This window comes from Triturus cristatus, chromosome 11, assembly GCF_964204655.1.
Source record: "Triturus cristatus chromosome 11, aTriCri1.1, whole genome shotgun sequence".
Lineage (NCBI taxonomy): Eukaryota > Metazoa > Chordata > Amphibia > Caudata > Salamandridae > Triturus > Triturus cristatus.
Genome location: NC_140594.1, coordinates 706,039,133 through 706,615,848, shown reverse-complemented (window position 1 = coordinate 706,615,848; position 576,716 = coordinate 706,039,133). Strand labels below are relative to the sequence as shown.

Here is a 576,716-nt window from a genome sequence, read left to right as displayed (position 1 = left end):
AATTTTGGGAGAGCGGACTTCTTTTTCAGTGGATTTGTGGTGCTACATTTTATCCGACTTTGACTTGCCGAGACTTCGATCTCCTTGAAGCAGGGAAGCCAAGTGAGACAGGTCAGAATTTGCCATAGAATTTGTTTTTTGGTTCTGCTGAACGATATTGACCAAGATGGGAGACTGTTACTAACTGGCATTGTTTGAAACAAGACGAGCGGCATTGCTTACCTCGAGGCTGCGTTCGAAGCATACACGAGACACAGTCCTATCTCCAGCATTCCAGCGCTTTGACTCCGTGCGCTCCATGTTCCTTCTTCTCCTCCCCTCTTGCCTCATTGCACCCTGGGAGACGTCGTGACGTCCTACCGTGCAAACACGTCAGCGGCCATTTAAAATTGAGAAAAGAGTTTACTTCTACGCTTAAAGTTGAGAATTAAGAAACAAAAACAACTAAATAAACGGTCATAGTTTCACTTAAAGCCTCAATGAAACGCCACGATCGACACAGGAATCAATTACGCGCTCCCAGTAAAGGTACAATGTCTTTGTTTGCGTGACACACGGTGATTCACACACCTTTATCTTCCTATTTGAGTTGTACAAAGGAGCTTAACGAGACTTTGATGCACAGAACTTATCATTTTGCCAACTTTAAACTTAAATCTCATTTATATTTGTTTGAATAACAAATTTTAATTATAAATCGCTCAAAGAGAAATAAGGCAATTTATTACTTTAAGCAGCAAAAGCAAAGCTTTACTTGTTTTCTCTAAATGGCTTCAAGTCAGGGTGTCATTCAGCCAGCACCATTTCTATTGAAACTGGGTAAACCTGAACTCAATTGGGCAGAATGGCTTAGGGATTTTGAGAACTATCTGACAGCAATCGACGCAGATAACTATTCGCCAGAAAGAAAATTGGCCTTATTAGTGAATCATCTGGGCACAGCAGGTAGAAGAGTTTTTGATAACTTACCAAGACATCCTGCTCCTTCTTCAGAAGACTCAGATTGGAACGTTTATATTGAAGGAAAATTGCGTATGGCCAAAGAGTATACTGATACCTCAAGTGTATTACTAGAAAGGTTTAATTTTGCACTGTGTAAGCAGTCCTATGAGGAATCAGTAGACGATTACATAGCAACATTGAGAGTGTTAGCTGAAAAATGTGAATTTGGTCTTGACATTGATACTTATATTAGAGATCAATTTGTATTTCATTGTTTCTCCAAGAAAATACAAGAGCGGTTACTTACCTCACGCAATCCGACTTTGGCAGAAACAATTGACATAGCAAAAAGTATTGAGAAGTCGATTGTTACGTCCAAAGTCTTGTCTAGTCAGTCTAACCAAATGTTAACCTCTCCTACACAGACAGCTATACAACCTCCATGTTCTTCAAATGTGAGCTTAGTTTCTGATGACAATGCCATATGTGCCATCAATAATAGACAAACGTATTACAAGAATAAGAATTACAAAAGTCAACCTCCAAGAGGACAATTAGTTTGTTTTCGATGTGGTTCAAGAAGCCACATAGGGAACAATCCTGGTTGTCCTGCATTGGGAAAAAAGTGTACTAAATGTCATAAGATTGGGCATTTTCAAGGAGCATGTAGAAGTAACATGAATGCTAATTTAAGCAAAGTTAAAGTGTCTTATATCAATTTGGAGGGTCAAGAAGTACAAGACTGCACTTCACAATTTGTAAATGTCGTGGTCACCATTGAAGTGCCAGAATCATTGGGAAAACCGATTAAGGGTCCTTTGGTTGATATGAATATTGATGGGAAAACAATATTAGCAATGGCTGATTCGGGAGCTCCTGTTACTATTCTTGCAGACAATAAGTTTTGGCACACTGAAATGCCGCTGATAGCTCCTGACATCAACCCAAAGGCGTTCGGAGTACAAGACATAGATCTTCTAGGCTACTTTTGGGACAAAGTAGAGTACCTCGGTAGAGCTGTTAGAACAAAGATCTACGTGGCTGTTAGAGGACGAGACATTATAGGTTGGAAAGACCTTGCCCTTCTGGGCATAATATTACGCCCTGGACAAGATCCCCCTATAGTACTTGGTGATGTTCCTTCCAACATGATATCTAGTATGAACCTCTAAACCGGCCTGTATGATTCTCCAATAGATCTCTACAGATTCTGCATTTCCCAATCTAGCTAATCAAGAATACATTTATTTCATATTACCACAACATTTTTATCGAATCCAATTGACTACAGTTTTATCAACAAAATATATTTTTTATTTCTTTTTTCTTTTTTCGTCTTATCAAGATTTATACATAATTTAGAGAATAAAGCTTGTTAGGTTTTACAATCATGATTTGGGATACAAATATTTTTACAAATGGAACAGTTGTGAAAAAAGACATCCTAGACATCTACAAAAAAAAAAAACTTTCCTGATGTGTATAGGCTACCATGACCACTCATCGCATATCACGCTTAACAGTGAGACTAGCGGGTATACCATCTTAAAGATTTTCTGATAACAACCATTTGTAGGGACCGGCTTTGTCTGGTCTAACCTATCGCCTCACATAGTGAGTACGTTACAGTCATGCAAAACATGCAATAACCATTTGTAGAGACCGGCTTTGTCTGGTCTAACCTATCGCCTCACATAGTGAGTACGTTACAGTCATGCAAAACATGTTTTATGACCGACTATTGTCGCTCTAGACATTCTTTCAGCATAACATTTAACTATTAGCCAATCCTGGAGACTTGATAGATCCGGGCATTTAACCCAAGAGATTAAAATAAGTTCTACACTTCCCCCAGCTTCACTGCCATGGTCTATCTCAGTAAACATCGTACACCTTTACACCTTGTAAATGCAATATATAGAAAAATTACCGCTGCACCTTTTTGTCCATACCTAACTCAAAATGCTATGTAACGCTTCTCTCCCTTCACAGCGCTAAGCCGTGATAGGATGCACCTATCTAAAACAAATGATCTGCTTATGCATCACTAGAAAGAAGGAGCGCCTAAATTGCAGTCTGAACATTGAAACCACTTTGTGAATAGGAAACTAAATACGAGGTACATGACTGACCTACTTACTACATAGTTCTACTGCAACCAATCACCATGAGTTAGTGTGATTTAAAAGCTTTCTTTCTTGTAGATTCACAGCAGTCGCTTTTTTGAAAAATACTGGAAGCGGTCTATACATATCCTTGAGTGTGAACATATGATCACATTCAGACCTTCCAAGGTAATTAGGTAGACATTTTGCTTACAGCCTGCTGAATGCCATTATAGATCAATTCTTTGATTAAGTTTTCAACCTTCTATCCATTTCAGATAAACCCATCACTTGTCTTTTCAAGACAACATAGACTTTCGTGGCTATTGACCTATACATCACCTGATGAATTTATAGGTAGTCTCCGTGTTAAAAAATTTTTTTTTTAATTCTTTTCCTTTTTGATCTCCTCACACCTTTTTCTTGGGACACCACTTTCAGAATTCACTTTATTTTACTTTATTTTATTTTAATGCTATGCACAAATCACCATTGGGTCGTTTCTGCTGCCCCATACCTTACCCCAATATGCATGTTCCCGCGCTCAAAAACTCCACATCTAAAGTGCATGATAGCAACCATTTTAACTTAAAAATTCATTTTTGAAAAGAAATTAAGTGTTTCCCGATCTACTGTCAATTTCAATTCCTTGTGCTTACCTTACAGACACCCAGACATACTTTTTAACTATCCCATTCGCTAACTCTGGCAGTTGGTCCTGAAGAAGGTGGTTCCCCCACTGAAACGCGCGTTGACCGTGAAATTGCCAATATCAAAGATATTGAAAGCCAACATCTTTTCATTTTCTGTCAACTGGAGAAATCTGACCAATTTAAAGTCTTAGCTTCCTTTTTACTATCCTCCCCATTCTTTTTCTTTCTGAATGCAAGTATGAAGTATGAATGAATGCTTTTTTTTATATTGTAGATGTCTAGGATGTCTTTTTTCACAACTGTTCCATTTGTAAAAATATTTGTATCCCAAATCATGATTGTAAAACCTAACAAGCTTTATTCTCTAAATTATGTATAAATCTTGATAAGACGAAAAAAGAAAAAAGAAATAAAAAATATATTTTGTTGATAAAACTGTAGTCAATTGGATTCTATAAAAATGTTGTGGTAATATGAAATAAATGTATTCTTGATTAGCTAGATTGGGAAATGCAGAATCTGTAGAGATCTATTGGAGAATCATACAGGCCGGTTTAGAGGTTCATACTAGATATTTCTTTGCTTGCTCCCTCCTTTAGGGCCTTAATTTAAATAGGGAGACCCTCCTCTCATTGTCCTTCCAACATGATAGCAAGTATTCAGTCCGATATGAAGGTAGAAAACATTATAAGTCTTTTTCCAAATGTATTCAAAAACACAGTGGGGGTGGTGAAAGGATACGAACACAACATAATATTGAAAAAGTATGCTACACCAATAATACATAAAGTGAGACCAGTACCACTTAGTATCAGAGAGAATTTGAAAACCTTACTCAACAATTTGCAAAGTGAAGGCATAATATCCCCTATCAACTCCTCAGAATGGATTAGTCCGGTTGTTTTACGGAAAAAAAAGAATGGGGACCTTAGGATATGTGTAGATTTAGGATCTTTAAACCAGAACATACTCATAGATTGTCATCCTTTGCCTCTCATACAAGAGATGCTAATGAAAATAGGGAAGTCTAAATTCTTTTCCACCATCGACTTACACTCTGCTTACCACCAGATCAAACTTTCTCAAGATTGTCAAGCTCTCACTGCATTTGTGACTCCTTTTGGAACCTATAAATATTTAAGATTGCCATTTGGGCTGGCATCAGCCACAAGTGTATTTCAAAAGTTAATGGACAATCTATTTGGTGAAATCCCACAAGTACAGGCACACCAGGATGATGTACTAATACATACTGAGAGTGAAGAAGAACACATAACAATTCTTCAAAAGGTACTATTTATCTTACAAGAGAGAGGTATGACAATTAAAGCAAACAAATGTAAGTTATTGATCAACAAGGTGGAATATTTAGGTCACAATATTTCAAGTGAAGGCATTAAACCGAAGTTTTGCAATATAGAAGCAATACGCGATGCACCATCTCCTGCAGACAAAGAAGGCCTACGCTCATTTCTTGGTTTATGTGAATACTATGCCACATTTGTTCCAGGTTATGCTCAAGTCATCCAACAATTAAGACAACGCCTTAAAAAAGGCATAAAGTTTGAGTGGAATGATGCACTATGGGAAGTTTTTGAGGGAGTGAAGTCATTAGTCATGAATGCACCAGCATTACATCCCTTTGTCTCAAATGCAAAATCATTTCTGTCAGTAGATGCTAGTCAGAAGGGACTGGGCGCAGTATTTGAACAATGGATTGATGGCAAAGAGAAGACCATAGCATTTGCCTCTCGCACTTTAAGAACAGCAGAGTGCAACTACAGCACAATTGAACGGGAGGCACTTGCCATCGTCTGGTCAGTACAAAAATGTAAAACATACATTTAGGGCACATGTTGTGACATTTTTACAGATCATAAACCTTTGATCTCACTGTTATGTGGTAATGGTTTGGGGAAGTCTTCAGCAAGGCTAGTTAGACTTCTATCCAAACTTCAAGAATATAATCTCAACATTAAGTACATTCAGGGTGGTAAAAATATCAGTGCTGACTGCCTCTCTCGCATACCTTTGCCCGATTGTAGTGAAGGTGAAGAGGACTCCAACAAAGATTGTGTAGTTGGTATCATAGATGCTGTCTCTAAATGCAATGGCAGCATATCACAAGAAGAGTGGGCTTCAGCAATGGAACACGATGAAACTCTTAAAAAAGTGCAAATTTTTAACAAAAGTAAATGGCCAGCTATTAAAAGTTTCAGTAATGACATCAAAGCTTTTGCTCAAATTAGTGAACAGATATCGTTTGAAAATGGAGTATGTGTGAGGAATGATTTGTTTGTTCCACCTATATCTCTAAGAGAGAAGTTGATAAATATTGCTCACAATTGTCATTTAGGAATTTCTGCAACACTTAAGGCTATTAAAAGCATTTACTGGTGGCCTGGAATGGACACACAAGTGGCACTGTTAATAGATAAATGTAGGAGCTTTCTTGCAAACGAAAGTCTGGGCCTATCTGACAACACCTCATTCCACAACTGGAATCACACCATTTAAAGCACTCAGAGGAAGGGAAGCTAGATCTAAACTTATACCACACTGGTTTAATGAATTGGAGGTAGGCTATGCTCTATTTGAAAAAAGGAACAACATGACAGATCATCAAGAGGTAAAATCGAGAGTTTTACATAAACAGTCTGTTCAAAAGGAGTTCTATGATAGTAAATCCACTCATCATGTTCCACCTCTCAATGTTGATGATTGGGTTATTATAAGAAAACCTTTTAAAATTTGTAAAGGGCAATCTAAGTTTACCTTACCAGTCAGAGTTGTCAAAGTTACAAAATCCTCTGTATTTTTAGGTAACAGGTTGGTGGAATAGGAATAGTGTTGTGAAAGTTTCTGACAAACAAGTTGAGATGTTCAAGAAAATATATGCAAACAGATGTGATGAAGAGGATGATAGTTTTCTTTTTGGACCGGATTTGGCTAACAACATTAATGCAGATAATATCATTGTCAACCCTGCTTTGGGTTCAACAATAAACTCGTCACATCGGTCTTCAATCTCTTTGGATGTTGTACCCATGCGTGATAATCGCATTTGCAGAATTCCCAGCAAATTTAATGATTATGTATTATATTAATTATTTTCACAATATTTATTTGTTTTTGTTTTTGTTTTCTCATTGTATGGGGGGGTATGTAGTATTATGCATGTATTTATGTTTCACTACTGTTTCTTTAAATCATATTATTCTAAGTTAGAACTATGATATGTCATACATGAGTATTCTACTTGGAGTCAGTTATCTGTTGGCTTTGACTGGTTTCAGTCGCTCTTATTATAACTCAAGCTATCATTATATAGCTTATTGTATATTTGATTATTAAACCAGTTTTGAATGGAATCTGCGCCTACTGGAATTCTTACGGACATCTACACTACTACAGTTCCCCTTTTTAAAAATGGGAACTACCACAGCCTCTTTCCTATGGAATAAGTTGCCCTATTATGACAGTCCAGAGACCATTAGCTAACAGAGGAGCCCAAAGGTCTACATTATCTTTGTACAGATCTGATGACACACCGTCTGGAACACGGGTCTTTCCCAAAGGGCTTGAGTTTTTGGCAATAGACACATCTCTCACCTCAATATCTTGCTCCATTGGACGGCATCCTCATAATTGCCAATTACTCTTTCCCGGCTATTTGAAGTAGTATCCTTCTTACGAGAATCTAAAAATTAAGAAAAATGATCCACCCATACCTGAACTGGTATCAGAGATTCCATCATAGGCTTTTGATATCCTGACAAAAAAGGCTGATTTGACACCTTCCAAAAAGCAGGACTATTCCTAAATGTTGCTGCCTCCTCTAATCCTCCCAAGCTTTCTTTCTAGGCTCTGCTTTCCTGGTTTCAAGGATTTCTTTGCACGACCTCCTAGCACACATTATGTCTACCTTAGAGCGCGGTTGTTTTGATAGAGCTGACTTTATTGCTTGTGTGTGGCTGGACAAGCATGACTAAAGCAGCCTTGTTGGGAGTTATTTTTGGCAGGTTTACTTAAGATGAGCCCCTTAGATATAGAAATATACAGGGCATTATAGGACTCTAGAATGTTCTCTAGGGTTTCATCAATGGAAATCAGTATTGAAAGTTCATGGGTATTGTCCTTAATAAGCCTATGTAAAAATTCCTCTTTAACTAGTCTTTCCCATTTATCTCCTCTGAGTGATTTGGATTGACTCTGCCCTATTGAGGGTTCAGAGGCACAGGAATGCAAGAATATTTCTGAACTTCGAGAGGAGGGTCAATGCACCCAGTTGATGAAGCGGCCCCTAAGCTTAATCCTGCATTGAGACTGGTGGGTACTAGGGACGCATCCGCCGGGCTCCCTACTGAAAAGCAGAGACTTACGCTCCTCTCATGGAACATTGCTGGAATTCACTCAAAGTTGATGAATCTGGACTGGTTATTTGTCATTAAAGACGTTGATATCATTTGCTTGCAAGACACTTGGACTGCTGAAAACTTTTGTTTAAATGGTTCTTATTGTATGTGTAGTCCAGCTATCCCATCTCGGGCAGGCAGAGCCAAAGGAGGATTGGCTATCTTGTTCTCAGTCAAATTAAGCAATCTCCAGTCAAAAGTAATTCATTCTACTCCTTATTCTCAATTAGTGTGTTTAGAGATTCCTAAGTCGTTTAATGTCATGTTGATTAATTTTTAAAGCAATATTTTTGATGTTTATGTTACCATGGTAATAGAGGACCTAGAAGTTAGTTTGACAACATATCAAGATGCTCATACAAAAGAAGTATTACTAATTTGGGCGGGAGATTTCTATTTATGATTTTGTAACTTTGGTGACATGTTGTTATGCGGCATAAATCGCCGGAAGGGATGGACATGATACATTTCCAGCCTGTCCCATATGAGGTGGCTATGGGCTGGTTTATATTGTCCTAAACTCCGGCCTTTGCTAAAGAGTACACTCAAAAGAGTCACCTCTTCCTCTGACTTATGAAAGAATTGGGAATGGCAATGTGATAGATTTCGTAATGCTGTGCTTGAAGTTAACTGTCTTACTGAAGGATTTTAATGTTGAAGTCTCCTCTCTGAGCGATCACACTTACATGACAACAAAGAGTATACATGACAACAAAGAGTATGAGGAAAGGTTGGTGGTATCACATACACGCCATAAAGGAGAAAGTGAATCAGTTGTTTCTGGACTAGAGGGTTGGTAAGAAGGAACATGGGGGAATTTAAGACAATTTTATATGAACTCAACATAGTCTTTTGGTTAAGGGTGACTTGAGAGAGCCCAAGGTGGATAGTCAGGTCAGTAGCGCCAAGTTTCTCCACACATCTTAGATTTTGTACTTTCCGAGGTCTAATTGTACTTTTTAACTGTTCCAGAGGACCCAGGCTGAAAAGTGCAATGAAAGTTTTGTGTAAGACCTAAAGTTTTACACACTTCCTGAACCTCTGAAGACACAACATGGGTTGCTTTATCACTTCTGAACTGGAAGAGGATTCTGAACCTCGGATAAAATCTCAGCGAAGTTTCTTAGCTAAAATGATGGAACCAGCTTGGGCACATAGGCAGACTTCAATCCATGAAGTGCACACTAGAATTAGAACAAAAACATACAAGCCAAATTAACATGGGCATCAACGTGGCAGAATCAGGCTAAATTTGGAAGCAGCGCTCAGCAGACGACCACTCTCCCTTGCTTGTCCCCACACAGTCTGGCAGAGTCTGTTTTGCATTCGTATCTGAGTCATCCTTTCACCATTTGGAACCATTCTTGTACTTACGATGGACCCGGTAGGGTGGGCATGAGGGTATCAGCAATCCAGGATTCATGTAGAGCAGTGATACTCAAAGTAGGGCCAGAGGGCGGCATGTAGCCCTCCTGACCTTTCCATGTGGCCCCTCTTTACTTGACTCACAACCAATGTTCCCTCTAATTATTTTCCTCTGTGTGCGGCAGAGTAAGGTCTCTGTGTGCTGCAGCCAAGGCTATGTACGCCAAGAACCTGACCGCGCATGTAGACCAGGGCTTTGAGTGGGATGAAAAAACTCGGGGATCTTTCAAAGGGGCGTAACTGATGCAATTAAGGGTGTGGCTTAAAAGCAATTAAGCTAAAAATATGTGCATCGCATAGTGTGCCACCCAACTGATATTTTGCTGCATCTGTCATTGCATCCAGATATATAATACAAGTAACATTACACCTGCAAGAAGCCAAGACTATTGGCTTTGTCAATGGTTGTTATTTGCATCAAGTTGCATATAATATTGAAAATGCTTCCGCTCTTGTGGTTGAGGTTGTGGCTTAATGCTCGAGCTGTCGATTTAGGAGATGGGTTATGAGTCTCGGGTCAGTTTAACATCCTGTTATTCTGGGCAAATCAATTAATCTACCCATGCATACAAAAAAATATATAATAATAAATCATGTAAAGCGCTCCAATACTTTGTTGAGTTCGCACTACATAAAAACTTGCTGCATTTCTTTTCTAAATGTGGGGTAGAAACCATAACAGATGGAGAATGAATGAGGAAAATAGAGGGAAAGAGAAAGGGAGGGCAGAAAGGAAGAATGAAATATAGCAAATATGAAAAGAAGGAAGAAACCGCAACAAGAAGGAGATGTCAATAAAAGGATGGATACAAAGGTGAAAGGTTTGAGAGATGGAAGAGTAAAGTTATATTTGCATTGGTGGGTGCACGTAAGAAAGGATTGAAGGATGAATGTTTGAATAGATGGATGGAAACCTGGATGGAAGGGTGAAATGATGGGTGATTGATAAAATGTGGGTGAAAAAATGGATGAATGGATGGATGGATGGGTGGGTGGGTGGATGGAGGGGTGGATGGATAGATGACTGGATGGAATGGTAAAGGAAGGATGGGTGGATTAGATGAAAAGACAGACGGATGGGAGCATGAATAGACAGGTGAAATGGACGCTGGATGAAAGGCTTAAAGGGTGGTGAGATTAGAAGGAGGGATGAAAGGACCTCTTCTAGGGAGGACAGGCCTTACTAGCTTCACACTCATACATTTGAGGTACCAATCGAATTGGGGGGGGGTAATTTTAATTTGCTTTTTGGCTACCCCTGTGTCCACAATATGTCTTCGACAACAGCTAAAGGCTGTCTATAGGCGAGACCTGGAAAGGCCTGGCTAGGTAAGTAAGTAAGTACATTTTTATTTGCATAGTTAATTAAAACCATTACAATTTATAAAAATAGATATATTCAGTAAAACATTTATCAAGTACATGCATAAAACTTCTTCCTTCATAATGCTTATGTCTTAAAACCATGCCGATAAACCTTGCTAGTTTTGAACAACTATACCAGCATAATGACTTATCAAGTTTTCCTCCTTAAATTAAAAAATTTAATTTGTCTTCAAAGATGCCTTGCACATTAGCTTATGCTTTTTCTGGCTCGGTTCTTGATATTTCCATTTCTGGCATTTTGCTTCCGCACAGTCTCAGAAATTTTACTGCTCTACAATTCAGTTGTGGATCGCTAGGTACAAAGCATGCCAACAGGGCTTGCCTCCTTGTTCGAATCCCTCGTAAATTAAACAATTGTTTCAATAATTTATTTTGTTCTTTGAGGAGTTCTTTACAGGAGCATAATAGGTGCAGCAGGTCTTCCTGTGCTGTTCCACATAGTCGGCACACAGAGCCTGCTTTATTACGTAGCCAAGGTGGAAGATGTTGAGTGCAGGGGAGCAGGCCAAATCTATATCTCATAAATGCAATTTTTAGATTTTTTTTGTATCCCAGGTTGAAGTAAGCTTGGGCACCCGGCTTCGTGTATGTGTTCAAAGGCATCCATCCATGGGCTCTCTTTGACAGTGCGGCCTTGTCCTCCAGCCATGATAGTAGTTTCACCGTCTTCCACACTATTTTTTTAAAGGTTAGGGTGGATGTCGATGTTTCCCAAAGTTGATTTAGCCCTAATTTGTCTAGGCTGATGTGAAGATATTTCACATCTGGTGATGTAGTTTGCGTTTGTAGCTCTCTCCATAGCTGTTCATTTAACGTTCCTCAAGGAGTTTTTCGCACTTTATCCCATGCAGTGACGAAGGCCCCTTGTCTTGCAATTGTTTGTTTCAGGACGCCAAACTCAAGTCTGATTTGAGGGGGTGAAGTATATTTCGGCAGCCCAAAAATGACCCTGTATGCGGTGGTGTAGGAGAGTGGCATCGACTGCATAGTTGCCCCCAACTTTTTGCTGATGTTTTGACTGTTTTTATGACTTTAGCCAGGCTGTGGCCCTGCTTTCCAGGAACGCAGCCTATCTGCTTCCTCTGTTAAATGATGTGAATACCCTAGGTACAAACCAATTGGATGCTGAGGGTGCCCTGACAGTCCCTTGTAGATGGTACCCTAGGTACCCAGGGCATGGGTCCCTCAGTAGGCCTACCAGGGCTGCAGCACTTATTGTGCCACCCTGGGACAGCCATACAAACTGACATCACCAGACCACTACTGTAGTCTGGGTAAGGTGGTGCTAGCACCCCTTACAGGGATATAGGTACCCTATATCCCACCCCATTACAACACATGTACTCTCATAGGTCACCCCTATAGCAGGCCTTGCTAATCCTACAGGGCAGGGTGCTGAGGTATGTGTGAGGGGAGACCCCTACCTGAGTAGGGCCTCTCTGCAACCCTCGTAAAATCATTGCTGGGTTGTTTGTAGTGTAGCCATACCATATAGTCTTAACCGCATTATAAGTCTATTGCGATAGCGTGATAACTTGAGAATGGCTACACAGAACCATATCGTGTTTGGTGTCAAACATGTAGAAATCCTACCCCCAGTCCAGCCATGGGCATGAGGGCACGATTCCCCCCTGCTAGAGGGGCGATATGGGAAAAGCGGCAGAATTCGGACACCAATTTAAAAGTGCACATGTAGTACAAACTGGCTACTACCCGCCACCCACACGACTCTGGCTGGCTGTTGCTGGGGAAAACCCCAGCCTCGCCAGCTGGACAATAGGGCTCCTGTGGCAGGGAGGTGCTAGCATCTCCCCAGACAGGATATGTGGATTGGAACAGGGTGGGTGCACCAAAGTTGCCTTTCAGAGTTGCACGTAGGCAGCTACAGCGCCTACATTCTGCATACACCGCCTGGAACCGGTTCAGGGGCATCCTGCCCATCGCCCAGGTGGGAAACACACAAAGGGGAGAGGGTGTAGCCACCCTTTCCCGCCTCACCTCTCATTGGTGGACACTACTCTGGACACTCCCCTAATCTTGGGAATAAAGGTGAATAACGTGGCCCCAGATTCTTAGATTAATCTTGGACTTTACAGACTTGACCTTCGACGAGCTGCTGCCCAGCTGACTGAAGAAAGCTCCCTTGGGATAAAGGAGTTATCCCCCTGCTTGGCAGGCACCTGAAACACTGCAAGTGACCCGGTTGGAACTTTGCGGCTCTCACGAACTTCATCGACTTCCAGCACCCTTGAGGTGGGTTTCCTAAGAATCCCAGAGGCCAGTGAGTGTGCACAGCAAACCTGAGCACCGTGGACCGCGTGGGTGGCGAAATTCCAAATACCCCAGGACACCAGCCACCTCTTGCATAGCACACGACCCTGACCAGTGGGGAAGTTGTACTTTGGCCCATTATTGAGCCAACCACCAAGCAGCATGTGTGCCAAAGATCAGCGCCCTAGCCCCCTCCGGTGGCCCGTGGGATCCCTTTTACGCACTCCATTTTGCTGCCTTCTGCAGTCCCTTGTCTCTCGACTTGTGGGACCGAGCGGAGGACAATCTCGACATCTAAGAGTTGCCCTGGTTGCTCCAGGCCTGCTCTACAGTCTCTCCAAAGGAGACCTCTCACAGACCTCGTGAGTCTGTACCAGTAGCTGATTTGTTCATCTTGCGTGGGTTGCGGTTGCAAAGGCTTAGTAGATCCAATCCGGACACTAGCACCGCAGCGACCCTTATCCGACATGGGACAGTCGCCCTCCCGAAGCTGGCCTTCCTTGAAGCCTCCCGGAGCCCGTGGCTGCAGATCCAAGCTACACCTCTTTCCACTTGAAGCACCCGACATTGAAGGGCTCTTTGCTTTGAGCTCCCTGGGCACTGTGCCGTGACCCAGACTCTGTCCCCTCTGCTTTCAGGTTCTTCTCTACAAGATCTACAACTTCAATCTTCACGGCATCATCTACGCTTTTGGCTATCAGCACTTTTGAACATTTTCCCATTGAAAATCAGCCCGCGACCCGACATCGAAAACAACCTATGCACCGGCTTCCCTGGGGCAGGTAACAATGGTACCTCGGTACTCTCGTGGTAGTGGGCTCTTCAAAAGCTTAACTCTAAAGTTTTAACTTTGTACTCCTGCTAGAAGTGACTTTAATCGGTTTAAATCAAACCGCGACATTCTCCATAGGCTTTAATAGAGATCCCGATAGCAGCTATTTCCTCTGCACGCGCCTCCCGTGGGTCCCCTTCCTCATAACCTGGGGTGGATTCTTAAGGGGCCAGCGATCCTAAATGCCCTAGGCATTGTCTGTAGAATTGTCGTGGTTCTTATACCACTTTTTTAATATATGGTTTGGTCCCCCCCTGGGGCCCTATGATTCCAGTGCTATTTTATTGTATCTATCAATGCTTGTTTGAATTGTAACTTTGCCTCAGCCTCATAAATAGACTTGTGAGATTCTGTTTAGAATAAATACATATATTTTATATATATACCTGTGTGGACTACTCTTTCATTTGGTCATTCAAGAGGTTATCTATGGTAAAACAATAAGCTTAACACTCCTTCAAGACTTAGCCTGAAGGCTGCTCTCCACAGCTACCACTAGAATAGCTTTCTTTAAAGGTTGTCTTAAACCTATCATCAATAAGAGTCGAATTGGACTGGTGCAAGGTGTCCCCTATAACTAGGAGACAGCATATGCCAGGCCAACTTCTCACAGGTGGTTACTGTGGCATCAAGTGTTTCCGCATCCCTGCCTTTCTGTGCTTCGCCGCCGTAGGTAATTGTTGGTAAGAGTTTTGCATGAACCACCTCTGCCAGTGGCAGGATCGATGGGCCAGATAATTTTGAGTTTAAGGTTTTTAAGGAAGTTGCTATTATTAAACCTTTTTGCCTTAAGCTGTTCTTCTGTGCCAGGAAGTGACCGCCGGAGTCCAGCTTTACGCCAAGGTATTTATACTCTATTGTGTCTTCTATTCTGGTCTCTCCCCAAAACCAGGCTGCAGTTTGTCGCCTTTTATTCCCTATTATCATTGTTCTTGTTTTGTCCAGGTTGGTCGTTAGGTCGTTTGCTTAGGAGAAGTCCTGCGTTGTATTTAGGAGATGTTGTAGCCCTACTTTTGTTTTACTAATCAGGACTATATCATCTGCATAAAGGCGGCAGGGAAGAACCGTGTCTCCTAGTTTGGGAGTGTGTGAATTACAGGCGATTAGCAGCGGGACTAAATCAGCTATGTACAGATTAAAGAGAGTGGGTGCCAAAACACAACCCTGTTTCAGACCTTTTTCCGTGGGAATGTGTCTTGACAGGAAGGTTCCATTACCCAGCTTCACCTGTAGCCATGTGTTCGTGTGCAGGTTTATGATCAAGTTGAGTAGGGGCTGAGGGAGCCCCCGATGATGTAATTTGGACCAAAGTCTGATGCGATTAACATGATCAAAGGCGGCCCTGTAGTTAATAAAGCAGAGGTATAGAGACGATCGTGTGGCTGCAGCCTTGTCCATAAGCATAGCCATGCTTAATATGTTTGTTGTTGTCCCAACTGATCTTGTGAAGCCGGTCTGTTGTAGAGGAATTGCGGATTTTTCCGTCACCCAAGCCTGAAGGTCCTCCAGTAACAAGCCTGCAAAGAATTTTGCTTCGTTGTCTAGTAGAGCCACTAAGCGATAGTTTTGTGGTTCTGACTTGTCGCCAGATTTATGGATTGGGGAAATGATTGAGCCTCTCCATGAGCTGGGCAAGATGTTGAATGTTCTGATTTCTCTGAAGAGAGGGTCCAGTGCTTCTGCCCAGAAAGTTGCCTCCTGTTTGTAAAGTACTGGTGGAATTCCGTTTGGGCCAGGAGCACCTTCTCTTCTCCCCTTTCCTATCTGCCTTTTGATGGCGTCAATTTGGGTCATTTGATGGCCAACAGTTGGAGGATCTGGCTCTGATTTCCCAGCGAGATAGATTTCGTCCCAAGCCTTGAGTATCATTTGGAAGTCGGGTTAGTTTTGACAGGCTTGATGCTTCTCGCTGTATTCAGTGCCTTGTTGAAAGTGATGCCTGAGGTGTTTGACCCAGACTTCTTCTGTGATGTTTGTGGAGACGCCGTCGTGATTGTGGTGGATGAACTGGTTTATGGTACCCCAGAATCTGGTGCTATTGTTATGTTTGACATCGACATGTAGTTTAACCCATAGATCCTCCTCCATAGCTCTATTCACATCCCTTTTTAACTTTTTGAGGGCTGCCCTTTGTTTCCGTAATTCTTGTAAATATAATTCATCGCTGGGCTTGTGTCGAAGGTGTCTCAGTAATTGTTTAATCCTTTTTTTTGCAAGCTTAATTTCTTGCTTAGCGCTATATGATATTGGTTTAGTGCCGCTGAATCTTTGTAGGTTTGGTGGTTTAGTCTGAGTCGCATATTCTCCATTGCTGATAGGAAGTTTCTCCATTTCTCCACTTCACCATCTCCGACCCTCGCAGCATAATGTTGTTTTGCAATTTCAAGCATGTCACTTCCTGCGGCTATCTTGAATTTAATTCTTCTTAGGTTAATGGTGGTGATTAATCCTAGAGGCTCCCTGCAGCGTTTGAATGTTGGAGTGACTGTTCTTAGTTCTATTTCTTGGGGCCGATGATCACTGTCGCCTTTCTTACCCAGCTGAAACGATGTAATTTGTTGAAAGAGGCCTAGGGAGACGAAAGTGTAGTCCAGAATCAAACTTGTTTTTGTGGAGCTATATGTCGTCACGGGAGGGTTGTCTTTCGGTGATCTGCCATTTAATGCCCTCAGATTGAGATGTTCCAAAGTCTCCACGGTCATTTGTCCTGTTTTGGTTTGTTTGCACGTGTGAGGTTTTCCTTGTTGCGGGATGTTCCAGATTGCGTTTTTCAGAAGCACTTCTTCATTCACGGAAGATCCCATTAGATTATGGTTTAAGTCCCCAGTTTAGACAAGATCAGTAGTGGGTCCCTCACTTATGCATGTTTTCACAAAATTGCACATTTCCTTGACTAGTTTGATTTTGTTTTTAGGTTGGATGTACGCATTTAGCAGCATGATTTTGTTTAATGATGGTGATAGAACGGAGATAGTGACTGCTGAAGTTGACTGTATTGTGGAGCCAAAGATGCGGGCAGAGTGGGCAGCTGTGTTAGCGACATATGTGACCAAGCCTCCTTGCAGATGGCCGTATTTTGCTCCCCTAGTGGCATTTACAAAGAAGCACAGGTATCCTTGGAGATGAGGCGGGTCTATTGCCATTGTTTCTTGTAGTGCCACTATGTCGAAGGCCCTGACATAGGTGACGAAATCCAAATCAGCGATTTTGTTGGCGAGCCCATTTACGTTCCAGGAACAGAACTGTACTGTCCCTAATGTGTTTGCTATATTTAACGAGCAATCATCTTTTCAGTCTCTTGTGTTATTTATGGTTCTCGCAATCCATCTGATATCTTCTTCCCGGGCTTGCGGTGTGGAGTCATAGCCGCTTCTTAAGTCCTCAAGTTGGTGCATCTTGTCGCTATTGCAGTGCCCTATGGCTCCTCTTAGCACTGATGTTATTGATCTACCAGCGGCCATCTCAGGGGCCCTCAAGGGTTCTGGGATTAACAGATCAGGATATCCTGGTTTAAAGTACGGGGTAATGGTTATCCCCCAAGACTTTAGGATGTCACTTTCTTTGAGTATTTTATGTGCTATTGTAGGAGAGGTCCATGTTGCTCTTGTTTTTTCACCTTCCGTTGGGGCCCCGCAATTAACAAATTCTATTGACTCCAATTCAGTCGTCGTTATGTCTGCCAGCGAGGTTATGTGAGATAGTAGCCACAGTATGTTGCCTCGGTTCAGAATATCGTGCCTTCCTTTAGAGGTGTATTCGGGCTTGAACCATATTGCATTTGTTTCCCTTGCCCCTGCCCAAATAGAGGCGTCATTGGGATTTTTTAAGGTGGGCCGACTGGCCTTATTTTGTGGGCTTCCCAGTGCAATTTGGGTCACTTCTGCAGGGCCTAGGCTTCCTTGACGTTTTGGGCCGAGGCTAGCTCGGTTTTGTGTTTGAGATGTCGTAGAGTTTTTGATTATTATTTGTGGAGCTGGTATGCCTAAGGGCAAGAGCTGGCTGGTCTGTAACAGCTCTACCTCCCTTTTGGCTGTGTTCTCGCTGATAGGAATGTCCAGGTTTCCATAGTTTGTGTGCCTCCCAGCGGCAACATGATTGTTTGTAGTCTATGCCCATGGGATGTTGAAGTGTCTGGGATCCTGATTGGTCTCTGTGGTTTGGGGTCTCATCCCGATTTCTCCATCAATTCTAGTTTTGATGTAGTTTGCAGTGGGGTTTCCCACCAAGCACAGTTGAGGGGGGACAGCTCCCGCAATCTCAAGTGCGTCCTCATGTACACTCATTTCTTGTTTTTTGATTAGTAGAGCTTGGGCGCAGCTAGTCTCGTTTGTAATGCTGTTAGTTACTTCTGGTGAAGAGATGTTCTGTTGCGTTGTCCCATTGGGCACTGGCGGTGTCCCTTCTTGCGCTAATGGAGTCCCAAAGAGTCGTTGAAATCCAGTCCGGATGAGGCTTTGTTTCTGGTTCCGCCCTTTCCGTTTTTGTGTGCGTCTTAGTTTTGCATTTAGTTTCGGTTCCTCTTTAGCTGCCTCTGCTTGTTCTGGCGTGTGTCCATGACTAGGGGGCAATGCTATTGTTTGCTTACTGTTATCGATGTTGATATTCCCTTCTGGTTGTTCGATTAAGATTGGTATTTGCTCCTCATTGATCGGCCCAAACCGATGAGTTACTGCGTCTTCGCCATGCCCTAGCAGGGTTTGCCCATTTGAAGGCTGCATATTTTCGTTATTTGATGTCTTTTTTATTTGTGCGCATAGATCCATCAGCATCGCTGAAAGGGTTACCAGTTTTTCCACAATTGGACTGCATCCGCAGGATCGAGGGTTGGCTGGGGTGTGGTCCTGGGTACTTTCCGGCATTGTGTTCAGATTTCCCAATTTACTGTCGATTGATACCACATATACTGCCAGAGTGTTCAATAGGGATAATTGCAGGTCCATTTTGTCTGTCTGGTATTGCAGAGCCTCAACCAGGAGCTGCACAGTTTTAAGCAGACTTGCCCATGGATCCCCTTGGGCAGTTCCTTGCCCATCCTCTTTAAGGTTGCAAGCCTCACTGCCGGTTTTGTTGCCGTTATCTATTTTTTTCGTTTTCCCTTGGTGTACTCTAATTTCACTGATTGTGCAAGTGGGCAGCGCAAACGACCCCTCCACTGTCTCCTTGCATCCATCAATTTTTAGGTTTTCTGCTGGTTCGCTCCTATGCGTGTCCCCCCGATAGGCTGCCATGAGTGCTTCCCACTCCTCCTTATCTAGATATGAGTGTTGGTCTAGTTCTTCTGAATCATCCAACAACAGGCTGGATTGAGACAACACTGGCTTGCATTGAAGTCGTGCAGGGACAGAGAGTACGTCAATTTCTGTGTCCGGCATGTCCTTTGTGTTTTCAGGTATTAATCCCCCTATATTAATCCCCCTATTGCCTTTGTTCCCTGTGTGTTATTTTCCAGGTTGTTCCCTAGAGCACTGGCTTTGGCTCCCGACCAGAGGATAGCTGTCAGATTATCTAACTCATAGATGGTCAGTGGCTCTAATGATATGCAGTTGCCCCCGTCATTTTTGTGTTGGTTGGGGGACCTGGATGATGTGGCCACAAGAATGTTATGGGTATATGCAGGGTTGTGATTGCCTAGGACAGCTGTATTTCTGGCCCACTCCTCCCTTGCGCTGTTGGACTTGGTCTTAGCCCCCCCAGCTTTAGGCGGGTTTTGTGGCGTCTCTGGGTACAGTTCGTTAAGCTTAATCTCTGAGGTCTTCTTCAGGATTTTGAGGTTCCAGCTTGCGGCGGGTGCTGGGTCGTGTGGCGATGTCATTGAGCTGTCCCCCCTTCCTCCTTGAGCTGTGGACCCTTCGTCCCCTTCCACTTTCCTTTGTCATCTAGAAAGGGGAGGAGTGGTGTTTGTAGTCCCGTGGGTACTGTGGGGTGAGAAAGCTGGGTGTTGCCTGCATTTTTAAAAAAACTGAATTTGGTGTAAATTTTCGGCTGAAGAAGGCGATGTTTTGGCGTTTTAGACTCTGGCGTCAAATTGCTGAGCCTCCTTGTGTCTGATGTTAATTCAATTATGGTGCCCTCTATCTGCATTGCCGGTCTGGTCTCAACCTGCGGCTCTCCTTCTGTGCAATCCAAGGATTTAAGCTTCCTTTTCCGCTTAGCTGAATTGCTTGAGTTGCTGCTGACGTTGCCTGCTCTGCTGGCAGATTTGGGCACCCCACGGACGCGCCCTGATCCCATACTCCCAAGTCTAGGGGATTTAAGACTCGAGAAACTCGGACTGGATCCGCACCGGAGTCGCAGCTTCTGCGTGGATCTCTATGGCTCTTGGTGACAAACAGATGAATAAAGGGTTTCGAAAGCAGATGATTTTCAGGAGCATGCACATAGAAAATGTGGCTTTCCTCGCTGGGAGACAGGACAAGAACAGCGGTTAAGTCCTAAGAAAGAGGAGTGCTGTATGACTGTGACCGCTGGCATGCCTGTGCGCCTCTCAACACCTTTCTCCTGACCCCCCTGGGCCACCGCCAACCCAGTCTGTGGGGGCTAGCTATTGGAGGGGAAGAGAGGGCATGCCCTACAGATGTATCGGGCAGTAAATCAAGGCAAGGTGATGTCAAGATGATGGCTTAAGTAGATGTTAAATTAAAAATAAAAATACAAATGTGCAAATCCGCTGAGGTCCATCAGAGAAAGCAAAAACAACGGTGCACAAACAGAAGGGCAGGCGAAAGGCACCGCACCACCACCACCACCCTCGGCGGTCTCTAGAGAGCTCATGCACAGTCGCAACTCCAACAGCGGACAGTAAAGGTCGTGGATGTGTAGAGATCGCAGTCAATCCGATATTCACAAGTGCTGTCAATGGTGGATGCGGTGGGGAATCCCTGAGCTGGCTGAGGCCCGTCTTCAATGCAGCCACCGGGTTGTAGGAATGCAGGCGCGGGGCAGGAGCTGGGGGGGCCAATGTTGCTGGCAGGCAAATGGAGGCACCTGGGAAACACACTCGGTCTGGCCGTGCCTCCGTGGATACGGAGGCCCACCACCGCTGCAGCTGCTGAGCTTGCCGAGCTTGCTTGGGATGACCGGCGCGCCTGACGTGCGTGTGGATGGCAGGTGACACGCACACTGCTGGCACACCGAGCTAACAGTCCAAGTTCCGAACTCCAAGCTCCGGGCGTCGGCTGCCGACCCTCGGCTTGATTCTGCTGCTCGGCTCAGTGCCTCCACGTATGATTCGACACCGTGGGACTGAGAAGCGGGCGCCGCCAGGAGCTCTCCGGAACAGTCGGGATCTGACTTCGCCGCCATAAATCACCGTGGCCGCAGCCGCTGTTTAACGTGAAGGGCGGAGGCAGGCTTGTGGGGTTATCAATGCCAGCGCAGTCGGGGTCGGGGGTCCGATTTCTCTGCCGGAGTTGACCGGAGTTGACCGCGGCCGCTGTCTTGGCTGGAGGGCAGGAAAGCACGGAAACTGAATTCGAAGCGAAAACAGGTGTGATCTGCAGATGAAGCCTCAGATCGCCTCGGGGCAGCAGTACTCACGCTGTTGACACCAGGACCAGGACTTGAGTTACGAGACACCAACAATCCCGGACCCCAATGCAGCAAGCTCCTCGGCGAGAACCTGCAATTCAGCTCCGTTGATGTCCTGGCGTAGAACCTGCTGACGGTTGTCAGTGGGTTGTCGGAGATCGTGACAAATCCGCAGATTGCAAGCCGCAGTGTCCGGGCAGATGAGGGAGCAGATAGATGAACAGACGAACAGCTCTGGGCAGCACACCTTCACCTACAGAGCGACTGGCTCTGTAGGCTCATGGGTCGCGGCGGTGATTCTCGGCGGCTCTCAGCGGATCTTGGCCGCTCCTGTTTCACGCTCCCCTCTGCTCTGTATTGTGCTCCGTTCCCGCTTAATGTGCGGCTTGAAAACCCCGGCGAGAAGCGGCTTTCTCTCGCAGCTGCCGGGAGCAGCGACTGGGGCCGGAGGAGAGGACAGAGGGCTGGGAGCCTAGAGAGGGAGGCAACAGGCGGAGCTCGGAGCTCGATGTTCGGCGTCCTAGCGCTGTGTCTCTCCCCTATCACTGCGGCTCAGACTGACGGGCAGCGTGGAAAAGACAGACTGGATCACAACGTCCAGAGATTAAAGGCCTGGCTAGGGAAAGGTTTAAAGTTAGTGGCCCCTAAGCCCAGAGGCATGAGGGGCCCACGCCATCTCTCCTTTACTACCAGATGACAGTTCCAGGAGTTCTCTTACCTCCTTGCAGAACGGTGCCCGTGAGGCACATTCTTCTTGAAGTTAAACCCTACAAAATGGAATTCCTTCCCCTGCTTTCCAAAAATCTTTACCTTTTGTTCAATAATGGCTTATAGCTATCTTTTGCCTTGTCTTTGCTGCGTGTCTTTTCTCAATAGAGAGAGAGGCAGCGGGCTGATTGTGAGTATTTGTGAAAGTATTCCTGTTAATCACAGTGCCCGTTATGCCCTGCAATTAACAGGAATACTTTCACAAATGCCCACAATCAGCCTGCTGCCTCTCTCTATTGAGAAAAGACATGCATCAAGTCCAAACGCACGACGTGTGCTTTACACGTCGTGCTTTTGGACTTGCTGCATTTTCATAGATGCCAAGGTTTCAGATTGCTATGTGTGACATTTTCACAACTTCAATGTAATTATGGGTGACATTTCAACAAGTAGGAGTGACACTTTCTCACAAGCAAAATCAAGCAATATAGACGAGGGAAACAAAAAAATATCTGAAATTGCATGCATTTGAGCAATGTAAAAGTCTAAGGTCTTAAAACTGCAGCAAAACACCAGAAATGGAAGAGCACTAACCGAGACAGAGTGCATGCTTGCAGTTCTTAGCAACAGAGTGCACACTCTGCAGCTATCATAATGCATAGATCTATAGGAGAATGCTGATAGTGATACACAAAGCGCTTAGAAGCTACATGCCAGAGGCACCAAACAATAATTAAATATGCTATTAGGGATTCTGTGTTACCCATGTGATAAAATCATATGAACAACGACAACTGTTATTTATTGCATGTGAAAGGTGCAAGCCACAGACAGTATACTCAATATATCCATTACATTATGGTTTTAGCAGGGCTGGCTATGTACTCATATTCTCAAGTCACTGTTTTGTTAATGTATAAAGTAAAAATAACACCTCCCTTTTTACAGTACTTTGAAACATTAAACCTGAAGCAGTTAGCACTGCATTATTTGTAAATCTACAGATTTACCGATCTGGTGTTGCTGTCACTTGAAGCTGCCAACAGCAATGCCTCTTGAAATTCGGCTTTGAATCTGCCCGCTTGAGGTTGTAGGCGCAGCATGAAAGTTATTGTGCGTTAGGGTGGTACTTGAAGGATATGTTCCCGCAACCTTACAGTCCTCCACTTCATCTGTTAGGGCCCTTGCACCGACAGAAGTCTAGGCATTTGAGTGCATAAATACAAACAGGCAAAATCGTAATCTCTTAAATGCCGCCTCTTCAGCTGGGAAAATATTTGCAAGCATTGTTCAAACAAATACTATAGGGGCCCACGCGTTCAGAGCTAAATAGAAAAATCATGTAACGAAAAAAGAGAAAGAATAAACGGGACTTGTCAGAAACAAAAATCATAATGTTAGATGCTCCGTTTTAGAACTTTTAACAGATGAATAGACTTTCAGCCCTATTTGTTTTCGTGGCAGTCACTTAGGCAGAGATTGTTACAAAGGCTGGGTGTCCTCAAAGGTGTTGTAGAGATAGGCCTCATCCCTGACAGTCCTGGTAATCCAGCACTGCAGCTCTATGTAGGTACGAAATAGTTTGGGATCTGGTTATGCCCCGAGGAATGCCACCGAGCATGGGGAGGGTGGTTTTGAAAAAACAGTACCATTTAACTCAAGTTGAGATCTGTTGGAAGAGAAGAACTGTAGCACCAAACCCCCAGGTCCTGTGTGCTCAGTGACAAGAGCAAAACTACACTGACCAGCAGGCAGCTGATCGCGCTAAGCAGCACTAAATTTAATGCAAATTAGATTAACATTTAAGTGCTGAGTCTGTCACTACCTCACTGATACTTACTTGTGAGCCACGCCAATTCTTGTTTACAGGCCGGCCTCCTGAGTCCTGGCCTGCCACTCCCTCGGTAAACATCCCCCAGCACCCCCCCCCATCAGACAGCAGCAGGAACAGCTGAGCTGCACAGTATGGGATCCTGCGGCAGATTTTTAATGGGTCCCGGCTGCGGGCTGATTGTGGGCCTTTGTGAAAGTCATGCACTGCAATTAACATAAATATTTTCACAATGGCCCACAATCAGCACCCAGCTGCGCTGTATTTAGAAAAGAAATTAAGCAAGTCCAAAAGCACGCCGGGTAAAGCACACGTTGTGCTTTTGGACTTGATGCATGTCTTTTCTTAATAGAGAGAGGTAGCGGGCTGATTGTGGGCATTTGTGAAAGTATTCTTGGTTATTGTAGCTCATAACGGGAGCTGTGATTAACAGGAATCCTTCCACAAAGGCCTCAGGCAACCGGGAAAGTGCTGTTTTTCGCCGCTCGTGTTTTAAAAGCGGGTGGTGGCGCTAACGTGTGCGCGCTTCACATGGGACACTGCACGCTCGGTGCCTTAAAGGTGCGTGGGCGCCCAGGCGCGCACCTTACAGGGAACACTGCTCACAACTAACAAAAACTAAAAGATGTTAATTGAACAGGACATTTATTTCAAGGTTAATTGAAGTTAAAGAAAGGAAATAACTAGAGTGACCTGCACCACTTAACTTTTAGAATACTTTCATTTTTAAAGACATCTTGCCGCAAAAGTGTAAAAAAAAATGATAGCCTTTTTAAAATTTGAAAAGTGTATTTCATTAACATACACAACTGTTTCACCTTAGTACATCATAATATATCAGTGCATTGAGAAATATTTTATTATAAAGTGATACTTTTCAAACATTAATTTAGAAACATTAATTTCCCGCCCCCCACCTTGACAGCAATGCCAATTGTGAACAAAGACACAAGTTATTTGTTAAGTGCACTCTTTGGGAGGCCTGAACAACATTACAGTTTATTAAATCGAACACAGGAGAAGGTTTTGTAAAGTGCACATCCAAAATTCATGTATTTTGTGGTCCTCTTATCTGTGATAATGAATAAGAAAAAGGAGGGAAAGTGAAATAAAACATTGGCCTATGCTCACACAATTTGGTTAAGTGGGGAAGCCAGGATTAATTCAAGGTGTTCTGGTTTCACATTGTGCAATTCAGTTACTAGATGTATATGCTTCGCTTCCCCTACACCTACCTTACCACCAATTCCCTCCCGCCCCGACCATCACCCTGCAGACATCAATGTGGCCCTTGGTCACATCACAGACCAAAATTTATGGCCACGGGGAAATGTTTGCGAGTAACCATGATGTAGGGTGACCTCAGACTTTGGGGCAAAGCAGACTGTTTAGCAGTTGACCGGAAAAGCATTATCCTTGGACACTTTGTGTCCTGAGTGGGTTGATGTGCAGCACAGTTAACAATATTAACTTTGGGAGATACCTTAAGAGCATCAAGCAAATGTTTGAAATAAACCCCATCTTTGATAGGGGCTGCTGAAGAGATGAGAACCCCTTGCTGCTTGGAGTCCAAAACCCTGGGTCACCCCAAAGGCACACTTAGCACTGTTGAAAGTGATTACAGATTCATGGGCATCTAAATTACGAGCATGAGTGAGGGATACTATTTCTGATACTTGAGTAGAATGTACATGGAGTAAATCCTGACTCTCAACAACTTTGTGTATGTTATTGACAGGTTACTGACATAATCATTTTTAACACGTGAATCATAAACATAATGCATGAGATTGCAATTTGAATAGGATGCATAAGTAACTCCAATACAAGGTTTGGTTAAGTGGGCAGTAGCGAGGATGCAACCAAGTGGTTCCCAATCAACAGCAGTGGATAAAAGAGAAGCAGGATTCAACACATCATCGTACCAACATTATATGAAAAGCAGAAGACAACAGAATTTCATACCTTACAGCCTGCACATAAATGGGTGATGGGTTATGAGTGGTCACCAACAGCTCAGTCACATTGTGAGGTACAGCAAAAGTAAGAGGTGACCCTAACATGTTGGGTCTGATTCACAATGGTAAGTTACACTTTTGAGTATGTTTATGCTTTATAGTAAGTTTAGTACTTTCGTATTCACAAACTCTGAGTGTAAACTTAATACAAAAGTGTAAGTTACATGTCTCCACCCACTGAGTAATGGAATTGGCTTACTCTTGAGTGGCATTCCTCCCTAAACCCCTCCCTGTCCTCCCCCAAACCCCTTACTCTTCCCTAATCCCATCCCCTCTAGTAGTAAGTCTGTCTCTTTTCCACCACTTCCTTTGTGTCGCTCCCACTTTTACTACTAAAATCTACACTTACATTCAGCTGCAGCCCATCCCACTCCTCACCGATCACACCCTCTGAACATTGACTGAAAGGACTGCATTTGCTTAAATATTAGATTCAGTGATTTTTTTTCTTTTGTTCTTGCACAGAAACACAATGATTTGCAAATAAAATTAAATCTGATAGACCTTTAATTTATTAACTAATACCTATTGCTCTTAATTGTTTCTCTACTCTGAGCATTCACCCTTCAACGAAAGCCACTCCAATAGCTTCTTAACTGGTTTCTGATGCATTAACAATAGCAGAAAGATAATCAAGAAATCTTTCATATGATCAAGATAATCTGCAGGAGTTCCTCTTTGTTTTGTAGCAATTGGTAACCCTTGTTCAATAAGTTTCAACAGGAAATACTTCGACAATAGCATTCAATAGTGCATCTCCATAGAAGCAGCTTCATCAACGGGCACTTGTTGTTGCTAATCGCTTTGTCTAAAAATTGGCCTTTCACTTTACCCGGCACAAGTACATGTTGCAATTGATTGATAGCTGACTGTGTTTGGCAGTCAAAAACAATTTGCAATTCTTCATGGCACTTTTGGTGGATGTAACATTGCAGGGAGTCATGGGGTGATGTGCAGGAGATCAGAGGGGGACCAGGGAAGATAATGGTGACTCTGGCCTCTAATCCAGTATCTGGGTAGTTTCATAGGGGTAGGAAGACCTCTGAATAGATATGTGAGAAGTCATTTGACTCAACACTGACCTCAGTAGCTCAAGGAGTGTTCATTCAAGTTGGGGCACTGTTTCAAGCTCTTTTGCCCTTCGTCTGACAGTCACCCTCAAGTTATCTTGAGTAATAGCGAGACTGTACAACCCGACCACTCCAATGTGCTGCTTAGGAACAGTGGGGCACTGAATGAGATCAGCTCTTGGGTGGGAAGAGGCGTGTCCCTGTGTCAGTGCCTTGCCTCGTACTTGCAAATATCACACTGGCTTTCGCCACTTTTACCACTCTTGCTGTGCTCACATGCATGGGGTTGACACGCCCCTCTCACTGGCCCTTTGATTGTTTCAGCTCCATTCTTAAGCAAACCCTTCAGTGCACTCTCTGCATCTCCTGCCTGGGGAAACTCAGAACGTCTAGAATGCCCCCTTCCTTTCTTCTACTATGTCTGGGATCCAGCTAGTAATTTGGGTGGGCACTCTACGGGCACAGGATCAAAAGCTCTACCTCGAATGACTGATTTGGTATCTCAGTTTCTCTTGTGAGTCTTTCATTCTCCACACCTGATATTCATGCTTTCATTTCATGGCTTCATATCAACTTAGGAAAGGTGTCCATGGTTCCGAACTGGATTAGTTCATAGTTGGTGACCACTCAAAACCCATCCCCTTTCTATGTGCAGGCTGCAAGATATGAAATTCTGTTATTTTCAGCTTTTCATATAAAGCTGAGTTCTGACATAACCGACATGCTGTAAATCAAAAGGCATGCGTTCAATCAGATCATGAGAAAGGAAGAAGACAACCTTTGAATTGTCACAAGAATGTAAGCATTTCTCCTAAGGAAGCTAATCATCTCTTTGTTGTCTTGGGAACCAAGTTATGAAAAAGAGACTCAAAATGACAGAGTCAGGCACTCCGTTCACGCATTCATTACCGCAAGCAGAAAAACATTGCTGAAGGCGATTACAGTTATGCTAATGAAAAATGATTTCAGACCAGCATTTATAAACTTTTCTCGAGGGACTGAGTCATTCTTACTGTAGTTAGGCCCCCGCTTCATTCATCTGTTTTTTTCAACGTGACTGTGCTCCTCAGAACGATGCTGCTTAGCCCCCATATTTCTGATGGACACAATCACAATTAAAATAATAAAACAGTTTTTCATAAAAGTATGCTTGAGATTTTGAAATGTGTAGTTGACACGCTGCTACTACTTTTTCAGGTCTGGTGTTAGCCAAGACCGTTTGGTTGGAAAACATATCTACAAAATACATGGCTATGCATACACAGAGGGAGCGCTCAGTCCTCCCTCTTCATCCGTTGGTCTGTTGTCTTGCCATTCACACGTTCCTTCCACCCACCACAGAATACAGGATGGGGCAGTGGTTGGAAACAACGTTTATTTGTATTAGCATTATATAAAATATGTCTTTCTTTCTTTCTTTCTTTCTAGGTGAATGTCTAGCAGTCAGTGGTGGCTGCTCATGTGCAGTAATAGTTGGGTAGGGCAGCTGGGGGGGGGTAAAAAAAAGGAAAAGATGACCTACCTGTCGGCTGGCTGGCAGGCGCATCTCCTCCGTCCTCTCCGTTCTCTTCTTTGGTGTGGACCGGAAGCTCACAGGCTCCCAGACTCCCCTAATTCAATCACAATGTTGCTGTGAGCAGAGTTCTGATTGGTCTGAGCGCCTTGGTTCGGCACACAGACAGGGACTCGAAGCCTGGGCATGTTGTCCACCCAGGATGTGTATCACTGCCTGGTGAAGAACATGCTAAGTGTGCATGACTGTTTGGCCGGTCCATCATGCGCACTTAGAAAGTGCCCCAACCACTCCTCCCTCTGCTCTGTGAGCAGAGCAGCCCCGCCCCGCATGGCCAAACTGCTTCAGCACCAAAAAATAAAATGTTAATAACAGCGTGTTATTATTATTTTATTTTTCCTTTTTTGCTCCTCCGCCTTAGCGGATGAGCAACCCCTGCTATCAATCCATGCAGACTGCTACAGGTCGCTCTTTTATTTTAGTGTGCTTGGCATCCATTCCTCTAGCTCGTGTTAGAGCTATTGAAACATGTGGTGACATTTGCATATGTGCGCAAGTTAAACTGATCGGGCTGAAGAGGATTTTCATTTCCAGAGTTCTCAAGGACTCACTTTGACCCCGCGTCCTGCTGTTTACTGTGATTGGCAGTCTAAGAAGCAGTCACTGCAGTGGTGGCAATTATAAACAAGGCTTTAAGATTTTATCACAGATTTCTGCTTGTCTGAAGAGGTTAAACTTTTGAAAAAACGACTACAGGATTTTTACCCTTCCGACATTGTTCTGTTGCTGGAATCCATAGAAAAACTTCCTTTCAGAACTTGCTGAATGTTTACAAGAATGAAACAAGCACTGGCAAAGCCAAAAGGTCTCGCGTTTCCTGCCAGGCTTTAGGCATTGACACTACTTTTTTTGTTCTGTCATGGTTTGTGCAAAACATTGTTGTTGGGGAAGCAGCCAAGCCATCAATCTAAAAAATCGTTAGCTTCAGCTGAGAATATTTTAGTTTAAATAAAGCACACATTGCCATATTAGTCTCTGAAGCCAAAAAGGACTACTTTGTGTGTGGATGTGCTCCTTGTGAAAGTTATACCTGACTGATGATCCCTAATCAAGGTGAAACCAGTCCCAGGTTGCTTGTTTTCCATATCAGGGAGGACCTAGCTTGTCAGCTTGGCCTGGGCTATTTCCATTGGAGCAGGGTGAACACTGATTTTCATATAGTGGCGGCTCCTCCATTATGGCGGAGGAGAGTCGCCCCATTGCTTTCAAGCAGTGCTAGAAGCAAAAACACGAAATTATTATAATTTTCAGTTATTATCATTATATGTTTTCTTTGCCGGCTGGCGGGTGGGCGGGGCTGCTCTGCTGTCGGAGCAGGGCAGGGGAGGAGTGATTTGCCCACTTCAAAGTGCGCAATGACTGCTTTGTCAGCCCTTTAGGGCTGCCCAAACCAGTCATGCGCACTTTCCCACGTCTCCATGCAGGCTGCAATACAGCCTGCATGGAGAACATGCCCACACCTCCATCCTCTGGCTGAGCACTGCGTCACAGTGCTCAGACCAATCACAACGCTGCATTACAGTGTTGTGATTGGCTTAGGCGAAGGAACCTGGCTGCCTGATTTCTTTTCCTGAAGTCGGAAGCAGGAGAGCAGGAGCAGAGAGGTGGGACTTGGCGGTGGCAAGGTAAGTGATTTATTTCTTTTTGCTCACCCCTCCCTTGTAACCCCCCATGCAAGACCCCTCCGCAACCTCCAGCGCCCACCAATCACCCACGAGCCATGCCGGCTGCAACTGTTTTCAAATGTCTGGACCCATACTGAGGTGCGATGTTGTGCAGAATAAAGATGGACTAGGATGTCACCCCAAGTAATTGCCAGTGGCTGAGATTAATTCAGCATTCCATCTATCACTTTTTGTATGCTTCCTTGTGAAAGGGCAGCATGCTGTAACTCAAATGAAATCAGCCAGTGGCTGAAGTGTGTTGATCCACTGCCCTATCATGCATGCTACAGTGGCTGGAAAATATGTGATTGACTCAGCAGACCAATGGATGAAGCCTGGCTGAAAACCCCTATAAATAACTATGTTATTCATATAACCTTAGGAAAATCAAAAGGTCTTGGCTAACACCAGACCTAGAAAACCTAATTAGTTTGCTATGGGCAGTGTCTTGCCTTTACAAATACTTTTCTGTAATATGTTTGTAAACGTTTCTTGCAATCAGACAAACAAGCTTGCACAGACACACAGGTAGAGAGTCTTGCACAGACACACAGACAGACAGACAGGCTTGCACAGACAGATAGACAGAGAGATAGGCTTAGACAAGCAGACAGAGAAGCTTGCACAGACAGACTGAGAGGCATGCACAAATAGACAGGCTTGCACAGGCAAACAGAAAGAGCTTTGCACAAACAGACAGAGAGAGATTTAGCAGACCAACAGAGGCTAGCACAGAGAGCAGGCAGACAGAGAGGTTTGCACAGACAGACAGAGAGACTTAGGCAGACAGAGAGGCTTGTACAGACAGACAGAGAGGCATGCACAGACAGAGAAGCTTGCACAGACAGAAAGAGAGGCATGCACAAACAGACAGGGTTGCACAGACAAACAGAAAGAGGTTTGCACAGGCAGACAAAGAGACTTAGGCAGACAGAGATGTTTTTATGACAGAGAGGTATGCACAGACAGAGAAGCGTGCACAGACAGAAAGAGAGGCCTGCACAAACAGACAGGGTTGCACAGACAAACAGAAAGAGGTTTGCACAGGCAGACAAAGACAGATTTAGCAGACCAATGGAGGCTAGCACAGAGAGGCAGGCAGACAGAGAGGCTTGCACAGACAGACAGAGAGGTTTGCACAGACAGACCGGTGTGCGCAGACACACAGACAGAGAATCTTGCATAGACAGAGAGGATTGCACAGAGAGACAGGTGTGCACCGAGAGACAGGCTTGCACAGAAAGACAGACAGACAGACAGAGAGGCTAAGTCAGAAAGAAAGGCTTAGAACGACAGACAGGTACAGTCTTGCAGAGACAGAGAAGGTTGTACACACAGACAGGTAGAGTTGTGCACAGACAGACAGATGGAGGCTTGCACAGCCAGACAGAATTGCAAAGATAGATAGAGTTGCAATGATAGAGTTGCAAAGGTAGATGGATAGAGTCAGATAGATGGGGTTGCAAGATTCAATGAACAGACAGACAGACACAGTTGGAAAGATAGATAGATAGATAGATAGATAGATAGATAGATAGATAGACAGATAGATAGACAGATAGATAGATAGATAGATAGATAGATAGATAGATAGATAGATAGATAGATAGATAGATAGATAGATAGATAGATAGATAGATAGATAGATAGATAGATAGATAGATAGATAGATAGATAGATAGATAGATAGATAGATAGATAGATAGATAGATAGATAGATAGATAGATAGATAGATAGATAGATAGATAAATCATGAAGCTGGTTTAAGTGGCAGAGTTATCATTTGTAATATAATAGTTAGATGTCAATATGAGCAGGACATACATGAGCACTGTAAGCACACTAGAAAGCCATATAAGAAGGGCATGCAGACTAATTTGGTTTACAAATATAAGAACATTCAAGAGCACTGAAAGCAAACTAGAAGCCATACAAACTGCACATATGGACCAAATTTGTTTACAAATATAACTGTAGTCCTCAATTTAAATGCATACCAGAATAACATACAGGAGTGAAGTTAGAAATGCACTTCGTTGCTCACATACTGAAAACAAATGACAACTTCATGAAAACAGTTTCAAATAGAATTTGGTATGCTGAGAAATAGAAGCAGTCAGAAAAGAAAACAAGCATTTGCAATGCAATAGGTCTCGCAGTTACACGAGTTAAAGCTATTGGCATTGTAAATGACAATGCCAATAGGCATTGTTATTTGCAATGTCAATAACTCAAACTCGCGTAAATGCGAGACCTAATGCATTGCAAATGCTTGTTGAGATGGGTGTTGGTTGTAGTTTGACCTACATGTGAGGTGTTGGATAAGGTGTGTAAGATACAAAGAGTGTGAGACTATATGCAATCACACATACCTGCCATTCTAAGAGGGGTCAGTATCTTAAAGATGAGACCGTCATAAAGTGCATAGGATGTGGATAGCTGGATTCCACCAAGGACTATGTCGTATGGAGTACACCCAGCAGCAACAAAGGCCCAACCTCTAGATGTACTGCTAAACATTCACTCACAAGCTGTAGCAGAACCCCTAGAGACACTGGTATGCAGTCAGGTTATATACTGTGCAAACTTATCAACACAGAGGCACCACATGCCTCCTAAGGTCCTAGAAGTTTAGGCTATTGAATTAAAAAAATAAACACATTTAAAATGAATGTGCATTGCAAAAGTACTCTTGAGGATCGAATTGATAACTTCGCTATCTACTCAGGAATATCCATATCTGTTAGTGTTTGCATACAAGAATGACATTACACTGTATTATCAAAACAAGTGTGTCCATCATGTTCCACACTGTCTAAAGCCAAAGGCAAATTATTATGATAACCACCAACTATGAAAATGCTTTACATTTAAATTACTTCCATTTGCTCTTGGGCCACTTCATGGGAATCAGTGCTTGAAGCAAACCTGCCTTCCAATACATAAGCCTGTTCAATGTAAAGTGTTAATGATAAAAAGACCAGCAAATGAATCATGCCATATAGGTGGCACATATTTCACAGAGGGACTTCATCTCTAGACCCTCTGCTCTTATAAAACTTTGCTGCACCCTCATCCAGCCCATCAGAGACAGACTGTAGAAAGATTATATTGAAAAGTGTCTAATATGTACGACAGGATCTAGAAAGAAGAATGATGTGTCCGCTACCCTGAAAGTCAGTAAATTATTCCTAGAGGAGTAAATACTTGAATTCAAAGCCAGATAATTAATAATGATCGGTGGAAATGTGGAATACTTACTAAAGTCTCAGTGCTTAGCAGTCATGCGGCCTACATTCTGGTCTATCATTATTGCCCGCTATGCTACTTCAGAACAACCTTGTGCTAATGAGACTTTGCATCAGAGAGGTACCTCTTGACATATGTGGTGCACTTACTGCATTACAATGATAAACAGTGAAGGGGGAATGATTGCAAATGTCGCAGTCACTTGTGCTAATTTGCAGTCCATTTTTTTTACTTCCTATATCATTTCAAACAGGGACCATGCCTCACCAAACCAAACTTGGTTCTGCTACTGTAGGAACTGCTCAATTCAAACTGGCAGTCCAAGCCCTCTCGGAACGAAAACACAAGTAACCATTGGCCAGGTTCGGCCTTGTTGGGACTTGTTATTGGGGTGCAGCTGAAGTCGTATGGCAAAATGTTGGATTTGCATATTACATTTACGGCATTACACTGAAACACAGAAGTGAGGGATGGAACACTTTGTTAAGTTTCAGCCACTTCCAATTACTTTGGGATGCGTTTCAGTCTTTAATTTTTGCCAGTCCAGGCAGTGACCAGCCTTATAAAAATCAGACTTGGTCCTTCTCCAGTCGAAACACTTCATCCAAAAGTCCTAGGCTAGCTCCCCTCCGAATTGAAGCTCAAGCAACCACAGTGCAGGGCCGGCTTTAGGGCGGTGCGAACGGTGCCACCGCACCGGGTGCTGACTGCCGGTGGGGGCGCCGTATACTATTGTTTTAAAAGCATCCGTTTCTTTCCTCTTAGCCTCCAGCAATTTTCAGACAAGTATGAGTGGCGCTAAATAATTAATTAAAGGCATCTAAGAGAGAGTGGTTATGGAGACTTCAGGGGTACTGTGAAAGGATGGTAGTGAGGCAATCCGTGGTGGAGGTGGTCACCTAGAGGGGGGGCAGCATCCTGGTCTTCATCCCCTGCTAGATAGGATTGGGCAGTGTCTCCGCCTCTGTTTAATGGCTCATGGCTTCCGAAGTGGGTGGGGTGAGGCTGAACATGGGGTGTCCTTTAAGAGGCCAGCAGGGAGCCAGGGCCTCTTTTGTGGTCGCTCACACACCTAATGCCTTCTATCGGCTTCCCCCAAAACGCACGGACGTGGAGCACATAAACTACAGGGCATTGGTGACTTGCAAATACTGCACGTAATGAATGGCCTGTGGGCGCACACATGGAACGAGTGATGCGCGCTCCACACATGGAACGAGTGATGCGCGCTCGCTCCACACATGGAACGAGTGATGCACGCTCCATATTATAGGGCCTGTTTTATTAGCCGAGGCGAACGTTTTAGAAGCCGAATTGAAAGGTTCTCCTCAGTTCGCACAATATGATTATTGGATACAAACTGTTGACACCAAGAGAGCCCTGATATTTACAGATTGATGTCCTGCGGAAAAGGGTTGAAAAAGCAGTGGGATTTTAGCAAGGACATTTTTATTGTAGCTGTGACATCTGATAGAGTATTAGTATGTGTAAGCTTGTATAGCCTATCAATTGTTTTAAGGTAATGAAATGAATCGCCTTTGACTTTGTAACATTTAAGATATCAATTTGATGTGTTTGCTTTATAAATGATAATAAACTATGGCTAGTTTGCTAAAAAAAACTGTATCGATGCCTTGTTTTATTTGTTATTGTGCAGAAGGATTGTACTTTGTTTATGTTTCAACTAAACGAATCATAACGCTTATAATTGCATGAGTTTTTTTTTTTTATCAATATAGTCTTCTAAAGCCTTCAATGTTTCCCTTTCCCAGACACGGTTACAGCTGCTTGGGTGTCGCTATACTATTTATCTTATGACCCTGTACTTTACTTCAGAAAGTTTATTATATTTCCTGTCTTCTATTTGTGCGAAACTTCTGTTTCCTGAAGCGTTCTCTCACCCACAGGTCCTGTCGGCGCCAGATAAAACTGCCAAAAAATAATTAAATACATGGCATGTGTATCAATACTTACCTTTTATGCACACATTTACTCTGGTAGTAGGAACTATATAGGACGGTTCCATCTCTGTTTTGCCTGTTAAATACGCTCGTTCCTGAAGAGTATGATATGGAGGTTGCATTATTTTCTGGCACATGACATCCCTCGTGACGTCATTTTGCATTGGCTATGCCAGTTCATTCCCCATTTATGTTGTAAGATGTGTGCCCTAGTGCATAGTCTTGATTTGCTGAGGGCCTCACTGGTCCTTCTGATAGTTCTGCCCTGGTGTGCGTCAGAGGGTATCTGGGGCAGTCACTTCTCTGCCCCTCCATTCTTGGCTGTGACGCATGCTTCTTGCTTGGCTGTTATTCACAGCATCTGCGTGGGCTGTCAAGCCTTGAAGATGGAGTAACCGTGCACGGACCATTACTTGGAAAAGTTGCCTTATTTATAATGAATGAATCGCCTGCTCCAAGTGGCCTGTCCTGTTCGCTGTGTCACAGTGAGATAGGGATTAATGCCACGGGCTCCTGCTGTGATCAGGGCCGGCTCTAGGGTGGTGCGACCGGTGCCACCGCACCGGGTGCTGACTTTGCATGGGGGCGCCTGTTTTCTAGTTTAAGTTGTGTTTAAAAGCACCCACTGCAACCTTCCTGACCTACAGCACATTTCATCCAACAATAAAAATGTCAAGCCTACTCCCGTGATTGATGTTTTTCATGGAGAGAGAAGGAAGTTTTGTCTAGTGGAAGTTTTGACCGGGGGATGTTTTGAGTCATCATAAGGTAGTGCAAAGCGTTAATGTGCCTGCTGCAAAGAATGTGTATCATGCAAATCACGAAGTGAACATAATGTAAATAGGTCAGTGGGATACTGCTTTTGTCTGAGACTTCGTTTTGTTACTTGTAGTTTATAAGTTAAAATACTAATAAAAAACAGTGAGCTAACTGCCATCAAATAACTGAAATGCATACTTCAAGTACAGATTAGAGCGTATGGATTTTTCCCCAGACTTTCAATATTCTAATGTTCTACAAAGTGATGATTTGGGTAGAAAACAATTCCAATTATTAAAGCTAATCCCTAATCATGGTCTTACGTTTTAAATTCGGAGTTTGTGCTTCTCCAGTCCAAGCCCCCCTAAACCTTACTGCCTACCAGCATGGATGACATATAAATTCTACCACTCTGTCTTATGTAACTTTTCCTATACATTGATTTACACACATATGATTGAGTAATGTGTGTACAATGTAAAGTGCTCTGACACCCTTCACTGTTATGAGTGACACTATAAAACGAATTAAATGCAGCTGAGTGAGAGTGGTTATGGTGGCATAAGGGGTAGTGGTAGTGCGGGAATTCGTTGTGCAGGTGGTCATGGGGGGGGGGGCGCCAAAAAACATTGTCGCACAGGGTGCCACCAGCGCTAAAGCCGGCCCTGAACCACAGACCTGTTCTAGCACTGCGTTTCAATGTGATGGGCCAAGTGCAACAACTATGCTCAGACTTTGGTATCAAGCTAGCTGTGTCACAGGACTTAAGCTGGCCCACACTCTTGAGGCCCAAAAAGAACAAAACTGTCTGGGGCTGTGTATGTTCTTATATAGGGGGAGCTTGTCTGGCACTTCAGGCTGCCTGTTCCTGTTGGAGCAGGACCATGTTTGATTTGTACCTAGGTGAACCCATCTGGAGTGGCATGGTGGGGAAAGAAGATGGGCTCGAGTGCAGTTTTTAGTGATTGGCTGTGGCTCCAGTAAGAAGGAATGAGCTGAATGCTGAAGGTGTTGCCATTGGTGGATCTAGATTTAGCTGTCACAAAGTTTAGAGTTGATTGATAAATGGTCATGTGCTTGATGAACAGTGATGTGAAAAGCACTCTGCTTCAAATCAGCAACTAGTTTGTGTCAGTGTGTTGCACTGACTTGGCATCGTACTAGAAGTCTGGTGAAGACCTGAACTGCAGCATTTTGAACGAGTTGTAACTTATTTTTTAGTTATGCATGGCAGCCTAGGTAAAGACTGCCCTAGCTAAGGCTAAACTGTACTAATGCATTAACAACCACACTTGGTGATCAGGGTGGATAAATGGTAGTATCCTTTTTGAAAAAAAATAGTGCTGGAAACTTTGGCCACCTTGGTTTCTAGGGACAGGTCATCTTTGATGTAGATTCCTACGTTGCACTACTGTTTTTATTGCTTTTGGGGAGGGTTGTTGAGGGGAGCCCCATACAGTTAGCCACAGGTTTGAGTTTCAGTTGTGCAAACATTGCTTGTGTTAAGGGGTGCCTTCTTTGCAGGAGTGAACTTTAGAACGGTGGACTGATACCCAGCAGGATACCTGTGGTAAGCTGTCAGTTATAGTAGTTCCTCCTTCTTTCCCAGCTGAGGTTCCCTCCATTTAAGAGAGACCAAAAACATTTGGGCGTTGTCCTCATACATGTAGAACTGCACCCCATAAGGTGCAGCAATGTAGCCATAGCAGCATGTCGATGTATGCAAATGGTGCCACTGTTCACCATTGAGGGACACCACTGATAACTGTCTTGGGTTCTAAGGTTTGTGGTGGTAAAGTCTCCTGCCTCGTCAGCCACCATAGGCTCTTTCGTAAATGGGCGCCGGGCCAGCACGAGGTGTAAACAGAAATCTTGCTGTTTTGAGATAACCCCCTCTCTCCCCTAGATAAGGGTGTTTGTATTGAAAGGATCCCGAGGGAATAATAAAAGTGCGGCCGAACTGGACTTTTAATGTGTGAATTATGAAGCAGGAACTCGCTAACTGGGATGAATGGAGTGGAAGTGGCAAGTGATAAGACAAAGCAGAGGCTATTCCAGTGTATTTGTGTGCGAGAGAAGGTTTGTTTACATTGTTCCTCGGTCCTGTCCTGGCCTGCCCAGCAGAGCGGCCCTGCTGAGTTTGGCAGAGTGCTGCTGGCTGTGGCTTTGATCACCGAGTCCAAGCTTTGCGAGCAGAGATGCCGTCACCTTGACGCACTCCAGCGCAGTGATGGGTCCCTAATGTGGGCTGCTTTCACTTTGAATCCCCGGTTACGTAATGCTGTCATAATCATCAGACGCTTGATATCATCAAATGGAAAATATTGAATATACAAACTTCTTCTGAACTGGGAGATGTACAGATTTAAATTAATTAATCAAGATGTAAAGTAGGGAAATGCATTTTTTCTGTGAAGACTTATTTAAGACATGAAAAAAGCATCCTGCATCACGCCAAGAGTATACCGTGCAGTGCTCGTCAACAATTAAGGTGGGGGAGAGAAGTGGGAGTTCTGATAAACTGGTGTGAAATAGCAGGAAATAGCAGCAGGGAAGGGGGTGGAGAGGGGCTACGAGGGAGAGCGATGTAAAGCCATATGGCTGCTTTGCGCGCGTGCACGCCTCGTGCACTGTAGCTCTATGCCAGGGGAAGCACTTTCAAAAACTCACTTACAAAATGTCTCAAAGAGACAGCTTTCGCTGTCTCAGCGAGACCTAAACAGCCAAATGCCACTGCAAAAGGAATTTACAACACCATTAGCAGGAGACAGGAACTAATAAAGCTGTAATGTGCCCTTTGCTTCACATGGAAGAGCTGGTAGAAAGTGTTTTGCTATCATATCATATTCGGAACACAAAGGCAACACGAGAGCAATAGATAAAACACTGACACACTGTGTGTGGATGTGCACCTTGTAAATGAGCAAAATGCAGTCACTCAAAGTGAAGGTACCCAGTGGCTGAAGTAGGCTGACCCTCCCGGCCCCCGGGACATGCTGTTTGCGGTAGTGTGCAAAAGTAAAACATGAATGACACACCAACAGATGAAGACCTCTGGCAAAAAGCCCCTCTAAATAAGTATATTATATATGTATTTGTTTTTATAAAAAGGTTTTGGCTAACGCCAGACCTAAAAAACATGAGCAAGAAACCTATTTGTTTCTCTATGGAATTCTTTCTTCTTAAAAAATTATAAATATCTTCTGAAAACAAAATAAGCAAAACCTCTGCTTTTTGCTAAGCATAACATATAAATAAGCAGTTATTAATTTTCACCTGGTAGAAAAGCACATACATACCTATTTTTTTAAAGACCTTATTTTTATCAATATATTTTGAACATGGTATTCCTTTGCACTCAACATTTATTTGTTAAATATAAAAAGTTGCTCAAACAAAATAATTTCATCATTAAAAGAAAATGCAGATGAGAGCTAAAGAGGCCAGATCTAAACAGGCCGAATGTGTCGACTTCCCTCTTCACGCTCTCAATCCCAGGACATGATGTTCTGAGTCCCCAGGCTCCCTGATAGCACCTTCTGCTGAACCTGCTGAATCACGAATAGTTCTGGAAACTTCAGAAGCATTTTCCATGACTCCAACCCATAAAAACTGTTTGCATGGCTAGGACTCAACAAGATGAGATGCTTCAACAGACAGATTAGAAATGGTAATGAGTTGTCCTACCAGACCTGTATTGCTACTACCAGGGCTACAACTAGCTCACGACTGGTCAAATATGGTAAAATGAGCCTTTTATAGATCTCATGTTATTTTTTGTTTATTTATATTTAGTTTTTGTTTAGATATTCATTTCTTTAATTTATAATCTTTTTATGTATTTTTCTTTTCACAATTGATTTATACCTTAAGCAATGAGTGAAATATATACAATATGTACAGTGCTATACAATGTGCTCCTTTGATTATTCCATAAAAACCATGTAACTTAAATACATACAATGCATACTTAAAACTGCCACAGTTTGATAAGGTATAATAATAAGATATTTTAGTTAGTTTATGTCATTTCCTGTTTAGAAACAATCTTGAGAATATATGCACCTCAAAAAACACAAGGCAGCTGATATTATTACACAACTAAATACACCAAAGCAATACATCATAATAGTTTCATACTCTCATAGTCTCAACTCCACTCTCTACCATTTTTTCAACCATTGCTGTGTTTTTGGTTGAGATAGCATTGCTCCGGCAGACAGATAAGCCATTTGCATTTTAGGCCATATTTTGATAGACCAAGGTCGTACCATCTGTGAGTGTATTCAACCTCTCGAGCCCGGGAAACAGCCTTTACAATGTGGTTTTTACCACGTTGTACCTTTACAATGCATTTTTTACCACGCATGTTTTTAGAACTCATATGTTTTTATAATGTATGTGTTTACCACACATTTAAGGTCAAGTTCAGGGTGTGGGGGTCTCCCCCCACAAAAACATTATTTATATATATAAATATATATATAAACAATGTGTAGTAAAGCATACTTTGTAAGAGCATATGCTATCTAAAGAGATGTGGGGTAACAAATGCGTGGTAAAGGCCTGCTGGCTATTTCACAGCATTGTTCCATCATACAGCCTTCTAGCCCTACTTGCCAAGGGTGTTACACAATAGTGTGCTCTGCCAACCGTGACTGGTTCAAAACAAGCATGTGCATGTGCACTAACTGAACACAGAAAAGGAGAGGTGAATAAACATTCAAACAAGAAAGCTGGTGCAGTTTAATCAATCAATCAAGCAATAAATTTGTAGAGCGCTTCTTGACACCCGTGACAGTTACCAGGTGCTATAGTTCAGCATCAAGTCTCTATAACAGCCATCCCGGGTTAGGTAGGTAATGGGGAAGGGCAAATTCTGTAGAAACTGATTTGTCGATTTTTTTGCATTTAAAATTGTGCATACAGGTAGGAGCGGTTAGTGCACTTAAGAACGGTGGGGCAGTGGAGCCGGGTGGGGGCATTTCAACAGAGGACGAGGAGGGAAAAATAATTATTTATTTAATTTTCTCTCGTGGTTGTCTGTGGAATCCCCCCCCGCCCCCCACAACCTGGCCTCACCACTCTTACCTGCACGGTACGCTCCTGCACAGCAGGTTTTCTAGCGATGCCAAAGTACCTTCCTGCAGCTGAAAGGGTCAAGGCATGTGCCCATCTCATGGAAGCAATCCCCTACCTTGGGCAGATGTTCTCATTGATCTACCAGTTTTTTTTTATTACATTCAAACCATCTGTATGTGTTTCTATGACATCTATCAAAATTAGTAGTTATTCATTCAAAATTACTATGTTGATTTTCCAGAAAGTCGCAGCAAAATACCATATAGCAGTTATGGCATTGCTCACTCAATCCTTTATTGAACCAGGAAAGGAAAGATGCTACAATAAGTACAATGCAACATTATAAGTATTTGATTTGTTCTTATGCCCACAATATGAGCCTCATAAGATTTTGCTGCACTTTTGTAGTTGCTTCGAACTAGTTCTAGTTTTCACAAAAATAAGGAAAGGAAATTATACCTCTTCCCTGATTTGTGAATGTGTGTGTGTGGTATTGGGGGTTGCATGAATGCAAAAATTAGTCAATGGGTTGATGAATGGATGTATTCATGCAAGAATAAGTAACAGAGTGCAGCATGATGAAAACTCATTAAATAACGAAGAGGCGCTTTCAGTTCTAAACGAGAACTATTGGCTTTGCCCATGCTTGTTCTTTCTTGTGATGTGTTTTGTTTTTGAAACTTTTCTGTTATGTTAATTTTTTATTATTGGTATTAGTACAACGCCTCATCCCTGTCTCTGCATGTCCTGGCCACTTCTCTATTCGATTTTTTTGCAGATTACCCATTTCAGCTTTCTGTTTAAATCATAAGACACTAGTGCCACTGTGACAAGCAATGGTGTGCAAGTACTATGGGTGCAAACCAGGGCATCTGTGGCAGCAGCCTGCAAGAATTCTGTGATCATTTTTAGGTCGAGCATTCGAGACCTCTTGTATATACTTTAGTATATACTGATATGTGTATGTACTTTGTGGGCTCTGGAGATCAACCCTAGGACCTGTCTGCTTCCGCTTAGAAACTTTTTTTTCTGTTCATCTGCCTCTATTTAAATGTCTTGATAGAAAACGGCCTCAAGAGGTCAGTAAAATACCAGAATTGCTTTCTGCTGAGGGACTTTCTTTTTTTATTTTTCTGGCAACTGCCTCTTTTTAACTTTCTTGATAGAAAACGACCAGCAGAAGTCAGTAAAATACCAGAATCACTTTAGCATTCTCTAGATGCCAGTCCATAGAAATTGTCTTCCACGAGCACCCGTAGACAATAATATTTTTTTCAAATCTTGTATTTTCAGTGATATGACCACCAAAGGCCCTGATTTTATATTAAAAACAGAGCTTTCCCTCTGAAAGGCAATAATTCTCTCCATGTGTTCCCATACCTGGCGTGTCATGCAGTGTGGCGCTTACTTTCCCTCCATGATAAAGAACAGTTATTGTTTGAGCCCCCAGGCTAATGTGCTGCATAGCTAAATACATGTAAGGTCCCAAATGTGAGACCGATTGCATTGCAAATGCTTGTTTGTAGTATGCCATTTGTATTGCATTGCATTGTATTATTTTGCAAAATGTATTTAGCTATTGTTACCTTTATTTCGGGAGGTGAAGCGCTTGCTAACAAGGGCAGCACGCTACACTGAGTAGGGTGTGTGGTTGGGAGAGTGTTGTCTTTGTTTTGATCCCAAGCGTGAAGTGTTTCTGAGTCATGCATGATGACCACTGAGGTGCGGGCATCGTATTATAGGATGCAGAATTTTGCAGCGTGAAGGATGAAGTGTGTGAGAGAAAGGTGTGCAGTTTTTGGTTTTCATTAAGCTGGCAGCTTGGAACAGCTCTTCAGGTCCCTTAATAGTGGGCCCTTTACGCTGCTGTTGCATCACTTTGTCGGCATAAAATATGCACCACACTGTGCCATATTTACAAAGTGACGCATCTAGGCAGATATGTCTCTTTGTAAAGCCCTGTGCTACATTATACCTGCATCAGGAAAAATGTATGCAAGGTGGGTTTTCTCCCCCAAAAAAGGCTCGAAGTAGTCGTTCAGTGAAATCTATGAGATTTCACTGCACCACTTCTAGGACACCACTGCATCAAATCCTTACGCCTGCTTCACAGCAGGCATAAGGAGTGATGCAGGTTTTTTAACATGGGGCTTGCCCCATGTGAAAGGACACAGTGCTGGAGTTGCATCTGTTTTCAGACACACCCCAGCAATGCGGCACTTTTGCACCTACAGATACATCAGGAATACTGATGTATCTGTAAATCCTTGCGACATGGAGCGCCGTACAGTAGATACGGCTCCTCTAGACTGTCGCAAGGAGGGCACCCTGAAAAGTGTTGCGTCGCTGTTTTCCCGCAGCAATGCAACAGTTTCCATAAATGAAGCCCAGTATTTCTTATGTTCAAAGGGCCTCATTTACAAAAAATGCCAGTGTCGCTGGAGCATCACTTTTTATGACGGTCCAGAGACGCAGGCCTCTTGGTCATATCTATGAGGCGACGCAAAGCCACCCTGAGTGGCTTTGCATGGCCTCATAGATATAGAGTCAGGCAAGGCAGCGCAAGGACAAGGAGGTGTTCCATGGCCGGTGTGGTGGGTTTTCCCATGCAACACCCATGGGTTTTGACACATTCCCTGATTTACAAGGATCTGTAAATCTGACAATGCGTCAAAACTGTGCACCTCCCCAGGGGAGGTGTTATGAGGAGAAATAACTTTATTTCTCCTCGTTTATTCTTCTTTTTACATTGTGCTGTATTCTGCAGGACACATAGAAAGAGGAAAAGGACTCCATTGATTGTTTTTGTGCAGAAAGGTGTCCCTTCCTGCACAAAAATCATAGTGGCGAAAACGCTGTCACCCCTTGCACCGTCTGCGTTGGCGATCGGCACCAATCTCTGCGCAGGCACAGGCAGAAAGGACAGGAATGTCCCGCATTTCATTATTATAGTGCATTCCTCCCCTTTCCTTTTGATGCAGCGCAACGAGGCAAGAAGCCTTGTGGTGCTGCTCTGCACCCAAAAGTTGTAAATGAGGACCATAGTCAATTAGCTGCTTACTGCACTGGGTTGTCCAACCGGAAATATTTTGGTTAAAGTTGACGGTCTTGATCAAGCATAGGTTAAGGAGAGAAATGGTGGAAAGATCTTCTGTCATGAACTTTTGTTAATTTCCATATCTGATTGTCATTGTGTGATGTCAAGAAGTGGCCTTAGCATGCCGGTTATTGGTGCCTGCAGTGGGGGACTAGCGCGATGTGGCAGATCTGTTCAGTTATTACGTGGCTGTTCAGTTTGCGATGCTTTGTTCTAGTGCAGGACTGGGTGATGGACATGACACTTGGCTTTTTTGTCTTAGATTAGCTTAAGAGTGTCAAGCCGCAAAAGGGAATTAATATGCAGCCTGTATGAATTAAAATTGACTTCCTAACCGGTCAATTTTAAGGTATTACTATTAGCATGAGTATATATTGTTTTCTAATTGCATTTTTATAGTGATTACTACCCCTGACTAGGCGTTGTAGTACTTTACGCCAGGCAGCAAGCTACTCCGGAACTTGAATACCAACATTCTCTTTTATTTTGATAGGATATTGTCAGAGAAAAGAACAGAACCCCGGAGGCAGCAGTAACTAACTCTTATACCCAGAACGGTAGTGAGGAATATGAACAAAGACTCAAACATATGGTCTCATGGAATATAGCAGGGTGAGGACTAAATTAATAGACCCAGAATGGCATGATTATATAAATCGATTCGATATTTGTTTATTACAAGAAACACGGCCTTTGGAACCATCACATACATTAGGCTATAGGACCTTTAGTACTAATGCTGTCTCTTCTCGAGAGGCAGACCATCGGGAGGTCTAGCTATATGGGCCAAAATAGCTTTAAAGATGGATATTGACCAACTTGAATTACCTTCTCCAGACATCTTAGTGGTAAAAATAAAAACACACAAAAGGAGAAATCCTCCTGATAAATGTCTATAGTAGACCAAAAGCAGCTAGTACTGAATCCCCAGTATTGGAGAAACTGGACAACTTCCTAAGTACTATTGGCCCCAGGATATCGGTAATTATAGGTGGGGACTTTAATTGTAAGTTCGAGCCTATGGTGGGCCTAGAAACTGTTTTAGAAGAGGAGGACATGGCAAGAGGTGTCCCTCAATTGGAAGCCGGAACTTCTAACCCTTGCACAATGGCGGTAATGCAATTAGCCCGATTGGTCTCAGGGCAAGGACTAAGACCATGCAATGGTAGGCTGCCATCAGACCGCCCAAGTGCATATACATTTAAAAGAGGTACCTCCAGGAGTAAAAACAAATATATAATAGTAAGAACCAATTTGTGGGGTAACTTACATGATTTTCAAGTGGATCAAAGAGATGATAGTGATAATCTCCCATTGTGCTTGATAATGGATGTAATATTTTCTGATATATGGGCATTAAGAAAAAATTGTCCGAAAAAAAACTCTCCAATAAATCCACTGTTCAGCAACAATCGTAGGGCACTAAAGTGGCTTTCCATCGCTGGAAATCCCCAAACCCTGGCAAAGATTTATAATACCTTTGCAGATATTTTAACTCCTTATATAAACACTCTCCCATGCGATATCCCAATTTTGCAAATACATTTGGCCGAGAAGCTAGAAATGTTCCTGAGTAAGACTTCTCGTAAGAAAGAGCTACCCAATACCACTAAGCATTCGTCCCTTAATCCCTGGTTTACCAAGGAATGCCGCGTGGGAAAGCAACAATTGATAATGGTCGCTCGGACTAACAATATTGCAAAGTTAAGAGCCTGCAGGATCCAGTATAGGAAATTATTAGCTCTGGCAAAAAAAGATTGGTAGGAAAGCAACTGGAATTAATTACTTGTGGAGGCAAAAAATAAAGATCACATGGGTTTTTGGAAACTGCTAGCCTGGGGTTGTACCATGGGAAATAGTAGTTTGGACCTTTACTTAAACCCAGGCGCATGGTATAATCATATCTCGGTTCTATACTCTGATACTGGCACTCCGGCAAAAAATGACGAATTTGCTAATGGAACAAGTATTGAGGCAGCTGATTGGCATGGACCTAATAGCACTCCCTCCTTCACCTTAGATGAGACAGTGATGGCAATGCAAGTGGTAAAGACAGGGAAAGCCCCAGGCCCTGATAAAATCTCTGGTGACTTGTTGAAGCACAATATTAAGTTTGGGCACCTTACTTAAATTTACTCTGTAATGCTGTAGCCGCAGGTGCACCAATACCTAATACTTGGAAGGTGGCTGAGATTATATACACAACCACAATGTAACTCTTCCAGGGTTCCATCATTTGCGCAGCTGGTTTTATAAGTTAAGTTTAAATAGCTATTGGGATGACCACCAAACTTTGACACCTGAATCAAAGAGGACTTCGAATTATTTTTTTACTGGATGTATACCCAGGATAACATACATCTTAGCTCGAAAATGGGGAGTTTAACTACACCGTTTTTAACTATAAAACCGGTCTCTTTTTTTAGGGTTACATGGACGAAATACAACCCCAAATAGCCAAGTCCTTATATATGAAGTTTCGCTTCGATGTGTTACAGACCAAATTTAACACATCCAAGTGGTTGTGTGAAAACTCTAATGATCAGCAGATCATCTGCACTTTATGCTCACAAAATGCTGTAGAAAACGATCCGCACATACTTTTTTCTGCCCAGCATATTCAATCCCTCGAAAAAAATGGATTAAACCTATTTGTAATAACCTGGGATTTAGATTAAATTTAGCAGCATTACGCATTTTAAAAACAGATACAATGTAGCAAGTTGTTTTCAGCCTTAGTAGATTTCTATTCGCTATCAATTTAATACGAAAGAGGAATGGACTGAAATGTTAATCTATTAATGATTATTTTAATTACTGATTTTAGTACTGTACACTATGTATATTATTTCTGGTTTATACATTGTATGTATTTGAAATTCACATTACGATTGATGCATCAGCACTTTATTATCTATTTGACTATTTTAGTTTAAAGAGGGACATTCAACGGTCGACCACTGTTTTGCTCTCTGGTCCATTGCGTGGAAGTCGATTGAGCAGAGGGGAAGTTTGTTCTGCTGCTTCGTGGACTTCCGCGCAGATTTTGATCTGGTGGGGCGGGAGCTGCTGTGGGAGACTTTGATTGGATATAACATCCCAAAGGACTTGTTAGGATTGATACAAGCTATCCATACAAATAATTGGGCCCAGGAAATTTAAGATTTAGAGGGAAGCTTATCTCAGAAAATAGAGATTGGTAATGGGCTGCGGCTGGGGTGCATATTGGACCCTCTGCTGTTCTCCTTGTTCATCGCAGACTTGCCGTTAACTTTAGGTTATGTAAATGGGGCTAGCCCGAAGCAAGATAGGAAACATGTCTAATGCCTACTATATGCGGACGATCTTGTAATTATGGATCAAACGGAAATTGGTCTCCAAAGAAAGTTAAATAGGTTCAATGAATATTGCCGTTCTAAAATGCTTGTTGTCAAAATGGACAAGACACAAATTCCAGGCTTTGGTCGAAGGAAAATTGAGTTCACTTGGTTCCTAGGTACTGAGAAGCTGGATAAGGTAGTAGAATATAGGTATCTGGGGATGTGGTTCGAGAGAAGTTTGCAATGGCATACCCACCTAGATGCACTGAAGCTGAGATCATCGGTTTTAAAAGCTTGCTCAGCCATGGTACTTCCACAATTTCTGCATCGTGCAGAATTGCTTTATCTGAGCGGCAAATATGGTTGGGATGCCGAAGACGGTAAAACTTTGAAAAATCTATTCTCACTGCCTAAGTCGTCAATGGTCCAGGCAGTGAAACTAGAACTGGGAACTACCTCGTGGGGAATAATAGCTTGTATGGCACTACCTCGTTTCTGGCAGCGTTTAGGAACGGGAGAGGATTTTAAAATTTCACAATGGTGTAAAAACGAGATTGAAAAGAACAAGTTAATATGGGCAAAGGAGGTTAGAGCAACTATCACCAAAGTGTGTTGCTTGATGAAGGTTAAACTGTGCCCCAACACTCTTCTGATTAAGGTCGACAAGAGGGAACTTAGGGTTCAGGGGAAAGAAATCTCGCAGGCACAGGACCAAGATTACCTCTTGAAGAAAAGCTCAGTACACTTTATGGCCACTGCGTGGCAAAATGAACAGCACTTCCCTTATATCGAAAGGCTACCTGACTGTCAACTAAGAAGAGATCTATTAAGGCTAAGAATTGGGGTGAATTCCTGCTACGTGAACAATGGGGTGAAAGGCTCTATGATAGATAGTGAGGGAAAATGCACCTGCACTTCGGGAACCTCATGTGACATTTTACATATATTAGTGGACTGTCAAAAGGTTTTAGATATACGAATAGAGTTTTTACGCCCGATTTTCAAAAAGTATGATATTAAAAACAGGGCCCAGGCAGTAAACCTTTTAACAGAAATGAGCCACCTAGATATATATAGCCTGTGCCATGGGGAAGCTCATCCATTATTTCTTAAAAGGGATTAGAACTGAATTGTCATACAAATTGATGTATAATGTTATGGGCAAAGACGAAAGGAAAGCTGAATGTATAATGTATAATGTGCAATGTTATGATGTTTTAATAATGATTCGTGATTTTAGATGATTTTTAATGTACTTTTTAAAAATGTTTAAGGATCTTTGATCCAAATAAACTTGAATTGAACTTGAACTTGACTATTTTAGCTATCGTTTTTTAGCATAACTTACTTTGTATCTAATCCCCTGTCAATGTTTATTATATACTTGAAATTGATATTGTAAATGTAGAATTAGCACCTTATTATCTATATGATTGTTTTTGCACTCTAATGTCTTTATTTAAGAATAGGTGCATGGCTAATAGCGCCACAAATAACGTCCCCCAGGAAACGGAGGAAGTGATTAATGCACTGCACTTTATAAATTTTAGGATCATTCCCTTACTTAATGTTGCAGGGCTTTTCAAAGACTAGCTGTGTTTTTTTTAACAATTGTATACTGCTATCTAAACGATGTTAACCATGTTTGGATTGATCTTATTAACTCAAGAACAGATGGGGGGCAAAACATTTTGTAACCACTATGTACCGGTCTGGACTACCATATTATACTACGCAATGGTTCTGGTATGTGATTGATATGTATGAAATGTTGGAAGTTGTTTCTTTTATGATTTTCTAAATCGAATAAAGAATTGTTTACTTTTATTTTGAACATGTATTTTTCCAGGAATAATATGTTTGAAATTGCCGAGAGGAGTTGCCCTAACGGATAGGGCTGTCGACTTCAAAGCTGGGGGACTGGGTTCGAGTCTCGGCAATGACGCTGAACATCCTGTGATTCTGGGCAAATCACTTAGGGCCTTATGTAGGTGGGCTGGCATTTACCACTTCATAAATACCGAATCATACCGATGCGGTATTTATGAAGTGGTAAATGCAATGTAGGTAATGAGTCGATAAATATTACCGACTTGGAAAAATTCGGTAATTACCGAATCGGTATTTACCGATTCGGTAATGAGGCATACCTTCCCATTGATGGGAAGGTATGCCTCATTACCGAATCGGTAAATACCAATTCGGTAATGGGGGAGCACATGCAAGGGTGGCAGGGTGTCACATTGACACCCTGTTGCACCCCTGATTCGGCCATGTGTGCACATGTGGCGCACATACATGCCCTAAGGGCATGTATGTCTGCCACATTGCACACTTAAACGTGCACAAAAATGCTTTTTTACACATATTCGTCATTTACCACCAACCTTTAGTTGGTGGTAAATAACGAATCCCCACACCCACCACACACTCCCCCTACATCTCATTTCATGATTCGGTATTTACCGAATCGGTAATATTACCGATTCGGTAATTTTACCGATTCGGTAAATACCGAATCAAGAAATTCTCCCCCTACATCTCAAAAGCCAAAATACCGGTCGGTAACGGTATAATTACCGAAAATCGTCCGTTACCGACCGGTATTTGGCTTCCTACATGAGGCCCTTAATCTCTCCGTGCCAAACAAAAATGAATTTGTCCTCATGTAATGCAACTGGTGCTATGTAAAGCGCTCTGGTTACCGAGTTGGGTCAAGTTTGCGCTATATAAATGCGAAAACTAAATGTTTTATTAGGTATTTGTCTTCAAATACATTAACAAAAACTTTAAAATCCTTAATGTAAATGTGGCGTGTACTGTAGTCGGGGACTTGAATTTCAATTAATGGACCCCCATTCTAAGATGGCCTCTTATTTCCTAAATCAAAGTTACCCAAGGTTGACATCCTCTTCCTTCCTGGTGTTTCAGTCCTTCTACCATATTTTCAGATGTCAAATTCTAGGGTTAAGGATGCTCTCCATTCCCCTTTTCTTTTTCTGCCCATTACCCCACACTGTCTCTGTACTACCCACTTCTGCTTTCTGTGGAATCCTCTCTTTACTCATTTTACATGCCCTCAATTCAAGAGTGAGCATTGCACCATTGTGCATCTTTGTGCACACTTGCTTCACAGATCTCAGCCTTCTTGTGCTATCCAAGTCAGCTATGTGGATCAGTTTTCCACTCCCTTATTCCCTGCTGGCGATACCTCTCTTCTTTTTGGTGACAACAAATACTTAATCTCCCTTGGGGGGAGGGGTGGTCACTTTTTTGGAAATGTATAGGACCCTGGGGGTTTTCCTAACTGCAGGTCACTGATAGCCATTTTGCAACCTTTTTCCTAATGTTTCAGTAAATTAAGTCTTGCTACTAGGTGTGTTGTCTGTGCAAAGTGCTGCTTTCTTACAGGTACATTAACTGCAATATAAACAAGAACAGGAAACGCATTAGGTCTGGCTTTAGGAATCTAGTGCATACAAATAGAATGTATGCACGTGCATGTTTCCATGATTTAGCACCTTAAAGCCAGGCCTATTTCCTTTGCCGGTGCTTGCTTCCCTGTCCACTATATGCTGAAAGGTAAATGGGTAATTTGCATCGTTTGAGGCAGTTATTCCAAATGGGTTTCTTTGAGGATTCGTTCTATGCCCTCCTCTTTTCAGCATTTATTTACATTGACCAAGGTCTCTAAAGCTGCACGCATGACAAAGCCACCAGTTTATCTTGAAATCAAAGATGGATTGGTGGCTGTTTAAATTGCTCCTATAGACTCCAGATGCTCTACTGCTTGATGCAATCACCTTGGGAGTGCCTTAGGCTTAAAAAAAGTCCACCTACCTCAAATTACAGCCGAACCTTGAAATGGTTCTTTTTCACTGACTGCTCCACATTCTAAAATATCTCCTTTAAACTAGATCAGCGCCAAGCCATATAGTAATTTCTGCCAAGAAGACAATTAGGCCGGTTATAGAGAATCAAAATTAGAAGAAGGACTTAGCATGTTATAAAGAATCAAAAAGGGACAAAGCAGTGCAAGCAAAATAAAATGGGGCCATGACAAAAGACTTCTAGACAATCAGAGTTGGATTGGTAAGCGGGGCACTCTGGCAATGGGCCGGTATCTGAGTTGCAGCTGTGGGCCACTTTTTTGGCCAGCGTGGTGGCCAGTTTCGGCTGTGTCTGTGCTGTTCAGATGCTCCCTGAGTGGCTTTTCCAGAGGCAGTTGGGCCTGTATTTCCTCCCTTTTGCCAACTGGGTGGAGGTGTCATTGCTAGTCTCTCGCTGGGCAGGCCCGTTAATGTATGCAGATTGAGCAGGGGCCTCACTTATAATCTGTGAACAATTAGTCCTGGCAACATTAGCATTTTTTAGATTTCAAGGAAGTTAAGGAGACATGCCTCTTTTGAGACACTCCTCAAACAGCATTTTGCAAAAAGGCGCAATCCGCAAATGTGGGCTACTTCTTTTTTTAAGGTGCCCGGGCCTAATTTTGATCGCAGTCAAACCCTTCTGGACATGCCATGGAAAGGTTCTAACATCACCCTTGCCACAGAACTACCCTGAAGGAAACTAATCAACTTCTCTAAGTATCCTTGTCTCAGCCTTGGGAAGCATGGGTCGAGCTCAAGACTTACTCTAAAGAAAGTTCTAAGGGGTAAGAGGCTTAGAGGTTACAACAACTCAAAACCAGTATGGCTTAAAGAATACAAATGTTAAGTCAAAACAACGGCCCTGGGCCTGCACCAGGACTTCCATCCCCATATTTGGGTGCCCAACAAAATCTGTGCTCCTACCTTCCACTCTTAGGCCATTTCCAATGGCTTCAGCTATTTCCCACCACACTGTCCAACGCACAAAATGCCTTCATTGTACTGATGTTTTAATTACAAATCTTACCAACAGGGCACGAGTCGGGGGATACACGCGGGCTGACGGCATCCACCCACTATTTTCACAGGGTGGACGCCGTCCACCCTGCCAAGAAGTGGTCCCCACTGAAAAATATGCTGAATTCGTCCCGGTGTAATTTGCAAACACCGGGACACTTTCAGCAGCGCCAGCATTTTGTTGTCTGCTTTGATCAGCAACTACGTGCAGGCGGGGAGGGGGCTTTCTTAGTTCAGACTCCTGCTGGGCACATAAGGAAGGCTGAATCTGAGGGGTCATCAGGCCTCTTTTTCTTGGAGTCACCTGGCTGGGAGCAGACAGGAGCCTAACACCTGATGCAAATGAAGCGCAGAAGAAACAAAGGCTCACACCTTGTTAGCACTTCACACATACTTAAGAGAGGCAGCTTTTGACTTTGTTCAGTCCCTGTTTAGGAGATATGCATGCACTGTAAGAATGTCAGATGTGTTGGTCTTTCCCTGCATTTACACAAAATACATGTAATTGATATAGTGCTAACTACCCCTGAGGAGGCGTTGAAATGGTTTAAGTAGTACGACTATTTTTTCTTTTAAAGCACTATGGGTAGAGGAAGTTTACGCTGACGAAAAGCAACACTGTTTTATGAGTAGCTCAAAAAAGTGTTAATCAGGAGGGTTTCCCTGTATACTCGAAATGTGCTCCACTGTACTCATGATAGACATGTTAGACTTATATGCCAGGGCGTAAGATCTGATATCACTTCTTATGATGCTACTTCCTGTGATGTCACGCGCTGTGATGTCGCGTGCCGCGATGTCACACCTCGTGATGTCACGCCCCTGATATCACTTCTTATGATGCTACTTACTGTGATATTACACGCCGTGATGTCATGTGCCACGATGCCACACATCGTGATTCCACGCCCTGTGACGCCACTTGCATTCTGATTAACTAGGTTAGTCCCCCACTTACTTTTTAAGACGTGTGCCCTGCTTACTTACCTGCTGTGCTCAGGTTCAGATGGGGTTAAAAGCATTTGACTAATTACACCGGTAGACCCAATCTGTTCCAGTTCCGTAAAGTTTACAATTTCGTGCAATTTTGAGATTTTCCAAATTATTAATTTACTTTTACCTACATGGCAATTATCGGCGAGTGAATTATCTGGCAAAGTACAGATTGCGGCCCCCGGGGAAGTGAAGTCGGCAGACCAGTCTTCCCCGGGGGTGTTCGCGTGATAGATAGGACAGGGTGTTAGGTAGTTTAGGGGTGGGGTTTAGGGAAAAGTTCTAGAGGGGGCAGGAGAGGAAGTTCTTCCTCTTCCTGTCCCCAGCGCTGTTAGGGAAGGGTTGGGAACGTTTTGACCACCCTCCCACCCTACATGTTTTTAGGTGTGGGAAAGGGTAATTGCTTTGAATAGCGTGCCAGTTTAGGACGGGTTGAGGTTTTGTGCTAGCAGTACTTGGGAGGGGTGGGGAGTCTATGACGAGCATACTCACCCTTCTGGGAAGGGGGATACAGGTGCATGATGGGAGTGCGGCATGCAGGAGTGCGATGCCTGGAGATGCTGGAGGAGGTTGAAAGAGAAGTGAGGAAGCAAATGGTATAAGGGAAGAGGTCGCTGAGTGAATCGGCAGTGAGTAACTGGAGTGTGGGAGTGGATGATGGATGAAAGACATGAGGTTGGGGATTGTTAGATGTTTATTGATGTTATGTTTAAGTATGGTTGTCAACCCTGTCCTAATAAAATGGTCTTTTACGCTAACTGACAGCGTGGAGTGGTTATTGCGCGAAGTTGAGCTGGCGTTGCGGCCCCTTCGACGGTGGAGACAAGAAGACAGCACACATCTAACGCATTTCTATCTAGCTTCCGAATCTTAAGTGCTCGCTCCTTTCTCAGTCGAGCCCATTCCTTACATTTGTCTTCGGTGACAAATCTACTGTTCCTAGGGGGAGCATCAACTATGTCTGTTCGTTTGTAGCAAATGTGCACCTCTCACGAAAGCTCCTGGGCCCTTGAGGTGCCTCCACTGCCCAGAAGAACTGTCTACCTCCAGATCCAAGGCTCTAGAAAGGCTAGCATATCTGCCGTGCATCAACCTGCCCCTCAGTGTACAATATTTATTTACATTGAATCCACCATTGCAAAGGAATCTGCTAAATATGTGGTTTTTTAACTCATGAAATCTATTTTGATGCTTTTGGGCTGTGTTTTTTAGAAATTGTACATATATATAGTTTAAAGGATATGTTGGTATTTCTTTTACCTAGTACACTCACATGCTTGCATATTGTTTTATATTTTGCTTGCAAATCGTTTTTTTCTTTTTCTTTTTCTTTCTTCTTGGAGTGAGCATGGATGCAACGTGCTGATACTTGGGTGGAAGGTACTATGCAACTAACTAAACACTCACTCACTCACTCACATGAATATCAAAATGCAGACATGCATGCTTACACATAGGACTGTCTGCTCTAACTCGTTCAGACTCTTAATCACTGACTGGCTCACTCACTTTTCATTCACACACTTGCTCACTTACCTCCTGTTTTTCACTCATTCACTACTTACATACTAATGTACACATTCAGGCATGTTGATATATTTGCTCGCTGATTTGCTAATTTTCACTTATTCGCGCACTCACTCAGTCACCTACTCCCCTGCTCAATCACTTATGAACAGTGCTTTAAATGGGAAAAAATAAGTGTAGGTACTCATTAAATTGAGCTAGGGGCATGACTAGTGGGCGGGGTTAGAGGCGGGGCGAGACATGATGATACTAGGACATTTCTATAGAGGATTAATTTTGCCCGTGCATTTCCTTTGATAGTAGTTTCAAACTTCCCATATATGCAGTTTAACAGCTGCATATGATGATAAAGAGTGGTGTGAATACCTGCTGGGAGCAGGCCCTAAATCATAATAGAAGGAGCTTTTAAATCAATGCATTCAAGCCATCAACAGCACTATTCAGGCTAATTATCAGTGTGCCTCAGAATAAAAGAGATTTTGGAATACCAGCATTAATAATAAGTACTACACCAGTTGCAGGACATACCAAAACATGTGAGTAAAGTATTAATATAATCAAAAAAACGTGTTAACTCATTACACAAAATAAAGACCTAACACGATATGTTAAGGTTTCCTTGTCTTGCAATATTTGCAGCTTCTCACTGTCATACTGTTCCTACTTGGTTGCTATTGGCACAATACTTCAAATACACACAGAAACAAGCAGACAATGTACACACTAAAGCATTCCACGCATTTCTTTAAAACTACCTCCTGAGATTGTCCACATTCTTTACCTCTCTAAGCTCGCTTTTTCTCTCACACTGAAACATACACAGAAGCAGGCACTCACACCAGGTACGCAACGCCCATTGGGCTCAAAGGGCTTCGGCCCCCATAACCCCCCACCCCCCGCCACTTCTCTCCATCGTGTGTGTCAGCCCAGGCCGAAACAGCTTCCCTGGTACACACACAGCCGCACTCGAGTACTTCACAGGTCTTTAAAAGACCATTTGCATGTTGTTCATGAGGCTTTGTTGTTTTTTTCACCCCTTTTAAGAGCTCCTGCATCTCCACTCTGCCTATTGGTGGAAGAATTAGCCCCCCGCCCTGAAATTTGGCTCTAGTTGTGCCTCTGGTGCACACGCACACACACACACACACTACACTTGGGATTGTTACGGCACAGCAAGCACAGTGTGAATGTGATTGACAGAGAAGGGCCTTAATGGGCCCTTCTCTATCAAACACAGCGGGACGTGAAAATTCCAAAACAGGGAGATCCTTTCCATAACGCACGAGTCGCTGCTGAATGGTTCAGCAGTTACTCACCTACGAGCGCTTTGGCTGTCAGAGTGCCATACAGATCTGCTCCCCTCTGACTGCCTTGAGCTCCGCAGCACTAACACCAATTAATTTACCTCCAATGAGTACCGGTACTCTCCTTAGCAGTGAAGAAGTGCAGGTACTCTGATTGGTAAAAATAAGAAGTGCCGGTACTCAATACCGGTGAGTACCGGCCCATTTAAAGCACTGCTTATGAACATATATACCGATAAACTTGCACTCATGCCTGCGCATATGCCCCCACTTGATCAATCGCTCACTAAATTTGCCCCACAATCACTTATTTATTTCCATTTTCAGGTTCACTCAGTTCATCAGTCTTGCACCCTGCATGCTTCCCTCACGTCCTCTGACTCAATCACAGTCATTCCCCCACATAGGGTATAGCTGCTGTTTAATTACCACAGGCCTGATTCAATAAGATTTTGTTGTGATTTAATTATTGGAGTGTGCCTGACCTACTCCATCAAACCAGGAGTAAACTAGGAGGACAACAAAAGTAAGCCACACCTACTCACAGCAAAGCTTGCAAAATCAAGCCCCAGCCTTTACAGGCCTCATTACAAGTTCCTTTAAATTCCAATGGGGTGGTAATTTATGGTATTCCCACATCCTGGAATTAGCAGTGAAGTCCAAGGGACAATTACGACCATCATTATTGAGTCACTAAAAGTGAGGCTTATAAATATCTGTCTCCTGCTTATTTGTTATCCCCAGCTAAGAAATATTACCATCCTGGAAAGATGAACAGCCTTTCTCAGCCCAGGCCCATTATACCTGGAATAGCCTCCTTTCTGACCTTTCCAACAAAATGGCCCTCCTGAGTTTGGGAAAAAAAGAGGAGAGGTGACCTAAAGACCAGAACTGGCAACTTTGGAGCTGGGGAACAAGGTTCGAGTACAACATCCGTTCAACATCCTGTGATTCTGGGCAAATCTATTAACCAATAGACTACAACAGAGGGACCCTGAATATGTAAATGTGTGAGGAAGAAATCAGGGAAAAAAATCTGTACAAGAAACAAGACTTCCTACACTTATCTAGTTCAAATATAAGGCAATATGTCCATATGATAAAGTAGAACCCACAGTCAACGGTGTTCAAAACTACATTAATTCATTTATTGACTCATTTTTTCATTTTTTCATTTTTTTCCCATTTTTTTCAGAAAACATATACATATATATTTGAAACTGTATATTGATGCATAGAGTGCATATTGCATCACACTAATAAAACACAATTATAACTTGACTTTATCATATGGACATATTGCCTTATATTTGAACTAGATAAGTGTAGGAAGTCGTGTTTCTTGTATACAAATCTATTAACCACCCTGTGGCAAAAAAAAAAATCTCACGTTTTATAATTTAATTTGATATTTGTGTAGAGCGCTCCAATGCTCTTGGGACGAGTTCACACTGTATAAAACTGCAAAAAAAAGTTTAAAACCCAACTATTGGTATAACCAACCCCTTTTGTCGTTGCTAATCAGACCTTATAAATGTGGCATAAGATAAAATATGAATAGGAAAATCAGAGCGATTCATGTTTTGATGGCCACTTGGGCCTCCATCACGAGTGGGCCATTAATTCCAAAGGGGGAAATGGGCCTATCAGGATTATACATTTTGCGGGAACGACCCAACTCCATGATCATCTTTTATCTGCTTCAAGCTGACTAGGTATACGGGTTAAATACCAGGGAAAATATGCCAAAATCGACACAGTGAGTGTGATTTCCGCGTAATATTTCCCCAAAACGTGTAATATCCATTTTATAACCCCCCCCCTCTGCAATTATCGGGACCTCTGAAAGAGGTAATTCCGGAGTGGAGAAGAAATGTACTCTCATTGGTTTGTGGTAGTTCAAGGGCTTCTAATATGAGGTAGATTGTACAGTAATGCTCTGCACCTGGCTTACTGTGGTTGATGGCATGACGCAGCACTTCTACAGTTGTACTTTGAATGTCACATGCTGTGCCATATCTGGGCCATATCTCTAGTATTTCAGTGGCGCCCCTATGGTATAGTGCTCCAGATCTGGTACATAATGGCCCAAGTCTGGTACAGTATTCCCGATGGTAGTGATCTGACTGTCACTGTGGTCTGATGTTACTGTGTCCGCGATATGGAAATCATTCAGATCTTGCACACTGTTTCTAAGACGTCTTATTTCTGTGCACAATGCTTTGGATATAGCACACAACGGGTGCAAGTATGGCATTTCTGTGATATTCCTGTGCTAATAATCCGGATCTGGCACGTTGCGGTCCAAGGGCGGGTACTTCTGTACTATTCCTATAACCATTCGCCGGTAGAGTAGTACGTTTAAAAAATATTTATTTCCGAGACCTATCTAAAGGTACTCGGCCATAATTTCAGCAGGGCCAGATCTACCCTTCATCCTTCCCAGTATGATAAACGGAGTGGCTTAATACTGGGTGAAAATAACATAACACCTGTTTCCCGCAGTACATCCAACATCATCCATACTTTAAAAAACACACGATATCACGCGCTACACAGAAATGCGCGTTTATGCAGTATTTCCAGTCACCCGGTGACGCCCGGGCTGGTGTTTATGTGGTATTCGTGTGGCACGGCGATGGGCCTGACTGACTCTGGGCCACAGATAGGCATTTCGGTGTTTTCCTGAGGGCACCCGGCCCTTGGCCTGTTAGTAATATTCTTCAATCCGAGCTGACAGTTTCCAGGAAGCAGCCTGTCGCGGCCCCTCAGTCTCTGAAGCCGTTGGCGCCACAGAAAACGTTTAAGAAAAGCGCGGCATGTTGAAAGTAATCAGAAGCCTCTCGTGCAGAAAGGCGGCGCGAGCAGCTGTGTCTCTGCGGATCTCCATCTGCTCGGGGAGAGAGACAGAGGGAAGGGAAAAAAAGCAAATTAAAATCCGTCAACTAATGTGTCGGCGGGTAATGAAATAAGAATCTGACTCTTGCTTTTATTGAAATGCAAACAAGATGTCCCTGTGTTACCCTGGCAATTTATCATAAAGAGCCGTGAATTCCTGCTTATTATACATGAGGCAGGGTGACTTATTACCAGGCCACTTCTTGTAACAAACTTCTCATTCCGCGCGCGTTGGGGGTCAGGTTTATGCTCCCGCTTTGTGTGCTTATTCGGCGTGCGCGTGGGGGCCTCTACGTGGGCAAGTGTGCCTGCAGGTGCACGTCGTGCGCGTGCTCTGTGTCTGCATTCATATCCGGTCTTGTGGTACATAATATGTTCGAGTGCATGTATGCGATATTTGTGCATGCACAGAAATCCAATGCGTGCAAAATGTGTGCATGCCAAATGAATAATTTGCACGACTGTTATTAAATGTACCATGTATATGACCATATTATCAACATGAATATATGTTCTTTAACTCGTGCACTATGTATGAGACCAGGCATAATAAAGTTGTTTGCGGAATGCAATACAAAACAGAGAGGTGGATTTACTAAGAGTTTGCACCGGTGCAAAGTCGCACAAAATGAGGCCAAGCAGTGAAAAGTCTTGGAAGGGTGTTTACCTTCCAGTGCAAAATGTATTTTTACAGAAAAGGTGCCCTTTTCTCATCGCAAATGGCAGTTTGCTCTGCTGTGTGCCACTTTACATCCAAGGGTGTTACATCGGTGGTACTTGGACGGATCAGCACCCCTATAGGTATTGATGGAAAATACAGCCTACTAAGATAGTCGAAACAAGCTTTGCATAAAAAAATTACACCTCTTGGAAACAGGCGCAAAGATGGAGAAATGTTTTCATTTCTCCAAACGTTCCATGCATCGCCTTTGGGCTGCTGTGTGCAGGAAACATCCAATGTGTGGAAGTTGTCTAGACAGAGCGTAGATGTTTGTCCTGGAACAGTATATTTCCAGTACAAACCTATGGTAGACATCACACACACCTTTGCACCAAGGTGCAACAGATGTGTGTGGCAGGAGGCAGCCTGTTTGTGTGTCAGCCCAGGTGTTGAGAGGCGCGGCAGGCCAGTTCTTGTAAATATGGCCTTTTCTTTTTTTGTGCCTTTCTCTTCCTGGCGCAATGCAGTGCGGCCACTTCAGTTGCTGTGATGCGTTGAGCTAAAAGTTAGTAACTCTGCTGTAGTGTGTATTTAGGCTACATGAAAAAGATCAGCGAGGTAGCAAAAAAAATAGCTCTTCGCCACGCGAGCACTTATGCAAATGATAATATATATACCACAACTGTGCTTTAATATTGATTCTAACATTGCTTGCAGGAGGATGTTGAAACTGGGGGGCAGATTTACAAGCCCCTTGCGCCTCATTTACGCCGCCGTTGTGTCACTTTTGTGACGCAGCGGCGGCGCAAATCCTGCACCATGGTGAGGGGTACTTACAACGTGACGCATCTGGGAGATGCGTCGCGTTGTAAAGCCCTGCGCCACATGTAGGCGTTCCTGCGCAGGGGTGGCGTTCTAGCGCAGGAACGCCTCCTAAAAGTGGCTGAGTGAAATCTACTTTTAGACCCATGCTGCGTCAAAACCCTGCGCCTGCCTGAAGCAGGAGTAAGGATTGACGCAGCATTAGCAAGATTGGGCCCCCCAGAGCATTGCTGGAGCTGTGTCGCGCTTGCCTCGCAGCTCCAGCAATGCGCCACTTTTACGGCACAGATGCGTCACGCATCTGTGCCGTTTTTGCCCCATGGTGCGCCGCATTGTAAATGCGGCGCATCCATGGTGGCGGAGCTGTGGCGCACAATAACTGGCGCATCCCTGCTGATATGCAGGGATGCGCCAGTTATTGTAAATATGCCCCTGGGTATAAAGCACTGGAGAGCAAGTAGTGTGTTTAATGATTAAGGAGCAGTCTTGAATGCCTTAAATTGCTGTGGTTGTATATTAATGTTTTCTATTATTTTACGGACTAAGGATATTATTTTATTTTTGTAATGCATCTTGATTTTTTTAATATACTGAAACACACAAAGTTGTCTGACGATACTGATGGTGATAAAAAAGGTGGTGTTCAATTCCAGACCTATTAACTAGATATTGGTCTGAGTCAAGAGAGCAAGAAAATCCTTTATATAAAAAGGTTTGAGGTACAATGTTTCACTTTATAGTGGGCCCTAATTCAAATTCAAAGAGTTGAAAATATGTTCCCGCACATTTCCGACCTTTGTAGGACTAGCGAAGACTCTCACCCGTACTCCTGGAAATTCATGCCAATTGTAGATTCTCAGTAGTACTGGAAGGGCACATTTAGTCACCGAGAATTTTCATTTCTTGGAAGTCCAGATGAATAAAGGAGACAGAAATGTGCATTCGGGGTGAGTGCTGAAAGGGTCTGCTCCTAACGCTCGTTTTCTCTGTATTACTGTGTTTTTAAAACTTATAAAAATTACGATCTCTTTTTAATTAAATAGTTTTTCTGCTACACTTTGCCAAATTGCACATTTATTTTATATTAGAATCGAATTGTACTGCTAAATTGAAAAATAATTGAATCTGCTTACTGCTTTTTACTTTTCTGGTGCCCTCGGTCCGCCTCGGTTCTCCGTTAAGCGGAAGGGCTTTCCAGACCCTCCTCCCTACCTCAGGTGTTTTTGGTGGGAGGAGCATAGCGCTCTGATCCATTCCCGGCCAGCCATATATTCCTCATGCTGAGCCGGGCGCGCAGCGGGCGCGCCGTGCCGAAGGCGCGCCTACGGCAAGCCCGTCTGCGCCCGTCCGCGTCCCGACCACGGCCAGGGCCAGAAACGCTGCTGGCCATGGACAAAACTATTCTTACTCTGGTAAAGAATTAAGGACTCCTAATCTGTCAGCTAGCAACTGCCATCACCCTGTCCACCCAGACACAATAATAGGCTTAGCCTCCTGCTTAAATTGTCATCTGGAACCTTATTTTGAAGCCAATATTAGCTCTTCTCCTGTCAAAATCTGCAAAACAAATTCAAACTCGTATTATAGACCTTTCTGTTGTGGATTGGTGAATGTTAGGTCACTAGGAAAACATGCCATGTACATCCATGACTTAATTTTGAATCTTAACCTTGATGGCCTTTTTCATCACGGAAACATGGCTAAAAGAATGGTCTAACCCTGACATTGTTCAGTCTTTCCCCCCAGGCTACACCATGTTTAGGAAAGACAGATCTGTAAAGAGGGGGGGAGGGCTGGCAATTATTCATAAGGACTCCATAAAATGTTCAACAGTTGATATTAACGAGATTAAAGGTGCGGAAAGTTTGGGTTTCTGCTTCCAACTATCTAGCTCAGTGGCTTTTGCAGGAGCCTTGGTATACCGGCCCCCAAGAACAAGCTCTGACTTCATAGATACCCCAGCTGATAGTCTCAGTGCCTTGATTGTCAGACACTCTAACTTTACCTTACTTGGGGACTTTAACCTCTACCTAGAATCATATAATTCCTCAATCACGAAAAACATTTTAGAAACTATAGAAACGTTAGGATTAAAGCAGTTGATAACTGACCCTACATATGATGCTGGACATACCCTGGATGGGATATGTACAAACTTCACTAAACTTACAGTGGATGCCCCAACTACATTAACGTGGTCTGACCACAAGTATATCCCTTTTGAGATTGCAGAGAGCTCTCTACATGCAGCTACTCAAATTCCGGAACTACTTTGTAAAACTGTTAATAGGAAATGGAATAAAATGCTATCAAACCCTAATCTTCATACATTGGCAGAATTAAGTAAACCCATATTAACAGGCGATCCGGTTACTGATACAGGTATTTTTAATGACTGGCTGACAATGTTAGCTAACCAAATGGCCCCGGTGGCCACATGCAGCAGAGCCTTCCTGGGAAAAACCTCTGCCCCTTGGTTCACCCCTCAGCTTAAAGAGATGCAAGGCAAATGCAGGAATCTCGAACGCAATTGGAGGGTGCACTATAATAACAATGATCTTACTATTTTTAGAACAGCACTGAAAAATTATCACAGGATGATCAAGCACGAAAAGAGGGTTTATTACACGAATATCATTGAACAGGCAGCATCTGATCAGAAGATGATTTTTTAAATTGTTCAGTCTTTTACCCACCCTAAGATATTTAATCAGGAAATTCCCCCATCACAACAACTATGTGATCAAATAGCGGACTATTTTGATGACAAGGTCAGTGACCTGAGAAAGGATTGCCCAGTGGACACACCACCTTCTGAAGAGTCAATTTATAATCACAAAAATATATTGTGGCTGGATCACTTTAGTGAGATCACCCTTGACCAGACCAGACAGGCCATCCTGTCTTGTAAATCAGGTTCCCCAGGTGATCCCTGCCCTCCTAAAGTTTTACATGCATTGATCAAAACTGTTAATCCTATTATCAGAGGTCCTTGATAGACACATTTCTAAAGCCTCCCTGCCCCAGCAACACCATGGAGTAGAATTACACCTCCAAACAAAAACATCGACCCTATACAACTAAGAAATTCTTGGTGCAAGGGAATCGTATGTATGTAACAAATCAAAAATGTTACAATAAGTATAAAATCAACTGAGTGGTTTTTTTAATGCACGGAGTGGTACACGCAGGGCTGGTCCTTGTGTAGTCCTGAGGAAGTGGTTGGGGTAACCACGAAACATGTTGACTAAGTAAATAGGGACAGCTTCACATAATGGTTACTGTGCTCTGTTACTAGCCCCATTTTTATTATATATTTACCAGATAGGAGCAGAATAAAGTTAGGGCTCACTATCTAGGTAATTTGTATTAATTTTTTTCACTTTTCACTCCACACAGCACATCACTACACATAGTTAAACAAAAAAAGTGCTCCTACGTATTTCGCTAAGTTGTAGCACGCCCCAGACAGTAGATGCCTGGGAGGACCCCTATGATGAAGCATGTCACTCAGGGGAAACCCTAGGTGAGTGAGGGGACTCTAGAAAAACAAATGTCTTTTTCTAGTACAGGACTCTAAAAAATTGTGGAATATACAATTTTTGGTATGATTTTATTAGGATCTTTGCGGATTCTTTTGGTAGATATATTGCAACAGGAGGCTAAAAACCTACCTCCCTATCCTCCAACTCCCTTTCTTTATTTAAGGGAGACAGGAATCTACTGAGGAGGACAGAACAGGATTCTAGTAAAAAGGTACCCTAAAACTGAGATTCTGTCTCTGCAGCCCAGTATATTTCTGGTCTTCCTGATTTGACTACTCCAACTGCTTACCACTCCTGACAGAGAACATTTTTGGCGTGAGTATTCTAAAAATGAACGTTTGGTCACTCAGAACTTGGCAGTTAGAATCTGTAGACCTATGCTTGGTAAGGTCGTTTGTTGCGACGCTTTTTGGATTTGTATGGAAATTGGCCAATATTTGGAATTTGGAAATACATAAAATGCAATTTATGTAGGCAGGTAATGAGAAACTTTTGTAAACTTGAACGGCATACTTTGAGTTAAGTGCTACTTTGTGTATAATATTGTATATGCCGCAATATTCTTGGCATGCCTGTTCTTAGCATACATCGTAGAATGTGTTGCTTTCTTGGAGGTACCATTCTGGAACTTGTATGGAATTAGCCGGCTCCCCTAGAGGGGATACTTAACTAGGTTTAGGTATAAAAACATATTTCTTCCTTGGTGACTAGTATCCCGAGGAACTAAATATGTACTTAGAAAGGATCCTGGTCTGTGCACTTAGTAACATTCATAAGTAGTGATATGCAGAGCGTTTTTTCTTGGTGTTCTGCCAGCCAAATCTAGTGAATATGACTTACAACTAGTATTTACAAATGGTTTGGTTTTAGTACAGTCTGTGGGCTGTCTTTTGTTTCTGTCCTAAGTGTTGATCTGTGGGTTAAATGTGTGTTTAAATATCTGTGGTTTGTAATTAGTGGTACTTGTGTGAGTAAATAGCGATTGCGCTCTTGGTGCAAGAATGGCTCGCCTTAAGCTCTCTGTGTTATGTGTTCTGAGTATATGACACCGTTTTGAAAATGTCTGAAATGAGCTCCATGTTTTTTTTTGTCATCATTCTGTTATGTAAAATATCATTAAAATAAAATATATTTTAAAATAATCCAGCAATGAATTATATAATATATGCTAAATAGCTGCACGCTATCATTAAATTAGCAGAGTAAGACACTATACATGTGTGCAAATTGCCACAATGTTAAAGATAAAATTAGAATCCACATTGAATAGGAATAAAAAAAAAGCTTCAAAAACGAAATTGTGTGTTTTGCAATAAATAAATTAAGATACAAAATGTCACAGCATTTATCCTTCTGTATTAGGTATTAAAAGGCATTCACATTATCTGAGTGAGTGGGTTGTTGCTGAACCAAATACACATTACAGAACAACAGATTTGTGCTGGCTTGAAAGGCTGGCTTGAAAGGCATGTGAATTCGAGGCCTTTTCGTGTCAAGCAGCTGTGTAAACATGAGGCTATTTCAGACTCCAGGCCACACAAAGAAATCAGCTGAAGTTGACTACCTCTTAAGTCAGTGCAAACACGGTGTAAAACCCTGCATTTCAGACTGCTGTTTTAAAAGTTAGAAATCAGGGTCATTATTTTTTGGATAACAGAGAACAGATTGACAGTAGGAATTTCTTTTCTTAATGCCTTTTTAAATAAGGATATGAGTGGTTTTTAATGTTAAATAATAATGACTGTCCTTTAAAAGTGGCGCAGACTTTCAAGTTAAGCTTCTGTGCTTAGGGTTATGAATGAATGGTTTTAAATGTGATAGGCAAGGGATGCAGCTTGCTTTTCATATGTGGACTCATCAAAATGATTAGATTTGTTTAAAAATATATATATATTTTGATTATATAAAAAAAAAAATCTTATTTAAGAAAGGTGCATTAAATTCGTTTTTTAATATTTATAATGCCTAATAATGATGCTGTGACCTCCTAGCATCCAAATTGAATTTAAGCCGTGCTATACAGCAATAGGGGGTCACTTACATGTGAAATGTCACTTTACCCAGGCGTACAAAACTCATTTTTATAAGGGTATACATTATACATTTCTGATGCCACATCTCTGGGATATGTAGAGGACATTCTGGGGATGACTATTATGCAAAAACATTGTAGGATATTCATTTTTAAGTACCCAAACATCAAGGCTCCAGTAAATGCACATATGTAAGTATAGAATGAATAGCTGACATCTATACAGCTAGACAAGCACTCAGCACACTGCTTACAAATATAAATATGTACAAAAAAACTGGCAGAAGTTATTAAGCTTACCTCTGAATTGCTGGTAGACAGGAATGGAGTGGGTTGTTGAGCTCTCAGTCTCCAGGGTGACTTTGAATTGGGACAACCCCATGAAAACCTTGCACACAAGATGGAACAACTGCAAATAGGTTAAAGATCAAAGTTCTACATTTAGAAGCCTAGCAGGGTTCAGCCCAACGTTTGTTTTGACATTTCGACATTTGACAGACGAAATGGCAGGGCAGGGACAGAAAGAGGATTTGCTTACTTTTTTGGCAAAAGCAAGTTTTTGTTCACTCATATGAACAGAGTGAAAAATAATGGTATATGTGAGCTCTGATTAAGACAATGGCTCTGCCATATATATAGCACTAATGCTTTGAGGGCTCAATTAAGGAAGCAATGGGATTTAGTTTGAATTCATGTGGCCTCGTGTTACACTTGTACATTTGCTAAAGGAATATGTTCTTTAGCTAGCTCAATGTGCTATTTAGTTCCTCAGAGTTTGTTTATGCCCAGTTGCTACAAATTGGGGTTGATAGTGTTGACAGAATGAAACCTGTTACAGGTTTCCTACTGTCAAAAATGGGGGAAGGAGGCTAGCTCCTCTACAAATTAAGGGTAGGCATATTTATGTTTTCTCTCTCTTTTTCTCAATTTCTTTTGAGCCTGTCTAAACTGTCTGTGAAATAGCCATGAGACATTTAATTGGCTATTCAGTAATACTGTTTTAAACATTGTTAGTATTAATAAAATGAATAAATAAATTTGCTATGTTACTGCCCATCCTGTCTGATGAAATTATGAAAGGATGAGTAGTCTAGATTGCTGTTTCCTTATTTGATCTTTAAGGGGAACTAGCTGTGGGTAGTTTTTGTTCTAAAATTCTCAGGTGATAACACAACTATTGTTTGTTATTCTCATGCTACAAACAGTTTTGCAAGGGCATTGCTAGTTTTTATTAGCTAGTCTGTGTAAATAAACTGACAGTCCTTACTAGAGCCGATGTTGCATAGTTTGGATTGTGAAAAGTAGAATGCAGGGAAGATGCCCATGTAATCCTTAGCAACATTTTTGAGGAAAATATTGTTTTATAGGAGTCTGTTTGTCACAAGATGTTCTGCTGGAGAAAATGTACCCATTATCTTGAAGTTTTTAGTTCTTTATGTAATGGGAATCCCTGTTAAATTAGCAGTTTTAGATTTTCCTGTTGCCCCTATAACATGAAAGCATGGTCCTAAGCGTACAATGTAGGTGCTTTTATTAAGAGAAATCATTTTAGAAGTCTCTGCAGTCCTGTACAAGTAATGCAAAGTCTATGAGTAAAAGTGTAGAGCATTTCCTTTTTTCTTGAGGGTCTTTAGATGATTAAGATATGAATATACAGATGTAAGGATTTGGAGTATGTCTGTATTGTTTTTTCTCTTTTCCTCAGAATTTAGTAAATGAACACAGACTTCCTTGGCTGCTTGGGATTGGGTGATGTATTACTCTTGTCAGTTCACCAAAGAGTTCCTTTTATACTTGCCAATAGGTCCAGGCTGTTGTTTTTTTTACTCTCACATAGATGAAAGTGTTTCTTGGGTGCCTTGCTAATATATGGGGCGTCCCTAGACTAGGAAGTATTCTGAGACTATCCTCTCTGTTGATAGATTATTTCTGTGCCTTGTCTAAAGACCTTTTTGTTCTGTCCACCAATAGATATTTGCTGCCTTACAACCATTGCCAGAGGGGCGCGGACATCAGATCCAGCTTGGGGAGTCAGCACCAGTCCAGCTTGAAGTCAAGGTGAAGGTAACTAGCACAGGCATTGCTGGCAAACAGGACCTCAGTGAAGGTAGAAGGCCGGAAGCACTGGGATGTGAAGTATGTACCCCTGCCACTGTCTTGGGCGAAAGACGGGGTCACAAATCAGAAAGGAGAAATCGTGGATCAAGTTTTTGATGCCCAGCTGAGAGTCACAAACCGACCAGAACAGCAACAGAGTTCTTGCAATACATGAGTTAGGGAAGGACTTGAGTTCAGGGTACAGGTGCCGTGTCTCTGGTGCCTGTTAGATTGAAGTGAAGAAAACTGGTGCACTGCCTGAGACACTGGACAGGATCGCAGAGGGCATTTGCCCTGGTGGGTGATTGCCATATCCTGAAAGAAGAAACTTTTCCCTTGAAACTGGGCCGTGATTCCTGAGTTGCGAGTTGTGCAGCTCCACCGTGGAAACAACAAGAGCCTGCCTGTGAGGCTCAAACGGACACAGGAAGAAGACTCCCCTCTGGTTGGTTGAACAGCGGATTTAATTTCCCAAGGACTTCTTTTTCTTTTTTGTTGAAATTGTACCCCATTGGTCGTCCCATTTTTGAGGAGGAGCAGCCCGTGGCAGCTCTTCGTCCTAATTCTCATGGTCCTGTGTGGTCCTCCTGGTCCCCTGGAGCCAGGATAGTTTTTGTAATAATATGTCTGACTGCTTTAATATTTGCATTAGGAATAATGTTTATTCTGTGAGGGAAAAGTTCATCTGAGCAGTTGACATATGTTACTTTACCATTTCCTTGATAATGATTGATACTCTAGCCCTCATAAAGGAAACACTGGGAAAGTCTAGTGAAAAAGTTTTTATTAGATATGTGCTGTTGGCTATTCTGAAGTTGAAATGGATGGGCACTGAAATGCATAGGAGCCTTGAAAATGTTTTTACTGGATGGTTCTAGAATTTGCTTAGGACTAGAAAGTTAATAATTCTGTTTGTGATAATAGTAATTACTCTCTCCTGCTATCTGTGTGACCCAATGCTCTGTTTCCTTTGTACTCCTGCTTATACCTTATACATACCCGCTTAACAATATTTAGAATAAGAAATGCCCACCAAGCAATACATTAGGATATTGATAAATTTATGAAAAAATGAATGTGCATATTTTCGGTTTTCCTACTGGATTATGGGAAATGTCTTTAACTCATGCTAAAAGGACCATATGTTAAAGATTGCAATAATCTCTTAGCATGAGCTGAAAGCCATTTTGTACTTGGCAGCCATTTTAGTTAGCTATGTGCTGGCCATTTGCTGTTTCCCTCTCCCAGAGTCTTGCACATGCTCAGACGTGCCTAGCTAGTAGAATGCACCTGTTCCTAGTATAGAATTGTCAGGCTGTTCTAACTGATGTCAGCAACTTATTACTCCTCCTATTTGTTGACTGTGCAGTTTCTGTATGACCATCTATGTGTGTAACTCTTCTCATGTGCACTTGTACCGCCTTCTTTTCAGCCCCTGTGTGGGTATATAAGGCCCCTGTTCTCTGTACTCCTTAGAAATGTCTCCTACAGTGATTTGAGAATACTGTATGACACATTTTTCCCTCTTCTAAGGTTAAATAAAAAGATGTATTTTATATTACAGCTTCTGTGCCAATCTCTTCTTTGTTGGTTTAAAAGGAACAGGTGTATCAGTGAAGCCCCTGAGAAGGTTTTGATTTCTACAATCTCTCATATTCTTCATGTTGTGATCTTTAACAAAGGAATGTAGTGTTTAGGTTATGTGGAATACAATTGCTCCAATGAAATAACAGCGTGGCTTGTGGTTCAGTAAAAAGTAATTTTTGCGTTGATTTTAAGAAGAAGATGATGAATAAAAATGTTTTGGAAGAAGACACACATTTCACATTTGTTCATTGAGATGGCCATGCCTTATCATTCTACGCTGTGCATTATGGACTGAAAACTTGTGATGTACATATAATGAACTTTTGAGTTGAGTGCTGAACCTCTTTCATTAAAGTTTGTTTTAGGAAGTGATTCCAGGGTCACATCTCTGGTTTGTTGCACCACAGTGCATTCAGTTTTTACTCCTTTTCCTCTGTGTTGATGAGTGCAGGACTTGTGTGCCTTCACCCTTCTCCTCGTCTGATTATGTTTTATATTACACTACTTAGTCACTGTGCTGTGTATGAGATTGCATCTAGGTATGCTACATTCAGACGCCGCATTATGTCCTTGTTCAATAGTAAATTGATGCCATGGAGCATGGTGTCAATGGCATCACTCCTACCCAAACATACCCAATCTTTTTTTGGAGAGAAAGCAACAGCAACATTTTGATTATGTTTGTTAACATTTCAATACACATGGCAAACAGTTTGGTAAACATGAAGGATTTGATGACTGATTTAAATACTCTCTTTAACCTGTTTGTTAGTACCTTTGTCACTAGTTTACTGTCTACATTAAGTAGGGAGATAAGTCTCCAGTTTTTGAGGTCTTCTTTCTAAGCTTTCTTATATATGAGAGAAATGACTCCTTTACAAAAGTATGGGGAAAAAAGGGCTCACTGTCGAACGGGCTGTCACTTGTAAACGGTGCTTTTCTTAAATTGCTGCTAATTTTTGTAGGCTGCTAAAATTGAATTGAGACCATTTTTTTTTATTTCACCTCACCTTATTGTTGTGTGCCAGACCCCCCGGTCCACCGCAAGCGTTGCTCGTTTGTTGTGGAGGGAGTCTTTCTTTTTAAAATTCTTTTAACTTTTTTGCTGTTATTTCCACCCATTTCCGGCGTAAGGAGGTTGGCGCTCTAGTGCTCCAACCTCCTCCATATAAACTGGATGCAACAAGCGACGTACGCAGCAGGCGCGCCGGTGGCGCACCGGCGGCGTGCCAAAGGCAAGCCCGTCTGCACCCATCCACGCCAGGACAGCGCCAGAAGCTAGGACCCCTGTTCGGGCCATTACAGATGTGAATACCGTAAGCAGCATCAAGTGCTACTCTAGACTGGAATTACTCGATTTTAGGAACGCTAATTTATCATACTGTTAACATGATTCTTTGCCACTAGTTGAAGGACCTTTTTTGTGTAGAAACTGCTATTATCAGAGCAATGTTGTTGATATAAGGTGGACCTGGGTAACATCCGATCACCAATTATCAAATAAGGCTCCTTACCATATAAATCCAGCCTCCTCACCATGTGAGCCATATTCCACAACTAAAAACCAGCAAAAATGGAAAAACATACTTTGCAATGTCCGTTCCCTTCCCAGACATTCTACTGAAATTTGGGATTTATTTTCTTCAATACAGCCTGAGCTGGGGTTTTCCAACGGAAACCTGGCTCAAACCCCATTCTACACCTTCTATCACATTGGCAATACCAGAGGGTTACAAGTTTATTAGAATGGATAGACCAGTTAATATGGGGGGAGGGCTTGCTATTATACACAAAGATAGTATTAACGTCTGTGTTCTGGATGAATACTGTGACCCAAAGATGGAAGCTCTCATTTTCCGAATTGATTTATCAGCCCAAGTCAGTTGGAAAGGGGCCCTGATCTATCGTCCTCCTGGCCCCATAGCAGAATTTTCAAACTGGCTCACTGAACTCATAGCCCCTCACGTACTCGCCAGCACTAACTTTGTGTTACTAGGCGATTTTAACATTCAGAGTGAATGTGCTAATAATATGGAGCCATTAGCCTTTCTGAATAATCTTGCACTTTTAGGCATAAATAAACTGAATGAAGGTCCTACTCATATGGCTGGCCACACATTGGATATTGTTCTGTCCAACTCCCCCAACATACAGTGTGAACAACCAGTGCAATTTACATGGACTGACCATGCCTTAATTGAATTTGTCATTAAGAGCCATAAAGTTGAAAATAGGGGTCCACGTCAAGACACTTGGATGACCCGCAGGCAATGGCAGAAAGTCTCTTCAGAGAACTTCCAAGCTTCCCTGAAAGTACCTCGAAATAAACCTTTAGATAATCTAGAAGAAGCGCTCACTAAGTACAATTTTGCATTAACATAAACCATTGACCATCTTGCGTCAGTGAAACGCTTCTCTACTTACCCAAAACGTCAGCAAGCTGTCTGGTTTACCCCCCTGCTACTTATTAAAAAAAAACTATTTAGAAAACATGAGAGGAGATGACGTACCACTCATGAGGAGAGAGATAAAACCCAGTTTCTAATCTCTTTGTCAAGCTATCACAGTAGTATTAAGCTCGCATGAAAGAATTACATCTCCACCCAACTTACATTGGCTGGTAATGCGCCGAAGGTTTTTTATAACATCCTTCAGTCGCTTATGAAACCTAGGGCATGTGAGAATGCAGAAGCACCCTCACAAACACTTTGTGATAACATCGCATCCTATTTCTCACAAAAAATGGAATCAATTTATGATATTGTTTCTGCAGGGAGTTCACATCAAATGCAAACTGTGACAATAGATGCAGCAGGATTGACCTCTTCTATGCTGCTTGAGAACTTCCCTCCGCTTACCACTACAGATGTAGAAGCTTTAATGCACCAAGTGAAGACCGGCTCCCCGTGCGACTTGATCCCTGCAAGAATAGCTAACACCCTTATTCCTCAACTTGCCCCATTGATCGGACATCTTTTGAATCTTTCACTAAAAGAAGGTTATGTTCCACCGGAATGGAAAGCAGCTCAGATAATGCCTATTCGAAAGAACACGAAGGCCCCTCTGACTGATCTGACCAATCTTCGTCCTATCTCACTCTTGCCATTTCTGAGTAAAGTACTAGAGAGGTATGTCAACAAACACCTTTCCAGTTATGCCGAATTGTCAGGCAACCTAGACCCTTCTCAGTCAGGTTTTAGGCCCAAATATAGCACCGAATCAGCCTTGCTAGTGGTCACAGATAACATCAGAATGACCCTAAACAAAGGCCATTCTCCCACCAAATACTACTCAGAAGACTGAAGGAAATAGGACTAAGAGATTCTGCCTTTCGTTGGATGGCTAGTTTTCTATCTGGTCGGACTCAGACGGTTAATTTAGGCCCGTATCGTTCAGCACCCATGGAACTTACCAAGGGAGTTCCACAGGGCTCTTGCCTGAGCCCCACTCTATTTAATATCTATGTGGCTCCCTTGGCTAATGTTCTAAGGAAATATGGGTTTTGATGGAGGGTCTCGAGCCACCATTTAATAACTTAAATACCATTCCCTAACCTACCCTGACAAAATAAAGTGTTGATGTCAGGCCTCTGCTCCCCGACACAAAACCTGCTAACATGCTAAGTTACCATATTCCCACCGAGCATAGTAAGACACATAGAAGTCCATAGCACCTGTAGAACCCAACGTACATAAGCCCAAATAGGAGGCCCAAGGCCCAAAGGCCACCACCCCATGATATCAGTATGTAACATTCAGAAGTTACTAGGCCCAGGGTTTCCAGAGTTGCATTTCAGTTGCACCAGAAAACACGAGGAAGCCCAAGCCACTAGAAAAACACAGTAACTTTCCACCGTTACAAGGCCATTGCACATCCACACGTAGACAGAAACCCAGCTGGTACAAGTTGACATTGTTTATCATCACTGAAACCCTATTTTTGGAAGTTAGCTTGCTCAAGATAAACCGCAATGTCTGATGAAAACTGCACCTGCCTTGTGGGTGTTGGTCACATGCATACTGTAAGAAATGTACATGATCACAACATTTCCTTTGTTTATACATTGCGGTCAGGCATGACCTATCAACCGTTGTGCCACCTGGCCGCCTTACCCCACCCACGGCCTTGGAACACATGCGGTTGACCCTTTCCTGTATCTTGGAACACATGCGGTCAAGCCACCTGTTGGCAAAGGCGTCAGAAAATACGTCAGGTCCACCCCTGGTTCCCCATATCAAGATATTTAAGATCCAACACGACAGTTAGAAGGTAGAACTTTTCTGTGCTGTCCACAGGCCTGTTCTCCAGCCGGCTGTCTATCTGATTTGGGACCTTACAGCCTATTTCAGGTAGAAACATCCCCCTCTTTGGGGATTTTTCTTTATCTCTTAAAGATATCCTTCTTAGCTCTACATTTTTGATCCACACCCATTCCCTTGCATTTCAGCTTTTAGCACCTAGGTTTTAGAGGATTATTTGTCTTAAATTAAAGTTGCCTCTGGGCACTATGCTTTCCTAGAATAGCTTCTGCTTCCATTTAAGTTGTTTCAAACGTATTCTTAAAGTCTTAGCTGTAGCACATGTAGCCACTTTGAAATGTTTTAGCTACCTAGATCCTTGTTCACAGTCATAGCTTTATTTCAAGCGATTATCTGAAAAAAGAATGCATTTCAGGAGCATCTAAACTTGCTGAGGGTTTAAATGCGCCATATCATTAAGGGATCTCCAACCGATCCGTCTTATCATCTATCTTTAGTCAGTATATTGTTTAAGAGTCTGTGCTTATGATATTTAGATGCTTTCCCTGGCAGAGTGAAGCCAGGCTGTTTGCTGAAGTTTTTAGCCTGTGTAACGTGAATCCTCTTTCACATATTTAGCATGCTTGAGTTAATTAAATAAAATGTGCCACTCCAAAATAAATGCCACTGCGTCATCTCACTTCTTTGTTCCTCATTTCAGTAACTGTCGAGCTGGTGCCTGTGATCACCCACGGAAGGTATTTCGCATTCTTGAAGGGCAGTGACCACGCCCTTGGGGATCTGATCCAAGATCTCCCTTTCTCATCTGGCGCCCAACGTCTCATCGTACCACAGCCTACGGTGGAGGGAGTGCTCCTCCAGGGGCAGCCATCGGGGGTCCGCCAGCACCAGTGCAGACCTCGGGTAAGCCAAGGTTTTTTTTTCCCTTGCATTTCCTTGGTCACGCCTGGTTGCCTGCGAGTACCGCTGTCGGTTGGCACTGACTGATGCACCCTCCCACCCTATGGCACTCTCTCTCTGGTCACGATTTTCGAACTCTCTTTCCTTCCTGTGTGGTCCCGCCCTGCTTCGTTCTCTTCTGTTCATAACTTCCTTTTACATTTTTATTGCCTGCAGGCTTGCGAGTAGTGGTATATTTTTTTATCATTGTAATATTCTACACTGCTTTACTGGGCCATGTGGACACACAGGATTAGCTCTGTTGTGTGTCGCCGTAGTGTGTGTGTCTCACGCCTCGGTGACTGTGAGACACTGCTTTTTGAGGGCACACAGGATTCGCCCTGTTGTGTGTAGCCGTAGTGTGTGTGTCTCACGCCTCGGTGACTGTGAGACACTGCTTTTTGAGGGCACACAGGATTAGCCCTGTTGTGTGTAGCCGTAGTGTGTGTGTCTCACGCCTCGGTGACTGTGAGACTCTGCTTTTTGAGGGCACACAGGATTAGCCCTGTTGTGTGTAGCCGTAGTGTGTGTGTCTCACGCCTCGGTGACTGTGAGACACTGCTTTTTGAGGGCACACAGGTTTCGCCCTGTTGTGTGTAGCCGTAGTGTGTGTGTCTCACGCCTCGGTGACTGTGAGACACTGCTTTTTGAGGGCACACAGGATTAGCCCTGTTGTGTGTAGCCGTAGTGTGTGTGTCTCACGCCTCGGTGACTGTGAGACACTGCTTTTTGAGGGCACACAGGATTAGCCCTGTTGTGTGTAGCCGTAGTGTGTGTGTCTCACGCCTCGGTGACTGTGAGACACTGCTTTTTGAGGGCACACAGGTTTCGCCCTGTTGTGTGTAGCCATAGTGTGTGTGTCTCACGCCTAGGTGACTGTGGGACACTGCTTTTTGAGGACACACAGGATAAGTCCTGACACGAAGATCTCACTCTTTCTCCTGCTCCCTTGCGCCTCTACTTCTCCTGTTCCCTCGCTTCCCTACGTCTTTCTCCGGCGCACCTTCCACCATGGGGACCGCCTGCCTCTATCCACCTGTCTCGCCCCCTCATGATCTCTCTTTGCAAGGGTTGGGTGTCTTGGTTATCGGTATATCTCTTCTTCTTCGGCTCTCTGCGCCACTCTTGTACACCCCTCGCCCGCCGCCTTTGCCGGTGCCTCACCCTGCACACCCCCACCGCCGGACAATCCCTTGTGGTGTTTGCAGATCTCTCGATCCAACAAGCACGCACTTCCTCGCCTGGCTCCGGCCCGTTCCTCTGCCTCCCTCCGCCTCCCCTCCCTGACTCCCCCATGCCACTAGCTCTACTGCACTTGCTTTTCTGTCCCTCTGCCCCCCCCATATCCCTCCTTCTCTGCACTTCTTCCCTACTTCCCCTCTGTCTTTCTTCCCTCTACCTTGCACTCATTCTTCCACTTTTTCTCTTTCTTTCCTTCCTTCCCCACTACCCCCCCCCTCCTTCATCTTGCCAGTTCCCATTCCTCTCTCTCCATCCCACCGCCACTGCCAGCGCGGCGGCTCCTGCATGGTCTATTTTGGGATCGGGGTGTACTGCCATGTTTTCATTTGGGGATTGTCATGTCGTTGTTATTTTTGTATTCTCATTAATTTCCCCTCTGTTTATGTTTTCTGTCGCCTTGTTTCAAAATGCATTGCGCTTCTCTGTCCATCGTCCCCTGTGTGCTTTCCCGTTCCCGCTTTGTGCTATGCATATTAGGTGCTTTCATTGTTTCAGTGCCAGCACCTTTTGCTGTTTCATGTGCTTCAGTGCGCGCGCTCTGTCCAGTATTACAGTTCCTGCATTCCCCCCGCACATGCTCCATTGCCCACTGATAGTCTCCTCCCTTCCTTCAACTGGGTTCCTTCGCTACAGTCTCTCCACTCACACGCCCGGTTTCTCACCCAGCCCACCTCCTTACATTTTGTCTATCATTTGCTCCCGCCGATGATAGCCAAAAAGGGGGGCTCAGGGGTCTCTTAGTTGCACCCTTGCCTCCCTCCTGTGCCCCATCACCCAACAATGCCCAGCTCACCCTTACCCCAGTAATGTCCCACACCCCCCCACACATTATTTATCGCACTGTTCAGTTTGTACACGGGATTCCACAAGCTGTCCACAATACCTCCACTGGCGAATTCATTCAGCTTAATGACGACGACCGCGATATATTGAACGACGCCTGGGAAATTTTAGGGGTCCCATTTACCACAAACACCCAAATTCGCATCTGTCCACTATCCTTGAACGATCTATCTGACGCCCTCCCTGCCATATCCCTCAACCCACCTTCCCCGGACACCACTTGTCCGCACTTATTGTACACCGACGACCGTTCCAATTCATCCACCCTATCTGTCCCTTACACTGCTTCTCCTGCATACCCACAGTACCCCGACCATCCCTCCGCCATTCTTCTCACGGACAACGCATCATCAATAGACTCCATCCTAACAATAGCTTCTTCTGAAGCTGCTTCCATCCCCCCTCTTGACGGTCCCTATTCCCCAACACCCTCCGCCTCTGATTCCCATTCTTCCCAACAGTCCCAGGACGACACAGTACCACTCCTGAGAGCGTTTTTGGGCGAATATTTTCACAACTCTGCAGATCCCAGACCCCTGCCCAGCCTTCCTACCCTACCGTACTGCTCCCTCTCACAATAAAGGGAATGACTGACAACTGCCTCAATAATATCACGGTATACCTGATCAATAACAATATCGTAGGTCTCTCTGACGGCCACCCAGCTTCATTTATATATGTTACGCCCCTCACTAGTGCCGTCCTTCTCACAATTTTTCAGACGCTGAATATTGACTTCAGTCACCCTCGCCAAATTATTCTATCTCTCGCACCAGCATTCTCACGCCCCGCCGACTACACAAGCAAGTCTCACAAACAAACCAACAAATAAGTGCTCCTTCACCCACTACACCTCTGTAACACCGGTCTGTCATTTACCTGGAGTCCGACACGAATAACAGCCCCATGCAGGCGCTCCATGCAGTGTACGACAAACGAATATTTGGCACCTCAGTGCACAGAACACCCGACTGGATCTACATAGGGGTTCGGTTGCTGTCCCCAGGCTTAGAGTTACCCACCGTATTTACCTCCTCTTGGCCACGAAACCCACTGCAAAGCCAAATACGTCTTGCCTTTGCCCGCCACAATCTCGAATTTCCCGACCTTTCCCCAGAAGGAAACTACAGGGGACCTGATGAAATGCACCTAAGATTCATACTGTACAACATAGTATGTACGGAAGTAGGTGAAGAACTTATCAGAGACCTGCCTCCCCCTGACTGTAACACCATCCTGAACACACACTCCACAGACCCCAACAGCCCCAACAACTAGCCTCACTACGCAGACACAGGCAGTCCGTGTATTCCAGCCACACATCCCCCGCCATTTCCACGCTGCTCTACAGGTGACACAAACACGCACTAACTAGCCCTATGAGTAGGATACTGAGTTCCACTGTGTATAAAACACATACTGGGTTTCAAATATTCTTTATTTTGGAGGTCCCACCAAGAGAGACCACAGTTGTATCAGGGTTCTGGCCAAGAAATCCACTCCAATCTAAAATAGCTGACGCCTGCTTCGGCGGACAGCTGACATTCCCTGGGTGCACCCCCTCCCAAAACATTGAATTACAGAACGGTATATATGACCGCATCCTTGAAGGGGTAGGTACAGAACTAGTACCAGACCTCTAGGGGCGCATAGATACACCACCCCAGGAACACATTCTGCGACCTCACCCATATCCCACCATGGCGACACCCCTTCAGCACGTCCTGAGCGTATTCGGCGGACAAGAGGGAAGGATACTTAAACATAGTAGGGAGCTCCATAAGTTGACAAAAAATATGGACCACCCTTGGCCCTCGGAAGGGAGCTTTAATAAAACTATTCTGGAGCACGCCACCACCTTCCTGAACACCAAATACACTGGTACCAAGCTACAAAAAAGGAAGGCCACTTTAGATCTCTGGCGCATCTTTAAAGACAGTACGCAGGAGCACACGCCCACCATGCCCACTGCCCCTTCGGCACCCCCACCCTATCAGGCTAGTGGCATGTATCCCGCGCTTACGTCCACGGAAGAAAAAGAACTAGCCCTACAGACAACCACTAATAGCATGCCAGCAGTAGGATATAGTCAGCTTCCCTGCGATATCAACGTAACATCTGAGCCCCCTCCGCCTACCACCGACCATTGTATTGCCCAGCCATCACCGGCCACCAGCAGTGGCCCAAGCTCCCCCGTCACAGTATCAGCCACAACAGCCTCCGTCACAGGACCAGCCCCGAGCATCCCGGGTGGAGCCGCCCAGCCCCCGTCACCTCCCACCAACCACGGTCCAACCCTACACGCCGCAGTACCTGGCCTACTAGGGCCAATAGACGCGCAATTTACATTAAGGCTCCTCCCCACGTCCGCCTCTGCCCTACCTACCGACGAAAGCGATGAAGATGTAGATAACGCGTCCATCGCGCCATCTATCGCTTCCCACACGTCATCGCATCATTCGTCCACTACATCTCACCATTCACTGTGCTCCCACCGAGACCTCGACGCCCTCCGTGCCGCAACTACTCCGCAGCTCCAGGAGCAGGGAGCCGCAGCCCGAGACTACATGCCATTCTGTAACCCTGACGCCGCCGACCAAAAGACCACATTCTCCTCTGTCCAACAGCAGATGGGCAAGGGGCAGTGGCCCTCTCCGGCGCCACCCCTAGCCCATTACGAACAATGGAGAACGGCCCCAAACACACACGGCAGCCTAGAATGTAGTCCGACCGAAGACACCGCCACAGACTTCTTTGGCAGAACGGTGCTGCACCGCTCCGAGGCAGACTCAATACTTCCCACAATACGACGCATGTCACTAAAAATGGAACAAATAAATGACAGATTAACTGAGACACTCACCCTGACCCGCCCGGAACAATATGTGGCCCAAACGCCGCCACATATTCCTACCACACAACATGTGCAAAAACATACCACAGCCATAGAAGTAGATGGGACACTAGGCTGTACTGAACAACAAATAACAAACCCTCCACCCACGGGAACCGCAGACCCCTCCCCAGGGAAGGTGACAACACCTTTGGGGGCCTTTGAGGGCACAAGCACGAATAACGCAACAGGCCACGATGGCCAGTCCCCACACCTACAGGTAGCAGCGCCAACGCCCAAACTTTCCCCTCAAACTACGACACCTGTGGCGAACCCATTCGCCCCACCCTCCGCCACAACCAGGGTACAATCGTCCGGCCAACAACAGGCGGCGACAAATACAAACCCCTTCCACCAAATGGATCAGGGACTGACGAGTTCAAGGGATGCGGGGGGAAAAAGGAGGACTAGGCGCACAGAAGTAGACAGATTAAAGATACTAGGAACGCACGGGCGCCCCGATGACACCTTATATGACTTCCCTGATAATGACTTCCCTGTTACTGACGCCTACGTCAACTATGATGTCACTGGTGCCGCTTCCATGCGCAACACTCGACCCAAGAAAGGTAACGGCATGTTCCCCTGTAGCTCACATGCCCTACAAAAGAATAATGGCATGACTCCCAACGAAATCGTAGAAGCAGGAGAGGGTTCAGACTATGCTGTCAACCCTTTCACGGACGACCTGGCTGGCTGGACGGAGTCTCTGGCCCCGCAGATGCTCCCCTGGCCCAGAGACGGGTCTTTCGAACCTCAGCATCCGGCTACAGCCGTAGAATGCATCCTGCAAGGTGCAGGGGATGAGGATTGGGATTATGCCTACATGCGAGCCAGTCTAAAAATATGGCAGAAATATGCCAGACGGTATGACACCACAAGACCAACGCTTCAAGATGCGGGATTTGCTCGCCAAATGCCGCTCTTGTACAAGAGGAAGCAAGACCCCCCAGTATATCACTGCTGGTCGTTTGCAGAAAGAGAAGCCATTAAAAAGACCCTCCCCCCCCCTCACGGAGGGTGCAAGCAAATGGATAGTGGCACTAGAGAAAAATACAACAGGCACAGTACCAGAGATAGGCGATATGAAAAGTCTACTTATTTCCCTGATGGGGAGAGAAGCAGAAGAAATTTTTAAAAGTATAAGTAAGGGGCTGATAACTATGAACGACACAACATACGACGGAGAACCATTTGACAAAATAAGAGCGGGGGTTTGGACAAAACTGCAACTAAAGTACCCCGATGTCCCAGATATTGGGTCACTAATGTCATTGACAATGCAAGTAAATGAGGACCCGATTACCTTCATCTCTAGGATGAAGGAAAAATGGCACCAAGAATTAGGCGACTCTTGGAATACCACGGGGGGGAACAGCAGACTTTTCTATCACATGGTTAAGAGAGGCCTGCCTGAGGAAGTACAAGAAAAATTAGATGCCGTAGTAGCCATGGAGGCCAAACCATGGCCTGAAATACAAGACCACATCATACATTTTTGCAAAAAGAAATTAGAGCAGGAAAAAAATAGGCAACTTGCCATAGAAAATGCAGCTGCAAAATTGGTACAGCAGAAGCTCAACAAAAAGAGAGACACTGTGGATACTGTCATGTTGGCCGCTCCAGTAAACCAAATGACAGCTGTTACCACATTCCCTCAGGCAGCTCAAAATGTGCTCGCTGCTAATACTCAGTCTATTCCGCAACAGGTGCAGCAGCCCACTGTACTATATGCGCAGACACAACAGCCACAAACACAACCACCGGCCATACAGTATGTGCAAGCGCCGACACATCATACAATGCACCAAGTGCAGCCGCTGCCACTAGTACAGTATGTACAAACGCCGCAGCAACTCCCAGGGCAAAACTTTGCTGCACAACAGCACTATCATAACGACCAGCAACAGTATTACGGTATGAACAGCAATAATACAGGCATGCAAGGTAGGAGCAATGGTATGGGCCAGCAGAGGGCCCAACAGCAGTCAGGACCGACAATTTGCTTCTATTGTAACAAACAAGGCCACATACAAAGAAACTGTCGTACTAAGGCCATGGACCAAATTAGGGGCCAAGCACAGCCGATGCGACAACAGTCCCAACAACAACAGTCATACCCGCAGCAACACCAACTACAGTACACCTACGCCCAACCTGTCCCCCAGCAGAACATGCAGCTAGCACAACTCCAAACGCCAGTAATGGCACAAATTCAACAGGCACCCCCACAACAACTGGTCCCCATGCAACAGGCACAAGCTACCTTACATGCCCCTATGCTTCAGCAACAGCAGATACCAACATACCAAGTGATGCCCCAAGGCCCCAGTTCGACACCCTCAGGGGGTATCATAGTCGCATCTACACCCAACAATTCGTCCCCGCAAGGCACCATCCACCAATACCAACAAGGGGGGTACACTTGTTAGGCCAGCCCACAGACAACCCTTGTGTGCCCAGTTTTGTCATGCACCATGAGCGGTGAAGATGACCCCACCGTCCTGGTCACGATAAACAACGAAACATACAGATTTCTCATTGACACAGGCGCCACGTACTCCTGCATTACTGGCGGACCTCTGCCCATTTCAAACCAGGCAGCGGACACACAGGGATTCTCTGGGGCAATAGAAAGGGTCCCTTTCACCAAACCAGTGCCCATACAAATAGGAGACCGGCTGTTGGAACAGCCACTGCTGTACTCCCCTCGCTCCCCAGTGAACCTTCTGGGGCGCGACCTCATGACAAAACTAAACATGTCCATCCACTTCCATGACAATGGAACAATGATTTGCTCGATACCAGGCACCCCCTTAGCAAGGATGATGGCACTCGCCGTTGATTCCTCCTTGGCAGCCCACATACGAGCTCGCCCTGTAGACGAACAAGCATTTTCCACTGCAGTACATATCGTTGTGGCCAACACCCCAGAGCTGCATAACCGCACTGTTCAGCTCCCAAAGGAGTTCCTCTTCCGCCCACAATACAGGGACGCCCAGATATCAGACACAAGCATGATTTTAGGCCTACTTGCCCTCCATATTGCACCGACATATGGGGCGTTCATAGCAGGTGACGACTATATGCGTTCCTGGGCCTGTGTAATATTCATTGAGCCCGGACACCAGGTGAGAGACATTTCAGACGACCAGCTCTTTAGCGATCCCGATCAGTGCCCCATGACAGAGATTATGTACCAGTATGAGGTGCCCCTCTCGGTGACAGTAGAGAAAAGAACACCCACTGCCCCTCCAAAAAATGATTCAGTACGTGAGGAAGACTTAGCTCAAATTCCGTCACACCTGTGGACTACCGGCCCCAATGATGTAGGTCTCATTCGTTCTGCCGCTCCATTTAAGATAACATTGAAAGTCGGAGCCATATTGCCAAGAATAAAACAGTACCCATTGTCAAAGGAAGCAGAAGAAGGCATAGCCCCCACAATACAGGCCTTGCTTGACCAAGGGGTAATATACCCATGCGTTTCCTGTTGCAACACCTGTCTTTTTCCGGTGCGGAAGGGTAAGACCAACCAATGGCGGTTGGTACATGACCTCCGTCCCGTAAACAACATAGTGATACCTGAGTTTCCCATTGTCCCAGACCCTTCCGTCATCCTGACAAACATTCCCCCGAACGCGAAATATTTCTCCGTAATCGACCTGAAAAATGCGTTTTTCAGCGTCCCCCTTCACCCAGACAGCCAGTACCTATTGGCGTTCTCGTTCAAAGGGGTCCAGATGACATACACCCGTCTAGCTCAGGGGTACTGCGAATCCCCTAGCGTCTTCAACAGGGCTGTCAGAGAAGACCTATCCAACTTCCAATGCGACAGCACCTTGTTGCAGTATGTTGACGACATTTTGCTCTGCAGCACCACGGAACAGCAATGTGGACTAGACACCATCGCTCTGCTTCACACCTTAGCCGACAGAGGTTACAAAGTGGATAGGAACAAACTCCAGTACTGCCAAACAGAAGTACACTACCTAGGCCAAATACTGTCAGCCTCAGGGAGACGAGTTACGCCAGATAGAGTTGATGCCATAAATAGAACGCCAGAGCCCCAAACTGTAAAAGACATGCAGAAATTCCTTGGGCTGGTCAACTATGTCCGACAATGGGTCTTTGACTTCACAACAATAACAGCCCCTTTGCTGAAAGCTGTTAAAGCAGCTAAAGACAGACGCAACAAGATAAACTGGTCCCCAGACATGACAGCCTCTTTCAAACAGCTAAAAGATGAAATAACGAATGCACCAGTGTTGGGTTCACCTGACTACACTAAAGAATTCTACCTGTTCACCCACTGCAATGGTCAGGTCATGACCTCTGTGCTTGCCCAGAAGTACCCTATGGGTCACAAACCCATTGCGTACTTTAGTGGCATGCTGGACTCTGTCATGAGGGGTCATTACCCCTGTGAGCAGGCTCTTGCTGCCGCCGCCTTTGCTGTAGAAAAAAGCACCCCCATAGTCATGGGATCCCCCCTGACACTATACACTGAACATGCCGTCTTCGCCATACTTCAAAAAGCCAAAACAACGTTAACCACACAAAGAGTGTCAGGATATGAAGTAATATTGTCATTGCCCTCCCTGAAAGTCGTCAAATGTCACACGGTGAACCCTGCTACATTTTTTGCCCATCCCATTGCAGCCTCAGACGATGACACTCATGACTGCGCCACGTACTCTCCAGATGAGTCAGGAGCAGCAAAAGAGGACCCACTACCAGATAGCACTGTGTATTTCGTTGATGGGTCCTCTACCATCGACCAAGAGACAGGGATCAGGTACACCGGAGCAGCAGTAGTTCGGGCCCAGCAGCACGAGTCCTCTGACTCCCTAGACATTATACAGCAATTAACATTGCCTCCACATTACTCAGCCCAAGCTGCCGAGTTGGTGGCATTAATTGCCGCTCTACAACATGGGGCCGACGACCGCATCACAGTATACTCAGACTCTGCATACGTCACCACTACAACACATTCAAGCATACTGCGCTGGAAAAGGCGCGGATTTCTCAAATCAGACGGAACACCGGTATGTCACAAACAATTGTTAGAAGAATTGATTGAAGCTCTGACACTTCCAGCTGAGGTAGCAGTTGTCAAATGTGCTGCACACACCAACGGACAGGACTTTGTCTCCAGAGGGAATGCTCTGGCAGATTGGGCGGCCAAAGCGGCAGCCAGAGGCCCCCCACCTGTAACGTGGCCACATACTCATAACACACCTATCCTCCTTGCCCAAGCACTGACACCGGCAGACAAGGTCTCCACGCATGATGACATACAAGCCCCGAAACAACAGACAGACACACACGAACATAGTTTAGATCCACAGCAACACACAGGCACGACTAACGAGACACTGGACTCTAGCGTTGCCTGCCCTATGGACAACACACAACAATATGACAAGATCGCCCAACTGCACCTCAGGGAAATACAAGAAAGTGCACCACATCAAGAGAAAGAGTTATGGAAAAAGAGGGGAGTACAGCAGGACCCTGCAGATTTCATTTACAGACAGACCATGTCAGGAAAGCCCGTTATGCCGCTAGCCTTACTGCAGGTGGCACTAGACCAACTCCACCTTCCTGCTCACGTCTCCCGAGATAACATGTCCACTACATTGCAGGCAGACTGGTTCATTCCCAACGCCTACGAATTAATACAACTCTTCGTTAATAAATGTCTCATCTGCCAACAATACTCACCAAATCCGACTCTCAAAACAGTGACTTCCACCATCCCCAAACCCTCTGGCCCCTTCAAAGAGCTCCATATCGACTATGTCGATATGATTGATCAATGTCAAAATTACAGATACCTCATTGTTGTAGTTTGCCCATTTTCACGCTGGATCGAAGCTGGACCATGCGTCCACTGCGACGCCAAAGCAGCAGCCACATTCCTACTCCGTGATGTCATCTCCCGCTTCGGGATCCCTGAGGCCATCCGGACAGATAACGGAAGTCACTTTTCAAATGCCATCTTCTCCTCCCTAACTACGATGCTAGGCATCAGACACAAACTGACGTCTGCTTACCACCCCCAAAGTAACGGCATTTGTGAGCGCCTTAACGGCCTACTCAAGAACAAAATAAGCAAAATCAGCGCCACCATCGGTAAAAAGTGGCTCTACTGCCTCCCACTTGCCCTCTTCTCACTAAGAAACTCACCTAGTTCGGATCACCACCTCACACCCCACCAACTTGTCACCGGACGATCCATAAATGTAGCTGTCCCTCCCACAAGGCCCAAAACGGATAATGAGTCATCTTCTGAGATTGTTAAAGCTGAGCTTTACGAATTTTTGTACGCACTAACCCGCGCTGCGCAGTTCCTTTCTGTACAGGCATCCAAGAGGAAGGAGAAGGGCCCCACCGATCCAGAGCTCCCACCAATACGTCCTGGAACACTGATCTTTATCCGAAAGCACGTCCGGCGCTGGAGAGATCCCAAATTTGAAGGACCTTTCCGAGTGACCGATTCCTCCCCAACGGCTGTCCGGATAGCTGAGCGCAAGGCATGGATCCACAGGAAAGACGTCCGGCTCGACCCTGCCCCGCCGCCACAATAAACAATGGACTAACTGAGGAAATAGAAATGGCCAGCGTCCCCCTGAATGAAGACAGCGGCTGTCCCTCCACTGTAGAGGAAGACGATGAGGACACTCACGTACTGATCCACGAGTACAGTGGCCGTGAAGCAAAGATATGTATACTGTCTATAGTACTGTTTTGTATTATCATTGGAGTGGCACTGGCTACATTTAACTGGTATATCTTTTTCCTTGCTGTAAGGAGCTATCATGCTGTAAGCAATAGTGGTACAGGAGCATCCACTGATGCCATGTTACCTACAACCCCAGCAACTGCACCAGCGGTCACACAGAACACAGATATCACGACACATAGCATAGAATTCTCCGGAAACAAGGACACAGCCCCACACCACACGACAGGCCCTGAACTCCCAGCCTCTAGAGCCAGTAACGTACACACCACTTCACCTCCCGAGCCCCCAATGGTAGTACCAGACGACAAAGGGAACACTTGGGATAAGACTGCCAATCTGACGGAAAAACGAGTAGCCCATGGACACCCGTCACGCCGTCACAGGGCCCGCAGATTCGCCCCCATCTCCCCATATATAGGGAAAGCTACAAAACACCGGGTCATCCATGGTCTCCCTATCGACCAGAGACACAAGCCTAAGGGAATGCCGTTTAAAACGTTCCAACACCTCGTGACAATACAGGAAGGCCTAGGGCCTATGCTCAGCCTACCCCAATCCATAAGAGAACATTCAGTACACTCCTCCCTGGAAGAAAATTCATGGTACCGGGACATGACAGCCGTAGGGAAAAGAATATCAAACGAGTCCTGCTATGTGTGTTCATATGTCCCCCATGCAGTTGGTGCAGACAGACTAGTTTTTCCTAAAGAAGTCCCACCACAAACAGCGATGTGCTTGCTGCACCTGTACCTTTGCCGCATTGAGGGGTTAGTACAGCTAGTAGGAGGGGCTGAATTATGGGTTGGAATTGTAAACATATCAGAATGGGACAACAACAATGTGATATTCAAGGTCACTTCTGACAAAGGGGACATAGAGCGGATGATACAAGCAAAGTACAAGAGAAATAGACCCAACATGGATCGGCGAGCAGAAATGTATAGGCGAGCACGTTACATTTCAATATCAACACCCTATGCGGACTGTGACACACTACCACCCCTCCATCACCACTCCCACCCGGGGAATTTCCCTGGCCCCGACTGTCCATGCCAGAACAGAACGCTCCTGGCAGTACAAGCCCGAGTATATTACAATAATAAATGGGAGGATCCTAGCCACATATTCTGTAAAGCAGCATCCCTGGGCCCCCCATGGTCTGGCGAAACAGAGTGGGAGGAAAATATTGATTGGGATGTAGAAGATGATTGTGCACAAATTTGGAATGAGGCAGGGAACAGATACTCCTGGGGTGGGGACAGACTGTACAAACATAAAAAAGCATTTAAACTTAAAAATCCTTCTCTTTGCTTCATAGGCAATGGCTCCGTCTCTGTTGGGCGTAACACAGACTGTAACTCTACAATATTCAATCTCGATATGCAGTACGGCACCTCCACCCTGATGGACTACTATTGGGCCTGCGGTGAACACCTGTACCTTCAACTTCCTCCTCAGTGGCTCGGACTGTGTTCATTGGTGACTCTGCATGAGATACATCTGGTGGTACCAGCATCGAACGTCTCCCACATACTGTCACATCCAATGACAGGTGATGTTACATTCCTGCACCGCCACAGGAGATCAGCTGAATATTTCGCAACAGACACACATCGTAACATTCCCCAAGAATTCCGCCTCTTCAACGAGGCCCAACTATTCTTTGGAGGAGCATTTCCCTTATTTCAAACAAAGGCGAATGCCCGCTGGCTGGAAGTCACCCGGTATGAGGTCATGAAGGCCATCAACAGTACTAGGGATGGGCTCAATGCAATTAGGGAAGAGCTACGTCCCCTCAGACAGATGGTCTTGGAGCACCGCTATTACCTGGACATGCTGACAGCCAAGGAGGGTGGTCTATGCCACAAAATAGGGAAGTCATGCTGCACGTTCATACCAGGAAACGACGAGGACAACGGATCAATTGCAAGGGCCATTGAGGAGCTGTCGAACTTGGGAAAGAAGATGCTCGACGAAGGAGGTGCCCCTGCGGACATTATCCCAGTGAACTGGTTTGACTTTGACTGGATGCCATCCTGGCTAACAGCAATACTGAAACTAGTGATACCTATAGTTGGAATTATGTTGGTTCTGTGTTGCGCCTTTCAGATAGGGAGTCATTGTATTAGAAAATTGAGCACGAAGGCTGTAGGGATAAATTACGCTAGCACAGGGATTTACCAGGCACCAAAATATGAAGATATGGATAGGCATCCTGGGGATGGGTCTGGAGTACAGATACCAATGATCGAGTTACCCCTCATCGCCTCACGCAATGGTGTGCCTACGGCACCTCCGCTCCCACCAGCCAGAAATACATATAACAATACATCTGCTGCTGTTCGGTATGAGTGTCTGATCAGGGAGCCAGCCCCAGGCTATACGCAGTGGAGTGCAGAGACTGATGAGGGAGCGGCCAGGCAGCTAGGACAACTCCCCGATAACATTGAATGCTATGTCAACGACACCCCATGGATTTCACCGGTAGCCGAGAGACCACCACTTGTCAGCAGATATTCACTTAGGAATGTGTTCATGTTGAATGAACAAGAGGAGGGAGATGATGGAGGGTCTCGAGCCACCATTTAATAACTTAAATACCATTCCCTAACCTACCCTGACAAAATAAAGTGTTGATGTCAGGCCTCTGCTCCCCGACACAAAACCTGCTAACATGCTAAGTTACCATATTCCCACCGAGCATAGTAAGACACATAGAAGTCCATAGCACCTGTAGAACCCAACGTACATAAGCCCAAATAGGAGGCCCAAGGCCCAAAGGCCACCACCCCATGATATCAGTATGTAACATTCAGAAGTTACTAGGCCCAGGGTTTCCAGAGTTGCATTTCAGTTGCACCAGAAAACACGAGGAAGCCCAAGCCACTAGAAAAACACAGTAACTTTCCACCGTTACAAGGCCATTGCACATCCACACGTAGACAGAAACCCAGCTGGTACAAGTTGACATTGTTTATCATCACTGAAACCCTATTTTTGGAAGTTAGCTTGCTCAAGATAAACCGCAATGTCTGATGAAAACTGCACCTGCCTTGTGGGTGTTGGTCACATGCATACTGTAAGAAATGTACATGATCACAACATTTCCTTTGTTTATACATTGCGGTCAGGCATGACCTATCAACCGTTGTGCCACCTGGCCGCCTTACCCCACCCACGGCCTTGGAACACATGCGGTTGACCCTTTCCTGTATCTTGGAACACATGCGGTCAAGCCACCTGTTGGCAAAGGCGTCAGAAAATACGTCAGGTCCACCCCTGGTTCCCCATATCAAGATATTTAAGATCCAACACGACAGTTAGAAGGTAGAACTTTTCTGTGCTGTCCACAGGCCTGTTCTCCAGCCGGCTGTCTATCTGATTTGGGACCTTACAGCCTATTTCAGGTAGAAACATCCCCCTCTTTGGGGATTTTTCTTTATCTCTTAAAGATATCCTTCTTAGCTCTACATTTTTGATCCACACCCATTCCCTTGCATTTCAGCTTTTAGCACCTAGGTTTTAGAGGATTATTTGTCTTAAATTAAAGTTGCCTCTGGGCACTATGCTTTCCTAGAATAGCTTCTGCTTCCATTTAAGTTGTTTCAAACGTATTCTTAAAGTCTTAGCTGTAGCACATGTAGCCACTTTGAAATGTTTTAGCTACCTAGATCCTTGTTCACAGTCATAGCTTTATTTCAAGCGATTATCTGAAAAAAGAATGCATTTCAGGAGCATCTAAACTTGCTGAGGGTTTAAATGCGCCATATCATTAAGGGATCTCCAACCGATCCGTCTTATCATCTATCTTTAGTCAGTATATTGTTTAAGAGTCTGTGCTTATGATATTTAGATGCTTTCCCTGGCAGAGTGAAGCCAGGCTGTTTGCTGAAGTTTTTAGCCTGTGTAACGTGAATCCTCTTTCACATATTTAGCATGCTTGAGTTAATTAAATAAAATGTGCCACTCCAAAATAAATGCCACTGCGTCATCTCACTTCTTTGTTCCTCATTTCAGTAACTGTCGAGCTGGTGCCTGTGATCACCCACGGAAGGTATTTCGCATTCTTGAAGGGCAGTGACCACGCCCTTGGGGATCTGATCCAAGATCTCCCTTTCTCAGTTTATCCTGATATCATATGCCGACGATACGCAGCTACTCTTTCCCTTCGATGAACTAACTCCTACCATTCAGGAGACTTTCTCTTTGGGCATGAATGCCATTTCACAATGGATGAAGAATAACTTTCTTCAGTGCAATGTCGGGAAGACCGAGCTCCTACATTTTGGTGAAGCCCCCATATTATGGTCCCCCAATTGGTGAAGCAACAAGAAGGGGGGGGGGGGCCAAAAGGGCTTTTGGTGAGGTCCAGCTAAGTGTGCCCAACGTATGTAAACAACAAGTGACAAAGCTGTTCCTAAAGGGATTGGGGAAGGAGGTACCATGTGTGAAGATATCTGTTATGGATATTGGAGCCCTCACACAGCCATCGGGATATTGTGAATCACATACCCTTCAGGATGTAATGTAACATCATCGGGCTGCTCCTACGTCGAGTCGGCTGGTGCAATACCCGATGGGCTCTTGTTTAGAGAGCACTCTTATGGAGATCTTCTATATCCACGATAGCCGGTTGTTCAACTGTAAGGAGTGTGGGGCTTGGTGATAGTGTAGATGAATGTTAAAAAGGGGAGGGAGTACTATCTGAACAATTTTATTACGATGTCTCCTCGCCTGATTAAAAACATGAGGTGAAGTGATAGTAGCTCAGATCTATGTTCTGGATTAACTATACTGCCTCGTCATGGTCAACATGTTTCTCACTATTACTGAGCTGTACTCAAGTGATTCGTCAGGACCTTGAAATTCTATCTACAAGTCTATCCAGGAGGATTAAGTGATAGACAACAAGCGTTAATATGTAAAACTGGTATCGTTACCTGCTCCTCGGTCTACCTGTATGGAAAGTTGGAGACCAAAAACGTTAAAGAACGCTCATTCATAAAACAGTTATCGTACATGGTGCCGGTGGAGCGTGCATTTGCATTCAAAGTGCACATTCTGTGTAGGGAGGGGGGGGGGGAATTAAAAACACACAAAACCACGTGAAGTGATCACTCTAGAGAGAGTTACATCAGCACTAGTTGGACTTACCCTATCTACTCCATAGGATAAACCACAGCAGTTCCTGGTAGGCTTGCGCAAGGAGTTCCTTGCGTTCTGTGTTGGTGTATAGGGGCAGTATTAAAAAAGTTAGGTAAATACAACACTCCAGGGTCATTAACACCCCTTCTCTTGGATATCAAGTTATTCATAACCAAGTGGGGGGAAAAAAGAGAAAAAGGATTGAAATAGATATAGAACTCCAGGGTCATTGGAGCTCTTAGATCCCTATCAATCACATATTATAGTTGTAGTAGCGATCAATGGCTATAATTGAAGTCTGTTTCCAGTGGGTGCAATCAGAACAAACGCGTTATACGAAAATGCGTTTTGTGAAAAAACGGGAAAATGGGAGCGTATCTCTCATGCGTGCTTAATGTGTTACTCTGTTAGTTCCCGTATGTGTGGGCCGGTCTCAAACCAAATGTAGACGAAGAACTAGTGCCTAGGCGTGAATTGGCCATGTAGTTGTTAATATGCATCGTGGGGTTTGCGATAAAAATAGAACCAGTAAAAATACGAGGGTTTTTTAACTTACTGACACGACGGAGACTTGTCACTCGTAGAACTACCCCGCGCTATCAGGACTTTGCGGTGGGGTTCTACGATCTCGTGAGTGTTTAAGGTGACTAAGCGTCTCGGTCCATGCAGGTATAGGAAGTAATGTCCATTCGAGGACGTGGCTAGAGTTGACCATCATGGGGGGTGTACTACGGGTAATATCTATGTGGCTCCCTTGGCTAATGTTCTAAGGAAATATGGGTTTATCCCGATATCATATGCCGACGATACGCAGCTACTCTTTCCCTTCGATGAACTAACTCCTACCATTCAGGAGACTTTCTCTTTGGGCATGAATGCCATTTCACAATGGATGAAGAATAACTTTCTTCAGTGCAATGTCGGGAAGACCGAGCTCCTACATTTTGGTGAAGCCCCCATATTATGGTCCCCCAATTGGTGACCCATTAATCTTGGAAAGCCTCCTATTCCCAAAATTTCTGCTAAAAACTTGGGAGTCCGGTTAGACCATGCCCTTACTTTCAAAGAACATGTTGGCCAGACAGTTGGTACATGCTTCCATACTTTGGGCTTACTTCGGCGAGTCTTCCCTTTACTTCCAGACTCTGTAAGAAAGACTGACTCAGGCTCTTATACGGAGTCGCCTAGACTATTGTAACGGTTTGTTGCTTTCTGCTAATGAAGCGTCAATCAATAAACTACAAGTGGTTCAGAATACGGCGGCGCGACTGGTTCTGAATATACCACCCAGATTTGCCTCCCGTCCTCCTCTCTCAAAACTCCCGAGCAGCCCTGCCTGCCGATCACATAATCTCCCCTTGCCTGAATGTGCCCTTGCGTAACGTAACCGGAGCTCATGTAAAGCGCTCCAATACCTTCAGGTAGAGTTCGTGCTATAGAAATCTGCATTAAAAAAAAAACACCATGCCAGCCTGCCTCAAGCGCTCCTCCCGAGCAGCCCTGCCTGCCAAGCACATAATCTCCCCGTGCTTGAATGTCCCCTTGTAAAGCGCTCCAATACCTTCAGGTAGAGTTCGCGTTATAGAAATCTGCATAAAAAAACAAGACAATCATGAGATGCTGAAAAAAAATATTGGCCTAGCCTCTCTGGACATCCCTACTCTGATAGTCTGATTTTAAGAGAAGAAGCTCTTTCAACCCCTGCTGCGAGCGAAAGCAACAGGCAAAGATTCCTTGCGCCATCTAAATGTAACAAGCGCTTAAAGACAACGGCCCCGGCGAGCTTCGCAAACAGGAAGGGGAGTGGCCGTCTACAATAATAAACAAGTGGGAGGGGTGGGGGGAGTGTGGCCAAGAGCAGGGACACGCAGCATTTACCTTGCGGGAGCGAGCACGATAATTGCAAACAGATGTTGCCAAAGCTCGCTCCCGCAAGGGAAACGCCCAACGTGCACGCGTTGCAATTGAAAGTAATGCAAAGCGTGCACGTTTTTTGGGCAAAAAAGCTGATCGATTCCAAGAAGTCCCCTCCTACGCAGTGTATGCGCTCTGCATAGGCTATACCTTAAAATGTGCGGAGAGTGGGCAGGGTGTCAGGTTCATACTCCACTACTGCATGTCTCGCGGCAGAGCATGTCCTGCCCAGGCTCAACCTAAACAAGGGAGTGGGCTGCCAAGAAATGTGGAGTTGTGTCGATGGTAAGGTATGGGTTTGGCATAGTTGAGATAAATGAGAGTAAACAAGATTTGGTACAATGAACCCATAGGCCAGAGAGAGCAGCGAATTGACATAGGGTGCACACAATCTTAGCAGGGTTACAGGAGATGTCTCTTAAATATATAAGCGGGTCTTGTCTAGTGAAGTAGACTGTTATTGAGTGGAGTGGCGTGGAGTGCCATAGAGTGGGGTAGAGTGGAGTGATGTACAGTGGAGTAGAGAGCCCTGGAGTGGTGTCAAGTATCATAGAGTGTCCTAGAGTGGAGTGGCATGGAGTGACGCAGAGTTGAGTAGAGTGTCCTAGAGTAGAGTATCACAAAGTGGAGTAGAGTGTTGTAGAGTGCCGTAGAGTTGATTGGCATGGAGTGTCATAGAGTAGAGTGGCAAAAAGTGGAGTAGCATAGAGTGAGTGGCATAGAATGGAGTGGCATAGAGTGTCTCACAGTAGAGTAGTGTAGAGTGTTGTAGAGTGTCATAGAGAGGAGTGTTGTTGAGTGGAGTTGCATGGAGTGGATTAGCACACAGTGTCGTAGAGTGGCGCAGAGTGTCATAGAGTGTTGTAGAGTGGAGTGGCACAGATTGGAGTAGAGTGGAGTATCATAGAGTGTTGCAGAGTGGGGTAAAGTGGCGTAGAGTAATGTATAGTGGCATTGAATAGTGTACAGTGGTGTAGAGTGGAGTGTCGTGGAGTAGAGTCATGTAGAGTGGAGTTGAGTGGCATAGATTGGAGTGGTGTAGAGTGGAGAGGTGTAGAGTGACACAGAGTGGAGCAGCATGAAATGGCGTAGAGTGGTGCATGGTACTCAATGGAACTTTGATAAGATTTCTCAGAAACAAATTCTTGACAAACTAGAGCTTGGAAGCGGGCACAATACCCCAGATTTGAAATTCCATAACAACTTAACGAACCAAACTTAATCTGGAAACCTTTAATTCTTGCCTCCACATTGGTGTGGCCTAGACACCTTGCTAAAAGACCGCCACATTGATAGCAGATTTAAGTGTTATTGGAGTGGCATAGAGTTGAGTGGTGCAGAGTGGCATGGCATGAAGTGACGTAGAGTGGAGTGGCATAGAGTGACATACAGTGGAGTGTTTTATGCAGATTTCTATAGCTCGAACTCTACGTACAGTAAAGTAGAATAGAGTAGAGTGGTGTATAGTGGAATGAGGCTGAATGAAGTTAAGTGGTGTGAAGTGGGATAGAGTAGAGTGGAATACAGTGCCATAGACTAAAGTGTCAGAATGGAGTGGTGTAGAGTAGAGTAGAGTAGAGTTGAGTGGAGTGACGTAATGTTGTGCAGAGTGGCATTGAGTAGAGAAGCATGGAGTGGACTAGTATATAGAGGGGTAGAGTGCAGTGGCATGGAGTGAAGCAGAGTGTCATAGAAATATGTGGTGTAAAATGAGTGGTGTAGAGTGAAGTAACGTGACATGGATTGGTGTAGAGCGAAGTAGAGTGTCAGAGTGGAGTGGCATAGCATGTCATAGAGTGGAGTGGCATAGAGTGGAGTAGATTGAGGTGGAGTATTGTAGAGTGGAATGGCAGAGAGTGGAGTAAAATGTCTTAGAGTGGAGTATCTTAGAGTGGAGTAGAGTGTTGTATAGTGGAGTAGAGTGTCAGAGTGGATAGGGTGTCATAGAGTGGACTGGTGTGGAGTGGCATAGAGTGTCATAGAGTGGAGTGCCATTGATGATAGTACCATAGAGTGGAGAGGTGTAGAGTGACACAGTGTGGGGTGGGGTGGAACGGCATAGAGTGTCGTACAGTGGAATGTCAAATAGTGTCCTATAGTGTGACCTACAGTGGAGTGGCTTCATGTGTCATAGAGTGGAGTAGAGTGTCATAGATTGTAGTATAGTGGAGTGTCGTAGAGTGGGGTAGCGTAGAGTTGAGTGGTGCAGAGTGGAGTGGTGTAGAGTGTTGGTTCTAGAGTGAAGTGGCATGAAATGGCAGAGACTGGTGCAGAGTGGAGTATAGTGTTGTTGAGTGGCATGGAGTGGAGTAGAATTTCATAGAGTGGCACCTTGTATAGCAGAGTAGAGTGTTGTAGAGTGGAGAAGACTATGGTAGAGTGGAGTAGGGTGCCAAAGAGTGGAGTGGAGTGGTGTGGATTGGCGTAGAGTGGCATTGAGTGGAGTGTCATAGAGTACAGTGGCATAGAGTGAAGTGGCATATGGTGATGCAGAGTGGAGTGGAGTAGAGTGTTATACAGTGGAGTTGAAAAGAGTGGAGTAGAGTGACCTAGAGTAGAGTAGTGTGTCATAGAGTTTTATAGTGTGGAGTAGTGTTGCAGAGTGAAGTTTCATACAGTGCTTTAGAGTTTCATAGAAGGGAGTGGTGTGGAGTGGCATAGAGTGAAGTAGCGTGTCATAGAGTGAAGTAGGGTCATAGAGTGGAATGGTGTGAAGTGTCTTAGAGCAGAGTGATGTAGAGTGCAGTGGTGTAGAGTGGAGAGTCAGAGTATCTCAGAGTGGAGTGGCATAGAGTGTCTTAAAGTGGAGTGTCATATAATGTCTTATAGTGGAGTGGCATAGACTGAAGTGGTGCAGAGTGGTGTGGCATAGAATGTCGTTGGGTGGGGTTGAGTGTTGTAGAGTGGAGTGGCATGAAGTGGCATAGAGTGGAGTAGAGTGTCTTAGATTGGAGTATCATAGAGGGGTGTAGAGTGTCATAGAGTGAAGTAGAGTGTCATAAAGTGCAGTAAGGTGTCGTAGAGTGAAGTGGTGTGGAGTGGTGTAGAGAGCATACTGTGCAGTCGTAGAGTGGAGTGGCATAGATTGGAGTAGAGTGTCTTAGAATGGAGTATCATAGAGTGGAGTAGAGCATCATAGAGTGAGGTAGAGTGCAGAAATATTCAGAGAAAGCCCTAGAGGCAATGACACTGATGAGCTCCCACTGGCTCAAGGAAGAGGTGATTTAACAAACTTGTTGCTATTAATGAAACAAAAATGTATCTTTTTGGGATAGGAATGTCCCTTGCATGGTGCACAGACATGTTTGCCTGCACGAACTTCTCAACTGTGGGTGTATGTAGTTCTGTGACTAATACCCTGGCATCACTCTAATCCAGCAAGTGTGCAAACACCTACGCCTGTCCCTCACTACGCGAGGTTGAGGACCTGTTCTGTGAACTGGAGGGGCGAACAAAGTGTGCTCTTATCGTGGGCAGAGGACTACTGTCTAGCAAATTCCCCTCGGACGGTCTGATTGTCAATCACGTATATCCAACAGGTATTTTATTTGACCTTAATTACGTGGCCCGTCTCGGCATAAAGTTTTTATTATATACCTTACATGCACTAGAATTCGCTTGTCTTTTGTTTCATACGCAGAGGGCATCGTGTTGTGGAGCTGTCCTTCGTAAGTGTTTCGAATAACCATTTTCCGTGCCTACTAGAACCACAATGGTGAAGGGTGCATGAAGCGTGTACACATCACATTAGCTTTGCTCTAGCTTTAATAGACATTTAAGGTGCATCTATGTGAATACAGTCTCCTTCTTCTTTTTTCTTGCAGAAAACCCCTGACGAAGGGACTTAAAGTTCTGAAATGCATTGGGTACAAGTGCCGTAACAACTTCTTAAGCATTTTGCAATGTGAATAATCCATTCAAATTGTATAATAATGTTTTCGCATTGAGAATTTCATTTGTAAGATACACATGTTTGGATTTTGTGTATGATGTATAACATTATGTTCTAAATTGTAATGAATTGAATAGTATGTTTGAACTACCACAATCAGTGCTGGTTGCAGCCCTAGTCACCTTCACGGGTCTAGGCCCCTTTCTTGTGTATATCAAATATATGCTCCGTAGGCATAATAGCAACCGTGCACGCATATCACTATACCTTGAAAAAGTTCATTAATATTGAGTGCGCTGTCCACCACACTTTTCTCCGTCCTGGTTGTGACACATTAACTGGTAATGGCAGAGTACCCTGTTTTTAAATTCTCTCATGTAAATTTCCACTGTTATGTAAATATACAGAACCTTGTGCTGACATCCTGTTTGCATGATGAGTGTGTGTGTGTAGTTTGCATGTAGTACATGTGTAATAGTAGGACCCTCTGTGTATGATTGTGAGTACTGAAGCCGGTGGGATCCATTTGGGATGCCCTGGTATAGCATGGCACAAGATGGATGATGAGGAAAACTTCCCTGACAGTGGAAGTATATTTTCTGTTCTTCTGTGGCTAGAGGGTTGAGATCAAGACACTGAAATGAGAAGACTTAAAACAGGGCTATCTTTAGAAATTCCATGAAGTCTTTGTTAGCAGTGGGCTGCTTATTAATTCTTCCTCAGCTCTGCCATTTGGTTCATGGTAGGGGTGAAGGATGTCACTGCAGTTTCTATTGCTCAAGGTGAGAACGTTTCTTGGTCGACACTGCCCTTTAGACTACCCCTGATTACTGCTTCAGAGAGGCTGATGACAGTCAGTTGCAGAAACCTCACACTTCATTGTATTCTTGTTCTCTGTACTCCATTTTGGAGACAGTCGAAGTGCTGTGTAACACATATCGTACACCAAGTCCTGGCTGTAGAGTAGCTTGAGAAGGACACTTGAAAGAGAATCACCCCAATCTGATTCTGAAGGTTGCAACAGTGGACCCAATTCAGACCCAGTTGGTTCAAATTCCAAGGTCTTCATGAACAAGGCTGAGACTGATTCCAAGTGTACACAAAGGATGTCTGTGTGACCAGGGCTGCTGTTTTTCTCATAGCCAGTCTCTCTGGAGAATCTTGGTATATAAGGACTCCACATCCACAGTGTCAATAATGTATTTTTAGTTATCAAATTCTACTCTTTCAATAAGAGAGATAAATTGCTTACTATCACTCATATTTCATGGCATCATAGCAACATCATTTTTAGTGTAGATAGCAACAATTTGCAAAGGGGTTCTAATACTGACTCACAACTCAAGACAAAAGGATGGCAGGTGGTTGCCTTTAGGTTTTTGTAAATCTTGTGTTCTGGTATAAATCACAGGAGTTCTTGGATGGGATTTAATCAAATGAGCATTCTCTTCCTCTCTGATCCAGCCGGAATTTAAACCAATCTCAGTAACCATGTACAACTCTGCCTAGATCTCTTGTAGTGGATTACCTTGAGTTTCTTGTAATGATCACTGTTGCTCAACTGTCTGACAATTTCTGCTTCACACATATTGCATTAAGGGCCATCTTTCATATGTATTCTAAGTTCTTAAGACAAATGTCAATATCCTGCTAATTCCTGACAAATAATCTTTTGGACCCAAACTATGACATTACACTGCAAGCATATCTATGGTCTCTCATATTAACATCATTCATTTTCTTGATTACAGGATGGACTTTGTTTAGAAGCAGGATAGTTGCCATGGATGAATTTCCATTGTTTAAATGTATTTGTGTGTAATATGTCTTCAATAACCACACACTCTACGACGAAAAAATGCGTGCACACTCAGGATAGTAAAAAATATATTATTCAAGTGACTTCACCAGCTCATGTAACGCTCTCCTATATATGCGTGCCTTTTTTCGTCTTGGAGCATTTGGATAGTGAAGATATGAGGCAGGGTACTCCGTCCAGCACCACGTGACACCTCAGCTGGATGGTGCAGCCAAAAGCAGATTCATATATATATATATATATATTTTTTTTATTGAAAAAAACACAGGTTTCAGGGATGTTATAGTTAGAAATTAGCATTTAACAAACCTTTGAAATTCACTGAAAAAACCACAGGTTTCAGGGATGTTATAGTTAGTTGGACATTTCACTCATACAAATCCAGAGAAATTCAGCCGGTATAGTTAGCTCAGCTTATATTACTCTCGCCCCCGCAATGCACTGCTGGTGACGTCACATATTACATCTTTCATGACATGGTCAGTGACATCACTGATGACATCTCAAATGACATCACTGATGACATCATCCATTGACTGTGTGTTTCTGAAAAGTTTAAGTATGTTTTATATTCACTGAAAAAACCATAGGTTTCACACACGTTATAGTTAGGAATTATCATTTACAAAACCTTGCAAATTCACTTAAAAAACCATAGGTTTCACACATGTTATAGTTAGCTGTACATTTCACTCGTAAAAAACCAATGAAATTCCACGTTTCCAAATAAAAAGAAGTTGTTATTGAGACACCAATTCATCATACTTACTAGGGCCTTATTATGCTGATAGAATTCGCACGTTTTTTGGTCCAAAAAGAATTTAACAGCTGCCAGACCTGCCTGGTGATCTATACTGGTATACAAGGATTCAATATCCAATGTAATAAGATACATCCCATCTAACCAGTGTATATTCTCGATCTTACTCAAGAAATCACCCGTGTCTTTTATGTAACTAGGCAGTGTTTTCACATGATTTTGTAGAAAAAAGTCGATATATTGGCCCACTTGTTCAGCCACACTCCCTATAGCTGAGATAATGGGCCTGCCCGGTATGGGAGAAACACCTTTATGCACTTTTGGTATTAAATATAACACAGGTACAATAGGGTTCTCATTATGCATAAATTTAAATTCATCATTGGAAATGAGACCATCACCACGAAGTTGTACTAACAGTTTCTTGAGAGAATCTGTGGCCCCTTTGTAGTTTTTGATGTTGGATGGTTCGTAGCAATCTTTGTTATTTAGTTGGCGTTTTGCCTCCTTAATGTAATCTTCTCGGGGCCAGATTACTAGATTGCCCCCTTTGTCTGATTTCTTAACGATGATTTCGTTGTTTTCACTTAATTTTTTCATTAACTGGGCATAGTCTCTTTTCTTTTTTTCAACTTGTTTTCTTTTTTTGATTTTTTTGGACTGTACTTGTTTGTTCAATTTTTTAATGTCTTCCACTACACAGTCGTGGAACGTATCTAATGCGTCTCTTGGCATCATGGGGATATATTTGGATTTTTTCTTATATATATATATATGTATATATATATATATATATATATATATATATATATATATATATATATATATATATGACATGGTGTATTGAGGAGTAAGTGGTTGTACAAGTGTTTCAATGGATGATTTAGTAAGTGTGTGACTGTCTGTATAAGTGTGTGATTAAATGTGTCTTAGTGAATGCATGGGTTAGTGACTAAAATGGAAGGGTCTGTCAGAGCAGCAGCAAAGAAAAGAACGAGTCTGGAAGGCCCCTGAAGAAGGGATTTATTTTAATCCCGAAATGCATTAGGGGGTCATTCCAGAGACAACATACACTACGGACACAGCGTTGCTCCTACCTGGGCTCACGACAGCAGCCCGCACATTCTCCTGGTCGCCAGCTTTCCCCGCCGCCTCCCACCACCCGAGGCCGCAGTTGGGAGAAAACTACAGGACCCAGCATCCCTCCCCGCCACGCCCACATCCGCCGGACATCGCGCCCGGAGGCGCTACATAGAGCGAGGCTCCCTCCGCGTCGCGGGACGCGCGCGGGCGGCGCCGGGCTGAGCCCGGGCAGAGGGCGGGCCGTCTGTGGCCGTCCGGGGTCGACCAGGGTCGGGTCGGCCTGGTCCTTGACAACGTGTGCCCGGTTCACCAAGGTCCTTATATTTGTCATCAACTCTTACAGCCATGGGTAAAAGGAAAAATCCTGAGGGAGAATCTGACTCTTCACGTTCCCTGCCTGTGAAATCCAAGATAAGGAAGACTAAACCAAAGAAAGCTCGTCAACATGCAGCCAGTAACTGTGTAATGGACCGCATTGATGTTATAGTCGATGAATGCGGGGAACTACTTAAAGCCACCCCCTTGCCGGCTATTGGTGGGAGAAGTGTGTCTACCAAAGGTGTTGTCACAGTTCCGGATATGTTCCTCTCGAAAAAGGGTGGGGAGGAACAAACAAAAGGGGTAAGGGACAAAGCCTCAGTGCCTACTACCCCTACAGTATTAATGGCTGCGAGTCAAGATCACTCTGGTAAATCCCTTTCCGATTTTAATTGTTCTCCGGGTATTGCTTGTAGCAACAGGTTTTCAATTCTGAGCGAAGTTGATACTGATGTTAGTTGTCCAGCTCTGCCTTCTCCTGCACGTTTGGATGTAAATATAGGTTCTCTTCTATCTCAAGATAGCTCTACCATTAACCTGCTCGAGGGATTTATAGGGACTGAATCTTGCAACCATGATATAAAATCTCTGTTGGTATTAGTGAAAAACTTGTGCTCCTTGATTGAGACTATGCAATCTAAGATTGATATATTATCAACCACTGTCATGAAGTTGGGTGAATCTAAGATGGTTACTGATACTCATTCTAAGCTAAACTCTGTCAGCTCGGAGGGGGCTTTGGCTAAGGCCCCCTCAGAGGTGCCTGATAGGCCGCCTGTGCCATCTAATGTTAATGCTATGATTCTGTCCCATGTTTCTCACCCCTTGAATATTCAGTCTCATCTCCTAGCTCCATCAAGGGTTGACTATGCCGCTGCCTGCACCCCACCTCTCGTTAGACATCCTACTAGAGCCTCTCCTGGTACGCGTCAGGTTTTGACACGTGCTGGAAGACCTTCCCTTATTAATGAGAGAACTGGAATCAATCCTAGAGGTAATCCTTACCATCAAACCCAAACACATGGGTCATACAGTCGTATTTTTCATCCACGAAAGGTCTTTATGATAAATGTCCCTAGATTGTCCTCTGGGTCCGATTATGAAACCAGTGAATCTCTGATTAATAAGGTTATACACTGGTTCAGACATGTAAGGGGTTGCTGCTCTGTAATCAGAGCTGACATAGCGGGAGCCAGCAGGATTTCTCAGCATGGAAAAGGGATGGACCATATAGAGGTCATTTTTCATGATCCCACCATAGCAGATAACCTAATCAATCTGGAGTTCAGAAGTTGTCCTCCCGACTATTCCACAATCCAAATCAAGTCTTCCCCTATTCAACCTTCTTGCCCAGGTGGTGTTTGGCCGCAGCCCTTGGGAGAGTCCTGCCTAGAACTAAATGATTGACTTTGTAAAGAGGATAGCCTAGTGGTTTCCTCTTTTTTGCCTAATAAAGTCCCTAATATCGGTACTCCGGCTAGTATGGATGAACAATACGCTTCCATAGACCCTGCAAGGATTACCTCACTGAATAGCATCCCGGAGATCAACAAAGTCCCTAACATTGGCACCTTGGGTAGTATGGATAAGCAATGTCTCTCTGTAGATCCGATAAGGATCACTCCACTGAATAGCATCCCGGAAATCATCCAAGCAGACAGTGTAACCCTCCCTGAGTTTGGCACACTCCTGTCCTGGAATATCGCAGGATTGAAATCTAAGTTGAATGATCCAAACTGGGTACTATTTATCAATTCTTATGACATCTGCTTATTCCAGGAGACCTGGCTACTTGAGGCTCAGTTCTTAGCGGGTTTTTTGAATTTTAACGTTTTGGCCGTAAAGGGCAAAAAGGGGCGTCCCTCAGGTGGTCTCACCATCTGGATTAGACAGGACCTAGGTATTGCTGTTAAGGAGCTCCCCACTTCACACCCAGATATCCAGCTACTTAAGCTTAAGTTTAAAGATGGCAAACTGCTGGATATTTATAATATCTACGCTAGAAGTACTGGGGGCAAGAAGTCTGATATCATAGCACGTTTGGATGAACTGTTGCTTCTTTACTCCCAGCACTCTCATGTAATTCTAGGTGGTGATTTTAATGTAACCTTTGAACCCCTTTCTGGTATATATTGGAGTATCTCGGAGGTTGAGGATGGTTTATGGGGTGTCCCATGTTTAGATCTTGAACCTGTCACTCGTTGGTCTGAACTGGCAATCCAGATCAACGCCCTTTGTTTGAGCAAGGGGCTTCGTGCCACTAATGGCAGGACTGAACAAGATAAATCCGGATCAATCACCTTTAAGAGTGGCTCCCGTACCAGCAGGATAGATTATATCCTATTAACTTTAGATCTATGGGAATCCCTGAAGGGCATGGAAGTTATGGCCAGATTGGAGAGTGATCACAACCCTCTCTCTCTAACTTCCTCGTTTTGGGTGACTCCCATTGCCCATAGTAATTATTCTCTTCAGCTCCATCAAGATGTAGCTATTTCTAATGATATGCGTCATGTAAAGTGGGCAAAGGTTGCTCAAAGTCAAGAATGTCTTACTTATATTTTTAACAGATTAGTGCTTGCCACTCAGGATATAGGGGCCGTACTTAACCAGTGCCCCTTGGCATCGCATTGTAAACTCGGAACTTCGATCCACGAATCCTTCTTCTCAGAACTTAAAGATATCTTTGTAAGACCCCGTAAAAAAACTAAACCCAATTACGACTCCTCATTACGGTGGTATTCTACCGATTGTAGAGATGCTCGTGTTAATCTGGGCACCGCACTGAAATCTGGTGATATCTCCTTAGTTCGTCCTGCTAGATATGCTTATAAGCAAGCTATCTTTAAAGCCAAGAGAGCGTGGGACTTCCAAAGATGGCAGGAACTTAGGGAAGCAGGTGCCCATAAGGACATGAGACGATTCTGGTCTGTTTTTAAATGGGGGGTTGGAGGCAACCCTGATAAACCACAAAACTGGGTTTCACAAGACGATTGGGTCAAGCATTTTGAATCTCTATATGCCATTGACGAAAACATGTGCCCATCTTCAAATTATCAATGCATTTTCTACAATGAAGACGCCTTTACTTTGGGTGATGTTGTTACTGCCCTCAAGTCATTGGTTCCTGGGAGGGCTCCTGGGATGGATGGAGTTCCTGTTGATATTTTCTTGTGTAACAGCGAGTCATGGGGTAACTATATCTTAATTTTAGCCAACTTGATTGCTAGAGGCGCCCCGGTTCCCACGTCCTGGAAAGGAGCAGAAATTATCCCAGTGTTCAAGATGGGGGACAAGTCTCTCCCTGTAAACTATCGTCCAATCAGCCTGATTGATACCACACAAAAGATCTTAGGCAGGTTGATCTTGAACAAAGTGCTGGATTGGGCCCTAGACAATGCAATCCTTTCCCACCTACAAGCTGGCTTTAGAGCAAGAATAAGCACCATCGATCAGGTGCTGCATTTTGCTATGCTCTATTGGAAGGTGGTTTACTTGGGGGAGGCAGCCTATATGCTGCCTTTATTGATCTTAGGGCAGCCTTTGATCTAGTCCCTCGGAAAACCCTATGGGTTGTCCTAGACAACTTGGGGATGCCAGCTGTTCTAGTTTCTCTAATTGCCAGACTCCATGTAGACAATTTTGCGCAGACTAGATGGGGTGGTGTTGGACAAGTGACCAGGCAGTTCCCTATTCAAAAGGGGGTCAGGCAGGGCTGCGTCCTTGCGCCAACCTTATTTTCTCTGTATATCAATGACGTAGCAAAACTATTAATAGACGCGAATGTGGATGCCCCCTCTCTGGCAGGTGCGAAAATCCCTATTTTAATGTTCGCCGACGATTGCCTTATAATTTCTAAAACCCCGAGCGGCCTACAGAGGTCCTTAGGTTTGTTCGAGGAGTTCTGTCTAGCCCGTGGGCTCGAAATTAATGTTTTAAAATCCAAATTTATGTCTTTTAATCAGCCAAAATCTACTAAATGTAAGATATTTATGAATAATTTGTTACTGGACCAGGTCCAAGATTTTACCTATCTGGGCATTTGTATTCAGCATGATCTGGGTTGGAAAAAGCAGGTAAACCTGGCATCTCTTAAGCACTCCCAACTCTCTGGTGCTTTAAGCAAAGAACATGCTAAATCTTTGACTAAACCTATTGATCCTGCACTTCGGGTGTATGATGCCAAAGTGGTTGGAGCTGCACTTTATGGAGTTGAGCTGTGGGGATTTGAAAATGTACATAAATTATCTTCCTCTGAAAATATTTTTTTTCGAAATCTAACTAAACTACCTCAGAGTACTCCCCTTTGTCCCCTGTTTTATGACCTTGGTATGAGACCAATAGCATTAATTGCCTCATTCCGCCCTATTCTATACTGGCGGCGTTTATGGGTCACCCCCGAACTTAGGCTTTTTGCTCTTGGCCTCATGGACATTATCAAATTGGACATCTGCCGAAAGGTCAAGTGGCTCCGCAGGATCTATGAGTCGCTTCGGGACCTGGGCCTAAAAAACCTGTGGGAGGATCCTCAAAATGCTTGCTTCCCCACTAAACAAGTCCTGAAGGCTTTGTACTGGGAAATGGTAGCTTCCCGAGTTTTCAGATCTACAGCACCGCTTTCACTATCTGGCATCTTCTTGGACTTTAAGGATACTATTTCCTTGGCACCTTTTTGGGACGATATTACCAATCCTTTGGACAGGAAGCTTTATTTTCAGTTCAGAGTTGGTAGTCTCCCAGTAAGAGAGTTTACATCTAGATGGTCCACAGAAAATGTGCTTAATTGTCCCGGTTGTACTGCATCTATCGAATCTGTTAATCACTTTCTGTTCCAATGCCCTTCCTATGTAATTCCTCGACAGACCTGGCTTAAACCAATGTGCCAGACCATAGGGTACTAGAAATACCAAGGTGGCAGTCCGTATTTTACGGTCTGCTGAAATTTCACTTGTTTACATATCTGTTGCAAAGTTTCTTGGAAGGGCATGGGTGATTAGGAGCAAAATGTTGTCCTGATTAATTTCCCTTCCCTTGAATTGCTCAATTATTCTGTAAATATCTCTATTTATTTATTGTTTTAAACTATTCTAAAATATTTTAAAATGTATTGTCTTGTAAATGTATGGAATCTGTATGCTTTTATGACAATCGTCGAATAAAGCTTTCTTGACTTGACTAAACTGTGTAAATGTCTGTATCAGTCTGTCAGTTGGTGTGTAAGTCGTTGCATGGGCTGGTGAGTAGCTAAATGAGTGTCTATATGAGTTATTGACTGGTTATCTAAGTATCTGTATGGGTGCCTGAATGTCTGTGTGGGTGGGTGGGGGGTCTGTGACTCCGTGCATGGATGTGTGAGTAGGTGATTCACTGGGTGTATGGGTTCAAGAGTGCATCTGTGTAGGGCCGTATGGGTGGGTGAGTGTGTGTATGGGTGTGTTGGTGAGTGAATGGATGTCTCAGTTGTACATGTGTAAGTAACTACATATGTAAGGCAGTATATGTGAGTTTTGGAGTATATACTTGAACTATATGTGAGAGAGTGATTGTGAGAGTGGCTGTATGGATGAGTGTGTGGTTGTATCAGTGATTGTATAAGAGAGTAAGTATGTGTTAGTATCTGTATGAATAAGTGAGGTGGTGTTTGCATAACTGTATAGGTGAGTATATGGAAGCGTGATTGATTTTTTGCATGACTGACTAGGTGTGTGAGTAATGCTATGGATGGGTGGCTGTGTGTGAGTATCTGTATAGGTGTATGAGTGCATATGATAATGCTGTACTGATGAGTGACTGCATGTATGAGTGACTGTGTGGGTGAATGAGTGATTGGGTGTGTAGACTTAGGAATCAATGACTGGGTATTTAGTAACTGGTATTGGTGTGTCTATGGTTTCGAAAATGGTAGTCTGTATTTTAGAGTAGGTGTATCAAAGGTTATATTAGGGTGTGAGGAGGTGCATCAGATTATCACGTGGATGATGTCATCAGTGATGTCATTTGAGATGTCATCAGTGATGTCATCAGTGATGTCACAGACCCTGTCATGAATAATCCAAGATGTGACGTCATTAGCAGTGCATTGCGGGGGAGCGAGTTATAGTTAGCTCAACTAACTATAGCGGCCGAATTTCTCTGGTTTTGTATGAGTAAAATGTCTAACGAACTATAACGTCACTGAAACCTGTGTTTTTTTTCAGTGAATTTCTAAGGTTTTTTAAATGCTAATTTCTAACTATAACGTCCCTGAAACCTGTGTTTTTTCAGTGAAATTCAAAGTTTTTTAAAATGCTAATTTCTAACTATAACGTTCCTGAAACCTGTGTTTTTTTTCAGTGAATTTCAAAGGTTTTTTAAATGCTAATTTCTAAGTATGCCTACAGAGGTAGGACATGTTCATAAAGTTGAGGAAAGGTGCAGAAAGAAGCAAAAGATGTGCACAAAGAACCAACAGAGGAGCAGAAAGAGGCCTTGTTGCAAAGTCATCCTGTGCCCCCAACTTTTTGCTGGACAACCTTGGGGGCCAACTACCCCTCCTATTACCTCCAGTAAGTCCCACACAGCAGGATTGCTATGTTATCATAGCAGGCCACGCTCCCTTTGCCCACCACTCTGCAAACGCGCTCCCTAGCGCGCTCTTGGATGGGGATTGAAGTCCCCTTCGCTGCTGGGGGTCATTTAGGGGCCAACCAGCCTACCTCTTACCTCCAGTAAGCCCCACACAGTGGGATTGCTGAGAGGTGGACACAGGCCATGCCCCCTTTCCCCACCACTCTGCAAGAGCACCTCCTGGCGTGTTCTAAGTTGGGGTATTAAGTCCCCTTCATTCCTGAGGGTCTCTGGGGGAGACAACTAGCCCACCAGGCACCTCCAGTAAGCGCCACATACCTGGATTGCTGAGAGTGGTCTGAGGCCATGCCCACTTGTGTCCTGTGGTCCTCAGGACACAAGTGGACCTCATCGTCCCTCCAGCAGTGCGCCAAGTGGCACGTTTTCAAAGTGGTGTAAAAAGGGGCGTGGCCTCGGACCACCTCTCTGCAATCCAGCTGTGTGGCACTTACTGAAGGCAACTGGTGGGCTAGTTGGCCCCAGGGACCCTCAGTATTCAAGGGGACTTAATTCCCCAACTTAGAACGTGCTAGGGGCTGTGTTTTGCAGAGCCATTCAGTTAGGGGGCGGGGCCTCCGGCGAGTTGTCGGTTACTTTTTGTTTTTTTTAATGGGAGGGGGGCTGCGTGGCCCCCCTTCCCTTGGCCAATTATAGCCCCAGGGACTTCATCCCCCGGGTCCTGGCCAGCCTTCTTTTTTTATATATTTTTGGAAACTGTGGTTTGGATTTTGTAAGCGAGAGCAGGTTTCCTGCTCTCGCTTACAAAATTCCAATCACAATGCTTTTCCACAAGGGAAGCTGCATGTCAGCAGCTCGTTTGTGGAAAACAATGCCGGCTCCCACAAGAGGCAGGGTGCCGGCCGGACCATGGGGAAATTGGGGCTCCCCCCACAGTCCCCAACGAAGAGGTCAGGCCCCGGGGGATGGGGTCCCCGGGGCCATGAGTGGCCTTGGTGGGGGGCCACGCGGCACCCCTCCATCAATGTTTTAAAACCATTTATTTTTTAAATGAGGCACAGCCCTGGGGGATGGGGTCCCTGGGGCATTTGAGGCTGAAGGAGGGGGGCTACACAGCATTTAATTAAAAAAAAAGTGGCCATGCCCCGGGGGATGGGTTCCCTGGAACGAAATTGGCCTCGGAGGGGGGCCACGCGGCCCCCTTCCCGCTTTTTCTTTTTTTTAAAGTAGGCCCTGGGGGATAGGTCCCCAGGGCCCCAAATAATTTAAAAGGAGGGGGGCTACACAGCCCCCTTGATTAAAAAATAAATACATCAAAAATCCGGCATCGTGTCTAGGCCCCGCCTCCTCCCTGCAGCACTCAGCAAATGCGCCCCCTGGCGCGTTGTAGGTGGGGGAATTAATTTCCCTTGAATACTGAGGGTCCCTGGGGTCCAACCAGCCCACCATGTACCTCCAGTAAGCACCAAAGAGCTGCATTGCTGAGAGGTTTAAAAAGGGGCGTGGCCTCTGAACACCTCTCTGCAACGCAACTCCCTGGTGCATACTGGAGGTACCTGGTGGGCTAGTTGGCACCCAGGGACCCTCAGGATTCAAGGGGACTTAATCCCCTAACTTAAAATGCGTCATAGGGCGCATTTGGACACTTGTCACATCAGGCCCCGCCCCCTCCCTGCACCACTGTGCAAACGCGCCCCGTGGCCCGTTTTTAAGTTGCTTATTTCTGCACATCTCTTGCTTCTCCCTGCACTTTCCTTCGTCTTTCTGGACGTCTGTTGCCTCTTTCTGCATTTGACTTGCTTCTTGCTGCGCTTTTCTTCTTCTTTTGAGATGTCATCATTGATGTCATCAGTGATGTCACTGATCATGTCATGAATGATGTAATATGTGACGTCATCAGCAGTGCATTGCGGGGGCGTGAGTTATAGTTAGCTGAACTAACTATAACGGGGAATTTCTATGGTTTTGTAAGAGTGAAATGTCCAACTAACTATAACATCCCTGAAACATATGTTTTTTTCAGTGAATATATATATATATATATAAAATCTAAATTATATGTAAATGTATAGGTATATGTAAATCATAATGTGTATATATATATGTGTGTGTGCGTGCAACTGTGTATATGTAAATTATATATGTGTGTGTATGTATGTGTTTGTGTGTGTTTGACTTCACCGAGCACTGTATCATCTGCACATAAGTAACTTTCCACTAAACTTGTTTGGGCATTCATATAAATGATTATTTCGTGTATATGATCTGTGGAGGCCTTGGGAGTTTAGTTCATCTGTTGTTTTATAACTGAAAGATTACTGACATTAAGTGATTTTCATATGTATGCCTGCGATCTGTGATCTCTGGTGCATTGTATAATTTCAAAAGAGTCCCTCTTATGACTACCCCCATCCAGGTTGGCATATAAGATATTGTCCTTGTGCATAGCATATCTACCTGAGGTCTAAACTTGATCAAATTATATGTTGGTACAGATGGGCCAGCTATTTTGAAGCTATTTCTTTAGTTGTCGCCCAGGAAAAAAACACAATGGTGCTGAAAGATAGAAAAGAGCAGTAAGTGATGGTAGATCGAGTTTGCCAAGCAAGGTATTTGTTTATTTTTTAACATAGATTGCCGTTGGCACTGTTACATCAAAACTTAGCATTTACAATTTCACCAGAACTTGACATGTGGATGAAACTAGTGTGCTTCACAGTACTGCTTGCTTGTGACATTTGCATTTCTCTTTCTTTATAATACAAGACATGGCCTTTTACAGTTTTCACCATCATTTGGGTTCTTGAGGAGTAATGGATTCCTTCATTTCTCCCCCTCTTTCCTTTATGCAGCGTTCTATAATTTTGGTGTTCCTTTAATGTTTTGTCCCGATGATGACCTGGTGAATCATAAACAGTCAAAACACCGTCAACACTACATCAGCTGAAGAATATGTGGAATACCGAGCACATATGTGAGTAATTAAATTACTATAAATTGTTATTGCTATTTTTTTCATGCACATTGTTGAACTGTGGTTTCTTTTCGCCGATCTTTACTTCTTTACTTACCCTGTTTGTGCCGCTTGCACAATCCAGAGCACTTTATGCACACTCCACGGCTCGAGCACCTTTCACTTTATATGCGTTTTTGATGCTGCCTAATATTAATTGTTATATCTAATTAAATACCACTTTTTTCATTTTTTGACAAGTTTTGGCCATAACTCTTTTTCATTGAGTTGTGGTGATTAACGATACATTGTGCAGTATTGTACTATTCTTAAATTCATTAATATATGATAACTTTAGGACATTGTTGATGATATCAGTTATGCCGAGGAGTTTTAAAGGTTTATTGCACATTGAAAGTCTAGGAACATGACCGCTGCTTATTCTTTTTAGGTAATTTAAAGGCTTCCTATTGGACACACCTCCAGGCTCATCAGTCCTACTGGTCCTATAATTTCCTAGAGGAGTTTTGTTACTTTACTCCAATACTGTGCAATGGAGGAGAACCCACTACATCTAAATAATGTCAGCAGTGTGTTCAACATCTCGAACATGAGGGGAGGGCGTTCGGATAGATCTTGCTAATTTTAGCCGGGGTGAGATAGGCTCTGAGTTGGATGCAAAATTGTATTGTTTACATCGCCGATTACGTGACGCTTTACTGTGACTTTTTTTTGGTGACTTTTCTTACTTTTTTTCAGATTTACTATGGTAGTGAATATTCTTTTCTCACTCAGTGACATTAAAAACCCTACCTTTGTAATTTCCCACATTTTTCTGAGCAGTGGTAATGCAGATCCTTCCTGTTGCAGCTGTGGCCTGTATAGCCAACCAAGCAGTTTTCTCCATTCACTCAGAGAGGGAGATGTATAAAAAAGTTGCGTAAAGCAGCGCAGCTCACCGCGAGGCTGTGCTGCATTGCACGATAGGGAGGGAGCAGGAGAGCGCCATATCTTCAAAGATATGGCTATCTCCTCCCCTTTCCCTTGCGCCGGCGCTAATTACAGCTGCTGTGCGCAATGCACACACCTTAGTGGCGCAGTGCTAGGGTGTGTGCATGAGTCCAGCATAGGCTTTGTACAGGAAGGGTACCCTTCCTGTATGCTTGACACAAGGGAAAGCTTTTCTCACTTTGTATGCGTGCTGCACTGCAAAGTCGGAAAATGAATGAGAAATAAAAGCATTTCTCCTTCCTTGCGCCTAGTGGAAAAGGGCACATTTTCTCACGCTAAACCCGATCTACTGTTTTTACTAAATTGGGTTTAGCGTGAGAAACCTTCGGTGGTTGCATGGGAGCGCCCATGCACCACCCTTGGTACACCCACATGGCACAAAGAAACGCGAAGCAGCGCATTCCTTTGCGCTATTTCCAGCCATAAACAAGTTTAGCACTGAAAAGTAAATTACAAAAAAAAGATTTTGCGTAACTTTTGTGACACAAACACGGCGCAAAAGCTTAGTAAATCTCCCATATAGTGTGTAACACTGTACAATAAGAGGGTTTGCAGTTTTGCTGATTTATGCGCCCGTGTTCTCGAAATGAGAAAATCAACTGGCCATATCATCGTCCCAGGGGATATCCTCTTCGGAAGCCATGGGACCAGTCTCTGTTGGTCTCGGCTGTGTTGTGTATCCTTCAAAGCTGCTGCCATGGCTATGGCCACCTGGGGTATTTCTTTGTTAACATGTAGTCAAAGTATTTTTTTTTTTAAAAAGAAATAGACTTTCTGGCATGCTAACATTTCTGAAGTTAAAATCGTTTTTTGAACTAAAGAGGGAAGAAACATAAAGGCAACATTTACTCTGATCCAGTAGGGTGCATCACAAATTTCCACGGTGTGATTGTTCAGGAATATTGAACCAGTATACATTTCAATGCCAACAATAATCACACAGTCATAAACTACATTTCTAATGGAAACATTTACAAAGTTGCCAATCCAGAGAAAAAGGTCAAGTGATTCAGGTCCCATAACAAGAACACTGCATGACACAGATACCACCTGCAAATGGAAACACACTTTCGTTAAACATGACAATAACACTTGTAAACATGGCGAGAATGGGCAGAAACACACAGCACATTTACAAATGGAGACGTGAAGATAGGAACAATATTAGCACTGGGCTGGGAATTTAACCTACATCTTAATGGTGTGATTATCTATGTCCCTTCCAGCAAGATTAACTTGTTCTATCTCTAAAAAGAATGCAAATGCCATTGATGGCTGAAACCTGTCTGCAGTGTCTTGGAGTATCAGTGTAAGTGTGAGCTGTTTTGAGAATGAGCTGTGTTGAGAAACAGCGGAATGCTGAATGGGCTAAGAGAGAGTGGTGAAGAACTGAGCCTTGGCATTTGCCTTCTTGGAGAAGCCAGGCAGTTACAGATGATGGCAGAATAAAACACTGGCAAGAGCTGTAAAGCTGAGGCTTTACCTAAGGGCCTAATATGCAATGAAGAAGTTTCTGCTTTCCACCGAAGTGACCTCTGGGGACAAGGTAGGGATGTATATATACTGGACTGCCTGATGCTCCCTACTAATGAGGTGTAACTCTCTGCAATCGATGGAACCGTTTCCTGCAAACGAAAATGTAAAAATACATTTTTATGTTCATTGTCTTCATAGTTGTAGGTGTGGAATAACAGTGTGCATAATTTCCTGCAGGAAATGTAAAAAGGAAAAATAGACACATTGTTGGTGAAGGGAACTTGTGGACTCTGGCATTGCCTAATCTATTTTTGTAAAGTATGCATTTTGCTTTGGTACTAATTATGCAGAGAATTTATCCTGAGTTAAAGATTTTTTATTTTGCTTAAGTGTGGGTGGTAGTATGCAAGATGATGGTTGTGCGTACTTCTTCAGTTAGGAAATTAGTCCAATATTGTCAAATGTATCACCATTTGCAGGAGATGTGTTCTAGTGTGTTTAGGGTGCACTGGGCCTTACATGGATGTGTGAGGTGTTGTCCAGTGAGGTTTGTCAGTTGTTGTTCAGTGAGGTTATGGCAGGGCTTTCAATAGGCAGGTACTATCTGGTACTGAGAAGCTGAACTTCTTTACTTTGAAAGGAGCAGTGCCTGCACCTGTCAGCACTGATACAATACTTTTAATGGGAGAATCCCTGCACTTCTCAGACTCAAGCAGGCAGTCTGCAGAGTGAGTATCAGCACTTCTGTATGTCAATTTAAAGCAATGGGTGATGGAAGGTCAGAACCCTTTTGCATGATGTCTTTGTGTGCAGAGTGTGCGTGCTTGTCCTGATGATGCGAGTTTGAGGAGGGTCACTAACTTTGTTAGTTGTATGTTCATGGCACTGAGTACTGCAACATGGAATACGTGCAGGTTTGTCTGGCTTGTTAGGGGAAGGACAGTATGCCCATTCTTAGTGTTGTACGTTTGTGGGGTGTTTTGTTGTTAGCATGATTCGATGGTACCTATTTGTGGAATCTTAATTTGCACTATCAGTACAGTAATATGGAATACCTGCACTCCCATCTATTTTGTTTGCGGAAGGTTAGTCCTCTTTAGCAAAGGGGTCATGTTCAATCGAGATAATTGTTTGGGAGTATAATTGTCCCTTGTTTTGTGAGTAGGCTTTGTATTTTAATGGCAGTTTGTACCTGCTTGAGTGTTCCGTCTGTGTGTACCAGCCACAGTCACTGGGTACCAATAAGAAGGTTTGATGGTTGTGTATTCTGAGAACTAAGGACACAGGAATCGGATGTTTATATATGTGTTTTCAGTCCATAGGAATCAGAGGGATTGAGGAAGGTGTGTATGGGATTTAGGGGGTGTAGTGCAAGATGTGATTTGCGGCTGCTTCCTTAGTCTGGCGCCTTATGGCGACTGTTCTAGTGTGGTGACAATGTCTGGTGCTGAGGTTTTTTTAAAGTGCTTGACTGCATGCAATTATGCATATGCTGTTGTTTAGTGTTAGCCCAAATAAACAAGCATTTGCAATGCAAATCGGTCTCGCCTTTGGTACCTTATAAGTATTGACAAAGCTGACATTTTTAATGCATTTTTTATAGTGTGGATTAGAAGTATTCAGACACACAAAATGGGCACTAAACCACATACACCTATGTTGTTCAGGAAGCGCGTACGGCGTCCCCTCGACCTACAGCCCACTCATCATTAGGTGGCCGCCGCCCTTTCTTCTCACCTGTAAGAAGTTAGCACCACCTTGTTAACCAGCACAATGAGGAAGGAACAGAGTCTGTACAACAGGGCAGACAGGCACTGCGCCAGGCAGGAATGGGCCGGAGGGGGCTCAGCTTTGACAGACATGATCCTCGCCATCCGGGCTCTGCGTAATTGGTTATTGTTAGAGGAGCAGCAGCTTTCGCTTCTAGCGTTACGAACGCACAGCTGTAGTTACGATTATAGCACAGGAGTGACAGCTCTGCATGCAGATGTCTACCATCCGTGTAGTGGGTTCAGTTTCTTGGGTGGGACGGAGTAAATAAGACATTTGGGCTAATTGAGACTTTTAGGCACTTATGGCAACATAAGAGCACACCTGCTGAAGAAATACTTTTGTAGCCAGGAAGTACAAGCAGGTGTTATGCTATTGTCTCAAAACACTGCATGTGGTTGGCAGGTAAGAATAGTCACATGAGTAGTAGTTTGCTAGGCCATGCCTTTTAGATAGTCGCCTGCCGGAATAGGCACATGTGCATGATTCTTATAGTTAAAATAAGGAATTGACTGCTGTGCATTGGGGGGGGGGGGCGGGGGATAGAGAAAACATACCAGGATGCAAGAGTGTCGGAATCTAAAATGTGTGCAGAGACTCTGCTTCCCTATAATGACGAGATACAAAACGCGCTTGTTAGCGCGGAAGGACCGGGGACAATGCAAGCCAGACGGCTGTGTCCGCCAAAAGTGACGCAGCAGCTGGTTGTTAATTGACCTACAGGAGCAGTGCACCCGGCCTGCACTGTGCAGAATGGGGCCACGTCCCATGAAATAGGCCACGGTCATACGGATCAAACCACCAGTCTACCTTTACGCTAACTAGCGAACACCAGGAACTGGCTTCTTGGGTACATGCACCGGTCGCAATACATACATGCACACACAGATGGTGGATTTGACGCATTAACGAGACATTATTAATGAATGGCACGGGAACAATGCTTAGTATGGAGAGAACCCTAGCCTTTCCGACAACCTTTCGATGGCCTTGGGGCTTCTTTCTGCCGCGCTCCATGGTAGAGTACACTAAAGTGGGGTTGTACAGCCTGGACAGGATCCCTTAATCAAGGAAGTACTGATACTGACCTGCTGGGTCTGCTGCTGGCTGCTCCTTTGAGGTTGCACCCTGGCCACGTGGTTATTCTGCAACTTGCCTAGCACAACGCGTCCACCGGCGGCGCCCAAGGTAGCCCCGTTGTTGCCCAGCTGCATGTTCTCTTGATTCTCGTCTCGCATTTCTGAGGCCATTTGTGTGAACATGGTGCCGCAGGCGTAGTTCTTGGGCAGCGAATGCAGAGAGAATATGTGAAAGGGGCAAAAGGAAAGTAACAACATGCGGATCCAGCACACCGCAAAGTCATAGAAAACGAAACGTAGGTTTTGGAGAATCAGGTGCTGTGCATGACGGTAGTGCAGAGTAGCCACTCACCGAGCAGCGCGAGCCTGGTATCGGTACGTGCGGGCCTCCCCTTCAGCTGGTTCGCTTATTTCGGTGTGCTGCTCAATGCTTGCGTCCAGGGTCTCTGCACATGAACTCTTCCGGCTTGGTTCGCTACTGCTACCATGCTGCTGCTGACATTGACCCTTCTCACAGCCGCGCTTCCGGTTCCCGGTAACGGAGCCCTGTGAGTCACAACACAAACTAGAGACTGGACAGGTCAGGCAAAATAGAGTGCGGATTCACTCAGCCAATCACAGGACAAAACAAGCATTTAAAATTACATGAGACCTATTGCATTTAAAATGGAAGCGCGGGCGTTGAAGAAGGCACGAACGGGAAGGGTGGTGGGGTGGTGGTGGGACGAGAAGTCACAGACTGCGGGAGGGAACTGGGGGAGGCAGGGGAACAAAATAGTTTCTAAAGTAAAGGGGCTCATAGCCATGGAAAAATGATGACATGGCCATCGGGAAGCCGGACTAACTTGCCGAAAACCAATCAGAATGGAGCATTTGGGATTTCGGCCAATCAAAAAGATAGGCGGAAAGTGGGTAGAGCTTCCCCCGCTAAATTGTATACAGCATTTCTCGACGAGACAGCGCATGCGCTGCCTAGGCGAGACCTAAAAAGAAGGTTAGATACATTAGTTGCCTGGAGACGTGTTGTGCTGGAGTTGTATGGTGTATATTCTGATCCGGGTTGTAGGCTCATGAAGTGAGTGTTTGGGCAGTGTGTGAAAGTCTGGGGCAGAAACCTGTACATTTGTTGTAAGGAAAGGAGATTATGTAGCACATTACCTTTACAGTGTAAATATGGGCTGCGTTGGGTTGACATGTGATAGTGAATGTAGCTGAGAAAATATGATACTTAATGGATGTTTGATGTGTGCGCGTTGTGAGAAACCTAAGAGAAGAGTGAACAGGCGCCCCAGGTTCGCAGAACACTTCTGGGTGTTCATGATCTGTTATAGCCAAATTTTGTAGATTTAGCATTATCCAGGTTTTCAGACAGAGTTTACTGAACACTGAGGTAGGCAAGGGTAATGTGCCCTGGTGCAGAATAGGTTAGCAGCAGTCCCTAACAGAAAGCAGTTTCATTACCACAGATTAGACTGTGTGTAAAAATACACTTATTGCCCCTTAGTATCAAATTGTCTGTGTTTTTATGTTGATGAGTGGTTTCAATAAAGTCATTCTGCTTCGTCGATGCAAAATTGTAATCCTATTTCTATATTTGTGAAATGTCCCGGTTTTTGTTTTTGAAAATGTGCCACCCTACCTAGGAGTAGCTTGGAGTTGGAGGGAAGAAGAAGGCCTGACCTCTGCCATAGAGCTGATGCCGTACCCAAGGGCCGAAGATGCAATTAACTACTTACAACCTCCTGCCAGATGGGCTCTTGTCTTACCTGTGTGACGACCTGCGCTCTAGCGACAGCTTCGCAGCACATTGAACTTCTAGCACGTTTGCCCGACACATCCTTTCACCCGCACACCTTACAGACAAGGCAGCTGTCAATCGAACACAACCATAATAAAGCCCGTGACGATTGGGAGATTAAGGGGGGGGGGGCAAGCCGACACCAGACCACCTTATTTGTGTGTGAAAAAGGCCGCTTTATTGAAACAGGTGCATATCACAATTTAGACTCCTTGGCCACTGCCTTACAAAACTAACACCTCGCTAGACAATAATTTCCTGACCCCTTGTTTCTTCCCCCCACCCCTACGATCCCCACATCAGTTCCCCCATCCCCCAAAATACAACATAACATTCCATAACCAACATATAATCCAATCCTACACCATGTAGCCTTTCCAACTCCCAAACTCCCCTGACGTAACCCCTACCTGCCTTCTGTGCAACTGTAACTATCCAACCTCTAATCTAAACTTATCCAACCTGGATACCCTTTACCTGTCCCTGGACCCAAATTACCAAACCTATAACAACAAACTCTAGCCAATCCCGGCCAACTGTCAACCACCCCGCTTGCACCTGTTCCAAGCGACAATACATCAGACTGCCCCTATGTAACTGTTCCAACAAATGCCGCCCGCACTTTTCCTTAATCACCATCCGAAGCCCCTCAACTAACGCCCCCCCAACCCCTAAATATTAGGGTGGGTGGGAGGGGAAAACTTTTTAAACAAAGCTCCCAGCCACCAGGTCACCAAGCCTAAAATGGTGGCTGGGAAAGCGCGCAAACACCCTTTATACCCTTGGGCTACTTTTCCTGAATTTGGGCTACATTTGGGCTATCCCCAAATGTAGCCCAATATTTACAAAATGGCCGCTCCGGCCACTCCCCTCCCCTCCCCCCTCCCAATCTGCCCGGGGGCAGACCTCGCTGTGCTCGGCTGCCCCCCAGGCTCCCATTCTTATTTAAGATGGCGGAGGTCATAGTGCACTGTATGCACTCCAGACACTCCCCTGTGTGCTTCTGACATCACACACTGGAGGGGCATCAGTGGGCGAATGACATGGGCCCACTGGTTTGCTTTCTACGGTGTTGTGCTGTTGTGAGTGGAAATTATGTACATTTCATGTGTGCATCACTATTTTCACCTTCGTTTTCAGCACTTGGTCACACCTGATGATGTGGTCATGGTGTTCTTCGGAGTTTTTTGTTTTGTTCCTGTACATAAATATCTGCTGGGTGAATTGATGTATTATTTCCATATCTACAGAAATTTTGCTTTTCTTTTTAATGGTGTGTTTTGCAGTTCGCATGTTTCAGCTACCCTGGTCTGACGCTTTTGCAGGGCAGATGTTGTCACAGTTCTGCATCTCTGGCAAAACACGTTATTATATTTATGTACCTAATAACTCCCCGCTTCCATTCCATTTTACTCCCAATCGCATTCATACACTCCGATCATAGCTTAATCGTCCATTCCCTATGCCATATGCAGTGCGTTTATATGCAAATACAGTGCAGCCTCACGTCTAAGTATTGAATTGTATTTGTCTCAGTACAACTGGGATATGCAAATTGCCTCCGGCAGTTGTCCGGACCTTGTTCTATCACCTATCAAAGAGCTGATTCTTGTATTAATTTTGCTCTCAAGCTCTTTCTCCCCTTCTTTGCATACGCCCCCCTCCCTCTCCTGCGAGCTATGATACCTTTGCAGCGCTGCGAATGTCTGCCGCGAGGAGAAAAATAACGCGCGCGCACTTTTCCGCCGCGAATTCACAGGGAAAAGGGCATTTCTGAGAGACTAATTAATCTCTGACACCGTATTCTCCTGGTTCTCGTCGCAGGCTCCCGAAACCCGGTCTCTGCCTTGCCTCCCCCACCCCTCCTTTATTCTCCTCGTGTACCTTGGCTTTCACCTTGGTGTCTGTGTGAAAATGAGAAAAGGACAAAAGGAGTTTAATAGGACAGGGAAGCGATGTTGAGGGAGCAGGGGCGACGCCACAGGGGGTGGAGGGAGCACCCTGACGCCAGTTCCTCTCCTATAGAGCGAGTTCCATTTTCTTCTTTCCCGAGGACACCGTGACTATTTTGCTTGTACGCTCTGTTATTACCACCCGAGCAGTTATTTTGGCTCGGAGGCTCTGGTGTTCCGACTCCCAATTAATTTGAGTTGTGTAAAGTCGACGAATCGCCGTCCCAGAGAACCAAGGGAATGCGATGCGCAAAGGCGCTCATGGGAAATAAGAGTGAAGGTGGAGGTGTTGGTGCGAAGCTGCAGAACAGCACGAGTAAGGCAGTCCTTCATCCACACACTAAGTTACAGGAACACCTGTAGCCAAATACCGCCTTGTCAGGCAATGGTGGACTAGCAGCTAAAAGCACTCGTAAAATGTGTTCACACCTGACACTAGTGCTGCGCGAGTGTGGTGAGTCTGACCACCCCTGTCTCCTGCATGGGCAGTCCTGCCTTGAGGTCCTGGCCGAACTCGAGGCCTCTGACAGCTTTTGAGCCTTCTGCCCATATTTCTCACTTTGGTAAATGCGAAATAATGAAAAAAATCGGAGGCCACTTTGAACTTTGGCTGGGTCCAAACTGCAACGGCATGGTGAGCAAAGAAACGATGGATTTAGACCCAGATCTCTGTACTGGGGTGAATGTATGACATTGTTCTGCATTCTGACCATCAACTGTTGTTTTGCATTTGTCACTTTAGTGGGAAGGGTATGCCCAGACGTGGTTCCCGTGCTCTCCATGCCACTGGAATCAAGCTATCCTGGCTGAAGGGGGATGAAACCCCGAAACCGGTCCAAGGATGCTTGTTTCCAGTCCAGGGAGGACCTGGCTTGGCAGTTCGGGCTGGACTGATCCCATGAGGCACAGGGTCAAGACTGATTTGCATATGGCTGGGTCCAAACTAGAACGGCATGGTGAGCAAAAAAATGATGGATTTAGGCCCAGATCTCTGTACTGGGGTGAATGTATGACATTGTTCTGCATTCTGTCCATCAACTGTTGTTTTGCATTTGTCACCCGAGTGGGAAGGGTATGCCCAGACGTGGGTCCCATGCTCTCCATGCCACTGGAATCAAGCTATCCTGGCTGAAGAGCGGTGAAACCCCGAAACCGTCCCTAGGATGCTTGTTTCCAGTCCAGGGAGGACCTGGCTTGGCAGTTCGGGCTGGACTGTTCCCATGAGGCACAGGGTCAAGACTGATTTGTATATGGCTGGGTCCAAACTGGAACGGCATGGTGAGCAAAAAAAGGATGGATTTAGTCCCAGATTTCTGTACTGGGGTGAATGTATGACATTGTTCTGCATTCTGTCCATTAACTGTTGTTTTGCATTTGTCACCCAAGTGGGAATGGTATGCCCAGACGTGGGTCCCGTGCTCTCCATGCCACTGGAATCAAGCTATCCTGGCTGAAGAGGGGTGAAACCCCGAAACCGGTCCTAGGATGCTTGTTTCCAGTCCAGGGAGGACCTGGCTTGGCAGTTCAGGCTGGACTGTTCCCATGAGGCACAGGGTCAAGACTGATTTGCATATGGCTGGGTCCAAACTGGAACGGCATGGTGAGCAAAAAAACGATGGATTTAGTCCCAGATCTCTGTACTGGGGTGAATATATGACATTGTTCTGCATTCTGTCCATCAACTGTTGTTTTGCATTTGTCACCCGAGTGGGAAGGGTATGCCCCGACATGGGTCCCGTGCTCTCCATGCCACTGGAATCAAGCTATCCTGGCTGAAGAGGGGTGAAACCCCGAAACCGGTCCAAGGATGCTTGTTTCCAGTCCAGGGAGGACCTGGCTTGGCAGTTCAGGCTGGACTGTTCCCATGAGGCACAGGGTCAAGACTGATTTGCATATGGCTGGGTCCAAACTGGAACGGCATGGTGAGCAAAAAAACGATGGATTTAGTCCCAGATCTCTGTACTGGGGTGAATATATGACATTGTTCTGCATTCTGTCCATCAACTCTTGTTTTGCATTTGTCACCCGAGTGGGAAGGGTATGCCCAGACGTGGGTCTCGTGCTCTCCATTCCACTGGAATCAAGCTATCCTAGCTGAAGAGGGGTGAAACCCCGAAACCGGTCCTAGGATGCTTGTTTCCAGTCCAGGGAGGACCTGGCTTGGCAGTTCGGGCTGGACTGTTCCCATGAGGCACAGGGTCAAGACTGATTTGCATATGGCTGCGTCCAAACTGGAACGGCATGGTGAGCAAAAAAACGAGGGATTTAGTCCCAGATCTCTGTACTGGGGTGAATGTATGACATTGTTCTGCATTCTGTCCATTAACTGTTGTTTTTTCATTTGTCACCCGAGTGGGAATGGTATGCCCAGACGTGGGTCTCGTGCTCTCCATTCCACTGGAATCAAGCTATCCTGGCTGAAGAGGGGTGAAACCCCGAAACCGGTCCTAGGATGCTTGTTTCCAGTCCAGGGAGGACCTGGCTTGGCAGTTCGGGCTGGACTGTTCCCATGAGGCACAGGGTCAAGACTGATTTGCATATGGCTGTGTCTAAACTGGAACGGCATGGTGAGCAAAAAAACAATGGATTTAGGCCCAGATCTCTGTACTGGGGTGAATGTATGACATTGTTCTGCATTCTGTCCATCAACTGTTGTTTTGCATTTGTCACCCGAGTGGGAAGGGTATGCCCAGACGTGGGTCCTGTGCTCTCCTGTCGTGTTCCCCTCAGGTTTGCTCTCCTCAGGATGGCGCTGATGCTCTATATGGGGTCCACCTCCCATCTGCCCCTAGTCCGGAGAATGTGTAACACACACGGACGGAGGAGGCAGGTGAGCGAGGGAAGGAGGGATAGGGACGGCTGGGAGGGAGACCTGTAACAAGACAAACATATAGTGAGATTATAGACTCTCCTACCACCTCCCCGAGTTCCCTTCCTTGGGTATCTCCCTCTTACCTGTCGTCTCCTCCCGCCTTTTTGCTTGGGATACGTAACTGTTCCTCGACACCTATCAGTTTAAGTCACTGAGGTTAGGTGGGGAGTTTGGCCACGGTACCGTACTAGGCACTGGTATCTGGGAGCCAGGGGCGGCTCACTTGCATCAGCGTAATGTCCCCGAAGAATTTCCTGCGAGGGGCGAATATGCTTCATCTTCTTTTCTTGACGAATGTACGGGGGCATCCAGAACCCTTACCTCACGGTACTGCTGTGTCTCGTCGGGGGAGTCTTTGCCACTATGAGACTCGCTGCAATATGGTCGTGGATGGGGGTGGTGTTGGCGCTGCTACTCAATGCTCTGCTGACCAGCGAGCAGAGGAGCGCAAGTCTACTAGGCTCGCGGAGGCCCGGAAATCCTTGGGCTCTGACGTTTGTGCGATGCGCAACCACTCGATGCTCCAGGAGGAGCCGGGAGCAGAGGAGCGCTGACACAAGGTTGAACGGCCCGGAACTCCTGGGGCGTTGAAGGCAGCGTCGCGCTACCACTCAATGCTCCAGGAGGAGCCGGGAGCAGAGGAGCGCTGACACAAGGTTGACTGGCCCGGAACTCCTTGGGCGTTGAAGGTGACGTCGCGCTACCACTCAATGCCCCAGGAGGAGCCGGGAGCAGAGGAGCGCGGACGCGACGTTGGAGCAGCTCTGTACTCCTTGGATGACACAAAGGCTCCGGACTGGTAGCTAGCGAGAGCGCCTTCGTTGGGGCGAGACTTGGGAAGCCGAGGAACGCAGTTCCAGCCGAGGAGAACTGCCGATGCTTCACTGCAAAGATGGGTAACATCCGGGAATATTCGGCGCCGCCCTCAAAGGTGTTTCCGCCTATATGCGTTCTTTTCAGCGTACGCTTGTTACGTGGAGCGGGTCTCACCGAGCTTTCTGGGAATTGTAGTTTTTTGTCCGTGAGTGGCGGTCACGCTGCTGCTCGGGAGTTCGAGTTTTCGGCACTCAGCGCATTACCGAGTGGTAATCCGGACATCTCCATGCCACTGGAATCAAGCTATCCTGGCTGAAGAGGGGTGAAACCCCGAAACCGGCCCTAGGATGCTTGTTTCCAGTCCAGGGAGGACCTGGCTTGGCAGTTCGGGCTGGACTGTTCCCATGAGGCACAGGGTCAAGACTGATTTGCATATGGCTGGGTCCAAACTGGAACGGCATGGTGAGCAAAAAAACTATAGATTTATTCCCAGATCTCTGTACTGGGGTGTATGTATGACATTGTTCTGCATTCTGTCCATCAACTGTTGTTTTGCATTTGTCACCCGAGTGGGAAGGGTATGCCCAGACGTGGGTCCCGTGCTCTCCATGCCACTGGAATCAAGCTATCCTGGCTGAAGAGGGGTGAAACCCCAAACCGGTTCTAGGATGCTTGTTTCCAGTCCAGGGAGGACCTGGCTTGGCAGTTCGGGCTGGACTGTTCCCATGAGGAACAGGGTCAAGACTGATTTGTATATGGCTGGGTCCAAACTGGAACGGCATGGTGAGCAAAAAAACAATGGATTTAGTCCCAGATTTCTGTACTGGGGTGAATGTATGACATTGTTCTGTATTCTGTCCATTAACTGTTGTTTTGCATTTGTCACCCGAGTGGGAATGGTATGCCCAGACGTGGGTTCCGTGCTCTCCATGCCACTGGAATCAAGCTATCCTGGCTGAAGAGGGGTGAAACCCCGAAACCGGTCCTAGGATGCTTGTTTCCAGTACATGGAGGACCTGGCTTGGCAGTTCGGGCTGGACTGTTCCCATGAGGCACAGGGTCAAGACTGATTTGCATATGGCTGGGTCCAAACTGGAACGGCATGGTGAGCAAAAAAACAATGGATTTAGGCCCAGATCTCTGTACTGGGGTGAATGTATGACATTGTTCTGCATTCTGTCCATTAACTGTTGTTTTGCATTTGTCACCCGAGTGGGAATGGTATGCCCAGACGTGGGTCCCGTGCTCTCCATGCCACTGTAATCAAGCTATGTTGACTGAAGAGGGGTGAAACCCCGAAACCGGTCCTAGGATGCTTGTTTCCAGTCCAGGGAGGATCTGGCTTGGCAGTTCTGGCTGGACTGTTCCCATGAGGCACAGGGTCAAGACTGATTTGCATATGGCTGGGTCCAAACTGGAACGGCATGGTGAGCAAAAAAACAATGGATTTAGGCCCAGATCTCTGTACTGGGGTGAATGTATGACATTGTTCTGCATTCTGTCCATCAACTGTTGTTTTGCATTTGTCACCCGAGTGGGAACGGTATGCCCAGACGTGGGTCCCGTGCTCTCCATGCCACTGGAATCAAGCTATCCTGGCTGAAGAGGGGTGAAACCCCGAAACCGGTCCTAGGATGCTTGTTTCCAGTCCAGGGAGGACCTGGCTTGGCAGTTCGGGCTGGACTGTTCCCATGAGGCACAAAGTCAAGACTGATTTGCATATGGCTGGGTCCAAACTGGAACGGCATGTTGAGCAAAAAAACGATGGATTTAGGCCCAGATCTCTGTGCTGGGGTGAATGTATGACATTGTTCTGCATTCTGTCCATCAACTGTTGTTTTGCGTTTGTCACCCGAGTGGGAAGGGTATGCCCAGACGTGGGTCCCGTGCTCTCCATGCCACTGGAATCAAGCTATCCTGGCTGAAGAGGGGTGAAACCCCGAAACCGGTCCTAGGATGCTTGTTTCCAGTCCAGGGAGGACCTGGCTTGGCAGTTCGGGCTGGACTGTTCCCATGAGGCACAAAGTCAAGACTGATTTGCATATGGCTGGGTCCAAACTGGAACGGCATGTTGAGCAAAAAAACGATGGATTTAGGCCCAGATCTCTGTACTGGGGTGAATGTATGACATTGTTCTGCATTCTGTTCATCAACTGTTGTTTTGCGTTTGTCACCCGAGTGGGAAGGTTATGCCCAGACGTGGGTCCCGTGCTCTCCATGCCACTGGAATCAAGCTATCCTGGCTGAAGAGGGGTGAAACCCCGAAACCGGTCCTAGGATGCTTGTTTCCAGTCCAGGGAGGACCTGGCTTGGCAGTTCGGGCTGGACTGTTCCCATGAGGCACAAAGTCAAGACTGATTTGCATATGGCTGGGTCCAAACTGGAACGGCATGTTGAGCAAAAAAACGATGGATTTAGGCCCAGATCTCTGTACTGGGGTGAATGTATGACATTGTTCTGCATTCTGTCCATCAACTGTTGTTTTGCCTTTGAACTTGAAGCCCGGGTCAAGTAACCATCCTGGCCTATCCCTGGACTCATATGCACTCATTCATTCTCGCTCACTGTCTTGCACTCACTTTTACTCTCACTCACTTGTTCCCACCCATTTACACTCACTCTTACTCTGACTCATTCATACTTTCTCAGCTCAACTCTGTTTCACTCATTCTTATTCTCGCTCCCTCATCCTCACTCCCTCTCACTCACTTTGACCCACTCATTTTCACTTACATTGAACCCACTCACTGTCAATCATGCTCATTCCCTCTAACAATCACACACACACATTCTTTTTCATTCTCAGTCATCTACTCTCACTCACTTGCAGTCAATCCTCCTCTCTCTCTCACTCATTCTCACTCTGACTCACTGATTCAGTATCACTCATTCTCACTCACTGCCTGTCACTAATTGTCAGTAACTCACTTTCACTCAGACACAGATGCTCACACATGCAGACACATGTGTACATATGCCCAGGCTTTACCTCACACAAAGACACTCTTACCCAAAAACACAGACACAACATACATTTAAGAGCATTTTTTACTTAACTCAGCTGCCAGCGAAGGTCCCATTCCAGCTCCTGGTGCATCATTTGATATTATACTTATAATGAACAATATACTGCTACTCATTGTTAGTATTATTAAAAAAGGGGCAGAAAATAAGGAGAGCAGAGTGTCTGGTGCCAGCCCTACACTCTTCAACGTCTACATGGCTCCGCTCGCCCCCATCGTCAGAACCTATGGACTCAACATCGTGTCATATGCAGACGACACCCAACTCAGCCTCTCCCTATCCAACGAACCCAATACCGCCAGACACAACTTTCGAGAAGGCAAGGAAGCCGTCACCAAATGGATGAGAAACAGCTGTCTACAACTAAACACCAACAAAGCAGAAGTAATCATCATGGGCCCAAACCCCAATGCCTGGAACGAAACCTGGTGGCCCGCCACCCTCGGAAACCCAACCACCCCAACGGACCACGCATGCAACCTGGGAATCATCCTGGACTCCGAGCTCAAAATGGACCGCCAGATCAACTCCGTCTCGTCCTCCAGCTTCCACACCCTCTGCCTCCTACGTAAGACCTTCAAATGGATCCCCCTCGAACACAGAAAGACCGTCACTCACACCCTGGTCACCAGCAGACTCGACTATGCCAACGCACTCTACGCCGCAATAAACAAATACCTCACCCGCAAGCTACAGAACATCCAGAACGCCACTGCAAGACTGGTCCTTGACCTGCCAAGACACTGCCACATCTCCCAGCACCTGCGCACATTCCACTGGCTCCCCATCAAAGCTAGAGTCACCTTCAAGATGCTCATCCAGGCCCACAAGGCCCTCAATGACACTGGACCAGCATACCTGAACAGCCGACTCAAATTCCACGCACCCCAGAGCACCCTACGATCAGCCTAGCCCTTCTACGCCGTGGTCCCCCGCACCAGAAAGACCAGATCGGGAGTCCGCTCCTTCTCCTAACTCGCGGCCAGAACCTGGAACGCCCTTCCGCTCCACCTCAGACAGACAACATCGCTCCCCATCTTTGCAAGAAACCTCAAAACCTGGCTCTTCAACTGACCCCCCTTGATGGACTGGAACCTGCTAAAACCCCTCACCCCTAGCGCCTTGAGACCTGTACGGGTGAGTAGTCGCACTTAACAAACGCCTGATTGATTGATTGATGGACTTAACAGGGTTCACAGATACCCCTAATGACCCCTAAATAACGCCCATGCTCCAATTGATTTATATCAAAACCTCCTCTTGGTTGCTCTTTTCTCTCCTGATACCTATTTTGCTCTCCTATATATTACTATCAACAACTGCTCTATTTTACAAAAGATTTTTCCATTCGCAATCCCCTGCCATATCTAGTACTTAAGGAAGGCCATAGAGTGGCATAAAGTGCTGTACATGAAACAAATATCACATACATGGGTGACTGCATGCCAAGGGTTCTTGATGTATGGGTGCCTTTAGGTTGATGAGGTGAGTGCCTGATGATCTGATTTGTGGAGTTTAGGTCAGAGCCACATGTGTGTAACATAATTAGCATAATTTCGGTAACATTGCTTTACTCTTGCTATGTGTAATTTTATGAATGCTTTGTAAATTGTTTGCGTAATTACACTAAAGCAAATTACACAAATTCTACACGAATGTCTGACAGAATATCGACGGACAGAAAATCGACCTACAAAAATATCGACACAAAAATATCGATGACAAGAATATCGAGATCCTATCTACAACATGGTAAGTACAAAAATATCGAAAATAAAATATAGAATGTCAAAAATATCGTTATTAAAAATATAAAGTATTTTTTAGTTAAAAAAAAAATGTAAAATAAACCAAATAATACTTATAAATAAAATAAACATAATTAAATATATGTTATAATGTTTAAAATTAATAATTAATATATATAATGTAATAAAACATTAATTAAAATATACATATAATATATAATATATATACTTACTTAATAATAAATTTTAATAATTATTTTAATAACTTATAACTTGTTAAAAATTATTATAACTTACAAATACATCATACACATAAAACAATAACATGAATAAAAATTAAATAATTATATATAACACATTTAAAAAATTACATTTAATGTGAATATTTTTAAACTTAATTATATATTACATTAGCTAAAATAATACAAAAAATATTAAATAGCACCGACAATAAAACTACTACTCCAGCTCCAAAAAAAAACAGTAAAGAAAATGTTGGATAGCGTAGAGCTAAAAATTACTATTTCCACTCCAGGGAGTGTAACAATAGGGAAAGTGTTGGATAGCGTAGGGGTAAAAATTACTTTTCCCACTCCAGAGAGTGCAACAGTAGGGAAAGTGTTGGATAGCGGAGGGGTAAAAATTACTATTCCAACTCCAGAGAGTGCAACAGTAGGGAAAGTGTTGGATAGCGTAGGGGTAAAAATTACTATTCCAACTCCACAGAGTGCAACAGTAGGGAAAGTGTTGGATAGCGTAGGGGTAAAAATTACTATTCCCACTCCAGAGAGTGCAACAGTAGGGAAAGTGTTGGATAGCGTAGGGGTAAAAATTACTATTCCCACTCCAGAGAGTGCAACAGTAGGGAAAGTGTTGGATAGCGTAGGGGTCAAAATTACTATTCCAACTCCACAGAGTGCAACAGTAGGGAAAGTGTTGGATAGCGTAGGGGTAAAAATTACTATTCCCACTCCAGAGAGTGCAACAGTAGGGAAAGTGTTGGATGGTGTAGGGGTAAAAATTACTATTCCAACTCCAGAGAGTGCAACAGTAGGGAAAATGTTGGATAGCGAAGGGGAAAAAATTACTATTCCCACTCCAGAGAGTGCAACAGTAGGGAAAGTGTTGGATAGCGTAAGGGTAAAAATTACTATTTCAACTCCAGAGAGTGCAACAGTAGGGAAAGTGTTGGATAGCATAGAGGTAAAAATTACTATTCCCACTCCAGAGAGTGCAATAGTAGGGAAAGTGTTGGATAGCGTAGGGGTAAAAATTACTATTCCAACTCCAGAGAATGCAACAGTACGGAAAGTGTTGGATAGCGTAGGGATAAAATTTACTATTCCAACTCCAGAGGGTGCAACAGTAGGGAAAGTGTTGGATAGCGTAAGGGTAAAAATTACTATTTCAACTCCAGAGAGTGCAACAGTAGGGAAAGTGTTGGATAGCATAGAGGTAAAAATTACTATTCCCACTCCAGAGAGTGCAATAGTAGGGAAAGTGTTGGATAGCGTAGGGGTAAACATTACTATTCCAACTCCAGAGAATGCAACAGTACGGAAAGTGTTGGATAGCGTAGGGATAAAATTTACTATTCCAACTCCAGAGGGTGCAACAGTGGGGAAAGTGTTGGATAGCGTAGAAGTTAAAAATAACATAGTTATAAATAAAATAATTATTTAAAATAATTAGTGATTTAATTATTAAATAACTCACAATTATTTACAAATACCAATAAATAATTATTACAAGCATAACTACCAAAGAATAATTAATTAACAATACATTAAAAATAAATACCAATAAATAATAATTAATAAATATTAATTACCAAATAATAAATATTAAACGATAACATATTTTTCATAACCAAAAACATATGAATTATTAAAACATAAATACCAATTAAAATATATTTAACCATTTAAAAAAATATATACCGCAAAATAATAATTATGAAACATTAATTACCAATTAAAAAATATTGAACTATTAAATATTTTTCATACGCCAAAATAATAAATATTACACATTAATTACCAATTAATAATTACTTATTGATATATTAATTAGAAATATCAATGCATAATATTTAATTATATTTAATTCACAATTAATGATTAATCAACAATTAATTATTTTTCATAACCTAAATATTATGATTTAAAATATTTACCAATTAATAATTATTGTCCAATTAATTAATTATCAATACCCAACAACTAATTTAATAATTACTTAATTAGATTTCAATTACTTCCAACACTATTCCCCTATAAACGCACCACACACTCCACTAATAAAATAATACACTTAACATAATTATCAATTAATCAACTAATTAAAACTAATTGCCAATTAATAAACATTAATTACCAATTAATACTTAATTAACAATAATATAATTATCAATACCAATAAATGAAAATAAATTATTAATTAATTACAATTAAATTACTTCCCACCCTATTCCCCTATAAACCCACAACCCGCTACAGAACTTAAACGCAAAAATTTATTAAAATCAATTTATAATTCCTAAAAATGTATAATTAATTCCATATAATTAAATTACTTCCCACCCTATTCCCCTATAAACCCACAACCCGCTACAGAACTTAAACGCAAAAATTAATTAAAATTAATTTATAATTCCTAAAAATGTATAATTAATTGCATATAATTAAATTACTTCCCACCCTATTCCCCTATAAACCCACAACCCGCTACGGTACTAAAACACAAAATTGACTTAAAAAACCATTGTTAACATATAATAATTGTATACATATATGTTAAAACCAGTAGAACACTTAACTAAAAACATATAACACATACATATTAAATACATAATAAAATACATAACAGTAATATAAATATCGATATTAGTAACATCAATATTAGTAAAATCGATATATTTGATGTCGATATTACTAACTTCGATATTACTAACATCGATATTAAAATACTTACCTTAGGATCGATATTCTGTCCATAGATATTATTGACATTGATATTCTGTCCCTTCGATATTTAAAACTCGATATTTGTGTAGGTAGATATTTTTCGATATTTTGGCTGCTCACCTTCTACACATCACTAGTAATTAGGTTGTGTCCCTGAAACGAAGCTGTCCCCGACTGATAAACCCATAACTATGGCAAAACAGGTACTGTGTTGCTTATGTTTTGGTTACAGGGAGGACCTGGCTTGGCAGTGTGGCTGGACTGTTCCTATTGGAGCAGGGTCAAGACTGATCTGCACATAGCTGGGTCCAAACTGAGGTGGCATGGCGTGCATAATAAGGATGGATTGGGATGCTGCCGGAGTGATCACCAGTGGCTGAGATTAATTCAAACGTTCCATTCATCACTGTTTTGAATACTTATTGTGTCACCCTAAGTGGGATGTGGTTCCTGTGCACAATGGGTCACTGTAACCCAGCTGTATCTGGCTGATGAGATCATAACTAGGGTGAAACCAGTCCTGGGTTGCTTGTGCTCTGGTTTAGGGAAAAAAAGGGCGTGAGAGAGTCTCTTAATTTCAAAGCAAGAAGTTTAGACATAGCTCTAGGATCAATTTCTGGTTAATGTGGTGGTTAGAGTGTTGGAGCAGGTGAGGGAGGCTGTATATGTGTCGTTCTTCATCTCAGATCATGAGATTGTAGAAATAGAGGTGAATCTGGGTGAGAAGCAAATGTGTAGGAGATGGACGTTGGAGAGAAGACTGATTAAGCAACTTTCTCTGTCTCAGTTTTCGCAGACACAATTGCAATTCTTTTTTAGAGAGAATTTGGCTGATGAATAAAATGCGGTGGTCAGAGATACATATAAGGCTTACATGAGAGGCATAGCAACTTCCTGGTCTACACAGTTTATTACACAGGAGAGGCAGGAAGAGGTTATTGTGTAAAGAGAAATCAAGGGGTTGGGGAACAACTAACTAGCACAGCTTGTATTCAATGTTATAGCTCCATAAGGGTAGAGCTGGAAAAACAACAGTCTGAAGTTACAGCCATATTTGAGGGGAAGATTCAGGAGCAATGGAATGCAAGGAATATGCAGTTGCATGAATATGAAGAGAAGGCGGGGATTGTGCTAGTGTTTAAGATAAAAGTACAGCATACTAGGAATATTGTCTCTAAAGTGCAAGATGCGCCAGATGGTCCTGTGGGTTCCAGCAATAGGAGTACAGGATGGGTGTTTCTGTTTTTTTGGTCAATTATTTTGTAGGGAACCCCTGGAACCGGATTGTGGTAAAATTGGTTACCTGGTTAGATACTGTCTATTAGCCCTCACTTAATCTAGAAGACCAGGCCATCTTGAGTCAGTCAGTATCTGAGGATGAGATGTGGAAACTATCAGGAAGATTATTAAGAGAAAGGAAGCTGGACCTGATGGTATATCCAAGCAAGTTTGCCAACTGTTGGTTAAGCACCCATTTTTATTCTGGATGGAGCTATCTAATAACATTTTGACAAAGGGTCAGGATCTACCCACTTCTAGGGTGAGGCTAATAAAGGTATTTTAAATCCAAACAAAAATTCTCTCAAGTTAGACTCTCACAGGCCTATCTCACTGCTAAATTCGGATTATAAGGTCTTTGTGGGATTATTAGTAATGATGCTGTCAATGATCATAGGGAACTTGGTCAGTAGTGACCAGAAAAGTGTTATCACGGGTAGGCAGATGGAGGAGTTGACTCACCAGGTAATTGGGAAAATAGACATATTGGCGCCGATAACGATCCTGTAAAAACCGGGTACGAACCGTCGGACGGAGCATATTCTCCGTCCGACGCGTACCCGGTCGTCAAAATCTACCAACATGGAATTACGATTCGCACGGAAACACCATTTCCGTACGAATCGTAAAAAACCCCGACCGAACAAAATAAACATACAAATGCGATCCGGGAAAGCGCTGACCTGACGTCGGGACGCTCGCAGCCTGCCATTCACGAACCAGGAATTACGATTCGCACCGACGTCATCCCGCACGGTGAATATTTTCCGGCTGCCAAAAACTGCCGGGAAATCAGGACGACGCGAACAAGGAGTACCAGTACGCGACAGACAGACAGGACGACGCGAACAAGGAGTACCAGTACGCGACGGACAGACAGAACGACGCGAACAAGGAGTACCAGTACGCGACGGACAGACAGGACGACGCGAACAAGGAGTACCCGTACGCGACGGACAGACATGGACCCGAACCTACGTGTCATCCCGGCCCTCATAGCAGTCGACCTCCTCTACAGGTTACGACGCAGACGCCGCAGAAGGTCAGAACAACTAAGGGAGGGGGGAAAGGGGGGGAAAGGGGGGGGAGGCAGGACCAGGGGCAGGCCACAAAACCCCCACCATAGTCACACAGCACACATGCCCTGGACATACCTGACTCCCAGGCCCTGGTCACTACGAGGGGGTGGGGTCGTGTCCAGCCAAGCCAGCGACCGCCACAACAGAAGTCCTTGACGATGCGAACCTGCAACACAACCAGACAGGTACGTCCCGTACCCACGCCTTAAGAGCGTGGGTACGAGTCGTACCATGCCCACACCTACGTCACCCCAACAATGGCGGGACGGCTCGTACCCACGTGGCAAAGGCCTGGGGATGGCCCGCACAAGCATCACATAGCGTGGGGACGGATATGTACGGACCGTACCCCCACCCCGTATGCATGGAGCGGACCCCCAACCCCAACAGTGCAAGTACGACACGTACCCCCACCCGCGGACGTATGGAGCGTACCCCCACCCCAACAGTGTAAGTATGCCCCGTACCCCCACCCGCGGACGTATGGAGTGTACCCCCACCCCAACAGTGTAAGTACGACCCGTGGCCTCACCCGCGGACGTATGGAGCATACCCCAACCCCAACAGTGTAAGTACGACCCGTGGCCTCACCCGCGGATGAATGGAGCGTACCCCCACCCCAACAGTGTAAGTACGACCCGTACCCCCACCCGCGGACGTATGGAGCGTACCCCCACCCCAACAGTGTAAGTACGACCCGTGGCCTCACCCACGGACCAATGGAGCGTACCCCCACCCCAACAGTGTAAGTACGACCCGTACCCCCACCCGCAGACGTATGGAGCGTACCCCCACCCCAACAGTGTAAGTACGACCCGTACCCCCACCCGCGGACGTATGGAGCGTACCCCAACCCCAACAGTGTAAGTACGACCCGTGGCCTCACCCGCGGACCAATGGAGCGTACCCCCTCCCCAACAGTGTAAGTACGACACGTACCCTCACCTCGAAGGCATGGAGCGTACCCCCCACCCCAACAGTGTAAGTACGACACGTACCCTCACCTCGAAGGCATGGAGCGTACCCCCCACCCCAACAGTGTAAGTACGACACGTACCCCCACCTCGAATGCATGGAGCGTACCCACATCCGTGTATGTAATGAGCGTACATATTGTGAAATAGGAGAGGTGTGTGCAGAGTCCTCCCAGCAGTGCCCAGAGACAGGAGGGGTGTGTGCAGAGTCCTCCCAGCAGTGCCCAGACACAGGAGGGGTGTGTGCAGAGCCCTCCCAGCAGTGCCCAGACACAGGAGGGGTGGGTGCCTATCACTCCCAGCAGTGCCCAGAGACAGGAGGGGTGTGTGCAGAGTCCTCCCAGCAGTGCCCAGACACAGGAGGGGTGGGTGCCTATCACTCCCAGCAGTGCCCAGAGACAGGAGGGGTGTGTGCAGAGTCCTCCCAGCAGTGCCCAGAGACAGGAGGGGTGTGTGCAGAGTCCTCCCAGCAGTGCCCAGACACAGGAGGGGTGGGTGCAGAGTCCTCCCAGCAGTGCCCAGAGACAGGAGGGGTGGGTGCAGAGTCCTCCCAGCAGTGCCCAGAGACAGGAGGGGTGGGTGCCTATCACTCCCAGCAGTGCCCTGAGACAGGAGGGGTGTGTGCAGAGTCCTCCAAGCAGTGCCCAGAGACAGGAGGGGTGGGTGCCTATCACTCCCAGCAGTGCCCTGAGACAGGAGGGGTGTGTGCAGAGTCCTCCCAGCAGTGCCCAGACACAGGAGGGGTGTGTGCAGAGTCCTCCCAGCAGTGCCCAGACACAGGAGGGGTGGGTGCCTATCACTCCCAGCAGTGCCCAGAGACAGGAGGGGTGTGTGCCGAGTCCTCCCAGCAGTGCCTAGAGACAGGAGGGGTGTGTGCAGAGTCCTCCCAGCAGTGCCCAGACACAGGAGGGGTGGGTGCAGAGTCCTCCCAGCAGTGCCCAGAGACAGGAGGGGTGGGTGCCTATCACTCCCAGCAGTGCCCAGAGACAGGAGGGGTGTGTGCAGAGTCCTCCCAGCAGTGCCCAGACACAGGAGGGGTGTGTGCAGAGTCCTCCCAGCAGTGCCCAGACACAGGAGGGGTGGGTGCAGAGTCCTCCCAGCAGTGCCCAGACACAGGAGGGGTGGGTGCCTATCACTCCCAGCAGTGCCCTGAGACAGGAGGGGTGTGTGCAGAGTCCTCCCAGCAGTGCCCAGACACAGGAGGGGTGGGTGCCTATCACTCCCAGCAGTGCCCAGAGACAGAAGGGGTGTGTGCAGAGTCCTCCCAGCAGTGCCCAGACACAGGAGGGGTGGGTGCAGAGTCCTCCCAGCAGTGCCCAGAGACAGGAGGGGTGGGTGCCCATCACTCCCAGCAGTGCCCATGGAACGCAAAGGGTGGAGTAGCCACAGATACCATGCCCACAAATGTCAGTCAGGTGCACAAAGACCCTGCAGTACATGTACCACATGTGTGCGAGGCTGGGAGTATACGCATGCATAGGGCCAAAAAGAAAACATGTCCACATGAAGTCATGTCAATAGTCCACATACACAAGTACAATGACTACCAAGGATGCCACGAATGATGCAGGTGGAGAATGGCTCAGCATGCATGTGCAAAGGTGAAGGACTACGTCACACACCCAGCTAATGGACACACAGCTCTGCGCTAAAGTCAGGGGACACCCTGCAGGGAAGAAGTCAGGGTACACAGAGGAAGGAATACACCTTGGGACAATTGCAACATGCAGCAACTGCTTACATGAATGGAGAAAGGTAGCTAACACCGTGTGATGGCACACAGATCCCAGGGTCCCCCCTATGAGCAGCACACTACTACATTTCCCACACACCCAACACATGACCAACACCCACAACCATGTAGCAGCCCCACCAACAGCAATGCCAGCAAAGCAGGAGTGTTCCAAGGGCAAAAAATAAATAGCTTTATTCAGCATGAGCAAAAAACTAGTATGAAGTAAGTCCAATATTAACAAAGCCCATAGGGCAGTCCAGGAGTCCCAGCTGGATGGGGGACACAGTGGGATGAGTGTCCCCTAGCTTGCCTGCACAGTTACAAGCCGTTGCCTTCCACAGGGGTCAGGGCATCATGTTGGGGGGAAGGAACAGGCACCGCAGGGACAGGAGGGCGAAGGGTAGGCGACGTGGGTGCAGGGATGGAGGACTCCACCACAGGGGGTGGGGCAGGGCCAAAGGTGGATTCTAGGAGCGCGCTGCACACCTCGGCAAGGTCCTCCAGGGACTCCCCTGCACCCGAAGGAACCACAGGCCCCAAGGAGGGGGGGGGGTCTGAGGGATGGGTCGCAGCGCCACTGGGGGAGGGTGTGGACAGGGGGGGACTCAAGCACCCTGACCGTGGACTTCCTTGACCGCTTGCGGGGTGGTGTCACTGTGGGGCTCAGGGACAGAGCGGCCATGAAGGAGTCTTTGGGGGAGATGTGGCCAGGAGAGCTGAGGGGAGGGGATTTGGAGGGAGTGGATTGGGTGGAATGCGGACTCCCACTCTGGCTGCGTGTCACACGTTTGCCCCCCGACCCAGTGGGTGTGCCTACTTCACCCTGTGTGTGCGTGTCAGGAGGTGTGCGGCGGACCTTGCCTGCTGGTGTGGTGCCTGTGTCTGTTGTGGTGGGTGCATACTTACGTCTGGGTGTATGTGGGACAGGCATGGGAGTGGGAAGTGTGGAAGGAGCAGGGGTAGGGGGTGGGACGTAGCGCTGCAGGAGACCCACTGCTGCAGTCAGTGTGGAGTCTATGGATCTCAGCAAGTTGCGTTGGTCAGCCCGCGATGAATGAATGCCCTCCAAGTATGCCTCCATGTTGTTGAGGACCTGGCTGTGGGCATGGAGGACATTAAGGATCGCAGTCTGACCAATCTGCAACTGCCGCTGGATGTCCACAGACTCAGCATTGGCGGCAGCAGTGGAGACAGGGGCAGGGGGTGCGGTGCCTGGCAGGAAGGAGACATGTGGTGACCGGGCACGTTGGGAAGGGACACGAGCACGTGGGAGGCGGCTGATGCCAATGGAGGGGGCGGTGCCAGATGTAGGGCTGCTGTCAGATGGTGGTGCAGCCACCACCCACTCGGAGAGATCATCCTCGGACCCGTCAGCTTCATACTCTGTTGTGCCAGTCGACAGGTCCCCGGGTTCACTCTCCTCCGCCTCAGTCCCACTCGAAGTGCCAGCCCCGATGTCACCGCTGGCACAGGTGCTCGGTCCCTCCGCGCCGTCTGTGTCCATGTCTCCCTCCGTGTCCCCCGACGATGCTGTGGGCAGGGTGAAGAGATAGAAATTAATCATACACCTGTATACATATGTCACATGAGTCAAATCTACTTAAGTTACAGTGCATAGCCTGAAACAAAGGAAGAGTTACAACTACAAAACAAGGTACATATGTAGGCCCTGCAAGACACAGTTGTGTGACCCACCATGCCATGGAAAAACTATGGAGAGCATGACACAATAGCAAATGAGATGACATGGAATTTTGACTGAGGAGCAAGGCCCTGGGGACAATACAGCACTGCATCTGCACCACACAGCGTGGCAGGAAATTGGGATGAGCAGGGACCATATCCAGGAACTAGAGGCACATGCAGCATAGGTAATACTGATAACATGCCCACCCTGACTGGCACACTGCACCTTGAGTGTATGTCCAGACAAACATCACACACTGGCCAGTCCGAGCAAGGAGATTACAGGTCTTGACATGTAGGCCATGGCCGCACCACCCACCCCCTACATGAGACAAATCTGTGGAGACACAGGAAGCACTTACATCTCTTAGTCTGGGTGAAATACACATGGGATGCAATAATTCAAGATTGCACACCAAATACCCAAGGTGCGCCTGTCCAAATAATCATGTACAAATGGGCATCATCAGATGATTGCTACAAGACACACAGGCAATGGCCACCGTGAGTATGTACTTGGAAAATCAGGTCAGGCTGGACAGTGGACACTTGTAATACATCTCACGTCAATAAACATGATGCCAGGGGACAATGGCACAGAGCACAACCTATGCTGTAGACACAGAGATTGTCGACATTCTCGGATTACACACATGATACCTAGGAAAAGATGCCCCTGGGGACAGTAGTGGCCACACAACTCCATGCTCCTGAATGGGAATGACTGCAACACACGCTAACATCCCTGCACTATGCGTAACGCACACTCATGCACATCATGTCACAGGCCACCACATGGGACATGCCTGCTGGAAGGCCTGCCACTCGAGAGATTAACTCCCATGTCTGGACTCAGCATTAGTGCCAACTGACATGGAACCCACAAGTCCAGAACTGGACAGGGCACAGGCAAGGTCACAAAACCTGTTACACACCACCCCCACACATGATGCTGCAGGAATTGTACACTTGTAGAAGGTGTCAGGCTACATAACCTTGTGATGGAGTGACTACACACAGACCAGGGAACACATTGCAAGGAGGGGAAGGGAGGCAGGAGAGAACTGCAATACTGTGGGGAACAGGATCTGCACAGCACCATAAACCCTGGAAGTGTATCCATGGAACAGTGCACTTACAAATGCTGGTGAAACACAACAAACACACACATGTACCTACCCCCTTCCGGCTGCTGCATCTCCTGTAGACGCCTGTCCAAGTCTGGAAAGACCACCGCCAGCACACGTTTCTGGATGTGGGCGAGACGGCGGCGCCCGCGGTTCTTATGGCTCTCAGGTGAGTCCCCCAGCAGGACCCGTGCGATCCTCCGCGTCCAGCACCGGATATCCTGCCAGCGTTTCCTCACCTGGGACAGGTGCCGCCTCCGACCATCCGCACTCCTCACGGCGCTGACGGCGTCCAGCCATATCTGCTCCTTGGCAGAGGCGTCTACCTGTGAGGATGAACAAGTGACACTACATCAATACACCTGGCACATGTCACAGGGACACAGATTAGAACACATTTGCTGTTTACAACAAGGCATAATGTGCATCCAACGCATTGCACCTTTGTCATAGGGACATGATCCTCTGGGGGAAGGCCAAAAGCAGTACGTGCCATTGAAAGGACACAGGTGGAATGAGGGCAACTACACAATCAATGAGCCAGGCTCACACTGTGCACCACACCCACCCCTCCTGTCTCTGGGCACTGCTGGGAGGGCCCTGCACTCACCCCTCCTGTCTCAGGGCACTGCTGGGAGTGATAGGAACCCACCCCTCCTGTCTCTGGGCACTGCTGGGAGGGCCCTGCACCCACACCTCCTGTCTCAGGGCACTGCTGGGAGTGATAGGAACCCACCCCTCCTGTCTCAGGGCACTGCTGGGAGGGCCCTGCACCCACCCCTCCTGTCTCAGGGCACTGCTGGGAGTGATAGGAACCCACCCCTCCTGTCTCTGGGCACTGCTGGGAGGGCCCTGCACCCACCCTTCCTGTCTCAGGGCACTGCTGGGAGTGATAGGAACCCACCCCTCCTGTCTCTGGGCACTGCTGGGAGGGCCCTGCACCCACCCCTCCTGTCTCAGGGCACTGCTGGGAGTGATAGGAACCCACCCCTCCTGTCTCAGGGCACTGCTGGGAGTGATAGGAACCCACCCCTCCTGTCTCAGGGCACTGCTGGGAGACATCAGGCATTCCCCCCCCTGGGACCCCCCCTACAGTACATAGCATGTGTGTCACATCTGGACACAATGGCAGAAGTCACAGTCACAAAAAAGGGACACAGTCTGTGCCAGTGGACACTGAACTCACCTGATAACCTGGTCGCCCATACAGCATGGGGTACCGTGAGAGGATCACATCCACCAAAGCCATGTTCTCCTCCAAGGTGAATGGCTGTGACCTCTCCACAGCCCTTGACATGGTTCCAGGGAATCAGTAGCAGCAGCTGGGTCGTGGAATACAGAGATGTGCAGGCAAGTGCTCCCTCATGGGTCCTGGCTCCCTTATATCTGCCTTGCTGGCCCATCTCATGCACAGGAGTACAGAGTGATTGGTCACTCACATTTGCATCCCATGTTTTCTCCAATCCCTTCAAACCTAGCAGTCTGTGGGTTCTCAATCTGTTTTTTTCTCCTGCATGATGTCAGCCCCACAAACACATTGCAACAAAGTAGATTCATTCCAACTGACTTCTGCTGTGCACCTTCCTGAACAAATTCAAAATTTGAACTTGGTCTCCATGACAACCAGCATGCATGTAGGCCTTAATACTTGTCCCTCATGTGTCCCCTATGTAATTTGGAGCTTCACACACAGGTACGGTGCGTTCCGGGGCCCTAGGGCACCCCAAATGCATAGCAACGGCCCGTACACGCGTGCCTACGTTCACTATCACTATGGGTGTCCTCGCGTATGCGTACTCGTAGTGGTACGGGCCGTACACACGCCTGTACGCTCCCTGTCACTATGGGTGTCCTCGCGTATGCGTACTCGTAGTGGTACGGGCCGTACACACGCCTATACGCTCCCTATCACTATGGGTGTCCTCGCGTATGCGTACTCTTAGTGGTACGGGCCGTACACACGCCTGTACGCTCCCTATCACTATGGGTGTCCTCGCGTATGCGTACTCGTAGTGGTACGGGCCGTACACACGCCTGTACGCTCACTATCACTACATGTACGCATACGCGAGGACACCCATAGTGATAGGGAGAGTACAGGCGTGTGTACGGCCCGTACCACTACGTGTACGCATACGCGAGGACACCCATAGTGATAGGGAGAGTACAGGCGTGTGTACGGCCCGTACCACTACGAGTACGCATACGCGAGGACACCCATAGTGATAGGGAGCGTACAGGCGTGTGTACGGCCCGTACCACTATGGGTGTTCTTGCGTATGCGTACTCGTAGTGGTACGGACCGTACACATGCCTGTACGCTCGCCATCACGATGGGTACACATACGGCAGCACTCCCATAGTGATATGGGAACGTACACAGGCCCTCTTAGCAGCAGTACGGCGGTTTTCACACATCACAGTGGTGACAGGTAGCACACAGGAAGGAATAGGGCGGACATACTTGTCCATGGATGGACATACTTGTCCATGAATGGACATCAAGGCATTGTCTGTGCATTACTACATGTGTGGGGCACAGGTGTGACAGGCTGTGATGTGGCACATTACTCCTGAGTCGAGAAGGCACCAGATGTATGATGAGATGTGTACAGATGTAATGTGTGATGGTGCAATGTGTGCCAGGCATGCCCGTGACTCCTTGGACATGTGTGCATGTCGTACTGCACACTTAGGATGACCGACACTGGCATGGCACGGACACCAACACCCGGAAGTGTCCCCTGATGCCCGGTACAGGGGTTACCACACCTGACTTGTCACTACCCACGGTGCACGATGTGTGGGGGCTTCCCATTTGGTTGATGTTGGAGCACCCTCAAAAGCTGCAGCTGTTGCAGCAACCAACATGTGTCTGTGTGTAGATTGACATTGCACACTGTTCCGCACACCATGCCACATGTGGTTTCGGATGTGAGGTGCGCATGTATGCATGGGACACGGAGTAGCGTGACAAGGACATGTCTGCATCCTCTCAATGAATGTGTGGTGAGTCATGACATGTGCACCTTCATGGCAAGGTGTGTGGGCTGTCCTAGTGTAATGTCATGTGACCTGTGGCTCTAGTGTTCCGCTACCAGTCTCTGCAATCGGCCTCCTACTTCTGCTGATGTGTGGGTGTATGTCACTCCTGTCTTGCGTCTGGCTGTTCACTTGCACTGGGACACAGCTAATACCATGGCATGGCATGGGGAGGTTCTCAATCTCCGTGTGTAGCTGGGTCTTGGTAGGAGTGTCACCTGGCAGCCATACGTGTCCAGGGCATGTGGCACATACCTCACTCCGTATGTAGCATATGTGTATAGACAGATTAACATGTGCTCAGTACAAATGATTTGTTGTTATGGTGCACTCACTCTTCCTTGTCACTTCCAAATTACTGCAGAGCGCCGCCTCTTCTCCGAGCAATGCCGGACTTGGCTGCCATGCGGGAGAATGATCGGATCCGGTGCTACCGCTTCCCACGACGGTTGATTCTGGAGTTGACGGCGAGACTGGCACCACACCTGCAACCGCTGCACAGGTATCCTACGGCACTGACACCCAAGCTGAAGGTAATGGCAGCCCTACATTTTCTAGCCACGGGTACCTTTCAAAATACCATAGCTCATGTTGGTGGCATGTCCCAGAGCATGTTCTGCCGTGTGCAGCATGATTTCTTAGAGGCCATGTTGATTCACCTGGATGACTTCATCAAGTTCCCAACCCCTGAACAGTTGACTGGGGTCAAGCGTGGATTCTATGCCCTGGGAGGGATGCCCCATGTCATTGGGTCCATAGATGGGACACATGTAGCTTTGGTACCACCACACGCACGGGAGGTAGCGTACCGCAATCGGAAGCACTACCACTCCATCAATGCCCTTGTGGTGTGTCTGTCCAACATGGTGATTTCACATGTCTGTGCTCGTTTTCCAGGATCAGCACACGATGCCTACATCATGAGGCGTAGCAGGATGCCTGAAATGATGATGCAGCTGCGCAACGAACGAGCATGTGTTGTTGGTGGGTACAGTCTGTCTGTCCTGTATTTTGCATAGCCTACCAGCACGACCGCTTCACCACTTCTAACGATGTCCATGTGCTTCCCCTGTAGGGGACGCTGGCTATCCCAACATGCCATGGCTGCTCACACCTCTCCGCAACCCCATCACGCCGGCCCAGCTCCGCTACAACACCGCCCATGGCCGGACAAGGCGAGTGATAGAGAGGACGTTTGGCCTGCTGAAGAGCCGATTTCGGTGCCTCCACAAGACCGGCGGCGCGCTCCCATATGCCCCTGCGAAGGTCTGCAAAATCTTCATGGTCTGCTGCATGCTGCACAACATGGCAGTTGAGAAAGCTGTGCCACTCATCCTGGATCAACATGACGAGGACCATCCACCCGTGGAGGACGAAGGGCTTGGCAATGGGGCTAGTGATGTGGAGGATGTGGAGCCGCAAGAGGACATCCGGGCTCGGCTCATATGCGACTTCTTTGCTTAGTGGTGAGTACCAGTGTCTGAGTGTGCACACATTGCTCCACGTGTGGCATGTGTTGCGATATGTGTCTCCACCTGCATGTATGGCACGTGAGTCAGATGTGTGTGTGGGTGTGTCACTGGAGTGATGGTGGCAGTGATGGTTGTATTTCCACAGTCATAATTGTGACCTAGCATGTTGTCATCCATACATGTGTCGAGTACATGCACATGCAAGTGGCTGTGCTTTTTGTGGCTGACTTCTTGTGTGTCTCTCATCCCCAGGTACTTGCGCATGCCGTCTGCTGGTTGCATTGTTGTGGCACTGCTATTCCTCATGGACACGTCATCGTGTGCTGACTCAGCGTTACACGCACGGACAAGTTTGGAAGTCTCCTTAGGGTAAGGGATGCATCAGGGGTGTATTGGGTGTGGCAGTTGTTCACGATGTATGCACACTGCCCCTGTCGATGTTTGGTTCCTCTGCAGCCATGTAGCATCACCATGGGACACGACATGCAGCTGTGTACACCTGAATAGATGGTCTGACTGGTTGGCAGTCATCAGTGATGGGATAGTGGATTGTGATGATGGCATCAATGTGTGTAACACTGCCCTCTGACACATACGGTTTGCATTGGCTTGACATGGTGTGGGACTTCTACATCAGCGGATCAATGGTGTATGGCAGTCTCTCCGTGAGCAGCTGTGGGTGTTTAGCTGTTGGCCGACAATTGTGTGCCAGTTCCATGGCTATCACGCAGTTGTGCTGCAGAAGGGGGGTGCCAGTGTTGGACCCACATGTTACTCCACATGAGGTGTTCATGTGTACTTCAAGTTGCCTCTGCAATCCCAAATACATGACTAATGAAGGTGTCCCTATGCCTCCAAGGTGCCTCTTCTCAGTCAATGCTGGTGTGTTGCCACGGTGCATCCAGCATGTCTGGCAGGGTTTCCCCTGATAGTGGCTATGTGTCTATGTGTCGAGTAGCAAGATGCAAGCTGTGTGTGTGGGCTGAGACTGTGTATTATGCATGATGTCCATGACTGTGTGGGTATTGTGACATGTGTCATCCCCATGCATCCAACGTTGGCCAGGCCCCCATTCTCTGCATCCACCGGACTCAAGCTTACAGGACATGGTTCTGCCACCTGTCTACACATACCTGGGTGCCCCCCAGGACACTGGACTGGATCCCTGACCTCTGCGCATGACTGTTGCTGTACTCAATGTGGCTGTCAGCACGGTTGTGCGGCCACCCCCTCAGCTGGTTGGGCCCATCACCGGTGTGTATGGTGCTCCATGTCTGTCTTGCCTAATACACTGTGGCCCGTGTGTCCTGTGCCAGACTCAGGCCCCAGGGTGTGGATGGTTGAAGTCAAAAGAGAACTCAGGCATGTTTAGACTTTACAAGACACATGTAAGGTAATAATGCAACCAGCAGGCATCTTCTCTTAATGGTGTGAATTTTTATTTTTGTGGGGGGGTGGGGGGGGGGGGGTATGACGTGAGGGGCTTTCCGGGAGTTTGGAATCCAAAGTTCAGTAGGGGAGTTGGTGTCCTTGCCATTGGAAATCCTCAGAGTCCATGCCACAGTCTTTGTCCACATTGGTCAGACAGTGACCAGCAAGGCCATGTGGCAGAAAATGTCTCGTGATGCTGTGATGCTGTTGCTCCAGTGGGCCAGGTGCCAGGCCAGGTGTCCTGGGAGATGGTGATGTAGCGCCGACCCTCACGGTCCTTTCCGTGAACGACCCGGCCTCCTGCGGGGACCCTCAGAAGCAGGCCGTGACGATGTTTGGGATGCTCCATCGGATGTTTCCTCCTCCTCCTGATCCCTCCCTGTGGGTGGTGATGTTCTACGCCTTCTGGCACAGGGAGGGTTGCCCATGTTGTCGGCCATCCGACGGAGTGTATCGTGAATCCCCTGGAACACCGTCACTTGCTCAGCCTGTCTGTCCTCCATCCTCCGTTGGTGTTGCAGTAGACAGGCATGTTGCTGGGCCTGCTGGGTCTTTATCTCATCGAGGGTCCCCTTGATCTCATTGAGGGTGGACACAACCTGGGCCATTCCCGTGGTGTCCTGCCGGTATGTGTCCAGGATGTTACGGACATGGTAATATACCGGTTTCCCAGCCAACTGGTCAGGCTGGCGCCTCCGCCGTCCTCCACTCCCACCACCCCTGCCCACTTGCACCTGGCCTGCCCTTGTGGGCACATCGGGTCTCCGGGACCCCTGAGGGGTGGCATTGGCGTTGTCGCCTGCCTCCTCCTGGGTGCCCGGGACACCGTGTCCCTCCTGGCCAGCCTGGCTGCTTTGTGGTGGTGGGGCAGGGATCCTGGGTGTCTCCTGGGATGTGGCAGGAGTGGTGGTGGTGGTTGGCCCCGTTGTACCTGACGCAGGTGCTGCAGGTGGTTGGACACCAGAGGTGCCAGGTTGGTCGGGGTCGTCCACAGAGTGGTGCGAGTCGTCGCTGCCGGTGGGATCGGGCTCCCGCAGATCCGGGTCCTGTGAGTCTTCCCCCCCAGTGTTGGGGGGTGAACCACGACGTTGACCTGTGTGTGAGAGAGACAATGTTAATTTTGGTCCATGCAACATCCATTTTTCATCAGTTTCAACGTTGGCACATTTCCTCTTGCAATTAGGATCTGTCTTGCATTCCACTCACAGTGCACTTGTGCATGGGTGTGTCCCTTGGGCACCACTTTGGCCCCTTTAACTATGTGTGGCACAGTCTTACTTGCTGCGTCAAGTGTGACTGCAGTCAGCAGTGGAGTGGGCAGGTGTGGCGAGCCATGCATTGGTGCCTTCCGTGTAGCACTGTACATGTGCACATGGAGTGGATCCCCACACTTATATAATGCAGGTAGCTGTCGTTGTGCTCGTGAACAGGTTGTGACATGGCCCTGTGTTTTGCCATGGGGAAGAGGGGGGGTTCTGGCACTGGCCACCCTTGGCTACATGCACGCAGTCTACCTGCTGACGAGCAGACATTCCCACACACCACAAGGCTGATTTGCTCTCCCTGTGTCTCCCTCCCTCTCTGTCCCCCTCTCCCTCCCTCCATGTGTCAGCCTCCTCCCTCTGTCCGTGTCCCTGTGTCTCCCTCCCTCTCTGTCCCCCTCTCCCTCCCTCCGTGTGTCAGCCTCCTCCCTCTGTCCGTCTCCCTGTGTCTCCCTCCCTCTCTGTCCCCCTCTCCCTCCCTCTCTGTCCCCCTCTCCCTCCCTCCGTGTGTCAGCCTCCTCCCTCTGTCCGTGTCCCTGTGTCTCCCTCCCTCTCTGTCCCCCTCTCCCTCCCTCCGTGTGTCAGCCTCCTCCCTCTGTCCGTCTCCCTGTGTCTCCCTCCCTCTCTGTCCCCCTCTCCCTCCCTCCGTGTGTCAGCCTCCTCCCTCTGTCCGTGTCCCTGTGTCTCCCTCCCTCTCTGTCCCCCTCTCCCTCCCTCCGTGTGTCAGCCTCCTCCCTCTGTCCGTCTCCCTGTGTCTCCCTCCCTCTCTGTCCCCCTCTCCCTCCCTCTCTGTCCCCCTCTCCCTCCATCCGTGTGTCAGCCTCCTCCCTCTGTCCGTGTCTCTGTGTCTCCCTCCCTCTCTGTCCCCCTCTCCCTCCCTCCGTGTGTCAGCCTCCTCCCTCTGTCCGTCTCCCTGTGTCTCCCTCCCTCTCTGTCCCCCTCTCCCTCCCTCCGTGTGTCAGCCTCCTCCCTCTGTCCGTGTCCCTGTGTCTCCCTCCCTCTCTGTCCCCCTCTCCCTCCCTCCGTGTGTCAGCCTCCTCCCTCTGTCCGTGTCCCTGTGTCTCCCTCCCTCTCTGTCCCCCTCTCCCTCCCTCCGTGTGTCAGCCTCCTCCCTCTGTCCGTGTCCCTGTGTCTCCCTCCCTCTCTGTCCCCCTCTCCCTCCCTCCGTGTGTCAGCCTCCTCCCTCTGTCCGTGTCCCTGTGTCTCCCTCCCTCTGTGTCCCCCTCTCCCTCCCTCTGTGTGTCACCCTCTGTCACCTCAGCCCAGCTTCCTGGGCACACACTGTTAGCAGATCTTTGAATGGCCCTTGGCTTGTTGATGTGAGTTTGTTTCTGATCTCCAGGCACCCATTGGGTGTAGTGTCTGTCTCTGCGCTGCTGCTGTGGTGGTGTGTGCTGCCACTCTTTCACAATGTTGGCTGTTCATTAGCTGCTGTCATGTGCAAAACAGTGCCTTCACCCCCATGTGTTGATGCAAGGCGTCCGCCATTTGCTGGCGAGTCTTTCCTGTGTGGGGACACAGTGTTTGTATGGCTGTGACCTAGGCCATAAGGGCACAGGGCATTGTTGTCTGCTTCTGAGTTGCACTATGTGAATTTTGGGGCCCACCCTCCCGCCATCCGAGTTACCGTGTCATGTGTTGGTGTCTTCTGTGGCCTGTGACTTGACATTGTCCAGCTGGGTGCATGGGGCATGGTGGCGCAAGTGGCATGTGCGTGTTCATGGAGTGTGGTTGAGTCATGCGATAGCTTGGGGTGGTTGCGTGCCTGTTAGTGATTTTGGTTGTGGATGACGTTCCCCCCATGTGAGGTGCGTTGTTTGTGTACTCACCCGGGTCTCGGAGTCCTCCTAATCCTTCGACTGCCTCCACCGGCTGTATGGCCATCACCCTCTCCTCCCAGGGCTGGTAGTGTACGGGTCTGCGGGAGGGCCCTCCTCCAGTGGCGTTGGCCTGGTTGTGTTCCTCCAGCATCTTGGCTCGGACCCTCCTCCGCAGATCGTACCACCTGGCTTGGCATTCATGCCTGGTCCTTCTGGTGTCCGCAACAGCGTTCACAGCATCGACGATGGTCTGCCACATGGCTGTTTTTTCTGCAATGCTGGTCTGTCTGACCAATGTTCCAAAGAGCTGTGGCTCGACTCTGAGGATTTCATCGACAAGGACCTTCAACTCTCGGTTACTGAACTTTGGATTCTTGTTAGTGGGCATGGTGAGGGGTGTGGGTGTGGATGGTGGGGGGGTGTGTGGATGGTTGTGGGTGTGTGGGTGTGGTTGTGCAGGTGTGTGTGTGTGAATGTGATGGGGGGTGTTTGTGAAGGTGGTTGTGTGAAGGTGTGCAAGTGTAAGGTGTGGTGAAGCTAGTAGTATGGTGCTGTAGGTTGTATGTGGTGTCTGGCAGCAGTGAGTCTGTTGCAAAGGCTCATGGTTTGTGTGTGTGGGCCATTTTTATTGGTTCATTGGTGGGTGTGGCTGTGTTTGAAGTTTGGGTGGGTGTGTTATAAGGAGTGGTGGTGTTTTGGGCCTCCGTTTGTTTTTGGCAGTTGCAGGTCAGTGAATGTGTTTTTTTAGTGTTTGTTGGACATGTTTAGTGGCTTTGTGCCATTCGAATGGTGTATTCTTGTGTTGTTTTGTTTTGTCCTTGTTGTGTACGTGCGTTTTTAGCGTGTGTACGGTGTGTACATGGGCCATTTGGTTGTACGGTGCTGTCCTTGTGTGTGGCTTGGTACGACTCGTACATGTGGTTGTGATGTTGGGGCCTGGGGTGCGCTCCGTACTTAGGAGGTTGTGGTGGGGGTGCGACTCTGACGTACACGGGTGTACATACAGGGGGGTACAACACGTACTGGGGTGTACATACACGGGGGTGGGACACGTACAGGGGTGGGGGTACGACTCTAACGTACAGGGGTGTACATACACGGGGGTAGGACACGTACAGGAGTGGGGGTACGACTCGAACGTACAGGGGTGTACATGCACGGTAGTACGACACGTACAGGGGTGGGGGTACGACTCGAACGTACAGGGGTGTACATGCACGGTAGTACGACACGTACAGGGGTGGGGGTACGACTCGAACGTACTGGGGTGTACATACACGGTGGTACGACACGTACAGGGGTGGGGGTACGACGCGAATGTACAGGGGTGTACATACACGGGGGTACGACACGTACACGGGTGGGGGTACGACTCTAACATACAGGGGTGTACATACACGGGGGTAGGACACGTACAGGGGTGGGGGTACGACTTGAACGTACTGGGGTGTACATACACAGTGGTACGACACGTACAGGGGTGGGGGTACGACGCGAACGTACAGGGGTGTACATACACGGGGGTAGGACACGTACAGGGGTGTACATACACGGGGGTAGGACACGTACAGGGGTGGGGGTACGACTCGAACGTACTGGGGTGTACATACACGGGGGTACGACACGTACAGGGGTGGGGGTACGACTTGAACGTACTGGGGTGTACATACACAGTGGTACGACACGTACAGGGGTGGGGGTACGACGCGAAAGTACTGGGGTGTACATACACGGGGGTACGACACGTACAGGAGTGGGGGTACGACTTGAACGTACTGGGGTGTACATACACGGTGGTACGACACGTACAGGGGTGGGGGTACGACGCGAACGTACAGGGGTGTACATACACGGGGGTACGACACGTACAGGGGTGGGGGTACGACGCGAAAGTACTGGGGTGTACATACACGGGGGTACGACACGTACAGGAGTGGGGGTACGACTTGAACGTACTGGGGTGTACATACACGGTGGTACGACACGTACAGGGGTGGGGGTACGACGCGAACGTACAGGGGTGTACATACACGGGGGTACGACACGTACACGGGTGGGGGTACGACTCGAACGTACTGGGGTGTACATACACGGGGTAGGACACGTACAGGGGTGAGGGTACGACTCGAACGTACGGGGTGTACATACACGGGTGGGGGTTCGACACGTACACGGGTGTACATACAGGGGGGGGTGTGTACATTAACGGGGAGTGCGACTCGAACGTATGGGTGCTGGGGGAGTGTTGGGCGCGTATGCGGGGACATGTCTCCATGGTTGCAATGGGAGTTCGGTGCGGACGGTGTTTTTACCATACGGTTGTGAGATCGGACGCACGGGTTGGATCGTGATTCCTCGGTCGGACTTCACTTTTCACATTTGTACGGTAAATCGTACGAGGACGTGTCAAACACATTTTCCGACCCGAGGACGTGTGGGGAAATATTCCGAATGCGGTTCGTATGGACTTTTTACCATGCGAATCGTGATTGCCAGTTTGTACGGCACTTGTACGATTCGTACGGTAAAAAGACCGGATACGAGTCGTATGGGGAATTTTTTTGCCGGATCGTAATTGGCACCAAAGTGTCTCAGTCTTTCCCATTGGCCATTGTGGCAATAGATGCTGCCAAAGCATTCGATCAGGTGTGCTGGGTAAATTTTTTGGTCTGCTTCTGGATCCCACTTTTGTTTATTAACACCTTAAAGGCTTTATTTAACAATCTTGTGCGAAGAATCTGGGTAAATAGCTTCCTAACTTAAAGACTATTGATCAAGGGGGGAACACGCCAGGGCTGTCTCCTCTCACCTATACTCTTTGATTGATATATAGAACTGTTCGTGGAGAAACTCAGAGCTGAGGATGCAGTTCTACTGTTTGAAGGTTTAGGGATGCAGAAGGTAGCATTATATGCAGACGATTTGTTGTTGTTTACCAAATGTCCGAAGATAGCAATCCTGAAACTTGATGAAAGAGCAGATAGCTTTGGGGCTTTTCAGGTTACTCAATCAAAAGGGATACAACAGAAATGATGGACCGGATTGTAGTTGGGGCACTGAGCCCGTCAGGACCTCTGATAAAAAGAGATGATTAGGCATTGAGATCTATCTTGATCTGACCTTAATCTCCACTGAGAATTTAGCCAGGGTGGCTCCCGAGGTTAAACAGCTCTTTGCAAAATGGAATAACTTGCCCTTGATGATCTTCGATAGGGAAAATTTAGTGAAAATGTGTAGTCTCCCTAAAATCACTTTTATTTTCAACAACTTCCATTAAGCTTTAATTAAAGGGTGGTTTGAGGATACAATCAAGTATAAATAGCTTTGTATGGGCATTGGAAGGTCCTAGAATCATTGAGAAGAAATGAGGTGTAAGTTAAAGAAAGTTGGGCTCCAACTCCCAGATCTGTAAATCTATTGGTGGGCTGTCAATTCAAGTAATTCAGAATGTTTTTGGGCAAACTGGAGCAGACAGACAGGCGAAGATTGTCTAAGGCAATGACCTCTTCATTGGAGTGAATAGTGGGTTTTTCCAAAAGTTTGGCTCTAGAAAAGTAAAAAAAGAAAAATAAGGCATAAGGTTTTTGAGATAGCAGTCAGAGTGTGGATGAGTGTGAGGCTCAGATATTGGATCCCATATTATAATGATTTAGCCCGGATCTGGGACTCACCTGGTACTCCAGAGAGCCTTTTGGATGCATTGAGCGATGTCGTTTCATGATGCTAACATCAATGCACGGTGACATTTAATAAGGACTCGGTCTATTATCTTGGGACTCGCTAAACACTGTAACCATTGGGAATCTTTCCAGTTTCAAATATAATCAGATCTCCTCCTGGTTCTTGGCATTAAAAGAGAGTAAGAGGGCAGAAGGGGATCTTTTGGAACACCTTCAGTTAAGGGACCTCAAGGAGGAGGTGGCAAGATGGTATGCCCACCTGTGCAACGCAGAGGACATGGAGAGGCCTGCCTTATACCATGTTTGGGATCGATTCTTGCTGGACGTAGAGCTACAATTGTTATGGCAAGTACATCTAAAGACTCTTTATACCACTGTTAGCCCAGCTGCTTTAAAAAGGAACCACCTGTTTACTCTTCACAGAGTGTATTGGACTATGAAAAGGATGGTGGAGTGGGTGAAAGGCATGGAACCCGGCTGTAAGAAGGGTGGTGAGCCAGTTGCTGATGACGTTCACATGTTTGTCACTTGCTAGGAACTCTCTTTCTTTAGGGCAGCAGTCACAAAGATCATAACTGAAGTACTGTACTGTTTGGTATGGATATGGAGGGATTGGGGAAATTACAAGGTAAGAAGAGGAGGTTGGTGTTTTACTTAATGGTGGTTGGCAGACATAACATATGTAAAAAAAAGGGTTACAGAGGTTTCACTAGACATTAAAGATTGTGGTCGACATACTAGAGGCAAATTTTGAAATAAGGGTCACCAATGGTATATGGGTGGCATTGGGACAAAACTCTGGTACTGGCATATTGTAGGTATTTTTTGGCGTAAGGGGGTACCCATGGCCCATGGGGGCTTCCATGACAAAATGATGGCCCTGGCACAATGGTGGTATTTTTTTTACATGAATGGACACATGTTAGACCTGCCATCCTTGGTGTGGTATTCGTGCAGACTTTTTGCCTTCACCATTATTTTTGCTGAACTAATTTTTCTTGGTATTAGAACTCTATGCACTTTACTCCATTGGTAATGTATTTATGCTCTCTGCCTTAAATATGGTAAAATTGGTCTACACCTGATTGGCATATTTAATTTACTTACAAGTCCCTATTAAATGGAATACATGCACCGAAGGCCTGTAAATGAAATGCTACCATTGGAATTCAGCACTTGTTGTGCCACCCACGAAAGTTGACCTGTATAACATGTCTCAGTCCTGCCACTGCAGCCTGTAGGTCACTGTTAAACTGTCATTTCGACCTGGCAAAGTGATATTTTGCCAGTCCTAAACCTTCCTTTTAATACTTATAATTCACCCCTAAAGTAGGCTCTAAAGGCTCATAGGGCATGGGAGAAGGTATTTAAAAGGTAGGACACATGTACTTAAGTTTTACATGTCCTGGTTATGGAAAAATTCTAAAGTTGTTGTTCACAGTTGTCAGGCTATCTCTTGCTTAGCATAATACTGGGATACCTTATTACTCTTAATAAGTGATAAATTCAATTTAACAACAGATAGAGAAACGCTTCTTCCATTCATTTGAATTGTAATTTAAATCCTCTTTAATAGTAAGATCAGATTTTAAGTTACTATTTTTAAAAAGCCACTTTTAGAAAGTTGTCATTTTTTTGCCTAAACCAAATGTGCTTTTCTGTCAGTGGCCAGAGTCAAGTGACTGTGAATGGTTCTCCTGCGTTGTTTTGTGTATTCCTTACAGATGTGGGGACAACAGGCCATTGGGTGTGGGCAAGGCGTTCTTCTCCTGAGCATGTTGTCCTGGGAGGTTGCACTCAGTCCTTCCTGAGCTTCAAAGGGTAGCCATGGGGCCATACTCACCCCATTCCTGATTTCTGATTTCTAAGAGCTGCCTGCCACTGGCAAATGCAGCTCACACCTAGGTCTGCCTGCCCTTTGTTGTGCTAGACAGTTTGGAGCCAAACCAGGGAAATGAGGACTGTTAGACAAAAGAGCATCCTCCACACACAGGCTGGGACAGGGCAAAGGAATAACACCTTCGGATCCTCTCATCAGCATGCTCCTGGACCTGTGGAAGCTTCAGAAGAGGGACTTCTTCAAAAGAGGAACCTCTTCAGGCTGCCATGCTGCCCTGCTGTCTGAGGAGAGAAATTTAGACCTGCTTGCTTTGACTCCAGCCACCCGAGAAGTGACTCCAAGGGTCAGTTGGATGACCTCCTGTTTGAGCTATATGGACACAAAAAGCTACCAGATTAATTCCTAATTCCTAGCTGACCAGAACCTAATGGACCTGCATGGATATGCCTGAGCCCTGTTGCTGACCTTTATTGGAGTGAGTTTGGATCCCAAAGAGGTGCCCCCCTCCAGTACCTGGACCCTTGGTTGGCATCAGTAAGTACTTCTCCTGCCCGAAAATACAAATCCTGAACTCCAGGTGGAGATCCAGAGGTTTTTGTGCTCCCCCACTGCAAATTGACTCCTTGCCCCGGTGGGCGTTGCGGATAGTAGTGAACAGTGACAACCTGCTCTTCATGTCAGCTTTGAGATCCAGCGACAACGGTGGCAGTTCATATTGACCACCAACACGAAGCTTCAGTAATGACCGACTCTTCACATCAAACTGCAGCCATCCGCAACACTAAACCTGCTCCTTGCTCCGACATTGGTCTCCATGCATCGCCTGCTAACACGAAGTTCCGCTGCAGCTCCACTCGTGGCCTTGGACTCAAAGAAAGTAAAACTCTACAGTGGGATGAGCCTAATTTCTTTATCCAACCCGCATCCCATTGCAATTGGCCTGAATTTGTGACTTTGACACGATCCAGATTGCAGATCTACACGGACGAAGAAAAGAGAAGATTTACGCCATAAAAAGGGCTTGAAGGTCGATTCTGAGTCACTAAGAAGCGACCTAATCTACGATTCAATACATTACAAGGAGCGCCAATACTGAACTATTTCCTTCCCTTCAACACCAGATCGGGCAGGAAGACATTGCCCTTTTTCACGCAACAATAGAAAACAAAATATGGTAGAAGATGTCCTATTTGAACTATGTCCAGCCCTGAGAAAGACCTTACCACAAATAGAGTGCCCAGTCCCAATATAAAAAGGTCGAAACGCGTTGGCTTTGAGCACGCAGCGGTTCAGACTAAATTAGGAAAACAACACAGCGATCTTGTTTCCCTACGTCATGAACATTAGTGGATTTGATGTCCTACACTAGTGCTGTAAATAGCTTCTGACCCTGCCTAGGACCACAAGAAACAGATAGCTTCGAGGACCAAGAGAGCTATGGTCCCCACTGATAAACTAGTAGGACATATAAAGGAATATGTACTCCAGAGAGTGATTTAAACACTAAAGAGACAGGACAAATCTTGCTAAAAACGTGTTTATCATAGTGTGTGATGCAACATAATTTTATGTCTACAGCACTTCAAGTTTATTTGTGTATAATATGTTTTGAGTCTGTTTAATTAGCAACACGAAGTGTATATGTGTCTTATATGTTTTGAAATATCGATGAGAGGTGAAAATCTATATGATGAAGGGATTCTCTTTTGAAAATAAGTGTTGATGAAAAAGAAAAACTAAAGATTGAAGCTCATAGTCAATAAAAAGGACTAGTGAGAAAAAGAAATATTGCGATCAATGGTGTCAGAGGCATTATTTTGTTTATAATGTCAGATAACCACAATTGGCGCTTTGTGCCCTTTGGTTCTATTTTCACTAGAAACTTTAAAAGTTAATAACTCCAGTTCTACTGATTGGATTTTTGTCATTTTGATGTCACTTTATTTGTTAAAATGTACACTATTTTTATGAATTTGTTTGGGGTTTTTCTTATGTTGTGTTTTTACTGTATTACTGTACGAGGACTGCATAAATACTTTACACATTGCCTTTAGGTTAAGCCTGACTTCTTTTGTGCCAAGCTACCAGATGAATAAGCATGGGTTTATTTCGTGACTTTTGTGGCTCATCCTGACATGGATTGTGTTTAATATTTGAATTGGGCTTTCACTCCACTCAACCATTAAGTATGCTCCTCTTTCTAACCCAATTTTCTACAATACCCATAGCACATTTTGAGAAAAGGGTGTCAACTCCCAAGGCTCATATTTCATTGGCTTTTGTGTAAGAATGAGGGGTGGGGGTCCTGATGAGGCACATGAGGGAAGGACCACACAGAATATGTAAGAATAATAACCCTAACTGGCCATGATTTACATAGCTGTTTTCATAACCACAGCACAGGACTTTGTTCTAGTTGCTGCACGGAATATAAAGAACAAAAGAAGTACATGTCTGTAATACATGTCAGTATGTCAGGCCCACTTGTTTGTATATAAAGGGTCTTAACTGTATGTCTTTTCAGGACTGGTGATAAATCAATATCATGCGATGTGCTAATTTAAGAGATTCAAACAAATATTTAATTAATTACATTCAATGCAACGCCTAGAACAAAGGTCCTTTGGTGTGTTTAAAAACAAAGCTGTGTAATTCATGGCCAGCAAGGGTCATTCTGACAGCATTAATTGGTTTGACATACCGTGAAAGGACTTGAATAGTTAACAAGTGTCCTTCGGGAGCCCGTTGCTTTTTAGCAAATGCATGTAAAAATAGTGCATTAAAACAGACAATTGATCCCGTGTTTTTAAACTTTTCTTAGGGGGAATACCCCATAAACACTCTAGAAGAGGTCTGTCTCAGTTGATTCGCTCAGTACTATTTAGGCCATGCATTGTATTATCCCACACTACTTTCAAAGATCATATTAGTACCCTAATAAAAATGCATGCAAAATAGACATTTATGTTGAGCAGTTATATTAATTACACAGTTATTATGGGACATCATTAGTGTGAATTATTATGTTGTCATCCTGATCAGCATCATGTGGCATAGCTTAGAAAATTTGGGGTCATAGGTCATATGATGTCACTTCTTGTGATGTCATTAAAATCAAGTGGGATAGAATGTCATTTCCACTACCCCAGGCATTTTGGTGAATCAACGAGGATGTCTCCTGCTAAATTCTTTTTCTATGGCATGAAATGGTGGATACATAGATCAACTGCAAATTCCAAATTTCCACCATTCTAGCTGCTTATAACCAATACAAAAAAGGCATTTGGTCATTGTCCTTGGTTGTTGTTCAAAATGATCTTTTCATTTCTTTATATTTTCTTCTCGAACAAATCACATTTTACATATTACCACCGCCTTTCCTTCTACACTTCCACCAGACATCTCCGCTCTGCCCAACTGGCCCTGGCTACCATCCCACGGATCCACAAGACATCGGCTGGAGGAAGATCCTTCTCCTACCTCGCTGCGAAGACCTAGAACTCCTTGCCTCTGCACCTCAGGCAATCACCATTGCTGCCACAATTTAAAAAGGGCCTTAAGAGCTGGTTCTTCAACTGAACCACAGATTCCCCCCCCCCCCCCCCCCCCCAGCGCCTTGAGACCCTTACTGGCGAGTTGCAGCGCTTTTTAAGAAAACTGATTGATTATTAAGAATATGCATGCACTCTGTTTTTCTTACACCTCAATTCTGAAGCACTATATAAGTCCCTAGGTGCTATATTTGTCAGATACCATCAGGTCTATCGGTCATCCTGTATCAAGAACACTCCACATGCACTGGTCTTCATGGTCCGATAGGTCATTCAATACAAACTTAGATTTCCACCTGTGAAAAGACATTCATTGCCGTTGCCATTACCTGGCCCAGATTTTTCAAGGCTTCCAGAAAGGCAACACTGTGTCAAAGTTTGCTGTGCCGTGTATCGTGTAATGGAAAATTCAGCGCCGGCCATATCTGCAAATGTTGGCCTGCTGCTAGTGCCATCCAGTGTGCTGGTGTAAAAATAGGCTGTCTTTCACGATAAACAGACTCGCACTATAGCGCAGAGATGAGTGTGCACTGACTAGCTTAGGATGTTAGAATTTTAAAAAGCGGGCAGAAAAACTAAAAACAGGCTTTTGTTAAAGGAAAAATCTTATCAAAATCCTACTTTAAGGGACAATGATCCCACACAAAAGATTCACAACCAATGACAGATCTATTGGCTTTGCCAAGTTTGTTTAAGATGCTGGACTAACCTTGCATATTTCGCAAGTTATTCTTATTTGGGGGTACTAGGTCTGTTGCCACTGAAGGGAATCAGCAAAGGTGCGACTGAGGACAGAGTTTATCAATGTTCCCTTCATAGACCACCGATGTGGTAAAACATCATATGGAGGAAGACACTCTCAGTGGCACCCTGGAATAACCTTTCATTTGAATTTTATTTATGTGGGGAAATTCCAGGTCTTCAAGCGGAGATGCAAACATCCAATGTTACAAGCATAATGCACTTTTGTCATGTAGACTTTTATTGATCAGCTGATTGGGGTTTCACTATGTAATTTCGGAACCTTTTAAAATGGAATGTAATTATTATACTGATAGTTTTCATTATCACCGTATTTCTTTGAAACATTTATTTTTTTGTTTAATAATTTCTATACAATATGTCCTCCTTTGATTGCCAGTTTCCCTAGAATGTGGCTTTAGTTGCAAATGGAACGTGTTCCAAATAATTGTCCATGAAACTGAATGTAGCTGACTCAAACTTAGAGTTGTGTATGTGCCATGTGTTGCGTGCGCTTAGACGTTTAGGAGTTATGGTCTAAAAATATCCGCTGTTCGTGAGGTGAAGGCCAGACCTGCACTGGGCACACAAAGAGGCACACACCATCTTACCATTCTCCACTCTTTACAGTCAAACAAACACCAATAAATCTTTGGAAGTGAAGTAGACCCCCGGTGATATTGGACCAGTACCACAGACTTTGGCCGGTGTTGGGGGATGGAAGAATTGAACATGGGAAGGGACTGTCAAATACTTGGGCACCCCTGCTGAACTTTCTCACTAGAGACATCAGCCGGCTGACGTGTCCACTGTCCTTGAGGGTACTCCAGATTCTACCATACAAGGAGAACAAGCTAAAGTCAACATAGCTTGGGAGAGTCATTCGGCAGTACTGGGGGGCTAGGCATGATTACTCCGAATCAGAACCGTGCTACTTTGATTTGGTCAATGCAGCATCGTGCTGATGGAGGGAGAAGGAAGAGGTGCGGCGGGTTAGGTTATACTTTCAAAGTTGTGCTTTACTCTATGTTGTCGTTTTACAAAACTCAATAAAGAAATGATTGAATCATAAAATGACTGCTGTGTACCATGATGTGGTTAATATTTGTTCCTATGCTGTTTTTGAATGTCCTAAGTCATAAAAGAGACTGGAAGTAGTTGGAGCATGCAAGCAGATTGGAAAGAAACATTCTAATTTTACAAGAGTCTTATCACGCTGAATGTAGGGCATGATGATTAGGCCTGGGCAGTAAATTCCGTTCCGCTCGCGGAATTTGCGTAATTTGCGTAATTTCGCGTTCCGCTGAGAACGCGAAATTGCTAAAAAGTCTGCTTTCCGCGATTTCGCGAAATTTTTGCTTGTTCGCGATCTCAAAATGCGTGTTCGCGAGATATTTCTCCCCGAGCATGCAAACAGCAATTGTGAACAGGAAAAAAGCATCGCGAACAAGCAATTCCGCGTGTTCGCGGAATTTCTGCGTGTTCGCGGAGATTTTTTACCGTTTCGCGGAGATTTGCGTAACGCAATTCCGCAAATTCCGCCCACCCCTAATGATGATCTGGCGAGATCCTTGGAGGGTCCTCATTTTTGCCTCCTCCAGGACTGGGACTTCTTCAGTCTAATTCATCGATTTCTGGCTATAATAAAACTATTGGAGACCAAAAAAGGCATTTTCTAAATGTAGTGGGGTCATTGTTTGTTTATAATGTATCACAAGTGGATTTGTGCATGTCTCATACCGATGCTCCATTGATACAATGATTCACAGGTGGAGTGGGTTCTGAAGTTACTTGGCAAGCCTGGGCCTACTCAACAACTTCTCTTAGCTGTGTTTGCCTCTTTTAGTTGGAACCATTTTCCTATACCACGAATCTCCACTCAAACTCTGGGCACAATATTTTGAGTCACTCCTTCTATAGAGTATTTTTAACTCTCATGAGATTGTGTACTATCTCTTTAAATGTTCAAGCTATATTTTTCATGAATATTGTTTTGCATTTTAAAAATAAAAGTCATACACTGTTGCCGAAAAGATAGTGACTGACAGTTGCAGAAATCAATACCCACAAAAGGTTCTTTTTTGGCAGCATTTGTGTGACAGTAACTTTATCACAAATGAAGGAAGATGGTGAAGTGGGATTGACAAGTAAAAACCATGTGGTGACAGAAAAGGGCTGAGAGAAAAAAAAACCATTAAGAAAAATTTGATGCATATGACAGTTTCCACTGCAAGAACAGTTTTTTTGAATTGTGAATAATTTTCAGACCCTTTTCATATATGTTTATAAATGAGGAAATCGTGTTTTCAATCTGCATTGTGTAAGCATGCTGTTCTCTGGGGGACCACGGCAAGGTTACCTTTCATGGTTATTTGGGAGCCATTTAGCCAAAACATGCAAAGAAATCAGAAGAAATCATATGCAAGGATTCGAGCATTCAGCAGGGAAGGGGATGACAGGAACATGAAGATAATAAGGAGAAATGCAAAGCATAAAAGACAGAGAGGGATCTATGGAGAGGGAGAGCGCAGGAAGGTGTCCATGCAGAGTCATTTGTACAAGAATCATTTATTGAATGCGCCATTGCTCTCCGGCAATGCTCTGAATCATTTGGTCCAACTGAACCAATGCACGTTCTCACTGGCCTTTACAAAATGTCTGCCAGTATATCAGATACATTCTATCAGTCATCAGTAAAGGTTCGAAAATGTATCTAAACAGTTTCACAAAGATACAGCCATTAGTAGTTCAAGGAGTACAATTTTTTTCTAAGATTTTGAAACAATCCCTCAGATCCTCCCTTTTTGCAGCCTCTCTTAGGAGAAGTTTTTCCCCCGAATCAGGCAGCTGCGGCCGGCATGCTCGCACCGTGGGGGGGACGGGTGGGGAATAAGAAAATAAAAAGTTACTTACCACGCCGACTCCGCTCCGCTCCTGGCCTCCTGACAATAGCAGTGTGGACCGCATTGCGATTCGTTTCGTCCAGGGCTTAAAGTGGGATGAAAAAACTGGGGGCGGGTGTGTCCCCCAAAGGGGCGTGGCCATTGAAATTAAGGGTGTGACATAAAAACACATAAACTGAAAATCTGTGCTTAGCATAATGTGCTGCCTGAGTGATGTTTGGCTGCTTCTGTCACTGCATCAAGATATACAATACAATTAATATTACACCTACGACAAGCCAGGGCTATTGGTTTATTGTTTCATAAGATAAATAAGCAACAACTATGACTTTCTTGTATAGAATATTGAAAATGCTTCAGTTCTGAAATGATGAGACTGCGAAAGAACTATAACGAACCTCTTTGAATTTACATCAAAGAAAGCAAAGGGTGGTACTGCTGCAGAGTTAAGGTTTCTTTGTTTCACCGAGGGTGAGGGCAAAAATAGAGAGCCCTATTGGGACCAGTCTCAGCACCTGCTTTTTAAAACTGCCGGTGCTGAGCAGCGGCAGGACCCATCCCACTTAAAGCCCTGGTTTCGGCTCTGGAACAACTGTAGTATGAAGATTTGTTCAGGGCATAGCGTTGCAGGGTCAGACTGGTCTATAGAGCAATGACCCAGCTTCCAAAACACTGTTTTGACAGATGAGTGTGTGGGTTTTTTAGCTGTTTTGGGCCTCTTTTATGGTTTCCTGGGCAGGATTTTACTGTTCATTTCCATGATTTATAAAAAAACATTGTATGCAGCAAGATAAAATCCATGCACTGTTCCATACATTGCAAAACACTTGTACAGGTGGTCGTTACAAGCTCAAAACTGCCCCAATTTGTGAACATGGTCCACCTTTTTCAGAGTAGGTCGCACACTGCTCGTCATACTAGCAAATAGCCCCATAGGACTCTGGATACTGTAGTGGCAGTGGTGAGTACACCTATGCCACGAGTGTAAAAAATAATGCCATCCCTGGACACGTGTTTCGAGGTAATTGCCTCTCGTCAGCAGGGAGCAGGTAGGTGTGAGGGGTGCCAAGTAGACTGCCCAAATATTAAAGGTAAAATACCTCTTATGGCGCGCAGGTGCGGTACCAAGGCTCGTCAGCCCAACGCGCTCAAGGGAGCTTAAATACAAAAACAGAGTAGGTCGCACACTGCTCGTCATACTAGCAAATAGCCCCATAGGACTCTGGATACTGTAGTGGCAGCGGTGAGTACGCCTATGCCACGAGTGTAAAAAATAATGCCATCCCTGGACACGTGTTTTGAGGTAATTGCCTCTCGTCAGCAGGGAGCAGGTAGGTGTGAGGGGTGCCAAGTAGACTGCCAAAATATTAAAGGTAAAATACCTCTTACGGCGCGCAGGTGCGGTACCAAGGCTCGTCAGCCCAACGCGCTCAAGGGAGCTTAAATACAAAAACAGAGTAGGTCGCACACTGCTCGTCATACTAGCAAATAGCCCCATAGGACTCTGGATACTGTAGTGGCAGCGGTGAGTACGCCTATGCCACGAGTGTAAAAAATAATGCCATCCCTGGACACGTGTTTCGAGGTAATTGCCTCTCGTCAGCAGGGAGCAGGTAGCTGTGAGGGGTGCCAAGTAGACTGCCAAAATATTAAAGGTAAAATACCTCTTACGGCGCGCAGGTGCGGTACCAAGGCTAGTCAGCCCAACGCGCTCAAGGGAGCTTAAATACAAAAACAGAGTAGGTCGCACACTGCTCGTCATACTAGCAAATAGCCCCATAGGACTCTGGATACTGTAGTGGCAGCGGTGAGTACGCCTATGCCACGAGTGTAAAAAACTAATGCCATCCCTGGACACGTGTTTCGAGGTAATTGCCTCTCGTCAGCAGGGAGCAGGTAGGTGTGAGGGGTGCCAAGTAGACTGCCAAAATATTAAAGGTAAAATACCTCTTACGGCGCGCAGGTGCGGTACCAAGGCTCGTCAGCCCAACGCGCTCAAGGGAGCTTAAATACAAAAACAGAGTAGGTCGCACACTGCTCGTCATACTAGCAAATAGCCCCATAGGACTCTGGATACTGTAGTGGCAGCGGTAAGTACGCCTATGCCACGAGTGTAAAAAATAATGCCATCCCTGGACACGTGTTTCGAGGTAATTGCCTCTCGTCAGCAGGGAGCAGGTAGGTGTGAGGGGTGCCAAGTAGACTGCCAAAATATTAAAGGTAAAATACCTCTTATGGCGCGCAGGTGCGGTACCAAGGCTCGTCAGCCCAACGCGCTCAAGGGAGCTTAAATACAAAAACAGAGTAGGTCGCACACTGCTCGTCATACTAGCAAATAGCCCCATAGGACTCTGGATACTGTAGTGGCAGCGGCAGTCTACTTGGCACCCCTCACACCTACCTGCTCCCTGCTGACGAGAGGCAATTACCTCGAAACACGTGTCCAGGGATGGCATTATTTTTTACACTCGTGGCATAGGCGTACTCACCGCTGCCACTACAGTATCCAGAGTCCTATGGGGCTATTTGCTAGTATGACGAGCAGTGTGCGACCTACTCTGTTTTTGTATTTAGGCTCCCTTGAGCGCGTTGGGCTGACGAGCCTTGGTACCGCACCTGCGCGCCGTAAGAGGTATTTTACCTTTAATATTCTGGCAGTCTACTTGGCACCCCTCACACCTACCTGCTCCCTGCTGACGAGAGGCAATTACCTCGAAACACGTGTCCAGGGATGGCATTATTTTTTACACTCGTGGCATAGGCGTACTCACCGCTGCCACTACAGTATCCAGAGTCCTATGGGGCTATTTGCTAGTATGACGAGCAGTGTGCGACCTACTCTGTTTTTGTATTTAAGCTCCCTTGAGCGCGTTGGGCTGATGAGCCTTGGTACCGCACCTGCGCGCCGTAAGAGGTATTTTACCTTTAATATTTTGGCAGTCTACTTGGCACCCCTCACACCTACCTGCTCCCTGCTGACGAGAGGCAATTACCTCGAAACACGTGTCCAGGGATGGCATTATTTTTTACACTCGTGGCATAGGCGTACTCACCGCTGCCACTACAGTATCCAGAGTTCTATGGGGCTATTTGCTAGTATGACGAGCAGTGTGCGACCTACTCTGTTTTTGTATTTAAGCTCCCTTGAGCGCGTTGGGCTGACGAGCCTTGGTACCGCACCTGCGCGCCGTAAGAGGTATTTTACCTTTAATATTTTGGCAGTCTACTTGGCACCCCTCACACCTACCTGCTCCCTGCTGACGAGAGGCAATTACCTCGAAACACGTGTCCAGGGATGGCATTATTTTTTACACTCGTGGCAGAGGCGTACTCACCGCTGCCACTACAGTATCCAGAGTCCTATGGGGCTATTTGCTAGTATGACGAGCAGTGTGCGACCTACTCTGTTTTTGTATTTAAGCTCCCTTGAGCGCGTTGGGCTGACGAGCCTTGGTACCGCACCTGCGTGCCGTAAGAGGTATTTTACCTTTAATATTTTGGCAGTCTACTTGGCACCACTCACACCTACCTGCTCCCTGCTGACGAGAGGCAATTACCTCGAAACACGTGTCCAGGGATGGCATTATTTTTTACACTCGTGGCATAGGCGTACTCACCGCTGCCACTACAGTATCCAGAGTCCTATGGGGCTATTTCCTAGTATGACGAGCAGTGTGCGACCTACTCTGTTTTTGTATTTAAGCTCCCTTGAGCGCGTTGGGCTGACGAGCCTTGGTACTGCACCTGCACGCCGTAAGAGGTATTTTACCTTTAATATTTTGGCAGTCTACTTGGCACCCCTCACACCTACCTGCTCCCTGCTGACGAGAGGCAATTACCTCGAAACACGTGTCCAGGGATGGCATTATTTTTTACACTCGTGGCATAGGCGTACTCACCGCTGCCACTACAGTATCCAGAGTCCTATGGGGCCATTTGCTAGTATGACGAGCAGTGTGCGACCTACTCTGTTTTTGTATTTAAGCTCCCTTGAGCGCGTTGGGCTGACGAGCCTTGGTACTGCACCTGCGCGCCGTAAGAGGTATTTTACCTTTAATATTTTGGCAGTCTACTTGGCACCCCTCACACCTACCTGCTCCCTGCTGACGAGAGGCAATTACCTCGAAACACGTGTCCAGGGATGGCATTATTTTTTACACTCGTGGCATAGGCGTACTCACCGCTGCCACTACAGTATCCAGAGTCCTATGGGGCTATTTGCTAGTATGACGAGCAGTGTGCGACCTACTCTGTTTTTGTATTTAAGCTCCCTTGAGCGCGTTGGGCTGACGAGCCTTGGTACCGCACCTGCGCGCCGTAAGAGGTATTTTACCTTTAATATTTTGGCAGTCTACTTGGCACCCCTCACACCTACCTGCTCCCTGCTGACGAGAGGCAATTACCTCGAAACACGTGTCCAGGGATGGCATTATTTTTTACACTCGTGGCATAGGCGTACTCACCGCTGCCACTACAGTATCCAGAGTCCTATGGGGCTATTTGCTAGTATGACGAGCAGTGTGCGACCTACTCTGTTTTTGTATTTAAGCTCCCTTGAGCGCGTTGGGCTGACGAGCCTTGGTACCGCACCTGCGCGCCGTAAGAGGTATTTTACCTTTAATATTTTGGCAGTCTACTTGGCACCCCTCACACCTACCTGCTCCCTGCTGACAAGAGGCAATTACCTCGAAACACGTGTCCAGGGATGGCATTATTTTTTACACTCGTGGCATAGGCGTACTCACTGCTGCCACTACAGTATCCTGAGTCCTATGGGGCTATTTGCTAGTATGACGAGCAGTGTGCGACCTACTCTGTTTATGGTCCACCTTTTTAGCTATATAATTCACTAATGAGGGCCACTTTTATTTCGGTGCCCAGGGCTATTTTCTATCCCATTCCTACCCTACAGCATTATTGCTAAGTTTTGACACACGCTTTCGAGATCTAAAGAGCCTTCTATGTACTTGTGAAGGAGGACTAAAGATTAGTTTTGTTTACATTGATTTCTCTTCAGTTACCTCTGATTGAAATGGAGTGGAACCTGATAAATTTCGGTTTACCTGGGTTCTCTGTGACACATTGTACTGATGACGGTCTCAAGTACTTAGGATCAAAAAGACCGAAAAGTCTATGCCTAATCCACATCAAATTTGAGAAACATTGAAAGTGGTCAGTTCACATAAGTGTACAACCTTTCTGTGGAAAACTACAGTGGATCTGAGCTGAATTGAAAACACATATTGCACTGGCTATAACAACTGAGTCTATGTTGCTTTTTATTATGGGTGTATGTGTTTGTCTGCTATTCGTAGACTGATGCTTACATTGCTAAAGAAGGAAAATGCATTAAGTTTGAATAACTACTAACTAATGTACTGTGGAAAATACTGTTTAATAACTTTAAGAAAGTATGTATGCGTATTGCATCAAAAAGTAGAGTTCTCTGGTCTACATTATTGGTGTAAGAAGGTTCACTGATAGAATATCCCTATACACAAATATTGAGTCATAAATATTAATGTCAAAAATATCAACATGCTATATTTATAATGGTATGTATAAAAATATCGGAAACAAAATATCGATGTAAACAATACCGATGTACTAAATATCTATTTTTTTATATATGTAAAAAATAATGTTAAATATATTAAACAATAAAATGTACTTTTAAGAAATTATTTGGATTTAATAAACATTTTAACAAATATAAGAAATATATTTAATTTAAAATAAAAATAAACATACATATAAAATGTAATAATATAGAGATATATATATATTTACTTTAAAACAAATAATAAACCATTAATTTTAATTTATTTTTAAATTTGATAAATATATAAAAATTTACATATATATATATTCACTGAAAAAACCATAGGTTTCAGGCCTGATATAGTTAGGAATTAGCATTTAAAAAAACCTTTGAAATTCACTGAAAAAACCATAGGTTTCAGGCCTGATATAGTTAGGAATTAGCATTTAAAAAACCTTAGAAATTCACTGAAAAAACAATAGGTTTTAGGGGTGTTATAGCTAGCTGGACAGTTCACTCGAACGAAACCATTGAAATCCCTCCGATATAGTTAGTTGTACTAACTACACCTCACACCTTTTTTTTCTTTTTTTAGAAGTGGGGCTGTGTAGCCCCCCCTTCTTTTTCTAATGTATTGGCCCAAACAAAATCGGTAAGGGGGCCGCGTGGCCCCCCTCCCAAGGCCATAATTTGCCCCGGGAACCCCATCCCCCGGGACATGGCCTTTTTTTTTTGGAGCGGGGCTGCCTTGCCCCCCTCCTGTGTCCCCTTTTTGCCCCGGGGACCCCATCCCCGGGGGCCGTTTTTAAAATGTATTAATTTATTTTATTTTTTGGAGTGGGGCCGCGTGGCCCCCCTCCCGGGCCACTACTGGCCCCGGGGACCCCATCCCCTGGGGCCTGGCCACCTCGATGGGGACCGCGGGGGGTCCCAATCCCCCCACGGTCCCACTTCCTGCGGGAGCCGGCATTGCTTTTCCACATGGGGAGCAGCTAACATGCTGCTCCCCATATGGAAAAGCAATCTGCTTTGCTTCATTGAAGCGAGAGCAGTTTTCCCTGCTCTCGCTTCAATGAAGTAAAGCAGTTTGCAATGGCAGGGTGGGAGCCGCGAGGCTCCCGTCCTGCCATTGCAAACAGCAGTGTCCCGGGGGTGGGCACCCCGGGACACTGCCGGAGCCGGCCCTGGGGGGTGGTGGTCCCCAGGGCCATCATTGGCTCCAGGAGGGGGGCCGCGTGGCCCCCCTCCCACATAATTTAAAGCCCCGGGGGTGGTGGTCCCCGGGGCTTGGGGGTCCATAACGGACCCCCTATTTTAAATAATTAGTGCCCCGGGAGGTGGTGGTCCCTGGGGCGTGTGGGGGGGGGCCATGAGCGCCCCGCATACATTGATACAGAGCCCCGGGGGGTGGCGGTCCCCGGGGCTTGGGGGGGGCCTTTGAGCCCCCCCACCCATATCTAATAAAGTTCCGGGGGTGGTGGTCCCCGGGGCTGGGGGTGCTGAGAGCCCCCCTCCAAAATTCTGATAAGCCCCTCTGGGCCCCCCATTATGATAAAGATATTGCCCCCGGGACTTGGCCCACCCGGGGGCTAAATAAAAATGAAGCGTGGGAGTCCACGCTTCGTTTTTTTTTTCGTCAGCGGGATGTGCTTTTTAAAAAACTTTTTTTTTTTTTTTGGCCTTGGGGGTCCTTGTGGGACCCCCTGAGCAGGCCTAGGGGGTCAGGGTGTTTCTACCCTGCCCCCTTGTCGTGTTTTGCGCCTTTAATTTCGGTTTTCTTGTGCCTCGTTCTACCGAGGCACAAGATGGCTGCCAACACTTCCTGATTCAGAGTGTTGGCAGCCAATTAGCATTCAGCTCGTGCTCGGGAGGGTTCGGGGAGGGTGCGGGGAGGGTGCGCGGATCCTCCGAGGCCATAGATATATATGTACTTTTAACTCAGATTTTCTCAGGAACTACTGAACGGATTTACACCATTTAAGCAAAAGGCACGAGTCTGAACTGAGCACTACCTCTTTGCCAAATTTGGTGTAATTCCGTTCAGCAGTTCAGGCTGTAGCAGCGTCAACAGGTCCTATGGGAAAATGCATGGGAAAAATGTGTTTTGGGACCCCCCTTTTTTCTCGACCCCCACTTGACGAATCACCGTGAAATTTTCAAGATAGGAGCGGACCGTAGCTGGCCAAAATTTTGGAAAATTTCGCGAAGATTCGTCAATCGGCGCCAACGTTATTCCAAATAGGATGTTGCAGATTTCCTATGGAAAATAGGTCCTAACTATTTCTACCTACTGGCGACCGCCAGTAGGTAATATATATATATATATATATATATATATATATATATACATATGACGAGCCACGTTCTCAGAAATTACCGAGACGCTTATACCGCGGTGCCATCTCAGGGTCCGAGACTCCCTGTCTTTGATAAAGTTCCACAATGCGCCAATGCATTAGATGCACTCCTTCCCAATGAAAGTCCAAACACGATCCTAGGGCTTGAAAGTGGTTTATTCAGCAAAAAATCAAGCCACACATACCCAACGTGTTTCGGCGTAACCGCCTTGATCACGGGTAATTTCACGCTCAGTACAATTCAGATTTTTAAACATTTGATAAACGTGACGAAAGAAGTCAAAATAAAAATAGGACATTGACATTTAAACTTGAATACATTGTTCCTAATTCATCGGCCATTTTGAAGTGGTGCATTTATGCGGTTGCATGCTTGAGAATACTACGTTCTAAAGTTTCTCCTGTTAATGACTCATGCATACTCTTTTGTAAACAAATGTGATAAATTAAAGTTAAAAGAAATGTGAATGACATATGAATAGTTATTATCACCGTGTAAGAAAAACATATAACATACAATTTACGTATGCGAATCATTTCTTAAATGCTACTGATTTGTAATCAAGCATAAAACCTGTCTTTAGAAGGTTATAATATGCAACTTCATTGTGCACTATTATGTGTATAAACATTTTTTTTGTGTGTGTATTTTAACATAATTTTATTCACAACGAATCACTTCCAAATGGCAATAGCCTATACGCAATGCGAAAGGGAGAATGGAATCTTAATAAATCCCTGCACCATATCTACTGACACATAATAAAGTGCAATTATGTCACGAGCAATAAAAAGAGTCAAGGATTGGACATTTCTAATGCATAAAATGCAAAATGCAATTAACAATAGAATTCATTCAAGAAATGCCAATTATAATCGTTCGTTGTGTCAAGAGTAATGAAAAGAGTAGTGGATCGGACATTTCTAATGCGTAAAATACAAATGCAACTAGCAATATAATTCATTCTAGAAATGTCTATTATAATCGTTCAAAAACAATCACTGCAAAATGTAAGCATCGTTACCCTCCACATCACTCTACATTCATATATACCTTATAAGATTATTTATATCAATTAGCATATGGAAGTCCATATCTGTGGAGGTGTAGCAGAGAAATAAAATAAAACCCCAGTGGGTGATCATTGAGTAACTGAACGAATTATTATACCATTCTTTTTTCTTTTTTTCAAAAATCTGACTACATTATTCAACCCCAGTGGGTATTAAATCTCCTTAACACCATACAGTACGCGCACGGTAAAAAACCTTAAAAAAATAAAAAATAAATACATAACTTAGCATTTATAAAAACGTACAAATTCACTGAAAAAACCATAGGTTTCACACACGTTATAGTTAGGAATTAGCATTTAAAAAACTTTGCAAATTCACTTAAAAAACCATAGGTTTCACATATGTTATAGTTAGCTGGACATTTCACTTGTGAAAAACCATTGAAATTCCCCCGTTATAGTTAGTGCAGGCAACTATAACTCACGCGACCGCAATCCTCTGCTGATGACGTCAGATATTACATCACTGATGACATATGTGTCTTTCTGAAAAAAAAATATTTGTAATATATGTATAGCTAAAGATTAATGGAAGAAGACATGGGTAAATAGGTGTCTAAATACAGTGATGTAATATCTGACGTCATCAGCAGAGGATTGCAGTCGCGTGAGTTATAGTTGCCTGCACTAACTATAACGGGGGAATTTCAATGGTTTTTCACGAGTGAAATGTCCAGCTAACTATAACATATGTGAAACCTATGGTTTTTTAAGTGAATATATATATATATATATATATATATATAACACAACGCTGTATCATTCCTTTCTTGAAAAGACAGCAACCGCGGACAACTTTCTGCTTCCCAGACAATCTTTATTCGGAGCACAGACAACGACCAACTCGACGCGTTTCGGGTTAGATTCCCTTTCTCACGAGTATAGTGTTTTTTTGCCAAGAAGCGTTTAAACAATCATGTGACCATAACAAACAGTGAAAAGTAAAAACAGACTATGCGGCACTCCGTTACTGCACGAAGCCGCTGTGTTCTATCAATAAAGATTTACACATTGGAAAAAATCCCTTAGTCTGCATATACATTCAATTGGTCAGACTTGCGAAAGAACTGGACATGAAGATCTTACGTGCACCTAATGATTAATGTTCTTCGCATTGCGGGTTTTTTGTGCTTGAAACATTTTACCCAATACACATTCCAATGTGACATATTCTGGGTGAAAAAAACAACGTGTACAGCAAACAGCTGAATGAAATTTACACTTCAACCTTACTAATGCAATAAGCATTGACCATGTTGCCCGTGTGGGAATTCTGTTGGAGTGCTAATCATTATCAGCATACAATGTACAACATAATCAAAGCCCCAGTGGGCCCAAAGATACTCTAGTTCTTCTGCATTTCTTCTCAGTCGACCAACATTTTCATCTGAAAGAGAAAAACAGACAAATCATACACTGACCTATGTTTACTACATCATAATAACAAATCCTGACAAAATACACAAAACCTTAAAAACGTTGCACTAATTTTATCTAAAATTGCAGTGGCTACTTACTCTCAATCTAACAAAATAATGCAGATAAGCCCTGAGACAACGGAGAAAAATATATATACATGCACTTTACCCCAAATGTACTGTCAATTCTTCGTCTCAGTTATGGCCTATGGGGGCTAAGGTTCTATATTGGATTATGAGTTTGGACTCAAGACGCCTAAGATCTTGAACCCTATTTCCACCAATTTCATTGTTTTTTACTGTATCAAGAACACAAAAGCTAAGCAGATCACTGTTCTGACTACGATGGATGCAAAAGTGGCGAGCTACAGGGTACTGTTTATCGCCATGTTTAATGGCGCGTAGGTGTTCCAAAATTCTGATCTTTGCTTTGTGTATGGTACTTCCAATGTAAGCTTTCTTACATGGACAAAATAAAGCATACACTGCAAAATCTGTGTAGCATGAAGTGTGTTTAAGAATTTTGTAGGGCTTATTCTCTGGAGATAGTGTACATTCTTTGCAATTCTTACTGTGTTTGCAAGCCTTACATTTTTTACCAGTAGGTAGTTATAGTAAGGACCTTTTTCCATAGGAAATTCACAACATTCTATTTCCAATAACTTTGGCGCCGGTTGATGAATCTTCACGAAATGTTTAAAATTTGTGGGGCGCTCCGGTCCGCTCCTATCCTGAAAGTTTCGGGGTGATTCGGCAAGCGGGGGCTGAGAAAAAAGGGGGTCCCAAAAGGTGTTTTCCCCATGCAATTTTCCATAGGAAACTTTAGACACAGCTACAGCCCAAACTGCTGAACGGAATTACACCAAATTTGGCAAAGAGGTAGTTCTTGGTTCAGAAAGATCCCTTTTTGTTAAATGGTGTAAATCCCTTAAGTAGTTGCTGAGAAAATCAAAAGTAAAAACACATATATATCTATGGCCGCGGAGGATCCGCGCACCCTCCCGATCATGAGCTGTATGCTAATTGGCTGTCAACACTCCAAACTAGGAAGTGTTGGCAGCCATCTTGTGCCTCGGTAGAACCAAGGCACAAGAATTCAGTCATACAAGTGTGCAAAACGCAAAAAGGGGACAGGGTAGAAACACCCTGACCCCCCTAGGCCTGCTTAGAGGGTCCCACAAGGACCCCCAGGGCCCCCCAATTTGTTTGTTTTTAAATGGGAAAATCCTTGGAGGATCTGCGGATTCAGCTATGGGGAAAAAAAACGAAGCGCAGACTCCCGCGCCTCATTAGTATTTAGCTCCCGGGGGAGCCAAGTCCCGGGGGCAATATCTTTAATGTATTGGGGGGCACCAGATTGGGCCCCCCAGCCCCAGTCCCCCCATCCCCCGGGACCTTTCTCAAATATGTGCGGGGGGGCTCTCAGACCCCCCCAGCCCCGGGGACCGCCACCTCCGGGACTTCAAAAAGTAATGGGTAGGGGGCTCAAAGGCCCCCCAAGCTCCAGGGACCACCACCCCCCGGGGCTTTTAAAAAATATGTGGGGGGGTCACAGCCCCCCAGCCCCGGGGACCGCCACCCCCGGGACTTTAATTTTAAAATAAATCATCCTGTGTGGGGGTCCTGAGCCCCCCACACGCCCCAGGGACTGCCACCTCCCCGGGGCACTAAGTATTTAAATTTGGGGGTCCGTTAAGGACCCCCAAGCCCCGGGAACCACCACCCCCGAGGCTTTGTAAATGTTGGGAGGGGGCCGCGCGGCCCCCCTCCTGGAGCCCTTGATGGCCCTGGGGACCGCCACCACCTAGGGCTGGCTCCTGCAGTGTCCCGGGGTGCCCACCCCCGGGACACTGTAGTTTGCTATGGCAGGGCGGGAGCCTCACGGCTCCCGCCCTGCCATAGCAAACTGCTTTGGTATTTGGAAGAGAGAGCAGGAAACCTGCTCACCCTTCCAAATACCAAAGACGATTGCTTTTCCATACGGGGAGCTGCATCTTAGCAGCTCCCCATGTGGAAATGCAATGCTGGCTCCCGCAGGACGCGGGGAGCCGGCGGGACCGTGGGGGGATTGGGGACCCCCCCACGGTCCCCAACAGAGAGGTGCACCCGGAGTGAATACGGCAGGTGGAACGTCTGGAGTGCCGTGCACGTCTCTGTGCTAGCTGAACGAGAGACAGAACGGATTCCAGAGTCCACCGAAGCTAATTGCAGAATGAACACCATACTTCCGTTCCTGGTGAAGCTCAGCACCGTATCATGCCACCAGCGGACATCTAAACATGCTAATTTCAACATAATCACTGCCACTAACTTCGCCGACCGGGAAAATGCGGTCACCCAAAATGGCGTACATTGAGTAGCACCCGTAGCTGCTGTGACGTGGATCAATTACATGCCTGATCACCCACCTGAACGGCTGCTTCACGGGGATTTAAGCTGCCTCCGTCTCCGGTTAAGGGGATGCCCCATTAAAGTGCCTCTTCAGCATCTAGCTCCGCAGTGCAGCATGAGGGGTGTAAAGAAGAAGGCGATTGTGACCTTCCCCATAGGTCATCAAACACTGATAGCGCTCAGCATTGGGCCACTGCTTCTGGGAGCAAGCCCCCTGAGGACTGATAATCTGTCTCTTTCACCTCTCCACTGATGGGACTAGCGGGAGGACGAATCAGAGGGTGTTAACCAATTTCACCGGGAACAATGCCTTCGATTGAACTATGATGATGCCCCATGGGCAAAAACCGAATCTGTTTGTACTTACCGCTGAACCAGAGTACCATTGGCGGTTAACCGGTGGAGCTGTCCTATGCAGCTATAGAGAAGTCTGGCTATGGTTCACCCCCTCGGCCGTCACCTACCCAGCCGGACATCGGACATTGTTTTTTAACGGTGCTTCACGGTCTTGTCTTTCTTTCACTTTGACTGCTTGTTTCCCCTGAAGTCCCTTCCCCCCTCTGGTCTGCCTGACGATATCTGCATTCCTTTTCCCCAGTTTACCTTTCCCCCTCTACCTGCCATTCCACATAAGACGTTTTGTCTTTGCTATGTAACACGAAAATAACTTATGTTATCATGTAATCTCATGTTTTTCTATTGTCCGTTCTCAACGCGGAGTCCGAGCAACCCTGGCTGATGCCCGGTGGAGCTGTCCTTTTGCAGCTATAGAGGAGTCTGGCTATGGTTCACCCCCTCGGCCATCACCTACCCATCCGGACATCGGTCATTGTTTTTAACGGTGTTTCACGGTCTTGTCTATCTTTCACTTTGACTGCTTGTTTCCCCTGAAGTCCCATCCCCCCTCTGGTCTGCCTGACACTATCTGCATTCCTTTTCCCCTACTTACCTTTCTCCCTCTACCTTCCATCCCACATAAAACATTTTGTCCTTACTACGTAACAAGAATATAACTTATGTTATCGTGTAATTTCATGTTTTTTACTGTCTATGCTCACCGCGGAGTCCGAACCACCTTCGCCGATGTCCAGTGGAGCTGTCCTATGCAGCTATGGAGGAGTTTGGCCCTGGTTCACCCCCTCGGCCGTCACCTACCCGGCCATAAATCTGACATTGTTTTCCACGCTTCCCCGTTATGTTTCCCTCCCTCTTTTTTCTCCTATGTCTATACTTGTAATCTGTAACTGAAGTAATCATGTAATCTGTAACTTGCTTATCATCATGTAAAGCGCTCTGATACCTCTGGGTCTAGCCAGCGCTATATAAAACTTTGCAAAAAAATAAAAAAAATAAAGAGAGGGCCAGCCCCGGGAGATGGGGTCCCTGGGGCCATAAGTGGCCCGGGAGGGGGCCACATGGCCCCCCTCCCCAATTATATTTGAAAAAAGGTTTTAAAAAGAAAAGGCCGGGCCCGGGGGTTGGGGTCCTGGGGCCATAAATGGCCAAAGGAGGGGGGCTACGCAGCCCCCCTCAAAAAAGTGATTTAAAAAAAAAATGGCCAGGTCCCGGGGGATGGGGTCCCTGGGTCCAATTATGGCCTCGTGAGGGGGGCCACGCGGCCCCCTTCCAAAGATTTTTTTTTTAAAATAGGGGGCAGGCCCTGGGGGATGGGGTCCCCAGGGCCCATTAATTAGAAAAAGAAGGGGGGCCACACAGCCCCCTTCATAAAAAATAAAGAAAGAAAAAGACTGGCATCGCGCCGGAGGCCCCACCCCCTCCTTGCAGCACTCTGTAAACACGCCCCCTGGCACGTTTGCAGATGGGGAACTATTTCCCCTTGAATACTGGAGGTCCCTGGGGGCCAACTAGCCCAACAGTAACCTCCAGTATGCACCAGGGAGCTGCGTTGCAGAGAGGTGTTTTGAGGCCACGCCCCTTTTTACACCTCACTGCAACACAGCTCTGTGGCGCTTAATGGAGGTACCTGGTGGGCTAATTGCACCCCAGGGACCCTCAGGATTCAAGGGAAGTTAATTCCCCAACTTAAAGCGCACCATGGGGCGTGTTTGCACAGTGGTGAAGGGAGGGGGCGGGCCTGAGTTAACATGTGTGCAAACACACCCTGTGGCGCGGTTTAAGTTGGGGAATTAATTCCTCTTCAATCCTGAGGGTCTCTGGGGGTCAACTAGTGCACCAGGTACCTCCAGTAAGCACCACGGAGCTGCTTTGCAGAGTGTTGTAAAAAGGGGCGTGGCCTCTGAACACCTCTCTGCAACGCAGCTCTCTGGTGCATACTGGAGGCACCTGGTGAGCAAGTTGGCCCCTTGGGACCCTCAGGATTGCAGAGGAATTAATTCCCCAACTTAAAACACGCCACAGGGCGTGTTTGCATATATGTCACCTCAGGCCCCGCCCCCTTTCTTCACCATTGTGCATACGCACCTCCTGGCGAGTTGTAAGTTGGGGAATTAATTCCTCTTCAATACTGAGGGTCTTTGAGGACCAACTAGCCCACCAGGTACCTCCAGTATGCGCCAGGGAGCTGCATTGCAGAGAGGTGTTCAGAGACCACGTCCCTTTTTAAACCTCTGTGCAACACAGCTCTGTGTTGCTTACTGGAGGTCCCTAGTGGGCTAGTTTGAGCCTAGGGACCCTCAGGATTCAAGGGGACTTAATCTCCCAAATTAAAACGGCCACAGGGCGTGTTTACACAGTGGTGAAGGGGGGGGGGTGGAGCCTGAGGTGACGTGTGCAAACATGCCCTGTGGCACGTTTAAAGTTGGGGAAATAATTCCCCTTCAATCCTGAGAGCCCCTGGGGGCAACTAGCCCACCAGGTGCTTCCAGTAAGTGCCATTGCGCTGCGTTGCAGAGAGGTGTCCAAGCCGTACTCCTTTTTAAACCTCTCTGCAACGGCGCTTACTGGAGGTACCTAGTGGGCTAGTTGGACCCTAGGGACCTTCAGGATTCAAGGGGACTTAATCTCCCAACTTAAAATGGCCACAGGGCGCGTTTACACTGTGGGGAAGGGAGGGGACAGGGCCTGAGGTGACGTGTGCAAACACGCCCTGTGGCACATTTTAAGTTGCGGAAATATTTCACCTTCAACTAGCCCACCAGGTGCTTCCAGTAAGTGCCACTGTGCTGCGTTGCAGAGGGGGGGTCCAGGCCGTGCCCCATTTTACATCTCTGTACAACGCAGATCTGTGGTGCTTACTGGAGGTACCTAGTGGGCTAGTTGGACCCTAGGGACCCTCAGGATTCAAGGGGAACTAGCCCACCAGGTGCTTCCAGTAAGCGCTACTGCGCTGCGTTGCAGAGAGGTGGTCCAGGCCGTGTCCCTTTTTACACTTCTCTGCAACGCATGCTCTGTGGCACTACCTGGAGATACCTGGTGGGCTAGTTGGACCCAAGGGACACTCAGGATTCAAGGGGACTTTATCCTCCAAATTAATACGGCCACAGGGTGTGTTTACACACATGTCACCTCAGGCCCCCATCCCATCACCATTGTGCAAACGTGCCCTGTGGCGCATTTTAAGAGGTAGTTTTAATCCCCCTGCCCTATTATGTACTAGGGGCTTACAGAGGAGGACATGGTAATCACAGGGGTACCCTGACGCATATTGTTCCCTAGTGTATGTAGGTGTTTTAACTGTATTCTAAGTATCTTTTAGCATAGCACTGGCTCTAGGACTGGTTAGTCAGAGTCAGTTACCACCAGTACCCATCTGAAAAAGATGAGGGTACAGGATGATTTTGCAACAAGGCCTCTTTCTGATCCTCTGTTTGTTCTTTCTGCACGTCTTCCTTCTTCCTGCACTTTTCTTCGTCTTTGAGGACTCGTGTTGCTTCTTTCTGCATTTCTGTTGTCTCTTTCTGTGTGTTTTTTCTTCTTTCTTTACATGTCGTACCTTTGTAGGCATTGGTAGAAACTAGCATTTAAAAAACCTTAGAAATTCACTGGAAAAACCATAGGTTTCAGGCACGTTATAGTTGCAAATTAGCATTTAAAAAACCTTTGAAATTCACTGAAAAAACCAAAGGTTTCAGGCACGTTATAGTTAGGAATTAGCATTTAAAAAACCTTAGAAGAGTTGCGGCCGCTCTCCAGCGTCCTCCGGTGGGCTCCACCAGTCCTCGCTCCACTCCTCGTTTTCGCCTGGGTCGTCTACTTCCTCGGCTGGGCTCGCTCTCGGATCTGGTTCTTTCCGTGGACGTTCCGCTTCCTCCGCTGGGGTCGCACTCCTCGTGGTTTCCTCTCCTGGGTCGCAGGGCTCGAACTCCTTTCTCCCCCAGAACGTACCACCGTCTGTCCGTTCTTGGTCTCTATTTACCGGCCTCAGGTGTTTTCTTCCGGGGTCACTTCCGTCCCCTTCCTCCGATTCCGGCTTCACGATTGGCTCCTGTAGAGACACATGACAAGGGGGTGGGGTTAGTCTCGCCGGCGTCGGATGGTAGGCTTGGTGATTTCGCTGGGATTTCAGAATGCTTGGTGCAGAGCGGCCAGGATCCCGAGGTACTGTTCTGGAGAGGTCTTTACTCCTCTCACACCATAGCTTTTGCAATTTATCTTGAGTTACTATGAGACAAGGAACTTGAGACTCGGGTCTAAACACACCCATTCTCCTTTGGTGACTCACTCCGATTGAAAATGAGGGGATTTAATGCTTGAATCAATCTGAACCAGTGTTAGTCCCATGAGCACATTCAATTTCATTGATTTAGATGGTATGTGCAATTCCAAACAGGAATGCATCACATGAAAATAAAGCTTGTCCTCTCGCCAAAATGGACATCACAGATTTCAGTCCCTTTCTCACCCCTAGCCCGTCAACAACCTATTTGCTGTATGGGAAACAAGTGAAAATTGTAGAAACTAAACAGCTCTCTTGGATCCATATTTCTTTCTTTTCCTCTACTTGTCTTTATTTATCGTTAATACCAGGTGTAGCAAGGACGGTCTCAGAGGCACCAAAGTGCAAGTCAGGCGTAGCAACTATTACCACGACAGCCTCTAATTGACATTCATGATTAACAAAGATAAAATTGGAGCATGTTTGGTAGAATCTTTCAGATAAAAGAAACCTTAAAATTCAGAAGTTTAATATTCTGGTCATCCAAAACCAGCCAGGTCTAAAGTTTAAAATAACCAGAGTATACTGCTAAACTTGTGTAATGTATTGAAGGTATGCACTACAGGAAAATCCTAGCCCCAGACCTCTGACTAGAAATAAGGCACATAAAGATACATACACAAACACATTTGATCTTACACTTCTCAAAGGACTCGAAATGTCTTATTTCTTGTCATCCCTCTCAAACACTGTGAAATCCATATGATTTACATTGAACGTGGCACAGACGCCACACGTTATTCAAATAGTGAAAATGTATTATTTTTACCTTATTTTTCTCAACACAAAAATATCTTCTGTTAGCTGACCACCCAAGATTGGCTATCCACGCTTTGCTTATCTTATGCTTAGACTTATGAAGCACAATTGTGGCAGATGTCCTTCAGACCTGGCTGTTCGATCAGTAGCGCCCCCCCCCCCCCCAGTGCCTTGAGACCCTCACGGGTATGTAGTGCGCTTTACAAATGATCGATTGATTGAGTCTCTGTTGCCCCCACTCAGTGCCATAGTGCACTCCAGCACCTGTCAAAGTGCCTTGTTAAAAAAAACTATACCATGCATCTAAATAAACATGCTTATCTAACACCATATTCTCACTAAACCAGGTGGGCCAAAAACTCACAAGCAGCAACTCTGTACTTGGAGGAATTATGATTCAGAAGTGCTCAGGCTGAAATCCATTTTTTCACATAAACCATTGCTTCTTTCTTGAACTCTCTGTTGACATAAAAATCAAACCCTCTTTCCTATTTATCAGAGGACATGTTAAGTCAGACCTAGTCTAACTGTTTATGGAAATTTCTACTTGACGTTGTGATATTTCAGCTTTAACCTTCGTTCCTCCATTATAACTAATTCCCTGCTGCAGTTTACAATGAATCTTGCTTCATCTTCAAATCCCCTCGGTAGGAGCGAGGTCTGCAAAGATACCATGGACCACTCATGTTTCCCCTAGAAATGTTGGCTGCTAAAAGCGGGAAACGTCCTTTAGGACGAAGCCAGAATCACGCTGTGCCTTCACAGCACCGGCAACAGTACTGATGAGTCTTTAGCACGCATTTGTTCTGCACAGAAGTCGTTACAACGACTTTCTTTAGGGGGGCGCAATGGTGGAGTGGTGTTGGAATTAAAGTCTAACACCTTCATTACTGTTGAGCAGACTGGAGTTGGAATAGTAAATGAAACAATTTTAATATCCAGCGCCCCCCTCAGGCAAGTCGTTAAAACAACTTGCCTGCAGAACAAATGCGTGCTAAAGACGCATTTGTTCAAATGATGGAGTTCCGAAGACGTGTGAAAAACGCATTCGGAATTCTGTCATACATTTGCTAAAAGCAGCCAAAATCAGAACTGGGATTATTTTATTCCACTAGTTATTCCTCTTTGATTCTCGAGTTCGACCTGTAATCTGTTTTTTCTGCACCCCAGGGCAGTGTTATCTATGGGTGTGATGGGGACCAATCAATCAGGTGTTTGTTAAGCGCGACTACTCACCTGTTAGGGTTTCAAGGCACTGGGGGTGGGTGGGGTTGCAGGTTCCGGTCAAAAAGGGGGGTCCGTCGAAGAGCCAGGTCTTGAGATCTCTTACGAAGATGGGGAGCGATGTTGTCTGTCTTGGGTGGAGCGGAAGGGCATTCCAGGACTTGGCCGCGAGGAAGGGGAAGGAGGGGCCTCCCGATCTGTTTTCGGGTGCGTGGGACCACGGTGTAGGAGAGCTGGGCTGATCATAGGGTCCTTTGGTGTGCATGGAATTTGAGTCGGCTGTTCAGGTATGCTGGTCCGGTGTCGTATAGGGTCTTGTGTGCGTGGGTGAGCATCTTGAAGGTGACTCTTGCCTCGATGGGGAGCCAGTGGAGTGTGCGCAGATGCTGAGAGATGTGGCAGTGTTTTGGCAGGTTGAGGACCAGTCTTGTGGGGCGTTCTGGACATTCTGAAGCTTGCGAGTGAGGTTTTTGTTTATTTCGGCATAGAGTGCGTTGCCATAGTAGAGTCTGCTGGTGATGAGGGTGTGTGTGACGGTCTTTCTGTGATCAAGGGGGATCCATTTGAAGGTCTTACGTAGGAGGTGGAAGGTGTGGAAGCAGGAGGACGAGACTGAGTTGATCTGGCGGTCCATTTTGAGCTCAGAGTCCCAGATGATTCCCAGGTTGCGTGCATGGTCCGTGGGGGTGGGCGGGTTTCCGAGGGCGGGGTGCCAACAGGTGTCGTTCCAGGCGTCGGGGTTTGGGCCCACGATGAGTACTTCCGTCTTGTTGGCGTTAAGTTTTAGGCAGCTGTTTTTCATCCATTTGGCGCCAGCTTCCATGCCTTCTCGAAAGTTGTGTCTGGCAGTGTTGGGTTCGTTGGAAAGGGAGAGGATGATTTGGGTGTCGTCTGCGTATGCCACAATGTTAAGTCCGTAGGTTTTGACGATGGGGCGAGCGGAGCCATGTAGACATTGAAGAGCGTCGGGCTGAGGGAGGACCCCTGAGGGACTCTGCAGGTGGTTGGTGTAGGGTCTGAGAGGAAAGGGGGGAGGCTGACCCACTGCGATCTGCCGTAGAGGAAGCAGCTGATCCAGTCCAGGGCCTTGTCCGTGATTCCTGGTCATGGAGTCTGCGTACTAGGGTGCGATGGGAGACTGTGTCGAATGCCGCTGAGAGGTCGAGGAGGATGAGGGCTACTGTCTCTCCTTTGTCCAGTAGGGTGCAGATGTCATCTGTTGTGGCGAGGAGTGCGATTTCCATACTGTGGTTTTTCCTGAAGCCAGATTCGGTGGAGTCGAGGATGTTGTGCTCTTCGATGAATGTGGCGAGTTGGCTGTTGATGGCTTTCTTGATACTTTCGCAGGGAACGGAAGCATGGAGATGGGGTTGCAGTTTTTGAGGTCGGTGGGGTCCGCCAAGGGTTTCTTCTGGAGTGGGTTGACCTCGGCATGCTTCCAGTTGTCGGGGCACGAGGCGGTCGCCAGGGAGCAGTTGATGGTGTGGCGGAGCATGGGAGCGATGGTGTTGGCAGCTCTGTTGAAGATGTGGTGGGGTCAGGGGTCTGTTGGGACTCCAGAGTGGATTGACTTCACCGTCTTCAGTGTGTCTTCAGTGGTGAGGGCTGTCCAGCTGTCAATCGTTGGCTTCAGGGTGTCGGTGGTGGTTGGTGGGGGTTCCGTGTGTTGGTTGTCTTCGTCGAAGTTATTGTAGATGCTCTTGATTTTGTGGTAAAAGAAGGTGCTGAGTTTGTCGCAGAGGTCTTGTGAGGGAGGGATGTCAGTCAACTCGCTGGTGGGTTGGGCGAACTCCTTGAATATGTTGAAGAGTTCTTTGCTGTTGTGTGCGTGTGTGGAGATTCTGTCTTCAATCGCTTGTTTTCTCATTTTTCGGATTTGTTGGTGGTGGGCGTTGGTAGCGGCTCTGAAGTTGTGAGTTTCTGTGGATTTGGTACTCCTCCAGGTCTTTTCGAGGCGGCGGCTGGAGTATCTGGATTCTCAAAGTTTGGTGGTGAACCATTTGGCTTTCTTGGCGTGGGTGTTGTTGTTTCTCTTGAGGGGGGCTATGGTGTTGGCGCTGTCGGAGATCCATCTGTGCAGGGTTCGGGCTGCTGTTTTCTGCGATGGTTAGGGTGGAGTTGCTGAGTGGAGAGGTAAGCTGGTCGTCGGTGATACTGGTCCAGTTTCTTCGTGGAAGCAGGTGCTGGTGTCTGTGGATGATGGGTGTTCTGAAGGTGAAATGGACGCATCGGTGGTCCGTTAATGAGAGATCGGTGGTGTGGCTGAAAGTGATGGAGTTTCCTGTTGTGAAGAGGGTGTTGAGGTTGTGTCCTGCTGAGTGCGTGGGTTCTGTCACGATTTGGTGGAGTCCGATGTTGTGGAGGTTGTCCAGGAGGGATGTGGTGTTGGGGTCCAGTTGGTTGTCGATGTGGAAGTTGAGGTCTCCCAGCAGGGTGTAGTTGGTGGATGCGATGGCAATCAGGGAGATGATGTCTGTGATGGAGTTGGTGAAGGGTTCGCGGGATCCAGGGGGTCTGTAGATGAGGGTTACTAGGAGGCTGGTGGTAGGGTTGGTCTGCATCTTGAAGTGTATGTGTTCCATCATGTTTGTGGGTTCGTCGGGGAGTGTGCTCAGGCAGAGGGTGGATTTGTGGACGATGGCGATTCCTCCTCCTGGGCGGGTGTGGCGGTCCTTTCTGGAGATCTTGTACCCTTGGGGGATGGCGAAGGCGATGCCTTGTCCCGAGGTGGTGTTGGTCCAGGTTTCGGTGAAGAACGCTACGTCCGGGTGGTGCTGTTGAGGAGGTCCCAGATTTCTGTGGCGTGTTTGTGGAGGGATCGGACGTTGAGGAGGATGCATTGCAGGGTCTTCGGTTCTGTTGTGTTCTTGCAGTTGGGTTGTGCTGGGTCTGTGTTCTTGGCGGTGCTGTAGGTTTGATAGCAGCAGTGACAGCTGAAGGGTCCGTGGATGTCTGCCGGCGAAGCTAGCTTGCAGTTATGGTTGCCTGGGTTGAGTTCGTGGAGTGCTGTTGGGCTGTAGTGTTGGCGGTGCGGAGGTCCAGGGTTCCTGGCGCTGGTCGCGGTCAGGTCGGGGACGGGTGCAGATGGGCTTGCCTTAGGCGCCCCAGCGGTGCGTCCGCTGCACGACTGCGCAGCGGATGCCATAAAATAGGGGACGGGGGAGGGAAGATGAGCTGGGAGGCAGGAACGATCGTGGGCAGGGGGTGGGGCCGTAGGGACAGCAGCGACGGGGGCAAAGGAAAACAACAGTGGGCACCAGTGGGGAAAAGCAGTTAAAAGCAGTTACCAACAGGGAAAAGCACAAGTAAAGTTACAGTAAGAGAAGTAAAATACAATGCAGAAATAAGAAAAGAACAGAAAAAGTACTGTCAGGCAGCGGCCTCGAACCCTTCATGGAGGAGGTAGGGGCTCGGTGGCAATGTTGATGGCGCGGAGCTGCGGGGGAAGAGCGCGTCAGTGACCAGGATCAGCGGACTCACTCGAGCTCCCCTGCAGCGGCCGCCATAAAATAGTGGATGGGGGAGGGGCGATGAGCTGGGAGGCGGGAACGAGCGTGGGCAGGGAGGAGGGTCCGCAGGGGCAGCAGCGGCGGGGCGAAGGAAAACAACAGTGGGCACAAGTGGGGAAAAGCAGTTACCAACAGGGAAAAGCACAAGTAAAGTTACAGTAAGAGAAGTAAAATACAATGCGGGAAAAAGAAAAGAACAGAAAAAGTACTGTCAGGCAGCGGCCACGAGCCCCTCGTGGAGGAGGCAGGGGCTCAGCGGCAGCATTGATGGCGCGGAGCTGCGGGGAAAGAGCGCGTCAGTGACCAGGGTCAGCGGAATCACGCTGGACACTCCTTACGTGGCCTAATACTAGACTGGTCAATAACTAAAGCCGAATATTTCCACAAATGAACTACTTAGCCCCACTCATACTACCTGTAGTGGCACTCGGACACTGGGCTTCTGAAATATTGTGTATGTGGGGCCTTCCGGCGTCCAGGTAAAGGGGTCATCTAACCATGACCTCGTTAGCCGAACACCACCTCCACACAGGAAGATGCAGGCCAAACAGAGTGAAAGGCGCCGTTTTTTTTTTTATTTGAGAGGTTGCTTCTTTTTCTTACGCGCCTTCTTGATAGTGAGGTGTTTACCACTCACATGTCCCTATCATTTATCACAAACAGTCCCCTGACGTTACACGCTGCTGCTGTGTGTGAAAAAGGCAGGTATAGCCTTGACGTAGGGAGCCCAGAACAGCTCTAAATCCGGGACACCAAAGGAGCCGGTGAGTAAAGTGCAGTCTTCTGAGCTGAATACTTCCGGGACCCTTGACCCCGGACAATGGCTCGCCACCAGGTTCTGCAGCACAATGGATTTTTCCTGCTCTGAGGTGCACGTGTACAACCCCCTCCTAGCAGGGCAAGCACGTGCCGCATTTATCACAGCGGCTGTCTGTCAGAAGCCGAGGATGCAAGGTGGGGGATATCTCCCCCGCGAGACTGCGAGGAAGCCTGCTTGCTCTAATGTTGCTGGAACCAAGAGATAGCCTTATGGTCTTTAGAACGTAAATGTGTTTTTCAGTGCTTGATAACGTTTACTTGGAGGTACACCTGGGAGCGAAGCCTATATGTGCTCTGCCCCCGGAATCACCTGCCAAGTCAAGAACACATTTCAACGTCAGGCGCAGCTGCATTTTGTGGTAGAAACGTCTGATGCGGAAGTGACTGCAGAGTGGTTAACTGTGGCTATATTAATGTGGGGTGCACTAGTCATGCATTATATAAACATGTATGTAAATGAAACATTGACACGTTATTGTGTTACTAAAAGGTTTAGGCTGCAAACTAGAAAATAGACTGCATTTCTGTCGCAGCAGCCGAGAAGGAACAGGAGGTTCCAACCAAATCAGGATTACAAGTTGTGTATGTTCTCTTACGATATTGTTTCTGGACACACATCAGCACTGAAAACCCGTTGGAATATATTTGGGGAAGAGGTGAAAAACTTGCATAAAATGGTGCACAAATGTTTTCAGGTGGTAAATCCCCATTATAAGGGTGAAAACATGTAGACCCTCATTTATGGGATTTTGGCGAAGGGCAGCGCAGCAAGTCACCTTGCTGCGCTGCCCTATGTCAAAGTGAAAAGGCAGGAATGCACCGTATTTATCCAATACTGTGCAGTGGCGTCACTAGGGTTGGTGTCACCCGGTGCGGGTAACTCATGGTGTCACCCCCTCACGACTTCCCGCATGGACCTCCTCCGCCCCGAGTCCGCCAGTGGACACAGTTGGCAAATAACGGGACCATACAGAATCCTTAGTAACGTTTGTAAATGTAGGTCCTATATTTACAAAATGTGCCTGTTAACAACAGTGTGATAATGACTCATTAATCAGGTTGTACAGTGGGCTACCTGCTAGTCAACAGTTTATTGGAATTTATAATATCATAGGAATGGTACTTTTTACTGGTGTGGTGTTCCCACTATCCAGCAACACGATATATCAGTGGTCGGAGTGGGGGAAAAAAAGTAGGGGAACTGTGGGTGGAGAATCAGAGGGCGGGAATAACCCAAGGATTGGATCAGTGGGCAGAGCCAGAGGCATGGCCAGAATGCGCAAACATCCCAATTTTTTGTATTTGTTTGGTTTCACTACCCAGTTTTATCAACCAATGGATACACATGATTATTTAAGGTTATAATGAGTTATTGACAGTAAAATGTGTTCACAAAGTGGGATATGCTTCTAATCACAGAATGTCCCCAAATACGATAAAATGTGGAAGCACAAGCCATTTGTCTCCGAGCCATGGAGTTTCTGTCATCAGCACTTCTCCCTTTTCCAAAACAGCAGTTCAAACATGAATGGCTAAAAATCCTAGTTTGCAAATGTTTTCTAAATAATAATGGCTCTGCCATATTTGCCTCATAATGCAAGATCTGCAGCATGATCTGACCATTTAAACTTATAAATTGTTTGTAGCTCAAACGTATCAAAAGTTAATAAAAAATGTGACTTGTGTTGCTGCGGAGTAGATGACAGTTAATAGCTCACTGTTCTATGTTAGGATTTTAACTTATAAACTGCAAGTAACAAAAGGATCTCTCTGACAAAAGCAGTAGCCCACTGGCCTATTTACATTATGTACACTTTGTGATCTGCATGGTACATGTTCTTTGCAGCAGGTACATTAACCCTCTGAGCTACCTTTCCATGAGTCAAATCTTCCATTAGACAAAATTCCAATCTCTCTCTAGGAAGAACATTAATCACCAGATTCATCATGACATTTTTATTGTTACCGAAAATTACTGGAGGCCAGGAAGTAGGCAGCAAGCGCTTTTAAAACCATAATATTCTTGCAAAAATGATGCCTCCACCTAAAGTGAGCACCTGGTGCGGTCACACCGGTTGCACCGCCCTAGAGCTGGCTCTTCTCAAGGGTCCTGTGATCTCAGTGACAGGGTCAGTGTTCTAGGGTGTACTGCTTCATAGGCCTGCCCGCAAGACTGGAGGTGAACTTCAGTATGAATAGTGGTGGACAAGCCTTGAAGGTTAACCTAACTTGTCATGCTAGGGTCCACCTGCTGGTGCTACGACACCGGGGCTTCTAATGTCTTGCGAAGCCTTCTAAGGTCTAGCATGAGATAGTGCTCTCTCAGGAGAGTGGTCTGGCGGACTGGTTATAAAGGCTGAACCTGGTTCCCCAGTTCCAAATTCAGCAGCTCTGGCCATAGTGCCACATCCTCTCCACCGCTGAACACCATACTGCCCCACTGAGACTGCCTTCAACTACAACCCAATTGTTGCCAGCTATAAACACCTGGATGCGGCTCAATTTAAATGACGCACTGGCCAAGAGCAATATGTGGCCTACAAAAAAAAGTGACAGCATCTTGGAAAAAGCAAACAATCATAGGGAACGCAAAATTTTGCAAACCATGTGAAATGTAAGCAGGAACAACATGGTTACCTTAACGCGTTTACACTCACTGTTCAGAAATCAGTGAGTGTTTTTGCCTGAAAAGTTAAGGACATGACAACAGGGCCCTGAATGGACCCATTTCAATGGCCATTGCTTATATCCTTACAAAACGTCAGCAGTATGGTATAAAAAGACAACATCCCTAGATACAGAGCAGCAGTACAAATTTTGTTTTTCAATCCTCACATTGCAGTACCTCCAGGATTGGTGCACTAGTTCCAAGCCCAGGGAAAACAAAGCCAAGACAACAAAAATAGCGATTCACTGGCAAACAATGTAAAAGTGGCGCTAATGTGTTTGGGTGTGAATAAAATAAATCTGGACAGTTTGCTACCACACTGTCTTACTTTATTTAGTTATTTATTTTTTCATATTTTTAAACTTTTATTCCCGATGCTGCATTTTGGAATTAATTGTCAGAAAAATACGACATTGATTTCCAGCAAAAGTGATTTTCTTTTTTGGATCCATTTCACAGGGAAGCAAATAAAAGGAGAGGAGACAGTGCGCACTGCGCACAGGCACCTCCTCCTCCTCCTAAAAGGTTAGGTTGCTCTGCGCACACCAGCCCTATTGGTGTCACCCCATGTGAGGGTGTCACCCGGTGCGGTCCGCACCCCCCGCACCCCCATAGTGACGCCGCTGATACTGTGCATTGCTGTCCTGTCCCCTGCGCTGGTGCTGTTTCAGCAGCCTAGTGCCATCACAGGCACCCTTGCACCACAGGGTACAACGGTGCCTGTGTTGTCAGCAGGATGGGTTTTATTCAGGAAGGGACGCCTTCATGCTCAAAAACAATCCTGGTAGGCTTTTTCCTAATGCAGCACACATGGAAAGAGTGAAAAACAAGGAGAAATATAGTTATTTCTCCTCGGTATACCTCACCTCGGGAGGTGTAAGGTTGTGGCCCAGGTTTTGTAGATCTGGGGAAATCAATGGGTGTTGCGTGGGAACACGAATCACAACGCCCATGGAAAGCTTTCCGAGCGCAGAAGGCGGCGAAGCAGCGATTTACTCTGCCTGCCTTACTCCATGTCTATAAGACCATTCAAAGCCACGCAAAGTGGCTTTGCCTGGCCTCATAGATATGATTTCAAAGTTTTTGCAGCTGGTGCATCACAAAAAGTGACGCTACAATGCCCCATAGTGGTGTAATAATATTGCACCCTGTAAATTCTGTACCTCATGGTATTGGTCATTTTGGATATGGTATACTGCATCGGTTTTCACACCAAACATATAATGAGGACCCTGATGAGCATATTCTATGCAGGTCATACAATATGCATGTATAGTGTAAAGAACAAAAGTTCAAATGTACTAAGGTGCATATTTATTAAACAGTTGCATCACCCTTGCACCGCGCAATGGAGTGCAAGAGCGACGCAACTCTTAAGCTAGATTTATTAAACCATGCAACCTTGCATGGGCCTGAGTGGCTTGATAAATCTAGAGTAACGCAACACAGCGCAAATTGCAGCGTTGCTTTACTCTGTCCCAGGGAGACATTCCATGGGTGGAGCGTGGGTGGAGAGTGGGTGTCCCAACACACATTCACACATGGATTTTGGCATAGTCTCAAATTTATCATTACTGGTAGACATGGGAATGCGTCAAAATGTTATATAATGCATACCCAGGGAAGGTGTAACGAGGAGAAATATCTTAATTTCTCATAGTTTTTTCTTCTTTCTATGTGTGCTGCATTCTGCAGCACACAAAGAAAGAGGAAAAGACCTCGGGGATTATTTTTGGGCAGGGAGGTGTCCCTTCCTGCACAAAACAATCCTGTTTACAATGCATACATCCTTGCACCATGGTGCAAGGGTGCCGGCATTGGTGCTATGCAGCACATTGTGTGCCAGCACAGGGAAAGGACAGGAATGCGCTGTATAAGTTTAAATATGGTGCATTCTTACCCTTTCACTATGATTTTTTCATAAATATGTCCCTAAATGTTTTTGCGCTTGCAAACACTACAATTTTGATTTGAGACTGTAAAACATTGTAGGCAATATACAAAACCCATTCCTGGAATTGATAAAGTTTTATTGACTACTTAAACAGGTTTACGAATTGATACCAATTTGGTATCTGGAAGTAAGTATTATGGGCATCTCTCCCAAATAGCTCTTTAGTATGAGATGCATCAATGATTTGCTACTGGAAATACAGGGACAAATCATTGAAAAGTTCCCTACCTACATGTTGGGGGTGATAACTAATTTACAAAAAAGGTAAGTGGTTTCCTTTGGACCTCTTCCCAGTGCTTAATTTGATGTGGTGGTCTCCCGTGCTCAGCACTGGCACTTCATTGTCAATACTGGTGCTTATAACAGTCTGCCACATAGTGGCACCCTCTGTCTAATGTGCAGATGAACACAACAACAGCAGTTTATTAATTTAATATTCTTTCAAAATGGCTAATACCTGTTGTGCAAGCCATTCTTATAGCTTTGGAGACCTGGAATGATCCGAATTGTCACACTTGTAGGAGTGTGATGCTTAGTAGTTCTGTTGGTACTGACTTTGGCAGAGATGGCAGGCGCAACGGGTAGTGCAAGTTGCAGAGGGCGCCTGATGAGGGCCCTGGCACTTTTTTTTTACACAGTAAGCACTGGCCCTTCCCCTTTGTGAACTTTTGAATAGGTTTCTGGGGAAGGAAGCTGTGATCCAGGGACCACTGCCAATTCTAAGAGAAGCTTTTTAAAAAGAACATTAAAACACAACTGTTCCATGTGCTCTAAGAAAAAAGGGCAGAATTAAAAAAAAGTACTTTATTTAAAAGCACAAATCACAGGGATGGTGGTCTGCTGACCCTTACAGGCCACCGTGGCTGTTATTTTGACCAATCTGATTAGGTGACAATTGGCGTCTGCCTAGTGAATATTTACTAGGCAGATGGCATTGCACATTAACACCTTCTGTGCCACGCCCTTTCCCCCTCCTGTGCCGGGCGTTACATTAGCGGGCGGGGTTCATGACGAGATAGTCTCGTCATGGGCACAGCGCAACCGTGCTCCATGACGAGACTATCTCGTCATGGGCACAGAAGAGGTTAATCCAAATCGGTCGGTTTACAAAATAAGTTTCTGGTCACAATAGAACTAGACCCCAATAGCAGCGAGTTAGTATATATGGCCCTAAGAATATTTGGTATCACTAGACTGGTCCATAGACACAAATGTGTAAAACCCTTTGCTACATCAGGTCCAATTTTCAGTTTAGTAATGTTTGAGATAGGATTCTCTCCTTCAATAAAGGTTATTTACGTCTTTCGACGCCCCTCCTTTTTCTCAAAACCAGTTAAAATTGTATTGGTGTCCTTTTCCCTATCTTCTGAACCATTTACAACTGGTCGATTCAGGTGTGTGCTAGACATGTACATTAAGCTATGGCGAAAGTTCCGTTAATCCTGCATAATTGCGAGTAATTTGAGGTATTTCGTGTAATGCTGTTAATTGAAATTCCCAAAATGACTCCATTACACCTCAAGGCATTTGTGGTATGGAGGAACAGAAACAATGAACGCAAGTGGCTGTTGGACTCTGCAGTTTAGTTTTACATCCTGGAAGTCAGATTTGCATTTCGTGCAATTCCGCATAATTTCTTCAAAATTTTGTATAATTATGCAAAAGCAAATTAAGTGAATTTCGCAGACCGACCTGTGTGGGCATAGAGGAAAAGGCTTGTAGAAAGTTTGTGAAGACACACAAGGTTACTACTACTGAGGCGCAACTGGAGCCAAATTTCGGGGGGGGGGGGGCTAAGAATTTTTTTTGGGGGGGGCTGAATCTTTAAGCAATAGGCAGAGTGGAGCTGCAGGGGCTCTTAGAAGGGGTGAAACAACAGCAAGGCCTCATTAATATGCAAATAGTCTTTTAAAGACCTGTGAAGTGCTCGGGTGCGACTGTGTGTGTGCCCGGGAAGCTGTCTCATCCCGGGCTGCCATACACGACGGGGAGGGTGCCCTTTGAGTCCAATGGGTGTTGCGCGCCTGGGTGTACACCTTATTTGCCTTGTTTTTCTCTTGCCACCCATCTGACACTGCATTGGGAATACACTCTGGTCAGGGTCGGACTGACCGTAGCGGCATTGGGCGTTTCCCGGGAGGCTGGAAGGGTGGGGGACGGTTTTGCAGCGGTGGGGTCAGTTTTGTTACTAGGGGCCGGTTTTGCAGCCGTGCTGCAGCTGCAATATCGTCCCCCAGTAACAAAAGTTGCAGTGCTTCACACTTCACCTCTCCCTCACCACCCGGTGGGGGCTGGTCTGGCAAAATTGCCAGGGCTGCTTTGGGTTCCCAGTCAGGACCTGACTCTAGTACCTTCAAAGTACAAAACCGCATGTGTAATGTAAAATAATTGCAGTGTACGACACGCCATTGTACATGTCATATACTTGTGAGAGTTACTCTGAAATTATTACGTTTTCCAGGCATTAGTCAGGCTTGAAACTGTAACAATGTTTGTGAGACTGCTCGGGTGTGAAGTGAAACAAGATTTACAATATGCTGGTGTTATCATGGTGTTCATGCACACAGAAGGATGTTTTTCTAGTTTTCACATTTCTTCATGAAATTCATGGTATTTGTATATTCCTTGAAGAGGTTAAAGTCACATTTATAGCCTTATTTGGAAGAGCGTAGTCACCGTACATCTGCAAAAAATGTCATATTTATTGCCTGTACCTCTTGCGGGACATCTGCTCTAGTAGATGTCTCTTAAATTTGTGGAACTCCTGACAGCTGTAATTCCTCCGGCTCCTAATTGCGCGTGACCAGGTGTGGAGATAATGCCTCCAGAAATGATGGTGAATCAGCCTTTTGATTCTGAGTGGCTGCCATGTTTGGTGGACTTACCTTTTCAAGCACTACCATGAAAAGTGTCGTACTGGCCTATAGAGCAACCGGTCAGTACCTGGTGGTCTGGTCTGACGGGTCAGTGTGTGGGCCATTTTGTAGCTGTTTTGTGGTCTGGTGGGCCTGTTTTTATAGTTGATTTCCCTGACATTACCACAAACACTGCCTGCAGCAAGCACTTTTGCAATGTAGTCTGCACTACCTTGCAAAACACCTACACAGTGTAGCTAACAAGCTCAAAACTGCACCGATTTGCAAATGTGGGCCACTCATTTGGCTATTTGATTCACTAACGGGGTCCACATTTATTTCGGAGCCTTGGCCTATTTTCTGTCCTATTCCGACCCTTTTAAAGTCTCCCACATCCTGGCAAAGAACTGTAAGTTTGGCAGATTTTCCTCCACTGGTTTGGCAAAAGAGAGAATTCTACCTCGAAGAAAAGTGGTACATTTTCTACACAGATTCTAAATCAGGCTTGTATGGCAGAGGCATCCATGGCTAAACCACTTGTGCCTCCACAATGCAGACACAACCACGAATGTGTCTTAACCATGCATTCCTTTACCATACATTCCTTTACCATCATGCCTTTACCATGCAATTTTGTTGTAAAGGCATGATTGGTAAAGGGATATGTGTGGTAAAGATCACCACTACCCCGACCCCCCCTCCCTGCCCTAAGCCCTAAAATCCTATCCTTCCTGCTTTGCCCCCTGCACTGCGGCCTAAAACCTACCCCACCCACCCTTTAACTACAGCTTCCCATTCCCCTGCCCTGAGGCATAAAACCCTATCCTACTAGAAAACTACATCGACCCTAGCCCCCCTACCCTTAAAACTACCCCTCCCCCCACCCTGAGGCCTAAAACCCTTCCCCCTTTAAAAAAACATCTACCCACGCCAACCACCCTGAGTCCTAAATCTGACCCCTTCCCTTAAAAAAAAATCAAGCCCAGCCCCATTCCAAAAAAGCTACCCCAACCCCCTCCCACCACCATGAGCCCTAAAACCCTGCCCACTTTAAAAAAGACTGCCAGACCCCACCCGCCCTGAACCCTAAAACCTACCCCCAAACCTGGCCCCACCCCTTAATACTACTCTGAGCCTCCCCCCTCCCTGAGGTCTAAAACCTGACCTCAACCCCTAAAAACTACCTCCCCCAAACCTGGCCCCAGTCCTACTTACCTGTCTGCTTCCAGAGCTTCCTCTTCCTCTCCCCGCCCATCCGGACACTAGAGCGTTAACTGTCTTAACCAACCAAATACGTGGTTCAGGCAAGCGTGGTTATGCTTGCGGGGAAATGTCACGCACGGGAGAGCCCTTCAACAATAACTCCTGTGAACTCTGTGTACAACGAAAAAGGGGACAAAGAAGCCTTTGCCCCACCCACCCAAATCCCAATCCTATGACACAGCAATAGGCCACTCACCACCAGACAGGGTACCTGGCCAGCACCACTGGCGTAATGAAACTTGAGGGGGCCCCCCTGCAAGGGACTTGGAGGGGCCCCCCTCCGGACTCTACCAGGTACTCTCTGGCCAGAGTACTCTGCTGAGGGTGCCACCTCTGGTGCTTGGGGGCCCCCGCACCACAGGGGCTGTGTTACACCAGTGGCCAGCACCCGGTGCCACTCACCATGCACGAGACCAGTATGCCCATCAGGTAAAGGATATCAGTCCTGAGATACGGGGTGACAGGCGGGGGAGATACATTCAGGGAGCTGGCTGACAAACATCCAGTGAGGAGAAAAACACACCAGAGGCACCGCTCCAAACACAAAATACTTCCACTAATCCCTGCGAAGAGCAAAAGACGAGCGAGTCCTGTCATGTTGAAGCTCTTACTGTCTCGTGTTGCTCATCAGCTGCAGGACAACACACCGCGAGGCAAATTAAAACATACCCCAAAAGTGACTTTTGGGGTATGTTTTAATTGCTGTCTCCCATGGCAGGGAATGGTGATACAAACAGATTCACCCATGTCTGCTACCACAGGGGCTGGAAGTCGGTTCATGGACGCTTTCCAAGGAACATCAGCGGGCCAGGTTAGGACACAGAAAAAGAACATGTTCTGCTGCTGTTGTGACTGACAAGCCAGGATCGTTGGCCGTGGGCATTGGGTTCGCGGGTCATGGAGTGCATATAGCCTGGTGTGCGCTGCTGTGGAGTACTCAAGTCACTAACCTACTGCGCCAAGGAGCACACTAGTGCAGCCAGCACAGACACCTGCAGACACACTCACCTTGCGGCTACAGCTGTCAGGATATGCCGACGAACGAAGCACTTCCTTTTCCCGAGAGTGGTATATCCGGTCCAGAATGCACCTAGCCCCCGGGCGGCATTCTTGGCAGCTGGTGCTGTGTCTGCCCCGTGGATCTTAGCGTCTGTGGCACAGTTGTGGTAATGATATGCGTGCCGTAGTAGGCCCGTAGCAATTTAAAACATGTAACTGAACCAACAATGACTGTCTCTATTCATGAATCATGCGCAAGAAGGGGAAAGCGACAGCCTCCTTCCATCCTGCACTGCCTCAGTAATGTCACATGCAAAGTCTGCACCAACCAATCCAGACGTTGCTTTTGCTGTTACTGCAGCACCTGGATTGTCTAGGGCAGGAACCTAAATGCTCATTGGGATGCAGCTTTGAGTCACCCCCGGCTCAATAAAGCACAGGTGAGGAAAGAACTGGAAGGCCTCCAGTGCACATGTCGGGCTGGCCAGGGCAAGGCAGCCGTCCAACCCGCCATGCACACTTGGTCCCTAACGAGTGCCTGTCACTGTGCAAGCCCCACCTCCCTCAGGCCTGCAGCACTGGCTTACGAGGGCACACCTCAGACATGATTACGCAACCGGCCCACGGCGAAGGCTGACTGTCGCGGGCAGAATATGTAAACACCTAATATATGTTAAGTTGCATGTTCACATTAATGGGGGGGCCAGGGACCAAAATATAACTGGGGCAACGCCCCAAAGGCCTAATGGGCGCACTGCCACTGGATTTAAGTTTAATTTAAAATAGAAACAAAGGTTATTGGAAATGCAAAGTTCCCCGATGAAGCTAGCATAAAATATGTGTTGGCATCTCTGAGAATATTTATTATCATTGGGACAACATGAATAGAAATAAGAAAGAGTGTTTCATTATTAAATGGGTGGAAGTTGTTCCTTTCACACTAATTGGATGCGCATGAACTCTACATAAGTGCAACAAATGTTAGTCAAATACCTATGAAATCTCTAGTGCTTGTATAACTGAGCCAATGTCACTTGATTATTAAGAATGGCTTAATTTTTTAAGGTTGGAGTGATGATCTAACAATTTTTTGTGTTGGATAAGTGATGATCAGTTCTAAAACTGAGCAACTTTATGTTGGACAAGCAATGCATTCCTGAAAGAAGGCCAGAAACTAGGGGCTCAAGGGAAACTGTGGACCTCTGTCTCTGAATGGCCTCTCTGTGATGGGTACGTGGGGGTGGAATTGGCACCTGCATCCCAAGGGGCAGGGGCAGGGTCTTGGCCCCACTAAAGAAAAAGATAAAATCTCCCAGGTTAGGATGGCAGACAGGACAACATGTAGAGAGGACAGGTGCCTTTCAAAGCTGGCCTTTTGAATTGATTGTATCTTCAAAGGCCATGGTGCTGTGTAACTACTGGGGCTCTGGAAATGCTTTAGGATTCGGAACAACACTACGGTGGTTCAATGCTGGGATATCGACAAGAAGAACCCTTATGCAGGAGGGACTGCAACTGGATTATCCACAGACTTGTGGTGGCCTAGAGCTTGTTGTTCTATAGGAAGGGGACTACCACTTGGTGGATTTTGACTGGATGTTGCTGGCTTGCAGCCAAGTACCAACTGTCATGGACCAGGTCCCTAAGTACTCTCTAAGTTCCAGCTGTCTGGCCTCCTGTCCACAAGATCCTAAGCTGTCAGATAAGGTAAGGATTAGCATCCAGTAAGAGGTTTTCAAGATGCTAGCCCTTGGTGTGATTGAGCTCTCCACCGCCCTTGGTCTAGTCCCGTGGTATTGGTGCCTAAGGCTGCTTTCCTGAACTTTGGTTTTGTGTGGACTATCATGGGCTCAATGCCATCGCTCAGACTGATGCGCACCCTATCCCCCCAGTGGATGAACTCATTGATCCACTAGTGGCTGGCACATTCCTCAGTATCTTTGATCTTATGTCTGGGTATTGGCAGATTGCCTTAACTGACAGGCACAAGAGAGGTCAGCCTTCTCAATGCTGGAAGGGTATTTCCAGTTTTGGAATATGCCCTTTGGATTGAACAACGCAACTGCCACCTTTCAAAGGTTGGACAACCAGGTCCTCACGGGGATGGATAACTTCAGCGCGGTCCACCTTGATGACATTGCGTTTTTCAGCTCTAGTTGGGAGGATCCCTTGGACCACCTCCGGGAGGTATTAAGGGCACTGCAGTGTGCCGGATTCACTTTCAAGGCTATTAAGTGCCAGATAGGGCAGGGGTCTGGGGTTTACTTGGGACACCAAGTAGGGGGACAGCAAGATGGCACAGCTACATCCAAAGAGTGAGACTATTCTGGCGTGGGCACCTCCCTAGACCCAGACAAAGGCGAGAGCCTTTTTAGGCCTCACCAGCTAGTACTGATGGTTTGTCAAGGGGTCTGTCACCATTGTTACACCCTTGACCGAACTGACTTAAAAGTAGCAGCTGAAGGGAGTAACCTGGATGGAGGAATGTCTGGCGGAGTTAAACACCCTGAAGTCGGTCATGTGTATGACCCCTGTGCTCAAGGTGCCTGACGTCTCCCAGGAGTTTGTGGTGCAAACTAATTACTCTGAGCATGTTGTAGGGGCTGCGCTTTCACAGCAAAATGGGATGGGCCATTGTCCAGGGTATATTGCTCGGCCCAGGGAAGTCTATCATGGTATTGATAAAACTCCCCTGGCTTTCGGCTGGGAGGGAGTAGTTTTGGAAATGGTCCTTTCTAGGGTGCTTTCCCTTGACTTTTTGCTTTTCTCTTTCCCAGTTTTCTGCCTATCTATTTACTAGCCATGGGACTTTGAGCGTGTTTGACACTGCCATTCAGTGCCAAAGTGATGTGTTCGTCATATACATACTGGTGATTGGTGTATACATGATTGGCTGATTCAAGTTAGCTGTAAGTCCCTTGTCTAGGGGCAAGACATATACCCGGGGCATGTACCTCAAATGCTCCTCGATGTATCTGCAACACTGGTTGTACCATCTACAGAGGTAGCTCATCGATCATGCCACACGCTTGCCCTGGTGGGACCTGTGTGTGCAGGTTACAGTTACTTGGATTGCATTTAAAAAATGATGTGCCAAGGCTCAACAGGTCTCTTGCTATATCGGAGTTCTCCCTGGTGACAGGGTGTGGTGTTGGAAAGAGGTAGGGCATGTGCTTGTGTGCGTTACATGCAAGGGTCGTGACTGGCACCGGATGGTGTGTTTGGTATGATGGCGCCTGCTTGTCGCATTGGATTATCAGGGGGGAATATAGGGAAGGGTATTGAGCAAGATTCCCTATGTGTGTATGTGTGGAGTAGTAGCAGTATAGTGTTGGGTATCGATGAGTTTGTAATGGCGAATCCTCTCCGGTAGTGCAAGTGAATTCGACATTATGTGTGTGGAAATGTCACTTCGGGAAAGTGGGCTTTTCGATGCTCAAGGCTCTGTGTGCCTGTCGGCTTGTCTCCAATTCACATCTGGATGCTGGGGGCACATCTGTGCATTCCTGAAAGAAGACCATGTACTGGGGGCCCAAGGGAAACTGCGGACCTCTGACTGAGGGGCCTCTCTGGGATGGTTAGGTGGGGGTGAAAATTGGCACCTGCATTCCAAGGGGCAGGGTCTTAGCCCCACTAAGGATAGTGATCAAAGCTCCCGGGATAGGATGTCAGACAGGACAGAATTTAGGGAGGGCATGTGCATTTCAAAGGTGGCCATTTGAACTGATCATCTCTTCAAAGGCCATGATGGGTATAACTACTGGGGCTCTGGCCTCTGAAAGTAGAGGCGATTTTGGATTTGGAACCATACTATGCTGGTTTGACACTGGTACATCAACAAGAGGAATCATTAGGGCAGGAGGGACTGCAAGTGGAGTGCTCACAGACTTGTGGTGGTCTGGAGCTTGTCGTGCTCCAGGAAGTGAACCATCACTTAGTGGATTTTGCCTGGACGTTGCTAGCCTGCAGCAAAGTGCCAACTGTTGTGGCCCGGGTCCCTAAGTACTCTCCAAGGACCGGTTGGCTGCCCTCCTGTCCACAAGATCCCAGGGACACAAAGGATGTCTCCATTCCCACATGATCGTAAGGACAGCGCAGGCTGTGGTGGAAACCGGGGAAGTGATTGTTCGTTGGGACAAGGACCATCCTGACATGCACCGTCATCACATTGTGCAGAGGAGTGTGCTCGTAAAAATAAGTTGCTCACCTGAAGTGCAGGACGTGAGGAGTTCGAGGAGTTCTGGGGAAGCTTGCAGAGTCCGAGGGACCTGTGCTTGGAACCAGGGGACCTGTGCTTGTTTATACTCCTGAGCGTGTAATGTCCGAGGGGTGTTGGGGTACCTGAGCCAGAGCTGAGACTGTCTTCGACCTCCAGATTGGCAGGATGACAGTGCCTGACATTGCGGCATCCATCCAAGCTCATAGGTTCCCTCTCCCTGGATCCACACCTCAAGGTATTTTATTGTGGAGAATATTGTGATGGGATCCGAGGGGTTTTGTTGTGCCTTGTGGGCACATACAGCTGGCAGTCGGAAGCTACGGCAGCTCGTATCTCTGCCTGAGGTGAACACTTCCTTAGACTTGGAAGCGCGCCAGTTTCCTGGGTCGCAACCTTTTGTCTATGGGGGGGAGGAGGATAATGATCTCGCCCTTGTGCAGGTGCTGCCTGGTGCCTGGAGGTCTGATCCAGATGGACGAAACTAAGTAACTGTTTCTTTCTGTTTTAGATGGTTCCGTCTATCTAATGAATGTGGCGCCAGCAGGGGCAATGTGTATCATTGCCTGGTGTAGTTGAGTGACTTAGGGGTTAGGTCACAGGGTGTAGTCAAAGACCTGTGATTTCTTGACCATTACAAATGTTAGGGTATGAGATATTGGTAATGTTGTGTTTGTTGATTGACTCTAAATAGAGCACATGTGTTTATGCTGTTCTGCTGCAAATGGGTAAGCTTGACAATTGCATATAACTGTAAAGTATATATTCAATGTGCAGATCATTTTTATTTCGATGTATATATCGGTTTTAGTTCAATGTGTGTGTAATACACAGACCAGCGTTTCATACATACGGTGTCGAGTCTTTTTGTGGCGTGCGCATTGTGTTGCGAGGGTGGTGTTGTGCCACACACTTTACACTAGGCCCCTAAAGAAAAGCCTGACTGCTGTCTGCCAAGCTACCCACGGGTGAGCACAGGTTATAAGACATGTGTATCGTACTCATCCTATCTAGAACGGTGGATTCTGACTGGCTCCGATGCGTCCTAGCTAGACGGAAATCAATGGGTCTAGCACATATTAGTCCATATAAATAATGCTGCAGCTTGCCAAGGACGTTCCTCCATATTTGTACATGTGCTAGCTTGTGTTCTGGTTGAACCGTGTCCGCGTTATTTTGAATTTCATGCATGCCTTAATGTTTGTTTTCTATGTGTCTAAACCTTTGTGTGTTGGTTTAATCACCTGTCTAAGCCTAACATCTTTCTAAAAGTCTACGATTTTTAACTCTTCATTCGACCTGATTACTCACACTTCTTCCTGTCTCCCCTTCATGGACGTCGAGTCACTAAAATTCCAGGTGTAGTGGACATGACATCACATACCCCTTGGCCTTAATGACATCACAGAAAGAGAAATCATATGATCTTTGACCCAAAATCATCCCATCTTCCCAGGAAGTGATGGCACGTGATATGGACCAGGATGACATCAAAATATTCCACATCTATGAAGTTTCATAATAACTGTGTGATTGATATAACAACTCAGCATAAATGTCTATTTCGCATATATCTTTATAATTGTATAACTGTGCCGACATGATCTTTGAAAGTAGTGAGGTGTAATAGAACATATTCCTTAAATTGTAGCGAGTTAGTAAAGCGAGTTAGCCAGGCCTCTTCTAGGGGGGGTTCAGGCACCTCTTCCCACAAGAAAATATTTGAGAAAAATTGTGTCAAATGGTTCCTTTTGAAGCACAATTTTTACACAGACTTGCTAAAAAACCATGGGCTCTGAAAGGACACTCATTAAATTAAAGTCCTTTTATGGTGTGCCAAACTAATGAAACCTGTAAGTAGCATAACCCTCGCTGGCCAAGAATAACATAGCTTTATTAATAAAAAAATAACAGTGCCATATTTAGGTGTAATATATTTCATGAGATTGATTCAGCACTAGTCCTGTAAACGCATACAGTTAAGACCCTTCATATACAACCAAGTAACACTTCACAAACTGACATCTATTACAGATATTTAATTCTTTTATTGAATTAAATTCTGTGCAACACCTAGAACAAAGTCCAGTATTGTGGTTCTCAATAAAACTATTGAATTAATGGCCGGTGAGGGTATTTCTTCTCACAGATTGTGTATTGTCCCTCAGCCATAGGCCAGTCCCCGTTCTTTACACAAAAGCCAATGAAACCTAACGCTACCCAGGAGTTGACACCCTTTTTTCAAAATGTGCTATGGGTGTCCGCACATGTTAAACATAGAATCCATAGTGTGCAAAGGCTAGTATTTTGTGATAGATGCCTCCAAATGCCATGGGATAACATTATGCTGAAAACTACATACAATATACCAGTGCCAGAATTTTGCCCCTAATGCCATGGTTGAAATTTACTTCAAATGTTACCACTAGTGTGTCAGGGCCAGCATTTTGTCATGGTTGCCACCTCCTATATGCCGTTGTTGTCCTCCTTTCTGTGCCAAGCATTATTTTAAATGTGCTTGTGCCAGCATTTTAACATAGGTTCCCCCATGCCATGAATTGCCTGGGGTATGCCAATACCAGCATTTTACTACTGGTGACTATTATGCTGAGACATCCCACAGGGATCTTCATTAAGCCCCACACTGTTTAACATCTATATTGCACAACTGGCCGAACTGATTCGATCTTTTAGTTTCAATACAGTATCTTATGCAGATGATACACAATTTATAATCTCTATTCACACCAATATTGATGAGGTAGCCATGAGGTTCAGAAATTGCATATCAGCCATCGTCAGCTGGATGGAGAGTCAATTTCAATTCAATTCAAGTACTTTATTCAGCGATTAAAGCCTGCCATAAAAAGTACATACAATTAAAAAACAATTTAAGCAAAATAATTCATAGAACAATAAAATCCTTTAAGATATCATCACATAACAATCATAAACCCTGGATAGAATCTAACAAAATACATTTCCTTAAATAAATAGCTTTCAAAATAAATAGGGGAACACTAAATCACACACATTGATCATTTAGTGCAAGCAGAAATGTCAGTGCATCTTTATAGTTTCTTGTATTTTGCATAATAAAAAGGGGTTTCAATTATTGACAACACAGCTCCTTATAAAACGTACAGATTAAAATAAAGGGCTGTGTGCTTTGCTTACTCGTTTCATTGCAGGAACAAGGGGTTTTGTCAGGGGTATAGGAATTCATCTTCGGAAATGCATCCAAATGGTGCACCATACCACATCTAAATCCAATTAGGATATACTGGTGCTGGTTGTTTTTAACACCACATCAAACGCTCCTGACACCTCTCCACTTCCGCCAAGGACATATACATAGCAACCTTAGTTTGTTTGTCTCTACACGAAGTCTAGCTTCAGACCTATGCAGAAAAAATGGCCTCAATGTGGCTCTTGGTTAATGCTGATACCTGGGATGGCGTTTCCCCCACTGCCAAATTAAACATAGACCTAAATGTGGAAACTATGGGGCATATCAACAAGGGCTTTATCTCTGCTTTTTTGGCTTTAAAAGCCAAAAAAGCAGAGATAAAACTAGCACCCTATCAACAACAGGGTGCTAACATGCAAATTCGCATGTTAGCACCCTTTTACTCTACGCTTCCCCTTGCATCTCTAATGAGATGCAAAGGGGGCGTTCCAGAGTAAAATAATAGGAGAAATGTCGCTAAGCGACATTTCTCCTATTATCAAGAATATCGCTAACCCTGTTAGAGACAAAAAAAGCAGCGCTAACCGCGGTTAACGCTGCTTTTTTACGTCTGGTATTTTTCTGACTTAGCCATGATATCCAATGGAAGGAGGATATCATGGCTAAGTTTGTCTGTCCCTATCAACAAGCTAACGTGAGATTATCGCTGGGTTTCCAGCGATAATCTCACGTTAGCCACTTAGCGTGAGGATTTTCATCGCTATTGAGATAAGCGTTGCTAATAGCACGCTATCTCAGCGATAAAAATCAACGCTAGCCGGCGATAATTATCCTAGCGCTAAGTGCGCTTAGAGATAATTTTCGCTGGTTGTTGTTGATATGCCCCCAAATAAGATAGTTAATGTCTGATATTGAACTCCGACGAAACGTAGGTGCTCCTTTTTGGGACATGTGCGTCTTTTTGGAATTCTTCATGGTGGCCTGCAAATCATGGCCTGTTAACCTCTTCTGCATCCAAAGTAAGACATCTTGGAGTGATTTTCGATTCGAAACTAACTTTTAAGGAGCAGACCAACCAACTGATTTCTTCTTGCTTTTATGGGCTGAAAGTAATTTAAAAAGGTGTGACCTTTTATACCCCCGACCTTCAGACAACTGTGATGGTTTCCATTATTCTCTCAGGTTTAAACTATGGCATTGCCATCTACTTAGGCATGCAACAAGGGCTGATAATAAAGATTCAGGCCAGGGGCTGTAAAAGGCAGCTGGATCTTGAAAAATTTGAAGAAAAGTGAATCGGTGGCTAGGGTGCTCCAGGAGTTACACTGGTTGCCGATCAAGAGTAGGATGGCTTTTAAAGCACTCTGCATGGCGCACAAAGCCTTGAATGGTAAGGGCATGTCTTACCTTAGGGAAAAAATGCCTTGGTGTACCCCCAGAAGAAACCTGTGCTCCACCTACTTTAAAACTATGGAAGCTCCCAAGATTCGCAAGGCCTCCTTGGGAGGCAGAAGTTTTGGTCACACTACTTCCATTCTTTGGAGCCAAATTATTTTTCACTTGAGATCACAGGCAAATCTGATGATTTTTAGAAAGCGTTTAAAAACTTGGCTTTTTGCGTTGCACTTTTAAACTATTCCTGTACTGTTTTGAGGTATTTTCCTATTAGTAAGAAGTGCAGGCACAGCGCCAAGACTCCTTACGGTATACCCTGAAGTTTACAAATATAAATGAAATCAAATCAACTCAAACCTCTGAGACCAGGGGTAACAAAGGCAGTGCCAGGGGTCGCACGGGGTGACCCAAGGGTCACAGCTGCAACCCCTGGCGACCTATAAATGATGTCTATGGCACTAGATAAGGCGAACCTGGCAATACAGGCGTCATAATTCCAATCTACTCAAAACTCAAAGCGCCTACATTGAATAAAACTAAAGGCAATCCCGTTTTCCTATTACTCTTAAATATTACATTCTTACCTGGAAGCGTTAAATGAATATTGAGTACAGGGAGGCGAGGTGGTCCAAATAATATCTAATTTCTTTGCTAAAATTCAAAGATCCTTTATTTTCGGTTAATGCCAATAGTTCCAAAAATTAGCAGCAGAGGGCGCGCCACGCAAATATATGCGTCTTCACTACCTCGTCCCCAAACGATTTCCTCAACAGCTTCTAAAACTCGATTGAGAGGCCTATTCACAGCCAACAGACCCATAGCGAAATATATTTATACTCAGTATATGTACATATAAAATAAATAAATAAACGCACACAATAAAGTTTGAGAATATAAAAAAAGAACAGGCAGAAATGCAATTTCTCAGCCAAGTCTCTGCTTTAAAAGAGATTCATAGGCATTCCAGAAGCTGACAGAAATATATTTATTCAGGAGTGCATTTATCTTGCATGTATTTTTGCCTTTTTGACTTCCAAAACTTGAAAGCGTTTGTTGCTAAATAGGAACGTTCTCCCAGAAGACAACTTTTTCTTCGGCACGCGCACGCCATGCCATAAAACTGTGACAACGCCATCTGTTATCGGTGGGACTGGGGAGAGGTGGGGGAGGGAGGACAACAATGTCATGGCGGGAAGATTAAGGCTCGGTTAGCGAGGATGCCAGTTCCAATCGGGACTTTCATTGCGCTGTGCACCCACCGGGCCAATTTGACCTCTCCAACCTCTGCTAGCCAGCACTAAGCCTACTCTTATATTAATTTAACGCACACTTTTTTTTTTTTTAAATTGTAGTATAAATATTGTAGCTCAAAGAATTGTGCACGTGCGTTTGGTAGTAGATGTCAATGTATCTCTCTACTTCTTTTTGACCCGTTATATAATTTGGAGTTGTTTGTTCTTCACCAGCAAGAGTGGGTAGTCAAATTTTGGACTTTTGAATTTATATGTCAAAGTTGATATCGAAAGAAGTAAAGTCTTGGTGTGCTGGAATGGGCACTCTCTTGGGCATCTGGAAAAGCAGGTGGCACAGAAAGAATTTGGGGGCATATTATCAAGGTCTGGCGTTAAAATTATCGCCGCTTTATCTGCAGAAAACTGCCACTAAAGCGGCGATAATGGGCTTGATAATTTGTCCTTGAGAATTCCAATAGAAGCCCATGTTCACACCAGAACATGGGCTTCTATGGGAATTCTCTACGTCATATTATCAAGCCCATTATCGCCGCTTTAAGGCAGTTTTCTGCCGATAAAGCGGCGATAATTTTAACGCCGGACCTTGATAATATGCCCCTTGCAGACCAACAATAGCCATCACAGACAATACACGTATCACCTCGCAGCACAGCTAGGCCGTTAATGAGTGTAACGTCAGTTAATGCACAGCATAACTGCACAGGGCGAGGCACTAACAAGGGAACTTTGCTGGTAGGGGGAACACAAGAGGCAATATCGGAGCGGTATGGGGAGGTTGCAGTAGCAGGTCAGAGGAAAGAAAAGTGCGGGAAAATACGAGGTGCGTGAGAAAGGAAGAGAAAGAGGAGCAGAAGGACACTGGCTGCAGGGCTTTAAGTGAGCCGGGTCTCACCGGTGCTGAGCACCGGCAGTTTTTTAAAGGAGGCCTCGAAACGGGTCTCTATCGGGCTCTGGTTTGTGGCCTGGCACAGGCGGTTCGTTTATTTCTGGACTGCAGTGACAGGGGCACATGGATGTGTGGGTGCTCACACTGCTCACTTCTCACTAGTGGCGATGTTACGGCATGACGTCATGCCAGGTGAGCCTTGTAGGGGAAGGGAAATCCTTTAAAAAGAGTCCTTTTCTCTCTGGATTTCCCTTCTCTTTTTGAAAGTCAGGCGCAGCAACATTGTAGTGGAGTCACCAGGGCTTGAGGCAGAAGCTCTTTCAATATTATATTCAAGCCATAGTTGCTGTTTATTTATCTTATGTAACTAACAACCATTGACAAAGCCAACAGTCCAGACTTGTTGTAGGTATAATGTTACTTGTTGTATCATATATCTGGATGCAATGACAGAAACAGCAAAATACAAGTAGGCGGCACGCTATACAAAGCACAGATATTTAGCTTATGTATTTTAGGCCACACCCTTAATTACATTGGCCACGTTCCTTTGAGAGACCCCCCCCCAGTTCTTTTTATCCCACAGACTGGAGATCAATGAGTGGAGGGGACAATTGGGAGGAGGGGTGCGTCATGAGGAGGGATGGGCACAATATGGTGGCATTGAGAGGCAGATCTCAAAAGGAAAATAGGCATGAGGGAGAGTTCTGGTGGACCGGGGCACAGGTGTGAGGCCTAAGAGGGTCGAAAGTAGGAGGGAAAAAATGGAAGATGTCAACCCGTTAACAGAAGGCAGATGGAAGGAAACAGAAACAGTGCTCAGGGAAGAAGTCAAGTGTGGAAACAGGTTGTTGTTAGAAAACGTATAGAATTAAGATAGTCATTTGAATGACTGTGTGATTGTTGCTGTGTAGAGGAACTCTTCATATTACAGACCTGGATTAGTTATAGTGAATGTAACGTGAGCCCCAAAACGTTATCACATAATAATTGCATGCTGTTTTCTGTAGCGAAAAACTATACTAGTTCAGAGTGTTATTCACAGCTAGTTCATCAGTTCTAATTTTAATTTAGCTCTGAAAAAAATATTGAATTTCGTTCTACAATAAAGAGTTGGAAATACAGAGACTGTCAACAGTTATAGAATATACAATATTAAACATTAGAAGTGAAAGTCAATGCTATACCCATACAGAAATATTTCCATTGTATTTATACATCAGTGCTCCTGATATGATGCACGTACAGCTGTGCAGACACGCAGTCTAACAATATCCAGAGTTTCGGTTCCTATCTATTGTCCCATTTCCTTTCCCCTCTGTCTGTTTCTCACCTACATGTGTGAGTGCACTGCTGGGTCTGTGCCTATCTATTGTCCCATTTCCTTTGCCCTCTGTCTGTTTCTCACCTACATGTGTGAGTGCACTGCTGGGTCTGTGCCTATCTATTGTCCCATTTCCTTTCCCCTCTGTCTGTTTCTCACCTACATGTGTGAGTGCACTGCTGGGTCTGTGCCTATCTATTGTCCCATTTCCTTTGCCCTCTGTCTGTTTCTCACCTACATGTGAGTGCACTGCTGGGTCTGTGCCTATCTATTGTCCCATTTCCTTTCCCCTCTGCCTGTTTCTCACCTAAATGTGTGAGTGCACTGCTGGGTCTGTGCCTATCTATTGTCCCATTTCCTTTCCCCTCTGTCTGTTTCTCACCTACATGTGTGAGTGCACTGCTTGGTCTGTGCTTGGAGAAGTGCTGAATCTCACAATGCTCTTGGTGTATCTTAATTTCAATGCCAGTGTGTCAGGAGATAGCAGTACCAGTTATTAAGAAACATGTAAGTAAATCTAACAATAATCCTGTCTGTGGAATACATTTCTAGACATTTTCTAATATAAATAATTTGCTTTGCAGTCCAGTAGTAGGTTGGACTTATATGAAAAATGCCCTCATTTAGTTACCCCCCCCCCACATCAACGACTTTAATTGATACAAGAAACAATATGTTGCGTATCCTGGCACAAAAAACAAGATCATTTATTATTTATATTGTCTAGTGTGTAATAGAAAAGTGTTTCTCACTATAAACTATCACAACTTGTAAAAAATAGCTGTGCAAGCTCTGCTATTTTTTTTACTACGTGCCCAAAAGCCAAACCTCCTTAGAATCGTTAATTCTAACTGCATCCTACATATATAGAAATACAAAAATCATATATTTGTGATTTGAATTATAAGCTGATACCATGAAAAAAGATGAACGATCTTTCAATGTATGTACATAGATAAAATAAGAATACAATATTTTCTCATTTAAAAATTGAATTAAACCACCGTGGGAGAAGAAACTACAATACAACAAGAAATGCCTTCGCCGGTGCGCCACTATACGCTTTCAGATGACTGCAAAGAGCTTTCTATAATTCCTACTATCAGGGCTTTTATTGTGTTTAATCGGTTATGGCTTGTGTGTGAGACCGTACACAATATTATTAAGACAAAATAATAAAGAATAATCTAAACATACTTTTAGTTCTCTGTCTTTAGCTCATAACATTGTGTTTAATGTAAAAATCTCAATTGATTCCCATTTTTCAAATTAAGCTTTGTTGCCTCCTCTTTTGTTGATCAGACATCTCAATCTTTTTGATCTTATCAATTACAGAGGTTTTATACATATTACAATAACGAACATCTATTGGATATGTGGAATATGTATTTTAAAAGGTACACATATGTAGACACTACCATTCTTTTGAAGAACTTAACAATGATTCCACATATTGTTTACTGCAAACACGTATACAGAAAATAGTGTTACATTTAATGAATTCTAAAATATGGAGCATTAGGTTGCAAAATAATCTGGGGCCTCCAACACTTTGATGTCTGCATATTTACAGCAGGCATGCGACTCACACCGATAACATTTCATAGGTAACATTGGAAGTCAAATCTTCTTTTCTATAGATTTGGTGTGCTTTAACTCGCTAGGGCTATATATATATATTTTTTATGTACCTGATATTCTATATGTTATGTTGGACTTAATGGAAACAATATTTTCTAAATAACCTTCTCCTCTCAAATGATGCCAATATTTTTCTAAAGTTTATTTTATTATATTTAGTAATGACATTTAGGGGTCGATTCCGATCCTGTAAAAAGGCCCTACGAATAGTCGTACGGAGCGTTTTCCCCGTACGACTCGTACCAGGTAAACCCATTTCACAACCTAGGAAGTACGATTCGTACAGAAAGCCTTTTTCTGTACGAATCGTACAAAAGACCGTACAGCCAAAAAATACCCACGATTCCGATCCGGAAATGCTTGTACGCGACGTCCGTACGTATTTCACCAGCGTTTTCCGGCCCAGCTAGTACGATTCGTACCGATGTCACTCCGTAGGGCTCTTTGTTTACGGGAGCCAAACACAGCCGGAAAAGCAGAGTCCGATGCGAACGGCAACGCAACGGAGCCCCGGTACGTGACGTACAGCCATGAACCCCATCGTACGTGTCATCCCGGTCCTCTTGGCCTATGACCTGGTGGAGCGCACCGACGCACCCGACACACACGCCGCAGAAGGTGAGAACAACATGCGTGGGTATGGTGCGTACCACACGTACCCCTACGGCGCTATGACAACAGTGGTACGGACCGTACCCACGCATGAATGCGTGGGTACGGTGCGTACCATACGTACCCCTAGGGCACCATGCCAACAGTGGTACAGTCCGCACCCACGCATGAATACGTGGGTACGGTGCGTACCCCTACGGCCCCATGAGTCCACAAGTATGGACCGTACCCACGCATGAATGCGTGGGTACGGTGCATACCCCTACGGCCCCATGAGTCCTCAGGTACGGACCGTACCACGGTCCTCAGGTACGGACCGTACTCACGCATGAATGTGTAGGTACGGTGCATACCCCTACAGCCCCATGAGTCCTCAGGTACGGACCGTACCCACGCATGAATGCGTGGGTACGGTGTGTACCCCTACGGCCCCATGAGTACTCAGGTACGGACCGTACCCACGCATGAATGCGTGGGTACGGTGCGTACCCCTACGGCCCCATAATTAATCAGGTACGGACCGTACCCACGCATGAATACGTGGGTACGGTGCGTACCCCTACGGCCCCATGAGTCCTCAGGTACGGACCGTACCCACGCATGAATGCGTGGGTACGGTGCATACCCCTACTGCCCCATGATTAACCAGGTACGGACCGTACCCACGCATACATGCGTGGGTAGGGTCTGTACCACACGTACCCCGTTACGGCAGCAGGAAAATTTGGATATGAGGCGTACACACGCCAGGAATGTGGGCATAGAGGACTGGCCCAGCATGTTACCTACAAATTGATGTGTGTGTAGGTCCTGGCCAGCAGTGTACAGCTCCAAGGGGGTGCGTGGGTGGGTACAGAGGATTCCCAGCAGTGCCCAGACATATGAGGGGTGGGTGCAGAGGACTCCCAGCAGTGCCCAGACATATGAGGGGTGGGTGCAAATCACTCCCAGCAGTGCCCAGACATATGAGGGGTGGGTGCAGAGGACTCCCAGCAGTGCCCAGACATATGAGGGGTGGGTGCATATCACTCCCAGCAGTGCCCAGACATATGGGGGTGGGTGCAGAGGACTCCCAGCAGTGCCCAGACATATGACGGGTGGGTGCAGAGGACTCCCAGCAGTGCCCAGACATATAAGGGGTGGGTGCAGAGGACTCCCAGAAGTGCCCAGACATATGAGGGGTGGGTGCAGAGGCCTCCCAGCAGTGCCCAGACATATGAGGGGTGGTTGCATATCACTACCAGTAGTGCCAGTGCCCAGACATATGAGGGGTGGGTGCAGAGGCCTTGCCCAGACATATGAGGGGTGAGTGCATATCACTCCCAGCAGTGCCCAGACATATGAGGGGTGGGTGCAGAGGACTCCCAGCAGTGCCCAGATATATGAGGGGTGGTTGCATATCACTCCCAGCAGTGCCCAGACATATGAGGGGTGGGTGTAGAGGACTCCCAGCAGTGCCCAGACATATGAGGGGTGGGTGCAGAGGCCTCCCAGCAGTGCCCAGACATATGAGGGGTGGGTGCATATCACTCCCAGCAGTGCCCAGACATATGAGGGGTGGGTGCAGAGGCCTCCCAGCAGTGCCCAGACATATGAGGGGTGGGTGCAGAGGACTACCAGCAGTGCCCAGACATGTGAGGGGTCGGTGCATATCACTCCCAGCAGTGCCCAGACATATGAGGGGTGGGTGCAGAGGACTACCAGCAGTGCCCAGACATATGAGGGGTGGGTGCAGAGGCATCACAGCAGTGCCCAGACAAATGAGGGGTGGGTGCAGAGGACTCCCAGCAGTGCCCAGACATATGAGGGGTGGGTGCAGAGGCCTCCCAGCAGTGCCCAGACATATGAGGGGTCGGTGCTTATCACTCCCAGCAGTGCCCAGACATATGAGGGGTGGGTGCAGAGGACTCCCAGCAGTGCCCAGACATATGAGGGGTGGGTGCATATCACTCCCAGCAGTGCCCAGACATATGGGGGTGGGTGCAGAGGACTCCCAGCAGTGCCCAGACATATGACGGGTGGGTGCAGAGGACTCCCAGCAGTGCCCAGACATATAAGGGGTAGGTGCAGAGGACTCCCAGAAGTGCCCAGACATATGAGGGGTGGGTGCAGAGGCCTCCCAGCAGTGCCCAGACATACGAGGGGTGGTTGCATATCACTACCAGCAGTGCCCAGACATATGAGGGGTGGGTGCAGAGGCCTTGCCCAGACATATGAGGGGTGGGTGCAGAGGACTCCCAGCAGTGCCCAGATATATGAGGGGTGGGTGCATATCACTCCCAGCAGTGCCCAGACATATGAGGGGTGGGTGTAGAGGACTCCCAGCAGTGCCCAGACATATGAGGGGTGGGTTCAGAGGCCTCCCAGCAGTGCCCAGACATATGAGGGGTGGGTGCATATCACTCCCAGCAGTGCCCAGACATATGAGGGGTGGGTGCAGAGGCCTCCCAGCAGTGCCCAGACATATGAGGGGTGGGTGCAGAGGACTACCAGCAGTGCCCAGACATGTGAGGGGTCGGTGCATATCACTCCCAGCAGTGCCCAGACATATGAGGGGTGGGTGCAGAGGACTACCAGCAGTGCCCAGACATATGAGGGGTGGGTGCAGAGGCATCACAGCAGTGCCCAGACAAATGAGGGGTGGGTGCAGAGGCCTCCCAGCAGTGCCCAGACATATGAGGGGTGGGTGCATATCACTACCAGCAGTGCCCAGACATATGAGGGGTGGGTGCAGAGGCCTCCCAGCAGTGCCCAGACATATGAGGGGTGGGTGCATATCACTCCCAGCAGTGCCCAGACATATGAGGGGTGGGTGCAGAGGCCTCCCAGCAGTGCCCAGACATAGGAGGGGTGGGTGCAGAGGACTACCAGCAGTGCCCAGACCTATGAGGGGTCGGTGCTTATCAATCCCAGCAGTGCCCAGACATATGAGGGGTGGGTGCAGAGGACTCCCAGCAGTGCCCAGACATATGAGGGGTGGGTGCATAGGCCTCCCAGCAGTGCCCAGACATATGAGGGGTGGGTGCAGAGGACTACCAGCAGTGCCCAGACATACGAGGGGTCGGTGCATATCAATCCCAGCAGTGCCCAGACATATGAGGGGTGGGTGCAGAGGACTCCCAGCAGTGCCCCACTCCCGGGAGGATGGATGTCATTCACACACTGCATGACACACCACATGTGGGTGTGAGGACATACAACACATGTATACCCACCCATGGCGGATGCCCCACAATACACACCCGGATTTAATGCCAACAGACTGTATAGTCATGGAAATGCATACTAAAAGAAGTTAGCCAAAGGGGACCACACACTGTCACACACATCACAGGAGTGATAGGAATGTCCAGGTGCTGGTCCAGCCACCCAGATGATGTCTCTCATGTAAGGAATAGGGTTCACTGCCACTAGATACAATGCCCACAATTGTGAGTCAGGTTCCCAAATACCCTGCATCACACGTGCCATTTGTGTGTTAGGCCGTGATTACACACATGCATAGTGCTGAAAAGGGCCAATTGCTCCCTGATGCCATTCCTACATACACAAAACACAAGTACAGTGACTGGCAAGGATGGCACAGACGAGTTAGCAGGAGACATTGGTGAGCATGCATGGCCATTGGTGAAGGGATCCGTCACCTACAAAGGATATGTTGACATAGGTCAGCACAACAATTGTGCAACTGTTTGCAGGGAACATGTCAGGTGCCACAGAGGAAGGAACACTTCCTGGGACAATGTCTCACAATCCAAAGGAACACACACTACCAATTAATATTTTCACAGACATTGAGATGGCACACAGACACCATGGTCCACCCCATTACCATCATACTAAAACATTTCTCAGAACCCTAACACATTACCAGAACACCAACTTCATGGGCCTCATCACCAACATCAAGTACCTGAAATGCAATAGTGTGGAAACTAAAAGAAAAGGTTTTATTCAGCACACACAAAAGGTAACTTGTAATAAAAACACTATTTACAAAGGCCAATGGCCAGTCCATAGTTCGAGTCCAAGGGTGGACGTATGCGAGTGTGTCCACCCCTACCTTGCCTGCACAAAGTCACCTCAAGGGTTGTCGACCGGGGGGGGGCATCATCAGTGGGAGTACCAGGCACCGCAGGGACAGGAGTGGGTTGGGTAGGTGTGGTGGGTGCAGGGCTGGACGTATCCACCACAGGGGGTGGTGCAGCGCCAAAGGTGGTGGTGAGCAGCTCGCTGCACACTGCAGCCAGGGCTTCCAGAGGAACCCCTGCACCGGAATGAACACCAGGGCCAACGGAGGGGGGGTGTCCGAGGGATGGGGTGCAGCGCTCTTGGGGGAGGTGGTGGACATGGGGGGGACTCAACTCCCCTGGCCGGAGACTTCCTCAACCACTTGCGGGGTGGTGTCACCGTGGGGCTGAGGGACTGACTAGCCCTGTCGGTCACTTTGGGTGATGTCTTGGCTGGGGAGCTAAGGGGAGTGGATTTGGAGGAAGTGGGTCGTGAGGACTGCGGACTCTGACTGTGGCTGTGTGTCTGCCGTTTGCCCCAAGACCCTGTGGGTGTGACTACATCCCCCTGAGTGTGCGTGCCAGGAGGTGTGCGCTGTGCCTTAGTTGGGGGTGTGCTGGATGTGTCTGTTGTGGTGTGTGCCTGTGACTGTCTGTGTGTGCTTTGGACAGGCATGGGAGAGGGCAGTGTGGATGGGTCCGGGGTAGGGGGGGACGTAGCGCCACAGGAGAGACACGGCTTCCTTCAGTGAAGAGTCCATGGACCTCAGAAACCTGAGTTGCTCAGTCATCGTTGATGACATGCCCTCCACGAACGACACCAACTGTGTGAGCAGTCTAGTGTGTTCATGGAGGATATGCAGCATCGATGCCTGACCAACCCGCAACTGGTGCAGTGTGTCCACAGACTCTTCACTGAGGGCAGCAGGGGTGACAGGGGCAGGGGCTACGGTGCCTGGTCTGAAGGAGACACGGGCGGACCGTGCACGGACAGAAGGGACGGGAGCAACTGGGAGGACGGAGATGGCAATGGAGGAGGCGGGTACAGATGGTGGGATGCTGCCAGATGTTGGTACATCCTCCGCCTCCTCAAGGATGTCAGCCTGGGACCCGTTGGTGTCGTACATGCTCTCACCTTCGGACAGGTCCTCTGACTGACTCCCCTCGCCCTCCGTGCCACTGTCTCCTGCTGACTCCACAGCACTGGTGGCACTGTCGCTGGGTCCCTTCTCAAGGTCCATGCCGGTGTCTCCCTCGCGTGTGGATGATGATGTTGTGGGCAAGGAGAAGAAAGCAGAAAGCATCAGTCACCTGTATACATCTGACACATGAGCACAAGATCAATAGGTCACAGTGCATATCAGGCAATGCATCATGAGTAACAGCTAGATTACTCCGCACATATGTAAGCCCTGTACTGCCCAGTTGGTAGACCCACCATGCCACTTGGACACCAGGAAACTCAATACACAAAAGGCCACTACTTGAATGAGCAATACACTGAGAAGCTAGTGTCTGTGAACCGGTGAGCACAGCAATACAATGAAGTCATGACACCTCTTGTTTACCCTGAAAGAAACAGGAGTGGTGCACTCAAGGTAAACTAACACACCTCAATACTCAAGGTGTCACCACACTGAGAGACCTGTAAGTCCCTTGGAACACAAAACGAACACATGTTGGTACCTTGGGACTCACACAACTTCAACCAATCTACATGTTTGGGATGTGCCAATTGGCCATTTTGCTAACAGAACACTGATGTGCCTGCATGCAAGATGTTGCTCAAGGCAGTGCATACAAAAGTACATTGACACTGTCATTGAAGAAGCTGCCACCTTTTCGGAGGAGCCACTGTCAGAAATAGATTGTGTTGCAGAAAGTACATATACATGGGCCCACAGAGGTCTGGACGTCTTGACACTCGTTAGTTTGTATCACTGACAACTAATGAGTCTCACAAAATCAAGACCACTGTGGGCACATGTATATGGAGAATCTGTGACAACATTTATTTAAAACAGTGGCGTCATAGAAAATGTGCCAGCTCATTCCATGACAGTGTCAATGTACTTTTGTGTGCACTGCCTTGTGCGACGTATTGCATGCAGGCACATTAGTGTTCTTAACACAAATCAACAAATTTCCACATGTGAAACATGAACAACTGTTGACAAGTGCTGTGAGTGCCAAGGTACAAATCATGAAGAGTAACAACTAGAATCATGTCAGTTGTCACCAGGCCATCCGTCACCTGATTACATAGTTGGCTACACATATGACCTACTGCCTGTCATCTGGAGTGGCACCCATGTCCACACCCAGGACAATGCATAAGCCAATGGGACTGCAATTGGGTGTTAAAAAAGGCCAGCTGTACTGTCGGGACACCCTCATGGCAAGCCTGAATGTACACACAGATGTCAGCACACACAGTCCAAACTGCATTGCATCAGAACCACACACGTGCCAAAAAATGTATTGTTGGTAAAAAAAAAGACACAGGCTGCAAAGCACGTACATTGAGCACTGGCCAGCATCACAGGGGCACTGCCCAGTGTATTTTAGTCGAGGCAATTCTCCCACACAAGTCAGACCTGCCACTTAAAAATCGGAGTTGCACATGTATGCCTCTCCTGCACTCCCCTCCCCCAATACCTGAGGCTATGTGATGTATACAGATCAAGAAGTGACACCTCTTATTCAGGGTTACAACAACTGTGCTTGCAAAATTGCTTCATTGACACCACATCACCTCGTGGGACTGACAACACATATTTGTGACAAACAACCATCAACAGATTGTTGTGAATAGCCACACAGGCACTGCCCAGTGTGAGTATGCACAAGCAAAATGTTGTATCCCTGTCCAGTGGACACATGCAGCACACATTAACCAAATCAAAGTAGGGCAGGGAACAATGCCACAGAGGCAGACCTATGCAGCACACACAGAGAATGTGCACAGTGTTGGATGACACACATGATTAGGAGGCCAGGGTGTCTCAGGGGACTGTAGTGGGCACACTGCTCCATGGTCCTGGACTGAGCTGACTCTACCATGTACAACCGTCATGGCACTATGCATATCTCACACTCATGCACATCATGTCTGAGGCCACAACATTGCACATGCATGCTGCAAGGGTGTCCAGTTGAAGGCTCAGACTCCTATGTTGAGAATCAGCATCAGTGACAACAACTATGGACCCCCTACATAATGAACAGGTCATGGCACAGTCAAGGTACCGACACAAGTCACAGACCACCCTCCCACATAATGCAGAAAGCAATGTGCACTTAGATGTACTGGCACCATAGATGACCATGTGCAAATGTGATTACACACACACCAGGGTACACATGTCAAGGAGAGGAAGGGATGAAAAAGATGCCCAGGTGACATTTAGAAAGAGAAAATGCACTGCACATATGAACTCTGGGAGTGAATTCATGCAAAATAGCACTTCCTAAAGCTGGTGACACATAACACAACAAAAAGCCATGTACCTACCCCCTCCTTGCTGCAGTCCCTCCTCTAACTGCCTATCGAGGCCAGGGAAGACCACCGCCAGGACACTTTCCTTGTGGAGGGTCAGGTGTCGGCACCCGCCGTGGTGGCGAGGTGGAGAGAGCTTCAGCTGAACCCGGGCAATCCACTGGGTCCAGCACCGGATGTACTGCCACCTCTTGCAGACCTGGGCCAGCTGCCGATCACGCCCCCGCAGTCCTCACGGCCCTGACGACGTTGGTCAAGATGACCCCCTTCTCGTATGCAGTTACCTGTCAGGATGACAAACTGACACAACATCAATACACCTGCTCCATGTCCCAGAAACACACATCAGAACATCTTTGAAATGTTAAACAGGGCATAGGATGCTGACAGGAATAGCCTCATTCACAACATGCAAGTGGCCTGTGTGCAAGCGCCAATGCAGTACATGGCATTGAAAGTCTACAGGTGGCATGAGGGGTGCAAAACACTCAATGAACATGCCACACACTGTGCAGCACATGCAACAGCAGGCTGATGGGCAGCACGTGCCATACAGTCACATGTCCCACTCCACTGACGCACCCTCAGCAGACTAGACAGACACACCCAGCCACTGAGCACTGGCCTGTCATTGACTACAGCGGATACAACACTCACTCTGCACATGTGCCATTTTCCAGGAGGGAGTCACAGGAGTCGTGGCAGCTCTGAAAGTCAGACACAAAGCACGGCTCACTTGTCACATCAGATGGTTAGATCAGTAGCCTTCAACATGCAGCTGTGGTGCAACACTTCACATAGACACTCACCCACATGACAAGGAACATTCACACACGTCAATGTCCATGAGGTCGTACACGTCATTTGGACACTCTCACCACAGGTCCACCCAACTCATACACATCTGTGGGTACAGTCACCTGTCACACCGGGGGAAACACTGAATCACCTCAGGACAACATGAAGAAAAGCCCCCAAGGATTAGCCAGGCTGAATGTCTCATGCACTATGCAGTGAAAGTCACTGTTAGCACCATGCAAGTGAGGAGTGCACACAGGAACTACATGATGCACTGCATGGGTGACATAAGCATGCCCCCCCCGGGACACACTCTGAACAACATTGCATGTCAGTCCCACCTGGACACAATATTGACTGTCACACAACAGGTGCATAGGCAAAGGTAGTGGACTCAGAACTCACCTGCTCCCCTGGTCTCCCATACAGGCTGGTGTACTGTGGGAGGAGGACGTCCAGCAGGGCCTGATTCTCCTCCAGGGTGAATGGCTGGGCCCTCTGCACAGCACAAGACATGGTCCAGGGAAGCAGAGACAGCAGCAATGTTGTCGACAGGAAAGTTGTGCAGGCAAGTGCCCTCTCATGGCTTGTGGCTGCCTTATATCTGTCTTACTGAGGGCCATTCATTTTGAGGGGTACATAGTGATTGGTCTGAATCATTTGCATCTTACGTTTACTCCAATCCCTTTAACCATACAGCAGTGACTGATTGATTGATTGATAGGCTCTATTTCGATATATGAATATCATATAAGCTTTACAACAAGTAAAAAATAGTCACAGTTATTACAATATATACAAAAGAGAAATAAAAACAGTGACATGATCCAATAAAATACAGTTAAAAATAGAATTAAATTGAGACTGACAGCCTTTTTACATGAATCAACCAAGACCACTTTAGAAATTTTGACACCCCACAAACCACCAAGGTGGATGTGTTGGACAATAAGATGCGTAGGGCCACAATGTGCTGGCGAGTACCTAAAAGACTACACAGTGGTTTGAGCCAGCGCCTCCTAGGTGTACAATAATCTGGGCATTCAAAAAGAATATGTGCCACAGTCTCAACCCGCGTGGGACAAAGGGCACAGAAGGGGGAGGACTGGAGGGATGATTTCCACCGGACTGTTAGGTCGCCTACAGGTAAAGTCCCCACTCTAAACTTGAAGTACAAGGCCCGGTCAAAGGGAATGCGAATCATGTCGAGATATGGTTCATAGGCCACCACGTCTTTAATCCTCAAAAAGGCTGCAGTGGAATTGCAATGACGTGGATCGACAGTGAGCTTATAGGAGACCCATTCCCAATACAATTACTTTATCGTGGCTTTAGGTGGGGCAGATCGAGTGACCCAAGCTTCACCAACACCCAGCTCCCCTAAGAGGCATTTAACGTCCCTTAACCATTTGATCCTATGCCAGCCCCCCATTGCCATAACCTCAGACAGTGCCTCAGAGTAAGAGGATAATTCGGGCACCCTCCACAACCGGGCCCACAGGAGCAAGGGACGAAGTCGTGCTTGGTCTGCAATCGATCTGCAGCCTAGATCCAACAGCACGGGAACTGTGGGCGTGCTCAAAGGGAGAGCAATCAGGTCTTTCAGAAATTTGCTCTCAGATTTTTCTAGTACTTCCAGGTTACATGTACCCCACAACTCCGCCCCGTACAAAGCAGCGCTAGCCCCTCTGGCTTTATAAATCTCCACAACTGGGGCGATAGGTTTAATTGTGGAAGAACGTTGTTTCCTAAGCAAAACACCACCCACCCTTTTGAGGTTGAGGAGCATTTTATGGATGTGCGGGGTCCAGTTCAATGAATCGCTAAGGCGGATTCCCAGGTAGTCAAACTCTGATACCCTTTCTAAAGGAACAGAGTTCAAGGCCGGGGGACGCCCTAGTTTCTTAGGAGGATTCATGATCAAGAATTTGGTCTTGTCGACATTGATCACCAGCCCCCTAAGGGAACAAAACTCCTGTAAGCGGTTTAAAAGTTTTTGAAGGCCCTGGGGGGTCTTTGAAATGAGGAGGGTATCATCTGCAAAGAGCAGTGTTGGAATCCGTTTGCCCGCCATGGAAGGTGCGTCTGCGGGTTCTTTTAGCAGATACTCCACAACCCCATTCACATAAAGAGAGAATAGGGTGGGAGCTAGCACACATCCCTGGCGGACACCCCTCCTCACTGGAATCCTGTCAGTTTTCTCCCAATTCATACCCCATCGCACCTGCGCATAGTTGCCTGCGTGTAATTTCACCAGGAGCGATAGGATATAAGGGGGCAACCCCAGGCCCTGCAAGACCCTCCACAGTTCCTCCCTAGGTACCAGGTCAAAAGCAGTCTTAAGGTCAATAAAGGCCAAGTAAAGACTGCCCTTGCCCAGCACGACCACCTTCCAGTACAGGAGGGCCAATCTGAAGGCCTGCTCAGTGGTCCCAGTTCCAGAACGGAATCCAGCCTGGAGATCTGACAGAATATTGTTGTCATCCAGCCATTGGAGCACCCTCCCCAGAATCAACTTCCCTACCACCTTTTGGGATGAGTCAATAAGGCTTATGGGCCGATAGTTGGCGGGGTTGTCTCGACATCCCTTCTTGAATATAGGGACAACCTCCGCCCCCTTCCATGATTCAGATACAGGGCCCCCCCCAAGATAGCGTTAAGTAGGGTGGAAACCAGCTTCCCCCATTCCTTAGGCTTGGCACGTAGCAAACCACCGGGTATCCCATCAGGCACAGCAGCTTTTAGGGGTACAGCAGTGACAGCATTAGCATCGTTCAAATTTAGAGCATCATGTCAAGTCAACAACCACTTTGCAACATTGTACATTGTGGCCAACTGACTTTTCCAGGACACCTGCTGGAAAATTTTGAAGACAAAATTCGGTATCCATGGCAACCTGCATGCATTTAGGGCCTAATACCTGTCCCTTATGTGTCCCCTATGTAAATTTGAAAGCCACACACAGGTACGGTGCATTTCACACGTACCCCTACAGCACCAGTTGCACTGTGCGTTTGACAGGTACGTGTAGGCACTGTTAGCACACATACATGTAGGCACTGTTAGTACACGTACATGTACAACTGGTGCGTACACGTACGTGTACTACCAGTGCCTAAACGTACATGTACACGTACGTGTACGCACCAGTTGTACACGTCCGTGTACGCACCAGTGGTACATGTACGTGTACTACCAGTGCCTATACGTACCTGTACACGTACGTGTACGCACCAGTGGTACACGTACGTGTACTACCAGTGCCTACACGTATGTGTACAAGTACGTGTAGGCACTGGTAGTACACGTACGTGTACGCACCAGTTGTACACATACATGTACTACCAGTGCCTACACGTACTTGTACACGTATGTGTAGGCACCAGTTGTACATGTATGTGTACAACTGGTGCGTACACGTACGTGTACAAGTACGTGTAGGCACTGGTAGTACGTACCAGTTGTACACGTACGTGTACGAACCAGTTGTACATGTACGTGTACTAACAGTGCCTACAGGTACCTGTACACGTACGTGTACGCACCAGTGGCACACGTACGTGTAGGCACTGGTAGTACACATATGTGTATGCACCAGTTGTACACGTACGTGTACTACCAGTGCCTACACGTACTTGTACACGTATGTGTATGCACCAGTTGTACACGTACGTACGTGTACAACTGGTGCGTACACGTACGTGTATAAGTACGTGTAGGCACTGGTAGTACATGTACGTGTACGCACCAGTTGTACACGTACGTGTATGCACCAGTTGTACATGTACGTGTACTAACAGTGCCTACAAGTACCTGTACACGTACGTGTACGCACCAGTGGTACACGTATGTGTACAACCAGTGCCTACACATACCTGTACACGTAGGTGTATGCACCAGTTGAACATGTACGTGTACAACTGGTGCGTACACGTATGTGTACAAGTACGTATAGGCACTGGTAGTACACGTACGTGTACGCACCAGTTGTACACGTACCTGTACAACTGGTGCGTAAACGTGGGTGTACAAGTGCGTGCAGGCTCTGGTAGTACACGTACGTGTACGTACCAGTTGTACACGTACGTGTACGCACCAGTTGTACACGTACGTGTACTAACAGTGCCTACACGTACCTGTACACATACATGTACACACCAGTGGTACACGTACGTGTACAACCAGTGCCTACACGTACCTGTACACGTACGTGTACGCACCAGTTGTACGTGTACAACTGGTGCGTACACATATGTGTACAAGTACGTGTAGGCACTGGTAGTACACGTATGTGCACAACTGGTGCATACACGTACGTGTACCACTGGTGCGTACACATATGTGTACTACCAGTGCCTACACGTACTTGTACACGTACGTGTACGCACCAGTGGTACACGTCCGTGTACTACCAGTGCCTACACGTATGTGTACAAGTACGTGTAGGCACTGGTAGTACACGTACGTGTACGCACCAGTTGTACACATACATGTACTACCAGTGCCTACACGTACTTGTACACGTATGTGTAGGCACCAGTTGTACATGTACGTGTACAACTGGTGCGTACACGTACGTGTACAAGTACGTGTAGGCACTGGTAGTACGTACCAGTTGTACACGTACGTGTACGAACCAGTTGTACATGTACGTGTACTAACAGTGCCTACAGGTACCTGTACACGTACGTGTACGCACCAGTGGCACACGTACGTGTAGGCACTGGTAGTACACATATGTGTATGCACCAGTTGTACACGTACGTGTACTACCAGTGCCTACACGTACTTGTACACGTATGTGTATGCACCAGTTGTACACGTACGTACGTGTACAACTGGTGCGTACACGTACGTGTATAAGTACGTGTAGGCACTGGTAGTACATGTACGTGTACGCACCAGTTGTACACGTACGTGTATGCACCAGTTGTACATGTACGTGTACTAACAGTGCCTACAAGTACCTGTACACGTACGTGTACGCACCAGTGGTACACGTATGTGTACAACCAGTGCCTACACATACCTGTACACGTAGGTGTATGCACCAGTTGAACATGTACGTGTACAACTGGTGCGTACACGTATGTGTACAAGTACGTATAGGCACTGGTAGTACACGTACATGTACGCACCAGTTGTACACGTACCTGTACAACTGGTGCGTAAACGTGGGTGTACAAGTGCGTGCAGGCTCTGGTAGTACAAGTACGTGTACGTACCAGTTGTACACGTACGTGTACGCACCAGTTGTACACGTACGTGTACTAACAGTGCCTACACGTACCTGTACACATACATGTACACACCAGTGGTACACGTACGTGTACAACCAGTGCCTACACGTACCTGTACACGTACGTGTACGCACCAGTTGTACGTGTACAACTGGTGCGTACACATATGTGTACAAGTACGTGTAGGCACTGGTAGTACACGTATGTGCACAACTGGTGCATACACGTACGTGTACCACTGGTGCGTACACATATGTGTACTACCAGTGCCTACACGTACTTGTACACGTACGTGTACGCACCAGTGGTACACGTCCGTGTACGCACCAGTTGTACACGTACGTGTACTAACAGTGCCTACACATACGTGTATGCATTTCACACGCTTACAATGGTGATACAGGCATACACATTCCAGGAAGGGAGGGCTACGAGTCGCACATGGATGTCCATCAAGTATTTATCATTGCATACTTTCAGGTGCAGGCCCTAGGTGTGTTAGCCTGTGATCTTGCACAGGTCCTTCCATCTCGTTGCACAATTGATGTGTTCTGACCTGTGGACACATGTCATGTGTGATGGGGCACGATGTGGCACACATCACCTTGACATGTGCCACATGTGTGTCTGTAGTCCAACTGTGTCATGCATAGCAGCAGTGGGTGGCACAGTCATCAACACCCGCACCTGTCTCCTGATGCCAGGGACAGGGACACTTATGAACTGACCTGTCACGATCAGCGTGCCCCTTTGGGACTATGTCGGCTGTGTGTCATGTGTTCCCATGAGCTTCATGTCAGTGTCCCGTCAACAGCATCTGCTGTTGGTGCATCCAACAGGGGTCTGTGTGGAGATGGGCATGTAACACATCTACGCACACCATGCCACATGTGGATTCCCAAGGCTGTAGGGTCTGTGTGCATGGGACATCATATATGTTCAGTCATACATGTGTTTGTCGTCTCAATGGCTGTGTCTTTGTGTTGTCACGTGTACCCCTTCATCGCACTGTGTTTCACATGTACATTTGACATTCCATGTGACCTGTGCGTGTGCCTTGCAGTCAGCTGTCTGGATGAGATGACACCCTTCAAATGCAGCTATGTGGTTGTGTGTCACTCCGGTCATATCTGTGGCTCTTCACTCAGACTGGCCCCCAAATCTTTTCAGGGCATGTCATGTTGACTTGACAATCAACAGGTGTATCATGCATTTTGTAGGATTGCCAGCAAGATTGCCAGCAAGCTGCCATCTGTGTCCTTGATGTATTGCACACACCAGACTCCATAGTTACCTGATGTGTATTAGCAGTGTAGCATGTGCTATGTTCATTGACATTGATGTTTGCCGACTCTCAATCTTCATTCCTCTACACTATGTTTTGCAGGGCACCACCTGTCCCAAGACTAATGCCAGACTTGGGTGCCATGATGGAACGTTCCTGCATCCGCCGTTACAGATTCACTCAACAGTTGATTGAGGACCTGACAAACAGGCTGGCACCACACCTCCAACCGAAACACAGGTATCCTACTGCGCTGCCCCCAAGATGAAGGTGATGGCAGCCTTACATTTTTTTGCAACAGGTACGTTTCAATTCACCATAGCTGATGTGGGTGGGATGTCCCAGACTATGTTCAGCCGTGTCCTGCGTGATGTTTTAGCAGCCATGTTGGAGCACCTTGATGAATTAATCAAATTTCCAAGTCCAGAGGGGTTGAGGGATGTCAAGTGGGATTTCTATGCCCTGGGTGGGATGCTCCAAGTAATTGGGTCCATTGATGATACACATGTGGCTTTTGTACCACCACAGGCACAGGTACAAGCCTATCGCAACCACAAACATACCACTCGATAAATGCCCTTGTGGTGTGTCTTGCTAACATGCTGATTTCCCATGTCTGTGCACGTTTTCCAGGATCAGCACACGATGCCTACATCATGAGGCATAGCAGGGTGCCACTAATGATGCTGCAGCTGCACAATGAACGAGCATGTCTTGTTGGTGGGTATAGTCTTTTTGACCTATGTGTTGCGGCATCTTTGTCTCTTACGGCATCTCGCGACCAACTTATTTACATGGTGTTTCCATGTAGGGGACTCTGGCTATCCCAACATGCCATGGCTGCTGACACCTCTCCGCAACCCAAGAACAGCTGCAGATCACCGGTACAACGATGCACACGGCCAGACCAGGCGAGTGATTGAGAGGGCGTTTGGACTCCTGAAGAGCCGATTCCGGTGCCTGGACAAGACAGGCGGGCCCCTCCCTTATGCCCTGGAGAAGCTCTGCAAAATCTTCATTGTGTGCTGCACAACATGGAAGTTGAGAAGGCAGTGCCACTCATCCTGGATCCAGATGAGCAGGAGCATCCACCCGTGGAGGATCAAGGGCTTGGTCACGAGGCTAGTAATGATGAGGAGGAGGGGGATGATATCCGGAATCAGCTCATACGCAACTTCTTCTCATAATGGTGAGTCACTGCCTATGAGTGTGCAAGCTTGTAGCATTGAGTGGCATGTATTGCAATGTGTGTGTCCAGCTGACTGAATGCACAGTGACTTGGATGTGTGTTCTGATGTGTCGAGTCGAGTGATGATGTCATGCAACACAGTTTTGCTGAGAGACTTGATTGGCAATTTACATGTGTCCAACATTGTTGCTGTTTTGTACACTTCCATGTGAGAATCTTTTTTTGGTGACTTCTCATGTGTCTGTCATTCCCAGGTATTTGGCACCTGTTGTCTGGTTGTGTCATCGTTGTCCTCCTGCTATCCCTCGTGTGGATTGCAACTTGTGCTGAATCAGCGTTCCAAGCAGGTACATGTGGAAATGTCAGTTTGGGTAAGTATTGCAGCACGACTTTTTTGTGGTGATACAGGTTGTGAATGTGTGGTGACTGCTTCTGTGCATGTTGTGGTACCATGCATACATGTCTTCTCACCATGGAGCATATGACATGTAGCATCACTCCCATGACATGATAGTCAGCCTTCTTGACAGTCATCTGTAGTGGAATATGGCGTCTGATGAAGGCTTCAATGTGTGTGTACCTTGGCTCTGAAACATTGCAGAGGCTACGGGTGGACATAGTGGGGGACATCACAACAACATGCTCTATGGGGATTTGCAGCCTCTCAGTGTGCAGCAGGATGTGTTCTGCTCATCCCCTCAGCTTGTGTGCCAGTTCATTGGGATTGACATCATCCATGTTGTGAAGGGGGTGTCCAGCGTATGTCCCACATGTTCTGTCAACTGACCTGTGAGTCTGTTAATATGGAGGCATATCCCTTTGTGTGTGTATGTGGAATAAAGGTGTTCAGCACAATCCAAAGTGCCTCATCTCGGTCACTGCAGATCTCTTACCAGTTTGCATGCGTCATCTATGGCAGACTTGACAAAGATTGGGCATATGAGTGTATATGTACTTTGGCAACATGCATGCAGTGCTTCGTGGCTAATGATCTCTATTGTGCATGACGTGCCTGGTTGTGTATGTATTTGTGCAGGTTGCTGCCCACAACGGGACGTGAATGCCTGGTGATGGTGTGTCTCCTTTGCGCATCTCCACATTTTGTTGCCTGACACAGTGGCTGTCATTTATGGTGATTGATCATACACTTTCTGGGAGTGACCCATGAGTGAGCTTGACATACACCTGTTGCACTGTGCCTTGCAGACCTCCTTGTCTTTGTGTGTTGATTTTTGCATGATTTCTAACCCCTTCCGCCTGCTGCTGCCTCACCCACGGCCCCGCCACTCCGAGTGCCCTGATTCTGCAACCCCCACGCCTCTGAAATGCTCAGCCCTTCCCCCTCCACCCATTTGTAATGCAGCCAGCAGCTTTTCTGTGCCACTGTAGCCCCAGCGCCGTGCAAAAGGACGGACCGTCTGCACCTGCAACATGCACAGTGCACGACCCTCTAGTCTTTGCATTACCCACATCACACAACAGGCTCATGCTGCAGCCACTCTCCAAGCAATTTCCTCGTGACAATCATCCTCCTGCCATCAGGCAACCCCTAGGCACACACACGACACCTTCGCATGCTGAGTGTGCTACTCCAACTGCCTACACAGCGCTGCCCAGCATCCCAGACCCTGTCATTCCAACCAGGTTAGGTGCCTCCTACTCCACACCCGCTCCATCCACCAGCACGCCATTGGACTCTGTTACCTCCTTAACACTGCAGCCCCACACATCACCTTCATGACAGTAACCTGGACAAAAGCATCCTCAGCACATGACGTCTTCATTGCCATCTCAGACGGATACAAGATCACCCGCAGGGACGCCAACACCACTCCCGGGGGCTGAATAGGTAATTATTGACAAGTACACCCTCAGAGTCACAAGTCCGGGTTTGCAGCAACTCCCTAGCAACCCTCGGAGTAACACTCTTCTACAGATCTGCAGGCCTACATCCACAATTCCGCTAATCCATCAACACGTACATCTGCACACAGGCCCTCACCTCCACAGGCTACATGTGGCTGGGGGCCAGTAACTTCTTGCTGGAGGGGACACACACCACCATCCATCATTGGTCCATCAACATTTGAATCCACGTCTCCAACAAGCAACACAGTGCCACTCACCCCGCTACCGATCCCTCACAGATGCCAGATGTAAGTCGCCAGACAAGCTGTGTGGGACACTCAAACAACACCACCGCCACACCCTGCAAACTCACACACTGGAGCAACAACCGATCCATCAATCTAGCCACATTGACGGACTTTCCTGTGAAGCACAACAACAGTTAAGGCACCTGTGACAAGGCAGACCTACTGGACTCCTACAGACCTAGCCGGACTCTTGTGCGAACTTTGCAACACAAAGAGCCATCATTTTCCTTACAGCCCTGGAAAACACCACACACAGCCATCACCATATCTTCAGCAAGGACAAGTGGAGATCATTCAGATAGTGCCGAGACACCCAAACACACGACATCAAGGAGCTCTTCAGCATTGTGTGTGAACTGACAGCAGATCTCCATCCAAGACACCCCGCCCTTGCAAGGCAGATCCCATCCCTTGCTACTTTGTACCTGTTAGACGGACCGGGAGGGTCGGCCGAGGACAAGGGGAGAGGTCTCCGGGGAGAGCCGTCTCCAGCGATCGTACAGATGAGTAACTTCCCCCCCACAGATGTACACCATACAAGGATAGGATTTAACGTTCTTTATAAGCGATTTCTTAAGGTACGATGGAATGGTACAAGGAGGTCTGGACTCAGGGGTCCCCTCGATTCTAGTCTCTTGGTTTGGGAAAGGGGGTAGCGGGACAGTCTGGTTACCAATCTGGTAGATGTGATGATGGATAGCTCACAATCCTCGAGCTCGGTGTTCTAGCTTGGACGGGCCGCGGCAGCGCCAGCAGGTCCCGGTGAAGGTGGTCGTTACACGGTCCGCGGCAGCGCCAGCAGGTCCCGATGAAGGTGGTCGTTACACGGTCCGCGGCAGCGCCAGCAGGTCCCGATGAAGGTGGTCGTTACACGGTCCGCGGCAGCGCCAGCAGGTCCCGATGAAGGTGGTCGTTACACGGTCCGCGGCAGCGCCAGCAGGTCCCGACGAGGATGGAGGATGCAGAAGGCCGCGGCAGCGCCAGCAGGCAGGATGATAGTTCACAAGGCAGGGCTACGGCAGCGCCGGTAGTCCGTCAAGGCTGAGTTCTTCTCGGTGTCTCTCGACTCCAGGATACAACTGCCTTCCTGCTCTGGAGCTGCCCTAGTTATAGGTCTGGCGCCCTTTGATGTCCGGACCCTCGCACTTGGAGGTCGGGAGGTCCGGGATGAGGGAGTCCAGACACCCAGCAGGGGGGTGGAGCCAGCGCTCGGGGGAGCTGGAGGGCGATCGGCACCTGGCGGGGGAGAGCCATCGACACTTCTTTCTCCCATCGACCTGCCAAGTGGTCCGTTCACCTCCTGGGTGGATGGTGGTGCCGGGATGTCGGGGCCTGGCCAGGCCCAGGGTTAGGGTCGAGCTGAGGCCACGCGGCCTCATGGTGCCGTGTCCAAGATGGCGGCTGGTCCGGCCTGGGGAGCCGGTAGTGGTTCGGCCCCATGATACATAGATGTCCGGGGGCAGGAGCTCCGTCTGGAGACGGGGTGCGGGTTGTTTCTGTGGGTAACACCTGGAGGGCCGGGGCTTGGGCCCTGTCATGCGGGGAGGGAGCAAGCCCTTCATGTGGCCTGTCCAACATGCGTCCCCCCCAGCTGAAGGCGGGGAGAGTCACCCATCCTCTTGGGGACTCTCCTCGTCGAGGCGGAAAAAGCGTGACAGGCCATCTGCGTTGGCGTGGTCTTGGCCCGGTCGATGTTCCACAGTGAAGTCCATCCCCTGCAGGGAGATGGACCAGCGCAATAGTTTGGGGTTCTCCCCCCGCATCTGCATTAGCCACTGCAGGGGTCGATGATCTGTTTGCACCCGGAAGTGGGTACCGAAGAGATAGGGCCGGAGCTTTTTGAGGGCCCACACCACTGCGAAGGCCTCCCTCTCGATTGTGCTCCAGCGCTGTTCTCGGGCCAGGAGGCGTCTGCTGATGAAGGCCACCGGCTGGTCAAGTCCCTCGGGGTTCAGCTGGGAGAGGACCGCCCCGATGCCGTGGTCGGAGGCATCCGTTTGCACAATGAATTCCCGACTGTAATCGGGGGCCTGGAGCACAGGGGCAGTGCACAGGGCGGCTTTCAGCTTCTCGAAGGCCGCTTGACAGTCTGGGGTCCAGTTAATCTTCTTCGGGTGGTTTTTGGATGTGAGACCCGTGAGGGGCCCCACAATGCTGCCATAGTCCCTCACGAACCGCCGGTAGTAGCCGGTGAGCCCCAAGAAGGCTCGGACCTCGGTCTGCGTGACTGGGGGCTGCCAGGACTGGATGGCAGCGATTTTGAGTTGCAGAGGGGCCACCAGACCGCTTCCCACCTGGTGTCCGAGGTAGGTCACGGATCCCTGACCAATTTGGCACTTGCCGGCCTTGATTGTGAGGCCGGCCCGCTGGAGGGCCTGCAGGACCTCTCGGAGGTGGTGGAGGTGGTCGGACCAGTGGCGGCTGTACACAGCGATATCGTCCAGGTAGGCGGCGCTGAACTCCTCGAGCCCCGCCAAGACCTGGTTCACTAGTCGCTGAAAAGTAGCTGGGGCATTCTTCATGCCGAAGGGCATGACTTTGAAGTGGTAGTGGCCATCGGGGGTAGAAAAGGCGGACCGTTCTTGGGCCCGGGGTGTGAGACCGATCTGCCAGTAGCCCGCTGTCAGGTCGAAGATGCTGAGGTAGCGGGCAGCCCCCATGCGGTCGATCAATTCATCCGCTCGCGGGATGGGATGAGCGTCGGTCCTGGTGACAGCATTCAAGCCCCGATAGTCGACGCAGAATCGGAGTTCAGGAGTGGTGCCGGGGGCAGCAGCTTTGGGGACCAGCACGACCGGGCTGGCCCAGGGGCTGTCCGAGGGCTCGATGACCCCGAGCGTGAGCATCTTGGATACTTCCTCTTGGATGCAGGCCCGCACCCGATCTGGTACGCGGTATGCCCGGTGTCTGATAGGGGGACTGTCCCCAGTGTCCACGTCGTGCAAGCACCAGGGGGTGACCCCTGGGGTGAGGGAAAACAAGGTAGCAAACTGCAGCAGGAGGTCCCGGCAGCCTTGGCGCTGCTCTGGGGTGAGGGCATCGGAGAGCCGGACCCCGTCCACGGAACCATCTTTCTCCTGAGTCTTCAGGAGATCAGGGAGAGGCTCGGAGTCTTCTTCCGCTCCACTGTCTGTAGCCATCAGGAGGCTGAGTTCCGAGTGCACAAAGTGGGGTTTGAGTCTGTTGGTGTGGAGGACCCGGAGGGGGTTCCGGGGAGATTCCATATCGATGAGATAGGTGACGGGGCTCTTGCGTTCGACCACTTTGAAGGGCCCCGTCCACTTGTCCTGCAAGGCACATGGTTCGGTGGGGGACATCACCCACACTTGTTGACCAGGTTCGAATTCGACGGAGGAGGCATTTTGATCGTACCATTTTTTCATGTCCTCCTGACTGGCCTCAAGATTCGCTTTTGCCATTTCCCTGAATCGCCGGGTCTGATTGCGTAGTGTCAGGAGGTACTTGAAGACGTCTGGAGGGGTCTTTAGGGGGGCCATCTCCCAACCTTCTTTGACTAGGCTGAGGGGCCCTCGCACAGGGTGCCCGTACAGGAGTTCGAAAGGGCTAAAACCGAGGGACTTCTGGGGAACTTCCCGATAGGCGAAGAGGAGGCACGGAAGTAGTACATCCCACTGGCGACGGAGGGGCTCTTCCAATCCCCCAATCATTCCCTTGAGCGTGCGGTTGAATCGCTCAACTAGTCCGTTTCCTTGAGGGTGATAGGGGGTCGTGAATCTGTAGGTGACCCCGCACTGTTGCCAGAGGGACTTCATATATTTCGAAATAAAGTTTGTGCCTCGGTCGCTGACGACTTCTCGGGGGAAGCCCACCCGGGAGAAGATCCCCATTAAGGCCCGGCCGACCACCGGGGCTGTTACAGTTCGCAGGGGCACAGCCTCGGGGTAGCGGGTGGCGTGGTCCACCAGTACCAGGATGAACCGATGTCCTTGTGCTGTGCGGGGGTCCAGGGGCCCCACAATGTCTATTCCCACCCTCTCGAACGGGGTGGTGACAACTGGGAAGGGTTGCAGAGGTGCTTTGAGTTTGCGGCCGCTCTTCCCGCTGGCCTGGCACGTGGGGCAGGACCGGCAGTGGTTGAGGACGTCGTTTCTCATCTTCGGCCAGAAAAAGTGGGTCACCAGGCGACTGTAGGTTTTGTCCTGGCCCAGGTGTCCAGCCAGAGGGACATCGTGGGCCAAATTTAACAGGAAGTCCCTGAAACGGAGGGGCACCAGCACTCGACTGGCCCCTAACTCCGCGATTCTCTGTTCACTGTATAACAGGTCGTTATCCCAATAGATCCAATGGGCTCCGGTGGTGTCCCCTGCGCTCTGGGCGATGGCTTGCTGGCGGAGTCCCTCGAGGGAGGGACAGGTCTTCTGCTCTTGACGGAACTGTTCCTGGGTGGGCCCCCCTTCTTGACGCCACTGAGCCAGGTCGGGAAGGTCCTGGGGCTGGGCGACCCCTTCGGGGGTTTGCTCTGGGGGGTCGGTATAGTCGGTGTCCTCTACTGGAGCGATCGGGGGAGGAGGTGCAGGCCATTCTGGTTCTTCTGGTCGGGGGATGGCACGGGCGGCCATGGACCGGGTGGTTACGCACGCCCAGTCCGGGAGGCCCAACATCCCCAGGTGCTCTCTTCTTTCGACGGCGGCCCACGGGGAACTTTCAAGATCATTCCCCAGGAGACAGTCCATGGGGGCATCATCCCGGACCGTCACCTTCAACATGCCGGAGACCCCTCCCCATTCGAGGGGGGACGCAGGCCATTCGACATAGACTCTCTGAATTGTCGGCTGAGCAGACGGGGCAGAGAATGTTCGGCAGGATCTGCTCTGGTTTTACCAGGTGACAGCGGACGGCCGTCACACTGGCCCCTGTGTCACGTAGTGCTTCGGCCCGGCGCCCATTAATGTTCACCCACTGGCTATATTTTTTGGTGTTGGCGGGTAGGGGGGCCCGCGGGACCATGTCTTTTCCCCCTAGGCACGCTAGAACCATGGCGGCCGGTTCCCACGCTTGTGCCTGCTCGTATTCTTCTTGTTCTTCGGAGATTTGTTCTCCCCCCAGGGCGGCGGCAGCTACCTGGCGGGGTTTTGGAGTTTGGTTCTGTGGACAGTTCGGGTCATTGGCGTAGTGGCCGACTCGCTGGCATCGGTGACACGTGACGTTGGCTCGGAACCCCGGGCGCATCAGGGGGTTGCCCCGGCTGGCCGGGGGCGGGGTGCTGGCAGCGGGAGCGGCCGGGACGGTGTCTCTCCCTCGCCCCTGGCCTCCTCCTCGGGGACGGTGCTGACCTTGGTTGTTCCGGTTCTGCTCGTGTGGCCCTCTCCGGCCCACTCGGGTGCTTTCCCACCGGTCAGCTTCGGCGGCGAGTTGCCGTGGGTCAGTCAATTTACTGTCGAGGAGGTGCTGCCTGAGCTCGACGAAGCAGTTGTTAGAGAGGTGCTCCCACACCATGAGATTAAAAAGTTGCTCGTAGGTCGTTACGTGGCTTCCCTTGATCCAACCCTCGAAGGCTCGGCTGAAATAGTTGACATATTCCACCCAAGTTGTACCCGGGATCCGGGTGCAGTCCCGAAACCTCTGGCGGTACATTTCGGGTGTGAGCCCATATCGGGTGAGGAGGGCAGCCTTCATGTGGTCATAGGATGACATCTGATGGTCTGGGAGCTGTAGCAGGGCATCGCGGCCTTCGTTGACGAACCTCCCCCATAGGCCGGCTCCCCAGTCACTTCGATCGATCCGGTGGGAGGTCATGGCGATCTCGTAGGCCTTGAACCACTGTTGTATGTCGTCCTCTCGGACATACTCTCGGACGACATCCTTGGGGATGTGGACTTTCTTTTCTGTCGCTCCCGGGGTGCGCGGTCGCTCGGGCACCTCCGGTTCTTTGTTCTGCTTCCGTAGTTCTATTTCTGCCAGTTTGCGCTCGTGTTCGTATGTTAATCTCTTTTCTTCGAGCTCTCTCTGCCTCTGTTTTTCTTCCCGTTCTTCTCGGAGCCGCAGATATTCTAGGTTCAGTTTTTGCTCGGCTAATTTTAGTTCACCGTCCATTTTGAGCCGTGCCATTTCTAACTCATGTAGTCTGTTTTTTTCTCTTTCTTGGATCTCTTCCTGCGAGAGGCCCGTTCCTCGCTCCTCGGGAGCCGTGGCGCTCCTCTCCGATGCTGCACTGTTTCGGTCTGGGGATCTGGCGACCCCGGTTTCTGCCCACGACTCAATGGCGTGCTTGAAATCGTCTTTGGTACTCAGGCCGGTGGTAGCAATGCCTAGTTCCATGCAGAATTGTTTCAATTCACGATGGCTGTACTCTTCCAATTTATCCATCTGGAATTTCTCGGTGGATCCGCTCTCTTTGGTTGACATTGTGGTTTTGTCGTGGGGTGAGCTACTCTCTGTACGATTACGCGTTGATTCGGATCGCGCCGCTGGCCACCAATGTTAGACGGACCGGGAGGGTCGGCCGAGGACAAGGGGAGAGGTCTCCGGGGAGAGCCGTCTCCAGCGATCGTACTGTGGTAAATATTTCGTTACCGGTACTATTTTTTATGCGGTAAAGTCTATTAAGAATAACTCAGTAAATATAAGAGGCAGAATCCGTGGTATTAGAGGTTTTAAAAGGCTTTATTCCTATACAAAGGAATACAATTCGAATTGTAGGCTTTCTATTCCATCACCACGAAAGTTCAGGAAGGAAGGGGCATACATTATTGACAGGTAATCACTTTTATAAGAATTACATTATAGTGTAACAGACGCAGGAGGCGCAACAGCTGATAAGAGAGATAAAATATGCATACGTAACCAAAAAAAGGCGTAAATATGGGTGTAACTAAAATACGTCATTAAACATGATGTCACAAATGGGTGGATCCGTAAGAGAATCCTGTAATGTCAGCAGAAATATTTGGCAGAAATGCGTCCGCAGCCGCATGACGTGTGATTGACGTGCAACTAGAGGGTGAAGGGGACTTGACATTTAGCTCTACATGTGGAGACAGAAGTCTGGGGGTTATGTCAACCTAATCCCAAATCATATCTAGTATCCTATGTTTAAAGAACTGTATTATCCAAAAGGAAAGGTCTCTCGGACGGAATCTATTCTATACTGACTGTTAGTGTGTGTACGGGCGTCTAAGTGTCTACGTGAGATGCGAGGGGGCAGGAATCCTCCATGGTAACGGGGCTATGAATTACTTGCGTGAGGACAGCGAGGCCTGGCCCTTTGCACGGTAGCTGGAGGAATGTTTACCTAAACTACTAGACAGGAATGCATCGGATGAGGAGCGAAGCAGATAATCTTGAAGGTGAAATACAGTTTTTGGCAGGCAACAGGCTGGATCAGGCACCGTTAGCCGCGCAGGGAGTAGGACAAAGTTCATGGATACAGATGCAGGCTCAGACTGGAGCTTTCAGAGGCAGAAGGCAGAAAAAGGCTTGATGACAGAATTCAGGGCCTACTCGCCTGAATCTGTAAAATGTGGAAAGTGAACCACATAAAGTCGGTGGCCTTTCATACTTAGGAATGGAATATCTGACCCATTCATGGTGGATCTGAAAGAGGACATGTTGACGGTGGACGCACATATATTTGCGTCTTCGAAACTGGAGCAGGAGGGAACATACATGTACTTATAGCATGTACATGGAGCCGTTGGGGTCTACGATAGGGGACATAACTGATCACAAAATTCATATTTCCTCATTCCCTCCTTGTCCCCTACGGACCCTTAGGAGATATCGATCTTCATCAATCCATCGATCTGTTCATATAGCATCATTTGTTCTTCTTTCTTCTTCCGGGATTTTGAATGAAAACGTGGATGTGGGATACACGAGGTGGCACACAGACCACAAATCGCTGGCCCACATTGTAGACATAAACAGCAACTGAATAGTATGAGAAAGCCAATACCTAGGAAGGATAGGATTCTCCATCCCCAGGCTGACAACACGCCCCAGAACCAACCGGACCAAGTCCAGGTGCCTGGACTCTGGTGTATCTGGCTTATAATCTTATGAAGGCGGGTTATGGCTTTATATACTGACGGCGAATTTTCTGGTATGAAAATGCAACAACTTGATCCGATGACCCTACAAGCTCCGCCCCTATCGGCCAGGATGACGTCAAGGACAAGACGATTTTGAAGCACAACAATCCGCATAGCAGACTGCTCTTCTGTTAAATTGCCTAAGGCGGAAATAGTTTCGTTTACTACTGCTTCAAGGGTTCTGGTTAATCTACGTATCAGCTTACTATTAGTGACTGTACCTATATAGGGAAAGAACCCTTTATTGAAATCTGTGTATTTTTCCCATGCTGTTTCAGTGTAATCGACAATTGGGAGATCTCTCTGTTGTCTATTGTGTACTAAATGGGTATTTCTGTGATAATCAGGCGGGGCTAGGAAAACAGGTGGCAGAAGGAATGCTATATAACAGGTACCATCCCAATCTAGAGGTAGAGATATATATGCGGTCTGGCCACATATGAAGTAGGAATGATGGGAAGCTCTAAATGTAGACTTGCCTTGATCACTGAATTTTATTACAGTGGTGCATTTACTATGGCCCATGTGTATGGAACCATTCTTTTGTACACATAATTCCCCTTTTACTGAGAATACTGACATGGCGGGCAAGATTGGTGTAGCTTCAGATTCAACGTTCAGGATCATGAGCTTAAGTGTAAAATTACCTAATCCATATACTTCATTTTCTAGATCAGTTCCTGTTCTTTTGGGAAGTCCCTCCTTGTTAGGGTAGCAGACTTTAAGCAGAACTAGGTTCAGGTTTCCCCATACCCAGTTGTCTTGATAAACTGCGGAATTTGAATCTAAGGAATTAATCAAACTAAACCATGCTCCACAAGAGCCATTGTGTGTGAACGGATATGGAAAGAGGGGCAAAACTCCCTTATAGTTTTGATAGGGAGGGAGTCGGCCACATATCCAACAATTGGTAGCATTGCTGGTCTGATGAGAATGATGTAACATACTAATGAATGTATTGTTGCGCAGCGCAAATCTATAGGACAACTCATGCGGAGGTAATTCGCTAAAAGAATGTTCTGCAGTTACATTGTAAGCACGTTTAAGAATAGGGTAATACATATGCAATAGTATGCTGAAAACGATGATCAGAAGACTTAGAAAAAACAAAATTAATAGGGTTACTGTGCAGTGACTACGAAGTGATTTACAATACGCATGTTTTTTCAGCTGTATCTGTTGATTTCTTTCTCTATTCCGGTCTAGAGGATACATGTCAGAGACAAATTCAACCGATTCACCTTGGAGAGGACTTAAACAATCAAATTGTCTGACTTGCTAGACCTCAATTTTAGTTTATAAAGTTCTGGTTTTGATTTCTCAACCAAGGGGAGCTTTGAGTCTGTCTGTGAGGGAATACAGGGTTCAGTATTCACACTGGATGGTAGTCCATAATATTTCTTGATATGACTCGAGTGCAACCACCCTTTGCGACCCTCAATCTTCACGGCTGTCCTTGTAGTGAGTAGAACCAACTTAGGCGACTTCCACCTAGGCTCCAGTTGGGTCTTCCGGTCGAAATTCCTGACCAAAACCAGGTCACCAGGAACCACGTCATGGGGCTTCCCCTCAGTATTATCGGGAAAAGCTGCGGTTACCTGTGAACGACAAGATTGTAGTGCAGACATCAAGGAAGCCAGGTAATCTGTCAGCATATTACAGTCAACATCAGTTATTTTGCGAGGTATAGGCGTCCCCCACATATTTGGTGGTCTACCGAAGATCACCTCATACGGGGATAGCCCTGTTCGAGAATGTGCTACCATTCTCATGTAAAAGAGCGCAACTGGTAAGGCTACTATCCAGTCGACACCTTTTTTCCTACATATTTTGGACAATCTAATTTTCAGAGTTTGATTATGGCGTTCCACGAGACCTGCGGCCTCGGGATGCCGGACACAGTGGAATTTCCATTGGTAGCCTAACAAAAGGGAAACGTGTTTCATTAGTTCGGATGAGAACGGCTGGCCGTTATCTGAGTAGACAACACGTGGTAAACCGTACCGTGGGAAAAATTCTCGAACTAACTGTTTGGCAGTAGTCGGTGCGGTGTAATCTGAAACCGGGTAGGCTTCTGTCCAACGGGAAAGAGCACAGACAACTACGAGAACATATTTGAATCCTCGACATCGTTCCATCTGGATATAATCCATCTGGAGGACTTCAAAAGCATGATCGGGAGGTTGAAATCCACCCTGCTCTACGGGGATGCTTTTACCTGGATTAAACTGACAACATATCATACAGGTACGAACTTTTTGTTTAGCTGCTGCTCGCAAGTGTTTGTTGAACCAAATGTGTTGAATGCTGTCTAGCATAGCTTTCTCTCCTAGGTGCGCTGGACTATGTATTGTATTAATGATAACTTGGACCATGGAGTCGGGAAGAAACCATATAGATTTTTCCTTCGTCATCCATCCTTGATCCGTTTGGATCCCTCCTAATTCAGTCCATTTCTTTATTTCTTCTGGTGTAGCATGTGTCTGTATGTCAATTACATCAAGGGCGGGATCCTTAACTGTCATGCAATGTGTTAGTGTCGGAACTATTGTCTTTGTCATGTCAGTTGTGAGAGTCTGATTCTGAGCAGTCTGTTTAGCTGTTCTATCAGCTAGGTCATTACCCTGAGAAATGATATCGGTAACTTTTGTATGGGCTTTGCATTTCATAATCGATATTGCAGTAGGTAGATGAATCGCGTCTAATAGGGCTTGAATGAGGGGTCCGTGTTGGATGTGGGCACCGTGAGAAGTTAAATAACCTCTCTCTTGCCACAGTACGCCGAAGTCATGGACGACTCCGAATGCATAACGTGAATCTGTGTATATGTTGACTTTCTTATTTTTGGCTTGAATACAGGCTTGTGTCAGAGCGATGAGCTCTGCTGCTTGAGCTGACAAAGTGTTAATACGATTTGTTTCAATGACTTCAGTGTCTGTTGTGACTGCGTAAGCAGCCACTAACCCTCCTGTACTTGTTCTCATACATGACCCATCTACATACAATGTCAAGTCTGGATCTGACAAAGGGATATCTGTCAAGTCTTGTCTGGGTTTCGTTCTGATAGTAATAATTTCGACACAATCATGTGCCAATGGATCTGTTCCGCCTACTGGTAACAGTGTGGCAGGGTTTAATGTATTACAACGTCTGATTTCTATGTGTGGCTGAAATAATGTTAGTTCGTAACCAGTGAGTCTCGCTATAGTCAAGTGTTGTGTTTGTGTGCGGTTCAAGAGAACCTCTACTGCGTGTGGTACTTGTACTGTCAATTGATGTCCTAACACTATGGCATCGCTTTGTCTGATAGCTAAAGCTGTTGCTGCCACTGATTTCAGGCACGCAGGAAGAGCCTGAGCTACTGGATCTAATGTACTAGAGAAATAAGCACATGGTTTGTGTGATCCTGCTTGTTCCTGAGCGAGTACTGACAAGGCAGTACCTTCGCGTTCTGTAACAAAGAGTGTAAACTGTTTACTGTAACATGGTGTTGCTAAAACAGGTGCTTGGCATAAAGCTTTCTTTAAGCTTTCAAAGGCATGTGTATGTTCTGGAGTCCAAGGGAGGACAGTCGATGTGGCTGCCTCCTGTGTTGTTAACTGGATGAGTGGTTTTGCTAGAAATGCATATTGAGGGATCCACTGCCTACAGTATGAAGTGAGGCCTATAAAAGCCCGTACCTCTTTTTGTGTCTTGGGTGGTGGCATGTTAGCGATTAACTGGATACGGTCGGGTGTAAGCTGCCTTCCCTCCTTGGACAGCGAGTGCCCAAGGTAAACAACTCGCTGGACACAGAATTGCAGCTTAGAAGGGGACACCTTGTGCCCCTTGTCGGCCAGAAATTTTAAAACCGTCAGTGACGTTTTTTCACATTCAGGTTCGCTTCGGGCGGTGATCAGCAGATCATCGACATATTGAAGCAAGGCAGTGTTAACTGGCATGTGGATACTGTCAAGTTCTCGTTTCAGTGCTTGGCTATAGATGCTGGGGCTTTCTGTAAATCCTTGAGGTGCGCGTGTGAATTTAAAACTTCGTCCATTTAAACTGAATCCGAACAGATATTGACTTTCCGGATCTATTGGGACGCTAAAGAAAGCATTCTTGAGATCAATTACAGTGAAGAACGTTGCTTCTGAATCAATAGCTGTTAGTAATGACGAGATATCTGGGACCACAGGGTATTGTGGTACAATACATTTATTTAATTCGCGCAGGTCAATAACTAATCGATATACTGGTGGTGCTTTTGGATCCGTTCTTTTAAGAATCGGAATTATCGGGGAATTACATACATTGGAGTCGGTTTCGACAACCACTCCTTGTGTAATGAGCTCGTCAATGATTTGCAGCAAAGCCATAACAGCATCGGGTGGTAATTTGTATTGTCGTATTCGTGGTAGTATTACTCCTGTTTTTAATGTGACACGATATGGTGTAATATTCATGCAACCAACATCAGTGGGGCCTTGTGCCCATAAATGTGTAGGTAAGTTCTGCAGTCGGTGATCCATGTCTCTGGACACGTAGTGACCTTTGAAGTCACGTAGAAATAGTCGTACTCCTTCCGGAGAACAACATATTATAGCTCCTAGAGCTTTCAATGTTTTTATACCTAACAAGTTTTCTGGACATGATTTAGTAAGCAATAAATCTGTAGTACGTGTCAATGGACCAATCGTAAGTGGAAGAGGTTGTGTTACGTCATTTATTATAGGTTTTCCTGAGAATCCAAGGGAAATATTTTGTGAGCCTGAGAGGGGTGCCCCTGGAACTTCACTGCGTCTTATAGTTGTTCTGCTTGCCCCTGTATCAAGTAAAAACTTTCTGTCTTCCCCTAATAGTTCACTATGTACATAAGGTCCCTCTTGGTCTACAGGAACCTCAATAAGGGGTAAGCCAACTTCCCTCTCTAGGCTATCTCATGAGTATCGCTGATAATCGGGATAATCTGCTTGTGCATACTGATACATCTGTTGTGTTGTTGCTTGTGTTGCAGCAATAGGCTGCGCTTGTGGTGGTGCTACGGTCTGTTGTGGAGCTCCTTGTTGCGGAGCTAGTTGTTGCGGAGCTAACCTAGGTTGTGCATGCTGAGGGATTGGTTGTTGATTCTGATCCTGTCTAGGTGGACGTGGTCTCTCCTGGGTTCTACCTGTAGCAATATTATGTTTCAGGACTGGACAATCGTGTATATAATGACCTTGTTGTTTACAATAGTTGCATGTCCCTTTCGTAGGACCTGCGGGATCACCCTTTTGATGACCATTAACTGGGACTGACTGAGCAACAAGCATTTTCATTTTTGTATCTTTCATACGTCTTTGTTCGTGTTCTTGTTCTTCTTTAATTCTATTGTGGTGATATTGTAACATCTGTAACATCTGTGATGGGGTATTACCTTGCCAGGTACTTTCGAATTTCAATACTCTATTCTTAACTTGCAGCAGGGAATTTTCAACTAATTTTGTCACAAACAGATGTGGATATGACTCACTACTGGCTTTTATGCCACTATTTATACCAAAACATTTTTCAAATCGGGAATAGAAATCACTAGTGTCTTCATCTGGTTTTTGTTTACAGGCTGAGATTGCACCCCAGTCTTCCTTTTTCGTAGTTAATAAACGTGGCAGTACCTGCACTAGTAGTCCTGCTAGTGCTGTAGTCTTTTCCCCAAGTCCTGCTCCTGCAGCTCGGGCCCTTTCTTCGTTTTCTAATGCTGTCCAATCTATCTTTTGGTCTCCCACCTCCCATTCTTTTTCTTTGAGTTTCTCATAAACACCAGCTGGTAATAGAATTTTTAATATTTTCATAATGTCGGGGTAGGTATATTCTCCCATGAGTAACATGTCCTTTATTTCACGGTGGAAACCTGCTGGATCCTTGTCATGGCTGGGTACTACTTTCTTCATTTCTAATAATTCTAGTTTAGTTATAGGCGTGTACACAAACACGCGTGTAAAGTTATTACCGTCACCTCTGATTGGGTGTACTTCGCGTAACGGGTTCTGTCTATCTATGTGATACATTTTTCTTCCTATGATGGGAACTGGAACGTGTTCTGGGCATACGAAAGTTAAATATTGGTTTCGGAATTCTAGAATCTCTTTAATCAAATCAGTACCTGACCCTCTCCATATATTCGTGAGTAGTTCTGTCAATATGTCAGGTAAGGGTCCTGGATCGGAGTGTTGGCTTTTATATAATATAAGGAGGTGTTGAATCATGTATATACTAGCTAAACGCTGTTCGTATGGGTCAAGATTCAGAAACGTGTGTGCAAGTACATCATCATTGTAGTCGCTGGGACTGTCAGCCCATTGTACTGCTGACCTAGCTAATTCTTGTTCGTCCATGGAATCGAGCATATGGTACCCCCTTCGATCTCGGAGTAATTTATCAACGGCTTGGAATAGGTGTTCAGGGGATTTTGTATTTAACATAGGATTTGGAAAATGCCTATTATATTCTGGACGTATTGGACGTATCTGATCATTAAAGCCTCTAGTATTATTATGGGGTCTTCCTCTACCTACGTAAGCTATCGTTTCCACTTGTTCTGAATCTTGCTCCTCCTCTTCTTCTGATTCTACTCTGTCTGTTTCTCGTCTTTCTTTATGTATTCGTTCTATTTCTTTGCGGATCTTTCGATACATGGCGATTATACACGCCTGTCTATCATGTTTCTCTTCTGATATGTTCTGACCCCATTTGACAAGTTTTTGCATGGTATCATGATCTGCCCCGGGCCTGTCTTGATTCCTAATTACACAATTTATGAAAAAACGTAGTAGTTGTCTTTGTACATCCACTTTCTGGTATTCCATAGCTTCGTTAATACTTTCTGAACCTCGCCCTGTTTGGACAAAGCGATATATATTGTCTAGGTGTTCAACCATTCCTGGTATCGTCATTAAATATAATGTAGCTCGTCGTATACGTAGTGATGATATGAGCAATTTGTCCTGTCTACCTGGCACTGGATCGTATCTACAATCCACAAGTTGTTCTTTAAACATGTCGGAGGTCGCTAATTGGGGTGTACGTTGGAGTGCTAAATCTCTAAGGGTCTGTTTATTTCTCGGCGGGGTAGCAAACATGTCTGTCGTACCTCCTGTAGCACCATCTGAGGCGCTAGGCACGAAAGGATTCGTTGGACGTAGGATAGAGATTGTGGATGCGGGAAAGACTGTAGAAACGGACGGACCTGTGGGAACTTGTGTAGGAGTTTGTAGTTGCGGGGATACAGACGGATGCTCTTGGTGTTGAACACCATCGGCAAGCGGTATGTGTGGTATGGCATTAGCATACTCGGGAGCTACGTCATCTAAATAGGAGGAAAGGAAAACGTCCTTTGCTGTTTTGGGATGTGTTTTGGGATGTGCTTTTATCGGGAGTAATGGAGAAGTTAAGTCTTTTGGTATTTCCGGGATAGCCTTAGGTAACCCTTCGGCCAGAAGAGGATACATACCATTCATGAGAGTATTTCTTTGTCTGTCCACTTGTTCTGAGTTTACTCGGGTACCTTCCTCAAGTAATAGATTTTCTCGGATTTTATTTGAATTTTCTCTACCTTTTTCTTCCTGTCTGAGCGCTTTTTCTGTACGTCTATATGATTCTTTACGCCATAATTCAATGGCATCTTTCTGTGACTGTCTGGCTTTCTTTTTCCATAATTCTTCTTCTACTCTCATGATGCAATCTGCATCCCAGGTCCCCGCTGCGGGCCATCTCTGACTTTCTGGTAATTCTTTGGTGTAGTCCACCCATAAATCAAGAAATAATACGGCGTCTAGGCCATGCTTATGATACATAAAGTATCCTGGAGTGTCCCTTGGTGGAATGGGAACAGCTTCTTCGAGTACCCCTTTTCTGGTTTTGATCTGTCTTAGTTTCGAAAAGAGCGGCATTTTTAGATCTTATTATTAGAACACACTTAATACAATAAACACACTAATGAACAGTCATTCACACCACAATGTATAGAACGTATTTAAACATTTAACATTTAACAGTTTTTAACGAACAATGATAACTAATAGAAAACTAGTTACTGACATAATACTAACACTAGGTAATACTTATTTATATGCAAGACATACTATATATACTGCTAAACAGTACAGATACACTGCTGAAACAGTGCAGACCGGATTTGTGTACCCAAACCCGTCTTGACCGGCACAGACTATGTGCACGTTAAATGCCTCCCCGGTAATGGTACTCACCGGGTAGCTCGGAACGGAAGGCCTCGGAACGGAACTGAAACTGGACCGGACTGGACTCGACTTGACTGGACTCGGAACTTCGGAACCTGGTGGGCCTCTGTATACCTCGGATCTTGCTCTCTCAGCTAGGCTCTGGTCGGGATACTTCGCACTTCTCACCGCCTCGTCTGGGTGTTGATCGCAGCCTCAGTTGCCCCCGCTTGGCCGGAGGGAGATACAGGAAATCCTGCAGGTACGCGTTTTTGTCCGTTCAGCTGTGGCAGGAGACCGGGCCTGCAACGCACCGCCGGCGCGTGAGATGAGAAAGTGTCCCTGTTCGGGCGCCAATTTATGTGGTAAATATTTCGTTACCGGTACTATTTTTTATGCGGTAAAGTCTATTAAGAATAACTCAGTAAATATAAGAGGCAGAATCCGTGGTATTAGAGGTTTTAAAAGGCTTTATTCCTATACAAAGGAATACAATTCGAATTGTAGGCTTTCTATTCCATCACCACGAAAGTTCAGGAAGGAAGGGGCATACATTATTGACAGGTAATCACTTTTATAAGAATTACATTATAGTGTAACAGACGCAGGAGGCGTAACAGCTGATAAGAGAGATAAAATATGCATACGTAACCAAAAAAAGGCGTAAATATGGGTGTAACTAAAATACGTCATTAAACATGATGTCACAAATGGGTGGATCCGTAAGAGAATCCTGTAATGTCAGCAGAAATATTTGGCAGAGATGCGTGCGCAGCCGCATGACGTGTGATTGACGTGCAACTAGAGGGTGAAGGGGACTTGACATTTAGCTCTACATGTGGAGACAGAAGTCTGGGGGTTATGTCAACCTAATCCCAAATCATATCTAGTATCCTATGTTTAAAGAACTGAATTATCCAAAAGGAAAGGTCTCTCGGACGGAATCTATTCTATACTGACTGTTAGTGTGTGTACGGGCGTCTAAGTGTCTACGTGAGATGCGAGGGGGCAGGAATCCTCCATGGTAACGGGGCTATGAATTACTTGCGTGAGGACAGCGAGGCCTGGCCCTTTGCACGGTAGCTGGAGGAATGTTTACCTAAACTACTAGACAGGAATGCATCGGATGAGGAGCGAAGCAGATAATCTTGAAGGTGAAATACAGTTTTTGTCAGGCAACAGGCTGGATCAGGCACCGTTAGCCGCGCAGGGAGTAGGACAAAGTTCATGGATACAGATGCAGGCTCAGACTGGAGCTTTCAGAGGCAGAAGGCAGAAAAAGGCTTGATGACAGAATTCAGGGCCTACTCGCCTGAATCTGTAAAATGTGGAAAGTGAACCACATAAAGTCGGTGGCCTTTCATACTTAGGAATGGAATATCTGACCCATTCATGGTGGATCTGAAAGAGGACATGTTGACGGTGGACGCACATATATTTGCGTCTTCGAAACTGGAGCAGGAGGGAACATACATGTACTTATAGCATGTACATGGAGCCGTTGGGGTCTACGATAGGGGACATAACTGATCACAAAATTCATATTTCCTCAGTACAGATGAGTAACTTCCCCCCCACAGATGTACACCACACAAGGATAGGATTTAACGTTCTTTATAAGCGATTTCTTAAGGTACGATGGAATGGTACAAGGAGGTCTGGACTCAGGGGTCCCCTCGATTCTAGTCTCTTGGTTTGGGAAAGGGGGTAGCGGGACAGTCTGGTTACCAATCTGGTAGATGTGATGATGGATAGCTCACAATCCTCGAGCTCGGTGTTCTAGCTTGGACGGGCCGCGGCAGCGCCAGCAGGTCCCGGTGAAGGTGGTCGTTACACGGTCCGCGGCAGCGCCAGCAGGTCCCGATGAAGGTGATCGTTACACGGTCCGCGGCAGCGCCAGCAGGTCCCGATGAAGGTGGTCGTTACACGGTCCGCGGCAGCGCCAGCAGGTCCCGATGAAGGTGGTCGTTACACGGTCCGCGGCAGCGCCAGCAGGTCCCGACGAGGATGGAGGATGCAGAAGGCCGCGGCAGCGCCAGCAGGCAGGACGATAGTTCACAAGGCAGGGCTACGGCAGCGCCGGTAGTCCGTCAAGGCTGAGTTCTTCTCGGTGTCTCTCGACTCCAGGATACAACTGCCTTCCTGCTCTGGAGCTGCCCTAGTTATAGGTCTGGCGCCCTTTGATGTCCGGACCCTCGCACTTGGAGGTCGGGAGGTCCGGGATGAGGGAGTCCAGACACCCAGCAGGGGGGTGGAGCCAGCGCTCGGGGGAGCTGGAGGGCGATCGGCACCTGGCGGGGGAGAGCCATCGACACTTCTTTCTCCCATCGACCTGCCAAGTGGTCCATTCACCTCCTGGGTGGATGGTGGTGCCGGGATGTCGGGGCCTGGCCAGGCCCAGGGTTAGGGTCGAGCTGAGGCCACGCGGCCTCGTGGTGCCGTGTCCAAGATGACGGCTGGTCCGGCCTGGGGAGCCGGTAGTGGTTCGGCCCCATGATACATAGATGTCCGGGGGCAGGAGCTCCGTCTGGAGACGGGGTGCGGGTTGTTTCTGTGGGTAACACCTGGAGGGCCGGGGTTGGGCCCTGTCATGCAGGGAGGGAGCAAGCCCTTCATGTGGCCTGTCCAACAGTACCACTGCAAGCTCATGGCCATGGACAACAGCCTTGACACACAGAAGCAGACAGCACTATTTTCCGCTGGACAAACCCCCCTCAGGTCAAGGATTCCCATCAGCAACAAGTACACAACCGGTATCATGTGCACCATCCACTCTGGGTCTCCATCAGGCCCCTTCCCACACAACTTCTCAACCACATCATTCGCCATCCTTGAAGCCCACGTCCTGCGTGTCATGATGGTCTCCTTTGAGTTAGCCACATTCCATGGCTACAGGAGGCATACAGAGCCCCAGGCCCTTCTTAAACAACGTACGGCAGTACCACAGGATCTCCTGGTACATCAGCCTACTTCCCTACCCAGCAAATGTCACCAGGAAGACACTCAACTAGCAACTGTCCAATTTCCTACATGCAACCAGCTCCAGCCAACTGGCACCTGACCGTTTTACACAGTAATCACACCACTGCAACCGTCATCATTGCCAACACCAATGACTACTTTGCCCTTGTCCTCTCAACGCCATTCTACAACATGTGCTACCACACTGTCAGCTCACACATCTCCAACAGTGGTATCCAGAGGAGGTCCCAGGATTCACTCAGGAAGTAGCTCACCAGCAAGGGCCAGGGAGTCTGCCTCCACCCTGCAACATGTAGTACACTGGGGGCATCTTGCCCATGCCACATGGCTCTTCTCTCAGCGTGACGATCTTCAATGTCTCCATGACCTCCCTCTCCACCATCACATGCACACACAACCTCATCAACATCTGGTATGCCATTGACACCCAGCTGCTCCTCAAACTCACCAAGGAGCCAGCCATTGACAGATCCAAACTTCACGAAGGCATGAGATCCGTTGATGAATGGCTGAACATCAGCCATCTGAGGCTGGACTTGGACGTGACAGAGGTCATCATCTGAGGATTGTCCCCTTACGGCTGGGTCAACTCCTTGCGTCCCACTGGTCTGTGCACCGCACCAGCACCCAGTGGCCACGCAGGCAAGCTGGTGTTCGTCATGGACCCATCGCTCACAATTAACATGCAACTCACCAACATCTGTAACTCATGCTGCAACACCCTCCACATGCTGCTGATGGCCCCCAGATAGATCCACTCCAAGGCAAGACAGACCGTCCCCCTTGTCCAGGACGCCAGCCGGCTCAAATACAGCACCGGCCTCTACAGAGGACAACAGCAAACATGCAGGAGAACTTATCCACATCCAGGGTACATCCGCACACCTCATCTACAACATCCCCTGCCCCAGCCACATCACTGTCCACCTGAGATAGGTACAATGGCTCACTGTGTGCTGCAGGATCACCTTCAGACTCGTCAACCACACTCAGGAGGCAGTCCACAACCCCTGACCCAAACCGGCCTTGGACGTGTGGCATCCAACACCCCGTTGGCCCTACTCCATGCAGCCCACCTTGCCCTGGCTACCATTCATCACATCCACATAACCTCTGCATGCAGGAGATAGTTCTTCCACCTCGCAAAACAGACCTGGTACTCCCTCCCCGGGCACATCAACATGACCCATGACCCCTACACCTTCATGTTACTCTACCAAATTTGTATGTCAGAGCAATATAGCAAGCCCCCCCTCAGCAGCTTGAGGCGATCACGGGTGAGTGTTAGGCTCCATGTCTGCATTTTGTGATACATTGTGAGCCATGTGTGCCCTCGATCGGACTCAGATCCAAGTGTATGGATGGGTGGAGTTAGTTCCACACACAGGCATACTTTAAAATATCCCCACACGTAGGTTGTGGACTCATGCTAAATGACTGCAACATGAAATTTCAATACTTAAATTTTTAATTTCGAACTCTGGGGCGTGATTTGTGCACAGAAAAAGGGGAAATGCAGGGACCATTGAATCCAAAGTTCACAGGGAGAGATGGGATCCTTGGCATTTGAAGTCATCAGAGTCCAGCCCACAGTGTTTGGCATCATTGGTCAGACTGTGACCAGCAAGTCCATGTGGCAGATGATGTCAGTCAATGGGGTGATGCGGTCGCACATGAAGGCCAGGTGCCTGGCCAGGTGACCTGGGAGATGTGGATGGCCCACTGCCTCTCACGGTGTTTTCCGTGGACGACGAACCTTCCTCCGGGGACCCTCAGATGCAGGTCTTGACGATGTTTGGGACACTCCGTCGGATGAATCCTCCTCCTCCTCCCTCCCTGTGGCTGGTGCTGGTCTGCGCTTGGTGTCACAGGGAGGGTTGCCCATGTTGTCGGCGATCCGACGGAGTGAATGGCTTATGTCCCTTTGCACCGCAAGGAGCTCAGCCAGTCTTGCCTCCATCCGTCCTTGGTGTTGTTGTTGACTGGTGTACTTCTGTGTTCTATTTATCAAATCCCCCGTCGCAAATTTCTTGTTCATATCCTAAAGGAGGCTAAAATACGTCAAGCCAAGAGTGCCCTGAATTTAGTACAAATGGCCGTGGACACCCGCACTTTGTGCTCGATTGTAAATTTCTTGAGAGTGTCGGTAAGATTGAGGAATACCCGTGACTGAATAATGATAAATTAATAATGTAATGTGCCCTTTGCAAAGTGCCTTTTTAAAGTTTCGTTTTTAACCTGTTTTTAATGTCTGTCGGCTCAGATCTAATGTAAATATACTCTACACTGTATATTGTATTTGTATTTTGTACTTTTTATGTTGATTTTTAATCAGCGAAATAAAGATTTACTGAACTGACTGGTGTGTTGCTCGGCCTGCTGGTTTTTGATCTCTATGAGGGTCCCCACTACCTGGCTGATCTCCCTGGTGTCACGCCGGTATGCCTCCATGATGTTGCGGATGTGTGACACACCGGTCCCTTCAGCTGGCTGGTCAGGTTCTCGCCTCCGCCTACCTCCAAACCCGCCATCCCTGCCCACACGAGCCGGGCCTGCCGTTGTGGGAACATCGGGTCGACGGGACCCCTGAGGGGTGGCAGTGGTGGTGTTGTCTGCCTCCTCCTGGTCGCCCGCCGCACCTTGTCCCTCCTGGTCAGACTGGCTCTGTTCACTGCGGGCAGGGCTCCTGGGTGGCTCCTGTGATGTGGCAGGAATGGGGGTGGTGGTTGGCACAGATGTTCCTGAACCAGGTGCTGCAGGGGCTTGGACACCAGAGGGTCCAGGTCGGTTGGGGTCATCCGCGGAGTGTTGAGAGGCGTTGCTGCTGGTGGGATCCGGTTCCTCCCGAGCCTGTGACTGTGATTCTTCCCGCCCATTGTTGGGGGGATGTTCATCACGTTGCCCTGTGTGTGAGAGAGACAATGTTAAAGCTGTTTAATGCAACATGCATGTTTCATACACATTCAAGTTGGCACAGTTCCTCCAGGTAGTTGTATGTGCCTAGCATTCTCCTCAATGTTCACTTGTGTATGGGTATGTTGCGGGAGACAGATTGATATGTTTGCCTGAGTCTTTGACATGCCCATTTGTGGCTTGGATGCTTCTTCGGCTAGGTATTGGTGTTGTTGTGTTACATGTCCATTGTGGCAGTGGGTAAATCCATTGCCTGTCCTGGTGGTGTGTGCTTGTGTAAGGGGTGTGTGTGACAGGGCCTGCTGGTGGGTGTAGTGTGATTTGGCCCTGGGGCTCCCAGGTGATGTAGCTGTCCCCCCATGGAGCATGCTGCCATGACAGTGAGTGTGAGTTCCTATCCTAGATATCTGACCTTGTTGTGTTGGTGTTTGGGTTTGCACTGGTCACAGGAGGGCCTTGTGCTGCCTACACCAGGGCCAAGTGTGAGCTATCTTGTCAGTACTTTCCCAATCCCTGTGCATTGCGCATGGTGCATGGGTATGTAGCTGGGCCATATGGGATGAGGGCAATTGTGGCTGATTTGGAAATCAGAAATGCGTTTTGATGCACCCACCCTCCCAGCATACGGGACATCCATTCTTGAGTTGGTGCTTCGTGTAGCATGGGACATGGCATGGACTTGCTTTCTCAATGGGGCATACACATGTTATTGGCATTCGCGTTGTTTGTGACTGTGGCTCTGGCGGGTGAGGGCTTGAGGGTAGTTGCGTGCATTAGGTGTACTTGGGGTGTGGATGCCATTACCCCCATGTTACGTAAGTGGTTTGTGTACTCACCAGGCTCTGGAAGTCCTTGGAGTCCATGTACTCCCACCGGCGGAAGCATGGCCATCACCTTCTCCTCCCAGGGATGGTAATGTACTGGTCTGCGGGGCGCGCCACCTCCAGTGATGTTGGTCTGGGCGTGCTCTTCATTCATTTTTCTCTTGACCGCCCTCCGCAGATCGTACCACCTGGCTTGGCATTCATTCCTGTTCCTTCTGATGGGTGCGACAGCATCCACCCTCTCGACGATCCTCTGCCACAGGCGTGATTTTTCAGCTATGCTGGTCTGTCTGACCAATGTACCAAAGAGCTGTGGCTCGACTCTGATGACTTCATTGACAAGGATGTCCAGCTCCTCCCTTGTGAACTTTGGATTCTTGTCGGTGGGCATGGTGTGGGGTGAGGGTGTGGATGGTTGTGGGTGTGTGTGTCTGAATGTGACGGTGTGTGTGTGAATGTGTAGAGGGGGTATGTGTGAAGGGGTGTGTGTGTAGGTGTATATGTTTACATAGATGGGTGCAGTGGTTTGTGTGTGCTCTGTAGCAGTGGTGAGTCTGTTACAATGGCTCATGGTTTGTGTGTGTGGTCCCTTTTTATTGGTCCATTTGTGGGTGGGGCTCAGTTTGAATTTTTGGTGGGTGTGTTATAAGGGGTGGTTGTGAGGTTGCCCTTCTGTTTGCCTGTTTGGATGTGTCCAGGTCAGTCCTTTTCATTTTTTGTGCAGTGTAGACGTGTTTTGTGGTGTTGTGCGAGTCGAATAGGCCCTCCTTGTGCTGTTTTACAGTGTCCGTGGTTCAGTACGGTACTGGGGTATGAGTCGTACAGCCACACACCCCCATGCGTTGTGTATGTATGGCGCGTACACGGACATTGCTATGTACGGTGCGTACACCCCATTGCTTCTGTACAGTGCGGGTGCGTAGACCACCAGTGCGTATGTACGGTGCCCTACCCCCAGCGAGTAGGTATGCACCGTACCCCCATAGCGAACGTACGGTGCGTACCCGCAACATCGCGTACCCGCATCATCCACCATACATACGTGATGTTGGGGGTACGCACCGTACATTCGCTATGGGGGTACGGTGCGTACATACGCGCTGGGTGTATGCACCGTACATACACGCTGGGGGTACGGTGCGTACCTACACGCTGGGGGTACACACCGTACATACGCGATGGGGGTACGCACCGTACATTCGCACTGGGGGTACGGTGCGTACCTATGCGCTGGGGGTACGCACCGTACATTCGCACGGGGGTACGGTGCCTACCTATGCGCTGGGGGTACGGTGCATACCTACACGCTGGGGGTACGCACCGTACATTCGCACTGGGGGTACGGTGCGTACCTACGCGCTGGGGGTACGGTGCATACCTACGCGCTGGGGGTACGCACCATACATTCGCGCTGGGGGTACGGTGCGTAGAAACTTCACTTCATAGTGGGAAAAGTCATTCCCCATGCACGGGACGTTTTTCGTACGAATCGTAAATTGTAACACCGGTCCAGATCGTACTAGTATGTTCGGACTTCATTTTTACGATTTGTACGGAGAAGTGTCTGGGTCCGTCTCGTACTAATTTTCCCGCTACGATTCGTACGGATCGGGCCGATCCGTATGTACTTTTTCCCGTACGGATCGTACTTCACGGGTCGGACGTGACTTGTACGATTCGTACGGAAAAAAATACGGATACGAGTCGTACGGGAAAAAAAAACTACAGGATCGGAATCGGCCCCTTAATGGTTCCACTCTTCTTATTTTTCGGTAATAAAATTCCTGTTTATCGGCTCATAATGCCTTACCCAAGACCTTTCAATTGAATTAATCTCATAATCTGTATTTAAAAGTGTTGGACCTGTCATCCTTAGGGGGATCTTCACCCAACCTTTTGCATGCTTCCCTCTAATTTTTGCTGTATCTTGATGTTGGCCTTAGGACTCTGAGCACATTACCACTGCTAATCAGTGCTAAAGTGCATGTACTTCTCCCCTAAATATGTTGACATTGGTGTATGCCTGATTGGCATATTTAGTTTACCTGTAAATCCCTTGTACAGTGGTACACCATGTATCCAGGGCCTGTTATCTAAATGGTACTAGTGGGCCTGCAGCACTGGATGTGCCACCCACATAAGTAGCCTTTCAAACATGTTTGAGGCCTGTCATCGCAGGGCCTGTTTGTGCAGTTTACTGCAACCTCGACTTGGCATTTAAAACCACTTGCCAAGCCTCAAACTTCCCTTTTATTACACATAAGTCACCATTAAGGAAGGTCCTAATGATCCTAAGGAAAGGGCGCTGTGTAACTAAAAGGTAGGACATGCACTTTTAAGTTTTACATTTCTTGGCAGTAACAAAGGGCTAAATTCATTTTTCAGTGCTGTGAGTCTACTCATATAGGCTAGCATTGGGAATTCCTTAAAATACATTTTAAGCTGTAGCTCCAGATTGGAAAGGAGGCGCTACTTCATGTTTCATATCTTGGGAATGGTGGTGATAAATCAGCTTTAATGGCAAAGGTAGATTTGACATTACCATTTTAGAAATGTCACTTTTAGAAAGTGGACCTTTCTCTGTCCTTAACTTGCTCTGCGTGCCCGCAGCCTGCCTCCAATAAATGTCTAGGTGGGTGACTGCAACACTTTGTACCTTCCCTCCAAACAGCCACAGCACAGAAATGGCTGGGTGTGACAGGGAAAACATCTGTATTCATCTGCATACTGATAGCCTTCCTGGGCAGGAAGGGGGAGAGGTGGCTCAAACTAACATCAAAATAGGTTGTGTCCTGCCCTCACACTGATTTACCCCCTACTGGTAGTCCGTAGCCAGGGCTGGGTTGAAAGGGATCCTTGTGCAGTTCAGAGAGTTTCTTTGAAGTCACCCTTCACATCAGTGGCACTTTGGGGTATAAGTACCAGGGCTGTGGCCCTATCAAATCGGTATACTATTGGACCTGGGAAGAACCCGGCTGGAATAAAGATTGTTGTGCTGAAAAGATTGCCATTTTGCTGTGACTGACTGTTCTGAGGAAGTGCTTCTCTGCTTTGCTGACCGCCCTGCTGCCTGCTGAGCTCTGCCCTGCTGAGGACAAGGAGTGGGCCCTTTCACTTGAACCCAGAATGACTCCAGGGGCTTATTGGATTGCCTCATATGTTCTGGAGTCTCAGGGACACAAATGGCTTCCTGCAAAACTGCTGGTTCTGCTGTACTCTGCCATCTGTGAGTCCTACCCATGCTTGAGGTGCCCCCTCCAGTCTCGAAATGGGTTCTTTAGCAGATTTCCGGAAAAACCAACTCATTGCCTCGACTGCATGAGAATTTCCGCCACAGTGCTGCTTCAATGCCAAACAAAGAGGCTGTTTAACGATGAAGAACCCACAGCCTGTTTAGCTTGACAACGATGCAGAGGTGGCTAGACAACAAAGCTTTGCATTCTGTTTAAAGGAGCTTGACGACGATGCGGGACCATCTCTTCACCGCTTGAAGACAACGCAGTAGACTCTCGACATTGACAAAAGCTCCATCGGGAAACAACCGTTACAACGCATGCATTACAACGCAAGCCATTACCCTGCATGTCGTTACAAAGTGAAAGGCTTGCTGCAGGGGATAGAAGGTGTTGGATTTAACTCCAACACCTTCCCTACCGTAGCACACACTGGAATTGGAATGATAAATTATACTATTCCAACTTCCAGCGCACCCCGACAGCAAGTCAGGGTAAAGGCATGCATTGTAACGGCATGCTGAGTAATGGCATGCGTTGTAAAGTCATACAACCGCTCCATCTAAGGTACTTCTTTAGTCGGGCCTGTCTGGGTCCTGTAGCTGGCCTGACGTTGATTGCAGTTGACCTGAATTTTGACATTGCATCGGTCCCTCACGACCTAAAGTATCCTTTTGACTACTAGTGACTTCTAAGCACTAGTTTTGGTTTGTCCATTTTCATCTTGTTTTACTCATATATATGTTCTCTATATTTCTAAACCTGTGTGGAGTCATTTCGTGGTGTTTTCATTGAGTTACTGTAATTTAAGTCTTACCAAAATACTTAACACACTGCCTCTTAAGTTAAGCCTGACTGCCTGTGCCAAGCTGCCAAAGGGTGCGCAGAGGTTAATTTAGGGTCAATATCTGACTTACCCTGATTAGAATGGTGGTCCCTACTTGGAAAAGGTGCAAACCCCTGCCAACAAGAGATCCAATTTCTAACAAGCAGTCTAAAAGTAATACCTTCCTTCTTTTTTGAATCTTCACACATACTACATAGACATCTGGATCTTAAAAATTACCTTTCAGGTATATTTTTTATTTAACTTTTGGATAGCTAGATTTAGCATTCAGAGTGCTATTAACCATAGTCTTCTTCCAATCAAGTGTGCTGTATAGCGTCCCATCTCTTATAAAAAGTTCAAGATCTTAGAATTTTAATTTGCTTTGATTATATTCAAGTGAAAGTCACTCCGAAAATGTCTTGAATTTATCAAGTGAACTACTCCAGACCTTAATCCATAATAACCCCAGAATATAATCCTTCAGATGTTGTGAGTATCTTTGGGGTTGACAGCTTGCCCCAGTTCATATTTCCCAGAGGAAAAGTATGTATAGAAAGCAGCAAACCATAGTTGTACCCAGTATTTACCTTTACAGGTCATCACTGTAGGGAAAAAAATATTATGCATGAGTAAACTTGCCATATCTACTAACAATAAATCATGCTTTAAAGAATTAATTGGTTTCATATTAAGAAAGCATTCCATTACTTACAATCATTGTTTATGTTCAATGTGTACAAGTTATTAACATTCATAGACCTCAGCCAGAAGCTGGGATTCCATGGGATGTCACAAAGACATTTTAGTAGTCTTGCCACACCAGAGTGTGTTTATTACACTTTGCTAACAATTGAAACAAGCTCCTAAGCCTTCTTTAAACTCACTTATCTGGGCTAAAGTTGGATTTGGTAAGCAAAATACCTCTTGGGGAGAGTATTTAGCCTCAGCACTGAGCACTTTAGAGCTCACTTCATTATGGGACTCTGCGTTCTCAGGCCTGTCTTTTAAGCAAGTTATAAACAGGCCAGTTAGGCTTACTTCACACCATCAGGAAAAAAATCAATATACCAAAAATGCCCATGCACGGTTTCTCAAAAACTCTTATGTTTGTTTAAAACCACATCCATATTTGTGCGCCACGTTTTCTTATTACATCAAGTTAAGTACATGACACTAAGGGTCCGATTCCGATTGGAAGGGCACCGAACGCGATCCGGCCGGAAAAACTACGAGCCGTATGCGTGTTTTCCGGCCGACTCGTACAGCTGTACAAGCGAGCCAGTACGATGCGAGCTACATGAAATTCACCAACTGAGTCGTTTCCGGGTCCGAACCGCTCCGTAGGTCTCGGTCGTAAGCTTACTGTGGCGTGCAATGGATGCGATTCACGACCGAGCCAGTACGATGCACACGTCTGACGGCCTGTGCGAGCCAGAGTGTCCGGCTCGCAAAAGCTCCCGGAGTTGGACTTCGGGGGTCCGCGTCGGACCCCCTGACACCCGCAGCCGTATGACTCGCACACAGGGGGAGACCTATGGGTCTCCCCAACACAGGCATGTACTGTGCGGATGGCACCGACGCATACCCACTGTAGGGGGCGCACTTGTTCGAGACGTACACATTCAGTCAATGGGAGCGCATGTACGCATCGTACCACTAGCTCCCATTGACTTCTATGGGAGTCTGACCGAACCGAGTCCGGCAGGATATGTGCGCATCGTACCCGCTTGGTCGGACTGTAGGGGTCCAGCTCGGTCAGAAAACACTCCGGATCTGACTCGGTCGGAGTGCTTTCCGACACGGATCGGAATCGGCCTCTAAGCAGTAGCGGCTCATAGAGGGAGTGCTGCGGGCCGAAGGGGGGGACAGGGTGGGGGTAGTAAACTACGGAATACGGCCAAACGGAGGGAAGTGAACAAATAAATAAATACACCAAATTTCATTGCGCGCGCTGCATCGCAGTTGGAAATAAGGCGCGAGCAATGAAATTTGTTTTTTTTATTTGTTTGCTTACCTCTGTTCGGCCGTATGCCGTAGTTTACTACCCCCCACCCTGCTCCTCTCCCACCCCACCCCACCGCCCACATCACTCCCTCCACGAGCCGCTACTGACACTAAAGATGGGTGACTTTCACTCAAAAGATATAACTCCACAATTGAAGTGTACTTGGCCAATACACTCTTGTCACCTCTGTAGATATAAAGACGAAATGATAACTGGAAATGATATCCTGGCTGATGTTAGGAAAGAGGAGCTTGTTAAGGCCACAGGTGTATTGGCTAGTTTAGCCCAGAGTTTTTGTTCCAGGCCCCCAAGAGTTTTAGTCAAGATTTATCAGGCTAAATGTGTCCCTACGGCTTTACATGGCAGTGAGGTACGGGGATAGGTGAAACCTTACAATATTCAGACTGCTAAAAATATGTTTTTAAGATGTATGTTGCAGGTCCCCAAGAGTACCACTGCTTTTTTGTCCATGACAAGCTAGGAATAGAATATATAGGAGCTATCATTGCCCTAGACCCTTTCTATGTTGGATCAAGATTTGGACAGGGAGGGAGCTCATTTGAATAGACTAATTCTTTCTGATTGTTTGTCCCTTGATTACGTGAATAAAATTCCTTGAACTCTGTATGTGAAGGCAACCCAGGTGTAAGGAGAATATATTTTGTAGCCCCCAGTCCCAGCGCCTTTCGGGCTGAAATGGGTGAGGGATCAGTTTTTACAATGCAAATCCTTACAAAGAGAATATACAGAGCTGATGAAACCTATGGTGTGGGGGGCATGTACTTTTAAAAACAGTTCAGTGTATGAAACCATATTTATCCATTGTAGCTAGTGAGAGGGATAGATTTATTTTGCCAGATTCAGATTTAACCTGTTGCCTCATCTTCTGGCTGCTCCTAGTGGATGGAGCCATGCTGGCACTTTGGGTCCCTGCGGCTGCGACAAGATGTCTCCCCATGACACTCTACATTTTGTGATGCTTTCTAAATATTTTAGTGTGCCTAGAAGATTGTTTATTATCCCCTACTGAAACCCTTGAATTTTATGCAAGTTCGCCCGGCTCTTATGCTCCTTCAACTCCTACCTAATGTACATGTCATATCCGCTGTTTCCTGCTGTTTAAGAGATGCAGTGAGATTGAGTCATTCTAGACCTGATTAATTTTGCTGCGGCTATTGGAGGATTTTAATACAAGTAACATTACGTCTAATATTTTTCAAAGGGTTTTATATTTGCTGTTTTTACCCTTTTTATGACTTGTATTTATACTGAGGGGCCGATTCCGATCCGGGTCGGAAGGGCACCGAGCGCGATCTGGCCGGAAAAACTACGAGCCGTACGCGTGTTTTCCGCCCGACGCGTACAGCTGTATGAGTGGGCAAGTACGATGCGAGCTACGTGAAATTCACCGACCGAGCCGTTTCCGGGTCTGAACTACACCGTACGTCTCGGTCGGAAGCTAATCTTGGCGTGCAATGGATGCGATTTACGACCGAGCCAGTACGATGCACGCGTCGGACAGCCTGTGCGAGCCGGAGTGTCCGGCTCGCAAAACGTCCGGTGGTTGCCTTTGGGGGTCCGCGTCAGACCCCCTGTCACCCACAGGCCATTGACTTCTATGGGAGTCCGACCGAACCGAGTCTGGCAGCATACGGCCGCATCGTACTCGCTCGGTCGGACTGCAGGACTCCGGCTCGCTTGGAAAACACTCCAGATCCGGCTCGGTCGGAGTGCTTTCCGACCCGGATCGGAATTGGCCCCTGAGTGTATGTTATTCTAATTCTCTGATGGTGCAGGGACAGAATATCGATGCAAAAATATCAACTTGCACAAATATCGAGGTAAAAATATTGTGGAGTCAGAAATATCGACAGAAAAAATATCATGGTCAAGAATATCGATTTTAGGTAAGTAATATCGATGTATGAAATATCGAAGTGTTTAATATCATTTGCAAAAATATAGTTGTTAAAATATAGATTTTTTAATTCATGTTATGTATTTTGTTATATATTTTATATGTATGTGATGCATGTTTATTTGTATATGAATTGTTTGTATTTTCCTTATATGTGTTAAAATTTTAATAGTTATTAATTTGATTTAATTTGAATGTAGCATTTTTGGTTTCGTAGCGGGTTGTGGGTTTATAGGGGAATAGGGTGGGAAGTAATTTAATTATATAAAATGTATTGATTATTTTTTAGTAAGTATTAATTTTTTTATTTGAAATTTGCCTTTTTGGTTCCATAGTGGGTTGTGGGTTTATAGGGGAATAGAGTGGGAAGTAATTTAATTATATAAAATGTATTGAATACTTTTTATTTATTAATATGTGTTTAATTGTGATGTTAAAGTGTTAAATATGTAAATGAATGTATTATTACTTATTTAATAATTAGTGGCTAATTAATTTAAATTAATTAATTAGTAATTAAGGATGGCAGAGGGGCTGGACTCCATGATGACCCCCAACTGGCGTGCATCATAGATGCGTACCAGGATAGCACCGGAGGATTTGGCCAGGTAGTGGGGATCCTCAAGGACATACAACAGGAGCAGGCTGCCCACTATGCCCGCATGGAGGCAAAGTGGGATGCCCTTACTGCGGTGCATCGGGACATACTACAATGCCCCCGCCAGATCAGCACAAAACTGTCCACACCTCCCTGTGTGGCCACAACATCTGTTGCAACACCATCTGCCAGCGCCACAGGGAGGGAGGAGGACTCTGGCGGAGAGTCCCCTGCACCGCAGAGGCCTGCACCTGAGGATCACCCCCCAAGAAGAAGAGGGATCGTCCGAAGAAGGACATGTGAGACGCAGATGTCCCAGCACATCCCCCAGGGCCTCTAAACCTGTTCTGGGCAATGTTCTTTGTGCGCAACCCGTTCACCTTGTTCAAACGCACACTACTCGCCCACATGACATGGAGGGTTCATGTTGGTCCAATGTAGTAGAAGACTGTGGACTTTACTCTGAACATTTCATCTACCAGCACTTCCAAATCTAATGTGAACTTTGGATTCCAAACCCAATGTACAGCACCCACCATCCTGTGCACTTTCCTCACACATGTTCGAAAATAAACTCACCAGTACACCATACTTGCCTCTGTTGTGATTCCAACTTGTCATGTGTCATGGAGATGTCGATCTGCTACACAACACAGTGCATGCCAAATACTGCAACAATGTGACCAACGGTAGGTGAGTCATGGTGATGTGACACATGTGAGGGAGACACACCACTATGGCAACACAACACATACTCACCATGGCCATGTTACTCATCCCACACAATGATGTTGACCTGAAACACATAGGTATGCACAAACACAACACCTATCCACAGTCATTGGTAACAAATCTACAGGTGAGGTAAGCAAATGTCACTCAGATGTGGGAAGACAGACAACGCACCTAACAAAGCATAGCACAGGTTCATTACACATCAGCAACATGTTTATTCAAAAATAGTTGCAAGGCAATTGTACGTTACGGTGGACAAACGGTCACAGAGTGTCTGAGAATTGTAGTCCAGGGGTGTGTGGCACATCACCTGATGTCAATTGACTACTCCCACACTGGTGTCCGATTCTGGGTGTTGAGGGTCAGTGTTGACCAAACAACAGGCAAATTACCCTGTGAAGGACAGACACAAGACACAGTCAAAAGCACAGCAGAACAGGAGAGAAATGCAATGCACATGCACAAAACATGTCACAAGAAACCTACACAGAAACAAGTTAGCATTACTACCCTATTGTGGAGTACACACCACCTGAATGGACACATCACTGCACGCATCCAGTCAAGTGGCACACAGACACACTCAGACAGCAACAGAGCAGCCACAACACATTCCAGGCTAACTCCATACATTGAAATAACAACCCTGTAAACTCACATTCAGGTGAAGAAGTTGTTGATGAGCTGTGAGAGGACGTCACCCTCATCTTCATCATCAGTGGCATCGTGGCCCAGGCCAGAATCCTCCACAGGTGGCGGAGGTTGGTCATCGTCATCCTGAATGAGAGGCACCTTCTTCCGCACTGCCATGTTGTGTAGCATGCAGCATACAAGCATAATTTTGCACACCTTTGCAGGCTCATATGGGAGGGCCCCTCCGGTCTTGTCAAGGCAGCGAAAGCGGCTTTTCAGGAGGCCGAATGTCCGCTCAATCACCCTCCTGCTCCGACCATATGCCTCATTGTAGCGCATCTCGGCTGGTGTCACAGGGTTCCTGAGGGGTGTCAGCAACCACGGCATGCTGGGGTATCCGGAATCACCAACACACACAAAAATGAACAAGTAGCTGAGTTTCGTAGGAGTGCGGAATGCAACATTGCCAAACACACACAATGATAAACAGTCAATACTCACCGACAAGCCAGACACGCTGATCTGGCATCTGTGACATCAGCGTTGCAATGCGACTACTCCTCATTATGTAGGCATTGAACCAGGGAACCGTGCACACACATGTGTGATACACATGTCTGCAAGACATACCACCAGACCATTGATCGAGTGGAAATGTTTCCTGTTCCGGTATGCCTGCTCATGTGCCTGTGGTGGTATCAGGGCCACATGTGTACCATCAATCGATCCGATGACGTTCGGCATCCTCCCCAGTGTATAAAAGGCATCCTTGTTTCAGGGAGTTCAGCTGGGCTAGGGAACTTGATGTACAGGTCAAGGAAATGCAACATCCCCTCCAAGACATCGCGTAGCACACGACTAAACATAGTTTGCGACATCCCACCTGCTGTGGCCACTGTGTACTGGAAGGTACCAGTAGCAAAGAAGTACAGGGCTGCCATCACCTTCACCTCTGGGGTCAGTGCTGTGGGGTATGTCCGGCCAGGTAGCAGATACATCATGACATTACACAATGTACTGAGGTGTGTGCTGTTGGGCATGGACATATATGTCACCTACATGACCATCATTTCACATCCCAATTCCACATGCCCACATAAGTCCCATGTAGTGCAATGGCCAATCATTGGGCTGTGTCACCCGACCTATGTACTGCTGTGATGTTACAAACACACACCACAGTGACAAGTGAGGCCTGATGAATCCCAGGCATCACAGATCTTTGCCATGCAGATACCCAGGGTCCCTGTATTGCCACATCGACAATGGCATGGACATGGCGTATGACGTACACACCACAAGGCAAGCTTGAGTCGCTCAGGTAGTGGCCACTGTTGTCCCTGCAGGCCCTACATGTACGTCTCTTAGACACACACACACCATCAAGGTTGCTGTACATACCACATGGATGTGGAGACTGTCTCCCATTGGGCACATTTGATCATCCACATCTGAGACACAACATGCACACAGACTGTGGGTGCACATCTGAATTGTGGCTACAGGTCTCACTGTGACATACATGCCATCACCCCCAGGACTCAGGGTGTATGTGACATGTCCTAAACATATCCAACATGAAACTGTATCCGTGACTCATGCCCATTACTGTACATTTGCATATCACAGTGGTAATGTGAACAAAACACAAAGGATTCTGCCCCCATGAACACGTGCACAGCCTGGGAGTGGCTGATCAAAAGTGACACACAACAAACCAAATGTTGCACCCTCCCACAGGGAATGCAGCCGTACATGCCATGGGACACTGCGTGGCCAATGCTGTAATGTGGTAGGTGTGCACATGTGTCCCTGGCAAGTAATTGTGTGTTGAATCCATCAAATAGTCACACCAATGAGGTCCGATGCGGGTGACAATGCGTACGCACTGCACGGTTCCTGACCGAGCGTGCGTACGCTTTGCCATTGACTGCAATGAGGTCCGACGCGGGTGACAATGCGTACGCACTGCACGGTTCCTGACCGAGCCGTGCGTACGCTTTGCCATTGACTGCAATGAGGTCCGACGCGGGCGACAATGCGTACGCACTGCACGGTTCCTGACCGAGCCGTGTGTACGCTTTGCCATTGACTGCAATGAGGTCCGACGTGGGTGACAATGCGTATGCACTGCACGGTTCCTGACCGAGCCGTGCGTACGCTTTGCCATTGACTGCAATGAGGTCCGACGCGGGTGACAATGCGTATGCACTGCACGGTTCCTGACCGAGCCTTGCGTACGCTTTGCCATTGACTGCAATGAGGTCCGACGCGGGTGACTATCATGCATGCGCGTCGGGCAGGCATGGTCCGAGACAGGCGTACGCCTTGGCAATTGAATCATATGGTACGGGTGCATGTGTATTTTCAAAATACGCGTTGTACAGTCAGTTGACCGAGCCGGGCGCACCCATTGGCTCTGGACTGTCATGGAGACGGATGCGGATTCAAATCTTGTACGAGTTGTGCGCTGGAAATTCAGTTGGATGCCTACAACAATGCTGCAATTCCTAGGGTTTCACGAAGGTGAAGATTTGAACGATGCGGAAGACGTGTACGAGTTGTGCATTTCCATGGATTGGCCAGATTCATAGAATGCAACCGTGTTGGACCTATCACTGGGGACACATGGCACAGAGTCTGCCTCTGCAGCACAGATATAAGGCTGGCTGGCCCCCAGGGAGCCCACTTGCCTGCACTACATGCTACTGGACCACATCCCTGCTACCTCTACTGCTGTCTCTGCATCCTCTGGCTCCTGCTATGGCACACACTCTGGAGAGGGCCCAAACCTTCACAGAGGAGGAGAACAAGGCACTGCTAGACGGGCTCCTTCCACAGTACAGTAAGCTGTATGGGAAACCAGGGGAGCAGGTGAGTGTGCAGTCCACTGCCTTCCTAATTATGCATGTTGTCTGACTAGCAGTAATAGCAGTGTGTACACCAGTGGCAAGCATTCTCACTGAGTACTTTCAACCCCCAAAGTGTGTAGGTACATGTAATGGACAGGTGTTCTGCTGCTAAAATGCATTTGTGCAAGCTTAAACTCCCCAGGCACTGTTAACATGTCAGACATGCAGGTTATTTGTCCTTTCCCATGGTTGCACTACCTGTGTTACTCATTTTCCTTTGTGATGATGACATGTATATCCAAATGTGTGCAGCACAAATATGGGGCATGTGTGTTAATGTACTTTTAACTTTGTCATCCTCACAGGTTGATGCCTACCAGAAGCAGGAGACATGGCTGACCATCGCCCGGGCACTTCGTTCGGTGGGGGTCTACAAGCGCTGGATCCGCAACTGCCAGAAGAGGTGGCAGGACCTTCAGGGCTGGACCTGGAGGATCGCAAGAGTCCATCTGAAGCTGTCACCTCTTCCCAGGAGGGGCGGACACTGGACCCTGACCCCCCACATGATCCGGATCCTGGCGGTGGTCTTCCCGGACCTGGATAGGCAGCTGAAGGCCAGACAGCAGCAAGGAGGGGGTAAGTCCATGCCTAATCTGTGTACTATGTCTGACATGCTAATTGCAGTCTTTTGGCCTGGTCACACTTGCCCGTTACGTAGGTCTTGTAGTCCAATACTCATGTCCCTTAATTGTGTGATGCACCCTCCTCATCTGTTCCACAGGTGTGGCCCCTACAGCCTGTTACTTTTGTCACTAGGGCACTGTGTCCCTGCAGTCAGCTATTCTTCAGCTTCCGGACAGCATCTGTTCCCGTGACTCTGTTGTGTGTTTCATGGGTGGTTCAATTGTTTACCCAATGCCTGGGATCTGACATGTGATCTGTGTGTGCCCTTGATATGTGTTACAATTGCTGGTCTGACTCGCCACATGTGGCTGGGGTATTGCAAACAAATCCATGCAGCAGGGGACTCCAATTTGTGGGCCTCAGGAGTATGTATATAAAGTATGTCACACTTGCTTAGCCACAGGACTACTGTCCAGGGCCAAACACTGTTTCACGTAGACCTGGGCAGTCATGCCTCCTCAAGGGCATTTAGAAACACTCTGTAATCCCACTCCTGTGTATCAACTTACAGGTTGTGCTTAGTGACATGTGCCTTCAGGTGTCTGCCTCTGTGTCATTATGGTGTGACTTCCTGTTACGTACAACTGGGGTGTCCATGATTTTGAGGGTCAGCAGGACATCTGAGATGTGACTGTGAGAGACAAGACCTGTGTGACATAGGTGTGTGATCATCTGACAGCGCACAATGGTGTATGCAACTGTGTCCTTCAGGCAGCTGGGTTACATGCACGGCAGACTGTGATGTGTTAATGTACAGGGAGTTGTGTTTGCAGAGACTCATATGTGTGATTTGCATGGTGTGGGGTCTTCTGGGTCCTGGATATGTTGTTTGCAGGGGATGGGCAAGTGCACTTGTCATCTGCAGAGTTAGCTTTACCCCTGAGCTATGATTGTGAGACAGTGCATACTCTTGTTGTCTGGATGCCCTGCTCCTGTGACAGGAGACAGTGTTGATTGACTTTCAGGGCATGCCAGTGCCATGGCATTTAACTTGCTATGAGTGATCCTGCATTGTGTTCAAGTGTGCACCATGCACCCGATTGTGGCATTGACTATCAGGACATGAGAACATCATAGTGTGTGTTGCTGGCGTGCATCACAAAAAATGTGAAATGATGAGTCTCTGCCCATCCCTTCATCCGGACACCTGTACTGAGTCAGTAGCAAGAGATGTGCTGTGTGTATAGTGACATACTCCTACATGTTCACTTGCATGTCCAACTAATGTGTGGGTGGTGCATGTCGGGCCATTGGGGTATTAGCATCCAACATGCAACAGACATATGTGTGCAAGTCAAGGAGGGATATGTGTGCCATGGTTGATGTTGAGAATGACAACTGGCTTATTCTAAACAGTGTTGGCACTTTGAGCTGTGTTCAGCTGATGATGCCAGGGCTTGCCCTGTGATGTGATGTACTCACTGTGGTGTGTGCAGTCAGTGCAGGTGACTGATGTTGTTCTCTTACTTCCTATTCCTATCCAGATACATCCACGGCCACAGGAGGGTACAGCTCCACGGACCAGGAGGAGCCACAGAGCCTGACAGGGACAGAAGGAGAGGAGTCGGGGGGACCCAGTGGCACGGAGGGCGAGTGGAGCCACACAGAGGAGTTGTCAGCACCGCCCACCCCAGCTGAGGGCCACAGCAGCTCTGAGGATAACTCCCTTGTGGAGGCGGGTGTCAGCAGCCACCAAACCCCAGCTAGTGAGGCTGTCCCCGCCACCGCCCCCACCACCACCATCACCACCCTCCCATCGACTCCTATCCCAGAGGTCCCTGGAGGCTCCCGTGTTCGGGAGCATGTCTCCTTTGTGCCAGGCACCGCACCCCCTGCCCCTGTGTCCCCTGCTGCCCTGAGTGAGGAGTCTGTGGACTTACTGAGAAAGATCCATGTAGGGCAGATGTTGATGCTGAAGGTCCTCCATGCACACACCAGTCTGTTGACGCACCTGGTGTCGTTCATCGAGGGCATTTCCTCGGGCATGTCTGCCCTACAGAGGACCAATCAGTCTGTGGCCTCCTACCTGATGGCAGCAGTGTCCCTCCTCCAACAGTCCCGCACCCCTCCTACCCCTGCACCACCCACGATTCCTAGCAGCCTACCTGTCCCAAGCACACACAGACCTGCACATTCTGACAAAGCCACAGACACGGGCAGCACACAAACACCCAAACCACGGGCTAGACATGCACACAAGCAAGCGCAGGGGACTGATACCACACTCACAGGCGATGGTTTGCAGACACACACACAGTCATCTACAACCACTCCGCAGTGCTCCGAAACCTCTCCCTCTCAGCCCCCTTCCCTTGCCTCACCTGTAACCCCATCTCCACAGAAGCTCTTCCTCTGTGACCTTGGCCTCTTCCCCACCGACCCAGCAGATCCAGATTACAAGGGGAAGAGGAAGTCCCCACACACAGAGGAGAGTGCCCCTCACACCCAGACACCCTCCCCCAGGTGCAGTCAGACTTTGGCCCCCACCTGCAAGTCCCCCCGGAGTCGGAAGAGCAAGACCCCACCGCCGCCACGCAGCTCCAAGGCGAAGTCTCCGTCTTCCATTCCCCAGGCCACCACTCCAGAGGTTCCCCCGCCACACACTGCCCCAGGTTCCCCCACCCACAGATACACCATCCCCAAAATGCTGAGGCCCTCCCCCCTACCACTTTCTCCTCCACACCCGGTCAGACGGTTAGTGCCACTGATATGGTGACCGTGTCCCCCCTCTGTCCTGCTGACCTCACCTGCACCCCATTCTGCTCACATGGATTTAGGCACTGCAGTGGAGTCCACGACCACCCCGTCTGACTTGGGCACTGCAGTGGGGACCCAATCCACTCCATCTGACCTGCCCACTGAAGTTGTGCCGGCACCCACCCCATCTGACTTGTGCCCCACAGTTGTGACTGCATCTATCACTTCAGTCAGCTCCACTGCAGTTGCAAGTGTCTCTCCTGCATCCACCACCCCTTCACTGCCTCCTTCTGCTACGCCCTGATCCTGTTCCTGTGGTGCCTGGCCTGCCCCCATGTATGCCCCTCTGAGGGGATGTCCCCTGTCCTTACCAGTGCAGGCAAGCAACATGTGACAGTTATCACTCAAGTTCACTCCTTGTCATTTGATAATGGACTGGCCATTGGCCTTTTGTTTGAACATACTTTTAAATTTTAATATGCTGAATAAAGCTTTATTCTTTATCCTTGTGAACTTGATTTAGCTGTACAATAGGTTGATGATGTTTAACATGCCCTTGCACCTGTAATGCTTGGTTTCCAATGTTGAATAGTGAGGTGTTGATGTGAGGTACTCCATGTGGTCCATGAGATATGTCACCTATTCTGGTTGGTATCCATGTGATCCTTTGCAGCTAACTGGGTGTGTCATGAGCAACAATTTGTGGACATCTCTGTGAACATTTCATTTGCATGGTCACATCTGTGGCTTGCACCCATGCACATATGATGTGCTTCCCATTGGCTAATTTTTCTATTTCCCTGACTTTGTGCACATCATCACTGGACCTACAGGTGTGGGCATCATTAGTATAGGAGCAACTGGGTCCTCTGTGCAACTTGCTGTACATATGTGTTGAGTATGTGCAGATGACTTAGGGGCGACTCCTGTACCCAGGCTGTTGTGACCAGAGTCTTCATTGTGTGGTAACTGATGGCTGACTGACCAAGTATTCTGCTGACATGACTGAGACGTGCTGTGACTATGTTTGGCACAGCTGGGCTTCCACAGAAGTTGGGTCCCCTCAAGTAAGTGTGTTGTTCCGTGACATAGCCTGGGCCCATGGTGTGTGTTGTGTGAGCATGTGTGTGTCTGTCCACATCCCTTTTCATACACAGGCAGTGTTCCCTTGATATGTTCCTGTTGTTTATGCTTGCTAAGTGGTACTGTGTTCATCCCACAACTTTGCCATGGGTTACCAGATGTGTGGGTGCATGACACACTACTGTTAATTGGTGTTTCATCATTGGGATGTTTCAGTTCTGAGTTGTGATGATGTTGTCAGACGCAGATGGGACACAGTCAGGGGTCCCCAAGGCACTTGTTAGTTCACAATATCATGTAGTTGTCCCTAGGTGATACCTTTCAGTGATTGAGACATGTGTATGTGTGTGTGTCTGCTCCCACTTGTCCGGTTCATGGCTGCAATGTTTGCAGGTGTCAGCATGTGTGCCTTGTGGTTCTCCTTGGCTTCTGCATTGTCCTGGGACTGTGGGAGGTATTCTGAAGGTTACGTGAGCTGTGCTATCATGGCCAGGTACCGAATACTGTGCAGTATGTCTGTCATTCACCAGGGTTGTAAACTAACTGTCCTTGTGTGATGAGTCTGTGCACCTTAGTTCCTCCCAACATTCCTGTGTTTGTCATGAGTGCATGTGCAATGTCACCTGTCCATGTGGGGTTCACAGATGCACATTGTTGCAGTTCAGGGTGTGTGGTGTTGAGGGTGGACTGATGTAAATGTTTGCATGGATGGGCCCTAGTTCCCGTTTGTCCATGGATGACGGGCCATGCTGAGTGATTTGTGTTTGTGTAGATGTATTGTACGTTTGTGGCACAGGACATATGTCTGGTTTTCACAGTTTGTAAGACATCTACCTATGTCATCACAGTGGAGGTGTCATGCATGCTTGTGTCACCCCAATGTCTGGTCCCTGGGGGTAGTGCTGTTGTGTGTCAGTCTCTTGCTGTGTTAGTTTGTGTTCATTCCAGCTTGTGTCACATGTGTCTTTTGTGCTCCCTCTCATCTCACAATGCCTGATTGCCCACTAAGGGGGTCCCAATGATGGGTTACTTTTGTATGGCACTGTGTCCACATCTGTGTCACTGTGGTTCAGACCCCCTCATGTGTTGTGTAGTTGCCTGGGGATACTGACACACACACACACACGTTGTGTCAGATGTGCAGTGTGAGGTTGCCTGTTTTTGTTTGTGCATCTGCATTAGTGCATTGGTATTGCTATTGTGGGCCATTGTCTGGATGCTCTTTCTGTGATTTGCCCTGCTGTCCCTGTGAGTAATATCACATCATTCTGCACATTCATCCTGGTTGTTAGGTGCCATTGCTGGCATGGAATGTGAGTTTGTGACCTGACACCTACAGTCTACACAGGTTGTTTTGATTAGTGTCTCTATCTTCGAGATGTGTGTATGCTTTGTGATGGTCACTTCTGCTCTTGTGTCATTGTACACTGTATGCATTGTCAGCCCCCATGTGTGGTGCATGTCTGCACATGGCCGAGAGTATGTTTTGTTTTCACAGCACTGTTAGCCTCACCACATCTCTGTGGGTATGCGACACAACCACTACTTTGCCCCAAAAGTGTTTGATGTGTTGGGACCGGGAATCATACATGCTATTTGGCATTTGCAGCTTTGACCATGATGACACTTACCTATTGGTCACTGTGATGAGGGGGGATTTAGACCCCATCACCACAATGCTCGACATTTGCTGCAGTTTGGAACTTAACTTTTGTTCTACACAGTGAGGGGGTGCTATTTTTACATTGACACAGTGCTATAGTGATGCTTGCCTTGTGTAGACCACACTCATTTTTTTGTCACACATGGGCTGGTAGTTACATTGTATGTTCGAAGTCATAATCACTGTTGTGGGCATTTGTCACAGACTACACACTGTTGTCATGATGCTAGGGGGGATGTATTTTGCTGACATACCTAATGTTGGAGTATAATGAATGTGTGGTGCATCACCCATCTTATGGGTATGGGTGGGGGTTGCAGGGTTGATGTGCAACATAAGCCCTATGAGTGGGGCTGGCAGTGGTGCTGGGCAACAGGTCCCCTATGGGTGGGGTGTCAGGGGTGATGGGCAACAGGTCCCCTATGAGTGGGGGTGTCAGGGCTGATGGGCAACATGAGCCCTATGAGTGGGGTGGCAGGGGTGATGGGCAACAGGTCCCCTCTGAGTGGGGGTGGCAGTAATGCTGGGCAACATGAGCCCTATGAGTGGGGGTGGCAGGGGTGATGTGCAACATAAGCCCTATGAGTGGGGGTGGCAGGGGTGATGGGCAACAGATACCCTATGAGTGGGGGTGCCAGGGGTGATGTGCAACATTAGCCCTATGAGTGGGGGTGGCAGGGGTGATGGGCAAAATAAGCCCTATGAGTGGGGGTGGCAGTAGTGCTGGGCACCAGGTCCCCTAGGGGTGGCAGTAGTGCTGGGCAACATGAGTCCTATGAGTGGGGGTGGCAGGGGTGATGGGCAACAGGTCCCCTATGAGTGGGGATGGCAGTGGTGCTGGGCAACAGGTCCCCTATGGGTGGGGGTGGCAGGGGTGATGGGCAACAGGTCCCCTATGAGTGGGGGTGGCAGGGGTGATGGGCAACATGAGCCCTATGAGTGGGGGTGGCAGTGGTGCTGGGCAACAGGTCCCCTATGGGTGGGGGTGGCAGGAGTGATGGGCAACATAAGCCCTATGAGTGGGGGTGGCAGGAGTGATGGGCAACAGGTCTCCTATGAGTGGGGGTGGCAGGAGTGCTGGGCAACAGGTCCCCTATGGGTGGGGGTGGCAGGAGTGATGGGCAACATAAGCCCTATGAGTGGGGGTGGCAGGAGTGATGGGCAACAGGTCCCCTATGGGTGGGGGTGGCAGGAGTGATGGGCAACATGAGCCCTATGAGTGGGGGTGGCAGGGGTGATGGGCAACAGGTCCCCTATGGGTGGGGGTGGCAGTAGTGCTGGGCAACATGAGCCCTATGAGTGGGGGTGGCAGGGGTGATGGGCAACATAAGCCCTATGAGTGGGGGTGGCAGTAGTACTGGGCAACAGGTCCCCTATGGGTGGGGGTGGCAGTAGTGCTGGGCAACATGATCCCTATGAGTGGGGGTGGCAGGGGTGATGGGCAACAGGTCCCCTATGAGTAGGGGTGGCAGTGGTGCTGGGCAACAGGACCCCTATGGGTGAGGGTGGCAGGGGTGATGGGCAACAGGTCCCCTATGAGTGGGGGTGGCAGGGGTGATGTGCAACATGAGCCCTATGAGTGGGGGTGACAGGGGTGATGGGCAACAGGTCCCCTATGAGTGCGGGTGGCAGTGGTGATTGGCAACAGGTCCCCTATGGTTGTGGGTGGTAGTGGTGCTGGCCATACAACCCCTATGGTGGCCTGTTGTTAGTGGCCAGGATATGGATCCCCTGTGTGTGTGTGCCATTTTGCGGGTACGTGTTGTTTTGTTTGTGTGGTAGGTGTCTGACTTACCATCTGCGCCGTCCGCGTCTGTTCCTGATCCGGTCATTGATGTAGAGTACTGGTATGACCTGCACGATGGAAATCATGATGTGTTCGTCTTGTACACACTGCTTGTTGCTCCGTCTCGAACCCGCTGCAAGCTGGCCCGTCTCGTAGTCGTGGATTGAGTTCTGGCACGAATCGTAGCTGATATACTTCTTTTCCGGATGCTGTGACGTGCCGTACGTGGCGAACCGTCCGCTGCGTAGGAAGTACGCATCGTACTTGTCAGGGCGGAAACTGCTATGGATACTGCTTCCGGGCGACTCGGTTCGGCGTTAGGGGTTACGGCTCGGACGGAGAATGGAGCTTGAATCACAACCTACGTGTCGGTCGGGTTTTTGGCAGTTATGCGCATCGTACTTCATCTACAGGACGTACCAGCTATGGGTACGTGTCGGTCGCAAGGTAAGGCTACGAACAGCTCTCGGAGAGCTGTCCGACTCGAATCGGAATTGACCCCCTTAGTGGGATCTTGTTACAATTCTAAGGGAACCCACAAAACATTATTAACAGGGTGTCCATTAGACTGTTTTTGTGCAGGCTGTTATGGACATTTGAAATATCTTTGAAAACAATCAGCCAATGAACTTGTTTCAAGGATGGATTCATAGGTATTGTATATGTTTTACTTGCATTACCATTTCTTTGTTTGGTTCCTTACTCATGTTTTCTCAGCAGTTTTTTTGGTTCTAGCTGCAGTCATTAACTTGCAAATGAGTTTTTATTCATACTTGGTAATATATTGTTTGGTGTGGCAATTTGCAATGGTTTTTATTAACTATAAGCAGTTAACCTGAGCCTGAACTTCATAAGGGCATTTTAGTAAATCTTTGTTATTTGTAAGGTATAAACGGAAGATAATCTAGCTCATGTGCCATGCTGTCTGTTAGGGAACCAATGCTTACTAGGATTGGTCAACATTGGTAAAGGTGTATCCATTTATTGCTTTATTGCCTTCAAATGACTATTCAGTGTTGAATCTAAAGAGGAAATTGAGTATGCAATGTGAAGTTGTAGTATTTAGTGAGAGCATCAATTGTCAACACTTCAATCCCAAAATGTTTAATACCGAAATACTTACAATTTATAATAGAATAATAGTGCTTTGTATGATGGATGTTTATTCTTTATATACCACCATATATACATATGTGGGACCACTGCTTGCTCTTAAAAAATATTTTTGCGACAGAACAAATGCTTTGCACATCGTGTCCCATGCCTGTAATAGAGAGTTCTTCTCCTAATCCAATCCTTCCTCTATGTAGTCAAGTCAAGAACACTTTATTCGATTCTTTAAAAATCATAAAAGTATACTATACAGTTACATAGAGTTAAAAGTTTCCAGAGCATATTATACAAATAAAATTTTTAAAAATATAAAAGGTCAATGACATATACATATAAATCCACACAACATAGACACTAAAATTTTATAGTAGCAAATGTGTCATGATTCATAACCCCAATATTTCATGTATTACTAGTGGATTGATTTAGATTGTGTCATACGATCTCGGGAAAACGTTTACAGAATCAGAACCTACATTCAGCTTGAGTCTTTTCCTTCTAGCACGGATAGAGGCAATCAAAAAATTGGCTACACCAAACATTACTAAAGGGGTCTCCAATAATTGAAGATGATACAATGCAGGTTTAAACTGTACAAACCCCTTTTCCCTTAACAACGGTCTAATGAACTTTTTCCTACTTTCAGAAAAGAAAGAACAGAAAAACACAAAATGTGTCTGGTCCTGATCAGAAAACTTATCACAGTCACAAGGTGCGTTTTCCTTTGGATGACACCAGTTTTCATAAGTTCCCAACAAAAAATGAGCTTGATTAAATCTAAATTTTGTTAGGAGCCACCGATGATAGGGTCTAGTAACAATAGTCAGATAGGGTTGAATTGACAAGGACGAGATCAGCAAAAAGTGTGATCTAACTGTAGGCTTTGTGATTTCCTTTGCTTCTCTTTCTAATTCTCGTAAATTTATGAATTGTGTTTTTACCCATGTAATATCTTCCTTAGTAAGATTTTCCGGATTCAGATATAATTCAGGGCGACCCAGAAGCACTGCAGATGTTTTAATAAAAGTCAACCACAAAATGTTCCTCTATGTAAGTGCACAGAGCTTCACCAAAATTAAGTTGATATGACATGCTGATCACATATATCAACTTGTATTCTATAGTTGTGGAATTCAGGGGTATCCAACAAGCCACCTGAGTACTGAGATAGATTTAGATATTTGGAGATGTTGTTGCAGATATTTCCAGATATTTGTGTTTTTGTGTATTAGTAACTGCGTGAAAGTTTTTATTTTACACTTACATGTACAAATTGATGTTGTGCAGATTTCTTTAAAATGAGTTTCATATAACATAAAGAAGTGTGTTTTCCTGACTTTTGTTATCTAGGCCCATATTAGAGCCTAGCAGCCATATTTTCCAAAATGGATGTCTCCCTATCTCCTCTCCTTTCTCCCCCCCTGCAAATCACTGCTTGTTTTTTCTGCAGCACACAGTCAAGCTCATATGTATTTGTTTATTTCCATTGTAGTTGTGTATGCTGTTCTTGAGGAATCTTCTCTGGCTCAGTTGTAAAACAGAAACCTTTCGAAGGTCATTCCCCTAGCTCACTGTTCCTTATTCATGCACAATAATTTACTCTTATTTATGTAACTAGTTTGTTCCACCATCTCCGGATGAAATTTAAATAGACTGGGCAGAATAATTCCCCCCTGTACTGGGAGAGTGCTTAGGTGCTAAGGCAGTATGACGTTTATTAGAAATGTGCTCTGACTTTCTGGGATTGTAACCTTTTCCATCATACCACAGTGATTCTGTAGTTTTGATGATTCCATATTCAAGAATAATGTATAAAAACCCTCAGTTTTGAGGGTGAGCCAATTGAATTTTATAAAGACATAGGCTGCTAGGGATGTTGCCAGTTTCTCCCTTAATTTTGCGTCCCACTTGAGACTTAGAATAATTTACAATTCTCTTAATGCCATAATTACTGAAAGCCTTCATGGCATTGACTGTGTACCACCTAATTTTTGAATTTTGTAATAAACCCTCTTAACTATGCAGAGGATCTACAACTCAGTTATTGCTTTTGGCCCTTTTTTAAATGTACTCTATTTTTAACTATTTGGTTGTTTTGGGAGATGCTGTAGCTTTAAATTAAGGTTTAACACTGTCTCTGAATCATCTAATTGTGGGTGTTTTAATTGAGGTAAATTTTGGAGCCTCAAAATTGCGGGGTCCCCAGTGCCCACACTAGTAAGTCAAATTCAAATGCCACTCTTCCTTGGTATCTAGTTCCACGTTGATGAAACATCACATAATATTTGCATTTTCTCTATGTATGTCAGGATCCATGTAATGAGACGCATCCCATAATACTTAGGGGGTCATAAGGACGGCGGTCGGACTTTTGTTTGCCCGCTATTGTTGAGGGGATCGGGACCGGCCACCATGCATGCGGCAGTCCCGCACTACAAATTAGGATGTACCGCCACCATGGAGGTCGCATCTTGCAATTTAACATTGCGGCGGGTGCTGCTGACTGCAGCACCCGCCACAATGTTAAAAAACGATGTGCTGCATTTCACTGCACTATGTGGCAGGGAAATGCAGGGGGTACCATGCACAGCCACCTCCCCCCAACACAAGAGGGGCCCACAACGGGCCCCCCAAAAACAATCCCCGCCAGCCCTTCATTGTCAGTTTACCGGCCACGGAAAGGCCAGCTGTGGCCAGCATCCTAATCTGGTGGACGGTGCCTGCCAGGCACCGTCACCATTCTACTGATGCTGACTGCTCCGCCAAGAAATCGTGACGATTCCCTGCGGCGGATCCATGTCTGGCGTTATTTGCGGCCGCAACGGTCGCGGTCAGATTCCCCCGCCATCGTAATGTGGCAGGGAGAAAATTGCTTTCTGATGGCAGAAGGCCCACAACAGCACTGCTGGCGGTGGTGGGTCTTCCGCCATCATAATGACCCCCTTAGTTATAGTCCGGAATATTGAGGAGGCAACATTGTCTTGCCACACTATCGTAGCCAAAATGTCATGCAGCAAAATATTTCAAAGGAAAGTGCACAAGTATAGATTTACTATTCTTATCTCGCCATCTCCATACTTTGAAGATACATATTTCATCAAGGTACAGATATGTGGAAATAAAAATAGGAAATCTATAACTTCCTATAGACAGGGCCACTGGAATTCTGTGGCAAGAGAGGACTAAATTATGCAGCAGGTTTCAATAAATTATGCTGCAAGAAAAGGCAAAATATTCAGCATAATGTGACACATTTTATAACAGTATTACTTCATTATTTTGCCATTTCTACACTTATTAACACTGTATGGGCATTGGTTGCTTCTCATTAGTGCCGGTTTAACACCCAAATATAACATTAAGCTACAGAAATGTGACCAGTCCAGCTTTGTGAAGGGTCTTCCACTGAGAGGCAATATGCTTAGCTGTAATTATTTTAATTTTTGAAACCGTCTGAGCTAGAAACAAAATCTTTTTTTGTTAAAATCTTCAGATTGTGTGGCAGATGATGGATTATGTAGCAAATGTGGCAAATCTATAATTACGCGAAAATCGCAGCACAATCGCATGATTCCAGTGGCTCTACCTCTAGATACTTATTTGTAAATATCTTGATCCTCAATGGTGTAGCTGGAATATTGTTCTAAGCTGATATTCCTTACTTGATATTTCGTACCACCACCATAAAACTTTGAACTTTGAGATTGTGGTTATTATTCAGCTAGGCATCAGCTTATCAGAGGCTGTAGCTGGAGACAGCAGCTCACCCATCTGAACCAAGCACAGAATATTAGCATTGGTATAATACCTTTTTGTTCCAAGTGCAAATAATTTTCCAGGCTTTTGCCCTTCTCTTTAAAATCTCACCTTCTTGCAGGCTGCAGGTTCACATGCTGGAATTTTGTGTAAGATGGTAAGCTAAAAAAGAATATTTTACTCTGCTTCATTATAGTTTTTATGTATTCAACCTAAACACTCACAAAGGCACATTTCACTGGTCTTTACAGAGAGAAAGGGGAAATTGAGCAGCATCTGCTGTTTGCAGAGAGAAGTTGAGGGGAAGAACAGGTTTCTCTGGTGTCTTAATAAGCTAACAACTATTCTCTGGCAACCCACTTTCATTTGGCTACAACGACCCCATCTTCTGACGTTCAGACTTGTAATGCACTTGAGGTGAAGTATTGTGTCTGAAATATGACAACTATACATATTTACAAAGGGAAGACCAATATGAGGCTCGCCACCAGAGATGTTGGGAACAAAATATATTGCACCCCTATACTATGATCACTTGCCCCAAAAAGCCTGAGTCAACATCGGTTAGTGAGGTGGGACAGAAGTCTCCACTCCTAGGAAAGCTTGTGCACTTTGTGTGTACATGTTTACCAGCAGAGTTCAGCAAACAGCAGGGGAGCAAAATTAAAAAACTCAAAACAACTCACAGGGGCGGTGTGACATTGATTTCCATCAGAGGAAAATATACCAAGTCGTCAGAGTAGTGGAACCAGGTTCATGACAGCACATGTTTGATGTGCCAGGGTCTTCCAAGGAAACCTACAATGCCTGACAATACGTCACCGACTTTTAACTAAAAGAGCATATACGTTGGCTGATGTTATGTTGATGTTCCATAAAATGAGCAGCCACCACTGATTTGGTGTTCTTCGTCCGAATGCTACTTTTGCGTTCATGGATTTGCGTTTTTACTTTCCTCTCAGTCTTGCCCACGTCAACTAGGCCGCAAGGGCAGTTTAGAAGGTAGATCACATTAGACGTGTCACAAGTAGCAGTCAACCTGAGATTGATTCTGGTCCCTCCCATGGGGTGCGTCATCCATGAACCTTTGATCACATTGTTAAATATTTGGTCTTGGAAGTGGTTGAGAAATGAAAAGGAGTAGACAATAACAATCGACTGCTCCAGAGGGAAAACCATTGGATTAGATTGCTTAACTCATTGAAGCCCAACTGACTCAATGATAGAATGGAATTCTTATGTTATTTATAATCTCTGGTTTTGCTTTATATCTGTTGCTGTTCTTTTGGACATTCACACAACTTTTTTGTTTCCCTTTTTTCTAGTTAATTTGTTCATGATCAGGTGTACTTTGGGTAACCTAATCTTAACCTTATGATTTGTAACTTTTTTATCTTTTATACACTGATGTTCTTCTGACTGTTCAGTATTTTTCAAACTCTTTTCTGTTACCTTGTACAATTGCAATTTTTACATCTTGACCCTGATATGTTTCGCTCACTGATGATTTGAAAACAGCTTTGTGGTATGCACAGAGTTAATGATATATATTTATTACCAGTAATTTGCACTTGTTCTCTACTCATTTTTTAGTTATATTGTAAGCATAGACATGGTTGTAATGTTTCTTAGACAGAGTTTGACATTGTTTCACCACTCCAACATGGCGTCCGTTTTCATGAGCCCATTGAAAACTTGTTTTATTTGAGATAAATACATTGGGACTTTCAATTAAAGCTCATTTTTTGGGCCATATACCCGGCTGAACACTTTTCAGCTTTTCAGCAGAACGCTCCAAGGTTTATCATTTTAAGATGGCGATTGGTCCTGTGTGACCGCATATCAGTTCGTTTTCTATTGAGAGCTTAACAGCCGTATCCGGAGCGTTTGGCCCGGCTGACACGTTTGGATAATACTATGGCTTGTGATTTACACCATACTGTGAGTACTGGGTGACTTGCTGTCTTGTTTGAAATTGTGGAGGCCATTTTGACCGTGGATACCATGTTCAGATTAATGTGGATGATTGGACTGAGCATTATTTGTGCAATTTATTCCGTTAGGCTCAAACGCTGAAAGCACCCAAACTCATGTAGTGAGTATGATGCGTTTGCACACACAATTAAATGGTTTTATCCATTCACACGCACCTTTGTATATCACGGCATGTTGTGCCTCAGCACTTGAATCATTATTCATTACCACACACGTTACTTATTGTGAACATTATCATGGGTTTTCGCTTCACGTCAACTTGGCAGGATTATTTCTGCTCGTTTATTTTTGGTTTATTTTTGGTTCACATTATGGCATGTACTCATTTTTGTTGATATATCTATCTATTTTGCCATTTCTTAACTGCACTCACACCCAATATGGATCCTGAGTGTGTGTCAATTTCACTTGTGCTACTTACACGTTTAACTACCAAGCATGCTTCGAGTGGTTTAAGAGCAGATTTAACTGTACACACTCTTTGTCTGTAGTATCCCACTGAAACTGAATCACGTTTGATCTCTTTTTCATCAAATTTTTCCTATGTATTTTTTGCCCTCACGTTTTGTTAGTCTACAGCATGGCACACGTTATTTAGGCATGCAACACAGAGGTTTATGGAACTGTTCTTGCAATACTGACACACTTGTTTGTTGGTTTCCTCATTATCATTGTTCACTATTTGTTATAGATCTTGTCCCCTGATGAAGGGCATCTATCTGCCCGAAATGCATCGGGATGGATTTTAAGTGAATTTACTTGAGAAGGATATCTACGGATGAGTGTTCGATATGAATGAAATATCAATATGATGAGAATAAAATACACATTGCTTCATCGAAAGGAAGAATGAACTAAATTGAAGTCTGCGTGATTCATTATTTAACACCCGCTCCACGGGTTTCTTGTGTTGTGCTCAGGGGGACGGCTCCTAACCAGGAGACGCAACTTCATTGCACCTCAGATACCATTCCATGGAAAGCCCACCATCTTGAAGGGTTGATTACAAGGGTTAGCCATGCCTCTTTCCTGAAATTAACTCCTGAAACATATAGGTCCTCTAATGTGAGACCCTCTGAAAGAGATATTTGATACCTTTCAAATGCACTATGCTGTGCAGGGTGGTGCCATGGCTATTTGGAGGAGTGACTGTTTCTACTGCAAGAAAAAAAAGAGGGTCAAGAGAGACCATCTCATCATCCAGTTATTGACACAGTAAAAGAATACTCTCAACAGCTCGAAATGTTTTGCACACAAAGATGCCAAGCGTGGAATCCTCAGGTCCTGCTGCTGCCATTCAAGCTTGGAGCTCCATGCAGTCCATGTAACGCTGTCTCGGTGACTTCAAGCTTAGAGACCCCATGGTGCTTTAGGGGACAAGATTGCTTAATCACACACTGAGTGCGGCGTCGTATAACATGCAGCTAGATGGTTCATATTTCTCTTGGATGTGTATATACCTTCTGGTAAGATCTTGTCACAGTCCTTGATACTGGTACAGTTCTCATCACAGATGTAACACACTGCAGATGTCAGGCAAATATTTTTATTTTTGCTTGTTAATGTGCCCTTTGCGAGTTAGCATTCAATGGAAGTGCATGTTCTGCTCCTTCCTCTTCCCCTTTCTCTTTCTCTCTTTCTCTATCTCTCTCTCTCTCTCTCTCTCTTTCTCTCTCTCTCTCTCTCTCTCTCTCTCTGTCTCTCTCTCTCTCTCTATCACTCTGTTGTGCTTTCTCTTATTCTGTGTTTTCTTTTCTCCCCTGTATCTCTATTCCCATCCCGTCTCACCAGTCATCTTTGGCATCCACTGTCTTCATACTTCTCTTGACTTCCACTGCCACAGAGACCACATCTGCAGACCAGAGTCTCTCTTTCTCCCACCTCTCTGTCCCTAACCTCCACTCACTGCCTGCTACCTGCTACCCACCACTGCCATTTGTCGGCTTTGACAGTGCTTGCAGAATTGCACCAGCATTGGCAAAGCCATGTTGGTGGCCATCCATTGTGGAATGCTACCCTTCCACACTTCCAAGATGGTCATCACGGTGGGTATAATATACAATTTGGCGACCATCTTGGAAGTGCAGAAAATAGGATTCCAAGCTGGCTATCTCCAACTATTGGCTTTGCCAGTGCTTGCAATACCATTTTACATGCATTGGCAAAATCCAATAGAGGCAGCAGTGGCAATATTGAAACTTTATTTTCAATACTTATAAAGTGGCCAGCACATTGTGCCTGGATGTATCTTGGTGTCCATCTCGTAATTATAGGAAATAACAACCTAAAATAGATGACTGCTGCTTTTAGCTTTACCAATGCTTTTTCTGCACAGGCAAAACAGATATGGGCAACTAATAAGAATTGGTAAAGAGAAACCAAATTTGTTTGTCAATGCTTCTTTTTTAAATTACCTGTTTTAGACTTTGGACCTCTGCCCTCGCCAGTTGCATCCTATTGACTGCCCATTCGCTGCCCCCGCTTCCTGCCTCCCAGCTGCTCCTAACTCCCACCTCCCCATATATGCCGGCGGCTGCGCGGCTGCACAGCGGACGCACGCATCGGGCGCGCCGAAGGCAAGCCCGTCTGCGCCCGTCCACGCCTCGACCGCGCCCAGCGCCAGAACCCCATGTCCCCACACCCGCCACAATGAATGCCGCCACTTTGATGCCAGCTCTCAACTCCGGACGGACCCACACCTGCTTCAAGGCCACCCCAAAACGCACACACGGTCCCTTCACCTGCCGGAACTGCAGCTACACCAGCCTCAGAGCCGATGAACCACCCGCCAAGAAAGACCTCAACCACCTCCGATGCATACTACTGAACACCCTCTCCGCACGCAAACACGCCGTCGAGCTCTGGGACCTGCTCGACACAACATCCCCTGGCGCCTTCCTGACAGAGACATGGATGAACGACTCCTCCGCACCCGACATCGCCATAGCCATCCCAGAAGGCTACAAGATCACCCGCAGAGACCACACCAACGGAATCGGAGGAGGAATCGCCATCATCCATAAGAACAGCATCAGGGTCTCGACTAGCACCGACGACACTCTCAGCACCGCCGAAAACATGCATTTCCAGATCCACACAGACCCCAATTCCACCCTCAGAGGCACCCTCATCTACCGACCCCCGGACTCCGCCCCCAGTTCAGCGACTCCATCGCCGACTTCATCAGCACGCACGCGCTGACCTCCACCGACTACATCCTCCTCAGAGACCTGAACTTTCACCTTGAGAACAACAACGACAGCACCCTCACAACCCTGATCGATAACCTCGCCAACCTCGGACTGAGGCAGCTCGTCACAACGCCCACCCACTCCGCCGGCCATACGCTTGACCCTGTCTTCTCCTCAAGCCCGCACGTCTCCTTCAACCACACCACCGAACTCCTCTGGACCGACCACCGCTGCATCCACTTCACCTTCCAGAAACCCACCACATACCACCGCACCCAACAGATACCCCACCGCTGCTGGAGCAAAATCACCGAAGATCGACTACATGCAAACCTCGCTCTCAGCCCACCCACCGTACCCTCCAACACCGACGACGCTGCCCACAGCCTCAGATGCTGGATCGAGGACTGCGCCAACACCCTCGCCCCGCTGAAGAAACCCCCCCACAGAGACACCAGCAAGAGGGCCAGCTGGTTCACCCCAGAACTCCTAGCCTCCAAGCAAGCTTGCCGGAAACTAGAGAAGAAATGGCACAGTGAACAGACTCCCGACAGCCACGCAGCACACAAGGACGCCATCCGCAACCACCACGACCTCATCAGGGCTGCCAAGCAGACCTCCTTCAAAGACCGCCTCGACAACAACGCACAAGATAGCAAGGAGCTCTTCACCATCGTGAAGGAACTCTCCAACCCCAGCTCCAACACCAACGACATCCCGCCGTCGCAAGCCCTGCGCGACTCCCTCGCCACTTTCTCCCACCGCAAGATGGCAGACATCCACGACAGCTTCAACACGCAGACAGCCCCAACAGACAGCAACACAACAGACTATCTGCATATTATCGACCACGACCCCCTGCTAGCCTGGGCCAGCGTGAACATCGATGACACCATCAAGACCATGAGCACAATCCACTCCGGCTCTCCGTCAGACCCATTCCCGCACCACGCCTTCAACAAAGCAAGCAGCTCCATCGCACCCTACCTGCGCAACGTTATCAACCTCTCCCTCGAGACCGCGACATCCTCAGAGAGCTGGAAACACGCCGAGATCAACGCCCTACTCAAAAAACCCAAAGCAGACCCAAGAGACCTCAAGGACTTTCGGCCCATCTCTCTGCTCTTGTTGCTGGCCAAGATCATTGAGAAGATCGTCAACAGACAGCTAACCCGATACCTCGAAGAAAACAGAATCCTGGACCCTTCCCAGTCAGGTTTCCGCAGCAACCACAGCACCGAAACAGCCCTCATTGCCACCACCGACGACATCAGGACCCTGCTGGACAACGGTGAGACCGCAGCACTCATCCTCCTAGACCTCTCCGCCGCCTTCGACACCGTATGCCACTGCACACTACACGCACGCCTCCACGCCGCAGGGATCCGAGACAAGGCTCTGAAATGGACCACCTCCTTCCTCTCCGGCAGAACCCAGAGCGTCCGCCTCCCCCCATTCCGATCCAAAGCCTCCAAGATCAACTGCAGCGTACCCCAGGGATCCTCCCTCAGCCCGACACTGTTCAACATTTACATGGCCCCACTCGCACACGTCGCCCGACAGCACGACCTCAACATACTCTCCTATGCCAACGACACTCAACTGATCCTCTCCCTCACCAAGGACCCCATCACCGCCAAAGCCAACCTCCACGAAGGAATGAAGGCCGTCGCCGACTGGATGAAGATCAGCCGTCTGAAGCTGAACTCGGACAAGACGGAGGTCCTCATCCTCGGCTCCAACCCTTCAGCCTGGGATGACTCCTGGTGGCCGACTGCACTGGGGGCAGCCCCGACACCCACCGACCACGCACGCAACCTGGGAATCAACCTCGACTCAACGCTCTCAATGACCAAGCAAGATAACGCCGTCTCCTCCTCCTGCTTCAACACCCTCCGCATGCTCCGCAAGATCTACAGATTGATCCCGACAGATACAAGAAAGACAGTCACCCAGGCCCTCGTCAGCAGCAGACTCGACTACGGAGCCCCGACCAAGCTCATCAAACGACTACAACGCATCCAAAACACCTCGGCATGACTGATCCTCGACATACCACGCCACGGCCACATCACCCCCCACCTGAGAAACCTGCACTGGCTCCCCGTCAACAAGAGGATATCCTTCAAGCTCCTCATCCACGCACACAAGGCACTCCACAAGATCGGCCCAGCCTACCTCAACAGACGACTCTCCTACATCCCCAACCGCCAGCTACGCTCCGTTGACCTCTCACTAGCCACCGCCCCGTGCATCTGAAGAACAATCACCGGCAGGAGATCCTTCTCCCACCTCGCTGCCAAGACATGGAACACCCTCCCACTGAGCCTACGACAGACCCAAGACCTGCTGACCTTCAGGAGGACACTCAAGACCTGGCTGTTCGATCAGTAGCAGCCCCCCCCCCCAGCGCCTTGAGACCCTTGCGGGTATGTAGTACGCTTTACAAATGACTGATTGATTGATTGATTGCATTACAAAGGCTTTGTGTCTCTATCAGTTTTCATGCAGGGGTAGATTAGAAAGGGCAAGACATTCCGTTTTTTTTCAACAAACCTCTTCACCCACAACAAAGACAAGTAGCTCAAGCCAGAAATGGCATGGTTATGAAACAAAATTCAGGTCTGTAACAAATCAAGTTATTGGTTGAGAGGGGTCAAATCCACAATTAGGAGACAACCACAATCCTTCTCAGGGTTAACAACAAAAGTAGGTAAATTAACCTGTATTTAACCCTCTGGTAGATTGACACAAAAACAGTCAGGCTTAACTTAGAGGCAATGTGTAAAGTATATATTTGGTATACACAAACAATAATGAAGTGAAAACACAACACAAGAAAAATCTCAAACCTGTTTAGTAAATAGAGTAAATTAGAATAAATAAAATGATACCAAAATGACAAAACACAAATCAGTAGAACCTGAGATATTGAATTTCAAAGTTGTAGGTAAATATACTGCCTAAAAGCACAAAGCGAGCGCCACTCACAGTCATCTGTTTGTGCGAGACTGTGGTAAAGTCACAAGTTCAGACTGATTCGGGTGCAACACGGGCTGGATACAGGGACCAGCTTACTCCTGCTGAAAATGTTACCTTCTCAGAGTCCCGTTTATTGTGGAGGAAGCCACAAGGAGCAGGAAGAGTGTCGAGGATGGTAGTCACTACAGTGTGAAGATCTGTCTGGATTATGGATGGTTACTACTGGAACTTCGAGCTGGCGGTCACCGTGGGCTATTGTTGCTGTAGCGCAAAGTGGAGATCTTGCGTTGGTGGTCATCTTTGGCGGTCTTTGTAGTGCGAAGAGTCAGGTTCACCAGAGCTCTACATTGGCTGTTGTTGTGGATGGCACAGTCTTGGCATGAACAGACTGGTTCGCGGTCGCGAAGAGCCCAAAATGTCAGGATTTCTCCTTTTCTTGAAGAGGAGTGCTTTCAGTTGCCAGCCTATGGTCCAGCACCTGGGGAGACACCTCTTAGGGATCGAGTACTCACTCTGGCAGATGCCAGCAAGGCTTAGGCAGGTCCAGTTTCAGCTGGTCAGTTGGGCAGTTGCAGGGAGGCCTCTGGAGCTTGTTGTGACCCTGTAGCTCAGAACAGGCCAACTGACTCTTGGAGTCACTCAGGTAGCATGGGATGAAAGGTCCAGTCTTTAATCTCAAGCAGCAGGACAGTTCTCTTTGGGACAAGGCAGGCCTCAAGCAGCAACGAAGTCCTCTAGGGAACAAGGCAGATCTCAAGCAGGAGGGCAGTCCTCTGGAAACAAGGTAGTTTTTGCTCTTGTAATGTCCGCAGGTCCAGGAGTGTAGTGAATATTTTCTCTGAAGATCTAAAATGTATACCTAATGTCAGCCTTTGAAGTGGGTATATTCCCTTTACTACTAACACATCTTGTACTGAAGGCTCCAGGAAGTCTGGGGTGACAAAAGATTAGTGTTAGTTTCATTTCTGTGTGTTGAAGGCAAGCCCTTTGAAATGTAAGTGGGCAAGGGAACAGCTCTGCCCCCATCCTGCCTATACTCAGTCTTCTTTGTTTTACAGTCTGGCAGAAATACACAACCCCCAACAGCAGAGCTGTTCACAGTCCTGTGACCCAGGATACTGGCAGAAGGCACAAATGGTTTGGACAAGAAAATGGCAACTTTGCAAAAGTGGCATTTTCCGAATTAAGACTTAAAATCATCTGAATTTACCATTAAAAAGGATTTTAAATTACAATTCATTTGAGTCTGAACATCATGGGTCTGATTCAGAGGTAATCGTACACGTTTATGTAATTTTACCCTTTTTCAGAATTCGCAAAACTGCATTTTAATAGCAAGTTTATGAGTGCAGAGACTCTGCAGTTGGGACAGAGAACGCCGCACATAAAAAGATAGGCCTGTCCCATCTTTTTATGTGTGAATATATCCACCCTGACTGTGGGGTCTCTCCCAGTTAGGCCAAATACCATGTTCTAAGAAGTGAACACTAGCACTTTAGCACTGGTTAGAAGTGGTGAAGTGCACAGAGTCCTAATACCAACAAAAACAAAATTCAGAAAACAGGAGGGGTGAAGGCAAAATGTTTGGAGGTGACCTTGCTGAGAGAGTCAAGTCCAACAGGTTCTCTTTACATTCTGCATCCATTGAATAAACTGGCTAGCAATCTGAGTGCTGCAGTACATTTTGTATTTTTCTCCTCTTACTCCTGAATTGTGATGAGGTGTCTGCAGATGCCGGAGCCTATTCACAAAGAAACATTTACATGTGACTAAATGTACCACGTGGTAATTTACTATTACACATTGTAGTAAATGTACTACTTTAGGCTTTTCACTATTTACAAGTGTACATATACTACTAAGTGTGGATATTCATGTTTCCACCCCCTGAATTCATGGGGTGAAGCTTAATTTAAGAGCTTAAAGTTACTACCTTTAAAGTTTGTGGAAGAGTAACAAGTCAATCACACATAAAAAATAATAATAATTCATATATTAAATATTAATATGATTAGAAATTAATTTTATATATTTATTTTTAGATGCAGAACAAAATAAAAAAAGCTAAAACATTAATAATATAATATTGGAATTCCTATTTATAATCATAAACTCTCGTTATTTATTAATAGCATTCATTATGGCATTACGGCTATCTAAATAATGCATTTTCACAATTGATTGGGGGCATTTGAAATGGGTCTGAATTCTTTAAAAAAAATCTTTTTTGCATTTTTAAAGTATTGTACCGTTTTTTCACTTTAGTTACCTTCCTCGCCTGTCAAAGCAAGTCGACGCCGGTCACCATCTTGGGTGCCAGTCTAGTCTTTCTTCTTGGAAAACTATTCCAGACAAACGCTGGTGTGACCACGCAGAGGCAGCGAACTGCGGGTGCGCCACGTCAAAGACGTCCCTCGGGCAAGCCTGTCTGCGCCTGTCCATGCACGGACCAGGCACAGCGCAAGTTTTGCTGCGGTTGTAGTCACAAGTTCCTTAGGGCCCCCGCTGTTAATTCTGGCCCTAGGAACTGCAATTCAAGAGACCAGTTGCTGCAGATTTGTAAGATTGAGAACCCTTTGTCCACACCTGTCCCCAATGAGCCTGAGATTAGCACTTCCCCCATAAAAACCCTTAGTGAGGCAGGATTCAGGCCTTCTCCCTATACTGACACCATTAGAGATCCTCACTCAGAGTAGTGGCCTATTAAATGTCAGGTCCCTAGTGACGCTCTCCAGACAAATGAATTTGGTAATTGATACAGAGAATCTGGATGTACTTTTTAATCACTTAAACAGTGAACCACTTCTGACTACCATTAACCTAGGTATGACCTGCCCCCTGGGCAGGGGTGGCTCCTCCGCTGAGGCTGAGGAGCATTGCCCCACTGAGATCAGTGGAAAAAAAAATGATAATAACATCATTACTATTACCTTATTTTTCATAGTTACAGGGCTGGGTTAGGGCGGGGCAGGGCTGTTGTCACAGGGGGAGGCGTGGTTCATGCTTTTAAGTGCGTATGAGGGTTTGGCCTGCCGTCGTGGGTAGGCCAAACAGTCATGCGCACTTAGCTTGTTCTCCACCGGGCTGTAATGCACAGCCTGGGTGGAGAACATGCACAGGCTCCTAATCCCCACCTGAGTGCCGAACCATGGTGCTCAGACCAATCACGACGCTGCTGTCATGGTGACAGCAGCTTCATGATTGGTTTAGGGGAGCCTGTGTGCTTCCTGGGCTCATCAGAAAAAGAAGCAACAACAGGGGAGAGATGGCGGCGTGAAGAGGTAAGTGTTTCTTTTTAATTTGTTTTATTCAAACCCCCCCCACCCCACCCCCCTCTTTCCTTGCCACCACCACTGCCCCGGTGTTACAAAGTTCTGCACAAAGCATGCATAAAAAGTATTAGGGGTAGAGTGGGCATAATTTACACGGACAAATAGAACTTCTCTGTGATCACTCTTAAAAAACACATCACGCCCTGAATTATTGGAGTTTACTTTGAGGTCGGAAAGGAGCTCCATGTTCTCACGTGTTCTTTGCTATAGACACCCAGGCCCTCTGAAACCTCACCTTAAATCTCTGATTGAGGTTATCTCCAATATGGCTCTTGCCTATTCTAGCTTCTTCCTACCAGGAGATTTTAATATGTGGGCGAAGGAGATCCTATCACTTCCTTTTACAGAACAGCATGGTGCCAGCAAAATGTAGGGACTACAGCAGCTAGTGTAAGACCCTACCCACCGGGGTGTCAAGCCCTTGACCTTATCTGTTCTCCAGACAGGCTAATCCTAGTAAAAGATGTCTCTCCTCTGTGCTGGACTAACCATGCACTCCTTAACCTAAAGGAACCTCATATTCCAAAGTCGGGCTCAGCCATAACAACGAAAAGCAGGGCCTGGTATAAACTTACTAGTCAAACACACAGATAAGTTTTTAATCTTTCTAATATCTTTAACTCTAAGAGTTCAGTAGAGGAAAATTGCTCTGCCCTCGAAGAGGGTATTTTAGCAACTCTTGATGCTGAAATACCCCTCATTTACCTAAAACCGCATCACTGACCATCTGCCCCATGATATAGCACATCCTTAAAAGAGTTAAAACAAGTCTGTAAAAGACTTGAAAGGCAACGACCAAGGTTGTATTCAGAAGAGGATAAAAATATAAAAGGGAAGTAGGTAAAGCAAAGGCTGAATACCATGCCACCACTAATATGACCACCCCTAACAGCGCAAAGAAGGTCTTTGACATTTTGCCTGATCTGTCTAACCTTGAGTCTCAAAAATGTGAAATGACTCCTTCGTAAGATCTTTGCGATACTCTTTCTGCCTTCTTTGACAAGAAGATCAGTGAGATTTTGAAGGATATTGGAGCCCCTCTTGAACTGATAGGGATGTGTCATGTGGAACCATATCTAGATGGAAGTTTAGAATCAGACCCATCAGTTTCCTCTAATACCGAAGTCACAGCGCCAAGTGTTATTGAATAACACGATAAGTCCAATCCTGTAGCTATTTGCTGTCACAAGTTCAACACTCTTTACCTAATTTCCGGGAGGCTTTTTAAGCCATTGCACTATTCACCTCATCAGGCTCTCCTCTTGACCCTCTACCACACAGAGTATGGAAAGAGTTGGCAGAGGAGCAGATCCCTTCAACACTGCGGATCTGTAACCAATCATTGGATTTGGGTACTGTCCCATTGAGCTGGGAAAGGGCCATAGTCAACCATCTGCTGAAAAAACCTATGGCAGATTCATTGGTTCTCAGTAATTGCAGGCCGATTTCACTCCTTGCTTTCTCAGTAAAAATACTTGAGAGCTTTGTTAGTAGGAAGTTGTCCCACAATTTGGAAAACCAGTCTCTTTTAGGGGAAGAACACTTTGGCTTCAGGTCAGGGCATGGGACTGAGACAACCCTACTTCTTGCCATGGATGAACTCCGGCTGAGGGTGGACAGCAGCCAATCTACAGTTCTTATACTGCTCGATCTGTCGGCCACCTTTAACACGGTCACTCATTACTCTTGTAAAAGGCCATAATATCAAACTAGGTATCAATCAGGTAGGATGGTTTATCCAAAAACAACTGACTACTTAGAATAGTGTTGAAAAAGCTGCTTTAATGAAACAGGTGTACAACTCAATAAAACAAACCTGGGGTCTCAGCCTTACATACTAAAAATACTTTGGCCTCACTATGCATGTTTATAACTATCCAAAAAACCCCTCCCCTTAACCCAACCTTGGCACAAAAACCCCAGGCAAAGTCCAACCCCCGCATCCAAAGCTTGTTTAGACAGCACATTCATAAACTCTTCTTTCTCCCCTCCAAGGTTCAACTGGGTCTTAACATGACCAACATTTCTATGCCTCAATTTAAATTGCGTACCAAAACTGCCACGCGACAGTTTACAAAGCAACAACATCAATATCTTACAACATACATAAACCCAATGAAACAGCAGCTTCCTCATCAAAACCTGATAACAGGGTGGACGAAAATTTCCATAACACGTCCAGGACCGGCTTTAGTACTGGTGGCCCCCTATGTGACAATGTTTGTTGTCACCCCCCCCCCCATAGCACCACTCATACCAGTTTAAGGTATAAGACCACTTTACATCACACATATCTTGCACGGTGACAATCATACATGTGTAAATCAGTGTATAGGAAATGTTACGTAAGAGAGAGGGCTACAATGTGTAGGAGTCACATGTAATCCATACTGGCAGGCAGTATAGTTTAAGAGCCCTTGGTATGGAAAAGCACAAATTCCGAATTTAAAATGTAACACCATTGTTAGGGCTTTTCTTTAATAATAAGAATTGATTTCTAACCAAATGAACCCTTTCTGCAATATTAGGATAAGGAAAGACTAGTCAAAAAAAACATGTAACTGTAATATATTCCTTGCAGTTTGTAAGCAGCTCTTTGAGGACAGTTAATAGCTCACTGCTCTATATTAGGATTGTAACTTTCAAAGTGCAAGTAGCAAAAGAATCACTCTGACAAAAGCATAACCAATTGAGCTATTTATAGTGTATACACTTTGTGATCTGAATGGTACACGTTCTTTGGAGCAGGCATATTAACCTTCTGTGCTATGATGAGTCAAAACTTCCACCACCAGACAAAGCTCCGGTCTCTCTCCAGGAAGGACATTAAACACCAGAGTTATCGTGACATTTTTATTGATGCTTGAAAATTTCTTGCACAAGGAACATGGCATATGGTGCTTTTAAAACGATAAACATGGCACTCCCCACCCCAAGTCAGCGCCCGGTGCGGTGGCACTGACCGCACTGCTCTAGAGCCGGCCCGAAACACATCCCTGACAGCATTCTGCCCACCCCCCAAAACTCCATGTTGATGACACACAGTTGATTCTGTCCATCAATAATAGCCAGTAGAATGTCATTGATGCATTATGTAATGCGTAACGAGCGTTGTAAACTGGTTGAATCCAGTGGTGGCTGGTGACATTTGAAGTGATGAGGCATAAAAGTTTGGCATGAGTGACCCATAAGGGGGCATAAGCGGGCCTCAGGAAGGGTTCTCCCCCGGGGAAAATTTTGAAAAAAGAGTGGGCAAATGGTGCACTTTCAAGCAAATTTGAGAAAGCAAGAAGGTCAATAAAGCAATTGTATTCAAGGACATCATTAGGGCACAGAAGAATGTAAGCCTGTAACGTGCGACACGGGCTGAAACTACTTTGTCTATTATGGAGCCTCTGGGGGTCTTTTAATAAAAACGCCTTTGTATTCCGAGAGCGTCCATGGTCCTATTGTAAGGCAGAATACAAATCCCATGCAACTGTAAGTATTACAGAAATACACCAGGACAGCTATGACATCATAACCGTTGAAACGTTCTTCCTGACGTCCAACCATTAGCTCACTGAGCCATCATTTCAGTCAGCACACTACTGTATATTTTTTCTCTATACTTCGGCAACAATGTAATTGGATGAGGCACACATCGAAATTCAGAAACTAAACATTATAACATTAACACAAATAAAGAATAAAGCCTCATCAAGATGATTGGTCCGTCAATAAGGCACGCAGACACAGATGGAAACAGTTGCTTCATGAGCGATCTTTCAGCTTCTCTTCTTCGTCCTTTGAAACGTTGACTTTGCAATTATTCATTCACTACATTCAACAAAAGGCTGTCTTAGTGTGACTTCTAGCACACATAGTGCATTCTTACATCATAACGCGTTATAAACTCTAAAAATTATGGGGGATATTCTCAAGAACGTGTGATAACTACTGCAAAAGTAGTTTAAAGCAACTCTTCACATCGCAGTCTATCGCGGGAAAATAACACTGTGTTAACGTGGTATTCTCAACACGAGGGCACCATGCAATAGACCCACCACAACGCATCAAATGAACGCGTTAAAATCAATGTGACGCCGCAGAAATGAGAAACACGAACACAAAAAAAGCGCCGATGACGCAAATCACGAAACAAAAATATGCGAAAACCAGCCACAGACCTGCAATCCCCAAGCGACATGCGGGAAAATGCACTAAAAAAGTTGGAGAAAAAAAACACATACAAAAGCCAAACAACAGCGAAGCACAATGGAGTCAGCCGGAGCAAGTGCAGAGGACAACCAGGGTCAGGGAGGGGCAAGGACAAGAAGAGTAGGAATAAGCGGTTCAGTCCACAGGAAAACAGGATCCTGATAATGGAGGTGATAGAACACCATCTACTACTGTTCGTCACCTCCACTGTGTCACTGGCAACTAAAAATGGAATATGGCAAACCATCGTGGACAAGGTGAATGCAGTCAGAGTGCTGAAGAGGACAATGGAAGAGATCAAGAGGCGCTGGACTGATATCACGCGCAAAACCAAGCAGAAACTCGCAAACAACCGGAAGGCAGCAATGCCGACTGGAGGTGGGAGCCCAGCACCACAGGGGGAGCTGGACGAGATGGAGGAAATCGTGTCCACAGTCATCAGTGGGGAGATGGTGGCAGGAGCTGGGGGCACAAACACTGCTCAACATGACCGGACACAACAGCAACAGGGTGAATACTGAACAGGGACTGGGGGACGGGGGGAGATGGGCACAATGGCACACATGCACAAGTAAGCATAGCACATCTGTGGACAAACCATGCCCCAGACCCCCAACTCCCACCAAGAGACCAATGCACCCAAGTATGCAACAACACAGCACTGTATAAGCACAGAAGTCAGAGGCACACCGCATGTAAGGGATAAGGGGCAGCCAAATCAGAACTGCAGGGGCGACTCCCTCAAAATGCGGCACACACACATCACATGCAGAGCACATCAACATTGACAACGATGTTGCACAATCCGCAACACGTCCACAACAGAACAGAGGACACAACTGATGCCGCTTGTGTGCAGAAACTGGCCAATCACATATGGCATCGGAGGGAAATGTGAGTTGACAATGTACAAGTACAAACTCACATCCGTGATGTTGTCGAAATGTCCACTGTCCCTCATCATATAGGCAGCTCCCCACAAACAGTCACAATGTAAACTGTCATTCAGTCTGAATGTAAACATGTACAATGCGTCAACACAATGTTAAACTGCATCTCCCCTTCACATTGCAGAGGGAAATTCAACACCTTCTGCAGAACAGTCCCAACCTCTCTTCTCTGATGATGAAGAGGACTACCACACCTTCGACTCCGACGCCCTCCAACAGCTCATGGAGAGCCTCCACAGCCCACTTCCAGGAGCAGGGCAGCCCAGCTGCTACGAGGAGAACCCACCCCCTGCACAGAACACACAGCAGGCAGCACCCACCACCAAAGCTGCCTTCCAGGACCCCCACGACAAACACATTGTCTTCCAACGCCGTGTGTTGGGGTGCCAGGAGAAGCTGGCTGAACAGGTGCAGGTGGGGTTCGACTGCATGGCAGACAAACTAGACGCCATACGTGAGTGTCTAAGTCCCATCAAGGACCACTCACAGTCCCTAATGGACAACCACACTATGCTCCATGCCCTCCAACGAATGATGGCTGACATTGCTAGAGTCCTGACTCAGAGACAAGAATGACTGTCTAGTCAGAGTGGCTCCAGCGAGCTCGCCCTGGAGTTGGGACTCATGCGGAGGCTCATGGAGAACATGGAGTGGATATGTGCGGAAGGAGCGGCTGCCACGGCTGCACACCAGCGAGAGGTAGCTGGGTCCCTTAATGCCATAAAGACCCTCCTCATGGCATTGCTGCCACAAGGCCTGGCGCTGATGCATGCTGCTACTACCACTCCATCCACATCTCCGGCCCCTGATGTGTTAGTGCTACACAGTGCGGTGGACATTCCACCTCCAGTCCCTGAGGTGTCACTGCCACACAGTGATGGAGACAGAACACCACCACCCACATGTGAAGCACCTGAAACAGCAGAGGACGAAGATGCAGATGAATCTGCCCTCGTGGTCAGAAGTAAGCGGTAGCATTAATCTCCGCCATATGGCCTGTTACTGCTTGGTTCTGCCCTCTGCATCATCACCTTCCACTGTCCCCTGATGCAGTCTGCGACACTCACCTTGGACCTCGACATGGACTGCCATATTCTGTTTGTTCACCAATGACACAGCTATCAGACTGCGGAGTGAACTCTTCCTCTACTGATGTACTTGTCATTCCCTGAAGGACTCTGGCTGGCCCTCCATGGGCAAACAATGGGGTTTGCATGGCCTTGTAGTGCTCCAGCTGCTACACACCACTGAATGTGCAATAAACATTAATTTTGACACTGATGTGTCATGTCTATGATCTTGCAAGTGTGGAGGTGTAGATGCATGTAGGGTCAATGATTTCACCTTACGTCCATGTTGCTCATGTTGTGGGACTTGGGTCACTGGGTGACACATTGCCGATTGCGTGCCGGGTGGCGCCGACACTAGAACGGAGACACATGCACTAGCCACTTACTTGTCCAGCCCAGAACGGAACCACTCCCAGAACCCGGGGATCAATGTTCACACCCTTACGATGGACTGGCATATGACAGGCCAGCCCACTCCGCTTACGCTCACGGGAGGGACGACAATGCTACATGTCCCAGGTCTTCCCAGTAGGGATCTGCTGCTCACAGGTCTAGTTGTCAGCATGCCACAGCCACTCCCTCACAGCTGGTTTACACCCACACCACACCCATCCAGCACAGCCGTCACAGGACATGTGGCCCTGCCAATAAAAAGGGCCTGGCACACGTGCTGGACGCCATTTCCACTCTGCAACTGGGTGTCTCCGTGTGGTTATCATTTATGTATGAGGGCCTAAGGCCCTGCCACCTCACATTGCCCAGTGCCGGGGGTGACATGATGGCATCCGCACCACGGGACTCAATCATAAAGGGTCCATGGCTTGTGGTGCACAGACTTGGTGGCACCGGATACACTACGGCAGGCACAGGCACACCACCACGGGACGGTGTCTTTCGGTGCACTGAGGTAGGGGCACCTTAAGTGCTGAGTGGGTGTGCAGCCTACGATGATGTGCCATCCAGGCGGTCCAGAATGGTGGCATTAGTGTGAGCCCTGCAAGACTGCATTGTAGGCCTGAGCCAGCGGGCAGTGTGGGCCTACCGCCATGTGGCATCGCCTTGCGGTTCACAGAGTTAGTGGCACCTCTAGGGCTGAGCGGGTGTGCAGCCTGCGATGAGGTCGTGTGCACTGATATGTTCTCTGCCATAGCAAAATCAAGACCCAGAATCAAGTGTGTAACCTGGTGGCCCGCGCTGCGGGACTGCATGATGTGGAGGGTGCCATGGTCCGGGCCCCCGGCTTGGAGCTCCCACCGGCACGTGGTGGGCCCTCGTGGAGACACGCCGGTGGCGGAAGGTGAGCAGTGAGGCCTGGTTATGCAGGGGCGGGCCATCTCCACTGGGCGGCGGGAAGGGCTGGGGTGCAGCAGCCTATGTGCGCAGGGACGGGCAATCGATGATGGCCTGTGCTACTGTATGGACTCTGCCATTCACGTCACTGGTAACTGTTTCCGATGAGGGACCTGGGGGACTGCAGTGTGTACCGGCACGTGGTTGGAGACACACCGGTGGCTGCAGGTGAGCAGTGAGGCCTGGGTCTGCAGTGTCTGCACTCTCTCTCCCGCTCTTTCTCTCTCTCTCCCTCTATTTCTCTCTCTCTCCCTCTCTTTCTCTCCCTCTCTCTTTCTCTCCCTCTCTCTTTCTCTCCCTCTCTCTCTTTCTGTCTCCCTCTCTCTCTTTCTGTCTCCCTCTCTCTCTCTCTTTCTATCACCCTCTCCCTCTCTCTATCTCCTCTCTCTCTCTCTCTCTCTTTCGCTCTCTCTCTCTGTACTTTGATGGGCGCATGACACACCTTCTTATCTGTATTTCTGTCTTGAAGGCTGTGACTTAAAGAATGCCCAGAAAAGACCCGCCGTGCCTCTTCAAGATTGTTGTTTTTTGTTTGATCTGTAATAAAGGTTTTCTTTGGATTATCGGATATGAATGTATGATTTCCATTTTTCTAGCCACAACTGTATGTTAGGTGATGTGATTGTGCGACTTCAGGCGATTTGTTTGGTTCATGGTTTTGTGGAGTTGATGTGCATTCTCTTTGTCCATAGGCGGGGTGGGGTGGGGTCGAGGGGGGTTGTTTTTGCCTTATTGGGGCTCCGGGCTGCATGTTCAGTTGCTCGGGGGCATCTGTTGTTCTTCATGTTTGGCTATGGGCTGTGCTCCCTTGGCTGCTGCCGGTTGTCGTCCGACTTTACACCAGGTCAGAGCAGGTGTTAAAATCCTGCTGCTAACGCGCCTTATTGCCTGTTTTGGGATCGTATCGCCAATCTGGCTGGTCTTTGAGAATGTTGTGGAGTGCTGCTGTCGCCGCTTTTTGCTCGGAAACGCCTAGTCTGCATCTCATTAGCGATAGTTGCCGGGGCTATACATGGATGCTATCGCCGGAAAACTGGTGATATCGGCTGTTTGTACCGGCTTGTGAATGGGGCGATAAATTTATCACGAATTTGGCTGCGATAAAGTGCCGATAACTCGGCGATAGGTCCTTGAGAATATGCCCCTCAGAGTCCTTTTATGTTCCTTGAAAGCCACCCAACACTTCCTTTTCACATATGTGAATGCCCTTAAAATGGGATTAATAGATCTTGGTGCAGAGTCTCTGGTCTGGACTGGACCAACACCGATGCCAAGGAGCTTCGGTTCTTAATATATCAACGATCTATCATGAACCTTATCTACCGAGTGAAAATACTGCCTTCCCAATACATTTTCATGCTTCTCTGGGCGAACACTAGAAGCACTGCACATACAATAAAACTGAAATCCTGAATGAACTTTTCTTACCAATGTCCTGACACTCGCTCGCATCATTTAATTTCCCTGACTCATGCCAACCCACTTACCATGGCACATCAGGAACTATTCTCGGGTTAGCATTTACAAATGCAGGAAAAAAATCGTGCTGATGCTGCACAGCTTTTACCAGTCCGAAATACTTTGTAGGGATGTCATAAATCCTGCCGTGCACTACACCACGGGAGACAATTGTATGTTTTTATACAACCACAATTGCACGTGCAAAAAATAGCTTCATGAATCACCTGCCTGTGTTGCATGCAAAGTTTCTTTACTTTCTCCATATGCAAGACTTACTTACACACAGGAACATTTTTATGTATATTTCTTGTGAATATTGTTTTTGAATTTGAGAACCCACCTTACATGCAAGCAATGTTCGATGTTCTTAAGTACATCCAGGGACATCTTAAGGATTTTGTGGGCCCTGGGCCATAGGTATTTTGGGGGCCCCTGTTTGGAGCAATTTTGAATGTATAATCCAATTTCAGCTCTTTCATGCTCTCTCTGTCCAGGTCACTGACAGTGCACAGACTCATTCCTCCAAATTCTAAATGTAGTTATATCTAATATTCAGGGAGAATGATGTTTGTTTTCAATATTGTAACACAGCAGCAACTCACCGATATTACTGCTAACACTCTCTATGACTCCCTCCCATTTCTCATATGTTTGGTTCTTAATTGATCTAAAAGAACGTTTTTTTATAGATGTTGCATGAAACATGACCGCAACATTTCTCTTCAAAATGTCTGTAATAGACTCTCACACACTACCCACAATAAAAGTAAATTAAAGGAAAACAGTATTTAAAACAATCTGTTTAATAATTGTTCAAGGTCATCAGGGCAAGATTCTACAGAACGGAGGTGGCATTATCTGGGGGCTCCCTGAATGACTGGGGCCCTGGGCCAGTGTCCACTTTGCCCATGCCTTAAAATGTCTCTGGGTCCATCATATAATTATTGCTTTGAAATTGTATCTGACGTTGCACAGCTCATCGTACAAATAGCGCAAATGACGTCAGTTAAATCACCACGTACCTCAGCTCTGATGGTCCACAGCAAGGTCCTGCCGATCGGGGGCCCAGCGGCATCACAGGGAGAGTCACTGACTGTGCGAGGTGACGGCGGTCATTCATGTTAGATGGAGTGAAGCCCTGTGGCCTCAGGCTGTCTGGTTACTCCACCTGCATGAGGCAAAGGGGGGAAGGTGAGGGACAGGGCTCTCTCCACATCCAGAGATTTCCAGGGTCAAAAATAGTTGAACTCTCCCACAGAGGTGAGGACCACCACAAGAGCCCAAATGATGCTCTACCTCTGAGGCTACTGGGACTGTCTGGTGACGCAAGCGTGAATCCTGCAACTGCACTCATGCTCTTTTTAGCATGAAAGAAGTGTCAAGAATGGATGGAGCAGGCTAACCCAGCGCTCCTTTTGTGACTAGGGGCCTGTGTCTGCAGTCACTCTGCAGTTACACAGCTACTGGATTGGGAGGGCAGAAGTGCGCATGTTGGTCTGCCTGTAGCAAGACAGCCACCAATCTGATATGCACACTCCCCACTTTTCTTGTCATGGCTGCTATTGTCAATCAGTAAGAATCACCCCCGCCGTTAGCAGTCACATCATAGAAATGGTAATGAGAGTGAACCAATTTTAATAATGTATTTATTATTGGTTGGTTTACTGCTGCGCTCGCTGCAAGCCCGACGCAGCTAGTAGCAGCACTCCGACCAAGTCCACACCACCCTCCAAGTGTAGTAGATGAGCAAAAAGAATCTCTGGTGGAAGCAATAAGGAAACAAATATCCAGAGGCAGACGGGCAGGAGCACCAGGCCCAAACGGCATACCACCGTTGCTATACAAACAGGATCCTGACTTTTGGAGCAACGTACTAGTCCCAGTTAAAGGACATGCTCCAAGAACTACAGCAATCCCAGAGTCATGGAGAGGCTCAATCATCAGCCCTATACACAAGCAAGGAGCGAGGTCTGGTCCAAACAACTATCGCCTGATAGCCCTCATAGATACCAAGGCTAAATACTACGCGGGGATTGTATTAAAAGATTTGGTTAGCTGGTCCTCCGGAAACTGCATTATACCCACAACTCAAACAGGTTTCCGTCAAGGGCATGGAACCATAACTAACATAATGACCTTAAGTATGCTCATGGACACAGCGAAGCAAGGTAAATATCCCCTATACCTCTGTTTCATAGACTATTCAGCAGTCTTTGATCATGTCGACCGTGCCAGGCTCTGGCAAAAGCTGAATGAATGGGGGATACCACCACCCCTCCTAGACCAAATTATACAATTGCACACCAACACATGGATTAGAATTAAACTAGGCACTGGGAAGTATCTCTCAAGCAGAATCACCACTACAAAGGGGTTAAAGCAAGGATGCGTTTTGGCCCCTTTGTTATTTATCCTTTTCCTGGCGGACTTGCCGGCAGAATTGGACAGTTGCTCCTCACACGCCCGAAGCTAGGTGGCATGACATTGACAAACCTACTCTATGCTGACGACTCAGTGCTGATCAGCAGAACTCCAATAGGACTCCAGCACCTTCTAGATGCTACCTACAAATTCTCACAATGGAATGCTTTAAAAATAAACTTCAAAAAATCGAAAGTTACGGGAGTAAAATTCGGTATTTGGCCAGCAAACGTTTAGACCAAGTAACAAACTATAAATACCTGGGCGTGCTTTTAGATCAAAATAGCTCTTTTAAGCCACAGTTGGAATCCCTACGAAGGAAGGGAGTTATGACCTACTTGGCACTAAAACCCCTGAAGAAACTGCTGCCAAACCTAACGCTTGATCCCTTTCTAAAGCCAAATTGCAGCCAACAATCACTTATGGGAGTGAATCTTTGACTGGAAGAGACGCAGCAATTCTTGGCAGCATAATAGCAACATCTTACTGAGCAATATTCCAGCTCCCCAAATACGTTTCACCTGCCCAAATAAGGCTGTAATGTGGCCTCCAGAACCAGGTAACAGAAAGAAAGGGAGCCTTTGTAAAAAGCTGTCACAAAATCAGAGTTGCTGACACAGGGTCCTTGAATAATCAGCTCTGGCTTGAGATGTCCTGCACTGGAAAACTGCCAGCCAATGTGTACCTTCAGGAATCCATACACACTCTAGGTCTGATAGACGCCTGGAACACCTCAATGGGCCACTCGGTTTTTAAAAAACTAGTAACAAAGTCAACAAGACTCATATCAGCCATAGAGGACAAGAAAGCGATGTCTAAACGTGATCATGGATGGGTTGTGCTTAAAAATTATGATGTTCTTAAACCCCAACCCTATCCCAAGGTCGGCACTAAGCTTGTGACCAAGGAAAAATTCCTAAGACTCCGCTTGGGAGTTGGCCCAATCAATCTGTTTTTACCACCGTGGGAAAGAAGAGGGGGAGACCAGCTTTGCCGTCTGTGTGCCAGTGACACTGAGACTCTAATTCATATCATATGTATATGCAAGAAGCTAAAAAACATATGGACAACTCTGTTAAAACCACAGTTTAACCAGCACGGAGTAAGGTCCTGTAGGCAGGCTGTGATGCTGTGCTTTAATCCAACTTTAGTACAGCTAAACTGTCGCCTTACACATTTTTTTTACCTAGCAGCATTGAGGCTGAAAAAATCTACCCTCAACAGTTAAGCTCTACCCACGCACAATGGTTATGGGCACTACAAGAACCAGCTCCGTAATATAACGCAATGTCACATCACAAATGCACCTGGTTAACGCAACCAGGGGTAACAGAGTGCTGTAATTGCTGCACTGGACCACTTTACTGCCTTAAACAGAAAGTTCTTATCCAATTGACTTTTAACAGACTAGTAAAACTGCGCCAGTGGTGCTACTACCTTAGAGATTATTTCATGTCTTTTTATCTATAAAACAAATGCATTTTAAAATGTGTAACTTTTGTATTAGTGCAATATTCCTCAATTTTACTGTTAATGAACTGTATGCAATGGTTTTAATTAATCACGAATAATAACATTTTCTGATAACTGATTACGCTGCAAGCTTGGGGGCGCTTCTCCGCCATTAAGCAGGAACCACTGCTGGTTGAATGCAAATTCCCTTACATTTAACGAGCAAAAAAATGAATTATTCTGCTGTTCTGCAAATAAAGTCCCATGATACTGCCCTCTGTTTTGTGGCCACTCCCAACTGGACAAAAGCTATCTCTTTGGCCGATTTATGTTGGGATGATGATCGTTCACTATACGCTCAAAACGTATCAAAGTACCCCCTGGGCGTGCAGACACTGTGAGGCACTCTTCCTCGTTTGAAGCTTTGGATGATGACACTGTGAGGCATTTTCCTCCTTTGATATTGTGGGTCAAGAACAACTCTATTTTTCGTATAAAGACTGCAATGATTCATACTGTTTCTTAAGCCCTGATGAAGTTACCAAGCTTGGGAACGAAACGCGTTTGCTGAGCTGCTTTGTTGTAATAAGGAATTACACATGAAAATAAAGAACATAAATAAACGTTTTTGAAAAATTACTACCCTTGCCTTGCCTTCAACATCTGACACACCTCCCATTGGTTTATAAACATCTGTCTCTTCCCGACATGGTCCACAACCTTGGGGTGACCATTGACACCAAACTATCTATAGAGAACCATGTTAATAAAGTAGCAGGGACCTGCTTTGCACTTTTGCGTGATCTTAGTAGGCTCTTCCCACTGCTGCCAACTCAATTTAAATATCTAATAGTGCACAGCGTTATTCTGAGCAGGTTAGATTGCTGTAATGCTCTGCTACTTGAAGAGAACTGGACTATCTTATCAACAAATTGCATAGAGTCCAAGCTTTAACTGAAAAAGTGGCATTAAACAGACCCTGTAGGGCATCTGCCCTCGATGCAAAGAATGAACTACACTGGCTCCCTCTGAAGCAGAGGATAGCCATTAAGTCTTTGTGTATCATCTTGAAGGCCCTACAAGGCATGGATCCTGTGCCCTTACAACAGAGCCTAAAGAGATATACCACAGGTAGATGCCTCTTTTAAGATTTAGCAAACCTCTTGTGTGTAACTAGATTCTGCAAGACCATACACGGCGGTCGGGCCTTTACAGTTAATGAAGCCCAATTAAGTAATAAGTTGCCAGCTACTCTCAGATCTTTAACTGATCTACAGCACTTTAGGATGGCCTTGAAGACTTGGATCTTCCCTAAGTAACCATGTGGTCTTCTTGTGCTCACTTTTACAGCCAGTATGTTACGATGAAGGCTCTCAGTGCCAGGATACCTGTAAGATGACAGTTTTTGCTCTATAAATGTTATAAATAAATAATTAATAAATATTTTGGTTGCAATAAACCAATAAAAGTGCACAGACATACAATGAAGTGACATGGTTAAAAATCCATCAACACCCTTTTTTGACAGCACTCTTTAAAAAAACTAGCAATATAAAAGATAGTCTCTTCCATTGAAGCCATTTGTAGATACATCAAAGCTGGCCTCACTTGGTTAAAGTTCTAATCTTTGAACAATTTTAAAATAAACTTCTTCCACAAATCTACATAGTGCCCACAAAACATGACAAAGTGCATCATGTCCTGCGCTGAAAAGGAATAACACCCACATGGACTCAGGTTTTCATTCTGTGCCACCCTCTTGACACAACCAATAAATAATACACCAGATTTAACCTGAACCTAGTTAATAAAACATGATGGTACAAGTTAGAAACAAGTCAGGTAAAGTTTGATTGGCAAAGATAGTTTCAATAGGACATGGATACATACCTAGAGTTTAACTAACTCATTTGATTCTCTTAAGGACCTTTTATATAAGTAAACATTTTTTGATTCAATTAAGGTCAAAATTGGTGATACAGGCGGGTGTTTTAAAATGTTCAACGGGGCCTAAAGCCGTAAAAACGATCTTGAGGTAGTTAAGTCAAGGAATCTTGGTGGCCCCATCCAGACTCGAACAATCACTCAAGACTACTCTATCTCATTTTTTATCTAAATTGAAAGCCATCAAAGCGAGGACCGACTTGCAAGTACATCAGGGATGTATCCTAGACCTAATTCTTCATGTGTAATGTAAGCAAGGGCACTATGAGGTAAAGATAATAGACAATGTGTAAAATTGTTCTCTACGGGCTGCAATATAGAAGTGTCCACAAAACCCCAGACTTCATTACCATGTGAGATGGTTGGGACACAATCATCTAAATGGATCTTTATCACTAGATTTAGCCCCCAGTCTATGGGCAACGTCAAATAAAGCAGAAAACTGGTAAATGAATGTAGTATTTAGTATTTAAAAGCAATACCCATGTCCTATGTTGATGGACTCTAGTGATCTCAGATCCTTCAACCAGATATTGTGTTTACTTGGTGGATCTACGTCCCATAACCATAATGTGGGAATTGATAAAGTTGGTACAAGGGTCCAAAGAGTTAATAAAACTCTAAATCTAATAAAAGTGTAAGCCCTAGTGCTGTTCTGGCGAACAAAACTGCATCATCTGTATAAAGTAATGCCAGTATGAATCTAGACATCTCCCTCAGCATATTATGACCATCTCTGAGCAGGGAGGTCTCCAATTGAATAATATATAGCAGAAATAGAAAAATGATACAGGGACCAAAATGCACCCTTGTCTGACCTCCCGCTAATAGCAAAACTCTCTGTAAAAGTGACATCTGAGCCATATCTTACCAAAACGGTTAGATACCTATGTACCTGTCAAAGGCAGATGTGATGTCCATAAATGCCAAATGTAGACTGCCTTGCTTAGCCAATGTATATTTATTTATACTCAAATGCAGGTTTAGGCATTTAATTAATTTCAATATATTAAGCTACATTGAAATCAGTTATTTAAAGATATTTAAAGATGTTAACAAGTAACATGTTCAAATTAATTTGTTATGAAGTAAAAATTAAATGTTATGTATAGAAATACTTTAATTTAGTTATTTAAAAAACGAAAGTTACATTTATTTTTAAAGGAAAAAGTTATTAAAACATTTTATAATTGAATATTATTTAGTTTTATTTATATATATTTTCTTCGGCTAAATTACATTTTTACATATTTTTTAATATAACATTGAATACATTAATTTTGACATTATTTCCTATGAAGTGTTATTTTAAGTTCCTACCTACGTTATTTTCATTCGGAGGGTGTTGCAATACCTGTGAGTGGTCAAGCTCTGAGTTGGAGTATGTTTCCAATTGCTTTGGTTCCTTCTTGGCTGCAATAACTTTAGAAGTGCAGTTTGTGACTAGGAATGGAATTATTCTTTTGTGGGTGGGTTCACTTTTTCTAGCCTCCCATAACCTCTCCTTACTCCTCCCTAATCCCCTTGAGTCACAAGTATTTCCTATTTTTTAGCCACTACCCTGTGCCTTCCGCATTTACTTCCAAAATATTGTCGTACTAGTGCGGAAATCCCTGCATCTAAAAGATAGGACTAGACCTCTACCTGTAGGTTAGGGAATGCATTTTGTTGCACATGAGTAGTACCTATTGCAGCCCTACCAAACATACTACAAAATGTAGTCTGGGAATAGGACCCAATATGTTGAAATTGTGTTTCGCTGTGTTATCAGCGTGAAGAATATCTCACTCTGCTAGGAGCAAATCTTGCTCTTTTGTTGAACCATGAACTGAACACTAGAAAACATTTGGAACATAAAGTGAACACTTGCTCATTTAAAAAACATAAGTGCAATATGTTGCAATACGCAAGGAAACAAATACTCAGGGCTCGCCGTATTGCTCAGTGGTCTCGATAGGATGAAAAGGAGCGTTTGGTTGAATTGCTGTGCCAATCAAGAGCTATGATACAGTTTCCGAATCATATGTACAGAAGAAACTTCAAAGCTCTGTAGAGGCATTACTCCTGAGCTCCAGATCAAGTGGCAGGTGGAATGTTTGAATTTTCTGCAAAGACTTACCCATCAATCAGGGGTCACGGGGTTACAATTGCAATCTTCTTTGGTATCTCTAGCAATGATCTATCTCCAGAAACCTCAGCTAAGTTTTTGGGTGTCTAGTACATACAAGCCTCAAGAGAAGTGTGTTTTGTGCACCAACCTCCTCACAGAAGAGCCAGCAATGAACAGATGGTGAACATAGAAACTGACTGAATGGATATCAACTAGTTGTCACAAGGGATTTCAACTTGAACTCCAAAACTCTCCTTCTGACATCTATATTTACATTTAATTGGCGTTTGTGGTCTGTTGAAATTATTGGTTAGTTTTACATTTATTGTAGTATTTGCTTATCAACTTCATGTGATTTTATCATGGTCAAAGGCTATGTAAAGTGTGATGTCATCAAATGTTAAGTAGTGGCATTTGCTGTGATGCCTACAGGGATCATAGGGGCACATGCATCAAGCTAATTACCGGTCGCAAACGGGCAGAATCAGCCCCTTTGCAACAGGTAATTAGCCTTTTGGGATGCATCAAGCCCAAAGCCATTCGCAAAATAAGTAATCACAAAATTTGCGATTACCTATTTTGCAAATGCAGTTAGGGAATCGCAATTTGCAATTCCCTAAATACAATGCAAGAAGCATTCTCAGAATGCAAATTTTCATTAAGAAATCGTAAATTACCATCAACTTCAAGTTGATAGTAATTTACAATTCCTTCGAAAAATGCACAAAATTGCATTTTTCTAAGTGCCATATGGCACACACACGTGCGCCACATGTGCACACATGCCAATTTTGGGGGTGCATCAGGGTGGCTTTTTTGGCCCCTGGCACCCTTGAAATTGCATTCGCAATTTGAGATTACCTATTTGGTAATTGCAAATTGCGAATGTTTCCTATTCATTCCTATGGGCCTCTAGGCCCATAGGAATGAATGGGAAAGCATTCCCCAATAGCGATCGCAATTTGCGATTCGCTATCAGGAAATATGTAGGAATCGCTATTCTTTTTGCGAAACCTACATGCATAGGCAATTGCGCTTTCTTAATAGCGATTCTTTAATAATCGCTATTAAGGAATCGCAGTTGCTTAGCTTCATGCTTGTTCCCCATAATGTTAGTGATGTCACTTCATCTATACCATGATTTTGGCTGAGTCACACAAATCTGCAGGGAAGACTGCTGCAGTCCTAATTCAGTATTAAGGGGTTTTCTTGGAAGAGACAATAACTTTGGTCCTTCATCTCATTGCAACAGGTGAGCGTTTGGGCAACATCTTTATTGTCCAACCAAGTCTTCTTTCACATCTAAGGCAAAGGAGCAGCCTTACAGGCGAAAGGGGATTCCACTGGAATAATGAGTACAAAATATCTGTATTTAAAAATATTGAGGTCCAATATATTGTGACTGTAAGTATATATAGGTAAGTATAGGTTTGCTATACTTAACTTCACATATATGTTCTGTGACAATATAGATGTCGTTAAGGCATGTAGAGGTTAAGAATAGTAAATCTTACCTGTCGTTACCTGTATGCGCCTACCTTCAAAAAATGTCTTGAGATTTAGTCCATGATATTACGGGCCCACAATATGTTGTACTCAATATTTTAACATATGACGAGACCTGTAATGGTCAGCGAGAGTGTTATTAAATGTTACTTCTGCTGTAGTTTCTATACGGTACCGTGTGCATACATGTACATGTGGGTACATTGGCAAGACATTGGCAAGAAAATTAGCAAAACTGTGCAGTCTGAGATGCACATTTTATGAAAATAAAGAAGCGAGTGGAAGTGTGATGTGGTATCAGATTTGATCAGGGCATAGGATTATATTAGGAAAAGGTAAAATTAGAACAGGGTAAAAATGAAGATAGAATTGGAGCATGGGGAAAGGGGAAGGATACACAAGAGACAACAGAGCTCAAATTAAAGCTCTGGGGTCGAATTACATAAAATGTTCTTGGTGCAAAACAGGTGCAGGCACCTGCTTTTGGCACCCCTGGGCTCTGTTGTATTACAGAAGGAGTTCAGATAGTTTTTATACCCCTTCTGTAAAACAGATTGCCTGGTGCACAAATAGCACCGGCATAATTCTGATGGATCATTCCTTCCTTGGCATGGGAGTGTGCCCCATACTATTGAAATAAACACTTTCCCCCTGTGCTCGTCCGCAGATGAGGGCACAAAGGCAAAGAGAGCGTCAGGATGTACACTGACTGTGCATCACAAAGAGGTTTTCCCCGGAATGAAAACAAGCATCCTTGGACCAGTTTTGGGGTCACATTGCTCATCAGCCAGGCTAGCTTGAACCCAGTGGCAAAGTGAGCAAGGGGCCCACATCTGGGCATACCCTGCCAACTTATGGCGAACAAAGCAAACAGAAGGAGATCCCCCCTGCTCACTTTGCCACTGGGTTCAAGCTAGCCAGGCTAATGAGGGGTGTTACCCCGAAACCGGTCCCAGGATGCTTGTTTAGGTCCAGGGAAGGCCCGGCTTGGCAGTTCGGGCTGGATTGTACCCATGAGGCACGGGGTCAAGACTGATTTGCATATAGCTGGGTCTGAACTGGGTTGGCGAAGTGAGATAAAGAATAATGATGGATTTAACCCAGATCTGTGACTGCGGGTGAGTGTCTGAAAGGTTTCAGCGCTCCGTCCATCATCTCCTTGTGTTTGCTTTGTTCGTCCTAAGTTGTCAGCGTATGCCCGGACGTGGGTCCCTTGCTCACTTTACCACTGGATTCAAGCTAGCCTGGCTGATAAGTGGTGTTACCCCAAAACCGGTCCCAGAATGCTTGTTTATGGTCCAGGAAAGACCTGGCTTGGCAGTTCGGGCTGAACTGTACCCATGAGGCACAGGATCAAGACTGATTTGTATACAGCTGGATCTGAACTGGGGTGGCAAAGTGAGCTAAATAAGGATGATGGATTCAACCCAGATCTGTGACTGGGGATGAGGGTCCTGAAAAGTTTCAGTGCTTCGTCCATTATCTCCTTGTCTTTGCATGGCACAGACCAGGGCAGTGGGTCCTATAAATGATATGGCACTTGGAGAGTGAAGAGAAAACACAAAAAAGAATAGCGGTTGGGTATGGTTTTGTAAATGTTAGGAGGATAGTGAAGAAAAAAAGACAAAGTTATGGTTTGTGAGAGGTACACAGGGAGTGGAACAATAAAGAGGAAAAAAACCAGCCTCCAGATAGGTGGAAAGAGAATGAAAAAGTTAAGAGGAAAGATGTATTGTTCTGATAGAGGTATGAAGAATAGTACAAAGATATAGCAAAAGAGATTTTGTTCTGTTAGTGGTAAGGAGACACTATGAAGGTATAGGGAAACAGATATGGTATGTTGGTGGTAGGAACATAATGCTAAATCTATAGTGAAAGAGGCCTTCTCTTTTTGAAGTATTAAGATCGTGGTAATAAGATGGGGAAATAAGTTTGCCTCTGTGAATGGTGAGAGTGTGTGTAGAGTTTCCAATTGGCAGTATTTATCTAGGAAGATTTCTACGGCAGTAGTCACAGAATATGGAAAAACATGAGCGTTTGACTGAGAAAAGAGGAGAAAGTGGAAATATTTTTGCTGGAAAAGGGTCAGGCTTAAGAGAAAATAATTCAAAAGGGTCGTTGTAAGGTGGCAAATGTTTGAAAATTAATAGTATGAAAAAGTGTCCAATAACAACTTGCTCTTTTATATAAAGCTGCCTCGGTGCTTTTAAGGGTGGTAAACAGCAGGAGTAAAAATTAAATGTAGGCCTCAATTACGAATGCCCAGAAAAGTAACGACCACTGCGTAAGCATCTGATTAGGGCTGGAGTTTATGGCTCTCAGGATAAAATCCACACCTTCTTTGCCATGGGTGCATATGGAAAAGCCAAACATGACAATATATAGGGGGGCAATGGCCAGTACATAGTGAGACAGAATGGAACCAACATCTGCGCTGTGTTCCCCATTTGAAGGGGGAAAGCATGTATTATGTACTATATATGGATTTGATCCACAGATGTTGAATTGTATTGCTTACATGATTGAGGCTCTACTGGCATTCATTTTATCAACTTCAGAAACATAAGAGGTTGAGTTGGCCCTGCCGGGAAGCAGAGTGGTGTCCTGCTGCTTGCACTCACATGGCAGAAAAGGGGCTTAACTCGTTGAGCCATCTCGCCATTTCAGGGGTGCCTTTTAGGTGAATGCAGACAGGTATAGAAGGTACCACTTCCGGTTTATATATTAAAAGAGGGGGTAAGGATAAAAGAAACGGACGAGGTCACAAAGTACAGTATCCTCGATCTGCGCGCGCCGGTAGTGCGCCGGCGATGAGCCATTATCCCATTGCTCACATCTCAACGGGATCTTAAAGGCTGGGTGATACCATCTCGCCCCGTGTTAATTGTCATGTCCCACTCTTTGCAGCTATCTTGTTAAGTGCCAATTAAACGCCTGACCCTTTCTCTTTACCACGAATCTAATTAGGCACTTCTAGCTGGCTTCATCTTGAATTATTTCTGTGGCAGCTGGATTAATCTTGGCTATATTTGCAGTAGCGAGAATCAATGCCTTTATAACCACTAATTGATCTAGTATTAACATCTAACAGCTTGCTTATTAAAGCCAACGTAGATGGCTAATAGGGACAGTCTGTCTTGGTGGTATCTCTGCTTTCTAGCATCAGCTTAATTGCTTCACTGAACCCAAATCTGAGGATCTTGAACAGGGTGAGCCTTAGAGAGATGGCTGCCTCCGTGACCCTGCTGCCCTATCAAAAAATACTTTCGGAAACGGTAATTAAAATTGTTTGGTAGTAGTATTAAACGTTATTCAATTTTTAAATAAATATCACAAAAGTATACACAGATAAATACACCAGTAAGAGGTGAGGCATAACAAATTCACCTGCAAAGAAAACACTCCATAAAACCAGATCTAAAAAACTACACATCATGTTCAGGTGCAAAAGACCATTTCATAAGAAAAGACATCATATGAAAATGTGACATTACAAATTCCCACATAAAAAGGCATACCGTGACACAAGAATTAAAACCATGCACTAAAAATGTTCGATTGAAAAATACATATTGTGTAAATGTGTGAAAGGCAATTAGTAAGCAGCACCATTATGCAGACTTAAGCATGGTCAAAATCATACACCTCGTCACGATGTGACCACAGCAAATGCAGCATATCAAATACATGTGCAACAAGCATTGGCATAGCCAATAGGTCTCGCCTTTGGGACCTTATAAGTGTTTAGCCATGCAACAGTTGATGTTGATGCACCAAGGATATTGTGCTGCATAACTAAATACTAATAAGGTCCCAAAAGTGAGACCTATTGGCTATGGCAATGCTTGTTTCATTACTGCTGTCAAGACAGTGATCATAGCTGTTAATCTTGTATTGGATGGGCAATATTGCCTGATGTGTACAACAAGAATAATATCAGTATATTGGTATGGTTTTCATTGATTTCTGGATAATGGTTGTAAAAACCATTAAGGTAATCCATGACACCGACACAGTCCTTGTTCATACTTCATGTTTTACTTAATCTTACATTCTTTAAGAGTGTGTTTTCTACCCATAGGATTTTATTTTCACGCATCATGTTTACTCTTGCATTGTGTGCACTGTGAACTGTTTCTTCTGTGTGCCTGTCTGAGATCAGGTTGTAGGTGGGTGTTTATACCTGGTCATCAGTGACAGCTCTGGGGCTGATGATGTGGAAATGCCAGTTTCTCACAGTGCCAGTCAGTGGGTCATAAAAGTGTTCAGAATACATGCTCATCCAATTCTTGGCCTCTCCGCAGATCGCACAGAGCAGTGGCCATGTGTGCCAATTCTAATTGTGATTCTGTGCAAAAGTATTTGAAGGAGGTACACAGCTGTTGAAATATGGACAGGGAGGGAGTAAAATAAACTGCAGTGCTTTCAAGTGAATGGGTGAGTTGTGTGGGGGATGTTGAACAAAAGGCGATGCAAAGATGTACAAGCAGAATAGTGAAAAGAGGGTGCTGAAGAGAAAGGAGGTGAGGTGTCAGAGGTGCATAAGAAAGATTTGTGTAAGAAGTGGGGAAACAAATGGCATGTGTCATAGAGAGACTGCAGAGAAAAGTGGTGTGCAGGGAAAGACGGGAGCAATTGAGAAAGTCATTGTTGTTACTCATTTGTCTGATTCTGCTAACAAGCATTGGCAAAGTCAATAGGTCTAGCTTGTTTTAAGTGCATGCCTGTTACCGATTATTGGTGGATACAATAGAAAGAAATTTCACAGACAAGCACCATGGCACAACTTGGGAAGCACAGGAATCTGGTTTACCTGATTGAAGCCACATGCTTAAACGTGTGCACGAATCCACTGCAACCAAGATATACTTGTACGCAGTATCAGAGGTAAAAGGACCGCAGTGATCTAAATAAACACACGCAAGTGGTTGATTAGATATATGCAGCTGCGTTGGAGGTGGACGCGCAACAGAAGAAGGTTTAATCTGCTGGCAAATGCTGGCAAATGTTGAGAATTGAATTTCTTCCCCTCTACACTATTTAGCAGATAAAAAGATCCTGGCGACCTGAGAGGATTCTTGGTGATGGTAAGGTAGACATGAATCCGGCGTCATCAGGAGAGAGACGATGTAGCAAGTGTGAGATAAAGAAAGGTAGGAAGAAAGGCCGTAAGTAGTCATAGGGATATGCAGGGAGAGGTAGAGGAAGCTGGACAAGTGTGGAGATCGAGAAAAAGGCAGAGGGGAACAGAGGGGGAGCAGAGAGAAAACGAGAATTTTACCACTAGTGTTGCAATCATTTTACCAGCACCCTCTCTCCCTCCGAAATGTCCCTGGAAAACAGCCCACTTTGCCTCATGCTTAGCATGCAGGAGGATTCCTTGTGACCCCTGACCCCACGACTGGCTTTTTCATCATTCGTGTTGTCATTTAATCCACATTCGCTCCGTTTTTTATAGTGCAAACTCGTCCCGTGATAGTTGAGCGCGTTACACGAGCAGCATTACATTACACAAGGTCCCATTCATTGTATTTTTTTTAGTTATAGGGAAATTAAATGATTTGCTCAGAATTTCGGCAAATATGGGGAAAAAAGGACCCACATCGGCTGCAAAAGAGGTGAAATTACCTGCAAATTTTCTGCACCAAATTCCTGATTTCCATTCCTATGAAAGTTAACTGAAGGAGTGCACATGTGCAGCACGCAATCACGCACATCCATTCGCTCACTCCACTCACAAGCAGTCACACACATGCACATGCAAACTCCACTCACGAGCAGTCGCGCACATTCCACTCACAAGCAGTCACACATATGCACGCGCAAACTCCACTCACGAGCAGTCACACACATGCACACTCCACTTACGAGCAGTCGCGCAGACTCCACTCACAAGCAGTCACACACATGCACGTGCACACTCCACTTACGAGCAGTCGCACACACTCCACTCACAAGCAGTCACTCACATGCACGGCACACTCCACTCACAAGAAGTCGCACACATTCCACTGACGAACAGTCACACACATGCACGGCACACTCCACTCACAAGCAGTCGGTCACACTCCACTCACAAGCAGTCACATACATGCATGCGCACACTACACACACGATCAGTCAAACACACACATGTGCAAACTCCACTCACGAGCAGTCGCACTTCTGCACGCACAAATTCTGCTCAAGCAGTCGCACTCATGCATGCGGCACACTCCACTTACAAGCAGTCGCACACATGCACAATACTCACAAGCAGTCACACTCGTGTATGAGCACACTCCTTTCACGAGCAGTCACACTCGTGCACGCACACACTCACTCATGAGCAGTCGCATTGGTGCATGCGCACACTTCACTCACAAGTTGTCACACTTGTGCACGTGCACACTCCACTCACAAGTAGTCACTCGTCACATGCACAGTCCACTCACAAGCAGTCGCACTCATGCACGCGCACACTCAACTCACAAGCAGTCGCACACAGGAGCACTAGAGCTCTTTCACTGATGTTATATGAATGTGATAACATGCAAACAGCAGCCTTCAATCTGCAGGCAGAATGCGGGGTGAGCGTGCAGACATCTTTAGGAAGAGCACACTGTGGGGGAGACTCGTGGTGTGAAACTCTCTGATGGATCCTGTCTGGAATGAAAACTGAAGGGCTCAGGAAACAGAGGAAAACTATGGAACAGTAGGAAGTAACAGTGTAACAACACCCTTTACCCTTTCATATAAAACACGAGAAGGCCTTCTCCCGTGTGATATAAAATGCAGCAGAGAAGACTAATGTGCACGTAATTCTAACCTGACTAACATGAGAGGGCATCAGTGAGCCAGCTCCATCCACACAAGTCTAAGATATGGTTGAACGAGAATCACTTTCGCTCAGTCCTTGGAATGGGAGTGGAGTCTGACCAGTGCTTCATATGTCCTGTTAGGGGATGCAGAAATCTCCATTCCAAGATAGCGGATTTTCCATTGAAGTAGATAGCTTTTTCCTAGCAAAAGCACCAACTTTGAACGAGCATATTTTGAGCTAGCACATCGCCCGATAAAACGTCGGACCACTTTCACTAATCCTAGCACAGGACCGCGCGAGACCCAGGATTTGTTAATGGAAACCACTGTCTCCAGCCCAATCTGCCTTGCTTGTTTCCAGAGTCCACTCTATTTTAAGTAGATCAGTGAACGCTTCAGATGTTCATTCTGGGAGGCTGGAAAGCGCCTGGACCACCACCTCCCATAACGCACAGAAGCGTCTAGCCAAGAGGCAAGTTGCATAATACGCTCTAAGAACTAGGCGCCCCGTTGAAACTATTGTTCTGTGCCGGGTCCGGAAAACTTCTGCACTGTCATTTGATGTTTTCAGCCCTGTATGTGTTTTTTTATTTTTTTTATTTTTTACTTCAACGACCTTGACAATCACGTGAGCCCACTCAAGATAGTCAATGTTTTCCAGTGATGGGTGGGGTCCACAAAGGATACCCTCTTTCTGAGTGAAAGTGGTGTCACCTTTGAGACCAAGGCTGATGTGGTAACTGGAATTGAAAACTTGTTGGCAGGGCAACTTTCTCGTGGGAAAGAAAAGGGAGCGAATTGTGCTGTGTTCCGAAACATTTTCATTTTAGATTATTTTTATTGGGGGGGTGGGGCTGTTTTTAATCTTAGGATGCGGCGCATTTGCTTCAGCACAAATATGGTGCAGCTCTATAGACTTTCATCCATCCCTATGCAGTACTGTATCGGTAGTAGTTCCAGCAGAAAAAATCTGGCCAAGGGCCACAAGATGGCGGCATTGGTAACATGTAGGAGTATAATAGAATAATTTAAAAGCGTTAACACAATAAGGTGAGGCGCTGTTCTTATCTGCATGTTGTTAATGGCACACTTTTCTATTTCTTACATTGTCAGCAAGTCTTTCGTGCGTGTACCTCACATAATTAAAGTGGCAACCTCCCTTCCACTAGAGCAGAGTTCGTCGTACAAAACCAACACATTTCAAAGTCCAAACAAGCGCGCGCTTCTCGCGCTAAAAGTGAGAGGGTTGAGGGGAGTGCTGCCGAGAGCACACAAAGCGTTTCCCTTGCGGGAGCGAGCCAGGGGCACCATGTGTTTGCAAGTTAATTACAAACATATGGTGTCAAAGTTCGCTCCCGCAAGGGAATCACCAAACGTGCATGCGTTGCCATTGAAAGTAATGCAACGCCTGCACGTTTTTGGGACACAAACTGAATCGATGACTAAAGGTCTTTTTCCTTGCAGCGCATGGGCCCTGCGTAGGCGAGACCTAAAAAGGCATGCCTTAAACAGACGTCCTACAGCCATGACTTTTTGAAATTGGTCAAAGATCTAAGCTGGCCATGACATTTCTAAAAAGATCAATGAGACACTCCAGACCCCGAGCTGTAAGTGCAACCAAAACGGAATCATCATACAGGAGGGCAAGCAGCGGTCTGCTACGCACCCTTGGCACATCCAGCCCATGTTCAATTAATATCAGCTCAAGACAATTTTTATAGAGAATAAAAAGAAAGGGGGACAAAATACATCCCTGGCGGGCACCTCTTTCTAGACTAAATTGCTGGGAACATTTCCCATTGGAGTCATACCTCACTGTTGCCGTAAGGCCAATATGCAGATCAAGCAACATCGCAACAAGAGCGAACTCAACCCCCATGGTCCCTAACTTAGATCCAGAGCTTAGCTCTGTTGACCTTGTCATATGCAGAGCAGAGGTCAATGATGGCCAGATGCATGGAACCTTCCTTTGCTCTGGTGTATTTAGAAATTAACAGATGCAGATTGAGGTTTTGCTAGGCATGTCCCGGTTTGGTCTGAACTTGTATTGAATATCAGATAAGATATTGAGATCTTTAGCCCGAGAGGTAAGATGATCAAAAAGCACCCGCCCTATAATTTGGACCTCTGATTCCACCAAGAAAAGTGGTCAATAACAGGCTGGATCCATTCTGTTTCGCTTTTAAATATGGACAATATCAAGGTATGATGCCAGCCAGAAGGTAATGAACCATGAATGGCTGCATTAATGTGTTGTTTCAATAGGGTTGCCCACAGATCGACTAATGGCTTATACAAATCACCAGGAATCCAGTCAGGCTCTGGTACCTTGTCTGTAGGTAAGGATACAATAGCTTCCCTAACTTCTTCCCACCGGAAGATTATCGTCACATCCTCTTGACCACTCGCTAAAGGGTGTTCTGTGCCTTCAATATAGTATATGGGTGAGAAGTGATCAACCCAGGCCTGAGCTGGGACAGTTGATGCCTGGACTGAGATCTGTTTTGAACTAAGCAGAGGTTGGTTTACGACACTCCTAAAGTCCATACTATCACACAAGGCACTAGCTGCCAGTAAATTCTCCCACATCTCCTTTTTTTAAGTTAGACTTCCTGTCCTTTAGCACCTGTCGATATATAGCCGTGTCCTTTCGCACCTCATCTTGAATATGTGGCTTCTTTTGTAGAACAACCATCAGCTCTTTGTGTGTCCCTGAACACTTCTTGTCAAATACTTGTAATGAGGTTTAGGTGGCGATCATAGAACATGACTGGCTCCTCCCCAATACTACACCAAGTAAAGCAAAAGCGAGCCATAGGACAACACAAATCCAGCGTATATACAGATCCTGGAAAACGTTTGCACAGCTCCGCGATCAAACAGGGGATGATGTAAAGAGATGAACAGTAGCCTAAATATACCTTGGATGGGTTTTGCCTTTTGGGATATGATAAGCATTGATAATTGTTACTTCTCCTTATGGATATTGAGTTAAATGTCAATAAAATATGTTTGGAAAAAAAAAAATTAGGTTTAGGTGGTGCCGCCCAGTCCTGGTAAGAGCAGACTTGATGTGCCCACACAAAATATCAATCACAGTCAAAATACTAACGTCAGATGTTTCCGCACCCAGACAAACCTTGAACAAGTGTTGGGCAGAGCAGGATGGAGCCCCAGTATTTCTGGAATGCCTAAAAGGACATGATTGATTTAACACTCAGCAGCACTGACACCGCTTGGGGGCCAGAGAGCACTGCATGACCAGAGAAACACAACAATGGGGAATGTGCCAGTTGTGCTATAACCCTGATAGGCTGGAATGACATCTCAAGAGAAAGGGAAGACATGCAGACAAAGTGACTTGCATCGAGGGCTTGGCCTGACTGAGCTGGGTCTTTCTTTCATGGAGAAGCATTCCATGACCAACAAGGAATACAGTGTAGCAACCTGATAACGTTGCACACTCCCATTGAATGCAAAAAGGATTCAGCATATTAAAATGACTTGCTTTCTTAGATGTCACCAGCACAATAGACACACTGTGGATGGTCGGCAGAAGATGGAGTGATGCCTGATGCTGATCGTGATAGATTCATAGAATTGTCCTGTCACCATCCTTGTACCGTGCCTCCTTGGTGGCCATTGCTCGAAATCAAAGCCAAATCTGAAGTTGCAGAGCAGATCACATCATTACTCTTCTGCCACAGGGTAGTCTATAAGGAAGTGACCATCTCTTACCTTGTTGAGTTTACTTCAGTGTCTCCGATGTCCCATTCGAAGCACCCCACACTGTGACTGTGTGACTAGGGGGAAGAAGCAAAAAAGACTCAATAACTAAGGAGGTAACACAACAGAGAATCAGAAATAAAAATACACGAGGGGAAATCCCCCAGTGGGAGCCAGGATGGGCAACACCCCAGTTGACTCAGGAGACACTGTCCAGAACACGGACAGGGCTTTCACAAAAATCTTCTTATTTCAAAGAACTAAAGGCTGAAATAATAACAAAGATGACTTGTAACAAGACCTGAAAGATTTCTGGAGAAACTTCTCTCAGCTGGTGGACAAGGTAAAAAAGTTGGAGGAGAGTATGGATGAGCAGGTAAACAACTGCATATACCTCCAAGCACATATGCTGCAGCTAGAAGAGTGGCAGGTTGTCTTTCAAACAAAATGTGAAGATCTGAAAGTTTGCTATAAAAGAAACAATGTCTGCACCCAAGGCGCTCCTAGCTGAGTGGAAGGTGACAACATAGACTTATATGTGGTGGCACTGTAGCAATCTCATATTGGAAAGTGCAGCGGGATATCCGAACAAGATTAACAGAGCACGCAGAGTGACCCATGGTGACATCAGGTGGACCTATCGCCTACAATGGAGAGCCACTGCAAATTTTCCATGACATTGTGAAGATGGCTATATGTAAGGCCTTTAAACTTATCACAGATCACTTTGGGTCAAGAGCATCAAGTATAGAAGGGATGACCCTTTCAGATTGATTTTGCAGTGGAATAAGAAGCAGCACACTTTTTGTGCAACAAAGGATTCCAAGGCACCCAGGGACTAGACTTTGCAGAAAATACTGAGTCCACACACAAAAGGGGCTGATCTAGTTGCCATCTAATGAGAGATAGCAGAGGGGCTTCTGCCATCACACCAGAAACTGCCTGGGCTCAGTAGAGATCATGGTGAGCAAAGATAAGGTAATTCAACATCCTCACAATGTCAGTGGAGATTCTGAGATAAAGCCACAAGGTTGATTGGATCAGGGCAAGAGGCAGCCAAGAACTAGGATAGAATCATGAACTGCTTCTGTGGACTTTGCAGGGCTTTAGTCCTACATAGAGTGGTGACTGTAATCATAGCTGGGGTGAATGGGCAGGAAACTGATTGGATCAGTGTTGACAGAGCTAACAGCGGAACCCTTATTCTTAGTTTTTACACTTTATTTTTGCAAAAACAAAATGGGCTAGATAATTTTATATATTCAATTCCAAAGGAGCAGTTCACTAGGAGAGAACTGAAAGTTGCTAAGATGTTGACATTGTGTATTGTTGTTCGGTTTTATTGGATGGGCTGGGGGGGGGGGGGGGAGTGCATACCGAGATTCACAAAATCCTGCAGTTTCTCTCCCACATTAAGGGTAAGCCAGAGGATCCATGGGTTAGGGCATTTTGTTGAGGTTTTGAATTAATAATGGAGCATACAGAGAATAAAGCAAAAACCAAAGGAAATGATGAACGGAGTGTTGAACATTGCAAGCACTCACCCCCAGTCAACTGATCTGGGTTTAATCCATCACCGTTCTTTAGCCCACTCTGCCACCCCAGTTCAGACATGGCCATATGCAAATCAGTCTGACCCTGTGCCTCATGGGAACAGCCCAGCCCGAACTGCCAAGCCATGTCTTTCCTGGACCGGAAACAAGCTTCCTAGGACCGGTTTCTGGCATTTCAGCCGTCTACAGCCAGGCTTGCGTGAATCCAGTGGCAAAGTGAGCAAGGGACTCACGTCTGAGCATACCCTGCCAACTTATGGCGAACAAAGCATAAACCAAAGGAAATGATGAACGGAGTGTTGAACACTGCAAGCACTCACCCCCAGTCAACTGATCTGGGTTTAATCCATCACCATTCTTTAGCCCACTCTGCCACCCCAGTTCAGACATGGCCATATGCAAATCAGTCTGACCCTGTGCCTCATGGGAACAGTCCAGCCCGAACTGCCAAGCCATGTCTTCCCTGGACCGGACAGAGACTATACATGACATATACCATCACATACAACATATGGCTGGAGCACAAACTAATTTAAGCTATAATGGTCACAACTTTAGTAGAAAACAGTATTCTATTACACATGACTAGTATCAAAAAGTGGGCAATACAGGTACAGTCTTGTACTGTTCAATATATATCACATAAAAGAAATGAGCATAAATTGAGAAATCTAGAATGCAAACCAAGCGTGGCCTTAACACAATATGATAATATCCCAATGAAGCCACAAAATGTGAATAAATTCAAGCACAGCCAGCACAGCCAGCACAGCCCGCACAGCCAACACGTTTGTCTGTGGCTCAGACTTCCTTAGGGCTGAAGAACAAAACAGAATTTACATGTGTAATATCACAAATATAAATAACATGTGTAGATAGGCACCTCCAAGTTCATACACAAAAATGTTCAATGTACCACAGATTTGGTCGCATGCGTTGATGATGACCCTAATGGGAAAATATTGGCAACATTGTCCACCATGCTGACCGTAAGAATCCCAGAAAGTACAGAAGAACATGCAAACTGTAAAAGAAATACAAATACAACAAATTGTCTGGCAAAGTGAACATAAAATCCCATGACAATCACCACATGCAGATAAAGAACACACTTAAACAAAAGAAGTGAATCAGTGTCCTTTACCCAAGACAAGTCAAGTCAAGTTTATTTCCATAGTTAGTTAAAACCGTTGCAGTACAAAAAATATATATATAATCAATTAAAACTATCATGTGCATATATAAAACTCTTGTATCTAAAACCGTGCTAAAAAGCTTGCTAGTTTTGTGCAAATATAATAGCATAAAAAACTTTTCAGATTTATCAACTTAAAAGTATATGTTCAAAATGACCTCAGTTGCTTTACACTTTTTGTAGTTTCTAACTAGGTTCCTATTGTTACCCAAGACAAAGATGTACTTAATCGCTCTTCCTTGTTCAGGAGTACTGCCTGTCGTAGCACATAAAATCATTCTTTCCACTTACCAACCACACTTTGATGGAGGTTTTAGTGCTGGTTGCATTATCCCACTGTTGCTGTTTTTTGTATTAGGTATGATATATAACATCATCCAAAAACAAACAAAAGTAGTGTGGGTCTTGCATAGCACCAGTGCTTATTACTAGAATTATTGTGAACTGCTACACTATACTATTCATGACCCCACAGCTTAGAGAGCACACATATTCAACCACCACAAGACAAATTAAAAAGGAGCTTATTTTTTATACATTTATTTTCAGCCGTAATTCAAGTCATCAAAAAGTGCAGAAAAATATCCAATATGATCCAATTCAGTATAATTCAATTCTCAGGAGTCTCGCCATTGGGTTTCAGAATCCAACTTTTATTCATTTTTCCAAATAACACATTTTAATTGCCCAGCCAGCGCATTTCGTCCAATAGGAATTCATCAGGATTTAGAATTCCAATAATGTATATTTGAATGATGTGTTGTATGACTTCAGGTGCAATATCTTCACGTGGAAATAGTCTTCTTTCCTGTGTGGTAAAGTACCCCCTAATTTATCTTTCTCTTCTGTGTGCCAAGGCAGATTGTCACAACTAACACCTAGGTTCTGGTAGGTGGGAAGAGCTTCTCAACAGTAGCTTTGAAGTGCAGGGTATCTACTTCCTTCCCTGCCCTGGCTGCAAGCTGGCTGGCATGACAATATAGGGTTGTTATGCCTATTGTGTGGAGACAGAGCACAGTCTATTCAGGTGCAAGTGGGGCTGTGCTTAGCTCCGCCCCCCATCAAGCCAGTTTATGGCCCATTAAGGCCCATCAAGTCACACCTAAGATCCCATTGTGTATGGCTGTCTAGAGGGAAATTTCAAGAGACAGCTGTCACCTACCTCAGACATTTAGTCAGAGACCGACAGATGGCACAGAATGGTTAAAGTAAGAAAATGCAAACTTTCTAAAAGAGGTATTTTCAGACTTGCCATTTGAAATCCAACTTTATCATAAGTTGTGATTTTAAATTGATTCTGAGTCAAGAGAAAACAAACTCGAAATATCTGTCTTTTCCCAATTGGAAATGACATTCATAAAATGTAACAAGGTAATCCCAAGATTAACCTATGGGCAAGATAGGCCTTGCGGTAGTGAGAATTGTCTTGCAAAGCTGGTTGAAGACACTCAGATAAAGATAATATAGTTGTCATGTGTCTTGGCAAACTTCAAGACAATTATGTTTCTTCTGAATATTATGCACAAATTCTACTACTTATATATAGTGCTTGAAGGATCGGAAAGCACTGTCTTTACAATCTGCACTTTGGTTAGGCTGAATTTCTGGGACTGCCACATCTTCAAAGGATGAAATTTAAAAATGCTTGATTCACTGGTTGAAGATAAGAACTAGCATTTGATTTTACGGGCTATAAATTGTTATATTCATTATGATACTGATTTTCTGATGTATGGTTTTTGTTATGATTCTGCTCAATAACCTCCCCCCCCCCAAAATACAGATTTGTATACCGCGGCTAAACACCTGTGAGGGTATCCAGGCACTGAGGGTCCTGCTGCAGAGGCTTATTCAAACAGCCAGGCCTTGAGTCATTTCCTGAATTCCAGCATAGAGGGAGAGAGCTGTAGGTGAAGAGGGAGATTGTTCCACGATATGGCCACCAGGTAGGAGAAGAAACGACCTCTGCTGTAGCTCCCGCGTATCCAAGGGGTGTGAGAGGGGTGAAGGGAGGCAGATCACAGGTGTCTGGTGGATTGGTGAAAGTTCAGGCAGTGGTTGATTTATGCTGGTTCTTGGTTGAACAGGGCCTTGTACATGTGGATCAGCATCTTGAAGTGACATGTCTACTGAATGAGGAGCCAATGGACTTTTCTCAGGTGAATGGTAATATCGGTCCATTTGGGAAGGTCCAGGATGAGCCTGGCAGTGGAATTCCATATGATCTGTAGTCTCTTCAGGAGGTTTGCAGTGATTCCTGCATAGAGTGTGTTGGCCTAGTCCAGTCTGCTGGTGATTAGAGGTTGAGTGACGGTTTGTCTGGTGTTGACCAGGAGCCATTTATAAATCCTACAGAGCATGCGAAGGGTGAGGAAGCAGGTGGAGGAGACAGCGTTGATCTGGTTTATCATCATGAAATTGCTGTCCAGGATGATGCCGAGTCTGCAGGCATGGTCTATTGAAGTGGGGGAGGGTCCTAATTCAGAGAGTCACTAGGTGTTGATTAATCTGGAGGTGTTTTTCCCAAAGATCCGTACTTCCGTTTTGTCAGTGTTGAGTTTCAGGCAGTTGTCTTTGCTCCAGTCTGGTATGCTTGTCATGCACCTGTGGAAGTTATCACTTGAAGTAGTAGACTCTTCTGATAGCGAGAGGATGAGTTGGGTGTCGCTGGCATAGGAAATTATGTTCAGTCCATATGCTCTGATGACATTGGCCAGGGGGGTCATGCAGGTGTCGAACAGGGTGGGATTGAGGGAAGAGCCATAAGGGACACCACCAATGATGTTGTGTTCAGAGGTAAAGAGAGGAAGGGGGATTCTCTGAGTTCTTCTGGTGAAGAAGGGGGTGATCCATCTGAGGGTGTCTCCTTGAATTCTGTATTGGTGAAGCCTCTTGATTAGGGTGCAGTGGGATATGTGTCAAATGCTTGTGAGAGGTCGAGGGCTGCCATTCCTCCTTGGTCAAGGATGGCTCTGCTGTCATCTGTGGCAGAGATGAGGGCAGTTTCGGTGCCGTGGTTGGCATGGAATCCAGACTGGGAGTTGTCCAGGAGGTTGCTGTTGCCCAGGTGTTGCATGAGCTGTTGGCAGTTGATGGCTTTCTCAAGGACCTTGGCAGGTACGGGTCACTATAGTTTGTTTGCCTAAGGTGGGTTAGATGAGACCAGTCTGAGTTCCCATGTGCACTTGCTACATTTTATACTGCACGGACTACTATGCTGACTTGCTCTCATACAAATGTAACTTTCTTAATTTGCCAATGGCATGATTGTGCTTTGTTCACTGTGCAGGGACCCTGGAGTTTTGCTCTGCTTTCCGACACATCCTGAACATGTCAGATTCATGCTTGGGGTAAATAAGAAGGCCATTCCCATGCTTGGTCCCAGCTGCTATGCACCCCTACTTTGATTACGCTTAGTCCCCAGTAGAATTGATACTTAGTGGCTGTGCTGCGGAGGTGCTGCAGCCATCAGTGTATACTATTACTCTGGAAAGGTTTGACTGAACTGGAACCAGTGCTTTCAGGAAGTGATAGCACAGCTCAACTGAAGGAGTGCCTTGATAAACAGACCACCAGAACTGTAATTGTTTTAAGGTGTTTTATGGATGTGGAGTAGGTTTGACTACAAATAAAAAAAAAGCTACTCTGTATTGAGCAGATCCTAGCCTTGACCACACCAGATATGAAGATCTGCAAAATTCTGTTTGAAACTGTGAGGCCGATTTAGAGTTTGTTGGAGGGGGGTAGAGAGCACAACAGCAGTGTAGTACCCCCTCCGCCAAACTAAAGGCCCACCCTCTTCATTTAGAGACAGGAGAACCTTCATTATGATGACACTGGAGACTACTCCATCTCCACTGCCGACATAAACCTCTGACAGCCTAACGCAATAAGGGCCTGCAGAGGTTTGGGATTGTGTCCGCCCACCCAATTTAGATTGCACGAGGGACAGTGAAAACTGCAAAATGCCCTCCTCATCATAGAAGAAATATCGCATGATGATGGTGGCATTTGTTCTTTTATCTCCCAAAACAAAATCCCACTTTGGATTTTTGTTATGGAAAATAATTTTAAAAACATTGTAAGTTTGCCTTGCGGTTCCGTCATGTTGTGGAGCTGTCCGTCAAACATATAATGCATGGATAGAAACTGTTGTAACAGAGGTTTCTCCCAATGCTACAGATTTCCGCTGGACCCGCTGACATCTCAGAGTTTGGCAGGTGGGGACAATGTCAGGGCAATTGTGGCATTATTATTCTGTTGCCTTGTGACCAAATGCTTGGAATGGTTGCGTAGAAACTACTCAGGGTGGTCATAAAGTGCGTTTTTACTCCTTTATTTAGGCGTATACAGTTATTTTACTGTCAATTGAACAAAGTCTTTGTTCAGGTGTTCCAACGTCTTCTTACTTTTCAGGTTCTTCGGAGGTCCTCCCTGCCAGCACCCTCGACAGAAACAAAGCAGCAGGTAAGTATCTGCCCTTGTTTTTATAGAAGTGGTGGTTATTCATGTTACTATGGGGAGGGGATGCGCATTAGCTATCTACTTTAACTTAGTAAAGAAACAACAACAACAAAAATAAGGAAGCCCCAAACCACTGTTGAACTGGTCTTGGCTCTTGTGTCCCTCTTCTCTTTTATACTACAGAGGAAGGTGTCTATCTTTTTCACCCTTCTCACTTTGGCTTATGCTCTGTTCTTTCTCCCCCTTTTTTTCTTTCTTTCCATTTCTTTTATTTTTCACCTCCTTTCTTGAAGGTATCCTTTTCGTTCTGTCTCGTTCTTTGTTTCCCCCCCTTTTTGTTTCTTTTCTCCTCCCCTCTTCCCCACACTTCCTTTGTGGTTTGGCTCTAGAGTTGGTTTTGTTTAAATAAACAGGCACGCACCTGGCGGAGCCACGCCCCTCCTGGGACGCCGCGGGAATCTTTTGTTGACTGTCGGCAAAGAGACTCCTTCTCGGCTTAGGCTTCCTGGGTTCTCGTGGGGAACCCGGGCTCACTCTTCTCCGCTCCTTATCACGTTCCTCATCTGGGACCTTCTTCAGTTCGGTTTGGTCCTGCATCCCGTCCGTGGTCTCCGTCTTCACTTTCTCCTCCCAAACGGCACGACCTCCCGTCTTCTTCTTCACGTCGTTAGACGCAATGACGTGACTCCTCCCCTGTGCCTGATACTGGGCCAGGCAAGGAGGAATGGACTGGCTGCTGTGTTGCCATCACCAGGTTGGTGACATGCCCTGACGGAGTAAAACCCCATCTGCCAAACTCTAAATTGTCCAGATAATATATATATATATATATATATATATATATATATTACCTACTGGCGGTCGCCAGTAGGTAGTTATAGTTAGGACCGTGTTTCCATAGGAAATCTCAAAATTCTATTTTGAATAACTTTGGCGCTGGTTGACGAATCCTCGCAAAATTTTCAAAACTAATGGGGCGTTCTGCTCAGCTCCTATCCTGAAAGTCTCGGGGTGATTCGTCAAGCGGGGGCTGAGAAAAAGGGGGGGTCCCAAAACACGTTTTCCCCATGGATTTTTCCATAGGGACTTTAGTCGCAGCTACAGCCCGAACGGCTGAACAGAATTACTTGAAATTTGGCAGAGAGGTAGCCATAAGGTCCATGAAGTTCCTTTTGCAGGTTTGGTGTAAATCTGTTCAATATTTCCTGAGAAAATAGCATTTAAATCAATATATATATCTACACGCGCGCAGCGTGCGCGCACTGAGCAAGCCCTGTGCGCGCACCCTGCCGTGCGCGAGCGCACATCTGATTGGTTGTTAAATGTCAGTAAACATTCGAATCAGTGGAAATCAGGAAGCGGCGGCCGCCATTTTGTCTCTCGCAGTCTGAGGCAGTAAAAAACAAAGGGGGAGAACGTGTAAAGGGGACAGAGTGGGGAGATATTGACCCACTAGGCATTGGCAGGGGGTCACAGTAGGACCTTGTAGGGCAAAAAAAAAGAATTATATTATTTTAAAAAATATCGCCGAGTGTGCGCACCAAGCGCGCACCCGAAAAAAACTTTTAACAAAAAAAAGAAAAAAAAATCACAGTGAAGTGTTTAGATATTAGGTGGCTCTATAAAAAGCCCTTGTGTTCATTGAGTGCTTTTTTTGGTAGTACCTACAAGTAAGTACCGATGCAGAGTCTTAAGTTCAAGAGGAAGACTCTGTTGCCTTCATCAGTGAAGTGTACACCATCTCCTCTATAAATGTCTTGCATGTTGTAACGCAAGTTGTTGTGGTATATAGAACCCATACCATAGTCTCTGAGGAAAGCAGAAATAGATTTGTTGACGTGCTTCCTTGCTTTGTCAATCTGCGGACAATGTTGGTTGGACCAGTTCCACTTTTGCCTTTGGCATATATTAGAATATACAAAGGCAGTTTGTGGAAAAAGTGACATCAATTGCACAAAGGTGTCCTTAACAAGCATTTCCAGACCTACCCCAGTTAAAGTGCCTAGGTCCTTTCCACCACAGTGCACAATAATAAGGTTAGGCTGTGGGAAATGTAGAAAGGTTTTCACCAAAGGCATTAATTGGTGCCACTTTAACCCTCTCTGACCAATCCATTTAATGTCTACATTTGGCAAAGCAAGGTCTCTCATCATACCTCTTTTTACTGCATACTTTTCACTCCAGAAGACATAGCTGTGACCTACAATCCACACTGTGAACATCTTCCAAGGAGATCTGGATGCAGTCAGGATGTGTCTTTCAGCAGAATGGCAATATGAAAAGAAAGACAGTTGAAAAAAGGAGGCATACATATTTTTTTTTACAAAAAGAACTGATTGGCTGATTCAAACTATTTTAAAGTTAAAACTAGGCTGTCTGTATACATTTTTAGAAGCATGTTTTGTATTGGTTATGAAAAATGTGTTGCAACTGAACATTACTTTGGATTTGCTGAGAGGTTTGACAGGTCAAGCACTCTTGCTCTTTGGTTTTGAAACATTGTGTGCTGAACTTTTGACCTCTCTGCACACACCAGTGTTCCATGACCTGTTGCTATGGCAGCAGGCAGAAGTGATGTTGGGGGAAGGGTTCAGTTGGAAAAGGGTTGAAAATGACAACCAATAAAAAAGTGTGATTCCATTTGAAAAAATGTGGGAAGGAATGTGATTTGGAGTTAACATGTATATGTGTGAAAAAAGAGAGGGAAACTGTGCCATTAACTGGTTCTGCTGAGAGGAGAGAGGTGTTCAGCTCAGAGATTCTGGTCTGATAAACTGCTGTGTGACTGCCACATTTCTTTCACAACTAACTAATTTTAAAGGTGAGTTATGAGTTTGAGAGGGGGTGTTTGTGGATAATTTAGATATAAAAAAAAATTGTGATTATTTATTTAAAGTTGTGATTTACATTTTGTGTTTTGGGAGATATTTAACTGTCTTGAATATGTAAAATATTATGGAGTATGTTTTCACCATAAGTTAAGGTGTACTGGTAACAATGAGGAATAATATTTTGTGCCTACTATCAAACCATGAGTTTGTGTGCAGAGAGGAATTGTTGACAGAGATTTAATTTGTGTTGCTGTTGAAAAGTAAGACTTGCACCTGAAAGAAAAGGAAAGCTTCTTTTTAATTGTGATGGTTAGGATTTAGCAGAAATCACTTTGAAAGAAATGAGAGGCAAATGCCAACACATTTGAAATTAGCATGGCAGATTTTCGTTCTACATTAAAAGTTGTGAATTACATTTTATGTTGTGGAAGATATGTATCTGTCTTGAACATGTTAGATATTTTGGAGTATGTCTTCCCCAGAATCAAAGGTGTGCTGAAACTATGCACTGTTACATACATCCCAGCAGTCTTCATGCATTTCTCTTGCACCAGACAAAAAACAGTCTCTGTGTGCTGTTTCAGATAGCACTGTGTAACGCAAACACATTCAACGTCACCAAGGCACATTTCCTTTGCTCTAGTGTAGTCACTCACCCAGATTGCACATGCTCATGGTATGAAGTAGCTGTTAGGACATGTGCTCTTTTCTGCCTCTGTGATCTACAAGGAAAATGTGTCAGGCTGTAACAGTAATTATCACTTGCTCTACCACAGTAGTAAATGTGCTTTGAAATTGCCAATCAAATTCTGTTTTCTGCTTAGAAGCACACCATGAGGCTGTGTGCGCACAGGAATTGTGGCCAGAGATGTAATTTGTGTTGCAGTTGTTCTGTAAAACATGCACTTGCAGGAAAGGGACAGCTTGTTTTCTTCAAATGTGGTGGTTAGCAGTCAGCAGAAATCACTAAATCGCAAATGAGAGGCAAAAGCTAAAACATTTGAAACCAACAGGGTAGATTTTCCTTTCAAAATAGCAAAGGCACAGGTAGTTGCCATATGTTCAAAACTGAACATAACCCTTAGCACACATGCACTGTTACATACATCCAAGCAGTCTTCATGCAGTTTTGGAAGTCTCTTTGCTCATCTGTCTTGCACCAGACAATACACAGTCTCCAGAAACACACTCTTGGCACACACGCAGCAGCTTCTCCAACACTCCCATGCGTAGTACTCAGCTCTGTGTGCTGTTTCAGATAGCACTCTGTAACGCAAACACATTCATCGTCACCAAGGCTCATTTCCTTTGCTCTAGTGTAGTCACTCACCCAGATTGCACATGCTCATGGTATGAAGTAGCTGTTAGGACATGTGCTCTTTTCTGCCTCTGTGATCTACAAGGAAAATGTGTCAGGCTGTAACAGTAATTATCACTTGCTCTACCACAGTAGTAAATGTGCTTTGAAATTGCCAATCAAATTCTGTTTTCTGCTTAGAAGCACACCATGAGGCTGTGTGCGCACAGGAATTGTGGCCAGAGATGTAATTTGTGTTGCAGTTGTTCTGTAAAACATGCACTTGCAGGAAAGGGACAGCTTGTTTTCTTCAAATGTGGTGTTTAGCAGTCAGCAGAAATCACTAAAACGCAAATGAGAGGCAAAAGCTAAAACATTTGAAACCAACAGGGTAGATTTTCCTTTCAAAATAGCAAAGGTACAGGTAGTTGCCATATGTTCAAAACTGAAAATAACCCTTAGCACACATGCACTGTTACATACATCCCAGCAGTCTTCATGCAGTTTTGGAAGTCTCTTTGCTCATCTGTCTTGCACCAGACAATACACAGTCTCCAGAAACACACTCTTGGCACACACGCAGCAGCTTCTCCAACACTCTCATATGTAGTACTCAGCTCTGTGTGCTGTTTCAGATAGCACTGTGTAACGCAAACACATTCAACGTCACCAAGGCACATTTCCTTTGCTCTAGTGTAGTCACTCACCCAGATTGCACATGCTCATGGTATGAAGTAGCTGTTAGGACATGTGCTCTTTTCTGCCTCTGTGATCTACAAGGAAAATGTGTCAGGCAGTAACAGTAATTATCACTTGCTCTACCACAGTAGTAAATGTGCTTTGAAATTGCCAATAAAATTCTGTTTTCTGCTTAGAAGCACACCATGAGGCTGTGTGCGCACAGGAATTGTGGCCAGAGATGTAATTTGTCTTGCAGTTGTTCTGTAAAACATGCACTTGCAGGAAAGGGACAGCTTGTTTTCTTCAAATGTGGTGGTTAGCGGTCAGCAGAAATCACTAAATCGCAAATGAGAGGCAAAAGCTAAAACATTTGAAACCAACAGGGTAGATTTTCCTTTCAAAATAGCAAAGGCACTGTTAGTTGCCATATGTTCAAAACTGAAAATAACCCTTAGCACACATGCACTGTTACATACATCCCAGCAGTCTTCATGCAGTTTTGGAAGTCTCTTTGCTCATCTGTCTTGCACCAGACAATACACAGTCTCCAGAAACACACTCTTGGCACACACGCAGCAGCTTCTCCAACACTCCCATGCGTAGTACTCATCTCTGTGTGATGTTTCAGATAGCAGTGTGTAACGTAAACACATAAAAACATCATCAAGGCCTCATTTTCTTTGCTCTAGTCTAATCACTCACCCTGTAACACATGGTCATGGTCTCAAGGAGCTGTTTGGACATGTGCTGTTTTCTGTCTCTCTAAATGATAAGGAAAATGTGTCAGGCTGTAACAGTAATTTGGTACTATCCAGGAACACTGTTTTGTGCCTAAAAACACAGCATGAGTCTGTGTGCATACAGGAATTGTGGGCAGAGATTTAATTTATGAAGTTGTTGTTCAGTAAGAATTGCAGTCCCAGGAAAGGGGCAGCCTGTGTTATGTGCCTAAAATGACGGCATGAGTCTGTGTGCGCACAGGAATTGTGGGCAGAGATTTAATTTGTGAAGTTGTTGTTCAGTAAGAATTGCAGTCCCAGGAAAGGGGCAGCCTGTTTTCTTTACTCAAATTATCCCTTAGCACACATGCACTGTTACATACATCCCTGCAGTCTTCATGCAGTTCTGGAAGTCTCCTTGCTCATCTCTCTTGCATCAGAGAATACACAGTCTCCAGAAACACACTCTTGGCACACATGTAGCAGCTTCTCCAACACTCCCATGCGTAGTACTCAGCTCTGTGTGATGTTTCAGATAGCACTGTGTAACGCAAACACATTCAACGTCACCAAGGCTCATTTCCTTTGCTGTAGTCTAATCACTCACCCAGGTTGCACATGCTCATGGTATGAAGTAGCTGTTAGGAAATGTGCTCTTTTCTGCCTCTCTAAATGATAAGGAAAATGTGTCAGGCTGTAACAGTAATTTGGTCCTATCCAGGAACACTGTTTTGTGCCTAAAATCACAGCATGAGTCTGTGTGTGTACAGGAATTGTGGGCAGAGATTTAATTTGTGAAGTTGTTGTTCTGAAAGAATTGCAGTCCCAGGAAAGGGGCAGCCTGTGTTATGTGCCTAAAATGACGGCATGAGTCTGTGTGCGCATAGGAATTGTGGGCAGAGATTTAATTTATGAAGTTGCTGTTCAGTAAGAATTGCAGTCCCAGGAAAGGGGCAGCCTGTGTTATGTGCCTAAAATGACGGCATGAGTCTGTGTGCGCACAGGAATTGTGGGCAGAGATTTAATTTGTGAAGTTGTTGTTCAGTAAGAATTGCAGTCCCAGGAAAGGGGCAGCCTGTTTTCTTTACTCAAATTATCCCTTAGCACACATGCACTGTTACATACATCCCTGCAGTCTTCATGCAGTTCTGGAAGTCTCCTTGCTCATCTCTCTTGCATCAGAGAATACACAGTCTCCAGAAACACACTCTTGGCACACATGCAGCAGCTTCTCCAACACTCCCATGCGTAGTACTCAGCTCTGTGTGATGTTTCAGATAGCACTGTGTAACGCAAACACATTCAACGTCACCAAGGCTCATTTCCTTTGCTGTAGTCTAATCACTCACCCAGGTTGCACATGCTCATGGTATGAAGTAGCTGTTAGGAAATGTGCTCTTTTCTGCCTCTCTAAATGATAAGGAAAATGTGTCAGGCTGTAACAGTAATTTGGTACTATCCAGGAACACTGTTTTGTGCCTAAAATCACAGCATGAGTCTGTGTGTATACAGGAATTGTGGGCAGAGATTTAATTTGTGAAGTTGTTGTTCTGAAAGAATTGCAGTCCCAGGAAAGGGGCAGCCTGTGTTATGTGCCTAAAATGACGGCATGAGTCTGTGTGCGCACAGGAATTGTGGGCAGAGATTTAATTTGTGAAGTTGTTGTTCTGAAAGAATTGCAGTCCCAGGAAAGGGGCAGCCTGTTTTCTAAACTCAAATTATCCCTTAGCACACATGCACTGTTACATACATCCCTGCAGTCTTAATGCAGTTCTGGAAGTCTCCTTGCTCATCTCTCTTGCACCAGAGAATACACAGTCTCCAGAAACACACTCTTGGCACACATGCAGCAGCTTCTCCAACACTCCCATGCGTAGTACTCAGCTCTGTGTGATGTTTCAGATAGCAGTGTGTAACGCAAACACATAAAAACATCATCAAGGCCTCATTTTCTTTGCTCTAGTCTAATCACTCACCCAGGTTGCACATGCTCATGGTATGAAGTAGCTGTTAGGAAATGTGCTCTTTTCTGTCTCTGTAAACTATAAGGAAAATGTGTCAGGCTGTAACAGCAATTATCACTTGCTCTACCACAGTAGTAAATGTGCATTTAAATTGCCAATCAAATATTGTTTTCTGCCTAGAATCACACCATGAGGCTGTGTGCGCACATGAATTGTGGGCAGAGATTTAAAGTGTGTTGCAGTTGTTCTGAAAGACTTGCACTTGCAGGAAAGGGGCAGCTTGTTTTTTTCAACTGTGGTGGTTAGCACTCTGCACAAATCAGTAAATCACAAATGAGAGGCAAATGATAAAACATTTGAAATTAATGAAAAGCTTAAAAAATATTTTAATGAATTATAATTACAAAAAGGAATTTTTTTTAAGTTTCTTGCAGGTATTGCTGAGCAACAGTGAAAAAATAAAAAAATGCCTTTAAGGACAAGAAAGAGGAAAGAAAAGCAACAACAAGTATATCTGGACAAAACTGGGAAAAAAAAATAGGAGGAAAAGCTTGTGATGGAGAAAAGAAAAACTCTACTGGTAAGAAAACTAAAGTTTTCTTTAAAAATAACTTTAAAAAAACAGAAAATGGCAAAAATAAATGTAAAACAAACAGTGTTTTATGTACAAAGCAACAACAGAGTCAACAGCAAAAAACAAAAGCTAATGTACAATCAGAAGTAAGTAAAACTGATTTAACACGAAAATTAGATTTTAAAAACATTCGTCGAAAAATGTTTCAGAGAAGAGTGATGTTAAATTTGCTAAAGGATGTGAAAAAATATAAGAAAAAATCAAAATTTCTTGAGAAAAAAAAATGTATAGAAAATATTGTAAGTAAGGCTTTGGAAATAAAAAGAAAACTTTTTATTCTAATTTTGAATAGGATGCGTAGATTAGATAAATTAGTCAATGCAATGAAGTCACAAAGCAAAAGGAAAAGAGAAGTGAAAAAAAGTAACTTTTGTAAAGTGTTCTTGGGAGAATGGAAGCACAGTTCAAGTACTGAACCATTTTTTAATGAAGAGAGTTATCTTCAAAGTAATAGTTTGTTGCATGCAGTTGACACCAATGGTAGAGCATATGAAGTTAAGGATGGTTGTGTGATGGAAAAAGAGAAAATGGTCCCAAGAAATGAGGAAGAAGTAATGGCTGCGGAGGCTATGGGGAGACGTCCAAAAGCCCCAGTGTACACTTGGAACTGTAGTAGTATTTGTACTGTGCGTCAGGAATCTATTGATAAATTACGTGACTTTCTAAGAGAATATAGTAAAAAGAGTGTAAAACAGAAGATGAAGGTGCTTCAAACACTAGATCCATGCAGAGTGAGAGAGAATACTGGTTTGCAAGGACATTCTCTGGCTTGTCTTTCTAGAAAAGTGTGTAAAAGTGTTTTTCATCATTTTAGGATGCTGGCTGTTCATCATACTGAAATGAGAAAGTTTGTGAGAACATTGTATTTTGCTAAAAGTCCAGCAGTAAAGTTAAATAATGCTCTGTTCCGTGGATCTGTATCAGATGTAGTGAAGGTTACCGATGAGATTCAGTTTTGTTACTTTGGTCCAGAACAAGAAAGTGCAGAAAAGGACACAGTTAATGAGGAAAATGAGGAACAGAATGTAGAACTCATTATTACTAAAAATTTTGAGGATGAAATGACAACATTTACTATCATCTCTAATGAAAGACCAAATATTACTTGTATTTGTTGCCGCAGAAGCCATTATAAAATTCAAACAAGGAATGTTGATCTGTATAAAAAAAGTGAAAATGAAGATAATTATAAGTGGAAGGATTTTGCAACATATATATTTCTAGAAAATTGTTTTGAATTGGGTGAAGATCAGCGTATTTGTAAATACTGTTATAATAAGTTAGAAGAAAATAGAATGCCGACCAGAGCTGTACATAATAATTTAGAATTGGATGCTATTCCTGCCGAACTTTCTGATTTAAATACATATGAGTCTATACTCATTCAATGTGTTCATCCGTTCCAGACCATAGTACGTATGGAGCCCAAAACTGGTAAATTGCCTCCTTCAGATTTACTGAGATGTTTAAAAGGAAGAGTGGTGTATTTGCCATTGGATTTGAAAAAAATATGGAAACTATTGATGCAGATACTTTGGAAACTGAACCATTAGTTATTTTGGTTAATGGTGTACCTACAAAGAATAAGAAGATTTGGCAGGAGCTGGTAGATGTACGGAAAGTACAAAGAGCAAATTTATATTTGAAAAGGAATAATAAATGGTATGAATCAATTTATATAGATGAAGAAGAAGAAGATTTACAAGAAGACACAGAAACACCAACTGGACAAATTGAAAAAGTGGACAAGTCAAAAGAAGAAGAAATTCATGAACATTTTAGCATACATCCTCTTCATTCAAAAGAAGTTATGGGAGACACTATTGATCTGTTTCAGATGAAGAAAGCAAAAGGAACTCCCGTGAGTGTATGGGAGAAGAGCTTGGAAGCTCGATGTTTTCCTCAGCTGTTTCCTACAGGAAAAGGTGGACGATACGATGAACGTCCAGAACAGATTCCAGCTTCTGAGTATCGGACTACAAGACTATATGCTGAAGATTCAAGATTTCGTCAAAGTATTCCTTATTTGTTTCATCTTTTATTTGAAAGCGACTTGTCTGCATTATCTTATGCAGTAAATCACATTTTAAAAAGTGGAGTACATCTACATAATGTGTCTGCTAAGGATTTTATGGAGAAAGTGCAGCACCGAGATGATCATTTGGAAACACAATTGATCAATCTGATGGCTTGTCAGCGTGGGACAAATGAATATTGGTACCGACGCCATGGAGAATTAAAATGCATGTTACGGAATTTAGGAACTCCTACATGGTTCGTAACCCTAAGCTGTGCCGAGCACGCTTGGGATGATTTATTGGATTTTCTACGAGAGGCAAATTCAAACATTAAAAACATTGAATACAAGACAGCAGGAGAACTGTGCTCATTGGATCCGGTTAATGTTTGCAGATATTTCAATCATAGATTTGAGGCTATGATGTCCTTCATCTGCAATAAAAAAAATCCACCTCTTGGAGAAGTAGTGGATTTCGTTTGGAGAAAAGAGTACCAAGCAAGAGGTGCTCCTCATATTCATATGCTGTTGTGGATCAAGGATGCCCCAAAATTTGGAACAGATGCTGATGAAGCAGTGTTATCTTTCATTGAAGAATATGCAACATGTGCTATACCTAAAAGCACAGAAGAGAAAAAGTTAAAAGAGCAAGTTTTACGTTTCCAAAGTCATCGGTGTGGAAAATACTGTCGACGGAAGTACAAGACCAAAGATAAATTCTACACAAAGTGTCAATTTGGATTTCCTAGACCTGTTCTTTCAAAAGGAAGAGTCAACAGTTTTATGTCAGCTGTGCGACATACTATAACCAGAAAATCCCCCAAAAATACATACAACCTAAGAAGAAAAGAAGAGTCAAAATTTATAAATGACTACAACCCAGTCATTTTAACCATGTGGAATGCTAACATGGATATTCAGTATGTGGCAGACAATTCTATTGCTGTTGCTCGGTATGTCACATCTTACATCACTAAATCTGAGAAAACAGAATTGAAGGAAATGTGGGAAGAGATTTCTCACGAGAAGACTGTCAGTAAGAAGCTGTACAGTTTCAGTTTAAAGATGTTATCGCATCGAGAAACTGGATCCTACGAATGCTCAGATAGGTTATCATCTGCAAGTCTTTACTCGAAATCCAGAAGAATAATTTGGGTCAGTTTAGGCCTTGCAGGAATGCGAAATCGGGTACTGAAATCTGTTGGAGAAATTGAATATTTGGCCGAGAATGACCCAGAAAGTACAGATATTTTGTTTTTGTTTTTTTTTGTTTTGAAAATATTTTTATTGACAACACATGTAAAACACACAGAAAGAAAAACAAAGGAAAACAGAGAATAGCTGATGATGGAAATCTATACATTTGATGTTGAATAGGCCAAACAAATAAATAAATAATAGAGACATAAAGAGGATTAGAAAAAAGTTCCCCAGATTTTTTCAAGTTTTTTCAAGGATTTCAATCCACTCGTTTTAGCGACAGCACACTCCATAGTATAAATTTCGTTAATCAAAAACCACCATTCCAGAATGTGTGGGGGTTTCTGGGAAATCCATGCCCTAGCAATTGTCAATCTAGCACAAGAAAATAATACAGTTAATAAGTCTTTGTGTGGGCAATTCACAGATTGTATATCCAATAAAACAGACAATGGCGAAAGAGAGCCAAAGACGATCTGTTTTTGCACTAAAATATCTTCAAATCCAGACCAGAACTCAGATAAAGCTGGGCAAGTAAGAAATATATGAGTGATATCAGCCGCAAAGAAATCGCATTTGGGACACTTGGATCGTAAATTTGATATAGAGTTTGGAGACCATTTGGAAATTCTAAATGGGGTATAATATAAAGAACAGATGGTTTTATATAGCTGAATTCTAATGTTCGAAGATTGAACCACTCTATTTATATTACAGAGTGAAGCTGAGATTTTGGTAGAGGTAATGTTGGTCCCAAGTCTAGATGTCCATTTCATAGCAATTTTGGAGCAGTTATCCTCTTTGAAATTATTCAAACATTTATAGCCCATACTAATTAGTGACTTCTGTTTATCTGAATAGAAACATGTCCATAGATCTGAGTCCGGAACTTGATTAATTTTCATTTTGCAGACCAAATAATCTCTAATTTGGATATATTTAAATCGCATAGCTTCGGTTAATTTAAAAAGAAGTTTAAGTGTTGTAAAGTTCAGAAATCCCTGATTGCCGTAAAGGTCTCCCAAACAATTAATTCCCAAATTTGCCCAAGCAGTCCCATGTCCGTCGTTAAATATTCCTGGTAGACCAGGGTTACCCCACAAAGAAAGCTTAGAATGAAAAAACGATGTTTTACATATAGCTAATAAGGATTTCCATACCGCAACTGTCTTACGGGCAGTCTTAAACTTAACCCTTTTAAAGTAATTAGGGTCGTTAGTTCTTGCAAGAAATTGATTAGAGTCAATACCCAACAAAAATTGGTGGTAATAGTATGAGCTATTTGGAATAAATAAACTACGGAGGCGACCAAAAAAAGTTGCCAAAAAATACAGTTTGAAATCGGGGAAATTTAAACCACCTTTGTTAGTTGGTAATTTAAGCAGGGCAAGCGATCTTCTAGCTTTCTTATAGCCCCAGATATAGCTGCTAAGGATCCCATCAAGTTTCCTAAAAAAAAGATTATTCACCCGTAACGGTATTGATCTAAATAAATATAAAAATTTGGGCAAGATCTTCATTTTTATTAAATTAATCCGACCTATAAGACTTAAGGGTATTTTATGCCATTTTTTAAGTAGGCCAGCAGTTTCTTTCAATAAAACATCATAGTTTAGCGTATTTATATCATTTACTTTAGCTGATATTTTAACCCCTAAATATGTCGCCACCCGGCAGGTACCTTGTATAAATGTCGATGGTTGATAGTTTAATATTACCTGAGTTTTACTTAGATTTAATTTATAACCTGAAATTAATCCAAAGGTATTAGATTCTGTAATTATTGTTGTAAGAGCTTTTTCTACTTCGGTAGAATATACAGCGATGTCATCGGCATATGCAGTGATTTTCAAAGAATTAGAACCAGCTTCCAATGGAGTGATATGGGGTTGAGTAAGTAAAGAGTTTATAAATGGTTTCATGGAGAGCGCAAACAGCAGGGGTGAAAGTGGACACCCCTGTCGCGTGCCCCTAAGTATTTTGAAACCTGGGGAGATCAAGCCAGCATAGCTGATTTTAGCAGTTGGGGAATCATATAAAGCCCGTATTAAATCTTAGATATTGACCTCCGAAGCCGAATGCTCTCATTACAGCCCAAAGGTATTCCCACCCGACTCGGTCAAATGTACAGATATTTTGAAAACATGTTGGACACATATTACCCAAAAAGAAGTCATCATCTTGAGAACATGTGTCTCTATGAAGTGCTGCAGAACTACATTTTTTCACGGAAAGCCACAGAAGACATCAACAATGGAAAATATAAAGTCATTGGTGAGGAAGGATGTTTGGTGAAGCAAACAAAAGGAAGTTTGATAAATCACAGGAAGCTGAGTTGCGACACTACTGACAAAAAGGAATTTTACTACTTGGCTCTCTTACAGCTGTTTAAACCATGGCGTTCAGAGGACGAACTACTGGGAGAATTTCAAAGCTATGAAGATTCTTTTAATGCTAGCAAAGACAGCATAGAATGCAGTACTTTCACAACTTATGTCCAAATGTTATATGAAGAAAATGAACAGGAAGCAAAAATTGCAGCTGAAGTAGATAGAGACAGTTCTCAAGACAGCCAAAAATCTGGAACACTTAGTCAAGATCCCCTAGGACAACCAATCGTAGAAAATGAAGCTGCAGTAGCCATGACTGAAGTAGAAACGGCTATGAATCAAGCACAGGAAGATTCAATAGACTTAGACTTACTAAATCTGGAACAACAACTGAATGAAGAACAAAAACAAATTTATGAAGAAGTCACCAAAAGAATTGATCATGGATTACTACATGAAAAAAAACAGTGCTCATGCACATCATTTGAACCAATCAGGATGTATGTGAGTGGACAAGCTGGAACTGGTAAAAGTTTCTTAATAAAAGTCATCAGAAGCTACCTACAGCAAAAAACTTCTTCAAATTTGTCTTGTGTGGTAACTGCTCCAACTGGGTTAGCAGCCCATAACATAAAAGGAATTACCTTACATCGCTTGCTAATGTTACCAGTGGAGCATGAGAACAAAATAGAATACCACAAGCTAACTGGAGAAGCATGCTTCGAAGTTTCAAGAGTGTTGAAGAAGATGCAAGTTCTCATTATTGATGAGGTGAGCATGGTATCAAACTTAATGCTTGCCTTTGTGCATTTAAGAATGCAACAAATTCTTAAGAGAGACTATGACGTGTTATTTGGAGGTAAACACGTCATAGTTTTTGGAGATCTTTTACAGCTCACTCCAGTTAAAGGACAACCCGTGTTTAATACTGTCACACATGAAGACACGAAGAAGTCATTAGGAAGCATTGGTAATGCGAATATTTGGTCGTTCTTTGAGTACAAAGAACTCACTACCAATATGAGACAACCAAACGATGAAGATTATGCAAGTATTCTGAAAGATATCAGAACTGGACTACTCACAGAAGTTGGCAAAAAAGCATTACAGAGTAGGAAGCTACATAATTTATTTCCAAATGAAGAAATAGTTGCAGAGAAAATATACAAGAACATTGCTGAAAAAAATACTGTAATCTGCTTAATGCCAACACTACGTGAGTGCTCAATATTCAATGAGGAACTTTTGAAATTGGAAAAGGAAGAGATTAAGAAAATGGAAGCAGAGGACAAAATTCAGCATGAAAGAATTACTATTACATTAACAGGCAAACTGAAAAATAAATTGGATTCACTAGAGAAGAACATTTCCAAAACAGCTGGATTAGAAAAAAATCTATATGTTTGCATGAATTGTCGAGTGATTTTAAGGAGAAATTTGGATGTAGAAAAAGGTTTAGTGAATGGAGCTATGGGAAGAGTTGTGGGTTTTATTAATTACCAGAAAAAAGTTGGATTTGAATGTTTAAAAATAAAATTTGATCAGATAGAAGAAGTTAAAGACATTTGTCGTTGTTCAGTTCGTTTCATGCTTGTGTAAAGGAGTATAATAGATTAAGAAGAACCTATGCTCCTCATTTAGGTCAGTATCCTGTGATTGAAAAGCATGTTGTTTCTCGGAAAAGGAGAATTGAAAATATCTGTAATGTGGATGAACAGAACAAAAAAAAAAGGACAGTGATGTGATAGCAAGGAAAAAGAAAAAAGGCAGTGTTGAAGAGGTTGTTGGTTGCCATTTTGAAAATAGCTCTGGTGTCAACTGCTATGCAAATGTAGTGCTGAATGTTGTATTTTATCTTGAAAAGTTGCAAGAACAGATAATAGTAAATCATGGAAAAAGATTGTGTTCAATGCTAAGTCTCCTTTATGAGAAGCTAAGTAATGATAAAACTAAAATAGAAAGTGCTTCTGATGTTAGAAATCTTTTAGATGTATGTTCTGGATCTACACAGTTTAAAGAAAATGTCCAGCAAGATGCACAGGAATTCTTAATATATATACTGAGCGTACTTGAAGATGAAGGAGTAGAAGTAGAAAACTTATTTGGTGTCTCTTACAAATGGGAACATTGCTGTGAAAACTGTATGAACACATGCAGTAGTAATGTTGATTCAGAAAGGTTCATATTTTTACCATTACCACAAAGTAAATCAGTGACTTTTAGTAAATTAGTTAAAGATGCCAATCACAACATGGAATGTTCTGAATGTAAATCTGACATGTTTTCCACGTTATTTTTACAGAAATATGGTCAGTATGTAATTTTAATGATGCAACGTTGTAGAGCTGATGGTTCAAAATTGGATACTTTAATAAAGAAGTTTATAGGACAACAATTATCAATTTCTGGAAAAACTTTTTTTACAGTTGCAATAATTTTTCATGAAGGACCTACTGTAACTTCTGGACATTACACAGTTTATCTTAAATGTGAAAAAGGCTGGACACTGTGTATTGATTCCCAATTGATTTTCAAGCAACGTTTGCCTTATGATTTACCCAATTCTTACTTAATTTTTCTGAAACCTAAATTTTGAAAAGTAAAAACTGCATCTGAAGAAAGCAATTTTTGTAATTTTAAAGGATTATAATTGAAGATATCACTTAAAAAGGATTTTGAAATTACTATTTGGCCTAAAGGAAAAGTAATAAAAACAATTGTGGACTCCTTTGACAGAAATTATTTTGGCATGTGTGCTTTTGCAACAAGGTTTAAAGACGGTTTATCTAGAAAATTTTTATTCATCTAGAAAAGTATTTGTAATATATATGTAAAATTTCTAACAAGGTATATTTTAGTGAGGATAGTTTTGGGGCTTTTTTTAAACAATCTTTCAGATTGTTTTTTTTTTGCCCGCTGTTAAATGATGAATACAATTGTTTTCACTATTTTAAGTGAAAATTAAAAAATTCTGAAAACAGCAAAAAAAAGGGCAAAAAATTGCTTTGTTAAATATGTAAAAACATGTAATGCTTTTTAAAATGTTTGATTGTATAGTAATACTTTTTTTCTTTTTTTGCAGAACTAGAAAGAAAAATTAAAAAATGAAATTGTGTTCCCTTGCAAATTACTAAAAAAAAATTTTTTCTTAATAAGTTATTTTTTTAAAAAAATAAGTGAAAAATATTTGTATTTCTCAATCCTCCCTTTTCATGCTTCCATTTCTTCACCTCTCTTTGTACATTAAATTAAAAAAAAAATAATAATTTTTAAAAACATCCTAGGGGGTTTAGTTTTTAAGTGGCTCTTAAAAGAGCCCTTGAGTTAATGTAGGGAAACAGGAAGAGAAAAACGAAAAAAAAGAAAAAACATCTATGGCCTACTGCACTCATGCGCATCAAATTTTCTCTGAATGAGATCAAGACTGGTCTCACCCACAGAAATAAGTCGACCGCAATCAGTGCAGCGTGTGGACAACCTCGCCAAACAAGGTGGTCCAACAAGAGGTGTAGAAAAAGGTGAAGGCACCATCGCAGTAGAAGTGCTAGCCTGAGCTGCCGAAGATGTGCTCGGCTGAGCTGCTGCAGATGTCGTCGGCTGAGCAGGTGGAGGGTTTGCTCCAGAAGCTCGACGAAAAGTCACTGGATGCATTTTGTCAACATGCCTCAACATAGTGTGAATGCTAAAAGAATACTTCTTGTTAGGATTCCCACGTGACAAGACTTTTTGACAAAGTACACAAGTAACTTTAGGTGCATTTACCTTTTTTTGTCCCTCTGGAAAAGTGAAAAACTGCCATATAAAGCTGTCTTTCTGCTTCCTGTTCCTCTGTCTCTCAAGATTGTCCTGGTCACTGTCTGAAGATGGTTGCTGTTCAGCCATTGTCTCTCAACAACAGAATAGCTCCTTCTCCAAGTGAATCAGAACTAATAATGAGGGGAGTAGGTGTGGTTTGGGAAGAATCTGGAACTGAAAGTACTTCAAACCAATCAAAAGTGATGATTCTTGATCACATGACTTGCCATAAGGGGATTGGGTGTGGTGTTGAAACAATCAGAAACTGAAAGTAATGATAACCAATTAGAAGTGTTGTTTTATTAAGCACATAACCCGAGGTGCGCGCACTGAGCAAGCTCCGAGCGCGCACCTTGTGATTACGCATTCCCGAACGCGTAGCAGCGCATGTGCATACGTCATATGCGCGTACGTACGTTAAGCGTATGCGGAAGTGAACCGCGTGGAGCGCGTACGACGCACGCACGCATGCGTACGTACGTACGCATGCGTACTGGGTGCGCGCTCCCAGCGCGCACTAATACGTATGTATGCGTACGTAAATAACGTACAACGGTATTCATAAAAAACTTACGAAAACGTACTAGGTGCGCGCTCTGAGCGCGCACCCCAAGAATTTATATAAAAAAAAAAAAAGTGGAGAAAAATTAATTGCAAAAATTAAATAAACTGTTCAACTTTATCCTAAAGGAAAGTTAAAAAAAAAGAGCCAAAACAAATAAAAGGATACAGATGATATATAAATGAATACATAGGATTTTTTTTTTTTTTTTTAAATATATAATTTAATAATTCAAAAATTAGCATTTAAAAAACCATACAAATTCACTGAAAAAACCATAGGTTTCACTCACGTTATAGTTAGGAATTAGCATTTAAAAAACCTTGCAAATTCACTTAAAAAACCATAGGTTTCACACACGTTATAGTTAGCTGGACATTTCTCTCGTAAAAAACCAATGAAATTCCCCCGTTATAGTTAGTACAGCTAACTATAACTTGCGCGACCGCAATCCACTGCTGATGACGTCACATATTACATCACTCATGACATGGTCAGTGACATCACTCATGACATCACTGATGACATCTCAAATGACATCACTGATGATGTCACTGTTGAAGACATCAATGTGAAAAATTACCACATCTTCTCACACCCTTATAAAACCTTTGATATACCAACTGAAAATTACACAGTTCCATTCTCAAATCCATAAATAATGCAATACTAATAACTGCATACCCAAAAAATAACTTTTAGGTCTTCATTCACCTCCACACACTCACCTGTACAGTCACTCATAGTTACATTCAGTCCATAAAAAAGTATCATATGAATTTATACATACATCTATATACACACACACACACTAACAATCATCCATAGAGGTACTCTCACACCTAGTCATTCATACAAATAATCACACTGCCATTTACTCATCTATGCAGTTATACACACTCAAGTTCACTCACTCACAAAAATAGTATCATATTCTTATGCTCAATTAGAATCATTGACACAAGCACACATTCATCCATACAGTCACTGTCACAATCACACACTCTCACATCTAGCCACTTATATACTCTTACACACATATATAATGCCTTTTACATATTTAGTTAGTCACAAATGTACCACTGAGATATACATTCAAACCATAACACAGCCATACATACACTCACTCAACCATACAGTCCTTCAGAGATGCACTTTTAATAACATCCAGTCATAGAATCACACACTCACTCATCTATGCACACTCACACACACTTTACCCACACAAACACGCAGGAATTCATACAGATAGTGAGACAAGCAATCAATAACCCATATAGACACTTATATAGCTATTCACAAAACCATGCAACCACTTATACACCAACACACAGACACATACAAAACATTTATACAGTTTATGCACTAGTCTGAAGTAAGATGCAGTTAAAGGACTCACTTGTCGAGTCAGTTACACAACACAGAAAATCATCCCTTTACACACTTGTACACCCACTCATTCTTTAACAGGCCTTTCCCTATATTTATAAACATTTTTGCAAATGAAACGTTCACTGGATGACATCATCAGTGATGTCATTTGAGATGTCATCAGTGATGTCATGAGTGATGTCACTGACCATGTCATGAGTGATGTAATATGTGACGTCATCAGCAGTGGATTGCGGTCGCGCAAGTTATAGTTAGCTGTACTAACTATAACGGGGGGAATTTCATTGGTTTTTTACGAGAGAAATGTCCAGCTAACTATAACGTGTGTGAAACCTATGGTTTTTTAAGTGAATATATATATATATATATATATATATATATAAAGTCCATTCAGATTGCTGGCTAACCCGGTGCAGCCAGATCGAGAGGGCGTGTCAGAAGGCCGGTGCCTGCAATGCCGGCCAAACATGAAGTCCAAATCCCCACTCCAAGCAGAAAGAAGAAGGGTCTGACACAGCCAGGACGCATAAAGAGGATTTATTCCAAGGTAGGTTACAACGCTGAATGTAACATTTGGCTGACGCGTTTCAGCGGTTCAGCTTTAATCAGTGCCTGTTACGATGTTTGGAGCCTCGCACCTGGTGGCCATTTAGATGTTCTCGTGGCCACTCCTACCATTTTGCTTAGGGCTCCTCCTTAGTTCTTAAAGGAATACTGCAAATCGCGTTCTAGATTCAGACAGGTGCATGCTGGTACTTGCAGTCCTTCTGTGGATCTTCCTTAAGTAAGTGGAGGATCCGCTCGCCCAGTGGCGTCCCAACGATGTGGCCTCCGGACTGCACCCAACCACAGCTGTCTGCGAAGTTGACAAACCTCACTGAAACCCCTTAGCGCTCCCTGCAGTCAATGCTGCTCCTCTCTCCCCACGCAGTGTTGCTTTCACCCTGTGGTGCTTTAGCCTGCGCGAGGGGGCGCCGCGTTTTGCATACACAAAGTCCATTCAGATTGCTGGCTAACGCGGTGCAGCCAGATCGAGAGGGCGTGTCAGAAGGCCGGTGCCTGCAATGCCGGCCAAACATGAAGTCCAAATCCCCACTCCAAGCAGAAAGAAGAAGGGTCTGACACAGCCAGGACGCATAAAGAGGATTTATTCCAAGGTAGGTTACAACGCTGAATGTAACATTTGGCAGACGCGTTTCAGCGGTTCAGCTTTCATCAGTGCCTGTTACGATGTTTGGAGCCTCGCACCTGGTGGCCATTTAGATGTTCTCGTGGCCACTCCTACCATTTTGCTTAGGGCTCCTCCTTAGTTCTTAAAGGAATACTGCAAATCGCGTTGTAGATTCAGACAGGTGCATGCTGGTACTTGCAGTCCTTCTGTGGATCTTCCTTAAGGAGCGGATCCTCTACTTACTTAAGGAAGATCCACAGAAGGACTGCAAGTACCAGCATGCACCTGTCTGAATCTACAACGCGATTTGCAGTATTCCTTTAAGAACTAAGGAGGAGCCCTAAGCAAAATGGTAGGAGTGGCCACGAGAACATCTAAATGGCCACCAGGTTCGAGGCTCCAAACATCGTAACAGGCACTGATGAAAGCTGAACCGCTGAAACGCGTCTGCCAAATGTTACATTCAGCGTTGTAACCTACCTTGGAATAAATCCTCTTTATGCGTCCTGGCTGTGTCAGACCCTTCTTCTTTCTGCTTGGAGTGGGGATTTGGACTTCATGTTTGGCCGGCATTGCAGGCACCGGCCTTCTGACACGCCCTCTCGATCTGGCTGCACCGCGTTAGCCAGCAATCTGAATGGACTTTGTGTATGCAAAACGCGGCGCCCCCTCGCGCAGGCTAAAGCACCACAGGGTGAAAGCAACACTGCGCGGGGAGAGAGGAGCAGCATTGACTGCAGGGAGCGCTAAGGGGTTTCAGTGAGGTTTGTCAACTTCGCAGACAGCTGTGGTTGGGTGCAGTCCGGAGGCCACATCGTTGGGACGCCACTGGGCGAGCGGATCCTCTACTTACTTAAGGAAGATCCACAGAAGGACTGCAAGTACCAGCATGCACCTGTCTGAATCTACAACGCGATTTGCAGTATTCCTTTAAGAACTAAGGAGGAGCCCTAAGCAAAATGGTAGGAGTGGCCACGAGAACATCTAAATGGCCACCAGGTGCGAGGCTCCAAACATCGTAACAGGCACTGATGAAAGCTGAACCGCTGAAACGCGTCTGCCAAATGTTACATTCAGCGTTGTAACCTACCTTGGAATAAATCCTCTTTATGCGTCCTGGCTGTGTCAGACCCTTCTTCTTTCTGCTTGGAGTGGGGATTTGGACTTCATATATATATATATATATATATATATATATATATATATATATATATATATATATCATAGGCTTAGCCAAATGTACAGACTTGAAAAGGCCTGAACTCTGAGTGGAGTCGCTGCTAAAACATTTATTTAAGAGGCATAATTTTCAATCTCTCGTTTTGGTGGAAAGGGCAGAAAGATCCTTGGCTCCCAAATCCCTAACTGGTGCCACTTCTAAACCAACTATTGCACAGTTAATAAATTACAGGGAGAAATATGCTGCTTTGTGTCTAGTCAGAGAGCACGGCGATCTACAATACAAGGAACGCAAAAGGCCAGAAAAGTCTTCGGAGAGGTTGAAAAAGGACTAAGAACAATACAAGTCTGTTGTAATGGGCTTCTTGCATTGTCTGGGCTTGGCTGTGTCAAGCCCCAAGGTTCTATTCCTATGGAATGTTATCGTCGCGTGGTTCGACCAGCGGCAGTTGGTTTGTGGCTGGCGATGGTGGATCACGCTTCGTTGCTGCCGTTGTGAGGCATTCATGAATAAAGCACTCAACCCAAAGCTTTGTGTCTGGTGTCATTACTACATTTTCTTGGCATCAATCGCCAGCCATATGTAGTGAAACCCGGGCAGCACGAAAGCATGGGAGTGTGTGGAGCGAGGCTGCCCCGTTGAGTCTCACAGTGAGGAGTCTTCAACTGACCTGGGACCTCAAGGAAGTACCGGTACGGAGTTATAGAAGCGCAAGGTGTGGAGCGCTGTTTCATTCCTGAAGAGAGCCGCCTGTGCTGAAGAGAGGTGAGGTGCGGAGGGGAGCTGGTACGCGTATAAAGAAGCAGAAAGTGTCGAGTGCTGTTTCTTCTTACGGGATTGCCTCCTGTGTCAGCAGAATCCACTCATACTCTGCTATATTGAGGTGAGGTGCCAAGGGGGTGAGCACACTTTATTTTCTACGCATGCAAAGTCTACTGCCTGATTCTAGCTACAAGGGACATTTGCGCTGCAAGTACGTTGTTTGTGCAGTGCTCACCTGGGCCTTTGTTGACAGACAGCTTCGGAAGGCTTGCCAAGTTGTACACCTCACAGCAGCTCTTCACTGTCTGCCCTTTACAACCCTCAGTCCAATGGCATGGTGGAATGGGCCAATCGCCTGGTTAAAGGCACCATTTCCATGGCCATTCAGAGTGGGAAAAATGTCAGAGAATTGGTTGATGAGATGGTATGGGCACATTGCACGACCGCTCATAGTGTGACTGGTATTTCTCCTGTTGCGAAAATGCATGGGAGGAAGCCTGGCACCAAACTCTTACCCTCTTGGCTTGCCTCTCCCAAGTCTGTATTTGCCAAGGGGGATGGAGTCACTTCTGACGTTAAGGGTGTCTGCACCGGCGACTGGGTCAAAATCAAACACAGAAGGCCTGGCAGAGGGTTGTTCAAGTTCTGGAGACCCTTTAGAGTGAGGCAAGTTTTCAGTAACTATGTTCTGCTTGACAATGGCAACAAGTGGAACAAGCGCAAGGTTGCATTGTATCGCAAAGGAGACGACTTGGGAGCCAAAGCAGCTGGGCCCCTTGGAAGCAGTTCTGGCAACAGTGCCAGTGACCTCATGCTTATGAGTGATGTGGATCTTAGGGGCAATGACTTGGAAGGGGGTAGTGAGGGTGGCTCTTGAGGTGCCCCTGGGTGTATTTCACGTTCGCTTCCCTGTAGTTCTTCTCCTCCTTTGGGGCCTGAGTCTTCCTGCCCTTGCCGGTCTCGCAGACTGGCTTGCTATTTGGCGGAATATGTACTAACTTACATTTTTGCATTTTCTTCTGCTTTTTGTATTTTCCTTTATTGATGCAATTCTCTGTTTCTTGTTTTGTTTTGCATTTCTTGTTTGGTCTTTTGGGTAGAAGGGAGGCGGTGTGTTGTAATGGGCTTCTTGCATTGTCTGAGCTTGGCTGTGTCCAGCCCCAGTGCTCTATTCCTCTGCAATGTTACTGTTGCGTGGTTTCACCAGCGACAGTTGGTTTGTGGCTGATGATGGTGGATCACGCTTTGTTGCTGCCGTTGGGAGGCTTTCATGAATAAAGCAGTCAACCCAAAGCTCTGTGTCTGGTCACTACAAAGTGCTTGTACCTCAATACCCGCTCATGGTACAATTAGAAAATAAAACTCATATCTTTGCAACATATAAGGAAAGGGAAGAGGACTTCTGGCTGTATGCCACCACCATAATGACACCAGCGACTAATCAGGGAAGAGTCTTGGTTGAGGCTGTTGTATCATAACTCTTGTTCCCCTATAGTGCTACAGCTTAATTGCATTATATATGTTACCTAGTCAGTGATTCTAGTAGCCCTGTTGCGTGAGTACCTAGATGGGCTCATTCAAAATATGTGAATTTCATTCAATTCTGTTCGGCATTCGGAAGTTTGTTATAAGCTGGGAGAGTTGGAGGCTCTTGAATGCACTCCCTGTCTTGTATCGCTTATGCACAGTTCTCCAAATGAGGGTTTTCAGTAATTACAATACCCCAATCACTGGATTCACTGATTGCTTGGGGGATTAGTATGGGCAGGAATGTGTTATGGGTGGGCAGTGTGTTTTTTTTTGTCATGGTGTCTAGCACGTGGTGATCATGAGGGAGGGGTACCTAGCAGGTTTTTAATTCAAATCCCCGTTTGTCAGCAGCTGGTTCATGTGACTGCACTACACAAAACAGACTTAGATCCTAACAGACCTGCATGCTTCTCAATCAAATGGGGAAATAGTGGATTCTTGCAATGTGTAGACACCCAATCTCCACCCATGGAACGCCTCCCTGAGGAAGAATAACGCAACACAGCGATTCACGCTGCACTGGGTTCCTCTAAATTGATGGTGCCATGCACTGCCATGCAAGGTGGCCTTGAGTGGCTTGATAAATCTAACTTAGTAGTTTGCGTCGGCCTTGCGCCCCCCTGCATGGAGCAAGGGGGACGCAACTCATTGACAAATATGACCCTGAGTTTTTATATTGTTTTACTCAATAAGAAGTGTGAGCAGTCTTTTCTTGCTCTCCATGCTGTGCATGGGAATTCACCAGGAAAAATGAACATGGAAGGCAGTGAGACAAAGACATGTGAATTCTACATATTACAGGGCATGACGCAGGTCTATCTTAACAAAACTATAATAATCATATATTATTATTATCATTATTATTACTACTATTATTTGTATAAGAATTATTAACAACAATAATAATCCTGGTATAATTCATTGATGTGATAATGCGACCAAATTACCTCAACATTTATGTTTTTTAGCAAATAAAGGTGCAGTAACTTGTAGCAATATCAAATCTGCATTTCTCACATATATCTGTTTGGGTTCTTCCAGCTTTCGGTGTATGGAATACATTAACGGTAGTTTTGTGATGTAATGCAGTAATTCTGCATTTTTTAAGTCTGCAGGACATTTTGATTGTAGGATGTTTGTTAAGCAGGAATCTTGTCCTATGGGCATGCAGCGCAGCTCTGAACATAGCAAGCGGGGTCCTGAGAAACGAGGTAAGCATTGCTCCTAGACGGAAGTTTACATAGTGCTAAGGACAATGATATAGCTAATTGATTTACAATTCGACTTTTCCGCATATTACATTGGTAAAGAGTGACAAGGACAATCTGATTACCTCATAATTCTCCAGGTACCGGAGACTCGGAAAAAACACACGGGACTTCATTGGAGTGTACTTAGCAAATAGGACCCGGGCCGGGGAAGGCAAAGCCGGACCCGATCGAGGCCCGGGTAAAACGCCGGCCGGCGGCGGGACCCCCCCACGCCACGCCCCCCGCAATTAAAAGACCCGGCTAGGCCGGGGAGGGCAGGGATAGGCCCGAAAACAACGGAAGCTCCCCCCCCCAATCAGGGGGCGAGAAGGATAGGCAAGGGGGGGGTTAAGAAGGGCCAACGGCCCGGGAAACCACATTTCGAATTTCCCCCCCCGCAAAAGAAGAAGAGAAGCAGAGAACCTTTCGCGCCAAAGACCGGTCGGACAAAGGCCCCTGCAGGCGACAGGCTCCAGGCGACGGGATGATCCAAGCTGAAGAGGCAGAAAGGAAAGCCGGGGAAGCTGACGGACCGGACCGGAGAAGGGGATGCAAGGACGCTACACGGCATTTCGCGCCGTTTGGTCGGAAGGAAAATATGCGGCCATTCACCCCTGCCCCATCTGTCGGCGAGGGTACGGGCAGGGTCCACCACAGACTCAGGCTCAAGGGCACTTGGAGCTAATACGGCGGTGCCCGGAGCAACAGGAGCAGATTGTGAGCAGGCAACTGGCGTACACGAACCACGCGGGGGTCGGTGCGGGCGGCGGTGCCCCCGAACGGAGAAAGAGGGGTGCGGGCGGCAGTGCCCCCTTAGCGAGCCCGGAAGCAAGATTAAAAAGAAAAGGTAAGGAGCGGGGCTGCGCGAGGCAGGGGTACGGCCGATTCAATTTGGGAAGAAAGGGTTAAATTACTGGTGTGATCAGAGGTGGCCAACAAGCGCGCGGTGCCTTTCCACGGGCCTGTCCTCATCGCGAGCCAGCGTTAATGTTCTTCCCGTCCTGCATCGCGGCCCCAGATGAATTTTAATTGAACGCAGCATTTCTTCCTGGTTCTTGAAAACCGGAGAAGCCCTGCAAGAATTTGTTTCCGGGAGGGGAAGGCGCCCCGCTATTTACTGGTGCGCTACTCCCCCACATACCGAGAGAAAAAGACGGGGCGAGATCAGTATTCTTCAGCAGGCAGCTTCTTGTTATTCGTGACCTTTTGAGTGCCGAGAGTTTAAGTGCGGAGTTCAGTTTATCTATCAAGAAAAAAACTCATAACGATTCTGATATTGAACGCCGCCAAGGGCACTACTTACACGTTCATTTCTATCAGGAAGCAAACACAGTCCAAAGATCCAGATGGCCTGTATTTAACATGAAGAGGGTCTGGCGTAAGTCGAGGTCTATACTGGAATCTACTCAGTGAGTCCCTAAAATTCACGAAAGTCGATAGCTCACGATTCTTACTCTAACTCTGGAACCGGAACCGGCATATATCGGAGTATGTGACAGCTGGCTTTCTGGAAATCGTAAATGCCACGTCCCCCAGATCCAGTCCCAATTTTATTTCGAATTCTGAGATTTGAAGTTACAGTATTATACTTGGTTAAATAATATTACAAGCGCCAGAGTTAGGGCGGCTATGACAAAGGAGCGCGGCTTTCCCTTTGTTATAATACACCATGCACGAACCCCATGTTTGTCCCTTGAGGGTCAAGCGCACACAAGTATCAGGGCATCTGTCCCTCCCCCTGTGGAGATTCGCTGCAGGGCTTGCTGTCGGAGGGCTCTTGCCTTTGATATGCTTGTTCATTGCTGAGCATCCAGAGACAATTTGTGTAACTCAAGACATGATAAATACGCCTGCCTTGAAAACCCATCACACATACCATGGGAGCCTCGTGTTTACACAGGCTTGAATCATTGACATCCACATTGAAAAGATTCGGTTTCGGGGTATCCTTTTTCATTCCTTTGGTGGCCTTTCCTTGAGTTCCACACATTCACGATTTTGGCGTTGAAAAGAAGTGAACTTGTATGACTAACTCCGACTACTCCCAGTCAGGCTTGTAAAATATAGAATGCAGTAAAGAAAGCTCCCTCTTTAGCCGCTTCCCACGAACATGAATATAGGGCCCGTTGAGTAAGAGTTATTCTGTCCCCTGAAGGCACCCTGGCCTGTATGTTCAGAAGTGCCTGGCCTACTGCAGATTTTCAGCAAATCCACTGGCTAGGTAAATGATTTCCGATTACATTTGCTGTATGCAAATTTCTTTTATGTGGACAGCAACAAAATGTTGAAGAGATCCAGCCCTTCTGGAACTATGTTGGACACCCACTGGGTCTAGCTGATCTTGCAACATCCATCAAACCAGTGCTTAATTTGAGCCGGCGGTTGCCAGTTTCGGCCACCTGCACTCGTTTTTGGGCATTTACAAAACCTAGAGAGGGAAAAACACACAAAACGGAAAGAGAAAGACTGAGAAACGTAAAAAGGAAGGAAGCAGGAAACTGCAACAGTGAGATAAAGGAGCAGGGCATGGCTGGTGATGGATTAAAGAGGCAAGAGGCGGATTCAAGACTGCACAGACTCTGATTTGGTGCTCCGGCCTTCAATTGCACCAACTCCAGGCTTCTGAGCCGAGCCTTGGGCACCCGCACTCCTTTTACACAAGTTAGGGTTCTAGCCAATGTAACCCTAATAATCTATAGGTTGCGGTATGTATGCAGTTCCGGGATGAGAGTTAATAGCTCACTATTCTATATTGGGACTTAAGTTATAAAGTCCAAGTAACAAAAGATGTCTCGTTTGAACACAGCAGTCCGCTGATCGGTTTACATCATATGCAGTCTGCAATCTACTTGGTACACGTGCTTTGCAGCAGGCATATTAGCCCTCTGCACTACCTTCACCTAAGTCAAATCCCGGCTTTACAAAGCACTGTTCTCTCGCCAAGAAGAGAATTAATCACACGATTTCTCTTGTCAATTATGTGAGGCCGGGTAACTGCCTTTAGGGTGCCAGCACCCGGTGGTATAGCGGTGGTATAGCAGTTACGAATAGCGGTCAGGAATGCTTTGTCAAAGGCTATCAAGCATAGGAGTAAATCCGCGTATAGGAAAGGACACATAGTCCAAGGGACGGAAAGGGTAGAAGTCACAGGTCATTCAGACCGGTAGGCAGTATAGTTTAAGAGGGCTCAGGGTGGAGAAGCACGCACGCAGAGGCGGAAAAGAAACAGCATAGGCGGGAGTTTTTTCTTTAAAGATAAGAATCGAGCTATAGCCAAAATAAACCCTGTTGCAACATTAAGGGTTTGCTATAATAAGGTGAATATGGCGGGGGTCATGCAGTTCTGGGAGGAAAAGTAATAGCTCGCTATGCCACATGGGGACTTTAAGGTTAAATCGCAAGTAACGAAAGGATGTATCTTTCGAAAGCAGTAATCTGCGGATCCGTTTACATCATACACAGTCTGTAATGTACTGGGTAAACGCGCGTTGCAGCAGGCATATTAACCCGCTGTGCAGTTAGCCCAGCAAGCTAAAGCGAGGAGGGTTGGGCACCACGCACGGGCGCACGGGGAGGCAAGCATGTGTCACAAACAGAGGGTGACGCAGTCAGGAGCGGAGGGCCCGTAACTTGGATAATCATAGAAACCGCTTCCACAATGTTTATGAGGAGGCAACCAGAGCCGGGGCGGTGAATAATCTGCTTCAGCCGAGCCTCAGTCGGGGACACGCCTGTGAAACTAATTTGGGTACATTGGGGACAAACATTCCCAAGCAGAGGCAAGTCTAGTGGCTCCGTGCATGGGGATTGAAAACTAAAGACTGGGTCTTGCTGTGACAGGCTAGCGCCCAGAATCAAGAGTCTTTATGGCGGCATTATGCCGCAAGGTGCCCACCCTGTTGGGCCCCACCGGAGGGGCAAGGCCAATCCAATCCATCCACCGCCAGCAGATAAATAGCGGGGTTCAACGGTTGGCTCGCTTAACAAAGTCAGCGTTAAAGCACCTGGTTGTGAAGCTTGACAACAAATTCGATGCTGGTTTGACACAGCAGGACAAATGACCCAACTACCTCACAAGTCCCAGTACCTGACAAAATACCATTCAGAAAAGAAACAACCTGTACCGCCGGTTTAAGTTACCAAACCATCAGCGATAAACACACTTACATGGGGTACCCGGGGGGGGGTTTGGCTCTTGAGAGACCTTCCGTAGCTAGAACAAACCAGAGGGCACCCAGGAGCAAAATGGCCAACCTCAGGAACGCCCGACTGAACTAGGGAGAAAAGCAGGGCGGAGGTGGTAAAGGGAGCAAAAGTTGACCATACAGCTCCAAATACCGCGTAAACGGACGGGAAGTGGGGGATGCGTCCTTCCTAGTGGCGGAAGGGTAGTAGAGACGTGCTTGGAGACAGAATACAGGTGCGGCCCCAGCGAGCAAGGATACAAATAGTCTGCATAGTGAGGGATTTCTGCGAATTGAGGCAGGGAAGCCCTGCCCGCGAGAGGCATGATCATCTGCTTGCGGTCAACGGCACAACGACATGTTCCTTCAATTTGCGCTGAGGCGCACACCACCAATCAACCAGCCTGGTGGCAAAAAATGGGTAATCCAATTCCCCTAGTGTCAATTACGAAAAGCTAGTCCAGTATACCTGCTCCACACACCGAGCATAGTGGAGAAGGTGAAGCTAGAAGGCATAGAAAAATCCAGAAGAGAGCTACACAACACCAGGGCCAAAGCATGCAAGGCCCCGGGGTGGACGTCAGGCAGCATCGGCTGAAAACTGGTAGTTGCGGTAACACCTGGAGGAGGGGGTACACCACTCGGGGATAGGATTAGACAAGTTCACGCGGAACATCGCGGGCATATTCGAACTAGGAGGGGGCAAGGAGGTCGTGAGGCTAGGTCGAGCTAAGGGGGGAGCTCCCTCCGATCGAAAAACCGTAGGGAGCGTGGCGGAGCTGACACGAGGAACCTAGTAGAGAACAAAATTACTAGGAGATAGATGAAAGGCTCGCAGGGTGTCCTTGTCATGACTCACGGCAGGGGCACGGGGGGAGCCATTGGGCGGCGTGCCGCCAGACAAAGAACAAAGATGACACTCCCGCAGTACCCCGGGGATGCCTTACGGCAGGGGTACAGACGGAGAAGATGACGAGGACCCCGCCGCAGGAAAATAGAGTAGATGCTCAAGTAAGATCCTTGGGATGCCAAACGGCAGAGACCGCTGGGAGAAGGGAGGGCCCCTGAAAGGATACAGGACGAGCGGGACGGCACTTGCAGCCCGGGCATGCCCAGAAAGGGACACCCTCCAATCGGTAGCAAGTTGAAGCCTAGACCCGTGAATCGAAACACAGGGATTGGGGCCCCTCTCTCCTCTCCCAGGCAATTGAGGCGGCTGGGTCCAGAATGCGAATAGAAAATGATGAACAATGGATAAAAATGAAACATGGTCATTGAAGGACTATAATAAGACCATGAGTGTTGAAATTTGAAACATGAAGATTTCCTGTTAACAAAATGTTTGTTGTGAAAATAAAACTGCGACCTTTTCAGGCACCAAAAAGTGGTCAAGTGCTAATTAAGGGAAAGCGCGCAGCGAGGGCAACAAACATGGGGGAGTGGGGAGGGAGTGCTCGCCGCCTGGACGGGGTTAGAGGGCAAGGATTGGATGGGCATGAAAGCCGAGCCTCGCTTTCTCAAAGATGCCTCAATGCCACTTTGCGAGTGATTGCTTGCACTCGTCCTGCCGGTACTTACTAGCTCTGTGAACGCAAGGAGGACTTACCTTTATGAGCCTGACAATCGAGTCAATTTCCTTGCCTCTGTATTCTACATTAAGTGAAAAATGGAACACGACAGCTGTGATTTAAGAGGAGCTGGCCTTGTAACACAGGCGAAATGAAACACCGAGGTCGCGGCCTGCCAGTGCTTCCAGATTGGATCTTTACCTCGCCAAGGCCAGGCTTTATGCTGCCTGCTTGTGTTTTGTTTTTCCCCGTTTGTACATGAAAAAGAATCGAGATGGGTGTTTGCGCTCCATAGTAATGAAGACGGAAGGAGGCAGAAGTAGACCTTGCTTGCCATGGTAATAAAGTCTAGCCCTGCGCACAGCTAATCGTTCCTCGGTTACTTGTGTTACAACTCTCCCCTCTCCACCCCCCTCACCACACACAAACACTTTTTTTGATACGAGAGACCAATGATAGAGAAGTTTAGAATGTAAACTTATGACATTATGTTCTGGAGATTTGCCAGGCATCAGCATTGCCGGTAATGGCACCAGAGGCCGGTCAACAGATTAGAGGGGTCTCTGTGCAGTGGCGTTCGAAACTTGAGCCTCCCCCCCTCCCCCCCCACCTCTGGCCAGGGCACTGTGCTGGGAGGGGGGAGAGGGGGCTGGAGCTTGCCCCCATACCCCGCCCCCCCCCCACCCCCGCAATGTGGGGGCCTTTGTTACACCACTGTCTCTGTGGGCTTCTATTCCAGTGTTCCGGGTCCAGTAACGACGTGCACCGTTTTTTCTTCCTCACAGCCTGCACAAGCCTCTTAACAGGTGCCTGACAATTACGCAGAAGGGAAGTCATTAATGAAAGTATCTGAATTGGCTGTGCTTAACTGTCAGTTGCCGAAGGGGGTGGGCCCTGCCTCGAAACCTGGCTCCTTCTTCATCATTAGACTTTGACGCATAGCAAGTGAGACGAGGACAGGGACCGTAGGTGACCGCAGGGGTGAATAAGAACGGGAACATGTTTGGAAATTAGACAGGAAATGCGTGTGGTGGTAGCAAAGCAGTATGAGGTCACAATAAAAAGCAGGCAGCCTGGTATTTTGCAACCCTGGCATTCGTCAGAGCTTTAGGTTCCCGCACTTATTGTTTTTTTTTGTTTTGGCAAATGATATACAAATGCTAATGTCAACTAAGGGTGAATGTAAAGATAATGACGATTACCTGTAAGTAATTGGGGATATTGCCTCTACGTCCTGCATCCTCATTACTCACGAGGGGTACCAAAGCTGTACTGGGACGCGCGCTGAAGCCTGCTTTTCACACCGTGAGGGGAACGGTTGGCTGCTGGTACACTTGCCTTATTCCCTGATCTGTCCAGTACCAGTAACTCCGACGCCGTGAGGGGAACGGCATTGCGTGGCAAACTACACTACCCAGAGGGCCTTGCGCTGTCAGCGCGTACGACGTCCGCCGAGGGGGAAGCCCTCGTAAGACCGGGGCGCCTCCCGCAGCGCGGGACGCGCGCTGAAGCCTGCTTTTCACACCGTGAGGGGAACGGTTGGCTGCTGGTACACTTGCCTTATTCCCTGATCTGTCCAGTACCAGTAACTCCGAAGCCGTGAGGGGAACGGCATTGCGTGGCAAACTACACTACCCAGAGGGCCTTGCGCTGTCAGCGCGTACGACGTCCGCCGAGGGGGAATCCCCCATAAGACCGGGGCGCCTCCCGCAGCGCGGGACGCGCGCGGGCAGCGCCCGGGCCAAGCCCGGGCCAAGGACTGGCCCGTCACTGACAGGAGCGGACTGGACTGGGCGACCCCCCTAACGCTGCATCTCCTGCATTTATCTTAAGGTACCGTAGCCATCTCTCCCCTTGTATGAGAGCTTTGCAAAAGATATTTTGTGGGAGTTATTTGGATTATTGGTATCAATTGTCCTGCTCACTTCCTGCCTTACTTGTGAAGCCCACTGTGCCTAATCTTGTTATTGTGACCCGTTGCCTTCATTATGCCAGCTAAAGATATCAAGGGTAGAGTGCCAAACATCCACAGCTCTGGAACTATGGATCAATTTATTACTAAGGTTAACTGTGTGATCGACCAAGAAATTACGTTGTTAGAACGCCGTGTCTCACAGGACCTTGCGGCAGCTAGAAGGTCCTCCATGGGCCATATTGCCAGTGTGTGCTCCCCTGTACAACAAGCTCCTAAAGGTCTTGATACTCTACGTTCCGACATTGATTCTCCGACTCTGGATTTGCTTCCCAGCGGGACAGTTGCTGTTACTATGGAAGAACAATCAACGGTCTATGACTCATTGTTGACTTCCCCCTGTCCATTGCCGTCTGTTCATAGCACAATGCCGGAGCCAAGCACCAGGCAATTGCGCGAGAGGCATCCTGGGGCTGTCCCTAAAAATAAGCAAGGGTGTACCCCCATGAATGGCGGGAAGGGCAAGATAAGGAAAAAAAAGCAAAAACCTATGAGCCATCCGAGAAATCTCAGAATGCCCCCCGCTCCTTCGGAGCAGCTCTCTTTGATCGCACTAGCAAACAAAGACGCACCCCCAGTTTATTCATCACCTGTTAGAATGGTGCGCCAAGAAGCTAGTGGGGGGTCTAATGTAATAGACGGGGACGAGGGAAGGATCCCTGATCTATCTATTATTTACGATGCAATCAGGTCTCTCCTCCACCCTATAGAAGAAAGAATACATATGATCGAACTTCACCTACTTAGGATTGAACAAGGGCTTTGGGGTCATATTGATTCTGTAAATAACACTGACCAACCCGGGGCCTCTAAACAATTGGATAATACCAGAGCAGAAAATGCCCCGGCTGCTCCTCATGACGAGCCAGCACTGTCTTCAAACAACCAGGTTTTAATTGCAACCAATAAACCCTCAGTAGTGCCTGATCATATACAACCTGCTCAGTCTAATACAACCCAGCCCAAACAGGATGCTAGGCCTCATACATCCCAGTCTCCAAGGGGAGAAAACATCCCAAATTTGCCTCCTGAAGTCTCCCCACTTGTTGTAATCCTAACAGGGGTCCCCGAATTGGGTAAACACGAAGTTGAATCCCCCATAACTTTAAGAAACAGGGTTGTGCACTGGCTCAACAAAAACAGACCACTTCCATTGCACAAAACCTGCAAGATACTCATGGTTAGGAGGGTGCCATGGGTTGGCCATTTGGCGAAAAATATAAGGGGTGATTGTATTTTAATCAACTTTGATGACCCCAAAATAGTTGATTACATTTGCAATTGGAGTCATCCTAACTCAGGTGCATCTATTTATGCCCTTCCCTTGACTTATTTCTATCCCCCTGGCCACTTTGCTAAAAACAGGATGGATGGACAACTGTCCATAGGAATGGGAGGGGACTGCCACAAGGGTGTTGGTCTAGACCCCCTCCTCACCTAGACCCTATTTTTATGCAAAACCGGTTTAGCAGTTTAGAGGCCGTAGATTGACTTGGGGACAGAGAAGGGGAATTAAGTAGTTCCCTGCCCCCCCAGGTTGCTGTATATCTGATAATACATCTATTTTACCAAGGGCAATTGGCGACCATAATAGTTTTACCACTAACAGGGAAGCACTATCAGGGGTTAGAATGAGTGCAATTTTTAGAAAACCCCATGCAGAACAAAACATCCCTGTGGCGGAGGCCATTGAAATACCCCTGAGGATACTAGCAGTAGAACAAGACATTCCTGAGGTAGGTTTTGTCAATTTGACAACTAGTCAAATTACATTTAAGAATGCCATATTACCAGAGGCAGGGCTTACCATCACGACCTGGAATATAGCCGGTCTCAGTGCGAAGTTGAATACCCCTTTTTGGAACGATTTCATTCTGCAAGGGTCCGACATTATATGTCTTCAAGAGACTTGGTATAAAGAGCCAATTTATGTGGAAGGTTATACATCCCATTGGGTATTGGCAGTGAACTCAGCAGTAGGAAGGGCGAAAGGCGGCCTTTTAATTCTAACATCAATCAAGCTAATTAAGTTCAAACTAAACACTTATCATGAGGTGGCCCCCTATGCCCAGTTATTACGCCTGGAGCATGTTACGGGCAAGGACTTAATTATAATTAATTATTACAATAATATCTTTGATGCACGCAGGGGTCCTATAGTATATGAAATTGGGAGAGAGATTGATAAGATGTTGGCCCTATCTGGGAGCCAACCGGTCCTCTTATTGGCAGGAGATTTTAATATTCAGGCCTGCCCATATGCAAAACACAGGACATGCGGTTTCTTAGGGGAACCAGAATAACGATTATGGAACTGCACTTAATAACTTGATAGCCAAACTGGACCTAGAAATACTTGACTGCTCCATGAAAAAAGCCAATATTAAATGCCCAACCTTCAAAGGTAGGGATGCCCACTCTAACATCGACCATATCCTTGTCTCCTGCAATACTGCGTATTCCGACCTATGGATAACAGAGCAAGCAGTAAGCGACCACAACAGTATCTCTGTAACATTACTGACCTGGGGGCACATACATTCAGACCCCAGCAGCTGTGTCAGAGATATAGTTGCAGTGAGACCTAATGGGGCAAGAATTAAGTGGGCCAATGTTAATTCTGTTGTACTTTTGAATGAGATTATAACTAAATGTACAACAGAAATTGATTATTGTTTAAGTAACGAGATAGTACCTGCCACACTGCTCTTTAAATTTTATAAAATTAACACTGTTATTGAGGGCTTATTGACAGGCAGAAGTAGGAAAATGAAAACTAGGCTAGTTGGCTGGTTTGACAGTAACTGTACTCAGGCCCTGTCTAAATTAAAGGCCGTCTTGGCCGCCAAACCCAGGGATACCACACGCATCAAGACCGAACGCCTCAATTACAAGATTTCCTTGGAAGTTCGGAAAAAAGAAATACATGAGGAGTTATGGCATAAACTCAGTTTAGCGGCAGATACAAATAACATTAGATTATTTTGGGAGACCATTAACTGCCCCTTCCTAAAGAATGATAACATTCCTGAACTAACATCGCACGTAAACTGTAACGCCTGGATAGACCATTTTACTAACATTTTTAACCCAGATAGTCTGGTTTTAGATTTTGTAACGAATCACAATTCTGTATGGCTATCGTCACCTCTATCCATCAGCTTGGATGAGGTCTATTTGGGGCTGTCAAAGAGTAGCGGGGGTAAAGCCCCGGGTCCTGACGGTGTTCCCGTGGACCTGTATGAACAGGAGATGAACTTATGGGCACCAATCTTAACCCGTATTTTTAATGCTGCTATAGAAGGCAACCTTCCCTTGACCTGGGGACAATCTATAATTGTCCCCTTATTTAAAAAAGGGTCCAGGTCAGAGGCACGTAACTATCGCCCGATCTCCCTCTTGGACTCATCAATTAAAATTCTGAGCAGAATCCTCCTAACAGACTAGAAACATGGGCAGAGGATAATACCATTTTATCGCCAGTTCAGTATGGGTTCAGGAGGGGATTAGGTACAATGGAGCAGTGCCTGAACCTCGACCTCATCATAAATAAATATACTACGGTCAAAAAAGGGAACCTATTTTTATGCTTTGCTGACCTTAGCAGCGCTTTCGATTTGGTCGAACACTCAATCTTATGGCCTACATTATTGGAGATGGGTGCACCAAAAGACATCATACAGTTTCTGGCTAGATTATATGAAAGGCTATCCAGTAAAGTACGTTTCGGGTCTAATGGGGAATCTACACCTTTTTTTAGAGTGTCTAGAGGTATCAGACAAGGTTGTGTTTTAGCCCCCTTGTTATTCTCTTTATTTATCAACCAAATTGACACAATCCTTAGACAGGTCCCAGCCGATGCCCCTCGAGTGGATGGCGATCCAATCCCAATACTGTTGTATGCGGACGATGCCGTCCTCTTGTCACGAACACAAATCGGCCTCCAACGCTTGATTGACAGCTTCCTGCGGTTTATTGACGGCAGGAAGCTGCTAATCAATAAAGAAAAAACATTTGTAATGTCTTGTGGGAGGAAGATTGGGGTAAAAAGGACCTTTTACCTGGATGAGGCAAAAATTCAAACCACTAATACATTTTGCTATCTTGGTGTTACATTCTCTGGTGATGGGAGATGGGACAATGAGTGCGAGAATGTGCGCCTTAAAATGGTAAGGAATAACAATGGCGTATTTAGATTTGCCTCAAAGCTTGGGAATAGGAGAATTAAGGAAATGATTTTGATTTACAAAGCCAGATGTCTATCCTCCGCTTTGTATGGGGCTGGTGTATGGGGCCACCATACCCTTTGTGGTAATCGTATCCAACTTGACGAAAACTCATTTTTGAGACGTCTATTGTGTGCCCCTGCATCAGCCTCTACAGAGCTAATTCACAGAGAAGTGGGCCTAGATCATATCAAAGATCTTGTAGCTTTACGGCCACTAGCCTTATGGCGATCTATTTGGTCTAAAACCGAAACCATATTTACCCAAAAAGTAATCAGAGACTGCCTAAGGTTGGACCATTGTTTGCACATTCCCTGGCTCAGACATATTTATCACTGGTATAAGCTTCTTTTTAACCTGGACCCATTTTTAATGCCCGACGAAGCTGCCAGTATATCTAAATCAGAGCTTAAGGTGACCTTTCTATGCCATTCAAGAAAATCTAGAGAACCTGATTGTGCAAAACAAAGTACTTTTGTTTTTTATTGTGAAAATAATGCGAGTGAAGGTTTTCAGCCATACTTAATAGAAGTTTCAAGAAATTCTCACCGTTTTGTCCTTACTCGTTTAAGGTTTGGTATAGTACACCACCTTGTGTCCTTTCCTATTATTAGGCTGCACAGTAACACTCTATGCCCCTGCGACGACATATCCAAACAGAGTTGTTGTCATTTTATGCTGGTCTGTAAATTTTATAAATTTTTAAGAAGACAATTTTTAAAACCTATCTTTTTAAAGTATAATGTTCGGTCTACTAGGAATGCGATGCAGTTAATGTTTACTTTGGGAAGTGTAGATATATGTTTTTATGTAGCTACTTATATTTTAAAATGTATGGCCGCTAGAAATTCTATTGTTATCTAATCACTCGGTATTCTAGCAAGTTGCATTCGCCACTTTGTCAAGTACAGTGATATTTGTATATGTTCCGACACGAGAACTGCACCTTATATAGTGCACTTTGCACATCACCTAGCACTTTAGCAACTAGCATACGCTAATTTATTGAGTTCATCAGAGCCTTCTCTTCTTGTATTCATATCGACAATTCCAATATGTATTGGTATGTTTGAGGAGATTGCATCTTAGCATGATTTGTGTACATGGTCTATATTCCTTGTCCCTTTTATTGTTTTCTTACATGATTGCTGTATGTTTTATATTTTATGTCTGCTATATGGTTGTGCAAACAAACCGAATAAAGCATTATGAACTGAACTGGGCTTTGGCACAGGGAAAAAGGATGACACTTTTCCACCGAATATTGCAACACCCAATGGTTTAGTACGTGGATTCATACTTTCGGCCAAACAAGTACTGTTTATTATCTGCACCGAAGTTCCTTCCGTCTGCATTTCTGCAATGCTGAGCAAAAGCGCTAGAAGCAGCGTGTCGCTGCCTTACAGATTTCAGGCCAGGGAACCCCTTTGATTCTGCCAAAAAGGCTGACAGCCCTTTTGTTCTCCCTTGAATAGCTTCAGGGAGAGAACTGTGCGCTATGAAGTAAGTTAAAGTAATTGTCGATCTGATTCAATTACTTATGGACATTGGGGAAGAGTTTTCTCTTGTGCTGCTGCCCCAAATGTAACAAATAGATTGTCAGTTTCCATAAAGGAGTACGTTTTTTCAAGGTAAACAATGAGAGAATTTCAGACATCTAGCAGATTAAGGGCCTGATTATGAATTTGGCAGTGTGGAAGTGGGCCGCCACGCCACCGCTCCGCTTGAAAGAAGTGACCCGATTAGGGCCACCCGGGTCCCTCGCGACCACCTCTCAGCCTTCTATACCAATGAAGAGTCAGTCAGACAGTAGAGAATACAAACCAAAGTTCTTTATTAGTATGTGCTCTAGCGGAGTCCGGTCTGACCAGCCTCCTTAGATAGCTGCAGAGGGACTGACTCCCGTCCACAAGGTAAAGTCAGATATACATTTTCAACACCCCTAAGACCAATCCAGACTGGAATTTTCCAGCGTGGGCACTGATGAACAAAGGAGGTACAGAACGACGAGCTGCCATCCTGAGACCAGGAACACACTATCTTAACTTCAAGGTTACTCAGCCCGTGCCCGTCTCTCTGAGAGTGGGAGGAGGGCTACCTACGAGGAAATGCATGAAAAAACAGAATGATCTATTCATTAGTGCAGCAAAGCTCAACCTTGAATAATAAAAAGAAACAATTGAGGTTGCTTTCGGCTGAGGCAGGCAGTATGAGACAGAAGCTTCATTTCGATCATGGCACAAAATGGAGGCTGATTACAAAATGGTGCCGCAAATGCTAACTTAACTCGCACAATGCTAGAAGGAGTCAGCTAGACGCATTTTCAGTCCAACACACTCCCACACCACCAAACCTCACCGCTGGGTACCTGCAGATTACAAATTATCTCAAGGTTTGGTGGCCAGTCCTTTGATGTTCCCACGGTAGCCCCTGTTAAAAAGTCACCGTAAGGGGAGCGCCAAAGCCCGTTCCTGCACGGCATGGACTGTGCAGTCCATGCCGTGCAGGAAAGGGGGATGCATGCAGATAGGGGCACATATCATATGCCCCCCTGCATGCATCCCATGGACATGAGGCAACAGGCCCCCTTTGTTTCCTCACCGCCACAGTTTTTATGGCGCCCTCATCGCCATGAAAACTGTGGCAGTGAGGAAACTCCAAATATGCTTGGCGGTGCCGCAGCAGCAGCACCAAGCATATTGGAGTCTCTGACCGCCGCTCCACCGTCAGGGATTGCGGATCCCTGGTGGTTGCAGCAGTCCTCAGGCAGTCCGACAGCTGTAGTTTAAATACAGTGGTCTGACCCCTGGTGCGAAGGTCCCTGACAACCATCGCACCTCCACTGTGAGTTTGGCAGGCCGATGGACCACCAAACTCATAATTAGGCCCTATATCTTTCCTGTTCCAAAGAAGGAAACACGACTACCTCTTGACACCTGCTCACTGATGTAGGAAATTAATCCTAGACAAAACATTTGGGTTCAGTATTAAGAACAATCTTTTCCTTATGAATGAAGTGGAATGTAGAAAAGCTCTTGATTCACCAACTCCTTTGGTCGAAGTGATGGCTATCAAAAAGTAATCATCATCGTCAAGAATTTTATGTCAATGGAACCTAAAAGTCCAAAAGGGGTTTTCAAATGGTTGGAGCACAAATGGCAAATTCTAAGAAGTATTAAGAATTCTATTAGTAGCCAGAAAATAAAAAGTCTCAAAATTCGATGAGTCAATATTTCACATTCACCCAAGTTTCCCCAGAGCTGTCTAAAGACCTTAATTGCAGCGCGTATGGATCAAAAAGTGGAGACAGACAGATTCTTGGAAAATCCGTCCCACCGGAATTGAAGCACTAAGGAGAAACCACAATGCGGAGCTGGAAAACAATGACTATCACATCACCTCTGGAAACTTTTCCAGGTGCTTGGCGTAAGACTTCAAAATGAAAGGTCTGCAACAGTTAGTGACTTGGAAGACCTTTCCTCTGCAACCCTTCTCTCTCAGTTTCCAGACTAACTCATGAAGATGGTCTGAGATCTGAAGAGAAATATCTCGGTGTAAAGTGAGACAGGTAGATTCCACTGTGAAGCTAGTTTATGGACTTTAACTGGGGAAAACAATGTTCTCCTCAGCCAAAATAAATTACAACAGTCACTATTTGGAAACCAATCTTCATCTCTTTCAGAACCTTGGGTATTAAGTGGAAGGGAGAAAAGACCCAAACGAGTTTTTGAGGCCAATCCGTTGGTCCCAGGCTTCCTTCTCCCTAATCAGGAAACTATATCTCTCATCAAGCACAATGTGTGCGCATTCTAGATTCTCGCCCACCGTTGAAGGGGATTATCGGGAGGGGACCCTAAGCCGTGGGGGTATCCTTCATAGGATTATGGAGCCCTCACACACCAACCTGTCATGAGAAATGTGGCTCAATGGTTAGAGCGGCAGACCCTGATGCAGAGATCTGGCCTGGGATCAGGGTTCAATTCCCGCCTCGGCGGGTCTTGGGCTCAATTTCCTCGGACCTGATAATTCTCGCCTCAGTGCCTACTCCAATCATGGGTCCCACTCTGCAACTCTGGGCAATAGCTTGCTTTTCCACAATGGCCCCAACACCACTGGGGATGCCTGGCTTCACCTTGCGGGTGCCCAGGAGTGGAAATTTTGCAGGGAAAGCCAGGAAGGGTTCCACAGTGGTATGAGTACAAGCGCTAGGACGCCCCGTCACTGGGGCAGCAGTTCACTATACAAGTACAAAATTTCATTTCATGCTTCATCATCAAGCCTGCTACTCATCGGACGGGCACTGCAATGCCCAATGGGCACCCAAAAGGAGGCTCTTTATCAGAGATCTTTTTCCTATATGAGCCCACTTGGGAATGCCTAATCCTAAAGTGAAAGTCAGTAGTGTGTGATGTGGTGCAGGGTGTGGTGAAACAACATGAATTAAAATAGGCTCTAACACCCTGGACACTTTTAATCAGCTTCAGCGCAAGTAGGTCTGATTAAAAACAAAGTGCAAACTAAATAAAACATAATGTGTTAGAAGTTTGCTATATCAATGGAAGGTCGAGAAGTTTCATGCTACTGTTGGCCCCTGGAGGGATCCACAGCATTTCATCAGGACCTTAAACAAAGTGCCTCAAGCCACTGTCATCAACACACCCAGATTGCTGGAGGCAATTTAAACCCCATTGAAAAGTGCAAATCCAGGTAACCAATACCATCCCCTTGGTGGACGGGTTTGGATATTAATGGATACATCACGTCCAAACTGTTGACAAGGGTGGTTCAATCGTGATCATTGATACTACTGCATACTATACAGAAACTCTCAGACTCCTGGGTGACCACAAAAGTATTGTCCACTTCCTAAAGGAATTGATCACGACCATGATATACAAGGCTGAGGCAGAGGGCTGGGTTATGAAGCTGGAGGCAGATTTCCTTGTTAAAAAGACCCTGGGTCCCATATTTTTATATATTACCTAAAATCCATAGGAAGAAAAATCCCCCTCCAAGATGGCCCAACGTCTTGGGTATCGGTGCTATACTCGAGCCACTATCACAGTTTTGTGACTGTTTTTAAGACCTATAGTGGATAATGCGCCTACATACCTTAAAGATACCTCCGCTGCCCTGAGACTTCTGGAACATGCTGGTACCACAAGGACCACCAGCTTCTTGTTGACTTTGGGCCTCGAAGCACAGTACACAATCATTCCACAGGTGGCTACCCTAGATGCTTTTGAACACCAACTAAGACTCTCAGACATGGATAGTATTACTCCCATAACATTCATTATGTACTGTGCAACATTGGCCATGAGGAGAAACTAGTTCCAGTTTGAGTATACTATCTATGAGCAGATAATGGGTACCTCCTTGGACAGTACCTATGCCCCAAATTTAGCTTGTATCTATATGCATGAATTCGAACCCATATAAATTTTAACGGACAAGAATCCCTAATCCAATTTCCTGTTGTTTTATAAAAAAAAAATCAATGACATTCTCATTCTAAGTTGGGGGGACCGCACTCAGTGCCAGAATTTTATCACATGAATTAACTCATCGGATCCGTGTCTGAGTTTCACGCACACCATCTCGGAGACGAGGATCTTCTTTTTGGATTTAGAGATCTCACTCCACGATAACAATTGAGTCTGACATTTATGAAATTGTCTTCCCCTTATGTATGTTGATATCACTGATATGTTTCTCTGCCCTTGAGCAAATCTATCAAGTAATATTACCCACCATTCTGGACTTTGTCCTCTCCTGACGGTTTATGTGGAAGCCTGTCACAAGGTTGTCTGATTGGACCACCACATGCTCGTTCTGAATCATTTTCTGAAAAGTCTGTAATGCTTTGTTCACTGCCATCAATCAGTTCCTTCCAGTTGGACAAGTAAGAAGACTTTATTAGGGTCAAAACCTGCCATGGCACGTTACTTTTGTAATAAATATGCACAGAAACCAATTTCCTACATATTGTTTGTGCACCATATGGCTAGGCAGTAAAACCGCATGCCTGATGCAAATTTATCAGTCATTTCAAAAGGACATTTCAATGGAAAATGTGTTCCCTGTAAATGCTAGTACCCACCCACTGCATTCTTTACTGCTTTGGTTGGGCAATGTGCTTCAAAATGCTGGACACATACCACAACCATACCATTCTTCTACTGTAGTGCTCTGATGCTTTGCAAGCCCAGTGACTTCAGTGACATAGCATTGATGGCAGCATCTCCACTTTGAAAATTGTTCCAGCACTACTGATGGAAGTAGGCATCCATCAAGTCCACCGTTATTAGATAAGTGTATCAGAGGCAACATTTTCAAGAGATGCTCAATGTTGAAAAGTATCCAAAGGGTGAGGAATTGTAGCTTGATTACCATCCTGAACACTCCAGATACTTTTGAGATGGGAAAAGTAATTGACTAAACTAATTTCTCTCTATTTCTCTATCTCCCTCTCCCTCGCTCTCTCTCACTCTCTCACTCTCTCTCTCTAGTTATCTCTGTGTGTGTGACAGGAATCACTACAATTTTCTTCTGAAGATCCAGGATGACATCCAGGAATCCTACCCTATTTTCCTGAGCATCTGGCTTTTTATTTTTTATCCCCTGGATCCAGGGGATATAAAGAAAATCTATGTGATATTCAGTCCAGACCACCCGCAGGATCCAAGTATCTGATTTAGACTTTTTCAGACGTTATCCAAAGTTCTGAATTTGTCCCCTGCTGGCTGGTCCAGGGCACACTTGGCAAAATCAGGAACAATTCTGCTTATTCTGTGATCCAGGCTTTTGTTTACTGTTGCACCTTTTTGGAAAATCCTATCCTTGCTTCCAATACTGAGATCCATGAAATTGCTTCCTTGATAGTTGTCTGAATGATGAGCCTTTCCCATGGTTCCTGAAAAAAAAAATTTTGCCCGCTGCTATCTAAAGAAAGAGGATTTCTTTTTCCTGTGCAATATGTCCTCTAATTCGGTTCCAAAAAGTACCACCCCATAAAACGAATGTGTAAAGCAGCCACTGTCAGAGACGGATCAAGACGCCAGTCCTTTGAAACCAAGGGCCATATGTAGGTAGGCCAATACCGGTCGGTAACGGCCGATTTTCGGTAAAAATCACGTTACCGACCGGTATTCAGGCTTTCTGTATGTAGGGGGGACATTTCAGAATTCGGTAATTTACCTAATCGGTAAAATTCGGTATTTAAGAATCGGTAAATGTAATTTACCTACATATGGCCCCAAGTGTTTTATTGTAGAAATATGTGTACCTTCAGCCAACGGTGCCACCCTCAGAACATCAAGCGACACATCCCTTCTCAAATGCTCTAAACAAATGTGTAGGTTCTGAAAAGGATGTCCGGAAGTATATGCTCCACGTAAAGTTCTTAGCGGCAAGTGAGTGCCTGAGTTGGACTTCTTTCAGAACGAACCCACGTTTTTGTAAGTGGTATCTTTAATGACAGCATCATGTGGCTTGGATGTCCTTCCTACCAGGCTCCCCACTACAGAATCTATCACCACAGACTCTGTAATCTTTTCACCACAGACTCTGTAATCTTTTCATCAATATTCTCTAATGTATATCATTTTGATATAAATATAGGGGTGTTAATCTTGTCAGGCCCTTTCTTTTCTTTTAGATAATTTCCATCACGTGAGAGAGACTAGGAAAGTCCAATTTAGCAGTCTTTCAGAACTTCCTCAACACAGCCTCAAAGAAGGTTGCTTGTAACGCCGTAGATTAGATCCTCCTATCTTGTCATACCTGAGCCAACTTAGAGGGAAGAAATTCAATGGTAATATACTTCTGTTTCAGTTCTTCTTGAGTAAGGCGCCTCACAATCAGACGTAAACAGTCAAATATGCTGTGTTCTTTTTTAATCTTTTTTTTTAAACAGCAAGAGCCTCTGTCACCAGCCTCTTAGCCTTCCTCTCCTGAGATTTCTGAAATCTTTTCCTTGAATAAAGGAAGTATGAAGGTGAGGAAAAAGTATCATCCACCTATCCCTTCTTTTTTGTATGTTTTCCCATAATAACGTATTGAAATACAGTCAATAATCCAGAAAAAACAATCTAATGAAAGTAATCCACACATAGTTTTCCGACTAGCACCTTAAATGCTGAGGAGAAAGACACATGGTTGTAAACGAAAGTTTGTATATGTGCAGAACCATCAGCACACTACGGATGCTCAAGCAACCTGCACCTGTAAATAAAGGGGAGAGGCGCATCAAGCTCACCTACAGGCTCTAGCACCACATTGTAAGTACTTGACCTACGTTCTTTTATATCATGCTTACCCCACCCATCATCTCTGCACCATAAAGTGTCTTGATTCCCAGAATGACCCCTTTCCTGCCTAAGGAGAGATTCTGACTCAGCTGACTTCTTCCTTTCTCCTTTATCCAACTCCAGCAGGGGACAATCACGAGAGGTGATTCTTACAAATGTGAAAAGCTCAAGCCCAGCAGGAGCTTTATATCTTTTATGGCATGTCCTAGCATCCCTATCCTCAATCAGAGGGAGGAAAAACAAAACTGAAGTATGCAGGATAAGCAAGGCTCTTCATGGTGCCAGGGGAGATGGGAAGAATTTGCATCACAGCATTTCCTGCCTTGTTTTTTCCTCCCTGAAAGTAAATATTTACCTCCTAGTTAATGACTGGCACAAGGCCACAGGATGTAGAGGTAATGGGTGATAAGACCGAAATGCAAGTGGGAAATCTCCAGGATGTTCTGCGGACTCCCCAAGTGCTTTTCCTCACCCATCAAGTGCCTTTCCAACAATATTGCCTCTAGTTGTTGACTTGTGCTGGTGACAGTGCCAACACATTTGTCAGAGCCCCATGCACAGTTGCGGTGGAGTTTAGTGACCTTCATGTGAATTTGAACATAGATATTGCACAATATAATGATAACAACTCACAAACAAACTCTAGTCAATCTGCATATTATATGTGTAATTGTGCTGATTATATCGTTTAGGGTGTACATTTCTTCAATTTTCTTTTTTTTTATAATGTAGCCTAAACAAATTGGTGTGAGTGTTCTTTACAGATAATCGAACATTTGGGAGAGAAATCTCTTACAATGAATGATATGATATAACCAACTGAAACCAAAATTGAACAGAGAAGTCACTGATATTGATTCATATTGATAGAGGATGGCAATATCAGGTCAATGTTGTGATTGTTTTTGACGTTAGTAGACAGACAACTTTGAGGAGTGGAAGTGAAACCTTTTATGTGTGATCTCTGATGGGTGTGGCTTCTGTTTGGGTATGCAAGAGAAGTAATTTGAAAGTACAGAAGATAAATATGAATCTGAAGCAGTCAGCTTTGTCTGGCTGCACCAGGGAAGTGCCCTTGGTGCTATGTCCTTTGTGAGGTGCAGAAGTCAGTCAAGATGGACAGGACCATAATTTGTAATCACCAAATTACAGTCATGACATCTCCTAAAGAACCAAAGCCTCTTCAAAGTCTATTCTTTTCAGAAAGTTAAAACCAGAAGATACTGATTTGGAGGCAAGTATTGAAACTGTGGAATTCCATCACCCTGTTGCTCTGACCACAGCATTCGTGCTTCATGTTGTGGACAGTTCTATAAGCCTGCTTTTTTGTTTTATAGCATCCTGGCTTATTAACTGTTGCAAAGGTGTTGAGGTTCAGGGCCCTATTAACAAAGATTTTGTTGCAACTTACTCTTGTGCTAATCCTGTAATAGTTAATCAATCAATCAATTAACTTTTTTCAGTTTTAATATATAAAACCATAAAAGTAACCAGTACATAAAAATGCATAAAATAATTACACAATTCATCACACAATAATCCAGATACCACAGAAATCTCTAATAATCTGAAGCCTAAAATACCACATTAAATACATATTCCCTTAAGCCTAGATTGATAAGAATAGTAAATATTCACTCTCCAAATGTACGTGTTTTTCCCAATGGTGGTTGCCTTGGCATTAGAAAAGTAACTGTGAACTCCCAAAGTCAAACACTTTCCTCAATGTTAACTTGGACTGGAATTAGAATTGTTTATCTAAGCTCACCAAAGTCAAATACTTTGCCAAATAGTAGTTGGATTGGTTTTCGAACGAGCTCACAACAACCAACCACTTTCACCGGTGGTAGTGGGATTGAAGTGAGAATAGTAAATCTGCACTACATAAAATTATACAGTTCCTCAAATGTATTTTTTTCTAAACATTTTTTTTAACTAAGCAGAAGCATAGAAACATGTATTACATCATAAACGATAAAAATCCAAAATTCCATTAAATTGTGATTTTCTTAATATTAAATTAACTTAATAAAGCACCAGGATCAGTTATAACTTTGGTACTATAGTCCCTGGACTTCCTTAAACACAAATAAAGTGCGATGTGACACTTCCCAAAATGTAGTTGGGTTAGAAGTAGAATAATAAATCTTAACTTCCCAAAATCAATACTTTCACCAGTGGTAGTTGGGTAGGAGCGAAAGCCAGTAAATCCACACTCCTCAAACGTAGACACTTTCCCCACTGTTAGTGAAGTCAATCATAGAATAGTAAGTGCACTCCCTAAAATCAAACAGTTTACTTAATGATAGCTTGGATGGAGGTACAATAATAAATCTGAACACCACTAAATTGAACACTTTGCCCAGTAGTTATTGGGCTGGAGTGAGAATAGTAAATCTGCACGCCTCCAAATTAAAAATGTTCCCACTGGTAATCTGCACTCCCTAAAATCTTTTTTTTTTGTCTGGATGTTGGGTTGTAGTTAGAATAGTAAATCTGAATTTCTATTATTACTATTTACTATATTTTTGGAATATCTTAGGATATGTAAATAATAAATGCTAATTCAATAAACAGTTATGATTCATAATATATAAAGATATAAGCTTAAAATATGAACAGTAATAATATTTGAAAGTTCATTTTTAAACAAAGGTATGTTTTAAGTATATAACAGACGTATTACAGATGCAACACTTTTGATATCTAAAGTCTAACATTCATTTTCTTTATTTTTTGTCTAATTTTTCCAGGAACTTTTGTTTTTTAATTTCATTTTCAGGTTCATAGGAATTTTATCGATTTTTTCAGTGATTTATTTTATTATGGATTATATATTTTCCTGTTTTTGTGATTTTTGTATTCTGAATTTCCACTTGTGAGACCAGATTTCTACTTCAAATTGCTTCAGCTACTAAAATGTAAATATTATTTAAATATTTTATTGAAAATGAATTCCTCAGTGGATAGATATAAAGTATATCAAAGTTATATTTATAGACATGCTATTTTTTCTATGTTGCTATGGTATAGACATTTTAACTATTTATATGCATTTTGTTATGTTATATAGTAATGACACTTGTTTTTTTATTATTGTTTCACTTAAAGATTTGTTAAGAGCTGGTTATGTTTTTTATGTTATAACAATAATATGCCTTTTGATTTGGATTCAATTAAATTATATATTTCTTAACATTATTAAACATATTTATTTTATATGGTTCTTTTTTTCTAAATTAAAGTTGTATACAGTTACATATTTTTCAGAATTATATAAAATACATTATTTATTAATTGTAAAAATATCAGACGTAATTATATCAGACAGTTGCTTGTTTTCTTTACCAGTTTGCTGAGCGTGGTGTATTATGTGCAAAAAGTGGATTGTTTAAAGGGGCATTTGAGCAATTGTTTCTAAGAAGTGCAGTCCTTGATAGTTTTAGTAGAGTAGCACTTTTCTAGAAAGTATGTTATGCATTTGACAAATTTGTTTGGATACAATAGGGTGCTATTGTCGTGCTAGGGCTTGTCTATCGTACAATTCTCGGCAGCTATGTTTTTTAAGGTTTCTATGAATTGATATAGGGTAAGGTGGCTCCTTACAAGAGTACATTGAAAGGAATTATCCCACCTGGCTTCCTGGGGAAGTGTAAGCGCCTTGAAACCCTCTGGGTATGTAGTGCGCTATACAAATTTTATGACTTGACTTGTAACTTGGATCTGTGTCTGAGCCCTGCGCAATGCATGCGTCCAACATAAGTGTCTTCAAAATAGTCTAAGAAAGGTATTAGGTTTTCCTCATTTGCTTTATAGAATTGTGATTCAAGTAGTATTCCATAAAGTTTTGTAACCTCTTTTGGTGGCATATATGATAGGGAAATAGCCTTTTGATTTCAAAGGCAAATTGAGCATTGGTTGAGGATGTAATGTCCATTTCGGAGATGTCTCTCTGTCTTGATTGAATTGTCAGTGCAAGAGTAGTAGGCAAATCATGTTAGTACATGCTCAAATGAGAAACACCTATCACCAGTACATGCTCATCAAATATCTGAAGCACTGGATTTCAGTAGTCCCTGAGCATTTCTATATAATTTCAGTTTGTCTTGTGGGCATGCTCTTTCTTGAATCCTCTTTTTTTGATCAGTAACTATCTCTTATTCATGTTCAATTACTCCTGGCATGAATCATTTGTAAGAAAAGCACCCCATTGGCACTCCTACATATTGAGATACTAACTATCTCATTTTCACTTTGATTCCTGTAGTCATTCCCACTTTTCCAAAGAGCTTTACCCTGGCATTATGACTGTTATCAGCAGACAAAGTGTCCAGGTGAAATAGAATGGAACCTCACAGTTATAATTGAGTCTTAAAGCTTCTGGTAAGTGCCCATCAGTATTAATGTGGGACTGTCAATGAAGCCCTTAGTCTGCAATCCAATGTACAGCACTGAATAAAACTACAAAATAAATAGCTGAATACATTAATCTCATGGTCTGCAATATGCAATGGATCCTAATGAGATTGGCTCTATAACATGCACTAGGCTCAAAGATATATGAAGCTGTTCAAGTCTGTGACTTCTATACTTGCATTTGGTTAGTTAAGGCAAGGTGGATATGGCTTAGAACATGCTGCAGGTTCCATCAAGAATATTTCACTCTACACTGTAACTATATCAGTGTGTTGAGCTCCTGTTGTAGAAATCTATATGTAACACATACCTTCTCATATAAAAATTCTGGCAGAAAGAATGGGGTTAACCACAGAAGCGGACAGACACGTTTCTCTCTTGTTCTGGCTGAGCTCTTCTTTCAGGATGAGATATGAACAGGGTGGGCGTGGTAGGGCTCAGGAGAGAGTGGACAGAGAATTTGGAGACTGTGGTTTACCGGGAGGACTATTTTGAACCGGGTCACCTCACCATTGCAAAAAACAGAGAAGCTTGCTGCACTTCAAGATGTTGCTGCCTGAGACCATGGTGTGAGAGGAAGGCCCAAAGAGGCAAGTGAAACGTGAGGAGGAATCAGGTACCTTTCTGATTCATAGTGGCCGGAGTGTACGGTATACACTTTTGATGATGGGTGCCCGGTGTGAACTGTCTCTGCTGGGACATCTGATGATTAATGCTCAAGGTGGCAATGAGATGTGCATAAAGAAGTCCCCTTGAGAGGAGTGACAGTGCCTGCCTGGATGGTGAGGATCCTTTTGTTGTACCTTGGGTATGACCATGGAAGGGCTATAAGATGGAATAGGGTGATGTCTTGTGACAACTTTCACTGGCTGTGAACGGATTGATATGGATGGTGTGTTCCTCTGATTTAGGGGAACCATAATGCTCAAGGACCAGAGGCTGAAGAGCCTTAAGGCCAAGCAGCACTCTGGTACTTTGGACAGAAACACTCCTCCAGAACGAAGCAAGAGGCAAGAAGCAGACCTAAGAGAGAGCCACTCAACTCAGGCGGAGCTTTCACTCATGGACGCTATGAGAAATTTAAGCATGTTGGTGACCAGCACAGTCTAAAGTAATGTCACACTGGAGTCATGCTTGAAAGAGCTATCCACATGAATTTCATAGATGGAACAAAGCATCCGAAAATGGAGGAGTTTGTCTCCAAAATCAACACCCAGAAAGTTACCGTTGTGTTGTTACAAGAATGAGTTTTATATTCTTGTGCTTATGTCATGTCCAGTGATCTGAAACTTCGAAATTGAGCATTGATATGGGGATCACTGCTTCTAAGTTAAACAGATTTTAACTAAAATCCTGGCAGTCACCCAGGTTATGATTTGTTCAAGATTGATTATCAGCGAACCATTATTCTGGATATTGGTAGGGCCCAATAATTGATCTTCAAGCGATAATTATTTATGGTGTGTCCTACACGGTGGTTGAAGTGCATTAAGAAAGTATGGGAACTATGATGCTGTGCACAATGGGCATGGAGTGAGTAAGTGTGTGAGCGGGATCAAAGGTGTGGCTAAAACAAAATATTCAGTAATTTTTTTTCGATCTTTCCCCTTTAGGTAACTACCTATAAAATAAAGCACAGCTTAAAGGAAAAATAAATGCAAGTTAAGTTTATCAGAGGCAATTGTACGTTATGAAACCTTTATTAGTTAATGCACTGCAGAGGTCTGTGTCTGTAACTAGAGAGCCAAATAATTGAATCCTAGTTGATGCAGTGGAAAATAATGACTTGTGTATGTTTAATGCTACGAGGTCCCTGTCTGTGACAGAAAGCACTGTGAATATGTATGTCATTATTTTAAACTTGCATTACACCTGGTGTAAGACAGGATACTACAGAATGCGTAACAAGTTTAGGGCCTGATTATGACTTTGGTGGTGCAGGAGCAGAGGGCATGCTACCGCCCACTCCCGCCTTGCCAAAGTTGACGGCCGTTCTCCCGCCAGATTCGGAGTTTTCTCCTGGTCAGGCGGGCGGTCTTTTGGCACTCCCACGGCAGTGCCTTTCAAAAAGGCACCGCAATGCGAATGCCAAAGCAAGTTCCTGCATGGAATGGACTGTTTAGTCCATGCCGTGCAGGAACTGGATGCATGGGGCACGAAAGGGCCCTTTGTTTTATGATCGCCAGCAGTTTAATGGAGGAAGAACTTCCATGACACCGCTGGCAGTCCTAAAACTCATAATATTAATTGCACTGCCGCAGCACCACCGCCAGCATATTATGAGCCCCTGACCATCACGGGACCACCAGGGAACACGCTTCCCTGGTAATTGCGTAATTGTAATAGCGGGCCGGCTGCCAAAGTTGTAATATGCCACCACTAGACTCGTAATCAGACCCTAAGTAATTTTCATACAGTATATAGTGCAATTATTTTAACCTATTCGCTGCGGCGCAAATTCCGCCGCAGCGTGCTGAACATTCCAATCGCGGGCGTGGTCATGACGGCTCCCGGCGGTCGTGTGCACACGCCCACCGTGACTCATGACGGCCGGGAGCCGTCATGAGCATGGAAGAGGTTATACTGTCCTTTAAAAGCACACCCTTCACAGCTCAGTTGGCAACTCACTTGCAACATCACTCAAAAAGAATACATCTGTGTCATCAGGAAACTTCAGGTAATTCCATCAATTAAAGCAAATACCGACTTCCAAGCACCCCCATCACATTTGCAGATTGGCCAGTTGTGCACATTTACACTTCTTTCAGGCACCCTGGCAAGAAGGCATGCTTAGCTGTCTGCTCCTCCCTCCGTTTCACAGCACGGGAGACTCCCTGCTTTACACTTCATCTGAACCATCTCAAAGCTCAGAATTAACTGTCCCGGGAAGGTTGTCTTTTCACAAAAAGTAGGGGTACTGTTTTTCTTAAATTAAAAAAAGTAGCAGCACGTCGTGACTCTTAGAACCCCCCCATTTTGACCACTGGTCCTACAGCAGTGGTCTAACTTGTTAATGTTATTTTTCAGACTTGGTATCTAAAATGAGGAACTTACATCCTTTGCATCAGCTGCATCGCATTTTGAATTCTTCCAAATTAATAATTTTCAGGTTTGGCTTCTCCTTAAATATCTGAATTATACTGCAATCGATGTTCACTTCTATTTTATAACTGCCAATATCACCTTGCTAGTTAATGTAACTTAATTTTGGTGTGGTCACAGTGGCGGATCCTCCGCTAAGGCAGAGGAGCGTCCCCCCACTGCTATTTTGCAGTGAAAAACAGAGAAAATAAAATTTCTTGCGTTATTATTTTTTAGTTACACTTACTCCTGCCCACAGCTTTGCGTGAGGGGGCAGGGCAAGGGAGGAGTGGTAGCACCCACCTAAAGTGCGCAATGACTGCTTGGACGACACTCTCTGGCTGCCCAAAACAATCTTGCGCACTTTGGATGTTCTCCATGCAGGCGGCATCGTAGCCCACTTGGAGAACATGCCCAGGCCTCCAGTCAGCGTTTGAGTGCCGAAACACAGCGCTCAGACCAATCACAACGCTGCTAAGGCAGTGTTGTGTTTGGCTGACTGAGAGCCTGGGTGGGCTTCCTGTGGCCAAACGAGGGAGGACTATGAAGGAGAGACGTGGCAAGAAGGTACGTTTTTAATTTCTTTATACATTTTTTATAGCCACTTCCCCGTGTCCTCCCGCATCCTCCCCCCTACCTCACATGTCCTCTTCCCTGCCACCCCCGCCCCTTACCTCCAATCCGTGCCGGCAGCCAATGTGTGGGTATGATTATAAGGATCACTCATACTCATGCAATGAAAATTTGAAGAAACCTGGATGTATATGTGTTGCTTTGTGAGAGTATTTATTATACACTATGGCCTAGTTGCTGTCTGTCAGATCAAAGTATTTTTGGGATTCAGTAAATTGTTTGGAGTTTTCATCTTCAAAGTGCATCTGTTTATGTATTCGCAAAAAACTAAAAGGTTCTAGTGTTCAAGACAAAATTAGTATCCGCTAATGGAACTTTGAGGAAATGGGGCTACACAGCGTTATTAATTATACGTGGATTTATAATGCAGTTGTCTTATTACTCATCGATTCTGAAGAGTTTAAAGCCTTTCTATAATTGAACTATTTACTGGATTACAGGGCTGTCTTCTTTTAAGCTAATCATTCTTGCCCAGTCCTGAGGTGATTCTGGTTTTGCTTTATTTTTTGGACATAAAGTATAGTGCTAGTGCCTACCCTCACTGTTGCCAATTCGCTCACGCTATCATCGGTGGGTGTGCTGCCTGGGTTTCCCTCCTACTGCATGTTAACCTCTCTGCCTTTAAGGAAGATTCTATGTAGTGATCAAAAATGTGCAATATTAATAGTGTGCTGGGCCTCAATTAGGTCTTGACTATTTATTATTTCTGCTGCACATCAGCAAGCAAGCCATGCCTCTTTATTTCTGGATAACTGTTCTTGAAGAAGTCTCTCTAGCATGTGTCCACCAATGTAACATTTTTCCAATGATCTTTCGCTTGCACACAGTATTACGTTCCTTCACATTGGTTCACTGTTATTTAGGTAACTAGTTTATTCTGACACCTTCGGATGATATTAGGTCAATAGCTCTAATTCAATATTCAAGTAGTGGGTTACTGCTTAGATGGTAGGGCTATATGACTTTTTTTTAATTCTGTACTCTGATGTGTTGAAAATATATTTCTTTACTGAAACCACAATGATCGTACAGTTTTCATGTTCTTCTATGGGAAGATTAGATTTCCTAAATAAATTCTCATTTTTGTGGGTCAGTGAGAGACCTTTCCCATACCACTTGGAATGCTGTCCAATTTCTTACTGATTTTCCTACATATTTGTGACTTAATCAATTTTTTATTTTGCCTATTATTCTGTACTGTCTTATTACTGAGAGTTTTCATGGCAATGACTTTAGTCATTTAAATGAGATTTGCTGCATCTGCACTTTGCAATTTCTATATTGTACGTTTAAAATGTTTGTCCCGGAACTGTTCGCAGAAACAATAAAAGCAAGGTTGGGGGGAATACTGGTGAAATTTCATCAGAAAACAATCCAGATACTTTGGAGGAGGAACTGGGGGAGAATCTCGCATGGGATTACTCTTTCTCTGCAGTGAACCCTACCCCCAACGGTCAAGGAGAAGATCCTGTAAGTTCAATTTTATTGAAAGCATCGGACTCCTCTAAACCAATAACATTAGAAATGATCTATGATACAATGATCTCACACAGAGCGGAGACTCGGTTGGAGAACGCTAGAACCCAAAATGCCTGTCGCAAACTGCAAAATGCCATTAGACGCATTAACAAGTCTACTGCCGAGATTGGTATTAGAGTTAATGAGACCGAGAATCGCATCTCCGCTCTGGAAGATGCATTATCCACACAGACGGATATGGTGACTGCTCTCAAAAAACAAAAGGATGATGTCACTTGGAAACTATCTGAGCTTGAAAACCAGATGCGCCGGAACAATCTACGCGTGCTGGGTGTTCCCGAGGGGGTGGAGCATGATGATGCCAGACAATTTATAATTCAATTGTTCACTGAGGCTTTCCCGGAGCTCTCCCATTGGGACTGGGGGACACAGATTCAGAGAGCTCATCGTTTTCCGTTTCATCAAAAACAGCAAACTACCCAGGCTGGCTTAGATCCTAAATACCCCCGTGCCATTTTGATTTCTGTCAATAATTTCCTAGCAAGAGATGCTGTTTTCGACCTTGCCCGCCCCAATCGTAAACGCCTGGCTAAGGGGGTCCACTTTTTTGTTTGACCCGATTTTTCCCATGAAACAGTCTCACGTCGATGGCGCCTCCGCCAGTTAATTCCTATGTTTCATGCAAAGGGGGCACAGGTGTTTTTAATGAACCCTGCTAAATTAAGGGTGGTGGCGCAGGGCCGAAATCAATTTTTTCTGTCTGAAATTGCCGCAGAGGAATTTTTGCAACAACTAGCTCCTCTGGGCTGAAGATAGTATAGTGATTAGATTTAGTCTGTTATTTCCATTACGTAGTTATGTAGTTACGTCTGACTCCACTATTATGGGGGCACCGTGGGTGAGTCCATCCTAACTCTCCATCATCAGGACCACAGTCCTAATGCCTCATTATTGGGTGGGTAGGTTGGGAGGGGGGAGGTTTGAGATTGGGGTGGGTGGTATACTGGGTGGGGGGGGTGATTGGGTTGAGGGTGAAGGGAGAAATGGGGGAAAAAATATGTTCCGCAACCATCTTTTTTATTTTTATGTTTTGTTATTTGAGTTACTTTTGATTGGCTTTATTAAAGGACTTTTAGGTTCTCAAACTGATGGCTAGTTTGAATCTAACAATCGCCACGTATAATGTGTGTGGTCTTAACCGATATGAAAAACGTAGGAAGATGCAAAGTGAGTTGAAACTTATTAATCCCGATATCATATGTATTCAGGAAACACATATTTCGTGGTCGGTACGACAGAAGTTAGATGATTTGGGGTATACCTTGTTAGTGGCCTCTAAACAATCGGACACAACACGGGGGGTGGCTATTTTGGCACGCCCTTCTATAACTAAAACTGAGCGTATTTCAGCAGACATACAGGGCAGATGGGCTATTATTGAGTGTTTAATTGGCAATAAGCGGTTTACTCTTTGTACAATATATGGTTTTAATGATGATGATCCAAAAATTTTGAATTTTCTAAATGGTGAGCTTGCTTTATGGCCTTCTCCACTTCTTTGCTGCGGGGATTTTAACATCCATTTAGATAGTGACTGGGCAGGCCCTTTTTCTTCTCCATATAGGGGTCGTAAACCTAAGGTTTTTCAGGCACTAAAGAATTTGATGGATGACCATGGTTTGGTAGATGGATGGAATTTTTTACATCCTCAGACACCCGGGTATACTTTCTTTTCCTCCCCACATACCAAGTTTTTCCGATTGGATTATTTTCTTATCCCTGCTGCTTGGGCTTCCCATTGTCAAATTCGCATATATCCCAGATTGTTATCCGACCATGCCCCGGTAATTATTTCCTTTTCTAATGTTGTCACTACACGACTTGATAAAATTTTCACCTTTGATAGGAAGTTACTGTTTGACACTTCGTTTGTGTCACATATGAAAAAGTGGATCCCAGATTTTTTTCAGCTTAATCGCGGATCTGCAGAACCTGCTGTTGTCTGGGATTCCTTTAAGGCTTGCTTTAGAGGCGAGGTCCTTAGCTTTGCGCTCCATCTGCAAAAAACTCGGAAACAAAATTTGATGCAGTTATATACGCATCTACGGGATGCGGAATTAGAGCTTTTAACTAATCTACAGGCTGCAATAGACCCCAAAGATAGCCTTGATGAACTAGCTCGCTGTAAGGCGGAGATCAATCTTATTTGGGCCCAAGAGATTGCGCTTAAATATCAGCTTTATCGAAAACAAATGTATGAATACGGAGAAACAGTCGGGAGATGTTTAGCTCAGAGGGTTCGGGCGAAAAAGCAATTATCTAACATCAAAGCTATCTATAATGATCAACAGGTATTAGTTCAAGATCCCGTGACTATCATGAAAGTTTTTCATCAATTCTACTCTGAACTCTATAGTCAGCCGAGTAATGATGACATCCCACCTGATCTTGGGCTCCCTATTCTAGAATGGGACAGACTTGATCCCGCTGCTGCTGAAAAATTGGATCTTCCATTTTCTGATGAGGAAATGGAACGCGCAGTGTTTAATTTACCCTCTGGTAAAGCTGCGGGCCCCGATTCTCTCCCATCAGAGATTTATAAGACTTTTTTTAAAGAACTTCGAGCTGATTTGTTGGATACTTTTGAGGCAGCCAGGTTGGGTACTCCTCCCGAATCATGGGCTGCTGCGCATATTGCCATATTTCCGAAGAAGGGGAAATCCCCCGATCAACCCGGGTCGTACCGCCCGATATCGCTTCTTAATTGTGATGGTAAACTCTATGCGAAACTATTAGCAAATCGCATGGCTCCTCACGTTCCACGACTGGTCTCATTACAACAACATGGTTTTGTGCCGGGGCGTGGGACGGTAGATCATGTTAATAGGGTCATCGCTCTTCTCGACGCCGCGCAGGCTGAGTCCAGACTTCTGGGTCTTGCCCTGCTCGACGCCGAGAAGGCCTTTGACCGCGTTTCTTGGAAATTTTTGTGGGAGGTCATGACACGTCTGGGATTTAGCACTAAATTTCTTCTGGCACTCCAGATATTTTATCAGTCCCCAACAGCTAGGATTTGCGCTATGGGCCTCAAATCTGAGGAGGTTCAGATTAGAAGAGGGATGCGGCAAGGCTGTCCTTGTTCTCCAATTCTTTTTGCTTTTTATATCAATCCCTTTGTTAAAATGCTCGAGCTCAGCTTACAGATTCCCCCTTTTATTGCTAATGAGGTGAAGTATAAGGTTCTGGCGTATGCCGATGACATCGCCGTTGTTACGTCTGATTTGAATTCGGCTTTACCATCCATTGAATTGTTAGCGGAATCTTTTGGGAGATATTCTGGCTATAAACTTAATAATTCCAAAACACAGTGTTTGTGCACAGATCAAACTCTTGTACTTGACAATAGGATTATGGAGGAAGTGGTCTATTTAGGCATTAAGATTAGGCCTAATTTGGAGGAACTCGTCGATACCAATTGGATTGATATATTGGACAAAACGAAGCAGGCATTGGAATCTTGGCAGAGTTTATATCTCACTTTGGTTGGCAGAGTCAATTTACTCAAAATGATTATATTACCCAGAGTACTTTATTTTTTTCGTGCTGTCCCTTTATTAGTCCCCAGGCCCAAAATTCGTCAATTACAGTCAATTTGTGAAAAATATTTATGGGCTCCTGGAAAAATACGCAGAGCTTCACGCATTATGACACTCCCTTCGGTTCGTGGGGGCTGGGGGGTGCCAGACTTCGCCCTTTACCAGATGGCATGTTTGCTTTTAAGAATGCGTACTCTCCTGACCGGAGAGGCAATACCTAACATGGCAGAAAATCCATCGATTTACCATATTACTTTAGGTCCATCTGCAAAAAGATGTCTGATTTCTAATTTTGACAGTAGCTATTACAAACACACACGGTTTAAAACTATTATATCTGCCTTTAACACTTGGAAAAGTCTCAGGAAAATGTGTAATATGCCCAAATTCACAATATATACCCCATTCAAGGCTCCACATTTATTGCCGTCAATTTTTGGAGATGTAGTTGCACGATGCTGGCACTCTAAAGGTATTACATGTCTCGGCGACTTCGTCTCTGTTGATGGTTCTCTCCTTTCTTTTGATACACTTAGATTACAATTTGATTTAGACAATAATCATTTCTTTAAATACTTACAGATTCGGGATTTTTTATATAAACACACCATGCCATTGACTTCAAATGATGTTATGGATGCTATTAGATTACAACCTCCTATTGGAACTATCTATAAACACTTATTAGCTTATCGTATAGATGATATTGATAAAACTAATCAGAAATGGTCAGGCAAGTTAATGTCTGCCTCCATCAATATTCAAGAATCTATTAAAATGGCCCATATGGGTTTTTTTTCTGCTTCATTAAAAACACAATTGTATAAGACTATTTTTAATTTATATAACACTCCGGCTGTGATGATGAAATGGGGTAATTCATCTTTATATTCTAACTCCGGTGAATGCTTCCGTTGTAAAGCAAGAGAGGCTGATTTATTGCAGGTCTTTTATGCATGTTCATCTTTAACATCTTTTTTTAATCAAATTTCAAACTTTCTTGGCTATGTTCTTAGGAAACCTGTAGTATTTTCACCAAAGCTAATTCTACTGGGTATAGGGGATGAAATCATTGAGGGGCACCCTCTATTTGAATTTCGTTTTTTTCTTTTTATTATTGCCGCCACAATCCGCTTATCTATAGCTACTGCCTGGCTGCAACCACAAGCCCCGAGTTTTGATGTATGGCGATCTAAGCTTTTTACTTTGTATAATACTGAAATTAGTATATATTTGTTAAAAAAATCTCGCAAAAGAAATTTAGGTCTTACAATTTGGCGTCCTTTAAAAGATTATTTTGATGTTTAATTTGATAAATTTATATAAGTTTTATATAAGTGGATATCACAGAAATGAGATATATGTGATATATGTTATGTGATATATGTGACTTGTACTGTTTTATGTTAAGGATACACTGCAATTGTTGGTTTGTGGAACACTAATAAAAAATAAAAAAAAATGTTTGGGATAAATCTTCATAACATTTCAAATTGCATCCTAGAACTCAGCTATTGAGTTGGTCCTTTCTTATTTGACTGTATTTTTGATACCCTGATTTGTTCCTTGTTGTGGAACACATTGCCTTAGGAAACTGAGGTTACCACTGTCCTTCATCCACTCAACCAGCAGACATGTTTTTAGGTGTAATATTTTTAGGGGTACTGCGCACTCGAAATCTTTTGGGGCAGAGGAAGGTTAATGAGTTAAGGGGTGGCTCCATCAACATTCCCAACTCCACTTTTGATTATTTGCTGAGTTCCTGACACTGTGGTGCATTTGCTGAGCAAAGAGGAGTATAAGTTGGGCTAGTGATGTATTGTAGGATGTGTAGTTGAGAGTGTGATTTGTGTTGTATGATGGACTGTTACTCTGCATGTGAGATATTTGGTTATGTGAAATTGATTATTGGTTCAGTTGGTGATTTGATTACTGTGATTCTAATGTATTCTAATGTATTTGTAATTTGCATTGAAGGGTTTTTATTGCATTTGTTGACAGGTAATCGAATTTGCCTTAATCTAAGATCTCAAGATATTATTGTATTATTGTTGAACTTGTCTCCAAAGTGGTAGTGTGATTCAGTAGGTACTGCTTTCACACAGAACAGGGATTTTCTGAATTAACAAGTTATCTGTCAGGTTTGGCATGTTTATTTTGGGTTGTTTTTAATAGCTATTTGGTGCAGAGGAGTAGGTATGCCAACGAAGAACGGATTGTCCCAGGATGGGAGTCTGCTTTAGTGTGAATTTGTTTTTGACATGTGCCACAAAGGTTCTACTCTTATTCCAATTGATTCAGAGATTCTTTTCATCTAAAATGCTGATTCTCTGCTGTTCAGGTCGAGCAGACAAGATTACGTTTTTTATTTGTGCCTTTTTTGTGCTAGGGAAAGTCTGTGTATTACATATTCATTCACAGATAAATTGTGCTGTGACTGGTTAGCCAGCTGAGAAGTCATACTAGGGTTGGTGAGGCATCACTACAGATTTGCGCTGTCATTGGTTGGTTGCTGCCAAAGTCACGCTATGATTGGTTGTTCTTTTATTCATTTTGTGAGGCTCTTGGATTTTTTTGAGTCAGAATCATTAGTGCTGTGTTGAAAAAAAGCCTGACGCTCCCAACGTACCTGCTATGGAGGGAGAGGAGATTCCTCCAGAAGGCATGCCTGCCTACAAGATGTGAACGGCGTCGGACTTTATACATGTGTATGAGACTGGTCTGAATATACTTCTGGTGACAAGGAACTGCAATTCCAGAGGGTACCTTTAATGGTAGAAAGCTAGATTTTCTGAAGCATACAGTGAATGAGAGAATACCACTACCTAGACTTACACAATTTGAAGCATTGAATAAAAGTGATCGAATAGGTACAGAGAAAGAAACAAAGAAAATTAAGAAATAGTTTAAAAGTTCATTTAGTCAATGTTTAGAAACTGGGTTCTATATGGTGGAAGCAGTAAGAATTTTTCCCACAATAATGAGCGAGACAACTGACAGAAAAAAAACGGATGCGTCTGAAGGTAATAGAGAGAAACAAGACACAGAAAAAGTTACAGCTGAGGAAGATAATTATTTAAATGATCTAGTGGATTTTAGAGCTCCTCCACATACAGATGGTATAAAAACACATGTCCCCAAAAAATTGGTACCTGATATATGTGCAGCAGGTGAACTGGGTATGAGTGCACAGGGAATGGTAGTGCTTGCAGTAGCAAGTACAAGTACAACTGTGAGTGTATATGCTCCCCTTGCGAGTACATTGGCATCTTTACCAAGTGCTAGTTGTCGGATCTGTGCTTCTGTGTCTACTGCTGCCTCTACTGTGCATTCTACAATTACTATAGAGAAAGAGAGAGAAAGATTAATATTGCACCTTAAAACTTGAATTCGGGGACATTGTGCAGGGAACAATTAAATAGAATAATGTCATTTTAGGTGGATTAAATAAAATATCTGATCAGAAAAGCACCAATGTGTGTAAATGACAGCCATAATAATCTTGAGAATATAGCTGAAGAACATGGTGTTGATAAAAGCAAGAGAAAAAAACTCACAGAGGAATGTGTTTGGGTGAAGCAGAAATAGCAGAGATGTGTCTAGCTAATTTGCCAGCTCACATTAAATATTTTGTTGAGTGCATCAAGGATTGAAGAGATTTGACTACAAGCAAAGAAAAGAGGGAAGAAGAAAACTGGTACTAAAACTGGAAGAAAGCAAAAGTGGCCATGAGTGATTTGCAGGGCCCCACTCTTACTCAATTTTCAGCTTATTATTCTCGTCCCATCCTGAGGTGACTGTGGGTCCACCGATATTTACTGGACATGAATAGCGATGCTTGTGCCTTCCCTCATAGTTGCAAATATGCTCACCCTATCTGTGGTGGTTGTGCAGCTGGCTTTACCTTGTACTGCATGTGATCCTCTCTGACTTCGCAACTGAAGTGGTGGTGTTTTGCCCTGCTGCTCGCCTCGATCAGTATTCACAATATGGGAACCATCATCCTTGAGGAGTTTTTGGTGGCAGGCATCTTGTAATGGTCTGGCCGTGCCTTGGTCTTGCTTCTGCAGCTATTCATGGATCATCTGGGAATGGAGGTCGGCCCCTGATGGCTTATTTGTCTGGCTACCTCTAGAGGGCACACCTCTGTTTGCAAAGAGGTTCCAGGAAGTGTTTCCATGTATACCTTTTCTTATCCTTCTTGGGCTTCTTCTTGATCTTCTGCTCCTCTGGGGACTCTACGGGGTGCACCTTTTGCAATTTGGTTGTCCAGCTGGGCTGTCACTCCGGTGGGCAGGGCTAAATTTCCCTCCACACAGTGTTATCTTAAGTATTTTTGGGTCTGCAAGCAAGGAATAATTTGGGGCACCCTTTTTGGAACAGCTTTTAATTTTGTTACCTATTATTTTGCTAATTTTAGCCCTATGGTGCCTAACAATGTTGATTTATATGTTAAACAATAAGATACAAAAATAGCTAGAGAGAAAGTTCACTTTGCCTTGGGGCCCCTTGGAATGTGGGGCCCTGGGCAATTGCACACTTGCCATTGCCTTAAAACGCCTCTGCCTCCACAGTCCCTGTACCCTTGGTTCTGGTGCTGCATGTGAATGCTATGTGAGACCTCCATTGTCTTCTGGGCCCATCTTGTGCTATATATCTTTCTCCAGTCCTTGGCTCTAATCTTCTAACCTGGTGTTATGTCTGCCATGTTGCGGGTGACAGTGGCTCCTTTCCTGATTTGGGTTTTTCGTGGAGGTGGCCCTTTTGTTTCTTTTTGACTCCAGTCCTATCTTGCTGGTGTTTTCAGCCCTCACATCGGTTTCTATTTTGTCTGATCCATTTGCCCCATCAGTTGTCCTCTATATGGCATTCCGTGTACCACCTCACTGTGGTCCTGTGATGGGCCTCCTTGGGGTTTTTGTTGGAGTATCTGTTGCTTTGTGGTTAATCTCATCCAAGATTCCCTCTGGCTTACTGCCTGGAATGGGTTGCGAAGTGTGTTTTCCTCCAGTCTTGATTTTTTCTGCCTAGTTATGCCCAGTAGGTTTGGTGTTCCATTTTGCAGAGGTATACAAGTCTGTGGGGCTGTGACATTGCATACAGGGATTGTGTCTTCTGTTTCTCCCTGTTCCCAGTTCAACTGTTTCCTGGGCTTCTCATTTCCCTTTCCAGTGGCTGAATGTGTGACAAGGTGAAGCTCGGTTGTTGGGCCCTATGTGCTTACATCCATTGTGCCTGCATAACTGTTTCAGTTGTGCACCTCCTTCATTGCTGTGTTGTGTGTATTAGCCTCGTCATGTGTTTGTTGGTGTGGGAAGAAGCCTGTGTTGGCTTGGATACATCTTCATATGAGTAAGGACTAGGTGGGATGAAGAAGAGGATGATATAATGCCTCAAGTACTTACCTGTAATCTCATTGTTCCAATTCAGACACCCTCAAGACAATCTTTACTAAGCAGACTTTGGCTTTTGGATATAGGGCTGCTTGAGAGGTTAGGGATTCTCATCTGAGGACCCAGCTTTTTAGGTTAGGTGGGCAATATGGTGACTGTTAGAGCGACACACACAATTTATGTTAGTAAGGAACTGGAAAAGGATAATTGAATTGGAATAATGAGATTAGTAATCAAGGCTAAAATGTTTCATAAATGTAAGTTTAGTCTAGTTCTCTGTTTCGCCAGGTCCTAGACAAGGAGTTTTGGAGCCCCAGGCAAAATGACATTAGACCTGCTCCTCCTCTGCTCTCAAGAAGTCCTTTTTAGAGGAGTCCTTTAGTTATGATCTGCTGCCTTCTTCTAATGGTGTCTGAAGATGCTGCCTTCTAGTGATAATGATACATTTTTTTTAATACAGCGCTTTCTGCCACAATTTGGTGTTTCTAAGTGCTAGGTAAAGAAGAAGGGAGTAACCCTATTTAGATGATATTCGGGACGGGGTTATGACAGGAAACAAACAAAGTCCCTAATTTAGTGATCCATATCATGTGTTGTACCCCAATAATTGCATATATTCAAAATTGAACACATTTAAATGTGTTAAATTTTGAATGTATGCAATTATTGGGGTACAACACATGATCCGGATCACTAAATTAGGGACTTTGTTTGTTTCCCGTTTCTAAGTGCTATACAGTACAGCTGTTACCATTAGTTAATTTAATAATATTTTATTTACCGGCCTCAGAAGGATAGAAAGCTGATGGGCCTGGCAATGATTTGGTTTTGAGACCTGTAAATTAGAGGAATTATCAGGAACCATTGATTAACAAACAGAGCCCTTGTGTCAGTGATGTTACCTAAATGTGGCGCTGATGGTTAGAATGCACCATTGAAGAAATAAATACAAATGAAGCCTTACAAGGATGCCCTACGTTTCCTGACAGCAATTCCACCATTTTCTTATAACCATTTCTGCGACATTTTAAAATTCTATTTAAGATATTTAAGGTATTTCCTGAAGCACACGACTCAACAGCACAAAATCACAAAAGTAACTTTGTGAAAAAATAATGCTTAGCGTTGATAACAGAGCACGCCCTTATTCAGGGAAGCAAAGAGGAGCAGTCATCTTTCAGTGGTGTCCTGCAAAAACTGTGAGCAAAGCCCTGGCCAGGAAAGAGGACATTTCCAAAAGGTAGCTGCTTGAGAGCCCCATTTTAAATTAATTGCCTTCTCTCATGACTGTTGTGTTTCTCTGCGTTTGTTAAGTTTAGGAACCAAAAAAGAAGAAATGAAAAGAAAAAAGTGTATATTATCTGAAGATTAAATCTTTGTCCAAAAGGCATTCATTGTTTGCATTAAAAGGACATGTTTACGTAGTGAATTTTAAAATAAAAAGATTCCTTTGTTTGACTGAGTCAGTGTACAATAATTCAAACGTGTACTGTGGCCAGACTGTTTATAAGAGAACATGGCTGGTCAGAGGAGATGATTAGGCCTGGGAGGAATTTAATTATGCCAGAGTATTCATAGTAATTTCAGCAATTGCACATTGCTCTTGTGGTCCCAAATTACGCGATTATGCCAGCTTGAGTAATTAAGAGTAATTTGGGGCAAAAATCCTTCTGCAGAAGCATAGAAACAACAAACAAAGAGAAAGCGAGTGACTGCTGGCCACTGCTGTTCATGTCCTGTAGCATTTACTGCTGTTTTCTTAGAGGAAAATGCACCCTCAGGCCAAATTTGGACGCTAAATGCTGGTTTACTCTTCTCACCTGGTGTCCTGCACAATCTGTTAGCACAGCCCAGGCCAGCCCCTTTTGCCAAAGACAGCCTTTTTTTATTTCGGGACAGCGGATTCATAGAAAAGCCGTGGATATGCAGCCCTGATAAAATTAAAACATTGGTCTCCCACCTTTTGTCAAAGCAAACCCCAGGATGGGGAAAGGGTTGGGTAGTTGGGCCATTAGTATTTTTTTAGAAGGAGGGCACATAACTCCCCTCACTGAGCCTTGGAATGGGTACCCAATCCCCTGGGGCCATCAGTAAAATAAAAAGGAGTGGGCCATGTGGACACCCTCACTGAGCCATCGAGAGGCCCCAGGGGCCCTATCCAAAATATGCAAAGTAAAGAGCCGAAGGCATGCAGACCCCCTCCCCGAGCAACGGTAGGGCCACGAGGACCCCAAGTCCCAGGCCTATATGTAAAGTAACTGCAAGGGGGCTTGAGGCCTGTGGAACTATCCCCCTGGGTCCAATATGTTGCAGTGTCCTGGGATCCTAAACATAATGCTTGCTCCCGCCGGCAGCCATGATGGGTGCAAGCTGGGGGGCTGGGAGGGGCCGAAGCACCTTAGGGTGGTATTTTATGTAAGCTGACATACTGGCTTGGTCAAAAAGTCACCAACAACTATAATGAAATGTATAGTTCATAAATTCACACATTGTAACGTTTAATAAATGTGATTGTCATAAAATATTTTGAACATAGCCTTTTTTCAAAACAAACACTAAGATGACTGAGTCTTTCGTTTAACATTTTTCAAGGCACAAATTGCAACCATAGTAGCAACCACTACAGGTCTCCACACTCCCACTGAAGAGCATCCAGCTCCAGTCCAGAGTGCTTTATAAAGAAAATGGTAATCTGTCCTGGGGTCATGGATTTGGTGACCCTGGAGACGTACTCTGCTTTTTCAATGTTACTTGGGGGCTTTTGCATGGCAGCTGCACCCCATGGCATTAAGTAAAATGTTTGCTGGTGGTGCCCCTATAGGAGGCTGGGGCAACACCAGCAACAAGAAAATATGTTGTGTGAAAAAGCTCTAGGGCATTATGGAGGGCTCCTTGCTAGGAGCAGTGAATAATAAATGAGCGCTGAAGTGAATAATAAATGAGTGTCTCTTGCCACTCATTTGTTATTCATGTTTCAGCTTTTTTTATATTGGGGAGGGGGCGTGCTGCCACCTCCCTGAGCCATTGCTGACCTGGGGGCCCCATCCCATTGGGGCAAATTGCTTTTTTTATTTGGTAGGGGTCGTGCGATCCTCCACGGTGAGCTTCAGACGACCCAGGGACCCCATCCCCTGGGACAACATTCATTAAAAGGGAGGAGGTGTGCGCCACCCCTCCCCGAGTCAATATTGGCCCGGGGACCCCTGGGGCCTAAGGTGGGTGCCCATGTCCCACCCAGATCACCTCAACACATTACAGGGAAAAAAAAATATATATATATATATCCCAAAGCCTCGCCACAAAGTCCTCCTCAGGGGAGAATAACAAGAGTAGACCCAAAACTTTGTGCTGATGATTTATTCCTCACACCAGTACCCCATTACGCGTTTCGGCCGATCCTGGCCTTGATCACATATATATGTATATTACCTACTGGCACTAGGCTGTAGGTACTTATTGTTAGGACAGAGTTTCTATCAAAAGGTGATTTTCAGTTGCCTATCTCGTTGGCGCCAGTTGATGACTCTTCATTAAATCTACAGGCAACAGGCCGCTGGCAGAGGGTAGGTGCTGAATGAGCCGGCCCCCAACGCAACCGGCCCAGGCAGCCACGGCAACACCTAGGAAGCCCTCGCTTACACATACGAGGGTTACACTAGCTCGGTACGTTTTCTCTGTTTCTGCTGATTAGGTCACTGTACCCCGCAGCCCCGTACCTCTCTTTACCTTTCACAGACGCAGGTTACCCTTCCAAACTCTGGAACCCCCGTCTTCACCGTGCACATCCTCTCACTGAGTTTGGTCCTGAAGAAACGCCACTGACCCTCCCGGGCAAACTAGGCGTGAAACATGTCGACCTTTTTATAAGTCACACTAGCACCTTGCGCTTATTAGTGACCCCGTGACCTATCGGTCTTTTTTATTTTGCCAGGGGCCCCACAACATTAAAATAGTACTTTTTGGACACCCCTAGGCATTTTTATTCACACACTCTGCACGCACGCAATCACTTACCTCTCGGATCCACCAATATATTTTTTAAGCCCACATACCCGCACTCACCTAACGGCTTTTCTCTTTAAAAGACCTCCGATAAAGAGACCCTTCGGGGGACCGTCGGGCATTGCAGCGCCGGCCCGACGAGGAGCAACAACAAGCCCAATGATGAAGCAAGACATCCTTCGGGGTGTGTGAGGGCCAACAAGAGGCTACATTGAGTCCTCCCCTTCGGGATTGGATCCTTGAGACTGGGGAAATTTCTCTCTGCCTCTTTTCACCTCCCCTCTACCTCCCTTCCCCCTCTACACTCTTTCTTTTCTTTCTTCTTGTGTTTAGCAGGTGATCGCTATTTTTGTTTCACCGCCAACATGGAACAATGTCCTCATTGATTTAACTCTTCATTAAATTTGCCATAACAATTTGCCCTGTAGTTCATATGGGGTCTGGGGGAGGCAGTCAGAGTGAGGACAAGGTGCCCCAGGAGCTTTGGTTCCTAGGAGAGAGAGGATGCTTCAGTTTGTAGCCAATTCTTTACCAGTTTCTACGAAGAGGGCCTATTATCAGGCTTGTTCTGAATCCTTAGCGGGAGGTCAAAGTGGAGGCTGAAGGAATGGGATAGGGTGGAAGATGTAGTGCAATTTATAATTTCCCTCATAGACAAAGGCTTTTCAAGGGTGACTATTTCGGACAAGTTGGTGGGTATTGCCTTTATGGGCAAGCTTTTGTGGTGTTATGCTTCCTCGGCTGGTGAACTTGGGAGAAGGATTTTAGAGGGTTGGGTGGGCGAAGTTGGGCAGGGTGGCCCCATTGGAGGCCACTCACCTTGTATATTTTAGGTGAGGTCCTCAGAGCCCTTCCCAAGCTTTGCAGGGAAGACAAGGAGACAGTGCTATTTTTAGCCCTTATGTGGTGTATATTTTTTGGGGCCTTTTGGTTGTCGTTGCTGCTGGGGGGGGTAGAGGCTTACTTTGAGAGATTAGTCGATGTGATGAAGGCTCATTTGCATGACTGTACAAATCAAAAACAGACCTAAGGAAGGAGGGCAGGAGCGTACTCCTGCAAATGTATTCCATGACGTGCATTTGCCTGGTGTGCTGGGGAACAGCCCTGCATCTGCGGACGGTCAGTAGTGGGGGGAAGGTTTTTAAACATGGTACACCAGTTACGTATTTTTAACTGTTGTCTGTGATGCGCAAGGCGCTGGCACTGTTTAGCATGGACGCAGGCGGGTGTGGGACACATTCCTTCAGAATAGGGGTAGCTACGGAAGCGGGCAGGTGGGATTAGGGTCGGGGGAATATCATGGAGCTAAGGAAATGGTCCTCCGATTGCTTCCAGAGATACGTCAGGGCGGAGAGTTGAAGCTGTAAGTGTACAGGTTGTCAACTTTGTTTCTGTTACAGGTTGGTTGTGTTTCCATGCCTCAGGCTACAGGGCTGAAGATTTGGATTGTGGGCCAATCCTTCGTTAGGTGGGCAAAGTGTCACGCGAGAGCCAGCAGTCATAGGACGAATTTGGGATTTAACAATGCTTTATATTCCATGACTTGGGTGGGAAAAGGGGGGATGTGATGGAGGGAGCTCCTTCCCTGTCTGAATAGACTTTTCGTTGGTGGGAAATGTCCTGATATAATCATGATTCACTTAGGGGAGAATGACCTTGTATTTTAGAAGGGCTTGATGCTAATAAAATCCATTAAGGAGGACTTGAGAGAGATCCATAGTCTATGGGTAGATTGCCACATACTTTGGACAGAATTCATAAACAGGAGAGTTTGGCGTGGGGCGGTCAAGCCGTCGGCCATAGACAAGGCCACAGGGCCGGCTCTAGGGTGGTGCGATCTGTGCCATCGCACCGGGCGCTGACTTGGGGTGGGGGCGCCATGTTTATTGTTTTAGAAGCAGCCTAGTTCCAGCAATAAAAATGTCAAGAGAACTCATCTGATTAATGTTCTTCGTGGAGAGAGACCGGAGCTCTGTTTAAGAAATGTTGACTCATAGTGCAGAGGGTTAATATGTCTGCTGCAAATAACGTGTCCCATTCATATCATAAAGTGCATTAAATATAAATTGGTCAATGGGTTACGACTTTTGTCAGACAGATCCTGTTGTTACTTGTATAAGTTAAAATCCTAATACATTAACTGTCATCAAAGAGCTGCATGCAAACTGCAAGGAATGTGTTAGAGCTATGTGTGTTTTTTTGCCAGTCTTTTGTTATCCTAATATTGCAAAAAGGGTTCATTTATGTAGAAATCAATTCTTATTATTAAAAAAAAAACTAACATTGGTGTAACATTTTAAATTTGTATATTTCAAGACCAAGGACCCTTAAACTATACTGCCTACCAGAATGATGACATTTTACTCCTACACCTTGTAGGCCTTTGCCTTATGTAACATTTCCTATACACTCATTTACACATGTATGAATGTCTCTGTGCAGTGTGTGTGTGATATAAAGTGTTCTGACACCTTAAACTGGTTTGAGCGGCGCTATAAAACTAAATGAATCTAAGAGACCGTGTTTATTGAGACTTGAGGAGCACTGTCAAATGGTGGTAGTGTGGGAATCTGTGGGGGAGGTGGTCATTGGGGGGGGGCGCCAACAAACATTGTCGCACAGGGCGCCACCAGGGCTAATGCCGGCCCTGCAAGGCCAGGGGGAATCTGAATAAAGTAATTAGCTCTTTCTGCAGGGAAACTAGTTTGGATAGAGTAGTACATTCAGATCTCTGTTATGAGGACGTAGATTTTTTCAGAGGTGATGGAGTCCGTTTGTCTTTCATGGGCACGGAACTATGGGGCACATGCATCAAGTATTTTACCGGTCGCAAACGGGCCGATTCACAGAATCGGCTCATTTGCGACCAGTAAAATGCCTTTTCGAATGCATCAAAGGCATTGCATTTTCAAAAGTGCATTTTTCCAAGAGCCATGTGGCGCACACACATGGTCCTAGGGCATGTGTGTGCGCCACATGTGCACACTTACCTTTTTGGGTGGTGCATCAGAGGGGCCTTAGGCCCACCCCCTACCAACCTTGCAATAGCATTCGCAATTTGTGATTAAAAATGTGGTCATCGCAAATTGCAAATGCATTCCCATTCATTCCTATGGATTCCTATTAATTCCAATGGGCTTATTGGCCCCTAGGAATGAATGGGAATGCATTCCCTAATAGCGAATCGCAATTTGCGATTTGCTATTATGGAATTTTAAGGATTTTCAAAAATAATTGTGAATCCTTCATGCATAGGCATTTGCGATTACCAAATAGCGAATCCTTAAAATTCGCTATTAGGTAATCGCCAAGGATTACCTTGATGCATGTGCCCCTATATTTGTTACAATTAAAGTTGTTTTTGGTCAAGGTGCTGAATATTAATTAGTGATTGTAGATTTGTAAGGAAAAAGCCTAGGTTGTTTTGTGATGTGCACCTGTTTCAATAATAAAGTGGCCTTTTCCAGACAAACCTGGAGTTAGTGGTCAGTGCGGCTCCCCTATTCCCCAAGGGGGATTTGAGGGGCAGCCGACCGGAGAGAGGTCTGCTCCTGGGTATTTTGGGGCAGTGTAGCAGTCCAACAACTGCTCTGGGTTTGGGCTTCATTTGGGCTACATACATAGCCCAAGGTATATATATCCAGCCATTTTAAGGTACCAGCTACCATTCTATTGTGGTGACATGGAGGCTGGAAACTGTGGGTTGCATTTTTTGACCCCACCCTCCCGTCCCCTAGTGTACACCATGGACACTTCCCATTAAACTCTGCAGCCCGTTAAGCCACAGACCACGCTGTACACATTGAGTACACCTTCCAGTCCGTAAGTGACCACAGCACGTGCTGCGCCACCCAAACACTGCAGCCAGTGACCAAGGGTCCTCATCTGAGTTCACGCAGTTACCCCAGACCATGTACACTGTGCAGTCCAAGAGAGCCCACTGGCCCATCTCTGCCTGCAGAATGTAGTCAGAGGCTAGAAGGGAAGAAGGAAGCTTTGAAACTCTATATCAATGATGCAGGGCACTGTGGGTAAGTTACTCCCACCACCAGCAGGACATGCCCCCAAGGCCAAGGCCTGGTGACGTGCCAGCTCTTCTTTTTCCATCCTATCTATGTTGTTGGATATCTTAATGGACCGCTCCTTCTGAACTCCAAGGGTGAAGTTTTATAGCGTTTTATCCAGCAGTGGCCGGTACAGGTGTGGTGGGGCGGGGGGATGTCGACAGACGACGGGATAGAGTAAATTAAATAAATAAATAAGTCCTATTTCATCTGTCAACATCCCCCCGCTCCACGGCACCGCTGCACCGCACTTACCTGCACCCGCCGCTGCTTGTTTTATCATCTCTCCCCACTTTCCTCATCTCACTTCCAGTTACACTCCCCTCTTCAGTAAGTGTGACCCCGCCCCATCTCTGTTTGATGCCATTCCCTTGCTCTAAACGTAGTGATAGGTATCTATACAGCTGTGCCGTGTGAGCCTGACGGTGAGAACAAGCCGCCTTCGACAGCCCGTGACGTGTCACACACTGGGCCGGGATCCAGATTTGTGAAGGGAAGGGGCAGGGCCAAGCTCGCTTCCTGAAAGCAGCACATACGTATATTCACTGATCCTGCCCTCTCCGTGCATCCGTGTTCCAGGTTACACACAGGTTGCTGCTACACACCCCTTACTTTCTCCATTGCTTCGGCCTGCAGCTGTGCAAACGCAGTATCGGGGCGCACCAAGAGCGAAGTACCTCTCACCTTCATCCAGGAAACGGTAAACCCGCAGCATTTTTTTATTTCCGTTCTAAGATACTTCGAAAGCTATAAATCAGTCATGGAGCTCATGCATTTTGAAACTGGTTTTCAGAAGAGAAAACAATAACACTAACCCTGTTTCTCCTGGTGCAACTGCTACAGTATCTGCTGCTCTCTCACAGTGGCTACGAAAGTAGGGGTGGGCGAGTGGAGCAACTCTGCCTGCTTCCGTAACTATGTGAAATTCCAAGGAGTTTTTGTGAAACTCTGCAGAATTCCGCATAGTGCAACTCCGTGAGCTCTGCCTACCTCCACTCCTGACTGTGTTGGATGAGTGTGGCGTGTGTGTAAAGGCCAGCCCTCCAGGACTGGCTGGGAACAAATACGTGTCCAGCAGTTCACTACAGAGGGGTTGGTGCAGTTAATCTTATCCATCAGTTGCCATCATTCAAGCAAAGCATGATACATGCATCTTTATTTTTATATTGACTTTTTACGACTCAATAAATTACAGTTCAATAAATTAAATAATGATATGGAGGTAAAGCAGAACAAGATTTCTGCATACAGTGCACAGCACAGTTTAAATGTAAAAATAATAAGGGGAGAGAGTGTGAATACAGAGTAATGACATAATGGTGAGAGCCTTTCTTAAAGAGTAGACAGCAGTTGTCTAAAATTACGCATGTGGGGAGTGGTTGCAGCCAGCAATCATGCATTGGAAGCCTATACAGATTGTCTAGTTTTGGCTTTTGGACAACAGTACTTTGCATACTGGAATTTTTGAGCCCTTACTTTCAATGTTATTAGCAAGATTTTGTGTCCCAGAATGCAACGTGCTGCTTAAAAAATTGCTAGGACTGTCATAGGAGAGACAAATACCATAAGGCCAATCTACAGAAGCTACATTGATTAAACACTAGTCCGTTTGCTGCCCTGTTATTGTTGTTTACCACACATTAGTAGGGGTTTGGAGTTTAATAGGTCCATGCATTAGGTGATCTACTCCAGATTTTGGTCTGCATTCTGGGACTTTGAGTCATGCTTCTCCCTTATAAAATCAGAACAACAAATCCTGGAATGCACAGTGAAATCCTAGATAAGAGAAGCTACTCACGTATAGACTATGGGGCTGATTATGAGTTTGCCGGTTCCTCACGATGGCATGACAGTCCGGCCGCCAGATTACAACTAGGGCAGGCAGATCGCCATTGCACCGCAGCAACCACCAGGGAATCACGTTCTCTGGCAGTGGCGCGGCGGTCGGGAGCTGAAATATGATTGGTTGGGCCCTGAGGCGCAACTAAACATATTACGACTTTCCTCACCGCCCACAGTGTCATGAAGGTTCTTCCTCCATGTAACTGCTGCCAGTGAGGAAAGTTACCCTGTGCATGGGGTGCATGCAGCGGGGCATATGTTGGACCCCCCTGTATTTTTGCTTACCCAGTCTCTGCATGGGAAGGAATGCACAACATGGTGCATTCCTTCCTGTGCAGGAACATGCACTGGCGGTCTCACGGCGATGCTGTTTAAGGCTCACAATGAGCCTTGAAACAGCACCACCACAGGACCGCCACGACACACCGCCCACCTACCAGACCACAAATATACTTGTAATCTTGTGGGCGGGCGGTGCTAAGTCTTGGCAGTGTGGGAGCGTGGCAGTTGCATGTCGCCCACTCTTACACTGCCAAAACTAGTAATCAGGTCTTTAGAGAGAATGAGACCTCTCATTAGAAAAAAGAATGTAGGGTCTGTGGCGGCAGTGCTTAATTTGTGCCGGTGCTTTCCGGTGCTCAGCACCGGCACTTATTTCACAGGGCCGGGTCTATTGAATCTAAGGACACGTTGTGACTGCCATTGCTTGATGGCTGCAAGATTGAGAGGGTAAGAGAAGTTCTGCTGCCAGGGTCATGCACTGTGCATATTTCGGCCGAGCTCAGTGACGAGGGAGAGAGGAGAGCATTGCAACATAAGGCCCCACAGTGCGGGGGGCAGTTCACCTAGCCCCTCTCAGCCTGTATTGTGCATGGCAAATTGATACACTTTGCATCCGCTGCTGCCGGGCTGTTTTTTCAGGAACTGAAATGTATCTATTTCGTGAGGCAGGAGGCCCGAGCTTTTTTTTCCAGGAGTGGATGTGACCTGGCCTCCCTAGAGTGTGGATGAACTGAAGCTACAACTTAGCTTCAGGTACAGCTCTGTGTACCAGTCTCCACTCGAGCTGTGCTGTGCTTGTAAAGCATATGGCCTTACAGAGAGGGGCTGTAGGCGCCAACGGACCCGAGGCGGCGCGGACCTGCTCAGAAACCTTCGGTAAGATAAGGATTTTTGTATTTATTTTAATAAACACCCTTCCCCCACGGCCCCCACCCGACACCCCCCCCACACACACACACACCACCGCGCGTGAGCCGCGACTGGCTTTTTGTGTGTTTTATATAGAATAGGCCATTTATGGTTTGGGTGACGCACAGCGCCTGCTACAGTACAACGCTGGATTATGTGGTTCATATTATTTGGAACAATTACAAAATCTGGCAAGCAAATATGTTAATGTCAAGATTACTTAGTAATTGGAGAGGAGTTGGCCTAACGGCTAGGGCGGTCGACTTTAAATCTGTGAAACCGAGTTCGAGTCTCGGCAATGACGCTGAACATCCTGTTTTTCTGGGCAAATCACTTAATCTCGCCGTGCCTAACAAAAGTGAATGTGTCCTTATGTAACGCAACTAGTGTAAAGCGCTCTAATACCGATACCTTCGGGTCAAGTGTTTGCGCTATATAAAACTCCGTAAAGAAAAGAAATTGGTTGCGTTGCTTTGTGGGAAAAGTGAATTGTTGATTTACCCTATAAATTAAGGTATCATGAAGTAAGAGAAGAGGATCTGTGCTGTGCTCTCTTGATGTGTGCCATATAAATGTTGGAGAAAATACAGAGGTCGAGTTTTACAAACAAAAATATAGATATTTTAGCTGAGAGGTCATGGCTAGATGTGTCAGTAATTCCTTTGTATTATTCAGAAACACAGTCTTTATTTGTACTGTGGCATAATCTGCCACTAAGATGTCAGTGAGTAATTTATGAGAGGGATGTTTGAGGGACCATACAAATCTTTACTATTTGGATCGGACTTATGAACCGCTCTCCTGCAAGGTTTTTCTGAAACTCAGGGAAAACGACATTTGGTTGGATGAGCACTCTTGGCATTGTAGTGTCATTGCTGCTTTTGTGCTGGCGTCATATAGCAGGTGCCTGCATTGGCTTTCATATGGCACCGACCTGTTTGTGCATAGATATAAGCAAGTGCTCTAATTCTCGAAGTAGAATATGATAAAAGAGCATGCTCTCTTTCTGCTATAAATATGAGGTGAATCTTTTAGCTATGATGCCATTATTGCGTCTATATTGCTTTGATAACTTATCTATAATTTCTGGGTGGGATGTTCCACTAATAGTTACATTCATTCATTAGTAGTTGCTTTCATCCATTCATTGACCAACATTCATAGAAAAAGTGAGATTTAAGGGTTTGGGACCTATTGTTTCCACATTTACAGTGGTTTCAAGATGTTGCAAATATTTCACTGCATGGGTGCATTTTTCACTTGTGGCTACTTATTATACTGGCAATTTTTAATTTAAGTCCAACTCATGTACTGAGTCTGAGCCTACTAAGTCACTGATGGAAAGTGTTACTTATTGCATCTGCTAAAAACTTCATTACTCTCGATTTCAGACGTTAACAAGTGTAATAACTAGCATCCATTACAGGTCAGTCCTTCAATAAAGAGGTATAAGATGAAGAATATGGTTCTCTCCACACTGGAATCAGTGCTTAATTTGCGCCGGTGCTTCCCGGTGCTTAGTACTGGCACTTATACTGTCTACTTGTCTGCTGAACCACCCACATCACATTACGAATATTCACAAGCTATTGATTACCTCCCACTCACACTGACTTGGCACTGTGTGTTCTCAAGGTCTCCCGCAGACTCTTGCGGCTGGCTGTGCGAGCCTGAGCCAAGATTGAAGTTTCAGATATGGCATTGGCGCCTTTGGCGGTCTGTTTCTGGTGTGTGCAGCGGTGGACGGGACACTGTCTGATCATTGGGCTGGATTTGGGCTGGAAGATTTGGTTCTGCGGGAGCAGGGGCTGTGCAGCAGCACGCAGATTTCATTCAGATTGCCACGCCTGGCACGCCCGCAAGGCAGCCCGGCGACGACATTGAGGGCAGGCAGCAGCACCAGGCCAAGTTTATTTCAGGGTAGAAGTTAAAGGCAGAGTGTGCCCACCACGTAACTGACTGCAAGTAAGTCCTAAATGGCAGTATCATTAACTGGTCATTACTGTCCGCCACCTCCCCCCAGCCTGTGGCGTAGCTTGCTTGGGCCGCTAAACAAGGCTCTTTGGTGTGGCACTGCACCAGTGTCTCTTTTTAAATAAAGATTTTCTTGACTGCGGCCCGGTGCACAAACATTAATTGCTGGCTCTAGTTCATGTACTACAGGCTGCGTTTGGTGTTTGCGCACATCTTGTACCACCTTCTTATGGAAAGAAGATTCTGGACGTATTGTGTGTAATGTGTCGCACATTTGTTGTGCTGATAATGGCTTCTGTGTTATTGTGCTGCAGTGTCTGCATTGCAAACTATTAGATGGGGTATAAAAGGAGCTGGGCAGTTTGCCTTTCATTTAGTTTTGTCACACACATTTAGGTTTAGCTGTCATGGGGACTACTCCATTTTTTTTTTTATCCTTGCACTACTTCAGTACAAGTGCATCACCATGGCTGAGCTCGGCGAACAGGGACTTGAAGGGAAGCTGGGTGCTCGCGAGCCTGGCCACCTGAACCTGCGCTGCGCACTGTGGTCGGGCTTGAGCAGCAGCTTCTGCCAGTTCTGTGCACGTTGGACCCCAGGGACTCTGAACTTTGTTGGAAGTATGGGGAGTGCGCTGCTCCATTACGTGTTTGTGGTGTCCTTGAGAATATGAATAAGTAGAAGGCAGGTCAAGCAATTAAGCAAGTGGATTTATTGGCACCTCATCCACCAACAGCTCATCAAGGTATCAGCCTGAAGTAAAGGTTGTCACATTTCAAGTTGATGCAAGTATAAGTGATCACCCTTCTCATGTGGTGGATATAGAAGGGGTACCCCTTAATTTTAAGTTTGATTCCTGTTCGCACCTGACAATTATTGGAGAGGATGTTTTTATGCAACATTTTGTCAATAAGGTGAAATATTTCAAGAATGATCTTTCTCCCATGAGGTATGGTGGTTTACCTATAAAAATGTCTGGGTATTTTGTGGCCACCATTGAACTTTGTGGGAAGATGATTGCGGGGAAGATATATGTTGCTAAGCGGGGTGATTCTCTTATGGGTTGGCCTCATCAACGTCTATTGGGGGTCTGGTTAAACCCAAATGCCTCTCCACAGGTACAGGTACAAGCGGTTGGGGATACCTCTCTCAGGTTTGTAGAACAGTTTGCTGACATATTTAAGGATACTTTGGGGTGCCTTAAGGGATACAAACACCACATCAAAGTGAGAGTAGGAGCGGTACCTGTAGTGGCAAAAGTAAGGAGGATTCCGTTGAATGAACAAGCTGGTGTTCAGAAGGAGATAGATAAATTGGTGAAAGCAGGCATAATTGTACCGGTTGAAGCCACAGAGTGGTTGGCTCCGATAGTCGTAGCCAAGAAGGCCACTGGCGAAATTCGGCTTTGCATTGACTTGAGGGCATTGAACAAAGAGGTCATTGTGGATAAGTTTCCCTTACCGAACATTGATGAGATGGTTGGTACGTTGGGTGGGGCGAAATTCTTTTCAACTCTTGATCTGGCCTCAGCGTACCATCAAGTTGTGTTGGATGATTCCTCCCAGGATCTCACGGCTTTTGTTACCCCTATGGGTACTTTTAAATTTTGTAGAATGCCGTTCGGGCTTGTGTCGGCGGCTTCTGTGTTTCAACGAATAATGTCACACATTATCAGAGGTCTTAGTGGAGTTAAATGCTATCAGGATGACCTTTTGATTTTTGGAAACACCTTACAAGAGCATGATTGTCGGGTTTTGGCTGTCTTGCAACGTCTAAGGGAAGCGGGTCTTACTCTTAGGAAAGATAAGTGTAAATTTGGGTTGCTGGAGGTAAATTATCTTGGACATTGTATAACTGGACATGGAATTTTTCCCAAGAAGGAATTGGTAGAATCCATCATGAATGTTTCTGTGCCGGTCAACAAGGAGGAATTGCTTTCTTTTCTTGGTATGGTAGAGTTTTACGGTAAATTTATCCCTGGTTATGCAAGTAAAACTCATGCTTTGAGGAAATTGACTGTGAAAAATGCGGAGTTTTTGTGGTCAAGTGAGTGCGAGGAGGAGTTCCTTTTGATCAAGAAGGAGTTGAGTAAAGCGCCAGCTCTTCATGCGTTTGTGCCTAGTGATCCGACGGTTATTATGACGGATGCTAGTGAAAAAGGGTTGGGGGCGGTGTTGCTTCAGAAGAAGGATGGAGTGGATTGCTTGATTGCTTGTGCTTCAAGGTGTCTAAGAGGGTCAGAAAGGGGTTATTCAGTTATAGAGAAAGAGTCCCTAGCTATATTTTGGGCTTTAAGAAAGTTTAAAAATCTGGTGTGGGGTGTTAAGGTCTGTGTTTTGTCGGACCATAAGCCCTTAAAGGAGGTGTTTTCTAAGAAAGGTCTGGACTCCATTTCTTCTAGAATAAGGAAGTGGATTATTTCTTTACAAGAATTTAATTTTGAAGTTGATTACATTCCAGGTGTGGTCAATAGGTCTGCTGACTGTCTTTCTAGGTTGGTTGATCTTAAAGGGAGCAATGAGGAAGATGGTGAGGATGATAATGAGGTGGTTAATGTCTGTGAAATCACGGATGGTACTGTTACCCAGGAGGATTGGAATATGGAGATCAAAAAGGATGATGAAATTTCAAGAGTGATGGTGATGTTGAGGGAAGGTAAACGGTTGGAGAAACCGTGGAGTTTAGTTTCTGATGAGCTTTCTGTGGTGGACGGCTTACTTTCGAGGGGCACGAGGTTGGTTCCGCCGTTGGGTATTAGAGAGAAGTTGCTCAATTTTGCCCATATTGGTCATCTTGGGATTGTCAAGACTAAGGAACTGTTGAGGTTGCAGTTTTGGTGGCCTGGCATGGATATGGAGATAGAAAGGTTGGTTCGTGAATGTCCTGAATGCTGTGCTAGTGATAAGATTTTGAAGACTAAACAAACCCCAATGGTGTGCAGGAAGTTGCCTGATCATCCTTGGGATGAGGTTTCTATTGACATTGTTGGTCCTTTGCATGGGGTTTGTGACACTCCATATCTGATAGTGGTACTGGACTTATACTCTAGGTGGGTTGAGGTTGGTGCTGTTAGGGATGTGTCTACGGTGTGTGTCATCAGGTTTTTGCAAGAAATGTTCAACAGAGAAAGTTTTCCAAACAGTATTCTTTCGGACAATGGACCTCAGTTTACCTCGGGTGAGTTCAAAGAGTTTATGGTGAGATGCGGTATTCAACATAAAAGGTGTGCCATATATCATCCTGAGGCTAATGGTGCAATAGAAAGGGTCAACAAGACTCTTAAGGAGAGTATTCAGTTGGCAAGAGCTAGTGGGTTGAATTGGAAGGAATCTCTTCAAGATAGAATTTTGGCTTACCGTGTGTCCCCTCATTCAACTACTGGGAGATCTCCTTTTGAGTTATTTAAAGGGAGAGTACCTAATACTTTGTTGTGTCCTGGTTGGATGAGGTTGAACAAAGGTTTTGTTGATAATCAGGTAGGGAGATGGAGGGATAGAGAGATAGAGAAGCAGTCTTTGAGGAAATGTTATGTTGATGATAAGAAAGGTGCCCAATTTCAGGTGGTGAAGGTTGGGGATATGGTTAAGATAAGAGCTCCTGTGGGGTGTCAACCTTGGTCGAAATATACTAATGTAAGACCTGTGGTTAAGGTGTTCAACAACGCTGTTAAAACAAGTGATGGCAGGATTTGGAACAAGAGTCGTGTTGTAGTGGTTAATCCTGTTGTTTCTGTTGGTCAAGCAGATAGCGACAGGTTAATCTCTGGTCCGGGGTCCTCTGTTCCTTTGTCCTCTGGTTCTAATTTGCCTGGGGTCTTGAGGGGCATCCGGGAAAGAAGTCAAAGGGTGCGCAGACTTCCTCTGTATATGAAGGACTATGTTAGGTCATAGGTTGGTTCTGTTGAGTGTGGGGAGGCTCATTTGTATATGCATATGTCACATGTTAATGTTTTACTGTGAAGTTTTTCTGTTCATTTTAGTAACATGTTTCTCTCTATTTTGATTCTGTGTGATACTTTCTCTTGTTTATCACCATTTGCAATTTTTGTTATTATTATTGTTGAGGGGGAAGATGTGTGGCAATGTACTGTGGAGCTGATTGGTCTATGACCTAAGAAGGTCGGAATGTGGCATGGATTCCAGTGTGGAATCAGAAGGGCTATCGTGGGGGTTCTGTAAGTGGGAGTTGGAGATGAGCTGTTGGTGGATGAGGTGCCAATAAATCCACTTGCTTAATTACTTGACCTGCCTTCTACTTATTCATATTCTCAAGGACACCACATTTGGCACCTCATCCACCAACAGCTCATCTCCAACTCCCACTTAGAGAACCCCCACGATAGCCCTTCTGATTCCACACTGGAATCCATGCCACATTCCGACCTTCTTAGGTCATAGACCAATCAGCTCCACAGTACATTGCCACAGTGTTTTACTGCCATGTGGGACCTCTGGACTGCGGTGGTGGCCACCTGAATCTGTACCTACTACTGGCTGGGGTTGCTGAGATCATAAAAGCTGATGCAGGGCCTAGCGACTGCTCATTGCTACACTGGTCGTATTGGGCCCCGGGAGACTCCGTCATTGATGATTGAAGCAATAAGCATGCTTGATGACTTCTAAGCTACTGAGCCTGACTGATTTATTATACTACCCTGTTGAGGGGCTTGGAGCTACAGACAGGACCCTCGATGCATAAACATTGACATTGACAGCTGTGGTGCTGCCTGGGTTAGCAGGTGGGGCGGCTGAAGGGCCTGCAAGACTGAGGGGCTTTGTTCTCTTGCCTCCTTAATACACTCTATCTTTTTAAACTTGGTGTCTTAAGGGAAGAGCTGTGACTGCTCGTGCTCCCCCATGGCAGATAGTACGGCTGTGTCGCTGACCCTTGATGTCACTTGAACCAACTATTCAGCAGGGACTCTTTACCTTCTTTTGCTGAGGGAACTTTGCGCAGCTTTGACAAGACTGCCAGCCTGCACTCGGTGCTTATGTGTGACATTTCCATGCTCACATCATGTTTACATCTAAATATTAGCAGTGCCAGTTGAGGACATGGGTGGAGCTAATAGAGTAAGTGGGTGAAGCCAGTGGGGAAAGTGGGTGGAGCCATGGAAAAGTAGGTGTGGACTCCGACAAACATTTGAGCACCTGCACTTCATATTTTACAAATTAAGCACTGTGTGGCGGATGCCAGAAGTAGTCTGGTTTCTAAAGACACTTGACGATAGCTGTCACTCTAAAGATCTGCGAGGCTGCGGCATAATCACGCAACTGATTTCACACCAGTCCTAACAGCCTCTCATAGGCACCGACGTGCCACAACATCTCCAATATTTTCCTGCAGGCAGTCCACCTCTTGCAGTCAGCATGTTCATGGCGTGGCAGTGTACGGGCATGCGCTTTATTTTTGTCATCCTCATATTTATTAATCCTGTATGCAGTTCTGCCAAGTATCACGCATCAGGTGTGATGCTAACGCATTTCAGTGTGGTGCTCCACATCACCGCACTGAAATGCATTGTCACGCCTTTCTGCAGATATGTCAGCTGTCACTGTGTAGCGCTGTGGAAGGCACTGTGTGTGGTAGGTGGCAGCGTCCTGCCTTGTGCCCTGTGAGCAATGCTGCCGCAGGCTTGGGGGCTCCCAGTGGAGCTAAGGCGCCGCTGGCAGTCTCACCGTGCTACAATGTATCTTTATGTGATTATTCTCCGGCGCCACGCGGCTCTGATTCAGACAACCTGACTTTAGGCTGGGCCCAGTCAGGTTGGTTGATACAATTGGCCAGTGCACTGTAGGGGACATCACGTCCTACTAGAGCGACGCAGGAGCTTGAGGGGAAGGTTGGCACCTTGGTGCCTCACTGGTATGCGGGTGGCTGGCGCTAACTTGTCTCAAAGCTGCTGTCTGTTGTTGCTCATAGGGCATGGCCGCCCGCGCTGTGGGGCATTAGATGGCTGCCGCCCGATGTGAATTCAATATTGCTGAACCCGGCCGAGGGAGACTGCAGCGGACCTCGTAGGAGTCGCCCGGCACACTCACGGTAAGGTTCATTTAGCGGCCGCCAGGAAGACATTGCTCACAGCAGGGACAGTCAGCTGTTTGGACTAAGGTGAACGGCATTCTAAAGGAAACAAAATGATCCGATCCTTTTCTGTTTCGTCTGCTTATCTTGTTTGTGCCTGGAAATTTAGACCGAAAAAGACAGGCATTTAAAAATCTGGACCAAAATAAATCTGCAAAATCTGCATGGAAAGAAGGAATCTTCATTTTTGGCAGAAAAAAACTTGCCGCTCATTTGGACTAGCTCTATACGCAGTGTGGCCCTTAGTTTTTTAGCAGTACCAAGCGCCTAGAGGTGATAAAGTCCACGGTGATTGCAGCGGGGGTGGATTCTTGACAAGAAATTATTATGTTAGCGCCGAACAATGCAACCACAGGGAGCTGTCACAATTTGTACAGCCAGGCGTCGCATGTCGAGAACTGCGCACACAGTTTGTGTCTTACTTTCTAGCACGCAGTCATGATCTTAAGCTGCCTGCTCTGTTAAAGCTGAAGTTAGTCTGTCTGAGTCACGTGATATAAAGCCCGCCAACTCGTTTTGGGATGGTCGGGGTCACTCTCTGACTGACTATGTGTGGTGCCGCTGCCCGTCCAATTTCTCTCAGTGCCAGCAGGGTCACCAAAGTCAGCATGTGATAGCCGGTGCCGGTGGGTCATGGTGTGATGTGTGCCGATGCCGGCGAGGTTAGGCAGGTAGCGAGGCGCAAACGGGGGCGGCCCGTTCGGGGATAATGATTTTATTAGCGTTTGAGTGGAGTTCATTTGTGATATTTACAGTTTTGTTAACCAGACGCTGTACTTGTTTGTGTTAAGTCTTATTTATTCAGCCTAAACCTATTTCCCTCATTTTCATTGTTTGATTTTGAGCGCGAGAAAGTGTCACTCATACTCATTAAATGTCACTCATAATTAAACTATAATTATGAAAATGTCACACATAGCAATCTGAAACCTTGGCAGCTATGTGTATGTGCTGCTACCTGTGCCACAGACCCTGACCAAGTGTGTGGTTATCGTCTGGTCAGTGGCATCAAGACCTCACTAAAGCTCACCATTTATGGCTGTATTTTACTATATAGCTGGGTCCAGAGGCCCATTTTCCACGCTCGCAAGACTGCACCCTTGTTATGCCACAGACAAGGTTCATTTGATGGGTGGCTTTGCATTACAATTGACAGAGTGGGATCATTTCCATCAAAGCTACTGATTCCCTGTGTAATGACAAACCAATCTACACGTTGTTGATGAGCTTGCTTGTTGTGAAGAGCCCTGGGCCAGTGTCAGTATTCCTTAGGGCTGCGTCGCTGGGCCAGGTAACCTCGATAAGGAAAAAAACTTTATGCAAACTTGAAGATGCAGAGCTCTCAAGTTTCCTAGATCCTTGTGTGAGGTGCCACCCAGTGCAGTCCCAGGCTTGACTGTTTAATGGGATAAAGGGCTATCATTCCAGAACTCTGCGAAAAGTCTGAAATAAGGGCCTGGGAAACTTGACAGCTCTGAAAATGCACCTTGCACGAATTATAAAAAGTTATAAAGAAATATTACATCTTAAAAAACGGCCGCATAAATGTGCAATAGCTGGAGGCGTTGTACCAGAGGTACACATTTCTTCAATTATCACTTGAAGTAATTATATTCTCGGTTTCAGTAAGTCATATAGTAACAAATGCTAATGGGGGGAGGATGTGGCGTAGCAGCCAGAGCTGCCGACTTTGGAGCTAGAGAACCAGGCTCCAATCTCGGCATCAGCTCAACATCCTGTGATTTTAGACAAATTACCCAATCTCCCGTTGCCCGCCAAAAATGAATGTGTCCTTGTGTGATTGAACTGGTGCTCATATAAAGCGCTCCATTACCTTTGGGTCGAGTTCGCGCTATATAAAACTGCAAAAAACAAACAAACAAAAAAACATGCTAATGCAACCGTGTGAGTAAGAAAGTTTTCCCACTTCGTGAAAATCAAATATTTTTAACTCAACAGATAATTAAACGTTGGCAAAGACAGGTAAGGCACCCTGGATGTCTGAGTGGGTGGAAGGCTTTCCTTCAAGACAAGTAATAATTTAACTAGAATACTTGCAAAATGGGATTTCAACTAGTGGCCTTTGACAACAATCACATTTTTGTTTTGGAGGACATGACCCCCAAGTCCACTTTGAAATGCATTTTCTTTCACTGTGCAAGCTCACTCTTATATTTGCTTGTTTAAAAATGTGTTTTTTTTTCATTGTCTGGTTACATCCCTTGTTTCTTTACTTTGAATAGACAAATACGTTTTTGTTCCCTTTCTTGGTCATGTGCTTTCTTCTAAGCCCTACAAATCATATCACTCCTTTTAACACACTCTGGCGAAAACAAAAAAAACGACAGGACCAAAATAAAATAAAATGCTTCTCATAATGTGAGATAAGGTAAAAAAAAAATATGAATTTCCATGATGAATTGCTCAATGCCCCTGAAATCACAAGTCACCCTCTTTTGTCCCCTGGCCCTGCTGCTCATAACTTGATTCCCTTCTTGCCAATCTTCTTAATGCTCCCCTTCTAATCTCCGGCTGGAGGAGATGGCTGAAGGGATTTTCCCCGCCTTAAACTAAGGGTCGTATTAGCATCTTTCGTGTTGTGCATCACGTCAGAAAATGCAAGGTTGGTAAAATTTCCAATCGGGCACGGTCCGCCTTCCCCTGATAAGTGCTCGCTTCTACTTTCTATTTAGCTATAAGTAGGCATTTTCTTTTCCCGATATCTTTAAGCGGGAGAACAGATGCTGCTATGGAAGTGGTTGTGTAAGCAAAAGGTGCAGGCAGAAATCCCTTTTTCAGAAAGTCTTCAGTTTCAGTTTATGGGTCACTGTTTCTGCAGGCCAAGCGTGACTGAGATTCCCGCCAGACTGGCGGTCGGACATTTTGTACAGGAACTGTAAACACCTATGTCAGAACGTTTGGTACACAGTGAGGTCGTCACAGGAAGCAGGTGTGTACATGCTTGAGGGAGGTAAGATGCAGAGCGTAGCTGGGTTGGACAGCCCTGTTTGCAGGGTCACACCAGACGTTTTGGCTGCCTCCTATTTGTTTTTAGGTCTCGCCTGACCCAGCGCATGCGCTGGTCTGGCGAGACTTATTGAGAGGGCTCCAAAAAGTGCTACCAGGCCAGCCTAGAGCTACAGTGCATGTGCGCGGGCACGCGCGCCGGACTTTACCGCGATCACTTTCACTTTCGCGGCCGCACGGCCGCTTTGCATAGCCAATAGGTCTCGCTTTTGGGAACCTTATAAGTATTTAGTTATGCAACTGTTGCATGGCTAAACACTTATAAGGTCTCAAAGGCGAGACCTATTGGCTATGCCAATGCTTGTTATTTGTTTTTGTTGGCCTTAGGACTCTGTGCACTTTACCACTGCTTACTATTGCTAAAGTGCTTGTGCTCTCTACTCTAAACATGTTAGTTTGGCCTATACCCAAATTGGCATATTTAATTTACTTGTAAGTTCCTGCTAAAGTGGCACTACATCTCCCAGGGCAGGTACATTAAATGCTTCTAGTAGGCCTACAGTACTGGTTGTACCATCCACTTAAGTATCCCTTTAAATGTGTCTCAGGCCTGCCATTGCAGAGCCTGTGAGTGCAGTTTAAATTGCCATTTTCGACCTGGCAAAGTAAACCTTTTCCAAGCAAACAAGGGTATACAGTTCCTACAGGTGGAGAATGAGGGATAGATCCCAGAAAAATGATAGGTTGTCCTCTAAAAAGGAAGGGAAGGGGGAATCCCTCCTTTCGGAATTAGGGCTCCCACACACCCAGCCCGCTGGGTGTCATGCTTCATCATAGGGCATGCTCCTCGTCAGGTCGGCACTGCAATACCTGACGGGCTCCCTATGAAGGGGCTCTTTGGGGGAGATCTTTTATTCCTTGCCGTTTGGCGCTGTGGGTGTGAAGGACCTGAAAAGTGTAGACATGTTATAGTGAAGGTCAATAGACCGAGTGGATTAAAACAGGAAAAGGAAAGTCAGGCAGAACAATTTTAATAACCCTGACTTCCATCTTGATTAAAAAAGTGGAGTGGCGACTACCTGAAATATTGTTGCAGGATGTTGCGCTCAGTCTCGTATGGTCGACAAGTTTCTTGCCTCTTAGTCAGAATGATCTGGCGGCAATTCCTCAGGACCTAATGTGAATGCATCTATCTCCACAAAAAAATGTGGTATTGTGGTGTACTGACCTAGATATACCACATACGGCACTTAAAGGTGAAGTACCTGTCGGTGTGGCGGCCAACCTATAAAGAAATAGACAATAAAAAACTATTAGAGACTGGCCCCATCAACTTCCGGCTGGTAACAGACACGTGGAAGTGCCCGTGTCCTAGAAGAGTAATAAGGGCCAAGAGGTGACTGGTGCCATTAAAATATGGGCGGTGGGAATAGAAACCAATTGGTGCGAAGGAGCAACTTTGCAGCCTCTCACTAAAAGTGAGTGAATAGTTGAAAGGCGTGTAGTCAGGAGGCTGGGGACCCCGACGGAGACCCACCACCACCAACCCATGCGGTAACATGCTTCACGCCCCCACTTCCCAACTGTGTCATGCCCCAAACTTGGTTAGGACATGCCCGGTCCGGGTATCGGGGGCGGGCAGCAAGGCCCGTTGTCAAACCGGACATGTGTAGTGGGTGCTCCATCGGAGCAGCGTATGTCTGCTACCATGGCCATTAACCTTACCGGCTTGCCCTGTCATAAGAAGTCCGCAGGCCATATTCCGAGAAGGTAAATGTAGAGATACTCACATGCTTGGAACGCCAAGGTGACGCTAGACCTAGCCCACACTGCCGGGAGGTATCGCTGACAGTTGCAGTGTCAGCTATATACTCCCCGGTGTTGGCGCGCTGGGCAATCGATTGCCGGCGGCCAACTACTAGCGTGTACCTCTACTACTTGAGAGGGAGTGGGTTGGCAGCAATATTGGAAGTATGTAGGCTGAAGTAACCTGCACAGGCGCCATATTGAAAGGTGCAACTGGACCTATACTGGGCTTATCGTAAAAGTGTGAAATCCACAACACCACTGGCATGGCTGATATTTAAAATGGTGGAGTCACTTGTTCCCTCTCGTACCGTTAAGTAACCATAGAGGGAGGTGAACGTTGAGATGCATCCACTAATGTTAGCCAGTGAGTACAGCCCACCTCCCTCACAACCTAGGTTGAAGGGTGGTTGTGTGGGTGTCATCAAGATGACGAAGTGGGTGCCTAATCCATCAAAAACTGTGAGAATTGGGATTTCGTGCTAGGACTGGAACCCGTGCGTAATCAAACATGGTATCCCTGTATGCGGGGTGTCATCGGAGGGGAGAAAACCTGGTACAGGTGGTCTAACGCGAACCCCCTAGATGGAGAGTCAAGGCATCAGACTATATATATAACCAGCTGGGGTTGTTGATGGGGCCAGTAACAAGGTGCGTTCCCTTACGGACAGTAGTGGACAGCCACAGGCAATGTTCCCTCTAATTTTCTTCCTCTGTGTGCAGCAGTGGAGGGTCTCTGTGCGCTGCAACCTTAGCTATGTGCGCCAGGAACCAGACTGCGCGCGTGTGCAGCACCAAATGTCACTCCAAACGTTTACTTTAAAAAGTGATAAGATGGTGCATTTTTACACATACCCTTAACGTGGCGCTGTCTTAAGGTTGGTTTGCAAATTGGATAAACACTCCATGACATTAATTGGTTACACAGGCAAGTACGGTTCAGGTTTAGAAAAGCACGAGACTCCAAGGAGCATATTATCAAGAACGGCGTTAAAATTATCGCCGCTTTAGTGGCAGGAAACTGCCGCTAAAGCGGCGATAATGGGCTTGATAACATGCCCTTGAGAATTCCAATAGAAGCCCATGTTCTGAGGTGAACCTGGGCTTCTATTGGAATGCTCAAGGGCATAATATCAAGCCCATTATCGCCGCTTTAGCGGCAGTTTCCTGCTGCTAAAGCGGCGATAATTTTAGCACCATTCTTGATAATATGCCCCCAACGGTGGTACCATCATAAGATTTTACTAAAGATTCTTAACTGGAGCACTGTTCATTGGGTGGATAAATGTTGCCCCTTTTGTTACTTGCAGTTTATAAGTTTAAATCCTAATATAGAACAGTAAGCTATTAACTATCAAAGAGCTGCATTTCCATTCATTGCAATGGCAGAAAACCTGCGACAGACCACCCGAGCGGAAGAGTAATATAGCTTTTGATTGTAAGAACGTAAGTGTGTTTTTGAACAGTAAATAGAAAAATTCAGCCTTAAATGTAAAAATGAGCATCAAGAGGAATAACCTTCAATCATGTTTTACTTGCAGATAAGTTTAAACAAAACACAGAAGAAGGCACAGTAGGGCAGCCGATTCAAGGGAGTTCCTCAAATACTAAAATAGATGCCTAAATAACAGCCAACCTCTATTCGTCTCAAACAACAAAGTGACAGCTAGAATTCAAGCTCTGCATTTTCGACCCCATACCTCCTTCTATGCTGTAGGTACCACAAGGGAGAGGGGCTGCAGCTTGCACTACACACACTGCAGCCTCGCAGAGTAACTACATTTAATACAGATTGTGAGAGTGCGTGTGCCAGAGTATGGGAGCGCATGCCTGAATGTGTGTGACTGGCACATTTCCAGTATTAAGCCGGCGCTGGCATAATGTTGATAATTCTTTGCAAGTGAAGGGAATCCATGGTATGATGGTGCCTACCATTTGAATAAAACTAGCTCAAGCATAAGGGTGGCAGCTCCGGGCATCTATGGCACGATGATGCCTAACCCTGGGATAATGCCACCCCCCCTCTTGCATAATTGTAAGGCAAAATCCAGCACTGTCAGCAGGAAATGGGAGTCTTTGCCTACGCTCAAACGTGTTTGAGTGTGTTCTTCATCTATGTTTACACTTTGCAAACATACAAAAAATAGTTAACTAAGAATATAGGCTCTGCACTGTTCAACCTACTAATCCAAAAACACTCCTGCCATACTCTTTACAACATACAATGCGTTTCAGCTGGGAGCTAGGAACATTACATAAAGCTACTGATTTTATTGATTAATCCTTTTTATTCAGGAAACCTTTTTTTAGTAAAACACAAATAAAATAGGGTTCTCCTAAATTCAATTCATAAAATCCATGCTTGAATTTGACATATTTCACTACTTCTCCACAGAGGCATGCTCTGTGTACACACGTAAACCATGCCAGCTAAATGATCTTAGAGTATTACAATGCCAATGGTCTTGTAACTTCATGAGCTGTGATTAACATGAATTCTTAAACAAAAGCCCACAATATTCTCCGCACCGTGCTTTACTAACTAAAGAGAAGAGCAACTTTAAAAACACAGTGTGTACTTTTCAAAGTACACGCTGTGTTTTTAAACTTGCTGTGTGCTTTTTAGTTAGTAAAGCGCGGTGCGGGGGAAGATTGTGGGCTTTTGTTTAAGTATTCATGTTAATCAGAGCTCGTGAAGTGTGGAGTTGGAAAATCTATGAAACCCTTTATAACTGTAACTAAATAACAAAAACGCTTTACTTACTTGTTTACAGGAAATATCCCAGTGCACTGTGTAAGAAAAGTAATCTGTAAAGTAATCTCCTTGACATTCTACTAAAAAGCCAATGCGAAGTATATGTACAGTATATCAAAAGCATTGCATTACTGGTAGCTCTACTGTGATCAAATCAAAGTGCATATACAATTGCAATTCAAACAGTTTACAAACTGCATTACTACTGTATTATTTATTGCTTACCTGTGTCAAGGTTGCTTGGTTCTAAAAATAAAATCACTAAAACAATATATTTATACAAAGCCAATTGGTCTGAAGTTCAGTCTTGAGTGTGTGACATCAGTTGCTCAGTGAACCAACACAGATGGGAGCTTTCCATAGACCACTTCAAGTCACCATTTTGGATTGTTCCAGAATGATGTGCGGGATGGTAGGGATGTGTGGATAGATGGTTTGGCACACTTGGATTGGCCCAAGGTGCTTGCTTTCTAGAACTTCCCACCCCACCTAAAAACCTCTGGACTAGCGATAGACAAATGAGAAGTTACTGGACGTGGGAATGACTATGGCAAAAAATGCACAGATAGAAGAAGCCACCCAATGCCCTGCAGGTAAGATCTCTGTAACTGACTTGCAGGACTAGGATGAGTCTCTACATGGACAAGTAGTGCTGGCTTCCTTATGCCCCCCCCTCCCCACCCCCCTTTGAGGAACAGTTGGCGGAATGGACCTGCATGTGGGACCCTGGACGATTTCCCTGTGACATCGGTAGACTGGCCCCTTCCATCAGCTGACACACAGGTACCCTACAAGAAGCCAGGAGGCTCTGAAACCCACAGTGTGTAGCAGAGTGGGTGCTCTACTGGCTGACTATAGGGGGCTGTGGAAGACACCATTGCCAAACAAGGAGGAGAGAATACTTGCTTGCCAGGCAGGGAAATAGACTGGTGCAGGGAACAGTCAAAATCGAGCTCCCCATGAAAAGCACCCCTTTCGATACCAGTGGGGCTGAAGAAAATGCTTCTGGTGGCTACGGCTGGTCACCAGGAGATAAGCATGCCCAGAATCCTCAATAATCTGCCCGACTTGGCCAGTGATATCTTCATGTACTTCTCAGTCCCTGGTGTGGACCAAGCACGAGACAGAGCTAATAGAACTCCGCTGCCAAGAAGTCCCTTGAGGAGGGGCCAAGCTGCCTAGGGAGGATGCAATGCTCCATATTCTTCAAAATTTCCTTTAGGGAGTGGGCGTGTATAGGGCCTCCTCCCTAGTCCGTGCACCTCCTGGTCTCCCATCTTCCTGGTGCTCAGTGCATGAAGGTCCCTGGTGGGGGCAGGGAGTGCAGCAGCCCCCCTCCAGAAATGTTTTAGAAAATATGACCCTAAGCCTCTGGGGGCATTATAAGTATGACCCTGGGAGAGGTTTATCTCTGTTAAAAAGCACTTCTGGGGCTGACACTTTTACTCTTTGGCTCTGGAGTGCTTTAATACCATGTTGTTGGTTCTCAGCTGCAGTAAAACAAAAAAGGCTTTACGTCGCATGATTTTAAATCTGAGCGCTTTATTGACTGTGTGGATGGCTGACAGTGCAAAGATTTACAGAATAACACGTTAATGGCTGTTGGGGCTCGAACTCTAGCCCCAAAGTTCATGCCTGAAATAGTCCCCGCACCGCGCTTTACTAACAAAAAGAGTAGAGCCAGTTTCAAAATACAGCGTGTACTTTCTGAAAGTACACGCTGTGTTTTTAAACTGGCTCTACTCTTTTGTTAGTAAAGCGCTGTGCGGGGACGATTGGGGCCTCTTGTTTAAGTATTGATGGTAATCACAGCCCGTGAAGGGGCTCTGATTACCATCAATACTTCAACAAGAGGCCACAATCGTCCCCGCACCGCGCTTTACTAACAAAAGAGTAGAGCCAGTTTAAAAATACAGCGTGTACTTTGGTACACGCTGTGATTTTAAACCGGCTCTACTCTTTTGTTAGTAAAGCGCGGGGACGATTGTGGCCTTTTGTTTAAGTATTGATGGTAATCAGATCCCCTTCACGGGCTGTGATTACCATCAATACGTAAACAAAAGGCCACAATCAGCCCCGCGCTGTGCAGTGACACGCCCCCGAGCCCCCCCAAAGCTGCCACAATCCCCCCTAAGCCGCCACAAGCCCTCAAGCCCCCACAAGCCCCCTTACCTGCACTCTTGTCGACTCCTCACCGGCACCAGTGCAAAAGTGCCTGCTTTTCGCACCACCCACTTCTTAAAGCGCCGGCGCCTCTCTCCTGCGGTGCGTCCTGGTTGCGTTGTACGCGCTCCACATCCGGCAGTGCGCGCTGACGTCGGGGAAGGTGCGCGCGCGCGCCTTAAATGGAATGGTGGCCACAGGTAATAACCTCTGTATCTTTAGTGGGATGTATTATAGACATCTCTGGTGTGTTCATGCAATGCGCTACCACTGCAGAGCCTGTGAGTGCAGTTTAAACTGCCATTTAGACCTGGCAAAGTAAACCTTTTGCCAGGCCCAAACCCTCCTTCTGAATTCATATACATCACCCCTGGGGTAGGCTCTGGACAATGGGCAGGGTGCGGTGTATTTAAAAAGTTGGACACAAACCTTAAAGTTTTACATATCCTGGTAGGGAAAACTCTTACATTCGTTTTTCTCTAATTCAAGGCCTATCTCTTCTATAGAATAACATTGGAGTTGCCTTAAAACATTTTAGAAGTGCATTTCCAAATGGGAAGAGATAACTGGTTCATGTATGGTGTCTCTGGACTCCCAATTTAAAATCCTAATTTGTGGTGATGTTGGATTTTAAATTACAATTCCAAAAATTCCACTTTTAGAAAGTTGGCATTTTCATGCCTTAACCACTTGGTGCTTGCAGCCTGTCTCGTGTCACATTACTGGGTGTAGTTGGCAGGTGGGCTTTGTGTATGCCTTCCAAACAGCCACAAACAACAGGAGCTTAGGTAAGACTGGATGGGCAATCACTGGCAGGATTAGAGGGAGAACCTGGACCCAGCCTCACTTAAACCTGTATAGGCTGTCTTCTGTCTCCACTCAAAGAGCTGCATACCACCTGTTGTTAGTCTGGAGTAAGGGCAGGGAAGGTAGGGCATCTGTGCACCTCCAGATGCTTCTCCCCATTTCAAAGGTAAAACTGTGTTTATGTTTAAAGTATTTTTATTCAAGCACGTCACATCCAAACTCCTCTACAGCAACATGAGATCAGCCATTGAAAGGGAGCAAGAGTCTGGCATGACACAACATATCAATACAAACGCCCCCCACCCCTTAAATGCCCCAACGACCCCCAACTCCCCCCCCCCCCGCCCACCCCACCCACAGTCCAGTGCGCTGCCAACCCACTGCCCCTCTCCCCAAGCTATTGGAAACTGGGTAGGAGGATCTCGTCCCCCTTACTGAGCTGGCGCTAGCGGGCCCGTGAGCCGCAGTAGGCGAAGGTACCTCGGGCAAGTGAGCTCCCTGAACTCTGTGACCAGCAACGAGTGGAATGGTTGCCACAGTTCATTGAATTGCGTCACATCGCCTGCCGCCACCAAGGACAACTTCTCCATCCCCAGTACATGCCACAGCCGGTGGAGCCACCCTGTTATCGTGGGCACCGTATCTGTACGCCAGTATATCAAAATGTTCTGCACTGCAGACCCAAGTGCAATGGCGATCTGCCTGCCCCTTCTGGACTTGAGGGGATACATTAGGTCGTTTGGGAGTCCTAGCAAAGTGTAGGCTGGGAAGCGCGGGAGCTCTATGCCGAAATGAGAATCAATTTCGTCCAACACTTCTTTCCAGTAGCCCAGTAGTAGGGGACAGTCCCATAGAATGTGCGTGAGTGTACCCCGGAGTCCGCACCCTCGCCAGCATGTGTCTGTCTTGCTATGGTCAAACTCATGGATCCGCTCAGGCGTATAGTACCAGTAAGTGGACACTTTAGTAAAAGTATCGGTGAGACCCATATGATATGCTGAGTGGCGCGCCCTAAAAGAAATGTGATCCCTGTCCTTGGGGCTCAGTGTCCTCCCAAGCTCCCGTTCCCATCTCACCCTCCCTGGATTATAGAAATGTGTAGGAGGCGATTGCAGAAACTTATACAGGTCCGAGATTAGTTTCGAGTCCGACGTACGGGACAACAGCCACCTCTCACACGGTGAGAGCCTCCTATCCGCCCTCTCCCTCACCTGTGGCTGAAGGGCCCAATGCCTAACCTGCACATAACGGTACCTCTCCGTCTCGGGGAGCGAGAAGTCCAACCGGAATTGTGTGAACGGGATGACGCCCTCGGGGCCATTAGGTGACATAATGCTCTGCAGCCCGCCTGCCGCCAATGCGTAAAGGCTCCCTTCTCCATCCCAGGAGTGAAGGCCGGGTTATCCACTATCGGCGAAAGCGGCGAGGGGAATGTGGTGAGGTCGTATCTAAGGTAGGTCGCATCCCAGACCCGCAGGGGCACTCTAGTAATGTGAGAAGCGTAGAGGTTCCTAGGTCGGTGAGACCGGTGCAGGAAAGGTATCTCCTGCAGAGGCCGCCCCGCCACCGCCTGGTCCTGAAAGAGCCAATGCTTATCCGACTCCCACTTACACCATTCGACCAGGTACCGCAATTGCGTCGCCTGGAAATATTTACGAAAGTCGGGAATACCTAGGCCTCCAGCGTCGGGAGACAAAAGGGAGAGGGACCTACGCAACCTAGGCTTTTTCCCCCGCCAGATGAACCGGGCCACGTCCGACTGCAACTGCTGTATCCACCCTTTAGGCGGCGGCAGCGGCAGAGCCCTGAACAAGTAGAGTACCTGCGGCAAAATCGTCATCTTGACGGCAGCTATCCTGCCCAACCAGGCAAGAACGCCACGGTTCCAGCGGCTGAGCTCACTCTTGATCTTGGCACCCAAGGCCAGATAGTTGGCCGAAACCATAGCTGACAACGTTGGGGCAATCTGAATCCCTAAGTACGGTATTGCCTCCGAGGACCAAAGTAACGGGAACCCGTTCTGCAAATATGCCTTAGTATCAGGTGTCAGGGAGATGTCTAAAGCCACCGACTTCTCCATATTCACTTTAAAGCCCGAAACCGCGCCAAACTCCGCCAGCTCTTCCATACAGGCTGGCAGCGATGTCCGGGGTGTGTCCAGTGTAAAGATGACGTCATCCGCATAGAGGCTAACCGCATGGGTAAAGCCTCCCATCCGTATCCCCACCACTGCCGGCCGCGTCCGCACCCGTTGAGCGAACGGCTCCATGTAGAGGGCAAAGAGCAAGGGGGAGAGCGGGCAGCCCTGCCTGGTGCCCCTCTCGATGGGGAAAGCTGCCGACGTGTGCCCGTTAACCCTGACCACCGCCGAAGGCCCTCTATAGCAATTAAGGATCATAGTTCGGAACCGTTCCCCGATGCCCGCCTTCACCAGCACCTGTTCCAAAAAGGGCCAGTGCACCCGATCAAACGCCTTTTCCGCGTCAACCGCAAGCATCATCCTCTCACCCGGGAAGCTTTTTCCAACAGGTGAACCACCCGTTTCGTATTATCCACCGTCTGCCGCCCCGGCACGAACCCCGCCTGATCCGGGTCGACCAGACCGGGCAGATGCAACGCCAGGCGGCGTGCCAGAATTCCAGTATAGAGTTTCAGGTCAACATTCAAGAGGGATATCGGCTGATAAGAGCCACAGCGTTTCGGATCTTTCCCCGGTTTGGGGATGACCGTGACGGATGCCCTCAGGAGGTCAGGCGTGATGGCTCCAGGTTCCGCAAAGGAGTTGAAGAGGCCTGTGAGGATAGGGGCTAACGACCCGCAGAATGTCTTATAGAAGAGGGCAGAGTAACCATCTGGGCCCGGCGCTTTGCTGTGTTTAAGTCTGGCAATGGCTGTCACCACTTCCTCTATGCTAATGGCCCTGTTCAGGTGGTCAGCCTGCCCAGGGTCTAGGGAAGGCAGAGTAACTGACTCCAGATAGGAGGTCATAGCCGGGACATCCGGCAGGTCACCCGCGTAAAGGGTTCCGTAGAACCCGTGGAACGCGGCCGCGATGCCAGCATCATCCACCACCACCCCGCCCGCGGGATCAGAGAGCTCCCTCACCAACTGGCTCTGCCGGGCGGCCCGGAGTCTGCTGGCCAAAAGTTTGCCACAACGGTCCCCCCAGTATAGAAAGCATGACGCAATCGGAGGGCCGCATACTCCGCTCGGTCCATATCCAGGGCGGCAAGAAGTTTCCTCGCCTCCTTAAGCTGCCGCCAAATCCTCGGGGCCCCAGTTCTACGATGGATCAACTCCAGCTCCCGGACTCTATCAGTAAGCTCATCCCTCTTTATCCTTCGCTCCCTATTTTCCGCCGCAGAGATGGACAAGAACTCCCCCCGGAGCACCGCCTTCAGCGCTGCCCATTGGGTGGCTCTAGTAGTGTCAGCGTTATCATTATGTGCCAAAAAGTCCCTAAGCGCCCGCTCAATCCGATCCGTCACTGTCTTCCTGTGCAGTAGGGTATCCCGGAGGCGCCAGACCCTCGCCGGGGCGGCAGACGGCGGCAAGCAAAAAGAGGCCTCTACGGGGGCGTGATCCGACAAGGAAATAACCCCCATGTCCACCGTGGACACCAGGGCCAGTATCGGGGAGGTGACCAGTAGGTGGTCAAGCCTCGCATAGGTCTTATGCGCGTGGGAATAGTAGGAGTAATCCCTGGCAACTGGGTGTTTCTGGCGCCCGAGATCTCGAAGGTCCACCTCCGCCAACCTAGCCTTACAGCCCGCGGAGAATTCCCCGACTTGCGGGGAGCGTTGCACCGACCTATCGATCACCGAGTCAAAGACCATATTAAGATCTCCCCCGAGGATGACATGCCTGTCCGGCGAGGCCGAAATTTCCTCCACTGCGGACTGCAAGAACCGCTCCTGTTTATCATTGGGGCTATAAAGGGAACCTATCGTGAACGCGATCCCCCCCACCCGGAACCTGTGTGCTAACATCCTCCCTTTTATTTCTGCAAATTTGTGGATGTGTTCCCCTCTAAAGTGTCGAGCCACCAATATCGCTACCCCGGCCGTCTTAGCCGTACCGGAAGAAAAGAACTGCGTCGGAAATTTACAAGAGCGCAGCCTATGTGTATCCTGTGGCAAAAGATGGGTTTCCTGTAGAAGGCAGATGTCCGCCCGGGTGTTTTCTAACAAGGAGAGCACCGCCCGCCGCTTAACTGGGTTGTTCAGACCCCTGACATTCAGAGTCACAATCTTAAAAATATGTGGAGACATAGTGTGAACTACGTAGCAAGGCGCAAGTGTCCTGCATGGTAACCACAGCGGACGGGCCAAACCCCCCCCCCTCAAATCGCAAGCTAGGCTCCCAAAAGCAGGATGTAGCGCCTCTCACCCCTGCGCCGCGCATCCTAGTACCAATCACCAACCGCAGTGTAACCAGATCTCCCCCCACCGCCCCGTCGACCCCCAACTCCACCTCTCAATGCATCTCCCCTGGAGCACCAAACAAGACAATGTGGGGGAGCGCTAACAAAACAGCAAATCCCTGCACAGCGCACTGGACAACCCCTACCCCCACCTCCAACTCCCGCAACCCCCCCCAATACCCCAACACCCCGGACCCACCCTCGCCCAACTCAAACCCCTGTCCCTGTCCCCCCGAAAAGGAAAGCAAGGAAACCATTGTCCAAGGCCAGCCCAACGGCAAGTCTATGGAAAAGTCTCGAAAGTGGACGTCCAGCCACAACACCCCCCCTGCTCACCCCCCCACCCCCCCAGGCCCCCAAACCTGCAAAAGAAGCAATGTCGGTCTCCCCCCGGAGAAATCCTAGGCAGTCAGAGCAACCTCCTCCGCCGCCGTGTCTCGAGCGACCTCACGCACCGCATTGTCCATTTCAGCCCGGATAGTGGGCGAGTCCGGTCTCCCCAAGGTGGCCGAAGACCTGCGGCCGGGGACCGACCGCCAGCCGTCCCGGGTAATCCGGCGTCGATGCGGAGTGGGGGCATCGTCATCTGTGGCCGTGATGCCCAGGACCGTGCAGGTTTCCTGAAGGGAGCGCAGCTGATGCAGTATTCCGTTCCAGCGGAAGATAATGCGAAAAGGGTGGCCCCACGAGTATTGAACACCATGTTCCCTCAGGAAGTCAGTCACAATTTTAAAGGACTTGCGTTTCTGCAGGGTGACCACAGAAAGATCCTGGAAGAGGGCCACCCTGTGGCCTCTGAACTCCAAAGCGGGCTTAGTGCAAGCCACCCGCAGGATCCGCTCTTTCAGGGGGTAGTCCGGTAGGTAGGCCAGAAGGTCGGGGGGGGGGCGCCGATGCCCCGCGCCGCGGGCCCACTCTATGCGCCCTATCAATCCTGATGGAAAAGGCTGTCGGCTCTCCCAGGACCTCCCGAAACAAATCCTGCAGGTAGATGGCCGGGTCCTTTCCCTCTTCTCCGAGCGGCACGCCCCGGACCCTGACGTTGTTCCTCCGGGAACGGTTCTCGAGGTCCTCCACATGCGCCTGCAGGTCAATCTGCTGGTCCCGGAGCCGGATCACCTCCTGCTGGAGCTGTGTGAGCTCCCCATCCCGGGCATGTCCCGCTTCCTCCACCGACGAGACTCTTTCGCCCAGGCCATCAACCTCTCTCCGGACCTCTCGCACCTCCCCCGCCACTTCCTGCTTGAGGGTCTGGAAGTCCTCCCGCAAGGAGCTGAAAAGCTACTCCAGGAATGACCTAGTCACTGGTGGCTCCCTGCGAGCTGCAAGCCTCACCCGGGGAGAGCTGTCCACGATCCGGCCGGGCAGTGCTCCTGCTCAACAGTTCCGGTAGGGTGCGGTCCCCCTTCCTGTTCCCCTTGCTGCCGGCCATCCTGGGCGCCGAAAGAAATCACACAGTCCCCACCAGCGACAGCAGAGCCCACCGCGCTGCCCAGCCTCCCAGCGGGAGACCGCCCTAGCTGGCCAGGCTGTCCACTCGCACCCGCTCACCACCTCGTCGGGATCCTCGGACGGCAGCTCCTGCCAGCTCTACTGCCGCGCTAGGCTGGCCGAACGCGCCATCCAGCGCCCGATCACAGCCACGGACCTCCGCACGCCGCCACACAGGCAGCTCCCCGGGTGGGCCCAGGTCCTGTCCTTACTTGGGGGCAGTTAGAGCCCCGCAGCCTCCACTGTCCGCCGCTGTCAGCTGGGGCCCCACTGGGCCTAAGAGGCACCGCCAGGCGCACCTCACCTCTAAGTCAACTGCCCCGGCGGGCTGGTCTCACGCTTCTAGCCGGTCCAGGCAGGGCCCTTCAAATCTGCAAAGCCGCTCCAGTCCCGCCTCCGGCCGGGAGTCGGCCGTCCTCCATAACCGGGCTCCTGCACCTCTCCCTCTCCGTCTCTCCCGCTCAGCGCCACCGCCCGCTGCTCCTCATCCGGCCGCGCCGGTGGCCTCCGCTCGAGACTCGAGTAGGCGCTCCTGCCGGGCTCCGCGGCACTTCCGGTCGGCTCGCTGCCTCCTAGGGTCGCGCCCCGTCTTCCACAGCCGCTGAAAATGCCTGCTGGCGCGCTGTCTGTCCCCCCCCGCGGGGTCCGCTGGCTCTCCGCCGCTTCCTCCGTCGCTGGTCATCCACGACGGGGGGAGACCAGTAGCGGCGAGGGTGTTCTGGGGCCCGGGTCGGGGGAGCTCGCGAAGGTAGCGTCCTCCTACACCGCCATCTTGGCCACGCCCCCTAAAACTGTGTTTAAAAGAAGGACCTCAGACACCAACGTTTCAGGACACTTCTGAACCTGTGGAGACTCTACCCAGAAGAAAGACTGCTGTGCTGCTACAAGGACTTCCACACTGCAGGGCTGCTGCTCTAAAGGATTACTCTGCTGACCTGCTGCCTGCTGCTATCTTGCCTGGGGAAGAAAAATGGACCTGCAACTCCATCTTGAACCCAGGACGCCAGAGTGACTCAAAGAGCTAGTCTGCCGGCCTCCTGATCTGGGCCTAAGGAACATAAAAGGTTCCCCAACAGCTCCTGGACCTCTCTTTAGTGAGTTTCTGAACCCTAAGTGCTGCCTCTCTGGTCCTGAACCTTTGGTGCGACTGTCCATCTTTTTTTTGCTCTTTGCGACCGTGAACTGTCCTGTTTGCACTGGAACCGCACCACTGGCACCGAAAAGCAGCGCGAGCAGCCACCAGTCTGTCTCCAAGCACAGCAAGCATTGATCGCTGTGAAGGACCGCCAATGGGAAGCTCCAGCCCACCTGTCCACGGCACCTGGCCTGCTCTTCGCACCATGCCGACCACTACCATCGACACCCTCATTGCTCCCTGCCACCCTCACAAATTTGAACGGTACTCTTGACACAAACCTGAAGGAGGTAAAACTTCAGCTGGACTAATTTTGGATGAACTGCACTCCATCACGGTGGGCCTGAACGTTTAATTTTGACCTTGTCCAGCACAAGCAGATATCTCCAGTTGGTACTTTATGCTTTTAGGCACTATTTTACATAACTCCTGTTCTACTGATTGGATTTTTGTCGTTTTGGTCTTGTTTTATTTATTAAAGTTTGCTGTATTTTCCTTACTTTGTTTGGGATCTTTTCGGTGGTGTTTGCACTATTTTATTGTTTGAAGTGTTGATAAAAAACTTAACATCATGGCCTCCAAGTTAAGTTTGACTGCTCTGTGCCAAGCTACCACGGTGTTGAGCACAGGTTAATTTGGGATTTGCTTGTGCCTTATTTTGACTAGGATTGTGGTTGCTGCTTGACCAGGGCTAACACCCCAGTCAACCAGTAACCCAATTTCTCACAAGCTGTCATGAATGATAGAGCTTTCACATTTTCTATGTCAATGCAGGGATAGCCAGTTACAATTCTGTTTTTTAGGTTTGGCATAGAGACAACTTTAGGTACCTTGTCAGTCTCATATTTTGCTAAACATTGCAGATTCTCCTAGTCAGTTTTAAGGAGAGTCCCAATTTTATTAAAGACAAAAGAGGCTCTAATATGTAGTCACTTTTCCTGTTGTTTATATTAAGCTGCACATTTAAAGCACACTACATTTTCCACAATCCTGCTCCCCTAGGCAGGAAATAACAACAAAGAAGAAACACACCCATATCTTTAAATAGGGTCAGTCTATAATCAGATTCGTCCTTTCTTAGTGAATAAAGCTTATAATCCATGAGAAATCACAAACAGCAAAAATAGCAACAACGTACCCAGAAGCAACCCTGTGACTTCTCCTTTTCCTTGATGAACTTCCATAAGAAACATGTCATCTATCCGAGAAGAATGATACCCTGCAAACGGGTCTTCTCCTGAGGTATCAGACTGTAGCTTGGCCATTTGAGATTGACATTACAAGGGTGGGTAGAAAAAATATCAGGAGCAGGATAATACTCGCAGCCTTTGTCTTTAATTAAATAAGAACTCTCCATCACCAACTACTTAGAAGGAGCCTCACTTTTATTTTAAGAGACAGGAAGCTCCATTAAGGAAGTTCAAAGCATATCCTCTATTGTTATTGAGCAGGGTGAGTATGTTTACAATAAAAAGTCTAAAGAGGGGAAACTCTGGAAAAGCCACTGATTTAAGGATGTCCTCTAATCTAGCCCCTTTCTTAAACTCTTTTGAAGCCATAAGACCCAAGGAAGAATGAGACCCAAATATTCTGTGTCCTCCCCGCAATGGCATCACCTTCTTAACCCATCGGAGGGCACTGGACTGAATGAACCATGTAGTGAGGTCAATTACTTTGGAACTGATGTTCTCAGTTTCCTGCACCTGTTGCTTAATACACTTGACCACACACAATCTAGGCTGTAACAGAAAGGTAGGAAATTCTATAGAGGCGGAAGAATTCTTAGTATTTCTTTTGATGATAGAATAAAATCCTTTTGAGGAAAAAATACATGGAAGAGATAATAAGAGCTTTAACTGTGCCCTGCACCCAGGAGCCCTAATACAGGTGGAAGCAGACGTGGAAAGTCCTGGCAAGTCTATAAGCAGTCTCAATGTTCCATGTTACTAGAGTCAACTTGCTCTATAGGATCAGGATGTGACCATGGCCTTGAGAGTTCCTCAAAAGCTGGGGAAAGACTTGCAGACAATTAGCATAGGCTACCAAGAGCTCCAGAAAGGAGAGGTACCATAGTTGCGACATACACATCGGTGTTACCAAGACCACCTCCACCAATTGTCTGCAAATCTGCACCACACCCTTGAGTATCATTACGAAAGGTGGAAAAGCATAATTTCCACAAGACCAATCCTAAATAAAAGCATCTATCAATAAAGCTTCTGAATCTGCTCTCCTGCTATAATACCTATGTAAATGAGCTGTCAACCAGGAAGCAAACAGGTCCATATAGAATGGTCCGTAAGTATGAACAGCTATAGAAGACAAGTCTCACTAACAATGTTTCCCCTTTCGAGAATTGTGAACTCCGCCTTTTGTTGAGACCAGCCCTAGTACCAGCACTGACGTGGTTATTCCATCACACACCTGGGTGACTCATTTTACCAAAGTTTCCAAGCTAGAAACCCTGAACGTTGTGATGGACAACCTAGTGGAACACCCGCCCAGGCCTGGGGGCAAAGACCTTCTTCTGATCACACTAGAATTACTCACTGTGGCAGTGGAACGGTGCCCAAGTAATAAAGATCCATGCCCAGACTGGGTCCCTATCTATCTTTTTAAAAGTAAACTTGAATTTTGAGCTTCATTCTTAGTCAATGTGCTGCGCAGCGCAATTCTTGCCGGCCCCCCTAAGTTGGGGTCGAATAAAATTATTGTTCCTATATTCAAGAAAGGGAATCGTGGGGATACATGCTGTCACTGTCCCATTTGCATTATTGATTCAGCAGCCAAAGTGCTAGGAAGAATATTGCTAGATCGGCTATAGACCTGGGCCATCAAGGAGGTTATCTTAATGGCAGTGTAATATGGTTTTAGGCAGGGACTGGGAACAATAGACCAATGCCTGAACCTCTGTCTTCTGACTTGCAAATATGTGTTTGCCAAGGGTGGGTGCCTACATCTTGCCTTCATGGACCTCAGTTTGGCATTTGATAATGTCGATAGAGGTAAGCTGTGGAGAAAGATGGAGGTGAAGGGCACTGCCCCGAGATTGTTCATTTGTTCCTTCAGCATATCAAGGATGTAGAGGGAAGCATAAGTTATGGCCCAAAGGTCAATGCACACCATTCATCAAGATCCGGAGGGGAGTCAGACAAGGGTGCGTTCTGGCCCCTTTCCTATTCACTCCATATATCAATTATCTTTATTCCTATTTGTTGGGAATAGAGGCCAATCCACCAAGGCGGTACCTACGAGCATCTGGGTGCTTATGTATACTGACGATTGTGTCCTAATGTCTAGAACTAGGATGGGCATCCAAAAACTGTTGGATAGATTTGTTGTGTTCATGGATGAGCCGGGATTGTTCACTAATACAAAATCTTTTACTATGGTCTGTGGATGCCCGCTAAGCAAACTGAATTTACACTATGCCAGTGGGACCAAATTGCAGTGTGTTTCATCTTTTATATACTTTGCGATTGATGTACCATAAAAATAAACTAAAGGACTATACCTACCAATAGTCCCAATACCATTACCCAATAATCAGTCAGTTGGCAGTGAAGAAGGTTCAATCGTTTATTAGACAAAAAAACTCTATAGAGGAGCCTCTCCGAACCTCACCCATCAGGTGTGCCGAGAAGACTGTTGGCTCGTATTCAAGCATGAGGTTATATACTCCTCGATTCAACACATATAATCACGGTAAATGGAAAAACACCAGTTGGCCCTCGAGCTCCAGGAAAGGACCATATATGCCACACATCAGACCAGTACAAAGGCTTGACTATCTATTACTGATGACGTCAGGAGGGGTGACTCCCTTTCGTCTTGGTGCCTGGGAGTGTAGACACGGCGCCTCCAGGAATGCGCTTATCACCCCCAAAGCCAGATGCGACCTTGAGTCTTAGAACAGTCAAATAAACAGCCTACCTTCAACTGCTACCAGTAACTCAAATGAACTGGGGCCTGACAACTGCACGTGATCAACACGTGATCACGGCCCGTGCTCGAGCATATGTTCAGAAGATGGCGTCTGTATGGTTCTCGGCCTACTTCTTTTAGAAATAGATATACAGGGAGGAAATAAACACGTTTCCTCCACGCAAAAGCATATATATATATATATATATATATATATATATATATATATATATATATATCAGACAGGGAACGTACGTATAGAGGCATCATGCTAACATAATATAGGTTTGATACTCCTTATATATGAGAATTCAACTATTTTATCCCTCAGAACGGCCCTTTTAGCATGATGTAGCTAACAAAAATCGTTCAATCTTCAAATATTCCCTCATCAATCTGCATTAAGTCTTTGAGCTCCTGCAGAACTAGCTGGGTCTTTAACGCTGCTGGGGATGGACCAGACACGGAAGAAGTGAGTTTGGTCGCGCAATAAGAGCAACATGCAGGTCCAGATTGTACACAAACACAACATGTGAATATGATACCAACTATGCATGCCAGCACCATCAACATTTTCCATCCCCAAGTAGACAGCAAACCCCAGAACCAACCAGAGAGAGACCACGTACCAGTTTCAACATGTATCTCAGAAGCTAAACGATGTAGCTTCTGTATAGCCAAATGAACGGAGGGGGCGGAGTCAGGAATATAAACACAGCAAGAGCTGCCGATCACACGGCATGCTCCTCCTCGATCTGCCAAGACAACTTCCAAAACCATACGGTTTTGAAGCGAAACAAGTCTGGTCGCCTTTAGCTCTACTGTTATATTGGTCAGTATTCCTGCAGTAGTGTTAACTACAAGAAAACGCGATATACAAGGGTCCGAAAGGGGATTAGTTTAACGACTAAAATACCTTTGTTCCCCAGGCAACACTGAAAACAACTAGAAAAAGGTACTCAGTCCGACAACCTAGAACGAAGGCCACTTAGGAGCTACAAACAAAATGGGGACCTCGTCGAATAGTTGATACACCACTGTGTCAAAAGTAAAGAGTCCATCAGCCCAACCTCATTGGCGGAGCTTCGTCATTTGTGACTCTGAGGGGTTATGGTTTGGGCCCATACTATTGAACCATCCGGCTCTGTCGAGTGCCCAACCAATTTATCCCCGCATAGAGAGACTCCTGACACAATGTGTGGTCCAACTTATTCAGACTCAAAACTAAAACTGAAATGTGTGTGCAGTGCTACGGGTGAAGGTGTGTTAAAAATGACTACGTGGGCAAAAAGTATGTTTATTAAGCATTGACCAGGTGTCATATCTAAAAAAAACAGATAGTCTTGAAAGGATAGACTATTTCTTGATTGGTTTCACAAGGTCGACATGTTTCAGCCGAAGCGGTCAACTGACCCGGCTTTCTTCAGGACCTACATGGATGGAAAATAGAGCTACTGCAGAAATAACTCATCTAGTGAAAACATTTTTTTGTGACAAATGAAAACAATCCGGACAGAGCGGTGCCTCCTTCTCTGAGCAGTCAGCCGGGTGAGGTGAGGCTGTCCTCCCACAGAAAGCTGGGAAAGAAGATGAAGTTCTTCTAACCAAGCAAAAAGGTTGCTTGCCTGGTAGGGTGGCTGTTGCCACACTAGATTTTATGGATTTTTTTCATTTGTCACAAAAAATTTTTTTCACTAGATGAGTTATTTCTGCAGTAGCTCTATTTTCCATCCACGTAGGTCCTGAAGAAAGCCGGGTCAGTTGACCGCTTCGGCTGAAACATGTCGACCTTGTGAAACCAATCAAGAAATAGTCTATCCTTTCAAGACTATCTGTTTTTTTTAGATATGACACCTGGTCAATGCTTAATAAACATACTTTTTGCCCACGTAGTCATTTTTAACACACCTTCACCCGTAGCACTGCACACACATTTCAGTTTTAGTTTTGAGTCTGAATAAGTTGGACCACACATTGTGTCAGGAGTCTCTCTATGTGGGGATAAATTGGTTGGGCACTCGACAGAGCCGGATGGTTCAATAGTATGGGCCCAAACCATAACCCCTCAGAGTCACAAATGACGAAGCTCCGCCAATGAGGGTGGGCTGATGGACTCTTTACTTATGACACAGTGGTGTATCAACTATTCGACGAGGTCCCCATTTTGTTTGTAGCTCCTAAGTGGCCTTCGTTCTAGGTTGTCGGACTGAGTACCTTTTTCTAGTTGTTTTCAGTAGTGTTAACTACCCCTTCAACTACTCTAGACAGACGTCGTACTTCCTGGCTAGTAATCATAGGCCCCCAAAAGGGTAACACTCCTTTCATAATGTCAGTGAAATACTGCAGTGGAGTATCGGTCTGATCTATATCGGTGGTATCTATCACCCTTTTATTTCTCCTAATAAGCACGCTACGTTTATCTAGTCGATGAACCTTGTGATAATTAGAAGGGGCAATATAGACTGGAGGGTACAGGAAGGACAGATAGCAACATCCAGTCCAACCTCGGGGAAGCCAAGTATAGGCACTTTCTCCACAGACAAAATATATATTAGGAGAGGTTAACAACGGAGGGCTGCTAAAGGTATGCAACTGATAAGTGTAATTACATTGGCTTTCTCCTACTGATATGTACCCTACTCCTTGAACACAAAACGCAGAGGTACTGTTTAATACAAGCACTGGAATAGCCTTATCTTCAGTAACGTTACGGTCCTGAAAGTGTCGATAATATTGAGTGAAATTAAATTCAACAAAATCCAAAATTTCATTTTTCAACCAAGTGGTATTTTCATACGTTATATACATATTCATATAAGCATTCGGATCTAAGGCTCCCTCTCCATTATTCCCATCGGGGTTGAATCCTTGATGAACCTCAATATATGCTAAAATCATTTCATAATTTTTCTCTGAAAACCTTCGAGCGTCCACAGTGTAATGCATATACATCATAGAAAGCAATTTGAACCAAGCCGCGCAACTTCCCAGATGACACAAAGGTATGGATATAAATAAGTTGTGCTTGTGCATAACAGATGGTAAAAGACCACAAACCCAACAATTTGTAGTATTGGTGGCACTGTGTGCTTGATGAATCATTTCAATGAATGCGTTTTTCACATAGGTCTGACGATGCCTTACCTCATGAGGGGCTAAAGTATGAAACATATGTTCCGGAGGTGGGGTAATTGTTCCTAAAACAGTATGCATAGGGTGGCGAAATTCTAAATATATGAATACTCCTAGTAATATAATTAGCAATATTGCTATAGTGGCTATAAATGCAATTTTAGCACGATTGGTCCAACTAGAAAAAACAGGCATATATGCAGAAAAATAGCGTGGTACAAAAGGACGTTCCTCTTCAGGAACAAAACTAGCAAAGGGATACATGCTAACTAAAAGTCCAACAATAAACTAGGGCAATGCAGTCCAACCTGCCAGAGGGTGCTTCTTTCCTGTATCCGTTTAGAGCCTCACAGGTAGGCTCCTATCGTTCATCACAGACAATACCAAAACAAACTTCTCACGTTGGAGTTATGTTCTCACACAACCCTTGAAGAAAACACAACCTGAGCCCCTTTAAACATGATATTCAGTCTTTCTTTCTGAACAGAGCAAACAAATGTTCAAGGCTATCAGCGCGTTCAGTCCAGTGTCTCACTCAGTACACCAGAAGCGTATCTAACAGACATTCATAGCACAGTTCTGTACCCTGTCACTCAAGTCTCTCCCTATCTCCCACCATGTTCACCTGGTGCACCGTGTTGTTTTCTGGGCCGCAGGATGTATCGAGTATGGCCAGGCACTTCTTGATCAGAGAATAAAATAGAGGATGACGAATCTGGTGAAACAGGGGTACCGAGAGCCTCTGGGTTAGCTGTAGGAATAACAGAATCTGGGGCGATCAATTGTGCTGATGACAGAGCCCCTTCCGAGCCCAGTGCACCTTCTCCTTGCCCTTCTCCAATTACCTGGGCATCAGAAAAAGGGATGAGTCGAGGAGCTCACTCACTTTCTTGAGTCAGAACCCCGTCCTGGATTCGCTGATCATATGGAAGCGGGAGGGGTAGTTTTTTCAGGTGTGACACATGAATCCAGTGTCGCTTGCCGTTCACTTTTACCACCGTACGCGTGGCCAACAGGACTTGAAACGGTTCAGACCAATGAGGATCCAAACTGGATTTTCGCTGATAGTTATGGACCAGAACCCACTGTCCTGGTTTCAAGCGATGTCTAGGACCCTCCGGCAGGGGCTGCAAAACTGCTGGAGCCTCTTGATGAATTGTGAGCCCTGGGGTCTCCAGGCCCTAAGGGGGTAACGTGACACGAGCGGCTGGGCACCCAAAGGCCGGTGTGTTAAGCGACCATACAACACACGCATCCTCTGAAGCAGTAAACGCACACAATAATGGACGCCACACAAAAAGGTGAATGCAAATTAATGAGATTTTATCTAATCAAAGGAGCACACACGGTAATCTTGGAGGGCAATGTATCTTAACTTGTACACATTAACATTTGCATTCCAGCTTCTCATTACCTGTACACTTTAACATGTGTATTCCAGCATCTCATTACCTGTACACTTTAACATGTGCATTACAGCATCTCATTACGGTTACCTAAGCAATCCCAGCAGTATGAACTTCCCTAGTGCTGCGGGCCGGGGTCTGCACACGTGGCGCTACTGGTGTCTATGAAGAAACAAAGGCACATGAGCATAACTCGAGGTCGTATAATGTTTGCCTAGCACCCTGAGCATAAGCGTTGTGGGTACAGGAAGCGCCTCGCACTTGGGACCTCCACTGGCGCCTGGAGCGCTTGAGACCACAGACTGAGGTTACCCACTAATTGGACTTAGCACGCTCTGAGCGCTTGTGAATGCAACACAGGGGATCAGCGCTCCTTAGACTTAGAACGCCTTGCGTACTGGTGAATACACAGGAATGATCAGCGCTACTGAGACATAGAACGCATTGAGCACTGGCGAATGCAAATGGATGATCAGCGCTATTTAGGCATAGAACGCACTGAGCAATGGTGAATACAAAGGAATGATCAGCGCTACTGAGACATAGAACGCATTGAGCACTGGTGAATACAATTGGACGATCAGCGCTACTCCAACATAGAACGCATTGAGCACTGTTGAATACAAAGGAATGATCAGCGCTACTGAGACATAGAACGCATTGAGCACTGGTAAACACAATTGGACGATCAGCGCTACTCCAACATAGAACGCATTGAGCACTGTTGAGTCCTGCGAACGGCAGTCCCCAGGAGAGGGTAATCCCACGGAGGGGAGACTCACAATTACGGCGGGAAATCCCACGGAGGGGGGAAAGTCACAGTCTCTGCATGCGGTGTCGTTCCCACTTGGCAGGGGGCGCACCGGGCCTTCCCACGACTCCCGGGGAGCAGGGGGGGGGCGAGTCTCAGGCCGCCACACGGCCGCGCTATCTCCCAGCCCCCGGGGGTTACCTTGGTCTCGTCGCTCGGTTCTGCTCCGGGCCCTTCTTCCGATGCGCGCAATGGCGCGGGACACTCCCGGACACTCGCTCTTCCTTCTGACGCTGCGACGGCAGTGGCGGGGCCCCTGGCTTCTCCGCAGGCCCCGACTTAGCACTGACACTTCCCTGAGGCCTACGGGCCGCGGCGGTGATCACGTTGCGGGTCCTCGCACCAGGGGGGGTCACAAATTAAGCGGGAGCTCGGCCAGCTCCGCGCTCGACAGCAGATCCGCACAGGGGGCCACAGGTCAGGTCTGGCAGCGCAGGAAACACAGCGCCAGTACCTGGTCGATCCCCAGCAGTCAGGCAATCAGTCGTTTCATGAAGTTACAATATTCGCTTTGGCATGAAGTTTCAGGATGTCGCTTCTGCAGTTTCAATATTCAGTCTTTGTGGCGCAGATGATACTGGCGCCCTTGGGGTTCTGTTCCTTGGGGGGTAGGGGATGAGTTGGCGACTAGGTCCTTCCTAGTCAGGCTGGGCAGAGGTTGCCTGGGTCCTCCTACTGCTGGGCAAGATCAGTGGGTTTCACAGGATCCCTCACTCACTTAAGAGGCAGCACCTAAGCCCTGTCACTCTCAGAGGCATAAGTCCCTGGCTAGGCCCTACCGCCTACACTCCGGCATGGATTCTCCAGCTCTGCTTCACCCCAACTGGCCAACTGACTGGAAAAAGTTCCCTCCCTCACTTATGTATCCCTAGGTCAGGTGACCTCTAGCCAAGGCGGCAAAAGTAAAAACCACACCTCCCTTCTAGAAGGTTCCAGCACATTCCAGGAGCTTCCCCATTCTACCTATGGGACAAAAAAGGCGGGCTGGTGTCGCAACATTGTTGTGGGGTTCCAGCCAGCTCCTGGCAGCTAGGGTGCTACTATGAAAGACCACTCTGCAGTAGCCGGGGTCTGTGGCAGCCATCTTGGGGAAGGGAGCACCTGCACCTTAACACTGGTTGGCAATGAAAAGGCGCCCGGAGACCTAAGTCCAACATCAAAATGAGGGTGGAAAAAATGAGGCACGATCCAAAAAATAGATGGGGAGACTACCCTAGGGCTGACAGGTCCAACACGCGTCCCCCCCAGCCGAAAGAGGGGAGAGCTACCCAACCTCTAGGGAGTTCTCATCGCTAAGGCGGATAAACCTGGAGAGACCGTCAGCATTGGCGTGGTCAACTCCGGGCCGATGTTCCACCCGAAAGTCCATCCCCTGTAGGGAAATGGACCACCTCAACAACTTGGGGTTTTCGCCTCTCATCTGCATGAGCCAGCGAAGGGGGCGGTGGTCGGTCTGGATAAGGAAGTGAGTTCCAAAGAGGTATGGCCTCAACTTCTTCAGAGCCTAGACCACCGCGAAGGCTTCTCTCTCAATGGTACTCCATCGCCGTTCCCGGGGGAGGAGTCTTCTGGATATGAAGGCCACTGGCTGATCCTGACCCTCAGTGTTGAGTTGCGAGAGCACCGCACCTATGCCGTGCTCTGAGGCGTCGGTCTGCACAATGAATTCCTTGCTGAAATCCGGTGTTGCTAGTACTGGAGCGGTACACACCGCATGTTTCAGCGTGTCAAAGGCTTCTTGGCATGCAGCTGTCCATATGACCTTGCGAGGTTGCTTCTTCGAGGTCAATTCCGTCAAGGGGGTTACGATGGTACCATATCCCTTGACGAACCGGCGGTAATACCCAGTGAGGCCGAGGAAAGCTCGGACCTCTGTTTGGGTCTTGGGGGGCTCCCAAGCCAAGATGGTCTCTATTTTGGCCTGGAGGGGTTGCACCTTACCTCCGCCCACCAGGTGTCCCAGGTACACGACAGATCCCTGTCCAATCTGGCACTTGCTGGCTTTAATTGTTAGGCCAGCACGTTGCAGCGCCTGCAATACCTCCTGGAGGTGTTGCAGATGCAGGTGCCACTGAAGACAGCTATGTCATCCAGGCAGGCCGCTGAGAAGGACTCCAGGCCAGATAGTACCTGATTCACTAACCGCTGGAATGTGGCCGGAGATTTTTGAGCCCAAAGGGCATCACTCGGAACTGGTAGTGGCCCTCGGGGTGGAGAATGCTGTTTTCTCCCTTGCTCCATCGGCCATGGCAATCTGCCAATATCCGGATGTCAGATCAATGGTGCTGAGGTACCGGGCTGCTCCCAGCCGGTCCACCAGCTCGTCTGCACGTGGGATGGGGTGAGCATCTGTCTTCGTGACAGAGTTCAACCCCCGGTAGTCCACACAGAACCGAAGCTCCGGTGTCGTACCCGGTGGGGCCGCCTTCGGCACCAACACCACTGGACTAGCCCACGGGCTGCTGGAAGGTTCTATCACCCCCAGCTCCAGCATCTTTGCCACCTCACGCTGGATGCTATCTTTCACTCGGTCAGAGAGCCGGTAAGACTTGTTCTTCACCGGGGGGGCTGTCCCCTGTGTCCACATCATGGGTACACAGATGAGTGATTCCAGGCGTGAGGGAGAACAACGAGGCGAACTGTCCCAGGACATGGCGGCAGTCCCTCTGTTGCTCTGGGGTCAAGGATGGGGAGAGGATTACACCTTCCACTGAACCATCCTTCTCTTGTACCGCTAGAAGGTCAGGAAGAGCTTCACTCTCTTCCTCTTCGCTCCCATCCGTCACCAACAGGAGAGCAAGCTCTGATCGCTCATGGTGCGGCTTCAGGCGGTTGACATGGAGCACCCTGAGGGGCTGACGGGGGGTCTTCAAGTCTACTACGTATGTGGTCTGGCCTCGTCGCTCCACAATGTCGTACGGACCAGTCCACCGGTCCTGGAGGGCGCAAAGCTCCCCAGGCTCCATGACCCACACCTTCTGTCCCACGTCCAACTCGACTGTCCGAGCGTTGCGGTCATACCATTCCTTCATCACGGTCTGGCTAGCCTCCAGGTTCTCTGAGGCCGCCTTCCACAGCTTGGCCATCTGGCTGCGGAACGCCAACATGTAGCTGACAATGTCACGGGGAAGCTTCTGCAAAGTCTTCTCCCACCCCTCTTTCACTAAACTGAGGGGACCCCTAACGGGATGGCCATAGAGCAACTCAAACGGGTTGAACCCGACTCCCTTCTACGGTACCTCCCGGTAGGAGAATAACAAGCAGGGGAGGAGGACGTCCCATTTACGCCTCCAGCCCTCTGGCAGGCTCCGGATCACACCCTTCAATGTCTTATTGAAGCGCTCTACAAGTCACAAGTCCGTTAGTCTGGGGGTGGTAAGGAGTGGAGAACCGGTAGGTCACTCCGCACTCCTTCCACATGGTCTGCATGTAGGCCGACATGAAATTGGTGCCCCTGTCCGACACCACGACCTTGGGGAATCTCACTCGGGTAAAAATCCCCAATAGTGCCCGCGCCACCACCGGTGCAGTGATGGTCCTCAGAGGAATAGCCTCGGGGTACCTTGTGGCGTGGTCCACCAAAACCAGGATGAACCGGTGTCCCGCTGCGGTCGGAGGGTCCAATGGCCCAACAATATCAATACCGACCCTCTCAAAAGGGGTCCCGACCACGGGGAGCGGTTCCAAAGGGACCTTCAATTTAGTCCCAGTCTTGCCACTTGCCTGACAAGACTTACAGGTCTTGCAAAAGGTGTCTGAGGCAATCCTCATCCTGGGCCAATAAAAATGAGGGACCAACCGTGCAAAGGTTTTCTCCTGGCCCAGGTGTCCGGCTAAGGGAATCTCGTGCGCTAACTCCAGCAGGAAGGCCCGGTAACATTGGGGGACCACTATGGCCCTCGAAGATCCATGTACCGGCACCCTGGGCTCACTGTATAGGAGACCATCCTCCCAATACACATGATATCCTCCCATCTCCTGACTGGCCACTTGGGCTTCGGCCTGTCGCAGCATGCCTTCAAGCGTGGGGCACGCCCTTTGTGCCTGACAAAATTCCTCCCGGGTAGGGCCTCCACCCACATGCCAGTCAGCAAGGGTCGGCAAGTCCTCCACGGGAACGACATCCACCTCCACGGACTCCGGGGGCACCTCTGCGGCCTCCCCATCCATCTCACGGGGTGTGTCCTTTACCACCTTCTTCTTTCCTCTTCTGGTGTTGGGTTGGGCCATTATTCCAGGCTCCAACCCAAGGTGAGTTTCATGCTGGGCAGCCATGGACCGCGTGACTACGCAAGTCCACCCTGGTAATCCCAGCATCTCGGTGTGAGCTCGAAACTCGACATCTTTCCACTTGGTGTGCTCCAGGTCATTCCCTAGCAAGCACCCCACAGGCAAGGCAGGGCTCACCGCAACTCTTAGTAGGCCTTTGACTCCTCCCCACTCAAATGGAACACGAGCCACTGGATAGTGACTCACACTGCCGTCAGCCAATACGGCCGGATGGAACTCCTCAGGGACTACTTAGTCTGGGGACACCAGCCGCCTCACTACAATGGTCATGCTGGCAGCTGTGTCCCTCAGAGCCTCCACCTCCTCCCCGTTAATTCTCACCCTCTGCTGATATTTAGCAGTGTTCGGGGGCAGGGACACTACGGGGACCACCTCTCTATCCCCGAGTGAAACCAGGGTCAGGCCTGTCCACTCCCCTTCCCTATCTAAGGGCAGCTCCACCCCAAGCGCTATACTACTCACCCCGGGACTTTTCCCGCCCGTTGGGGCTGGGGGTCGCTTGCGACACTTGGGATCTCCCTTGTAGTGTCCAATCTCCCCACATTCGTAGCACCGCACAATCCTTGGCTGCTGACTCCTGTCAGGGTAAGTGGGTCTTGTGGAATTGGACGGGAGTGGGGTTCCTACTCCCTTCCCAAACTTATTTTGGGGGCCTTTAGAGAACTCCACCTTTTTATCTCCCCCCTCCTTCTTCTGGGGGAAACCCTGTCCGCCTTTCGAGCCATCTCCCCCGGGGCCCTTGTGAGACACCCGGGTGCTCACCCAAATATCTGCCTCCTCCGGAAGCTCACGGGGATCCATCAACTTGCGGTCCACCAGATGTTGGCGCAGCTCCGGAAAGCACTAATCCAAGAGGTGCTCCCGTAAAAAAAGATTGTACACCCCTTGATAGTCCTGCACCTCGCTGCCACGCACCCAACCATCTAGTGCCTTTCTCGCATAATCAAATAAATCCACCCATGTCTGTGTGGACAGCTTATGGCTGCCACGGAACTTCTGCCTGTACCTCTCGGGGTTAAGACCAAACTTTTTCAGTAAAGCCTCTTTCATGGGGGCATACCTGACCTGATCCGCCTTGGCCAAATATAGCAGGGTGTCCCTGACATTGGGAGGTATATACCGATATAAACCACCTCCCCAATTACTCTCGGGTACCCCATGGGCAGTCAAGGCTACCTCGTATGCCTCCAACCATTTAGCAATGCCGTCCCCCACTGTGTAATTGGCAATGACTTCCTTAGGTAGGTAGAATTTTGACTCGTGAGACTCTTTAGGTATGCTGCCACCATTGTCCTTATTGGACGCATTCAATTGGAGGGCGCGCAGCTCCAACTCTTTCAGCTGAAGCTCGTGCGCCAGCTTCTTTTCCTCCATTGCCCATCTCTTGTTCTCTCTTTCTCTTTCCCTTTCATGTTCCAATTTTGCTAGCTCCCACTTTAATTGCCTCTCTTCCCTCCTGTCCTCGTACTCCTCTGGAGACGCGCTCCTCCTAGATCCTGTCCTACTACTGGCCCCAGAACGTCTCCCTGGGGGCACATTTTCAGACATATCCACATTAAGTATGTCTATTACTTCTTGGGCGCTCTCCTCCTGAGGTGCATCTGACGCCTCCTGTCCCTCATCCTCTCTCCCTTCTGGGTGGGCCTCTACCCATGCCCTTATGGCGGTGCAGAGTTCCGGTCCTTTGGCCTTCCGCACACCAGGCACCCCCATCCCCTGCCCGAACTCTCTCAGTTGCTTTACAGTCTACCCCTCGAGGTCAGCTAACCGGAATTCCATCGTGACAGGTGGGGACCTAGATACTAAGGAAGAAATTCCTAGGATATGTGTGACAGTTACCAGCTAACCAGGATTCTCTTACACTCTCAGTCTGGACTTTGGAATCAATAAATGCAGCAAATAATGGTTGCAGAGCTTTGGAACAACAGGCGTTTAATTGTGGCACCCTCCGCTTCACGGAAGGGTGCTGTATGGTCACAGGTCCTAATATCCCACCGCTCGCCAACAATGTAAGACCTGGGGTCTCCAGGCCCTAAGGGGGTAACGTGACATGAGCGGCTGGGCACCCAAAGGCCAGTGTGTTAAGCGACCATACAACACACGCATCCTCTGAAGCAGTAAACGCACACAATAATGGACGCCACACAATAAGGTGAATGCAAATTAATCAGATTTTATCTAATCAAAGGAGCACACACGGTAATCTTGGAGGGCAATGTATCTTAACTTGTACACATTAACATTTGCATTCCAGCTTCTCATTACCTGTACACTTTAACATGTGTATTCCAGCATCTCATTACCTGTACACTTTAACATGTGCATTACAGCATCTCATTATGGTTACCTCAGCAATCCCTGCAGTATGAACTTCCCTAGTGCTGCGGGCCGGGGCCTGCACACGTGGCGCTACTGGTGTCTGCGTAGAAACAAAGGCACATGAGCAGAACTCGAGGTCGTATAATGTTTGCCTAGCACCCTGAGCATAAGCGTTGTGGGTACAGGAAGCGCCTCGCACTTGGGACCTCCACTGGCGCCTGGAGCGCTTGAGACCACAGACTGAGGTTACCCACTAATTGGACTTAGCACGCTCTGAGCATTTGTGAATGCAACACAGGGGATCAGCGCTCCTTAGACTTAGAACGCCTTGCGTACTGGTGAATACACAGGAATGATCAGCGCTACTGAGACATAGAACGCATTGAGCACTGGCGAATGCAAATGGATGATCAGCGCTATTTAGGCATAGAACGCACTGAGCACTGGTGAATACAAAGGAATGATCAGCGCTACTGAGACATAGAACGCATTGAGCACTGGTAAATACAATTGGACGATCAGCGCTACTCCAACATAGAACGCATTGAGCACTGTTGAATACAAAGGAATGATCAGCGCTACTGAGACATAGAACGCATTGAGCACTGGTAAATACAATTGGACGATCAGCGCTACTCCAACATAGAATGCATTGAGCACTGTTGAGTCCTGCGAACGGCAGTCCCCAGGAGAGGGTAATCCCACGGAGGGGAGACTCACAATTACGGCGGGAAATCCCACGGAGGGGGGAAAGTCACAGTCTCTGCATGCGGTGTCGTTCCCACTTGGCAGGGGGCGCACCGGGCCTTCCCACGACTCCCGGGAAGCAGGGGGGGCGAGTCTCAGGCCGCCACACGGCCGCGCTACCTCCCAGCCGCCGGGGGTTACCTTGGTCTCGTCGCTGGGTTCTGCTCCGGGCCCTTCTTCCGATGCGCGCAACGGCGCGGGACACTCCCGGACACTCGCTCTTCCTTCTGACGCTGCGACGGCAGCGGCGGGGCCCCGGGCTTCTCCGCAGGCCCCGACTTGGCACTGACACTTCCCTGAGGCCTACGGGCCGCGGCGGTGATCGCGTTGCGGGTCCTCGCACCAGGGGGGGTCACAAATTAAGCGGGAGTTCAGCCAGCTCCGCGCTCAACAGCAGATCTGCACAGGGGGTCACAGGTCAGGTCTGGCAGCGCAGGAAACACAGCGCCAGTACCTGGTCAATCCCCAGCAGTCAGGCAATCAGTCGTTTCATGAAGTTACAATATTCGCTTTGGCATGAAGTTTCAGGATGTCGCTTTTGCAGTTTCAATATTCAGTCTTTGTGGCGCAGATGATACTGGCGCCCTTGGGGTTCTGTTCCTTGGGGCGTAGGGGATGAGTTGGCGACTAGGTCCTTCCTAGTCAGGCTGGGCAGAGGTTCCCTGGGTCCTCCTACTGCTGGGCAAGATCAGTGGGTTTCACAGGATCCCTCACTCACTTAAGAGGCAGCACCTAAGCCCTGTCACTCTCAGAGGCATAAGTCCCTGGCTAGGCCCTACCGCCTACACTCCGGCATGGATTCTCCAGCTCTGCTTCACCCCAACTGGCCAACTGACTGGAAAAAGTTCCCTCCCTCACTTATGTATCCCTAGGTCAGGTGACCTCTAGCCAAGGCGGCAAAAGTAAAAACCACACCTCCCTTCTAGAAGGTTCCAGCATATTCCAGGAGCTTCCCCATTCTAGCTATGGGACAAAAAAGGCGGGCTGGTGTCGCAACATTGTTGTGGGGTTCCAGCCAGCTCCTGACAGCTAGGGTGCTACTATGAAAGACCACTCTGCAGTAGCGGAGGTCTGTGGCAGCCATCTTGGGAGAAGGGAGCACCTGCACCTTAACACTGGTTGGCAATGAAAAGGCGCCCGGAGACCTAAGTCCAAGATCAAAATGAGGGTGGAAAAAATGAGGCACGATCCAAAAAATAGATGGGGAGACTACCCTAGGGCTGACAGGTCCAACATGAATGGAACGAAGATCTTTAGTCAAAGCATGCAAATAGTCTGTCAGCATAGGATACTCTATATCAAGAAACGTTCTGGGTCTCGGGACGCCCCAAACATTAGCAGGGCGCCCAAAAATGACCTCATACGGAAACAAACCAGAATGAGAATGTGGGGTAACTCGTATTGACATTAACGCCAGTGGCAGAGCATCTGGCCACCTCAATCCAGTACTTTCTTGAATTTTAGCTAATTTGAGCTTTAATTTCCCATTATACTTCTCGACCAACCCAGTGGACAGGGGTGTCGAGCCACATGGAATTTCTGTTTAATCTGTAGTCCATTACATATATGTGTGATAAGTTCTGCATTAAAATGTCTTCCGTTGTCACTTCAGATCACACAAGGCAATCCGTAGCGAGGGAAATACTCCTTTACCAATGCTTTTGCCGTTGCCAAAGGAGTGTTTTCTTTTGTCGGGTAGGCTTCCACCCATTTACTGAAAGCACATACCACGACCAGGACATACTTCAAATTGTTAACGTGCTCCAGCTGGATATAATCCATTGAAGCACTTCAAAAGGCAAAGATAGTGGTGCAAAGTTTTCACTCAGAACAGGCTCCCTGCCCCCGGATTATGTCGTAAGCAAACCATGCAATATTGTACCAAATGAGCAGCGGTCTTAGATATATTGGGATTGTACCATACAGGATCTAATAATGCACAAATGCCTTTCACCCCAATATGAGCTGAACCATGTGCCATTGTCACCACCGTATTCACTAATGCATTAGGCAACAGCCACTGCTGCTTTTCTGTCAGATCAATCCAACAACCATCTGCATCTAATTTCCCTATTCGCTCTTTCCAGTGAGCCAGTTCAATAGGGGTAGCTTCTTTCTGTATTTCTTTGACACTCTCCATGGTATTATCAAACATCTCTGTTTCAGCCACCCACCTAGCAGAGCTAGTCACAAACATTGAGGTCAATTTGGATTTCACATTTTCCTTAGCTACTTGATTGGCAAAGGCATTACCCACCCCCACAGCATCAACCACTGTCGTGTGTGCACTACATTTGACTACAGCCACTATTTCTGGTAACGTTAATGCTGTCAGTAATCGCAAAATTAAGGGGCCATGCTGTCTTCGCTGACCATGAGAAGTAAGAAAACCTCTCTCCGCCGACAGTCAGCCAAAACTATGAGCCACGCCAAAGGCGTACTGGCTGTCGGTGTAAATATTTACTCTCAGTCCTTCATTTAACTCACAGGCCCGAAACAATGCTACTAATTCAGCCGCCTGTGCTGACTGATAGGGTACTCAAGAATCCTCAACTATAGTGTGAAGAGTAGTTATCGCATATGCAGCAGTTGTCGTGCCATCTGGTAACTTGAAACAAGAGCCATCGACGTACAACTCCCCTTGAGGGTTATATAGAGGAGTGTCAGTCAGGTCCACCCGTCCCTTCGTTTCTTCCTCAGTCTGAAATATACAATCATGAACATCATTGTTCTTTTCATTCGAAGGGAAGGGTAGTAACGTGGCAGGGTTCAGAGTGGCACATCGTTTAATCGTAATGTGTGGAGCAAAAAAAGTCAATTCGTATCCAGTAAGACGCGCACTCGTAAGGTGCTGTGTCTTTGTTTTGTTCAATAATGTATCCACAGCGTGCGGTACCATCACTGTGAGGCCAGTGTTCAGAACGAGCCCTTCCGACTGTCGAATAGGCACCGCAACCGCAGCAGTAGCTCTTAAACAGCTAGGGAGTGCTCTGGCGACGTTATCCAACACCGCCGAGAAATAGGCACAAGGTCTCTGCTTACCACCAAATCCTTGTGTTAACACAGAAAGCGAGCAACCATCCACCTCGTGTACGTAAAGCACAAAAGGTTTCCGGTAGTCTGGAGTACCAAGAACAGGTGCAGAACAAAGCACAGATTTCAAAGAGTCAAAAGCATCTTGACAAGCATCAGTCCAAGGTAAAGGTTCATGCACATCTTTAGTGATTAAATACAGAAGAGGTTTAGTTAGGAGGGAAAAATTAGGGATCCATTGGCGACAGTGAGAAGTTATGCCAAGAAATGCACGAACATCACGCTGAGTACGAGGTACAGACATATTAAAAATGGTAGTCACACGCTCAGGGGTTAGTCTCCTCCCCTCTTTCTACAGTAGATGACCGAGATAGGTCACCTCCTGTCGACAATATTGAAATTTAGAAAGGGATACTTTATTGCCATTGGCAGCCAAATGAGACAATAATTGTACAGTGGCCTTCTTACAACCTTCCTCGGTATCAGAGGCCACTAACAAATCATCTACGTATTGCAAAAGCACATTACCAGGGGGCAAGACCAAATCATCCAACAATGTTTTCAAAGCTTGACTATAAATACTAGGACTCTCTGTGTACCCCTGGGGAGCACGACAGAACCGGAAGCTGACCAGACAATGAGAAGCCAAAAATATGGCAGCTATCAGGATGAATCGGAATGCTAAAGAAAGCATTTTTTAAATCAATCACAGAGAAATATTTTGCAGTAGGAGGAATCATAATGAGAATAGTAGTGATGTCTGAAACCACAGGGTATTGGGGCACCACTATTTTATTAATTTCACGCAAATCAATCACAAAACGATAGGTATCAGTATAGTCAGGATCGCTTCCAACAGGGGCCCTCTTTAAGATAGACAAAATGGGGCTGTTGCACACATTAGCAGCTGTCTCTTCCACCACACGCCTTTTTACCAAATCTTGTATGATGGAGAGCAAAGCCTTCTCGGCTGCCGGAGAAATTTTGTACTAAGGTATACGCGGAAGCCGAGCATTTTGCTTCAAAGTAATAGAAACGGGTGGAATCTTTAATAATCCTACATCTGTGTCACCAGTGGCCCACAACGTTGCTGGAATAGCCGCAAACTCAGGAGGGAGGGGTTCCTTTTTAGTGAAACACTGCAAAGTAGGCTTCCCAAGGGAATAAATAGTCAAGTAAATGCCATCAGGTGAACAATGAATCTTAGCATGTAATTTCTTCAACAAATCCAAGCCCAACAAATTTTCACCACAATGGGAAGTCAAAAGAAACGGGGAATCTATCGTAACAGGACCAATTGTAAAAGGAATAGGTTTGGAGATGGGGCTCACCACCGGAATTCCCGAGAATCCTACAGAAACATTATTGTGCCCGGACAGAGCAGCCCCTGGGACCAGGGAACGAGAAATAGAACTATTCATTGCACCCGTATCGACTAAAAACTTTTCAGATGTCCCTATCAAATGCGCCTCTACAGAAGTTCCTTGCTGATCAACGGGTACTGACACCTGGCCCTCACTCTGTCCATGGCTATCCTATGTATAAGCATACCCTTCGGTCGCGTCCATTGCACACTCCTCATTATAATACTGCCTGCCTCTTGGATTATCAAAATAATTATTTTCTTGTCCAACTTGCGTCGCCTCTTCTCGTCGCATATCACTGCGATCCACACTTCCCCGACCTCTTCCTCTACTCTTCATAGCCCCGTTCTGGTCCGGCAACAACGGACACTGAGATCGCCAATGCCCTTCCTCCTTACAATAAGAACACTGATTTATTCCCAAAACGACAGCCGGCCCTCAGCCTCGTCCAGTTCCCGCCCCCCTCAGGACGAACCCTCTACCGCCTCTCTCTTTGCCTCGTCCTTGAGCAACTTGTTGCAACAACACTCATGTTTTAAGATCCTTCGTTCTCTTTTCCGTCTTATCCTTACTTTCAATCTCTCTATGTTCGTAATATTGGGCCATACTCAATATTACCATAGGCGTGGAAGTGGTCCAGGTACTTTCAGCGGCTTGTAGTCGTGCAGAGACTTCTGGTAACAAATTGGTCACAAAACGATTAACAAATAATCGTATACCGCCTTCCAACGATAAATCCTGTCCACTAAAATCAATGAACACGCCCTCAAATCTAGTGAAAAAATCAGAAACACTTTCATCCTTCTTCTGTTTACATGCGGTCAATTTGTTCCAATCCACCTTACGAGGCGGAATTAAGGAATGCATGTAAGTGATAATACGGCCAGGTAATGACAATAATTCAGGTCTCGGCTTATCTCTAGGCTTACGATCCTTGTCCCAATCTTTTATCTGCTCCCATGTTCCGCCTAATTCTTGAGCATGGTCCTGATCATGCACCTGACGCCATACGTCAATGGGAACTAACAATGCAAAAAATAGCTCTATGTCAGCTAAGGTCATAACGGCCAAAGAGGCCAATTCTGTGAGTTCTTCATAATAAGCCGTGGGATTCTTACGGGGATCAGGTAATTGTGATTTTAACAAGAGGACTTCACTCCTCTTCCAGGGGGTGTAAACCCATTGCTCCTGCACTCGGGCCTCTACAAGAGGTCTAGTCACCATGCCCCGGTCATCCTTTAGTTCCCGTATTTCAGGATGAAAGATAGGATGAACTTCTCACATAGGATGCTGAGTGTCCCACGAGGGACACTTTTGACGCATCCGTTCTCGATAATTTAATAAAACCTCCACATTTCTATACACTTCATCTGGTCTAAGTTCAGACTTATGAGCCCGGTCCCGGATGTCATACATCACTTGGGGGGCCATCCCTCCTGGAAAACACTGTTCCCAGAGAGTAATAATACATGCAGCCATGTGTTTCAAAGCATGTTGCTGCATAACAGGCTCATAGTCTCGAAGCGTGTTTCATATATCAGTTATAGTGTAAATAGGCTGTCGCATCCACTGGGATGACTGATTCTGAATCATCTGTTTCTCATTCTGTCCTACAGCCGAACGGGTAAACAACTTCCATGCGTCAAGATCCCCCGGAGCACGAAATGGAGTCGAAACAGCTGGAGATGGGGTCGTGCTCACAGAAAGGGAAGCCGACACAGGGCTGGGGGGAGACAAAACAGTTGTGGACATAACGGAAGACGGCAGTGTAACAGGCCATAAAGTAGCCGTTTCAGACACTGTGGGAGACAAAACAGAGGATGTTCCCGGAGAGGCAAGAGAAGAGGAAACAACAGGGGCGGAAGCTGAAGGGGCCTGTACTAGAGTTGGGGGAACAACGGGATATATACGCTGCGGAGCATAAGGTGGAGGTGGACGAGTATCCAAAAAATCCTCTATCTCATCTTCCGCTTCAGTCCTAGCCACATAGGTCTTATCCACTTGCAATCTAAATTGTCTGTCTGCACAATCAATTCCTTGTTCGGTTTTTGCTTTATCATAAGCTATAGCTTTCCGCGTAATCGTCTGATTTCCTTTCATCCTACATACTTTCTCCTCCCGCATATGTCTACGCTTTGCCTCCTTCTGCCACAGGCTTAGGGAATCAAACATTGACTGTCGACTTCGTTTAGAAAATAATCGATCCTGCAGAAAATGTATCTTTTTCTCATCAATAGACCCGGTTGAGGGCCATTGTAATTCCACATTATCTTTAGTGTATTTATGCCATAGTGTATTAAACAAGAGAGGTGTAATACCATGCTTTACATACATATCATAACTTGGGCTGCCCTCAGGCGGGGCATGTTGACTTTCAGCCAAACGTGTATCATTATGGCAGCAACAACATCCAAAACAACTCAATCTGCTAAAACACGGCATGGTTATTGTCGTCACGCGTTCCTCATTCGATCATAAAAATAAACTTCCAAACATGGCCATGTTCAAACATTCGCAAAACATACAACCTCACGCTCATTCAAACATACACAAGACAATAATATATATATACATACAAAAATATTCAAATTGACGTCTTTTCAAACAAAGAACAGAGCTCGTTGACTCCTGTTCGTGGAGAATCAGTCATATTCAGATTCCAAGACCGACAGATACCAAAATCAAGCAGTCCAAAGACTATCAAGAGACTGTCAGACAGGTATAACCACAGACCGACCTACAGACCATCCCGCAGCCTTCCTGGTTCACTCTTGGGACTATTCTGACTAAGCCCACTTCATTAGCACCGCTTCAGATGTGTTCCCAAGGCTACCCAGGTACAGCCACAGGCTTTTCCGAGAGCAGTTCGGCCAGGTGCGCACCACACGTGCCACACCGGGCATCCGATCGGCGTCTCTATTATTCACAAAAGGTCCGTGGAGCATCTATACGTGCAGCCACCACAATGCTGCCCCGTCAGACCTTCAAGATTCTCCGTGGTACACGGACCACCAAATACTTACTCAGTTAACTACTTCAAAAGCACTGCTCAACAGTGCATGCCCAGAACGTAAAAACAATTCCACTCACCTGGTGCACACAGGTACAATTGCGTGTTCTCCACTGCCAACACCTGAAGAGCAACATTGTCAGCTCCTGGGTTACGCCCGTAGGACTCCGGTGAAGGGTCACTAGCAGCTGGGGATACTCTGATCGTGAGAGCCGAGTAAGTTCATACCAAAGATGGCTACATTTCAAAAGGATGCGTTTTCCGTCCATCCGCTCGACCAGAATTACCCCATGTCCTTACCACCCGTTTACGGGGAGGACGACCCAATCACGGAGTCCCGGCGGAGTCGCCAACTGATGTACCATAAAAATAAACTAAAGGACTATACCTACCAATAGTCCCAATACCATTACCCAATAATCAGTCAGTTGGCAGTGAAGAAGGTTCAATCGTTTATTAGACAAAAATACTCTATAGAGGAGCCTCTCTGAACCTCACGCATCAGGTGCGCCGAGAAGACTGTTGGCTCGTATTCAAAAATGAGGTTATATACTTTTCGATTCAACGCATATAATCACGGTAAAAGGAACAACACCAGTTGGCCCTAGAGCTCCAGGAAAGGACCATATATGGCACACATCAGACCAGTGCAAAGGCTTGACTATCTATTACTGATGAGGTCAGGAGGGGTGACTTCCTTTCGTCTTGGTGCCTGGGAGTGTAGACACAGCACCTCCAGGAATGCGCTTATCACCCCCAAAGCCAGATGCGACCTTGAATCTTAGAACAGTCAAATAAACAGCCTACCTTCAGCTGCTACCAGTAACTCAAATGAACTGGGGCCTGACAACTGCACGTGATCAACACGTGATCATGGCCCGTGCTCGAACATATGTTCAGAAGATGGCATCTGTATGGTTCTCGGCCTACTTCTTTTAGAAATAGATAGACAGGGAGGAAATAAACAAGTTTCCTCCACGCAAAAGCATATATATATATATATGTATATCAGACAGGGAACGTACGTATAGATGCATCATGCTAACATAATATAGGTTTGATACTCCTTATATACGAGAATTCTACTTTTTATCCCTCAGGATCCCATTTGATAATAGGTGCACTTGTAAACATCTTGTAAGAGGGAGATCCAAACAATTAGGGCAGAGCGTGCTGTCACTGTTCAAGTTTGCCACCACTGGGCACCTTTGAAGGTGAAAATCAAAATCTATAAGCCCAGGTGTCTTTTGGTAGCTACCTCTGGTGCAGGTATTTTTGGGGTTTTGTGACTCCACATTGCTGCAGATTGATGGAAACAACTTCCTGCGCAGACTGCTCCGACTTCCCAGATCTATACCTGCTGCAATATGCCATAAAGAATTAGGCCTGCAATATCTAGGGTACTCCATAAAACTGTGGTTACCAATTTAGAGCAGATACGAAGCATCACTTGATCAACTGATAATCACTGATTGTCTAAATTTAGATAAAGTCTCCAGCATCAAATGGCTGTCATATGTGAAGGTCCAATTTTATTTAGTTGGACTAACAGACTTTTTTGACAATTCATTTAATCTTAACCTGGCAGCTAGAGCTTCTGTTAAATCTGACCTGCTGGCTGTCCTGGCAAGAGAAAGAGCAGCAGCTGAGTGGGGTAAGAAAATGGTGGAGCCCCACATCCCCCTAATCACAACCAATCATATGGAGCAATATTTGCGTAATGTACAGAGCTATCAGAGGCACTATCTGGTAAGACTCCGCCTTAATATGGCCCATTTATTGGTGTATTATCCATCAGAAGCTTATTGTGATAGAGACTGATAGCCCTGCACCTCTAATTCAGTATTCACTCAGTCGCAGCTGCACCTTTTCTTTTCTTGAGATTTATACAGGGCCCCAAGGAACAAAATGTAACCCACCCTACTTAGAACCCTTAATATCAGAATGTGCAGACCTGCTCTATATCACTTACAATTGTTACAATCTGAAATTGTGTGCTTCACAGTTTATAGGTTATTCCTATCCTAGTAAGGCTGTGCAAACTGATTGGCAAGCAATTGTCGTTGCTATAAATAGAGGGCAACTCTATCATGGTCCTTGCAGAGGTCACTAGCTGCATACATTAATGGAGTCAGGCCCCCATCTTTATCGCTTACTCTTTTGTTAAAGTGCTTGCCTTTTGCTCCTGTATCTGATTTCATTGCTCACAGCTTAACACTCATTTGTAGAACTCAACTAGATCAAGCTAAAAGCCATCCAAAAAAAAGCTGTTCGAATTTATCAAGTCCCAATCTAACAATCATCCTAAACTCACGGCTCCGGGTCAAGGGACACTGCCGAACTGTGGAGAATTTGCTGTTTTCTTCAGGGATAAGTCTTCCAAGATCGAGTCTGATCTACGCTCAGCCCGGGATCAACTCTCGAGTGGTCTACTGAACACCCTATGCCCCTCAGAGTCGAGTATCACTGAACATACTCAGCCCTTCCGCCCCAAAAGCAATGCATCTTGGAGCCTGTTCGAAACTGTGGATGAACCCACTATTTGTAAATTGTTGTTGACTTTGAAACCTACTAATCACTACAACGACCCTCTGCCATCTAACCTTTTCCCGGAATTGAGATCCGCCTTACCGCCACTCTGGACGACGATCGTCAATGCCTCTCTTATGCAAGGTGCTATTCCGGATTGCCTTAAATCAGGTCAGGTTACCCTGATCCTTAAGAAACCAAATGCGGATCCCACGGACCTTCTCAACTTTCGCCCAATCACTAACATCCCCACCTTGGCAAAACTCTTGGAGAAATGTGTGCTTGCCCAACTTTTGTCATCACATTGAACATTTCCAACTCCTGGACCAATGCCAATTGGGTTTCCGCCCAGGTCATAGCACAGAGTCGGCACTAACGCACATTGTGGATGATGCACTTAGAATGCTGGATCACAATGAGTTGTGCATACTGATTCTCCTGGACCTTTCGTCAGCATTTGACACTGTCAAACATGATCACCTAATTGACCTCCTGGAACACAGGATGGGGCTGTCTGGCCCGATATTAGGCTGGTTCTCTTCATTCCTTCAGAACAGATCCCAAAGTTTCAAGGTGGACCAATCCCTGTCCCACCCTACACCAGTCACCTTGGGGGTTCCTCAAGGTTCAGCATTGTCCCCCAGGCTCTTTAACCTGTACATGGAGCCACCAACAGAAATTCTAAAATCATCCAGCATTCGTTATCATATGTATGCGGATGATACCCAACTATACCTGAAGATCTCCTCCCCCGAAGACATTCAGTCCCTCAACTCAGTTCTGCTTGAAACACAAAGCTGGTTGACACGCAATCACCTGAAGCTTAATGCGCTTAAAACAGAATTCTTACTGATCTCACGCCACAACCAATCCCTCATCATGGAACAATGGTTAAACCAGCTGACTGCTCTTAACTGCAGACCGCATCTCGTGGACTCGGCGTCATCTCTGGGTATCATTCTTGACGAAAACCTGAACATGCAGAAGCACATCAATTCCCTCACCAAAGGAGCTAACTTCCAACTCAGCTTACTTATGACACTCAAACCCTTCCTCCCTGCTCATGACCTTAAGGTTGCAGTACAAGCATTAGTGATCTCAAAGCTGGACTATGGTAGTGCAACACTTTGCGGCCTGCCTAGAATGACGACGGCTCCTCTTAGGGCTTCCCCCAATTCTGCTGCTAGGCTTGTAATTGTAAAGAAAAACAGTTGTTCTGTTGGGTGTAAAAACTATTTCTTAGACAACAGAATAATTCAGAGAGTTATTCATCAAAATACTCCATTCTAAATTCAAGGAACACATATAAAAAAAAGCACAAACGCAACACAAGTTGGTGGGTATTGAGTTATTTTATATCAATTAAATCGTTTATGAATACCCAAAACGATTTTGAACAAGCTGTCAAACACAAGGTGAAATATAATTTGATATGTGACCAAGTGACATATTGTGCTCAGTGATACAGAAGTGGTGCGTATTATGTACAGAGTGACCAAAATATTGTACAAGGGAAGCAAAAGGCCAGAAACGAGAAATTAATGACTCTGCAGCTTAAATGAATTAGTTTTTTTCGCGCAAAGCCTTAATCTGGACCAGGGAATATCGTCGACGTTTCAACCCAAGATCTGCACTACTAGGTAGTCAACACGGGTCTTCATCAGGACAAGGGTAGGGGAAGGGATGACAGCCTGCGAATAGTAAGGTGCATGAATCAGGTGTGTTCCATGTCTGTACACTAAAGTTGTGTGGTAGGTAACTTAAGTGGTGGCAGAAAACTCACCTACAGATGCCTAGATGGGCATTAGGAGTGCATAAGTATGTGCACCACCTTATCCCCGTCGTGGTAATTCTAAAAATAAAGGAGGAGAAGAAGGGAGTGGCATTTAGAGATTTCCATTAACGATCTGCCGGGGATAATCTGTGTTAGGTGGTTGAAGAACTCACCGGAGTCCATATGGACGCGGGTAGGACGTGATTGCCCAATCGTCTTCGAAAAGCGCACTCGGGAGCTTACAACATCCCGGTATTGATCACCGGCTGATTCTGTTAAACAGAGGGGAGACAGAACCGAAGGGGATTAGACTAAACCTTCTGGTTCAACCATGTAACCTGTTTACGGTTTTGTTGCTAAGAGACTCACCCAGTTCCGTGTTCTGGTCAAGGTTTTAAATTACTTGGTTCGTGTGAAAGAATGCTCGCGCTTTGGAGCTTTCTTGTGGCAAGATGGTTGGTTCTGTTGGGAAATCGGGAGGGGGAATAAAATTAGACCCACTTATTTCAACGTTTGACAGGGGGCACCCGCACCATCCCTAAGAGCCCTCCTGATGCGCTTACCTCGATTGATTACTTGCGGCACCTTCAATCGCGGGTCGCGTGCTCAGGCGTTAGTCCTGGCATGACTGTATGATTCCACACAAAGTCTACGTGTCAGGCTACAGATATGCCTGTCAGCTCGTAAATGAGGTGCACGTGTGTGTCAGGTAGTGTGGAGCAGCAGCAGAGTGCTGACTCTCTTGGTTGCCAAGCAACCGAATGCCGTGTGGGAGTGTTGTGTGGAGCACGTCCCGGTGGTACGTGTATGCCTAGCGTCATGCGGAGCTGCAGCCGAATGCAGGCTCGTCTGGTTGCTACGCAACCATTTACAAAGCCGTACGTGGGGCCCAGAATCTAGTTAATATAAAAGCGGTTTGGAACATAAAGTTCCACATAGCTAATATGCAAATATGGTTTATACATTGGCAGTTACACCTTAACTAACAGTTCCGAGCTGGTTAATAAGGAATTTTAGTGCACATTGACATGGCTACAAGGGAGAAACCTTGGGATGTGCAAAAATGGCTTATACATTGGCGTTTACAAATTAACACACACTTATGAGCTGATTATTAAGCGATTGCGTGCGCATTAACAAGCTCATGCAATATGCATATTGTCATATATTAAAACAGAAAACAAATTGTCATGACTGTCATGGAGCAAATAGGTACAACATGGTTGAACAACACAAAAATAATATTTACATTATAGACAGTTTGCCAGTGTAATTAACCACCGTACAAGCGCCACATATCAGTCAATATCAGTCAGTTATGAAAGACAGGTACTCATGTAACATTGCGTCGTTCATTGTCAATATGTCATGCAATTATGTGCACATATCCTTTAAGGTGGGTACAAAGTACATGTCTGCTACCACCACAATGTACAGAACCTACAGAAATGTAACAGTAGCTCACCTTAACATAAAACGATAAATGATCTTGTCAAAGTATATGCCTGATTACGTCACATCAACCATATATTATTTAAGGACCCTCAGAGGTTAAAGTTGGCCCATTTGTCTTGAGGTCTCTTCTAGCTCATTGAGCCCCTCCTGTACTGTGTTAAGAGAATGGATCCACCTACATTCCTTGTAGTTGAGAGCCATTGAAATGGACCCGCCTCTTGGAGGTGCACTGATTTTCTCTATGACCCACCATTTTATGCTGTCTGGGGGATGGTTATGTTTCACAAAAGGATCGACCAGCGGAGTGCCCTGTACCTTGCACCTTACTCTACTCATGTGCTGTAGTATTCTCACCTTTACTTTCTTGGTGGTCTGTCCCACATATACTAAACCACATGGACAATGGATTGAATATATCATGTTGGTGCTATTGCAATTGGAAAAGTGTGGTAGCTTGGTTGTTCTGTTGTTATGTGTGAAAGTGGATCCTTCATTACACATGGGGCACGCTTTGCATTGGCCGCATTTATGATATCCAGTTATAGGTGGTAGACCTAGATGGCTCCTGAGATCTAGCGGTTTCGGGTGTTCAAGATATGCCCTGACCACATTGTCTTTGATGTTCCTGCCTCTTTTGAAGGCAAAGATTGGGTCTTCATTGGCATTGAGTTCACTTGCAACTAAATTCCAATATTAGGCTTGTAACTGGCACAAAAAAATACCACCACATCTCTCCAGACTTGCGGGAACTGAATTGGCTTCCATATGAAGTTCGGATACAGCTAAAAATTGAATGCATGGCACACAAATCCACCCACTTCAAGATCCCGCTGTACCTCGTGCAGAAACTGGAACTCTTGTGTGGTTTTAGAGCATCCAGAAGCACCAGCACCCTTTTGCTTAAACCTCATAAATTCAAGAAAAAAAGACCTATAACTGAGCCTTTTCAGGGACGGCCCCAAGGATCTGGAACTCCCTTCCCCCCGAAGTCAGGGTGAACCCTTCAACTGTCCTCTTCAAAAAAGAAGTCAAAGGGCTCCTAATAAATAAATCTCTGCCTTAGCCTGCCACCGTCATCTGACTCTGGGTTCAAACCCGTTGTCTCTGGCCCAGCCACCTGGTCCACGAGTAGGTCGGGCATTTCTAGACTTTGATTTTTGCTTGACTATGTGTTTGCTTTTCCCTCACGAGATTGTTGGACAATTTGACACTCTGATCCTGTTGTTTTGTTGTTTTCTTCTTTATATGCTTATACCCTGTGATGCATAATCTGTATTATTCCCTTGCAATGCACAATCTGTAAAGTGCTCTGATACCCTCGGTGGTCATGTTTGCGCTATATAAAACTTTCAAAATAAATAAATACATTTGTCTGCAGTAGGTGGAGGTATTAAGGATTTTATACTTCTCATTCTATGCCAGTTATTAAACGATAATACGGCAGAATAATACAGCTTGTGGTGGTTGCTTTTGTGTATTTTATACATGTTTTTTCAGAGATTAGTTTTTATAATGACTGCCTAACGTTGCTACTTGAGATTGCTTTTCTGCACTGTATTTGGTTTACTGATTGAAAGTGCTCTTTTATCTAGAACTGTTGCTGTCATTATGTGGTACTGGGATTTGTATATGGTTATATGGAGATTTTTAGATTGGGTTTATTGACACCCTATGTATTATTCATTGGGTGCATTATTTTGTGGTTTTTAACTCAATAACAATTTTTCAGATTCTGGCCCAGAGTTCTGAAAACCTGTCACTCTAGCCGCCTATCACTGCTGTCATACAAGCTCCTCGAGTACCAGTCCACCACTATGTTGCATGGTCCCAGGAGATGCTACGATGCTAGGGAAATCTCCTGATGGAAACAAAATTCCCATAGGGCCCGGCTTACTCTGTTAGGGGGTGTTTTTCACTATCTAAGATGTTAATGCTCCCCTGCATCCTGTATTTTTGCCATCACCTAGCAGTGGCAGTGGCCTCGTGCCACCTCCAGGGAGTTGGACATCATGCTGCGAGGGTTAATCTGCAATAGTGGCATGATAAGTGTGACTCTGCCGAGGCTGCATTTGCCTGAGTGAAGGCTGCCCAGACTGTGCTTTTTAAAGGACTGTTATATGGCAGGACCGCTCCAATGGCCGGTGTGATTTTTGGCTGGGAGGCAGTTGTACGAAGTGGGCATGTTCCCAACATGCAGAGCACAGGAGATGGTGGGATCAATATTGCTCCGTGTAGCACCACTCTCCTGTGGAGCTGCCAGCCTGGTGAAAGTGGGGTTTTGAGCTAAAAGGGCCTGTGGCTACTGAGGGACATGGGTCTGTACTCTCCATCTGTTTTTCAGCATGTCCTAGCACCTTTCCATAGAAGCATTGTTGGGAAGCATGAACAGACAAGGGATTGGGCTCAGTGGGGGACCTATTCACGGTCTGGGAGCACATTACCGCTGTCCAGTTGCAGAAAGATCCTGACATTCCAGGGAGGCATTTCTTGGCATGTGTCACACTCATAGCTGAGATGGGACACCTGTGGAGAGTCACAGACACTGAATCTGTGCATCGCACCCTAACCCACGCCCTGCACGACATGAGTGGAGTTCGGAGACTGGTGACCTTATTTGTGATGTGTTTAAACACATGAAGAATGACCCACTGTCACCTGCTCACTGGCTAAGTGACACTGATATTTTACGAGCCCTCCACGGCCAAGAAGTAGGAAAACACTAGGCACTACTGATGTACAGTATCTTGTGATGCCAAACTCTATTCAATTTGACATCTGGCACAGGGCATGTCTCACCTCAGCCGTCTGACCCAGAAAGTTTGTGTTCTACTCTTTGTGCACACAATGCAATGCACCTATTTATGATTTGATACATATGTTCTGGACATAGCTGTATGCTGCAAAACTGTGTTCTGGAGTTACAGAGGTACTTGGTCCAGTGAGGGGTTGGTTCAACCTCCTTCCATTGGAGGGGATGCAGAGAAGGATAGTCATGCAGAGGATGTTTTTAAAGGTATCCAATAAAAAGATGAATTCATAAATGTTCATAGCATGCAAGGCCATATGCATGCATTGTTAGGCCACTGCAGTCCTAACACTGCAACACTTGGGCGCAGTTACTCACTAATGGTGTAGGGATGAGGTTACTGTGCAGCACAGGGAGTGAGTTGTGTGCCTCCACAGGATTGCAATAGCTAAGCTGTAGGACAACTTGTCACAAAACTTACAGGATGCACATGACAAGCTAGATGAAGCAGCTTCTCTTTCATGTGAGGCAGACTGGCTGCCTGACATTTCCTCTTTTGTTCCCGTGTAGGGGTGTCTTTCAGAGATCAAATATGCTACAATGTCACCTGTTGACAAAGGCTATTGTACTAGAGGCCACGGACTCACCCCCTATGTGTGGACTGTGAGGTATGTGGTATGCTGACCTTCTAAATGCCCATGATCCCTCTGTGTTGATCTATCTTGTTATGGCTATCATGTTGTTCAGTTTTGTACCATATGCTCCTGTTGTGGTATGCTTGACTCAATGTTGAATGTTTGTCATGCCCATCTGACTTAGGGGCATATGTATGAAACAAAATTTTAGTCGCAAACGCTGCGAATCGCAAAAAACAGCGTTTGCGACTAAAATTTAGCAATTTCATATGTATGACACACATTCCTAGTGCAAAATAAGAAATCGCTAAATTTGCGATTTCTTAGGCTGGGAAACTAAAATCGCGATAAAGTTTGCGATTTCTTAAATTGCGATATTCTCAATTTGCGAAAATCGCAAAACGGATATAGCAAAATAAGAAATCGCAAGCAAATGTAAGAAAAACTCGCTAATTGCGAAATCACGAAATTCGCAAATTAAGAAATTGCAATTAACACCAAGTGCATGCAGGTGGTAAACAGGTGCAAGGTACTTAAACCACCCCACAATGCAACAGAACCTTCCACAATGGCAGCACTGTTTGTGATAGCCAGGAGGCTGCGTATTCGGGCTCTTGCACAGAGGAGAATGAGACAGGAACGTATATTCAGGCTGCGCATCACTCTGTTCCAGCACACTGAAGAGGACATCCATGACAAGTACAGGCTGCACCCACAGACCATATTGGACCTGATTGAGGAGCTGAAACCCTATTTGGAACACCCTACACGCAGGACACAAACAATTCCCACACATGTGCAGGTCCTGTGCTCCCTGCACCTACTGGCGTCAGGGAGTTTTCAACGGGTCATAGCAGAGGTTGGTGGGGTGTCACAGAGTGCACTCTCGCGCTTTTTCCATGCCTTTCTAGATGCAATGGTACAGAGGCTATCACATCACATATACTTCCCCACCACACAACAGGCATTACAGCAAACAAAACTTGACTTCTACCAGATTGCACGTTTCCCCACGTCATTGGCTGCATCGATGGGACCCATGTGGCCATCACACCCCCATCAGCAACTGAATATGTCTACAGAAACCGTAAATGCTACCATTCCCTCAATATACAGATTGTGTGCAACGCAAAGTATATCATCAATGACATTGTACCCAAATACCCTGGCAGTACACATGACTCTTTCATCTTTAGACACAGTGGAATACACAGACGTCTGAGTGCTGGAGAGTTTGGGGAGGGATACCTGCTAGGTAAATACATGGCACATATCCATACATCCACTACATCACTGGAGGGTGGGGACAGTGACTTATTTATTGTGTCTATCCCTGCAGGTGACAGTGCCCATACAGTGCGGGACTTCATCCTGACCCCATATCTGGATCCAGCCAATGCAAGTGAGAGGAGATACAACAGGGCACACAGATCTACACGCTGCGTCATTGAGCGTACGTTTGGAATCCTAAAGAGCCGGTTCCGGTGCCTGCATAAAAGTGGAGGCGCACTGCAATACAGCCCTGAGACCTGCTGTAAAATCGTGGCAAGCTGTGCAATGCTCCATAACATGGCTATGAGGAAAGGCACCACAATTGATGTGACCGATACAGACACATCGGATGACGATTGCCCTGCTCCCCCTGGCAGACCAGCATCAGGAGTCGGGGCAGCTGCTGGACGCCAGAGACGGACTGAGATCACACAAAACTACTTCTAGGTGAGTAATGATGACATGAGACAAAAAATGATTCTAATGTGTGCCGTGTTTATTCACACTTCACAATCATTAAGTGTTGCTGTACTCAGCACATGTTATGCACACTGTGCAGGTACGGCACAAGTAACTGTGCAATATGAATTGTTGGGATACATCACCCATTTTTGATAAATTGTCACTGGACAGTTCACCTCCTTCGGTGACGCATTGGTGGTGTTTGGCGTCCAGGCTGAGTGCCCTCCGTGGTGTTCCTGGGTCCTGCACCCTGTCTGGAACTGCGCCGTCTTGCTCCAGGCAATGTAGGAGTGATGCTGCTCCTACTGGAGGTTTCCTCACTCTCGCCAGAGGCCATGAGACTGGTGCCACCTGAGTTGGCCATCTGCATCTGCTCCACGGCACTGGTGACCTGAGCTAGCCCTCTTGCTATGTCCTGACAGCAGTGCGACATTTCCACCTGCATGTTAATGCTTCTATGTGTCAGATTGCTGGTGGTGGTGCAGAGGCGGTTAACGGCCTTGGTATAAGCGTGCAGTCGTGCATTGGCACGTCGGGCAGCCCTGTCACTGGCGTCTTGGTTGTGCCTCGGAGTGTCACAGAGGTCACGTATGGCACCTGCCATGGCCATGATGCCCTCCCCCATGTTTCGCTGATTTCTTTTGAGACTGCATAGCTGCCTATTTATTGAGCGCAATGATTTACATCGCAGGCGCTGTACCTGCAGCATGCTGTGTTCCAGCCCAGAAAATATGGTGTCCTCCGCTTCAGTCGCAGTGCTGCTCCTGAGCCTTGACCTGCGTCTCTCCAGTGCTGGAATGCTCGCCCTTGGTGTGTCCTGACTCGGCATGTGTGACACACCCTGACTCCCCTGTCTTCTGTCACTGTCCTCCCCTGTGGCCTGTATGTCACCCTCAAATGGAGGCAGTGGGGGCACATGTGTGCGCTTCCTGCGCAGGATTGGTGTGTGCTCTGTATCATCACTGGAGTCCGCATCGTCATGCTGCTCCTCAGGATGTTCTGGCTCCTCTCCCTCTGCACTGTCATCACGTGCCCTGGATTGTGCTGTGGATGTAAAGGGGACTACATGAGTTTGTGTCTTTGTCTGCAATTTGCACTCAATAAAGTTTCTACAGTTTGTGTCGGCTAACTTCTGACACTGTATCATTCACTTATCCCCAACCCACATGTTGCATTAGATTTCCTATGTCTCATGGACACGCTGTCAGACATATTTCTACAAGTTCCATGATGCATTGCTGGGTGTGCTGTAAGACTTGGACTGGAATGACATTTTTTGTGTATATTTCGCGCATTTGGGGAAGTGTGCATGGGATGGGGATCAGTGCAGATTGATTTGGCATGCATCTTACCTTGGCTGCTGGATGCAGGGTCGGAGCTGTCAATGTTAGCCACACCACCGACGCTCTCAGGCAGGAGAGTGCACTCAACAAGCTCCTCGTGGGGTGTTGGCTGTGCTGCTGTGGATGGTCCTCCCCGGTCTTGTTTGCCTCCTTTAGTCTGGCTGCCACCCTCTCCTTCGACCTCTGCCGCATATCGTACCATCGCTTGCGCAATTCCTCGATAGTGCGATTGGTCACACCCACAGCATTCACCTTCTGTTGAATCTCCAGTCAGATTTTGCGTTTCCTTGCTTCTGGGACTCGCAGTGCCTTTTTCCCAAATAGGAGCTCATGGCTGCAAACCATCTCCTCTATGAGGACCTCCTGCTCCTTGTCTGAGAACTTGTGCTTTCTCTTTCTCTTCTCTGCCTCCTCGCCCTCATGTTGCTTGTGGGACTCCATTGGGGTTTGTTCTCTCCTGGGTTGCCTCCTCACACTCTCCAAACAGCTTCTGGGTGAGGCTCAGGTAAGCAGGTGCAGGAAATCAATCCCACTTCCTGGTTGTGATGTCATCAGGCTGCACCTGTATTGCAGATTCCCGTTTTTGCGATTTCTTAATTTGCGAATTTCGCAATTAAGGAATCGCAAATGATGTTTCTGAGACTTTTTTGCGATTATTAAGAAATCTCGAAACATTTGCGATTTTTTTTTTTACATACCGATTTGCGAATCTCAAACTGCAAATCGCAAAATATCGCAATTTGAGATTCGCAAAACGGGACTTTCATACATATGCCCACAGATCTTCATTGCATGCTTAATGAAAGATGATTTATGTCCAGAACATGATAATAAGCTGATAGTAAGGGTTTGGTTTGGATGTTGAAGTGTCTTGTGACTTGTGTGCAGGTACATGCATTGAGCCATATGCCAGCAAACGCAATTCCCTGTCTCTTTCTTTTGTATGTAAGCAAGTGTCTTAGTTTTGAGATGTGTCTTCCTTGGCCAAGATTTTAGATAATGAACCAGCCCATCCCCCACTACAAACACCACCTATTTGTTAATCAAGTCTCCTTTACATACAGCTTTCACTCTTAATAGACCTATTTACAGAGAGGCCAATTTCCCAGCAGACGCATCACTTATTAGTTATCCAAGCTTCAACTACGTGTAGTTGTCACCCTGAACATAGGAAGCACGTCTTCTACATAGAGCTTATTCTCTTTATACAGTCATTCAGTTTACATGAGTATAAATATTTTTGATGTCCTACATTTCTCTTTAGTCAACATTATTACCTACTTACCACTGGGGGTGGTATATCAAACACACAAAAGGTGATAGGAGGAATGCTTAAAGTTTTTCTAACCACTGGCAATGCTGTTCTGATTAGATATGTGTCAAGATTGATTTGTACATGGCTGGGTCCAAACTGAGGTGGCCTGATGGCCAAAAGAATGATGGTTTGAATGCTACACCGAGTGATTGCCAGTTGCTAGACTTATTGCAAGTAATCCTCCCATCACCTTTCATGTGTTTGCTGTGCTGTCTTAAGTAGCAAGGGTATGCCCAGACCTGATACCATGCTCACTTTGCCACTGGAATCAAGCTACACCCAACAGAATAACCCCAATATAGGCGAAACAGGTCTTGGCTCGCTTGTGTTCCCGTCCAAAATGAACCTGGCCTGGCAGTTTGGGCTGGATTGTCCCAATTCGAGCAGGGTCAAGACTGATTTGTAAATGGCTGGGTCTAAACTGAGGTGACATGATAGGTTGAAATGCTACCCTGAGCAATTGCCAGTGGTTAGACATATTGAAAGCATTCCTTTCATCACTATAATGGTAAGAAGTACGTCCAGTGCTCAGTGTGCCACAGGAACAGGGGTGTCCAACCTTTTCTTTTTTTGATAAAGCCTAACCTTTTCTGTAGTAAGAGCTTCTTATATTCAATGAATATCATCCCAAGGTACTGTTATCGCTATTGTAATAGTGAGCATATCAAGCAAGATTACTTTAGTTGCTACCCCATGAAAGATTACCAGCAGTGATCACCTCAGTGCCTCGGATAGGGTTGCCAACCATAAGGTAATAAAAGGCTTTTTTCAATTTGGAATGCCTCTTCTTTGGTAATACTTAACAGTCATACACCCATTACCCAGGTAATAACATGAGTCATAAGTCTCACTGTTTTATTTGTTTTATTTGTATTTATTTATTTGCAGAGTTTTATATAGCGCTGGCTAGACCCGGAGGTAGCAGAGCGCTTTACATGAGGATCAGCGTGTTACAAGTTACAAAATTACGACAGTTACTGGAACATAGGAAAACAGGAAAAATAAACAGTGATACAAAGTAAAACATAAGTTACTAGAGCATAGTATAACAAAGACACTTCATAAGTTACTGGAGCATAGCATTACAAAGACACATGTCCTATGGCTCATAGAAAAGGATAGGGGGAGAGAAAAGGGGGTAAGGAATGCAGATCGGAACAGGCAGACCAGCAATGGGTAAAGTTCTTCAGGGGGACAAAGCAGACAAAGTGAAAAACAGACAAACCGGCTGGGCAAAGGCAATCTCAAACATCCAGTGACTACGTGACTGTACATGATGAGAGGAGTGTAGGAGACTTAAGGGTGAAGGTCAGACAGGCGGACAGGGAGCAGTCCAGTGGCAAAGAGGATCCGGTCGAAGCTACCAACATGGAGGACCCCGGTCCCGGGCACTGATAGCAATATCCCAAAATGGAGGGATACACAAAAATCCAATCAAGAGAAACCACAGGGTAGCTGGCTCCACGGAGCAGGGCAAGATGGGGGATGCAGCCACAAGGTCAAGGAGGGTGGAGGGTAGAAGAACGCCACTCAAAATCATGTTATCAATGTGCACAGGTTCATGGCTACAGTGCAGACGTGTCGTCGTTAAGTATGCCACAAAAGTCAGGGGAAGTCAGCTCGGGCGCCAAGGCAGCAGCCCCGGAGAAGGGAGGCTGCAGCGGGAACCAGGAGGGTGTGCCTCCCCAGGCTTGAAAAGTAAAAGTAAAAATAAGTTCCAGGGCACCAGACCGCAATGCCGCGGTACTCACCGCCGCTGCACCCTCGCCGTGGGGAACAAGACTCGTTCAAGTTTTTTTTCAGGAGGCGAAGCAGGAGGTTAAAACAGCAGCGGTTAAACCCGGAAAGCAGAGGGACGTCTAGGAGGGGAGGACCCCAACCCATCCCAACCGCAGCCATCCAGACATCTTCACCAGGCACCGGCCGCGTTGAAATAGGCTCTGTTGTCAGCAAATCTTCAGTGTTTTGTCGGAAATGAGGGGGCGGAAGGGGTCACAGCGGAAAGACAAGGAGAACAGTGCCCAATGTCCAGCTGGGTAGCTGACGGCCGAGGCGATAAACCAGAGACAATCTCCTCTATAGCTGTCGAGGCAGCTCCACCGGGCATCAGCCATGTTTCTCTCTTTTCCAACTCTTGCTCTTTCGGCACCTCGGATTGGGACAGCTGAAACGAGTCACATCTTTGTCTAGAATTGCAGGAAAACTGCACAATGGACACCTTTGCTGAGCCAAATACTGCTTCCTGAGCATATCTAATGGGGCACTCCTTGCAGAACAGGTGGCCATCTGCACACTGTGTCAGCTCAAGCTGCATGATTTATCACTCCAATATCATATTTAAATAGATTTCTCAATGTCTTCCATTTTTCTCAAAACATGAGCTTAAGAGTTTTGAACATTTTTATCTTGAATGCATGCTTTTCAATTTTGGTATACATATATTAATTCAACAAAGCAAAAACATTTAATTTAATAGGCTGGGCTGCACACAGGAGAGTTAACTACAAATAGATGGAAATGTACTCTTTGAAGCCTGCATTGGAATCAAGCTACACCGACTGAAGGCCCTCATTCAGGGTGAAACCGGTCTTGGGTTGCTGGTGTTCATGTTCAGGGAGGACCTTGCCTAGCAGTTCAGGCTGGGTTATTGCAATTGGAGCAGGGTCTAGAGTGGTTTACATATGACTGGGTCCAAATTGAGGTGTCATGTGGGCAAAAGAACGATAGGTTGGAATGCTTCCATGAGCGATTGCCCTGGTTAGGCTTATTGCCAGCATGCCTCCCTTCACTTTTCGAGTGTAAGTTATTACATGTGGGATCCTGATGGTCCCCTGAAAAATTAGGAATTACAGGGGTAATCAGTAATTTCCTTTTCAGTTATCCTCGTTGTTCCTGAATCTACCCCACACACCTCTTAATTTCACCAGAAATTCTACCTGCTACTAGGAAGTGTTCAAGGGAAATACTCATGATTAGCTTGGTTATCATGGATGTTACGATCCCTATTTAGCCTGTAACCTCTGTTACTGTCCAAATCAGGATTAATTTGGAAATCGTAATGAGGTCCTTCATGGTTTTCCTTGTAAGCATACACATTTGAGGTTTTGGTTTTGCCATGGAGAATCGTCCGAGGAGTTAGTTGGGAAAAGAACATTTTTATTATAGGAAGATTGGTTTTATGTTGGAGTTTTAATTTCCTTGTGGTTGCATTCTGTGGATAAGTGAGATCTCCTTTGCAAATGTGTGTGTGGATAAGATGGTGTTTGGACACAATATCAGAAAAAAATATTGTGATACAAAAATATACTGTCAAGAATATCAGGATGTCAAAAATATCACAAACAAGAATACCAAATGTATTTGTTTTTTTAGTTAGATAATGTATTAGTTGTGAAATTGTTGAAATGTGTACTTTTATTTGTATGACTGTATATACAAAACGATTGTATACAATTTTTTAGTAGCAGTATTTGGGTTTTTTGGAGGATAAGGGTGGGAAGATTTTTGTAAAGTTTATGTTTTAAAGTGAAAATGATGGTAATAATTTTAATGATATGCAAATGAATATTTTACAATTTTTAAATTCATATTGTTACATAAATGTATTTAATACACTTTAATTTAGTATTAATTAAAATATATATTAATAGTATTACATTTTAAATATTAAAATAATTTTAAAAAGAAAAATATTTTACCATTTATTTTAATGAACAATATAATTAGACATTACTTTCTATAAAAGTTTAAAATTGCAGAAATGTTCTTGAAAATCATTTTTAATTTTACATTTTCTTCTTTTATTATTTTTGATCAATTTCAATGTAATATTAAATCAAACGAATGTAAAGTAATACACATTTCTTTATTAAAAATATTTTAAAATTAATTTTAATATAGTAAAATAATTAGAAAATATTTCTATTTTATAAATCAATTCAATTCAATTCAATGAAACTTTATTCGGATCGTTGAGAATCCATAAAAGTACAAAAAGACAATTATAAAATCGTACAATAAAATAAAATACTATTTGCACATGAGAAATAATCCATCTAAACTTTAAGACATAGTAGACCGGGCACGAACCGCAGTTTTATTGTACGATTTTATAATTGTCTTTTTATAATTGTCTTTTTGTACTTTTATGGATTTTATAAATCTTTAATTTCTTTGAAAAAATTATTTAACATAATACAAATATTTTAATTCGTTTGGTAAAAATTTATATCAAATTCATGAAAAAAAGCGCCTGGTGTTGTGTTCATCATATAATCAGGATGGGACGATCCGTGTTATTTACTCTTCAAATTCGCATTGAGTGCGACCCGCTAATTCAGCGTGTCTATCGGCGATGTGTCTAGTGCGTAGCGTATTAAAAGTGCGGGGTTGGTCTTATCGAGTAGATGTATGCAAGTATCGTATTGTTAAGCGCTGAGTTTAGTACTCGAGGGGACGCCGCGGGTAAGACGCCATTAGTAACTGGTGAATAGATGTTACCTTGTGTGTGTTTTAAATGGTCTGAACAAGATGCGTACCTTAAAAGTCCATATTAGGGCTTCTTCAGGAATCGGGGGAGCAAAACACTGCTGTGGGGTTTAAAGAAAAAGTAATTCAGCGTTATTCAGAGGCAATACGTTACGTGAACTTGCACTGTAACGAAGTCTTCCAGTCCGTCGTACCCATTGTAGCAGCTTTTCACAACTTGTGCTAACGCTGCCCATAGCATCCCAGGATTATAGAGAGCTGGAGGGAGCAGTCATTAAATGTTAAGTGATTGGTTGGTTGTGAGGAAAGACTATACAATGTTGGCGTTTATGGGTCTTCCGGTGAAGTTAGTAAAACAGGTTTTGTAAAAAGGAGAAACTTAGGAAAATTAATGTTCTGGCATCTCGTTAGTTGTGATACTGGTAAAAATGGGGGGGAGTCAGTCTTGGAAAGGACGGTTCCATTCTTATACTGGGCATTATTGTACTTCTTGACATTGAGAATTTCTCATGTGATGCTAAGCCAAGGGATATTATCATTTAATCCTATGAAATTGGTTTTAAGGCGGTGTACCCATCTTTGCTCTCTTTCAAAGAGTATTCTTTTGGCATTATGAGTGATTCCAGTTAATGATTCAATGAAAACTCAGCGTAGATCATCAATGATATGTTGTTGTTAAATATAGTGATTACTCATTTTGGTCGTTCCTCTTTTACACCTCATATTGCTCCTGTGCTCACAGATACTTTGTTTTATTTTGCGACAGGTCATTCCGACATATCTGGGGTTGCAGGGGCACGTAATCATGTAGATTACATGTGTCGAGTTGCAGTTAGTATGTTGCCTCATGGTCCATTTCAGTTCAGTTGTTAGTTCAATTGATTTAGTAATGGTGGTCAATTTGCATACTGAGCAATTTCCACAGGGGTAGTGGCCAATTACTGGTTGCATGTTCTATAGAGTGTTGGTTGTTTCTCTCACTCTTGGTTCTCGAGGTCGTGTATGGACCAGGATATTTTTTTAATTTTTTGTTTTTTTGTTAGCAAACCTTGGTTTGGGCCAATCCAGTGATTCTGATGTTAATATTCTCCAGTTCTTATTTATGATCTTCTTTACTGCGTTGCTTGCTATGCGGTACGTAGTGACGCAGGTCAAGGTGTCCTGTGTAGGTGTCTTTGGTGTTGTTTCAAGGCGACTCTCTCTCGGTTGGTTCCTTTCCCTCATTTGGCATTTCGCCACTGTTTTTGCTGGATAATCCCGTTTCGATAGTTTTGAGCAGAGGTCATTGGCTTGTGTCTTATACTCTGTTAGTTCACTACAATTTATTTTAAGGAGAAGGAACTGGATGCATGGTAAATTATCCCTGAGTGGACGTGGATGGAAGCTATTGTAGGAAAGTAAGCTGTTCTTGGCAGTTGGCTTGAAGAAGGTCTTTATTCTAATGACGTTGTTCTCCACATATATGGTTAGGTCTAAGAAATCTAGCTGTTTTTGTCAGCAGTGTAAGTGAATTTGAGGCATTGGTCTTGTGTGTTAATCCACTCGTGGAAACTGTATAGAAGAGTATGACACAAGCCAACAACCTTTGCTCAAAACTATCAACATAGTGTGGTGTGATGTGCATGTGAGTAGTGAGTAAAAGGGATAAAAACCCTCTATAAGATCAGGGCAGGCCAAAACTGTGAACCCTACAGTTAGGCAGTACTGACTTTCGGGCAGGCATATGGATGGGGTAGGTGCTAATGAGCCGGTACCCGAGCTAAACTCCCAGTAAGGTGCGGGTACCCTGGTAACTAGCCCTTGGAGCACTTCTCCTCCTCTCATTAGGTCACGATTGGGAGCGTTATCAACTATTTAGTTGTAGCCTAACTGTAGGGTTCACAGTTTTGGCCTGCCCTGATCTTATAGAGGGTTTTTATCCCTTTTACTCACTACTCACATGCACATTACACCACACCATGTTTTTCTGGTCCTGATGAAGCACCTCGAATCCCTGTGACCACACAGGCACGAAAACTGTTGACCTTCTAGTTACCTGGGCACATTACGCCTATTGGGGTAACATTTAACCTACGGGTTTTTGACTCTGACAAGGGTAACGTCACATTAAATACACCTTTTCTGGTAACCCTTAGTCAGTTTCAAACCATTGCACACACTTCAACACCCTCCACATAGAACTCACCCCACACACCCGCATGCATCAAATGGCTGTTTTCAAAAGTTATCCGATTAAGTGACCCTTCGGGGGACCCGTAGGGCATTGCAGTGCCGGCCCGATGAGGAGCACATGCCCGATGATGAAGCATGACATCCTTTGGGGTGTGTGAGGGCAACAAAAGGCAAGACTTGCTCTTCCCTCTTACTAGTGGGTTCTAGGCATAGGATCCCTTCCTTCCTTCTTCCTCCTTTCTTATTGAGTGGTGACACGATGCACCACTTCTCAGGAACAGTGTCCCCCTTTTTGACTTCACATCTAGTGCTTGGAGCACGGGCATTGGACCTTAACTGGCTCCTGGTCCCCCCTCTCTTTATTGATAGGTGTCAACCCACAAATACATTCATCCTACAATCCCCCTTGTCCTGTCTAACTCCAGTGCTGGATCCAAGGGTACATCATACTAACCACTTCAACTGGAGCAGCAATCAGGAATCAAACAAACACATCTGTACTCACATATCACTAAGTAAACAAGAACATTAAATACAAATGTAATGGTAGGACCAATGTCTTCCAAAAGGAGATCAGTTTTATTCAAACTCAAACAACCCATCAAGGGAAATAAAGGCCAATGCCCAATCCATATAAACAAGATGTACCACTGCACAAGGCTGTGAGACATAACTTGCCTTTGCTCATACTGCCAGGGAACCTCCTCACAAAGGGGCATCCATTGTGCACAGCAGGCACCTTGAAAATGGTACTTGGGAAGGGGGACAGAGGTTTAGGGAGGGGTGGTTTTATCCTTGGGAGGAGCTTTTTGGGTTTGGGGCTTTTTGAGGTGGGTTTAGCAGGTATTTTCCCTTTTTTTCTTTAGGGTTGGGTTTAGGGGGTGGGGAGACTGTTTTCAGGGGTGGTGTGGGAAGTGAAAGGGATGGGTTTGATTGTGGGAGAGGCTTTTGGGACTTTAAAGGGCAGATTTCTAAGGGTTAAGGACAAGGGCAAATTTGTTAGATTCACGGGGAAAATGGGTAGGGTGTTCGGGACGGAGTTTGGTTTGGGAGGAAGAGGGAGAGGAAGTGTGTGGTGGGTCTCCTGTTTACACTGTGTGTTGTGATGGTAGCTGTTGTATGACAGTCAGCAGAGCGTTTTTTGGGTGGGAATGTTGTGCATGAGCTGGGTGTTGTGGATACAGGTATGGATGTGTCTGTAGGGGTCTGTGGATGTTGCTGTAATGTCTGCTGGTATGGGTGAGTCTGTGGCTGCTCATTGCACATTGATGACACTTTGAACTCCAAATAACATCATTTGACCACTACCTGAAAAGTCTATTGAAATTTCTACACATGTAGTTTAGCTACGTAACACATTTCACAGATAAAGTTCCCTGAAAACATTGAGGTCCAAACATATGGGAGATAGATACTCTGAATTCCCACAGCACAAGACTCCATATAGCCATAAGGACACCCCAGTCCTGCTTTGTACAGGTTATGATGCCAGTTAGAGATTGTATATCCACATGCCAATACATCTTTGAAGGTTTTGGATGTCCCTGAACATCTATGACATGAAGATGTGGGATCATTAGAGTCCCAATGGACAGGCACATCACACCACTCTTTGGTATTACATACTCAGATTGCCTAGTAAGAATCAGTGTAGGCACTCACATAGGATCCCCACAGTTATACATCTCACTCACTCATGCATTTTGCCAGTCAGTGAATGAGTGTTTAGGAACACTATTGGAGATGAACCATCAACAGCCAAATGCGCACTGGTCAACATGTGGGAATTAATGCTGATGTTTGTACTCTCATTTCACTGTATAACCAGTTCTTACCAATGGGAACTGTTGTACAGTCACTGCATGTACTCTGAACTCAGTTGTGTCACATGCACTAGGGCCACCATCAAATGAGAGGTAGTAGTGAGGGTGCATCACTCCTCACACAAGCATGATCAGTTGCCTATGTGGTACAATTGGCACCCAGATTTACACAGAACATGAGATGATTACTCACTTTCCTCAGCCAGGTGTCTGCTCAAAGAGAGAGAATTGGATGTGGACAGAACTCTGCTGTCTTCCAGGTCAGAAAGATCAATAGGCACAACACAGCAGCATGCACCTATTACCACACTTAAACTAACTATGACTCAACTTGTGTGTGGCACATCGGCCACCTCTAATCTTTATTTGGACATGACTGCCTGTAACATGCAAAGTTGGCAGAGTAACATGTATGACTCTGGCCATGACTCTCCCCTTGTCGCCTCCGTTGGGCTCTCAACTGCCCATTAATGTCTGTGTTGATCACCACCAGTATAAGGGTCATCACAGGGGTCAGGGTCCGGCACACACCCCTTCCATGTTGGGAGGACTACCAAGCTGGACCTCTGTGATCTTCCGGGTCCAGCGCCGCAGGTCCTACCACCTCTTCCTGCAGTGGTCACTACACCAGTTGTAGACCCTCAGGGTCTGCACCTTCTGGGCGATGGCCTTCCAAATGGAATTCTTCTGATGGGCGTTGACCTGTATGGATGCAATAGATGTAGTAACAGATTGTAAATGGAAGTTTGAGGAGAACTTTAGGGTTGATACACATCACGTTGACATCTAGCACAAGCCTTTATCAAGAGTTAACATATTACATGTATCCATGTCACATGCTACACACACCTAAAGCATGTGTATACACTTTTATGGTCATCTGATGATTAACCTCAACCCAGTCATGACCTACACTGTCTGAGGCAGCCCACTAACATCATGTAGGCCAGGCAATCCTACATGGAAAGGGACATACCATGACACACAACACAACATTCTGACCTTCTGTAGGGTAAACTACCTGTCTATGACTGTCCAGACACATTTACTGCCAGGCCCATTGTATTGATGCATATGGTCTATAGAGGCTAGTACCGTAGTATACACAGAGTCTTAAGACTAAGCTCACAAGGTAAGGGCTGGTATGTGTGACACTCAGGGCTAACTCTCTGGGGGCTGTGTGGACATGTGGACTACTTATTTGAGTATCGTAGTAAGTCAACATAAGTTTGTGTGGTATATACTCCCATCATAGGACACCCCTTTTGCCACGTGAGGCTCTATAACAGGGATGACAATCAACATATCATATGTGTTGTGTGATAGGGAGCCAAACTCTCCTGGTGCCTTGTTTCGACCACTTGTGCCGCCACCGCCAACAGAGTCACTTGGGCATTCCTGAAGGTCCCGGCCGTGAGCGAGGACGCTGGCCGGGGACTACAAGCCCCAGCAGCCCTAGCGCCACCCACACCGATTCTCGAGTGCGGGGAGGCGCTTAAGAAGAGAGCAGGGCTCCCGCAGTGCGGGAGCCAAACTCTCCTAGTGCCTTGTTTCCGCCACTTGTGCCACCACTGCCAACAGAGTCACTTGGTCATTCCTGAAGGTCCCAGCCGTGAGCGAGGACGCCGACCAGGGACTACAAGCCCCAGCAGCCCTAGCGCCGCCCGCGCCGGTTCTCGAATGCCGGGAGGCGCTTAAGAAGAGAGCAGGGCTCCCGCAGCGCGGGAGCCAAACTCACCTGGTGCCTTGTTTCCACCACTTGTGCCGCCACCGCCAACAGAGTCACTTGGGCATTCTTGAAGGTCCCGGCCAAGAGCGAGGATGCCGGCCAGGGGCTACAAGCCCTAGCAGCCCTAGCCCTCCCGCAGCACAGGCCGTGCCCGGGCGAAGCCTGGGCCAAGGGCGGGCCCGTCTGCGCCCGTCAGCGCCCGAAGGAGGCTGGGCTGAGCCACCCCACTGAAATCTGGATCTATTGTTGGACATCGACTTGACAACTCATGTGGGAAGGTACTGTGGAACTGTATGTGATATATTAAATACAATTGTGTGTCTGTAGGTTCCCTCTTTGGCAAATAGCTCATGTATTCCAATATGGACAAGACAAAGGGTGTTGTGGGTACTCTAGGTGCATTTCTAGTTAGAGCAGAGTTACTACTGACGCACAAAATAGAAATAACTGAGCGGCGTCTTTCCTGAGACCCTTCTATTCTCCAGAGACGACTATCATTGGGTAATCCGGGAGACTTTGAACATACATGCCCGCGCACAACTCCTACAAATGTGCTACCCACCTCTTCTGCGCCAGACTTAAACCCTCCACCACCTGTTGCACTAGAAGTATCCCGTAGAGCTACCAGGACACGGACTTTAAATAACCCAGATGCGAGAAAGGTGGCAGAACCACCAGCAAAACGGATACGGGGGGTCGGGGCACAAAAGTCAAAGAATGCAAAGAGATCTCATGTGATAAATCGTGCTAATAATGTGAAAGCTGATTTACCGAGAAGTAATTCTGTTGGTACTCAAACTGATGTGGTCTTATTACCCTCTGTTCACTCTGTACCTAGGAATATTAATAATGTGGATGTTATGACTGAAACCTTAGCCACCATGGATTACTCTGCATTAGGTTTAGGGTTAGCCCGTGTCCATGATATGGTCGAAAAGAACTTGGCCCTTTTATGGGGTAAATTAGATCAAGTGGATATTGCTATAACAAATTTAAGTAGTGAAATATTAGGTAAACAATTGAATGAAACAGAAAGAAAAGAACTGAGAGTAACGGTGGATAGGACTCTATCTGTAGCTCCAGATGGGAAAACTAAAGAAAATCATATGTTAAATTCTACTCATACTGGTACGGAAGGCAGAGTGCAAGATATATTCAAGGGGCTGAAATGTGTGGGTACACAAAATAATACTGAACGTTTAGCTCTAGGAATTGTACCAAGTCCCTCAAATAATGATATAAGAGTTGATCTAACTAGTAACCGTTTGAAACCTAATGAAGATGTGTTGAGCTTACCCACTGCCTCATGCCCTTATGTCTTAATTTTGGCTGGTGTTCCTGCCCTTAGGGAGGAGCAGAGAGAGACGTGGGTTGATTTGTGTAATAAAGATGCCACCCATCTAATATAAAGGAAATTTTAATGGTTCGTAGAGTGGGACGGGTGGGACAATCATCTAAGGGTATAAATGGCGACTGCATTGTAATTCATTTCTGCAGGCCACAGATGGTTCGCTCTTTACTAAATTGCTATGAGTCAACCTGTAGCTTATATACTTGTATCTGTGCACTCCCCTTGGGATATTTCTATAAACCACCAACCGGGCCTTTTGTAAGTAAACCTACTCCGATCTCCATGCTTAATAGATTTCAGATTTTGTCAGATCTAGATGCCCAAGACTGACAACTACCCATACTGAAATGGTTCCTGTGGATAATGTACAAGTTGTGGTGCCCACTTTTCTTGACTATGATGAAGATGCTAAATTTACTACAGAGGATACCAACGTAGGCATTGACTCAGGTACCTAAATGAGGATGTAGGAAGAATTTATAAAAGGATTAGTCATCAGGATGTAACAAATATCAGAAAGCTACAGTATGCAACACTTTAGACGTACCGCTAGCACTCTTCCCTGATGAGATTGAGGTAATAACTGAGACTATTTATCCACTTCAGAATTATGGAGGAGATATTGTTAACTGTAACAATAATCTTAATTCTGCTGGTGATTTTCAGGAAGCTCAAGGACCTATAAATGAAATGGAAGGATTATTTAATGAGCAAAGCATGGAGGAAAGTCAAACAGAGGTAAGATTGACATCCTGGAATATTGCAGGGCTGAAAAAACCCAATGGGATGTAGTGTGGCAGGAATACATCAGGCAAAGCGAGATTATTTTATTACAAGGAACATGGGCTTTGGAAACACCACACAAAGTGGGATTTAAAACATATATTGTAGCTGCGACTCCTTCGGTTAGAGGGAGGCCCTAAGGTGGTCTCGTTATTCGGGTAAAAGTTACTCTAGGCATTGAAATAAGTCAGGTGGATTTTTTAACCAAGGATATAGCGGGGGTAAAGATCATAACTCCAGAAAAAAATGAATTGTACATTATAAATATCTATAATAGACCAAGCCCAGCGAGTAATGAATCTGTGGTTATTGAACACTTAGACCAACTTTTATGTTCAATTAACCCAAGGACAATGGTAGTTGTGGGGGGTGATTATAATCGTAAATTCGAACATGTGGCAGGACTCAAAAATATCTTCAAAGAAGAAGATATGGCTAACAATATTCCCATGTTGGAAAGTAGTCCGATAGTACCCTGTATATGTGCCATCGCACAATTGATAAGCCTTGTTTCAGAACATGGACTTCGGGATTGTAATGGTCGCCTGCCCTCTGACAGTCCGAATGCTGCCACGTTTAGTAGGAGCAACTCTAAGAGTTATATAGACTACATATTGGTATCTATTGGCCTGTGGCCAATTATACATGATTTGGTAATGGAAGATAGATCTGAGAGCGATCATTTTCCCTTATGTTTGATGCTTGTGGTACATTTTTTCCATCCAGTACCTGTGAAGAGTGGAGATATCAATGGTAGTATCATTGAACCTCTAATTAGCAATAACCGCAGAGCGTTAAAATGGCCTTTCATAGTGGGAAATGAGGTGGCCATGAAGCAGATTTACGATAATTTTGTGGAGATTATTTCTCCGTTTTCCAATTTGTCGGCTTCAGAGATCCCAATTATAAAAATACATCATGTACTAGCAGAAGCTTTGATACCTATATTAAGTAGGATTCCCAAAGAACGTAATAAGGGAATAACAGATGAGATTAATCCGGATAATCCCTGGTATAATAAGGACTGCAGGGAGGCAAAAAAAGAATTTATCCTGGCAACAAAAGCAAAAAATGTAGAGGCTCTAAGGGAGAAAAGGAGTAAATACAAAAAGATTCTAGCCCAAACTAAAAAACATTGGGATGATAGCATCTGGACTGAACTAATTAGGGCAGCCAAAGATCATTTGGGATTTTGGCGCCTAATATCTACAGGTAACAAAACAGGGAGATGTAGTAAGGACATCTTTCTAGATGCTAAAACGTGGGTAAGCCATTTCTCCAGCCTATACGCAGCATCTATGTGCGATGTAGAACTTAACCCACAAGATTATGTAACAGGTTTGACTATAACATCTCTGCACTTTAGCTTGGATGAAACGTTGGCTGCAATAGATGTAGTAAAACAGGGGAAGGCACCGGGGCCAGATAAGATACCAGGAGATCTATGGAAACATGATAAAGAAGTTTGGGGCCCTTATATCAATCTTTTATGTAATTCAGTCGCCGCAGATGCGTCCATTCCAGAATCATGGAAAGGGCTGAAATTACAACTATTTTAAAAAAAGGTAATCACCAAGACCCTTCGCATTATCGACCGATTAGTTTAATAGATGTTTTACAGAAAATATATGCTCGGCAAATTTAAAAAAAATTAAATGATTGGATTGAGGAGAACAACATTTAATAATGTATCAGGTGGGCTTTTGAACCAAAACCAGCACAATTGACCAGGTTTTTAGATTTCTCTGCATGTGTTGGAAATACACAATATTTAAGAAGGGCCATCTTTACACCGCCTTTGTTGACCTGAAGGCTGCCTTCGACCTCATCCCTAGAAATCTCTTTTGGAAATCTCTAAAAAATCAAGGGGTACCGGGAGAAATTCTCTTGCATATAATAAGATTGCATGAAGATAATTTTACAAGGGTTAGATGGGGTCCAAGGGGAGAACCTATTGAACCAATTCAGGTAAACAGGGGCATAAGGCAGGGATGTGTACTGGCACCCAAACTATTTTCACTATATGTAAATTATATTCCTGAATATCTATTGGGTTGCGAACACGATTCTCCCAAACTAGGGGGGTGCCAGTACCTGCGCTCTTATTTGCAGACGATACTATTCTGATTTCCCAAACGCCCAAAGGTTTACAATGTCTAATAAACACATTTGGGGTATATTGTGAAGTTAAGGGTCTGGAAATAAACTCTAGCAAAGCAAAATATATGGCAATTAATCCACACAAGTCTTTTAAAAATAACTTAACTGTCAAAAATCAGAAGCTAGAGTATGTGCAGAGTTTTAACTATCTAGGTATTACTTTGGACACCAAAATTACTTGGAAACCGCAATTGGAGAAAAGTAAGTCTACCCTACTCCAAAACGCTCTACCAATAGTAAAGCAATATGAGAGTAGTTTATCTAAAGCGGTATCCCCTGCCCTTGAGGTATACAAGTATAGGGCACAATCTGCAGCCCTATATGGGGCAGAGCTATGGGGACCTTCAAGCACTAATACGTTTGTGGTGGGAGAAAATACGTTTTTAAGAAAATTGTTATGCCTTCCAGTGCGCACACCACTCATACCTGTAATGGACTTAAATATACGCCGTATAGACTACCAGGCAATTTTACGACCACTATTGTTCTGGGTGTGACTGTGGTCAACAGTAGAGCTCGTCCACTATAAGGAAGGGCTGGAGGAAATTCTAAGGTTAAAAAATGGTGCATGGTTGCCATGGCTGAAGCATGTAAATACCTGGGTTCATAATTCAGGACTTAAGCATTATATACAAGTAAGTGGATCAAACCCATCTGCTGGTTGTTGGGTATAAGATCCTGCTATGAGTCAGAAAGAATATTAAAAACTAACACATCTCAAACTGTGGTTTTTAGTGTTAGTAGGTACTTGTTTGGAGTAAGTTTCTTAGGAAGAAAGGAAGGCTTGGAATTTTAACTCAATATCCAAATATCACACTGGTCTTTTACACTTGCACTTTAGTTAGTACATGAAGAATACTATTAGCATTATTATATTTACTATACAGTATTAAAAAGAAAAATCAGTTGGAATATTATATAGGGCATATATATTTTTCTTTGTATTAATAGTATTTTAAAATTCAGGAAGTAAGGTTGGTTGCTGGTATTTTATAACGAAAACTGTTGTAACCCCTCCATGTTTTATTGTTTTTATGATCTCCCTAAAACTTTTAAAAAGAGTTTTAATTATATTTATATTTTATGGGTTAACAAAGGTCTTTGATAAGAAACACAATTCTAAAATGTATGCATTGTCTAGCGGTACCTTTTTGAAAGATTATGTTCTGGCCATTGTGTTTTTATTGGTAAACAGCCATTAGTGCGCGGCTGTTTGTACGCATGCCACTACTTCACAAGCGTTACTACGCATGCGATGTAGCAACTCACTGTCGCATTCTGTTACATCGCATGCGTATTAACGCCGCATGCGTAGGGGGCAGGCGCCGCTCTTGGAGCTCGTCATGGCGGCCATTTGCTCAAACAGGTTTATATCCTGAGTGGCAACGACGGAGGAAGCCGGAAGGGAGAGAAGAAGGGAACCACGCATGGTAAGAGGTAAGTGGGGCTGTGTAGGCTCGTACTGATAGAGGCAGGGTCGTGCTGGGGTAGTGTTTTAGGGTTAAGAGTAGTGTTGTGGGGGTAGTGTATGGTTTTAGGGTTCAGGGAAGTAGGGGGTTGTTTGGGGTAGTGTTTGTCAGTAGTGAGAGGACTGGGCCTAGGGGCAGGGTCGTGCTGGGGGTAGAGTATTAGGTTTTAGGGTAGTGTTTTAGTGTTAGTGTAGTGTAGTTTACTGTTTAAGTGTTTTGTGTAGTGTCGGGGGTTGTGATGGGTAGTGAAAGAGTGTATGTAGCGGAGTAGGGGAAAGTGTATGTTAGTAAATGGTGAAGTGATTTAGGGTTTAGGGTAGTGTAGTGGTGTTTCAATAGTGTAAGGTAGTGTAGTTTATTAGTGTTTTAGTTTACTTCCCCACCCAAAACCCCTTATTTGCTTGCATCCCGCTCCAGGGGAATGGTAAATGTTTGAGAAAAAATTCATAATAAATAAAAATATTTATCGTTTTGGAGTAATGGGAACATAATCATTTATAAAAAATGTCTTCCTATTGAGAAGTAGAAGCAGATGCGAAGTAAAAGCATGCAAAGTATTAATATGCGTAGTAACAACATATGCGAAGTAAAAATTGCGTACTAACAGTATGCGCACTAATGCTTTGCGAAGTAAGAACACATATTCGTTTTTATTGTGATGTGATACTTGTTAATGTGACTGATAGAGAAGATTGTAGCCAAGCAAATGATTTACATTACTAAAAATCTTCAACAGTAACCCACTGTCTACATTGTTTATGGCACAGATATGCAATAGGTTTTACAGTGGAAGCAACACTATTAGAAAAGAGCCAACATGCCTGTGTTAGTAAAGGGACAGTCATTGGTGACAGACACACATTGAAACTGTTGTTCAATGGAAATAAGTATCAGGTCCTGGGATCACCTCAGTCACCATGCCTCATAATAATTATGTTACAGCTATCAGGGCTACTAGTGGGACAGATCACTTTTCTGGGAACATCCATGGATCACAGGCTCTACAGGGATATTACTCTGTGCATCAGTTCTCCTGCCACAGTACCTCTGGCCCAGGCTGGGCCATGGCCAGACTGCCCACATATCAGTGTGAGGCCTTGCTCTCTGCAGGCCAAGGCTACTTATCCCACGTGAACCTCACTTTTCTATCCAATCAAATGTAAAAAATTCAAACTTCTGCCCATTTTATATGTGAACATATGTTTGTCTGTTACATTGAAGGGGTGTGTGAGGTATAGCTACCTCCCAAACAACTGTTTCCCAAAGTTTGTTGTGGGCTGAGTATTAAGTGGCTAACATCATCCTCAAATGCTTCTCACAGTATACAGACATGGCTTACGGTGTGAACCCATACATTACACATTCATAGATATCATGGGGCTTATTTATGAGCCCTTTGAGCTGCTGTTTCATCACTTTTTGTGATTCTGTGGTGGCTTAAAAAATTTGCTAAGTTGCGCCATATTTACAAAGTGACACATCAAAGCAGATGCCTCATTTTGTATAGCCCTGCACTGCATTATACATTATACCAGGTCAGGAAGGTGCACTGGTGGATCGACCTGTTGAGAGATAGGGAACATTGTTAATGTTGGAAGTGAGGTATCTGCATCCACGTTGTTTGTTTCAAGGTAAATTGGGACCAACAATGGTACAAAATAGATAGAGATTAGTATTGTGATCTATTTCAATGGAGTTGAAGTTGTTTACTAGACATTTGTAGACATCCATTAGATGCAGTAGATTTCATCAGCTTATTATCTGTGCAGAAATGTGGCATTTTGGCTTTAGGGATAGACATGACAACTCTAAAACTCTGCGCCAACCACAATGTGGTCCTAACATGTGTATTTGTCCATTCCAAGGCCTGGTTGTGGCTAATACATGCAAACACCCAGCTCGGTTATATATATCTTTAGCATTGTTCCTCATGTGAGAAGTGCAAGTCAGGGGTCACCTGGCACTGTTAATAAGCTGAGCTTCCTTCATGGCTAACATATATTGGGTTACACTGTTGTAATGGTATCACTGATGCCATCATTAAATTCAGTTGATGGGTTCAAGACACCATCGAGCACAGTATTCAGACGTATATCTGAGTGGAACATAGTACATTGCACAGTCCATAATGAGTGAAGATCAGTAGTAACCTGGGAGGCAAGTGAAAATGGACAAAAGGAGTGTAGTATCTTGGTTAGAGTTACAGTCACAGGGACTCATGGTAGTAGTGATAGCTTTTGTATCTGAACTTACCAAGACTTGACACATGGTAACCTGCATGACTAGTGAAGATTAGTAGTGAACTTGGTGACAAGTGAAAAGGAGCAAAAGAAGTGTAGAATCTTGGTTAGAGTTACAATGACAAGGCCCCCTGGTAGTTGTAGTCACTTCAATGTCACTTTAGCATAACTGGCCAAATGGTAACCTGCATGAACAGTTCACATCAGTTGAAACTGGGGAGACAAGTGAGAAGGGGCAGGAGGAGTGTAGCATCTTGGTTTGAGTTACTGTCACAGGGCCTCATGGTAGTAGTGGTAGCTTTTCAATGTCACTTTAGCAACACTTGACAAATGGTAACCAGCATGAAAACTTAACATCCGTTGTAACATGGGACACAAGTGAGTAGGAGCAAGAGGAGTGTAGCATCTTGGCCAGTTGTAACATGGGAGACAAGTGAGTAGGGGCAAGAGGGGTGTAGCATCTTGGTTAGAATTCGAGTGACAAGGCCTCATTGTAGTGGCAGTCAGTTCACCCTCACTTTAGCAACATTTGAGTAATGGTAAGCTGTCTGACTAGTAAACTTCAGTAGTAACATGGCAGACAAGGGAGAAAGGGTATAAGGAGTGTAGCATCCTGGTTAGAGTTGGAGTAACAAGGCCTCATGGTAGTCAGTTCAATCTCACTTTAGCAACCCTTGAGTAATGGTAAGCTGTCTGACTAGTGAACGTCAGTAGTAACATGGCAGACAAGTCAGAAGGGGTAAAAGGAGCGTAGCATCTTGGTTAGAGTTTGCATGACAGGGCCTCATGGTAGTTGTTGTCACTTCTATCTCACTTTAGCAACACTTGACAAATGATCAGTATACCATAGCTGTTGGAAACATGCACTTGGGATGGACCATACATTTACATTTTGACACATTTAATGGGTCCTGGATAGATATTTTGATGGAAATTGCACAAGATCTCATGATTCATTTCTAATTCAGGATTGATCCAGGTCGTTATCCATTTAAGTAAGGGGATCATTCCGATCAAATCTGACACAAAACCAATGCCGGTTTCCTGGTGAAAATATAGGAAGGTGTTGATTGTGGAAGTGATAGCAGATTTCTCAAAAATGTATTTTCCACTGTTTGGATATCCTTAACTTCCTTATATCCTCAGATTTCCAAGCCGTAATTTGAGATAGCAATACATTTTTCTCTGTATATGTCTAACATAGCTTGCACCGGCTTCACCCCTAAACTACGTGCGAGAACCGCTACTGTCAATCTTACCATAGCGTTTCTTTTGGCTTTCTTTTTCAGTGGCCATGTGCCCCTATCATTGAATAGACCACCTAAGTACGAAAATTTAGTTACCCTAGATATTTTGTTTCCTTCACATTATTGCATTTGGGGATTTCTATGTCTAGAGCCCATAATCATTGTGTGAGATTTAGAAAAATGTACATTTAAATCCAGCGATCTCATAAAATCTGCAAAGGAACTTAGGAGACACTGTAGGCCGACCACTGTTCGTGCTAATAAGGCGGCATCATCTGCATATAAAAGTTCTGGTATCAGCAACTACCCCACTCATAGAATATCTTTGCTGGCTGCACCCAGAACTGAGTCTAAATTATTAATATATAGGGTGAACAATAGAGGAGCTAAAATACATCCCTGTCTAACTCCTCTAATGATGTGCATTCCCTGCGTATGGTTGTCCTTTTGATCAAATCTTACTGTGGCAGTGAGGTTCCAATGCAGATCGGACAAAAATTTTACAATTTTCCAATCCATGCCCCTTTCAAGTAATAAAACCCATAATTTGGATCTGTTTACTCGGTCAAAGGCCACGGCCACGGCCAGAACCATAATGGGCCAGTTGTAGTGTCCCTTTCTAGGCAATGGTGTACTTCCAGCTAACAAATGCAGGTTGATGCACTGGTCCGTAGTACCCCTACCTTTCCTAAAACCATATTGCAGGTTTGATAATACATTACACTCATATAGCCAGTCTGTCAGTTTACTGAGAATCACTCTTCCTAACACTTTAACTGCTGAGTCAATCAACGATATTGGCCTGTAACAACGTGGGTCTCTTCTCTGCCCTTTTTTAAAAACTGGGACACTAATTGACTGGGAACAGGATCTTGGCAGACCATACTGACAAGCCATGTTAAATACATGTGATAGTACTTTGGATCATAATGTCACATTTAGCTAAAAAAGGTCAGCTGGAATGCCGTCTGGTCCGAGATCTTTGTTACTTGTCATTTGTGTAATAGCCACGGCTACTTCCTTTTCCGTGAAAGCCAGACTGTAAGCCTTGACCGTGGGCTGTGTGCTTAAGACTCCCTGATCATCCTGGTCACCATATATATGTTTAAAGTGGCTAAACCACTGCTCCTCTGGTATATTATAGTCCAATGTACTACCATTAAAGCCAGAGAAGAATGGTTTATTAACAATTTCCCAGAACTTGTCACTATTCTTGATGAAGTCCACGGGCAGTAAATTGTTCCAGGCATCATGTTGATTTCCGTTTCGCATGTGCATATGGCCTGTTTATACATTTTCCTAAGTGCAGCTATTAAAGATTTGTCTTGGGGTTTTTGTTTTAATGCAGAGATTAGCTTTTGGTGGGCAAATGTATAGTTATGATCAAACCACCTCTTTCGACTATTTATGTATTCCCTGTTAGGATATGTGAGAGCTCTGGCCACCTGTTTGCAGATCCTATCATAAGCTGTGAGAATTTCTGCTTCCCTTTTCGTGCCATCTAGACAGAGATCAATCTCATTCCCAACGGTATCTAATAGATCATTTATAAAATGATGCAGGACTACCTTACACCATTTAAGTCTACTGCCTTGATCCTTTACCTTTAAGTTTGGGGCAGTAATGATTTTCCCCATGTTGGGGGTGACCCTAATTCCCCCCGCTAATATGAGATATATAGGATCATGATAATTAAAGTGTGACCATTGGGCAGCATTACCAAGAGTAACAAGGATGTGTTGATTAGGATGTAATCAATTGTGGCATTCACGCCCCTTAACTTAAAGTAGGGGATAGTAACCATGTCACTCATGGAATTAGGGTATGATAGGCTGAATTCCGCTTAAGTGTCCTCCAAAAACCCTCCTTATTGCATATGTTCAAAATGTGTCTATCATTGAATACGGGGGCCAAGATTGTCAGTGACATGGCAGTTCCTTGTACACAAGTATATATTAAAATCACCTAAAATATTAACCAAATATGGTGTAGTTTGCTTTTTCCTGTATGAGTCTAGAAAGCGATTCAAACTGCATAAATGTTCATTCCCAGAGGATCTTTCAAATGAGTTATAAAAGTTAACAAAAAATACTTTAGGTACATTATTAGGTATAATCTGAACCACAAGACAATTACAGGACCCAGAATCCAATTTACAATGGTTACCTGAGACATTTAAGGAAATTAGGGTAGCTAAACCGCCCTTTGCTCTACCAGCTGAGGAAGGCCGTGCGGCTCAGAATAAGTTGTATAGCATCCATCCAAAGAGTATTATCAATTTCCCAAGTCTCTTGAAGCCCAACCATATCGTACTCCCTTCATATATCTCACCACCTGAGTCATCTGTTTTTATTTCTTACACCCACTATGTTCCAGCTGAGTACCTTGCAGTATTTGTTTGTTCCAGCTTCCTCCCCCATTATAGGGCAAGTAGTAGAAGTGCTAGAGTTGACCATGTACTGTCTTTGCTTAGGGGAGGAATTTCTAAGTCAGTGGTTAACAACTAGCTGACTCAATGGGGAACATCTATTTCTTAATTCAATTCTGTTTTCTACTGCCCTCTCTCTGAGTTTGGGTAACATATAGGTGGGTTGTAATCTTATACCTGACCCATATCTGACTAACCCTGAAGGCTTTCTCAACAGAGCTTTGGGGTCTTTGGCCTGACTCTCCAATACTGGGGGATAGAAATAACCAAGAGGGAGTGCTTTAATACCAGCTGGGCCTTGATTAAGACCTTCTTGGAATAGCCAACCAGCTGAATTAATCTGGCCAAAATTGATGACGATACTATCACCCCCCTTATGATTTAAAATGCCGACTGACCCATCCCACCTGTCTGGCCTTTATGATGTGCAAAGATGCTCTAGTCCCCCTGTCCGTCAGTTTTTTACACCAGAATTTTGCTTAACGGATGAGCTCTTCTGTGGTTTCGGTGGTGTTATCTTTGAGAGGGGGTACCCCTATTAGTACTGCTACCAGAGGGGTAGCCTCAGATGGCAAATGCAGCCTACATCTATTACCAGACCAAAGTATGGGTGATTTACTGGGCTCTGTCTGGGATGGATTTTCTAACAATAGGTGGCACCCCAGGTAATTTGGATTGGTGACCGCCTGTCTAGTTTCTATGTTTTTCCCCAAGGTATCCTTATCAGGCTTAGATGCCCCAGGGTGTAGGGTATTATATCGTTCCCCCCTCGCGGACACCACCATTTGTGTGTGTTGGGCATTTTGGATGCTATTAGGCACGTTATGCGTAACATTCTTGTCCTTGACCCTGGGGCTAGAGTCCGCCAGTTCAGCCTCCCGGAACATCCCAAAGAATGTCTCAAAATGTGATTGAATAAGGGGTCCCACAGTTGTATTGAGGTGGAAAAACAAACAATCTTCCTGGGCCAAAGTTCTTCCAATCAATCAATCATGGAATTTATATCGCGCACTACTCACCCGGAAGGGTCTCAAGGCGCCTGGGGGAGGAGGTCTGCTACTGCTCGAACAGCCAGGTCTTGAGCTGTTTCCTGAAGGCGAGGTGGTCCTGGGTCAGCCGCAGGTGGACGGGCAGGGAGTTCCATGTCTTAGCCGCCAGGTAGGAGAAGGATCTTCCTCCGGCGGTGGCTCTCTGGATGCGAGGGACGACGGCGAGGGCGAGGTTCGCGGATCGTAGCTGGCGGGTGGGCGTGTAGAAGGTCAGGCGGTCGTTGAGGTACCTTGGGCCTCATGGTAGTTGTAGTCAGTTCAATCTCACTTTAGCAACCCTTGAGTAATGGTAAGCTGTCTGACTAGTGAACGTCAGTAGTAACATGGCAGACAAGTCAGAAGGGGTAATAGGAGCGTAGCATCTTGGTTAGAGTTTGCATGACAGGGCCTCATGGTAGTTGTTGTCACTTCTATCTCACTTTAGCAACACTTGACAAATGATCAGTATACCATAGCTGTTGGAAACATGCACTTGGGATGGACCATACATTTACATTTTGACACATTTAATGGGTCCTGGATAGATATTTTGATGGAAATTGCACAAGATCTCACGATTCATTTCTAATTCAGGATTGATCCAGGTCGTTATCCATTTAAGTAAGGGGACCATTCCGATCAAATCTGACACAAAACCAATGCCGGTTTCCTGGTGAAAATATAGGAAGGTGTTGATTGTGGAAGTGATAGCAGATTTCTCAAAAATGTATTTTCCACTGTTTGGATATCCTTAACTTCCTTATATCCTCAGATTTCCAAGCCGTAATTTGAGATAGCAATACATTTTTCTCTGTATATGTCTAACATAGCTTGCACCGGCTTCACCCCTAAACTACGTGCGAGAACCGCTACTGTCAATCTTACCATAGCGTTTCTTTTGGCTTTCTTTTTCAGTGGCCATGTGCCCCTATCATTGAATAGACCACCTAAGTACGAAAATTTAGTTACCCTAGATATTTTGTTTCCTTCACATTATTGCATTTGGGGATTTCTATGTCTAGAGCCCATAATCATTGTGTGAGATTTAGAAAAATGTACATTTAAATCCAGCGATCTCATAAAATCTGCAAAGGAACTTAGGAGACACTGTAGGCCGACCACTGTTCGTGCTAATAAGGCGGCATCATCTGCATATAAAAGTTCTGGTATCAGCAACTACCCCACTCATAGAATATCTTTGCTGGCTGCACCCAGAACTGAGTCTAAATTATTAATATATAGGGTGAACAATAGAGGAGCTAAAATACATCCCTGTCTAACTCCTCTAATGATGTGCATTCCCTGCGTATGGTTGTCCTTTTGATCAAATCTTACTGTGGCAGTGAGGTTCCAATGCAGATCGGACAAAAATTTTACAATTTTCCAATCCATGCCCCTTTCAAGTAATAAAACCCATAATTTGGATCTGTTTACTCGGTCAAAGGCCACGGCCACGGCCAGAACCATAATGGGCCAGTTGTAGTGTCCCTTTCTAGGCAATGGTGTACTTCCAGCTAACAAATGCAGGTTGATGCACTGGTCCGTAGTACCCCTACCTTTCCTAAAACCATATTGCAGGTTTGATAATACATTACACTCATATAGCCAGTCTGTCAGTTTACTGAGAATCACTCTTCCTAACACTTTAACTGCTGAGTCAATCAACGATATTGGCCTGTAACAACGTGGGTCTCTTCTCTGCCCTTTTTTAAAAACTGGGACACTAATTGACTGGGAACAGGATCTTGGCAGACCATACTGACAAGCCATGTTAAATACATGTGATAGTATTTATGTATTCCCTGTTAGGATATGTGAGAGCTCTGGCCACCTGTTTGCAGATCCTATCATAAGCTGTGAGAATTTCTGCTTCCCTTTTCGTGCCATCTAGACAGAGATCAATCTCATTCCCAACGGTATCTAATAGATCATTTATAAAATGATGCAGGACTACCTTACACCATTTAAGTCTACTGCCTTGATCCTTTACCTTTAAGTTTGGGGCAGTAATGATTTTCCCCATGTTGGGGGTGACCCTAATTCCCCCCGCTAATATGAGATATATAGGATCATGATAATTAAAGTGTGACCATTGGGCAGCATTACCAAGAGTAACAAGGATGTGTTGATTAGGATGTAATCAATTGTGGCATTCACGCCCCTTAACTTAAAGTAGGGGATAGTAACCATGTCACTCATGGAATTAGGGTATGATAGGCTCGTACATTCACATTCTACACTGTGAATTGTAGATCACTGCCTCAACATAAAGCTGATATCTACCACCTCCTAGCTGAAGAAAAACCTTGTGCGCTATTTCTAACAGAGACCTGGTTGCAAGATGGTGCAGGTCCCGATGTAGCCGCTGCCTTACCCTCTAACTATGCCATTGTTAGAGTAGACAGAGATAAACAAGTAGGAGGGGGCATCGCTGTGATCTTTAACAGGGATTTTAATTGTGATTTTGAAACAGTAAATATTCCTGGATGTGAAGCAGCTTTTTTTAAAATTTCATTGAATCCAAATTTTATGTTTTCTGGATTTCTAATTTATCGTCCTCCGGGAAACAGCAGTGGTTGGGCTGCGAACTTGGCTAATTTCATTTCGCCTTACTTTCTGAATGCCCAAAACTTGACCATACTGGGGGATTTAAATCTTCATTTGGATGACAAATCTAATAGCATAGCTGTTAACCTGTTAGAGGACTTTAATACTTTGAATATGTCTCTACGAAATGAGGGTCCCACTCATAAAGCTGGGCATCTGTTAGACCCCATTATTTCTAGTGTACAGGAGCTAAAATGGTTGAAAACAGACCCTATCTGTTGGTCGGACCATTTTTTAACGCTTTTTAGTATTACTCTTGAACAATTTAATTCGTCAAGCTCTGCTTGCCCTCCAATTTTTATGAGAAATTGGAAAAAGCTAGATCTAACTGAGTTACAGAACGCGTTACAGGCATCCCTCCCTGTTCTGGGTGCTGATATGGAAAGAAATGCGCTGGAAGCCCACACTTGGCTAGAGAGAGCAGTTGACATCTGTCTGCCCGCTACCAGGTGTAGAGGGAATGTCCATCGTCCCCCGGCCCCCTGGTATACGGAAGCACTGAAACTAGAAAAAACCAAGTGTAAGGGACTTGAGAGGAAATGGCGCAAACAGTATGATCCTCTTAAAAAGGAAGCATATCGTAAGGCCAGAAACCTCTATCACACGGCCTGTGCTAGAGCTAAAGCATCCTATGTAACAGAGACCATTAATACTGCTGCCAATAAAGCACGGACCCTTTTTAACACAGTTAAAGAATTAGCCGGAGCTAATTCTATGGCAGTTGCACGTCCCCTGACCCCTCAAAAATGTCAAGACCTTGCCACATATTTTGTGGAAAAGATCGAGACTATTCTTGCCAACATTAATGTTCCGGTGAGGGATGACAGGAAAGTTCCTCCCTTAGAAAGCCTACCAGGAAACCGGCTTGTCTCCTGGCCATCCATCTCCCTGGACACCTTGAAATCTTTAGCCATCTCTATCAAGTCGGGCTCTCCATGTGACCCTCTCCCAATTAATATTCTGAGCCAACTGGACGACAGTGCTTTGAGGATTATTGCCGAGACACTAAACGCCTCCATTCATCTGGCAACTGTCCCAGCGTCCTGGAAGCACGCCATGGTCAGCCCTCTGCTGAAAAAGCCGTCAGCTGATCCAGAGGTACTGGCCAACTATCGTCCGATTTCCCTGCTGCCAGCATTCTCAAAAATACTGGAGAAGCACATCCATGGTGTACTTTCAACTTTCACAGAGAATAACAACCTACTCCATTTTTCCCAATCGGGTTTTAGGGCAGGCCACTCCACCGAATCTGCCCTCCTGGGAGTCACGGAGAAGATCAGGGGACTTTTGGACGACGGGCAAACGGTTGCTCTTGTTCTGCTTGATTTAAGCGCAGCCTTCGACACCATCTCACACAACAGACTGCTTGTCAGGCTGAGTGAGGATGGTGTCGGAGGGGCAGCGCTGGACTGGATTAGATCTTACTTGAGCAACAGGACGTTTCAGATCTCGTCCTCACAGGCCCAGTCGGACATTTTTCTGTTACCCCACGGTGTGCCTCAGGGCTCAATTTTGAGCCCGCTATTTTTCAATCTGTATCTCCGCCCCCTTGCCGACTTGGCAGAACGGGTAGGTCTGGAACTTATGACCTATGCGGACGATTCGCAGATTATTTTTTCCCTTACTAACTCAGAATCTTCATCCCCCTCTGTGCTGAAACTAGGCCTTCAGGAAATTTTCAGCTGGATGTCTACGAACCAGCTAAAGCTCAATGGGGAGAAGACAGAGATTCTTCTCCTGGGGAAAAATAAAGATCTGTGGCAGGATACCCATTGGCCACCATCTTTGGGCGCCTTCCCCACCCCGGCTACCCAAGCTAGAAATTTGGGGGTGTGCATTGATGATTCATTATCAATGAAACAGCAGGCCAACAAAGTGGCTGGTATCTGCTTCACGATCCTTAAATGGCTGCGGAAGATTATCTGGATGCTGCCTGTGGATACCCAGAAGACCGTAGTCAATGCATTAATTACATCTAGGCTTGACTACGGTAACATCTTATACCTGGGTTCCAATCTAGCCATGATCAGGAGATTGCAGCTGGTCCAGAACTCCGCAGCCAGGTTGCTGTGCAAGATTCCTAGGACAGCAAGGATCTCGAAGCATCTGAGGAACCTGCATTGGTTGAGGGTAGAGAACCGAGTTCGGTTCAAAGCCTTGACACACATGTTCAAGATCAGGGCAGGAACTGCACCAAAATACCTGCAAAAATTGGTTAGGCCCCATGTTCCTACACGCAATCTCCGTTCTTTAAATGAAGCAAATTTCGTGGTTCCCAGGTTTAAACTGGCCCGAATGGGGGGGAAATCTTTCTCCCATCTGGGACCAGTTCTTTGGAATTCCCTCCCCTTAGCCTTACGGAAGGAGGAGAATTTTGCCAGTTTTAAGAAAAATGTTAAAACTTGGCTTTTTAATAAATAATTGTGGTCCTTGACAGTCACTGCCTCTATGTTTTGACCTCTTAGCCCTGGCGCCGGGAAACCCTTTGTGGGTATCTGTGCGCATTACAAATGCAAAAAATAAATAAATAAATAAATAAATAAATAGGCTGAATTCCGCTTAAGTGTCCTCCAAAAACCCTCCTTATTGCATATGTTCGAAATGTGTCTATCATTGAATACGGGGGCCAAGATTGTCAGTGACATGGCAGTTCCTTGTACACAAGTATATATTAAAATCACCTAAAATATTAACCAAATATGGTGTAGTTTGCTTTTTCCTGTATGAGTCTAGAAAGCGATTCAAACTGCATAAATGTTCATTCCCAGAGGATCTTTCAAATGAGTTATAAAAGTTAACAAAAAGTACTTTAGGTACATTATTAGGTATAATCTGAACCACAAGACAATTACAGGACCCAGAATCCAATTTACAATGGTTACCTGAGACATTTAAGGAAATTAGGGTAGCTAAACCGCCCTTTGCTCTACCAGCTGAGGAAGGCCGTGCGGCTCAGAATAAGTTGTATAGCATCCATCCAAAGAGTATTATCAATTTCCCAAGTCTCTTGAAGCCCAACCATATCGTACTCCCTTCATATATCTCACCACCTGAGTCATCTGTTTTTATTTCTTACACCCACTATGTTCCAGCTGAGTACCTTGCAGTATTTGTTTGTTCCAGCTTCCTCCCCCATTATAGGGCAAGTAGTAGAAGTGCTAGAGTTGACCATGTACTGTCTTTGCTTAGGGGAGGAATTTCTAAGTCAGTGGTTAACAACTAGCTGACTCAATGGGGAACATCTATTTCTTAATTCAATTCTGTTTTCTACTGCCCTCTCTCTGAGTTTGGGTAACATATAGGTGGGTTGTAATCTTATACCTGACCCATATCTGACTAACCCTGAAGGCTTTCTCAACAGAGCTTTGGGGTCTTTGGCCTGACTCTCCAATACTGGGGGATAGAAATAACCAAGAGGGAGTGCTTTAATACCAGCTGGGCCTTGATTAAGACCTTCTTGGAATAGCCAACCAGCTGAATTAATCTGGCCAAAATTGATGACGATACTATCACCCCCCTTATGATTTAGAATGCCGACTGACCCATCCCACCTGTCTGGCCTTTATGATGTGCAAAGATGCTCTAGTCCCCCTGTCCGTCAGTTTTTTACAACAGAATTTTGCTTAACGGATGAGCTCTTCTGTGGTTTCGGTGGTGTTATCTTTGAGAGGGGGTACCCCTATTAGTACTGCTACCAGAGGGGTAGCCTCAGATGGCAAATGCAGCCTACATCTATTACCAGACCAAAGTATGGGTGATTTACTGGGCTCTGTCTGGGATGGATTTTCTAACAATAGGTGGCACCCCAGGTAATTTGGATTGGTGACCGCCTGTCTAGTTTCTATGTTTTTCCCCAAGGTATCCTTATCAGGCTTAGATGCCCCAGGGTGTAGGGTATTATATCGTTCCCCCCTCGCGGACACCACCATTTGTGTGTGTTGGGCATTTTGGATGCTATTAGGCACGTTATGCGTAACATTCTTGTCCTTGACCCTGGGGCTAGAGTCCGCCAGTTCAGCCTCCCGGAACATCCCAAAGAATGTCTCAAAATGTGATTGAATAAGGGGTCCCACAGTTGTATTGAGGTGGAAAAACAAACAATCTTCCTGGGCCAAAGTTCTTCCAATCAATCAATCATGGAATTTATATCGCGCACTACTCACCCGGAAGGGTCTCAAGGCGCCTGGGGGAGGAGGTCTGCTACTGCTCGAACAGCCAGGTCTTGAGCTGTTTCCTGAAGGCGAGGTGGTCCTGGGTCAGCCGCAGGTGGACGGGCAGGGAGTTCCATGTCTTAGCCGCCAGGTAGGAGAAGGATCTTCCTCCGGCGGTGGCTCTCTGGATGCGAGGGACGACGGCGAGGGCGAGGTTCGCGGATCGTAGCTGGCGGGTGGGCGTGTAGAAGGTCAGGCGGTCGTTGAGGTACCTTGGGCCCAGGTCATGGAGGGATTTGTGTGCGTGGGTGAGGAGTCTGAACGTGATCCTCTTGTTGACAGGGAGCCAGTGTAGGTCTCTCAGGTGGCTCGAGATGTGGCTGCGTCGGGGGACGTCCAGGATGAGTCGGGCGGAGGCGTTCTGGATGCGCTGAAGTCTTTTCTGAAGCTTGGCTGTTGTACCGGCGTAGAGGGTGTTTCCGTAGTCTAGTCTGCTGGTGACGAGGGCCTGGGTGACCGTCTTCCTGGTCTCGCTCGTGATCCAACGGAAGATCTTGCGGAGCATGCGGAGGTTGTGGAAGCAAGATGAGGAGACGGCGTTGACTTGTCTGGTCATCGATAGGGAGGAGTCCAGGATGACGCCCAAGTTGCGTGCGTGGTCCGTTGGCTTGGGTGTGGTGCCTAGGGCCGGGGGCCACCAGGAGTCGTCCCATGCGGAGGGCGACGGTCCCAGGATGAGGACTTCTGTCTTGTCCGTGTTCAATTTCAGGCGGCTGGTGTTCATCCATTCGGCGACGTCTTTCATCCCTTCATGTAGGCTGGCTTTGGCGGTGTCGGGGTCTCTGGTGAGGGAGAGAATCAACTGGGTGTCATCGGCGTAGGAAATGATGTTGAGGTTGTGTTGGCGTGCGATGGCAGCGAGGGGTTTCATGTAGATGTTGAAGAGAGTGGGGCTGAGCGACGATCCTTGCGGGACGCCGCAGATGACTTCGGTGGCCTCAGAGCGGAACGGAGGGAGGTGTACTCTCTGTGTTCTGCCGGAGAGGTATGAGATGATCCATTCCAGAGCCTTCCCTTGGATGCCGGTGTCGTTGAGGCGTTGGACTAGGGTGCGGTGGCAGACAGTGTCAAATGCTGCGGAGAGGTCTAGGAGAATGAGTGCCGTTGTTTCACCGTTGTCAAGCAGGGCTCGGATGTCATCGGTGGCTGTGATGAGGGCGGTCTCGGTGCTGTAGTTGGCTCTGAACCCGGACTGCGATGGGTCGAGGGATCCGTTCTTCTCGAGGAAGGCGGCCAGTTGCTTGTTGACGACCTTCTCGATGACTTTGGCAGGGAAGGGAAGGAGCGAGATGGGGCGGAAGTTCTTGAGGTCGGTCGGGTCTGCTGTTGGTTTCTTCAGCAGAGCGCTGAGCTCGGTGTGCTTCCAGCTCTCTGGGAAGGTGGCTGTGTCGAAGGAGGTGTTGATGATGTCTCGGAGGTGGGGTGCGATGGTAGCGGCAGCCTTGTTGAAGACATGGTGGGGGCACGGGTCGGTCGGAGATCCGGAGTGGATGGTGTTCATCATGCGTGTCGTGTCTTCGGGGGTCACCTCGGTCCATCTCTGGAGGATGGCGGCGGAGTGCGTAGGTTCAACCGATGGGTGCGGGGGTGGGACGCCGAAGCTGTTGTGGATGTCGGCGATCTTGCGGTGGAAGTACGAGGCGAGGGAGTGGCAGAGGTCCTGCGAGGGGGTGATGTCGTTGTTGCCGGTGCTGGGGTTGGAGAACTCGTTGACGATGTTGAAGAGCTCCTTGCTGTCATGGGCGTTTTTGTCCAGTCATTCCTTCAGAGCTTTCTTCTTGGTGGTGCGGATGAGCTGGTGATGTCTGCGGGTGGCGAGTTTGAGGGCGGTCATGTTGTCGGCGGTCTTTTCGAGGATCCAGGCCTTCTCGAGGGTGCGGCAGGCCTTCTTGGAGTCCTTGAGTTCGTTGGTGAACCAGGGGGCCTTCTTGCTTCTGGGCCTGGTGAGAGGGTTCTTCAGTGGGGCGAGGTCGTCGGCACAGGAGGTCAGCCACTGCGTGAGGTCGAGGGCTGCTGTGTTAGGGTCCGTTGTCCTGACTGGTGGGTTCTGGCTGAGGGAGGTGGCGAGCTGGTCGACGGTGATCTTGCTCCAGTTTCTGTGGGGAACCTGCTTCGGGTGGTGGTGGCCCGTGTTCTTTTTGAAGCTGAAGTGGACGCAGCTGTGGTCAGTCCAGTGAAGTCCGGTGGAGTGGCTGAAGGTGACATGCTTGCTGGATGAGAAGAGGGGGTCGAGCGTGTGGCCGGCGTAGTGGGTGGGCGTGTTGACCAGTTGCTTGAGTCCGAGGTTGGCGAGGTTGTCCAGCAAGGTGGTGGTGTTGCGGTCATTGTTGTTCTCCAGGTGGAAGTTGAGGTCCCCGAGGAGGATGTAGTCGGCGGAGGGGAGGGCGTGAGGGCTGATGAAGTCTGTGATGTCTTCGCAGAACTGTGCGCGTGGTCCCGGGGGTCTGTAGATGAGGGTGCCTCTGAGGGTAGTCTTGGGGTCGGTGTGGATCTGGAAGTGCAGGTATTCGGCGGCGTTGAATGCGTCGATGGAGTCAGTCGAGATGCGAATGGTGCTTTTGTGAACGATGGCGATGCCCCCTCCGGTCTGGTTGGCGCGATCCTTCCTGATGATCTTGTAGCCGTCCGGGATGGCTATGGCGATGTCGGGGGCTGAGGAGGCGTTCATCCAGGTTTCCGTGAGGAAGGCGACGTCTGGAGATGCGGTGTCGAGGAGGTTCCAGAGTTCCACGGCGTGTCTGTGGACGGAGCGGGTGTTGATCAGGATGCACTTGAGGTGGTTGCTGTTGTCCGTCTTGGTGGGTGCGGTGCCGGTTCGGAGGCAGGAGAAGTTGCAGGATCGGCAGACGAAGGGTCCATGGGTGCGTCACGGGGATGCTCGGTAGCACCCGGGGGCTCGGGCGGTGTTGAGTGCGATGAGCGTGGCGGCATCGTAGGTCCTGCGGGGGTGTTGGTGGATGCGGGGGCCAGGGGTTCTGGCGCTGGGCGCGGTCCAGGCGCGGACGGGCACAGACGGGCTTACCTTTGGCGCACCTTCGGCGCTCCCGCTGCGCGCGTCCGCTGCGCGGTCGCTGGGGGGGCGTCATAAGTAAGGAGCCGGGAGGGGGGGTCAGCTGGGAGGCGGGAGGCGGGAGACCAATGGGCAGTGAGTGGGGGCGGGATCCGGGTCAGCGGTGGGAAGGAAGAAGTGGACCCGGGGCAGCAGCGGGAGAGAAGGCACGTGTGAGGGAGGGCGACAGCACCTACCGAGGCAAAAGGTCAGCGGCAGTGAGGCAGAGGAAGCGGAGGACCGGGGGAGCGAGCGTGAGGCAGCAGGAGCAGGAGCGAAGTAACAGGCAGCAGGAGGCGTCCATTAGCGGCAGGCAGCAGCAGGAGGTGAGGAGCGACCAGCCGTGGGAGCACAGGGGGTCACCCCCCTCCTGAGTTGGAAGTTCGGCTGTGACAGTACCCAACTTTGTGCCTCTTTTCCTCCTTTTTTTATTAGGGTCCATGTTCGAAATAGGAGATGTATTCGTGGCAAGTCCACCCCCTTCTTTGGTCAGCGGATCCTGTAATAGACTCAAGGTGCTTTGCTTGACCTGTGTGAGAGTGCTCTCCTCAGCTGCTATGTCAGTGTCTGCACCTGAGATTACATGCCATGGTGCTGCTATAGGCAGGGTATTTGTGGATGCTGCCTCAGACCCCAGGCCTAGCTGCTCCTCTACATTATAGATCTCATCTGTTAATGCCCAAACCGCTGTTGTTAGATGAGATATAATCGTAGCAAGTTATGTATTACTTTTTCCTTCGCTTTGTCCAAATCAGTACTACATGGAAGTTTGCGCTTACCCATGATGACTTCTGGATGAAAGAGGGGTGCCCCAGCCCAGCCTCTGTCAGGCACTGACGGGTGCAGATGGGCCGCATGCGTTCCCCGCTGCGGGAGGCCACGCGCCCTCTTATGCTCCAAGGGTGCAAACAGGAAGTCACGTTGGTGGCACTCGGCCGCAAATGGTGCCGGGATTTGAAGTCCCCAATGTCCGGTGGCTCAGTTGTGCTTTCCGGCGCTGTGGGAGGCCACAAGCCCTCTTAAGCTCGTCGTGGCACAAACAGGAAGTCGCGTTGGCGGCGCTCGGCTGCAATTGGTGCCAAGATTGTTCACCAAAAGTTGGCAGGGTATGCTCAGACGTGAGTCCCTTGCTCACTTTGCCACTGGATTCAAGCAAGCGTGGCTGAAGACGGCTGAAATGCCAGAAACCGGTCCTAGGAAGCTTGTTTCCGGTCCAGGGAAGGCATGGCTTGGCAGTTCGGGCTGGACTGTTCCCATGAGGCACAGGGTCAGACTGATTTGCATATGGCCATGTCTGAACTGGGGTGGCAGAGTGGGCTAAAGAACGGTGATGGATCAAACCCGGATCTGTTGACTGGGCGTGAGTGTTTGATTGGTTCTGATGCTCCGTCCATCACCACCCCTTTTTGTACCGCTTTGTTCGCCATAAGTTGGCAGGGTATGCTCAGACGTGAGTCCCTTGCTCACTTTGCCACTGGATTCAAGCAAGCCTGGCTGAAGACGGCTGAAATGCCAGAAACCGGTCCTAGGAAGCTTGTTTCCGGTCCAGGGAAGGCATGGCTTGGCAGTACGGGCTGATCTGTTCCCATGAGGCACAGGGTCAGACTGATTTGCATATGGCCATGTCTGAACTGGGGTGGCAGAGTGGGATAAAAGAACGGTGATGGATCAAACCTGGATCTGTTGACTGGGCGTGCGTGTTTGATTGGTTCTGATGCTCCGTCCTTCACCACCCCCTTTTGTACCGCTTTGTTCGCCATAAGTTGGCAGGGTATGTTCAGACGTGAGTCCCTTGCTCACTTTACCACTGGATTCAAGCAAGCCTGGCTGAAGACGGCTGAAATGTCAGAAACCGGTCCTAGGAAGCTTGTTTCCGGTCCAGGGAAGGCATGGCTTGGCAGTTCGGGCTGGACTGTTCCCATGAGGCACAGGGTCAGACTGATTTGCATATGGCCATGTCTGAACTGGGGTGGCAGAGTGGGCTAAAGAACGGTGATGGATCAAACCCGGATCTGTTGACTGGGCGTGAGTGTTTGATTGGTTCTGATGCTCCGTCCATCACCACCCCCTTTTGTACCGCTTTCTTTGCAATAAGTTGGCAGGGTATGCTCAGACGTGAGTCCCTTGCTCACTTTGCCACTGGATTCAAGCAAGCCTGGCTGAAGACGGCTGAAATGCCAGAAACTGGTCCTAGGAAGCTTGTTTCCGGTCCAGGGAAGGCATGGCTTGGCAGTTCGGGCTGGACTGTTCCCATGAGGCACAGGGTCAGACTGATTTGCATATGGCCATGTCTGAACTGGGGTGGCAGAGTGGGCTAAAGAACGGTGATGGATCAAACCCGAATCTGTTGACTGAGCGTGAGTGTTTGATTGGTTCTGATGCTCCGTCCATCACCACCCCCTTTTGTACCACTTTGTTCACGATAAGTTGGCAGGGTATGCTCAGACGTGAGTCCCTTGCTCACTTTGCCACTGGATTCAAGCAAGCCTGGCTGAAGACGGCTGAAATGCCAGAAACCGGTCCTAGGAAGCTTGTTTCCGGTCCAGGGGAGGCATGGCTTGGCAGTTCGGGCTGGACCGTTCCCATGAGGCACAGGGTCAGACTGATTTGCATATGGCCATGTCTGAACTGGGATGGCAGAGTGGGCTAAAGAACGGTGATGGATCAAACCCGGATCTGTTGACTGGGCGTGAGTGTTTGATTGGTTCTGATGCTCCGTCCATCACCACCCCCTTTTGTACCGCTCAGTTGTGCTGACAGCATTGCAACATGTGGCATGTCCTGGAGTTGGATACATGTGCTCTTATGTGCAAAAAAACACATTGCCACAGACAAACCAACATCTCAGATACTTTGAGTATAGCTTATTAGGAAATTAGATGGAGAACAGAATATGAAATGCAGAGTTTAAAGCGAACAACACATTGTGATATTGTTATTGAAGTGTAACTTACCAGAGTCCACTCCCTCTCAATACCTGACAAGCCCTAAGTATGCAGGATGGCCAATATCATCTCCTATGAGGGTAAGAGATGTAGTGGTGTGCTGGGAGGGTCACCGCCAGTCCTCTGAGCCTCCAGTTGGTTGTTGTTGTATTTGGACCATACTGCTCATTGAGCACTGCTGTGAGACTGCGAGTACAACTGTGTAGTCGTAATATGCTTGGCGGGTGGACTGCAGAACTGGGTATGTAGTTGGATGCACTGCTCTCATTATTGACCGCCGTTATCCCGCTGGGTAGAGCGCCATGGCCCCGGGCGTAATACTGCGGGCGGTAGATCACCAGCGTAGTGGTGGCGTGAATGACGTGGATGCAGTTCTCGGGAGGTCAGACCGCCAAAGTCGGAACAAGGCCCTCTGTGTCAACACTTCCCCCCAATATGGCTAAATTACAGTGGGAATAGTAAATGACATCACTTTATTGTCCAGCACCTTTCCCAAATAGGTTTAGATTGGAGTGGAAATGGTAAATGTCACCCCATTAGTGTCCAACACTTTCCCCCAATATGGTTAGTTGGGACAGGGAATATTAAATATTATCCCTTTAGTGTCCAACACCTTCCCCCAATATGGTTGAATTGAAGTGGGAATAGTAAATTACTCCATTTTAGTGTCCAATGTCTTCCCCAAACCAATAAGATTGGAGTGGGAATAGTAAATGTCACCCCTTTAGTGTCCCACGTCTTCCTCATATTGGTTTCAATTGGGTTGAGAATAGTAAATGTCACCCTTTTAGTGTCTAACCATTTTTTTAAAAATGGTTGATGTTGAAGTGTGATTATTTAATTTTATAATTTTAGTCTGAAATCCTTATTTTAATTGTATGTGTATATAGTACAGATAGTTTGTGTTATTTTATTAGTATTATTGGTGCTTAAAAATATAAAAAAAATACTTAGGGGCCGATTACAATGTCATTCGGAAAGGCTCCGAACTGCATCCAAATAAGTCAAATTTGATTTGGGAGCCTTGTTTCCGACCAACTCAGAAACATTTCCTACCGTCCGATTATGATGTCTGGAAACTATTCGAACTGTCGGACTCAGTTCCAAATGGCATTCGGAGTAACCTAGTCGGTCAGAGCCAACTCGTACAGTTCTATGGACCGCGTTTCCGAGCGAGGGATTAGGATGTCGAACGCGGACAGCCGTTCCAAATCAGTTGTTCACACACGGATTGGCTGTCAGAATCTGACTTTGGGGGCCATTGCAGTCCCCCTTTCACCTGGGGCCCTCCGAATCGGCCCGTGGGGGTTCCCATGGGTCTCCCCTTTCCATGTATGCACAGTGTTTTGACAGGCAGTATGGGGTGCCCGCCACAGTGTGCAAGGTTTTCCCCAACCACCTCTTTTTTCAATGGGAGCCTGTGTTCTCGTTCGGAACACAGGTTCCCATTAAAGTCAATGGGAGTCCGACCGAACGGTGTTTGGACACATTATAATCAGTCGGTCGGACTCCCCGTAGCCGAGTCGTTTGGCAAGCATTCCAAAACAATTTGGTTGGATTGCTTTCTGAACGACATCGTAATCGACCCCTTAGTTGTATGTTTGTTTGAAATAATATAATTAATCATTTTTTTATAGAATAAAGACATGTAACATATTTTTCTCATTTTATTTGTTGTAAAAGTTTATTGATTGTATAATTTTACATTTTATGCATATATATATTTCAAATGGAAAAATATCATTTATATAAATTCAAGTGAATACATTGTTTTCATGATTTGTTATTATTTAGAAAAAAAGTAAATTATATTTATTGTGTTTTATATTTTCCACTTTTATTTTCAGTTTTTTGTAAATATTAAATACGTGTATATATTTTATACAAATATTTAATGTATACTTTATATTTATTAAATATTTAAAAATATTTTTTACATGCTTTACATGTTCAATATATATATTTTTTTAATTCATACATTTATTCAACATTCGTACATTATTTCCCATTCAGTACTAAGTGGAGATAGTCATTCTGTTGTTTCATTTAGGAGACATTTTTTTACAACTACCTTCTATTTTGGGATCGATTTGTGCTATTTTTACTCTACTTTCCCAGAACCATGTCGCGGTAAGGTCCTGATATTTTAGGGGCGAGGTCTACAAGTTAGCTATAGTGTTGTTTGTGGCTTTATGTTATATCTAGATAGATGCATTAATAGTAGTGTTTTGGGTTTCATGCACTAGTTTACTAATGATCATTATGTTATGTTAAATTGTGTTATGCTACTTATATTTTGATGGTTAAGTGAGATTTATATGTATTTTGGGGAATATAATGAATTGCTGGTGGTTATTTCTAAATTTCTTTATAGGTTTTTGTCTGCAAACGTGCCGTGTGGATATTAGGAGTTTCCATTTTTTTTTTAAAGGAATTCAGTTTTGGTTTTGGTTTATAAATAACCAATGCCTTTTAATGTATTCCTTTTTTGGGGGTTTTCTGGAGTGTTTATTTTTTTTATAACACTTGCTGGGGTTTTTTGTGGTTTCTAGATACTATGGATTGCTTTGTGGGATCTCTATTTTATTTATGTTTGCTTTTTTTTTTTAGCTTTATAGACAATGCTTTACCCATTTTTAGTGGGTTACTATTTATGACTATGGGGATACAGAGGTAGATCTGCACCTACATAACTGTAAGTTGTATTTATTTAATTTCGTTTGGGTGGGGAATATGATATTTTATGTTTGTGTAAATATTATGTGATTGTTATTTGAAATTGAGTTGTTTATGTGTTGTAATTAATTTATGTCATGGATTGAGATTACTTTTAGTTGCTTGGTTGGTGATGCTTACATTTTTTGTTTAAATCATTTTATATAATTTTATTGTCTCATTAATATTGGAATTTCATTTACTTTTTTTGATGGATGTAATAAAATTTAATATTTATAAGAAAATGGTTTGTTATTTTTGTTTAGATTTCGTGCAGGAAGATGCCCCTTCCTGCATAAAAACAATCTTGCCTGTAATGCACGCACCCTTGCACCATGATGCAAGGGTGCCTTCGTTGGCGCTAGGCTGCCAAAACGGCACAAGCGCATGTGGAAACAACAGAAATGCACCATATTGGATAAATACAGTCCATTCCTGCCCTTTCCCTGTTGCGCAGGGCAGCACAGAAAGGTAACTTGCTGAGCTGCCCTACGTCACCACTCCCATAAATATGCCCGTTAGTGCAGAATCTTCGAGGTGTCTCCATATGCATTGATTGAAATTATAGTAAAGGCTTTGTATGGCTGTGTGGGGGTATGTGTTTAAAATGGTTTGAGTCATGGTTTGCTTAACATCTATGATTATGTTTTAGTTGTAGTGGTTATCTGTTTTATGTTTAATGTGGTTTAAGAGTCATAGTAAGTGCTGCTTTGTTTATTTGGTGGTAGGGCATATATAAAAGGGATGTTTGTATTTTGATATTCACCATGTGTGATGTATATCTGAGTGAATGGTTTGGGACACATATTTTTAAGGTCCCATCAATCATCCATGTTTGACATTGACTGACCTTTAGTAGGTTATTTTCTGTAGAGAATATTAGGATTTGCTCCTCATTTTTAGGTTGTCATGCAAAAGGAAAGGTTCTGCATTATGTGTCATTGTTAAATGTGCAGGTATTTGTATGTCTTGACATCTTTAAAAAACATATTTTTATTGCAGATTTGTCAAGTATAAATATAAAAACACAAGAGAAGAGTTGTCAAAAGTAAAAAAAAAGATACATACAACTCAGAGTACTAACCAAAAAGTTCATAAAGTTACCTTGTGTATATGTAAAGTACAAAGAGCAAGATACACAATTGCAGATTCAGCCCAAAAAGAATTAAAACCAACTCCCAAATTTACTAAGATGCTAGAACCAAGTTAAAACCACCACATTGGGCTCAGCCTAGTTACACTTAATTTATGATATAAAGACACTGCTAATAGGTCATAGAGGCCATATAAAGTGCCACTCAGCAAATAAAGTGCAAAAAGTGCATTAAACATTACTCAACAACACACTAATATCAGTATCCATTATTGAAACATTGAAAACATGCAATTCATACTCAAGGTTAAAAAAAACAATGCAACTAATATTACTGAAATCAGCCAATTTTCAGGCAATACAAGTGCGTAAGGTGGTTCTATCTTACTTTGATATTGCATCATTGTTGTACCTGAGAGAGTTGTGCACATCTGATCTATGATAGCCATGAAATTCTCTCTCTCATCCCGGGAGATCTTGTTTAACATCTGGACCCCCTTAAGCTGACTGGAGTGCACCAACCCAGTACTGAATAGGAGTCCAGATCTGGTTCGCCTTCTTCCTGGCTGTCCTTTTTTTACGTGCATACAAAGAATTTTTGACAACAGACGTGCAAGCCATTGTTGAAATGATGGGGAATGTGAACCTAGCCAGACTGATGAAATACAGATACAAACCACTGGCATGGCCATAAACAAAAAAAAGTGATCCGGTCTGATACTCACCTCACTGTGCATGCCGAACAATATTACCTGGGAGGTCAGAGCAACATTAACTTTTAACATAGTTTTCATGAACTTTGTAATATCACACTTAAGCGTTTCTATGGCAGGACATGTACTGAACATATGAACCACATCCCCCCCAGACTTTGACAGTGAGGGCAGCTGATGCCTACCAGCCACCCCTCGCCCCATTCGGCATTTTTTGCCGGTGTATAATATAGGTTGAAAATCATTTTTTAATATTTCTCATGCAAACTGGCCGAACACAACAGAGTGCGGCCTAGCTCAAGGGATTCATAAAAACAACAGTCTGACATGCTCAGCTTCTTTCGCCATTCATCACTGTATTACTGGAGATCATTCTGTGACAAAACACTCAGACCCCTATATATCTGACTAATTCTAATCCCCTTCCTCCTCCCTAGTAGCTCCATTAGAGCGTCCTTGGCAAAGCCCTTTGGGCCTCAGGCTTTCATGTGAAGAAAATCCTCGACCTGTAGGTAATAACTGGGTTCTATGTGCCTCAAAAAGCAACTTCTAGCCTTTCCCCCAAGGAAAAGCAGAAATTTGGGGGAATATTTCCTCCATCCCACCGATCTTTTGCATGCCCCCCAATCAGGGAGCACATGTACTGGAGCACAGCCACCCATGGTAGAGTTTCAAATTTGGGACAGCCCACCCACTCCACCCCTAGGGAATGTCGTCTATTTTATTGCCCTTTTGGTTTTTGCATATGGCCAAATGAATCTGCATATCATATCATCCAATATTTTGAAGCATCGTTTCTCAAACTCGAGCGGGATTGTCCTAAAAGAATAAAAAACTTGCCCTTTTTGCACCTGTAAGTATGTCTCCACTAGATCAAGCCCTAGCAGGGTGGAAAAAAACATTATCAAATTCTAATGGAATCCTGTCAACTCCAACAGCTTTACCAGACTGTAATCTCCCCTCGGACCACTTTCTGCCTAATGCGTACTGCTGGGAGATGTCCGGCCCCCTTGCTGAATTCATGGCACTCTCTCCTCTGTGCCAGATAATTTTCCACTGCTCTTTCTGCCGAAATGTCATTATGGCTGCTTTTTGGAGTTCATGTCGCCCACTGATCAATGCAGGAGGCCATAGTCACCACCAGCACCAGTACCCAGACCTGAATTGGCCAGCAGATCTTCCACTTCACTACCGGAGCAGGGCTAAGGCATAACTGCATGCCGAATCAAGTAAAGCCACTCTCCGTTCACTTGGAACAGTGGGTAAAGAGCAGCTTACGAGGCTGCTACTCAGTCACCATCTTGCTTCAATGTCTTGGCATCTTCTACGGGCAGGTGGAATATTGCTGGTGGCTATTTTAGTCCATGTACTTGAATGTTTTAAAATGGGTATAGGTGGTTGTTGACTTGTAATATATTTGGGGACTTTAGGTAGTATATCTTTAAGGATTTTGGTTGTGGGTTCCTGGGAACTAGGGATTCCCTCTCTTATATACTACAATTTCTCCCTTAATTCGATTTCTGCCACATTTTGGGGGTGGTTGTGCTCTCTTACTTGAATTACAATATCATCTTTTGTAGTTGCCTTCCCATTGCATGCATCAGAATAATATTTGGTACATTTCCAATTTATATTTTCTGTTGATGCATTTTCTTGGCTGTAGGTGTAGCCCATGTAATTTATTAAATGCTTTCCTTTCTACACAGTTATGTACTTTGCTGCCTTTGTCATTGTATCTGAAAGTACTGTATCAGTATAAATATATACCACATTTTAAAGTTTGTACATTTTTTTATTTACATGTAAAATTATGCAATTGCTATTTTGTATACTTAATACTTAGATATATGTCCGGCTTATATGTGCCACACAGTTTTGCAGCTTGTCAGTTGGGGTGGTTCTAATGTGGAGCAGGTGTTTTTTTCTGTTAGACAAAAAGAAAAGTTAGATTCATTTTAAATGTTAATCTGTTTGTAGCTTGTAGTAGAGGTTATTTGTCAAGTTTATTTTTACTCACTATTTAGGTGAATTGATAGTTTTTTAATAATCTATGTATATTTATTTTTCTACATCTCTTTGCTGGTTTCTGGTAACTATTGTTTTCTGACAGTTTATTGCTTTTTCAAGTCACAGTTATGTCTTTTAGGAAGTCTATGTAAAGAGATAGAAGTTTGAAAGTGTTTTATTTATTATTTATTATTTTACTTTCTTAAGTTTATTAACAAGTACATTTTAGTTTTAATATAAGATTTACTAACTTGGTTTGGTAGTTGTTAAGATATATATATTTCTTCTTTAATGGTCTGGTAAGAGAATCCAGCAGTTTCCTCATCTTGCAGCGTTTGCAGTTTTTTAACTTTAAGTTGTTTAGATTAGTTTGCCTTTTAAATTGTTGATTTATTGTTTATCTGCTTTGTTTAGGTAAAGTTATTTATAGTTTTATTTTATTGGTTGAATTAGTTAGATTTTTTCCTACTGGTTAGGTCCTTCTATGGGAAATGCTGATTTATATTTAATTTTTAACGTACGAAACATAGTTTGGTAGTTAAGAATGTATATATATAGCTCCGAATCACGGAGTCTCAATGTGGAGGCATCCATAGAGGATTGACAAGCCGGATGTGTGAGTGGAAGCCCATTTGTGGGCTTGAAATGTCTCAGACAGCGGCACACAACTAAGACACATACTACAAGACCCACAAACCAACGCGTCAGGCGAGAATCGACAGGCATGCTGTAAACTAGATCTGCCCGCCGATCCGGCTTTTACCTCATGAAGGTTGCTGCAGTGGATGTCAGAGTGCGTCCCCACAGGTGGGAACCTTGGAGCTTTGATAAATAAATAAGTATATATATATATGTATATTATCTACTGGCAGTCGCCAGTAGATAGTTATAGCTAGGACCGAGTTCCCATAGGAAATCTGAACATTTTATTTTGAATAACTTTGGCGCCGGTTGACTTATCTTCGTGAAATTTTCAAAACTAATGGGGCGCTCCGCTCAGCTCCTACCCTCAAAGTCTCGGGGTGATTCGTCAAGCGGGGGCTGAGAAAAAAGGGGGGTCCCAAAACGCGTTTTCCCCATGCATTTTCCCATAGGACCTTTAGTCGAAGGTACAGCCCGAACGGCTGAACAGAATTACTTGAAATTTGGCAAAGATGTAGTCCTCAGGTCAGGCATGTGCCTTTTGCATATATGGTGTCAATCTGTTCAGTAGTTCCTGAGAAAATTGCAGTTAAAAGTACATAAATATCTATATGCGCGCACCGTGCGCGCACGGTGCTCGCACGGGGGGCGCACCAAATGTCCGTGAGCGTAATTCTGATTGGTGGTTAGATGTCAGTCAACATTCCAATCGGCCAAAATCAGGAAGTGTCGGACGCCATTTTGTGTGTGACAGTGAAAAAGAAAGGTGGAGAACGTGAAAAGGGGGCAGAGTAGAGAGTTTCTGACCCCCTAGCCTTTGTCAGAGGGTCTCTGAAGGACCCCGAAGGGTGAAAAAAACATTTTATTTTTTTTCAAAAAATCGCGGGTTGCGCGCACGGTGCGCGCACCCCCCAGCCGCCATTTTGAGTTTTAGAGGCAGAAGAGAGCTAAAAACACAAGTGGAGAACGTGAAAAGGGGGCAGGGTAGAGAGTCCCTGACCCCCTAGCCTTTGTCAGGGGATCCCTGAAGGACCCCGAAGGGTGAAAAAAACATTTTATTTTTTTTTCAAAAAATCGCGGGGTGCGCGTTTTGAGTTTTAGAGGCAGAAGAGAGCTAAAAACACAAGTGGAGAACGTGAAAAGGGGGCAGGGTAGAGAGTCCCTGACCCCCTAGCCTTTGTCAGGGGGTCCCTGAAGGACCCCGAAGGGTGAAATAAACATTTTATTTTTTTTCAAAAAATCGCGGGGTGCGCGCACCCCCCCAGCCGCCATTTTGAGTTTTAGAGGCAGAAGAGAGCTAAAAACACAAGTGGAAAACGTGAAAAGGGGGCAGGGTAGAGAGTCCCTGACCCCCTAGGCCTTCTCAGGGGGACCATAAAAGACCCCTAAGGTCCCCAAAAAAAAACCATTTTATAAATATTGCGCGGTGGGCGCACGGCGGCAAAAATTCATAAAAAAAATAGAATTAAAAATCAAGTTTAAGTGTTTAGATGTTGGTTGGCTCTAAAAAGAGCCATTCCGTTCATTGAGTGTTTTTTTGTACCTACAAGTAAGTACCGATGAAGAGTATAAAGTTCAAGAGGAAGACTCTGTTCCCTTCATCTGTGAAATGTACACCGTCTCCTCTATAAATGCCTTGCATGTTGTAACGCAAGTTGTTGTGGTATATAGAACCCATACCATAGTCTCTGAGGAAAGCAGAAACAGACTTATTGACGTGCTTTTTTGCTTTCTCAATCTGCGGACAATATTGGTTGGACCAGTTCCACTTTTGCCTTTGGCATATATTAGAATATACAAAGGTAGTTTGTGGAAAAAGTGACATCAATTGCACAAAGGTGTCCTTAACAAGCATTTCCAGACCTACCCCAGTTAAAGTGCCTAGGTAATTTCCACCACAGTGCACAATTATAAGGTCAGGCTGTGGGAGATGTAGAAAGGATTTCACCAAAGGCATTAATTGGTGCCACTTTAACCCTCTCTGACCAATCCATTTAATGTCTACATTTGACAAAGCAAGGTCTTTCACAATACCTATTTTTTCCGCATACTTTTCACTCCAGTAGACATAGCTATGACCTACAATCCACACTGTGAACATCTTTCAAGGAGATCTGGATGCACTCAGAAGGTGTCTTTCAGTAGAATGGCAATATGAAAAGAAAGATAGTTGTAAAATGGGGCTTACATACTTTTTTTTTAATAAAAAGAACTCATTGGCGGTTTCAGACCATTCAACACTAAAAACTAGGCTGTATGTTTAAATTTTTAAAAGCATGTTTTGTATTGGTTCAGAAAAATGTGTTCCCTCAGAAGATTACTTTGGATATGCTGTAAGGTTTGAAAAGTCAAGCACTCTTGCTCTTTGGATTAGAAACATTGTGTGCTGAACTTCTGACCTCTGCTCACACCGGTGTTCCATGATCTGTTGCTATGGTAGCAGGCAGAAGTCATGTTGGGGGTAGGAATAATTTGGAAAGGGTTGAAATTTGCAACCAATAGAAATGTGTGTTTCCATTTAAACAATATGTGGGAAGCAATGTGATTTGAAGTTAACATGTATATGTGTGAAAAAAGAGAGGGACATTTTGCCATTTAGTGGTTCTGGTGAGAGGAGTACAGCTCAGAGATTCTGACTCTGATAATCTGCTGTGTGAGTGGCACATTTCTTTCTCAACTAACTACTTTTAAAGGTAAGTTATGAATTTGATGGGGATGTATGTGGTGTATTTTGATATACATAATAGAAATGTGTTTCTTCTTTTAAAGTTGTGTTTTACATTTTTATGTTTTGAAAGATATTTAACTGCCTTGAACTTGTAAGATATTATGGAGTATGTCTTTACCATAAGTTAAGGTGTACTGGTATCACCCAGGAATACTGTTTTGTGCCTAGAATCACACCATGAGTCTGTGTGCACACAGGAATTGTTGTCAGAGATTTAATTCGTGTTGCTCTTGTTCTGTAAGACTTGCACTCGTAGGAAAGGGGCAGCTTGTTTTCTTGAACTGTGATGGTTAGCATTCAGCAGAAATCACTATCTCACAGATGAGAGGCAAATGCTAACACATTTGAAAACAACAGGGTAGATTTTCCTTCCACTCCTGCAATGGGTGAGGTAGTTCCGACATGTTCAAAACTCCAATTAACCCTTACCACAGGTGATCTTACATACATCTCTGCAGTCTTCATGCAGTTGTGCAAGCGTCCATGCAGATCTCTCTTGCACCTGACAATACACAGTCTCCAGAAACACACTCTTAGCACACAGGCAGCTGCTTCTCCTGCACTCCCATGCTTACTATTCAGCACTGTGTGGTATTTCAGATAGCAGTGTGTAACGCTAACACATTCAACATCACCAAGGCTCATTTCCTTTGCTCTAAGTCTAATCACTCATCCAGGTTCCACATGCTCATGGTCTCAAGTAGCTGTTAGGACATGTGCTCTTTTCTGCCTGTCTAAACTATAAGGAAAATGTTTCAGGCTGTTACAGTAATTATCACTTGCTCTACCACAGTAGTAAATGTGCTTTGAAATTGCCAATCAAATATCGTTTTCTGCCTAGAATCCCACCATGAGTCTGTGTGCACACAGAAATTGTTGTCAGAGATTTAATTTGTGTTGCTCTTGTTCTGTAAGACTTGCACTCGTAGGAAAGGGGCAGCTTGTTTTCTTGAACTGTGATGGTTCGCGGCGATTGAGGCTGCGTGTGGCATGCTGATGCGGACTCTGTTTATGCCTATGGAATCGTACAGCTTTAATGATTTTAATGATTACGCTTAAAAAGCTTCGCTTTTAAACATTGTATTGTACTTTTGTTCTTACCTGCTTGCACTCCCTCGTGACCCCGTTCCGTCCCGGCTTTGTGCCGTTTGTGCGGAGGGTCAGCTCGAGGATTCCTACTCCCTGCTCGCGACACCACTTCCGCCCTGCACGCCATCTTTGCAGGTTAGCGGTCTAGTGCTGCCGAGCGTGAAGGGTATTTAACTTTCGTTATAGCTCAGTCCATTGACCAAACGCGGCGATTGAGGCTGCGTGTGGCATGCTGATGCGGACTCTGTTTATGCCTATGGAATCGTACAGCTTTAATGATTTTAATGATTACGCTTAAAAAGCTTCGCTTTTAAACATTGTATTGTACTTTTGTTCTTACCTGCTTGCACTCCCTCGTGACCCCGTTCCGTCCCGGCTTTGTGCCGTTTGTGCGGAGGGTCAGCTCGAGGATTCCTACTCCCTGCTCGCGACACCACTTCCGCCCTGCACGCCATCTTTGCAGGTTAGCGGTCTAGTGCTGCCGAGCGTGAAGGGTATTTAACTTTCGTTATAGCTCAGTCCATTGACCAAACGCGGCGATTGAGGCTGCGTGTGGCATGCTGATGCGGACTCTGTTTATGCCTATGGAATCGTACAGCTTTAATGATTTTAATGATTACGCTTAAAAAGCTTCGCTTTTAAACATTGTATTGTACTTTTGTTCTTACCTGCTTGCACTCCCTCGTGACCCCGTTCCGTCCCGGCTTTGTGCCGTTTGTGCGGAGGGTCAGCTCGAGGATTCCTACTCCCTGCTCGCGACACCACTTCCGCCCTGCACGCCATCTTTGCAGGTTAGCGGTCTAGTGCTGCCGAGCGTGAAGGGTATTTAACTTTCGTTATAGCTCAGTCCATTGACCAAACGCGGCGATTGAGGCTGCGTGTGGCATGCTGATGCGGACTCTGTTTATGCCTATGGAATCGTACAGCTTTAATGATTTTAATGATTACGCTTAAAAAGCTTCGCTTTTAAACATTGTATTGTACTTTTGTTCTTACCTGCTTGCACTCCCTCGTGACCCCGTTCCGTCCCGGCTTTGTGCCGTTTGTGCGGAGGGTCAGCTCGAGGATTCCTACTCCCTGCTCGCGACACCACTTCCGCCCTGCACGCCATCTTTGCAGGTTAGCGGTCTAGTGTTCCCTCGCCTCAGGTACTTAATGGCAGTGTGGAGGAAGCGCAGCGGACGAGCGCAGCGGGAGCGCCGACTTCGCGCCGAAGTCACGCACAAGTCAAGCCCGTCTGCGCCCGTCCGCGGCCGACCAGGCCCAGGGCCCTGCCGTAATGCCCAATTCTATTCTTATTCCTCTACCGAGCTTATGAGATTGAGATCCTCAGGTCCTATCCCTGCCCGTGCTGTCAGAGCGGCTCAAGCATGTGGCATACACATTCCCTCTGACCCCTCGGCACCGGACTCTGTGTATGACTCTTCCCCTTTGCCATCGCTGATTTCTGCCTCTTTGCTGATCTACTATCTCAATACCCGTTCCCTCATTCGCCATCAGCTTGAGATTTTCCAACTGCTGCATCAAAGCACCATAGATATCCTTCTTTTAGCAGAAACCTGGATCACTGAAGATTCAGCTCCGGATATTCTGGCAGCAATCCCTTCCGGTTACTATATTATACACACTAACCGGCCTGCGGGGAAGTCTGGTGGTGGAGTGGCGGCCATCATCCGCTCGACGCACATCTTCTCCGAGGTTACGGCAATTTCTATCCCTAAATCAGATCTCCTGGCACTGAAATTTATTTCCCCTAAATCGTCTTTCGTGTGTGTTCTTGTATATCGACCGCCTGACTATATGCCTCTTTTCCCCAAACTCTTCAGCGACTCCATTGCCCAACTAGCAATAGACCACGCTAACCTTGTGGTGATTGGCGATTTTAATTACTGGCCTTCAGATGTTCATGAAAGTCAATTATCGGTCGAGTTTTCCGACCTTTTGAAAGGCATGAATCTTTCTCAACACATCCACACCCCCACTCACTTTAAGGGTCATATCCTTGACCAAGTCTGGACATCGGATCTTGATATCTCATCCCCTTTAGTCTCCCCTTGTCCCTGGTCGGACCACTATTTCATCTCGTTCTATCTTCATCTGCACACCCCGTGTCCTCCCCCCCGCATCAAGAATCTCATGGCCCGTAACTGGAAAAGTGCTAACCTGTCCGAATTCCATGACATCCTCGCCTCTTCTGCTCCCATATCTCTGACCTCTCTTGAGGCTCAGGCAGCTAACTTTGAAGAATGGATACGCCAGGCCAGTGACAAAGTAGCCGCTCTAAACAAGATAAAAACTAAGCGCCCCCATGACGCGCAACGATGGTACACGGACCAACTTAAAGCAGATAAACTTGCCTTGCGGCAAGCTGAACGTCGTTGGCGTCACCACTATGACCCCCAGTTAAAACTTGTCTATATCGGGGCTCTAAAAACCTATAAACAAGCGATCTTAGCAGCCAAGACGGCATACTTCTCCCAATTAATCTTGGTCTCCAACAACAAATCGAAAGACATCTTCTCGATAGTAAATGAGCTTTCCTTGCCGGACAGGGTTACCCCTCAGCCCCAGCCGACCCAAACCCTCTGTAACGCACTCAACTCTTATTTCATAGAGAAAATAATAACCATTAGGAACAATATCCCTAACCCGGCATCTCCTGTCCCCCCCCCCTCTTCCTCCCAGAAACACCAGTATCTTGACGGAATTTCCACCTATCTCCCTTCAGGAATTCACCTCACTCCTCCTCAAAGTTAAGTCAGGTTCCCCTAACGATTGCTGCCCCCCACAGATTCTGAGAGAGGCCTTCCTTGCCTGTCCGGGCCCCCCCCTTGCTTTATTAAACAACTCTCTGGCAAAGGGGGAGGTCCCTCTCTCTTTCAAGCAAGCCGCCATACTACCCATCCTGAAGAAGTCTAATGCTGACCCCACCATACTTAGCAATTATAGACCGATCTCTCTCCTCCCCTACTTAGGAAAAATTCTGGAGACCTATGTTACCCGCTGTTTGAGCTCTTTCATAGAGAATTCCTCTTGTTTGGATCCTCAACAAGCGGGATTCAGACCCCTCCATTCCACCGAGGCGGTCATAGTAGCAGTCCTGGACACCCTCAGGAAGGGCGCTGACAATAATTTATCTCAGGCCCTTGTCCTACTAGATCTCTCAGCGGCGTTCGACACGGTCGATCATACCATCTTGATCGACCGTGTCCACAATGCCGGCATCCAGGGAGTGGCCCTCGACTGGCTCAGATCTTTTCTCCATCAGCGATCTCAGTCCGTCCATCTCTCCACTTTGTCCGCGCCTTTTGTTTCTCTCCCTTGCGGAGTCCCACAAGGCTCGGCATTATCCCCGCTTCTTTTTAATTTGTATCTCCAACCCTTATTAGCCTCCCTCCGTAACTCCCCAGCTACAATTTTTAATTATGCGGACGACCTTCAGTTAATCTTTCCTATTGACCCTTCTCCCTCCTCCCGTGTTAATTTTCAGACCACTATGCTGACTATTGCTGAGTGGATGTATCACAGCCACTTAAAACTGAACCCTACCAAGACCGAGCTTGTCTTGGTAGGTGGCCCTAACCATCCATGGAATTCCACCTACTGGCCAACATCCTTGGGGGCCGCACCGACTCCCGTGCGCTCAGTCAAAAGCCTCGGGGTGATTATTTCAGAAGATCTTTCAATGAAACCGCAAATCAATTCGGTCACTTCAGCCTGTTTTTTCCATCTCAGGCGGATCCGCAAGATTAGCAGGTTTCTTACCAAAGATGCTTTGACCCAAGTTGTTATCGCACTCATTACCTCAAGGCTTGACTATGCCAATATGCTGTATGCGGGTATTCCAGTCGGTCTCCTTCATCGACTTCAGCTGGTTCAGAATCAAGCTGCCCGTCTGATCTTCCACCAGCCTAAACATCAGCATGTTACTCCCCTCCTTTTTAGTTTGCATTGGCTCCCCATCTCTAAGCGCTGCACTTACAAATTGGCATGTTCCACATTCAAGGCCCTCTCGAATGCAGCTCCTGCGTTCATCTCTTCGTGCCTGACTCGCTACATTCCCTCTAGGGCCCTTCGCTCAGCTTCTCTCAATCTCCTTGAGGTCCCCAAATTTATAAGGAAGAAACACGGTGGCTTGAGTATTTCAGTCCAGGCTTCCTCTACCTGGAACTCTCTGCCACTTTCACTCCGCCTCTGTCCTCAGTACGATTCCTTTCGCAGACTTTTAAAAACTCTGCTCTTTCGTTCTGCATATGTTTAACCCTCTCTCCTGAATCACGCTACTGGTCATTTGAGCGCCAAGAAACCTATGGTGATAGTGCGCGTTACAAATTTCTTTTAACATAACATAACATAACAGCACACATCACCATCTCACAGATGAGAGGCAAATCCTAACACATTTGAAAACAACAGGGTAGATTTTCCTTGCAGTACTGTAATGAGTGAGGTAGTTCCTACATGTTCATAAGCCCAATTAACCCTTACCACATGTGCTCTTACATACATCTCTGCAGTCTTCATGCAGTTGTGCAAGCGTCCATGCAGATCTCTCTTGCACCTGACAATACACAGTCTCCAGAAACACACTCTTAGCACACATACAGCTGCTTCTCCTGCACTCCCATGCTTACTATTCAGCACTGTGTGGTATTTCAGATAGCAGTGTGTAACGCTAACACATTCAACATCACCAAGGCTCATTTCCTTTGCTCTAGTCTAATCACTCACACAGGTTCCACATGCTCATGGTCTCAAGTAGCTTTTAGGACATGTGCTCTTTTCTGCCTCTCTAAACTATAAGGAAAATGTGTCAGGCTGTTACAGTAATTATCACTTGCTCTACCACAGTAGTAAATGTGCTTTGAAATTGCCAATCAAATATCATTTTCTGCCTAGAATCACACCATGAGTCTGTCTGCACACAGAAATTGTTGTCAGAGATTTAATTCGTGTTGCTCTTGTTCTGTAAGACTTGCACTCGTAGGAAAGGGGCAGCTCATATGATAGGATTTGAAAAGCTCAAAAAAAATATAGTAATATATTTAAATTACATAAAGGTATTTTTTTTTTTAGTTTCCTTTAGGTATTGCTGAACAACACTGAAATAAATTAAACATATCTATAAAATCAAGAAAGAGAAAAGAACAGCAAAAACATCTATATTTGAAGACAACTGGACAACAAAAATTAGTTGAAGAACCTCATGTTGGAAAAAAGAAAAAGTCTTCTGGTAAGCAGACTAAAGATTTTTTTTAAAATATCCTCAAACATAGAAAAAATGTACAAAGTATATCCACTGCAAATAGTGTTTCAAGAAGAAAACAACAAGACAATGGAAAGAAAATACTAAATGCTAATGTACAATCAGAAGCAAGAAAGAATGACTTAAAAAGAAAAACAGAATTTCAAAACATTCGTAAAAAAATGTTTCAGAGAAGAGTGGTGTTCAATTTGCTAAAGGATGTTAAAAAATATAGGTAGAAAGCAATATTTTATAAGAAAAAGAAACATATTGAATCAATTGTTGCAAAGGCTTTGGAATTAGAAAGAAAACTATCCATTTTAATTTTGAACAGGATCCGTACATTAGATAAAATAGTCAATGTAATGAAGTCAAAAAGCAAAAGGAAAAGAGTAGTGAAAAAAATAACTTTTGTAATGTGTTCTTAGGAGAATGGAAGCATAGTTCAAGTACTGAACCATTTTTTAATGAAGAGAGTTATCTTCAAAGTAATAGTTTGCTGCATGCAGTTGACACCAGTGGTCGAACTTATGAAGTTAATGATGGTTGTGTAGTGGAAAAGGAGAAAATGGTTCCAAGAAATGAGGAAGAAGTGTTAGCTGATGAGGTAATGGGGAAACGTCCTAAAGCCCCAGTGTACACTTGGAATTGTAGTAGTATTTGTACTGTACGACAATAATCTATTGATAAATTACGTGACTTTCTAAGAGAATATAGTAAAAAAAGTGTTAAACAGAAGATTATGGTGCTTCAAAGACTAGATCCATGCAGAGTGAGAAAGAATACTGGTTTGCAAGGACATTCTCTGGCTTGTATTTCTAGGAAAGTTTGTCAAAGTGTTTTTCACCATTTTAGGATGCTGGCAGTACATCATACTGAAATGAGAAAGTTTGTGAGAAGATTGTATTTTGCTAAAAGTCCAGCACTAAAGTTAAATGAGTTGAATAGTGCTCTGTTGCGTGGATCTGTATCAGATGTAGAGAAGGTTACTGATGATATTCAGTTTTGTTACCTTGGTCCAGAACAAGAAAGTGCAGGAAATGACACAGTTATTGAAGAAAATGTGGAAGAGAATGTAGAACCCTCTGTTAGTAAAAATTTTGAAGATCAAATGACAAAATTTACTATCATCTCTAATGAAAGACCAAATATTACTTGTATTTGTTGCCAGAGAAGCCATTATAAAACTCAAACAAGGAATGTTGATCTCTATAAAAAAAAGTGAAAAAGAAAATAATTATGAGTGGAAGGATTTTGCTACATATTTGTTTCTGGAAAATTGTTTTGATTTGGGTGAAGATCAGCGTATTTGTAAATACTGTTATAACAAGTTAGAAGAAAATAAAATGCCAGCTAGAGCTGTACATAATAATTTAGAATTGGTTGATATTCCTGAAGAACTTAGTGATTTAAATACGTATGAGTCTATACTCATTCAATGTGTCCATCCGTTTCAGACGATAGTTCGTATGGAGCCCAAAACAGGTAAATTACCTCCTTCAGATTTACAAAGAGGTTTAAAAGGAAGAGTTGTCTATTTGCCATTAGATTTGAAAAAAAATATTGAAACAATTGTTGCAGATAGTTTGGAAACTGAACCATTAGTTATTCTGGTTAATGGTGTACCTACAAAGAATAAGAAAATGTGTCAGGAGCTAGTAGATGTTCGAAAAGTACAAAGAGCAAATTTATATTTGAAAAGAAATTATAAGTACTATGAATCAATTTATATGGATGAAGATGAAGAAGTTTTACTAGCAGACACAGGAATACCAACTAGGCAAATTGAAAAAGTGGATAAGTCAAAAGAAGAAGAAATGTATGAACATTTCAGCATACATCCTCTTCATTCTAAAGAAGTTATGGGAAACACTATTGATCTGTTTCAGATGAAAAAAGCAAAAGGAACTCCCGTGAGTGTATGGGAGGAGAGCTTGGAAGCTTGTTGTTTTCCTCAGCTGTTTCCTACAGGAAAGGGTGGACGATATGATGAACGTCCAGTACAGATTCCTGCTTCTGAGTATCGGACTACAAGATTATATGCAGAAGATCCAAGATTTCGTCAAAGTATTCCTTATTTGTTCCATCTTTTATTTGAAAGTGACTTGTCTGCACTATCTTATGCAGTAAATCACATTTTAAAAACTGGAGTACATCTACATAATGTGTCTGCAAAGGATTTTATGAACAAAGTGCAACAGCGAGATGATCATTTGGAATCTCAATTGATTAATCTGATGGCTTGTCAGCGTGGAACTAATGAATATTGGTACCGACGCCATGGAGAATTGAAATGTATGTTACGGAATTTAGGAACTCCTACATGGTTCCTTACCCTAAGCTGTGCTGAGTACGCTTAGGATGATTTACTGGATTTTCTTCGAGAGGCAAATTCAAATATTGAAAACATCCAATACTTGACAGCAGGAGAATTGTGCTCATTGGATCCGGTTAATGTTTGCAGATATTTCAATCATAGATTTGAGGCTATGATGTCCTTCATCTGCAATAAAAAAAATCCACCTCTTGGAGAAGTTGTGGATTTCTTTTGGAGAAAAGAGTACCAAGCAAGAGGTGCTCCTCATATTTATATGCTGTTGTGGATCAAGGATGCCCCAAAATTTGGAACAGATTCTGATGATGCAGTTTTATCTTTCATTGAAGAATATGCAACATGTGCTATACCTAATAGCACAGAAGAAAAAAACTTAAAAGAGCAAGTTTTACGTTTCCAAAGTCATCGGTGTGGAAAATACTGTCGACGAAAGTACAAGAGTAAAGATAAATTCTACACAAAATGTCGATTTGGATTTCCACGACCTGTTCTTTCAAAAGGAAGAGTAAACAGTTTTATGTCAGCTGTGCGACATACCGTTACAAGAAAATCTCCAAACAATACCTACAACCTAAGAAGAAAAGAAGAGTCAAAATATATAAATGACTACAACCCAATCATTTTATCCATGTGGAATGCTAACATGGATATTCAGTATGTAGCTGACAATTCTATTGCTGTTGCTCGGTATGTCACATCTTACATCACTAAATCTGAGAAAACGGAATTGAAAGAAATGTGGGAAGAGATTTCTCACCAGAAGACTGTCAGTAAAAAGCTATACAGTTTCAGTTTAAAGATGTTATCGCATCGAGAAATTGGGTCATACGAATGCTCAGATAGGTTATCATCTGCAAGTCTGTACTCCAAATCCAGAAGAATAATTTGGGTAAGTTTAGGCCTTGCAGGAATGCGAAATCGGGTACTGAAATCTATTCGAGAAATTGAAAATTTAGCAGAGAACGAACCAGAAAGTACAGACATTTTGAAAACAAATATGTTGGACACATATTATCCAAACAGAAGTCATCATCTTGAGAACATGTGTCTCTATGAAGTGCTGCAGAACTAAATTTTTACACGGAATGCCACAGAAGACATCAACAATGGAAAATATAAAGTCATTGGTGAGGAAGGATGTTTGGTGAAACAAACAAAAGGAAGTTTGATTAATCACAGGAAGCTGAGTTGCGACACTACTGACAAAAAGGAATTTTACTACTTAGCACTTTTACAGCTGTTTAAACCATGGCGTTCAGAGGATGAATTACTTGGAGATTTTCAGAGCTATGAAGATTCCTTTAATGCATGTAAAGATAGCATAGAATGCAGTACTTTCACAAATTATGTACAAATGTTAAATGAAGAAATTGAACAAGAAGCTACAATTGCAGCTGAAGTAGCTAGAAACAGTTCTCAAGACAGTCAAAGTTCTGGTACGCTCAGTCAAGATCCCCTAGGACAACCAATCGTAGAAAATGAAGCTGCAATAGCCATGACTGAAGTGGAAACAGCTATGAATCAAGCTCAGGAAGATTTAATAGACTTACCAAATTTGGAACAACAACTGAATGATGAACAACAACAAATTTATGAAGAAGTCACAAAACAAATTGATCATGGATTACTACATGAAAATAAAGAGTGCTCATGCACATCATTTGAACCAATCAGAATGTATGTGAGTGGACAAGCTGGAACTGGAAAAAGTTTCTTAATTAAAGTAATTAGAAACTACCTACAGGAAAAACTGATTCAACTTTGTCTTGTGTTGTTACTCTTCCAACTGGGTTAGCAGCATATAACATAAAAGGAATTACCTTACATCGTTTGCTAATGTTACCAGTAAAGCATGAGAACAAAATAGAATACCACAAGCTAACAGGAGAAGCATGTTTTGAAGTTTCAAGAGTGTTGAAGAAAATGAAAGTTCTCATTATTGATGAGGTAAGCATGGTATCAAACTTAATGCTTGCCTTTGTGCATTTAAGAATGCAACAAATTCTAAAGACAGACTATGACGTGTTATTTGGAGGAAAACATGTTATAGTTTTTGGGGATCTACTGCAGCTCACTCCAGTTAAAGGACAACCAGTATTTAATACTCTTGCACATGAAGACACGAAAAAGTCATTAGGAAGTATAGGTAATGTGAATATTTGGTCATACTTTGAGTACAAAGAACTCATTACCAATATGCGGCAAGCAAATGATGATGATTATGCAAGTATTCTCAAAGATATCAGAATTGGACTACTCACAGAACATGGCAGAAAAGCTTTACAGAGTCGATTGCTATGTAATTTGTTTCCAACAAGACAAATAGTTCCAGAGAAAATATACAAGAAAATTGCAGAAAAAAATACTGTAATCTGCTTAATGCCAACACTACATGAATGCTCTATATTCAATGAAGAACTTTTGAAATTGGAAAATGAAGAGATTATGAAAATGGAAGCCGTGGATAAAGTACAGCATGAAGGAATAACTATTATATTGACAGGCAAATTGAAAACTAAATTGGATTCTCTAGAGAAAAACTTATCGAAAACAGCTGGTTTAGGAAAGAATCTTTATGTATGTATGAACTGTCGAGTAATTTTAAGACGTCATTTGAATGTAGAAAAAGGTTTAGTGAATGGAGCTATGGGTAAAGTTGTGGGTTTTGTTAATTACCAGAAAAAAGATGGAATTGAATTTTTAAAAATAAAATTTGATCAGATTGAAGAGGTTAAAGACATTAGTCGTTGTTCAGTCCGTTTTTTGCTTGTGAAAGACTTATATGTACGTAGGAAGCAGTTTCCGTTTTCTCTAGCATATGCTGTAACTATTCACAAATCTCAAGGATTAACTCTAGATAGTACTTTTGTAAACATTGGATCTAGTGTGTTTAAAGAAGGTATGGCATATGTTGCTTTGTCACGAGTGAAAAAATTATCTGTTTTATTCATGATAGACTTTGATGACTCAAAAGTTAGTGCTGATGCCAATTGTGTAAAGGAGTATAATAGATTAAGAAGAAGCTATGCTCCTCATTTAGGTCAGTATCCTGTGTTTGAAAAACCTGTTGTTTGTCGGAAAAGGAGAATTGAGAATATCTGTAATGAGGATGTACAGAAGAGAAAACAAAAAGAGAGTGATGTGATTGCAAGCAAAAAGAAAAAGGACAATGTTGAAGAGGTTGTTGGTTGTCATTTTGAAAATAGCTCTGGTGTCAACTGCTACGCTAATGTAGTGCTGAATGTTGTATTTTATCTTGAAAGTTTGCAAGAGCAGATAATACTAAATCATGAAAAAAGATTTTGTTCTCTGCTGAGTTTCCTTTATGAGAGGTTGAGTAATGATAAAACTAAAATAGAAAGTGCTTCTGATGTTAGAAATCTTTTAGATGTATGTTCTGGATGTACACAGTTTACACAAAATGTCCAGCAAGATGCACAGGAATTCTTAATGTATATGCTTATGGTACTGGAAGATGAAGGGGTAGAAATAGAAAATATGTTTGGTCTCTCTTATAAATGGGAACATTGTTGTGAAAACTGTATGAACACATGCAGCACTAATGTTGATTCTGAAAGGTTCATACATTTAACATTACCAGAGAGTAAATCAGTGACTTTTAGTAAATTACTTAAAGATGTAAATCACAACATGGAATGTTCTCAATGTAAATCAGAAATGTTATCAACGGTATTTTTAAAGAAATATGGACGGTATATAATTTTAATGATGCAACGTTGTAGAGCTGATGGAACAAAATTGGACACTTTAATAAAGAAGTTTGTAGGAAATCAATTATCAATATCAGGAAAGACTTTTGTTGCAGTTGCAATAATTTTCCATGATGGACCTTCTATAACTTCTGGTCATTACACAGTTTATCTAAAATGTGAAAAAGGCTGGACACTGTGTAATGATTCTCAATTGATTTTCAAGCAACGTTTGCCTGCAGAATTACCAAATTCCTACTTAATTTTTCTAAAACCAAAATTTTAGATACAAATTGCAGCATCTGAAGAAACCATTATTTCGATTTTATAGGATTACCATTGGATATTTCACCTAAAAAGGATTTAAAAATTACCATTTGGCCTCATGGAAAGGTAAATGTTTCTATTGTGGACTTCTTTGACAGATAATATTTTGGTGTATGTGCTTAAGCAACAAGATTTACAGACGTTATTTATTGCAAATAGTTATTGTTCTTAGAAGATATTTTTAATATATATGTTGCATTTCTATCAAGGTATGTTTTACTGAGGATAGATTCAGGGCTTTTTTAAACAATCTTTCAGATTGTTTCTTTTTTTGCCCGCTGTTAAGTGATGAATACAATTGATATCACTATTTTCAGTGAAATTCAATATTTTCTGAAAACAGCAAAAAAAGGGCAAAAAATTACTTTGTTAAATATGAAAATATGTGTACTGTATTCTAAAATGTATTGTTAAATATTACTACTTTTTTCTTTTTTTTCAGATCTAGAAAGAAAATTTAGGAAATGTAATCCATTTTTCTTGTAATTAAAAACAAACATTTATTTCTATTTAAGTTATTTTGTTGGTCAGGTAAGTTTAAAATATCTGTATTTCTCACCCCTTCACTTTCATGCTCCCTTTTCTTCACTTCTCCACACTCTGCTTTTCTCATTCCCCTTCCCTCTCTCTTCTTCCTTTACTGCTCTTTCGTAACTCCCTCACTCCTCTACTACTCCCCTAGGTTTACTGCCTCCATCACTATTTTTTCAACCATGTTTCTCTCCCTGTCTCCATATGTCTCAGTCATTCTAACTGCCTTACTCCATCTCAGTTCCTTGCTCTCTGTCTCTGTCTCTCTCCCTTTGTCTGTCTTACCCTTAATTTCCTTAACATCTCTGTTTCTACCACTCCTCCTCTCTCCATCACTCATTTTCCATCTATGTTACTTTTTTAACCTTCTCCGTCATTCTCCTTCCCTCACCTTCCCTAACTGTCACTATCCTTTACTCATAGTCACTCCTATTCTCCTACGTCACTTCCTCCTGTCTGTATCTCACACCCCTTCACCTTTTCGCATTCTTTCCTTCACTCTCCCTCACTCTCCTTTGCTCATTGAAATCCTGACTCCCTTTCTCTCACTCCAGTTTCCTAAATCCCTCCATCCCCTCACTCCCCATCCCTCACTTTCCCTTACCCCCTTTTCTAATCCTCATAGCCCTTATCTCACCATCACTCCACTTCTCTTACTTTCAATCACTTTACCCTGCTGTACTTCATCCGCTTCATCTGTTACTCCCTTTTCCTATCTCCGTCCCTTACTCCCCTTTTCTCACTCCCCCTCCATCACTCTCCATTACTCACTGCCATTCCCTTACTCATTCACTCTTCTTACCTGTATCCTCTACCCTTAGTCCTTTTGTTGCAGTCAGTCTTTCACTTCCCTTTCATGACTGATCATACTTTCCTTTTCTCACTCATTCTGTCTGTCCTTTCCTCCTCTTCACTCAGTCATTTCAATCATTTCAATCATTCATGTATACACTACACATTCATTCAATAAAATTACAACACAGTATATTAGGAATATAGCTCTTCTTGGAGAAGTGAAGTGAGTTCTGAAAAGAACTGTTTTTTTGTCTTTTTTGTTTTGTATATTTTTTTTAGTTTTTTAACAATTTTGTATTTTTTTTAATTTTTTTAGAGCACCAAAAAAAACTGGTAATGAAAAACTGTTCAACAAGAACAAAAACAATAAATGAAAAAAATTATGGTCTGGAGCATGTGTGCTGCTGTATTTTGTTTTCGATCAAGTTAATACTGCTCTCACCATAGCAAAGAACAGCATTGCACACATTACAATGTATGTGCACCTTCTGGAAAAGGGGGCGGATGTCCAGTGACCTGGTACACGGAGAATCTGCAGCCGCAGATGATGTGCTGGGCTGAGCAGGTGGAGGGTTGTCTCTTAGGGCTCTAGTTGGCTCTCGAGCATAAGGTACAGGATGCACTGTCTTGAAGTGTCTCAACATAGAATAAATACTAAACGAATATTTCTTGGTGGGATCTCCTCTGGATAACACACTTCCACAAATAGTGCATGTCACCTTCGGGGCATTGACCTTCTTTTGGCCCTCTGGAAAGGTGAAGAATTTCCAGATGAAAGAGTCTTTTTGTTTGGTCTTCCTTGGTGGTACCACAAAGGTCTCCTCCTCACTCCCTGAAGTAGACTGCTGTTCTGCCATTTTCAAGTAAAATTTTACTAGAGTAGCTGTTCAGCTCCTTGTCCCAGGAAATAAGAAGAAATAGTGAGGGGAGTGGGTGAGGTGTTTGAAGATTCTGGAACAGAAACTACTATGAATCAATGAAAAGTGTTGTTTCGTAATCACATGACTTGCCGTGCGCTCACGGTGCTCGCATGTATGCGCGCACGGTGCACGCACGCATCAGAAATGAATTACTTTTAACCCGATTTCTAAAACATGAAAAGGAGGCAGGGAAGACACTCCCTGACCCCCTAGACCTTCGCAGGGGGTCCCTAGAGGACCTCGTAAATCAAAAAAAAATATTTCGTTTAATAAAAATAATTGCACTGTGCGCGCACGTGAAAAACCCTTAAAAAAAAAAAAAATTTAAACTGTCTATAAGTTTATAGAAGATATTAACTATGCTGTTCAACTTTATCCAAATTAAAAAAAAAAGAGCTGAGCCATTCCATATTACAGGATACAGTCAATCTATAACTATATACATAGGTAGTTTATTGTAAAATAAATATATAAAAAATATAATAATACATACATAAATTAGCATTTAAAAAACCTTACAAATTCACTAAAAAAACCATAGGTTTCACACACGTTATAGTTAGAAATTAACATTTAAAAAACCTTGCAAATTCGCTTAAAAAACCATAGGTTTCACACACGTTATAGTTAGGAATTAGCATTTAAAAAACCTTCCAAATTCATTGACAAAACCATAGGTATCACACATGCTATAGTTAGCTGGACATTTCACTTGTACAAAACCATTGAAATTCCCCCGTTATAGTTAGTTCAGCTAACTATAACTCACGTGACCGCAATCCACTGCTGATGACGTCACATATTACATCGCTCATGACATGGTCAGTGACATCACTCATGACATCACTGATGACATCTCAAATGACATCACTGATGACATCACTGATGACATCATCCAGTGAATATGTGTCTTTCTGAAAAATAAATATTTTTTTTATATGTATATCTAAAGGTTAATGGAAGAATAAATGGGTATATAAGTGTCTAAATGGATGGTTTCTTTTGTACAATCTTTTGTATAACTGACTTATTAACAGTATCTTAGTTAATACAAGTATTAGTGAGTAATGTTTAAATATTTAAATATCTGTATCAGTGTCTCACTTTGTGTATGAGTGGCTGCATGGGTTGGTGAGTAGCTACATGAGTGTGTATATGGGTTATTAGTTCGTTTTTAGAGTATCAGTATGAGTGTCTGTATGGTTCAGTGGGGGATGTTACTTAGCATATAGATGCATGAATGAGTGACTCACTGTTTGTATGTGTTTTGAAAACAGTATGTGAGCAGGACAGTATGGGTGGATGAGTGTGTGTATGGGTGAGTAAGAGAGTGAATGACTGTCTCAATAGTGTCTTTATGAGTAAGTCCATATGTTTTAAACTAGTATATGTGAGTATTGATGTATATAAGTGAGGATATATGAGAGTGAGAGATTGGAAGAGTTCCTGTACATATAAGTATGTGTTTCTATAAATGATTGTTTAAGAGAGTAAGTATGTGTATGTTTCTGTAGAAGTAAGTGTAGTGGTGTGTGCATAGCTGTATATGCAAGTAAATGGATGTTTATTTGCATGTGTGAGTATGTGTGTGAGTAACTCTGTGTATGCGTGTAGGTGTGTAACAGGATGTATAGGTGTATGATGAGTACATATGATGACTGAGTAAATGTATGAGTGACTATATAGAAGTGTTGATGAATGAGTGGATGCATATGTAGATTTTGGAATTACTGAATAGGTTGTTCTAACTGGTATTGGTATCTCTATAGTTTTCAAAACTTTAGTTTGTATTTTTCAATGTGTCTGTATTAAAGTTTATATTAGGATAAGAGGAGGTCTGCCACTCTTACACAAGGATGATGTCATCAGTGATGTCATTTGAGATGTCATCAGTGATGTCATGAGTGATGTCACTGACCATGTCATGAGTGATGTAATATTTGTCGTCATCAGCAGTGGATTGCAGTCACGCGAGTTATAGTTAGCTGAACTAACTATAATGGGGGAATTTCAATGGTTTTGTACGAGTGAAATGTCCAGCTAACTATAACCCCCCTGAAACCTATGGTTTTTTCAGTGAATATATATATATATATATATATTTATCCTGTGATGCCCTTTTTTGAAAGTCGGCGCTCCTTGTGTGGGGCGGTGCGTAGTTCGTCCGGCAGAGCAGCCGGTAATTATGAACCCAAGGTTCGAGTCACGAACCGAAACGCGTTGGGCATAGCGTTGTTTTGTTTGTTTTGAACTTGGATTAAAACTCACTTCAACAAAAGATATTGGATTCCGTCTGAGTGCGTGTTCATCTCGACCTCTGGGCTCAGAGGTCTCTTGCTGTTCATATATATATATTTATATATATTTATCGCGAGTAAGCAGTTATTGTTAGGGAAAGCATTTTTTGACTTGCCTATAACTTTGGCATCGTTTGACAAATCTTCTTGAAAGTTTCCCAAAGAAGTGTCAAAGTAGGTTCTGTGGTGATCCCTGCAGTGGGGACCAAGAAATAGGGGTGCGAAAAAAGGGTACGTTTGCAATGTTAATTCCCATAGGAACACGTTGTCAAACCTACAACTCAAACTGCCGGGTGGAAAAACACCAAATTTGGCAGAAAGGTAGATGTTGTAACGCAGATTGTGCTTTTTGTTATTTGGTGTAAATCCGTTCAGTGGTTTTTCAGAAATTTAAGAAGAAAAATATAGATATATCTCTGGTCACGAAGCCTTTACAAAAAAAAGATGAGCTCATGCAAGGAAATGCGCCACTCTGATTGTCTGCCAACGCTTTAACCAAGAAGTGTTGGCAGCCAACTTGGGACACTGAGCCCCTCCCAAAAAAGTGAAACATAAAGAAAAGGGGGCAGAGTAGGAATACCCTGACCTCCAAGCCATGGTCTTGGGGTTCCCCTGGGACACCGCCATGGCATAAAAGCATTAAAAAAAAAATAATTGCAGCCAAATCTCAATGTTCAGGAATTTGCAGCAATTGTTTTTTTTTTAACAAAAAAGCAAGCACAGGCTCTCACACTTGCTTTTTAAAAAAACCCTGGGTGGCTAAATCCTGGGGTCATATAATACATATAGGAGGGGGCATAAGGGCCCCCCTTCCTTGGGCTATTCAAAGCCCTGTGAACAGCCACCTACCTGGGGCAGTGGGCCTGCCGACAGCCACAGTGACCGGCACCTCTCAGGGGCTATTTCCATGTATGTGGGGGAGCCTTGCAGATTCCAAATCCAATTTCAAAGGTTTTTTAAATGCTAATTTCTAGCTATGCCTACAGAGATAGGACATGTGAAGAAAGAAGGAAAAACGCACTGAAAGAAAAAAAAGAAATGCAGAAAGAAGCAACAGAGGTCCTCAAAGACGAAGAAAAGTGCAGGAAGAAGTATAACGTGCAGAGAGAACAAACAGAAGAGCAGAAACAAGCCTTGTTGCAAAATCATCCTGTACCCTCAACTTTTTCAGAAGGATACTGGTGGTAACTGAGTCTGACTAACCAGTCCTAGAGCCAGTGCTATGTTAAAAGACACTCAGAATACAGTGAAAACACCTACATACACTAGGGCACACTATGTGTTGGGGTCCCCCTATGATTAGCATGACCTCCTCTGTAAGCCCCTAGTATATAATAGGGCAGGGGATTAAAACTACCTCTTAAAACGCACCACAGGGCGTGTTTGAACACGTCACCTCATGCCCCGTCCCCCCCTTCCCCACTGTGTAAACACGCCCTGTAGCCGTTTTAAGTTGGGAGATTAAGTCCCCTTGAATCCTGAGGGTCCCTAGGGTCCAACTAGACCACTAGGTACCTCCAGTAAGGGCCACAGAGCTGCGTTGCAGAGAGGTGTAAAAAGTGGCACGGCCTGCACTACCTCTCTGCAACGCAGAGCAGTGGTGCTTACTGGAAGCACCTGGTGGGCTAGTTGGACCCCAGGGTCCCTCAGGATTGAAAGGGAATTATTTCCCCAACTTAAAAACGCGCCACGGGGCCTGTGGGCATTCTGAGTTGAGAGATTAAGTCCCCTTGAATCCTAAGGGTCCCTAGGGTCAAACTAGTCCACTAGGTACCTCCAGTAAGCGCCACAGAGCTGCGTTGCATGGAGGTGTAAAAAGGGGCCTGGCCTCAGAACACCTGTCTGCAACGCAGCTCCCTGGCGCATACTGGAGATACCTGTTGGGCCAGTTGGCCCTCAGGGACCCTCAGTATTGAAGGAGAAATTAATTCCTCAACTTACAACTGGCCAGGGGGCGCGTTTGCAGAGTGCTGCAAGGAGGGGCCGTGGCCTCCGGTGCGATGCCGGACTTTTATTTATTTATTTTTAAGAAGGAGGGCTGTGTGGCCCCCTTTCTTTTTATAATTTATTAGCCCTGGGGACCCCATCCCCCAGGGCCTGCACCCTAATTTTTTTTTGTTGAAAAAAATTAATTTGGCCCTCCCAAGGCCTTAATTGGCCCCGGGGACCCCAAACCCCAGGTCATGGCCTTTTTTTTATTTTTTTATTCTTTAGGAGGGGGGCTGTGTTGCCCCCCTCCTCAGGCCACTTATGGCCCCAGGGACCCCATCCCCCGGGGCCGGCCTTTGTTTTTTATTTTTAAAAAAAATATATATATATTTTTAGAAACACCTAGGAGTTTCTGGACAAACCGTATGTACCTATCACCATGACGATTTGCGTGATATTCATTAAAAGGCGACTATGCATACAATGAATCCACGTAGAATGTATTCACACCGCTAGTGAATCTCTGACATGTCTGACACCCTACCGTGCCTAATCCCGGTGCCCCCGCTGGTGGGTACTCTCCAAGTAGACACCCTTGTCGTTTATTTATACAAACATGGGTAGCTATTGACGGGCACATTTAATACACATGCACACCAAGCCATTCAAAGGGGATTCGACAAAAATTCGACCAAACTATGCAAGAAACCCCCTCACGGTTAATAAAACACACATCCACCGCCGGATGTGTAATACTTTTTATTTTACTCTCTGGAAAGGAGACAAACCTCACTTGAGAGTCACAGCGTGCTCCTGGCTGAGCCCAATGCTGTGTTACACCCACCAGTGTCCGCCGAGTGCTACACACCTCTGTGTTGTATTCCACCAGCTAGTGCGTATGCTATGACACTCTCTAGCCCATGTGCACTGTAACACCACCCCATGAATATGTCATGCCACACTTGCCTTCGCACGGGTTATATTGACCCATCTAACGTGCCTTCCTCGATGCCTATGTTATAAAGCACATCGCTATGCCATACATATTACAATCTGGGATTCATATCTTTGTCACAGTGCATATGCAATGTTACACTACCCAGCACATATTTTATATTACAACTTTAGAGACTACTTAGGTTACACAACACTGCCCTGTGCATATTACACTCCAAGGCGCATATCACATAGCAAGCGCTAGTGCCTGTGCTATCTCGCGCTCTCCAATGAATCTGTCATTGCGCACAATGTATTGCATATTATATTTCACGCCCCGGTTCATCTTATATCACACTTTTTGGTGCATAGTTTATACCATATACTATATCTAGTTTTCATTTTCAATCGTGCTCTCAGGACTATGTTCTATATAACACTGCGTCCACCTACCCTTTTCACGGGCATTACATTTTGCGATGGGGGGTGGAGGGTCAGGGGATGTTTCTGCCAAGTGAGCCTGGAGTCACAGTCCCAAACGTCCTCTTCTTCCTGAATAAAAGTGAGATTATGCTGCATACTTTTTCATATTTTAAGTAGTTCGCACAGACACACATTTTAAAAACAATAAAGTTCCTAATACCCACCTTCTATGAACAGTTAGCTTGCTGCCCCATCCACCTCCTCCCTATCCTCTGTTGTCTGAATCCATGGACTAGCCTCCTCCCTCCTGCCATGCATGGTCTGATGTGCTGCCACTGCCCTGCATTTAGCATGATGTACCAGTCCACTCATCCTGCCCTCCATTGCCCAATTCTATGGCCCATCATTGACCGCCTGCTTAGCCTCTGTGCTTTGCTTGCTGCCCCTAGTCTCCTTCCCCCTGCCCTCCGATGTCTTTGTGCATGCCCCTGCTCCATCCTTTTTGACCACCATGTTCCATGGACCTGCCACTCCTATCTACTCTGAGTGTTCTGTTGAGCTGCCACTCCCCTACCACCTGCCTAGCATTGTCAGATAACTGTAACCTGTCCCTGCCACCTCCACCCTGCCTGTCCACATGCCATGCCCCTATCCCCTTCCTCCTGTCCTCCATGGTCCATTTTACTGCCACACCCTTCTGCCCTCCCTGGTCTGTTGTGCTGCAACTGCTCCTCCTGTCTGCCCCGCGCGGTCTGTTGTGACGCCCCTTCCCCTGAACTCTCTTGTCTGTGCCCAGGTCCTGACCCTCCCTTCTATCCTCCATGGTCCTTTGTGCATGCCCCTGCACCCTCCTTCTTGCCCATCATAGCCATTGTGCTACCACTAACCCTCCCGCTTGCCATGCATGGTCTTCTGTGCTGCCATGGCCCCTCCCACCTTCCCTGTGTGGTCAGCTAGCTGCTCCTGAGCCCCTCCCACCTTCCCTCCATGGTCTGTGTGTATGCCATCATAGTCTCACTGTTACTCCCCATGGTGTGTCTTGTTTCTAGTGCCCATCCTGCCTGACCTCCATGGTCATCTTGCTGCTCCTGCCCTGCCCCCTTGCCCCCAGCCCTCTGTTTCTATGTACAGACCCCTATTCCCTCCCTCCTGGCTTGTCGGTTCCATTGTAATGCCCCTGATCCGTCCCTCCTGCCCTTTATGGTCTGTTATGCTGCAGCTTTCTCTCCTGTCTGTCCATTATGGTCAGCTAGCTACCATTGCCTCTTTCCCCTCTGTTGTCTGTTGTCCATGTGCATGGTCCTGTCCCCTCCCTATTGCTTTCTATGGATTGTTGTGCTGCACTCCCGTCCCGCATGCCCTTTGTGGTGTATTGTGCTGCTGCAAACCCTGATGCCTGCCCTGTAGGGTCAGTTTGGTGCACCTCTCAATGTCTCTCCTGTCCTCTGTTATCCGAGTCCATGTCCCTACCCCAATTCCTCCTGCCTACCATGATCCAATGTACCATACTTGCGAACATTTTGAACTTGGTAAGAGAGGGATTTTGAAATAAAACTGGGGTATTTATTTTCCCCTTTGAGTTACATTGAAAAAGAGAAGATCGTAGACAGGAAACAGATCAAGTAAAGCCCATTTGAGCTTAAAAACATTGGACGTTTCCAGGCTGAAACGGGTCTGTTGGCATGTATGGTTGTATGACCACTGCCTCTTCCTTCTGCCCACAATGGTCTATTATATTGCCACAGCCTCTCTTGCCAGTCCTGTATTGTTGGTTTGTTGCCCCTGCCCCCCTTTCCACTGCCCTCCATAGTCTGTTGTGCTGCCACTGCCCTTCCTGCCTGCCTAGTGTGGTCAAATTGTTGCCTCTGCACTCTCCTACCTGCCTTCAATTTTCAGAGTCCGTGCCCCTGGCCTCTGCCTCTCAACAGTATCCCAATGAACAACTAGATTGCTAATATTCTATATTTATTACAAAAGTGTGTAATGCATGACGTCATCTTGATGTAATCAAAACTGTAATGCCTAGAGCATTTCCTTTAGAAATTACATATATGAAAGGGTCTTATTTGCATCAAAATTATGGTTAGTGCTCTAAAAAACTAAAATGAGGACATATTTTCTGAGTTTTCAAATAGCGACAAAGAACTTTTAAATTATTTGTAATCTTAGTTTTTTTATCCAGTTGACCACTTGATTAAATGTTGCATCCAAGGGGAGAGGGTGTGGTGTTACTTCCAGAGCTGCAGACTTTGCAACTGGGGAACCAGGTTGGAGTTTCTGCTTCAGCTCAACATTCTGTGATTCTGGTCAAATCACTTAATCTCCCCATGTCTACAACCAGAATGAATTTGATCTTGTGTGATGTAACCAATGTTCATGTAAAGCACTCCAATACCTGACAAGTCTGCACTATATAAAACTGCAAATACACAAAAAATAAGTGTTTTGCACACTTCTGTCATTGGGCTACATTTGGGCTACATCTGGGTGATATTTGGGCTACATTTGGGCTCTTTTGTCTCTGGTGGCCATCTTGGGAGATTTATTTGTTATGAAGTTTCCTAATTTCCTCATTTACTGCAGTCTCCTCAGTAGGAAATACTTTCAGTTTTTTACTTTGATTCCATCAAGAAGGCATTCAGATGTGTCACACATTTTCCATAAATTCTGAATGTTAGCACTCTAGTTGCTCATTAGATCACTGTAGTAAAGCTACTGCTCACCAGGCAAGTCTGCTGCTGGTATTCAAAGTGCATATTTCAGTCTGCATGTCAGAATGTTTTTATGAAATAAAAGAGGATTTCAGAAGTCAAAATGTGCCCTAGTTTTTCTTTCTGCAGCACTAATCATAATTTATATGGCAAAATGAACCCCCTCATTTTGTTCATTTGTAAATTAAATGTTTTAAGCGTTACCACTTTATTCCAATCAAGATAGCTTCAGGTGTGCCATACTTTTGTCATAAGTAAGACTGTTAGCGCTCTAGTTGTTCTTTAGAGCACTCTGGGAAGCTGCAGTAGAACACAAATGAATCAACTGACAGTCTCTGCCCTTGTTGGATGTACATGTTTTATTGAGAATGTCAGACTTCATTCTTACATGACTGAGAAAGATAATGTGAATTTACAGAAAATATGCTCTCAGTTTAGCTTATAGATCACCTTCCAAACCTCTGCAGGGGTGTGGAATTTTCCAAATAATCTAGTTGTCCAAGGGACAAAATGCCACTGAGATCTACATGTCCTGTAAAATCCACTTGTCCCACCTACCCCCGTTCCACATCAAACCTAAGGGCTCCGGCTGACAGAGAAACATTAATATATTTTTGCTTTATTAAAATCAGTAAACCATTAAATGCTGTGCAATAATAATGCTAAAGGAAAACTTGTCAAGCGATATTATCGCGTCCCTGCCCCCCTGCGCCCCCTCCCCTTAACCCTGACGGCAATTCTTTTATTTCTATTCCCCTTTTTTCCATTTTTTTTGGCTGTGTATTTATTCCCACAAAATACGTACAATTCAAACCATACGTAATGTACTAATTTACTGTCACCCTTGGCTGTGTATTTATTCCCACAAAATACGTACATTTCAAACCATACGTAATGTACTAATTTACCGTCACCCTTGTAAAAACGTATGGGTGGGATATAAAAGGTGTCAGCCAGCCTGCCTCCTGCCATTTCCCCCTCACTTTTGCAGCTGGCCAGACGTGAGCCCTACGTTCCTTGCGAATCGGTAAGTTGTATCGAAAAAGAAACAGCAAAGTTGGGAGCTTCCTTTAATAATAAGAATCGTTTTTTCGCCAAATGTACCCTCTTTGCAACATTAATCAATTGTGTAATGTATATTTGTCGGTGTGTTTACGCAGTTATGGCCTGAAAGTTAATAGCTCACTATTCTATATTAGGACTTTAAGTTATAAATTGCAAGTCACCAACGGATGTCTCTTTTGAAAGCATTAATCTGCAGATCTGTTCCCATCCTATGCACTCTGTAATCGAGTTCGTACATGTTCTTTGCAGCAGGCATATTAACCCTCTGCACTAACTTCACCGAGGTCACAACCTCAACTGTACAAAACACGGATCTTTTCGCCAAATGTACCCTCTTTGCAACATTAATCAATTTTGTAACGTATATTTGTCGGTGTGTTTATGCAGTTCTGGGCTGAAAGTTAATAGCTCACTATTCTATATTAGGACTTTAAGTTATAAATTGCAAGTCACCAACGGATGTCTCTTTTGAAAGCATTAATCTGCAGATCTGTTTCCATCCTATGCACTCTGTAATCGACTTCGTACATGTTCTTTGCAGCAGGCATATTAACCCTCTGCACTAACTTCACCGAGGTCACAACCTCAACTATACAAAACACGGATCTCTTTCCAGGATGGTAATTCATCACACAAGTTTCCTACACATTTCTGTGAGGCCTGGTAATTGCCGGCGGAAAGAAACGCTGCAGCAGGTGCTTCGAAAGCTTTTAGTGCTGGCTGCGCCGTGTGCGACAATGTTTTTTTGCCCATAAGCCTAAGGAGTGAAAGTGTAGGAGTCACATGTCACCCATACTGGTAGGCAGTAGTTTAAGAGTGCTTGGTGTGGAGAAGCACAAACGCAGAGTCGAAAAAGAAACAGCAAAGTTGGGAGCTTCCTTTAATAATAAGAATCGTTTTTTCGCCAAATGTACCCTCTTTGCAACATTAATCAATTTTGTAAAGTATATTTGTCGGTGTGTTTACGCAGTTCTGGGCTGAAAGTTAATAGCTCACTATTCTATATTAGGACTTTAAGTTATAAATTGCAAGTCACCAACGGATGTCTCTTTTGAAAGCATTAATCTGCAGATCTGTTTCCATCCTATGCACTCTGTAATAGACTTCGTACATGTTCTTTGCAGCAGGCATATTAACCATCTGCACTAACTTCACAGAGGTCACAACCTCAACTATACAAAACACGGATCTCTTTCCAGGATGGTAATTCATCACACGAGTTTTCTACACATTTCTGTGAGGCCTGGTAATTGCCGGCGGAAAGAAACGCTGCAGCAGGTGCTTCGAAAGCTTTTAGTGCTGGCTGCGCCGTGTGCGGCAATGTTTTTTTGCCCATAAGCCAAAGGAGTGAATGTGTAGAAGTCACATGTCACCCATACTGGTAGGCAGTAGTTTAAGAGTGCTTGGTGTGGAGAAGCACAAACGCAGAGTCGAAAAAGAAACAGCAAAGTTGGGAGCTTCCTTTAATAATAAGAATAGTTTTTTTCGCAAATGTACCCTCTTTGCAATATTAATCAATTTTGTAATGTATATTTGTCGGTGTGTTTACGCAGTTATGGGCTGAAAGTTAATAGCTCACTATTCTATATTAGGACTTTAAGTTATAAATTGCAAGTCACCAACGGATGTCTCTTTTGAAAGCATTAATCTGCAGATCTGTTCCCATCCTATGCACTCTGTAATCGACTTCGTACATGTTCTTTGCAGCAGGCATATTAACCCTCTGCACTAACTTCACCGAGGTCACAACCTCAACTATACAAAACACGGATCTTTTCGCCAAATGTACCCTCTTTGCAACATTAATCAATTTTGTAATGTATATTTGTCGGTGTGTTTATGCAGTTCTGGGCTGAAAGTTAATAGCTCACTATTCTATATTAGGACTTTAAGTTATAAATTGCAAGTCACCAACGGATGTCTCTTTTGAAAGCATTAATCTGCAGATCTGTTTCCATCCTATGCACTCTGTAATCGACTTCGTACATGTTCTTTGCAGCAGGCATATTAACCCTCTGCACTAACTTCACCGAGGTCACAACCTCAACTATACAAAACACGGATCTCTTTCCAGGATGGTGATTCATCACACGAGTTTTCTACACATTTCTGTGAGGCCTGGTAATTGCCGGCGGAAAGAAACGCTGCAGCAGGTGCTTCGAAAGCTTTTAGTGCTGGCTGCGCCGTGTGCGGCAATGTTTTTTTGCCCATAAGCCAAAGGAGTGAATGTGTAGGAGTCACATGTCACCCATACTGGTAGGCAGTAGTTTAAGAGTGCTTGGTGTGGAGAAGCACAAACGCAGAGTCGAAAAAGAAACAGCAAAGTTGGGAGCTTCCTTTAATAATAAGAATCGTTTTTTTCGCCAAATGTACCCTCTTTGCAATATTAATCAATTTTGTAATGTATATTTGTCGGTGTGTTTACGCAGTTATGGGCTGAAAGTTAATAGCTCACTATTCTATATTAGGACTTTAAGTTATAAATTGCAAGTCACCAACGGATGTCTCTTTTGAAAGCATTAATCTGCAGATCTGTTCCCATCCTATGCACTCTGTAATCGACTTCGTACATGTTCTTTGCAGCAGGCATATTAACCCTCTGCACTAACTTCACCGAGGTCACAACCTCAACTATACAAAACACGGATCTTTTCGCCAAATGTACCCTCTTTGCAACATTAATCAATTTTGTAATGTATATTTGTCGGTGTGTTTATGCAGTTCTGGGCTGAAAGTTAATAGCTCACTATTCTATATTAGGACTTTAAGTTATAAATTGCAAGTCACCAACGGATGTCTCTTTTGAAAGCATTAATCTGCAGATCTGTTTCCATCCTAAGCACTCTGTAATCGACTTCGTACATGTTCTTTGCAGCAGGCATATTAACCCTCTGCACTAACTTCACCGAGGTCACAACCTCAACTATACAAAACACGGATCTCTTTCCAGGATGGTAATTCATCACACAAGTTTCCTACACATTTCTGTGAGGCCTGGTAATTGCCGGCGGAAAGAAACGCTGCAGCAGGTGCTTCGAAAGCTTTTAGTGCTGGCTGCGCCGTGTGCGACAATGTTTTCTTGCCCATAAGCCAAAGGAGTGAAAGTGTAGGAGTCACATGTCACCCATACTGGTAGGCAGTAGTTTAAGAGTGCTTGGTGTGGAGAAGCACAAACGCCGAGTCGGAAAAGAAACAGCAAAGTTGGGAGCTTCCTTTAATAATAAGAATCGTTTTTTCGCCAAATGTACCCTCTTTGCAACATTAATCAATTTTGTAATGTATATTTGTCGGTGTGTTTACGCAGTTCTGGGCTGAAAGTTAATAGCTCACTATTCTATATTAGGACTTTAAGTTATAAATTGCAAGTCACCAACGGATGTCTCTTTTGAAAGCATAAATCTGCAGATCTGTTTCCATCCTATGCACTCTGTAATAGACTTCGTAGACGTTCTTTGCAGCAGGCATATTAACCCTCTGCACTAACTTCACAGAGGTCACAACCTCAACTATACAAAACACGGATCTCTTTCCAGGATGGTAATTCATCACACGAGTTTTCTACACATTTCTGTGAGGCCTGGTAATTGCCGGCGGAAAGAAACGCTGCAGCAGGTGCTTCGAAAGCTTTTAGTGCTGGCTGCGCCGTGTGCGACAATGTTTTTTTGCCCATAAGCCAAAGGAGTGAAAGTGTAGGAGTCACATGTCACCCATACTGGTAGGCAGTAGTTTAAGAGTGCTTGGTGTGGAGAAGCACAAACGCAGAGGCGAAAAAGAAACAGCAAAGTTGTGAGCTTCCTTTAAGAATAAGAATCGTTTTTTCGCCAAATGTACCCTCTTTGCAACATTAATCAATTTTGTAATGTATATTTGTCGGTGTGTTTACGCAGTTCTGGGCTGCAAGTTAATAGCTCACTATTCTATATTAGGACTTTAAGTTATAAATTGCAAGTCACCAACGGATGTCTCTTTTGAAAGCATTAATCTGCAGATCTGTTTCCATCCTATGCACTCTGTAATAGACTTCGTACATGTTCTTTGCAGCAGGCATATTAACCCTCTGCACTAACTTCACAGAGGTCACAACCTCAACTATACAAAACACGGATCTCTTTCCAGGATGGTAATTCATCACACGAGTTTTCTACACATTTCTGTGAGGCCTGGTAATTGCCGGCGGAAAGAAACGCTGCAGCAGGTGCTTCGAAAGCTTTTAGTGCTGGCTGCGCCGTGTGCGGCAATGTTTTTTTGCACATAAGCCAAAGGAGTGAAAGTGTAGGAGTCACATGTCACCCATACTGGTAGGCAGTAGTTTAAGAGTGCTTGGTGTGGAGAAGCACAAACGCAGAGTCGAAAAAGAAACAGCAAAGTTGGGAGCTTCCTTTAATAATAAGAATCGGTTTTTTCGCCAAATGTACCCTCTTTGCAACATTAATCAATTTTGTAATGTATATTTGTCGGTGTGCTTATGCAGTTCTGGGCTGAAAGTTAATAGTTCACTATTCTATATTAGGACTTTAAGTTATAAATTGCAAGTCACCAACGGATGTCTCTTTTGAAAGCATTAATCTGCAGATCTGTTTCCATCTGCCGTATGAAGGCTCCGGACCCGCGATGTTAAACCCGCGTTGCGATGGCAGCGCGTGAATCTGAATTCGTTGTAATGGGTGTTTCCCCCATGAAGCGGTGGTAGCGCAGCACGCCTGCTTGCGATACGCTTTTTTGACGTCCTCATCTGAGGCGCCGAGGCGGGCCAGGCCTAGGCTTTTGTACTAATTAATCTACCCACGCACGGTTGCTAAAAATATAAATAAAAGAAAATCGCAGCACCTCCGTCACAAAATCACACAATTCAAGCGGGCAAAACTGCTTATTTTACCTGAATGCTTATTGCAAGCCTCGTGGCGGCCACGGACTACTGCTTGCAGAGGCTGAGTGACGTTTCACTCCCCCAGCCAATCACTGGCTAGAGCCCAGTCATGGGCTGCTAGCCAATCAGATGCCGCCAAAGGCTCTCTGCAAGCTTCGGATTGGCTGTGAGCCCCAGAGTGCCCACAGCCTGTTGTTTTAACATGATTAAAACGTGATTAATGTCTACATGTCCTTCGGACATAAATAGACAATAAATCTTCTTGCCCGTCAATATAAACAACATGGTTCGGGCGTCGGGCGATATGATTCCCCCACCCCTGCCTCTGTGGGGAAAGTATGAGAAAATAGTTTTCTCTCAAACATGGTTCGTGATATCACAGCAGAAGGCTTTTTCACATGGTAAAATCACCTTAGAACACACCACAATTCCTAAAATGAGTATAGTACCATCAACAAATGATTTATAATGTAACTAAAGTCTTAAAACCTTCTATTAACTGCAATGCTTTTTAATGAGGTGCTATCATGTATATTGGTCCCAAGATGACTGCCAACACTTCTTGGATGAAGTACTGACAGCCAATCAGATCTCACGATGAGATGTGTGGTTAGGCTCCGCCCAGATATATATGTGATGTTACGTTTGATTTTCTCAGGAACTACTGAACAGATTGACACCATATATGCAAAAGGCACATGCCTGACCTGAGGACTACCTCTTTGCCAAATTTCAAGTAATTCTGTTCAGCCGTTCGGGCTGTACCTTGGACTAAAGGTCCCTATGGAAAATTGCATGGGGAAAACGTGTTTTGGGACCCCCCTTTTTTCTCAGCCCCCGCTTGACGAATCCCCCTGAGACTTTCAGGGTAGGAGCGGAGCGGAGCGCCCCACCTATTTTGAAACTTTCGCGAGGATTCGTCAACCGGCGCCAAAGTTATTCCAAATAGAATGTTGCGGATTTCCTATGGAAACACGGTCCTAACTATAACTATCTACTGGCGACCGCCAGTAGTTAATATATATATATATATATATATATATATATATATATATATATATATATATATATATCGCCACAACTCGCCCACAATCCGTATACTGGAAAGACGAGGCGAACCCAGATTCTGTGAATGAAGATTTTATTTCGTGCCCAGCACCGCCGCCATTACGCGTTTCAGCTCCACAAGAGCCTTGATCTTGATATATATATATATTACCTACTGGCGGTCGCCAGTAGGTAGTTATAGTTAGGACCCTGTTTCCATAGGAAATCCGCAACATTCTATTTGGAATAACTTTGGCGCCGGTCAACGAATCCTCGCGAAATTTTCAAAACTAATGGGGCGCTACGCTCCGCTCCTACCCTGAAAGTCTCGAGGGGATTCGTCAAGCGGGGGCTGAGAAAAAAGGGGGGTCCCAAAACGCGTTTTCCCCATGCATTTTTCCATAGGACCTTTAGACACAGCTACAGCCCGAACGGCTGAACAGAATTACTTGTAATTTGGCAGAGAGGTAGTCCGCAGGTCAAGGAAGTGCCTTTTGTAGGTCTGATGTAAATCTGTTCAGTAGTTCCTGAGAAAATAGCATTTAAATCAATATATATATCTGTGGCAGCGCTCCGTGCGCTTACCGTGCGCTTACGGTAAGCTTACCGTACGCGTACGGTGCCGTGCGCGAGCACGATTCTGATTGGTTGTTAGATCAAAGTAAACATTCGAATCGGTCGAACCCAGGAAGTATCGGCCGCCATTTTCGGTCTGTCGCTCTGAAAAAAAAAGGTTGATAACATGAAAAGGGGGCAACGAAGAGAGTTGCAGACCCCCTAGCGTTCGTCAGGGGGTTCACGAAGGACCAAAAAGTATGAAAAATAAATTTAACAATTTTTAAAAAAAAGCGCGGGGTGCGCGTACGGTAAGCTTACCGTACACGTACGGTAAAAAATAAATAAATAAATAAATAAATTAACAATCACATTTAATATATTTAAATCTAAGGACCCCCAAGGGAGAAAAAAACAATTGATATTTCGAAAAAAATGGCGAAGCGTGCACGGTATGAAATGCGCAATGTGGGTGCTCGGTGCACGAAGGGCACCGAGCGCCCACAGCGCACACACGGTGCGCGAAGCGCACCGTGCGCGCAAAAATTAAAAATAAATACATAACTTAGCATTTAAAAAACCGTACAAATTCACTGAAAAAACCATAGGTTTCACACACGTTATAGTTAGGAATTAGCATTTAAAAAACCTTGCAAATTCACTGAAAAAAACATAGGTTTCACACATGTTATAGTTAGCTGTACATTTCACTCGTAAAAAAAACCAATGAAATTCCACGTTATAGTTAGTGCAGGCAACTATAACTCACGCGGCGCAATCCTCTGTTGATGCTAATATTGTATCTTTAGCTATACATATATTACAAATATTTATTTTTCATAAAGACACATATGTCATCAGTGATGTAATATCTGACATCATCAGCAGAGGATTGCGGTCGCGTGAGTTATAGTTGCCTGCACTAACTATAACGTGGAATTTCATTGGTTTTTTACGAGTGAAATGTACAGCTAACTATAACATGTGTGAAACCTATGGTTTTTTCAGTGAATATATATATATATATATATATATATATATATATATATATATTACCTACTGGCGGTCGCCAGTAGGTAGTTATAGTTAGGACCCTGTTTCCATAGGAAAACCTCAACATTCTATTTTGAATAACTTTGGCGCCGGTCGACGAATCCTCGCGAATTTTTCAAAATAGGTGGGGCGCTACGCTCCGCTCCTACCCTGAAAGTCTCGGGGGGATTCGTCAAGCGGGGGCTGAGATAAAAGGGGGGTCCCAAAACGCGTTTTTCCCATGCATTTTTCCATAGGACCTTTAGACAGGGCTACAGCCCGAACGGCTGAACAGAATTACTAGAAATTTGGCAGAGAGGTAGTCCTCAGGTCAAGGAAGTGCCTTTTGTAGGTTTGGTGTAAATCTGTTCAGTAGATTCTGAGAAAATAGCCGTTAAATCAATATATATATCTGAGCCAGCTTACGGTGCGCTTACGGTACGCTTACCGTACGCGTACGGTGGCGTGCGCGAGCGCGATTCTGATTGGCCCTTAGATCTTAGTAAACATTCGAATCGGTCGAAACCAGGAAGCGGCGGCCGCCATTTTCTCTCTCGCACTCTGAGGGGGGAGCTGATAAACAAATGCCAAAAACATATAAAGGGGCTGTTTAGACAGCGCCCATACACATAACCATGGTAGTTGAGTCTTCAAAGATCCCCCAAGGCAAAAAACGGTAATTTTTAATTTTTTGAAAATTTCGCCGATTACGCTTACCATACGCTTACCGTACGCGTACGGTAAAAAATTATAAAAAAAAAAATCCACACTCTCTCCACCCCGTGTGGAAATGGTTGCCGAAGGCCACCATTTGTGCATGGCTTATTTGAGCACAGCATTTACCAAAAAAATTTCAACAGATTACCTATCACAAGGAAGCGCATAATATGTCCTCCATGTGCGCACGGTGCGCGAAGCGCATCGTGCGTACATGGCCCATCTAGCGTAACGTGGGCACGCGGTGCGCGTAGCGCACCGCGTGCCCACCGTGCGTGCACGGCACTAACTGCGTAAAGTGGGCGCGCGGTGCGCGAAGCGCACCGCATGCTCACCGTGCGCGCACGGAACGAACTGCGTTAAGTGGGCGCGCACGCCACGAATGGCGTAAAGTAACTTAGTATTTAAAAAACCGTACAAATTCACTGAAAAAACCATAGGTTTCACACACGTTATAGTTAGGAATTAGCATTTAAAAAACCTTGCAAATTCACTGAAAAAACCATAGGTTTCACACATGTTATAGTTAGCGGAAATTTTACTGATAAAAAACCAATGAAATTCCCCCGTTATAGTTAGTGCAGGCAACTATAACTCACGCGACCGCAATCTTCTGCTGATGACATATGTGTCTTTATGAAAAAAAAATATTTGTAATATATGTATAGCTAAAAATGTATGGAAGAAGACATGGGCAAATAAGTGTCTAAATACAGTATTAGCATCACCAGAGGATTGCGGTCGCGTGAGTTATAGTTGCCTGCACTAACTATAACGGGGGAATTTCATTGGTTTTTTATCAGTAAAATTTCCGCTAACTATAACATGTGTGAAACCTATGGTTTTTTCAGTGAATATATATATATATATATATATATATATATTACCTACTGGCGGTCGCCAGTAGGTAGTTATAGTTAGGACCACGTTTCCATAGGAAAACCTCAACATTCTATTTTGAATAACTTTGGCGCCGGTCGACGAATCCTCGCGAATTTCTCAAAATAGGTGGGGCGCTACGGTCCGCTCCTACCCTGAAAGTCTCGGGGGGATCCGTCAAGCGGGGGCTGAGATAAAAGGGGGGTCCCAAAACGCGTTTTTCCCATGCATTTTTCCATAGGACCTTTAGAACGACCTACAGCCCGAACGGCTGAACAGAATTACTAGAAATTTGGCAGAGAGGTAGTCCGTAGGTCAAGGAAGTGCCTTTTGTAGGTTTGGTGTAAATCAGTTCAGTAGATTTTGAGAAAATAGCCTTTAAATCAATATATATATCTGAGCCAGCTTACGGTACGCTTACCGTACGCTTACGGTAAGCGTACGGTGGCGTGCGCGAGCGCGATTCTGATTGGCTCTTAGATCTTAGTAAACATTCGAATCGGCCGAAACCAGGAAGCGGCGGCCGCCATTTTGTGTATTTCACTCTGAAAAAAAAGAGTGAAAACAAGGAAAGGGGGCAATGAGGAGAGTTACAGACCCCCTAACAATTGTAAGGGGGTCAAAGAAGGACAGAAAAGTACAAAAAAAACATTTATTGATTTTAAAAAAAATCACGGGGTACGCGTACGGTAAGCTCACGGTAAGCGTACGGTAAAAAAAATAAAAATAAATAAATGAAAATCAGATTTAAGAGTTTAGAAATTAGGGAGCTCTAAAAAGAGCTGTTGTGTTTATGGAGTCATTTTTTTAGTGGTACCTACAAGTAAGTACCGATGCAGAGTCTAAGGTTCAAGAGGAAGACTCTGTTCCCTTCATCATTGAAGTGCACACCATCTCCTCTATAAATGTCTTGCATGTCGTAACGCAAGTTGTTGTGGTAAATGGCACCCATACCATAGTCACGGAGGAAAGCAGAAACAGATTTGTTGACGTGCTTTCTTGCTTTGTCAATCTGTGGACAGAAATGATTGGACCAGTTCCATTTTTGCCTTTGGCATATGTTGGAAAACACAAAGGCAGTTTTAGGGAAAAGTGTAAACAGTTGTGCAAAGGTGTCCTTCATAAGCATTTCCAGACCTACCCCAGTCAAAGTGCCTAGGTCATTGCCACCACAGTGCACTATTATGAGGTCAGGGTGTTGGATTTGCATGAAGGATTTCACCAATGGCATCAATTGGTGCCACTTTAACCCTCTCTGACCAATCCATTTAATGTCTACATTTGGCAAAGCAAGGTCTCTCACCATATCTGTTTTCTCTGCAAACTTTTCACTCCAGAAGACATAGCTGTGCCCTACAATCCACACTGTGAACATCTTCAAAGGAGAACTGGATGCACTCAGGAGGTGTCTTTCAGTAGAATGGCAATATGAAAAGAAAGACAGTTTGGAAATGGAGGCATACATATTTTTTACAAAACAAAAAGAACTGATTGGCTGTTTCATACCTTCTAGAAAAAAAACTAGGCTGTATGTGAAAATTAATAGAAGCATGTTTTGTATTGGTACAAAAAAATGTGTAACCAAAGAACAGTACTATGGATTTGCAGTTAGGATTGAAAAGTCAAGCACTCTTGCTCTGTGGAATTGAAACATTGTGTGTCGAACTTCTGACCTAACTGCACACAGCAGTGTTCCATGAGCTGTTGCTATGGTAGCAGGCAGAAGTCAAGTTGGGGGAAGGGTACTAGGCAGAAGTCAAGTTGGGGGCAGGGTACTTTTGGAAAAGGGTTGGTTTTCAACCAATAGAAATGTGTCATTACATTTGAAAAAAAGGGGGAAGCACTGAGATTTGAAACTTACATGTATATGTGTGGAAAAATAGAGGGAAAGTTTGCCATTATCTGGTTCTGCTGAGAGGAGAGAGGTGTACAGAACAGAGATCCTGGCTCTGATAATCTGCTGTTTGAGTGACACATTTCTTTCACAACTAACTAATTTTAAAGGTGAGTTTACAGTTTGAGAGGGGATGTATGTGGTAACTTAAGAAATGAATAATAGAAATGGGAATTGTTTTTGTTGTAGTTACACATGGTGGATTCATAATGTGTCAGTCTGTAAAAGAGATTTTCACTTGGCCCGAAAAAAAAAGAGCAGTAAGTGTGCTTTCAAATTGGCAAAGAAATTTCGTTTTGGCACTAATGTGAAAACATGACTCTGTGTCCATAGAAGAATTATAGGCAGAAATTTATTGCGTCTTGCTCTGGTGATTTCACAGTTGCAGTAGATGGAAAAGAGGAGCGAATTTTTGGGGGAAGAAGCAGAGGCTTAGCACACACCCATGTGCTTGCCATGTATAGTCATGCACAGTAATTAGAAGCGAGTGGGGTTTTCAGGTTTAAGTCTGTAATGCAAATACATTCAGCATCACTAAGGCTGGTTGCTCCTGCTGGAGTGTAGGCAGTCACAGAGAATACACACGGTGGTGGTCTGAAAAAAAAACAGCTTGGACATGTGCATTTAAATAAATTTAAAAAAAAGGTTTCAGAATGTGTCAGTCTGTAAAAGTGATTTCAAAGTGTAAAAAGAGATTTTCACTTGGCCCAAAAAAAAAAGAGCAGTAAGTGTGCTTTCAAATTGGCAAAGAAATTTCGTTTTGGCACTAATGTGAAAACATGACTCTGTGTGCATAGAAGAATTATAGGCAGAAATTTATTGCGTCTTGCTCTGGTGATTTCACAGTTGCAGTAGATGGAAAAGAGGAGCGAATTTTTGGGGGAAGAAGCAGAGGGTTAGCACACACCCATGTGCTTGCCATGTATAGTCATGCACAGTAATTAGAAGCGAGTGGGGTTTTCAGGTTTAAGTCTGTAATGCAAATACATTCAGCATCACTAAGGCTGGTTGCCCCTGCTGGAGTGTAGGCAGTCACAGAGAATACACACAGTGGTGGTCTGAAAAAAAAACAGCTTGGACATGTGCATTTAAATAAATTTAAAAAAAAGGTTTCAGAATGTGTCAGTCTGTAAAAGTGATTTCAAAGTGTAAAAAGAGATTTTCACTTGGCCCAAAAAAAAAAGAGCAGTAAGTGTGCTTTCAAATTGGCAAAGAAATTTCGTTTTGGCACTAATGTGAAAACATGACTCTGTGTGCATAGAAGAATTATAGGCAGAAATTTATTGCGTCTTGCTCTGGTGATTTCACAGTTGCAGTAGATGGAAAAGAGGAGCGAATTTTTGGGGGAAGAAGCAGAGGGTTAGCACACACCCATGTGCTTGCCATGTATAGTCATGCACAGTAATTAGAAGCGAGTGGGGTTTTCAGGTTTAAGTCTGTAATGCAAATACATTCAGCATCACTAAGGCTGGTTGCCCCTGCTGGAGTGTAGGCAGTCACAGAGAATACACACGGTGGTGGTCTGAAAAAAAAACAGCTTGGACATGTGCATTTAAATAAATTTAAAAAAAAGGTTTCAGAATGTGTCAGTCTGTAAAAGTGATTTCAAAGTGTAAAAAGAGATTTTCACTTGGCCCAAAAAAAAAGAGCAGTAAGTGTGCTTTCAAATTGGCAAAGAAATTTCGTTTTGGCACTAATGTGAAAACATGACTCTGTGTGCATAGAAGAATTATAGGCAGAAATTTATTGCGTCTTGCTCTGGTGATTTCACAGTTGCAGTAGATGGAAAAGAGGAGCGAATTTTTGGGGGAAGAAGCAGAGGGTTAGCACACACCCATGTGCTTGCCATGTATAGTCATGCACAGTAATTAGAAGCGAGTGGGGTTTTCAGGTTTAAGTCTGTAATGCAAATACATTCAGCATCACTAAGGCTGGTTGCCCCTGCTGGAGTGTAGGCAGTCACAGAGAATACACACGGTGGTGGTCTGAAAAAAAAACAGCTTGGACATGTGCATTTAAATAAATTTAAAAAAAAGGTTTCAGAATGTGTCAGTCTGTAAAAGTGATTTCAAAGTGTAAAAAGAGATTTTCACTTGGCCCAAAAAAAAAAGAGCAGTAAGTGTGCTTTCAAATTGGCAATGAAATTTCGTTTTGGCACTAATGTGAAAACATGACTCTGTGTGCATAGAAGAATTATAGGCAGAAATTTATTGCGTCTTGCTCTGGTGATTTCACAGTTGCAGTAGATGGAAAAGAGGAGCGAATTTTTGGGGGAAGAAGCAGAGGCTTAGCACACACCCATGTGCTTGCCATGTATAGTCATGCACAGTAATTAGAAGCGAGTGGGGTTTTCAGGTTTAAGTCTGTAATGCAAATACATTCAGCATCACTAAGGCTGGTTGCCCCTGCTGGAGTGTAGGCAGTCACAGAGAATACACACGGTGGTGGTCTGAAAAAAAAACAGCTTGGACATGTGCATTTAAATAAATTTAAAAAAAAGGTTTCAGAATGTGTCAGTCTGTAAAAGTGATTTCAAAGTGTAAAAAGAGATTTTCACTTGGCCCAAAAAAAAAAGAGCAGTAAGTGTGCTTTCAAATTGGCAAAGAAATTTCGTTTTGGCACTAATGTGAAAACATGACTCTGTGTCCATAGAAGAATTATAGGCAGAAATTTATTGCGTCTTGCTCTGGTGATTTCACAGTTGCAGTAGATGGAAAAGAGGAGCGAATTTTTGGGGGAAGAAGCAGAGGCTTAGCACACACCCATGTGCTTGCCATGTATAGTCATGCACAGTAATTAGAAGCGAGTGGGGTTTTCAGGTTTAAGTCTGTAATGCAAATACATTCAGCATCACTAAGGCTGGTTGCTCCTGCTGGAGTGTAGGCAGTCACAGAGAATAAACACGGTGGTGGTCTGAAAAAAAAACAGCTTGGACATGTGCATTTAAATAAATTTAAAAAAAAGGTTTCAGAATGTGTCAGTCTGTAAAAGTGATTTCAAAGTGTAAAAAGAGATTATCACTTGGCCCGAAAAAAAAAGAGCAGTAAGTGTGCTTTCAAATTGGCAAAGAAATTTCGTTTTGGCACTAATGTGAAAACATGACTCTGTGTGCATAGAAGAATTATAGGCAGAAATTTATTGCGTTTTGCTCTGGTGATTTCACAGTTGCAGTAGATGGAAAAGAGGAGCGAATTTTTGGGGGAAGAAGCAGAGGCTTAGCACACACCCATGTGCTTGCCATGTATAGTCATGCACAGTAATTAGAAGCGAGTGGGGTTTTCAGGTTTAAGTCTGTAATGCAAATACATTCAGCATCACTAAGGCTGGTTGCCCCTGCTGGAGTGTAGGCAGTCACAGAGAATACACACGGTGGTGGTCTGAAAAAAAAACAGCTTGGACATGTGCATTTAAATAAATTTAAAAAAAAGGTTTCAGAATGTGTCAGTCTGTAAAAGTGATTTCAAAGTGTAAAAAGAGATTATCACTTGGCCCGAAAAAAAAAGAGCAGTAAGTGTGCTTTCAAATTGGCAAAGAAATTTCGTTTTGGCACTAATGTGAAAACATGACTCTGTGTGCATAGAAGAATTATAGGCAGAAATTTATTGCGTTTTGCTCTGGTGATTTCACAGTTGCAGTAGATGGAAAAGAGGAGCGAATTTTTGGGGGAAGAAGCAGAGGCTTAGCACACACCCATGTGCTTGCCATGTATAGTCATGCACAGTAATTAGAAGCGAGTGGGGTTTTCAGGTTTAAGTCTGTAATGCAAATATATTCAGCATCACTAAGGCTGGTTGCCCCTGCTGGAGTGTAGGCAGTCACAGAGAATACACACGGTGGTGGAATGAAAAAAAAAAACAGGTTGGACATGTGCATTTAAATAAATTTAAAAAAAAGGTTTCAGAATGTGTCAGTCTGTAAAAGTGATTTCAAAGTGTAAAAAGAGATTTTCACTTGGCCCGAAAAAAAAAGTGCAGTAAGTGTGCTTTCAAATTGGCAAAGAAATTTCGTTTTGGCACTAATGTGATAACATGACTCTGTGTGCATAGAAGAATTATAGGCAGAAATTTATTGCGTCTTCCTCTGGTGATTTCACAGTTGCAGTAGATGGAAAAGAGGAGCGAATTTTTGGGGGAAAAAGCAGAGGCTTAGCACACACCCATGTGCTTGCCATGTATAGTCATGCACAGTAATTAGAAGCGAGTGGGGTTTTCAGGTTTAAGTCTGTAATGCAAATATATTCAGCATCACTAAGGCTGGTTGCCCCTGCTGGAGTGTAGGCAGTCACAGAGAATACACACGGTGGTGATCTGAAAAAAAAAAAAAGCTTGGACATGTGCATTTAAATAAATTTTAAAAAAAGAGCAGTTTGTGTGCATTCAAAATGGCAAAGAAATTTCGTTTTGTGACTGTTGTGAAAAGAAATGTAGTAATATATTTAAATACAATAAAGGATTTTTTTTTTTAGTTTTTTTCAGGTATTGCTGAAGAACAGTGAACAAAATTTAAGATGCCTACAAAATCTCGAGTTCAAAAAACGCTAAAAAAAAAACTATATTTGAGGACAACTGGAGGACCAAAGTTAGTAGAAGATGCTGATGTTGGGAAAAAGAAAAAATCTTCTGGTAAGCAAAAAAAACAATTCCTAAACAAAATATTGAAAACAAACAAAAATGTACAAAATGTCTGTTCTCGGAAAAATGTAACAAAACCTACAGAACAGCAAAAAATTGAGGATTTAGTTAATGCAAATATACCTTCTGCAATTGAAAAGTTTAACATAAACAGAAAAACAGCATTTAAAGAGATACGTAGAAAAATGTTTCAGAGAAGAGTTATGTCCAATTTGATAAAGGATATAAAGAAATATAAGCAAAAGGCTAAATATTATAAGAGAAAAAAAGAAATTGAAGCCATTGCAGCAAAAGCATTAGAATTAAAAAGGAAACTATTCATATTAATTTTGAATAGGATGCGTACATTAGATAAAATGGTTAATGTACTGAAATCACAAAGCAAAAGCAAAAGAGTAGTGAACAGAACAAACTTTTGTAAAGTGTTTTTAGGAAAGTGGATGCATAGTTCAAGTAGTGAACCTTTTTTTAATGAAGAAAGCTATTTTCAAAGTAATAGTTTGCTGCATGCAGTTGACACCAGAGGTCGTTCATACGAAGTAAAAAATGGTTGCATAATGGAGAAGGAGATAATGGTTCCAAGAGATGAGGTACAAGTGATGGCAGATGAGGCAATGGGGAGACGTCCTAAAGCCCCAGTGTACACTTGGAATTGTAGTAGTATTTGCACTGTGCGTCAGGAATCTATTGACAGATTTCGAGAGTTTCTAAGAGAATATAGTAAAAAAAGTGTAAAACAAAAGATTAAGGTGCTTCAAAGTCTGGATCCATGCAGAGTGAGAGAGAATACTGGTTTGCAGGGTCATTCTCTTGCTTGTCTATCTAGAAAAGTGTGCAATAGTGTTTTCCATCATTTTAGGATGCTGGCTGTTCATCATACTGAAATGAGAAAGTTTGTGAGACGGTTGTATTTTGCCAAAAGTCCAGCAATAAAGTTAAATGAATTGAATAGGGCTCTGTTCCGAGGAACGGTATCAGATGTAGAGAAGGTTGTTGATGAAATTCAGTTTTGTTACTTTGGTCCTGAAGAAAACAGTGCAGAGAAGGACACAGTAAATGAGGCAGAAGTGGAAGAGAATGTAGAACCCTCTGTAAGTAACACATTTAATGATCACATAACAAAATTTGCAATAGTCTCTAATGAAAGACCAAATGTTACTTGTATTTGTTGCCGCAGAACTCATTATAGAAAACAAACTAGGAATGTTGATCTCTACAGAAAGAGTGAAAATGAAGATAATTATAAGTGGATGGATTTTGCCACATATATATTTCTTGAAAATTGTTTTGAATTGGGTGAAGATCAGCGTATTTGTAAATACTGCTACAACAAGTTAGAGGAAAATAGAATGCCGACCAGAGCTGTACATAATAATTTAGAATTGGATGCTATTCCTGCTGAACTTTCTGAATTAAATACATATGAGTCTATACTCATTCAATGTGTTCATCCGTTCCAGACCATAGTACGTATGGAGCCCAAAACTGGTAAATTACCTCCTTCAGATTTACTGAGAGGTTTAAAAGGTAGAGTGGTGTATTTGCCCTTGGATTTGAAAAAAAATATGGAAACTATTGATGCAGATACTTTGGAAACTGAACCATTAATTATTCTGGTTAATGGTGTCCCTACAAAGAATAAGAAGATTTGGCAGGAGCTGGTAGATGTGCGGAAAGTACAAAGAGCAAATTTGTATTTGAAAAAAAATAACAAATGGTATGAATCAATTTATATACAAGAAGAAGAAGAAGAAGAAGAAGATTTACAAGGAGACACAGAAACACCAACTGGACAAATTGAAAAAGTGGACAAGTCAAAGGAAGAAGAAATTTATGAACATTTTAGCATACATCCTCTCCATTCGAAAGAAGTTATGGGAGACAATATTGATCTCTTTCAGATGAAGAAAGCAAAAGGAAATCCCGTGAGTGTATGGGAGGAGAGCTTGGAAGCTCGATGTTTTCCCCAGCTGTTTCCTACAGGAAAAGGAGGACGATACGATGAACGTCCAGAACAGATTCCAGCTTCTGAGTATCGGACTACAAGACTATATGCTGAAGATCCCAGATTTCGACAAAGTATCCCTTATTTGTTCCATCTTTTATTTGAAAGCGACTTGTCTGCACTGTCTTATGCAGTAAATCACATTTTAAAAAGTGGAGTACATTTACAAAATGTGTCTGCTAAGGATTTTATGGAGAAAGTGCAGCACCGAGATGATCATTTGGAAACACAACTGATCAATCTGATGGCTTGTCAGCGTGGGACAAATGAATATTGGTACCGACGCCATGGTGAACTAAAATGCATGTTACGCAACTTAGGAACACCAACATGGTTCCTTACCCTAAGCTGCGCCGAGTACGCTTGGGATGATTTACTGGATTTTCTACGAGAGGCCAATTCAAACATTGAAAACATCGAATACAAGACAGCAGGAGAACTGTGCTCATTGGATCCGGTTAATGTTTGCAGATATTTCAATCATAGATTTGAGGCTATGATGTCCTTCATCTGCAATAAAAAAAATCCACCCCTTGGAGAAGTAGTGGATTTCTTTTGGAGAAAAGAGTACCAGGCAAGAGGTGCTCCTCATATTCATATGCTGCTGTGGATCAAGGATGCCCCAAAGTTTGGAACAGATACTGATGAAGCAGTGTTATCTTACATTGAAGAATATGCAACATGTGCTATACCTAAAAGCACAGAAGAGAACAAGTTAAAGGAGCAAGTTCTACGTTTCCAAAGTCATCGGTGTGGAAAATACTGTCGACGGAAATACAAGAGCAAAGAAAAATACTACACTAAATGTCGATTTGGATTTCCTAGACCTGTTCTTACAAATGGAAGAGTCAACAGTTTTATGTCAGCTGTGAGACATACTATCACAAGAAAATCACCTAAGAATACCTACAACCTTAAAAGAAAAGAAGAATCAAAAAATATAAATGACTACAACCCAGTCATTTTATCCATGTGGAACGCTAACATGGATATACAGTATGTTGCTGACAATTCCATTGCTGTTGCTCGATATGTAACGTCTTACATTACGAAATCAGAAAAAACAGAATTGAAGGAAATGTGGGAAGAGATTTCTCACGAGAAGACTGTCAGTAAGAAGCTGTACAGTTTCAGTTTGAAGATGTTATCGCATCGAGAAATTGGATCCTACGAATGTTCAGATAGGTTATCTTCTGCAAGTCTCTACTCGAAGTCAAGAAGAATAATTTGGGCAAGTTTAGGCCTTGCAGCAATGAGAAATCGGGTACTGAAATCTGTTGGAGAAATTGAATATTTGGCTGAGAATGACCCAGAAAGTACAGACATATTGAAAACAAACATGTTGGACACATATTATCCCAAGAGAAGTCATCATCTGGAGAACATGTGTCTCTATGAAGTGCTGCAGAACTACATTTATTCACGGAAAGCTGCAGAAGACATCAACAGTGGAGAATATAAAGTTGTTGGTGAAGAAGGATGTTTGGTGAAGCAAACCAAAGGAAGTTTGATAAATCACCGGAAGCTGAGTTGCGACACTACCGACAAGAAAGAATTTTACTACTTGGCTCTTTTACAGTTGTTTAAACCATGGCGTACAGAGGATGAACTACTGGGAGAATTCCAGAGCTATGAAGATTCTTTTAATGCTTGCAAAGACAGCATACAATGCAGTACATTCTCAACTTATCTGCAAATGTTAAATGAAGAAATTGAACAGGAAACTACAATTGCAGCAGAAATAGCTAGAGACAGTTCTCAGGACAGCCAAAGTTCAGGAACATACAGTCAAGATCCCCTAGGACAACCAATCGTTGAAAATGAAGCATCAATAGCCATGAATGAAGTGGAAACGGCTATGAATCAAGCTCAAGAAGAATTTATAGACTTAGAAAATTTGGAAAGACAACTGAATCAAGAGCAGCAACAAATTTATGAAGAGATCAAAAACAAAATTGATCACGGATTTCTACATATCAAAAAAGAGTGCTCATGCACATCATTTCATCCAATCAGGATGTATGTAAGCGGACAAGCTGGCACTGGAAAAAGTTTCCTAATTAAAGTCATCAGAAGCTACCTAAAGCAAAAAACGGATTCTACTTTGTCTTGTGTGGTTACTGCTCCAACTGGGTTAGCAGCATATAACATAAAAGGAATCACCTTACATCGTTTGCTAATGTTACCAGTGGAGCATGAGAACAAAATACAATTCAACAAGCTAACTGGAGAAGCATCCTTAGAAGTGTCAAGAGTATTGAAGAAGATGCAAGTTCTCATTATTGATGAGGTGAGCATGGTATCAAACTTAATGCTTGCCTTTGTGCATTTAAGAATGCAGCAAATTTTGAAGACAGACTATGACGTGTTATTTGGTGGAAAACACGTCATAGTTTTTGGGGATCTTTTGCAACTTACTCCAGTTAAAGGACAACCAGTGTTTAATACTGTGACACATGAAGACACGAAGAAGTCATTGGGAAGCATTGGAAATACAAATATTTGGTCCTTCTTTGAGTACAAGGAACTTACAACTAATATGAGGCAAGCAAACGATGAAGAATATGGAAGTATTCTGAAAGATATCAGAATTGGACTACTCACAGAAGTTGGCAAAAAAGCATTACAGAGTCGGCTGTTACATAACTTATTTCCAAAGGAAGAAATAGTTGCAGAGAAAATATACAAGAATATTGCAGAAAACAAAAGTGTCATCTGCTTAATGCCAACTCTACGTGAATGCTCAATATTTAATGAGGAGCTTTTGAAATTGGAAAATGAAGACATCATGAAATTGGAAGCAGTGGACAAAATTGAGGATGGAAGAATTACTGTCACAGTAACAGGCAAACTGAAAAATAAATTGGACTCACTAGAGAAGAATATCTCCAAAACAGCAGGATTAGAAAAAAATCTATATGTTTGCATGAACTGTAGAGTGTTTTTAAGGAGAAATTTGGATGTTGAAAAAGGCTTAGTGAATGGAGCGATGGGAAGAGTTGTGGGTTTTATTAATTATCAGAAAAAATATGGAATTGAATGTTTAAAAATAAAATTTGATCAGATAGAGGAAGTTAAAGACATTTGTCGTTGTTCAGTTCGTTTCATGCTTGTGAAAGACTTATATGTACGTAGGAAGCAGTTTCCGTTTTCACTAGCATATGCTGTAACTATCCACAAGTCTCAAGGATTGACTGTAGATTGTGCATTTGTGAACATTGGTTCAACTGTGTTCAAAGAAGGTATGGCATATGTAGCTTTGTCACGAGTCAAAACATTATCAGGTTTATTCATGATTGACTTTGATGATTCAAAAGTTAGTGCTGATACAAACTGTGTAAAGGAGTATAATAGATTAAGAAGAACCTATGCTCCTCATTTAGGTCAGTATCCTGTGTTGGAGAAACGTGTAGTTTCTCGTAAAAGGAGAAATGAGAATATCTGTAATGAAGATGTAGAGAAGAGGAAAAAAAAGAGGAGTGATGTAATTGCAAGCAAAAAGAATAAGGAAAATGAAGAACAGGTTGTAGGATGTCATTTTGAAAATAGCTCTGGTGTCAACTGCTACGCTAATGTAGTGCTGAATGTTGTATTTTATCTGGAAAGTTTGCAAGAGCAGATAATAGTAAATCAGGGAAAAAGATTCTGTTCAGAGCTCAGTCTCCTTTTTCAAAAGCTGAGTAAAGATAAAACTCAAATAGAAAGTGCTACTGACATTAGAAAACTTTTAGATGTATGTTCAGGACGAACACAGTTTTCTCAAAATGTACAGCAAGACGCACAGGAATTCTTGTTGTTTTTTCTTCAGGTAGTGGAAGAAGAAGGAGTTCCCATTGACATTTTTTTTGGTCTCTCTTATAAATGGGAACATAGTTGTGAAAATTGTTATAATATATGTGGCTCTATTGTTGATAATGAAAGGTTTATTTATTTGACATTGCCAGAGAGTAAAACAGTCACTTTTGCAAAATTAGTTAAAGATGCTAATCATAGCATGAAATGTGGTGAGTGTAATTCTGACATGTTTTCAACATTAATTTTAAGGGAATACGGACAGTATGTAATTTTAATGATGCAACGATGTAGAGCTGATGGTTCAAAATTGGATACTTTAATAAAGAAGTTTACAGGACAGCAATTATCAATTTCAGGAAAAACTTTTGTAACTGTTGCAATAATTTTCCATGATGGACCTACTGTTACTTCTGGACATTACACAGTTTATCTTAAATGTGAAAAAGGCTGGACACTGTGTAATGATTCCCAATTGATTTTCAAACAACGTTTGCCTTTTGATTTAGCAAATTCCTATCTAATCTTTCTGAAACCTAAATTTTAGAGAGACTTGGCAAGATCTGGACAAAATAATTTTACCATTTTACTGGATTACCATTGCAATTTTGTAGAAAAAATATTTTTTAAAATTATCATTTGGCCTAAAGGAAAGATAACCAATTGTAATGTGGACTTTTTAAATTTTTAATGCAATTTTGAAAAACCAATAATTTAGAGATAATCGGTAACTTCTGCACATTTTAAATTTTGGAATGCTATTGGACTGCCATTGGAAATTTTTACAAAAATGATTTAAAAAATTACTATTTGGCCATGTGGAAAAGTAACCAATTCTATTGTGGACTAAATAAATTATTCAAAAAATTTTTGTGAACCAAAATGTTACAGAGAATCGGTGAGATCTGGACAGATTAAACTTTAGAATTTTAATGGTTTTCCCTTGGAAATTTATTCCAGGGAAAAAAAAAAAATACAATTTGGCCTAAAGGAAATAAAATCAGATGTATTTTGGAGTTATTTGAGATATAATATTGTGATTATACTCCTGAAACAAAAATATCAGACGGTATTTTAAAGAAAAAAGTATTGTTTTTAGATGATATTTTTTTAGAATAATATGCATTTCTGTAATGATAAGTTTAAGTGAGAAGAGATTCTGGGCTTTTTTAATACAATCTTTGAGATTGTTATTTTTTTTTGCCCGCTGTAAAATGATGAATGCAATTGCTTTCACAATTTATAGTGAAATGCAATATATTCTGAAAACAGCAAAAATAAGGCAAAAATATTTTTTGGTAAAAAATGTAAATATGTGTACTGTATTATATATGGTTTAAAAATATTAATACTTTTTTCTTTTTTTTCAGATCGATATAGAAAATTTTCGTAAACTACAACCATTTAAAAAACTATTTTTTAAAAAAACAAATGAATAAATATTTTTTTCAGTGAGTATGGTAAGTCAATAGTAATAATTGTAGTCTCTCAAGGACCTTGTAATGTGAAAAATGATTTTTAGTGTTTTTTTTAAACGGTAAAAAAAAAAAAAAAGTTTTTTAAAAAAAATGTAAAAAAAAGATGAAAGATAAGGTTGGCTCTTAAAAGAACCGTTGTGTTCATGCAGGGACAGAGGAAAGGAACCATGGGAAAATTATTCAAAGCTACAAATGTGCTGATCTATTTTGTTATTCACTAGGGAAACACTGGTCTCCCTATAACAAATTAGAGCTTTACAAAATGTGCAATGAATATCAACCTTCCGAAATCGAGGGTTCATTTCCAGAGGGCCAGCAAAAGGAGATTCTCCCCCCACAGATGAAGGGCTCACCTGAGCTGCAGAAGAAGGAGTAAGCTCTGCAGGTGATGGTCCAGGCTGAGCTGCTGTGGATGTACTGGCTCGTCTTTCTGAAGAGTTACCTCCAAAAAGTTGAGCATGTGTCCTTTTGTGTACATCCTTGAGGTGCCTCATCATGGTGTGATTCCCAAAGGAATACTTCCTGTCAGGATTACCTCTAGAAAGTACACGCTGACACAGCTTGCAAGTAACTAAGGGTGCATTCACCTTTTGCTGGCCTTCTGGAAAAGTAAAATAATCCCAAACATAAGAAGGCTTTACTTTCCTCGCTCTCTGCCTCAAGACAGTGCTGCTGGTGCTAGCCTCACTCTCAGAAGAGCTCTGCTGTTCTGCCATCGTATCCCAAAGACAAACCAGCTCCTTCTCCCAAGGGATCACAAGCAGAAATGAGGGGAATGGGTGTGGTGTAGGAGAGTTCTAGAACTGAAAGTAGTTTCAACCAATCAAAAGTTGTGTTTCATGATCACATGACCAACCGTACGCTTACGGTACGCTTACGGTACGCTTACGGCAAAAAGTACGCGTGCGCGTAAAAAAGACACGCGCTTGCGCGCATGCGCATAACAGTCATTTCCCGGCACTTCCGCGTAACGTGCGCGTGTTGCGTAAGCGCGCACGCGTCCCACGCGCAGTACGCGCGCTACGCAAAGTACGTAACTATACGCAAGCAGCGTAGATAGATTACGGACGTTGCGTAAACCGTACGCTTACCGTGAGCTTACGGTACGCGTACTATAAAAAAAAAAATAAAATAAAAAAAAAATTATCTAGAAATAAATTTTACTTGTTTATTTTAAAAAATTTATATAAAATAAATATTTAATGATTTTAAAAAATTAAGCATAGTCTTTATAAAAGGTAAAAAATTAAATTAAAAATATGTTTGAAAAAAATGAAGAAAAAAAAAAAAAATAGCATTTAAAAAACCTTGCAAATTCACTGAAAAAAACATGGGTTTCACACACGTTATAGTTAGGAATTAGCATTTAAAAAACCTTAGAAATTCACTGAAAAAACCATAGGTTTCACACACGTTATAGTTAGGAATTAGCATTTAAAAAACCTTAGAAATTCGGTGAAAAAACCATAGGTTTCACACACGTTATAGTTAGGAATTAGCATTTAAAAAACCTTAGAAATTCAGTGAAAAAACCATAGGTTTCACACATGTTATAGTTAGCTGGACATTTTACTCGTAAAAAAACAATGAAATTGCCCCGTTATAGTTAGTTCAGCTAACTATAACTCGCGCGCCCGCAATGCACTGCTGATGACGTCACATATTACATCACTCATGACATGGTCAGTGACATCACTCATGACATCACTGATGACATCTCAAATGACATCACTGATGACATCACTGATGACATCATCCTTGTGATAGAGTGGCAGACCTCCTCTCACCTTAATATAAGCTTTGATACACACATTCAAAAATAGAGACTAAAAATTTCAAAACAATGGACATACCAATACCAGTTACAACAACCTCTTCAGTAATTCAAAGATCCACATACACATCCACTCATTCACCAACAGTCCTACACAGTCACTCATACATGTACTCACTCATCATATGTACTCATACATCTATACATCCTGTTACACAATGCCACTCATCCATAGAGTTACTCACACACATAGTCACTCATGCTAAAAAAGAATAAAACATACATTTACTTGCATATACAGTAATACACACACCACCATACTTACTTCTACGGAAACTTACACATACTTAGTCTTTTAAACAATCACTTATAGAAACACATACTTATTCATACAGGAACTCTTTCAATCTCTCCCTCTCATATATACTCACATATATACACCAATACTCACATATACTAGTTTAAAACATATGTAGTTACTCCTGAAGACACTATTGAGACAGTCATTCACTCACTAACACACCCATACACACACTCATCCACCCATACAGTCCTGCACACATGCTGTCTTCAACACATACAAACAGTGAGTCACTCATTCATGCATCTATGCACTACGTAATACCCCCCACCGTACCATGCAGACACTCAGACTGATACTCAAAAAAACAACTAATAACCTATATAGACACCCATGTAGCTACTCACCAACCCATGCAGCCACTTATACACAAAGTGAGAGATACACTTAATCAGTCAGTTACACAATCAATTTTTCAAAAACAAATCATCCATTTAGACACTTATATACCCATTTATTCTTCCATCGACCTTGAGATATACATATATAAAACATATTTAATTTTCAGAAAAACACACATTCACTGGATGATGTCATCAGTGATGTCATCAGTGATGTCATTTGAGATGTCATCAGTGATGTCATGAGTGATGTCACTGACCATGTCATGAGTGATGTAAAATGTGACGTCATCAGCAGTGCATTGCGGGCGCGCGAGTTATAGTTAGCTGAACTAACTATAACGGGGCAATTTCATTGGTTTTTTACGAGTAAAATGTCCAGCTAACTATAACATGTGTGAAACCTATGGTTTTTTCACTGAATTTCTAAGGTTTTTTAAATGCTAATTCCTAACTATAACGTGTGTGAAACCTATGGTTTTTTCACTGAATATATATATATTCACAGAAAAAAACATGGGTTTCAGGGGTGTTATAGTTAGCTGGCCATTTAACTCTTACAAAACCATAGAAATTCCTCCGTTATAGTTCTGCTAACTATAACTCGCGCGCCCGCAATGCACTGCTGATGATGTCACATATTGCATCATTCATGACATGGTCAGTGATATCACTAATGACATCACTGATGACATCAAATGACATCACTGATGACATCATCCAGTGAATGTGGTTTAGTTTGAAATTTAAATATGTATTATATATATACCAATCTGTATTGAAGATTGAGTGGATATATAACTGTCTGGATGGAGGATTTAGTAGCCGTCTGACTGTCTGTTTAAGTGAGTAATTAAAAGTGTCTCACTTAATACATGGATTAGTAACTAAACTATGTGAATGTGTGCATCACTGTCTCTGTTGTTGTATAACATGCTGCATCAGTTGGTCACTAACTACATGAGTGTGTATATCAGTTATTGATTAGTTGGGTGACTATTTGTATGGGATACTGAGTTTGTGTGTGGTTGGATGGGGTGTGTGTAACTCTATGCATAGATGTGTGAATGGTTGATTGACTAGGTGTATAGGTTTAAGAGTGCATGTGGAAACAGTTGTTTGGGTTACTGAGTGTATTTATTTGTGTGTTGGTGAGCGAATATATGTTTTAGTTGTACATCTTCAACAAAGTAAAAAAATAAAAGGCATTGTATGTGAGAGTTGGTGTATATAAATAAGTATGTGTAAGAGTCAGTGATTGTGAGAGTAACTATATGAATGAGTGTATAATTGTAATGGTGATTTCTTAACATATTAACTATGAGTTACTATGTGTTTGAATAAATGAGGTGTTGTTGGATAATTGTGTAAGTGAGTAAATGTAAGTGTGATTAATTTTTTTCATGAGTGAGTAGGATGACTGCAGAACCGACTAAGATGACTGCTGATGTGTCAATGTCTATATATTTGTATAAGTGCATTTGATTGTGTTCTATTAATTAGTGACAGCATGTATAAATGATTCTATTGTTGAATGGGTAGTTGTGTGTGTAGACTTAGGAATCAGTGAGTGGGTATGTATAACTGGTTGGTGTGTCAATGGTCTCAAATATGGTACTCTGTATTTTACAGTGAGTGTTAAAAGGTTATACTAGTGTATGATGAGGTGTATCAGATTGTCACGTGGATGATGTCATCAGTGATGTCATCAGCGATGTCATTTGAGATGTCATCAGTGATGTCATCAGTGATGTCACTGACCATGTCATGAATGATGCAATATGTGACATCCTCAGCAGTGCATTGCGGGCGCACGAGTTATAGTTAGCAGAACTAACTATTTCTATGGTTTTGTAAGAATGAAATGGCCAGCTAATTATAACACCACTGAAACCTATGGTTTTTTCTGTGATTTTCTAAGGTTTTTTAAATGCTAATTTCTAACTATAACATCTCTGAAACCTATGGTTTTTTCAGTGAATTTCAAAGCTTTTTTAAATGCTAATTTCTAACTATAACGTCTCTGAAACCTATGGTTTTTTCAGTGAATTTCAAAGGTTTTTTTAAATGCTAATTTCTAAGTGTGATAGTAGTTATACCTATTTTTTTGTACTGATTTTCTACAGTTTTTTAACTGTTTATTTATAAATATTTTATTCATTAAATAACATTATATATTGTTCTGAAAATTAAAAAAAAAAAATGTTTACAAAATCCAAACTGAAATATTGATACATTTTTTTGTTTTCATTTTTTATTTTAATATATTTATATTACTTTCTCTGTAAAAAAAAATTCCAAATTTTTCGGAGTCGCGCTCTCAAAGCGTACACATCACAGTGGGTGTGTGGATTCTAGCCGCCATTTTAGAAAAGTCGTGAAGGATCCGCATACGGTGTGCGACGGCTGCGTGTTTTTCAGTTACATCATATACATTTAATATTACATGATGTGCGCGATTGGTATGCGACCAGTCCGCGACTCCTGCTCCCGTGCATACGTGACACATGCGCATTACGGTACGAGATGCTTGCGCGGTGGCAGGTCCCACATGATGTCATATACGTGCCGGGGCACGCTGGGTGAGCGACTCCCGCAAAAAAAATGTATGTTCCAAAATGATATGTATGTGTCTTTAATATACATATTAGGGCAAGAGATTATCGAAGATATTCATAAAAATAATATATTTATACTTATAATAAACTTATATTATTTTAAAATATATTTTCGCAAAGTCGGGTCATGCATCGTGAGTGCAGAGAACCAGGTCAGCAGAGCTGCTGTAGAGCCAGAGAAACCAGGTCAGCAGAGCCGTTGTAAAGCCAGAGAACCAGGTCAGCAGAGCTGCTCTAGAGCCTAAGAAGCAGGTCAGCAGAGCTGCTCTAGAACCAGGTCAGCAGAGCTGCTCTAGAGGTAGAGAACCAGGTCAGCAGAGTTGATTTAGAGGGAGAGAACCAGGTCAGCAGAGCTGCTTTAGAGCCAGAGAACCAGGCCAGCAGAGCTGCTCTAGAGCCAGAGAACCTGGTCAGCAGAGCTGCTTTAGAGCCATAGAACCAGTTCAGCAGAGCTGCTTTAGTGCCAGAGAACCAGTTCAGCAGAGCTGCTCTAGAGCTTAAGAACCAGGTCAGCAGAGCTGCTGTAGAGCCAGAGAACCAGGTCAGCAGAGCTGCTGTAGAGCCAGAGAAACCAGGTCAGTAGAGCTGCGTAAGAGCGAGAGAACCAGGTCAGCAGAGCGGCTTTAGAGGGAGAGAACGAGGTCAGCAGAGCTGCTTTAGAGCCAAGGGACCAGGTCAGCAGAGCTGCTCTACAGCCAGAGAACCAGGTCAGCAGAACTGCTTTAGAGCCATAGAACTGGGTCAGCAGAGCTGCTTTAGAGCCAGAGAACCAGGTCAGCAGAGCTGTTGTAGAGCCAGAGAACCAGGTCAGCAGAGCTGCTCTAGAGCCGAAGAACTAGGTCAGCAGAGCTGCTCTAGAGCCAGAGAACCAGGTCAGCAGAGCTGCTGTGGAGCCAGAGAAACCAGGTCAGCAGAGCTGCTTTAGAGGGAGAGAACCAAGTCAGCAGAGCTGCTTTAGAGCCAGACAACCAGGTCAGCAGAGCTGCTCTAGAGCCAGAGAACCAAGTCAGCAGCGCTGCTTTAGAACCATAGAACCAGGTCAGCAGAGCTGCTTTAGAGCCAGAGAACCAGGTCAGCAGAGCTGCTGTAGAGCCAGAGAAACCAGGTCAGTAGAGCTGCTTTAGAGGGAGAGAACCAGGTCAGCAGATCTTCTCTAGAGGGAGAGAACCAGGTCAGCAGAGCTGCTCTAGAGCCAGAGAATCATGTCAGCAGAACTGCTTAAGAGCCATAGAACCGGTCAGCAGAGCTGCTTTAGAGCCAGAGAACCAGGTTAGCAGAGCTGTTGTAGAGCCAGAGAACCAGATCAGCAGAGCTGCCCTGTAGCCTGAGAACTAGGTCAGCAGAGCTGCTCTAGAGCCAGAGAACCAGGTCAGTGGACCTGCTGTAGAGCCAGAGAAACCAGGTCGGCAGAGCTGCTTTAGAGGGAGAGAACCAGGTCAGCAGAGCTGCTTTAGAGCCAGAGAACCAGGTCAGCAAAGCTGCTCTAGCTGACACTGACTGACTGACACTGACTGACACTGATTGACTGACACTGACTGATACTGACTGACACTGACTGATTCTGACTAACACTGATTGACTGGCACTGACTAACACTGATTGACACAGACTGACTGACACTGACTGACTACTCTTTACTACTCACTCTCTACTACTCACTCTATACTACTCACTCTCTACTACTCACTCTCTACTACTCTACTACTCTCTACTACGCACTCTCTACTATTCACTCTCTACTCCTCTCTACTACTCTCTCTCTACTACTCACTCTCTACTACTCTCTACTACTCACTCTCTAGTACTCTCTACCACTCTCTACCACTCACTCTCCACTACTCTCTACTACTCCCTACTACTCTCTACTACTCACTCCCTACTATTCACTCTCTACTTCTCACTCTCTCCTACTCACTCTCTACTACTCGCTCTCTACTTCCTGCTCTCCACTACTCTCTACTGCTCACTCTCCACTACTCACTCTCTACTTCTCGCTCTCTACTACTCACTCTCTACTACTCACTCTCTACTACTCACCCTACTACTCTCTACCACTCACTCTCTACAACTCTACTACTCACTCTCTACTACTCTCTACTACTCACTCTCTACTATTCCCTCTCTACTACTCTCTACTACTATCTCTACTACTCACTCTGCTACTCACTCTCTACTACTCTACTACTCTCTACTACTCTCTCTACTATTCACTCTCTACTACTCTACTACTCTCTACTACTCTCTCTACTATTCACTCTCTACTACTCACTCTACTACTCTCTACTACTCTCTACCACTCACTCTCTACTACTCACTCGCTACTACTCTCTACTACTCACTCTCTACTACTCACTCTCTACTACTCTCTCTCTTCTAGTCTCTCTCTACCACTCTCTACTACTCACTCTAAACTACTCACTCTCTACTAGTCACTCTCTACTGCTCACTCTCCACTACTCACTCTGTACTACTCACTCTACACTACTCTCTACTACTCTCTCTATTTCTCACTCTCTACTAATACTCTCTCTACTACACACTCTCTACTACTTGCTCTCTTCTACTCGCTCTCTACTACTCTCTACTACTCACTCTACTACTCACTCTCTACTATCTCTACTACTCACTCTCAACTACTCTCTAATACTCACTCTCTACTACTGCACTACTCTCTACTTCTCACTCTCTACTACTCACTCCCTACTACTCTACTACTCTCTACTACTCTCCCTCTACTACTCACTCTCTACTACTCACTCTCTACGACTCTCTACTACTCACTCTCTACTACTCTCTCTACTACTCACTCTCTACTACTCACTCTCTACTACTCTCTCTCTCTACCCTCTACTACTCACTCTACTACTCACACTACTACTCACTCTCTACTACTCTCTACTACTCACTTTCTACTACTCTCTCTCTACTACTATCTACTACTCAGTCTACTACTCACTCTCTACTACTCTCTACTACTCACTCTCTACTACTCACTCTCTACTACTCTCTACTACTCACTCTACTACTCACTCTCTACTACTCACTCTCTACTACTCTCTACTACTCACTCTACTACTCACTCTCTACGACTCACTCTACTACTCTCTACTACTCACTCTCTGCTACTCTCTCTGCTACTCTCTACTACTCTCTACTACTCACTCTCTACTCTCTATTACTCACTCTCTACTCTCTACCTCTCTCTACCTCTCTCTCTACTACTCTCTCCCTCTCTACCGCTCTACCTCTACCTCTCTTCCTCTACCTCTCTACCTCTACACCTGTACCTCTCTACCTCTCTCTACGCGCACACATATGCACATATATATGCATATATATGCATATGCATTTATATATGTATGTGTATATATATATTCACAGAAAAAACCATAGGTTTCAGGCACGTTATAGTTAGGAATTAGCATTTAAAAAACCTCAGAAATTCACTGAAAAAACCATAGGTTTCAGGGGTGTTATAGTTAGCTGGACTTTTCACTTGTACAAAACCATTGAAATTCCCCCGTTATAGTTAGTTCAGCTAACTATAACTCGCGCGCCCGCAATGCACTGCTGATGACGTCACATATTACATCACTCATGACATGGTCAGTGACATCACTCATGACATCACTGATGACATCTCAAATGACATCACTGATGACATCACTGATGACATCATCCAGTGAATGTGTGTTTTTCTGAAAATTAAATATGTTTTATATATGTATATCTCAAGGTCGATGGAAGAATAAATGGGTATATAAGTGTCTAAATGGATGATTTGTTTTTGAAAAATTGATTGTGTAACTGACTGATTAAGTGTATCATAGTGAATACATGGCTTAGTGAGTAATGTTTAAATATGTAAATATCTGTATCAGTCTCTCACTTTGTGTATAAGTGGCTGCATGGGTTGGTGAGTAGCTACATAGGTGTCTATATAGGTTATTAGTTGGTTTTTTGAGTATCAGTCTGAGTGTCTGCATGGTTCGGTGGGGGGTATTACGTAGTGCATAGGTGCATGAATGAGTGACTCACTGTTTGTATGTGTTGAACACAGCATGTGTGCAGGACTGTATGGGTGGATGAGTGTGTGTATGGGTGTGTTAGTGAGTGAATGACTGTCTCAATAGTGTCTTTATGAGTAACTACATATGTTTTAAACTAGTATATGTGACTATTGGTGTATATATGTGAGTATATGTGAGGTTGAGAGATTGAAAGAGTTCCTGTATGAATAAGTATGTGTTTCTATAAGTGATTGTTTAAAAGACTAAGTATGTGTAAGTTTCCGTAGAAGTAAGTATGGTGGTGTGTGTATAACTGTATATGCAAGTAAATGTATGTTTGATTCTTTATTAGCATGAGTGACTATGTGTGTGAGTAACTCTATGGATGAGTGGCATTGTGTAACAGGATGTATAGGTGTATGAGTACATATGATGAGTGAGTACATGTATGAGTGACTGTATAGGACTGTTGGTGAATGAGTGGATATGTATGTGGATCTTAGAATTACTGAAGAGGTTGTTGTAACTGGTATTGGTATGTCCATTGTTTTGAAAATTTTAGTCTCTATTTTTGAATGTGTGTATCAAAGGTTATATTAGGGTGAGAGGAGGTCTGCCACTCTATCACAAGGATGATGTCATCAGTGATGTCATCAGTGATGTCATTTGAGATGTCATCAGTGATGTCATGAGTGATGTCACTGACCATGTCATGAGTGATGTAATATGTGACGTCATCAGCAGTGCATTGCGGGCGCGCGAGTTATAGTTAGCTGAACTAACTATAACGGGGGAATTTCAATGGTTTTGTACAAGTGAAAAGTCCAGCTAACTATAACACCCCTGAAACCTATGGTTTTTTCAGTGAATTTCTGAGGTTTTTTAAATGCTAATTCCTAACTATAACGTGCCTGAAACCTATGGTTTTTTCTGTGAATTTCAAAGGTTTTTTAAATGCTAATTTCTAACTATGCCTACAGAGATAGGACATGTGAAGAAAGAAGAAAAAATGCACAGAAAGAAACAAAAGAAGTGCAGAAAGAAGCAACAGAAGTCCTCAAATACGAAGATAAGTGCAGGAAGAAGGATAACGTGCAGAAAGAACAAAAAGAAGAGCAGAAAGAAGCCTTGTTGCAAAATCATCCTGTACCCTCAACTTTTTCAGACGGATACTGGTGGTAACTGAGTCTGACTAACCAGTCCTAGAGCCAGTGCTATGTTAAAAGACACTTAGAATACAGTGAAAACACCTACATACACTAGGGAACATTATGTGTTGGGGTCCCCCTGTGATTAGCATGACCTCCTCTGTAAGCCCCTAGTGTATAATAGGGCATGGGGATTAAAACTACCTCTTAAAACAGGCCACAGGGCGTTTCTGCACACGTTAACTCAGGCCCCGTCCCCTCCCTTCACCACTGTGTAAACACGCCCTGTGTCCATTTTTAGTTGGGAGATTAAGTTCATTTGAATCCTGAGGGTCCCTAGGGTCCAACTAGCCCACTAGGTACCTCCAGTAAGTGCCACAGAGCTGCGTTGCAGAGAGGTGTAAAAAGTGGCACGGCCTGGACCACCTCTCTGCAATGCAGCTCAGTGGCGCTTACTGGAAGCACTTGGTGGGCTAGTTTGCCCCCAGGGGCCCTCAGTATTGAAGGGAAATTATATCCCCAATTTAAAACGTGCCATAGTGCGTGTTTGCACACGTCACCTCAGGCCCCGTCCCCTCCCTTCACCACTGTGTAAACGCGCCCTGTGGCTGTTCTAAGTTGAGAGATTAAGTCCCCTTGAATCCTAAGGGTCCCTATGGTCAAACTAGACCACTAGGTACCTCCAGTAAGCGCCACAGAGCTGCGTTGCAGAGAGGTGTAAAAAGGGGCTTGGCCTCAGAACACCTGGCTGCAGCGCAGCTCCCTGGCGCATACTGGAGATGCCTGTTGGGGGCGCGTTTGCAGAGTGCTGCACGGAGGGGGCATGGCCTCCGGCACGATGCCAGTCTTTTATTTATTTTAGTTTTTTAAGAAGGGGGGCTGTTTGGTTCCCCTTCTTATTCTAATGTATTGGCCCTGATGACCCCATCCCCCAGGGCCGGTCTCCTAATTATATTTTTTTGACCCCAATCCCCAGGGCCGGCCACTGTTTTTTATTATTTTTAAAAAATATATATTTATAGACACACCTAGGACATGCTGGACAAACCGTACGTACCTATCACCATGACGATTTGCGTGATATTCATTAAAAGGCGACTATGCATGCAATGAATCCACGTGGAATGTATTTACACCACTAGTGAAGCTCTGACATGTCTGATGCCCTACCGTGCCTAATCCTGGTAGACACCCTTGTTGTTTATTTATACAAACATGGGTAGCTATTGACGGGCACATTTAATTCACATGCACACCAAGCCATTCAAAGGGGATTCGACAAAAATTCGACCAAAACTATGCAAGAAACCCCCCTCACGGTTAATAAAACACACATCCACTGCCGGATGTGTAATACTTTTTATTTTACTCTCTGGAAAGGGGACGAACATCACTTGAGAGTCACAGCGTGCTCCTGACAGAGCCCAATGCTGTGTTACACCCACCATTGCCTGCCGAGTGCCACACACCTCTGTGTTGTATTCCACTAGCTAGTGCATATGCTATGACACTCTCTAGCCCATGTGCACTGTAACACCACCCCGTGAATATGTCATGCCACACTTGTCTTCGCACGGGTTATATTGCCCCATCTAACGTGCCTTTCTCGATGCCTATGTTATAACGCACAGTGCTATGCCATACATATTACAATCTGGGATCCATATCTTTGTCACAGTGCATATGCAACGTTACACTCCCCAGCACATATTTTATATTACAACTTTAGAGACTAGTTAGGTTACACAACACTGCCCTGTGCATATTACACTCCAAGGCGCATATCGCATAGCACGCGCTAGTGCCTGTGCTATCTCACGCTCTCCAATGAATCTGTCATTGCGCACAATGTATTGCATATTATATTTCACGCCCGGTTCATCTTATATCACACTTTTTGGTGCATAGTTTATACCATACACTATATCTAGTTTTCATTTTCAATCGTGCTCTCAGGACTATGTTCTATATAACACTGTGTTCACCTACCCTTTTCACGGGCATTACATTTTGCGATAGGGGGTGGAGGGTCAGGGGGTTTTTCTGCCAAGTGAGCCCGGAGTCACAGTCACAAACGTCCTCTTCTTCCTGAATAAAAGTGAGATTATGCTGCATACTTGTTCATATTTTAAGTAGTTCGCACAGACACAATGTTTTAAAAACAATAAAGTTCCTCATACCCGCCTTCTCTGAACAGTTAGCTTGCTGCCCCATCCCCTTCCTCCCTATCCTCTGTTGTCTGAATCCATGGACTAGCCTCCTCCCTCCTGCCATGCATGGTCTGATGTGCTGCCACTGCCCTCAATTTAGTATGATGTACCAGTCCACTCCTCCTGCCCTCCATTGCCCAATTCTATGCCCCATCATTGACCTCCTGCTTAAACTCTGTGCTTAGCTTGCTGCCCCTATTCTCCTTCCCCCTGCCCTCCGATGTCTTTGTGCATGCCCCTGCTCCATCCTTTTTGCCCACCATGTCCCATGGACCTGCCACTCCTATCTACTCTGAGTGTTCTGTTGAGCTGCCACTCCCCTCCCACCTGCCTAGCATTGTCAGATGACTGTAACCTGTCCCTGCCACCTCCACCCTGCCTGTCCACATGCCATGCCCCTATCCTCTTCCTCCTGTCCTACATGGTCCATTGTACTGCCACACCCTTCTGCCCTCCCTGGTCTGTTGTGCTGCAACTGCTCCTCCTGCCTGCCCCGTGTGGTCTGTTGTGAGGTCCCTTCCCCTGAACTTTCTTGTCTGTGCACAGGTCCTGACCATCCCTTCTATCCTCCATCGTCCTTTGTGCATGCCCCTCCACCCTCCTTCTTGCCCATCATAGCCATTGTGCTGCCACTAACCCTCCCACTTGCCATGCATGGTCTTCTGTGCTGCCATGGCCCCTCCCACCTTCCCTGTGTGGTCAGTTAGCTGCCCCTGACCCCCTCCCACCTTCCCTCCATGGTCTGTGTGTATGCCATCACAGTCTCACTGTTGCTCTTCATGGTGTGTCTTGCTTCTAGTGCCCATCCTGCCTGACCTCCATGGCTATCTTGCTGCTCCTGCCCTGCCTCCTTGCCCCCAGCCCTACTCCCTCCCTCCTGGCTTGTCTGTTCCATTGTAATGCCCCTGATCCGTCCCTCCTGCCCTTTATGGTCTGTTATGCTGCAGCTTTCTCTCCTGTCTGTCCATTATGGTCAGCTAGCTACCATTGCCTCTTGCCCCTCTGTTCTCTGTTGTCCATGTGCATGGTCCTGTCCCCTCCCTCTTGCTTTCTATGGATTGTTGTGCTGCACTCCCGTCCTGCATGTCCTGTGTGGTGTATTGTGCTGCTGCAAACCCTGATGCCTGCCCTGCAGGGTCAGTTTGGTGCACCTCTCCATGTCCCTCCTGTCCTCTGTTATCCAAGTCCATGTCCCTATCCCATTTCCTTCCATGATCCAATGTACCATACTTGCGAACATTTTGAACTTGGTAAGAGGGAGATTTTGAAAAAAAACTGGGGTATTGATTTTCCCCTTTGAGTTACATTGAAAAAGAGGGTATTGTAGACAGGAGACAGATCAAATAAAGCCCATTTGAGCTTAAAAACATTGGACGTTTCCTGGCTGAATCGGGTCTGTTGGCATGTATGGTTGTACTACCATTGCCTCTTCCTTCTGCCCATAATGGTCTATTACATTGCCACAGCCTTGAAGGAGGGTAGATTTTGTATCACAGGGGGCCCCTGGCCCGTTCTGTCCACACCTGAAGTATGAGACCCTTGTCCTTGCCCTGCCAGCTGCATTTGTAGGCCGTATTAAATTGACCAGCGGGTCCTGTGTTGCTATATAATTATCCTGAGACATCCTTACCACTCAGCCAGCATAAAACCCCTGTGTAGGCCCTTCTGTTCAATATGTAGGCCTCTTTGTTAAATTGACCATAGCTCTGCAATTTTAGTGTATAGCAGTCTGAAGGCAGGTCTGCGAGGCCTTCTGATCCAAACTAGTAGCCCCCACCCTACCCGAGTGCTCCGTGCTCGGTATCAAAGTTAAACATCCCCCTGAAGCTGTCGACATACAGTAGGCTGCATCCTGGACTGTTACTTGCTTCCTGGGCAGGTTTCCCGCTTTTAAGGAAGTGGCAACCGCAGAGCGTCAAGTTAGGAGAACTGAGGAGATTTTATACATGAATATATTGAATTCCCGTACAATACCCATTATTTTCTGCTTGCTCTATGGAACTTACGATAAGCGATTGGCCTGAGAGACTGACCTTTTCACCCAGTCCATTGTCAGCATTAAGTGGGTAAATGACGAAATGTCTGGTAAAATCTGCAGACGAAGCTTTTGGGTAGCATACGTAGGTAGATGTAGCGTGCAAAGGAGCCCACAAAATGATATAAAAAGGGAGCACCCACAGATATCGACGGACTACCTCGCCGTCTGTATGTAGGTTAACAGGCAGTGCAGGTTTTCCCCAAGAGCTGGGAGCTCTTGTCTTCCTTTGCTTAAAATGTCTTGCTCTGCTTTGCTTGAAGTATCTTATTCTATTTTACCTATATGAAATGTCATGTTATGTTTAACCATTGTTCTCTTTACTTTTGCATTTAAAAGATTTTGTATTGTAATTGCAGGAATGCTTGCTCTAAGAGCAAACGTGAGTGTTCCTAGGTAACATTTTCCTTGGTGTAACTTGTTTCTCATGATGCATTTATAGATGTGTTTTCTCTCTCTCTCTGTCAGTACATTAATTGAGATACAGAGAATATTATGACAGCTGTATGATTATCTGGATTCTGTATTTTGTACTTTATGTCTCTATTCTGCGGTTTCTTTGAAGTTGCATCTTCTCATTAAACTGCCATTGTATTCTGCCTCCAATTCCATGTCTCATATGTCTGTTTTCTTCATTTTTGGAGCAAGCGTTCCTAGGCACCCCGGCTCAAATTAAGGTGCCCCTTTTGTCCCTGACTCACTCTCCTGCTCAGTTCTGTGGTGGCTCCCGGGGATCTGGGGACCGCCCCTAGCTTCCTTGACCCGTAATAGATCTTCCCTCCAACAGCCTCTCTTGCAAGTCCTGTATTGTTGGTTTGTTGCCCCTGCCCCCCTTTCCACTGCCCTCCATAGTCTGATGTGCTTCCACGGCCCTTCCTGCCTGCTCAGTGTGGTTAAATTGTTGCCTTTGCACCCTCCTACCTGCCTTCAATTTTCAGAGTCCATGCCCCTGGCCTCTGCCTCTCAACAGTATCCTAATGAACAACTAGATTGCTAACATTCTATATTTATTACAAAAGTGTGGAACGCCTGACATCATCTTGATGTAATCAAAACTGTAATACCTAGAGCATTTCCTTTAGAAATTACATATATGAGAGGGTCTTATTGGCATCAAAATTATGGTTAGTGCTCTAAAAGACTAAAATAAGGACATATTTTCTGAGTTTTCAAATAGCGACAAAGCAGTTTTAAATTATTTGTTATCTTTATGTTTTTTTATCCAGTTGACCACTTGATTAAATGTTGCACTTAGGGGAGAGGATGTGGTGTTACTTCCAGAACTGCAGACTTTGCAACTGGGGAACCAGGTTGAAGTTTCTGCTTCAGCTCGACATTCTGTGATTCTGGTCAAATCACTTAGTCTCCCCATGTCTACAACCAAAATGAATTTGTTCTTGTGTGATGTAACCAATGCTCATGTAAAGCACTCCAATACCTGACAAGTCTGCACTATATAACACTGCAAAAACACAAAATAATAAGTGTTTTGCACACTTCTGTCATTGGGCTATATTTGGGCTACATCTGGGTGATTTTGGGCTACATTTGGGCTCTTTTGTCTCCGGTGGCCATCTTGGGAGATTTATTTGTTATGAAGTTTCCTAATTTCCTCATGTACTGCAGTCTCCTCAGTAGGAAATGCTTTCAGTTTTTTACTTTGATTCCATCATGAAGGTATTCAGATATGTCACACATTTGCCATAAATTCTGAATGTTAGCACTCTAGTTGCTCATTAGATCACTGTAGTAAAACTACTGCACCATGGAAGTCTGCTCCTGGTATTAAAAGTGCATGTTTCAGTCTGCATGTCAGAATTTTTTAATGAAATAGAAGAGGATTTGAGAAGTCACTCAAAATGTGCCCTCATTTTCTTTCTTCAGCATTAATCATAATTTCTATGGCAAAATGAACCTCCTCATTGTGTTCCTTTTTAAATTAAATGTTTTAAGTGTTACCAGTTTATTCCAATCAAGATGGCTTCAGGTGTGCCATACTTTTGTCATAATGAAGACAGTAAGCGCTCTAGTTGTTTTTAAGAACATTCTGGGACATTCTGTCATTGGGCTATACTTGGGCTACATCTGGGTGATATTTGGGCTACATTTGGGCTCTTTTGTCTCTGGTGGCCATCTTGGGAGACTTATTTGTTATGAAGTTTCCTAATTACCTCATTTACTGCAGTCTCCTCAGTAGGAAATACTTTCAGTTTTTTACTTTGATTCCATCAAGAAGGCATTCAGATGTGTCACACATTTGCCATAAATTCAGAATGTTAGCACTCTTTTTGCTCATTAGATCACTGTAGTGAAGCTACTGCTCACCAGGGAAAACTGCTGCTGGTATTGAAAGTGCATGTTTCAGTCTGCATGTCAGAATTTTTTAATGAAATAGAAGAGGATTTGAGAAGTCACTCAAAATGTGCCCTAATTTTTCTTTCTGCAGCACTAATCATACTTTTTATGGAAAAATGAACCCCCTCATTTTGTTCCTTTTTAAATTAAATGTTTTAAGAGTTACCACTTTAATCCAAGCAAGATGGCTTCAGGTGTGCCATACGTTTATCATAAGTAGGACTGTTAGCGCTCTAGTAGTTCTTTGGAACACTCTGGGAAGCTGCAGTAGAACACAAAGGCATCAACTGACAGTCTCTGCCCTTGTTGGATGTACATGTTTTACTGAGAATGTCAGACTTCATTCTCACATGACTGAGAAAGATAATGTGAATTTACAGAAAACAAGCTCTCAGTTTAGCCTATAGATCACCTTCCAAACCTCTGTGGTAAAAGCATGAGAAAATATTTTTCTCTCAATCATGATATCCCAGCAGAAGGCTTTTTCACATGGTGAAATCACCTTAGAACATACCACAATTCCTAAAATGAGTATGGTACCATCAACAAATGATTTATAATGTAACTAAAGTCTTAAAACCTTCTATTAACTGCAATGCTTTTTAATGAGGTGCTATCATGTATATTGGTCCCAAGATGGCTGCCAACACTTCTTGGATGAAGTGCTGACAGCCAATCAGATCTCAGGATGAGATTTGTGGTTAGGCTCCGCCCACATATATATATGCTTTTAAATGCTATTTTCTCAGGAAATACTGAACAGATTTACACCAGACCTGCAAAAGGCACTTCCTTGACCTTATGGCTACCTCTCTGCCAAATTTCAAGTAATTCTGTTCAGCCGTTCGGGCTGTAGCTGTGTCTAAAGGTCCTATGGAAAAATGCTTGGGGAAAACGCGTTTTGGGACCCCCCTTTTTTCTCGGCCCCTGCTTGACGAATCCCCCCGAGACTTTCAGGGTAGGAGCGGAGCGTAGCGCCCCACCTATTTTGAAAATTTCGCGAGGATTTGTCGACCGGCGCCAAAGTTATTCCAAATAGAATGTTGCGGATTTCCTATGGAAACAGGGTCCTAACTATAACTACCTACTGGCGACCGCCAGTAGGTAATATATATATATACACACACATATATAAACATATATATTATCTGCATATCTATATAAATACAAATATAAATGCATGCATTCATATACATATAAATATATGCATACATATGCATGTTATGTACATGAAAGTTTGATAAACACAAATAAAAGCAAAGCTAAAAAGCCACCTAATTACAAACAGAATTGCTTTAACTTAAACGAGGGCGAGACCTATTGCATTTTCAATGCTTGTTTACTTTGGTTCTATCAAGAAGGCATTCAGATGTGTCACACATTTGCCATAAATTCTGAATGTTAGCACTCTAGTTGCTCATTGAATCACTATAGTAAAGCTACTGCTCACCGGGGAAGTCTGCTGCTGGTATTCAAAGTGCATGTTTCAGTCTGCATGTCAGAACTTTTTAATGAAATAGAAGAGGATTTGAGAAGTCAAAATGTGCCCTAATTTTTCTTTCTGCAGCACTAATCATAATTTATATGGCAAAATGAACCCCCTCATTTTGTTGCTTTGCAAATTAAATGTTTTAAGTGTTACCACTTTATTCCAATCAAGATGGCTTCAGGTGTGCCATACTTTTGTCATAAGTACGACTGTTAGCGCTCTAGTTGTTCTTTAGAACCCTCTGGGACATTCTGTCATTGGGCTATACTTGGGCTACATCTGGGTGATATTTGTGCTACATTTGGGCTCTTTTGTCTCTGGTGGCCATCTTGGGAGACTTATTTGTTATGTGAAGTTTCCCAATTTCCTCAATTACTGCAGTCTCCTCAGTAGGAAATACTTTCGGTTTTTACTTTGATTCCATCAAGAAGGCATTCAGATGTGTCACACATTTGCCATAAATTCAGAATGTTAGCACTCTAGTTGCTCATTAGATCACTGTAGTAAAGCTACTGCTCACCAGGGAAGTCTGCTGCTGATATTGAAAGTGCATGTTTCAGTCTTCATGTCAGAATTTTTTAATGAAATAGAAGAGGATTTGAGAAGTCACTCAAAATGTGTCCTAATTTTTCTTTCTGCAGCACTAATCATACTTTCTATGGCAAAATGAACCCCCTCATTTTGTTCCTTTTTAAATTAAATGTTTTAAGAGTTACCACTTTATTCCAATCAAGATGGCTTCAGGTGTGCCAAACGTTTGTCATAAGTAGGACTGTTAGCGCTCTAGTTCTTCTTTATAACACTCTGGGAAGCTGCAGTAGAACACAAAGGAATCAACTGACAGTCTCTGCCCTTGTTGGATGTACATGTTTTACTGAGAATGTCAGACTTCATTCTCACATGACTGAGAAAGATAATGTGAATTTACAGAAAATATGCTCTCAGTTTAGCTTATAGATCACCTTCCAAACCACTGTGAAAAAAGCATTAGAAAATTGTTTTCTCTCAAACATGATTCATGATATCCCAGCAGAAGGCTTTTGCACATGGTACAAGGTAACTTAGAACACACCACAATTCCTAAAATGAGTATGGTACCATCAACAAATGATTTATAATGTAACTAAAGTCTTAAAACCTTCTGCGTTGTAAATTTGGGATTAAGTCCCCTTGAGTCCTGAGGGTCCCTGGGAGCCAACTAGCCAACCAGCTACCTACAGTAAGAGACACAGAGCTGCGTTGTAGAGTGGTGTAAAAAGGGGATGTGACCTTGGACCACCTCTCTGCAACGCAGCTCCCTGGCGCTTACTGGAGGTACCTGGCGGGCTAGTTGACCCCCAGGGAACCTCAGGATTCAAGGGGACTTAATCCCCCAACTTAAATCGCGCCACAGGGGGCGTTTGCACACTTGCAATGTCAGGCCCCACCCCCTCCCTGCACCACTGTGCAAACACGTCCCCTGGCACGTTGAAAATTGGGGGATTAATTCCCCTTGAGTCCTGAGGGCCAACTAGCCCACCAGGTATCTCCAGTAAGCGCCACAGAGCTGCGTTGCAGAGAGGTGTAAAAAGGTACATGGCCTCTGAACACCTCTCTGCAACGCAGCTCCCTGGCGCACACTGGAGGTACCTGGTGGGCTAGCAGGCCCCCAGGGACCCTCAGTATTCAAGGGGAATTAATTCCCCAACTTACAACGTGCCAGCGGGCATGTTTGCTGAGTGCTGCACGGAGGGGACGGGGCCTAACCGCAATGCCGGCCTTTTTTAAATTTATTTTTTATTTCATAAGGGGGGCTGTGTGGCCCCCCTTCTTTTACATTAATTGTGGCCCTGGGGACCCCATCCCCCAGAGCCTGCTTGTTTTTTTTTTAAAAAGGGGAAGGGGTCCATGCGGCCCCCCTCCCGAGGCCAATTTCGGCCCCAGGGATCCCATCCCCGGGGCATGGCCTTCCTTTTTTAAAAATCATTTTTGGAAGGGGGGCGCGTGGCACCCCTCCCAAGGCCAGTTTCGGCCCCGGGGACCCCATCCCCCGGGGTATGGCCTGTATTTATTTATTTTTTATATATTTGGAGGGGGCCACGTGGCCCCCCTCCTTAGGCCATTTATGGCCCCGGGGACCCCATCCCCAGGGGCCGGCCTTCCCTTTTTATTTTTTTTTTATTTTAGGGGAGGGGGGCCACGTGGCCCCCCTCCCCTCTACTGTATGAAGAAATCAAATACGCAGTTGAACCCATGAGGGGTTTTTCAACCAATCAGCATGCATTATAAAGAGCGCTCCAATGCGTACAGGAGAAATGCCTCTGATGAAGTGGTACATTGGCCACAGAAACGCGTCAGGCAATACAACGAACTTGGATGGCTGGGGCGGGCTGAACCGTGATGCCGAATGGCAGACGCACTGTCGAGTGCATCCTGAGAAGCTTCGGCGTTTGTTGGATAAAAATAAATAAATAAATATTATATATATATATATATAAATTCACTGAAAAAACCATAGGTTTCAGGGGTGTTATAGTTAGCTGGACTTTTCACTTGTACAAAACCATTGAAATTCCCCCGTTATAGTTAGTACAGCTAACTATAACTCGCGCGCCCGCAATGCACTGCTGATGACGTCACATATTACATCACTCATGACATGGTCAGTGACATCACTCATGACATCACTGATGACATCTCAAATGACATCACTGATTACATCGCTGATTACATCATCCAGTGAATGTCTGTTTTTCTGAAAATTAAATATGTTTTATATATGTATATCTCAAGGTCGATGGAAGAATAAATGGGTATATAAGTGTCTAAATGGATGATTTGTTTTTGAAAAATTGATTGTGTAACTGACTGATTAAGTGTATCGTAGTGAATACATGGCTTAGTGAGTAATGTTTAAATATGTAAATATCTGTATCAGTC

At 45.1% G+C, this 576,716-nt stretch overlaps 1 long non-coding RNA gene across 2 annotated transcripts; it reads right to left on the bottom strand.

Annotated features, from left to right (window-relative positions):
* Positions 1 to 171,466: 171,466 nt before the first annotated feature.
* On the bottom strand, positions 171,467 to 454,118 carry LOC146785348 (uncharacterized). Of its 2 annotated transcripts, XR_014970968.1 has the most exons (6): positions 453,954 to 454,118; positions 453,760 to 453,852; positions 453,564 to 453,662; positions 316,973 to 317,037; positions 298,023 to 298,168; positions 171,467 to 172,117 (listed from the first exon to the last, which is right to left on the bottom strand). It is a non-coding gene; the product is annotated as an uncharacterized LOC146785348 (long non-coding RNA). The 2 variants fall into 2 exon arrangements; XR_014970969.1 differs by lacking the exons at positions 453,564 to 453,662; positions 453,760 to 453,852.
* Between the last annotated feature and the right edge of the window lie 122,598 nt (positions 454,119 to 576,716).